Here is a 500,680-nt window from a genome sequence, read left to right on the forward strand (position 1 = left end):
AGAAGGCAAGTCACACTCAGTATCTCTCATGTGAACCCCCTTGACTCCCTAGGCCTCTTGATGGGAGCTCCTGGATAACTACCGGTGTACTGGTGCTGTTGCTCAGAGATCCAGCTTCAAGGCCAGAGATCTGTCTATGCCGGTTGGTTTTTTTTTTTTTTTTTTTTTTTTTTTTTTTTTTTCTGCTTCAGCTGTATTTTCTACACCTGTCTTCTTTTTCCTAAGAGCCATTTTGTTCCTTTGTCATTTCCATAGCCCTGAAAACACAACTCTGGTTATGAGAGTTCAATGGGGCTCTTGAGATGGTGATGCTTTTATTAAATACTTTCAGTCAAAATTTTTATTCTTCTTACATTACTTTCACCAAAGTGCCCCAGGTCTCTCAGACCTGCTCCAAAATTGCCTTGAAATAGCACACCCCACACATGATTGAATCGATTTTCCTTTTTTTGACAACACATGGTTATGAATTTGACATTTGAACATTCCCCTAAGAGTCAAGAAGCTTCCTACCAAACTAATATGTTTTCTATTGTGGAGCCTGTGTCTCCCCTTGCAGGGGAATGCTGGGTTATTGCCTGGTTTGGGACGTTTCTCAGCTTCTAAGACAGTGGTTCTCGACCTTCCTAATGCTATGACTTTCTCATACAGTTCCTCATGTTGTGGTGACCCTAACCATAAAAATTATTTTTGTTGCTATTCCATAACTGTGATTTTGCTACTGTTACGAATCATAATGTAAGCCTTAGCTAGGCAACCCAAGGGGTCTCGACCCTCAGGTTGAGAACCACTACTCTGGGGTCTTCTGTTCCTACAGCAGCGTCTTGACATGTGTTGACCAAAATTCAAGAACATTTCCAAAATTCTTGCCCTTGTTCTTCTGATGCACCTCTCTAGTTTCTGGTGCCCAGCAGCCTGAAGCAAAAGTTCAGTGCCTCCCTTAATGTGGTCTCCATGTGGAAGCCAGCAGAGTTCCCAGACTTCCTCTCCCTTCTGGCAAAAGCAGGTAAAAAAAAAAAAAGAAAAGAAACAAACAAAAACCTACAGTCTGGCTTGTGACTGCACAAGGAGGTGGTTTTGCTTCCCTGGTTTCACGTGTTTATTAGATGGGTTCTTCTGTAATAGCCAGTGCTGAGTAATCTGTACTCTCAAATGCAAGCTGGACATCTTTTCCAGAGGTTTTTGCTTTGCAGCGGTGACTTGGTCTCATGCCTCCTCTGCTGCACACACCGAATGAGGGGCAGTCTGTCCCCTGCTACTGTTCCTTTTGATCTCCTAAGATACAGTATAAAAATCAAAATTCTGCTCTTTGCCATCCTGACTTACTGTTTGCTTAAAATATCTTTATTTCTCATTATTTTTTCTTAAACACTAGGGTTTTTTTTTTTCTTTTAAACAATCACTGTGCAAGATCCCTTCGATCTCAGCACTCAGGAAACAGAGGCTAGTGGATCTCTGTGAGTCTGAGGCCAGCTTGGCCTACAGAGGGAATTCCAGGATACCCAGAGTTGTTACACAGAGAAACCCTGTCTTAAAAAAACAAATAAAACCAAACAAAATTAAAAACCCAAAACTGTATTCGATGAAAAGCATATCCCCAGTGCTTCGTCACTGTTGTTTGAGATGGGGCTATCGTAGCTCAGGATGGCCCAAACTCACTACATAGCTAAGAATGACCTTGAACTTCTGATCATCTTGCCTCCCTCCACCTCTCGAATGCTGGCCTTGAACTTGTGGCAATCCTGACTCAGCCTTCCAAAGGTTGGTTACAGGAATCAATACCATTATCTCCAAGTTCTTAGACATTCTCTTCAGAGATGCTACACCTCCCACAGTCTCTGTTTTCTCAGAACCACAATATGCATAGTCTTAGAATAAAGAAGGGAGATCACACATGCAGTTCTGAAGCCTGCTTTTCCCCTTCGTCCATCCCAAAACTGATGGATAGCTCCTTATCCATGACATGGAGCAGTTTCCTTTCCTTTTACCCGCTGTCCAAGGTGGTTCCTGAAAGCCATCAGAACCTCTTCTGGTTCTGGGGCAATTAACTAGTCTTTTGTTTGCAGGGACAAATGATTAAACAGGCCAAGAGAAGCAAGACATCTGCATACCAAAAACTTCAAAGCCATTACTAAAGCCATCCTGTTTTGTCAGGGCCTCTCAGTGGTCAGATGAGCATCAAGTGGCTCTGGCAGGCTTCCTGTTAGATCCTCATAGTACACTCAAGGGAACTGCAGGGTCTGAAGTGGCACACATGTTTTGAAGAAGGTAGGAAGGTTTCAATCATACATTGGCAGTGACATTAAGTAGCTGAAGTAAAGGTTGGAGTTGGTGAATTAAAGGCAAGGACATGAGAAAGAGCAAAGACAGTGGAGGTGACAGCCTGAACTCTGGGGGCAGATGCAGTAGATGGGACAGAGGTCTCGTGCTCGGGAGCAGGGGTGTTTGAGAGAGGACAGACAAGGTAGAGCTTGACTGCGAAGGGGCAGAACACCCTTATCTACTCCTGGAAGGGCTAAAGTGTCTTGATGGCTTGATATGCTTCCCAACACATCCTTTTGTCAGACGTATCCCAACTATTCTTGAAACTTTGTTCTTCATGCAAAACGTAGAATCATCTTGTCAGCGTCCTTTTGGGATCGTGCTTATAATAGATGAAGAGGAAACGTTGTTTGTTTGGTTGTTTTTTTTGTTTACTTACTCACTGGGGATTTATTTGTGTGCTAGGGATTGAACCCCATACACTGACATTCCTGTAATTTCAATTTTTTTTCTCTTTGACAATGAACAGTTTATCTCTTCACTTAAGCATTCTTTAATGTCCCTCCGTGAAATTTGTCTTCTCTTACAGGTTGAACTCAGAAAATACTGAGTTTGTAGCCTGCAGCAAGCCTTGTGCCTGGAATATGAATGAACAAGAGACACAGGGAGTTTGCTCTCAAGGAGTTTGTTGCCTCATGAAATAACAATTATACTCCATGGTGACAGGTACCATTGGAAGAGGAAGTTCCCAGGGGTTATAGAAGCAAACCTGCATCCATGGATACAAACCAGGGGTCAGAAATGGTTTCCTAGAGGAAGAAACTTGGAACCTCATTGCCCACTACTCCCCAGCTGACTTTCTGTTGCAGTCTGTCGATCTTTCTACAGCTTCTCTTTCCTTCAGGACTCCCATTAAGCTTCTTCCTGGGTCTACCATGTGATGCTCACCTCAGTTCTGAGAATGAAGATGCTGATGTGGTACAGAGGCCGTGCTAACTGACACTCAGGCACGGGTGTGTGCGCCTGAAGATGAGGTCAGCTCAGACAAAAATCACCGAATATTTAACCATTTTTAGCCCACAGAAAGGCAATTCCATATGGCTCAGCCATATGACTTGAAAACTTTGCCTGCAGCTTTCCCTCTATAAATCCACACGCAAGTTTACAGTTTAGCGCAAGAAATAACGGCAGAATGGCCACGAATGCTCTCCCATGTTCCCCCTAGAGTCACAAACATGCAAGTTCTCAATTGCACATTTTACATTCCATTTCACACACATACATAAACCCACAAAGTGACAAACTCATTCACAGATGTCCTTACACACCACCCAGACAGTCTACCACACAAAACCAACAGATGCACAAGACGCCAATGTGTACAGCTCTTTTACACAAGTTCACTATAACCAACAAAGTGGCAGACAGACGCCAAGCTTGTGCTTGCCTACACAGATTCACACCCAGATACATCCAGGACATGTCTCAAACACAGCAAAGTCAGGTGAACATCCACCCTCAGGGGAGAATTTTAATGTGTCTTTTGGTAGACCCAGAAAAATCAAATAACAAGGTGCTATAAATATGTTTAAAATAGCATTAATAAGCTCTGAAGAAATCTCCTGAGAAAAGAGTGTGTGCTTAGCACATGGCCCCTGAACATTCGCTATGGCTTATTCTAAGGCCTTTAGCTTCTTCTTTAGAACTGATGTCCCAACATAGCACATCTAGTGGGGTGTGAAGAATCCGTCCTGTAGAGAAGACCTCTTCAATATCAGACTTCTATCAGGATGTTGTAACAGCAGTAACAGCAGGCTGAAATTGATCTAGGGGTATCAACATTGACAGGCAGAAGGGAGCCATGGGTGATGAGTCTCATTGGCAGGGATCTGGCTGAGGCTGAGTGGGATTGGAATCCAGAGGGGAGGTCTGGTTGAGAGTCTGATTTTTGTTACATATGCTGTACTCCCAGGCTTTGGTCCTTCCTTATTTTCAGGAGCGCGCTCTCTCTCTCTCTGGTTTCCATGGACACCAAGATCTGTTACAAGAACAGCATGAGAAGCTCTAAGCAGAGACAAACATCAGGCCCAGTCTTCTTTCAAAATCTTACGAAATTAGGTAGAGATTGTTTCTGTAAATGGTTTTGAATTGGAGGATGATACACTTAAGTGTCAAGCTACTGTGTCACAAAGTGAATATACATCCATGTAACTACACTCAGACTAGGATATGAACCATGTCTGGCTTGATGGTACATGTATGTAATTGCAGCCCAAGGGACACTGAGGCAGGAGGATCAAAAGAAGTTTAAGACTGGCTTTAACTCACAGTAAAATGCTGTCAAAATAAAAGATAGAAAGGGGGGGAGGGAGGGAGGGAGAGAAGAATGCAGTCAGGCAGGTACACAATAATATGAAAAACAAAAATTAAACATGGCCAACAATCACCAACTCTTGTCACCTGCTGTCCCCGGACAACCTTACTCATATTCCTCACAAGCTGGGTGACTTTAGTCTGTCTTAAACTTTATATGACAAAGCAGATTTATTTGTGTTTACTTTTTTTAAGTTCAACATTATACTTACGAAACTCATAACAGTAGTAGGTAGTAATACGTAGCAACAGTATAGAAATGCAAGCTGGGGTAGTAGTCACATCTGTAGTCTCAGTGCTGAGAAGACGGAGGCAGGAGCATTAATGAGAGCTTGAGGCTAGCCTGGGGTTATAGAATAAGTTTTAGGCTATCCTCTATAGAGTGAGACCTCTAAAACAAACAAACAAACAAACAAATTGAAAACGAAAAGAGCAGTTGCATTATAAATACATAAGTTGAGATTCTCTACTCCAAATATCCCAAATCTAAAATTCTCTGAAATACAAAATCTATTGAGCACTGATGTGAGACCACAAGAGGATAGCTTTACACTGTGAATTTACTCTCTGACGTATGATTATTAGTGTCAGAGCAGTGTATAAAACTATCCTGGAGACCAAGAGATGATTTACTTGGTCACGTGTTAACAGCAAAAGTGCAAAGACCTGAGTTAAATTTTTTTTAGATTTATTTCATGTGGATGGGTGTTTGCCTGCATGTAAATGTGGGCACCATGTGTATGCCTGATGCCTGTGTAGGCCAGAAGAGGGCGATGCATCTCTTAAAACTAGAGTTATAGGCAATTATAGAGCCACCGTGTGGATTCTGGGAACTAAACCTGGGTCCTCTTTCTTTCTTTCTTTCTTTTTTTTTTTTTTTTTTTTTTTTTTTTTTTTGGAGAGAACACGGTTTAATTAAAGGCAAAGCTGATTTCAGCAGCTGCAGACCTTGCACAGATAGACATGGTGGAAAAAAAAACCCAACCCCAAATCAAATCAAATCAAATCAAATCAAAACACGAAAGTTTATTACACAAAACCAGTTGATGAAGATTTTCCTCCCCTTCATTACCCCACAGTGAGGATGGCAAGGTGAGGAACCCTGCCGAGAGTCATAAACATTCCAAACACCAAATTCTCATGCAGACTGGGGCTATAGATGGGAAATGGGTACTACCGGGAGGGAGCTGGTAAACCTGTTGGCAGAATCAGTGACAAGAATCAGTGACATTTCCAACATCGGAATGTTGCAGCTGTCTGAATGCAGAGCTTACATACACAAACTGGGTGAAGGTAGCAGGGAAGGGACAGGAAGAGGACAAGGATGGACACAGGAAGGGACCGGAGCAGCACAGACAGTTTCTTTTGCCACTGAGTGAAGGGTTTCACTTTCAGACCTTTCCAAAACAAAACAAAACCAAAAAAAAAAAAAAAAAAAAAAAAAAAAAAAAAATCCAAATACCATGTCAAACTAAAAGCGCACAGAGTAAGCCTGGGGCTTTGAGCACTCCTTCTGAGGAGCAATGAGCAATACCTCACCCCGTCTCGTTGTGGAGCTGCCCAGACCCCAGTGACACCTGGGGCTCCCGGATGTGCTTTGCTCTACAGCTGAGCTCCACATTAATTCCCACACTTAGCCCTTGCCCTCTGGGAGAGTAGATAGCCGTGTGTGGGGACACACACGCACCCACGCACACACACACACCTCCCAGAAAATCCCTACCCTAGCACAGCAATTGGACATTTAGATTGTTTCCATAATTTCCCATTAAAATATTACTTTTCCAGGAAATGACTAACAGAAATGCTGTCTGTCCTTCTGTTCCTACACAGAACATCTTCAGTCCTCTTTCCTCCTAATAAATATCAAATAAAGAGTTTATTCCTTTCTCTTGCCCTCTCCAAAGTGACATCTGTTGTGTCTTCTTCTGTGCACAGTGTGCATCTGTCGCTGTGGCCTTCAACTTCATCCTTGAGGTGAAGGCCAGGAGCCCGTGCCCGGCAGAGCCCGGCTCCTCTGCAGTGATGCTTGCACTACCACTTCCTTCCTCTTCAGACCTGCTTTTGGGCCCAAAGTGCTGGCACCATGCTGTTGTATCTTGGTGAGACGTTGTACATGGTAGGGAAAGAGAGTAACTACGGAACAGCGTATGGCTAAAGGGGTGGAGACTGGTGCAAGAGGCTGGGAAGCAGGGTGGGGGCACAAAAAACAACTCAATAACAACAAAAAGCCCACACTAAAAGCATCCACCTACTAAAATGGGTTCCAGGCTATGAATGGACCAGCCTGCCTTCTGAGACTGCTTGCTACGATGCTGCAAGTGCAGGAATCAACAACAGTAATCTGAAATCGCGCAGCAGCCATCTGCTGGCCTAGCCCAGCAGCACCACCCACACTGCATCCTCGATTGGGGCTCCAGCACCTACAGAGTGAAGGGCATTTCCTGCTAGAGTTTCCAGGCTGGAGGAAGGCCTCTACCAGAACCTTCTAAGAGGCCTTGTACTCTCCCACTGGCTCGAGAGGTCAGTTCCCTGTCCTGTCACCACCGACCTCTCACAGGAGCAGCAAACGGGGCTGTCTTTGCTCCACACTGACTAGAAATACGCCTGTGTATGGAAGAATTCAGTGTGATATTTTGCTACTGAGAGTAATAATAAAAGATGTTTAAGAACAATTTCAACTACATTCTCAGTCAACAAAGCACTCATAATGGGTTCCTATTTTATTCCCCAAAGAGGAAAAAAAGGACTGAGAAGTTCCTATTGGCTTCTCCCATCTGCCTTCCCTTCTCAGCTTCCACTTCCCGCGTGTTGGGGACATGCGCGGTGGAGGTGAGAGGCGTGCTATCACGGAGTGGGACAAACAGCAGCTCCTCTCTCCCTCCGGAAAGCCCCGGGGGAACGAGAGTTCCTGATGGTTTTTTCTTTTTGTTGCACTGCGAACATTTCGTGCACACTTAGCGGGCTGGTGGAACCTGGGTCCTCTTAACCACTGAGCCAGTTCCCTGGTCCCAGGACTTGCGTTTATGTTCCCAACACTCACGTCAAAACTATGCTCAGACTGAGAGCCTGAGATCCAGCAGCAGAGGGGGGCGGCAGGTAGATTTCTGGAGGAAACTGGCCAGTCAGCCTAGCTGAATCTATGAATTCCAGAATCAGTGAGAGATGCTATCCCAAAAAGTCAGTTGAGGAAGACAGTTAGTGTGGACTTCTGGCCTTCACATGCATGTGTGCATGTACAGATAGATTTGCACACACATGAGCAAATATACATACACTACACACACATATCTTCAGGTTGTGTGACAAAATATATATGAAATATAAATGAATTTCATGCTTAGGCTTGGGCCCCACCCATAAGAAATAGAAATGTCATATATATTATATATAATAGAATCTCTAATAATAAATTATTATTGTATATATTGTTTATATAACGGTATGTATACATACACATACATACACATATATGTATATACCCTCCCCCCCAAAAACGCAAATAAATCAAGACAAAACAAAAATCCTGAGTCTGGAGAGATGGCTCAGTAGTTAAGAACATATAACCGCTCTTGCAGGGGACCCAAGTTTGATGCCCTGCATTCACATCGGGTGGTTCCCAACGACCTGTAACTCTAACTCCAGGGATCTAAAGCTTATGGCTTCTTAGGGTGTGTTATATTGATATACATGCAAACATACACAAACACACACACATGTAAACACATGTACATATACCCATAATTAAAAAATATATTTAATGAAAATTCAAAGTCTGAAACACTTCTGTTCTCAAGCATTTTCAGTGAGAGAGACCCAGTCAGACACAGTTTACCTGTTCTGCCAATGCTGGGAAAATAATGGCCTCCAGTCTTCTTTTGTATGTGTGTATGCATATTCACACATGCACATGTATGTGGAGATTGACATCCAGTGTGTTCCTCACTGTCTCTTATACACCGAGGCAGGGTCTCTCCCTCAGCTCTAGCAACACAGGCTGCTGCCCACGACCTGGTGGTGCCTTGTCCTGGGCTCCAGTTCCTTGATGGGTTAATGGCAATTTTCTGTCAGTGTGACTGTCACTTGTCATGCATGCCTTTCTGGTATATCCTACTACTTGTTGGCATCAGACTTTCACTGCCTGGCACTTTTAAGATGGCTCAATCCCAGGGCTGGCAAGTGAGGTTGCTTGTATGTGAGCTCGGCTGTGGGGGATGGGGGTGGGAGTTTCAGCTCTGCCTCCTTGCTCCTCTCCACGACCTTCGAGGACTTCTTATCTGGTGGCCGAATTCCAAGGGTGGGCATTACAGGAGAGCTTAAGGGATAGTGCATTGCCTTTCATGGCCAAGTTTAAGAGATGGCATAATGTCAAGTAATACAAGACCTTCCAGATCTGCAAGAGAGGAATCAGACAGTCTCTCTGCCTGTCAAAGACGATCAGTCCTGCTGGGAGACTATCAAAGGAGAACTCTCAAATATGACACTGAGGGGAATAGGCTGGCCACAAAAGGATTGCTACTATGACTATGTGATCCCACTTATATTGATCTCTGGATCTATATTAAGAACTTGTCCCCATACTTTGAAAAGATCCTGTTAAAGGAGCACCTAAACTGGTGTCTGATGAACAAACTGGTGGTTTGCACATCCCTTAAAACCATCTGTCTTTCATAATGTACCCATGATATTGTGCTTGTGTTTAGGAGGTCTGCACTGTAAACATACACAGCAAACTGTGTATGCTGTGAATAGTTATCTCAAGACAACCTAGGAGGGAGAGGACGAAAGAAAAACGGCTGCACGTTGGTGCTGCTAAGACTGGAAATGGGATGTCCACTCCATCACTTCTGCAAATGTACACACTTTGTCACGACTTGACTCCAAAATACAGAAAGCGAAACAAAACTTCAAATGGTTTTCATAAACCAAGTGTAACAATATTTAAACCAGGGGGGGAAAAAGAACACGAAGTCACATAATTTAGTGCTATGTTTGTTACTTAAGATAACGAATCATAGGCAGAGCACTGAAGTTATATACAGCTGTGAGCTGCTATGTGGGATTTGAACCCAGGTCCTCTGGCAGAGTAGCCAGTGCTTTTAACTGCTGAGCCATCTCTCCAGGTCATAACCAACTCTGTTTCAAAGAAAACCTTAAGTCACCTTGAAGGAGACAGAAAAAAGAAAAAAAGCTAACTCCACTACCCTGAGAACTAATATGATAATGGTATCTCAGTTTAGGACAAGAAGAGTTGTCAATACATTCTCAGAACTGAATTCTAGCACACACACACACACACACACACACACACACACACACACACACACAATCTCTATTTTGAAATGATAAGTTAGCAATTCTGAAAAAACTTTCTGAGTGTTGCAAATGACCAAACACACCGAGGAAGCCGGGTTTCATTGTAAGAAGAACATGGTTGTGAGAGGGAGAAACCTCCAGAATATGCATTCTGTTATACTGAAATGCGTGCATGGCTTGTTTTAAACTATGGATTCAGGTGTGTGTGTGTGTGTGTGTGTGTGTGTGTGTGTGGTATTTTTTGCCCCAGCCAACTGGAGGAGCCAAAAGCAAAGACATGCTGGTGCCAATAAACACACTTAAACCTTGGGTGTAGATGCCACAGTGTTTGAAACAAACACAAAAATCAGGAAAGGTTTGTTATGACAAAAGGAAGAAAATGCTCAAAAGTGGCGGAAACGGGAGAACAGAGGAGGCTTGGGTGCTGCTCCAGATAGGGCTCTGTCCAGCGCACAGTTTGTGGAGTCCCCAAAATTCTTCGGCCAGCAAGTCTAGCCAGTGAGTGAGCCATTTCAGTGAAGGGTCCTGTCTCAAAAGGTAAGACAGAGGGCTGTATGAATTTCTTAGACATGCATATTGAAGTATTTATGAATTAAAAAACTTCACAAATTAATTTCAAATGACTGAGAAAATGTATGTGCACATATATATGTACAAATAATGAACACAACCTATATAGCAAATTCCACCTCCATCCCCTGTGTGCACACACGGAGACATGAACACACACACACACACACACACACACACACATGCACACACACACACACACACACACACACATGAAATTTGAATGTTAACTGTGTATTAATTCAAACTTTCTGTTTTCTTTGTTTGTGGTTCTTTTAATCTCTCTCATTCAAACACACACACACACAGACACACACACACACACACACACACACACACACTGTGTACTGGCTCAAAGAAATGCCTAGGTGCAAAAAACTCACTGATTAAATACCTATACCCTAACAATTTAGTAACTATTCAAATATGAGTGTGTCTCTCAAGAAAATTATCACATTGAGTGCCCTTTTAAAAATCACAGCCACCTAACACTCAACTCCAATGGCATAGACAAGGGATGTGGTGCCATCTACTGTTAGAATTGCAAACAGCACCAAGTTGTTGTTTTTTTTTTTTTTTTTTTTTTTTGTTGACCTTGAAATTTCAGAACCCTGCAGATATCTGTTTGTGAACTCACTATGGGGCTGTGGGGATCTCAGCGTAGTTTGAGAATCATGGGGCCATGGAGTAGTGCTGGTTAAATGTTGTATTTCCTGATTTTAAAACATCCTTTTACATTTTATTTTGTGTGCACGTGTGTCGTGTGCGCCTATACCACAGAGTCTGTGTGGCGGTCAGAGAATAACTTGTGGGAGTTGGTTCTCTCCTTCTATCCTGTAGGTCCTGGAGATCCAACTGAGGTTGCCAGGTTTAGCAGTGGGTACCTTAGCCCACTGTGGCTTCTTGCTGGTTTTATATTGCCTGATTTGATACATGTAGTATTGTATGTAAGATAAAGCTCCTGTTCTTAGAAATACACATTGAGGTGTTTATGGATTTAAAAAGTTTGGAAACTAATTTCAGATGACTGAGAAAATGTGTGTGCACATATGTACAAATAGTGCACACAGCCTATATAGCAAATGCACAGAGGTTTTAAACCTGATGGCTCTAAAAGACCTGTAAACTTTATTTTCTGAGCTGTTCCCAAAACTTTTCTTTTTTCTTTTTTTTCAATTTTATTGGATACTTTCTGTATTTACATTTCAAAGTTATACCCTTCCCCTTCCTCCCCTCCCTCCTCCCATTCAACTTGCTTCCATGAAGGTGCTCCCTCTCCCAATCACTCTCTCCACCTCAGTGCCTTGGCTAGTTGATGTTGATGATGTTGTCCTTCCCATAAGGTTGCTCTTTCAGACTTTTCAGCTCTTTCAGACTTTTCTCTAGCTCCTTCATTGGGGTCCCTGTGTTCAGTCTGATGTTTAGCTGAAAGCATCCTCATCTGTATCTATATGACTCTGGGAGAGCCTCTGAGGAGACATCTATATCTGGTTCCTGCCAGTAAACTCTTCTTGACATCAGCAATAGTGCTTGGGTTTGGTGGCTGCATATGGGGTGGTTCTCCAGGTGAGGCAGTCTCTGTAGATCTTTTTTTCAATCCCTGCTCCTTTATTTGGTCTTGTATTTCCTCCCGTTTTGTTCTCCCTTCTAAGAAGGACTGAGGCATCCACATTCTGGTCTTCCTTCTTTTTGAGCTTCATAAGCTCTGTGGATGGTTTCTTGGGTATTCTGAGCTTTTTGTGGGGCTAGTATCTGCTTATAAATGAGTACATACCATGAGTCAGGATAATAGCTTCAAGTTCCATCCATTTGCCTAAGGATTTCATAAACTCGTTTTTTAATAGCTCGTTTAATAACTCGTTTTAATTTTTTTAATAATACATCCATTGTGTATGTACCACAATTTCTGTTTCTATTCCTCTGTTGAAGGACATCTGGATTCTTTACAGCTTCTGGCTATTATAAATAAGGCTGTTATAAACATTGTTGAGTATGTATCCTTGCTAGATGTTGGAGCTACTGTTGGGTATATGCCCAGGAGTGGTATAGCTGGGTCCTCAGGTAGTACTATGTCCAATTTTTTGAGGAACCGCCAGACTGATTTCCAGAGTGGTTGTACCACTTTACAACCTCACCAGCAGTGGAGAAGTGTTCCTCTTTCTCTACATCCTTGCCAGTATCTGCTGTCACCTAAGTTTTTTTTTTTTTTTTTTTTTTTTTTTTTTTTTTTTCTTAGCCATTCTGACTGGTGTGAGGTGGAATCTCAGGGCTGTTTTGATTTGCATTTCTCTGATAACTAGGGATTTTGAACCTTTCTTTGGGTGCTTCTCAGTCATTCGGTATTCCTCAGTTGAGAAGTCTCTGTGTAGCTCTGTACCCCATTTTTAATAGGATTATTTGATTCTCTAGAGTTTAACTTCTTGAGTTCTTGGTATATATTGGATACTAGCCCTCTGTCAGGTATAGGATTGGTAAAGATCTTTTCCCAGTCTGTCAGTTATCATTTTGTCTTTTTGACAGTGTCCTTGGCCTTACAGATTCCTGATCTTAGAGCATAAGCCATTGGTGTTCTGTTCAGGAAAATTTCCCTGTGCCTATGTGTTCTAAGCTCTTCCCCGCTTTCTGTTCTATTAGTTTCAATGTACCTGTTTTTATGTGGAGGTCTTTGATCCACTTGGATTTGAGCTTTGTACAAGGAAAAATTTCTTTATTACACTATTTTAAAATAATTTTAGAGATTAAATCTTTAGCTACATAAAATGTGCACTTAAACATTTTTTTAAAATGTCTGAAGGTTAAAAGCATGATCATAGAGAGCTCCAAGCTTTCATAAAGAAGAAGGTGATATCCGAAAGAGACACAGGCAAGGTCAATGACATTTGCTTCTTTATCTGGGCACACTTATGTAGTCATTTATTTTCCTTCCTTCCTGCCTTTCTTTTTTGAGACAGGGTCTCACCATGCAGCTCTGGCTGTCCCGGAACTCAATATGTAGACCAAGCTGGCCTTGAATTCACAGAGATCCACTTACCCCCCTGCATTCTAAATGCTACAATTAAAGTCTAATTTGAACTTGACAGAGACCAGGCCAGCCTCAAACTTGACATCTGCCTGCCTCACAGTGTGTGCCACCGTGCCTAGCTCATTTTCACTTATACATGTTTGGTCAGGGTTCAAGGTACTGAGGTGCATATTTTATATATCAAAGCAGATCTGGTCTCCAGGTTTTCCCAGTATCCCTCAGTCTCTACCTGGCATATCCTGCCCCCAACCCTAAACTTTCCAGCCCAAGGGCTGAGCTGACCTTCTCTTAGAGGCTCTTCCCTATATAATCCAGACATTTTGTGTTGGTGCTCTCTTCTCCTCTCCCTTCTCCTCCTCTTCTCTTCTCTCCCCAGATGTGTGCCCTTCTTCTCTTTTCCTTACCCCTCTCCCCTCTCTTCCCACAGTGACTTCCCTAGCCTCCTTTCTTGGGGTTAGTGAACTCACCTGCCTGAGAGCAGCTTTCCAATGAACCCGCCTTTAACATATTCTAATCTGGCTTGAATTGGCTCACCGCAGCTGAGAAATCACCTATCAGATGGTGTGACACCTGGAAGCTGGCCATCTCCTACAGGACTTGCCATGGTCAAATATTACACTGTATGTTAAGTATCAGAATAGGTTCTATCTCCCCCCCCCAAAAAAAAGGGCATTTAATATTTTAAACTAAACATGCCTGAAACTAAACATGGATGACTCCAGCCTTTACTGTGTCTTCCCGGACTTGGTTTGAGATGTGTGAAAGCACAGTGGGAGCAGGAACCTTCGCCTTGTGATTACTGAGAAACTGGCAGCCACCTTTCCCAGGGGGCCCTAGATAATCATTTGTCAAGCTCTGTTTACATCTGTAACTGAAATTATTGACTAAAAGAACAGTGTGTCTGTCAGACTGATTTTCATTCAAACGGGTACTTTCTACAATAACAAGTTATCATAAATTTACGAATCTACCTTATCATGTCAGATCAGGGGAAAGAGAACAAGATTCTGGGTTAAGCCTGGATGTCAGCAGCAGTCAGAATCCCTCCCACGCCTCTCCAGAGCTGGACACACTTTGAGAACTGTCCAACCTGAGCTTTCCTCTTGAGACCTATGCTAGAGGGGAACCTAACACCCCACCTCCCCTCTGCTCCCAAAGGCAACTCTGTCTTTCAACAAGGAGTCTTTTTCAAGGTCCTTTTCCAGAACCAGGATCAGACTCCCTCTTCTCATCAGATGCTACCTTCTTAGATGAACAAAAGAAACCTTGCAGGTGGCCCCTGCTTTTGCAGGCTGTCTGTAGATAGAAGCAACTGTCCATTAAGAATAATCAGGAGGGGAGGGGGGCAGAGATGTGCTTGTGCACTAATTATGTAATTTCTTATGGGATTATTCCCTAAAGGGTGACAATATAGAATAAGAACCATTTACATAGTAATGACATTTACACTGTAATAGCATTTACCTTGCCTTGAGTAGTTACGCTGGCTATGCTGGGTTTGGGGTGGAAGCCAAGAAAACTCTCTTCTATAAGAAAGCAGACTGAAAAAGCCACTACGTAGTACTCTTCCATAGCCTCTGCATCAAATCCTGCCTCCAGGTTCCTTTCTATCTGAGGTCCTATCCTAATTTCTTTTGAGGATGAACAGTGATGTGTAAGCCAAGTTTACATTTTCCTCCCCAAGTTGCTTTGGTTATGGTGTTTCTTCACAGCAATAGTAACCCGAAGACAGCGGGACAAATAATGTGGAGGTGACATAAATAGGCTGAGGATGTGTATAAGTTACGTAAAGATTTTTATACATATAAAATTTATACATAAAGGTTTTTATATTTTTATTTGGAACAAGACTGCACAATATAGCCCCACCTGGCCTTTAACTCATAGAGATCTACCTGCCTCTGCCTCCTGAGTTGCCAGATTAAAGCGTTTGTTTAGACATCATCCATCCGCAGTATCCACTGTGATCCTGGGATCAGTCCCCTGCAGAAATCCAGGGGTCACTGTATTGATGGAAAGGAGGATGGCCGCATAGGCACCCGTCGGCGAAGATTCCAGGAAAAAAAAGCCTTTGGCATGACTATGACTGGGCCTTACTCTAAATTTCAAAAACACCCCGTGACAACCATTCTATTTCTGTCACTAAGTGCAGACCAATCCTGGGGCCAGGCGAAGAAACCCCAATTGTCTGCGCCCGGGCCGCACTATCCCAACAGGACCCCAAGACCCAGTCCTCCCGGGCCCCGCAATGACGTCACGGCGCACTGTCATCGCGAGACTCCGCTCGCCCTCCGCGGCTCGCCGCTTCCCAACCGCCCGCGTCGGTCCGCGGACAGGCAGCGGTGGGGATGGCGAGCCGCGGAGCCAGAGCGGTGACGAGCGCAGCGGCTCCGTCATTGGGCAAGGAGGCCTGAAGGACGGGCTGGCTGGGTGCATAAGGACACCAGAACCCACGGCCCCGGCAGAGCGAAGGCTATGGAGTCCAACGTGCCGAAGCGGAAGGAGCCCGCCAAGTCCCTCCGCATCAAAGTCATCTCCATGGGCAACGCTGAAGTGGGCAAAGTGAGTACCGCGTGCTGCGAGGGGCAGGACCTCGCGTGCCAGAACGACATATCCATTGGCTAGCAGAGCCGCCACTCAACACACTGCCTGAAGCTCCGCCTCATTTCTGTCTGCTTGGTATCCTGAGCTCAGGGGGCTTGCGGCCTCCAGAGGGAAACTATCCTGACCTTTTTGACCTTTGGGTTGCTGACTCTGTACTTACGTCACTGTCCCTTAAGAGGGTGTCTGGGGTGGCCTCTGATCTTTGATTGTATTTTGAAGGTAGTAAGGAGGCCTAGGTCCCAATGATCAGTTTACGTGCCAAATCTGTTTTTCTGAGAGAGGGGTCTAGGACCTGCGGGTTTGGGAGAGTCGTTGCCAGCTTTGCTGTTTAAAGGGATGCTGGTGAGGTGTTAAGATTCCGAAAAAATGTAGCCCTGAACAGCCTGGGAGTTTATTTTCCCATCACCAGAGCATAACAACCCAATGTGTTTCAGGGACATGCACTGGCCACCCAGGATCCTGCGTTTTTTAATTTCTCATACTGTCACGTCCATTTTTATCAGAGAACCTTGTTTTAAAATGCCATCTCTCAGAGTGTTCCAACTGCTGCTTATTAAACTTACTCTTAGATGGGAAGGGAAGGGTGACTTAAGGCCTTTGCCAAATGGATTCAGATGCCTATTGCCCGCTTTTTCCCTTAATGTGCAGAAACTGTTGGTTAAGAATTCCCAAGGCCAAGGTAACAGGCAAGGGATCAGAATCAGAGTCTTCCCTAAGCCAAAATGCAGAAGACTTCTAATGAGAGAGTTTAGGTATTCTATAAACCAGCCCTGCACTAGAAGAAGCTCAGTAAATATTTATTGGTGTTTTACTTTTAGCATGCTCCGTTCTACTTATGTACCTTCCTGTATGTGTTAACAAAACGCTCGCTGAAGATTAACATTTATTGACTATTAGTTATTTTCCCAGCTTTCTTTTAAAAATCGAAGAGAGTTGGGAATATAGATGAATGGAGCTGTGTAAACACGGAGCAGTTCTATGCCCAGAGTCCCTGCCAAAAGCTTTTAATCCCAGCGCTAGGCAAGCACAGACTGTTGGATCCCTGGGACCCACTGACCAAGCAACCTAGCCTAATCTGCAGGCCTCATGTCCCAAGAGAGACCGTGTCTCAAAAAGGAAGATGGATAGTCACCGAAGAGTGATACTCATGCTCTTAATTAAAACTCCCTTTACTACCTAAATGTTGGCTTTCCATGTAGATAAATGTTGGACAGTTTTTAAAATGTGCTTACTACATTAAATGAAACTGTAGCCACTATTTTACTCGATACTATTTTAAAAATATGCTATCAAAATTAACATAGTATGTAAAAAGACACAAGGTCTTTTTTACTGATGAGTGAGCATGTTAGGTAATTTCAGATCCTAGGGGACTTTGAAAATTGGTGTGGGACTTTGGGGTGCATTGATTGTCAGTGCAAGAAGCTGAATTGAGTATAGACAAGGGGCACGGCGAAATCTCAAGTTGTCCACAGTGAAAGGAATAAGCATGCATATATCTACAGACATACACAGATACATAGTTAAAACTGAATTTAAAATATTTTAAATAAAAGTCTTCATGCGATATATTTCCCATACAATTCACTTACTTCAAAAATACAGTTTACTGATTTTCATTTCATTCACAGAATTATGAAACTATCTCCATAATCAGTTGTAGAATATTTTCATCATCCCCTCAAGGGGAAAAAAAAAACCCAGCAATTAGCAGGCTCTCCCTGTTTCCCCTAACCATTAACCCACTTCCTGCCTCTGTGGAGTTGCCTGTTTTGGCTCTTCATGTGAATGGAGCCGTATACCCGATGATCTTTTACTACAGGCTCTTTTTACTTAGTATAATTTCTATAAGGTGCATCTTTGCTGTGGTGTATATTAATATGTTCTTCATATTGTGTAAATGTATTCCATTATGTAGATGTAATATATTTTATTTATGTGGGTTTTTGCTTTTGGATATTGGCATTAAAGGTAATTATAATGTAGACTTGAGGACTTAGGCCCTGAGTCAAATATGACTTTATTTTGATCCTTTTTCCCTGGGGATCATGGCTCGATCAACAGAGCTAGATGTAGACAAGACCGGCTACTGCCATGTGTTCTGCTAGCTCATCTGGGGACATGTTGACTTAGATGATGGCAGGATGTTTGAATAGAAACCGTGTAGTAGATGCCTAGACATGTGGATCTGGGAGAGAGTCAGGTCAAGATTCGGGTACTTTAATGGTGGTGACTGTGTAAGGCTGGGAAGGTCTGCAGAAGACAAGATTTCTATGATGGGCCGCACAACTGAAAACACATCATAGTTAGTATGAAGGTAAGAATTATATTTTTCTCTAAAATCACTGTGGCCTGGTTGGTGGCATGTGCCTTTAATCCTAGTACTGTTGAGGCAGAGACATGTTTGAGGCCAGCCTGATCCACATAGCAAATTCCAGGCCAGCCAGAAACAGTCTTAAAACACAGCAAGTTCCAAGCCAGCCAAGACCCTCTGAAAACAAAGAAATAAAAGCCTCACTTTTTATGCTTGTTTCAGGTACATTACAGTTTTTGTTTTCTTCTAGTCTTTTGGGGTTTGTTTGAGTTTTAAGTCAGGGTCTCATGTGGTTGAGACTGGCCTTGGTCTCTTGATGCTTCTCTTTCCCCGGTCATCCACGGCCATGTCAACCAGTTGTTGCATTTGAACCTCTTCCATTTTCACCGGGGTGACTGAGGAAGCCCGAGTGAAGAACTGAGCTTTTTGCCAACAGCTCTCCAGTGTGTCTCACTAAACTCATGCACTTTGACCTTCTAGAGCTGCATTATAAAGCGCTACTGTGAGAAGAGATTTGTGTCTAAATACCTGGCCACCATCGGGATTGATTATGGAGTCACAAAGTAAGTATATTGTTCTCTGGCCTGTGCATTACACAGATGCTCAGACTGGGTCCTAAGATAGCCACATCCCTCAGGAACCATCAACTGCCAGCAGCTCTTCCAGTAAGAGTAGGGCCCCAAGGGTCCTTTATCCATGCTGGAAGTTTGATTGGCTTGACCTGGTTGTCCAGCTAACCTCAGGTGTTGTGAGTTGATGTATGCAGCAGCCCTGTCATAACCAGTCAGCAATTCACAACTCTCTTCCCCCTTGCCATCTCTTCCGTTCTTTCTGTCACCTCTGACACCTTTGGTGTTCCCTGTACTGTCTTGGGAAGCCTGATAGAGATGATTATCCATTCATTATTATTTATACGTCACACTTTGACCAGTTTAGTGTTCCTGGTTAATTACTCATTGCAGAAGCTTCTCTGACCAAAGCTGAGAGCAACACAAGTCTGGGTCTAAACATAAGTGTTGAGAAGGCAGTTTGGCAGAATGACTGTTGAGCAGAACTGTTGAGTTGTTTGTATCTTCCCAGGCCTCATATATAATCTGAATGTGGTTGGTTACCTTCATGTCTTAGTTAGAGTTTTATTGCTGGGAAGAGACATCATAACCAAGGCAACTCTTACAAAGCCAAACATTTAATTGGGACTGGCTTACAGTTTCAGAGGTTTAGTCCATTATTGTCATGGCAGGAAGTATGGCAGTCCCAGGCAGACTGGTGCTGGAAGAGCTGAGAGTTCTACACCTTGATCTGAGGGCAGCCAGGAGACTGGATGTGTTTCACACTGGGTGCTGCTTGAGCATTTACAACCTCAGCCCACCTCTAACAAGGTCCTCCTCCAGTAAGGCCACAGCTCCTAATAGTGCTACTCCCTAGGGCCAAGCATTCAAACACATGAATCTGTGGGGGCCATTTCTGTTCAAACCACCACACCTCTTAACTGCCATGCCACTGTTACTCCAGTGTCTTGCCAGGCAGGTAGGTATTTAGCATGTAGGTTCCATCACTAAGGGAGATCATGATCTCTTTTCTTCCCCAGCATCCTGCACACCATCTTCTGGCATTGTGTAAGCTAGCCATTAGGGAGGAAATTTCCTGGTCAGTCAAGGTTTGTTTCTTTATGTCCTACATCTGAAGTGAGCCCTGTAAAAAGGGAGTTTTGTATGTTTACTCCAAGGGCCAGGTACAGTACTACTCCCTAGTGGCTGCTCAATAAATATTGATATACTTAGAGGTGAAAAATTTCAGTTCAGAATATGAAGGCAATATTCCAGAAGGTAGGTAAATTGGTGAGGTATATCTGTAGCAGAATGTCAGTTGTATGAAGAGTAGGGTTGAGTTTACATATGTCCTATACTGCATTAAAGTAGTTCAAATCTGTGGCAAAGTAGAACCCAGGAGTTCTATATAAATTCTTTCACCGTTTTCAGTTGAAAGCAGCAGGGGATGTTTTTGCACAGTTTTCCCTAAAGTGTGAAGTTTGTAGCTCTTGACTGAAAGTTACAAAGCTCTTCCTTTGAAATCCACATTTCTTTCTAACGTTTTCTTTCCTGTTTTCTACTTCAGAGCATAGGCGTCCATCAGTGATGTGGTGGGGTTTTGTCAAGACAGAAAGAATTGAATCTACTCAATAGGCTATTCTGTTTATTACTAATTTTTAAAAAAAAAAAAAAATGCTTATCCCATGATGAGTATTCTGTAATTCCTTCCCAAGGAAGACATAAATAATGTTTACTCCTCCCCTCAACGTCTCCATGACTAACCAAGGCAAGATTCCACCTAGGGAACCAACTAGTTTATTTTACTTACATAAGTAAGGGGTCACCTATGGTGTGGATTCCCCTCTCACAAAAGTTGGTACCAGAAAGTCTTTACTTAGCTGGGATGTGGGCTCCCCCAAAGCTGCACAGATGGCATCCCAACCCTAAGTGGGAAACTCTAGCTCTTCCCTAAGGCCATGTGTAATTAAGGCAGAGTTACGTACAACAGGTGTTGGGGAGCAGCTAGAAACTCAGATGAGGGTCTTGTGACCCCATGACAACCTCAGCTGGGGATGATCCTTTTGAAAGTGGGAGAACTTGTTGTTTCAAGGCTGTAGCCAAGGTGGAGGATGGGCTTACTGAGGGTTTATGTGTTCCAAAGAAGGAGGTGGGTTTGTTGACCAACTTGCTGGCTCCTGTTGTAAAGATTATCTGGAGTTAAGAACAGGATGAAGAAACCTCTGGAAATGTCACTCCTGTTTCCTTTTGAAATCCATAAATGTCAGTGCAGAAACACAACCTTTGAGATTGTTTCTATCTGAATATTTTAGGGTCCAAGTCAGAGACAGAGAAATCAAAGTTAATATCTTTGACATGGCTGGACATCCCTTCTTCTTTGAGGTAAGAAAGCCTTTTTGGGAAACTTAAATCCACAAGCAAACAAAAACAAAAGGGCTGGGCAGTGGTGAGCACTTTTATTCCAGTGCTCATGATGCAGAGGCAGAGGCAAATGGAGCTCTGTGAGTTTGAGAACAGCCTGTTCTACAGAGTGAGTGTCGGCCAGCCAGGGATACAGAGGAACCCTGTCTCACAAAACAAAACAAAACAAAACAGAAACCTTAAATCTGTTAACAAACAAAACAAAAAAAAACCTGGGCAATGGGGATACACACCTTTAAGGTAGATCTCTGTGAGCCAGCCTGATCTACAAGGTAAGTTCCAGGACAGCCTGGGCCATACAGAAACACTGTCTCACAAAACAAAACAAATACAGCCACAATAACAACAAAAATAAGCATAAGGAAAAAAGAAAACTTAAGCCCAGTATTGCCATGGAGACAGTGGGAAGTTAATTCAAATGACCAGTATTCAGATCACCTGTGAAGTTTAGCTCCTATTAGTGGCTTCTGAGCCTCTTGGATATTCCTTGATCACTTACACGGTCCTGGATTAGAGATGGAAACTTTCATGGCTACTGTTTCCAACATTTGAATGTGTTGGCCATTTCCACCTTAAGAGGATGCTGGCCCTTTACCTTATACCTCAGCCCAGAGTGTGAAGGGTCAATGATCACAGTCCTGAATGGATGTAGCAGCTCAGCAAGGTCACTTTTCCACAGCAGGGTCTAGTGTGACCCTTTCTGTCACTTGCCAGCTGCACTGGTTCCCAGGAATGAGCTGAAGCAGCCCTGCTAGGTGTGTGCTCACAGTGTGGCAGCCCCCAGCTGAGCACGCACTCTCTGTTGGTGACTGTGGCTGGTTTGGCCATTTCACTTTTGTCCTTTTTGTTATTATTTCCTTCTTCCTATTTGCTTTGGCCTTATTTGGCTCTTTGTTCTGGGTTCTTGAGATAGAGCCTGAGTTACCAATCGCAGACGTACTGTGGCTTCTCTTCTCAGCATTGCCTCGTGTCTGTAAACACTGGCATGATGGCTTCGTTCTCATTCAGTCCAGTGGATGGAGGGGAGGGTGTTTGCTGCTTATGCTTTTGCTGCTTCTTGAATCTGTAAGCTATGGCCCTTAGCACTTTTAGACATTCTAGTCATTCTCTGTTTGGAGGCCGTGCTGCCCAGGCTGGCCTCGTATCCAGATTCCCGGTTCCCCTGTCTCAGACTCTTACCTGGCTGGGCCTGCAGCCACCATGCTTCCTGTTTTTCAATACATTTCTCAGCACCACTGTTCTTCTTACTGATCTTTTAGTCCTAAGTCTCTGTTCATTCATTTATCGTCCTGTGTCCCAGTCCTCCCTCATGCCTCCCCCACCTCAGGTACACACACACACACACACACACACACACACACACACACACACAGACACACCCCACTAAGATTGGGTGATTTTTGCTGTAACACTGATTTTTTAAAATTATGTTATTTATTTATGTGATTATGTATAGGCACGTGTGTGCCACGGTGTGTGTGTGTGTGTGTGTGTGTGTGTGTGTGTGTGTGTATCCTTCTACCATGAGGCTTTTGGGAATGGACAAAGGTCATCAAGCTTGGCAGTAAGTGCTGCCTGACCGGCTGCCAGGGTCTCTGCAGTGGTTCTCTGACCACCACAGGCAGCAAAGCAACAGTCTGCAGGAGGCGAGAAGGCAGTTGAGTTCAGCACGCCAGTGTTCAACCTGGAGTCTGCCCTGAGTAGTTTATTTTAGGCATATTTAAGTACAGCATCATTGGTAAAAAAAACTTTCCTGGTGATGATGAATTCAATCCTGTGTGCACAATAAAGTACATGTGACATCATCCGTAAAGATGAGTTCTGTAGATTGACTGAGGACAAGCTCACAGTACATGTCTGGGGAGGGCCCTGAGGGGTCTTGGATCACCAGGCTGCTAACCAAGCCTACTCCCAGCCTTCTGAGTGGATAACAGGTTATTCGTCCCTGCCTTTAAAGGTGCAACCGTGTGTTTTTAAAATTCCAGATTCCCTAGAGCTTCTCTGTGAGTACAAGGACCTCCACGCCTCCTACAGCTGGTTCCTCATTCACTGATTTTTCTCCTGTCTCCTCCATTCAGCCGTTGACCTCAACCACTAACTAAGCTTCTTATTTCCACGGTTATATTTCACTTTTTAAGTTTCTGTAGTCTTGATTAAGGCAGGAGATACTCCCCACCCCATAGGTGTTTGACTGAGTTGTTATTGCCTGAAGCTTTTTGTTTGTTAGCTGCCTCTTTACCACATCCTTGACTAGTGAGACTAGGTTTTCCACAGGGCTTTTGTCTACCTCATGGACACCTAGAGACACTTCTCCAGGTCTTGGCAAAAGAATCCTCAGAACTCAATAGCACATCATTTCTTTGGTTCCAAGGACCTTAGCTCATCTGCCTTAGTGTCTCTGTCCTTCAGAGAGTTTAGAATTCATACTTTATATATAATGTCCAAGATTTTTACCATTACCTTACCAAAGAGTACAGGAAAGCATGGCTCCTCCCATCTTTCTAGAGGGACCTTTTAATGGTTGCATAATTTTCTACCTTGTGAATACGCTAAGACATGGAGGTAAAACAACTCCCTTTTATGTGTGAAGCTTATACCAGGGTTAATCAGTTTCCCAAGCAGAGTTTATTTATTGTCAGTGAAAAAGGCACAGAGGTCTGGCTGACTTTAAGTCCAACATAGGTGTTCTGAATATCAAAAATACTAATGCAGATTTTGAATTAATCAAAGATCATCTCATCGGAAAGTTAAAAGATGTTGGTGGTCAGTGTGCTCCTAGACACAGTGGTCATCTGCCAGCTATGGCTAGCTGTAAGTTCGTTTCTGTGCTAGACATTGGAAACACACAGTCCCATGTCCTTGTGGACTGAAAGTATGTTAGAGGAATATTTCTTAAGCCAGTGGCAAATGCTGGCTCATTTAATACCATGACTCAACGTCTCCCAGGGTCAGAAAGTCCTACTGAGAAACATGCCATTCAAACTGAGAGGCCGTGGGTATGCTAAGAATTATGTGGGGAGAGAGTTGTAGCATCTGAAGGACAAGGACCCAAGTGACAGACAGGTTTGCTGCTTTGTGCTAACCCTGTCCAGAGCTAAGGCTGTCAGCCTTCAGCAGCTCCTGTGGCTGCCCTCCATTTGTCTTTAGCATGTTCTGGTTCTGCTTTTGAGGAGACAGACTAGATCTTTGCTGGTGTTCATTAAGTTCTAATACATCATTCTAGATATGTCTGACTGCTGAGTCGCTGCTCCCCTGTTCTGTATTTGACTCCTATTAATGCAATCTAAAAATGCCTTAGGTTTTTTTCAGGAGTTTTCGAAAATAGAAGTATTAATTAATAGAAACTCCTTAAAGTTACCTCTTCTGAAGTACCTTGTCACAGAAAGCTCTCTTCATGTGTCTTGTAGTTGCTTGCTGTTTATAGTATAAACCTTTCCTTTTGACAAGACCAAAGCCCCTCTCTTCTTTCTAAACCTCAAACTCACCACAGTGTGTCCTTGCTCAGCACATGCGACGTGAACACCCACAGACATCCCACAATCCCCAGCTTCCTCATCCTCTGATGAAGGTTCTACTATTACCAGTCCCCTTGACTGGTTTTCCCAGGGGCTTACTAGGGGCAGTGGAGCCTGTCTTCCTTTGAAGAACATTCAGTCTCTATTAGCTGCCCTCATAGGAACGTTCTGAGATCTCTGTATTACATTAGAAGCTGTCTCAGCCGTTGCTGGTTGTACATTGCCCTTCCCTTAGCATCCTGATCACACTTGGAATGTGACGAGTCTCTGCCAGTAATCGGAAGCTGTTTTGGAAGACTAGAGTAATGGAGCTGTAGGGGTCAACTGAAACGTCTGTTTTGACTCTTTCATTTTAGGGAAACTAAGGCTTGGGTAATAAAACGACTTACTCAACACTATATAGGTAGCTAGTTGCTGAGCTTAGACCTGAATTTGAGTCTCCTGCAATAGATGTTGAGCTTCCTTTAATCTGTCTCTCTCTCTCTCTCACACACACACACACACACACACACACACACACACACTGGAGACATGACCTGTAGTGAAATTCTCCTCCTTGGCCTCTACTCTTGTCCTCTGTAGACATACATTCAGCCACCCAGTGAGTCAGTGATTGTCCATTGGCCTCATGGGTGGCCAGAAATAGATGCAGATGCCTTGACCTAGTATGGAACACAGCTGGATGTGTTCTAGCTATGAAAGTGGCAGCAAGTGACGGGTGTGCTACAGGTGCAAACAGCAGCCAAGCATGATGGTCCATGTGGTAGTCACAGTACTTGGATGTGAGTCAGCAGGATCAGGAGCATAAGTCATCATCAGCTAAAATGGCATCTTCGAGGCTAGCCTGGGCTACAAGAGACCCTATCTCCAAAACAAACAAAAACAAAAATAGAGGAGTTGGGGGTGGGGTGTGTGAGGTGAGGTGGGAGGAGAAGAGAGGAGAAAAGAAATAGAGACTGGTGTAACAGCTGTGGTGGTTTGGAGGCCAAAATGTTTACCATCTGTTCTGCAAGGTTAGAGGGCAAGAAATGGGACAGCAGAAACCATGTACAAAATACATTATATTCCAAAGATTAAAGATAAGAACTCCAAATCGGGGACTGGGGAGATGGCTCAGCGGTTAGAGCATTTGCTGCCCTTGTAACAGGCCTGGTTTGAGTTTCAGCCCATATTAGGTAGCTCACAACCTCATGTAACTATAGCTACAGAGGATCCAACACCCGATTCTTACCTCCGTGGTCAAGCACACCTTTGTGTGCATAGTCTCTCTTCCCCCGCCCCCCTCTCTCCCTCCCTCCTTCCGTCTCCCTCTGTCCCTTTTTCTCTCTCACACACTCACAAAGAAATATTTAAAATTTTTAAGTCCTTTTTTTAGAAGAAGCTCTGGCAAGGTAGTGGCACAGCACCTTTAATTCCACTGCTCTGAAGGCAGAAGGAGGCAGATCTCTCTTGAGTTTGAGGCCAGACTCAAACATACTCAGGTACATAGTGGATACCAGGACAGCCAAGGTTCTATAGTGAAACACTGTCAGGAGCCTGCACCCTCACGCCCACACACACAAAAGAAAAAACCCAGCCTTATAGCCCTATTGAAGTGAGGCTGAACTTCAGAGGGCTCAGGGCAGGAACAAGGGGATTTTTGAGCCATGGCGTGTTTTCTGCTAAACACTCTCCTGACCTACAGATTTGTTTGTTTCATTTTGATTTTACATAAACTCCTCTCAAAGCCACTCAATACTGAGATACAATAATGAGTACTCAAATATAAAAAGAACAGTTTGTTAATTAATGACTGTGAGGTGCATTCTTATGAAGGTCACAGCGCCAGCACCCTGTGCCTCTGTTCTTCCATCTGCAGGTCCGAAATGAATTTTACAAGGACACACAAGGTGTGATACTGGTTTATGACGTGGGGCAGAAAGACTCATTTGATGCCCTTGACTCATGGCTGGCAGAAATGAAGCAGGAGCTTGGGCCTCACGGGAACATGGACAATATTGTCTTTGTTGTATGTGCCAACAAGGTAACTGCTTTGAGTGGGTTTGCTCACACACTTGTGCTTTTGAGGACAAGAAAGGAAAGAGCTGGGTATGTGGCTTAGCCTGAAATCCCAGGACTCAGGAGTCAGAAACAGTAGGCCTGAGTTTGAGGCCACCCTGAGCTATGCAGAGAGTTCCAGGCCAGCATGGGTAGTTTAGTGAGACCCTGTCTTCAGTCTTCAAACATAGACACACGCACACACAGTGGGGGCGTGGTATTTTTTTAACATAGAAATCAGTAGCCTTAGCCAGGCAGTGGTGACTGATGCCCTTAATTCCAGTAATTAGGAGGCAGGGCAGCATTTCTGAGTTCAAGGCCAACCTGGTCTACAGAGTGAGTTCCAGGGTAGTGTGGGCTATATAGTGAGACACCCCTCCCCTCATCTCAAAAAAAAAAAAAAAAAAAGTAGCCTTTGAAAACATGTCTCTGAGAAAAAATCCCACAACACCTGGTCTAACTGGGTTTTTGTTCATTTTTCGTTTAGGTTCCAGCTTGAGGAGACAGCATAGGGACTAAAGAGGAAAAGCCTAGTATTTGTAGCTTGGCTTGGTGGGAGGGATCATTCATGGCAGACGGCAGAAGGTGGCCTCTTGGGTAGGACAGGTAATGATGCAACTTTCACAAAGTACACAGCAGCTGCTGTCCCATGGGAGGAAGTGGGAAGTGTTGTCTAAATTAGATGGAGAAGCCGTCATTGGGCTTTGTTGTTCGGTTCCGTTTGGCCTGATAGCTTCATACATAGCTTTGAGGCTCAGGACAAAAACCTCACTGGGCTTGAAGTAGCAGGACAAAGTAGATCCTCTCTCTGCCCCATCCTGACTTTATTTCAGATCGACTGCTCCAAACATCGCTGCATCGATGAAAGTGAGGGGCGTCTCTGGGCTGAAAGCAGAGGGTTCCTGTACTTTGAAACATCAGCACAAACTGGAGAGGGGATCAATGAAATGTTCCAGGTAACCAGACGTCCCGTTCTAGGGTTTGTGTCAAAGCCAGCTGAGACAGGTCATAGGTAAGATTCTGAGAAGCAAACCGGTAAAGGAACTTTGTCAAAGAAGGGGTGGGGGGGAGGGAGTGAGAGAGCCTGATTGGTCTGATGTAGCAGACCTGGCTCATCATCTTAGTCGCCTGGTGTCTCAGTTACTTGTCCTCCTCACTGTCGGAAAACACCTGAGCAGAGCAACTTAAGGAAGGCAAGGGGTTTGTTTTAGACACAGTGAAGGGAACAGGCACTGTGGCAGGGAAGTTACAATGGCAGAAGGCTGAAGCGGACATTCAGGAAGCAGAGAAAGGCGAGCACTGGTTGGCGCTCTGCTTGCTTTCTTTTTATTCAGTGAAGGGCTCCATCCCATGGATGGTGCTGTCAGTCAGGATGGATTGACCTGTCCCAGTGTAGAAAAGCCTCAGACGTTCCCCAGGGATTCTAAATTCCATCAAGTAGATACAGTGAACCTTCTCACCTAGGGAACTTCTTCAGTGTGCTTCAGACCTCTCAAAGCCTTATGTTGCCATGGAGCCTAGGAACATTGTACTTTTATTTTGTTGGAGACAGGGTCTCAAACCAAGGTTTTGGCTGTCCTAAAACTCAAAAAAATTAGCCTGCTTCTGTCTCCCAAGTGTTGGACTCAAAAGTGTGTGCCACCACATCTGACTAGACCCTTGAAGTTCGTGTCTTGAAGAAATACTCCAGGTGTTTGTGGTGGTCAGCAGGGTTAGCAAATTACTGTGCTTCACTGAGATGACGATTGCTCTTCTAAACCATCTTTGGGTAATGGTGTTACATTCATATGAAGCCTTACTGTGGCAAAATTGACTTGCCACATACAGGTCAGCTGGCAGAGCAGCTCCCAACTCGCTTAGTTTAGAGACGAGGAGACCAGAATCCAGCTGGTCACACATAAAAATCCAGAGGGCAGTAGAAAGATGTGCCCACGTGGCAGCCTGAGTACATGGTCATTTTCTGTTCTGCGATGTGTGTGTGCATGTGTGTATAGGTGTGCTCTCAGGTGTGGAGAGAGAGATGTCAAGTGTCTCTCTTGTTCTCCACCGTTTGAGCTGGGGGGTCTCTTGGTGAACTGGAGCTCACCAGCTGTCTAGATTGGCAGTGAGAGGGTCATCAGGATCCACCTGTCTGCCACTTGTGCGGCTGCGGACACTGACCCTGCTCCTGGCTTTGTAGCATCAGATGTCACTTTTAAAAACTATTAATTTTGAATAATTTTTAGTAAAGGAGGCTACTTAAAACAGTAAGTAATAAAGTCAGAGCTTGATTATAGATCCATTTAGAAGGTGTCTTTGTTAGGGTTTCTGTCGCTGCAATGAAACACCATAACCAAAAAGCAACTTGGGGAGGAAGGGGTTCATTTGGCTTAACTCAGGACAGGAAGTCAAGCAGGGCAGGAACCTGGAGCAGGAGCTGATGCAGAGACCATGGAGGGTGCTGCTTACTGGCTTGCTCAGCTTGCTTTCTTACCCACCAAGGACCACCAACCCAGGGATGGCCCCACCTACAATGGACTGGGACCTCCCCCATTGGTCACTAATTAAGACCTGGTCACTACAGCTGGATCTCATGGAAGCATTTCCTCAACTGAAGCTCAACTTTCTCTGTAATAACTCCAGCCAGTATGGAAGCGGGGGTGTGAGTAAACTATTTTTTTCATGCTAGTGTATCTAACATTTGGGAGTTTTTAGACTTTTAGATACTGTAGCACAGAGTCAGTCTTAATTGCTGTGTGGGATTGTATTGATTCTCTGGATATCTTTCTCACAAGAGGCCACTTCTGGAAGGACAGGTGCCATCTTTGGCTGGCAGGATTTACTAGGCTTCCTCTTCATTTGAGCACATTGGTCTTCATGTCCATCTTACTTGTGACATACAGCCATCCAAGAAATGTTTGCCAGTTCTGGAAGTTTACATATCTCGTTTTTGTTTCGAGTAGAGGGAGTATGTGTAGCAGCTGTGAGAGAAGACACTGTCTTTCCTTCTGGTTGAGTGCTTTAACTGTACAGCCCGAGCATTTGGTACACATACACAGTGCAGCCCTGTGCAAGTCAGAGTAGCTGGCACCTGCATAGAGTAAATCCCATTCTCCTCTGGCCTCGTTCATGTGCTAATGCTCTCTGTGGTGCATCTTTCCCCACTTCTGCTGCTTTGGGGAGTCTGTCTTTATCTCTGGTTTGCAACAGGCTATGCCGATGTGTGTCTCTTTTTATATATGTGTGTATTCTACCTGGGATTTGTTCATTTTCCGAGATTGCTTGGTGCCCATGGAAGCCAGAAGAGAGTTTTGGATCCTCTGGAGCTGGAGTTACAGTTGGTTGTAAGCTGCCATGTGGGTGTTGGGAATCAAACACAAGTCCTCGGCAAGAGCAACACATGCATTTAACTACTTCAGTCCCCACACCAGTTTGGGTTTTTTTGTTTGTTTGTTTTTTGTTTGTTTGTTTGTTTTGTTTTGTTTTAGAGAATAGATAATTTTCATCAAATATGGGAAGTCTTATTTTTTCTTTGGCTTTTGGTGTGTATGTATGTGTGTATGTGTGCATATGTGGATGCCAGAGGACAATTTTGGACTCATTCCTCAGGTGATACCCCTTGGGTTTTTTTGTTTGTTTTGTTTGTTTTTTGAGACAGGGCCTGTCACTGGCCCAGGGCTCACGAATTCACCTAGGCTGACTGGCCCGCAGGGCCCTGGAGACCGCCCACCTCTGGTTCCTTAGTGCTGGGTTACAAGCACACACTACTGTACTCAGCACTGTAAAAAGGGGATTAAACTGAGGGCCTTGCGCTGTGCAGCAAGTCCTACCAACTGAGCTATCTCCTCAGCCCATTTTTAAAAAGATTTATTTATTTTTTAATTTTATGTGTATGAGCATTCACCTGTCTGCTTGTCTGGTACCCTCAGAGGTCAGAAGAGGGTGTTGGATCTCCTGGAGCTGGAGTTTCAGGCAGTTGTGAGCTGCCACATGGGTGCTGAGAAACTGAGCTTAGGTCCTCTCAAGAGCAGTGAGTGCTTTTAATGCTAAGTCATCTCTCCAGTGCCCGAATAAGGTATTTTTTAAAGATATACATATATTTTTAAAATATTTATTTATTTATTATATATAAGTACAAAGTAGCTGTTTTCAGACACACCAGAAGAAAAGGCATCAGATCCCATTACAGATGGTTGCGAGCCATTATGTGGTTGCTGGGAATTGAACTCAGGACCTCTGGAAGAGCAGCCAGTGAGTGCTCTTAACCGCTTAGCCATCTCTCCAGCCCAGATATATATATATATTTTATTGTATTTTTTATCTTCTTTCAGTATTTCTGAAAAATAGCTAGTTGTTTTGAAACCTATTAAGTCCAGCATTTGAGCCAATTCAGATTCCAGTACAGCTGCCTGCTTTCCCTGACACTGATCGTGTTTTCTTGTTTCTGTGTGTGGTAGTGATATTTTGATTGGGTACCACATCTGTGAAGGCAACCCTGTAGAGACCCTGCATATTTCTTTCTTTCTAAGAAGAATGTTGCTTCTTGTTACAGAAGGCATATTGCAGGGAACTCATGTAAGCTTACATTTTTGCTTTAGTGTCAGAGATCTGAAGAAAGGCCAGAGTGTTCTTTAACCTTCTGATTTGGGAGGATTCAGCTTCCAAAGTCTGTCTTTCCTCAATTGTGTTGGTTCTTGGCTTTTGAATTTAGTTAGGATGTGTGAAACTCCTGAGGTACAGCCTCTCTGTGGTGCCTCAGGGATTCCATGAGGGTAATTAGGTATTCTGGGAAGGCCAAGCTCAAGTTTGGCTAGTTTGGGCTAGTTTTTTCCCCTGGGGGGAAAATGGGTTGTATTCTTAGTTCCCATCTGGTAAGCCTCAGGCAGCCTGGATTTTCATATGAGTAGCCTAGTTTTTTAATAGAAATCTTTGAGGAACCCCCACCTAAATGGGGTCCAGCTCTGCCTGGCACTTTCCTGCCCAGTGCCTTCTTTGCTGCTTTTATTTTACCTCTGCTATAGGCCTCAGACTCTCGCCTCGCCTCTACCTCCCTCTCTCAGTGGGACTCTGTGTCTGTGATCCAGATGTGGCTCCAGAGGAGTTAGTGGCTCACCTCAGTGATGTCATGTTTGCTGTGTCCACTGCCTGGAAGTAGCTGCCTTGTGCATCTGTTGAGTTTAACTTGAGTTCACCCAGGAATACATATTGTAGAGCTGCATGAGATAGTGACACAGGTTATCCTAGAACTTAAGAGGTAGAGACAGGTGGACCATGGTTCAGTGTCACCCTCTGTCATGTCGCTAGTTCAGGGCCAGCCTAGGCTACGTGAGACCCTGTCTCAAAAAAACAACAAAACCCAAAAGAATTTAATATTGTTTGTAATGCCCAAAAGACTAGTCCAGGACTAGAGAATTAAATAAGTTGTGGTATAGCCACATAATAGAATACTGAAGTCTTTAGAAAGCAAAAAAAAAAAAAAAGACCATAAATGTAGGAAGATTCCAAGGAGCTAGGGATTGAACCCAGGTCCTTGCTCATCTAAACAATCACCCTACCACTGAGCTGCATCCTAAGTCTCATTAAGTTACTGAAGCTGGTCTTGAACTCACTGTATAGTTTGGGCAGACCTTGGACTCCTGCTTCTCCTACCTTAGCCTCCCAGTAGCTGGGGTTACAGGCATGCACTACCAGGCCTGGGCAAGATGTATTATGAGGGAAACTGCAAACTGCTAAGCATTGTGTTCATCTGAGAGCCTTTGTGTGAGTGTTTATGTATATGTACATGAGATTTGCTGGTAGCAGATGTTTCTGCAGGGAGACTAAAATATGCTAGTGATGGCTATATTAGGCAGAAAAGGCTTTCTTTGTATTTTACCATTTGAGTTTTTCTGGCAGTGTTAGTCTATTACCAACTTTTAAGTGTATGTCTGTGAGAATAGGAGTATGAGTCATTTTAATTTTTTTAAATTAGTAAATTTTAAGTTAGCTAGTACTTTTCTGTTTTAAAAATACGTAGTCAGGGGGTTGGTATTTAGCTCAGCAGTAGGGCACTTGCCTAGTGGTAGAGCACTTCCGTCCTCAGTGCTATGTGGAAGGATATATAGGAGAAAATGGTCTTCCAGCATCTTCTAACTGAAGTGTATTTCCTTCCCTTATGACTTCCAAGAGTTACTGAGGTATGTGAAAGGAACCCCCGTGTCTGAGACTCGTCTGTGGGGTGTGTTCTCTTCCTGCAGACCTTTTACATGTCCATAGTGGACCTGTGTGAGAATGGCGGGAAGCGTCCTACTGCAAATAGCGGTGCTGCTTTCACCAAAGAACAAGCAGACAGCATCCGCAGAATCCGAAGCAGCAAGGACAGCTGGGAGATGCTGGGAGTCAGACCTGGGGCCTCGAGGTGAGCAGTTTTAGGATGCTCAGTTCTGAAAGAGAGAGAGGCTCTCTTCCAAAAGTTCTGCACAATCTTTCTTCTTCTGGTTAAATACGAACTTGAAGATGTCTGGAAATAAGTTTCATAAGGACTCTGCCCTGCTAACTTAACACAGAAATGAAACAGAAGGCACACTGCCTGCTGAGTGAACTGTGTCCTGTTTCTGCAGAGACACTTGAGGAAATGGCTTGCTCCACCTTTGACTGTGTTGAGCAAGAATCTGACACAACCTAAGAAAACTTTACAAAAATGTAATTTTAAATCATAGAGTTTTAGAAGAAGAAAGATCTTTCAAGTTGCTCTCAGTTTCCTGGGGAACTGGGTTTCAGTGAGATGGGTGATCACTGAGGCCCCAGGAGACAGCAGTGTGTCCTGACCTGGGAGCATTGCCTGCCCAGCTGCCTTCTCATGAGCCTGCTTGCTCTCCACTGGGATTGGGTTATGTGTGGTCACCTGTTGTATTGCAAAGATTTGTTTAGGAAGAGCTGGGCATAGTGGTGCATAACTGTAACCCCAGTACTGGGGAGTCGGAAGGAGAGTACAAACTTGAGGCTTGGGTTAATCAAATTCTTTCTCAAAAGGAAAAATAAAAAAGAGAGGCCTGTGAGTATTTAGTTCAGTGGTGAAGAACTTATACACACAGCTCTGGGATCAGTCTTCAACACAGAAGGAAAAGGAAAAGAAAGTATTCTTCACTGTGCAAAAACAGCTCATCGCTGAGCAGGGTAACATGACTGTTAATGACTCATGACTCCCGGGTGACTGCCTATGAGAGTTTCCTTTGGTTTATCTTTGATGTTGGTTTTTGGTGAGGATTTGCTAGGCTGGAATTCACTGTGTAGACCAGGCTGTCTCTAGCTCACAGAGGTTCCCCCACTTTTGCTTCTCAAGTGCTTAGGGTCTCATTTGATCATACTATCCTCCCGTGCTCTGACCTTTGGCACCTTGACTGCCACAGTGAAACACTTGACCTTGAAATTGTGCGTCAGCAGCAACTCTCTTTTTCTTCTTAGCCTCATGGCTTATCTTCACACCAAGGCAAAGAGGGGGAGAACTGGGAAGGTTGTTGGGGGCCACCTGGACCTCCCCATGTGGCAAAAGTGCTCACACTTGTAAAGGGACTCAGATGGGTTTGTGCTTGCAGCAAAAGTTTACTGGTATCTTAATTTCCCTTTGGATTCTCTATAGTCTATTCTGAATCTTCAGTGTCATTTGCAAGTGATGTTGACTCCACTATTAAGGAACCTCTTCACCTCTTTACTAATAGATTTTAAGTAGTATGCATTGAAGAAAAAGAAAATTTTGGCTCTTTATTGACTTCAGTTAATTAGAATTTACCAGAATCTACCTGTGATTTCTGTTTCTATAACTCATATAAACACAAGTTTATCTTTATACAACTATGTCTCAAATGACATCAAACACATTTGCAGCAAATCCTTAGTTTGTTACGTTCTGAAGAATTCTGGTACTTGTTTGGAGGCAAATGGGATTACAGTTCTTCAACTTTAAAGAAACCTTACTGTCTGTAGGTAGCACTTGATACATTGTTGACACCTTACTGTCTGTAGGTGGCACTGATAGATTGTTGACACACACCTGCACCAGTCTGGCTGCTCTAGAACTTTTCCTTGAGAGACTGTCCTATTCTTATAAATTTTGTAAGGCACTCAGTGAGAAGCCTTTCTTGGAGAAGGAATGGATTCTGCACTTGCCTTAAGGACACAGGGTCTTTGGATAAATACAGAGTAGCCATTCAAATTTCTTCCAAGAAGGGGAATGCCTCTTGATAACCAGTACCCAGACTACACGTGTAAGGGTAGGTGAAAGTGATTCCGTGGATAAAGTGCTGGCTACACAAGCGTGAGGACCTGAGTTTGGACACCCATCACCCACATAAAAACCAGGCACGGCAGCATGTATGTGTCTATAATCCTAGCTGTGGGAGGAGAGCAGAGACAAGTGCTCATTGTCCAGCCAGTCTAGCCAAAGCACTCTCGCACATGCACACACACAGATACACACCTGACAAAAGGTTACATATTGCATGTGTAGAATATAACATGCAAAGCTAGAACAAGAAAATCAAGACTCATCTAGCAGCAGGAAAAGCTGTGGCTTCTTTCTCTAAAACACAGGGAGTTACTGCTGTGACCCCAGACAAGGTCACACTCCAGCTTGACATCAGATTTTCTACCATCTCTAAGCCAGCAAAGACCAAACATTAATTATGAAAGTGCTATGAACAATGGTGACAGGACCACAGGGACCCTGGTGACAAAAGGAATCCTGGGAATTAAAACCATGTAGTGGGGACAGAACTCTACAGGAGCCTGGCAGCTGAGGATGTTGAAGAGTCAGCTAGGTCCTGCTACTCCGGACCATGGAGTTATTCCAGTATCTCCTCCCTTATCTTCTCTGGTTGTTGGCCTCATGCTGTATAAGGTCTCTTCCCCTGGTTGTTCTCACAGATACCTCCAGCAGAACTTTTGCTCTCAGGCCTGGGCTGCTGTGGTCATCACCTGTGTGTCTTAACTTTGAGAAACAGGCCGCTCTCTCCATTTACTTCCCTGGTACTCTGAATCCCCCACCCTGTGCTAAGCACAGGTTTCTCCTCTTCTAGAAGCTTCTCCTGGGGGATTATCTCTGCCTCCCGGGTTCTCATTCCTTCACTTAGCTTAGGCTTGTTTTGAGCCCCCTAAGTGTCCAGAGATGCCTGGCTGCAGCTCATCCTTCCTGATTGTCTCTGGACTCACTCGTACTATATTTTCCTACTTGTGTGCACCCCATTGTTTGCCGCTTTCTATTCTAGTCCTACCTTTGAGAAAAGGAGGTAATTCCATGGGAGATGTGTAGTGTGTCCAGGGAGCTGGGATGGAGGATTTGGGGCCAACCTGGGCTCTGACAGAGCTTGTCTGCTCTTTGCAGGGAGGAAGTCAATAAGGCCTACCGGAAGCTGGCTGTGCTGCTTCACCCGGACAAGTGCGTAGCCCCTGGCAGTGAAGACGCCTTCAAAGCAGTCGTAAATGCCCGGACAGCTCTCCTGAAAAACATCAAGTAGAAGCAGAGAAAACTGCGAACGAGCTCAAGTGCAAACAGACTCCCCTTGAGGTGAAATAACCAACATGGAGTTTTCCTTTACAAATGCTCACTGTTCTGTTCCCTCATGTGTAAGTTAGTAGGATGCCCTTTGCCGTGTTGTGGCCATTTCTCAGTGAGATGCCCTCTTTTGTGTGAGAGATAGTCCCGTATCTCTTACGCACCTCATTTCTTATTGCCAGATAGCTGGGTGTTTGTCATTGTGTCATTGCTGATGCGTTCACCTGGGAAAGTCCCTGACTGTGACTCACCTGAGCTTCCTCCAACCAACCCACCCTCATCCATCTGCCCATCGTCACAGAAGGGAAGAACAACAGGAGATGTCAGGAGCAAGCAGTCGGCACCCAGCCCCTGGGAGCCTTGCACCCCACTGAGCAACTTCTTGGTTAGTATTTTAACCATCAGCCTATAGTTAGTAGCCAGGCATGGTGGCGTGTGCCTGTAATCCCAGCACTGAGGAGGATGAGGCAGGAGGATTGTGAGTTTGAGGTCAGTCTGGATTGAATTACTTGACAAGACTGTCAAAGAGAAACAAGCACCTTGTAGAAGAACGTGATGTGAGCTGACACTGTTCAGTCTACCTGCCCTTCTAGGACACTGACTGTTCTTTCTCCAGCCACCAGGGGGAGACAAGCCAGTATAAGAGAGAGAAGCAGTGCCAGCCACAGGAGCTGGAGACCCTGACACTCATCCTGGATCCCAGGTCTTTGCTCTGCCCTAGAAGTTGTTGCTACTAGCAAGCAGCAAGGAATGCTGTGTCCCTGGGAACGAGAGGCCAGAGATGAGAACAGAAGCACTTAGAGGGTGTGTTGTAGATTACTTGGGAATGTGCCCTCAGTCACACCATACAGATGGAAAGGCCAGCTTGGGCCTTTCCTGAGCTCAGGCATGTTGGGCACTAGGAGGGGCACATAACACCTGCATAACACTTGTCCCTATCCTCAGTCCCCACCACAGGTGGTGAGAGAGGTTGGCAGATCCTTGTCCACATGCCTGTTTCTTCTGCACCTGTGTTAATCTGCGTCTCCGCTCTGTTGTTACATCCCACATCTGCCATTGCCTTTCTTCTTGAATCCCTGGCATTGCCCAGGATTCAGCTGACTTGAAATAAGTAGGATCCATTTGGGGCACAGTGGGACGTCTTGGCCTGTGTGGGCCAGAATCCCTACAGTTTCTGCTTGGACTCCAAATTTCTGGATAGTATTTTTAAACCACAAGTATGAAAACTCACATTGCATAGAGAAGCCTTCCTCATGCTGTTGTCCCTGCTTGGTCCACAGGACTGGGTGGGGCTGATGGGGCACTGAGACCCACGAGAGCCTTAGGGAAGCAGACTCACTGCTCAGCTCCTGTCATCTCTCTTAACTGTGGTACTCTTAGTTTGAGCTGCAGCCACCTGTGCTTGAAGGCTATAAGGCATCGCCAGGCTATGACTTTTAAATGCCCATCGCATAATGGTTGCCAGATAACATCACTCTTACCTAAGAAGACAAGCTTGCAGTCTTCTGGGTTTTTTCTTTCTCCATAGTAGCCTCACTTTGCATGGCTGTGCTCAGCTGTTCGGAGCTTTAAAATGTTATTCTCAGTGAACTCAGATCTGTATAAAAAAGATAAAGAGGTCTAGTATATCACTTTATGGCTTTTTCTGGCCCTTGAATTCGATTCTGAGATGATTGGACTCCACCTCAACGTTCTTGTGGTCCAGGCTTCTCTCATGCCTAACATATCCAATTATCCAACTGCTCTTGGAGCAGAAGGTGAGAGTCCTGAGGATGACGATTCTACATGGTGCTGTCAGCCTGAGTGTGGGGCCCAGTCTTCACGTCAGTCAACAACACGGGCAGCTAAACGGTTACAGCAGGACACTTTAGTGTTCCCCTTCGGATCCCTCAGGTGACTTGCTGAATGTAGTCTGGGCTTGGTTTCTAGATCTTGAGACTCTGTCTATGACATCTTAGTCACTAATATTTAGGGTGGCTACATAGTATTTTATTTATCTATGTAATAGTAATAAAATGAAAAAATTAAGCTTCAGGGTCCCTGAATTTTTCTGATTTTTATAATCCATCAGCAGAGCACTAAGAAATAACAAAGCATGCCTCAGAATAAAAAGTATTTTGAATCCTGGCTGCATGATCCAGTACAGACCTCTGCATTCATTTAAATTCTTGGTGCAGGTGTGTGATATTTTGAAAACTATTTGCACAGTTAAGATCTTAGAACATCAGCAGGAGTTGCAACTCAGTTATTTCAATGGCTGAGAATTTTCTATAAAGAACCTTGTTTCCCAAAAAAAGGGATAAAATATTTGAACAACTGTTATTTAAAAAAAAAAAAAAAAAAAAAAGCTGTGTCTTTCTCCATCTGAGTCACCAACCAGTGTCAACCCTTCACCTTGTTGGAAATTCCAGAGGCATTTCAGAGTTAGTTTTCCAGCCTTTGCAAGCACTTTAGAGCATCACCCCTTTGTGTCTGTGTTCTCTTGTGCCTCCTTGGGAACTGCTGGTCTTCATCTCATTATCTTGCTTAAGCACTGCCACTTTATTTCTCCATTCAAATGTGTCTGTGGCTTTACCAGCCTGTTAACTTACAAGTCCAGATGTTGAGGATAAGATTGCTGTCCTCCTATAAACTGTGCATTATTCTTTAAGGCTTGTATTTACCTCAGGAAACATATTCTAGTATCTTCTCACTGATTAAAATATCAAGTGATAAATACTTCTTTATACCTGCAAAACGGTACCAAATTCTGTCTTAGTTCAGTGAGCCATAGGTCAGGCAGCTAGATGGTCAATGAGCTATAAGTCAGGCAGCTAGATGGCTGAAAGCTCATCGGAGCAGAACAAGGAACTTCTGTCAGTACTGAATCAGGGACAAGTGGCTGTTCCACCCAGAGTGGCAGGAGGACAGAAGGATGGCCATCTGAAGCTAGGAAGTAGGGAGCTGGCATGTTGCCTCTAGCAATGACAGTGCCCCCTCCGGGTCAGCTCAGTAGGTTCTGGAAGGGGACTTCTCTCATACCCAGCTCATGGAACTAAGTCTCCAGCATTTCTGCAAAACTTTCAGAGATTAATTTAGTTGCAAAATCAAACTAAACAGTTTCTACCCAGGCTTTACAAGTAAAGAGCTTGTTCATCCTTCTCATCCTGGTGCTGAGCACAATTTTAGATGTGGTTAGTGCCCCTTGGACATTGATTGCTTCATTAGCTGTCCCTGGGGAGGATGAAGGTGTGCACTTGTGGTGTGGGCAGGCAGTGGGTCTGGGTCTTAGCACGCAGTGCAGTGCTGGGCAGTCTGGGAAAGACCCTCAGTGGAAGGACTTACTGAAGACTTGGACAGTTTGGGTTTGCTCCCCATGCTGATGGCTCCCTGCGCATTCTTCCCCTTGACTGTGAATGCTCTTACAAGGTAATTTACATATTTGCTTTCTGTTGAAATAACTGAAAGTGTTAAATCTACCAGTTGTTTATGTCTTGTATACAGAGTGTCATATGTATTTAAGTTCTGTATTTTTATAGAGTAAAGTCAAATAGCAAACACTGGTCTGCTGGCTGCATTGACTTATTGAAACCCTGATTTTTGGTATAAAACTAGCCTAAACAAGAATCTGGTTCCTAATCAGCTGGGATCTTCATTCCTCAAGACATGTTCCTCACCATTGTCCCAGCACTTGGGAGGGTGAGGCACGACAATCATGAGTTTGAAGCCCACGTAGGTCACAAAGAGAGACCCTGCCGTAAAAATACACAAGCTAGGTGTAGTGGTGAATGTCTGTAGTGTGTTCTACGACTCAGAACAAGAGGATCATGGGGATTCCTGGTCTGATTAGCCAGCTGCAGGCTAACCAGGCTGTAGAGTGAGACCCTGCCTCAAAAAACCAAGCAAAGAAAAGCAAAGAAGGACGACCTCTTAGTTAAGACTTCAATGGGAAAAATGCAGAAAATTGCATTTGTTGGTCCCTTAGGGCAGTCTGCTTGATTAAATGTGGTTTCGTAGCTCACATGAAACCATTGTTAACTCATTCTGATGTAGTGCAGAACAGGCTAAAGGTGTAGTTCAGTGGGAAAGTGTGTGCTTAGTGTAGATGGTGCTCTGGGTTTGATGTCCAGCTACCCCCATACCCCCCCCAAGACTGCAAGTCAGAATTTTGCTTTTCATTCTCATGTATACCCTGGTCTGCCTAGCCCTCCGAGAACACAGAAAATGGCCCACTTCACTCTCCCCTCACTGCACATCTTGCAGATGTGTTCCAAGTGTCTCAGTTCTCACAGGGACCATCTGTCCTCCCTGGAACAGAGGTAAGTCCAGGGAACATGAATGTAACCCCAGCTCAGCCAGTTAGCAGGCTAGATTGCTATCCACATTGTATATATGTGTGCATGTTGTGCATGCAAGAGTGTGTGTGTGAGTGTGTGTGTGTGTGTGTGTATGTGTGTGTGTGTTGTGCACATGAGTATGTTGAAGCTAGAGGTCATTGCCAGGCATCCACCTTGATTACTTTATTCTGTGAGACGGGGCTTCTCACTGAGCCTGAGCTCACAGATGATGCTGTACTGGTTGGCCAGCAAGCTTTAGGGGTTCTCTTGACTCCCCAGCACTAAGATTACAGGCATGAACTACCATTCCTGGCTTTATCTTTTTTGAATGTGGGTGCTGGGGATTGAACTCGGCTTTTCTGGCAAACACATTACCAACTGAGCCATGCCCTCAGCTCTGTTGCCTGGAGTTAACAGATGAGAGAAACGGACTCAAGTTGATTTTCCCAAGGTTATTCAGAAAGCCATTCAAACCAAAGGCTGCTCAGTTTTAGAATTCACACTCTAGCTGGATGGTGGTGAAACAGGTCTTTAATCTCAGCATCTTTGGAAGGCAGAAGCCAGTAGATCTCTGAGTTTGAAGTCAGCCTGGTCTATAGAATGATTTCCAGGACAGAGAAACTCTGTCTTGAAAAACAAAAACAAACAAAACAACAACAAAGAAAAGAATTCACACTTTAAATCTATAACTGTAGACTCCTCAGTTTACAAGGTTATCTTCTGATCTTTATGAATACCTTAAGTTGGCTGGGGACATGGCTCATGGGTAAAATGTCCCGTGTACAAGCATGAAGGCCTGAGTTCAAATTGCCAGAACTCTTTGTGATGGTTTGAGTAAGAATGGCCCCCATAGGCTCATGGATTTGAAGGCCTGCTTATCAGGGAATGTGCTACTTGAGAGAGATTAGGAGTTGTTACCTTGTTGGAGGAAGTGTGTTACAAAGGGGGTGGGGCTTTGAGACTTCAAAAGCTCCAGCCAGGCCCAGTGTCTCTTTTCCTGCTGCCTGCAGATAGGATATAGGTCTTGGCTTCTCCTGCACCATGTTGATCTGTGTGCCATCATGCTCCCCGCCAGTGGTGACAATGGACTAGGCCTCTGAAAGTGTAAGCCCGCCCCAATTAAGTGTTGTCCTTTATATATAGGAGTTGCCATGGTCACTGATGTCTCTTCACAGCAGTAGAACAGTGGGTAAGACTGTGTGAAAGCTGGGGGCAGTAGACAAGCATTGAATCTTAGTTACTCCTGTAGTGAGATGGGAGCTCGTGGGTCAGCTAGGCTGACAGCCACAAGCAGATCCCGCCTCAGGGCTGTAGCTGAGGACTGTCCAGTGAGGTTGTTCTCTGACCTGTGCATGTGCACCATGGGTATGCACAAGCCCTCATTCACACAAACATGCATGTACACGAAGTACCTTGAATAAACACACCTAACTTGTGGACCATCGGGGTAGGTCTCCATCACAGGTTGCCCGTGGGTTGTACTCCCAGCTGCCTCCTGGCCTCTTGAGAGGACTGGCCAGTACGACTGCATCCCAGGAAAAGTTGAAAGTTCAGAGTTTGATGAAATGAGATTTTTTTTCTTGTACCATCAGGGTTGAGGTGAGAAGCCACAGAAAACCCTTCTAGGCTGAGGGTTGCATGTATTCTGACTCGTCCATTCACAACAGTGTTTGCTCCGGTGACTTTACTGTAGAAAAAGCCTGCATTAAAAAGCAAAACCAAAAGCATCCCCTCTTCTCCCCCCAAAACAGCACTGAAAACAAAGCTTTTGTTTTTATTTTTCAGCAATAGCCTGAATGCAGGTTCTTTGTAGATGCAGACAGTGACATAAGGTGGTACTGAGTAAAGCTACTTGGCTTCCACATCACGTGAAGCCAGCTGTGTAAGAATAACCTTTATTCACAAGTCTCCAGGCTTGTGGAAATGGGAGAGCTAGTCTCACCTCACCCCACCCCCAGTGCAATGCTAAGGAGTAGTTATAGACTAAGGTGGGGAAGATGATGAATTAAGCCCTGTTACTATTGTAACCCTCAGGCTTGAGGGTTACCTATAGTTAACCAAGGGTAGGTGACTTAAGAGTAGGTAGCATGAGCTAAGCCTAGAGAAGCAGGTGACAGCAGAGGACGTCTTGGGAGGTAAGTTAGGCACCAGAATGAATCAGAGCCATCGAAAACTTTTCCCCTCAGCTAGAAACTCTGTGTGGTGTATACAAGCCAAGAGGGAGTTCATGTGATGGCCTCAGTGACTGTTAAGATACAGACCTCAAAACATTGGGATGGATGTGTTTCTTCTGTTTGTAAATGAAATTTTGGACAAGCAGGGCTTCCGATGCTTCCCAAATGCCTAGAGGATTCCATTGTGTAGGTTCTGGCCAAGCCAGCAGCTGAGGCACAAGTCCTCTTCAGGATTAATGGGTGACATTAAGAATGGCCTTAAAGACTTTGCTTCTTGGTGACTTTCATGTCCCCAGTGTATTCATTCTTTTGTCACAGTTAAAACCTAAATGAAAGGAATGGTTTCCCTTCCCACCTCTGCCTTCAAAACCAGCCTGGTGCTGTGTTAGAAGCACTAACACTTCACTAGAAAGGAATGAACACAAATGGTCCCTAACCTGAACCTTCAGGAGCATGATTTAGAGGGTAGGTGGGGTTTGTCTTTGTTGTCTGTTTGTCTGTCTGTTCTATTTCAGGTTTTCCCCTGAATGTGGATTCCTTAATCCTCTAAAAAGCCATGAGAAACCAAAAAACTAAACAACACCAGGTTTTGTTTGTTTGTTTGTTTGTTTTGTTTTGTTTTTAGGTTGTCTATAGGATCTGTGTCATGCTGTGGGATCAAACGTAAGCTAACCTGCACATCAGATGTTTATATTAAAATTTATAACAGTTGCAAAATTATAGTTTTGAAGCAGCAACAGAAATAACGGTGGTTGGGGTTCTTACAACATAAGACACTGTATTAAAGGGTCACAGCACTAGGAAGGCTGAGAACCAGTGCTCTATTCAGATGTCATTAAGGTAGGGATCTATCTGGACATGAGATCACCCTGGAGGAAGGTAGGCCTTAAATCCAAGGCTAGACCTTTAGAAAAAGAAAAAAGAAAAAGGCCAGGTACAAGCTTCCCAGAAGAAAGAAGGCCAGGTAAAAACAGTAGCAGGGCTTGGAGCTTTCTAGGCTTTGAACCCCAGGTTTTGTTGTTGTTGTTTTTTCTTGTTTTTTGAGTATTAGTAATGATGCTCAAAGTTTCCCATTTCACCGCCTTTCAGCCTGGTGCTTTTTCTGTATGTTCAGTGTGTAATCTGTCATGTGATTCAGTAAACAAGCACAGCCCTGGAGCTTTGGGAAGGACAGGGACAAGCAAAGCCTGTATCTGCATCCAGGGCCTGGATGTCACCACAGCACCCGAAGGAGCCCTGCATTCTCTGACCTTGATCTTACATTTTCGTTTTCCTCACTTCTGAATGCAGTGAGCTTAGTATTTCTTAGTCATACTTATTTGTGACCTTGATCCTCCATCCAACATAGCCACCTCCCTCTCTTATTTGGCAAGTTAGTGGGTTCTCCCCACCCCTTTCTTTTGGAACAGAGTTTCTCTGTGTAGCCCAGGCTCTCCTGGAACTCAATTTATAGACCAGGCTGCCCCTGAACTCGGAGATCTATCTGCTTCTGCCTCTGGGATGCTGGGACTAAAGGCGTGCACCACCACTATCTGGCACTTTAGTGGATTCTTTTGGTACCTAGCTCCAAGTCTGCCCCCTGTGAAACTTCTTAGACTTAGCTTCATTGCCTGGGCACCTGCAGCAGACTTCCTTCTCAGCAGGGCCAAGGCTTTCCTGGTCCTGATGTCACCTCATGCTTCTCTTTGTGACTGAAGTGTGTCATGAGGGCCCAGTGAGCACTTGGTGATGGACACAAAATCCGCTGCTGAGCTGTGAGATGCTCTGTGGGTCCCTCAGCCATGATGAGAGAACTCACAGAACATGGCTGGCTGTTTGTAAAAAGGAGCCCAGGAGGGATGAAATAAATGTGTGTGGGTTCCCTTAGCACTCAGATACCACACTCATTAGCCAGTCCGTCTGTGTTAGCGTGTGCTCAGTGAGGTTTGCCTGAGTATCTGCTGAGGTTATAAAGTCTCCTAAGGGAGCTGGCTTCATCCTGGAGTCTTGTCCAGCCTTTGAGGAGTGCCAGAGCCACACTGTATCAACATCTTGTTCAGAAGCCCTTCTTCCAGCTCCCTTGCTCATGCATCTCTCTTCTGCACAGCCCAGAAGCTAAGCATAAGCGGTGGACACCATCCACATTGGTACCAGTTCTGTTGTCGGGTTAGTTTGGAAGTGAGCATCTGTCCTTACTCCTGTAGGAAAGGTGTGAATGGATTCTTCCGGGCAGCTCCCAGGAAAGAACTCTGTACTCCTGAAAGGAAGGCACCAGAAGAAAGTATTTCTCCTCTTCTGCCAAATAATGTCTTATCTTTGTGTGATGCTCCTCTTTCGGCAGCCTGATTACAACCTCGAGGAACATCAGCACTAGTCGCTAAAGTCAGTTGTCTGAAGGTGGCAGGGGTGTCTGCACCTGTGGTGTGTGTGTGCAGGTGTATGTCCAGGTGCGTGTATGCACAGGTGTCTGTATGTGCAGGTGTGTGCATGTGCCTTTACCTGATCTTGGGAGCATGCACATGAATTTTAAAGATGCTTGTCAGGGGCCGTGGTGTGGCTCAGCAGTGGAGCATGTGCAAGGACTGATCACTACTACTTATATAAAAAGACAAGCTTCAGGAATAGCCAGCCTCAGCCTCCCCCAGCTTGTTTTACAGGTTACGTTTGCTTCTGTACTGCATAAATCCCTGACACTTAACAGTGTGTTGATGTCGTCCTGAGGAAGGAGAGAGAAGGAGGGACAGAGGGAAGGAGGGAGGGGGAGAGAGAAAGAGGGAGGGGGAGAGAGAAAGTGTGAGTATGCATTTTTAGCTAGCATTGAATTTTTTCCTTCACACCATTCTCTCTGAAGTTATTTAAATGTGATTATTTTCAGTCTTAAGGCATATTTGAATTTAGACCTTGCTTGTTTAAAAAAAAAAAAGTAGCATTTTCCTCTCTAAGTTCCTTAATGGAAACAGTGAACAAGCTGTGTGGCAGGGAGGGAGGCTATTCTACACAGAAAGCCACGCACTTATGGACTTCCGGAAACCCGCATCCGGTCTGTACACCTGTGCAAAGGATAAAGAGGGGACACAGACCTGAGTCTGCTCAGGGATGGGGTAGGGCGGCCCACTCACCTCTGAAGATTGGAGCCAGTGGTTTCTGCTGGAGACACAAGGTTGAAACAGAAGCAGCCAGTGGAAAGACCTAACAGCTGCTAAGATTAGCTGAGGTTCCCTCTGCAGACGGATCTAACACTGGGGAGTAGTGTGGGGTCCAGGGTGGGGGCTGTGAATGAATGGAAGCACGTGTGGGTCAGGGAGCCCTGCGCTGGGTGCTGGGTCTCCAGCCCGGCTGTGAGTCACAGCACCCCACACCCACTGGCAGGAGCTGGTGGCCTGCAGAGCTGACAGCAGCGGAAGGAGCTGGTGAGAGACAAGATTTCTATAGTCTATTCTGGGCTCACCGCACTGGGGTGAAACTGAATGGGATAGGGAAAAAAGAATGCACTTAAAAATAAAACTCTCTCTCTCCTCTCTCTGTCTCTGTCTCCCCCACCCCTCTGGTGTGGCTGCGCATCCTTGCATGACACAGTGGGATGGAGAGAGATAGCACAAGAGGCAGCATGTTCATCTTCCCCTCCACCTCTTGCAGCACACTTTTTCTTTGTCAAAGCAAGTCACTTCTCAATTACAGAAGTTACTGTCTGCAAACACACAGATACTGTCAACAAAACTCTAACATGTTCCCCATGAGGGTAATCCTGCCCATTGCCTGCTGGGTGAAGCCTGAGAACTCTAAGGAAGGAATCCAGGGGCACATTAGTCACCTCTGGACTCCTGTTTTCTGGTGGATGTTACCTTGCTTTCTCTCCAGAGTTTCTTCCACAGCCAAACCATCTTGTGTCCCTAGATGTAGTGAGCAGGACAGGTCATTTGCTCAAAAGAATCTTTGATAGCTCATGGAAATACATGAGACATGGAAGCCCAGTGTTCAGACCTGTGGTCTGGCTCTTTGCTATCACTGTGTCAGAGTGTGTGTGCAGTCTATGTATATGTTCATGTATGCACACATGTATGTGCAGTGTGGATGCTGGAGGACAGCCTTGGATGTTATTCCTCAGGTACCATGAATACCATTTTTGTTTTGAGATAAGGACTCTCACTGGGAATTCACCAATACCCCAGGTATCTGCCTATCTCTGTCTCCCCTGTACAAACTCTCGAAACCACTTTGTCCTTCCTACCATTCTGCTGTCGTGCTGGTGTCTGAGTATAGGATTAAAGCCCAAAGAGTGTTAGTTATCAAAGTCTATGCAGATTTGGGCTCCAGCTGCCAATTCCATTTTCAATCTATGTAAAGCAGTTATGCCCACCTGCCTGGTTCTTGGACACGCTTCCTGAATGGTTCAGAGGTAGCATTAGGAACTGAATTGTGACCAGATCTCAGCAGTAATATGCAGCCACACACACACACACACACATGCACACACACACACACACACATCTGGTAATGTGTAAATCAGGCTGCTTTGAGCTTCCCAGGCCTGGCTTTGGTGGTGTTCTGCTGTGGTTCAACTATCTAGGTCTCTGCCTTCTGACTGGGCCACTTGCCCCAATCCAGGGTGGGAAGGATGCATGGATTTATGTTTACAAGATAGCTAAGGTAAAGGCCCCACCACCTGCCATTCCTGCCACATTTTTCCCATGATCCATGGGTTCAGTACCATCTTGGATCATGTCTAAGCAGATTAGATGTCATAAGTCCCTCATTCCTTCAGCAATGGCTGATGATGCTAAGTACCAGACTCGAGAATAGATACATAGGTTGAACATGGGTGTGTTACCCTTTACTGGCTGCAAGTCTTTGGGTGAGTGCATAATCCAGCTCTATTTTGTTCATCCAGAAAGTGGGCGTGGTCATTGCACTTTCCACCTAGAATTGCTGTGAAGATCATGTGAGGTAAGAAGCCCGAGACCTCACCGAGGGACTGTATAGATACTGAAGCCTTTGGAGTTAATCCGTGGTCAGAATGAAAACGGTACATATCTTGGCGGAAGGGATACAGTGAACTATGCTTCAGGGAAACGACTCACAGCATTTAATAGGAACTTTAGAATGGATGGCATGTATATGTGAACATATATATTACAAGAAGATTTATTAGATTTGGATCACATGATTCAACCTAGACAACCAACAATGGCTGTCTTGTAGTGGAGGGGCTGAGAACATGGTGGCTGCCCAGTCTATGCGGCAAGATGTGTCTGCTGTCCCGCTTTGGCTTTGAAGACCTAGAGAATTCCTAGAGAGCCACTAGTCTTCGGTCAACAGTAGAAGCCTGGAGAAGCTGGGTTCTGATGCGATGCAGGAATGCAACAGCGGCAACAGAACAGATGAAGCTGCCAACAAGAGCGCAGGCAAGGGGGCGGGCACCACGGCAGAGGACCGGGCTCTGCTCTGGTACCCGTGTGGTGTGCAGCCATTCTCAATTCCAGTTCCGGGGCACCCAACACCGCTTCCAACCTCCCTAGCCACCAGGCATGCACACATGTCGTGCACAAACATACATATAAACTAAATCTTAATTAAAAAAATAAAGCAAAGGCAAAGCAGGCACAGAGCAAACTTCTTCCCCTACTCATTTATCTGAGCTGCCACCAGAAGTGCCACCCACATTAGGGTGACTTTTCCCACTTTATGTTATTTGGTGGAGAAAGTTCCTCCCAGGAGCACCCTACAGCTCGCCTATTAGTTGCTTCCAGGCCCAGCCAAGTTGACAACCAAGGTTTACGGTCACAGAGGAGGCTTACAGTCTCAGGTGTCCACTCAGCTACCGGCTCTCTGTGACCTCTTGCCCCCACCCAATGTTTGTAGACTGAAGTAAGCGTCGTCTGGATGGAGGGTAAGGGCACTTGGAAGAGGACATAAGGGAGAGCTATCAGGTGTGTGCTCTGTCCACAGGTTTCTCCTGTCTTGACCATTTTACAGGGTCTTCCCTCTCAAGACACGCCTTACTGTGCTCAGATTTAACATGCCGGCACCCAGTCCTATAGCATAGAGTTGAGACATTTTGGGAAGATTTAAAGTATATTACTGTGTGTGTGTATGCTTGAAGTGTGTGGTCCTATGTGTCGTGGCATGGATGTGGAGTCTTCTCTCTCCTTCCACCTTTATGTGAGTCCTAGGAATTGAACCTAGGTCATCAGGTTTGTATGGTAAACCTTTACCCAGTGAGTCAGTCATCTCCCTAGCCCTGGGGGAGATTTTTTTTTTTAAGATTTATTTAAGTACATTGTAGCTGTCTTCAGACACACCAGAAGAGGGCATCAGATCCCATTACAGATGGTTGTGAGCCACCATGTGGTTGCTGGGAATTGAACTCAGGATCTGTGGAAGAACAGTCAGTGCTCTTAACCACTGAGCCATCTCTCCAGCCCCCTGGGGAAGATTTTAATGGGAAGAATTAAGATGAGTCTTAGCTCTAATAAGTACCAACCAGATGTTGTTTTTGAGCCAACTGTACTAGGCAGAATAGTTTTCAAACCCAGTGTTATTACCCCGCTCTACAGAAACTGTGACAATGCTGTCTTACATGGCAAAGAGGTTAAGGAACCTCAGAACCTTGAAAAATGCCAGGCTCCAGTGCAATTACCTAGAACTTAGGATCTGCCTGTTTTCTTTGAGGCAAGGTCTTGTATAGTTTAGGCTGGCCTTAATCTAGATATATAGTCACGGTTGGCCCTGAACTCCCCATTCACCTGCTTCTACTTCCAACCCTGAAAATGCTGTTGACGGGCATGTGATAACAAGCTCGGGTCTACCTGAAACTGAGGAGAGCCCTTCTCCTGCTGTGTCTGCAGAGACCAGCCAACTGATGGCATGTGAGGACTCCCAGGAGTCAGGGAAGGCAAGGGAGTCCCCGAGCCTTCAGAAAGAAAGGCAGCCCCAACACATTTTAGCACTGGCTCAGGGGGTCCTGTTTGGGCTCTGACTCCCAAAAACGGTCAGAAGAGAGTCCCAGCTCGGGCGCCAAGCTGGTGTGTGTGAAGCAGCTATGGAAAATGAATATACTTCCCAGGTGCTGATGAGGCTGAACTCAGGGGACTTGCCATCATTTTCCACCTTGGAGAACTCACCCGGTGAGGGAGATAGACAAGAGGACTCCTCACAGCAGTGGGGTTCCTAAGGGGCCACAATGACTGGGGAATTATCTCTGTATGGGGATCAGAGAGACACAGAGCAGGTGAACTAGGGTGTGTCCTTAGGTAGTAGTTTGTTTTGTTTCTTTGTTTTAGGAGAAAGGGGAAAGGAAATCTAGGATGTGTTTCCGTCTGCAAAGACAGTTGCAATGGAGCCAGGGACTGGGGAAAAGCAGAGTGTGCATGTCCACCCATCCTCGAATGTCCTGGGAGAAAGGAAGAGGTGGGCATCTCTGGGCTGACTGCAGAGGGGAAGGCCTTCCAGGAGGTATGAGTTCTGCTCAGCAGAAGCTCCCACCTGCTTCTTTTCCTGGAATCTTGTGCCTTAGAAATGGACGGGAAGGGACTGGGGATTGATTCAGGCAATAAAATACTGGCCACAGGAACTAGGACTTGGATTCAGATCCCCAGAAGCCATTTAGAAAGCCAGGTGTGGCAGTGCACCCCTGCGGCTTCTGTGTTCTCTGTCTGCCTGATGTGTACACCTAGTCCAAAGGATGTGCATCTGGTCCAGTGGGAGAACCTGCCTCAGAAAATAAAGATGGAAAGGGATAAAGGGTACCTGATGTTGATGTCTGACCTCTGCGTGCATACACATATGCAGTCTATGGGGTCTGTTTTTGTGATGAAATGCCATAAACCAAGGCTTATAGAAGAAATTGTTTAATTGGGGGCTTCCTTACAGCTTTAGAGGGTGAATCTATGATCATCTTGGTGGGAAGCATAGTGTCAGGCAGGTAGGCGGGTAGACAGACAGGCAGGTAGATGGGCAGACAGACAGGTAGATAGGCAGGCAGGCAGGCAGGCGGGCGGGCGGGCAGGCAGGTAGGCAGACAGACAGACAGGCAGGCAGACAGGCAGGCAGGCAGGCAGGCAGGCAGGCAGACAGACAGACAGGCAGGCAGACAGGCAGACAGGCAGGCAGGCAGGCAGGCAGGCAGGCGGGCGGGTGGGCGGGCAGGTAGGCAGGCAGGCAGGCAGGCAGGCGGGCGGGCGGGCGGGCAGACAGGCAGGCGGGCGGGCAGGCGGGCGGGCAGACAGGCAGGCGGGCGGGCAGGCGGGCGGGCAGACAGGCAGGCGGGCGGGCAGGCAGGCGGGCGGGCGGGTGGGCGGGCGGGCGGGTGGGCGGGCGGGCGGGCGGGCAGACAGGCAGGCAGGCAGGCAGACAGACAGGCAGGCAGGCAGGCAGACAGACAGGCAGGCAGGCAGGCAGGCAGGCAGGCAGGCAGGCAGGCAGACAGACAGGCAGGCAGACAGGCAGACAGGCAGGCAGGCAGGCAGGCAGGCAGGATACTAAAGCAGTAGAAGGGAGCTTATATCGGGGTCAGCAGGCAGCAGGCAGAAAAAGAATTGGAAACTGAGTCTGATGTGAGCTTTTGAAGGCTGTGACACACCCCCTCCAACTAGGCCACACTTCCTAATCATTCCTAAACCGACTACCATCTGGGAACCAAATATATAAATATATGGATCATTATGGATCATGATCTATAGGGGTCATTTTTATTAAACCACTAAAACACACACACACATACACACCATATAAATATACACATACAGAAAAAAAAAGTAAAGGTAGATATGTTTGTGCCTTCTATTCCACAATTAATCTTCGATGGTTTCAGAATAAAATTAGTGATTTGAGGCTGGAGAGATGGCTCAGCCATAAGAGCACTGGCTGCTCTCTCAGAGGACCCATGTTTGGTTCCCAGCAGCCACCAGGCAACTCAACCATCTGTAACTGTTCCAGAGGATCTGGTGTCATTGTCTGGCCGCCCCTGGTGCCAGGCACGCACACGGTGCTCAGAAGTACAGATAAACACCCAGACACACAGAATAAAAGGAATAAATCTTTTTTAAAAAGCGATTCAACTGTTTAGCAGTTAAATGATTCAACTTTCCTCCAAGATAAAAAGAAAAGCAAAATTCCTTCCATTGTAAACATTAATAAGAGGAAAATATCATACAAGCTTTGTGGGGTTTGCCGTCTCCTAGAATACCCTAGTAAACCCTAGGGGTATTTACATTGGAATTGAAGAAAGGAACTGACATAGTTTAACTTTTGTTCCTGTCTCTGTGTGTGTATCCATGTGTGAATACGTGCATGTGTGTGCATGTGTATATGGAGGTCAGAGGTCAATATCTAGTGCCCTCCATTTTATGTTTTGAGACAGGGTCTCTCGTTGAACGTGGAGCTCCTTGATTGGCTAGATAGGCTAACAAGCTCTAGGATCCACTGTCTTCTCTCCCCTCTCAGTGACAGAGTGCTGGGCACCTGCTGTCTGACTGGCTTTTACGGGGTAGTTGGAGATCCAGGTGCAGGTCCTCATTCTTACACACTCAGCTATTGTGTGTGTGTGTGTGTGTGTGTGTGTGCACGCGCAGGCAGGCTTATAGGCTCAGCTGGTTAACTGTCAAGCTCCAGGGATTCACCTGCCTTTTGCCTACCCCCTCACCATCCCTGGGAATGCAAGTTCTCACCACCATGCCTGGCTTTTTATCTGGGTTCTGGATATCTGAACCTAGGTCCCTGGGCTTCTGAGGCAGGTTTTTACTACCCTGGCCCCTGCAAGATTTTTAAAGTTTTATTTAGCAAGGCATTGTTGCATATCAGGGCTGTCAATCCATGTATAAAAGAGAATCAAGATCTTGTTCCTGGGCTCAGAGTCTTGGAGTGTAGTGATAACCATTATAATTCTAACAGACTCCAGCATGTGTTAAAATGCAGGTGTGAAGAACGTGCAATTGGATCCCGCCTGGGTTTCCTGTGGCTGTCATAACAAGTTAGCACAAAAACGGTGCCATTAGACTAGAATTGTTTGCCTCCCATCTCTGGCAGCTACCAGTTTGAAATCTGGGTTCCAGTAGAACTGTTACCTTCTGGGAGTCTTGACCAAGTTTGTTTTCTCTGCTGGTTAAGGAACTAAAAGGCAGGAAACTTGGGGGCAACAGGTAGCAGCAGAGAACTCTCACACCATGTACAGGAATAGACAAACGCAGCAGTTAAGACACACATGCAGCAGATTCCCAGGGAAGCAGAGGGGGTCGGGGTTGGGGGGCTTGGAAGCCAGAAAAGCCAGTCTCTTCGAAAGGGCTGGGTTTTTAAGGCTTCTGAAGAGGTGTTCTCTCCCGATTTGGGGTTGGTCAGTTTGAAGAGAGGTGGGTGGTTGGTTGTGTAATATGTCCTGATCTGAAGGCCTCGAACTTGCTGAGCTGTCCATCACGGAGTCTACTGATGGGAGAAAAGCACCTACACAGCCTGGGTTTTGGTTTTGGTTTTTACATAGATACTTTGGCTTTTTTTTTTTTTTTTTTTTTTTTTTTTTTTTTTAAGGTGCTAGGCTTTAATCTCAGGTCAGGAGGGTAAGGAGGAAGCTGGCCACCCAGGAAGTTCACCACCTTTATTACCTATCCATGGCTTCTCTCCCTATCTGTCTAACTCAGAGCTTCTCAGAGTCTTGTTCCTACTGGAGGCCTAAGGGGAAAAAAAAACTTTTTACCTCCTTCAGAGTCTGGTGGCTCCTTGAGTCCCTGGCTTATAGCCAAAATCCTGCCAATCTTGACCTTTGTCCCACCCACACCCCTCCTCCTTTGTAAGGACATCTGTCACTACTTTGGGGCCTTTGTCAGAGATCCAGGGTGATCTTATTTCCAGATCCTTCACTTAATTACACCTGCAAAGATCCTTTCCCCAAAGTAGTTCAACCATGGGGTCCTGGGGTTTGGATATGGGCATATTTGGTGGTGGTGGTGGGGGGTATCATTCAAACCACTACAGATTTCAAAGAAAGTGACTAATGGTACAGTGGCGATGACATGTGATTATTTTATATTACTCTGTAACAAGTGGGGAGAAACCTCAGTCAAAGAGCTGAGAAGTATAAAGACCTTAATTCAATCCCGAGAACCCATATCACACACACACACACACACACACACACACACACACACATACACACACACACACACACATATACATACACCAGGCATTTACTATTAGCTACAGGGAGTTGGAGACAGGAGGATCCCTGGGACCAGAAGGCTAGTCAGCCTAGCCTTCCTGATGAGCCTCTGGCCAGTGAGAAATCCTGTCTCAGAAAGCAAAGACAGCCTACCACAGTGGCCTGTGACTTTGATCCCAGTCCACAAGAGGCAGACAGGCAGAAGCAGCAGATCTCCAAGAGTTCAAGACCAGCCTGCTCTCTACATAGTGAGTTTCAGCCCAGCCAGGACTATATACAGAGGCCTTGCTTCAAAAAACACCCCCCTCCACAACTAAAACAACAAAACAAAAAGCAAACATGGGGGCGGTATCTCAGGAACAACACATGAACTTGACCCCCAGCCTCCACATACATGAACATCAAAATATAGAAAGATTTTAGAGCACCTAGGAAGGAGGGTGGCACTGTTACCCAGAGAGAAGGTTAGCCTGTCGGTATTTAAATGAGATCTGCCATAAACTTGGAAGGATCCTCTTTGCTGGATACAGAGTATGGGCAGAGGAAAGAGAGATGAAGTTCTGGTTTAAGGATAGTTCTTGGTTCCTGAAAGGAGGCAGAATAGCTCTGTGTGTGTGTGTGTGTGTGTGTGTGTGTGTGTGTGACAACTTGATATTAGATTTCTTTTTAATATTATATGTACGGGTATCTTGCCTGCATGAATGTCTCTGCTCCACTGGTGTGCCTGCTGCCCATAGAGGCCAGAAGAGGTCATAGAATCCCCTGGAACTGGAGTTACAGACAGTTGTGGGCAGCCGTGTAAGTGCTGGGAATCAAACCTGGGTCCTCTGGAAAAGCAGCCCGTTTTTTGTTTTGTTTTGAACCTCTGAGCAATCTCTCCTGTCTGGATATTTAGATTCTTGTCACCCTCAGGAAATGCTTGGGACAGCCCTTCTTTAGAGTCCCTGTCTGACTTGCCTCAGCTCTTAGGCTTGGCCTCGGGAGAGGTGGACTTTTAGGGTGGCCCTTTCTCTGCTCTCAGCCAGATCGGTTCTAGCCCCCTTTGCTGTTCTAGACTCCTCCTCTGCTCACCCTTTCTCCCAGAAGGCCTGTAGAGGCTTGTTAGTCTGCCCTTCTATGGAGGCCCTTCCCACGGGCCCTGGCTGGAGCACTTGGAAACGGTGACATTCCCACAGAGGCAGCGGGATGACTCAGCATTCACAGTGGCTCAAGCTCCTGGGCTTGTTTCTTCCTCTCTGAACTTTACTTCTCTGGTCTCCATTTGGGCTGCAGAACGGTCTTTGGTGTCTCTTTTGGCTCCTATGTCAGGGAGTCGCCAGCCTTCCTAGCTGTCAGTGAGAAGCCAGGTCTTAGACCTCAGACACACAGGGACAGGGAACCTGACCCGAAAAGCTTTGCCAGAGCCCTTCTCCACTCTGGGGTCTGCAGTACATTACCTCACCTCTCTGAGTAGGGTTTCCTTATCTATAAAACAGGGGCCTTAGCAGTACCACCATGTAGAGGGGAGAACATGTGTGCTGTCATATGTGCTCACTCATCCTCAGTGACTTACATGCTCACCCACGGTCTCTCACCCTCACACATGCTTTCTCACACTCACATGCTCACACAAGCCCTCATACACACACATTTACATGCTCTCTAACATGTCCACACACATTAACTCATATGCATGCTCACAGATACTCTTCTACTCACACATGAAAACACACGCTCGCTTTTCTCTCATTCTTCCACATCAGTGTGCCCATGTGTATCCACAGTGGCCCAAGAATCAACACAAAAGCAGAGGTGACAAGACAAAGAGCAGGACAGAGTGACAAGTGAGAACACATAGACCACAGGCTGGTGTGGCCAGGGAGAAATGGCGGTGGAACCAAGAGCTGTAAGTAAATGGACCCAGGGAGAGGACACAAGCTGACGGTGGCCTAGTCCAGTCTTGCACAGACCCCGGGGGCCAGAGTGGCCATCTAGCTGTGAGGTGGATGGGCTTCCACTGACATGTTCTGTGTAGGTTTGCCAGCCACCCCCCCATACCCTGTCATGGTCTAGCTATGTTGCCCAGGCTGGCCTCCATCTCCTGGGTTTAATCTTCCCTTCTGTGCCGGCCTCCATGAAGAGAGACCATGAGCTAACAAGCATGGCTTGCCAGCAGACTCGGTTCACATTTTCCTGTTTGCAGTGATCACATGTGGGGATTAGTCTGGCTGTGTTGGCTGCTTTTATGTCAACTTGACACAAACTAGAGTCATTTTGGAAGAGGGGACCTCAATGGAGAAAATGCTCCCACTCCCAGATTGGCCAGCGATTCATTTCTGTGATTGATTATTGATGTGGGTGCCCAGCTCAGTGTGGGTGGCTCCAACCCTGCACCAGTGGTCACGGGCAGTGTGAAAAGGCGGAAAGCATTGTTCCTCCACATCTGCATCAGCTGCTGCCTCCTGGCCCCTGCCCTGTTTGAGGTCCTGGACTGACTTCCCTCAGCAATAGAGTAAGCTAAAACTCCACCACCAGCTCCATTGCTTTTCCTCATAGTGTTTTATCACAGACTTTGCACCACAGAACACTAATGCACGGGAGGCAGAGAAGTCTTTAGATAGCCTGAAAGCCAGTGTAAAGCTCCTCTCCTCCAGGTAACCCCAGGGCTGCTGGCAGCTAAGTAGGGGTGTGAGCCCTGCAGAGGAGACCCTAGAGTCAGGCCCACTTCCTCCCTAACCGCTGCTCTGTTCTTGTCATCTCAACAAGTGCACTTGGCAGAATCCTGCTTGGGCGCTCTCAGTTCCTGCCCAGGTACCACAACTCATCCCCATGCAAGCCTGGAAGAACTAGGAATGACACCCTTTACCACACCAAGGGGCATGCACACACACACACACAGACCCTGAAACTCCTAGAGTCTGGAAGTGAATGGAAGACGACCCTCTGGTGACATCTGAAGTGTCACCAACAGGATGACATCTTTTACTTTCCCTTGCCCACAAACTCTAAAAGTTACTGTTTTCCTGGCACCCCAACCCCCTTCCCCCTGAAATGGCTTCTCTAATTAAACCACCTGGCAGGCTCTGGCTGCCTGCTTTCAAGGCCCTCCTGGTGCCTGGTCCCAGGGGGATTCATGATCTTCTCCCCTCCCTCCACCTCCTGCCCAAGGGATACCAGAGTTCTGCTCTGGCCTATTGTTTGCTGCATTCAGGAGCCACCAGGTCTCCTGGGGGGACGGGGCAAACTACTCTTGTTTATCCAATAACAATTAATTCTCAGTAATCATGCAGGTCCTGAACCAGACAAACAGAATTCAACAAAGACTACCCCATAGGGCTGAGACTCAGATGGTGTGGGGGTCAGGACTCCCTCCTGGCTCCAGCCCACACCCACAGTTTTGGTTTTCCTGTGGAGATGTGTGGAGACAAGTCACCTAGGCATTTAAAAGTCAGACTTACAGTCTTTGATGATGGAATTTAAACCTGTTTTTCAGATTCTGACCAGAACACAATGAACAGTTGAAAAATACAAGCCCACCTGGTCACTTGGCCTAGTCATTGTGGGAATAGAGCCCCGGGCCTCACATGCCCCATGTTAGATGAGGGCTCTATCTACCTCCCTCCTTGAGGGCAGTTATTGTTTTTTTCAGACAGCACCTCATGATGTCCATGCTGGCCTCAAACTTGATTTGTAGCTGAGGACAACTTTGGGCTTCAGATCCTCTGCCCCTCTAATGCTGGGATTACAGGTGTGTGCCACCCTACCTGGCTTATACCATGCTGGGAATTGAACCTAGAGCCTCATGAATGCCAAGTAAGCTCTCTACCCACTGAACTACATCTCCAGACCCAAGAGTGATTAGTCTTAAGTGTCCTTTGACCAGAATACCAGAGAAGAAAGCCAGGTGACTGTCTTGGGAACAGCCAGTGCCCTTATATATGGTGCCATCTCTTGCAGGGACTCAGCTGTTCACTCTGCTAGAATATCTCACTATGCTTATGCAGGGACCCGGGAGGCATTGTGGCTCACACAGGTGAGTTCTTCATGGGTGGGCTGGGCCAGTTAGCAGCTCCTCTGAGGAGGCCTCAGCTCCTCCTGCTGGGAATTTGGAGCAGGTTTGGGCTGTGCTGCAGGCTTTCCTGTTGTTAGGCATTGGCCATGGGGTTCTAGGTAACGTGCCTCTCAGGCCCGATCCGATCCCCCCTTCCCGACTTGACAGCCTTGTCTGATTGTAAAGTCACTGGCAACTGTGAATGGTGTACATCTGAGGGTCCGTCTTGTTGGTAGATGTGGTGCCTGGCAGAGATGGCAGTACCCAGAGGAGAAGGCCAGTTCTTATGGCTTACCTCACGTCCGCCTGGCTCTTAGAACATGCCAGGTAAACAGATTTCCATAGCAGTTGGTAAGGTGCACTGGAGGATTCTGGGAGAAAAATGAGTGGACAGCAAGGGAGAGGTCAGCAGAGTCTCTATATGGACCCCTCTCCCTTCCCAAAACTGGGTGGAGGGACTGGAGAGATAGTGCAGTGACAGCACTGGCTGCTCTTGCAGAGGACTCGGGTTTGGTTCCTAGCACCCATGTGGTGGCCCACGTCTGTCCCTAATTCCTGCCCAATGCCTTCTTTTGGCTTCTTTGAGCACTGGGCATGCACACAGTGAACATACATACACTGGGGCAGAATTCTCATACACAGAAAATATAAATAAATCTTTCAACAAAACAGGGTGGCAAGTGGGGGCTGGGACATAGGTAGTATTGGAAGGCCTATTGAAGAACTCAGGGCAGGATCCAGGCATGTGGCATGGCCTTGCCACATGAAGGACTAGTGAGGACCCCCAAGGGTTGGGGAGACTCGGAGTATCCTTGTGTCACAATCAATTCTGTGAGGTGTGGTAGTGTAACCTTTAATCACGGAATTTAGGAGGCAGGGGCAGGCAGATCCCTTAAGTTTGAGGCTGGCCTGGTTTATGAAATGAGTTCCAGGACAGCCAGGGCTACACGGAGAAATCGTCTCAAGAAACTAAACCAAATAACTAACTAAACAAACCCTAACATGGTTTAGACGAGCCTTTAAAATATTTTCTTTAAACATTTGTATGTTTTGGTTTTTTTTTGTTTGGTTGGTTTTTTTTTTGTTTTTTTTTTTTTTTTTGCTTGCCTATATGAGTGTGCAGTGTGTGTATGTGTATACACTTCTGGAGTGTTTGATGCTCTCAGCGGCCAGGAGAGGGTGCCAGATCTCCTAGAACTAAAGTTACACGGTGTGAACACTCAGTGTTGGTGCTGGAAACCAAACCTGGATCCTTTGCAAAACAAGCAAGTGCTCTTAACCACTGTAGTCACCAGGAACTGAACCTAGACCTTGAGCAAGGACTGTTCTCTACCACTGAGCAATAGCCCTGGCAGTTGAGGCATAGCTCAGCTAATGGTTTTCTTTTATGATGCAAGTCCAGGCTTCAGACCTGATGTGCAGCTATGGTGACCCTGAACTTTTGACTGCTAGGATCTCAGGGATTTAATACCTCTGCTCTGTAATTCTGGGATTCAACCCTGTGGACTGAATCCCAGGCATCGTGGATGCTGGATTCATAGCCCAGCAGCTATTTTCTCTTCTTTTTTCCTCTTTCTCTTCTTCTTTTCTTAAATCAATGCATTCCTTTGTTAAAAGTAAAAACCATATTCTTTAACATCATGTAACAAGTTAAAATACATTTCTGGACCTAAATCAACTTAAAATGCTGGGGCTGATGCTTTATTCCGATTACCCTCCTTCTATATTTGAAGTTCTTATGGTCTGCCTTTCTAATAAAAGGCGTGGGGAATGTGGGTTGAGGCACGTGGGAGGGGTGTGGGGAGGGTGCAGGGTGAGGGATGATTTTTTTTCAGACAACATGAGGGACACCCCTACACACAGCAATGGCAGACCCGTTCTCTGATGGATTCCCTGAGTGTTGTGAATGTATGCATGAAGTTCTAAACAGACACCTACCCATGAGTGACAAGGCATCCCTAGCCACCCCTGCACCCCCCCATGGCTGCTTTTCTTCCTTCATCTTCAGTTGTCCCCAAAACTGATCCATTAATGCTGAGGGCTGTCCTCAGTCCCCTGAGCACATTTTCTTCCAAAACGACTTTCACTCCTAACAAGGTGTTCTGTCAACATTGATACTACGGTTTAGGAGATTGATAGATTCAAAAGGAGCATTTGGGTCTTTAAGGAAGAATCCAAACACATTTCAATTGGTAGAATGTGCACTGGAGATCCTCGTGAAGCAAGGCCTCTTTCAGGTCCACGTGCCAGGTACCAACCAAGCTACTCCAGTCCTCTTTTGCCACCAGGTTCGGCTGCATATTCCCCTGAGGAAAGATCAAGCCCCACGCTTGACGTCTGGGCTGCCAGGGTGGGCGGAGACACTGAGACGAGGCGCGCCCACTCGGGGAGCGGTCCCCAAACCTCAGCCCAGGCCTCTCCTTTCCCCGGAAGGAAGCCAGGGTAGAAGGGCGGCTGGGGTGCCCCAGCACGCCTCACCTGCAAGGAGGGTGCGTCCGGGGCTTTGATCTTCCGTAACAGGGCCTGTCCCGGGCAAGGCGTGGATTCGCCTCGCTGCCACCTACTCGGCGTTTCCACGCAGTTGTCGCGGGGCGCTGGCAAGTAGGGGGTCACCGGGGACAGCGAGGGGCCCCTCCACCCTGCGCCCAGGAGGCGGCGACAAGGCGGGGAGGGGCCGCCCGCCTCCTGGGGCCTGCGGCGCGCGTGAATCAGTGTGCAGAGCGCGGCGCACGGACTCGGCTGGCTCGCCCTGCGTGCGGGGAGAGGATGCTGGCAGGCTGCCCCGGCCTGGGCCCGCCATCCGCAGCGTGCGCCGCCGCCGTCCTCTGCGCCCACGGATGCTGAACCGCAGCCCCGCTCCTCTCCCGGTCCGACCCGGGGCCTGACCACAAGGGGACCCGCGCACAGGCTCCGGGCGGAGGAGCTGGCGCGGCGGCACTGCGGGAAGCAGCCTTCAGCTCGCTGAAGCCCGCTTGGCCCGGCTCCGCAGCCCCGGTCCGGAGTGCACGGCTCCCGAGTTCCCGCACAGGTCAGCGCCAAACCAGAATCCTGGGCCGGGCTTCCACGAGGCTGCAGAGCCCGAGGTTGGGAAGGGTTTGGATTCTCCCAGGGGTGGGTGGGGGAAAAGGAAGTAAACATAAGGAAGATGAGGGAATCCCCAGGACCGCCCCGGCTCCTTCCAGGCACGTTTTATTTTCAGCTTGAGGGTACTGGGCCTGGAAGGAATTTAGGTTAAGAAGTCCGGGATAGACCCGGGCATGTGAGGGATGGAGAGATGGCTAGGCCCCTTCAGAAACCCGACGCAGGAAACCGGGTGTCTGGACTGGACTGAGTGTGTGTGGGCGTGCTTGGGAGGCTATGGTGTTGGAGGCTTGTATAGCATGGATCTGTATGAGGGGTAGGGTGGGTGGCAAGGAAAGAGGCGCTTCTACTTAGCCATGTCCTTTTAAGTTGCAGATGATCGGTGCCACCTGTGACCTGGGAACCCACTAAGCATTCCAGCTCCAGTCGGACGCCCTTCATTACCAACCAAGAGGAGCCTCCTGCCTTCCCCAGGTCTTAAGGAAGCCCTGGTGAAGTGGCTTGACCTGGACTTCTCCCTCCCTCGTTAGAAGCAAGCCACCAGCCAACATGCCGAGGAACCAGGGCTTCTCGGATCCCGAGTACTCGGCAGAGTACTCAGCCGAGTACTCGGTCAGCCTGCCCTCTGACCCCGACCGCGGGGTTGGCCGGACCCATGAAATTTCTGTGCGGAACTCAGGGTCCTGCCTGTGCCTGCCTCGCTTTATGCGGCTGACCTTCGTGCCTGAGTCCTTGGAGAACCTCTACCAGACCTATTTCAAAAGACAGCGCCATGAGACACTGCTGGTGCTGGTGGTCTTTGCGGCCCTCTTCGACTGCTATGTGGTAGTGATGTGCGCGGTGGTCTTCTCCAGCGACAAGCTGGCGCCCCTCATGGTGGCAGGTGTCGGTCTAGTGTTGGACATTATCCTCTTTGTGCTCTGCAAAAAGGGGCTGCTCCCGGACCGAGTGAGCCGCAAAGTGGTACCCTACCTGCTGTGGCTGCTGATCACAGCCCAGATCTTCTCCTACCTGGGCCTGAACTTTTCACGCGCCCACGCAGCCAGTGACACCGTGGGTTGGCAGGCCTTCTTTGTCTTCTCCTTCTTCATAACGCTGCCACTCAGCCTCAGCCCCATCGTGATCATCTCTGTGGTCTCCTGTGTTGTGCACACCCTTGTCTTGGGGGTCACTGTGGCCCAGCAGCAGCAAGATGAGCTAGAAGGGATGCAGCTGCTGAGGGAGGTGAGTCCCATTCTCTTCCCTATCCATTTCGTGCCTTTTCTTCCAGGTCTCACCCAGGTGGGATTGCTTTTAATGCCAGGAGTCTAACATGTCCTGAGTGGCCTTGGGGTCCCAGTCCAGAAGGACCTCCTATCAGCCCTTGGGAGTGTACACCCCCCACCATGTCATATGGTGCTAATCCTAGAGAAAGGAAACAAAACATTGGGCCTCAGGGCCACTCAGCCACCTGTGCCTAGTTGGAGTAGGTGACAGCACCTTAGAGTCTTGGTGTAGAAATCTTGTCCAGCCATTCCACCAATGACCCAGGTCAAGAGACTGCTTGTGGCAAATTTTGATCACTAGCTGTCTTTGCTTAACTCCAGATGGTATTTGACTTGGGGGAGCTCAGTGCTCTCAGTCAAATGGGGATCCTGTCTGCTCTGAATCCAGAAATGGCTGTTAACAAGATCTGAAGGAACGGGATTGAAAGCTTGTTAGGTGATGTGAAGAGCTGTAAGGAGGGAAGACATGATTATCAGATGCCCTGCTTCTTCCTTAGAGCTCAGAGTTTCACCAGCAGATAGGTGATGTAAGGGAGGGTGGTCTCCCATAGATGGCGGGAAGTGGGGATGCACTGGGACAGTTGTCATAGCCATTGGGGTGTGGAGTGTGGTGCTGCGTCCTAGTGGGCTAGTTCTACTGAAGTGATGGAAAATTGAGATTCAGCTTTACTAATTTGTGTTCCCACCAAGTGCTAGCCAGGCTGTGATTCTGGCCTGAGTTTATCTGGTCATCCCATGAAGGGCTCCCCAGAGTCATGAGTCAATGCATTCTGTGTCTTACCGCAGGCTCCGGTTTTCCATGTATGACCGGAGAGCTGGGAAGTGGCCAGGGACGGCCATCAGGTTTCTTCCGTCCACTTCCAGAATTCTTTTCCCCACATCTCACTGTGGCTTCTGTCTTACCAAAGCCTTTGTCATTGTCTGCTTGGGACTGGGGCATAGCCTACAAGTGAACTTTGCGGGGCCTTTCCATTGTCTCCCAGCTGTTTAGGGGGAAGCGTGGCTTCTGCTGGGTTTTTAACTTTTTCCCTAGGTCTTGGTACAATGTTCTTTCTGTTTTCCCATTCTGAGTCAGGTAGGAACCTATTCCACAGGGTTTTTTTGTTTGTTTGTTTTTTTGTTTTAAACATTGATTTCTTATTTTGAAGCAGGGTTTCATGTGGCCCCAAATGGCCTTGCTGTAGTGGAGGATGACTTTGAACACCTGATCCTTCTTGCTTCTACCTGCCATGTGTTAGGGTTACAGATGTGGGCTACCTTGCTTGGTTAAATTTCACAGAAGTTTTCTGTATGGCTCAGCACCAAGCTAGAGTCGGTGGGGTTATAGGCATGTCACCATTTTTTGTTTTTGTTTCTCTGTGTAGCTCTGGCTGTCCTTGAACTCACATAGCTTCACTGCCGCTGCTCCCGAGAGCTGGGATTAGTGTGCACCAGCACTGCCTAGCTTCTGTTTTTGTTTTTTTGTTTTTCTGGGTGCTGGGTGCTCTCCTGTGAACGTCTGTTGTTGCTGCCCTGGATTCCTGGGTTGGTGGCTTTAGCTTCTGGACAGTTTTCTGGGGAAGGATTTTACAGTCATTGGGGCTTGGTCAGGACAGGTAGGTCTGGCAGCATGTGGGGCTTGAAGACATATTCTGAACCCTTACCTTCCAACAACCAAGTACTCCTTCCTTTTTCTTCTTGCCAGGATCCCTGGCCTTGAGTACATCTCCCCAGTGTGTTGTTTATTGAGGAGCAAATCAGAAACAAGTCAGAGAACAGAGTTACAGAGCCTCCCTCCCCCCTTCTGACCACACCTGGAGCTGTTTGTTGTCAAGAGACTTTTGGGGTACAGAAAGAATCTTCTAGTGAAATTGAGCAGTCCTTCCCTTCGTCTAGGCCTGCCCAGAGTGCTGAGATGGGGCAGAGGGGGGCCTTGTCATGGTAGAGATTATAGGTTTAGTGGGGAGCCAACATGACCGACTGTAATGTATCCCCAGAGGGTCACCAAACTAGTGACCAGATTATAGGGGGAGCTGTCTCCTGGTTGTGGTCCAGGAAGGTTTGCCTGCAGGCTATTTGGTTGATGGAGGGACCTGATTCTTCATTCAGCCCTGTGTGGTGTGGGGTAAGGCTGGTGTGGTACCAGCCTAAAGAGGTGATGGTCTAGGGGCCAGGATCAACAGGGTATACCTAAGTTCATTTAGACGGTAGCCACTGCCAGTCCATGGAAACTGGCCAGCACTGAGCCATGTCTGGTATATTCCACTCTTCTGCCACATTTTCTGTTTATGCCTTCTCAGCAAGGGCCTGGGATAGCATGTAGCCCAGAGCCCCCAGGTCATAGGGAAGGAATCACAGAGAAGCAGCTGTTGGTCACTGGCCGAAGAAATGAGAGTTCAGGTGTGCTGACTCATTGACCAGGGCCCCCGCATGGCGGTGGGAATCTGTCTCCTTAGCCTGAGAACCAGTAAGTGGCTTCTCTTTCTTGTCTACTGGGGACACTCTCTCTGCCTGTTCATGGCCATCACCCACATCTCAGTAGAAGGCATAGCTTGTGAGTCTCTGGGTCTCTTTCATCAAGTAGATGGAAACACTTATCTCACTTGAGGCCCCTTGCTCTGAGGGTTGTGTTGATACTTCAGGCCCCTGTCACTCTGGGCCTCATCTTCTCCACTCAGCAAGAAACTTAAATTGGAGGCTGTTCTAGGTAAAGGATCCAGACATGATATAGCCACAGGGTGGGTCCCTACAGATCAGTTTTGAACTAGAGATTACTGGTCTTAAAAGAGACCAGGACTGCAAAGAAATAAGAGCCCTAATTGGAAATAAGAAAAAAATGTAAAAGTAGTAACTTAAGAATAAAATATAGGCTGGAGAGATGGCTCAGCGGTTAAGAGCACTGACTGCTCTTCCACAGGTCCTGAGTTCAATTCCCAGCAACCACATGGTGGCTCACAACCATCTGTAATGAGATCTGATGCCCTCTTCTGGTGTGTCTGAAGACAGCAACAGTGTACTCATATATGTAAAGTAAATAAATACTTAAAAAAATTAAAAATAATAAAAATATTAAAGGCTGGGAGTAAAATTCAGTAGTAAAGTGCTTGCCGAGCGTGCTCTGGGCTCTCTTAAATTGAATCCCCAGCTCTGCAATAAAAATAATATATAAATACATGTTTATAAAATAAAAGTGTAATAAGAGTTTCACATCCCAGGGGAACATGATCTTGATATGAAATCATGCCTAGAATTTGGCTTTGGGGATAGACGGGAAAGGGGGGCCACCTAAGGTTAAATCAGAGATAGGAAGCTGGAGACCAGGCTTTCACAGTACATGTTCCAGAAGTTTCTGAGTCACTTGTTTGGGACCAAAGTGACTTTTCTTTCTTTTTTATTTTTAGCGATGTTTATTTTTATTTTCTGTGCATTGGTGTTTTGCGTGCAAATGTGTCTGTATGAGAGCGCCGGGTCTCCTGGAGCTAGAGCTTGTGAGCTGACATGTAGGTGCTGGGAATTGAACCCAGGGCCTCTGGAAGAGCTTAACCACGGAGCTGTCTCTCTAATCCCAAAGTGTGACTTTTCCAAAGGTGCCTAGTTTCCCAGGTCTTCCCTCACTTATGGCTTTAGTTCATTTCATCTCTGAGTACTGTAGAAACCAAGGTCTATCGTGCTGTGTTGCTGCGGGGGCAGGTACCAAGCACCCATCTCCCTTGGGTGTGAAGAAAAGTGTCATTCTTTCACCTGGTACTTGCTTCTCCAGTCTGTGGGATGGGCACTTCCTCAAGAATGAGAGGGCAGGGGAGTGAGGGCCAGGTCTCCATCAGACAAACTCCCAGAAATTTCCTCAGACCCCACCTGGGCCCAGCTTTCTTCTCCAATTCCTGCCCGTGTGTTTCTTCCTTGCTTTTTGGCTCTGGCCAGGTCTCTTTCTTGGGTCTTGGAGGTAGGCTCAGCTTCACAGGGGACGCCTGTAGTTCTGGTTGAGTTTTGGGGTTTTGGTCACCTCTGTGAGTAGTATCAAGAAAGCATTTCCGGTGCCAGTTTCCCACAGGCCTCACACACCCATGTCTGTACTAGGCTCTGTAAGGGGAGGACCAAAGGTAGCCCCGAGGTTTGTGGCAACCTGACATCTTGTCCTTGGGCCAGCGAGTGGGGTTCTAGCGAGGAGACCAGGTGGTGTTGGGGCTTTGTAGCTCGGTAATGAGAGGATATTATTACTGAGTCACAAATAGAGCCCCACAGCCTTTGGGGCAGATAGGATCAGCCATGGGATTCTCAGGCTGTGATGAGGGAGCCTAGGCCTAGGGCTGCTTGGGGAGGAGGGATGAGTCGGGAGGCTGCAGGCTTCCTTATCTAGGTTCTGACATCCATGCCTCTCATAGCACAGCCTGTTCCTGACTGTCTTAACTACTCTTGGGATGAGCTGAGGGAGCCGAGTAGGCAGGACCCAGAGCAGTAGCTGGTGGTTGGGATGAAGGGAGCGAGGCAGGGTAGAGGGTGGAAGACAGCCAATATGGCGGTGAGTACTCCTCTGACCCATAACTGCTTCAGAGACCCTTTTACATACTCATAGGCTTCTGCTGTGTGTCATTAAGAAATGAGTCTGTGGTGAATGAGGGCCTAGGAATCCTCGATGAATAGTTGTGATGATGAATAGATGAATGCTGTGAAGTCAGAAAGACTGACTTCACAGCAGGAAGCCTATTTGGGAATGAGTGGCTTGCTGAGGCCTTTATTTGCAAGGTGAGCCATGGATGTGATCCTTCCATACTTAAAAATGAGACAGCAAATTATTCACTTAGGGAGAGTTTGGCTCTGGGGGTCCTGGAGCATTTGAGCAAAGATGTGAGAGAGGATAGGCCTCCGAAGGCCGTCCTGTCCACAGCTGGAGCCAGACTTGTGTCACACATATCTCCTTGTGTTCTAGAAGTGACTAGCTCCATCTCAAGGATGAGGGCCTACAAAGGTCAGGGGAGGCAGGTAGGGCTGTGTGGATTGTTGGAGAGTCACCTGTAAGTGGAATAGTTTTGGAACCAGGCATCTGGGCCTCCTGCCTGCCATTTCGATCACCCAAATGTCTTTGTTGAACTTTGTCAAAGAACAGTGTCTGAGAGATGGGCGGCCCCGTAATAGGAAGCATTCCCCTCTGCTCCTGGGAAGTGGGCACAGAGCTAGAAGCCTGTAACAGGAAGTGAAGAGGGATTGGGGAGCAAGGCAGTGTGGGTCTGGGCCCAGGCCGGATGTGGGAGAGGTGCTTGAGACAGATGGTGGGGTCCACTCAAGCCAGGCTCGGCCACTGTCCCAGAAAGTGTCAGTTATTCCTCTTTGAAGAGCTTGCTGAGAAGATGGAAATGAGGAGCTGTAGGGCTGTGGAATCCAACTGCGTGGCTTGGCTGAAGGATGCTGAATCCTGAGTCCCTTTTCCCTGCTCACATTTCTCTGTGCCCCCCCCCATCTGACCCTTATCTCTGTGTAAACAGAGCTTTCCTGGTGTGTCACAGGCAACGTAGGGCCCACCTTTCACACACATTATTCCATTGACATTTTCTGGTTCTTGTTGGCGTTCCCATGTTTGTGATTTTTTTTTTTAAGATCACCATTTTGAAGACAGCCAGGTTGTTGTTGGTTTTGTTTTCTTTTTTAACAAGAAACTGAAGCTCAGGGCTGGGCCGACTGTGGGGACTAAGGCTGCTTTGTATGAACACATGCGTGCACATATGCACACTTGTACCCATGCTCTCTCTCCATGAGAATTGTTAGGATTCTAAACTTCTTATTCTTCAGTCTCCTATCCAAGTACTAAGCCAGGCCTGACCCTGCTTAGCTTGAGAGAGAGAGAGAGAGAGAGAGAGAGAGAGAGAGAGAGAGATTGGGTGACCACAGGACTTTGCAGTTTGTGTGTGACAACAGATCTCACACAGGTGGTTCAGCCTAGAATAACCACTCAGCCATTTCCCACCTGTCCCCTCACCAGACCATGTATTCCTAGTCACAATAGAGATGTGCATACTTTGACAGCACTCATGGTGAGACCCTGCCTATGTGTGCAAGATGGCTGTGTGACTGAAATAGATGAATAGCCTAAGCTTGTCTCAGTGCAGAGCCATCAGGAGAGCAACAGCCTTCAGCCCTGGCCATTCATGTCCATAAGTGACCCTGCTAGCCAGACTACCTCATTCCCTCCCTGCGATATAAAGACATTGGAAACATTTGATTCCTCAGAAATAAACATGTTTAGACAAATAGTTCACTTTGGGTTTTCTAAGACCTTCACGAATGTGGGATGGCCCTCCTCTACACAGCCTGCCTGAAGACAGGGTGTCGCAGTCACCCATTGTGGTCCAGCATCCAAAAGCTTTGGGGCTTCAGTGAATAAGAGTTTGCTGTTTCTCTCTGTCCTCAGTGTTGGCTCTATTCCCTTGATGGCAGTTTTTCTGATGTATCTGGCTCTGTCCGGGGCCACTTTTTCTGGCTGCTGGGCCTGTTTCATTCAGTAGTCTGTGTTTGGCTGATGACTCTCCTGGCAGGTTCTCAGGATGCTTTGCTCTGTGTCTGGAATCTCCAGATCTTTGTAGTGTTTCCGTGTGGCTCCTGGGGCTCCCCAAATGACAGCACGTGATCTCTGGGGGAAAGTGGATGCTCCCAGGTTTTAATGACTGTAGTCTCAGTAATCTTGGTCAAAGCAATATAAGATTGACTCAGGTGCAAAAGGAAATTGATTTTACTCCTTGATTTGAGCGTGACATAGTAGTACAAGGCTGGGTTGTAGTCAGAGTGGCTGTCATCCAAGGCGGTCCCAAACTAGACATGAAATCTGCTAGGGAGAAGAGACTCCGTTTTATTTTATTTATTTTATATTTAATTATTTTGTTAATTATTATCACTGTGCATATGCATGTGCAGGATGTGTGGTATGTGTGAGTGTGGGCACATGTGTACATTCCATGGTATGCGTGTGAAAGTCAGCCTTTGGAAGGTGGTTCTCTCTGCTGTGTATTTTGGGGATTGAACTCAGGTCTTCTAGTTTGAGTAGCAAACAGTTTCGCTTGCTGAGCCATTTTGCCTGCTCGAGACTCAGTTTTGAAGCTGTGAGTCAGTGGCCATGGGATACTTGAGACATTAGACTGTGGTCCAGAATAGGACCACGTTCTTCATTAAGCTCTTGAGTCTCAGCCAGGAGTGATGGTACGTACCTGTGATCTTGGATCTTGTAGACTGAGCTGGAGGGTTTCAAGTTTGAGGTCAGCCTGGGCATCACAGTGAGACTGTCTCAACACCTTCCCACTAAGAGTCTCTGTGAAATCCTCTGTGTAGTTGCTTAGGTTTTTAAAAAGTTTAAGAAACCGCTTTAAGGCCAGGCAGTGGTGGCACACGCCTTTCATCCCAGCACTTAGGAGGCAGAGGCAGGCAGATCTCTGTGAGTTCAAGGCCAGCCTGGACTACAGATTGAGTTCCAGGACAGCTAGGGCTCTGCAGAAACCTTGTCTCAAAAAACCAAAAGAGAAAAAAGCAAACTACTTAGGAAACTATTTTACACTTTTTAAACTATTTACTGAGACTTTGAGGAAATATTCTTGTGTTGGCTTGAGAGTGATTTTATTTATTTATTTATTTATTTATTTAGAGACAGGGTTTTCTGTGTAGCCCTGGATGTTTTAGAACTTGCTCTCAAGAGCGGGCTGGCCTCAAACTCAGAGATCTGCCTGCCTCTGGCCTCTGAGTGCTGAGATTAAAGGCATGCCCCCACTACCTTCTAGCAAGAGTGATTTTTTAAAGAAGATTTATTTCTTTATTTTATGTATGTAAGTACACTGTAGCTGTCTTCAGACACACCAGAAGAGGGATCAGATCCCATTACAGATAATTATGAGCCACCATGTGGTTGCTGGGAATTGAACTCAGGACCTCTGGAAGAACAGTCAGTGCTCTTAACCACTGAGCCATCTCTCCAGCCTCAAGATTTCTTTATTTTTATTTTATGCATCTGAGTGTTTTATTGCTCACATGCGTGCCTGGTGGTCAGAAGAGGGTGTAAGACATCTTAGAACAGGTGTAATATAGGTGGTTTCCAGCCACACTTGGGTGCTGAAAACCAAACTCTGGTCCTCCGAGAGTAACAAATGCCACCTCTCAGCCTCCAGGATTTCTTTTAACTCTTTTACATATCTGTGCTGCTTGCCCCTAAATACCTTTCCTGGCCCAAGGGAGAAGCAGCAGCATAGGAGGGATTTTAGGAGCCTAGGAATGAGTGAGTCATTGACGTTTCACTGGCCCACTTCTCATCTGGTCCTCAGGCACCAGAGATTTGCATAAGATCTCAGAAGACCCACTGAGCAGAGCAGTAGTCGGCTCCCCCCTCCTTTGCTCTTCCTATCTGGGGAGAAATTTCCATTCCTTTCACTGCTTAACAAATACTTTGCTATGGAGCTGGAGGAATGGCTGAGTGGTACAGCACCCACCTGCACTGCTATTCCTAAGGACCTGGGTTGGATCCCAGCCCCTACACCTCAGCTAACAACTGCCTGTAAGTCCAGTTCCAGGGGACTGGATCCCTTCTTCTGAACTACTCAGGTGAGCGTGTGCTGCACATATATACATGCTGGCAAAACCATCATACACATAAAATAAATGATTTAAAACCGTGTAAGTCATCTGACTCTCTCCACATATGATCCTCAGCTCTAATTCGTCCAGGGTTCTCCATAAAAGAAAACAAGGTCTCACCTTAAGGATTCCCTTTTATTTTGGGCTAGAGAGATGGCTCAGTGGTTAAGAGCACTGGCTGCTTTTCCAGAGGTCCTGAGTTCAAATCTCAGCAACCACATGGTTGCTCACAACCATCTGTCATGGGGTCTGATGCCTCTTCTGGTGTGTCTGAAGACAGCTCATATACATTAAATAGATAAATCTTGCCAGAGCAGCAAACATTGTTCAGGGTGGGATGAGTACAGTGATTAATGGCAGTGGGAGGACTTTAGTCTCTCCATCTTTCTGTCTCTCTTTTCTGTCTTTTTCTGTTTGTTTCACTGAGCTGCAGCCTCAGCCCTGTTTTGTTTGTTTGGTTTGGGTGTTTTTTGTTTGTTTGTTTGTTTTCTAGTACAGGGTCTCACTATGTAGCCTTGGCGACTCTGTAGACCAGGCTAGCTCTTCCTCCAGTGCTGAGTTTTAATGTGCCTATCACCCCTGCTGGGCTAGCTGAGAATAGCTTTGCACTTCTCTTCCTGCTTCCACCTCCCAAGTGTTGTGAGCCCTGGCCTGGGCCACTGTGTCTGGTTTACATGGTTCTGAGGCTTCAGCCATGGGAGGCAAAAGCTTTACCAACCAAGCTACACCCCCAGCTAAGCTACATCACTCATATGATGATGGAATTGTACCAAAGAAATTCAAGCAAGGGACAGACAGGATCAGGTTTGCATGCGTATGGTAGACTCAAGGACATTCAAGGCAGCATAGGAACCTGTTGGAGTAGCCTAAGGAGGGTGCCTCTAAGCCACCTACTAAGATAAAAGCAGGGAGGGATGGAGCAGATGAGCTTTGTGTGATGTGCCGGTGAGCCATCCATCCAGATCAGTCCTGTATATACATCTCGTACACATACCGCATACGAGTCCTTGAGATCTGGAGCTTAGTAGAGACCTTCAGACATGGAGAGCTGCAATCACCCACTATTTAAGGAGACCTTAAAAGGGTGAGGAGCTGCTCAGGGAGAGAGGGTAGACTCGGGAGAAAGAGAGCTTAAGATGAAGTGCTGGGAAGCAGCCATTGTGTAGTATCCTCGGTGACAAACTGTCCATGACCCGTCTCTATGCCTGCTGGGGGCCTGCAGGACACAGGTGGCCTGTGACAACATTTTGGTCTGATAGCATTTTGTACCCTGGTGGAGGCAGGGGCCAATGTATATATATATACCTTATAAACTACAGAGCCTTACATGGATACCTGCTCCCCCCCACTTCTTTCCTTCTCTTCCCTTTTTTCTTGATCTTAGCTCAAGCTGGTTTCCAACTCATCAGCCTCCTGCCTCCAACACTTGAGGGCTGAGATTACAGGCTTCTGTCATCACTCCTGGCTAAAGTATTTCTCTGTTCTGTCTGGTTCTGACAGTCACCTTTCACCTTTGACCTATAAATGAATCAGTCCAAGTTTATTCATTCTTTTTCCAATCACTATTTCTCCTCCAGACAAATTATCAAAAGTGTTTTGAGCTATAATCCTCTGTATAATGCAGCAGAATATGACCAAAGAGCCTGTGTTTATTTATTGATTTCTATTAATCGTCCCTATCTTTTCCTTTATGATTGTCATTTATATATTCTAACTGCAACCTGTTGCTTCTCTCCTGTCCCCTCCTGGCCCTTTTCTGTCTTGATGCCTTTTTTCCACTTGGATCATGGTTTTAGCTTTCTTTTCTTTTCTCTTCGTGGTTCCCGAGGAAGACACTTTAATTAGAAATGGCTTCTTCTCATTCTCAACACTTCCTGTAAACAGAGAAGTTAAGGGACACCTTTGAGGAGGACCCACCCTCTTCCTCTTTACCTCTGTAGATTGGACTTGAACATCGATGTTTCTGTTTGTGGTTTGTTGTTGACACTTCTCTTCAAGATCAGCTCTCAAGATACATAGCCGAACCAGATTGTGCGGTGCCTGTGGCAGCCACCATTAGCTCTGGCATGTCCTTCAGGCCTGACTTTTACCCATGAGGGCCATGCCAAGTTCTTACGTGACTGGCAGACTGGCTTGGTAACTTTTAGTCTTTTTTCCATTCCTATAACAAACACTCAAGATCTGGTAATTTATAAAGAACAGTGGTATTAATAGCTCATGAGTCTAGAGACTGGGAAGTTTAAGAACATGGCATCTAGTCAACTTCTGGTGAGGACCTTATGTGGCTTCAACTACTGCCAGAAAGCTAGGACTGGGGAGGAAAAATAACCCAAGTTTACCATAATCTGCTCTTGAGAGAACCAGCCCAGCCATATAAGACAGACATTGATTTCTTAAGGACCTGGATACCTCTTTAAGGCCATATTATATTATTTAGGTTTCTACTGCTTTGGTAAACACCACAATTAAAAGCTGTCTGGGGAGGAAAGAGTTCATTTCTCCTTGAAGATTACAGTTCATCACTGAGGGACTTCAGGGAAGGAGCCTGAAGGCAAGAAAAGGCCACAAGGGAAGGCTGCTTACTGGCTTGGGCTCCATGTCTTACTCAGCTGGTTTTCTTATACAAACCAGGAGCACCTGCCCAGCACTGGCACCACCCACAGGTATGCTAGTACCTCATCCATCAATCATGAATCCAGAAAGTGCTATAGGCCAGTCTGATGGAGGTATTTTCTCAATTGAAGTTCCCTCTTCCCTAATGACCCTGGCTTATATAAACAAAAACAAACAAATGAAAACAACCCCCCTACTTTTTCCACAAAAATATTTGGAATCATATATCAACATGAGTTCTGAAGGAATAAAACTGTATTTAAAATATAGCACCTACAAACCTGGTCATGGTAGGGGACCTTCTTCGAAGGCAATAGTGTGGAGGCAGGCTTAATACCTTAATAGTGTGTGTCCCTATCTGCTCTGCAAGTCTTTCCAAATCCCCAACTATGGTATTGGATCTTCATTCCCTGTTTAAGAAATATCCACATGTTATTTTTCTGCATACCTTGTCTATTTTGTTTTATTTGAGACCAGGTCTCCTGTAGCCCAGGTTGACACTTAGCGGAGGATGACATTGAATTCATGATCCCCCTTTCCCCATTTCCCAAGCACTGAGATTACAGATTTTTAACCTTGTACATATAACTTTTATTCTCCTGTATAATCTTGGAGGCTCACTGCCTCTGTCTGCTAACCTAGCCTAGTCCTGGAAGCGTCTAGCCTCCGTACAATCTAATCTAGGCCTAGAATGTTTTCACCCTCTGAGACTTACTGCTGAATAAGCTCACCAGTTCCTTTTTAACTGTAGCTGCTGGTTCAAAGCCGTTCTGGCTCAAACTCCTCTCCAAGCTGACTGATTCAATCTGGCTTCTCTCTTTCTTTTGGTTGTTCCTGAATTGCTCTGCTTGGCCTCCTGCTAACTTTGGCAGTCTAATCTTCTGGCTACTTATTCTCCGGCTCATTCTGTCCTCACCTGTGTTTAGCTTGTTCTTTCTTTCTCTGCAGCCTGTCTCTATAACTGTAAAACTGTCTCCTCCTCTTCTCTCTCTGCACTGCCCTCTTAAGTAGTTTCCCCCTTTCTCTCTCTCTCCATGTGAGAGTTGGGCATTTCCTAGTCTGTCAATTCTTTCTCTGATTTGAGACTTTGCCACTCAATTAGACTTCACTTCAAACAAGGTGCATCCTTCTACAAAGTAATTTTACCTTCATTGTTTGGGATTAAAGGTGAGAACTAAGGGTGTGTCTGTATTCCAGCCAGCAGGATTAAAATTGTATGCTAAGGGCTGAGCCACACCCCAACTAGAAAAAGGTTGGTTGTTTTTTTTTCCCTCAGTACATAACACAGTCTCAGGGTTCACAGTGTGATCAAATATCCTGCAGTAATACCTGGCTCCGAATGGCCTTTGAGTTCATGATTCCAGCATCCATATAATAGGCTGTGGGGAGGGGAACTCCAGATGGCTGGGGTCTTGTTGGCTTCCAGCCTAGTTCTAGGTTTCAGTTAGAGACGCCACATCACGGGAATAGGTGGCTTATGACAGAGTAGGCTGGGGTCCTCTGGCCTCTGTGAGCACAGGTGTGTGTGTGTGCATATACACATGTGCATTTACCACACACAAAAGCATAAACAAAAGAATAGCAACAATATCTAACACCCTCAGAATGGGCACCTTTACAGTTATTGAGCACTTCCCAATAGTAATTAAGAAAAATCAAACTCTAGTTGGAGTAATTGTGGTTTTGTTGACTAGGAATGGCTTCCGGTGACTGCCTCTAACAATCAGCGCAGGCGTGAGCATAGGAAGCAAAAGGCAGCACTTTGGAGGCAGCTACCAGTTTGGTTGTTTTCTTTTTTTTCCAGAAAAAGGAGGCTCTTGCAAAGCCATCCAGGAGGACAAAGGACAGTGTGTTTCAGATGCTGACCCCCTGCTATGGCAGTGTCGTGCCCCCCCCCCCCTTTTCCTTTTCCCTTAGAGCAGAGGATTAGAAGGAAGTGAAGTGAAGATCTCTGGTATGTTGTGCAGGAAGGCCAAGAGAACCCTTCTGTTAAGTGAACTCTTGGTTCCTTGGTGTAAAATAAAAGTGGTCTGGCTATAAATGGGGGCACCATTAGACGTGTAATCAGGGGACATTCCCACCGGTTCTCATGGCCTTGCTTTGTTTCCCGGTGCTTCACCATCCATCCTCCTCCCTGGGATTGTGATGTACAGCCCTACAGCTTCCCACTGGGCATAGGGGAAGAGGTATTTTGAGGCTCACTGTTCAACTTGGAAGCAGTCCCTGTGCCCCTTCTGTGATGCCTCTGACTTATCTGTGGTCTTCGTTTCTATGTTTGCTTCCAAGAGGCTACATTACTCTGGAGTCACACTCAGTATGTAGACCAGGCTGGCTCGAACACAGAGATCCACCTGCCTCTGCATCTCAAGTGCTGGGATTAAAGTTGTGAGCTGCCATGACCAGCTAGGTATCACACGTATATAATCCTTGAAAGTATGCTGTCCTCACAGTGATGGTGGGTACTTCCCAGGAAGCATGATGTGTCTGCTCTTGAGGCCAAGTTTTCTAGATTCAAATGCCCAAGAGGATTCTTTCTGGAGGATGCACAGCATTTGAATGCCAAATGTTGAATTATTGTGGCCTGTGCATGTCAGGGCAGATGGCACCCCATTACAGACAAGACAATGATAAGCGCAGGCACTGTGGGTGGTGTGTTAAGAGCTGTGGGGCCTTTGTGGGACTAGTGTTCGGGGAGTCGGCTGCATGGGCCATGGTGGGATTCTAGTGGCCATGGCAGAATTCTGTATCTGTTTTAATTCAGAATATAGACATATGACTTCTCATAGATGTCAACACCTGTCACAGTATATACTTCAAATGGCCGCAGGCTAAGGCATAGTGAATTTGATGAAAAGACAGTAAAAAAGTATTTGTATACACACACACACATACACACATACACATGCATACATATACAGATATACATATATACACACAAAGACATATACATATAGACACATACATACACATACACACATACAGACACATGCACACACACACACATATACACACATACACACAAAGAAGTATGTGTGTAGAAGCCCGAGTTAATATCAAGATGTCTTCTTGAATTACTTTCTGTATTGGATAGGGCCTCTCACTGAACCCAGAACTCACCAATTTAGTGGCTGGTCAGCAAGACCCTGGAACTCTCTTGGTTCCTTGATGTAAAAGAAAAGGGGTCTGGCCACTTTTGTTTCCAATGAACCACATGTCTGCAGTGCTGGATTACAAGCTTGTGCTACCATAGTTAGCTTTTGCTGCTCCCTTCTCCAGCTGTGTGTGTGTACCAGGATAGGTGCTCACAGCTGTGGGATGCTGTGTGACTATATTCCCATTCAGAAACATACAGAGAACCCCACCATCACCATGCAGGTACTACTGTGCCCAGGCATGCTGGGAATCTGAATTAGGTCCTCACCATAACACTTAACTCACTGAGTGAGTTACGGCGTGAAGGTAATTTTATTTTATTTTATTTTGCACAAGATTTTAACTAATTTCTGTCTGGAAAAAATGTTGCATAATGTGCAATTTTCTATTTGGGCTCTCATGTCTGAATTAAAAGGTTTCAGGTTTGAGACCATTTTAGATTTCAGGTTTTTTTGATTAAAGAAATTCAGTCCTGTACTATAGGGCTTTCTGTGTGGCTTCTTTTGTATCTAGCATCCCAGCACACACATGGCAGCTCTCTACTGGCTGTAGCTGCAGATCCAGGAGACCTGGAGCCCTTTCCTGGCCTCTCAACCAGGCATACACTTGATTCACAGATAAACATGCAAGCATGCACACAACGAACAAGCAGGAAGAGAAAGCACTCATATACATATAATGATAAATCTAAAAACATTCTTAAAGAATCAAGTCATTTGGAAATAATCAGGTTACAGAAACCCCCTGGATATTTGTGATCAGTTCTTTTAGTTGCTGTGGTTGACGACCTCTAGTTCATTGGCATTTACTTTCAGCTACTCCTATTTTTGAACATTTCTAAAATCCTTTTCTTAGAAACAGCCATCTTGTGTCTTTCACCTGTTTAGGTTCTATTTTATTACAAAAATATAATGCCCTAAACAACTTGCCTATATAGATTTGCTACTAAATACACTAGAAGGGACCAGTTGAAGAGCTGGAGCAAAAGTCAATGCCTACATTCTAGAGAGGTGCCTCTGAACCTACGTGGATGTCAGGAAGTTGTATGGGGACGATCTATCTTCCTGTCTGCTGTATCTGGCATATTGGTCTTTTAGACTTTGGAAGTGGCCTGGAATCCTGCCCATTTCTTACTGAACCTTCTCCTCCTCCCTCAAAGCTCCCATTCCTGTCCTAGATAAGCCACAGAAGGTGGTATGTATGTGCCTCTTATTTTATACCCCATAGTGAATTCAGCCATCTTGCTCTACCCTAGTTTCCTCATCAACCCAGCCCACCTTGCATCACTGGAGCCCTTGGGTGTTACAGTTTGGAGCTTTACACATTGCATGGCCCCTACTGGACCTGGGAGCACCTACTGTTTGACACACCTTTCCCTTGTTCTAAAAGTCTGTCCTACCTGTCAGGACACAGTCACTTAGAGGCATCAATTCTAGAGTGATAGGTTTAAGATGAAGGTGCTTCCTACTCCTGGATGGCAGGCTTTAAGGGAAGGAATGTTTATCTGTGGAGAAGTTTCCATTAGCAGAAGCTTGCTCTTCTGAGGTGGCTGTCTTCTACCTAGCATGTTGCAACTCAATGCATGAGGTGGAGAAAGTGGGAGAAACCTCTCAGGGACTGAGTCCTCCTCAGGGGTGCCTGCTGATAGGCCAGAACTATGCCCCTCTGTAGCCTCATTCCTGTTGCTTCTCTGTCCCCATCTTCCTGTGGGGACAGCAAAGGTCAGTGTAATTGGTGCCTGACACATCCCCTTTCCAGATCCCCACTTCTGTTAGAGAGATGCTGTGGCTGATGTTAAATTTAGAACATGTAATTTCATTTGTATGTCTTGTGATGGACATTGATTTTTCTATTTGTTTAAGGATCTTTTTCCTCTGCCAAACTCATGTGCTGCTGGACGCAGGGCTTGCACAAGCTTCAGTGTCTCTGTCTACAAAAGAGCCGCTGCCTCCTATTATGAATTCTTTAAAGTTTATTGTGGCTGGGGAGGCAACTCAGTTAAAGGAGTGTTTGCCTAGCATGCTCGAGGTCATAAGTTCAAGTCTCAGTGCCACATAAGTTAGATGGGGTAGTGTATGCTTGTAACTCAAGGGTGGAGGCAGAAGTTCAGGGTTATCCGTAGGTATGTAGTGAGTCGGAGTCTAGCCTGGACTACATGAGACCTTGCTTCTAAAAGAAGAGTTTATTATTGTCTGTATAATGGCTTGGTACAGTGAAATCAGTCCCCAAACAATTGGTTAACTATCAAATAATTAGGTTGACCTACATAAAACTGTCTATATCCAATCACTTTAAATTTTTCAAAAGTACACACTTATTTTATATGGTTCAGTTTGGTATAGAAGAAACATAGAAGTCCTGTAACATTATCCTTTAAGATTAGCTGTTGTTAGTAGTGGACCCCTGTTAGTAATGGAAACCTTCTTTTCTTCTATATTATGCACATACTCATAGTAAGAAACCAGTCTAACCTAGACAAGGGTATGAAGAATAACAACGAAATTCCTCCTGCCCTCCCCAGTCTGGAGAAAGGATCCTAGCCTGCTACGACCTCAGCATCCCCAGGGAAGCGGCACAGTTTTAGTACTGAGTGAACAAGAGCAAAGTTTACTCTGCGACCAAGAGCAGCTCTTCTGGGCTAAAGCCCTGGCCTACAGTGTGGACTCAGAGTGTCCCCTCCAGTAGCAGTAGCCAGACACCTGCCATCACATGTGACCACATCATTCTGACTCCTCCCTGGACAGATTTTGTCTAACCCTCTCCTGTCCTTGCAGTCACACTTGCCCTTCACACCCCTCCACCCACACCCCTCCACCTGCACCCCTCCATCTGCACCCCTCCATCTGCACCCCTTCACCTGCACCCCTCCACCTGCACCCCTCCACCCACACCCCTCTACCTGCACCCCTCCATCTGCACCCCTCCACCTGCACCCCTCTACCTGCACCCCTCCACCTGCACCCCTCCACCTGTACCCCTCCAACCACACCCCTCCACCTGCACCCCTCCATTTGCACCCCTCCACCTGTACCCCTCCACCCACACCCCTCCACCCGCACCTGTCCATGTGCACCCCTCCACCTGCATCCCTCCACCTGTACCCCTTCATGTGCACCCCTCCACCCGCACCCCTCCATCTGCACCCCTTAATGTGCACCCCTCCACCCGCACCCCTCCACCTGCACCCCTCCATCTGTACCCCTCCAACTGCACCCCTCCATCTGCACCCCTCCACCTGTACCCCTCCAACTGCACCCCTCCATTTGCACCCCTAAATCTGCACCCCTCCACCCACACCCGTCCATCTGCACCCCTCCACCTGTACCCCTTCATCTGCACCCCTCCATCTACCCCTCCACCCGCACCCCTCCATGTGCACCCCTCCATCTGCACCCCTCCACCTGCATCCCTCCACCTGCACCCCTTCATGTGCACCCCTCCACCCGCACCCCTCCACTCACATCCCTCCATCCACACCCCTTCATGTGCACCCCTCCATGTGCACCCCTCCATCAGCACCCCTCCATCTGCACCCTCCACCCTCACCCCTCTACCCACACCCCTCCATCCACACCCCTCCATCTGCACCCCTCCACCTGCACCCCTCCACCGGCACCCCTCCAGTCACATCCCTCCATCCACACTCTTCATGTACATCCCTCCATCAGCACCCCTCCATCTGCACCCCTCCACCCGCACCCCTCCACCTGTACCCCTCCAACTGCACCCCTCCATTTGCACCCCTACATCTGCACCCCTCCACCCACACCACTCCACCCACACTCCTCCACCTGCATCCCTCCACCTGCACCCCTCCATCTGCACCCCTCCACCCACACCCCTCCACCCGCACCCCTCCACCCACACCTCTCCACTCACATCCCTCCATCCACACTTCATCTGCATGCCTCCCCGGTCTGCCTACCCCCACACTCCTATCCTCTGCAGCACTATTCCTGTCAACATGCTCAGCATATATCTGGGTTTCCCATCTCCAGGCCGGTGCCCCAGTCCACAGGCTGGCACCTTGCAGTCATCATTAGCTCCCTAGCTGGTAGAAGAGCTGGGTGGATGAGACTGGGAATCGGGGCCCGGACACCGTGACTTCTCTGGTTCTGTTCTCCAGAAAGCTCAGTGGTGTATCATAGACCCCGCTCTCACACTTCTCCAGGCCGGGGCTCCAGGCGGTGGCAGCCGTAGACACACGATCCCCTTTGGCAGCTGGAGTGCCCCTGCCTCTCCCATCTGCAAATACACTCAGACAAAATGCAGTTTAGTTCACTCAGTGGAAATGTATCTGTGGAGTTATAAATAAGCATGCAATGATAATGCTGACCCTGGTACTGACCTGTGAGTGAGGGTTAACCAGAGCTTTGTTCATGGGCATTACATGGTCCTTACCATAACCTCTGAGACCTGACACAGTCAGCACTGTCAAAGTTCGGGCCATTGTCACTCTGTCCAAGATCACAGCACTGGTAATGGCGGATCTGGCTTTGGAGTCAGATGGTCTAGCCTCAGTTTACTCAGGCTGTCCCATGTTCTTCTACCTTTCACCGTGAAGGTGAGGTTACAAGCTCAGCAAGGTCAAATGTGCTATCTAGGACTCTGGCACCCACGGAGGGGCAGAGAGTGCAGTCAGCTCCCATTGCCCGGCAAAACAGCTAAGAAACATTAGGAAAAAAATTGTGGCCAGGCGTGGCAGTGTACACCTTTATTCCCAGCCCTCGGCAGGCAGAGGCAGGCAGAGCTCTGAGTTTGTAGCCAGTCTGATCTACAAGGTGAGTTTCAGGATAGCCAGGGTTACCCAGAGTAACCCGTCATGGAAAACAAAAACAAAAATCAAACCAATAATTCTGAGGCCATTTCTGCCACCCTGTCTTTTCTGCCACAGTGGGCAGTGTCCTCATTCTGTGAGTTAGAATTACTTCTTCCTTCCAACAAAATAACCAATAAACTCTGTCTCCAAAAAAAAAAAAAAAAGGTAGGGGCTGGGAAGATGGCTCAGTGCTCACACGCAAACCCAGCTACAACGGCGTGTGAGTGTAACCCCAATGTTGTGGGGGTAGAGACAAGCAGGTCCTCTGAGTTCACTGGCCAGCCAGTCTAGCTGTAATGACAAGCTTCTGGTTCAATGAGAGCCTCTGTCCCGTTTGCACACACGGCTATGCACACCCATACACATAAAGGGGAAAAAACAAAAAAACAAAACAAAACAAAACAAAAAAAAAACCCAATGACATAGCCTGATCTAGTTTAGCAAAAAGTGACAGAACTAAAAGAATGGGCGAGTCCGTAATCGTGTTTAGAGATTTCCGCACTCCTCAGTTACTGACATAACAAACTGAAATTAGTGTCTGTCTGTTACGCACATGGAACACTTGAGCAAAGTGAACGGTCAGCGGTACCTACAGCACATTCCTGGAGGCCTCTACCTAACTGTAGCACGTAACTTTCCATGCTCTGGGATGTGTGTGTGTACTAAAGCATTGCATCTCAGCACATCTCGAATCATATCTACTTATATGTTTAAAAACAATCGTTGGGGCTAGAGAGACTCAGTGGTTAGGATCACCAGCTACTCTTCCAGAAAAGAAGCTCTGGGTTCAATTCCCAGCACCCACATAGAGGCTCACAACTGTCTGTAACTTCAGTTCCGGGGGATTCAATACTCTTTTCTAGCTTCCAAGAGTACTTACTGCACACATGTGGTACACAGGCATACGCTGCAGGCAAAACACCCATACACACAATAAAAAAGAAAGCTTTTGAAAAACCCATACATTAAGAAATACAATCATATAAATCATGTCTCATGACAAAATGGGGGTGAGGTACCACTGAATGCATACGTGTGGAGGAAACACACAAGTACATCCGTCCTTGCCACTCATTTGCATAGAACATTCAAGGTACTCCTGTGACCGTGAATTCTGGGGAGCCTGTGATGTTTGCAGTTAGGTAGGGGTAGCATGGTTCTTAGAGGCCATTCTTCTGACTGTACTAGGGTTTCTTTAAATGCCGAGAGAAGGTGGGGAGTTCTCCAAAACACACACAGGCAAAGGATCCCCTCTTCCCTCTCTGGCTGCCTCCCTGAACTAGCCGGCCGCTTGGCGCTGATGTTGATGGTACCCAAGGAGAGGGAGGATGGGACAAATCCTGAATCTCTGCTTTCTTTCTTTCCTCACTCTCAGTGAGCAGGCGGTACAGGGCGTTAGTGGAACGTGTATGTATCAGAGTGCGGTGAGGAGCCACGGTAGTGCCACGGAGCATCCCCGTGGTCCTGCTGAGAATGAAGCATGTGTTCAGTTGATCCATGTGGCTTAGAGCACCTTCTCTATGTTTCCAAACATGAGTTAAATGCTCTCGACTGGCATTGTGAATTAAAAGGACAGATGTTAAACCTCTGCTAACTAGAAATTGTATTCTTGCTTATAATATTAAGTAGTGAACCCACCCCGGCACGTCCAAAAATCACGGAAAAGAAAGACAAAAGTTTTAATTTGTTCTAATTTTTTATGTGTATGTGGTTTTTCTGTTTTTCTGTTTTAATTTTTGAGACAGGGTTTCTCTGTGCAGGCCTGGCTGTCCTGGAACTTGCTCAGACAACCAGGTTGGCTTCAAACTTGGAGATCTGCTGCTGCCTAATTGCTGGGATTAAAGGTGTGCACCACCACCACCTAGCCTCACGTGTGTGTGTGTGTGTGTGTGTGTGTTTGTGTGTTTTAAAATAAAGTTTAAAGGTATGTGGCTAGGGGGCTGGAGAGATGGCTCAGTGATTAAGAATTCTGTTCAAAGGTCCTGAGTTCAATTCCCAGCATCCACATGACATCTCACAACTGTCTGTAACTTCATCCAGTTCCAGAGGACCTGACACCCTCACACAGACATACATACAGGCAAAACACCCATGCACATAAAAAATAAATACGAATAAAAGAAAGGCACATGATTAATATAAAAGGTCCAAATTTATTTTATAATGTGCTAACAAAATCTATTGGAGATTTAAAAAAAATCTTTAAAGTAACAACCCAAACTATGAAATACTTAAAAGCTATAGTTGGCAGAATATGTGAGAGAATTCTATAGTAAGTCCCTTGGAAGCTAGATGGGTTGGACCTCCCTAAACTTAGAGTTGTATTTGGTCGTGAACTGCCCAGCATGAATGCTGGGAACCAAACTTGAGTCCTCTGTGGGAGAAGTGTATGCTTTTAGACATTGAGCCATATCTTAATTTTGTTTTTAACATTTGTATGGGTCTGTGCACCATAGTAGATGTCAGAGATCTGCCAAGTGCCTGTTCTTCTTCCCACCATGTGGATTCTAGGGATTAAACTTGGGTGTCAGACCTGTTAGCAAGTACCTTTACCCACTGGGCTGTCGCACCAACAACCTTTTATAAATGATTAATAACAATTTATTTCATATTACTCCTATGAAAATAATTCCTACTAAAAGCCACTCAGATGGGTGAAATTATAAAATTATAAAAATTGACTTATCTTCACATAAGAAATCTTTAGAACTTCTGTAGTTTTTCCCCAATTCTAGAGTTTCTAACTACAACGCCAATTTTGAGTGTGTGATTTTGTTTTTTTTTCACCAATGAATCTTTTATTTTAGCTCTATACATTAGTTACAGAAACAGTGAGATCATATATTAGCCTGTAGTTACATGCCTTCTGATTACTTCCAGTGTAGAGGTCTAAATCTTTACAGTTATTTAGCCAGCATGCAATAATTTCTGGTGTAAACTAACATCTTTTTGAGCTTCAGACATGTTTAAGTACAATCTTACATACGTCATTTAACTCTCTGTAAACTTACAATAGCACTAGCAATACAGCAAAACTAACCCGTGTCTTAGTCAGCAGGCTTTTTAAAAACTGTGTAAATGGAATGGCTAGAACGTGTTTCAAAGGAGCTTTGTTTATTCATTTGTTTGTTCTGAGTATTTTCCTGGGCATGCGCTACTCAAAGTGATGTCAAAAATATCTGTTATAGAAGTCTGGTTCACCTCCTAAGGAGTTCTTCAAAATGAGCATGGATACATGATGCTACTGTATGAAGACTCATGCAGATTCAAAAACAGTAGGAACTCGGTCAACATGGCTTCCATCTCTATTTTAATGAAAATTTGAGGATCAAAGAAATTAGTTTTACTTTTTTTTCTCATTTGCAATCTTTCGCTTTATACTTTGCACAAGAAGAGTAGGAAGCCTCAAGAATTTGCATCCACTTAAAAAAACTAATGAAAACAAGCAAGGCACACACCTTTAATCCCAGTGCTTGGGAGGCAGAGGCAGACAGCTCTCTGAGTTTGAAGCCAGCTTGTTCTACAGAGCAAGTTTCAGGACAGCCAGGGCTGCACAAAGAAACCCTGTCTCAAAAAAACTGAACTTAAATAAAAATAAAATACACCCACACAGTAGAGACAGCTTTTCTATTCCACCTTCTCTCCTTGTTTTGTTTTTGTTTTTTGTTTTTTTTTTTTTTTTTTTTTTCAGTTTAATTTTAGTTGATGTACCCGGTCAATGTCACTTCCAGAACATTCCTGGGCACCATTACTGGGGTAAAAATCATAGTCTTTTTACTTTTATTCTTAATAGTTTCATTTACAAATAAACTGCATTACTTGACCTACCCTCAGACTGATGCAGTCTTCCTATGAGCATCTTCTAAATACTTCTTTCCAGATAGCTGACTAGTCTTAATTTTGTTGAACTTAGCACCACAGAACATTTAGATAGGCTGTATATCACGCCTTAAGGACTTGAAGGGCAAAGCCCTGTGTTTTCCACTCTAAAATTGAAGGTGGGTTTCCCTTCATACTTTCCTGAATAATTTATCTCAATTCTTTCAAATTACATAAAACATAAGCTTGGCATCACAAATGGTATTATAATAAATACCATTTACACAAAAGATCATACGCTACCATTACTTTAGATATGAGTTCTTATGCATTATCCAACTTGATCTTCACAATTTTCCTGTTAAGTATTATTTCTACTTTATAGATGGTAAATGGAAACTAAAAATAATTGCCTTGAGATCAGACAACTAGTATTGAATGATGTGAGGTCTCCCTATGTATACACAATTCTCTTCAAGTCAAGATAGCTCTCGTGGGGGAATGTTCATATTTTAAATTTAGCTCCTTCATTAAACCTTCTACTTTAGTATGTTTCTTAAATTATTCTAATATAGCTACATAACATTTAAAGAGGCACATACACACACACATACACACACACACACACACACACACACACACACATACACATGTATATGAAGCAGTACTTTTTAAAATTCTATCACTGTTGGGGGTGTGTGTGTGATTTTATTTCTGAGTTCAGATCTGCATGGTTTAAGTAACCCAGATCTCTCAGTATATAAATCACCACTGATTGTCGTATCTGTCTGACTGTCTACCAGCTACCAATCAGTCATTATTTGAATTTTGTTAGTTTGCATATCGAAGGGAACATCAGCCTGTTGTGATTCGTGAGAAGTCACTTTCTTCACACACACTTCCTCCCCAGCTTTGGAACTATGGTATTTAGAAATAGTAAAACAGTCCCCAGGATTCCAGTGTTCCCTGTAGTCCTGCACATCACTGGGACCCTCATTTGGAAAACCGAAACTTTGTCATTTTTAATACACTGCACTTAAATTTGAAACAGGTTCTCTTCTCCTAATTTTGACTTTAAGAAGCTTTACTTCTCTCTATCAGCTCTGCTTTCTAGAAAAGAAATAAATCCTACGCTGACATGGGTGGGTGGGTGACAGTAAATGACAGATGATTGGCCTGTCAGTGTGGGTGTGGTCACCTTGATTTTCCTGGTCTCATAAAGCAAGGCAGAGAACAACAGGTGGCTTGTGTGCCCAGGCATTGTCTGAGCATCCTAGCAGGCTCTCCTCTTGCCAGCCCCATGCAGCTTGAGTCAGGAGGTGAGGTGTGGTCCGTGAAATGGTGACAGTTTTGGCATACTCCATAGGCTAAATGTGGAGGCTGTGGAGGGAGACATTTGCTGAGAGCAGTTTAAGGTGCTCAGCTCTGAATTCTGGAGTATTCAGGTTGCAGGAGAGGGTGAAAGATCTTCCCAATGGGAGATTTCCACAGTGGAGTCTCTATCCTGACGGGTCTTTAGACCGCTGTTGGTCAGGGGTCCAGGGGAATGGAACTGTGGGATATTTCAAATAGCACTCACTTTTCTTCATTGTTTCTTCACAAGGGGACTGCAGATTTATTCCAGAAAGGCAGGGAGGGAGAGCAGAGGAAGAGGAAAGAAAGGAGGTTGGTCTTGAAATACCCACTGTTCTGCACAAGATGGCCCCTGTGGTGGTGTTTCTGCTCTTGGCCCATTTCATTTCTATGAGACTATGATGAACATAGTTCTGGGTTCAGACCTACCTTTCTCACAGCCATTTTTATTGTGCATGGATCTCGATGTAATAAAACGTGGAGTCAAGGGAGAGAGTGCTTGCTTAGTGCCGAGGCTGTGGCTATAGATAGGCAGCATTTAGCTACATCACAAAGGAAGGGGAAAACCATGGCCAGCTTGGGGAGCTGCATTTCAGAGGAGCATGTCTCAGACTGGGGTGAGAAGTGTTTCTGTTTGTTGAGTGAAGAATGAGGACAGAGAGAGGAGAGAGGGAAAATGGGGGTGGGGGGAGGGTTAAGAGAGGAGCCACAGACCAAGAGGTCAGTAGAGGAACCAGGAACCAAGAGAGTACATAGATAAAATGGTTGAGGTTATCTAGGAGAAAAGAGAGGCCTGGGGGAAAAGTGAAACTCTGTGCTGGAGAGGTTTTGGGTAGGCAGTGTGTGTGTGTGTGTATGTGTGTGTGTGTGTGTATGTGTGTGTGTGTGTGTTACAGGTGCCTGTAAGAAGGGACTGATGGAGCCTAAGACCTTAATATGCTAATCGGCATCCCAGGCATAGGTTGATGAAGGAGCCACAGGTCCCTTTTGCCACAGTTAAGTAGGAACTTTCTTAAGTGCTTGAGAGAATGGTGGCTTTTGTCTAAATGCCAGACTTCGGGAACAGGAATTTCTTGAGACCTAATAGTTGCCTGCTGTCTTATAACCATGGGGTCAGCATGCCCTTCCCTCTTCTCCTGCCTCTGTGTATTATACTGAGTGGCTGTGGTGTCAGATGTTTGCCCAGTACTGGAAAGTCAGTGAGACCGAGTAGATTTCCTCATCTTAGTGAGGTTATACTGCCAAGGACAGATACCCATTCAACTAGAAGACAAACACTCAACATTTAAAGATAGTAATACAACCGTGGGTTTTATGGAACAGAATGCAGCCTCCAAGTGTATTACGAAGTAAGATGAAAGGTTACCTCCCCAGAGACTGTGGTGGAAAAGTTTGAGAGATCTTGAGTATAGATATGTAGAGACCAAGGGTCCTGGCAGGGAGTAGGGCACATGAGGCAAGAGCTTGGCTCAGGCAGACAATCTACATGGAGGAAGTAAGAAGATGTTTAGGGAAACACATAAAGCCCAAAGTTTGTAGACCTAGCAGGCCAGAGCTAAGACTGAAAACTTTTGAACAGTGGGCAACTTTGGGGTACTTTACCTGGATGTGATGTTCTATTGCTGTGAAGAAAAGCCAGGACGACAGCAAGTATTACAAAAGAAAGCATTTAATTGGGCTGGCTCACAGTTTCAGAAGTTTAATCCATTATCATCATGGCCGGGAGCATGATGGCACACGGGTAGACATGGGATGGCACACGGTGATGCTGGAGAGGTGGCTGAGAGTTCTACGTCTGGATCTGCAGGCAGCTGGAAGAGAGAAGACAGTGGGCCAGGATGGGGGTTTGAAATCTCAATGCCTACCCCCCAGGGACACACTTCCTCCAAGGCCACACCTCCCAATCCTTCTCAAGCAAGGAGACTATTTAACATCTGGATTTAAAACTGGGAACTCAATTATGTGTAGGAGACACCACAGACTGATGGGATATCCCACTAGACAGCTGAAGAAGCAGGGCAGAGAAGAAATGGTGGGAGGAGGAACCTTAACGTGAGGTAGGGACCAATCATGTCATTGTTAACAAATGGCTGCTAATGAATGAATGTGGAACAGCCTGAACATCCATTCCAAGGCTCTTGTTTCCTTGAATTTTTATGGCAGGCTCTCTCCAAATAGCCTGACCTTGAACTTGAAATCCTGCTGACCTTCTCAAGTGCTGGGGTTACAGGTATGTGCCACCATGATTTGTTCTGGAACTCTTATTCTTAACCACGTCCCCGCAGGGTGGTGATATGTTTGCTGTAGAAACTGACCTAGAAAAACAGCAGTTGGTTCAGCCTTGTCTGTATGAGGCTCTGGGGTGGCTCTCCAGGATCCCACAGAAGCCTGTGTGGTGGTGCACACCTGTAATAATACCACCCAGGAGACAGAGACAGGAGGCTTAGGAAGGGTAACCTGCATAGTGAGTTTGAAGCCAGGCGGGGTTACAGAGAGTCAGAGTCAAAAGGTCAAAGGAAAGAAAAGGAAAAAAGAAATAGGAACTTGGGATTGAGTCAGAAACGGGAAGTGGAAAACGTAAGCACAGATGTCCTCAGGAACACTGTGAGAGGCTGTGGGGGAGGGAATGCTGAGCCTCAATGGAGGAACTAGGAATGAATCAAATCCCAAGGAGGAAAGCATGGTCAGGAGGGTAGATACTGCTGCTCTGTGCAGCTGAGTGGGCAGAGTGTGTCATCGCCAAGACCTGTGTCTTCTGAACTCCAAGGGGGGGATGGGGGGCTTCAGATTCCTAAAGTTTTTCCTAAAGTTTCAGATACAAGGGGAGGGGGCTTCTGGGCCTGTGGAGTCACCGACTGACTTTCTCCAAATTTTTACATGCTACATTCATCTGATGATGGTATTTCTGGAGTTTAGACATTTTCTTTTGTCTCTAGACTACATTCCTCTTTCTCCTGGGAGGCCAGCAAGTTCCAGGGTCCACTTGTCTTTTCCCCAGTACTAGGATTAGCAGCTTCCCCATACCCGGCATTTTTACTTGTGTTCTAGGGATTGAACTAAAGTTCTCTGGCTTTATTGGCAAGCCTTTTCTCAGCTATTTTACCCTCCAGCCCCTGTGACATAGATTCCAGGTTCCTTCCCATTCAGTTCTAGAGTGTGAGGGGATCTTGTTAGAAATACAGTCGGCATTGCTTAAAATGGCAGTTCTCAACCTTCCTAATGCTTCATACAGTTCTTTAACCTCCAAGCACAAAATTATTTTGTTACTACTTTGTAATTGTAACTTTTCTGTTATGAAATTTACAATTCATATCTGATATACAGGATATCTGATATGCTACTCCCAAAGGGTCTCTCCCCACAAGTTGAGAACCCCTGGCTTAGAACTATGATTAGATAATGGAGTGAGGAACCCTGTTATCCAGATTACTCTCCACATGGTTTACTTTTTTCCTTTCTTTCATTTGTTATTGGCAATCAGGTAAGAATCAGATGGGATTTCTTACAACCCAGAATCCATATGTGAAGATTTATTGCAGAAGTGACATGTTTTCACCATGTGTGAAGCACACAATTTTGTGTGCCTAGCCACCACTTCTCCTCCCTGGTCCTTTGCTGACTTACTTTCCTCTGGATCAATCTCTCTCCTGTTTACTGTAGCATCTTTATCCTCAGGAGATTTGAGCCCCCTGAGGTCTTTCATCTCTAGGACCCTGCATGTGGCCTGCCACCCACTGGAAAAGCTCAATAGGTTTAAATTGACCACTTTTAAAAGAAAGGCCTGAAGCCAAACATGATTAAAGCATTTTAAAATAGACTCTGCAAGTGAGATTGGGATATTTGGTTTAGAGATAGAGACCAAGGTGACTAAAATAATGAGTTCTATCAATAAAAAGGGACAGAAAAGTGCTGTGGCCAGCTGTTTTCATTTCTTTGCTGAAGCAACAAGACCAAGGGCAAGTTTGTTTGGCTTTGTGCTTTTTAGTCATCTGGGGTAATAGATCTTTTTGAAAATCTAATAAAAGAAATGGACTTGTGCTCTACAAAATGGCAACTTTCTCCCTAGTTTTAGGGACTCACTAATTACCCTAAAACTTAGTCCATATTTAAATGATCAATATGGGGCTAGTGTAAGAAGCTGAACATCAGTGCTTCATATCTGCATCAGGGCAATGAGGTAGACCAGATGGCCTTCTCTGATTTGCTTACCAGGACTGAGCCTTCTTTCTGAGTGCAGTTATCAAGCTTCTAATCTTGATACTCTGCAAGTATCTCTAGTTCATGAGTGCGAATGAACGAGTGGATGAATAATGTTTTGGGAAACAGGGAAGCATATTTTGGGGAACTGGTCTTGGTCTTGATATAATACCAACAAGCTCTATTCTATACAGGGCAAAGATAAAGTGTGCTAGTTCTTGACAAAGCCAAAATCGCAGACTTATCCAGAATAGACCCTTATAGGCAGGAGGACTGGGGCAAATGGGGTTCAAATGAGTGCCCCAGAGTCCCGCAGTTGTTTATCTTATAGGAGAGCCTGAAGGTCATGGCCTCCATGTTTGAAGTCTCTGGAGAGAAGTCATCACGTCAGAGCCTCACAGTGGTGCCCCTGGGAGTTGGATGGTGCTTCACTGGCAGTACAGCAGGCCACAAGGGAGTGTGTACAAATGTCAAGTTGGATGGCTGCCTCATCTAGAAGCCCTTTCAGTTTTTGAAAAGACATTAAGTATCTTTCTCTAGAGGCATGTACAAGATCATAATACAGGAAGCTTCTGGAAGCCCCTTTGGTAGAAACTTAAAACGTGCCCAGAATGGGAAGGTAAGCATGCTTGAGCCCTGTATTGTATTCAGGATAGCTATACTTAAAGGAGACTCCAGGATACTCTTGACACTGCGATCTGAGGGGTTGCTTGAGGCCACACATAGTCACATCTCCATCTATAGACTTTATGCTGCCTCTGGATGCCTATCCTGAGCTTTTGGGGAACACTAGCCCTCACCCAACTGGGGGACCCCCTCATCTTAGTTAGCAGAGGATACTGAAATATAGGCTCAGGGAGGAAGATCGGGTTCACTTTCAACATGGCCAAGACACCATGGTATCAGAAAGCCAGTCTCTTTGGTTTCAGGTCAATTCTTTCACCAAGTGAGCATGGAAGATGTGGTCTTTCAACATGGTGTTGGGCTTGTATAAAAAGGGGGATGAGGCATGTGGAAGCTCTCAAGTATTTCTTCCTCGTTATTAGGTCTATGTAACCATTATCTTCTTTCTGGAAGCAAAGAAGGAAAATGCCATAAGAATCTATTTTATGCTGAGCCCTAGGGTGGTGGTATTGAGTTTACCTCTCTGAAAACTTTTATTTTTATTGCTTAATAAATGAATTTATTTAGAGACAGGGTTTCTCTGTATAGCCTTGGCTGTCCAGGAACTCCCTCTGTAGACCAAACTGGCCTTGAACTCAATGATTCCCCCTGCCTCTGTCCCACAAGTGCTGGGTCTAAAGTCATGTACCATCGTGTCCAGCGTGAAACTTTAGACTGGTCTCTAAGATCACGATGAGGATGAGGAGCCAGATGTCAGACAGGTGAAGTTCATCGCTCCAGCCATCATAGTCTAGCAGTTCAAGGTCAAGGTCCATCTCCTCCTACCACTCACTGTCTATCAGTAGCCCTGGACAACTTTCCAGTTATTCTGGGCACTAGGGGAAAATCAGATTAACCACCAAAGCACCCCCACCCTCAAGAAGCTGTCTAAGAAACAGACAAATGAGTAAAGGAGAAAGGATGAAAGAAGCAGAAACAGTGGTAGAGCCTTTAATCCCAGCCACTGAGAGGCAGAGGCAGGGGATCTCTGCTAGTTTGAGGCCAGCCTGATCTACACGGTGAGTTCCAAGAGTGTCAGAGCCACATAATGAGACTCTGTCTGGAAAAAAAACAAACAAGCATATAAAAATGGAAGAAAGGAATGAGGGAGGAATTGTGCACTTGGTATGGTGGGCAAGGCCTCTGGGAAGAGGGCACATTTGAGTAGGAACCGACTGATAGAAGCCACTATGGGTGTCTCCAGAGGTCTGAAGCAAGGATTCCCCAGAGCTGGGAACTTCACTCTGGTACATGGTGTAGACATAGGCTCTGGGCACGCTGTCTTGGGTTGGAGGAGACTAGCTGCCTTGTGAGTTACCATCTCCTTCATTCCCTTATGTCCTGCAGCTGCTTAGAGACGTTTTTCCAAAACATCCAAGTATATCTTAATGAAGAGAGGCTCAGAGCTGCCTAACCCCAGCAACAGAACATTATCAGTCTCCAGGGTGACCCATACCAACACTAGTACCAGAGTGCTCTGGAATCTTCAGGCTGCAGTGAGCTAAAAAGCAAGACTGGCTATAAGCAAGAGAACCACCAGACCACCTCCTGGGGGCAGCTTCTATTTTAAAGCCCTCTTAGAGCTCTTGTTTCCCCAGGGGCTGTTAGAAAAGTTCAAGACATCTTGATGCATAGGCTTCTAAAAGCAAAGAATCCCCAAGGGACTTACTTCTCTCGTGCCTGCCTGCTGTAAACACTTCCTCAGGTTGCATGGGCTCCAGGAAGCTCTGCTCTGGGTCTACTTGGAAGACTTGTTCATGTATTCATTGTTTTTATTTTGGTTTAATTTTAAAAGATATTTCTTTGTTGAATATATGTATGTGTATATTGTGGAGCAAGTGCCTTTACCTACTAAGTTATCTTGCAGGCCTCTTACCTTTCTTCCATTTCTTAGCTGCTCCTTCTCCTTCTCCTTCTCCTTCTCCTTCTCCTTCTCCTTCTCCTTCTCCTTCTCCTTCTCCTTCTCCTTCTCCTCCTCCTCCTCCTCCTCCTCCTCCTCCTCCTCCTCCTCCTTCTTCTTCTTCTTCTTCTTTTTCTTCTCATCCTCCTCCTCCTCCTATTCTTCCTTCTTCCTCCTCTTTCTTTTTCTCTTTTTCTTCTTTATATTTCTCCTCCTCTTCTTCCTCTTCTTTTTCCTCCTTCCTCTTCTCCCTCTTCTTGAGATAAGATCTCATGTAGCCCAGGCTGGCCTTGAACTCTCTTATGTAGTCAAGGCTGATGTGCAATCATTCCTGGCTATTCATTGCTTTTCAAATGATTTTTGGGCTGGAGAGATGGTTCAGTGGTTAAAAGCTCTTGCTGCTCTTCCAGAGGACCTGGGTTCTGTTTCCACATGCACCCACATAGAAACTCAAAACTGTAACTCCAGTTCCAGGAGTTCCAACACCTTCGCACAGTCATAAATACAGGAAAAAACACCAATGCACATAAAATAAAAAAGAGTAAAGTTTAAAAGATATCTCAACAGACTAGTTTTAAAATTAAGAAAACCGTTTTGGGGAGTTGGGGGTGGGGAGTGGCCTTGTGTTCTTATGCTAACTAGGGATGGAAGCCAGAGTCTGAGGTGGGCCAGGCAAGTACTTCATACTGCTATATCCTAGCCCAAGAAAATTTTGTAGTATATAGAGATGCAAGCTAAGACATGGCAAACTTTTGCCACACAGAACATTAACAGGGAACCCCTACGGTGAGAAATTTCAGTAGCACTTGCATGTGTCACTCTTAGGAGAACATCCTCAGATGGCAGTCTGGCCATGACATATGTGATGAACTCCATGTGCAGTAGCATGAGTGAGGCCTGCTGCCACCATGCCTGGCTCTTGCTTGCTGCCTCTCTGACATGAGGTAACCTGGCATTTACATGGAGAAGTCTTGAGGCTTTATTGTGTGGGAACACAAGGCTCCTCTATGTTCTGTTCTCTCTGTCTCTTGTTTCTCTCTTTCTCCTCTCCCTTTCCCCCCTCTCTTTCCTCTCTCCCTCTCCGTGTCTCTCTCTCCTCCCTGGTGGGAGTTATGCATGCAGAGCTATGTAGACGGTGGTCAGCATCTCTTTGTGTGCGTTCTCTGTGCCTGGTGTTCTGGGTGGTTCACCACCCACCTGCTCTGCTGCCTTGGCTTTCTTCCTCTCTGTTCATTCTCAGAATGAGGGTTGGGGAAGCCTGGGATGTTAATGAGGCTCAAACAGAAGAAGCTGTGTCTGGGATGGCAGGTTGATGAGAATTTCTGTGCTGTCTGCTGTCTGGGTGGTAAATCTCAGAATGGTGTCACCACTTTGGATCTGTCCCATTCAACAACTCAGCTTCCAGATTACCTGGTGGGGGATGGGGCAGATTAGGCCTTGGGTACACAGTAAGGAATAGTACAGTTGGACTGGACATGGGAAGGAGATATAGGGAAGGCAAGGAGCCTTCCAACTCTGCAGACGGTTCTGAGGAGTAGAGGGGAGACCTGCGCAGGGCTGAGCAGGTGGGTGGGGTGTGGCTAAGAAGGTGAAGGATATAGGCAGACTACTCTACAGGGAAGAGAGCAAATTCTGAGAAGGAAACGCCCAGACTCGTGACTCCCAAGGCCTCATTCTGAGAAAGCCATTTGTCACAGTTGCCCAATCCATTTTGGATCCTCACCAGGGTTCAGGTTTTCCCCAAAGGCTGCTTGCCCCTCCCCAAAGGTTGCACCCCTCCAAGGCTGCCTCCCACCCCTGTCACCCCAAGTCTCTCAAAGTACAGTGAGAGGCAGTGCTGACAGAGGTCTTCTAGAGCAGGGCCCACTTCTCACTGTCCTGCCCTGGCATAAGGCCATACCTGCCTGGCTTTCTCCCACCTGACAGTGTTCCCTAGGGGACAGGAACATGACTGTCATTTGTCCTTCTGGCCAGCATTGGGCTGTCTCACTGCCAGAGTGAACATTACTTTCCTGAGCACATTTTGAGGGACAGCTCTGTCTCCCCTAATATGACAGTCTTACCTTGTAAATACGAAAGAGGAAGCCTCCATGTTTCCCATTTCAGGAGACAATGACTCCTGCTGTGTTTGGAGACAGTGGGATATCTGCAGACATATATCTTTGTTTGGGCTGAAAATGTGTGTAGCCCGTGAGAGGAGGAGCAGTAAAGAAATCACCAAGCTAGCAGCTCTGAGTTGGGGAGGGTGGGGTGTTGTGGATAAGAGGAAGAACATCCAGAAGTATCTAGAAGAGTCCAGAGCAGAGAGAAAGGGAAGCAGACTGGGAATGGCAGGGATATCTTTGAGAAGAGAGATACTAACCACAGCAAAGGCGAGGGTGGGGGGAGAGCGCTGCTGTTCTACAGAGAATGCAAGGTGCTGGGTAGGCAGACTCCTGTGACCTACAGCAGCCCAGGAGCTGGCACCATGGAGGAGTGGGGAAGGGAAGAGGGCCAGGAGGCTGTGTGGACTATGAAATACATGACAAGTGTGACTGAAAGGGCCTGGGGGAGCCAGCCTGGGCTTCGTGCAGCTGCAGGTACATGCCAAGGGAAGCAGCCCTTGCTGGCTGGCAGAAACCCGTTTCACATGTCTCTGAGAGGACTGTGGGCTGTTGGCAGTCCTATAATCCAGCTTGAACTGAGCAGGGACCCTCATTTCTGGACATATGTGATGCCTTTTGGAACTTAGGAAATTGGGGTTTCCTTTGGACCCGACACAGCCCACACTCCAATACTTTCAGGCTGATGTCTTTGTGACACTTTCAGATTAAAACATGCCCAGCGTCCTTTATGGGGAGAGATGGGATTGTGCATGTCAGTAAGTTTGAGTGCTTCAGGGTAGTTTGAAACCCAGAGTAAGCCTTGAGCGTGGGGGGGGGGGGATACTGTGTGTGACTTGGGGACATTGCTTTGTCATGTGCTTTTCTGTGTGCAAGGGGTGCAGTAAAGAAACTGTTGACGGGACCGCTCCAGCAGATGGTTATGGTTTTCGTTGTAGATACGAGAGAAAGCAGAGAGAGAAAGAAGCAGACTGGACATGGCCGGGGCCAGAGAAAAGGGAGAGAAGCAGCAAAGAATAGTAGAGAAAGCAAGAGGCAGAGAATAGAACACATGGGCTGGAGATGTCGCTCAGCCATTAAAGGCTAGAGTCACAAACAAAATGTAAGAGACTAGAGTGCACATACGCAAGTGCATGTGAGTGTGCATGTGCACACACAGTGTGTCACAGAAGAGAGTAAGCAACAGGTAGAGTGTGGTGAGAATAAGAGCAGAGAGTCAGTCAGGAGACTGGGGTATTAGAAGAATGGGCAGCTGTGGGGAGGGGGCCGTGGGCTAGAGAGAGTTTAGGGTATGGGATAAGAGTGAGGATGCTGCCATGGACAATGAAATGTGTACTTGTGGTGCTGAGGGAGCCTGGAGGCCGGCTTTGTTATACTGACAGGCTCCACTGGTATACGTTAATGGGGAGCCACATGTCCCTTCAGCTGGCTACTTCTAAGGGAAATGGCTCCTTTTGGCAGATGGGAACCAGTTTCACAATTCCTGGGGAAATGCTGGCTTTTATCTGACCTCCAGAAAGCCCATAGTTTAGCCTGAACTCATTTCTGGATATGGGGGTCGCCTTTTGGAATTTGGGGAACTGGACTTTCATTACCTATAAAATCAGAACAATGTCTTGTCACCTCAGCAGTGACCAGAAAAGAGGAAGCTGAGAAGGTGTGTCCCTGTGTCTAGGGGTATATGTACTGTGGATGTGATGGAGGCACTGAGGCCCGCTGTCCAGTGCACTTCCTGGGCCCTCTGAGGGATCATGCAGTGGTTTGCAGGAGCCCACTTACCCTCAGGGCTCTCTACCTGTGCACAATTGAATTTTCCTTCCCCGGGGCCAGCTTCTGTTCCCCTGGATTATACGAGGTTTTCTTGGCTTGGCAGCATTAGCCTGCTGGATTTATGCCCTGAATTGGCCTCTGTGAAACCTTGGCTGAGCCTCCCAGCACCCATCAATTAGGTCCGAGGCTGCCAAGCTCCTTTCAGGCCCTGCAACCATTATGTCAGCAAGGGATGGCAGGGGGCTGGGATCGAACACCTGGACTGAGGGAAGTGAAAAGGACTGGAGGCTTAAACTCAAAACCTGGCCTCCTGCTAAAATTCTTGAGAGATAGGTGACATCATGAGGGTACGTTGGAGGTGGGGGTGGGGTTCCTTGCATACACAGGCCCTGCACACCTACCTCCTTACAGAGAGCTTTTTGGAGATAGTTGTCATCAAATGCTGGTTGGGAAAAGGATTCGGCAGCTGTGTCTGGGTGCTGGAGAAGACAGTGCGACACCCTGAGAACCACCCACCTCTCCTGCTCTTTGCAGTCAGTCCTTCCCAGACTTCATGGACCAAACCTTCACCGGTCCCAACTTCTGCCTTCAGAAGTAAAGCCAATGAAGACCTGGCAGGATCAAGGCTGGGGATCGGGACAGATCAAGTAGCTTCAGGGGCCACTTGGTTTGTGAGGGTTGGACTTTCTGAGTTCTTGTCTCTCCTGTATATACCTTTATTTTAGAAGTATACAGACTGCAGATGCTCAGTCCTGTTCTTGGGTCATTGGGTAACCGTGTCTTTCCTGTCTGTCCTTATGAGATGGCCAGGCAGGGAGGTAAGGCCTGCCCATGTTGAGAGGACAGGATGATTTCAGAACTTTAGCTGTAGTTCAGGCTAGATGGAGCCAGGGAGAATACAAATACCTTCTCCAGTCAGATCTGTGGCTGTAGGGCATCCTTCCCTGCCCAGAGCCTTCTGTTTGGGGACACTGGGGTTCACAGTGGAGACCTAGCTGTATGGGTCCTAGTTGGATGCTACCTCCATGTGTAGTGTCTTTCTTACAAGCTTCTCAGAGCTTCAGCCCTAGTGGCTGCTTTATGGTACACAGAGGAAGCATAGAATGCCAGCCTGACTGTTCTGTCCAGTCTTGCTGATTTGCGGCTCTGTGAACTTGGGAAGTGGGCAGAGTCCAATGCCATTTGGCCCTGCAGGAAGATGGCCTCTGGGCTGGTGGCGATTCTTGGGCAGCTTGCTAAACTGACTCTATGACCCAGCAGAATCCATCCATATGATTGGCTTCAGTTCACTGGACACACTTCAGAGTTTTCCAGATGCTCAGGCTGATATATCCCACTGAGTCTGGCCACTTAGATACTGGCCACTTGGATGCTTAGATATCAGGGAAGCAGACAGTACAGGGATGTTGCTGAAGAATCTGACTCCAGATAGTGACAGCTGGGGTTGTCTCGGCCCAAGATTAACATAGATCTTAGTTGGTGAACTAGCCACCCAGGAGCTTAGGAATCTATAGTGTCTTCTGAGTGGCCCAGACATACATTCCACCTCCTAAATCATCAATAGCAGCCCGGGGATGGAACTTCCCATAGACTCAACACTGCCCTGTGCCCCACCTCGACCCAGGAACCCTCTGTAGGGTGTGGTGATGAGTCCTCAGGGTGCTGGTGACCTCTGATTAAATGAAGAACAGCTCAGAGAGGGTGTGGCATAACCAGGACAGCCAGAAAACAAAGGAGAATTCATCCCCTTACCTGTCTTCTAAAGCAAGCATTTAAAGTCCTGGTGCTGACTCCGCCATAATTTTCCCTGACCCCAGACTCTGCCTTTACACCACTGGGCTGATCTTCTCTTCCTGTGGGGCTGAAACTAAATCAGAACTAAATCCCTAATTTCCTTTTCATTCTGCTTCCAATTCCAATCTTGGGGTGAGGTGGGGTGGGGTGGGAGGGGAAGGGATAGCCACATCTCTTGGTGGCAACTGTCCCCCCTTCCCTGCAGGTCTTGAGGAACCAGGGCAGGGAAGAAAAGATAGCAAGAAGGTATGGAGGGGGGCTGGAGGAAGAGCTCACTGGGGACGAGCATTGACTACTCTTGAAGACCTGAGTTTAGTCCCCAGTACCCACGTGGTGGCTCACAACTGTCTATAACTCCAGTTCCAAGAGATCTGATGCCTTCTTCTGGCATCCTTGGACACCGGACATGCACATGGTCTACAGACATATATGCAGGCAAAACACTCTTATACATAAAATGGAAAAAAAAAAAAAAAGCTAAAGAGAGACGTGGAGCTGGTTCCAGAGAAAAGGGTAGACCTGCACCAGGAAGCAGCTTTGCCTGAGAAAGCCAACTCAGACTAGACCACTTGCAGACCAACAGGGAATAAATTATTGGCCCAGCCATTTCAGGTACTGACCGAAGCTCAGAGCCAATAAGCAGCTGCTAACATCGGGAGCCATGTGCGATGGGAACATTCAGGTCCTTAACCAGAGCTCTGTCCAGCTGGAAACTATTGGGTCTGCAAATCCAGCAGCCTTTTAGTCAAGCCTGGGTACCCGGTAGCCCAGGGCAGTTGCAGAGCAGCAGTGAACAGCTTCCTGACAATCATGCTCTTGTACTGGTGCTAGGCTTACGGGCAGTGGACTGGTACTGACAGCACCTAGTAAGCTGGGGTTTTATATATGCTGCTTAAACACCCGAGTAGCCAAGAATTGCTCCTCCTCTCAGGGAGGGGACCAGTAGTTGTATGATGCAGGAGAGGAACGGCGTTTCTCACCCGACCTTGTAAGCTTGCATCCAAGCCTTGTGGCCTGTACACCCTTCTGGCACGGAGCCATGTCTTGTTGATTGTGATTTACAGGAAAGGGTCCACTCGGGCCTCTCACGTTGATCACAGTCAGAGGTGGACTGGGATTCTGGAGCCAGATAACTCCTGGTTGACCCTGCCAGCCCCACCTCCACTTCCCTGTTTTCCTGAAGATATATAGTCATCAGCCTGGTTTTTCTCTTCCTTGGCACATAGATCCTGGCTAACGTCTTCCTCTACCTGTGCGCCATCACCGTGGGCATCATGTCTTACTACATGGCAGACCGCAAGCACCGCAAGGCCTTCCTGGAGGCCCGCCAGTCTCTGGAGGTGAAGATGAATCTGGAGGAACAGAGTCAGCAGCAGGTGAGACTCGGGGCTCGGAAGGCCCTGAGAGAAGGGGGTCTCGGGCCTGGGTTTGTGCTGAGGAAAAGCTGCTGATGTTGTGCGCTTGTGCAGGGCAAGAGCCCATGCCTCCTCCCCCTACCTCAGGCTAAGTCAGTCAGAAAGTAGCAGCAGCAGCCCTGAGGCTCTCCTGTTTATCTTTCTCCATCTGGAGAAGGTCCTGCTTGTCCCTGCTCTGTTTACTGGCTGTGCTCCAGCCTAATCCACACAGAATGGTCCTCCCTCCCCACCCCCAGTTCCCATGTGATTCAGCCTTTTAAATGGGTTTTGGTCTCAGACACTTTTTAAAGCTCTCTAGAGATGACACCCACCAATGTCCTGTAGGTTTATCTCCTTCCCCGAAACTGAGGCTAGTCCTCCCTGGGCCATATGACATTTTATGCTGGTATGGGGTGGATGGGTGGATGGGTGCTGTAGTTTTCTAGAAGCTTCTAGGCTGATGGGCCTTTAGTTTGGGGATTATTGAATGAGCTCCCGCCGCTGGCCTCATTTATATTCTCCAGATCAGCAGTTCTCATCCTGTGGGCTGTGACTGCATATCATATACCGTGCATATCAGATATTTATGATTCATAACAGTGACAAAATCAGTTATGAAGTAGCAATGAAATAATTTTATGGTTGGGGCTCACCACAACACGAGGAACTGTATTAAAGAGTCTCAGCATTAGGAAGATTGAGAGCCACTGATCTAGACCGTGGTACAGGTAGTCATGTCTCTCACTGAAAGCACTGGGGCAGTGTTTGCCTTGCAGAGTTTCCAGAGGGTCACTCAAAAAACACGGGCGGGAGTGCTTTGTCACCTGTGAACTTGGGAACAGCCACAGCACCTTTAGATTCCTATCCCCAGGGCCACATGCTACCTCTGGGCGGGGTCAGTGCAGAAAGCCTGGGAACTAGCAGTAAGGGTCTTCCTGGTGCCCTAGAAATCTGGGACACCGTGGAACAGCCTGCGGTACTAGCACTCCCCTCTACTGCCTGCCCACTTGCTCCAGCAAGGTGGCCCTCAGCCTCCAGCAAGCAAGCTGCAGGTGAGGCAGACAGGAGGGGCCAGGGTCCTCGGGGTTCACTGAGCACTCAGTATATATCTGTGAGTGTCCACTAAGAGGGACGTTAGCCAGGCAGTATCCTGAGTGTGACCTTAGCCTCTTTTTATTAATTTTTGTTTTACATCTATGGGTGTCTTCCTGCATGCGGATCCCTGCACTCTGTGCAGGTAGTACCCATAGAGACGATACTAAAGGGCGTTGGGTTCCCTGGAACTGGAATTAGAGATGTTGTGACCCCCCACGTGGATGCTGTGAGTAACTTGGGTCTTCTGCAAGATCTCTTAACCATAAAGACCTCTCTCCAGCTCCATGCCTTAGCTTCCTGAGGCCTCAGTTTCTCTTCCTGCAAAGGTCTCCTTGAGAGATTATTTTAAGGGTAGTGGGCGCTCTAGTGAACCCTGCAGGAGGGATCCGTGCCCTTTCAACAGGAGGGGGTACGACTGAGCCCCATGTTGGGGTTCAGGTGCACTCCTGTTTCCTTAGGAGTTACAGTGGGAAGAGGCCTGCCATCTTTCTACTCATGCTGTTGGCTTGTCAGACTCCGCTCTCCCTGCTGCCTGGAGAGTCTGTGTACACTCTACACAGCGCAGGTGTCCAGACTTCTTCAGGGCAGTGCCAAGTACTTGGGACAATGGGAAGATCTGACTTTTGTCACAGAAAACAGGTGGTTGGGAGTTCATGTTGGTTTTTGATACCTTTTGAAGACACCGCCCACTGAAACTTGTTCATTTTGTCTACATTTTCAAAATGTTGATACACCGCTCACATACTTTCTTTGACGGCGCAGCACTTATGAGATTAGCACTGGTTTTTTGATCACTGGTAATTTGCACCTTCACTTTTTCATTTTTTTTCTTCCTCTGCTTGGCTAAGCAATAGGCCCAGGATTAGTCTCAGCAGTGAGACACCTTATAGTTTTCTGCCCCCTTTGTACATTTCTTGTCTATCATTCACTAATTTATGCATTTTCAAAACTTTATAATTTTCTCCTTTTCCTTTTCTTTGATGTTCGTCATGTCCTTGCCTTCTACGTATGTAACCTACGTGGATAACCTTTGACATGTTTTGATAAAATGTGCTTTTAAATTAAATTAATTTAAAATTAATTAAATTAAATTTAAATTTTTCCTTTGTTTTGTGAGATAGGGATGCTCTACATAGCCCTGGCTGTCTTAGAACTCACTGTGTAGACCAGGCTGGCCTGAACTCTCAGAGATCTGTCTGCCTCTGCCTCCTGAGTGCTGGGATTAAAGGCATCACACTAGGTCCTAAAATATGCATCTAATGTGATGTTTTTCCTGATCACACTGCTTTAGCTTATCCTGGGTTTTTTTAAAAGATATTTTAAATGGGTATGTGAGTGCTTACATGTGTGTCTATGCAGCATGTGAGTGGCTGCTGTCTGAGGAGGCCAGGAGAGGTAGCGGGCCTCCAGAACTGAAGCCACAGGCAGCTGTGAGCTGTGGGTGCTGGGAGCCAAACCTGGGTCCTCCGCAAAGATCAGCAAATTCTCCTAACCACCGAGTCCTTTGTTTAAGCCCCTCCTACAGTATCTGTGTCTGTTCTGTTCTGTCTCATGTAGCCCAGGCTGGCCTCAAGCTCACTATGAAGCCAAGGGTGGTCTTGTTCTTGTTCCTTCTCGCTCCGCCTCCCACGGGATGTGTGTGATGGTGGACATGACGTCACTCCCAGCCTACATCCAGTATGTTGTCTTTCCACTCGTGTTTAATTCAAACTATTTTCTTATTTTCATCAAAATATATCTATCTGATCCATGAGTTCACAATTTCTGAACATCTAAGAACTAGTTTAAAATGATGCTTTAGTTAGTTTTAGCTTAACTCGGAAAACACCCATGGGTTTTATTTCGCTACACCAAAGAATAATGTGTATTCTGCAAAATGAGTCCAGTGTCTTTGGCACAAATATAACTTATGCTCAGATTAAATCAGTGGTTATAAGGAAGACTTCTTAGCAACAGTTTAATTTCAGTTAACGGTTTCCTACACTTTGTGGCTGTTGTTATGATGTGTTTTAATTCAACATGCATTTAAAGACGGACAACATGTTATCGTAATTTCCTTATGTGGTTAATATTTACTAGCCACATTCACTTTATTCTCTCACCCCTCTCTAGTCCTCTGAGCCTGGAACTTGAGTTTTTGTTAGACTGTCTGTGCAGGAAGCCCCTGGGAGTACCTGTCCACACCCCTGCACCTCACTCCTGCACCTCACCCCTGCACCTCACCCCTGCACCTCACCCCTGTGCCTCACCCCTGCACCTCACCCCTGCGCCTCACCCCTGCACCTCACCCCTACACCTCACCCCTGTGCCTCACCCCTGCACCTCACCCCTGCGCCTCACCCTTGCGCCTCACCCCTGCGCCTCACCCCTGCACCTCACCCCTGCACCTCACCCCTGCGCCTCACCCCTGCACCTCACCCTTGCATCTCTCCTCTGATGCTGAGTTACAAGTACAATGCTATGCAGCTCTCACGCTTGTACACAGCAAGGACATTATTCATGAATCCCTATTTTCTGGGTGTGTCGTATGCATGTGTGGGTTAGGCTGGCTAGCCAGTGAACTCCCAGCATCCCCCAGCCTATGTGTCCCCGTAGTGGGTTACTGGCATCCATGGCCGTGTCTGGCTTTTACAAGTGTGCTGGGCATTTAGACTCAGGTCCTTAAGCTTGCACAGCAAGCATCCTGCCCCACTGAGCCGTCTCCACCAACCTCTGGGGTTTCTTTTCTAGCTTTAATACAGAATAAATGGGGCACTCATGTCAAGCACAGGTAAATTTACTCAGCGCCGCTCATTAACCACAGGATCCATGGCTGCATGCACGGAGGGACATGGTGAGCCCAGGACCAGTCCCTGTAATATACTCTTGTGTGAGAACCAACTTCAGTAGGAGCCCAGCCAAAACACAGAAGGACCTCTGCACACAACAGCACCTGTTGTCTTGTTGTGATGAAGAATTATCCATTAATGTATACTGACTGGCCACGGAGCATGACCTCGCTTCCCGGTAATTCGCTCTGACCTCTAGTTAAACCTAAAAGTTTGACTTCATCAACAGAAGCATTTGCTGCTCTTTTAGAGGATCCGAGTTTGGTCCTCAGCACTCATACCAAATGGCTTACCACTTCCTGTAGCTCCAGCTCCGGGATATCAGTGCTCTCTGCTGGCTTCTGCAGGCACACATGTGCGCACACACAAATGGATCCTTCAAAAACCTTGACTTCAGGTCTCTGGTGGAAGAGACCATTCTGTGTCTTAGAGTACTTACACTAAGACCTCTCAGCCATAGTATCTGGAATAGAGAGGGTCTACATTTCTCTTGATTTTTGGCTCTGTCTTCTGGCATTTTTTTTTTAAACTAACTGCTAGATACCGATACCGTGTATGGAAGGTTGACTATGAATGACACTGTATCTCCCACCTTCCTCAGCAGACATCTGTGGCTGGAACAGATCACCCTGGTCCAGCGTGGCGGAGAGGAGGACCTTGAGTTCAACAGCTGGAGAGTTCTGCTTCTGTTGTTAGGAAACAGCTCTGACCAGGCTGGTCCTCTGCTCTTGGCCGATGCTAGGGACAGTCTTCTGTCTGTACCTCGTTTTCTAGCATCTTTGGTTCTTGCCCCGTACATGCTCAGGAGGAGCAGAGTACCGGAAGCCAGGCTTCAGCTTCCAACCCGCTGCTCTGTCTACAGTCTTTGTGCTCTGAGCCTCATCTCCATTGTCCTCTGTTCCTGGCCTCCAGGGAAAGATGGCAGAGTGTGTTAGGCTCACATAAATATGTTTCTTTTTTCTCTAAGGTCTTAGCTCCTCGTGTCGTAACAACTATGGTGTTTCTTATTGCTTCTAGAGAGAGAGAGTTTTTGTGTGTAGTGTTTATGTGACTGTGTGTGTTTGTGGGGGGGTGGGTGTGTGGGGGTGGGTGTAGGGGGGTGGGTGTGGGGGGGTGGGTGTGGGTGTGTGGGGGGTGGGGTGTGTGTGTGTGGGGGGGTGTGGGTGTAAGCCAGAGAACAAGCTCAGGTATTGACACTTCCCCTTAAAAAAATATAGACAGGGTCTCTCATTAGCCCAGAACTTGAAATTTGGGTAGGCTAGGTAGGTCGGGCTAGACTGGGCTAGGCTGTTTGGTCAGGAAGCCTCAGGGTTTTGCCTGTCTCTGCTTCCTCAGTATGGGGCTTACAAGCATGTACCACCATGTGTGGCCTTTTCATGTGGACTTTGGGGATAGAACTCAGACCCTCACACTGGCACAATGAGCCAACTTCTCAGCCCCACCGCAGCCATTTTTAAGAACAGTACAGTTCAGCGGCACCGAGCCCATTTTCAGTGTTACGCAGTGCACCATCCCAAACAGAAAGGAATCCTGCCAGTTCAACACAGACTCCTCATCCCCCAGCCTCTACCCACATTGTGAAGTCACCTGCTGTAGGCATTGTAAGTAGTAACTGTCGTCTTACGTCCGGCTTGTTTTGTTTATTAGCATAAAGTCTTCAGGGTTCGTCTGTGCGTAACTTCCTTTCCTCCCAGGCAGCATTAACCTGTTGTAGACCACAGTTTACCCACTAGGACTTCGAGTGGTGCATCCATTGAGCATCACCTTGTCTACCCTTTGTTGTGAAGGATGTCACTGTGAACACTGATATTCCAGTGTCTAGTCCAGTCTTTACTTCACTCCCTTTGGCTATGTACCCAGCAGTGGAATTGCTGGGTACCATGGTACCACTGTGTTTAACTTTTTGAGGCACCAGCCTTGAACATTTTTAATGTTGATAAACATTGCCAAATTGTCTCATATACTGGTTCAAACAATTTATATTCCTTTTAGTGATGAATGAGAGTACTTAGACTCTTACATTTCCCTTGTTTACCTAGAAAATACTTCTTTATCTTGGAACCCCTGATGCCCTAGAGACTGTTCTTGTTCATGAAGTCAGCAGACCCAGGTCCTTGCACACCCCATCTCTATGTGTCTCTTCCTCTTGTGACTGACACCAGAGTCTGTACCACAGCGGGCCAGCCTCACCCCTAACCCTATGCTAGTGGCCTCAGATCTGAATTAAGTGCTTGCACCAACTTTCTTGGGACAGCAAGGTCTGGTTTTCCCTGTGACCTTAGGCTATGCCTCTTTGTCTTCAGTTTAACTTTCTGAAAAACTGAAATTAAAAAAAAATCATTGTCATGGATTGCTTGGGAAGCACATGAAACAAGAAGGTAGAAATGAGCTTAAAAACCATGAAGTCCTTTGATGCTGTTAACTACAAGGACAAGTTTCAGTCCCTGGGGACACATTGGCTGGAGGGTTGAGGAGGAAGGTGGCAGGTGGTTGGGAGTCAGGACAGGGGTTACTCTCTCTCTGGCCATCAGGGCTGATTGTACACAGCAGCATCAGCCAGGGTGACTTGGGATCCAAGTGTAGGTCTCTGTTTGCTTTCCTCTGGCACCAATAGAAATGAGATGACAGACAGGGACACGTGGGACAAAGGACTGTAGGAGCAGGCAGAAGGAGGTCTGGATGCAGACCCCCTTTTAAGGAGCCACTTGAAGTCCCTGCCACACTAAATATTGTCTGTATGGTCCTTACGTAAATGTCAGAACACCCTCAGTGCCAGCTCTGGAGCCGGATGAGGTCCTTCCAGAATGCAGCACTCGGGCCCAGGTCTCACACTGTGGTCTCAACATGTATCAAGTACTTTCTGAGCTGCTGTTGTGGCAGATGCTGTGTTGTGTGAAGCCCTCAGCCAGTTCTCTCTTTCCCCCATCTTCCTCCTCTGTCACCACAGGGACCCTGCCCAGGTATCTCTGGGTCCAGTCCCTTTGCTACTGTCTCCATGGAGGTGTCTGGCTTCTTGCTTGGGATGAAGGTGGGACAGAGTTGTGGCTCCCAGGAAGGGGTAAGGGAAGGAAGGAGTGAGGGAAGGAAGGAGTGGGGGAAGGAAGGGGCGAGGGAAGGAAGGAGTGAGGGAAGGGGTGAGAGAAGGAAGGGGTGAGGGAATGGTGAGAGAAGGAAGGGGTGAGGGAAGGGGTGAGAGAAGGAAGGGGTGAGGGAAGGGGTGAGAGAAGGAAGGGGTGAGGGAAGGGGTGAGAGAAGGAAGGGGTGAGGGAAGGGGTGAGGGAAGGAAGGGGCGAGGGAAGGGGTGAGGGAAGGAAGGGGTGAGAGAAGGAAGGGGTGAGGGAAGGGGTGAGGGAAGGAAGGAGTGAGGGAAGGAAGGGGTGAGGGAAGGGGTGAGGGAAGGAAGGGGTGAGGGAAGGAAGGAGTGAGGGAAGGGGCAAGGGAATGGTGAGAGAAGGAAGGGGTGAGGGAAGGAAGGAGTGAGGGAAGGGTGAGGGAAGGGTGAGGGAAGGGGTGAGGGAAGGGGTGAGGTAGCCCAGTGCTTTCACACACAGATGTCCCTCCTACATTTTTGCAAGGGAGGCATGTCTCAGGTGACAGATGGGTGGCAACAGAAAGTATGTAAGAAAGGTCAGGGACAAAGTAGTTTGGCCCCATTGCCTCTGTTTCTCTGCAGAGCAGAGCTACCTCTGGCTAACTCCAAAGCCTTATTGATGTGTCTTTCTGAGTGTGACTCTGCCATGAAAGGGATTCGGGCCAGACATCATGGGTGGTCCTGTAGCTGGATGGAACAGAGCTGTCTGAGTGGACTTGGGGTCTCTCTAGTGTCCCCTCAGCTCCTCAGGCATGTTATCGTGGAGCCAGAGGCCCAGAGGGAATAACTTTCATTATTTGTCATGATTCCCATGTGACCTTACTTTGGGAATTAGTTTGGGACCTTGAGAGTTGCTAAGCACCCCAATTGGCACCTAGCAACAGAGGCACCCAGAACATCACACCTGTTGCCAGGCACAAACTTCAGAATCACCTCAGAAGCACTTCCCAGGCAGTGAAAATGAGGAATGAGGAACAAGGGGCATAGAGAGGTGACAGGGGAGGTGGCTAGCCCAGGTTTGCACTTCCTCAGGGCACACCCTACCCTTCAACACTCTGGAAGCTACATTCAGGCTCCCGTGGGAGATGCTGGGTGAACAGGGTTACAAGAGAGCTGTCCACTGTCACTAACTGTGTGCCCTGGCAATCATGGCTTGGGGGACACTACTTCTGTGGTGCCCACCCAGGTGAATAGCTGCTGTAACCTGCTTCTCAGCCTGACTCCTTCAGGTGAGATCTGCTGCTGTTCTGAGCCAGGATTACCTGTGGGGAAAGCTCCCTCCCTGTTTGCTACAGGATTGTGTTTCTCTCCTAGAGCTGAGAACTCTGGAATGCAGTTTCCTAGGCTGTGTCTGAATGTTCCTGACTTTTTCTTAGGCCTGCTTTGCGGCCTACCTCAAGTCCTTCCGCTGTTAGGATAAGGTGCAGAGTCCCCTTAACCTTGAGCCTTGTTCTCTTGGAGGGCTGTGGGGGAGGAGAGAATCAGGTTTCTAGTACCAACCCAAAGTTGTCCTGGCAACAGTGAGGTGGAGGTGATGGGCCTGCTTCCTTGGGGAAAGGCGGTTGGTGTGTTCAGAGAGCAGGGCACCTCCTGGTTCCACAGGAGTGTGATATCTTCCTCTAGGCACTGAACCTTGGTGTCCCTAGTGTTGAAAGTGGGTGGATCTCCTGACAGGGCCACAGATGCCCCTTCTCCAGCATTGGTTTGGAAATATACTTCCATTTGAGCCTTTAAACAGGAACACTCTTGAATACAGTTAATATCCTTAGCTTTCATTTTAGCTTTGAAATCCCTTGATGTGAGAAAAGCCAGCAGGTGCCTTCCGTATGTTGTATGGTAAACATTAGTTTCTCTCTTGCTTCCAGTTTCTACCATTTGGACTTTATAGAATGTTCTTCATGCCAATAATTGAGAACTTAGCAAGGCACGTCCTTGTCTCGTGCAGTTTGGGCAAAGGGGCTCCTGGTGAGGGTGGGAGGGCTCCGCCGTGCTGTGATGTCTCCAGGCAGAAGTGATTCGGTTGGCACTTTTAAGCCCCTCCCCCAACTGAGCCCCACCTCCCAAGCCCTCCCTACCCTAAAGACTTCCTTCTGAGCCTCTGCTGGTTCAGCAACTAACTGGCTGAGGGACTGAGGCTGTGGCTAGTAATCTAGGTAGTCTATTGAATACCTAATTAATAATTAAAAAATGTCTACATCCTCTACAGCAACCTGGGTTTTTTTCTACCTCACCAAGTCTCTGTAAATTTTTTCTTTTTGAGACAAGTCTCACTCTGTGGCCCAGGCTAGCCTTGAACTCATAGCACTCCTGCCTCAGCCTTCCAGTATGGGCATTACAGGTATGAATGAGCCACCATGCTGGGCTTCAGAGTGAGACCTAGAGTCCCATTCTAGCTGAACCATTTGGCACTTGGCCCTGAGAAGTTCTGTCTGTGCTCTTAGCCCTGCAGCTTGTCTGTGACGTGGAAATAGAGAATAGGAGGGTTAAGAAGTCCATGAGAGGCTGGAGAGATGACTCAGTAGTTGAGGTCACATATTGCCTTTGGAGATGACCTGAGTTCATGGTTCCAATCAATACCCATGTGAGGGGGCCCACAACTGCCTATAACTCCAGCTCCAGGGGATCCAATGCCCTCTTCTGGTCTCTGCTGGCTCCTGCATGCACGTACATATATTGGCAGGCAGGCCAGCAGGCATGCACACATGCACACATGCACACACACACACACACACACACACACACAGAATAAGTGCACATTCAGATCACAAGTACCCAATGCCACCTTCCACAGGGACGTGGTCCTGAGCATAATAGATTCTGTAGGGGTGGCTGGCAGAAAATACATCAGTATGTGCTATAAAGAGGAAAAGGAACTTAACAGGAACCGGGGTAGAAGGAGGTTGGTGTTAGTATCTTGAGCCAGGGAAAGCTTTCTTGAGGTAGAGTGGAGCGAAGGCCTGAAGGTGGCAAGCAGCAAGCCAGGCTGGGGGAGACAGCTTGGGAAAGAACCTGGGGTGTGTCCTCGAAACATGAGGAACACAGCACTATGGAACAGAAGGAGATGGGAAGGGGGCGTGTCCATGGGACAGGAGCACAGTACAATGGGGCAGGAGGAGAGGCACAGTGGTCCTGTGAACCACAGCCTGGAGCCTGCTGTCCTGCTGAGAGCCTCGGCTTTGTGCTGAGGCTAAAACTAGCCGTCCCAGGGCCTAGGGATTTAAACGGCTAAGTGTAGCCATTGATGGGGAAGAGATAGCCCGGGAAAGCGGGAGATCAGTGGGACGTGGTGGCCCAGATCAGGAAGACAATGGTAGAATGCTAAATTCAAGGAGGACCTAGGCGCATCCTGAAGGCAGAGCTGACTAGCTCTACAGCTAGGTGGACCAGAGAGTGGGGAATTGAGGACAGAGAGGGTGTTGTTGGGTTATAGGTAGGCTATAGTTAAGTTTGAGGTGCTTCTGGATATCATAAGGTAAGGGTGAACATCCCACATGGGCACTTCTAGTGAACAGAGCTTGTTCTGTGAATTAACCACACAGCTGGTAGGTTTAAGGGCTGAGACCCACATTTGTGGACTTTTACAAAGGCCCCGCTGGGCTAAGAGGGTAAGATAGGGCCTCCTAAGGTGCTGGTGGGCTCAGCGAAAGCTGCTGAGCATTCAGCTCCTGGCAAGCCTTTGATTGCCTCTTATGATTGTCAGGTTTCTCCTGAAAGGCCTCCCTCCAGCCCTCACTCTGGCCCAGAGTCACCAGAGCTTAGCAGAAGCTAGCCGGAAGGGTACAGCCTTTGCCTCACCATTCCAGTCAGGAGTTCTTTCACGTTCTGGCCTGCCTGGTCTAAGACATGATGTGATGCATCCAAATAAATGAAGGATGCCTGAGGTATAAGGAACTCCAATCTGTATGTGGTTGTACATGGGATAAACATGGTCCTGTGACTTGGTTAGACACTCACTAAGAAAGAGAGTTCAGAATGCAAAATAAAGGTGAAGGGTCCAGGAAAAGCAAAGGGATGAGGGACTCAGCAGCTGATGGAAATACTTAGTATTTGGAACTGATCTTAAAACATAATGATTCTTAGGGCTGGAAAGATGGCTCAGCAATTAGGAACATCTGTTGTTCTTGGAAAAGGTCTGGGTTCTGTTCCCAAGCCTATCATCAGTAACTACAGTGTAGGTTTATGCTAAGGCAATACATGATTGGACACTGGAGAGGTAGGCGGGGAAAGTTGCTGGAGGAGGGGAAGAGGAGGCAGTAGGCGGAGACTGACAGAGGGAGAGATTCCGGAGCTAACATGAAGCCATTGTGTTTGTTTCTCTTGGCGCATCTCTAGCTTGGTGAGGTTGTCATGATTGTTTTTAAGGGTCTCTATGGGTCTAATTTATCTTTTCTGGATGGGCAGTTTGTATCTTTGTCCACTGGTTGTAAGCTTATTGTATAGAGGGTTTGTGGATTGAGAATATAACATATAAACCTGTTTGATAAAGTTACTGGGCTGTGGAGTCATGTTTGAAAGAAAAAAGAGATGTACAGTCGTGAGGAAATCTAATCTCCTCACACAGGACACCAATGTTGTTAGAAGATGATGTCCAGGGTTTCAGCACCAATGTTAGGAAAAGGAGGAAGAGAGTGGGGGGCATATGGCCCATGGAGGTGCGGTGAGGCCTGGGGGCAAGGAAGATGACTCTGGGGGCCCATGTTGAGAATCCCTTCCCCCTGAAGGACCAGTATAGAACAGAATAGAGTTTATTCAGGTCATGGGGGAGTTAAGAGGGTGGTAGAGGCAGAGACAGAGAAGAGAGGAATAGAAAAGTAGAGGAGTAGAGGCCAGCCATGAGCATGTGGGGGGGGAAGGGGAAGTGGAGGGGCAAGTGGGGGGAGAGCAAGAGCAAGAGGGAGAGCAAGAGAGAGAGGAGGAATGTTCTTTGTTCTCAGTGTGGAAGAGACTGGTGTCAGACCAGCCAGACACTGACTTGGAGAGAGAGCTGGAGGGGTGGCTGTTACAGTAAAGGAAAGCAGGCGTGTGGGTGAGGTTAACTCTTTCTTGAGGAGTTGGCACAGGAGGGATTGAAACTACAGGTAGCCTTGTCCAGGTGGGAGTGTGTCTGTATCATTTGCTGGGGCCACCATGCCCAGCATGGTGTTGAGCTGTATTTTTCCGGGTCAGTGACACAGCAGGTGATGTGAGCTGCAAGGTCACACTCTGCAAACACTGTTCCCAACCATGCACAGATGTGACCAGCACATCCCCATTAGCACAAGGCTCCACAGTGTCTTAGAGCTATCTGTCCAATACAGAAGCTGCATGCAACTGTTTAGGCTGTGATTGACTTCAACTAGAAGGTAGTTCCTCTAGTTGGACTTTAAAACATGAGGGTCTTATGTAGCCTTGGTTGACCTCAACCTTGCCTGGTTTAGATGAAGCTGAGAATTGAACTCAGAGGTTTATGCATGCTAGGCAACTACTCTCTCAACTAAGCCATGTCCTCAGCCCCAGTTACTAAGTTTTTATTGGTCAATATCTGTGTGCTCAGTAGCTGCACATGGCCTAGTGGCTACCATATTGGACAGCGCAGACTCAGAGCATTTCTGTGACTCAGAGAGTTAGTTTTGTTAAAGCTCTTCTAGAAGATGACAGCTGGTCTCTCAGGCCATGTCTCCTCCTTAATGGCTCATTAACTCACCAAACCTGTGAGGAACACCTATTCTGTGCCAGATTGGCAGGTACCACACAACTTTGGACCCCGTGGGCTGTCTCCTGGGAATGCAGTCATCTTGGCCTGTGCAGTTTCCTTGTCTCTAGACACCACTTGGGAGCCCAAGCCCATGTCAGCAGTACTGCATGGTCAGCAGTGGAGAGGGTAAAGCATTCCTGCCCTGAGGTCCTGGTCCTCCCCGACCTGATGCTTAACTTCCTGCACTTGCGTGGATGATCGTTGACTAGTCACTAAATGTCTGAATTTGGAACTACATCATTCTGCGAGGACAATAGCCTGCAGTTTCTAGGTTTTCTACACTGGTCCTCTCCTTGGGGGAGCTGAGATATTTGGACTTGACCTCATTTGACCTCACTTCCTGCCTCCCATAGCCTCCTATGGCCAGACCAGAATGGGTGCTCGGAGATGACTCAGTGTCCTTTTGGCTTCCAAAATGGCCTAGAAGCTCCAAGAATCTGGGTATTTGGATAAACTGGAAATAGGACCAGGATATATTTGGCTAAGTAGTTGCAGGCTTGCTTACAGTGGTAAGTATGTGGGTGGGTAGGTATACATTACATGGCATGTAGGTAGGATACATGGGTTAAGCATGCTCAGACCCATCTTCCAGAGAAGTAGACTTCACCCATCTCAGGGTCTACACACACACGCACGCACACACACACACACACACACACACACACACGGATTCCTTTGCTATCGTAGTCTCTCCTCTCTAGCAAGGCTCTCGCAGACACTTAGCCTCTCACCAGCCGAGTTCATTTATCCAAATCCCTCCTGGCTTCCTTGCTGTAATTAACTCCTGAACACCTCATCAGAGTGTCAACTCTAACAACCAAGGGCCTCTGGGACAGTGCTGGCCTCCTCCCCTGTCAGCCCTGAGCCAGCACTCTGAGTTACTGCTGACAAGGACCTGACTGGTTCCTTCGGAGCTTGATGGAGGCCATGCTGACAGACCCCGCATAGCCAGGCACTGTTTACACAAGTGACCCTGGCCCATGTTGGGAGGCAAGGATCCTGCCTAGGGTGCTGTGGCCTTTTCTCTGAGGTACAGGCCTCACCACCTCCACCCCTGTCAGCCCTATACTCCGAGGTGTGTTTGCACACTGCCTAAGACAAGCCTGGGGTGCTTCTCCCCTGTACTGTCTGGTTTTGTGTCAACTTGACACAAGCTGGAGTTACCACAGAGAAAGGAGCCTCAGTTGAGGAAATGCCTCCGTGAGATTCAGCTGTAAGGCATTTTCTCAACTAGTGATCAAGGGGGGAGGGCCCAGCCCACTGTGGGTGGTGTCATCCCTGGGCTGGTACACCTGGGTTCTATAAGAAAGCAGGCTGAGCAAGCTAGAAGAAGCAAGCCAGTAAAGTAAGTAACATCCCTCCATGGCCTCTGCATCAGCTCCTGCTTCCTGACCTGCTTGAGTTCCAGTCCTGACTTCCTCTGGTGATGAACAGCGATATGGAAGTGTAAGCTGAATAAACCCTTTCCTCCCCAACTTGCTTCTTGGTCATGATGTCTTGTGCAGGAATAGAAACCCTGACTAAGACATCCCCCAAATCTGAGGACGTCTTGCTTTTACCCCAAAGACCTCTCAGAGTTCAAGTCTTTCTCTGCAGACTTTGGCCTTTTTCCCAGACAGGGTCAGGCCTTTGACTTGTCCCCACCTGTAACCATTAGGGCAGAGCTGACCTGCTGTCTTTTCGGAGCTGAGCAGTGCAGTCTCAGTGCCCAGACCTTGCTCTCTGGCTCTCTGGCTCTCTGGCTCTGGTTAGTCCACCACCCTTGGGCCAGCCTCCTCCTCCAGCTTCACACCCACAATCCCACCCCCAGGCCAACACATTCTTTGTACTGTGACAAAACATGTCCTTCCCCTCTCAGCCTTTGTCTGAGGTGCCCAAAGGAAGTTCTCTCCACACAGTACCTTTGCTCAGACTTGAGGTGGGCTCTGTGATTCCTGCAAATCCCCCCACTCCCCTTCCCAGCTCTATCTTGGCCCCTCGGCCCCGGAGGTTTCCTGCCCAAGCTCCCTCACTTCCTGAGGGAAGCCCAAGTGTGCTTTCATCCTGCGGTAGGAGGTGTGCGGGATAGGACCGGCCCAAGGTCCAGGTGCAAGAAGCATGTTTCAGTGGCCACTCATGCAGTGAAGTCATTCAGAATCTACCACATGGCAGATGCCAGCCTTGCCCTCCCCTGTTTATTGTGCCTCTTCTGTTCTGTTCCTCCGGTTTGGGGACTTAGATAGGTATAACATTCACAGTGTCTGAATGGTACCCTATCCATTTCACCAGATCACCCTGGAGTTAAATCCCTATTAACCACAGTCCTGGTGACATAAGTAGCTTCTCTTCGACTTTTGAATGCTTTCCCTCTGAAAGGTTTTATACTGTGAACAATGGAAAGAGCCTACGAGAGCTCCCATTGTATAACTGAAAGGCTGAACCCACAAGTGCTTGCCCAACATGAGCGGCCTTGGCAGCCAGATCAGTGAACTCTGACCCCTTAAAGCATGACCCTCACCTACTGCACCCCCATCCCTCTGCCTGCCTTCCTGAGATCAAGTCTTATGTAACCCACCCAGACTGACCTCAGACTTGCTATGTAGTTAAGACTGGCCTTGTACTCCTGACCTTCCTGCTTCTGCTTTTCTAGTGCTGGGATTACAGTCTTTTGTGGTGTGTGTGTGTGTGTGTGTGTGTGTGTGTGTGTGCACATGCTTATGTATTCTCTCATACAGAGGCCAGAGGGCAACCCTGGGTGTCATCCTTAGGAATGGGATGCTGTTCACCTCCTTTGATACAGGGTCTCTTCTTGTTAGCTGAGGCTTACCAATCAAGCTATAATGGCCAGTAAGCTCCTGCGATGCTCCTATCTCCGCCTCTGCCGAGCTAGGGTTACAAGTGTGTGCCACCACACTTAGCTTTGTTAGTAACCATTGGGGGTTGAACTCAGTACTTTATTGACTGAGCCATATCCTTAGCCGCCCTAAAAGATTATTTTGATTTGTAGTGTTTTACCTGTTCAGCAAAGGTGCCCCAGTCATTGCTAACTCAGAATCTTCCTCCTCAGTCCCCAGCAGACACACCTTACAGTGGTTCTCACATCAGATAAAAAGTAGCTTCAGGTTAAGCAGGTAGCATTTCCCCTGTCCACTCGTCTGGAAAGATTCTCTACCGTCCAAATGACAGCGAGAGGCTAAGGTAGAAAAGAGTACATGGCACTTCAGGACACCGAAGTGTGTGATAGGGCCAGCCTGGGAAATGGGGCTGCTCAGCACCCACAGGAAAGACAACAGAAGGAACCCAAAGTCTGAAGTTCTTCTCAGGAACTAATGTAATGCTGACTAGCATTAGTCAACTATATGTTCCATTGTTCAACTGATCTGTGTCCATTGCATATGTCTAACAGATGAATTAGTGTATACATATCTGTAAATAATGATGTTCAGTGGTTGTAACTCAACACTGTCAGAGTTTGACATACCAAGCTTAGTGAACCTAGGTGACCATTTGTTGATCTAGTTTTGAAGGTCATGTTATAGAACCATCGTGAAAATGGGAAGAGTCACAGGAAAGGAAGAACTAACAATGAATTTCTGCACAACTCCCCTCCCTCTCGGTGACTTTCTGACAAACACTTCAAGTACAGAGAGATCGTGCGCAGCTTTTTATCAGCTTGATGCAAACCCAGACACACCTGGGCAGAGGGAATCTCTGGGCTGAGGAACTGCTCCCAACATTGCTCTTGGCCATGGCTATGGGGCATTTTTTTTTAAATAGGATCTCTTTACATAGCCTCGTCTGTCTTAGAACTAACTGTAGATTAGGCTGGTCTCAAACGTGAAGAGATCTGCCTGCTCCCCACTGCCACCCCCAAATGCTAGGCAGCACCATGCCCAGCTGTTGGGCACTTTCTTTCTTGAGTGCTGATGGATATGGGAGGTCCCAGCCCACTCTGGGTGGTGCCACCCCTGGGCAGATGGGCCAGGCTGTATAAGGAAGGTAGCTGAGCAAGCCAGGGGAAGCAAGCCTTTTGAAACCGGGAGTTCCACATATCACACAAGTAAATTGGTGGCCTTCATTTACGGTCACAGCATCTATCTTGTTATCTTTAAGATTGGTATTTACTTAGGGCCTTCTGTCTTCACACCTTCTGTATCATTCTTCAACATTGTTGTAGAAATACATAGTACAAAACAGAAAGGAAGGGAAAAAAAAGGAAGGAAGGAAAGAAGGAACATCCCTGACCATCCCATCCCACAAGAAACTAATGGCCTCCAAAGATAGGGGATTTCTGAGGCTTTTGTGGTTTGGTCTCCAGAGACACCCTCATTTTCTGTTCCTGCTGACATAGTTCATGCAGAGACTTGAGGGTCCAGACCCAGCTAGGAGGAGGCAGGGTTTAAAGGGGAGCCAGGATGTGATCAGGAACATCCGACTCCTCCCAGGGCTGGACTGGTATCCTTGAGTCCTAAGGGGGCTCAGAAGGGTTTTTCTGTGTCCCCAGAGCTCTGAGGCAGTCAGGCAGGCAGGGACAGAATGATTGGCTGAGTGGAGTCAGGTACCCGAGTTCTGTGTATATTACACACGGGACACACTGCCTCCACTCCCAGCCCCTGTCACTTAGCACCTGTATGCACATTGATGGTGTGGAGTGTCAGGAGAATTGGGGAGGCTGAGGCAAATAGAAGGAGCCTTATTTATATGCTTTTTATTACCCCACCTGCTCAAGAGACCCTATGTAGCCTGGCTGAGGGACAGGAAGGTGTTCTGCTGACACTCGGCTATCCAAGGGAACTCAGCCTAGAACTCTGTGTCCACCCTGGAAGCCAGAGGAAGACGGGGCCACACCTTGTTGAGGTCCCAGCTCCCTCAGCCATACTTGGCAGTGACCTAGGACGGCTAGGATGTACTGAGTACTTCCTGGGGGTCGGGCATGGTTCTGAGTGCTTCAAGCTAATGAGCCACTTAGTCCCGATTCACCACCTAGGAAACAAGGCCCCGGGGACTTTTGTGACTTGTCTGATACCGCACTGGGAATATAGAGTTCTGTTCTTTGTCCTGCCTTCTCCTACCCCTGTGGATTTTGGTTTACAAGGGCAATTACATATATCATGCTCCAGGTAGGCTGGGGCCTTGAGATGTTCAGCTGAAAGGCCTTACCCACCTCCTCTCTACCTCTCAGAATTCCCAGCTTCTGCTACTCAGGGTTCCAGTAGCTTGCTAGAGGTTAACAGGGCACTGGCTCTGGTTATTTATTTACTTATTATTGATTATTTATTATCAGACTTCTGACTTCACCTCACTGGCAGGGGCTTGGGGATGCCATCAGTCTTGCTAGACTGCAGGGCCCTGGGGACTCTGCTGCTTCCTGGGCTCCGGCACAGGGCAGGGCGCACTGGGGTTATTTACGTGGCTTCTCATTCCTGCATGGCAATGATGCCATCTCGAGGTTCTTAACACTGGAAAAGGACAAACAGTGAGACTGCCGTAGCACTTCGGGCCAGAGCCAGGCACCAGCCATCCTGGAACTAGGTGACTCAGGAGACTCGGGCTGGTGACAGCTCCTGGGATCCTCCAGCTTCTCAGTAGCTGAGCTCTAGGTGTACTCCGGCCTGGTCACCAGGATCTGCTGTCACTGGGGTGCTTGGCCTGAGGTTTTATCACCTCTCCACCCTTTTCTGCAGCACCCCCCCCCAACCTGGCCTACTTCACAGCCGAGTTCCCTCCTTGCTGGTTCTCTAATGGTCTCTCGCCCTTTGATCTTCACAAACCTTCACCAGCCACAGGATCCCTTTCTTCTTTCTTCCCTTGGGGATGATGGAGACATCGTTTTGTTTGCCTCCCATTCCTGCCCTGCACCCTGGGGGTCCTGTGTCCTCCCTCTCCCTAGGCCAATGCCTCATTATGATGCTGTCTGCTGTCTCATTTCCCTTCCACCCAGAATGACCCATGTGTCGGCATGATTTCCAGAGCGTCTGGTACGGCCTCTAGGCCTCTCCTAAGCACTGACTGTAGGGCGTTCCTTCATGGAGGCCTTGCGGGACTCCTCAGCGAGGCACGTGTAAGGCCATGCTCCTGACTTTCCCTCACATCTGGTTCTCCTCTGTGGGTCTATATTTTGAGCACCGGCACCATCCCCTCAGATGTCCAAGGCCACAGATGTTTTTTTTTTTTTTTTCCTTTTTTTTCTGGAAAGAGTTAGAGTGCAAATATTTCTGGCTTTGCCAGCCATATGGTCTTTGTCATAACTATTCAACTCTTGGTGGAGTGTGAAAACAGTCAGAAACAATGTGTAAACAAATGAGCGTGGCTGGGTGCCAATAAACCTTTATGAAAGCAGACAGCAAACACAGTTGGCCCACGGGCCAGCATGCTGACTCCTGGTCCCCACCTAGTCAGTGCTTGAGCAACATTTCTGTTTCTACTGCCACTCAGATCCTCTCAGGTCCTGGAGGCCCGGAGGACTTTTCTTGAGTGTCTGCCTTGGGTACGTGGCTCGACCTCTCAGGCCTCTGCTTACCTACCTTCAGACTTAGCTCTGTCCCATCCCTGGGAAGGCCCCCGGGTACCCCCTCCCCACGTGGCGCTCTCCTCCCTATTTTGGTAGTCTCCACCGTCTCCATTGTCACAATGGTGGGCCACAGTGTCACACCGCACTGCAACCCTGTGTCCACAGGAGTGCCTCCCTGGGCTCAGGTAGAATTCTTACTGGCTTCTGGGGTTTCCTTATGTGTCATGGAACTTCAGTCAGGTTGAGTCTGAGTTGGTGGCTGCTCTCTGAGAGCACCGGGGAGACATGAAGAGTATTCAGCAGTGAGGGACACAGGAATGGTCACACTTCTTATAGAAAGAGGACCATGCCGTGCCGTGCCTATCAGTTGATATGCGGGGCTGCCATGATGCTGAGCCTTGTCGGGGTAAGAAACCACCCAGCCTGGCCATTTGCTGCTGTCATATGGGTGTTGGGGCATCTGTGTAAAGCTGTATAGTTCCTAGATGACACCCTCGACCAGGACCAGGGGCTCATTGGATCGGGTGCTTCTTTCCAGAAGTGTCCGAACTTGGCCTTGTAGGAGGAGCGCAGGCCATTTCCCTCTAACCCTGTGCTTCTCCTCACAGGAAAACCTTATGCTCTCCATCCTGCCAAAGCATGTGGCTGACGAGATGTTGAAGGACATGAAGAAAGATGAGAGTCAGAAGGACCAGCAGCAGTTCAACACCATGTACATGTACCGTCATGAGAATGTCAGGTGTGATGGCAGAGAGGCCCTGGGCCCTGACAGCAGGATGGCACACTGCTTTATGGGATCTACTCAGTATTGTGGGGCCTGGACTTCCCGATACTGTGCACCTGGGTTCCTCTGAACCAAGTGGGAGGAGCCATAGGAGCAGACGGCAGGTTGAAACTGCGCGTCACCTGCCTGGTCTTACCTGCAGTTGGATGAGTATCACCTAGAGAAGGGCTCCTGGCAGCCACCCAGCCCTCCGAGGCTCAGGGCAGGAGGGAGTCAGAAGGGGGTGGGGCAGTGGTCAGCAGGCAGGACCCTTTGCAGAGGATAAGCTTGTCGAGTCTAGGCTGTGCCCGAGTCTCACTGCAGTAGAGCTGAGTAAGGCCTTTCCCTGCTGGCAGGAGTGGGTGGTGGGCCGCTGTCTGGAGTCTCACTGCCTGTGAACTCTCCTTTTGCAGCATCCTGTTTGCAGATATTGTGGGCTTTACCCAGCTGTCCTCTGCTTGCAGCGCCCAGGAGCTTGTGAAGCTACTCAACGAGCTCTTTGCCCGCTTTGACAAGCTGGCGGCCGTAAGTCTCCAGCCCTCTGCCCTGTCTCCTAGGCTTTCCCTACCTGGCCTTCCTCCACCTGCTGTGCCTTTCCTCCATGGCCAGGGGCCAGGAGTACAGACCATGCTCTGCCCTTTCAGAAATACCACCAGCTGAGGATCAAGATCCTGGGTGACTGTTACTACTGCATCTGTGGCCTGCCTGACTACCGGGAGGACCATGCCGTGTGCTCCATCCTGATGGGGCTTGCCATGGTCGAGGCCATCTCGTAAGTGGGTCCCTCTGGGAGGGTGGGGTGGCCAGATATCCAGCGCCATGGAGGAGCTACTTGAGGCATGGTCCTGAAATCCAGACGTGGCTACCTCACAGCTAAGAGAAACTGCAAAACTCCCCGGTCTCTAGGCCACGTGTCTGTTCTGGCTAGGGGAAAGGAAACCCGTGAGCGGAGGTTTAGGATGGGGTGGGGTGAGAGAGCCAGGATGCTGGCATGGAGTCTGTAACAGTTATTCACAATGCTGAGAGAACATGGAAGCCAACATGCACTTTGGAATGCTAATAGGAACCAGTTAGCCATTTGTCCCGAGTTTCTTTTGGATCTGACAGCAAATCTCTGAATTTTGTCACTCCTGGAGTTCCCAGGCAAGGAGCTGGCTGTGTCTGCAGCATGTAGAACACACCAGACACACACCCAGGGAAGTGTTAGCTTTATGAATGAATGAGGGATGGAAGAGAGAAATGGGAGGTCCTCTGGGGGAAGTCACCGGGTCCCGGATGCCTGTCATCACTGAATCTGGGCCATGGCCTCCATTAGCTCCAGTGTAGGCCACTTAACTCAGGCAGAAAGCCGTAGGGGACATGTGAGGTCCTCTCAGTCTGGAGGAGGGTTCCTCCTGCCAGGGCAAAGACTGCAAGGCACCTCACAATGGCATGCCTTACCCAGCACCACCTCTCTGTGCCTGGCAGGTATGTGCGGGAGAAGACCAAGACTGGAGTGGATATGCGTGTGGGGGTGCACACAGGCACTGTGCTAGGTGGTGTCCTGGGCCAGAAGCGCTGGCAGTATGACGTGTGGTCTACCGATGTCACTGTGGCAAACAAGATGGAGGCTGGTGGCATCCCAGGGTGAGTACTCCTTCCAAGGGAGTAGGTAGAAGGACCAAGGGAGGGGGGACCATTTCACTCACTCTCAGGGCTGTGGCCCTAATGAGGGACAAGGGGTCCAAAAATCCCATTCCTCCCAGGAGCAGTTTTCCTACCTTCTGTTCCTGTGTTGTAGCTTTAGTCATGTTCTCTATTCAAAACTCTGCCCCAAAACCACCCGTGGAAGAAAGGATTTATTTGGCTTATACTTCCAGTTTATCATTAAGGAAGTCAGAGAAGGAACTGAGGCAGAAACCATGGAAGTTTACTAGCTTAATCTCTTCCTCCCTGTCAGCTAGTTTTCTTGTACAGTTTAGAGCCAAATGCCTAGGAATGGTGCCACCCACAGTGGACTGGACCCCTTTACATCAATCATCAGTCAAGATAATTTCTTTCAGACATGGTCACAGGTCAATATGATCTGGGCAGTTCCTCAATTGAGATTCCTTATTCCTGGGTGACTCTAGGTGGTATAGAGTTGACCAAAAAACAAACAAACAAAACTCACGCAGCACACCTGCAACACCCAGCTGTGGCTGGGAGACTGCCCTCAGGTGCCTGTCTCTAGGCAGGATGCAGGAGGCCTGGCCTGCCTTTCCTGCCTTTGGGGCCTCATTAGAGGCAGTTCCTATTCTCTCCTTAGTGACTATGTGGCTTTTAGTCCCCTTGGCAGCAGGGGAGACAAGGTAGAGAGAATCTAATTCTTGATGTTATCATTCAGAGCTGGTATTCAAATTTGGTATCTCATTTGATACTTAAAAGATTCATTTTTATTATTTCACATATGTGTAGGTATATGTATCTGTATGTGTGTGTGCATGGATGTTGTGCAGGTACCTGCAGAGAGACCAGAGGCATTGGATCCTCTGGAGTTGGAATTATAGACAGTTGTGAACTGCTGGGTGTTAGCACTGGGAACCAGACTCAGATTCTCTGGAAGAGAAGAACGTGCTCTTAACTGCTGAGCCATCCCTTTAGCCCCTCATCTGATACTCTTAAAAACCAGAAAGGAAAATTATATTCCTGTTCTAAGAATTCAACAGCCTCTGGGTCTGAAGCTCAGAGAACTGAGCACCATGCTGACCGTACCGTTAGCCAACAGCAGGTCTGCTCCCCTGGTCCTTGCCACATAGACCCTGGGGTCACTCATCCCAGCAGCAGTCAGTGGGGACATCCTCAGGGTCTCTCTCTGTGCTGCAGGCGCGTGCACATTTCCCAGAGCACCATGGACTGCCTGAAAGGGGAGTTTGATGTGGAGCCTGGTGATGGGGGCAGCCGCTGTGACTACCTAGATGAGAAGGGCATCGAAACCTACCTCATCATTGCCTCCAAACCAGAGGTGAAGAAAACAGCTCAAAACGGTCTCAACGGCTCGGTGAGTCCAAGTCTAAGGTTTAAGGAGGAAAGAAAGGGATTTCGGAAAAGAGCAGTTAGGTGTGGTGAGGTGCTAAGCACCTGGAATTCTAGCACACAGAAGGGAGAGGCAGGACTTCAGAGCCAGCTTTAGGCCATACAGCAAGTTCAGGATCTGCTTAGGCTGTATGAGCTAGTTCAAGGCCAGCCTGGGCTGTGTAGCAAGATCCTGTGCCAAAAAAATAAACTACATTAACAGAGGGGTCATAGGAAGGTTGGCTGGTGGTTGACCTTGACAGGGGAGAGCGGCATGAGAAATGCTTGAGTTCCATGTCACTCAGTCCGGTGGCGGTGGCTTCTTTCTGGAACCAGTTCCGGGGGACAACAGTGACATAGTGTGGCAAGCTGGAGTTAAGATGACTGTAGTATGTCCCAAGACAGCAGCCAGGAAGGAGAGGCCACCACCAGTGTGGAAGTGGCTAAAGCTGCAGTAGTGATATGTGCACCAAGGGAGGAGATGCGGTGACCCGGGCTGGCCATAGGGAAAGGGGAGCCAGGGCCAAGAAAGGTTTTCCAGCAGAAATGAAGAAGGAACTGAGCAAAAGCAGTCTGGCTGTCCCGGGGACCTGCCCTGGCCCGCTCCCTGCACCGTGTCTGCCACAACCTCTCCCTGCTTACCCTGTCCCAGCATGCTGGCCTCTCTGCTGTCACTCACATCCTCAGGGCACAGTCTACTGCTAGCTGTTCAGTTTTTCCTGTAATTCTCCCATTTTTGATCTTCCTTCACATCTGTTCTGAAATGGTATCTTCACAGAGACACCCTCCCCTGGTGACCCTCTTTATGACTGGATTGCCCAGCAACCCCCACGCCCTCTTTCTTCCTCCCACTTTCTTATGGCTGCCTTTTCTTCTCTTACCTATTTTGCTGTTGTCTGCCCTTCCTAATGAGAATGTGGGTTCGGAGAAGTCAGGGCTCAACAGACACTTATTAATTGGGCGAGCAAACTGTTTCTCTTCACAGTGTCTGACTCGTTCCATCAAGGACAGACACTCATCTGAGGTTTGTAGAGGTTACTTTCACTTGACAAGGTCCCCACCCGGAAGAGACCTCAGCAGCCTGTCATCCAGTTGGTGTCTTAGATAGGATTTGGAGCAATTGAGTCCTCTGTCTGTTTCAAAAACTATTCTTAGTAGCAATGGATACTAGAAAAGGACAGGGTTTAAAAACATGATGAAAATTCTATGTCAGCAAGACTTCCATAAATGTAGGAGGAAGTTTCTGGAACGAGAATTGAACAGTCAGAGGTTGGAGTGGTTAGGAGGCCATGGTTCATGGTCCTGAGGAGTACTCTTTTCTGTGGCAGGCCCTGCCTAATGGAGCACCGGCATCCAAACCCAGCTCCCCTGCCCTCATCGAGACCAAGGAGCCCAATGGGAGTGCTCACGCCAGCGGCTCCACTTCAGAGGAGGCTGACGAACAGGAGGCCCAGGTGGGTGTGGGGTCCGGCAGGAGTGGGGAGTGAGAGATAATAAGCTGCTGTAGTGTGAGCCCATGCTGGAGGAAGTGGTTGGCCAACAGCTCAGGTTCTGTTCCTTTTCAGCAGTATAAGTGCAGTTACATGGGGCGAGGGAGAATTAGGTCCCCAAAGGTCCTGAAGCATCTTCTAGCTGGAGTAGCCCAGGCTTGTAGGTTCATGACCCATGAGGATTCTGCGGGATAGGAACTTATTTGGGAGTGAGACTTTGTGTCTAGACACGCTGTTCTCATACCCCACGAGTTCTGTGCATCAAAGACCTGGAAGGAAGGGCTGCCATGTTGCTCTAACCGATGAGGAGACAACCTAGACTCTCCCTTTACTAAGAAGCTTGTTGAACATGCCCATTGATAAAGGTGATGACTGCCTTAAAGGTCTGGTGGCTGGAAGCTGGCATCTGCCATGTCTCTGTGAAAGGAGACAGGGTGTCGATGCTGGAGAAGGTGGACAGAGATTCATGGAAGCTGGTTTTTCTTTTCGAATTCATCCAGCTGCTTCTCTTTAGAATAATTTTCTTGGGGCTGGAGAGATGGCTTAGTGGTTTAGAGCACTGGCTGCTTTTCCAGAGGACATGGTTCAAGTCACAGCATCCACATGGCAGCTCACACCTGTCTGTAATTCCAGTTCTGATGCTTCTGACACCCTCACACAGATGCGTATGCAGGCAAAACATCAATGCACATTAAATAAAAGCAATTTCTTTTTCTGATAGGAAGTGGGCATATAAACTGTGTAGTTGGTTCAGACACGGCTTTAGAGGCCCATGACTTTTCAGGCCCTAACCATTAGTGGATGTCATCCCTACCTAGCTTATGCTCCATGGAGAGACTCTTGGTGCCAGAGAAGGCCACCCACAGCATTTTACATGGGGCAAAAATGGTCTGGGATCAAGCAACCAGTAGGAATGCTGAGCCTCAAACCAGGAATTTCAGCTCTGGCTTTACGTGTCTTTCATCACAGCCTTGACTGGTCTGGGCAGTCACCCCTTAGGCTGACGGCTGTGTGATACAGTCCTGGCTTCTGTTTTGGGCTTGCTACTTCTCTTTCTGATGGAGCATATAGGGGTGGTGGGTGCCCCTCTGCCAGCCCTTTCTCATTAGACCACCAGTGACTGATAATCTTGAGCCCTGGGGCTGGGATTATGTGATCTCAAGGTCGTCCATATGTAAGGCTTCTTGTAAGAAGATGGGCAACAGGCCCATCGGAGACCTGGGCTGCTGTTCCCCAAGGAACCTGCATCAGTGGACAGCTGCTATAGAGCTTCTGTTAGGGGACCAAGGAGACAGTGACAGGGTGGAACCAGGGAAAAGGTTTGGTCCTCAGGAGTGTGACTTCTGTTCCCCTCCTGTCACCAGTCTTTCCCATACCCTCTCCCACCTGTCCATCTGCCCCACTGACTCTGCCTCCCTGGCTTACAGGCTGACAACCCCTCGTTCCCCAACCCCCGCCGCAGGCTGCGCCTCCAGGACCTGGCCGACCGTGTGGTGGACGCCTCTGAGGATGAGCACGAATTGAACCAGCTTCTTAACGAGGCCCTGCTGGAGCGGGAGTCCGCCCAGGTGTAAGTGGCCACTGCTGAGGCCCAGGCTGCCACCCCACAATGGCCCTTACTCAGTGCAGGGAACAGTATCCGAAACAGGGCCGGCCCCATCCCAGCAGGGGGTACATGTGGGTCACAGGCTTGTTTCCCTGGCAGGGTAAAGAAGAGAAACACATTCCTCCTAACCATGAGGTTCATGGACCCGGAGATGGAAACACGCTACTCGGTGGAGAAGGAGAAGCAGAGCGGAGCTGCCTTCAGCTGTTCCTGTGTGGTCCTTTTCTGCACAGCCATGGTGGAGATACTTATTGACCCCTGGTGAGGAGGTCCAGGGTGGGCTGATAGGCCAGGAGAGGGATCAGGGAACGGGTGGCGGCAGTGTAAGGGGCAGGTGCCTCTGGCCTTGTTTGGGTTCCTTGTTTCTTTCCCTGACCCCTACCTGATTCCACAGCTACATCAAGCCCGGAATGGGATCTCAGCAGGGGCAGAAAGGCTGGTGACAGGCCCACCCAGGAGGATGGGGACATGGCTAGATGGCTGCTAGAGAGGTTCTAGGGAAGAATGGGGATATCACCAAATCTTCAGTCAGAGTCATGCTGACTCTTTCTTGGCTCATCTTTATAAAACTAGATTCTAGGCTCTAGACACAAACTGACGTCAGTGGCAGGTCCTCTGGGGTGAGGCAGAGTATTCCAGAATCAGCTCAGCTGTGGAAGCCCTACCTGAAGGTTAATTATCACCTTCCTGGCCTCCAGGGACAAGTGGGCATGTCCTCTCTGCACAGAGTCCTCCATGAACAGATCATGGAGCCCTGCTTGGGTTCATTGGAGGAGCTGCCAGAACCCTTGGGACTTGGCTATCATCTGAGGTTCTGTAGGCAGGACAGTGGCAGGTCCCTGAAGTTCATCTGCCAAGTGAGGATACCCGCCCAGCATGACTCTCAAGACTGTTATATAAATGCTATGTTGAGTATGGGGTGGCATGGGACAATGACAGAAGTTAGGGTAGAGAGCTGGGCACAGTTCATACCCTTGGATGCAGAGGCTGGCAGAAAGATACTATTTGGGCACAGATCTGAGAAGGAGACCCTCTGAGTGTGTCAGAACAGGTCAGTGTGCAAGAGTGGAAACTCAGGCCAGGCTAAGAGATGATGGTGAATGAGATAAGCCAGTGGTGACTTGGGCCAGGCAGAATTAGAGAAGGTGAGGATGGGGGTTGGACTCTTGGGTTTTATTGATGGCTGGATGAAGACTGAGAGGGCACGAGTCACTGGCAGGTTTGTCATGCAGTATGAAAGAGCAGAGTCAAGAACATCCCAGAGCCGTTTTGTTTGAGCAAAGAGCATTGGCCAAGGTAGAGAATATAGGAAGAGGCGCTTGAGAGCAGTAGAGGTCTAGAGTGAGCCGCCTGTGTGTGCCCATGAGGCATCTGAGGTACCCTGTCTGGGGCTCAGGGAGAGGCTGGCTGGAGGCACAAACCCGAGAGCATATGTGGGAGCTTGGGGCTCTCTGAGATCATGAAGGGTGAGTGAGTGGAAAGAGAAGCCCCTTTAAGGCCTCTGTGTGGTGACAAAACCAGAGACCAAAGATTCCCCCAAACCAAGTGAGAAGATGTAAGAGGTGACCCTGCGCTGGGTACTGGATTGGCAAGAGTATTCTTCGTGGAGGAATGAGATATGAGGAGGGCCTGGAGCAGATGGATTTCCCAGAGTGGAGGGGAAGAAGTGGATGGGAAAAGCTCATTCACTGTGCTGTGCGTGGTCAGAGGTCACTTCACCAGCTCCCGGCACTTCCGGGTTGTTCTCCCCCCAGCTACAGGGCTGACACTCATTCCCAAGAACCCTTTCCCAGGCTATTCCTGGGCTATTTTCAGGGCATCTATGACCCTCCTTGCCTCTGGGAAAGTCTCAGTGGACAGTTAGCAGCTTGGGGGTGGCATTCCCAGGCCCTTTGTTGGCATTCCTCTCCGCTAGGGCCTGTCATCTTGTGCTAAGACAGCTACAGCAGTTCCCTGGTGTCAAAGAGAAGATGTCAGTCATAAGCTTATGCACAGCTGGCCTCCATACCTAGTCACCTTCTCTCCGACATAGGCTGATGACAAACTATGTGACCTTTGTGGTTGGAGAGGTTCTGCTCCTGATCCTGACCATCTGCTCGATGGCTGCCATCTTTCCCAGGGTAAGAGACATTCCCCAGTTGAGCCTGGAACCTTCTAGTCTCTAGAGTAATATGTAAATGACTGGAGTTGGACTTCTGGTCAAGTCCTGGTTATCCATCCATCCATCCCCCTTCCCCATCCACCCCTCCCCCTCCCCCATTCATCCCTTTTGTGTCATGGGATCTTGTGGACCATGACTAAACACATATAAGGCAGTGAAGCACAAATCCAACTGGAAGATGGGTTGGCCTCAACTATGTGAAAGACCTTAAAAGCCAGATTGAGAGTTCTATGGGCACTTGGGTGCCAGGAACTTTTTGATCAGAATGACAAGGGAAAAGCAGTCTTAAGAAAATCAGTCTAACAGGCCACTTGTCAGGTGACCTGGGAGTTGGGGTACTAATCCGGAAAGGGGCAGATGGCTAGCCCTGAATGCTGCTCCCTGCTCTGGCCTCACTTCTGGGGCTGCCTACACTTTCTGGATGTGTCTGCCTAGCCAGGAGCTATATGACCTAAAGGCCTAGGGCTGTATGCTACCTCAAGGACTTAAACACTTATACCCTCCTCCTGACAGTTTTGTGCATCTACAAACAAAGCATGGTCTTATGGGTTTCTGGAGCCAGATCATGGGACAGTCATTCATGAGCAGTCCTGTCTTCAGAACATACAGGCGGAGGCTCAACCCCTTGGAACTACATTTGTTTGTTTGTTTCCCTAGTCATTTCCTAAGAAGCTTGTGGCCTTCTCATCTTGGATTGACCGGACCCGCTGGGCCAGGAACACCTGGGCCATGTTAGCCATCTTCATTCTGGTTATGGCCAATGTTGTGGACATGGTGAGCTTCTGCTTCCTTGTTGAAGGGGGCTAAACCCAGGGGAGAGGGGCTGTACGCTGTCAGCTTGCCAGTCCGTTCCTGTCAGCATACATTTCAGGTGGATGAATCTGACACTGGACATCCCAGTTAGGTGGAGAGGGTCTCCCTGGGGTATTCAGAAAACTTTTAAGGTTGTCTTAGTTCTTCATAGGGCCTTCCCCCCCACCCCATGGTCCAGTGTGCCCAGTCCATGGCTAGGTGTGCCAACATTGGCGGTTTCACACGAAGGAATTAAAGTTCAGAGAGGTTTGTTTACTTTAGGTCACAGAGTATTAACGGTTGAATCAGTTTTAGAGGCTGGGAGATAGCTCAATTGGTAAACGGCTTGGGACCTGAATTTCATCCCCAGAATTCATGGTGGTGTATGCTTATAGTCTTGGTGATGGGAGGCAAAGACACTAGGATCTCTGGAATCCACTAGCTAGCAAACTTTTTTTTAAAAAAAGTATTTATTATTTATGAGTACACTGTAGCTGTCTTCAGACCAACCAGAAGAGGGCATCAGATCCCATTACAGATGGTTGTGAGCCACCATGTGGTTTCTGGGATTTTTAACTCAGGACCTCTGGAAGAGCAGTCAGTGCTTTTAACCGCTGAGCCATCTTTCTAGCCCCCTGGCTAGCAAACTTATTTATTGACCTGTACTGGGCCAGTAAGAGACCTAGTCTCAAAAACAAAAACAAACAAAAAACCCCAAAAAACAGATGTCACCATTGGAATGACAGAGAAGATTGTTCCTATTGGAGTGTATGTACATGCACACGCCTGAGATGTCTTCCTCCATCACAAGGCCTAAGGTGTACAACAGAAGCATTCATGAGTGTTCCTTGAAACATAGCGAGTGTTGGGACCCACTGGGCTGAGGTGGTGGGCCCATTTCATCAGGCAGCTCTCCCACATTCCTGGGTGGCTGAGCAGGGAAAGGGAACAGAAAAGGTCACTGTTCCCACCAGTCAGTATGACTGTTCTAATTTGGGCATACTGGATGTACTCTGCTAAGTCCTCTAAGAATGTTGTATAGTATTTGCTGTAACCTAACAACTTAAGCACAGGAGTAAAATCGGCCTAGAGGCTGACTGTGGAAGCACTGGGAGCGGGAAGCTGTAGGGCTTACCTGGACAGCTACCTGGTGGAGAGCTCGAGTGCAGGGAGTCTGTGCATCCACCATGCAGAATGATGCCCATGATCCCTTGAGACAGGAAGTTGATATCCAGGTCCAAGGATGTGGGACAGGTGCACAGGGATCCTTCTGTTGACTATGGCGCAACCAATGAACAGACTCCACAAGGCAAGGGTGCCTTGCTGGCAAAATAGCTACCACCCAAGAGATTCTGAATGGCCGCACAGTCTCTTTTGCAGTGTGATGGGAAAAGCATGTTGAGCCAGGAGCTCGGGGTCCCAGGTGTCCTTCACCACTTGCTAACTGTTCAAGGGATTTCTGTAGAATAGGAGCAATGCTAACACACAGTGCATTCTGAACATCTGATGAGATCGTGACACGGCTCTTCATAGCAGCCACGAATGTGCAGGCTCACTCTGCTAGACTTCCCAGCTCTCTGAGGGCATTGTGGAGGGAGCCAGCCGAGCACTGCCACAGCCAAGAGATCCCTCTGACCTGCCACTGATGGTCCCTTTCATCCGTCCCCCTCCCCACTGTCCTGGCCTCCAGCTTAGCTGTCTCCAGTACTACATGGGACCCTACAATGTCACAGCCGGGATGGAGCTGGACGGTGGCTGTATGGAGAACCCCAAGTACTACAACTACGTTGCTGTGCTGTCCCTCATCGCCACCATCATGCTGGTGCAGGTCAGCCACATGGTGAAGCTGACACTCATGCTGCTCGTCACAGGCGCCGTGACCGCCATCAACCTGTATGCCTGGTGTCCCGTCTTTGATGAATACGACCACAAACGCTTTCAGGAAAAGGAGTAAGATGAAGCCTGATTGTGGGCGTGCATGATCTCCTTCCTCTCACGTGCCCCACCACATCCCTGTTGCAAGGTCACGTGCCTGAGCTGAGGTGGCTTTCTACCATGAAAATTCAGGGCTTCTCCCAGACATGCACAGCTTGTTGGGAATAGTCCTTTCCATCTGAGTAGATTTGGGACACCTCAGTGTTTGGCTGGGGTATCAGCCTCTTGTGTTCAGATATGGCCTGAATGTGCTGTTATCTGCCCAACAGCTCGCCTATGGTGGCCTTAGAGAAGATGCAGGTACTTTCTACCCCTGGGCTCAATGGCACTGACAGGTAAGAGTCACTATTTCCTCCTTGTCTATATCCCATCCCATAGGCAGCAACGATAGCGCGGTTGCAGGTACATCCATTAAAGGACTTGTGCATTTCTGTGGATTAGCAAGGCCGAGGCTATGCTCAGTGTGGGCCTGGCCTCAGGGTCCCTCTTACATTAGAGACAGAGTTGAGAGCAGAGCTGTGTGTGTGGAACAGGGCACAGAGGCTGAGAGGATGAGTGGACGGCAGCTGCGGCTGACAGGCTGGCAGGATACATACAGACAGGGAAGTGAGGAAAGAGGAATACACTGGAACTAAGGCGGTTAGCCTTCTCTGGAGTCCACTGTAGACCAGCTTTCCTAGGCTGTCTTCTCCAAGAACACTCAAGTTTTCTGAGATGCATCCCAAAGTTTTAGAGCAGACCCTGAGGTGAGATTTTTTTTTAAAGACTGCTAATAAGGAGGAGTAGGAGACTTGAATGTGCCCTTCATAAAATAAGTCTAAATGGCCAGGCAGTGGTGTCACACACCTTTAATCCCAGCACTCCAGAGGCAAAGGCAGGCTAGCCTGGTCTACAGGGTGAGTTTTGGGGGGGGGGGAGGTCTTAAAGGGCATTTGGATAAAAAAACAAAACACAAATTAAAGCCATAATAAACTGTCACTATACCCTACCAATCTGGCAAAAACTTCAAGCTGATATTAAGTTCAGTGTTAATTCCGATACTCCTGGTGGTGGTATGCATTGTTATAACCATTGGATTTGCCTAGGGGTTGGAGATACAGCTCATTTGGTAGAATGCCTGCCTTAGCATGGACAAAGCCTTGGGCTCCCAACACTGCATAACTAGAAATGGTGGTGTACAATGGAAGCAGGAGGTCAGTAGTTAAAGGCCAGCCTGAGACACATGAGATCCTATCTCAAACAAAAAATCTAAATCTAAAACCCATAGCCCAGAAACTCCACTTCTCTAGACATCTTAAGAAAGTTCATACGCACATTCGTACCCCAAGGTAGACATGCAAAAGTATTCCTAGTAATGCCATCCATAATACTAAGCCCTAGTGACCCCAGTATAACAGACACAATCGCCTCTTCATGAAGCAGTTCTTCACAGGATGGAAGTAGGCTCTTAGTCCAAAGTTAGAAAGACACCATCATTGCTAGGGGGGTCTCTTCTCAAAATCCTGTACAGTGTAGCTACATGTTGGATGTGCCAGGTGCTGCACAGCCCAGCCCTGCTGGAGGGTGGCAAAGGCAACTTTATGTTTTTATCTGTCCAGCAGGCTGCCGCTGGTGCCTTCCAAGTACTCAATGACTGTGATGATGTTCGTCATGATGCTGAGCTTTTACTACTTCTCACGACACGTGAGTGCCACACCCTCTTCTGTGTTAATGGACTCCTAGCAGGTGATCCTTGAACTCGGAAGCCCAGACAACTACGAAAAGCAGCTCCTTCCCCTAATGTGACAGAGGGGATGCACCAGCTCTGCTGTGTCCCAGCTTCTTCCTCTGCCGTCCTCCAGGGTGGGCAGTGTTCCCTAGACAGGGCCCAAGGCCTCTGTACTCAGCCTGGCATGGGTGGTCAGTGCTGCACTATCACTGAGTCAGGAGACTGGGAAAGGCCCTACTGAAGTTCCGTTCAGTAAATATGAAGTGTCCGTACAAGGACAGTTAGCTTGGATGCCCCCAAGTGGCTTGCCAGGAAAGTACAGCCTCTCCGAGCAACTTCATAAAGGGATCTGCTAGAGATGGGATGCCTCTTGGTTCTGGCAGAGACCTCTGTGCCCTCCCACCCCAACCCCCCACCCCAGGTCTGCAACTAAGTTGGAAGGCCTCTTGGATCTCCACTGTACCGAGACCCAGGTCCTCAATGCAACCGTGGGATGCCATTTTGATTAAGTGACTCCTCAGCTCTTGTCATTTATCGATCTCCTTCCAGTGCTACCATACGCAGTATTCAATATCCCTGCTCTAGATCTTTCCATTGGAGAGCCTTCGAGCACACATCTCACCAAACCTGTGTCTATAGGTGGAAAAACTAGCCCGAACACTGTTCTTGTGGAAGATTGAGGTCCATGACCAGAAAGAACGTGTCTACGAGATGCGACGATGGAACGAGGCCTTGGTCACCAACATGTTGCCAGAGCACGTTGCACGCCATTTCTTGGGGTCCAAAAAGAGAGATGAGGTAAGAGGATGTGATGTGCAGCTTATTCTTTCTGCCAAGGAGTACCCACCAATCAAAGTTCTTTTGTAACTAGGGTTGAAGTCCAAGTATGGCTGGACCTAACCAGAAACATCATCTAAGAGATATTCCCAGGGTCTCTTATACAGAACACTGCATCTCTGGGACCCCATTACAGAACCAGAGTGCCCCTTCTGCCAATAAGACCTCCTCAAACCAAGGTGGTTGATCATTCCACTGACCTTCCCTGGATAGGTTTCTGTTACTGGGAGGAAACATGACAAACATAAACAACTTGTGGAGGAAAGGGTTTATTTCATCTTACACTTCCAGGCAAACAGTCCATCCAAAGTTGGGTTCAGATAACCGAGTACATACATCCTGGGTGAGGACAACAGATCCCTAGGATACTATCCTACCAGGCAGCCATCCCGAGTGCTTGGGCCCTGCTCCGTGTGTCGTGAATATACATGTATGCATGTGTTCATATGGAGGCTGAGGTGTTTTCACTGAGTGTTTTTCTTTACTGCTTGTCCCCAGTGTGTGGAGGGAGTGTCTCTTGCTGAAACCAGGGCTGCTAGTCTGACTAGTCAGCTGGCCTCTACCTCCAACTCTGGTCCTCACATTAGTGCAGCAATGCTGAGCCTGAGCCTGCCTCTTTCTAGGAGCTGTATAGCCAATCTTATGATGAGATTGGAGTCATGTTTGCCTCCTTGCCCAACTTCGCCGACTTCTACACTGAGGAGAGTATCAATAACGGTGGCATCGAGTGTCTACGCTTTCTCAATGAGATCATCTCTGATTTTGATTCTGTGAGTGTCCTGTTAGAGCTAGCTCCTTTTACATCACATCCCAAGACAAGTTCTACACATTTCCCACATGAATCTTTTACAGTAACTGGGCTTCTGCAGCCATCCAGAACTCATGGGTCCGAGGGCTGAGGCAAGATCCTTGGATGGTCCTGGCAAGTTTGTGGGATTAAGGATTATCTTTTCTTGTACCTCAAGTTCCTATTAAACATTGACTGGATACTTTTCCTTAGGACACCTAAGGCGACTAGCCATTTAACTTTGTGTTAAGGTTATGGTAATTGAGGCTGAGGCTTATGTGACAACGTAGCATGGAATGAACAAGCCACTGTAGGAGAGTGTCTCCTTATAAACAGGCGAATTTGATGGCGAACACACTCCTCTTCCTCAGTTCTACTAACTCTGTCCTCAGCTCCTGGACAATCCCAAATTCCGGGTCATTACCAAGATCAAAACCATTGGTAGCACCTATATGGCAGCTTCAGGAGTCACACCAGATGTCAACACCAATGGCTTCACGAGCTCCAGCAAGGTAATTGGTAACTAACTCTGTAACTAGCAAGGTAACCCAGTAGCTGGAGAGCCAACTCTGCCCAGAAGAGTAAGAGACAAGCAGACACAGCCGGTGGCAACAAGAATCAGATGAAAAGTTGATTCTTGTGCAAAGGGCTCATTCCCACAGTATCACCAGCAGCACCAATGGGTTACGCCCCCACAGGGTTCAGGAACTATCAGTTCTGGAGCAGTGGAAACTCCCGGCTGCTGCTGACTGGCCTTTCCACTGAGCTTGGGTAGAGCTGTGGAGCCTGCTGTGTGATTCGCTGATGGAGAATCACAGCAAGCATGATCTTAAACCGTCATCTAGTTTGCCTTTACACACCACTGAACTGAGGCTAAGTAAAGCAGGCTGAAGGTGCTCACTAAGTGCTTACAACCTTGAGGAGCCAAGCAAGGACCAGACTCAAACAGCAACAAGAGCTCTGCCTTGTATTCAGTCACATGACATACAAGATCAACTGAGACAGGGCTGCCTTCCCACCTTCTGGGCCATCTTTGCCCTGGACAGATGCAAGGATTCTGTCTGCAGTGGTGACATGCTGGCCCTAAAGAGATTGCTAATCCCTTTGCAGCGGGGATGGGGGGGGGGGGTGTTAGCAGCCTGCCACCTTGTATCCATTGTTACAGCTATGCCTGGTTGTGATAGCCGTGTCCTGGATTGTTGACGGTGTCATGCTTCCACACAGGAGGAGAAGTCAGACAAGGAGCGCTGGCAGCACCTGGCTGACCTGGCAGACTTCGCATTAGCCATGAAGGACACGCTCACAAACATCAACAACCAGTCATTCAACAACTTCATGTTGCGCATAGGTAAAGGCACTGCCAGTGCTGGGGAGCTTGGTAGAAGAGGCTTAAGAGGCAAAGACAGGTTGGTAGGGGAGCCAGATGACCTCTAGTTCTGCTCTCTTTGAGGTGACCACATGCAGAAATCTACACTAATGAAATAGTAGAAAGATAGAACCATCCCTACTATTTCCAATGGCGGGTTCAGACTCCCTTCTGCATCTCACTCCCCCAAGGTTTGTGCCACTTCTAGGCAAATTTACAGGAGTTTGAAGTAATTTTTAACAAGGAACACAGGATCCTATCCGCAGCTTTGTGGTGGGGGTCAGATCATCGATGAAAGAGAAATTGGTAGCTTCTGCCAGTGAATGCAAGCTTAGCTCGTGGCTGTCCTCACTCTCTCTACCCTAGGCATGAACAAAGGAGGAGTTCTGGCTGGAGTCATTGGAGCCCGGAAACCACACTATGACATCTGGGGTAACACAGTCAATGTGGCCAGCAGGATGGAGTCCACAGGGGTCATGGGCAATATCCAGGTATGTTCAGCACTAGAACTAAGCATGTGTTTGCATGCAGGGAGTGCAACATCAGGAGAAGCCTGGGTGCTTGGCCATATATTACTGGGCCTGCCTGTGGGCCTCAGGTCAATGTTGGCAGTGCCACAAGGCCAAGGCAACACATATTGAGGCCTCTAGAGCCTTAAACTGGAGGCAGAAAAGGCTTTGGTCCATTTGAAACATTTAAGATTAAGGTTTGGGTTAAAAAAAAAAGCCTCTGCTGGACCTGTACCAGTGCCATGAAATGGTAGTCCGCTGCTTGAGTGTCTGTGGCTCTCACCCACGTGGGGCTGGAAGGGAGTACTGCACACTCTGTCTATATACTACTGAACAACACCACCTGGAGCTGTCAGCCCTAACCACCTAAAAGCCCTTCTATCCCAGCATCTTGGCTGCCTCTTCTCTAACTTTGTCTCTGTTCTTCATGTGCAGGTGGTAGAAGAGACACAGGTCATCCTTCGAGAGTATGGCTTCCGCTTTGTGCGGCGAGGTCCCATCTTTGTGAAAGGCAAAGGGGAGCTTCTGACCTTTTTCTTAAAGGGGCGGGACAGACCGGCTGCCTTCCCCAATGGCTCCTCTGTTACGCTACCCCACCAAGTGGTAGACAACCCCTGAACAGCCTCTGGCTCCACAGCGGTCCACATTGGAAGGGAGATTTTTTTTGGAAGCAAAGAAAAGCTTTGGGAAAGGGCAAATGACCAAGTCCTGGTGTTCCCAATTGTTGAAGTGCACATTCCCATAGACTTTTTAGGTTTCAGATTTCCTCCAGCCTTCCTGTGTGGATGTGAGCTCTGAGGGTGGTTATTCCTACTCCTCAGTGTGCCTGTAGCTTCCCCAAAGCAGGGGTCTTAGGCGTAGTACTGGAGCAGCCTTTCCAGAGCCTTTGTTCCAGCTCAGCCCTTCACCCCTAGAGAGGCCATGGCCACTGTGAGCAGGATGCCAGCAGATGTGGAGTGAACCTGCCTGTGCTGCGGGACAGGGAGCTCAAGGTTGGGCTCAGGGCCGAGAAGGCTCTGCACCTGGCTGCTCCCTCCTGACAGGTTAGGTCAATGGTCCTTACCCCGACGTTCCTGATAATCTTGAAAGGTTCTTCTGGAACCCCCGTGTCACCTTAGTCACGAGAGCAGAAAGTGCAATATTTCCTTTCACCTGGTTGGGAAGGGGGTTATTTCTGAAAGAAAAAAAATATATAAACAGATCTTCTACATTTATATTTTTAACCTGTTCAAAAAACAACTTTCCAATATTGCCTTGTCTTCTGAGCTCTTGCTACAGTCGCCTTTGCTACTGCTTTAACAGAGAATCTGCAGGTGTTGATAAAGAACAGGACTGTTTTATTAAAAGCTTTACTCAACTTGATGGGACTGTTGTGGCAATTCTGTTACTGTAACACAGACTTCCCACCCTGCACCAGGAACTTTTATTCCAAACCTCTGTCAGGAGACCCATGCTAGCTTACCATCCATGCATTCTTCCCAGAAAATCCCACACATGGGGATTCTAGCAAGCAGCTAATTTAGAGTGAAGCTCAAATGCTGGGCCTGTGGAGTAAAAGATCCTTTTTGTTGGGACTAGCAGAGGAAGGGAAGGAATTGTAATGGGAGAAGTTCGCCAGCGGACAAGTTCTAAGCTGGGGAACAATACCTGTTGCCCAGCACAGACCATGGTTAAGAGAAGAGGTATAAGTGTCTAAGAGCACAGCCATGGCTGGTGTGCAGGAGGGAGACATGAAAAGGAGGGACCCTGATCTATGTGCACATTTCCAACACCGCTTCCTTAAAGTGACTTCATGCATTCTGTTCTCTGCCAAACTGTTATAGGAAACAATATTAAATACACAGAACCCCCAAGTATAAAAATATTGCCTCTCACCGAACAGTGGCCTAGAACATGCTGCCCCAAACCAAACACTAAAAAATACTTCCCCTTCTTAACTAAAAGCCCTATCATAGATTTATAGCTCCCACAAAAGCTACAGATGCTTACAAAATATCTTCAGTTGCCCCCACTGTAGCTGATTTTCAGCAAGAAGATATACATACAATGGAATCAACACTCGCACTTCTAGGGGAAGACATTCTGAAGCATTGCACCGAGTGACCAAACAATCATGGAGAACTGTCCAAACTGTCCAGTGCCTAAAGACATGGACTATGTCTACAGACAAGCTCCTTGTCACTCCCATGACGTAGGTATTTGTTCTCGTGGTGGTATCCAAGCAAGCACTCTCCCAACAGCTTTGGCTGACATCTCCTGGACTGCAGGCAGCACAAACGTGTTCACTTCAGATGGGTTCCAAATAGAGAAACAGGTTGTCAGATCAAGCTCAAATCCAGCCTTTCAGTTTCTTTGGAAAACGAAGCAAACACCTGGTGCAGAGGCTTGGTATGGAAGAGCATTTCATGGGATGCTCTGTGCTCTTCCCAATGAGGGGATGATGCTTCCACACCTAAAGGAAGAGATTCTGTCAAGTCTATTAATCTGACCAGGGGAGTTAGAACCCAGACCACCACTCTTCTGGACCCATGTGACTTATTTTTTGTCTGTGGTGCTAGAGAGGATACCTCACCAGGGAGATCCTGAAAATGAGCTTAGGAAAATATAGACAGAGACTGGAATGAGTTAGAACCTGTGGGTGTGGGTGTGCAACTTGTGGCATCGTCAGGAAACTGCCCATGTCAGATTCCTATGGTACCTCTAGGCAAGAGGAAACCAAAGTCTCCTGGCCAGCCCTGACAAATTGCCATCTACAGAATATACCCTAGAGGGCTAAGTGTATGCTAACTTCATCACAGATAATCCCAGGGCTTAGTCTTCTATCTTGCAGGTAGGGGGCACATGCCCGTGAAAATTAATTGTAATTAATGAAAGCATTCTGGCCGATCTGGGAAAGTAAAGGGACAGGAAAAACTAAGATAATAATACTTAACATTTACAAAGAGGAAAAACTGAAGAAACAATGTTTTCTTTGTATCTGGGTAAACTCCTAGTATGTGAACAGAGAACTCTAAGGGGTCTACTTGATGTTATCCCACATACTCCACTTCATTTGCTTGAACTAGAACATGCAATTTCTCCAGTGAGGCATCGTTCCTCATACCTGGCCTTTTCACAGTGACATCTGTGGGAAGAGCTGCCGTGAGGTCCTCATACAGCAACCTGGCACTAAAGGACAGAGTCTGGCGCTCTTGTTCCACTTTATAGGTGAATGACAGCAAGTTGCACAGGGCGTTTCTCTGCAAAGGTCCCACGAGGAAAGCGCAGAAGTCACTCTAGCAGGGGAGGATGGAGAGGGCGGTTACTGCTCCAGAGGCACCAGCCTGATCCCACACAGCACTTTGTCTCCATGAAACAAGAGGCAGGAAGCACTTTCAGGGGATGATCAGGGGACAGGTACAGGGGGAACCACTTCTGCCAAGTTTCACCAAGATCACCTTGTCTAAGACATTTTGTCTGATGCCTGGACAGAGGTGGAGCTACTCAGCTAGAGTCAGGTATTTCCTTTAATTTCCTTCTAGGGTTTCCACCCTAGGAAGGCAGCAAGAGTTCAGGAGACCTACCCAGTCCCCTGTGGTGCTGGGCACCTGTACTTATGCTCAGCACAGCACATAGAACATCAGAGTTCATAATCCATGCTCTGAGAGCTGCAAAAGGGGGTGGGGGGAGGAAGAGAGGAAAACCACTTCTTAGTAAGAAACAAGTACTAGAAAGTGAGTGGACAAGCTGGATATGGTGACACAGGCCCCAAACCACCCATGATGCCAAAGCTCTTGAGTCTGAGAGTACCTGGGACTTTACAGTAAGTTCCAGCCAGCATGAGCTACAGTGTGAACACCTGCTGGTCATGGACAGACTTTTGGCTCAGCATTAGGAAACATAAGAGTTGGGGCTGCAGCTTAATGGTAGAGTACTTTCCCAGCATGCCCTGGGCCACATATACAGGTAGGATTAAAGAACTCTGTCTCAAAAATAAATGAGCTTTCTTCTTTAAGAAAGCATGTTCCTGGGTTGAAGAGATGGCTCAGTGGTTAAGAGCACTGACCGCTCTTCCAGAGGTCCTGAGTTCAAATCCCAGCAACCACATGGTGACTCACAACCATCTGTAATGGGATCTGATTCCCTCTTCAGGTGTGTCAGAAGACAGTGTACCCACATACATGAAATAAATAAAAAATAAAAAGAAAGCATGTTTCTCTGTCTTCCTTTGAAGTCTGTCATGGGCAATAAAATTAGACACAAAAATCCCTACACAGATACCTCAAGTTGGTCTGCCTGGTACTTCCTTCCCGCGTAGGCATTTAGGTACTCCCAGAGACTAAACAGGAAGCGCTGAGCATCAGTTTGTAGATATGCTGCGGCTATCTTTTCCAGAGGGATGAAAACTGGAATGGAATGGTTATGAATCCGGAGTGGTTTCTTTAAGATGAGGTCTACAAAGTAGGAACCTAGTAGGTTTCCCTCAAAGGCGGTGCTGATGTATACACAGACTCCACGACTGGTCAACTTCGCGCTGAGCCCTAGGCAAACAGTGAGCAACATCTCTCAAATGTCAGATAAAGGTCATGGGTCACCGTCTGGACATTCTAGTAACCTTGTACAAGACTTGGTATACAGTGTGCACAAATGGACGGTATCATATGTTCCTCCTGACTGTTTCACACAAGCCTGAGCCGTTACAATTATGGATGGATGGGAAAAGTGAGCAGATACCATAGATAGCAAATTGAGAGGAACATTAGAAAATCTACTTTATGTATTCTTTATTCCCTGAGTAACAGTTTATGTGAGTCCCCAGTTTTCCTCTCAGTTCTCTGTGGTATAGATGAAGAACAAATTACTTTTTATGATGAAACAGATTCGAAGTTAAACTAACCACGACTAACTCAGGCAAGCAGTAAAGAAAGTTCTAGCAGGGGGTCTAGCAAATGATTGTTTAGAGAAATGGTTCCAGCCAGCCACCAACCACCCATCTACTGCCTAAAGGAGCGGGTCTTATAGGCAGAGAGGCCTATAGACAAGCATGTCAGCTTGTCTATGTATGGTGGTGTGTGCAAGTAAGCTCCGAGGAACTGAGACAAGCACAGAAACAAAGTTCTACCTGTAAAGCGGTATGCGTGCAGAATGCCCTTCATGTCTCTCCACTGCCTTTCCAGGACTTCCTGCTCATTAATCACTGTTTCGCTTGGGTCTTCTTTGGCAGACGATTCTTTAACCTACAAGATATGTAGCAAATATGTGGTTACAACAGGGGTACCACAGTCTCTGCCACCATCTGATGGAGTAACAGTGGAGGCAGTTTATTTTGTACGGCATCAGAAGTTGGTGTTTCCATGACTGAAACCTCACAGGGTGCTGAGATGTACACAGAGAGAGGATGTTGGCCACGCTGAATAAACCAGGAGTCGATGGCCCCGGGAAGGGCTGCAGAGGGACAGGAAAAGGTTGGGAGGAGGACCACGGGGTGGACTAGATAGATAGCTATGCAAAGGTAAAGCCAGAGAAGCTGTTCTCAGCTAGACCGTAGGGTTTTGTGAGCCAGGACTCCCAAGACTTGAACTTGCAGGTACAGCCCAGCAGATACTCCCAGGCTACCTTTTCTTCAGAGAACAAGTCTGAGCTGGACAAATCCAGATGAAATAAGCAGAAAGCGATCTGAAGGTATTAGAAAAACTCCAAACAGAACTGAGAAGAAAAAGAAATAAAAGCTTTTGAAGCTTAGTTTCCTGAAGTTTTTCCCTTTCCTCAGAGCACTCGCTGATCTGCACTCCGGGCCTACTTTCAAGGGGAGAACAACTGAAGCCCATGACCACCACAGTAGCTAAGGTCCCACAAGAGAGGGAGCCCACATCTGCATAGTGTGGCACCTGCCAAGTCCAGAACTGCACGTGTGTGCTGGGCCTAAGCAATGGCATGAAAGAAGCTGCTGATAGTTATAAAAGCAGAGGGTAGACCTGTTCTGCACACATTCAAGCTTGTGACCAAGAAGGACTGCACCCTAGACCACCCAGGCAGCCATGTGCGCGCTCTCTCTCTCTCTCTCTCTTTCTCTCTCTCTCTCTCTCTCTCTCTCTCCCTCCCTCCCTCCCTCCTTCCTTACTTTCTTTGAGTGGATAAAAGCCCATGGTGGCTTTTAAAAAATTTTTATTGGATATTCTCTGTATTTACATTTCAAATGTTATACCCCGCCCCCCACTCCCCCTCAGCCTGCTTTCTTACAGAACCCAGGTCTACCAGCCCAGGAATGGCACCACCCACAGTGGGCTGGGCTCTCCACCCTTGATCACTAGTTGAGAAAATGCCTTACAGCTGGATCTCATGGAGGCATTTCCTCAACTGAGGCTCCTTTCTCTGTGGTAACTCCAGCTTGTGTCAAGTTGACACATAAAACCAGCCAGTACACTCCACAAGTCCATTTTGGCCATGGTGTGTCATAACAGAAACGAATACACATACCAAAAAGGGAAACAAGCCATCCAATGGTGGGGCACACATTTTAATCCCAGCACTCAGGAGACAGAAGCAGGCGGATTTCTGAGTTTGAGGCCAGCCTGGTCTACATAGTTCATTCCAGGATCCAGGGCTATGTCATAGGACTCTGTATCAGAAAAGAAAAGCTGTCCTATAACAGAGGGAAAAGCTTGTAAAAACCAACCAAACAAACAAACAAAAAACCCCAACCAATTATTAAGAAAAAGTGCTTAGCCAGGTGGGTAGTGGATTAACTTGCCTTTAATCCCAGCACTCTTGAAGCAGAGGCGGGTAGATCTCTGAGTTTGAGGCCAACCTGGTCTTCTGAGTGAGTTCCAGAACAGCCAAGGTTACAGAGAGAAACCTTATCTTGAAACAAACAAAAAGAAAAGGCGAGGTAGACATCTAGGTTCAAGTGTAGGCCACACCAGTCAGAACAGATAAGAGGTCTAACTCAGAACCATTCCATATCTTCCATTTAGATCCCAAAGACCCAAGTCAACCCTTCCCACCTTTCCACTGCCATGTCCCATTCCTACATGGGCAGATAACTGCTGTTCAGTAGCCCTATCAGTGAACAGTCATAGGATATGCCAGAATCTCTGCTGGACCAAAGACCAAGCTAAGTGCCAGAAAATCTAGCCTCCAACTCTGATGGAGACTCCCTGCTAGATCAGAGGTCATGTCAGCCAGCAGAAATATTCTACAAATTGGAATATCTAAAAGCAATGGACAATTTTCTTGATAGATACATTTACCAAATCAAATTAAGTCAAGATCAGTAAACAATTTAAATAGACCTATAACTCCTAGAGAAATAGAAGCAGTCATCAAGTCTCCCAAAAAACAAAAAAACCCAAGGTCAGATGGTTTTTAGCACAGAATTCTACCAGACTTTCAAAGAAGACCTAATACCAATACTTCTCAAATTATTCCACAAAACAGTAACAGAAGGAATGTTGCCATATTCATTTAATGAGGCCAGTTACCCTGATACTAAAACCACACAAAGACTCAAAGAGAATTACAGACCAATTTCCCTCATTCACACTGATGCAAAAAATACACAATAAAACACAAAACAAATCCAAGAATACATCAAAAAGATTATCTACCATTATCAAGCAGGCTTCATCTCAAAGATGCAGGGATGGTTCAACATACAAAAACCTGTCAATGTAATCCACCATGTAAACAAATGGAAAACAACAACAACAACAGCACACACACATAATCATCTTATTAGATGCTGAAAAAGCTTTTGATATTCAACCCCCCTTCATGATAAGTCTCGGAGAGACCAGGGATACCTAAACATAATAAAGGCAATATACTGCAAACCCATAGCCAACATCAAATTAAGTAGAGAGAAACTTGAAGCAGTTCCACTAAAATCAGAACAAGACAAGGCTGTCCACTCTCTACATCAATAGCACTTGAAATTATAGGGAGAACAGAAAGACAACTAAAGGAGATCAAAGGGGTCCTACCTAACAGCGGGAGTGGGAGCTGTCTTTGACTCTACTGCCTGCTCTTGGGACCCTTTTCCTCCTCCTGAGTTGTCGAATCTAGATTTAATGTGAGGGTTTGTATCTGCCTAGTGCTATTGCAACTTGGTATGCTGTGTTTGGTTGACATCTCTTAGAGGTCTGATCTTTTCTGAAGGGAAATGGAGGAGTGGATCTAGGGAAGAGGTTGGGAGAGGGGAACTGGGAGGAGAGGACAGAGGGGAAACTGCAGTGGGGATGTAATATATGAGAGACGAATAACTTCAAAAAAAATGAAAGGTAGTTAAATGAAACAGGCACGTTTTTATATTCATTAAAACAAGCATCAATGCAAAAATAAGATTGAGAAAATCAGTTCAGATATGTTTCAGGAAAACACAAACATACAAACTAAAACACCCAGTATTCATTGAAACCCAGAGATGTAATAAAGAATGCTACTGGCACATTACTTGAAATGATAATGGTCACATTTTTAATAAAAGAAAAACTTCAAGTACTAATTTAATCATCACCAAGCCAAATAAAGATCACCACACCTGACCACATTATAGCATAAATCTATCAAACACCAAAAGCAGAGAACATTAAACAGAGAAATTAAACAAGCAAGCAAGAAAGCAAATTCAAACAGAAATATCACCTGATGGGGCTGCAGCTTAGTGGCAGAATACTTTCCCAGCATTCACAGGGCCTTCAGTCTCCAACCTTGCCAAAAATAAATATATTAAAAATAAAACTAGCTATGTTGGCAAACACTTGTAATACCACTATTTGGGAGGTAGAAACGGGTATACTGGCTCAAGTTCAAGACCATCCTGGGCCACATAGACAGGTAGAATTAAAGAACTCTGTCTCAAAAATAAATGAGCTTTCTTCTTTAAGAAAGCATGTTCTTCACTGATGCACGTGTTGACAGTGACGCCAGAAGGGACTATTTTATGAATGCCACACTCTAATTTTAATGTCCTCTCCCAGCTCCTGCCCCTCCTAAAGCCGAAGCCAAAGCAAAGGCCTTGAAAGCTAAGAAGGCGGTGCTGAAAGGCGTCCACAGTCACAAAAAGAAGATCCGAACATCACCCACATTTCGGCGGCCCAAGACTCTGCGGCTCCGGAGGCAGCCAAAATATCCTCAAAAGAGTGCACCCAGGAGAAACAAGCTTGACCACTATGCTATCATCAAATTTCCACTGACCACTGAGTCAGCCATGAAAAAAATAGAGGAAAACACGCTTGTGTTCATTGTGGATGTTAAGGCCAACAAGCACCAGATCAAACAGGCCGTGAAGAAACTCTATGACATTGATGTGGCCAAAGTCAATACCCTGATAAGGCCTGATGGAGAGAAGAAGGCGTATGTTCGCTTGGCTCCTGATTATGATGCTCTAGATGTTGCCAACAAGATTGGGATCATCTAAACTGAGTCCAGATGGCTAATTCTAAATATACACCTTTTTTTCACCACAAAAAAAAAAAAAAAAAAAAAAAAAAAGAAAGCATGTTCTTGGGCTGGAGAGACGGCTCAGCAGTTAAGAGTGCTGGTGTGTCTGAAGACAGCTACACTGTACTCAATGCATAAAATAAATAAACCTTTAAAAAAAGAATATCACTGAATAAGACTAATGCTTAATCATGAAAATATGGGCCTAGAGATAACATAAAAATCCTTAAAGTATGAACAAAAATGATGTCCAAACTGATTTCTAGGTTCTACATATGAGATGGAAAGATTCTCCCTCCCTCTCTCTTTCTTTTTTTGAGACAGGGTCTCTATTATGTAGCTCTGGCTGTCCTGGAACTCACTATGTAAATCAGGCTGTTCTCAGAGATCCACTTTCCTCTGCCTCAAGAGTGCTGGGCTTAAAGATGTAAGGCATAGTCAGCTTTCAAATGCACATCTGGACAACCAGACACTCAACGAGGAAAAACATCTAAGAAACAGAATAAAACACTTGAGAGGTTATCAGACTATCACTTATATCAAATAGCCCAGGCTGGACCTGAACTCTGGATCTTTCCTCCTTCACCTCCAGTGTTGGCACTTTAAGACCTGTGGACCATGGTCAACAGGATCTTTTTTTTTTAAATAAGGTTTAAGCAGCTCTCATTGTGCCCATTTTACACATCCTTCAGACAAAGAACTTTGTTTAGGCCACACACATCACAGCCTAAAGTACCTGGCCCTTAAAAAATAAGGCCACTGTTTAACAGACCAACAATCCAGAAACAACCTGCTACCATACAATGAGGCAACACACACACACACACAGAAATCTATTCTAGAAAGACTATCTCTGAAAGACTACAAAGTGTCAAATTATACAGAATGCCTGTTATGGTGTTAGATGAAGATCTATGAAACAAGAACACAGAGCTAAGTTTCAAAACTGATTTCCATTTACAGAAATGGAAGGGAAACCATAGTCTAAAGGAAAGAACTCAAACCCAAAAAATGTAAAGAAAAATTCTTATCTGTCTGCCTGCCTATCTCTCTCTCTCTCTCTCTCTCTCTCTCTCTCTCTCTCTCTCTCTCTCAAGGCCTTGAAAAAAATACTAGAAATTCTCAACATTCTAACACATAGCACTGAAGGGAGGCTGATTCTAGGATCCACCCTGGATACCCAAATCTATGGCTGCTCAAGTCCCTTGCCTAAACGGGACTTGCACATAACCTCCACTTCTTGTACACTTTAAATTTTCTCTAGATTACCAGTAACACTTAATGCAAGATTATAAAGACGGCTTATACTTCATTGTTTAAGAGGATGGCAAGGAAAAAGTCAAATACAAATGAAGCCCATAATAAGAACTACCATAACGACACACTGTTAAAACAGTGCCAAGTGCTGGTACAGTTGCAAGACAAAGGGAACTGTAGCTCAATAGCTCCTGCTGGGAACATAAAATGGGCACGCATTTTACTGATGTTAACATGCAGGCTTCAATGAAGGCTTGTACCTAATAGAAAAGTGTTGTCTTTACACATCATGACAGCAAGAAGAATGTCACAGCAGCAATCCTCAGAGTGTACCCAGAGTGAAATAACCCATGTGGCGCTGTCAACAGCGGAACAGATCATAAAACAGTACTGCTGACCAGTGATGGTGGCCTGAATGAGTCTGTACAGACTGTACCTCTCAGCACAATGAGCCAGACAGAAGGGTTGACACTGTACACCTGTATGAAGTTCAGGGTGTGGTGACACTCAGAGGCCGAGGCAGTAGGAAGACTGACTGGTCAATGCCAGCTTGGGTTAGAGTGAACTCGAGCCTGGCTAAGTAGCAAGATTTAAAACAATGCTCGAAACGGATAAAAACCATTCCTGGTAACAGAAACTGGATCAGTAGCTACACAGGGCATGATTGCCAGGAGGTAATTTTCATTTCTGGTAGAAACTTGGTTGTATTCCTTTAAGATATTCATTAGCTTCCTCAAATTACATATTTTACTTCAATAAAAAGCAAATTAAAAAAAAGAGGAAGAGTGGGAAGGAAGGGAAGGAAAAGGCAGGAAAGCTGGCTCTGTGGGTAACACTGGCATCACATGAGTGGTTACTGACTGCCTTTGGGAAGGGAAAGAATGTGACATGTTGTAACATGTTCTTGGCCCTGGAGGGCTTAGTGGAAAAATGAAAATATTAAGATTCCCAAACTCCCAAACTACTGAAATTATCCTCAGATCCAAACCACCAAGTAAGTACTTAGCACTTACGTTGATAATGCAGAGGAGACACTAGTACAAAGACAACAGAAAGGAACATTTGACAGATCTGCTGACTGGACCTCAGCTACCATGGAAACCAGAACAAAAGACTGGCCAGTGAGCACTATAAAATTTTGAAACTAGATAACAGACATTGGCACCAATGGTAAAATTATAAACAGTTCAGATCTGCTGAGGTTGAAGTGCCAGGGTCAGGTGTCTATGAGAGAAGGCCAAGGGGACTGTTACAAAGAACTTGCCTGCCTCCTCATCACCACCTGACAATTAGTAGTTGATAAGGTATTTTTGTTTTGTTTTTTGAGACAGTTTCTCTGGCTCACCTGTACTTGCTCTATAGATCAGGCTGGTCTTGAACTCACAGAGATCTGTCTGCCTCAGCCTCTCAAGTGCTGGAATCAGAGGTATAAACTACCACTGTATGGTTAGTAGTTGATATTCTTAGTTAAATCTTTATAGGTCTGATTATTTGATGAATCTAAGACTTGAAATCAATTGATCAAATGATCTCAAGGTAAGCACATGATCCAGGTTTACCAACCCTAAGACTCACAGATCTTCGAAGCCCAGGAGAGCCAACCTCGCCTTTCTACTTACTCTGGCTCTCCGCTGCTTCACTTCCGCCCTCAGCTTGTCTCGCTGTTGCCGCAGATCTCGAATCTTGATCCTAAGAGAACTTTCCTTTTGATGAACTGTTGCTTCTTCAGACTTTCTATTTGATCTGTTCATTTCAGCCTCTAGTCTTTCCAGCTGAGCTAAAACACCTAAAGAAAGTGAAAAGAAGCAAACACCCCTTCAAAATCAGACAAAGGTTTAACTTTGGCAAAAAAAAAAAAAAAAAAAACCATACTCCAAGAAGGAACAGTTTGCTCTGCTAAACACTGACCAAAAGCAGCAACTCAGGGAGGAAAGGGCCTATTTCACCTTACAGGTTAGTCTGCCATGAAGAGGCAGGGCAGAAGCATAAAGCGGGAACTAAAGCAGGTGGAGGAGCACCGCTTGCTGGCTTGCTCAGTTTGCTTTTTTATACAATCCAGGACTACCTGCCCAAGGGTGGCAAGAACTCAGGACAGGAACTGAAGCAGAGACCATGCAGGAACATGTTTATTGGCTTCCTGTTACTGCTCAGTTAGCTTTCATATACAACCCAGGACCACCTACCTGGGTTAGGCGTTCCTCCATTAATTGGCAATCAAGAAAATGCCCTAAAGAAATTGCCCATAGACCAATCTGATGAATTAACAATTGAGGTTCCCTCTTTATAGGCCCATCAAACTGACAACCAGAAACAGCCATTGAAACAGATATCTCATATCTCTAGGCCAAATTAATTAATTAATTATTATATTTATTTATTAAGATGGTCTTTCCTACATGAATGGCCCAGAATCCACTGTGTGAATAGATCAGGCTGTCCTTGAACTCACAGAGATCCATCTGCTTCCGCCCAGAGTGCTGGGATCAAAGGCAAGCACCACCACAACCGGTTCTGCCATAAATTTATAAAACCATAGGCCTGAACAACCAAACCAGACACCATCAGCCTCTCTCTGCTGAACACTGGTGCAAAACACTCAATAATTAGCACACTCCCTTGAGAACCAGAGACTCTTGATCTGTCTATTGCTTGTTTGCAGCAGCAGTTTGTCTAAGCCTGCTTATCACAGGAGCACAAATCTAGAGTGGAAAAGGACGATTCTCCATGCTCTTCCACAACCCAGATGAAATCTCCCTAGAGAAGCCCAGTGCTTCATCTCATGTAACTGGGTTCCTTAAGCAGATCCAATATTTACTTGTAGGGTTCACAAGAATATACATACACAAAAATCTGATCACTTGTCTTGGGACAGCCCAGACCTGGCTCATTCATCTACCCAGTCAAGGCCAGACATCAAACTACTAGGATTCATCTCCTTTTAAAAAAACAAAACAAAACAACACCCAAAACAAAATACAGGCCTGGAGAGATGGCTCATTGGTTAAGAGCACTGACTGCTCTTCCACAGGTCCTGAGTTCAATTCCAAGCAACTACATGATGGCTCACAACCATCTGTAATGGGATCTGAACTGAAGACAGCTACAGTGTACTCATATAAATATAATAAATCTTTTTTAAAAACTTGTATAAGATCCAGAGAGTCTGACAATATGCAGCACCACCAATATTTCACTTGCTTGCCTTACAGTTACTGATTCCTAACGTCTTTTGTTTCCTCAGGAGCTTTAGCACAGCAGTTATCTGGCCTCTGCTGTACCCAGTTTCTCGCCCTGTTCACACAATAAACAGCGCTAATCACCAAGCAGAGAGAGAAAACCCACATGATCATAACTAAATGTTTCAATCTTTTGGATTGAAAAGATGACAAGGGAATTGGAGAATAATTGACCTGTGGAGGTCTGATGATTATACAAAAACTTTCACTTGTCACTTGTTTTAGCCTGGTGTGGTGGTACACAGAAGGGTGAGGCAGAGGATCGTGGTGAACTTGGGATTACATAGTAATTTAGTTCTAGAGTATGGATTACACCTGATTGCACCACATTTTTAACAATTAAGCTATCAAGCTTTTAGGTTTTTTTGTAACAATTCCAACCCACATGTTGCTTATGACTTCACATTAAGTTTTTTTTTTTTTTTAAAGGAAAAAGAAAGTGAGGCAGAACTGTAATGTGTCAAAGCCACGTTTATAAAGGCAGAGCCCTGAATCAAATCCATATCTAAGCACCAATGCCCTACATTGGCCGCTCCTTTGTAACAAAGTCTGGAAAGAGAGATCTTACTGTGGTACAGGGAAGGCCAACCCTTTGAATACCTCCTTTGCGCTCTCTGCTTGGACACAAAGTATTTGCAGACTCCATCTCCTCTTCTGGTTCTCAAGTGTTTTTCGTACGAAGCTGGACGGACAGGGTAGGTTTAACATGGACCCGAACGTCCTTAACTGTAACCAGGAAAAGACACACAATCATCAATCTATTGCCATATTGCCTGACAGTCCCGGAAAAAGCAAGGTAACCCCACTGGCCTCCCTTGCCTTGTACTGGTCTGCCTTGTCCACGCCGTGGTCACTATAGTCCAGCCGGGCTTCCTCAAACAGCAAAGACGCTGTACCGTAATGCTGTCTACCACTGGGTCTTGCTTTCTCATCAAAGATTCCCCAACTCAGGATTCAGTTTAAGAATTCCCGCCGACCGCAATTTCAAAAACTCAACCTACTGATCCCAGCGTGCTTTGCGCTTCCGCCGTACAAAAATATGGCGGCGCCCATAGCTTCTCCCTAATCCCGGCATGCACCGCAGAGTACTTCCGTCCATTCTGATGATCAGGAAGATGGCAGGCTCTGGGGTGGAGCCACAGATCCTTGTACAGTACTTAATATTACGAAAGGATCTATCTCAGGCGCCTTTTTCCTGGCCCACGGGCGCATTGGTAGCGCAGGCTTGTCACGCCGCCACAGCAGCCTTACATCTTCACCGAGACCATCCGCACACAGCAGCTTATCTCCGGGAGCTGGGGCGCATGCGCAAGGTGGTTCTCGAGGTGAGGCGTCGGGAAGTATCCGGAGAAACGCTAAAGGGATGGGCTGCCGGAAGTGGATCTGCTCTTGGGCCCACTCTTTAACTTCCGGAAATACGTGTGGCGCAGTTGTAGGAGGAATCTTTCAGAATTTGGGGAATGGTCTGAGGCTTGAGCTGCTACGTAGTGAACCTTCCCCTGCGCAGAGCATGACAAGAGGGGACATAGACCCCGCTATCACAGAGTTCACCAGACACTAGTTGTTCCACTGGGAGGGCTAAGCTGGGGAAAGCGTGGCCCTTTATGCCTGTGCACCAATCTGCCTTTCAAAGCTGTGCCTAAAATTACCACTACCTTAATAAGTATGGTTAGTAAGAAATAGAGGCCGTTTATTTAGAAGGAGAAACACTCAGTGAGCCGGGGAAAGGCATATATTTTTCAGAATCTCTTGAGTCTCTGTCATCTACACAGTACCGGCTTCTCTCGAGAGAGATCTTAATGCCGAAAAACACTGTCAAGGGCATGGAATGGAAGAACAGTGGCCGAAGGGCCCATCCTGACAGCATACATGTTTACATCTGCTTTCAGCTTTCTGACGGGTGCTTTCCCATCTAGTGATTCACATACCCATTGGATTAACTTTAGCTTAAGAAAAAAAACTACTTAAATTACGTGTAGGTATGTGTGTGAGCATATGTATACGAGTGCCGTGCCCTTGGAGGAAGGAAGAGGATGTAGGATCTTCTGTAGCTGTAGTTATAGGCAGTGTGAATAACCCTATGTGGGTCCTGGGAATCAAACTCCGGTCTTCTGGAAGAGCAGTATTCCCCAGACACTGAACCATCCCTGCAGCTCCTGTACTAACTCTTAAGGGTTAGGATCATAGGACATTCTTTATCAGAAAGCTTTCTCCTAGATCTGGAATTTCAATAAGTTGTGTTTTTATCCAGGCTAAAATCCTATTGGCCTTATATCCTATTCTCCTAACCAAAAGCCACACAATAGGGTAGATTAAAAAGGGTTGGTGAGATGACTCATTGGATAAAGGCATATGCCACCAAGCCCTACAACCTGAGTTCTATCTCTGGACTCACTTGATAGGAAAACAAAAACAAACCCCAAATCTTACAAGTTATCCTCAGGGTGCATGCAAAACACAACATTCTAGTTTGCTTCCCCCCCCCCCCCCCCGGAATAAGTACCATGGCCAAAAGTTCAAATTAGGAAGGAAAGGGTTTATTACACCTTACTGGTTAAATCTATCATCTAGAGAAGCCAAAATAGAAACTCAAGGTAGGATCTTGATATAGAAACCACAGAGGAACACTGTTTACTGGGACTTTCTCAGCTACCTTTCTTATACAGTTAAGGCCCACTTACCTAGGGATGGGACTGCCCATAGTGGACTGAGCCCTCTTATATCAAGTAGTTGAGAGATGTGTTCTGCATCAACTTAGGCTTGAGCCTGGTGTAATGAGAAAGGGAGGAGGAAAGTATGTGTAATTTTAGAAATCCAGTGGTCAGCTGAGGCCCAGATGGCTGAAGGATAAGGGTGAGCTGCAGCCATAAGAAAACTAGAAACTATACAGCAGAATTCAATACAAAAAAGGAAATTGCATTTCATTAACAGGCTACTAAGCTCTCTTCTCCGCCCCTTTCTAGCCACATCTGTAAGATTGTAAAGAAAGGAAATAGCAAACCAATGAACACAACTGTGGCTCCCCATTCTTTGGGGGAGCCACAGCTCCAGTTTCAGAGCCCTTCCGCCCTCTTGTGACCCTCTGACACTTCCTAAATAGTCATTCAGTCTGTGTTGTGTGTTCCGCAACTTGTAGGCTGCTGATGAGAGCATCTTAAAGGAGCTGGCTGAGACCCTGCAGCAGAAGAACATTGACCACATGCTGTGGCTGGAACAGCCAGAGAACATTGCCACTTGCATTGCCCTCAGGCCGTACCCCAAGGAAGAAGTCAGCCAGTATCTGAAGAAGTTCCGATTGTTCAAGTGACTGATGTTCTGGTAGAGGAGAGTGTCAGCTGGGTCTGGGGAGCCAAGTGGCCTGCATCTGGATGCATTGTGGATTCAATGTTGATGTGCTCTTCCCTTCTCGTTATGGTGGTTTCTTAAGACTGGCACAGATTCAAATTAAAGCTCTCATGAATAAGTACCTACTACCATCATTATCATCTTTGCTGAGTTCAAGTGAGGAGAGTTGATAAGCATCAGTATTATCTGTGGGTCATTGCTGAAGCACGATGTGTTTGTTGTTAGGAATAATGACTTCTAGTCACTCCTGACCTCCCCTACCCCTTACCTGCTCCCCATTTCCCTCTCCTTTTCTGCTGCCCCACCACTGGCCTCCGGTCTCTAGTGCAGTTCTAGAATGTTCCTATTCTTCCCCTCTTTACTGACACTTCACGAAACATGTCACCTTCACAACCCTTACCAGCCAACAAGTATTCCCTTCTCTAAACATCTGTACATAACAGGACACTGTCCAAAAATGTTTCTGTAAACATTTGCATGTGACAACAGAGATCGATTGAACATTTGTGAAGCAAAGTTTATTGTAAAACACAGGCTCTTCTATGCCTCCCTTATTCCTGAATAATGACACAGAGACCTGGCATATTTATTAAAAAAGTTTCTTGCATTGTAGCTGGGCAGGGTTCACATCTGTTCTATGCTGATCTGACCAACTACCCTGACACCTTAGTCTCATCCCAGCTATTCCATCTGACCTCCCATGGTGACCCTCTCTGGTGAATCCACCTCTTTCTGGTCCCCATCAGAGACACTGTCATTGGGATCAAAAACCCCACCTCCTCCTCCCTGCCCTCCTACCCCAATAGGCTGATCAGCTCTTTATTAACCAATCAGAGGTGATGGGAAATAATTTTTACACAGCACTGCGACAGGAGATACTTGACAATGCCAATGTCAGGACTGCAACCAGATCTCTGGTACAGAAATCAGCATGTGAATACACAGTGCACAAAACAATTCATATGGAGTAATTTTTTTTTCAGTAGAAAGAATTATATGAAACATGAAAGCTAGGAGTAGTGGCTTATGAACTTGGGAAGTGGCCCTGCACTTAGGAAGCTGAGGCAGGGGGAATGTCTTGAGTTTAAAGCTGGTCTGTGCTGTTGAGCAAGATCCTGTCTCCAAAAAAAAAAAAAAAAAAAAAAAAAGATGAGTGTATCTATTAACTCCTTATCTGTATAGTGAAACACGTGTCGTGTGATACTTAACTTAGAAAGAGAAAATATTTGCTTTGGCTCACTATTTTGAAGGTTCCAGAGACAAAGTAGACTTCTAAATGGCAAAGGTGAGCAATGCGATGAAGCCTGCCTCTCACCTCATAGACAGAAAACAGAAAGAGAACGTGGAAGAGGCTGATGTCCCAGAACTCTTTCATGGGCATGTTCTCAGCCACCTAAAGACTTCCCTCTAGGCCCTGTCTTTAAGGATGTGCTGTCTTCTATTGGGGCCACTCTAGGAGCAAGCACTTAGTGTGCAGGCCTCTGAGTCACGTTTACCTGAGTGGGTGGAGAGCTTCAGAAGCACTGGTGTGGTACTGACAGGAGCACCAGGCTCAGGGTACGAGAGCAACAATAACAGCGCAGGATTTCAGCAGAGAACTGAAAAGGCTCTAGCGTTTGGGAGTGCACTGCAGACTCAGTGAAGGCAGTTCAAGAGCTTAAGGGTGAGAATCAGATTATAGTTTATAGAGACAAGAATGGGAGGGGAGTTCTGGAGACCATTCCAGGAAATTCAGAAGGAAGAAGAGATTGAAGGGGAGGCTGAAAAGGTAAATACCAGGTCGTGTTAATGGCTTTTTAATGAGTGTGTGCTGTAGTTCTCTTAACCCAGCTAGATCCCAAATAACTGAAGCTTAACTATTATGTTTATTTAACCAACTTTAAGGGCACAACAACTGAGCAGCATTACTGTATTTTAATCTTCTAAAATAATATGGCTATCTCTCAGCCAAAGTCCCTGAAATACTTGCATTTTATGGCTTTCTCTGCTTCAGCAGTTTTTCACAGGGGACTGGACTCTCTCCCCATGGCTAATCCCCACTTCCTGTCTCTCTTGCCCCTCCCCTGCCTAGGAGGGAAGTCCTGCCCTATTCTCTCTCCCTGCTCAGTCATTGGCTGATCAGCTTTTATTGACAAATCAGAAAATAAATGGGGAGCAGTGCTTACACAACGTTGAGTCAGGAGATACTTAGGATAAGGATTGCAACCAGATATGAGGGCACAGAAATCATCTGAATTACACAGGACACAATAACATTAGGCCTACAAGGACCCATTGTAGGGTCTTTCTTCTAACATCACCTTCTGGCCTCCACGGGCACAGCAAACACATGATACACAAACGTATGTAGGCAAATACTTACATATGATGAATTAAAACGCTTTTAATTATGTATTTTGTATGTATGGGTATTATCTGCATGTATGTCTGTGCATCATGTCTGTGCCTTGTACCCACAGAGGCCAGAAGGGGGCTTTTGATCCCTTGGAATTACAGGAGGTTGTGAGCTACCTACCACGTGGATACTGGGAATCAAACCCAGGTTCTCTAGAAGAGAATCCAGTACTCTTAACCACTGAGCCATCTCTCCAACCCCCTTCTTTTTCTTATCTCATTGCATTGGCTAGGACCTCTCCTCCTATAGCAGTGGTGCTAACAGGAACCCACTGTTTGCTATTGGCTTAACGGGGACACTTTTAGATTGTTTTCCTGAATCAAACTATAGGGGTTCTTTTTGTGTCACCTTTTCTAAAATTAAATTAACATAAGAAGATTTTTTAAAAATTAAATACCTTTTTGTACCTATGGAGGCACCTATATGGCTTTTCTCTACCGTCACCATGGTGAATTACACTGCCAGACTCCAAAAATCAAAGTCTTTATGCTTGGAGTAAAGTCCCCAGAAGGGGATGGCATAGTTGCAAACCTGGCTTGGAGTCATTTTACAGTCTCTTTAAAGACTGTTGCTGATGACTTCCTGTCTGTATCTTCAACCCCAGCTTCTCTCCTAAGTTTCAGAATCATACTTACTGTTGACCTGAGTTCACTTGGATGCCTGATGCAGATCTTAAGCATATGACAGGAAGTGAAGTAAGTACCAGGTGTTTCTTCCCCGCCTCCTTCCAGTTGCTAAGGCCCAGTAACAGGGAGTCACTTTTGTTCTTTCTCTTTTCTTTCTCATACCCTGCATCTGAGATGCCAGCAGGTAACTGTACCTGTGGCTGAGGACCACATGCAGACTCTGATCAAGGTTGGTTCAGTTTATCATCTCTGGCTGCTGCAGCACCTCCCAGCAGGTCTCCATTGCTTTCTTCGAAGCTGTTTTCAACATAAAAGTCCCTTAGTACTGGCTTAGTTAGGGTTTCTATAGCAACTTGAGAATTAAAGGGGTTATTTCAGCTTAAAGTTCCACATCATAGCCCATTATGGAAGGCAGTCAGGGCAGGAACCTGGAGGCAGGAGTTGATGCAGAGGTCACAGACAGGTGCTGCTTACTGACTTACTTCTATAGCTTGCTCAGCCTGCTTTCTTATGCCACCCAGTTCTACCTGCCCAATCATCAAGCAAAGCAATACCCCACAGACTTGCCTACGGGCTAATTAGGCTTTTTTTTTTTTTTTTTCAATTAAAATTCCTTCTTCCTAGATACAGCTAGGTTTCTGTCAAGCTGATAAAAACCAACCAGCATAATACCCAGGCTGAGAGCTTGTTGTTCCCTGTTATAAGTCCCAGAGCTGCAGAGCCTCCTGCTTTCTTGCTCCTCCAGCACCCCAGAGCTCTCTACTTCTGGCTTGTCTCCATGATGCTTTCCTCACTGTCTCTCCTCTAGCTTGCCACTCAAACATCACCTCTCCTGAAGGCCTGTTCTGATTCCCCATTTTAAACGGTGGCCCCTCCCTTTTGGAGTTCCTATCTACCCCCTTACTTTCCCTCCAGGGATTGCCATCTGACACTTGTGTTTGTCTAATTTGTCTTACTGGCTCTTTGAGGGCAGGGTATTTATTGTATCCCAATGCCCAAAGTTGTACAGGCAAGTGGTGGGTATCTGGTTATATTTCCGGTCACGGTTACACAGTCATTTATTGTGAAGTGTGTGCATAGTGCTTGTATAGTGTGTATGCTATGTACTATGGTACAGGACAGCTTTGTGGAGTCAGTTTCCTCCATGTACTCTGTGGGCATAATGTGTCTGTGCAGTGTGGAAAGGTAACTTTGTGTCATTCAAATGCTGGTTTCTCTGCCCCCGCGTCTTCTTACAGTCAGGACCTGGCATGGTAATGCTTAGTCAAGAATTCCTGTCTCAAGTTTGTACAAACAATTCTTACCATTTATTCTCCACCTTGTCAATAAATGCTGGCCATCCAGTGGCTGGGCCCAAGAGAGAATAAGGGCGGGACTTCCACCAGCCAAGGTTGCAGTGGGGAGAGGAAGTGAGTTGCAGAGCTGTCAGGAGGAAAGAGAAAAGAGTTTTTGGGAGTTTAGCAAAAAATGGAAGGCCTCAGTGCAAGTATTACTGGTATGTTGGCTGGGAGGTGCCCGGATTAGCTTGGGGGTTAAGACAGATCATTTGACGGCTCAGAAAAGAAGGTGAAGCTTGTAAACAAATCTTGGTCTCTCTGTGACATTATTGGGAACTAGCTAGAATAATTAATTCATTTTACATACTTTGACACAGGTTTTGGGGATTAAACTCAGGTTATCAGGTTTGGTATGACAAATGTTTTTACCCTTTAAGCTCTCACACAAACTATTAAAATTTTAAAAATTCATTGCCTAAAATAGGTATTGCAGTTTTTATAAGACAAGGCCTTATAGAATCTCAGTTTCTTTGAGGTAGACCTTGGGGGGAAAAACTATTTACTTTCATTTAGGTGGCAGTGGTTCTCAGTCTTCCTAATGCTGTGACCCTATAATGCAGTTCCTTATGTTTTGGTGACCCCTCAACTATAAAATTATTACATTGCTACTTAACTGTTGAGGGTTGGTCTGCATTACAATGCCAAATACTGGCCCTGGTTACCACAGGGATGAGAAGATTTCCATGTATACCAAGTGATGCTATGTAACCTTGCCCCCAAAGTTATCCCTGATAGGTCAATAAAGATGCTGACAGCTTATAGCTAGGCAGAAGAGATATAGGCAGGGTTTCCATTCCCGGGCTTGGGGTCTAAGGCAGGAGACCATGTGAAAGGGGAGAAGAAGGTGGAGAGAGGAGACGACACCATGGGTAGGTGACTCGTGAAAACATGGCCATGAGAGCTGAATAATCAGAGTAACAGGGGCCCAGGCAGAACATGGTAAGTTATTGATAGGGAAATAGATACTAATAGCTTAGAGAGTAGAGATCTGCCTACTCTAGTAGCTTAAGGCTTATCATAAATATAAAGGGGTTGTGTTTTTTATCTGGGAACTGAATGATCAAAGGAGGAGTAAAAACCCCAGATTAAATATTTTCAACAGCACTTCATAACCGTATTTTTTGCTAGTTATAATTGTAGTGTTATAATTTGATAAGCAGGATATCTGATATGTGGCCCTCCCCTCCCCAAAGGGCTCCACAGGTTGAGAACCACTGACTTGGGATCATAAGGGCACATTAGATAGATCAGTTAGGATTGGATCATAAAATCACTCAAGATAGATCACCTAGGGCCGTAAGGTCACAAATGAGAACTATATCTTTCTTAAACATAATAATGTTATATGTTCTAGTTCCATATATGCTTGGGGATTTCCTTAATGAAAATCTTTCAAGGGAAGATAGAACAGTTTGAAGCCTAAAGAGAGGTACACGAGTCTTTATAAATAGAGAATGTTCCATAGGAACCATTCTCCACAGGGTGATTTCAACTCTAAATTCTAGATTACTGAGTAATTATCACTTAAGATGCAATTCCTAACATCAGAAGAATGTTTAGGTGAGAACCAATTTAAATGTGCTTGTGTTTATACAAGTTTATAGGTTAAAATGAACAGGCAGTATGGAGCCTACAGTATGACGATCATCCTAGAACCAACAAAGCAGAGCCAAGCAGGGCTGGGCCCAGGTGAGACCTCTGAGATCTGAGATCTCCCTGTTCACTGACTCAATCCATCTGCCCCACATTTTGAGTGGGCAGCTTTCAGAGGCACTGGCTTTAAAGCTGAGTCTAAGAAATTTCAGAGCCATCCCATTATTGCTTAATCTTAACTAAATGTAGCTTTTCAGAGCTTCATAACTGCAGATCAGAAAGAGATAGGATCCACTTTTTGCAGGGAAGGAAGCCTGCAAGTGTTTAAATGATCTTCAGCCTGGTTCAGTTCCCGCATTTGGAGACCTTCAAAGCTCCAATCAGCATTCAAGAGGCAGTTGTGGAGAAGATCCTGAGAAGGGAAAAAGATGCATCCATCTTCTGAAGAAGACTTAACAATTTAGCAGAGAAAAAGTGACCAGTGTGCATACAGCCAAGTGCAAAGCAAGTGCTGTAAGCAGGAGAAGGTTCTGGAACAGGGCCCCGAAGGGTGAGAACTACAAAGAAATCATTATAGGTAAGGCAGAAATGAATGAGGGAACAGTTAAGTATGAGGATCAGTAGGAGCCTGAGTGTAGTGGTTCAGGCATATACTGCCAGCACTCTGGAGGCTGAGGTGGGAGAATTTCAAGTTTAAAGCCTGCCTGGTCCTCACCTCAACAGCAAACAAAGAATAAAGACCAGATGGGTGCTTGGAGCATTTGTTTTCTAGAGAGGTTCACACACTGAGGCTGATTTGAGATTTGCTCTAGGCATGAAACAGTCACCACCAAGAGCTTCCAAAGACTGTTTTATATTTTCAAAATAAAAACCTTCAGAAGCCTCTATGGAACTTCTAAAGAAAAATTTGAATTCATTAGGATTCTCAGTGTTGGAGCTAGAAAAACAGGTAAGCATTGAATGGTTGAGAGTGTTTGCTACTCTGAGAGGTCCAGAGTTCAGTATATAGTGCATGTGCATGTACACACACACACACACACAAACTAAAATAAATCTTAAAAAATTATCAGCTTTAGGTAGGTATGGTGGTGGTACATACCTTTAAACCAACCAGCAGAGAAATGGAGCTAGGCAGATCTCTGTGAGTGTGCGGCCAGCCTTGTCTATGTAATGAATGAAGTGAAACCCCATCAGAAACAACCATGACAGCAACAGAGCTGGGGTGGTTCCCAGTCTGTATGTTGGTATCTGATAGTTTCATCTTTAGTGGTGATTCCGTGTGGTACAAAGGAGTTTCATCTCAAAGCTCAACATCGAACTCATAGGCCAGAGTGTCTGTATCCTTTCAACATCTGTGAATGGGCCTGCTCTACACTGTGGGGTGCTGAAAGACCAAACGCGGTGGGAAGAGCTGACAGGGACTTCCCAGGCAAGAAGAAAGGGATAGCCACATAATGGCAGCAGTTCTCAACCTGTGGGTCACAACCCTTTCTCAAGGGTGTAATAGCAGATATCCTGCATATAAGATAACTACAATTCACAGCAGTAGTAAAATTACAGTTATGAGGTAACAACAAAATAATTTTATGGTTGGGGGTCATGAGGAACTTTAGGGTCTCAGCATTAGGAAAGTTAATGGCTTAAAAGTTACGGAGTCTCCACCGTGGGAAACAGGCAGTTCAGGCAGTTATCTCTGGTGCTGTCCATGTTTGTCACACATCAGCTCTTCAAACACAGAAGCTATTTTTATGGCCTAGAATTTTTTTTTTTCACTTTGATCTAAATCTTGGGACCTCTGGCCAGCGGTGGGAGGAATATCTATGAGAAAGTAGTTGGTCCTTTCAATGTTTTATTCTTGGATTTTGCTTGTTATGGATCCTTGTTTGTCCTGGTTGTAGAATTTGGAACCACGGACCAATAATTACAGCAGGGCCAAATCCATAGCATGTGGGGAGGCTTCACCGTCTAAAGTGAGCACAGACAAGAATGCTTCCAACTGTGATCCGTGAAACCTACTGTCTTAGGATTACAGACTACAACGGCCCGGTTTCACGGAGAGGATCCTGATAGACACACACTGCTGGGGTCTACCCAGGGTCCCAGGCATGCTAGGGGAGTGCTCTATAGCTGAGCTGTATTTAGTATCCGTCACAGAAGAAAGATGGGCTTAAGTTCTACGTGAGATTAAAGTCTATAGACTCTTAACAATCTTGAATCATCTAGTCCACAACAGTAAACCAGAGTCTGCAATTAAAAGCTGTGGCTGGAGGAATGTCTTAGTGGTTAGAGCACTGTTGCCTTTGCAGAGGTGCCAGGTTTGGTTCCCAGTACTCCCACGGTGGCTCACAATCATCTTTAAGTTCAGTACCAGGTGATCCAATGCCTTCTGCTAACCTCTGCAGGCATCAGGATCTAATACACACATACACACACATCGGTGAAACACTCACTCACATATGATGAAAGTTTAAAGCTAGATTTCATATCCCTACACCGATAAGTGTTTTGTGTCATAATTTAGTAGAACTTGTTTATTGTTTACAGCTCCTTCAAAGGTCTGCAGAGGCTGAGGCAATGATCCTAACCACTTTCGATATTGTTAGAGCACACACTTACTTTCTTTGAATGTCTTTAATGTTGACCAGCTACAGATGGGTGGGTAGAAGAAACAGAAGGCTCTGCTTCTGGTTGGGTAGGACTAGTTATGGATGAGAACCTTAGCTGCTCAGCTGCTATGATTTCCAAGCCCAGTACACGTTCCTACTGGAGTGGGTCCTTTCAGCTACTTTCCAGCCCCACCAGCTGACAGAATGCTGTGGGCTTGTTTATGCATGCCCCATATACTGGCCAATAGTCCCAGAAGCCAGCTTTCTATGGCTCCTTTCCATGTTCCTCAGATCTGTCCTGGATCCACCCTTCATGGCATTGTCTGCTGTATTCCTAGTACCTTACCTCCAATACCATCTCTGTGCAAGAAGTCAGCACTGACCTCCAGGCATGGCCTCTCTTAGAGACCTCTCCTTTGTGCTACTCCCCATAAGTCAGCACAGGGCTGAGGCCAATTCTGTTTTTACCCTTCCTTATTCCTGGAGCACTTGGGTGAGGAATAAAATATGTTGAGTAAGTAAATGATGACAGAGCCTTTTGTTTTTCAGTATTCTTAAGATTATGGTAGCAATGAAAATTAAATGTGCAGAGAAAACTAACACTGCTGGCAGAACAGGCTCAACCTCTGGCAAAAAGAATACACAGGCTCAATTAAATCAATGAACTGTAGAGGCAGGGGAATGCTCACAGAGCATTCAGTATATTCAAGTGCAGGGGCTCTTCTGACAAGAGCAGTTACAGTTAGCATAGGATTAGTACTGTGTAAGCAGACAACTGTCCTTTTGCTTTCCCCATGAGGCAGCTTCTAGAACTTCTCCATGAATGGAGTCTTCCTTAGGCAAGACCACAAGGAAGACAGTCTCCTCAATCCAGCACCACAGTCTTCCTGTTTGTTTGCTGTTCTCTCTTCATTGCCACTCAGGATAACTCTATACCAGTGGGAAGCCTCATCTAAAAGAAGTATCACATTTCTCTCATCCTGACAATGGAAAAAAATGTATTGTTTTACCTTGAAATATGATTCTAAACAGCAGATTCCAAGTCTGTAGTTATGTGTAGAAATATATGTGAGAAACAGGCCCTCTGGAATTGAATCTACTTAGGGTCTAAGTTTAAACAAAAAGTGTGTGTGTGTGTGTGTGTGTGTGTGTATACAGTATAGCACTCCTGTGGAGGCCAGAGGAGTCCTCTCTTTCCAACCTGGGTTCTAGGAGCAGAACTGAAGTTGTTAGGCTTACAGATGCTGAGACATCTCACCGGCCAGGGGCTAGCTTTTATAAATGTACTATCAGCCTGAAACAGCATCCTTGGGAGGAATTCCACACCTGCATCAGTAATCGAGAGAGGCATGATATTTCATAGTTCTCTGGTGTTGCCTGGATAGTATCCTAACCCCAGACACAACAGGGGTTATCATCAGCCCAATGGCCCAGCCAGTTAAGTCGCATTTCCTCAGGCTTCCAATCACAGCTTGGCGCAATGTTCAGGACTGGCTCATATCTTTAAGGACTTTTGGCTATAGGATCATTTCTTTTTATTAACCTTTAGAATTTGAAGTCATTGTGGATTTGGTAATCTTTCTATATGACCACTCCCCTCCACAGCGCATAAATGAAGAGGCAGTTCAGGAGGTTGTTAAACAAATTCTATTCAGTAGCTGGAAAAGTCAATTTCCTGTGGAATGACAGGAATTACATAGAAGCAAGCAATTTTATTTTCCTCAAATGTAGCAATAATTTTAATCTGTACATACATAAAACAAACAGTGCAATTATAAAACCTTGAAGGTGACATGCATACTTTAAGGTGCAGTGGGGATGGGGAGGACATTAGCATCTCCAACTTTCGTTACTGCTGTTCTTTTCTAGGTCCTTAACCAAAAGCGCCGAGTCAGGAAACTTCATCTGGAATGCTGAAATTAAAGGTGAACTTCCTGAAGTCTGCACGTTTATTATCACAAATAAAATGGAAACGATCTCCTAGAGCAGTTTGGTAGAAACTAGAGTAACATGGCTGGGCTTTCAAGCTGGAAATGAATGAGATCAGGGATGCATTTTCTGAAAAACTAAAAAGGATAATGTCTGTAACTGAGGGTCCTATTTCTGTTTCATAGCTGCTACCACATGAGCCCTTCCACCATTTTCAAAATCCTGTAGTTTCTGAGTAGATGCTGTTCAGTGGAGTTGTTTGTACCAGGGGTGGTGAGATGCAGAAGGAAGGACCTGGGGAAATGGCTTCTTCCTTGAAGTCTTGAGTCCATGCTCCTCATCTGCATTGGTTCTTATGGCCTTTTCTCTGCCGTGTGAGCAGAGGTAGCTGGTGCAGGTCAGTGCTGTCGTCCACAGGCCCAGGGATGCCGGGCAAGGTCAGCTCGGGAGGGCTCCCTTGGCCTCTCTGGCCATGCCTTGCTCAGGCTCTCCCGGCCTGGAGCAGAACTGCTAGCACAGAGTCAGTTTGCTGGCTCCTTCCTGGGGCCAGGATGAGACGGGACGTGGCAGAGTAACGAGACAAGGGGGTGACATGGTACCAGTTAAGCCTCAGAGCACAACAGAGAAACACATTTGTACTGATGGAGATTCAAATTCCCAAAGTTATTCTGAGACAAAAAAAGAGGTGTTCTTTGAGCACTGATTTCCCTTCATACAAACGGCCTGTGTACTTTGATCAGCTGAGCCTGGACACTCTGGGGTGGTCTCCTCTAGCTCAGCTAGAATAGCTCTTTCCAGCGGTGCCACTTTGATGAGACCCAAAGTAAATCCATACATGGCTTCACAGTTACTGGGATAATGAAATTACCAGCCACATGTAATTGCAATTCAATCAACATTATATTTCACACACAAATTTAGAAAAACCAAGAAGATGAAAAAAAAAGCATAAAATTAAACAGAACAAAATCAATTTCTACAAGAAATCAAAATATATTTACAGTGAGATTTAAGGAAAAAAAGCTACTCGGATCATAAACTTAATTTTATTTTAAATAACTTTAGCTACCTTGCTGTTAACAGTAAAAGCAGAAAGAACAGGCTGCCTTCCCCGCAGACTTAATCAGAAAACTGTATCTACAATAATTGATAGAACTCAGTTCTTGTCCTTCACCCATCTCATCAAAAATTATTGCATTTTCCCCCAAACTGCATTTTTTTTTTTTTTTTTTTTTTTTGGATTCCTTGGTGAATACACCCATTTCATCCTCTTTCCTGGAGGCATCTTGGTTTAAATCCATCTTTATAAAAAGGAGAAGGGGTACATATGTAGACACAAAATATTCTCTTGATGCCAACAGATACAGAGTTGCTTGAAGAAGCTGATTGTACACACAAGCTGCCTGGGGTCAGGGGAGGAGGCTGTGCTGGGAGGAGCATGACAGCCTTTGGTGGACAGACAGGTGAAGCCCCACAGGCTCTTCTTCCAGGGCAGGGACAGGGCTGAGCCAGTGAGGCGGGGCTTCGTCCTCCCCTCCGAACTTGTTATTTTGGTTTCCCTCCAAAAGCCTTCATCCAGATAAGAAGCCAATGACTGATTATAAAAATAAGAATAATTAACTTTTGGCTCAAGAAATAAGATTGTCCAACTGTTCTGCCTTGTTAATCTTTTCAATATCCAAGGCCTTTACAAAGAAGGAAACAAAAACACCACCTCTCAATCTCCCAACAAAAGTGAACAATTTTCTTTTTTTCTTTTTTTTTTTTTTGCTCCAAATGCTACGACCTGAAGAATGGCTGCAGATTGAGATATCAAAAATCTCAGAAAAATATATAATATATTTGTATAACTCTGCATGTCTATTATTTAAATTTCACATTCCTTTAAAAGTGGTTATTCAGTCAGTAGCTGCTGAAGGAGGCTCTTCTGCTGGGCCTGGGGGGTCTGTGGTCCTGGCGTGGGTTTTTGAGTTCCCAGTGGACCAGGCTGGTTCAGGTAAGGGTCCCCGCCTACCAGATTCACTGTACACTGGACGTCAGCAAACACCTGAACCTGCTGCACCTGCTGGAACACAAATAAAAGATGTGTTTAGACAGAAGGGCCTGCCCCCCCGGCTTATGAGTGGGTACTACGTGAAGTGGAAACTCACTAGAGCTCCTCTAGTCTGTAGTCACCACAGAGAAGAACTCTTCTGTCTTCTTGTCCTACAAAAAGAAAATCGCTGCACTCATTTTGCTCAGGGTTCTGGAAAGTTCACACTTAAAATAAAACCAAAACTGGACTGGTCACGCCTCCTACAGGGTTGCTATCTGGACTCAAAGTCTCTTCCCTATGTTGTCACGGCTGGGGAAAGCCCAGCTTCAGAGTTTGGGGATACAGTGCTGGGTTTTAAAATCACATGCTAATTGGAAAACTAGCTCAAAATCATTCTATGTATGACTTTAATAGGGGAAAGCATTTTTATGTCATTGAGGAATAAGGATTTTAACTGAGTATTAGCAAAATAAAGTCACCACACTCTACACTAGTGCTGGCACCACTGAGGTTCACATCTGGACGGTTAGTGTCGTAAACTGTAACAGTTCCTTCACATACTGATCTAAGATTTACCACACATAGCAGCAGAGAAATTTTGTGTTTGATTTTTTTCCCTCATAGACAATTTACTTAAACACACAAGCTCAAAAAACAATAAACATTATTTGAGAACAGTGTGAATTTTCCTTTATTGCCAGTAGTATATATTATAATAAATGAATGTATTCCTTAAACATGTCTAAATTTACATTAGTTTGGGTATCTCCTTTTGGAAAACAAAACCAGTATTAGTCTTTCCCTACTAGCCTTATTAAAACATTGTCTGATTAAGAGGCCACACTTCTGAATGTTCCAGGTGACAAATAGAAATGCTTTCTAAGAGAGCTCAGAACTAAGACTTTTGGCAAATGTGCTTCATATTTAATAGGTTGTAAAGGATTTTTATATTAGCAATACCTTATTTTGGTCACTTATCACTAATGCATCCAGTTACATTCAAGTTTTCTAAAAATGTTCTATCCTAAATGGAATATAAGCTGTTTCCATTACCCCACTGTTCCTGGTCAGTGTCCTGTCAGGCTAGCCTGTGGCCTCTTAGTCTTACTCCCTTTGTCTGCCCCCTCACCTCCTTCTCTAGGACACAGAAAGCCACAGAGCCCTTCAGTCTGCTGAGTTAGGCTAGCACCCCTGAGCTTTCTCTCACGAGACTATCCCACACCATTTTTGGTTCATTTTCAGCTGCTGTGTCCCACTCACAGTGGGTTCTTGTAGCTACTGTCTCCATTCTTTTTCTTCTAGAAACTCACAGGGCCGCCTTTTCTCAGAGCAGTCTCCTAGCCCACTTCCCGCTTCTTCACTCCATGTTCCTTTCTTCTTTTCTGTCTGGCCTCACACAGCTGAACTTTGCTCCTCCCTTTGTCTTCTTTTCTGTACACCAGTCTGTATGCCACTATCCCTGTGATTTTTATATCTATCGAACTCACTTTCCTGTTTCTGTTTGGCAGACACAGAATGAGGGAGTAAGAAGACACCATGCTGGGCTATAATGAATGAAGACTACCCCACTGGACCTTCATGTGAGCACAGACAGTGATGTCTTCCTGCCTAAATCAACACAGAAAAGTCTATGTTTATTTGTTTCTAAGTATGAAATATTGGAGCAGAACATCATAGGTGATTTTCTTCCCTAAATATTTTAAAACAATCTTGATATAGAAAGGAACCACAAAACAAACTAGAAAGAAAATTCTGCTTCTTTAAAAAGAGTATATAAATATGATAAAGATTAAGTCAGAGTCCATAGTTTTTATGAGGATGTCTGAGAGCACCTAAAGAGACTTAGACTACTTCATGTGCACAGTTAGGTACAGGTGACAGAAGAAGCCTGAGATATGCTGGAGGAGAGAGAGCTCGGCACAGACTCCATGAGTCCTCTGCACACTTTTTAGTTTAATTCAAGCACTGTCTGATGATTCTATAATCTTACAACTTGTTTGTGAGTAATTTGTCATGCTGCCTGGGACATGTCTCTATGAGATTAACTTTTGACATCTAGTAGATAAAATCTGTCTTCTACTTTCCATCACAAAATGCCCATTCTTTATCTCACAGGACTTAGATGAAGTACATTACAGCTCAGTCTCTGGACACAGCCTCCTAACTCACCTTTCCCATTCTGAATCCCCAACATACCTTCCTTCACCTCTTCTAGCCAAGGAGAAAGACAAGCCAGTATGTTAACAGTCATCTCCTTCAGGGATGACTTGTCACCAGGATAGAGCCAAATTCCTTCACTCAGCATTCAAGTCATCTAGAAATGTGACACCATCTACTCTGCCTCTTGTTCCTGTGACTTCCTTCTTCCCTCCCTCCTCCCCTTCTCTCTTCCCCCTCTTCTTCCCTTCCTCTGTCTCTGTCTGTCTTAAGACAGGGTTTTTCTATGTAGTCCTGGCTGTCTTGGAACTCACTCTGTAGACCAGGCTGGCTGTAAACTCACAGATCCACCTGCCTCTACCTTCTGAGTGCTGGGATTAAAGGTGTGTGCTGCCACTGCCTACTGATTTCCATAGTTTCTTATCACAAACTTTTTATTCTCAATGGCTGTGGCTTCCTGTATGACTATAACTATTTCCTGCCTCTGGATCCCAACAACTGTCATCCTTTTCTCCTTCACACGGCCTGAGGGTTGTTGTTAAAGCCTAGCTTAGTTTACCTCCCTTGTAAATGTTCTCTGACCATCTTAGCTTTATTCATTGATTTTTTTTTTTTTTTAAGTACTGGAATGGAACCCAGAGCTTTCTGTGAGGCAGACAAGTGTCCTGCTACTGAGCTGTATGTTATCCCTGTCTCTCCTTTCCGTAAATGCTTGGGTTTTGTTGTACATACATACATACATACATACACACACATATACATGTGTGTATGTATGTGTGTGTGTGTGTGCATTAGTCTACCTTCTGTGGTTACACAACAATTTAGGTGTATTATTCTGTGTGCTGCATCTTTAACAGGTCCCAAGAAGGTGGTGGGAAGATCTCTCTAGCTTTGTGAATAATGCACATAGTTAATGGTCCTCAGGTTCCGTTTCTTCGTCTGTGAAGGAAAGGAGTACTGCAGCCTCCACAGTTACAACAGAAGGTTAAATGAGATAAAGCCCACGGTGGAGAGCATGAGGATGTATGCATGTTTATGTCTGTGTACCCTGATGCCTATGTGAATTAAGAGACTAAAGACTAAATCAGTTGCCAAAGTGAATTAACCCCACCCCCAAATTTAGAAAAGAGACCACCTTGCTATTTGTGCTGTTCAGAAGCACCCTGCTAGGGAGGTACAGTGCGGAGTATGTACTGCTTTATCTCGATGTACTGGAATATTCTGAGAGCTTGGATTACAGCATTTTAGAACACTGGTTTGCAGAGTTTGTGTCACTGATTAGTGGCCACATTTGTGATTGCACTATCTAACCCAGGAACTAAGGTAAATCCTTTGCAAGCTTATCTCATTTAACCTTCTCAACATTCAGCAAGCAAGCATACTGGCAGTTCTGTAGTCATACAAAGCTCAAGAGGGGTCTTTAAAATCCCACAGTGCCAAGGCTGGGAAGGAAAGAGCCAGGGACCACACCCACATCTGACTTCCAGGATTCAGCTCTTAACCATGTCATGTGATGTCCTCCACGTTATCCAGAGTGATTGCATCTGCCAGCTCTGCACTAGGATTTTCTTTCTTACTGACCTGGTTTCCATCTGCTTCTGTTTTGAGAAGGTCAGTGGATGAGAGCTGGCTGCAGTAGAGGCCTGTGTGTCTCAGTGCTGGATCATTCATCTATTAAGGATAAACAAAAGACCAAATTTTCAGCTAGTTGTTTAAGCTGAAAACCAAATTCTTCAATAAGACGGACAGAAAAGTTCTAGGAGGACTGCCAACTTAATAGCCATTCATCACATGGCCATGAGTCAGACAGAAGCTCCTCTGTGGGTGGAGACTATGAGGAACTTCTGGATGCTGGCTGTGTTCTTTTGCTGACCTAGGTGGTTTGTGAGAATCAATGAGTTGTATACTTTTCTGAATATTCTAATAATTGACATGAATAGAGAGCAAATTCTTTTTTCTGTCTCTCTTTCCTTGACTTGTTTTCTCTCTCTCCTCTCACACATGGATACACACTCAAGCTGATTCACCACCTCAGCTGAGAATCAGTAACAAAGAGCTGGAGAGATGGTGAGCTATTCTTGAAGAGGACATGAGTTTGGTTTTTAGCATCCATATCAGGTGGCTCAGCACATCTATAACTCTAGCTCCAGGGAGTCCAATGCCTCTGGCTTCTGCAGGCAACTGCACTTATATGTGGGTGCACATACCTACATGAATGCATGCACCTGAACACATACACATACCCACATGCATACATGTATGAGTACACACATGCACACACATTTAATAAAATAAATCTTAAAAAATAAAAATCAGTAGCAAAGATCATAATTATACCACTGTCTGAATTTACTAAAAACAAAAAACAAAACAAAACAAAACAAAACAAAAAAAACAAAATCAAACCAAAACCCCAACCCTCCCAACCCCCAAACTGTATAGAGTATGAAGCAAAGGCATTTTAAGATACCAGATAAAGGCAATGTAGAGCATTGTATCTCTGAAATCTGGAAAACTATTGGGAATTCACTATTGTAGCAATTTTCTATCTACAGTTGAGTAGGCTCCTTGAGTTTAGAAGCTGTTGAAATTCACAGGGCAGAATATCAAAGAAGAAAAGTTCAAAGAGACAGGTCTGAAAATGTGCAGTGTCCTCTGGTCTGTGGCTCACAATGCAGAGGAAAGAGGTGCCTGAATAAATAACATGGGATAACCCCAAAAACCCACACAGGACTGGGACCAATCTCAACAGCCAGCGTCGAAAAATGCCAGATTCATGAGGTAGCAGGAAATACAGTAGAGCCTTACTACTAAGGCAAAAGTACATATAGAATAAATACTGCTTTATGCCAAATAAAAAGTAAGACCTGAAAGAATCAAACTGCTTCTAGGGAACCGAATTGCTTTCCATAACAAAGATCAGAAATATTTGTAAGAAGATGGATGGTAAATTTCATAGTCTTATGTTTAGCAAAAAACAAACAAACAAACAAACAAACAAACAAACAAAAAAAAAAAACAAAAACCAGTCACATAAAGAACAGATAATTATGAGCTATAATGAAAGAAAACGAATAAACTGAAATCAGTTCCAAGACAGTTCAGGTGACAGGACTTGCCAGGTGAGGATTTAGGACAGTTCAAGAGCTCCTGCTTTGCCATTACCAACTCCTATGAAGGGAGAGGCTTAGCACTCTCAAGAGTCAGTTTCTCAGAGAACTCACTGCCATACCCAAGGAAGTCATTGCTGACAGAGTGTAATGGATGCTGATGCTGACTGTAGGAGAGACTGAAAACTGCCTTGAAGACATCTATGATGGTCTAGCACTTGAACTGTGAAGTTGCTAAAGCCTCACAAGCATCAAGCCCATCTTTGTGCACTGTGTCCAACTGTGAGGAGCACTTCTAGTTGGTGGAGTCCTCCCTTTGTGATGAATACCAAACCATCCTAATTAATGTTAATGGCAATAAGAAACTACCCCTAGTGAGTAAGCTTCTGCAAAATTGATTGAGGGAAACCCTGTAAAATGGTTGCTGTATCTGGATAGTGGTTAAGGCTGTGGCAATGAATCTTAAGCCAAGGTTGTAACTAAAGAATACTTCAAATTCAAGAAATGAAATAATGAAAACCTGACACATTCAAAAGAGAGAGAGAGAGAGAGCTGGCAAAATGACTCAGTTTCTCATGTAACTCATATAACAGGATGACTCAGCAGGTAAAGCACCTTCTGCACAAGCTCAATGACGGTTCCATCTTCAGATCTACATACAAGCAGAAGAAGGGAGCTGACTCAACAATATAAGAAAACAGAGGAAAGATGAAAGGTATGTTAGCATTTTGAAATAGAAAAGATTCATATATAACATCTAGATATTGAAATGTCTGAGATGAAAAACACTGGACAAAATTAACAGATTAGATAATTAAAAAAAAACTAGTGAACCTTAAGCTATGGAAATAGAAAGTGTTTAAAACAAACACACAGGGGCCTCAGATACAGCTCAGGTGATTAAATGCTTCCTAGGGTACATGAAGCCTTGGATTCAATACTCAGCACCATATCACAATACTTGAAAAATCAGGAAGATCAGAAATTCAAGGTCATTCTTGGCTAAGGTCAGCCTGGGCTATAGGGTGTGTGTGTGTGTGTGTGTGTGTGTGAGTGACTGAACTTTGTGCTAAAATCAACTCCCTCCTTCAGTCCCAGGGTATCAGTGAATGATGGGATGTCTTCAAATGGTCTATACTATACCATATGTGTTAACAGGAGGGAAGGGAGAGTTACAGAAGAAAAAGTTTGAAGAATGACTAAAATTTTTCTATAATTTGATGAAAATTATATATTCATGGACTAAGAATCTAAATAAGTCCCAAGAATAGGAAACAAAGAAAAGCATGTCATAATCAATTCCTGAAAGTCCATTACAAAGAGGATAAAATGACAGTGGAAATAAATCCCTCATCAGGATGAGCTGGGAGGCAGCAGCTTTAATGTTCTGAAAGTTAACACTGCTGCACTGGGACTCGGGGAAAATTCTTCCAAAGATAAAGCAGGGACAAAGACTTCTAAAGCCAAAAGACTTGGCAGCAGATTTGCACCAGGATAGACACTGTAGGAAGAAGGGAATTATACCAGATGGGCAAATACAGAAAAACTACTTAAAACTTAAAAACAGTTGACTGTCTGAAGAAGAACAAGCATGTCGCGAGGCAGCTATAACATACTCTGATACAGTAGGAGTGATAACACAGGAGGGTTAAGTGGAAACACACTGCTGTGAGGTTCCTCACTACATACGAGGTGACATAATGCCACTGCAGGATGGCTGTGGAAAGTGAGAGAATATCAGTGATAAAGCAGTTAGATGATGGTGAATAAGCCAACAAAGGAGAGACAATAAAGAAACTTAATTTATATGTACAAAAGCCAAAGAGAGGACAAAGCAAGAACAAATAAGATGGACTATTTAAACCCAACCATACCATGGGGCATGGTGGTATATGTCTTTAAGTTCATCACCTAGGAGGCAGAGGCAAGGCAGATCTCTATGAGTTAAATACTAGGCTGGCCTACATACATAGTGATTTCCAGGCCCAGCAAGACTATATAGTGAGACTCTGTCTCAAAAAAAAAAAGCAAAAAAATCCAATCATACCAATAACCACATTAAATATACATGGACTAACCAATCTAATCATAAGGCAAAGTCTATTGAATTAAACAAAAAGGTAAGATACAGCTACACAAGGAACACCTGTTAGATATATTTTTACCCAATTATAATTTGTTTTAATCTAATAAAGATAGTGAATAACATATCTAATAATAAGGATAAAAATAATTTGATCTTGTGCCTTTATTTTGCTACAAGATACTGATCACAGGATGGACTCTGAAACACCCAGTGAAGTGGGAGGTAGGGGAAGGAGAGCAGGAATTCAAGATCATCCTCCTTCACAAGGCCAGTTGTAGGTTAGCCTGGGCTACATGAAACCTTGTCTCAAAATAAGTAAACAAGACAATACAGATTATTAAGTTACTAGGTTCTGTTTCTTTAGGCTTACTATGTGATTTCTGGGAAATAGGAATTAAAAAAAAAAGGAAATCTATAGAAAAGATAGCCAGTGTTTGTGTGTGTCCCCTATAATATTATTATAATACTATTCTATAATATTCTATAATATTCTGGGGGCATGTCAGAAGAAAATTTGCAAGAAGAGTCAGTTCTCTCCTTTTAACATGTGGGCCCTATAGCTCCCAGGGACTGAATTCAGGTGGTCAGGCCTGGCTAGCAAGCACCTTTACCCATTGAGCCACTTGTCCAGTCCATTCTTATTTTTATTTTTTTATATTTAAGGTGTATGGGTAGTTCACTTATGTGTATGCCTGTGCACCATATACATGCAGAGGCCAGAGAGGGTATTGGGACCCTTGGAATAACTGTAAGCCCCCATGTTGGTGCTGGGAATTAAGCCTGAGTTCTCTGGAAGAGCAGCCAATGCTCTTAACCACTGATCTCCCATTCTAACTTTCAAGACCAGTAATAATCAGATGGTGGGAAGGAATAAAGACTCATGGTTCTTGCTGGTAACTTGGTAGTTGACAGTGTTGTGTTGTGTGTAGCAAGTCTGCCTTACCTGCTCAGAGCACACAGTATTCATCCCTGGCATCTGTAGAGAGCTCATTTGCATCTGGCCCATCATTGGGTTCATGTTCTGCACGTTTGCGTTTCCACCTGCCATGGACACGGTGATGCTCATGTTGTTGTACACTCCTGGCTGTGCGGGTGCAGGCTGGCTCTGGACGGCCTGACTGAACACGCTGTTAACTCAAAAACAATCCAGGTTACATGCACTGTTCATGAACACGGAGTTAATGAGACTAGATTTTGTGTTTATCAGACAGAATTCCAAATAAAATATTTTACATTTTAAATACATGTAAGGCTGTATCTTATATATTAGAGCTGATCATAATTCAGGTACGCTCTGGAGTCTGCCTGATGGGCTTAATAATGAAATGGTTCACGTCAAGTCCCACCCTCAGTGGTGACCACAGAAAAATTTCACGTCTTTTCTTGGAAGCAACTTATAAAGGTACTGACTTCTATACTTATTCGTGGGCAGGCTTTGGATTGTTACTATTCCAAAGATCTCAAATGTAAAATAAGTTTATTTTAGTAGTTCAAATAATTTGGAATAAATTCCAAGTAAATTCAAATCGGAACTTTGTATTCAAACCCTGAAAATCCTCAATGACAAAAATGTATACTTCTAAAAGAAAATATAGTTTGTCTTTTGTAAAATCTAAAAATACCAAATATTTTGATTGTTACTCAGTCGTTATTTCTGATTCCAAAAACAACTTTGCCAGTTGTTACTTATTTATTTCTTGTTAGCTCTCAAGTGCTAAGTAGGACTTCCTGACATCTATAGCTTCAGTCCATTAAGGTAATCATACTGAAATAAGCATGCCAAGAAAAAGTCTATTCATCATGGCTGAAGAAAAGTAGCAATTTCCTCCCCAAGTTAATTATAAAACACTGAAAATTATATGCCTCAGAAACAGTCAATAGTGCATCTATGAACCTTTTAAGTCTGCACAGGGTGTACGCTTGTTCGGCAGTGTTCCCACAACTAAAGGCACTAAATATGTCTATTAACCTACGTTCACTTTCCAATAAGAACATTTCACCTTAGATAGCATTCATTTGTCAATTGGTACCCAAGTCATCCCTGTGGGGAGCAAAGCTCCGTAAGTTAACACATATGGAAATTCTAAGAGCTGCAGTGATGTCAGACTGAAGAAAGCTTAGTTAGAGCTAAATTTTCTTTCAGGTTTACATTTGGAACAATATATTAGCTTGTGTTCCTTCAGACTGTTCTTAATTATACTTCACTTTCTTCCATCAGAAGAAGATAGACCCCTCTGTGGCCCTAATCACTGCTGTAGGTCAGCTAGGCTCTCTGGCACCTTAGGTCCAGTTCTCATGTACCCTGCATTGCTGCCCACCTCATGGGAATGTCACTGTTATTTTAAGTAGTGCTACTTATTTTTTAACCCATACAACATAGAGAAAAAAAGAGAAAGATGAAGACACTTGTCCAGAGTGGTTCCCATTGGTGCTACCGATTAGTAACAACCAAAGAGGTCCTTGTTTAAGTAGGTCTGAGAAACAAAAGGGTGTGGCTTTTACAGTGGTTCTCCTTAGACTCTCTCTAAGAGCTCCACACAGATGAGTGTGACCTAGACACAGCCCAGTTCTAGGACACGTAGATTCGTTGTAACTATTAGACTTCTGACATCTGCCTGGAGAGTGCGGCCATTACTCTGGCTACGGCTGAGACAGGAAGCTACTGTGATGGATGCTACAGGACAGACGTGTTGATATTTTGCTTTGTCCTGTGTTAGATGCAGTGGGTGAGTGGGGGGCAATGGCGTGATTTGTTGGTTTGTTTGATACAAGACATTAAAAACAGAACAACTAGAAGAAAGTAGTTGTCATGTACTAAGATGGAGAAAGGTAGAAGAAGATCAGGTTTTATAGGAAGAGCATCAGGTTTGTGATGGCTTTAGACTTCTGAGTCTGAAATGTCAGGTAAGCAGTTGGATATACAGTATAATATTCAGGGAGATGTGCAGCCTAGAGACTAAACTTTACAAGAAAGAATACGCATACAAACACTTGCTACAGTAAGTCTAGGAGAGAGATGGGGTGAGTGAGGACATGAATGTGTTGATAGGTGTATGTGAAGCCTGGGTCAGCTGGGTGTACTCTTCAGACTATCATCTACTCTCTTTGGAGTGAGCAGGATCTCTTAGTGGCCCGAAGCTCACCATTTTGACCAGTGTGGCTTGTGGAGAGCTCAGGAACTCAGTTTTGAGTTATCAGCTGGTGCCAACAGTACTGGCATTTAATGTGGTTTCTGGAGTTCAGACGTAGGCAGGCACTGCAGTGGCCATCCTTCTAGCCTCAACAGTGTGTTTTTTTATCAGAGCATCATGCAGCTCATGTTGGTCTTGTACTCACTAGGTAATGGAAGGCAATCCTTAACTCCTGACTCTCTTGTCTCTACTTCTCAAGTGCTGAGATCAGAGGTTTGCCACAATGCTTGCCTTAAGATTAGATGTTATAGCCAAGAGTCTTACCTCCCAGCAAATGATGATCTCCAGCAAAAGAGACAAAATAGGAGGAAAGCCAACAACAGCCAGAGAGCAGGAAAGAAAGGTGTTCCAAAATCCAAAAGAAGAAAGAACTTAAAAAACAAAGGTAAATATGTCAAAGGCTGCTGACAAGAATTGCACCTGGCATCACAGAAGACACTAACCACCATGATGGGAACATGTTTTTGGTGGCGAAGATGAGCCTGACTGGCTCGACAGGGTGTGGGCGGAGGTGAACAGATCAGTCTGTTGGGGAATTAAAGTGCAGGTGGAACAGAGACAAGTTAGTGAAACCTGTCAGCATGGCTCCCCACTTGTTCCCCTTCCTTTCTTCCCTCTCTTTCCTTTTTTCTTTACTTCCTCCCCATTCCCTGTCCTTTTCTCTGTTTCTAACTCTACCTCATGGCTTGTATATGCTAAGTAAGAACTCCACTGCTGACTTATACTGCTAGTCACTCATATTTACATTAAATATGTAGGTGCCTCCAGTATGGAACATCCATCCCATGTTTCACTGGGGAGTTGCCATGTCTAAGAAGCAGAAAGAGCTGGAAAAGGAGGCTTCGTGCCTACAGGGTGTAATTAGAATGATGGACCATGCAGTCTCAAGTGAGTCTAAGAGGTTGGGATTAGAACTCACTAGGAGGCTAAATGCTTCTTACATGTTTCAGAGATGGATCCACTCCCAGCCTACTTACACACAGTCTTTACTGAGAGCTACACAGTTCTCTCACAAAAGATTTCCTCTCTCACCTTTCAGTGAACTTTAAGAGAATATGGTTTTATGTTTTCAACTTTAACTGCCTTACTTATTATATTGTCAGACTAAAAGGCTTCCCTGTCATCAGAACCAAGACACAACCAAATTAAAATCTTTATAAAATCAAGTGATGTGTGAAAAGTTCAGCATTCAGAATTAAAAAAAAAAAAAAAAACCTCAGCGAGGTAATTTTATAAGCTAAATGGGTAAGATGAGGCCACTAAGACTCCAGACATTCGAGATCAGGTGAAGGAGATGACTCAAGAAACCTCAGGATTGTTGGGCATCGTCTGAGAGCTTTCACACATTTTGAGTGGAGTGAGGCTATGTGCCTCTCTGCTCAAATGAACTCGAGCATTTTACTAGTGTGGCTTTAAGAAAGAATCTACTCTATTTTCAATAAAAAGATTTTCTTATATTTATCATAGTTTATGGAGAATTTATTTTAATCAATGGATATCAAATCTGGTCTTTTTCTGTACCTACTGAGATAATAACACATTTTCTATATCTGTCTTAGAAAAGTTGAGGGACTCATTCCCTCAGGTGTGTAAGGACTGGAGTAATAAGGGCAGAGCCATTAGACCCTTACACTGTAAATACACAAATTTGCCTAACTGATGAATTGATACTTCATGCATTAACAATCCTATTTTCCTTTGGTGAAAACAAAATTCAGTTCCTTCTATCACACAAGTGGCAGTAACCAATCCATCTGGATTGTGAACACACAGTGTCCTTAAGGAAGCATGGCTGCTCTTATGAGCTGCAGAGTGCCGGGGATTCTCAAACAGAAAAACTATCCCCTTACTTGTTGTTTCCCATTGTTCCTTGCTGCCAGGCCTTCATGTCTGGTGACTGGTACCCAGAAGTGGGTGGTGTTTGTTGGAGCAGAGAGCTTTGAGGAGGAGGGATTGGCATCGGCACCATGGAACTCCCAGGGCTTAGAGATGGAGCAAAGTTGGCCTCACCTTGGGGAACCAGTCCTGAAAATTGACACATATTAATTGATGTAAATATATCATAAATGTATCAACATCATAAAAAAATAATAGAAGCACCTGTTATAATTCATTCAGAAATGCCTTCTTTAACAGAGCAAAAATTGAGGAAAAGTGATCTCTTACAACACTGCAGGAAATCTTAGTACAAGTAGATAAACAAGCAGAAAAGTTTGGAAGGGCTTTTAGTTGCTGAGATATTCACTTGTACAGTAGGACTATATTTGATATTTTTCTGATCTATTTTGCTAATAAGAATTTTCAAGTGCAAAAAGCAATGAACGTACATAGTAGATTTCTTATCTGATAAACAATAACTGGAGAAAGGAAAATAACTAGGTAAGAAAAACCCTATGTGAAATGCAAATTCATCAGAACATTGTTAGCCATTCCTTCCCAGGTTTCTCTGTGTGCTGTCTTCCTTTTCCCTCTTTAAAGAAAACTTAATTTACAGACATGAAAGCCACCCAGTGCCCATAGTGAATGCACAGAGCTGCGCAACCATTACCACATGCAGCTTAGGTATTTGAATCCCAGCTGATTCTTCCATGTCTGTTCCTAATGGACAATCCCTGTCTGTTTTCATGCACACTCAGATCTGCATGTGTCACCATATAAACTGTTCTCTGTTTATGAGACAGGGTCTGAAGGCTTCCAGGCTGGCCTTGAACTTGTTACAGAGTCAAGGATTACCTTGAATTTCTGACCTTGTTTCTACCTCCTGAATTTCTGAGATTATAAGTGTTGTGGATACCACCATGTGAAGCTGGGGTTAAACCCAGGGCCTATGCATGCTAGGGAAACATTCTTCCATTTCTTCCAAGGCCGCAGCTTCATGTACCATCGCAATATCATATTTGGTCTTTTGTGTCTGGCTTCTTTCACTTAGCAGGGCACCTTTGAGATTTAACCATTTTGAAGCATTTGTCAGTTCAGAGTTCATTCCTTTTTAAGTTTAGAAACATGCTTATTAATAGACATCAATATAACTATGTTAAGAAGTAATTGGTATAAAAACAGGATTTTATTTATAGACATTTTATTCTTTTCTAGTAATATCTACATCTCACTGTATGTACATATAATCTTTGAAATTAGGTAGTTGTCTAATTTTATCTTTCCTATACAAAACTGTTTTGGTTACTTTGGATTCTTTAAGTTTACATATACATTAGAATATATAAATTAGGGTAAGTTGTCAAGTTTGCTAGAAAAATGTTAAAATTTTGGATTGAATGGATTATATAATCGACTTCAAATGGATTATCAGGATTTTTTCACCCTGCTTATAAAAACTAAGCATTTTATATATTATTTTTATGTTAGTGGATGTCTGTGTACCACATGCATGAAGTATCTATGGAGCCCAGAAAAGGGTGCTAAATCTCCAGAGGCTAGAGATACAGATAGTCATGGATGCTGGGAACCAAACCAAATGCTCTTAATTGCTGAGCCATCTCTCCAGCCCTCATCACAATTAGATTATGGAGGCAAGTCCTATCTATGTAGTCTTGGCTGTCCTGGAACTCACCTTGTAACCAAGGCAGCCTCAAACTCACAGAGATCAGCTGCCTCTGCTAACCAAGCACTGGAATTAGAGGCAGCACCATGGCTGCCACTTCTCTGCTCTCCTGGTTATTCTAGTTCCCACTGTTATTCTCGTCTTACGAAACTTTAACCAGCACTTCCCACCGCCCACTGTATCTTTTAACCTATGCTCTTCATCGTACGCTTGATTTCTATTTTACTGATCTTATGTATACTTCTATTTAACACTCTCAAATTTCCTTCTAACTTCCTGAACACAGAGAACACATTCACAGTTTCTAATTCTAACATCTGTACAGTCTTTATTAGTGTGTGTGTGAATTATAGAAATAATAGGCCTTACTGTGACATCTTATGTATGTATGCAATATACTTGGATTTATTCCTCTCTTGTCCACTCTCTCCTGGTCCCCTTCATCTTCTCAAATAATCTGGGTTGAGGTTTGATTGTTACAGGCTACATTTTCCTGCCTCTTTGCCTGCCTGGTGGTTTTAAAAGTCAAACTTCGGATTTTCTGAATTTTACCTTTTTAAGAGCTGAAAAAAAAATACAAATACTTCTTAAGTGTTTCTGAGCTTACTATCTGGATTGTGATTAGGTTATATGGAAACCTTAGCTCTTTAGGGGTCTTGTACCTAGAGAAATCAAGAACAAGATTTGAGTTGAGACTTATTTTACCCCCCAACTCCAAGGTAAAACAATATTTTACTTGACACCCAGGAGTTATGAGGTATTCCAGGCTGGTTAGAAGGGAAAATGACCCCATGTGAACTCTGAACACTGTTTCTTCTAATTTTCAGGCTTGCTGCTCAGGCCCTGCTTGGGTGCACATGGGCACGCATGCGTGGAGGCCGATAACGGCAGCGGGACCCTCTGCATGGAGTCCTGGCTTTCTCTGGGCAGCTGTCTCCGTACCGTGCCCTCCGCACCAGCTGTCCTGACTCTCCCACACTCTTGCTGGACACTGAGCTGCAGTAAACTCTGCCAGTCCCTAGGTCTCTGTTTCCTGATTTGACACAGTTTCTCTCCAACAAGAAGAATAAATATGGCTGCTGTCACTCTTTTAGGCTAAAGCCCTTAAAAATGTGTTTCTTTTCTTTTTTGTTATGCTAGTGCTTCCTTTACACTTGCTTCCCTAAGAAATTATATCTTAATGCTGAAGGCTTTTCAAGACAGGTGAAGTTATAAAAGTCTAGAAGCAGCTGATAGTTTAGTATAATTCTTTCAAGCATTCTTCAGAAAGTTGTGCATATTCTTTAAAAAGATTTATTTTTATTGTATGTATATGTGAGTATCTACAAGTATGTATCTGCACCATGTGCATACCTTGTACCTGCAGAGGGTAGAAGGAAAATGTCAGATCTCCTGGAACTGGAGTAACAGACAGTTGTGGTTTATCTTGTGCACCTGGCCCTGTAAAGGATTCCTAGTTCCTGGCCAACTGGTCCTTTAAGGATTCTTAGCTGTTAGAACTGCTTGACCCTAAGACCTTCAGAGTTAGTTGCCTCTTAGATTTTTGGGGACAGGATAGGTTGTAAAAATGCCAGCCGAAGCAGAGAAAGTGGATTGGGCTAGCAGAGTGAGAAGAGAGGCAGCGGGTGCAGAAGGCATTGTTAGGGACAACAGGGAGAAGCTGAGCTGAGCAGAGGCTAGAACAGTTGTTTAGAGCTGCTAGTACTGGGAAAACTGGGAGAGAAGACTGTTATGCAGACTGTTGGGAAATTGAGGGAGGAACTGTTGGGAGAAACATTTGGAGGGGTTGGGCTGGAAACTGGGAGGAAGGCTGGCCAGGAGTTAAAAGACCTGGTTACTGTTCTAAAATAGCTAGCTACTTTAGAGCTGTGAGCTGTCATGTGGGTGCTGGGAGCTGAACCTAGTGCCTCTCACAGTAGTGAACACTCAACTCCCTCATATGTAGTGCTGACCTCTGCTTTCCCTTGCTGTAATTCTGGGAGTCCACTGATGTGTCCTTGTCTTTACACACAGGTGCAGATGCCCTACAGATACCCTGCTGTGCTGACTCACTCTTACTGACCTCCTTACCTTCCTATGTGGTTAATCTGCTCAGAGATGTACCTTACTTGCTCTTTTTATTTTCTCCACAGGCTACAATTAAAAAAAAAAAAACCTTAAATTTTCTGTGAAAGCTATAATTTGTATATTTTCTAAACTTTCACTTAAAGCTTAACTATTTTTTAAAAATATGGTATAAATAAAGCAATGTTGTGTGAATCTTCTATATGTAGCCCAATCTCTGGTAAATAACTTAGGTTGTATGGATAAATCTTTCCTTCATTTATGATTTTCAAGGGCATACTTTTGTTTTTACATCATGTTCATGTTTATGTGGATGATTTTTCATAATTCTACATTTAAATTTTTCTTTGCTCACAGTCTCAAAATAATTCTTTGTGTTTGATGTACTGTTAACTTTATATGTGATAAAGTAATTTCTTCGAGAAAAAAGGTGGATCCCAAAGGATAAAAGGTTACAAAATACTCTGGATAATATTTTATAGAGTTAAAATGAGCAAATAAGAGAATCTGAGCATATTGTAATAGTTTTTTGCTTCTTAATTTTGTTTTTTGAGATAGGGTCTCAAGTGTCTCAGACTGACTTTTTAAGAGCTATATGGTTTAGAATGACACTGCTTCCACCTCCCAAGTGCTAGGACTATGGATATGCCTGGTTTACATAACACCAGGTTCTCTATTACCAACTGCTGACTTCTCAGCCCCTATTACCATGCTTTCTGAAGGTTCTACCTGCTCTATACAATGTGTATTTCTGAATGGTTGCCTTTGTTTTTGTTATTTTAATGTTGACCTTTTATTTTATCACCTACAATATTTTAAACAATTTAAGTTTATGAGAATTTGCCTGCATGTATGTATATATACTATGTGTGTTCCTGGTGCCAGTGGGGTCCCGAAGAGGACCCTGGATCCCCTGGAACTGGAGTTACAACATGTGGTGCTGGGAACCAAACCTGGGTCCTCCAGAAGAGCAGCCAGTGCTCTTGACCACTGAGCCATCTGTCTAGGTCCCTATCCCCAGTTTTAAAATAATTTCAAAGAGAATTTTTAAATTAGTTTTCAAGTTCCAAGGGAAACTGAATGGAAGGTTCAGAACCCCGTCATTCTCTGCAATTTCCTATGCACAGCTTTCTAGTCCTCAGCTTCTCCCCTACTAGCATGGGACATTGCTTACACTAACCTACCCTGACATAGCTATTATACAGAGTCCAATAGAAAGAAGAAGCTGGCCATAGAGAATCTGAAGGAGAGCTGTAACTCTGGTCTCAGTGTGTCAAATTTACTGGCAACAGAAACAGAAGCATAAAACTGACACAGTTGAAAAGCCATTGCACCTGTGATTCCTTAAGTTCCAATAAACTAACTTCCCTCTTCTTCCCTCCCAACACTTCCTCCTCCCTCACTCTCTTGCCCTCCTGCTATCCTCACACTGCTCTGTCATCCCTCACTCCCATCTTTTCCTGAACTTGGATTTCCACCAACCTCAAACCTGGTTTCAAAGCCCTGGACTGCTGTCATGCTGGGGTCCTTTTACAATCTAGAGAATAGAAATGAACAGCTTGCATCTTGAAACATTGTTATTCGATGAAAAGTAACACTTTTACAAGGTTCTTTTGAAGCAGCTCCCAGGAGAATTGAGAACTACTATTTCATTTCAATTTGCAAACTGATAAAGCTGCTCCCCTCCCAGCATCCACCTCCTGGGGTTTGCTTGCATTATGAATGGTGACTTTACAAAAAACCCTACTTTTTATAAAAGTATTATATTATTATTATTTTGGTTAAACACAAAAACTGGTTTGGAAGAAAGGAAATGTAGATCCTGATAGAGATTGGATGCTGGGCACATGCTGCTTGCATGTGTCCACCAGCTGCCTTCTCATGAGATTTGTTTTTAAGCAGCTTTAAAATTCATGTTTAGCTCATTTACATAATCAAGGGGTTTCTTTTTTAAAGAATTGGTCATTAAATTTGCATAGATTTTTTAAAAAATGATAGATTAATCTATTATCACCACTGCTTTTAGACTCTCAAAGTGATAAAAAATAAAAGGGATTGTGGTCTAGGATAGAGTGAAAAATAGCAAAAAACAAAAGATTAAAAACCAAGTTTCTATAAATCAAAATATTCACTGTGCAGGAAGTCATACCTTATTTAGCTATCAGTGGTATCATCAATAAAAAGTCTGAAATACTTTGTAAATATTGATTATCCTTATATAAACTATCAAACCACCATCATCCAATGACTTTGAGTCAATGTACTAAAACCTGCTACCAGAGAAGGACTTTTGAGTAGATTTCACAGGAAGAGAAAAATAAGTGAATTTGCTGTGTACATAAAATGTTAAGTTGTCAGGTCAGAAATCTTTACAAATCCCCTAATTTAATAATCTCAGCCACCAAGCTGAGAAAAGTCTTAAAGCTCACAAACATTCAGTGGTGATTGAGGCTGGAGCCTGGCCTTGACTTTACCACTTACAGCCTTCTTCTTCAGCAATGCCTCAAAGCCAGGCAACAGAAGCACATGAAGAGCAGGTGGCACCTAGAGGTTCATCAGAAAAGCAGCAAGCACACCACTTACCCGATCCTGGATACTGGAAGACATTCTGCTGCATCTGAGGACTGATGCCAGTGCCAAACTGTCCTCCCATGTTCCCTGCCATGCCTCTGTTTACCATGCTGCTGCGGGTAGCCAAGGATGCCTCAGGATTTGCTGCCAGTTGAGAAAAAGGGCTGGTAGAAGCAGGTGGGGTTCCTGGATTTGTACCATAGTTTGGTGGGTAGGGGAACTGCTGTGGAGCACCCTGAGGAAGACGGGGGTTCCCCATTTGAACTGGGAGTCCAGATGAAGGAGGGATGTTGTTCCCAAAACTTTGGTGCCTCATGAGCATGGCTCTTTGCTGCTGTATAATTTGCCTCTGTCGATGTTGCTGACTGTATAACTCCCGCTGGCGCTGTGCCAACATCTGGGCATTCAGGGGTGGCTACAATGAAGGAAAAATATCTTACTTATTAAAATTATTATAACCATTTACCTATTCTGAAATACTTATAGGATAAAGCCTAGTAGTTTGGAACAAAATAAAATGTAGCAAACCATTATATTACAAACAAAACTAAAACTGAAGATACCATAAGTAAAATCATAGGTGGAAAAATATGTTTTAATAGATTTCATATGTCTAGCACATACATGCAGGAGCCTGCTGTGGTCAGAAGAGGCACCAAGTCTCCTGGTACTGAGGTTACAGTTGGTTGTGTGTGTTGGGAAACAAACCTGGATCCTCTGCAAGAGCAGCCAGTGCTTTAAACTGAACTGCTGAACCATCTCTACAGCCCCATTTTATAAGCCACAAAGTATCTAAGAATGCTTAGATAATACCTATTAGCTGTTTCAACTCCAATGTAAAAAAAAAATCAATGCCAAGAACTACATAAAAAACTTAAAAGTTAAATAGTTTTGTGATACTGGATGAGAAAAATCACTGAGAAACATTAAAACTTCAGGGAAGCTGGAGAAGCTGTGCTTGCTGGGTCCCTAACGTAGTTACACCTCCATCTCTAATTCATGTCCCTGTTTCTCTGCTGTCTCCACTGCTGCACTCTGTAAATGAATAGAGTATGATGGAAAGGGATTTCACTATTATTTTATGTATTTCTCAAAATTATCTATAGTAAACAGGTATTATCTTTATGCTTAGGAAAACTTATAAAGGCCACTAAAAGGGGGAAAAGTACAAATTGGGAGATTCAGTGTCTAAAAAGTTATCATTTAAAAAGAAAACAATCAACTAGAAATAAGATCATCAACAGAAGTAAGTGGTAACAGCTATTTTATATTATTACACAGCATAATAATACTCTAGGCATTATGGTGAGATTAGGCTGAAGCCGCTTCTCAGTTGTCACTTGAAAAGCAACATGGCATATTAATATGGCCTTCTTCAGAAGGCGTCACTCCAGAATGAGCATCTGCCTGAAGCATATACACAGTTCCCTTAAAACAAAGTCTGCCAATCACATGTTGTCCACTGTGGAAAAAAGCTGAAATATGGTTCTCTGACAGAAATCATGTGACTTGCTGGAGTCTGATTTCTTTATAACCTAGTTACTCATATATGGAATTCAACACTGAAGTTTATAACTTACAAGATCAAGAAACTCAAATATGAACTCATGAAGATACTCATATCTGGTTTTGTTTTTTTTTTTTTTTGAGACAGGTTTTTTGTTTTCTTATGGATATTTTCTGTATTAACATTTCAAATGTTATCCTCTTCCCCCTCTCCTTGCTTCCATAAAGATGCTCCCACTCCCAACCACCCATTCCCACCTCAGTGCCTTGTCATTCCCCAACACTGGGAAAATGAACTTTCACTGGACCAAAGACCTCTCCTTCCACTGATACCAGGCAATGCCATCCTCTGCTACATGTGCAATTGGAGCCATGGGTTTCTCCACAAAAATTCATTTGTTGGTGTTTTAGTTTCTGGGAGTTCTGGGGAGGTTGGTTGGTTGATATTGTTGCTCTTCCCATGGGGTTGCAAACCTTTTCAGCTCCTTCAGTCCTTTCTTTAGCTCTACAATTGGGTCCCAGTGTTCAGTCCGATGGTTAGCTGCAAGGATCCTCATCTGTATCAATATGGCTCTGGCAGAGACTCTGAGGAGGCATCCATATCAGGTTCCTACCAGTAAGCACCTCTTGGCATCATCAATAGTGACTGGGTTTGGTTGGCTGCATATGGGATGGATCCCCAGATAAGGCAGTCTCTGGATGATCTTTTCTTCAGTCCCCCCTCCTCTATTTGTCCCTGTATCTCCCCTCCCCACCCGCCAACCCCCATCCATGAGCATTTTGTTCTCCCTTCTAAGACTGAAACATCCACATTTTGGTCTTCCTTCTTTTTGAGCTTTATAAGGTCTGTGAATTGTTTGTTATTCCAAGTTTTTTGAGCTAGCATCCGCTTATCGGTGAGTACATACCATGTGTGTTCTTTTGTGACTGGGTTACCTCACTCAGGATGGTATTTTCTAGTTCCATCCATTTGCCTAAGAATTTCATGAAGACACTGCTTTTAATAGCTGAGTAGTACTCCATTGTGTAAATGTACCACTTTTTTTTTTTTTTTTTTTTTTTTTTTTTGATCCATTCCTCTGTTGAAGAACATCTGGGTTCTTTCCAGTTTCTGGCTATTATAAATAAAGCTCCTATGAATATGGTGGAACATGTGTCCTTGTTGGATGTTGGAGCATCTTTTGGGTATATGCCCAAGAGTGGTATAGCTGGGTCCTCAGGTAGTACTATGTCCAATTTTCTGAGGAACCACCAGACTGATTTCCAGAGTGGTTGTACCAGCTTGCAACCCCACCAGCAGTGGAGGAGTGTTCTTCTTTCTCTGAATCCTCGACAGCATCGGCTGCCACCTGAGTTTTTTATCCTAGCCATTCTGACTGGTGTGAGGTGGAATCTCAGGGTTGTTTTGATTTGCATTTCCCTGATGACTAGGGATGTTGAGCATTTCTTTAGGTGCTTCTCAGCCATTCAGTATTCTCAAGACAAGGTTTTTCTCTATAGTCCTGGGTATCCTGAAACTCACTCTGTAGACCGGGCTTGGCCTCAAACTCACAGGGATCTGTCTTCCTCTGCTTCCTGAGTCTGGGATTAAAGGTGTGCACTACCACTACTCAGATCTGTATTTTAGAAGTGGCCTCATAAAACATTATCCCTTTGATTGGTGGTAGCTTCCTGTATTTGCCCCAAGTTTATTAAGGTCCAATTCATGAAGAGATCTTCAAGATTTATTTTGACTGTTTTATTACACACACACACACACACACACACACACACACACACACACACACACACACACACACATTTATTTCTATATCTATATACACATACATACATAGGTATTCTGCCTTCATGTATGTCTGTGTACTATGTGCAAGTAGTGCCCATGAAGGCCAGAAAAAGGTGTCAGATTCCCCTGATACTATAGTTATAGCCAGTCGTGAGCTACCATGTGGGTGTTAGGAATTGAACCTGGGTCCCTAGAAGAGCAGCCAGTGCTCTTAACCACAAAGCCATCTCAACAGCCCCTATTGTTTTGTTCTTTTAAAAAGACCTATTTATTTACATATTTGATGTATATGCGTATGCTTTGGCTACATGTACACCTGCACACCATGAGAAAACATAGGATCCTGTTACAGATAAGACAGTCATGAGGCATCATGGAAATACTGGGTATTAAACTCAGGACCTCTGGAAGAGCATCCAGAACTCTCAACCACTGAACCATCTCTCCAGCTCCTCATTTTTACAATTCTTATCTCTTAAATATTTATATCAACTTGACTTAAGTTGTTGAAGCAAAAATATTAAAATATATATGGAAGTGAACGCTAGAATCCATTCAGAAGGCATCCAGGTTTATTTGTTTTTTTGTTTTGGAAAGAGAGAGAGAGAGAGAGAGAGAGAGAGAGAGAGAGAGAGAGAGAGAGAGAGAGAGAGAGAGAAAGAGAGAAAGTGAGTGCATGTGTGTTGAAACTTGGGGTCTTTCTGCTTCCTAAATGCTGGGATTGCCACACCTGAATCCATCCAATAATATTTACTGTATTATTGCACATGTGTGTGCATGCATTCATGCCATACTGCATATGTAGCTGTCAGAATACAACTTTATGGAGTTAGTTCTTTTCTTCAGAGAACTCAGGCTGCCAGGCTATGAGGCAACACCACCCCAGTGCCCTCTCCCTGGCCTTCATCCAGTTATTTTTAAGTATAAGATTCCATGACTCTGGTTTATAAACAATGATCTGATAATAAATAAACCTAGAACGTGCTGCTGTTTCGGCTGATCGGGGTCACAGCTTGACCATCTAGAATCATGAAACAAAAACAGTAAAAAGAAACACAGAACCTTAGGTTTTAGACAAACTGTGAGAAATAGCATCACAAACAGGCGAATTTATTCTCCGAGTGTCATTTCAGGCTGAGTTCTCAGGCATTCCAGCAACACTCAAGTCCACACCGAGAAACACCGCTGGAGCTGGAAGAGCTCTACCCACGTCTGGCCTCTGCTTACCTGAGGTGTGATCTGCTGCTGCATGCCTGACCTCATGTTCATGCCCACGGGACCATTTGCTGCAAACTGGTTCAGGATAGCTTGCCGGTTTTGGTGCATCAGCTAAGGGAGATGGAGACAAGGAAAGATCACATGTCTACAGCTAAACATGGCATGGCATTATGAAGTAGCACAAACTTCACTGATCACTGAAAAGTTTTAGTAGTGAAGTTTACTAATATCTCCCATTCAATTTGCCAAAGGGCTAATAACTCCCACTCTCTTGTCAGATAATCGTTGCCTTCAGATCATTTAAAGGCAGGATATACATATAGATATACACATACAATATTAGTACTTCTGAGAGCATATGAATAGTTACTTCAGGAAAGTATTATATTAGAGGAAAAGAAACAGCTTTAGGTCTTAAAATATCAGGACGGAGCAGGTATAAAGCGAGGACAAGCCTGTAAGGGAGGCTGTGGGGGGACACACAGAAGCCAAGGCCCTGGCGGCACTCACACTGCATCTGAAACTATACTTGGGGAAAATCCAACATGATATCATTAGCCAGAGAGAATTACGTAAGAAGCAAATGCTCTGAGAAAATGGATTATTTATTTAACTAGAAGAAGTAATCACTTTAGACCCACATTTCCCAAATTGCTGTTCCAAAGCACATTGTTCTGTGAGACATTAATAGATGTGCCAGGAAAATAGCATACTGTGCTGTAGGAAGTACTGGAAATGAGGGTTATATAAGGTGAAATAGTTATTTACTGCAGTAATGTTATGTGCTTTTAATCGGCCAAGCACGCTGTGCATCTCCGAGAAGGGACAGCCTGCAGTTTGTTGATCACAAATCCTTTTCTTCGCCTTATTTACAGCTGTTAATCTTGATCTCCAAGAATAACCTGTGGGACGCTGATTTGGAGGGTCAGTTTGGATCAGGCTAGTGTCACAGAACTATGAGTCCCTTTTTAGGCAACAATAAAGTCACTTGGAAGATTTCATTGTAAATTATCTGTAGATTACGTTTTTAAAACTTCCTCAAATAACTTAATAGCAACAACCAAAACACTAATACTATATTATTCTGCTCTTTTATTTTTGTTGTTGCAGTGATGGAGACTGACCCTCACAGATGCTATGCAAGCACTCCCCTCCTGAGCTAGACTGAGGTCTCACTAAGGTACCCAGATCCATTTTAAACTGTTGGGCAGTGATGATCCTCCTGCACTGGTTTCCTGAGTAATGTAGGCATATGCTATGAAATTCAGCTTTGTGCTACTTGATGAAGTTATAAATTGTACAAATGGATAATTATGGATATGTTTTATTGAACTACAAGTAAGGAGATAGCCTATTAGAACCACACACACACACACACACACACATACACACACATACACACACATACACACACACACACACACACACACACACACACACACACACACACACGTAAACCCAAAGCCCTGTGAAGAGTGATTAAGTTTCTTATTGCCTAACAGCTTACCGCTTAATTCTGGATTCATTTATTTTCTGACTCACAGTAGATCAAAAAACAGAACAAAACAGACTTTGTGGAAAAATTAATATAATATAAATGTTAAAGTAAAAACCCAAGCTTTGTGAAATAAGATAAAACAGTCACAATCATTTAAAAATAAAGACGCTTTTACAATGACATCAAAGGACTCAGTCCCCAAGCCTATGCACAGCACTCAGAAGGCCATGACAGGAGTATATATGCAGCAACACTGTTCCTGAGTTGGTAAATACTCCCACTGTGAGCAATCATTTAAGAGATGTAAAGGAAGCAGAGCAACGGCATTGCCTCTGCAGCCCCTCACACATGTGTAATCTCTCAGGTATGATTCCCTCTGCAGCCCCTCACACATGTGTAATCTCTCAGGTATGATTCCCTCTGCAGCCCCTCACACATGTGTAATCTCTCAGGTATGATTCCCTCTGCAGCCCCTCACACACGTGTAATCTCTCAGGTATGCTCGGCAGCCCTGTGCCACTCTTGGAACAACTAGAAGGAAACTCAGCTTTTTTCCTGAACTGAATATGAAATAATTTCGTGAGTTCAAGGACCTGACCTCATTCCTTGCTGGGCATTGCTTACTAAACCTTTAACCTGAGACCACATTTCCTTAACTGTAGCTTGTAAGTTGAGTACATAAGCTTATCTCTACCTTTTGACTTAGCATTCAGCACACACTGCTTGCAGTGTGATACATTGTTTCCAGCAGACAGTGAGTTCCTTGTATGATTTACCTTTTATATTTCTTTAGGGTACTTAAGAGTGCACCCCAGGGATGTCTAATTAATATATTCAACATTTCTATGATTATTTCCTTTCTGAAAGTGAATAGCAGATCTGGGTGTGATAACATGCCCAACTGGAGTCTCAGCTTCCTTCTCTAGGCTGTGTGGGTTGGAGAAGGCTGTGAAGATGTTGGAAGTGCCCTCTACCATTGTCCCAGCTTTCTAATGTGTCTTTTTATTTATTCTTCATCCTGAATTAGTGCTGCTCTAACCAATTTCTTCAAATTCTTTTCTAGAAACTCAAAGAAGGGCTGGAGAGAAGGCTCAGTGGTTAAGAGCACTGACTGCTCTTCCAGAGGTCCTGAGTTTCAATTCCCGGCAACCATAAGATGGCTCACAACCATCTGTAATGGAATCCAATGCCCTCTTCTGGTGTGTCTGAAGACAATACAGTGTACAGTGTACTTACATAAAACAACTAAATAAATCTTAAAAATAGAGAGAGAGAGAAAAACATGTAAAAAAAAGGAAACTCAAGGAAATATGTAAGTATAGTTGAAAACCCGAAAACAAGCAACAGTGCCCTTCACCCAATCAGAGGCTCAGAGCTGGCGTGTTCCACCATCTGCTGTGGCCCCATCTGGTACTAATGCAATCTTAAATGGTTTTAGCACCACACCCATTCATTCCTTGTCATATGAGAGGTTTAATTCAGGCTCAAATCCCAGCCCTCCAGTATGTATTCTTTCTCTCATTCATATTATCCCTAGATTTCAATTTGACCAACTTCAAGTAACATGAATTTTATTTTTTCCTCAACAAACCAATTAGATTTATTTTTTCTCAATAAATCCAATTTATAAACTAAATTACAGTTCTCTTTATTTAGTAATTACATGATATCTAATCTAAAACTTGTTTGTATCTCAAAACACAAACTCTATATTCCTTTAAGCTGTAGGTTTCGAAGTGCTCTGCCGCAGCTAGTATTCCTTAGTAAAAGGGTCCCTTACTCCCATCCTAGCAGACCCAGGATGGCTTTTAGATCTTTCACTGGGATCTGGGAATGGAGCAGACACTTTCACTGTAGTGACTGTGCTGTCATGGAGTGCTCTGGCACAAACCTTGGAGAAGAATGAGCCGCAGAAGACAGCACTCACCTGCTGCTGTCCCTGTAGCCGCTGCTGCAGCTGCAGCCGAAGCTGGTTGGGTGCAGCTGGAGGTCTATTTAGAGTCTGCCGGGGCTGCATGCCCATGTTGGGTGAAAAGGTTCCTCGAGGAGGTGTTACTTGAACCGGCATAGTGCCCAGGGAAGGCTTCTGCCGGACCATGCCTTGGAAAGGGCCAGAGAGACCGGCAGTGGGAGAAGGAGCCGAGTATGGCTGGGGATAGAGGGTGGGCCTGTCTTCCATCATCAAAGGTGGCGTTGCTTGCTGTGGTGGGAATCTCTCAGATAATACATCTAGTCCACCTCCCTGTTAGGAAAAAAGCCAAAATAATTTATAAACAAAGTTCTGACAACACATGAGATGTGTGTCTATATAAATTTGTATGTGGGAGAAGTTATCTCTAGCAAGTCTTAGAACACATTCATTCTGAATTCATGCTCTTCAGAAGCTCATCACCCAAAGGAACCACTGCTTAAAAGTCACTCTGGTGGCTCAGGCAATGACTGAACAAGCACCTGTACGAGTTTGTCAATTCCCAGCGCTCTGTCTAGCTCGGCAAGCTCCGTTTCATCTTTGCCACTAAGGAAAGACACCAGTTGTTCCAGAAGGGCCTTCTCATCGTTTCTTCCTTCTACTGTTGTTGGTGGGCAGAGGAGCTCATCCAACTGTGAGCTAATACATTGGCTATGGGAGCAGAAGGTGAGAAAGGCAGGAGAAAATGATTCAATTTTAAAAATGCAAACACATATACATACATATATGCATAAATCTGGTTTTAGAAGGTTTTGTTACTATGTTGGCAATGAGTTCTAGTACAATAAAATGCCCTATAATTAGTGTGCAGAGATCCAAAGAACACATTTTGGATGTACTTGATGTGTGTCTATGTGGGTATGGGTATATATTCCCATATGTGCACATGAGAAGCCAGTGGCTGGTGTTAGCTGCCTTCCTCTGTAGCTTTTCACTTTAGTTTCTGAGAAACAGTCTCTCACTCACCTGGAGCTCACCGATTGGCTAGACTGGCTGGCTTCTGAGAGCCTCTTGTCTATGCCTCTCAGAGTTGGAATTATAGATTTGTGCCAGCACATTCATATCTCCTGATTTTTGGGAATCTAAACTCAGGTCCTCAAACCTATACAACCTGCTGAGCCACCTTCCTAGGCACAAAATAGCAATTAATGCATACTTTGACCAATTTCCATTCTTTTGTCATGTACTGAGAAATTTCCATATTCTTCCCATTGACTTAAAGAAATACCCTGGAAAATGAACTAAATATAATTAAGAAGGGATAAATACTTTTTAAAATGTTTATTTATTAATTTTATGTGTCTATATTTGTGCATAAGTATTTGTATGTGTAGACTGTCCTGAAGCTCTTTGTATTTTAATGTTAATTCCACTTTCCCAAGAAGGGCTGCCTAGTCACATGGCTCCAACTGAACCTTCCCATTTTAATTAGTGAAATAAAGGAAAGCCAGCGACTGGGCAGTGTGAGGGAAGTAGAGAGGCCTGAGAGGTCTGAGGAGGTCAGAGGACAGGGTTAGAGATCATGGCAACATGGAGCTTCCCAAGGACCAGCTGGATCCAGGTGGAATTGATTGGTGTTAAATAGCTATGAATATTAAGGATTTTACAGGTCTAATATCTCATATAGAAGGGCCGTTTGTATCTTTGTCTATTCGTTGCAATCTTGTTGTGTATTGGGTTTGTGGATTGAGAGTTGAATATATAAACCTGTATGAAAAGCTATCGGGCTGTAGAGTTGTATTTGTGGGATATTGGGGGTACAGAAACACCCCGAGGGCAGAGGCAGAAAACAGGCAGTAGAAAACCTGCCAAGGGAAAGGGAGTTGCACGGACAAGTTGGGTCGTGGTGAAGGCTCAGTCCGGGTTCCAGAGGAGCGAGTGACTCCAAACTAAAATTGGGCCTCGGGGCTGGTAAAGAGATAAAACAATTTTCTTTTTAAACATTTACTGCAACATGTGCATCATGATTGTACAGATTTCTGGAGAAGTCAGAAAAGAGTGGTAGATCTCTAGGAATTGAGTCACAAGTGGTTGGGAGTCAACTGTTCAGGGTACTGAGTACCAAACCTGGGTTCTCTGAAAGAGCGGAAAGCGCTCTTAACCACTGGACCATCCCCCTAGCCTCATAAAGAGTCCTTAATAAAAGTTAAAAAAAAATCAGTTAATTTATTTTTCAGATTTATTCTTTTGTTTGTGTGTGGACATGTGCATGTGTGTATGTATTTGTGTATTCCTCCCTCCCTCTTTTCCCTTTCTTTCTCTTCCTTCCCTCCCTCCCTCCCTCCCTTCCTCTCCCTCCTTTGGAATTTGATGTTGGATTTTCATGCTTGTGTGACAGTACTTTACCCAATGACCATGTTGCCAGACCTTAAGGTTGATTCTTATCATATTGACTGTATGAATACTACTAATTACTATGACTGAATCATAATCAAAATGGCAAATTTATTTTATGCTTTCAAAATTGATGAAATTATCTCGATAATATAAAGTAACTATTATATACAAAAAAAATTAAGTTGAAAAACATTAACATACTAGTAGTTCAGCCAAAAACACCACCAAATTGCTCACTGATTCATGAAGACAGCATGCAATCTAATTCAAGATGACATTAATTGATGTATAAAATTATATATATGTATATATATATATATATAATAATAAAAATATTATTACATGAGCAATATGACAAAGAATTATTCTTCTGGAAAAGAAAGAAAAAGCAGTTCAGAAAATGTCCTAAATATATTTATTTTTCCCTTGATTGACATGTATGAGATGTAGTCTGTGTTGTGAAACCCAGATGCCTGTGTAAATTAAGAAATTACACTCCACTGAGAATGGAATACTGAACAGATATGTTTTCTTTCTTTACATAGTCTTGCTCTAAAGAATTTAAGGCAACACAATTGGTACAGGAAGGCCAGTTTGTCCACAGGAATACAGGGACATCAAAGCAATACAAAGCGATGAAATGCAGAATGAGATGGGCATATCATATCGGCCTGGTGGCGATTACAAAGGAGACCTGCCTGTGGTCATACGGTAAATGCTCTGCTTGATCTAAGCTACATCCTCTCGTGCCCCCTTTTAATTAAACACTCACAGTATTGTACAGTGCACACTGAAGTCCAGTGTGGGGAGGGTAGCTCCTGCTTTAGAAGCTGATAATATAAAAAATACAAAGCATTTTACTTACTCTTCTGGTTTATTCTGATTTATCGCCGTCACAGTATTATTTGCCCATGGAATCTGGTCCCCTGCTCCTGGTTGTCCAAACTGGTTATCGATTGCTTCTAATTCTAGTTCAGGCAATCCTAATCGAAAAGAAAAGATTCACTGTCACAAAGGAGGACAAGGTAGCATTTCACAAGTAACACACTAAGACGGGAGAGTAGGATTCCCTATAAAGTATCACCTATGCTACTCAGATTAAAAAAAAAAAAAAAAAACAGGCAGGATTATGTTTTTGGAACTGAACAATACATGCACTTTAGAAAAATTATCTACAGCAGCTTTAAAAAATTATTTTATTTTATGTTTTGCCTGCATGTATGTCTGTGTACCTGAAGAGGCCATAAGAGAGTGTCAGGGCCTCTGAAACTGAAGTTACAGATGGTTGTGAGCCACCAGTGGGTGCTGGGAACTAAACTCAGGTCCTCTGAAAGGGCAGCCCATGCTCTTGACCAATAAGCCATCCTTCAGCCCCATGTAGCAACTCTCTGAAAGTGTTATGGCTATCTGTAAACTAACCACCTTAGGGAAAACTAGAAATAACCTAAACTCCAGAAATCCTCGGACTTATGGATTAAGGTATAGATGCTGACAATGTGCTGTTGAATAAAGAAGAGAGAATGTTCTAAGACACTATATTTGCCTAGATCCTGTCCCTATAAATGCATAAAAACTGACAGAAAAATTCTAGGAGACTCTCCTTGTGTGTCTTTTTGGTTCATGTTAGGCAGCAAGCGAGATTATTCTTTTGTTTATAATGCATATTGTAATTTCTAAAGTGAATACAATCTAATCCATTATTGTTTTGGGCTTAATTGTACTCTTCTCCCCCAAATTCATTATGTGGAAAGTCTAACATCTAGGACTTCAAAACATGACTAATCAGAGACAGAACTTTTGATGAGGTAACTTATTGCAAATAGGCCATTACTGTGACTCCTAATTCACTATAGCTAATGTCTGTATAACCAGAGAAGGTAAGGACATCAATGTCACAGAGGGAAGGCAGCCAGTCCCAAGATAAAGGAAAGAAACTTCAGAAGAACCTTTCCTTTGACACCTGGGATCTCTAGCCTCCCAGACTGTGAGATAATAATGTGTGGCTTTGTTACAGCAGCCATAACTAAGACAGTTTTTTAAAAAGTAAGAGGGCCTTGGAGTTTGCTGCTTTTGTGGTACTAGGGACTGAAGCCAGTGCCAATGAATGCTAGGCACCAAGCTGCATACACATTCTAGGCTTTGGAAGCGTAAAGAGGAAATTTATTTAAGTAGATTTCACTTTCTAGTAGTGTCAGACACCTGTAATTCTAGCACTCAGGAAGCTGAGGCAGATGGATTGCCACAAGTTTGAGGCGAGGTGGTCTGTATACTAAGTTCATGGCTAGCCTGAGATACATAGATCTGTCTCAACCAAAACCAAAACCCCAAGTTCCACATTTTAATTATGAATGAGCAGATTTGAGGATGTCTAAAAAATACACAAAACACATACATTGTTTTCGGTGTATATGTGATCATGTGTGCATGTGTGTACATACATACTCAATTATGTAAGATGGGAGCTCAGAGTTTGACTTTGGGTGTCTCCACTGTCCCCTCCTACCTTTTTTTTTTTTTTAATAAAAACATGTTTGAATGTTTTGACTATGCATATGTCTCAGTACTGAGTGTGCTCCCAGTTCAGAGGCCAGAAGGGGTCAGATCCCCTGGGAAGGGAGTCCCAGACACCTGTGAGCTGTCATGTAGTTGCTACAAATCAAACCTCTGGGAACAGCCCAAGCTCATAGCAACCATTAAAACATTTCACCTAGAGTGTGTCACTTTGCTAAACTGGCTGGCCTACAGCCTTCTGTAGTTCTCTTCTCCCTGGCATCAGATCTGGGCTCAAGCTCTTTATCTACTGAGTCACCACCCCTACCCCAAGCCTTATGATGAATTTTTAAAAAGACCTATTTACTTTATGTATATGAGTACTTGGAGAGTGTTTTATGGATATGGTGATGGTTTGGGGAACAGGCACGTATGTCTAAATGTTTGGTCCCTAGTTAGTAGAACTCTTTTGGAAGAATTAAGAGATGTGGGCTTGTTTCCAGTAGCTGAGTAGTACTCCATCTGCTACTAGAAACAATGACTTTACAAAATTCCTAGGCAAATGAATGGGTGTATCTAGAGAATATCATCCTGAGTGAGGTAACCCAGTCACAAAAGAACAGAGATAATATGCAGTCACTGATAATTGGATACTAGCTCCAGAAAGTTCTGAATACCCAAGAAACAACTCACAGACCATATGAAGCTTAAAGAAAGAAAGAAAGAAAGAAAGAAAGAAAGAAAGAAAGAAAGAAAGAAAGAAAGGCCAAAAAGTGGAAGCCTCCTTAGTCCTTCTTAGGAAAAAAAAAGTGTATAGCACCCTCTCAGAGTGGGGTACACCTAGACCTTTAAATCATTAATAATTCAAGAGCTAAGAATGTAGCCTTGTGGCAATTCTTGGTATTTAAAAATCATTATGTTTAATCTTTACACACCAAGAAAACTTTGACTATTTCCATGTTACATTTGTTTTACATGTACTTTATGCTTATTGTAACTAGTAAGATTTCAATGCATACTATCAAACCTTTAAAAAAATCAAGTACTGACAAAATATATCCATATAGTTTTATGCAAAAATGCTTTTAAAATCTGTACATTTATCTTTGTTTAAAATAAAATTGTTTAATTAAAAAAAAAAGAAATGTGGCCTTGTTAAAGAAGGTGTGTCAATGGGGGTGAGCTTTGAGGTTTCAAAAGGCTGAGTCTCCACCCCCTCCTCTCTCTGCCTGCTGTGTGCACATCAGAATGTAAAGCTCTCAGGTAATGTTCCAGTGCCCTGTCTGTTTGCTTTCTGCCATCACAGTCATCGACTTACCCTCCAAAATTTTAAGTAGCCCCCAATTAATTGGTTTCTTTTATAAAATTTGCTTTGGTCATGGTGTCTCTCCATAGCAACAGAATAGTAACTAAGACACCCTCTTGGACTATGGACCTGGTGCTCTTGGAGGCCAGAAAAGGGCACCATATCATACAGAACTGGAGTTACTTATGGTTTTAAGCTGACATTAAGTGCCAGGAATTGAGCCTCGGTCTTTTGCTAGAGCAACAAGTGCTCTTAATTGCTGAGCCAACTATCCAGCCTGAAACTTCCTTTATTTAAATGAATGAAACTAAAACTTTTAATTAAACTTAAGTCCAATGAGGACGGAGGGTATAAAAGTCTGGGGTAGGATTCTGAAAGATACAACAACTACCACAACAAACACCTGATAAAATAAAACAGTGATGGGAAATACACTCTTGGTTTCTCTCGGTAGCCAGGTCTGGTCAGCGGCTTCCTGAGGTCCCACAGGTTTCCTAAGGTTGCCCTGCTGCTCTGCGCTAGCAGCAGAGCTGTAGAACTAACCATTTAAGAAACATAGCCTAGAAAAAGTCAATCATATTTTGTTTTGAGAAAATGTACAAGGCCGTGTACTATCATTGTCAAGCCCTGCAGTTAAGACAGTTTACTTAACTCAGTGGTAGAACACAACATTTTATTTTACTAGTCTTGAGGAAAAATGCTAAGAGAATAAGTTAGATAAAATATTGTCAAAATAGCTAGACATGGTGGCATATGCCTATAATCTTAGCATTGAGAAGCTAAGGCAGGCAGTTCTAGAGTTGAAGGCCAGCCTGCCTTGTTTCAAATTAAAAAACAAAACTAAACCCCCAAAAGAATGGAGAAAGATTCATGTGTTATATCTGATGTCCAGGGAAGCATAAATAAAAACAAAAACAATAAAGCCTACAACCAAAACCACTTTGATTCACTTAAAAGTTTTGCTTATATAGGTTGGATGTTTAAAGGAAGTTTGTCCAGGACCACTTCAAACTTTAGACTTTTTTCAGAAACTGCCTTTTATAGAAATTCATTAGAAGCTAGGAAATACATGAGTTTTCTGTTTGGTTGGGGTAGGGGAGCCCTATTTTTAGCCATGCTTGTTTTCTCACCACAGACAAAAATGAGAATATGTATGTATGTGAGTACATATATTACATATGTGTGTGCATTCGTGCATGTGTGTGTGCGTGCGTGTGTGTACATACTCTTAAGTATGTACACACACAGAGAAGACGAAGAGAAGTCTGTATATCATATAGATAATATTACATAGTTTTATTGGTATTGTTTTGCTATCTTATGTGACTATCTTAATTACTAAAATAAATTGTAAAATCCCATACTACATGTAACATCTAAAACAAGAAAGTGCAATGATTCTTAAGTACTAAAAACTTATTCCATTTGGAACTTCTTTATACTTATATATTTTAATGTTCTACAAGTTGACAGGATTTAAAACATAATCATTAAGGAGATATATGTTAAGGGAACGTAGAAACAACTGCAGGAGGAGCTCACCTGTTTACTCAGACACTTCTGGGATTCCTTTGTAACTATTTAACCAGGCTGCAAGTCTTTTAAAGAGTCTCTTCATAGGTAAAGTTGATTTAAATTTTGAATAAGACAAGCGTTACTGGGATGGCAAGATGATGCCTAAGGTAAAGGCCCTTGCTATCATGATCAAGGCTGACCTCTGCCTTTACTTTGTACATCTGATCTTCCTGTCTCTGCCTCCCTGGGATTACAAGCATATACCTACATGATCAGTTTTATGTGTTGCTAGAGATAGAACCCAGGACATTATACACGTGAGACAAGCACCCTGGCAACTGCGCTATATCCCTACTTACTATTATGTAGTAGTACCTTATTTCCTTATTTACTTTTTAATATTGCAAAAAACTTATAAATTTAAGATCTGTGGCAATCCCTGATCCCACCCAAAGCATTAACAACCATGGAGAGTGTGGCATGCTGTTCTTGTAAAAGATCCCATTGAAGACAGGAAAAAGTGGTAATCCTAGGCTTAGCTGCACTCCTGAGGGAGTGAAACCCTCTCACAGCTAGCTAGATTTGAAAAGTTACCGAACCATCCAGTTTTTAAAGCTTCACTCCTACAATTAACAGGAAGGAAGACCGCTTTTATGGTCCAGTCAGGGTAAACTATCTCTCAGTAACATGCCTAGCTGATCTCTCATGTATTAAAATTTAGATGACAGCAAACATTTTTGTTCCACTGTGCTTTTAGGGTCATGTTTATTGCCTCTTCTTCTTTCCTTTTCATCACAGAGTGGAAAACTTCTTTGAATATGGAAGTGAACCCTAACTTCACTTATGTGTGGTTAACATGTGGTTAACCTTTCAATGAGAGTAGCCAATGGGTAGTCATTAACCCTGGGGCCACAGAAGTTAGAAAAGCCCCGCTCAGTGAAGGATTTGGGGCAGGAGGATCATCAGAAGAGTTCTTTTGTCAGGGAGCCCAGGTTACCCACTATGTGTACTCCTTTGCACTCTGACCAGGAGTAAGGGTATGCTACAGGTTATAGCAGATGCATCAACAAGGCCAGGATCTGACAGAGAAACATGAAGAGCTTTCCTCCTAACTTTCCAGAGAGCTATCCAAAGGCTCACAAGGGTCTCATGCTGAATTTGGAGCTTGCAGATTTAAGCTGGCTCTGTGTTGGGATTACAGGCATGTGCTGTCATGCCTAGCTTTTTGTTTTTATATGGCTATTGGGAATTGAATCTGGGCCCCTCTGCAAGCACAATGCCAATTAAACATCTCTCCAGCCTAGGTATTATTTCTTTGATCAACAAGCTTCGTTAAAAACAACATTACCAATTATCAAACATTCAATTGGCTCCCAAAGACAGGGATATAGAGACAGCTCAAAAGGATACCGCAGGGGAGAAAACTGAGAGCGTGAGGCCAACCTGGGCTACTTTGCAAGAGTCTGTCCCAAAACAAGAGTCCCCAACAAAACCCCAAAAGAACAAAACAAAAATCAGTTGAGAGAGAGAGAGAGAGAGAGAGAGAGAGAGAGAGAGAGAGAGAGAGAGAGAGAGAGAGAGAGAATCCCCAGCTGAAAGGAAGGCAGAAGCGAGGAGCAGAAGAGCAGACTCATGAAGTCTGAGGATAAAGCACAGATGGACACAGGCTGGCACCACAACTCAACTAAATTAAGACACAAGAGATTTTCCTAAATGGGTTTTCTCAGAAGAGGATCAGAGCAACTCAGGAGCAGGCCATGCACTGTTGCTGGGACAATTAAAGGACAGTGAACAGCTGCTACCGACCTCTGCTCTGATGCAGCTGACTCTGGAATGTGCCCATGGATTAAGATGGCGAGTCTGTGACTCATGGTAGAAGTTCAGCCCAGGGAGTGGGTGCCAGGGCTGCTACAAGGAGTCCTGTTGTGGACCTTTATTTCCTCTCAGCAGCTGAGAAATGAGGCCTCTATGGTCAGAATCCATGTTCACTGCCAGGAAAAGAGCTTCTTTAGCTAAAGAAACATGCTAGCTACCAGAATTTTAAAATTCTAAGTCTTCTAGTACACATTGAGCGATAGTAAAAATTTACCACTCAAGCAATGTCAACAGCAGCAAAGAGAAGAAAAACAAACTTAGTAATGAAAAAAACTTAGAAAAAAAGAGTACTAGTACAGAAATGGATAGATTATGGAGTAGCTACAATAATTGATCCTCACACAGTGTTGGGATTCTCAGAGCTTCCTCTATCTAAGGGTGCTACTGTTGAGTGAGGTTTGACGGAGCTGAGACTGGTAGGCAGGGTGCACAGGCCCCTCCAATGTGAACTCAGTACTTTGTTTTCTTATTCTGACACACTTGGGAGAGACACCCCCACCTTCATCCCAGTCTGGGTGTTGGCCCTCTTGGGGAGACAAATTCCAGGAGGAGATTCTGGAGTTAGTGGGAATCTAACCAAATAAAGCCCTTTGGGGCCAGTAGTGGGTCCTAGTATTCAAAGAAGAAAAGCTACTAAAGAGGATGTAGTCATGAAGGTGACAGGTATGAGTGGCTCTCAGTGCACATCAGTAACACTCTGTACAGCAGCAGACAGGATGCGCAACAGAGTCCAGCATGCTGCTCCCCCGTTTGACCAGTCCTGGCATTAGAGGGCCTTCTAATGGGAGAAAGAAGCGTCTCCGACTTTTTTCAAGATATTTTACTTTTATGTATATGAATGTTTGCCTGCATACATGTATATGTTCCATATGCATGGCCGGTAAGTGTAGAGGCCAGAGGAACACAGGCATCTGACCCCTGACACTGTAGTTACTGAGTGTGGGGCTGTGACCTTGGAGCCTCTGGAGGAGCACACGTGCTCTTAATGTTCACTTAATCTCACCAGCTCTGACTCCTCCAGTTCTTCGTTGGCTTTTGTAACTTCTCAGTATTTTTAGTACTGTTTTACTTCATTTAAAAAATCTTTTTCCCCTGAAATTTACTTAATTTTGTTTACATATTTTTTCTTTGTTTTATACTTGAATGTTCCCCAGCAGAGCCAGGGGTTGAAGTGATATGTCCGTTGGTCCATGCGAGACTCCTTCCTGCTCACACTCCTTCCCCTTCTGCCCTTTTCCCTTTCCTGGCTTCCTTGACTGTGATATTTTATTCACCTACCATGAATTCTTAGCCTCATAATTTATTTTATATTACTTTTGCACTTTCTTCTAGTAGCTATGGCTTTTTTTCTATCATATTTGGTTTTCTTCAATACTTTATGTGAATGAGTTTCTACCTTCATTCTCTTTTCTTTTGAAAAGTAGTGTAATCAGTTGGTGACAATTCCTGGCTGACCCTGGAGACAGGGTGCTGGTTGTTTTATTTGTTCTTCCATCACTTTTACATCTTTTTCATCTTTGTTTATTTTAAGTGACACTGGGTACAGAAATTAGCAGTTTTGGGTTTTTCATTTGATATACTGTGTCATTTTTCTTTGTTTTAAGGACTTTTATTTTATCACTGGTTTTAATTGCTTTCAGGTAATTTGATTATGATGTCCCCCCTCCTTTCCACTGTTCACAGCAAATGCTATTTCCCCCTCATTTCAGGTTCCTCCCACCTGCACCTGCTTTGGTAAAGGTCTCCAAGAAAATGCTGGTCTGTCTGGACTTGGTGGGAGGCAGAGACAGGTGTTTGAGGCCAGTCTGGTTGATATCAGCATGGTCCCAGATCAACAAGATCAAATCAATCCTTTCTACCTTATAAACAGAGCTAGGTTGGTTGTCGAGGTGGCCTTTCTTTCTCAGAGACCATGGTGCCACACTAGTCTGAAAAGAACTGTTCCTCATGTCTACTCACTCCCCAGGGTTTCCAGGGAAGAGCTGGTTTAGTGTCCACTCCTGCTACAGTGGCTGGAAACCTTAACAATTATAATATAGGCTCATTTAGCTTCTTCTAACATTACTTCTGGAAACCAGTTTCTTATCCCTTCCTCTCTTTTTCCCCTTTCTATTTTCTTCTTTCTTCCTTTTTAATTTGCTTGTTTGCTTGCTTGAAGCAGGGTCTTTCTATATAGTCCTGGTTGGCCTGGAACTCAATGGCTATACTATACTATATGGACCAGTCTGGCTTTAAACTCAGAGATCCAGCTGCCTCTGCCTCCTGAATGTTGGGATGAAAGTCATACGACACTGCCTGGCTGTTCAGCTTTCTTTTAAAAGCAGGCCTTTATTAAAGTTGTGACAGTCTCTGGCTCTATCTTCTCAGTCAGGGCAAGCTCAGTGCAAGTTTTCTCAGTTCCAGCAGCCGTCACTGTTGTTGGTCAGATGGCTTTTGCACACAATGAAAAGTGTCTTCTTTTATTTATCTATGTCTTACATTAATCAACACATAAATTTTTATTTATTTATTTAGTCCTATATCTTACTGTATTTTTACCTGGGCTAGCCTCTGAAGGCTTTCAATTTTAGTTACAAAAAACTTTTATTTTAAAAATTTATTATTCTTATTCGCTTTTTAGGGTCTCATATAGCTCAGGATGGGTTCCATATCACCGTACAGTGAAGATGACCCAGAGCTATACCTCCCAATTGCTAGAATTACAGGCATAAGTGCCTGGTTCAGTTGTTCCATCTAAATTGTACTTTGTACCCAAAGAGGGTAAGACTCGGAAAATTCATTTCTTTGTTAAATGGAATGTGAAGCTTGTATTTAGGCTTCTGACTCCTCCTCTAATGGTCTAGCCAACTGAAACACTGCTTCCAGTGTGTGAGCCAGACAACCTGGTCTTCTTTGCAGCTGCTTGAAGTCTTGGGGAATTTCCAGGAAAATTCCAGTGAGAAGGAAGTAAATGAAGACCCATGTTGGAGCCCATCAGACAATGGAGAGGACGGAAGGATTCCAGAACATTCCAGAAGTTTCCTTCACTTTCAAGGTCACACAGTGGTATTATCATCAATGATTTTTTTTCCAATTTTGAAATTTGATATGTGAAAAAAAGTCTGGCAGTCCAAATTTCATGAATTTCAAGTATTATAATACTAGTCTATTTTATTTAGAAGAATCTAACCAGGGTTAGAACAGTTGTGACCTATTTTAACACTGTGGTCTCCTAAATAATATTTATTGGAAAAGTCATTCTGTGGGGTAATGTATATTACTTGAAGAAAGCAATTCTATAGTATAGAAAGTTTGGGAAATGCTTGTTAAAGAAATATGAATTGGTTTCTTTAAATTAAAATCATCTGAAAACTTTAATATCCAATATCAGTAAATAATGGACATGCAGTAGTTGAAACAAAATCATTTCTTTTTATAATTATAAGACTAATATTCAAGAGAGATATTAGAAAAATATGCTCTGACCCAAGACTGCATTTCTGAGTGTTGTTATGTTCTTAGTGTTGTTCTGGAGAAGAACACAAACCACTCTCCTTACCACCAATCACTCACTGCAACAACTAAAAAAGGAGGGGTTATACTAAGCAGAACTGTCCAAGATTGGGCCATGTCTGTAATCCTAGTACTTGGGAGGATCAGTAGTTCACAGTCATCCTCAGCTATGAAGCGAGTTTGAGACTGCTCTAGGATACATCAGGACCCAATCTAAAAGAAAATGCATGATGCGTTCTTACGTCTAAAGATAACTGTTTCATGTTTAGAGAGGCCCAGTGAAAAGATGCTTCATTCTTAACAGACAAAAGTGTGCTGCAGTCGTGGAGCAAGACAAAGAGCTAACCCGAAGCTCCACTAAACACTCAAAATGGTTTGTAGCCCCAGCACATACTGTTCAGCCTGGGAGCAGATCTGGCAGTGGTAGGCTGAAGTGAAGCTGGCAGGATCTCTGACTTGATGTTTACACCGGTGACTGCAGCATCCATCCTGTCTGTCTCACACAAGCTTGGCAACTGTGCTGCCTTCTCCAGTGTGGGCAACAACTGATCAAACTGGTCAAGGTCAGCTGTAAACTAAGAAGAGAAACAAAAGTTAGAAGAAATGTGTTTTATGTTTTCATCTGAGAGAATGTAGAAGAAAGAAAGGTATTTTCTTCCATTCTAGAAACCAAATATGGTAGAGACTGAATTAAGAAGAGATAGGAGTGGAATTTTATTGAAATTATATCATCTGGTGCACGCCTTTAATCCTAGCACTCAGGAGGCAGAGTCAGGTGCATCTCTGAGTTCATGCCCACTTTTGTCTACGGAGCAAGTTACAGGATAGCCAGGGCTATACAGAGAAACCCTGACATGAAAAACAAACCAAAACACAATAACAAAAGGAAATTACAAGATCTACCTATTCTAGTAGGGAAAATGTAGACTATAAAATAATAATAATAATATATGATAGACTATAGCAACATTGTAAATCTAGTATAGCTTGGTGGAAAATGTGGATATAAGAGAAGGATTGGGCTGGAAAGAGATAGAGATGACTATGCCATGATACATTGTGGTGCTTTGTTTTTCTGACTTAGTTTTCAAAATTCTGTAATACTTTAAATTTATATCATTACAACTTTTTAAATATTAAAAAAAAGTTTGTGGAAAATATTTTTTTTAAGTGTGAGAATTTCCAGGATCTCAGAAAACCCAAGAATTTAACAGAGTAGAGAGTCTGCCTGAGGCTATATATAAAAGGAATTTTAGAGTAGTAGTATACTACAATACTGTGAGATAGTTAATTAGCACAAATATTTACCCATTTATGTTTCATCATTTTACTGAACTAATTTTTCCTTTTAGATTGTGTCTGTAGAATTTCATGTATGTACTTTAAATGCCTGAGTTTTCCAAAGCTGTACCTCACACACTGTCTCCTACAGCAACAGTCCCGTCACTCTCACTGCTGAATAATATCGCTTTATACGAACACGTCACAGCAGAGTCACCCATTCTCTGTAATGGAGTTTTGGGATATTTCTAGTTTTTGGCTACTATAAGTAATGCTTTGTGAACAGTTTAAGCATATCTTTTATCATGCACGCATAAGGAGCATGAACCATATGGGAAAAAATGGACAAATTCAACCGTATTAAAATAAAATTTGCTTCAGAGGACACCTGCAATGTATAGTCAGTGGTAGACCATTCCTCAGACACATGAGACTTATACAGAGGCCAACAGAAAGAAAACAACACACTAAAAAAAAAAAAAAAAAAAAAAAAAAAACCACATACATGCTAACAATGAATTTATGCACAATTTAGGATTATGCAATTCCACTTCTAAATATAAACTTAGCAGATATGTGTGCACATGGCCATTGAGACATATGTATAAGCATATTTGATACACGGCGACATTATTTTGTGAAGATATTTAAAATTTTAATCTTCAAGCTTGATAATTTTTAATATACTTAATGTTTAAGGCTATGTTTCTGCTGAAAATGTTAGATTTACTGTATTAAAAATATGAGACATAGCCTTATATTCAGAGAACATACCATAAAGAGCACTGAAAACATGAAGAGGGACATGGCTTAGCCCAGGGAAGTGAAGAACTTTCCCAGGTGTAGAATGTGTTAAGGAAGAGAGATACTTTAAGAGACAAAAAAATTAAGCTGCTTCAGGAAATTCAAGGGCCTGAGCATACTAAGTATGACCCTTGTCTCCCAATGGAGAGTCCTAATAAGCTGTACTATGAATGTGTCATTTAGTTGTGGAGGGCTCTCTACCTTCACGACGTGAATGCTCTCAGAAGGAAAGCGGCTTCTTTTATGACATTCTTTCACAGTTCATAAGCATTTACTCAATAAACAACTCCGCCTTAACTTTAATACCAGCCCTACACCACCTTAAACATAATGTTTCTAACACTTATGAACAGCTTATTTTTACTCCTGTCTCAGGACATGTTGAGTAAAGGCCCTGCTACCCAGAATAGCTAAAATCTGGCCTTCTGCTGAGGGTACTAAGAAGCAGAAGAGAGGAAAGAGGCTTAGGAGCCATCTTCGGTCTACCTGTGTGCTCACACTCCTCTCTTCTTTCATGGACATAAGAGCTTCCTCAAATTAGCTGTTACCCAGAGTCCTCTGAAGAACTTTCAAAATGCACATATTTCTGGATTCTGTCCCAGAATGGTGTTACTATATGACATTGTGAGAAGGGAATGAGGACAGGCATATTTTAAAATGTCCTAAGATGTTGGGTGTGGCCACATCAGCCTTTAATCATAACAGAGGTAAGAGGTGAGTTCAAGGCCAGCCTGGTCTACATAGTCAGATCCTATAGCTACTACACATAGACTACTTATATATCCTGGAATGGCTTATTTGGAAAGACTGACAATACTCCAAACGCTCTTAAGATGTAAACTCCAACTCTATAGAAAAACAGTAAAAAGGAAGAGAGGGTCATCATTTAAAACAACACAGGGTTGTTGCAGCCTCTAGAGTTTTATAAGGAATGTCTGAGGGCACTCCATGGCTTCAACCTCTACTTCAGTAGTTTTCAACCTTCCTAATGCTGTGACCTTTTAATACAGTTCCTCACACTATGCTGATCCTCAACCATAACATTATTTTCATTGCTACTTCATAACTATAATTTTGCTATTGTTATGAATGTGATACAAATATCTGATATGCAGAATATCTGGTGTATATGACCCACAGGTTGAGAACCACTGCTCTGAACTAATTCCTTAGTGCTGAAAAGGGAAGAAAGAATAAGAGCCCATCCAGATCTGGTCTAGAGTGAGAGTAGACAAGGTAAAACAGAGAAGAAATAAAAGCCCATTCTGTGAAGCAAAGATTCACCCACCTGGCTCTGAGACTCCAGCTTAACTTCCTCGGGAGCAGGTTTGGTCATTGGGGTTGGGTTTGTGTTACAAGGATCCATCTGTTCTTTCTTTTCCACTTTGACCTTTACGTCATCTAGGCTCAGGTTTGGAGTTGACCTTAAATCTTTTTCATCTTTGTCTAAAAGGTAGCGTAGGAGCTGATGGTCTTTCGACTCTTTTTTCTTCGAAGCATCCAGTTCTAGTTTGATGCTGGCACTCCCCTGGGCTTGTCCAGACACTGACACAGCAGTAGAAGCTGATGTACTGTCCTTCTTCTCAGGTTCCACAGACAAGGTGGTGATGTCTGAGGGGCTGCCCTCCTGTAAAAGCCGGTGCAGAATTTTATGCCGCTCAGTCAGAGAGCTGTGGGAAGAGGGACAAGTACCTCCGGAGGGGTTAGAGGAGGCAGAGCTGGAAGTTCCAGTGCAAGACAGAACATCTTTGCAGCTTGTGTCTATGTCAGCATGCCGTAGCTGCTGCTCTGCCGTCGTCGTCAATAGCTGTACTAGTTTGTGACTAGTCTGAGAGTACTTACTGTCTCCATCTGAGAGTCTGTCATTGTTATGCAGAAGACCTGAGTCCAGAGGCTTGCCATCGTTAGCACTGTTGTCTGACTGAATCATTTCATTTAAAATGGATGCAATCTCTTTGCTATCTTTGGACTCAGCTTTTGCTGGTTGCATACTTAATCTGCTAGGTGAATTCTGTGAGCTCATCTGTCGAAGGACTGGAGAACCGGCAGAGAAGCCAACAGAGTTATTGGGTCCTTCATTCATACCTTGTAAAGATGTTACTGGGATATTTGAGTAGGATCGGTTATTATTATTACAGGCACCACTAGTAATGCCAACTGGGGAGCTTAATGTTGGAATATTTGGAGGAAATGAATTGTTTGACATCCTGGCCCTTGTTGCCAAGCCAGAATTAGCTTGTCTCCGAGGAGACATGAACTGTGCGAGGGAAATTCCTGTACCTTCCATAGGAGAATTATTGAGGTTTAAAGACGAATTACTGCTCTGGGAACCTGCCTGTCCCTGGTTTAAGGCAACATTGGCTACAATCTGATTTCCAGGTGAACATCCAAAGTTCCCTTGGTTGTTGCTAGAGTTACTATGACTGCTGCTGCTGTTAAGGTCTGAGCTCTGTTGGCGGTTTACTCTGGCAGAGACCATGTTGTTGTTGGATGGTGGCAACGAGGATGAACGGGTCACACCATGGGCTGGAGAGATACCAGGATTGACTGAGGGGTTTATTCGGGGAATTGACATTCCAGAATTAGTGTCGTCTTGAGGAGAAAGCCCACTGTGCTCCCTAGGGGAAAAAGACATTATTATTCAATCATTTAAATCTGTTTTCATTATATTTTCATGATGAAATTATAAGAAAGGCCATTAGCCTCATTAATGTTCCAAACTATCAAATAGAGAGTTTCTGTATCACCTTAAATTAAGGGACTCAGGGACCTGCCATTACCACTGAGAAAGGGCAGCATCACTTCCTAGGAAACTGCACCTATGGATTCTTACATCACTGACAGTTTCAGTGGTATGAGAAACAAATTGGTGTTGGGAAAATATGCAATAGATACACTAATAAACTTATCTAAATTAATAAAAGCAATTATTATTGCAGTAATAATTTACTTTGAAGGAGAAACTTCCCACACCTTTATTTAGAAAGCATTTTATTTACGATTCCACTGTCACAGTTTTTAAGTATTTCAACTCCAAAGAGGAAGACTGGGTAAGGAAAATACTTTGTTGCTGATGCAAAAATTAAAGAGGGTGATATGTAGACATAGCAGATGTTTTGGAAGAGAAATCACAATATGAAAAAAAAAGAACTGTGCTAATTCCACTCACAAGAAAAATTTCAACTAAAACTAGAAAAAAATCAGAATACTGAACTCAGGTTTAACTGAGCTCTTTACCCAGATGTGTAACTATGACAACAGATTTGTGACTGGCATTACCATGTTCCAATACGCAAAACATCAGATGGAAAAAAGATGAAGTGAGGGGGAAATGTCTTTGTTTTTAATGCTGAATTATATGCACTTATAACTTAGGGCCTTTAAACAAAACAACAGCATAAAAGAATAATTTAATGATTTTCTATATGTATTAGTATAAATCTTACTTAGAGATAGGGAACAAATTAGAAGCAATATTGAAAGACTTCAAGTTGAGAGTTTAATGAGTAAGGCTTCTATAATAAACTGTCAACTTGAACTCATGGGACATAGATGTCCTAATAAAGCACATTTAAAAATAAAATAACAATTTTGTTATCAACTTTGAGGTTTTTTCTAAGGTTGTAAGTGCTCAGGTAGAATGTTGTAAATTTATAGGCACCATTTTGTTTTCACCCCCTAAAAATGATTTCTCAGTCCCACCTTTCCTGTCTCCCTTTATGAACAACAAAGCTATTTGGTAACAAAACTCTAAAATCCAATGTGGATATACTAATAGATAATTAATATTAATTATGGAAATACTCATCAAACTATTCTTATGCTAACTTAGAATTTCTCTCCAAATAAATAGTACCTGTCGATGATATGAATTCCCATGATGAAAGGCTGCATGTCAGGACTTTGAGGGTAGCAAAGTTTACACTTGGTGTGGGCGCTAAGCATTGTCCCATCATTCAATATGAATCTATAGGATGGGCTGGAGGCAGTGCCACGAGTCATCACTGTGTCAAACAAAAGAAAAACCTAGTTAAAATTCTGACACTTGAACGCTGGGCAAAGGAGAGTTACCAAGTTTTATTTCTACCAAGAACCTCATTGAAAATGCCCGCCCAATTGATGCCTTCTCTGACTCAAAGAACAGTTCAGAGATTTGGGGAAGGGGGATTCCAGTTAAGATATACCATTTGACAGATTTTAATCCTTTAATTTGAATGGCTGCTTCCTGACATAAATTAGGACTGTGACAAACACCAACCTAATAAAATCTTAACTCTTTCTCTATAATGGGCAAGTTATTCAAATTTATTTTCTCCATTCAAAATACTGGGAAGCACTTTTCTGCCTTTTGCCTTTAGTGTTATCTTTGACAAATTTTCTTTTGTTATCTTTGGATGGCTGGTGATTTAAATTATAGCTCTATTGAGATATAGTTGATATACCATGAATTTACCCTCTCTTTAAAGTGGTTTGCAAAGTTCATTATTTACTAAAGAAATCAAATCCCTCAGGTCCCCTCTGACAAATTATTGCACATATCTATATTGCTTTAATGTTATAATTTTTAAAGTTTAATGAGCAAATTAAGATAAAACTAATGTCTACTGGTAAGGGAAAAAATAGGCTTTCAGTTAAAATACTTTACAAACAATATCACTTCACTTCTGTCTTAAAGGGCAAGAATGTAATCACTGAAGAAAGTGCTTGTGAACTGTGTAGACTGTCCAAGAAGGAAGGGCTGAAATGTCACTGCTGGTTTAGTAACACCATCAAATTCTATCTTGATGCCTTCTAGACTCAGCAATAGAAAACCCACCAAAACACAAGAACTGCTACCACAAATGTCTGTTAAAGTCTGGCATGTAAGAAAGGTGTTGAAGACACTTTACTTTTTGAGATAAAGTCTGTATATAGCCCAGGCTTGCCCTATAACCCAAGTTGGCCCCAAACATCCACTCTTCTTGCCTCTGCCTGCTAAGCACTAAGATTAAAAGTCTGTGCTGGAATACCTGCTCAGTTACATTTGAAATATCACACATAAGAGATTTAAAGTGGTCAATGAATATTTATTTCATGCTACATAGTTCCCAAGAGAAGAGAAGATATGCTCTCTTTTATCTTGGGTATCCAACACCAACTAACGAGGGAGAGTCTGTTGCCCATCAGCAGTATGATAATCTGTAAACTGCACTTTCAGCTAAGTCATGGCCATGCTTGCCAAACATAGTGCATGGAGAAATTAGTACTTAATAAGATAATAAAGGATCAAAAGAACCTTTAATGAATACCGATAATTTCTGTGGAAGGGTATAAGCAGATTTTTGCTACAATGAGTCCTAAAATTATGTTAATAATCCAAACTGTTTATATCTTTAAATAATATATATTTAGAAAAATACAACTTCAACAGAAAAGTGGCATCATATAATACACTATTAACATGAGATTTTAAAGGGCCAGAGAAAGCAAATAACAAATTTGACAGGACTTTACTTACTCCATTACCCACCTGTCTTGTTCATTTTCTAAATTTCCTTATTACATAGGGGCCAGTAGTCACCTTACAGACCTGCACTGCTCAACCCAGCAGCATGAGCATACATGTGGCCATTTGAAATTAGATGTGATGTGAAATCACTTCCTCAGTTGCATGACCTGCACTTCTAACCCTTGTTACCATGCGGCACTCTTCTATAATACTGACACTATTCCTTCATCATAAGTGTCTGTCTAGGTCCCTTTACAAACCATGCTTCGCTAGCGAGTATAAGGGCCGATGTCCTAGCAGGCCTTGTTTTCTACTCCACACTGACCTTTATGCTATGCTCCACAACAGTCATCTGGTAAGGAAGTGCTGCCTGATTGATTTTCAGTCTGGAGCTTATGTAATGGAACTGGGCTAATATTGGCATGTGATCGAATGTTCTTTCTAAAGAACAGATTTACAATCTTAGGTATGTTTTCAAACACTTATATATTAATTTATATTTTTATTCTTAGAGGAAGCCAGACTTACTCTTATAAAGAAAATTAATTAAGAGAAAATTCCTTATTGATCATCTATTTTAAATGAGAAACAACCAGAAATTTGGGATAACATGGGAACCTTAGGGTATTTGATATAGATTATAGGAACAATCTTTGGTTAATTAGGCTGCATAAACCTGTGCAAGATTGTAGCTAAAGCTATAAACATTTTTAAATTTAGATAATAAATTAAATATCATACTTAAAATTTTGATGTTAAATTATTATAGATAATAAGGTATAGATTATAGTTTATGAAAATTATTCTTTGAAATAAAAAAGGTAATTATTTAATAGAACAAAGCTTCCTATCTTTCTCCCTGGTAATGGGGATCCAGCTCAGATCTCAAACATGTTAGGCAAATACTATACCTTTAAGCAATAAAATCCTTAATTCTTAAACCTTCAACTTTTTAAAACATGACTCTCTAGCTAACTAGAATTCTGATGCCTGTTTGGTCATAAGCAAATTGGAGGCCACCATGAACAAAGAAAGGAGTAGGGCTAGGAGTCAGATTCACACTTGGCCTTCTGACTCTGCTCTGTCTAAGTCTGGGATTAAATGAGAATCAACATTAGCCCATGTCAGTTATTCACCACTAAAATGGAACTAATGATGTATATCTAGCCAGGATGCTAGTCTGTACTAGGGTTTGAGTGACTACTTCCTGTATAACCAATGAAGAAAAATAAGCAGCTTCCAGAGCACAAATGACCCAAATAACATACATTTAATCAATTCTTAACCTTCATATTAATACACACCGGGAGGTATATTCTGCTGATATTTTGGATTATCTCACTATGTTAGCTCACTATAGACACAATCGTATAAACATTTATTCGGGGCACTGTAGAGTCCTTCTAACTGGGGTTCAGGGCTAGGCTTGGAACTACATTTTCATCCAAGGTCTCCTGGTCTTGCTTCTGATCAAAGTTTTTGCTAACTATTCAGCAAATATTTTGGTCTGACTTCCTTTTTCTTTTTTAAATTTATCCTAAGACAGGATCTTCCTACTTAGCTCAACCTGGTCCGAAACTCACTATTCTCCTCCCTCAGCCTCTCAAGTGTGAGCAAGCCCAGCCCAATTCCTGACTGTGTCTCCCTTTACAGCACTAGATGGAAGGATGTAACTAAAGGGATGCTGCTGACACCTGGGAGTCTTCTGCTGAGTCTGCACCTTGACAACTGCCTTTGCTTGTTTCATTTCTTCTCAGAAAAGGCCTCAAGTAAGCAAAAACAAACAATCAGTCAAACCTACTCTGGTCAGACTAATTTCCTGAGTATAGCTATTCAAGAATGTGATCTTTTCTAAAGCACTAGGTGCTTTCTAGAAGCCAACCAACTGAGCAGTAGCAAATGTGTGGCAGCACATGACCTATTGAGTGTTTCCCTACAGAGAAGAATAAACAAACAGAACAAAGCAGAAGGCTGCTGTTAGGTAAAGAAAAAAAATTACTCCTGGATGAATGTTCATTTTTCTTTCCTTCTTCTGGATAGTCTAAGAATAAATTCTGTTCAGTTCATCAAAATTTCTACAGGAGGCTAGTAAGTTAACATTTTAAATAAAGTTTGAAATAAGAACATTTTTGGTCATCTGAACTTTGATATTAACTATATAAACTCAAATAACGTTTTGGGTAATCATTAATGTGGGCACTTAATGTTTTATGGAAATATTTCTAAACTTCTTGATACTATTAATCTTACTAACTCCCCTGATGACAAATGTATGTTGATATGTTATTTTACACACACACACACACACACACACACAAAATTGTGGGCTTTGTTTTTATATTTTTGAGACAGGATCTCACTCTGTAGCCCAGGCAAGCCTGGAATTCACTATGTAGTCCAGTCTAGCCTCAAACTTGTGACAATCCCCTTTTCTTAGTCTCTTATGTGCTAGAATTACAGGCATGAGTTGCCATTCCTAGTGCTTTACTTTATAAGTATAAAATTAAGTAACAAAAATGATCAATGAATAAATAAAGATATTTTAATTCTATTACTGAGGTAAAATTAACATTTTATTAATATAGAACTGCAAAGACATGTAGGAATAAAATTATATTTTATATATACTCTGCTTGCTTAGCCTACTTTTTCATGTAACAATACATCTGGGACATTTAAAAGATAAGAAACTATGACCTATTATTAAACTATAATTAGATAAAAAAAACATTTATAAAGCTATTCTGTAGGTCATACGTACATGCACACACACACACACACACACACACACACACACACACACACACACACACATACACCTCAGCACTTCCCACTCTGAGTTAAATGGTACCTTTATTGTAGAACTTATGGGAACTTATGTTATGAATCTCCTAAAACAGAATAGAGCATCTATCACACTCAATTAAGCACAAAATAACACTTCCTGGTTACAGATGTTAAACTTTTGTGAAGCCTAGCTTCATATTTTCCAGATTTCTCTGTAAGAAAGCATTTCCCCTCAGTCTCATTTAGCAGTATGGCATATTGCCAGGAAGTCCGTGAAGTGCCTGTTCTGATCTTTCTTTAAAGTACTAGTCTGAAGTAAACAGAACCTGTGAATCTTCTCCAAACCACCTCCACTCATGTCAGCTTTCTTCAAATTTAAAGTGCCTCAAGTGGTTTTAATATCCACTTTCTCCAGTCTTAGCTCAGAACCATGGCTTCCATCTGGTTCAAGCAAGTGTTCCTATGTGTCCTTGGCTGGATGTGGTTACAAAAAAATATGACCATGGTAGATGGAAGCAGTAAGCATCATTTGAAAATACTTCATGAGCTAGGTGTGGTAGTCTGCTGTTGTGATCTCAGCACTTTAGAGGTAGGGGCAATAAGGTCAGAAATTCAAGGTCTTTCTCAGCCACATCATGGGCTTGAGACCAACCTGTGCTACAGCAGAGCCTGTATCAAAACAAACAAACAAACAACCCAAGGCTACACAAAGCACTAACACACTTTGTATGCAGCTTCACGTTCAATCCCCAGCACTCAGTGCCCCCACAGACAAACTAAAATGTACGTTGTCTTAGCCCAAAGCAGCCAAAACCAACCAGCCAACCAACCAACCAACCAGCCAGCCAGCCAACCAGCCAACCAGCCAACCAACCAACCAACCAACCAGCCAGCCAACCAACCAACCAGCCGACCAACCAACCAGCCAGCCAGCCAACCAACCAACCAACCACCAACCAGCCAACCAACCAGCCAGCCAGCCAACCAGCCAGCCAGCCAGCCAGCCAGCCAGCCAGCCAGCCAGCCAGCCAGCCAGCCAGCCAGCCAGCCAGCCAGCCAGCCAGCCAGCCAGCCAACCAACCAACCAACCAGCCAACCAACCAACCAACCAGCCAGCCAGCCAGCCAACCAGCCAACCAACCAACCAGCCAGCCAACTGAACAAAACCACCAAACAAGTAAAACACCCCCCACCACCTAAGCTAAGAACAAAGATTCTAAATGAACAGTAAGATTTTATATCAACTGGCACCTTCAAATAATAAGTTACTGGAAAGGGGAAAGATGACAGATGAAAGATAATTTTCTCTTCTAAATATCAATCACTGTGAAAAATCTATAAAAAAATCAAGGGTATGAAGGTAAAATTTGTCTTTTTCCTAAATTTAAACTTATTTAGGTGAACACATAAAATACTATTCATTTTTTTCTATGTATTATGATCTCTTTAAGCACTTATTCATTGTGGATGGCTAAATCTAGCTCATTAAAATATGCTATACTACAGTTATCATTTTCATGGTGAGAAGACTTAATATCTATTGTCCTTCCTGCATTCCCCAAGAGTGCACTGTTATTAGCTATAATCATCATGCACACGACAGCCCTGTTAGACTTATCCCTTGGACCTAATGTAGTAGTTTGAGCAACATCATCTCAACAGCTCCTCCCATCCCTAGACCACTACAGCCTTTCATGGCTACCATTCTACTGTTTGTAGACTATGTGTATAAGATTATGCATGTACTGCTTGTATTTCTGTGCCTGGATTATCTCATGTGCTATAATGATCTTTAGGCTTACCATAGGAGTATCATCTTTTTATGGCTTAATAGTATTTCATTATATGTATATATGTCAATATATATTTTTCATATATATACATATACATATATATGAACATTTTCATCATTTACACTTACTCATTGAAAAGCACACATCTTCCATATCTTGGCTAATGGTATACAGGTGTCTCTCTACAATACTGATTTTGTTCCCTTTGGTTATTCACCCAGAAGTAGGATTCCTAGGTCCTGTAATAGCTCTGTTTTTAGTGTTTTTCCACTCTTTTCTTTATATTAGCTATACTAATTTACAATCTCACGTTCATACATGCTCATCTTTTGTCTGTTTGGTAACAGACATTCTAACACAAACATGTCTCACTGGCTTTACAGTTAAGTGATTGAGACAGCAAATAAACAAAACAAAACAAAATAACCTGAAAATGTAAATCACTACTCTCTCCAGCCTCGATAGGTTCTTAAACTTAAACATCATCTTTAAGGCCTGTTAAAATATCGGCCCTTTGCCGCTATTTTGATTCAGTAGGCATTTTAACACATGGTTTATACATGTTTTCAAAGAGTGCATTTCTCTTACCAGGCTAAATCTATTGAGTATTAGATACTAGAAGATGCAGTCTATCTATGACATGCTATTTAACAAACTGTCTATAATTTCAAAAATCCTAGAACCAATGTCATATGAATGCTGGCTAACTTGGCCACATGTGAACTTTCCATCTTTGAGGGAAAAAAGTAAAAGTCATTTTTATCACGGAATTCTTTTTCTAAAAAGTTGGAGGACAAGGTATTAAGAAATGCTTTATGAGGAAAAGGAGATGGATTAAAGTTATTTTTCTCTCTACACTGTTTCCTAAATCACTGTATTTTGTATGCCGACAGGTTAGCTATTTATTAGATTTTAATTAGACTAATTCATAGTGACTACTATTAGTTTATAAACTATGGCTCTTTTGTATCTGTGTGGAGCTTAATCATCTAGACAATAAATACCATTTCACCTTAGTGGAAATGTATATAAATTATAGGCAAATAAAATTAAAGTTTCTCAGGTCTACTATAGAAAGACCACCTTGGAAACTATGGCAAAACCCATAGACTCATATACACTTCACAACTTAGGTAATGAGTGGAAGCCATGCTCCAAATCCCCAATCTATTCAAAAGTCAAGCATTGTTGCATAAAGGAAGTCGAAGCTCATAATTAGTAGAGGAAATCATTATTATAATAGCTTCCAAGCAAGGATATAGGACTGCCTGGGGAAGTTAAAAATAATAATAGACTTATTTGGTTCTTCATAACAAAACAATCTTGAGGAGTTGCATGGAATTCAATAAGGAGCCCTCTGAAGAACTACAGCTTTAAGATTTATACAGATATATTCAACTTATAAAGAAATTCTTTCTATTAGAAAGAAGCTAACCTATAATGTAACAAATGACATATCAGGAAAACTAAGGACACAATGTTATGAAGGAAATGTTACTGTGGGGAAAATGTTAAAATTAACAAGGGTTCAAGAATAATTTAGTTATATTTTAGAACTAGCAATTGATAGAGACTATCAGCTTAAAGCTTATAAAAAAGGAGTACTAGGCTGCCATACATGACAGCATTGTCTAGAGCATAAACAATGCCTTAATCCTAAATCTCTACAAACTTTCTGACCTTTATTCACAAATAATTTCCCCACCTTTCCTATAATATTGCCAGATTTCTGATTGGCACGAGATACACTTGTTTTGTGCTTCTGCAGACCTCCTAGACATGGTATTTGACAGTTAGTGTCACAGGGTATAGTTTTAAATTCAGAACTTCAATCTACATCAGAAGATACATATTTCAACAACCATCAAAATGAAAATGAACAGTACTGAGGCTCTCTGACACACTGGTTTTTCTGGGGGAAAATCTTTAAGAGATAGACAAAAAAAAAAAATATCTCTTGCTCTCTCCAATTATCATCAAACTTGAAAATGCCTTTTAATGGTTATACTTCTATTATCACCAGGGTCACACTGAGTTTAGAGATGTCCTATATTTTCCTAATATATTCTGAGAAAACCCTGCTTCCTACCCATCACTATATCCCTGGCACCTTATATACATAGTGTTCTATGCATGTAAGGAACTCGACACATCGGCTGAATGAATGGATGGATGAATGAGTGGGTGAGTGACTGCCACATGACATCCTAGTCTTTAGGATGTGCATCCTGGGTTTCAGGATCCACTCATGAGTTACTTTGCTTACCCATTTCTTCCTTTCCTAAAACTTATTTTATTACAGAGCTGAAATTTGGAGAAAATACTTATCAAGCTATTAACTCCAAGAAGAGTTTCTCAATACCAACACACAGGTTAAGGAAAGAAAATGAGACAAGAATGTTACCTTCTTGAAACAGCTGCCGGGCATAAGATGGCTCTCTGCCCTGAGGTTGGAAAAAAGCATAGATGCATTTCCTTACTAAATCTTCCCAGCCAGTCCTGCCAGCAGCTCTCAGGGAGCTGGTGTCAATAGAGATGATTTTGCCTGCAGAGAGAAAGAATGTTTACATTTACAGTAGAGTCTTGATTATAAATCATCCACACTTTAAAATCACCAGCTATATCTAATGACTATTCTCTTTCCAAATATTTGACAGGCAAAACCAGTAAAAAGGGCCATTTCTACTTGATATATATATTATAGTATATTTGAGAGCATATTAGAGACATGATACAGACTGTGTGGTCTTGGATTGCTGTTCATTACTGTGTCAGATTCAGTTCCAGTCAGGTATTGAAATCGTAGTAAGCTCAGTTGGTTTAGTGCTTGTCTGCAATGCATGAGGCTCTGGGTTCAGCTCCTGGTACTGCTGAACAGAGCATGATGGCACATGCCTGCAATGTCAGTACTTGGGAGGTGGAGGCACACGAGGACCAGAAGCTCAAGGTCATCTCCAGATACACAATTAGCTGATGTCAGCCTGGGTTTCCTGAGGTCTCATTACAATCATAAATAAATAATCCCTCCAAATCATCTGAAGTGGATGATACACTCAGTTCAAAACCCCCAGGCCTGTTCCGATTCCACTTTCCATACACTGTCCCTCTTTGCTGCTTTCTGCATCCTGATGAGTATCTGCACTGCTCAAAAGGGAACAGAAGTAATCATTATGTATAGTACTCCAGTTTAAGCTATTTCCCAGTGACCAAGAGAGGAGTATGAGAAAAAAGCAAGCTTTCCTCACCTTTTTAAAACCTATGGTTAATCTCTATAGGCAATTCTACAACAAAGGCAAGAAGCAGTAACAGTGGACTCAGAAAAGGCACTAAATCAAAACCTAAAGATTTATGAGGCACTATACTATTGAAGTAGTGTTTTATAAGTTCCAGTGGTAATTTATTAAAGTTATCATAGTTGGTCAAATTCCCTATTGTGTCTGAGGGACTTCTGTGTAAGTTATCTCTCAGTGATTTTTTTTTCAGGCCCATTTTTATTATATACACCCATAAGAGCCTGAGCTCAATTCCCTGTACTTCCCTACCCCAAAGGCACCACTAATCTTTTCTATCACCTATTATTGTGAGGCTTCTGTATTCTTTGGAAACAGTAAATGAAAAGCTGGTATCTCATTGCTATCTCAATTTGAATTTCCCTAATTACTAACAAAGCTGAGCACTTTCCATGTTTATTCACTATTCATGTTTCTTCTATGAATTCCTGATTTTTATTTACTCCTTTTGATACAATCAAGTCAAGCCTATCCTAAGGTGTATGCTTCTTCATTTAACTAAAATCACATGTTCTCTCCTTCTCCCTCAGTTTGGCTTTCTAAGTAATAAAATATCCCCTAGCTTTAACTTGTTTCCTTCAACTTGTTACAGTCTGCAATCTAATGTATCCAATCCTACTTGAGGATCCTACCAATCAGTTCTTAGAATAAATAATGATAGAAAAAATACAAGTTGAAATCAAATAAGAGAACTTTGTTACTTGAAACAGTTTGTAGCATCCACTATGCAGCCTGACAAATATTCTTCCCAGCAGCTTCTCATTCTATGTCTCATAAAATTTCTTTTCATACCAATCCATTTCTGATAAAAAGGCAAGTTTTCTTTGTCAATGAAATCTATTTTATTCCATATAAAATACCCCTGGCTTTCAATGAGGGTTTGTTGAAATTTTCCAGTGTTGCCCATGAAAGAAAATGGAAGTGATTGTGCCACATGACAATGGAGAGAGAGCGGCCTCTCCACGCTTCCAGGCCTCTCCTTAGCTGGTTTGTTTGTTTTCATATTTGGGCTAATTTACCTCCCTCCTTCTTTTTAGGAAGAACATTTTGGACTTTATCTTAAAAACACATGAATAAATCATTTAACACAAGAGTATCAGCTTTCTGAGAGTTAAAAAGTTGTTAAAAACAGGATAGAATCTTTAAAGTATGGTAAAAGAATGTACATTAAAATGGACAAGGAATGAATTAAGTTGAAGTCATTTTAAAATTTCTGCTCAAAAATATATCTCTACCATCTATCTCTGGTTTAAACTTAGGATGGTGTCCAGGAGATGTAACTCAGAGTATGTGAAACGCAAATGTCAGTTTGAAGATAAATTAACTAAGAAAAAGCTATGACAAACTGAACAACAGCTGCAGCTTGTTTTAGATAGGAATCAAATCTTAACAGGCTTTTAAGAAGAAAGTATTATCGTCAGGCATTCTACTGAAACAATGCATCCCTACTTCCTATCTCTCAGTCCTACCTGTTTCTTGGGTCAGGAGTGATCTCTGTAAATGGAGGCCCTTTCACACTGACCACTTCTAACTCTTACTTAGGGTGTGTGGCACTTCTTCATGGTCCATGGTCTCAATATTAGTTCAAACCTCAGTAATACCTTTTAGAATGACCATCTAATTTCAAAAAAGATCTCCAAAAACACAACACTCACTTTCTATCTGTTTGAGGTGAGGCCTTGCTATGCTGCCCAGGGTTGTTCTGATGTGTGGGCTCAGGCGATAAACTGCTTCAGCCCACCTAAGAGCTGGGACTGTAGGAGTGTACCTACAGGTGCGGTCACCAATGGTCCTTACTCACCACATACATCCTGAGTGATCAAATTCATAGCAGCTACTTCTACTGACTCAGGTGGTATGTGCTGAATAAACTTTAAAATGAGCAAAAGAAAAGAAATAGCCAAATACATTAATATTTTTTACATGTATCTATTTATATGTATACATGTGTTCATGTGTATGCTTTGCATGTGAGAGGAGTTGGTTCTTTCCTTCCTAAATGTAGGTTCAAGGATCAAATTCAGGCTGTAAGCTTGGAACAAATGCCTTTACCCACAGATCCCTCTGGATAGCCCCACCAAATATATTTAAACACAGAATTAAACCCACCATACTTATATCCAATTGTAAATGTATAGATCCATATATTAGCAAATTCAACGTTCTTTAAAAATGGCTTCCTTGATTATCAAGGTGATTCATGATCACACAGATATATTCATGGGAACATTGTTAAGAACTGGCCTCTACAGCATGATGCCCATGACAATAATTATAGCATTGGACTGTCAATATCAAGATGACTATTTGAAATTCTTTCCATATAAGACTAGGAAGCAGACAATTGGATACAATCAGGGCAGTGCTAAGTTTACATTTGTAAATACCTGTAGTATCTTGCTTGGTCATAAAGGACTCTACACCTGTAATAGTTGGAGGCCGAGGTAATCGTCGAGCAATACAAATCAAACATGACTGGAAATCTGCCCAAAACAAGAAGGGAAAATTGAATAAAATATAGAGAAAATGTTTATACCAATTGCTAAAAGTTTTTATTTTAAAATTTCATGTTTCAGGATTTATCACTGTATTAGAATCATTCTAACATAATAGCATAGGAGCAAAAAATTACTGGCAACACAAAATTGGTAGCCCTAAATAGAAAGTAAGCCAGAGTAAAGTTTCCCTCTACTGATTGACATCTTGCACATAAACTTTAGGAGACAGATGATATCAGCCAGAGTAACAGTTCTGGTTTGATGTAAGCAGCACAATTTTGTTGTTCTTACTCACTGCAATGAACTAAATTCAAGGGACTTAGACCTGCTAAGCACATGTTCTGTCACCAGTCCCCAATACTATTTTTAAATTAAATTATGTGTATGAGTTCTCTGCCTGCATGTATGTGTGTGTACTATGTGCACACAGTATCTACAGAGGCCAAAAAAGAATAGCAGATCTCCTGGAACTAGAGTTGTAAGCTGTCATGTGGATGCTGCAAATCAAACTTAGGTCCTTTAGAAAAGTGCTCTTAACTTTGGACCTATCTCTTTAGCCTTCTGTGTTGACTAGCTTTATGTCAACTTGACACAGCCCGAGTAATCAGAGAGGAGGGAAACATCAACTGAGAAAATGCTTCCATAAGATAGGGCTACAGTCAGGCCTATAGGACATTTTCCTAATTAGTGATCTGTAGGGGAAGACCTAGCCCATTGTGGGTGGGGCCATCCCTGGGCTGGTGGACCTGGGCTTAATAAAAAAGCAAGCCATGGGGAACAAGACAGTAAGCAGCACCCTTCCATAACTTCTGCATCAGCTCCTGCCTCCTGGTTCCAGGCCTGCTTGAGCTCCTGTCCTGACTTCCTTTAATGATAGACTACAACAAGAAAGTGGAATAACCCTTTTCTTCCCAAGTTTCTTTGCTTATGGTGTTTTATCACAGCAATAGAAACCCTAACTAGAACACCCTTAACAATGTTTTAAAAATAGTTTTATTGTCAGTATCTTACCTGCTTCATGCTACATACTATTCTCATAACAACTATAAAGAAAATAATCATATAACAGAACCAAGTTTTACAGCTGAAGTGGTAATACTTTGGTCTTGACTTCTTAGAGGAGGAGAGGGGTCAGGGTCTATGTATCCAAGGCTGAGGTAACTTTCTTTAGAGACCTAAGTAATATAAGATTTGTTTCGTAGATTCAGTAAAGAGTGTGATCTATTAAAAAACTGTAGATCTATTGGTTCCAACATGGATTCACTTGGTGGGACACACACCAGAAAGGGTCTTACAATGTATCTCAGGCTGGCCATAGAATTACTATGTAGGCCAGGCTGACCTCAAAACTTGCAATCCTCTTGCATTCACATTCCCAGTTGTAGCAATTATAGGTTTAGGTCACCATGACTGGCAACAGAGGACTTTATATTTTTAGAGTTTACTTTTTTCTGAAGTCCCTTTCTGCATTTTACTCAAGTATAGATACACTACTGCACACTAATGACAAATGGTAATGTGGCAAAGCTCCCAGCTGATCATCCATCTCCTCCATCTCTTGGTAGCATCTGCTACTGAACTGCCCTGGTCCTCACCCTGGGTCCCAATCTGTGGTATTCCTTAACTTATCTGAGCCTCTGTTTACACGGACAACAGACCCACTCATCAGTTCATACTGAACTCCACCTTCACATACAAAAATCCATGCTAATATCATGTTCATTAGAACATCAGCCACAGCTTCCATTTTTTAAAATAAACTTTCTCTTGTATTTCTGTACAGTCTGAAAATGCCAACACTATCCTCGGATGTTTCCTGCATTTTAAAGATGGAACTTCCTAAACACCAGGGGTTTTTAACAGCCTGTTGCATCTGGTACATTTCCAACTGAGGCAGGTAGTTATCTGTTTTATTTCAAGGAAGCAAAGTAGGTCTAAATGATTTGACATCTTAGAAGGAATGATGGCATAAAGCTAAAACTTAGGGGCATTATTAAGAGTTTGGCTCTACAGACTTGTAATGCTGTTTAAAAGTATTAAGAGAAACATTGAGTCTGGCATAGTAGTATGCTCCTGCAATCCAAGTACTTATGAAGGTGAGGCAGAAGACTGCTTCTAAGTTCTAATTTAGCCCAAGCTACATAGTGAGTTGAAGGCCAGGCTGTGATACACAGTGAAACTCTATCTCAAAATGCTGAATGGGCTGGGCCTGGTACACACCACTAATATGAGCACTTGTGAGAAAGAAGCAGGTTGCTCCCTGAGTTTGAGGCTACTCTGGCTTACATAGCAAGTTCCAGGTCAGTCAGAACTACACAGTTGAGACCCTGTCTCAAAAAAAAAAAAGGCATAAAATTGAACTATGTTATGACAAATAACAGAGTAACCAAAAACATTATCAAAGGAAGATAGTATGTAATGATTTTCCCCTGATTTTTCAAGTCAGAGATAAAACAATCACTTTAAAAAGACCCTTTACCTTCACCATCTTCTTGGATGGATTTTGGCTGTGACACTGTGAAGCACTGCATTACTTCATAGCGCTGGCAAGCTTCTTGGTTCTCAGTACCTGGCTCGTCTGGTGGGTGAATTAGCATCCTGCAGTTAAATGTATGGCTATTTCGGCGTGTTGCCTCTTGAGGCCAAGGAACTCCATTTACTATGGAGGCAAAATCAATTTATATGCTTGTGAATAAAAAGAAAGTATCAACTATGAAGATACAAAAACACACTTCATGGCATCTGGCTGATTAGAAATCTATTATTAAAAGACTGGCTTATATCCTCAGATCTAACTGCATACAGTCAATAAGGTACATCTACCAGTTAGAAACTGGACCACTTCCAAGAAAACATATAAGAGCTCAGACAGCAAATATAACACTTCACTAACAGTGCTTAAAAACAAAGACAGAATCAAAAACTGCTGGTGTGGAAGCTAACTCTTCATTTGTATCTCAAGCGAGAAAATTTAAGGCCAGTTATCATCCTAAGCAGACTCATCAAGGGTGGATCTGAAGGGCAGGCTCTTTGTGCATAGGGGAGAAGACTGGAAGTTTGTCCAGGGAGTCTGTGACTTAGAAAAGAACAATTGGTTTCTTATAGCCATTAATTACTTCATTAACTTAACAAGCATAAAACATGTTATAATACTTGGAATATAGTATATAATCAGTAAGATTAAAAGATTGCAAACAAACATTGTCTCCTTTAATATAAGGAAGTTTAGTTTTAGAAAAGATGCCGTCTATTTTAAGTAAGAATCAGTGTGTTGTGAGTCAGTTTCCTATGCACACTGTCCTGTCCAAATCATGGATCCCAGTGGGCAGAGGGTTTAAAGTCCCCCAACCCCATCAGCCCACTCTCCGTCTCCCCATCCCATCACTAGGCATAAGAGGAAGGTATGCAAACTAACTCCTCTTGAGCTAAGTTCTGCTTTTCATAAGTTGCTAGGTTTGGGTCACTTAATATTTGATTTCTAGTTCCTTCATCTATAAAGTTAAGTGATCCACTGAGCACTAAAAAGAGTTGTACTCTACAGTCTATAGCAAAACACCCAGAAGTCCCTGATGCCCCAATTCCAATATAAACTATAGATTTTATTCAGGCAACCATTTCAGGTCCCCAGTTACCACAGCTAACATTTTATTTTATTCTTACTCATAATTATAATCTTAAAAAATTTTAAATAAAATATTATTATAGCTCACAAAATTTGTTACATAATAATATATAATAAATACACATTTTTTCCTCTTTTTTCTTCTTTTTTCTAAGAAGGACTGAGGCTTCCGCTTTTTGGCCTTCCTTCTTTTTGAGCTTCATATGGCCTGAGAGTTGTTTCTTGGGTATTCAGAGCTTTCTAGGGCTAGTATCCATTTATCAGTGACTACATATTATGTCTGTTCTATTGTGACTGGGTTACCTCACTCAGGATGATATTCTCTAGTTCCATCCATTTGCCTAGGAATTTTGTAAAGTCATTGTTTCTAGTAGCTGAAAAGTACTCCATTGTGTAAATGTACCATACTTTCTGTATCCATTCCTCTACAGAAGGAGATCTGGGTTCTTTCCAGCTTCTGGCTATTATAAATAACGCTGCTTTGAACATTGTGGAGCATGTGTCCTTATTATATGTTGGAGCATCTCTGGGGTATATGCCCAGAAGTCTAATAACTGGATCTTCAGGCAGTACTATGTCCAGTTTTCTGGTGAACCACCTGACTGATTTCTAGAGTGGTTATACCAGCTTACAACCCCACCAACAGTGAAGGAGTTTTCCTCTTTTTCCACATCCTCGTCAGCATGTGCTGTCATCTGAGTTTTTTATCTTAGCCATCTGACTGGTGTGAGGTGGAATCTCAGAGTTGGAGTTGTTTTGATTTGCATTTCCCTGATGACTAGGGATGTTGAACATTTCCTTAGGTGCTTCTCAACCATTCTTTTTTTTTTTTTTTTTTGCTCTGTACCCATTTTTTTTTTCCATGATGGCGTTTTTATTAGCTTTGCTCTTTATCCAGTGTGCCAGCATGTGTTTAATATGATCATTCTGTTCCATGTCTTTCATCCATTCCCTTCCTCCCCTTCTCTTCTCTTTGCTTCCTTCTCTTTTTTTTCCTATCTAGTCTTGCTCCTTCTCAACCATTCTTTTCTGTTATCCTCTTTATTTCCTTCTGTCCATCCCTTGTTTCTTCACTGCTTTCTCTCCCTTTTCCCTTTATCTCACTCTCTTTTTTTTAAACGACTTTATTTTGCAAAACAAAGATAAATGTAAAGATTTTAAACATTTTTTGCTTAAAATTATACATTTTTGTCAGTACTGTTTTTTCAGACATTAAAATAAATTTTACATAAAACCATGTGAATATGTTTTTTAGTCAGTACTTGATTTTTTTCAAGGGCTTGACAGTATGCATTGAAAACGTACTAGTTGCAATAAGCGTAAAGTACATGCAAAACAAAACGCAACATGGAAATAGTCAAAGTCTTCTTGTTTTGTGAATATATGTATATTTTTTGTTTTCTTTATTTCTTGGACTTCATACAGTCTGTGAGTTGTTTCTGGGGGAGTGCAAGCCTCTGGGGTTAGCATCCCACTATCAGTGACTGCATATTATGTCTGTTCTTTTGTGACTGGGTTATCTCACTCAGGATGATCTTCTCTAGATGCAGCCATTTTCTTAAGAATTTGGTTAAGTCATTGTTTCTGGTGGCTGAGTAGTATTCCATTGTGTATATGTACCACAATTTTTGTATCCATTCGTCTTCTGAAGGACATCTGGGCTCCTTCCAGCTTCTGGCTATTATAAATAGAGCCGCTATGATCATTGTGGTGCATATATCTTTGTTGTGTATTAAAGTGTCTCTGGGGTATATGCCCAGAAGTGGAATAGCTGGGTCTTCAGGTAGTACTATATCCAATTTTCTGAGGTATCGCCAGACAGATTTCCAGAGTGGTTGTATTAGCTTGCAACCCCACCAACAGTGGAGAAGTGTTCCTATTTCTCCACAGCCTCGCCAGCATCTGCTGTCATCTGAGTTTTGGATCTTGGCCAATCTGACTGGTGTGAGGTGGAATCTTAGGGTTGTTTTGATTTGCATTTCCCTGATGGCTAAGGATGTTCGAGCACTTCCTCAGATGTTTTTCGGCCATTCGGTGTTCCTCAACTGAAAATGATTTGTTTAGCTCTGTACCCTATTTTTTAATAGGGTTATTTGATTCTCTGGTGTCTAGCTTTTTGAGTTCCTTGTACACCTTGGATATTAGGCCTCTATCTGATGTGGTGTTGGTAAAGATCTTTTCCCATTCTGTTGGTTGCCGTTTTGTTTTCTTGACGATGTCCTTAGCCTTACAGAAACTTTGCAATCTCACTAAGTCCCATTTGTTAATCTTTGACCTTAGAGCTTGAGCCATTGGTGTTTTGTTCAGGAAATTTTCTCCTGTGCCTATGTGTTCTAAGGTTTTCCCTACTTTCTCATCTAATAGTTCCAGTGTATCTGGTTTAATGTGGAGATCTTTAATCCACTTACACTTGAGCTTTGTCTGTACCCATTTTTTAATAGGATTGTTTGATTCTCTGGAGTCTAACTTCTTGAGTTCTTTGTATATATTGGATATTAGAGCTCTATCAGATGTGGGATTGGTAAAGATCCTTTCCTAGTCTGTTACCTGCCATTTTGTTTTCTTGACAGTGTCCTTAGCCTTACAGAAACTTTGCAATCTCCTTAAGTCCCATTTACCGATTCTTGATCTTAGAGCATAGGCCACTGGTGTTCATGTTTAGAAAAATTTCCCCTGTACCTATGTGTTCTAAGGTTTTCTTCACTTTCTCTTCTAATAGTTTCAGTGTACCTGGTTTTATCTGGAGGTCTTTGATCCACTTTCACTTGAGCTTTGTACAAGGAGATAGGAAAGGATTGATTTGCATTCTTCTGCATGCTGACTGCCACAGCTAACACTTTATACATGTCTAATTTATTTATATAGGATTTATGACTAGGACCTTTTTCTTTCTACTTTTGAAACACATATAGGCTAAACAGTAGAATGAAACAGACAGTACAATTAATGTGAAGATTAACCTACTTATCCAATTTTAGAACTTTCTTCTCCAACTAAAGTAAGAGCTATGATAAAAATAATGTTTAAAATTTTGTTTGCCACCTGGTTTGAATGGTATTTACCCAGATTTATTCAACTATCAGGGATGATCTAAGCTTGTTGAAAACACTGCAAAGAAAAGCAGGTTACCAGCAGGTAACCTAGGGTACAGACCTAGTGAAGTTGTGTAGTGAGTACCCAGAACACAGAGAGGGCTTGGAGGCAGTGCCTGGGACTGTGTCAGAGAGAATCATGATCTGCCTGGGGAAGGCAGTTCTGGAATATCAGCTCTATGGGCTCTTTTACACCCGGACCAGAGGTGAACCTGACAAAAAGGCCCAGGGAGGGCACAACCTGAGTTCTCAGTGAGCAGAGAGAGTGCTGTACTAGCTGGTAAGGCTCCTTTTTTGTCCTGGAGAAAGAGCCAAATCCCCACCACTAGTATCAGGACCAGTGGGCAAAGGAGCTGAGTTCCCAGAGATGCCTCACAAGAGCTCCCCGACCTGAGCCCACAAAGACAACTGCGTACCTGGCCACCAGAACTCACTGTTCGCCCACAAAAAGCCAAACATTCAGAAGCAATTTTTTTCCTGAGCCCATGGGCCCTCAGATCCATAGGAGAGTCAGGTGCCAGTCACTGACAAGACCACATATAACCACAGATTACAAGAAGGCAAGAGGAAAGCAAAAGAACTTAAGCAACGGAAACCACGATAACCTGGCAACACCAGAACCCAGCTCTCCCACCACAGCAAGTAGTGGATTGCCAAATACACCAGAAAAACAAGACTCAGACTTGAAGTCATACTTCACGATGATGATGGAGATATTGGAGATGAGCATGAATAACTCCCTTAAACAATTACAGGAGAACAAACAGAAACAAATAGAAGCTTTTAAAGAGGAAACACAAAAATCACTCAAAGAACTACAGGAAAACACAACCAAAGAGATGAAGGAATTAAAAATGGAAATAGAAATAATAACAATAAAAAAACACAAAAAGAGACAACCCTGAAGATGGAAAACCTAAAAAAGAAATCAGGAGTCACAGATGCAAGTATCTCCAACAGACTACAAGAGATGGAAGAGAGAATTTTAGGGACTGAAGACAACATTGAAAACATAGACAAAACATTCAGAGAAGATGCAAAAGCCAAAAAGATCCTAACCCAAAATTTCCAGGAGATCAAGGACCCAATGAGAAGACCAAACCTAAGGATAGTAAGAATAGAAGAGGGTGAAGAATATCAACTAAAAGGCACAGTAAATATCTTCAACAAAATCGTAGAAGAAAACTTCCCTACCCTTAAGAATGAGATGAGCAGGAGCATAAAAGAAGCCTACAGAATTCCAAATAGGTTGGACCAGAAAAGAAATTCCTCCCGATACATAATAGTCAAAAACGCCAAGTATTCAAAACAAAGAAAGAATACTAAAAGCAGTAAGGGAAAAAGGTCATGTAACATATAAAGGTAGACCAATCAGAATTACACCCGACTTCTCAACAGAGACTATGAAAGCTAGAAGATCCTGGACAGACATCATACAGACCCTAAGAGAACAAAAATGTCAGCCCAGGTACTATACCCAGCAAAACTCTCAATCACTATAGATGGAGAGACCAAGATGTTCCAGGACAAAACTAAATTTACACAATATCTGACCACAAATCCAGCCCTACAAAGAATAAAGATGGAAAACCCAACACAAGGAGAGAAACTAAACCCTAGAAAAAGCAAGAAAATAACTAAGCAAGAAAAGCAAAAGAAGAAAGACACACAGACATAATTTTACTTCTAACAGCAAAAACAGCAGGAAACAACAATCTGCTAACATAAATGGACTCAATTCCCAAATAAAGAGACATAGACTGTCAGACTGGATACATAAATAGAATCCAGCATTTTGCTGCATACAGGAAACTTATCTCAGAGACAGATACTACCTCAGAGTTAAAGGCTGGGAAAAAACCTTCCAAGCAAATGGCCCCAATAAACAAGCTGGAGTAGCCATTCTAATATCGAATAAAGTATATTTTCAACAGAAAATTATTAAAAGATAAGGATGGATACTTTTTACTCATTACAGGGAAAATCTATCAGGATGAATTCTCAATCCTAAACATATATGCTCCAAATTCAAGAGCACCCATATTCATAAAAGAAATCCCATGAAAGCTCAAAACATACATTGCACTACACACAATAATAGTGGGAGACTTCAACACCCCACTCCTATCAATGGACAGAGCATGGAAGCAGAAACTGAACAGAGACACAGTGAAACTATCAGAGGTTATGAACCAACTGGAATTCATAGACATCTATAGAACATTTCATCCTAAAACAAAAGAATATACCTTCTTTTCCTCACCTCATGGCACCTTCTCCAAAACTGACTATATAGTCAGTCACCAAAAAAAGCCTCAATAGGTATAAGAAGATTGTAATACTCCCATGCATTCTATCAGATCACCATGGATTAAGGCTGGTCTTTAATAACAATAAAGACAACAAAAAGACCACTTACACATGGAAACTGAACAATGCTTTACTCAATGATAGCATGGTCAACGAAAAAATAAAGAAATTAAGGATTTCTAGAATTTAATAAAAATGAAAGCACAACATACCCAAACCTATGGGATGCAATGAAAGCAGTACTAAGATGAAAACTCATAGCTCTGAGTGCCTCCAAAAAGAAACTGAAGAGAGCATACATTAACATCTTGACAGCACAGCTGAAAGCTCTAGAGCAAAAAGAAACAGATACACCCAAGAGAAGTAGACAGCAGGAAATAATCAAACTCAGAGCTGAAATCAACCAAGAAGAAACAAAAAGAACTATACAAAGAACCAACAAAACCAGAAGCTGGTTCTTTGAGAAAATTAAGATTGATAAACCCTTAGCCAGACGAACTAGTGGACAAAGAGAGTATCCAAATTAATAAAATCAGAAATAAAAGGGGAGACATAACAGCAGAAACAAAAGAAATTGAAGAAATCATCAGATCCCACTACAAAAGTCTATACTCAACAAAACTGGAAAATCTGGAGGAAATGGATAAATTTCTAGACAGATACCAGAGACCAAAGTTAAATCAGGACCAGATAAACCATCTAAACAATCCCATAACACCTAAAGAAATAGAAGCAGCCATCAAAAGCCTCCAAAACAAAAAAAAGCCCAGGACCAGATGAATTCAGTGCAGAATTCTATCAGACATTTATTGGCGACCTTATACCAATACAAACTATTCCACAAACAGAGTCAGATGGAACACTACCCAACTCATTCTTAGAAGCCACAATAACTCTCATTCTTAAACCACACAAAGACCCTACAAAAAAAGAGAACTTCAGACCAATCTCCCTTATGAAGCCACTAAAGTTATTCTGGCAACAAATTACATTTGAACCATCATAACTTCTTAAACAAATAAATAATAGTAAGATTACCTCCAAACATATTGACCCCTCCAATACATACAGGTAGCTGTTTCAGATGACACTTTTAGCTCCCTCTATAGCATAATGTTCATTAGATATCTTTTGGCTGATCTCAAGTATCTTACTAAGCAGAGCTCAACCCCCCCCCCCCAACCCAAATCTTTTAAATGCCAAGTCTTTACTTACAATGACTGCACTTGCAGGTTCTGTGTTCTTTGCTGGGCAGGGACAGGATAGGTCTAGACTATCTGTGTAAAGTGCTGAGGAAGCTCAGTGTTCTGTTTCAGTGTGTTGGGTGGGGGTGAACTAATCTTTACCTCTTGTTCTTTCCTTTTAACACATTTCTCCTTTAAGGAATAAATGCAACTGATAGTATTTTAAAAACCTGCTATCCAAAAATCCAATCAAAATATTGCAAAAACAACAAAAAGGGCTCTTTTTGCTATTTCAGTATTGGAAATTAAACTCAGGACCTAACTGCTTGTTAGGTACATTCAAGGCAAGAGTTCTACCAATGAGCTGCATGCTCAGCTCAAAGCCCATTTAAAGGAAGCACAGCTACTCAGTTTAATTTTAAAAAGAACTAAAGAGAACTGAACTTTCTTATTGACATGTAAGGTTTGTAAAATTATTCACCTTAGCTTTGTGGGAACCAGAAAAAGAAGCATATTATGAAAGGACATTGTTATTCCATGATATCAATTTCTAAGCTAAAAATATCTACAATATCAAGTAGTTGTGAAAGATATAAAATTATAGATCTCACATGAAATTAAAAATTCCAAAACATAAAGTCAACAATATTAATATTAACTAAATTTAGCATCTAGGTGATAGGCTAAGTATCATTTGAATGACCTCCAAACTTCTCGTGAATGGTAAGGCCTAATCTGTTCCAAGGTCACACTGCTAGACAGAGGTAGAGGAATGATGAATTCCTTATATCTGTTTGATATTAAAATGTCACTGCTCTTAACTTCACAGTGTTTGCATCACTAGAGAAATAAATGCCAAGTTGTGAGAACTTACTTATATCCATTTTCCCAAGTTCAAGCTGTAGCTTACTAGAATTTCACAAGTAAATCTTAAACTCTCACAACATCAGCCTTAGTGTATGTGTTTGGGGTATATGCACATGGCACATGACTGTGTAGGTACATGTATGTGTGTGCATGTGGAAACCAGAGGTTCATAATGGGTGCTTTCCTCAATAGTGTTCCACTTTTTCTTTTTCTCTTACTAAACCTGGACCTCCCCCACTTGGCTAGACTGACCAACCAGCAAGTCCAGGAATCCTCCTTCCTCTGTGTTCCCTTACACAGATCATAGAATACTAAACTCAAGTCTTGTGTGGCAAGCACTATACCTACTGAGCTAGCTCTACAATCATGTTCTTGGACAAAACTCCACTGTATTAGCTTTTCAGTGTTCAAATGTTATTTTACCTCTTATAAGTAAAATATTTTCTTTAAAGATATTTTAGAGAATGAAATATCTATCCCCAAAAAACTGAAAAGCAATTTTGAAGCAAGTTTTTTAAAGCCATTCGAAATTTCTTGATATGAGTTAATAATATAATCTTTTGAATCATGTCAGTGGTTTATGCATATATAAGGTGAATATATAAATTTGCAAATTTTTAAATAATGATCTTAATTTTTAAAAATTCTACATAGGCTTAAACTTACTTTTTCTGGAGGCTGATATACAATCATAATGATTTTACCTGGCTTCTCTTTCTGATTTTTTTTTATTGGATATTCTCTTTATTTATGTTTCAGGTGTTATTCCCTTCCCACCAATCCCATACCTCCAATTGTTTGTCAGCTGTAGGGATTCTCCAGTGGAATTTTTGGGGTCACTTAAGTATATATTTTCATATATCAACAGCAAATAGTGATTTTTGACTTCTTCCTTTCCAATTTATATCACTTTGACCTCTTTTTGCTGTCTGATTGCTCTGGCTAGTACTTGCAGTACTATATTGAATAGGTAAGGAGACAGTGGATAGCCTTGTCTAGTCCCTGATTTTAGTGGGATTGCTTCAGGTTTCTCACCATCTAGTTTAATGTTGGCTACTGGTTTGCTGTATTTCGCTTCTACTATGTTTAAGTATGAGCCTTGAATTCCTGATCTCTCCAAGACTCTTAACATGAAGGGGTGTTGAATTTGTCAAATGTTTTCTCAGCATCTAAAGAAATGATCATGTGTTTTTTTCTTTGACTTTGTCTGTGTAGTAGATTATATTGATAGATTTTCATATATTAAAGGGTTTTGTGTTGTTTAAAAATGAGCATAATTGTGGCTTCGAAGAATGAGTTAGGTAGTGTTCCCTGTTTCTATTTTGTGGAATAGTTTGGAGAGTATTGATATTAGGTCTTCTATGAAAGTCTAATAGAATTCAGCACTAAACCTATCTGGTCCGGGGCTTTTTTTTTTTTTTTTTTTTTTTTTTTTTTTTTTTTTTTTTTTTTTTTTGGTTAGGAGGCTTCTATTTCTTTATGGGCTATGGGGATATTTAGATGGTTTATCTAATTCTGATTTAACTTTGGTACCTGGTATCTGTCTAGAAATTTGTCCATTTCCTCTAGATTTTCAAGTATTGTTGACTATAGGTTTTTGTAGTAGGATCTGATGATTTCTTCCATTTCTACTGTTATGTCTCCCTTTTCATTTCTGATTTTGTTAATGTGGATACTCTCTCTGTGCCCTCTCATTAGTCTGGCTAAGGGTTTATCAATCTTGTTGATTTTCTCAAAGAACCAGCTCCTGGTTTTGTTGGTTCTTTGTATAGTTCTTCTTATATCTATTTGGTTAATTTCTGCTCTGAGTTTGATTATTTCCTGCCATCTACTCCTCTTGGGTGTATCTGCTTCTTTTTGTTCTAGAGCTTTCAACTGTGCTGTCAAGCTGTTAGTATATGTTCTCTCCAGTTTCTTTTTGGAGGTGCTCAGAGCTGAGTTTTCATTTTAGCACTACTTTCATTGTGTCCCATAAGTTTGGGTATGTTGTACCTTCATTTTCATTAAATTTTAAAAAGTCTTTGATTTCTTTCTTTCTTTCTTCCTTGACCAAGCTATTATTGAGTACAGTGTCATTCAGTTTCCATGTATATGTGAGCTTTTTGTTGTTTTTGAAGACCAGCCTTAGTCCATGGTGATGTGATAGGACGCATGGGGTTATTTCAATGTTCTTGTATCTGTTGAGGCCTGTTTTCTGACTGACTATATGGTCAGTTTAGAGAAGGTGCCATGAGGTGCTGAGAAGAAGGTATATTTTTTTTTGTTTTAAGATGAATATTCTATAGATGTCTATTAAATCCATTTGGTACATAACTTCTGTTAGCTTCATTGTGTCTCTGTTCAGTTTCTGCTTCCATGATCTGTCCATTGATGAGAGGGGGGTGTTGAAGTCTTCCACTATTATTGTGTGTGGTGCAATATATGCTTTGAGCTTTAGTAGAGTTTCTTTTATGAATGTGGATGCCCTTGTATTTGGAGCATAGATGTTCAGGATTTCGAGTTCATTTTGATGTATTTTTCTTTTGATGAGTAAAAAGAGTCCCCCCTTATCTTTTTTGATGACATTTAGTTAAAAATCTATTTTATTTGATATTAGGATGCCTACTCCAGCTTGTTTCTTGGGATTATTTGCTTGGAAAGTTTGTTCCTAACCTTTTACTCTGAAGTATTGTCTGTCTTTGTTGTTGAGATGAATTTCCTGTATGCAGCAAAATGCTGGATTCTCTTTATGTATCCAGTCTATGTCTCTTTATTGGGGAATTGAGTGCATTGATGTTAAGAGATATTAAGGAATAATGATTGTTGTTTCCTGTTATTTTTGTTGTTAGAGGTAGAATTATGTTTGTGTGCCTTTCTTCTTTTGGCTTTGTTGCAAGAGGATTATTTTCTTGCTTTTCCTAGGATGTGGTTTCCCTCCTTGTGTTGGAGTTTTCTGTCTATTATCCTTTGTAGGGCTGGATTTGTGAACAGATAATGTGTAAATTTGACCTCGTCCTGAAATATCTTCGTTTCTCCATCTATATAGTAAGTGAGAGTTTTGCTGAATATAGTAACCTGGGCTGGCATTTGTGTTCTCTTTGGGTTTATATGATGTCTGTCCATGATCTTCTAGTTTTCATAGTTTCTATTAAGAATTCTGGTGTAATTCTGATTGGTCTGCCTTTATATGTTACTTGTCCTTCTTCCCTTACTGCTTTTAGTATATTTACTGCTTCTTTGTTTTGAACATTTGGTGTTTTGACTATTATGTGTCACGAGAAATTTCTTTTCTGGACCAATCTATTTGGAGTTCTATAGGCTTCTTGAATGTCCATGGTTATCTCTTTCTTTAGGTTAGAGAAGTTTCCTTCTATAATTTTGTTGAAGATATTTACTGAGCTTTTTAGTTGGGAGTCTTCGCTCTCTTAAACACCTACTATCCTTAGGTTTGATCTTCTCATTGTGTCCTGGATTTCCTGGATGTTTTAAGTTAGGAGCTTTTTAGTTTTTACATCTTCTCTGACTGTTGTATTAATGATTTCTATGTTGTCTTCTGCCACTGAGATTCTCTCTTCCATCTCTTGTATTTTGTTGGAGATGCTTGTATCTATGACTCCTGACCTCTTTCCTAGGTTTTCTATCTCCAGGGTTGTCTCTCTTTGTGTTTTCTTTATTGTTTCCATTTCCAGTTTGAGATCCTGGACAGTTTAGTTCAATTCCTTCATCTGTTTGCTTGTGTTTTCTTGTGTTTCTCTAAGAGCTTTTACTTGTTTTCCTGTATTCTTCTGTATTTCTTTAAGGGAGTTATTCATGTGCTTTTCGAGGCTCTGTATCATCAGCATGAGCCATAATTTTAAGTCTAAATCTTGTTTTTCGGGTGTATTGGGATATATACTGCTTGCTGTGGTTGGGAGAGCTGGGTTCTGGTGTTGCCAGTTTGTCTTGGTTTATATTGTTTAAATTCTTGAGCTTGCCTCTTGCTATCTTATTATCTTTGATGTTAGTTGTTCCTATCTCTGAATGGAGCTTGTATTTCCTACGTGTCTGTGGGCTCCAGAGGGAATTTGATCCTGGTTGTTTAGTTCTCTATGGGCAGGCTGTGAGTCCAACGGTGATGAGCTGGCTCTAGGTGCAGGTGGAGGCCTGAAGGGCACAGACCCAAGCAGTAGTGTGATACCTGAGCCCTAAGAGTGCCGGGAGGTCTTTCCCCAGATAATCAGTGGAGAGAGAGTATGGGCTCACCCGTTGGCTCAGTAGGGAGAGCGCTCCTGCATCTCTTCTGGGTGCTTAGTTCCCTGCGGATAGGCAGCCCTGATGGCAGTGTTTCTGATCTCCCTTCCTGATTTTCTACTGATTTGATAGTTCTTACAGTGGAAATTTAAGTATAGGTGCTGTAGAACATTTTCTCTTCAATGTTTCTTAGAAAAGTATCATTTCTAAGTTATTACAATTGGGCTTTATTCTTCTCAATGGTTTCTAACAGGTGGCCAAACACTCTGAAAAACTAGATGATATGCTGTCTGACCATTGAGCGTGCCCTATGATGTTGGTCTGCTTTGCTGTACTTGGTAGTAGAGACAGTTAGGCCCTATTATTTCTTTGCTTCTGTTCTTTCCTTCTTTGGGCAATGAGGAAAGGATACTTTGAATTATTACACCTTCCCCAGTTGTGGTGGAGGCTCAACATGACATCACATATTAGATGACACTCAGGCTTGATTTACTTCCTGGCAGTGATGTGGGAAAATGGAATAGAAACTTATCTACAATAACTATGTTCTGAGGAGCAATGTGTGGCTTTTGTACAACAAGCCCCTTCTTCAGGGGTTGAAGAAAGCTCAGCTTTATTTTTTGTGACCTCAGCTCTCTTTCCAACCAGGAAAGTTGTTAAACTCAACAGATACTTTGTTAATAAAAATGGGAATATTAAGTTTTTAGGGTAACAATAAAATGAAATAGCTCAATTAAATCCACATGCCATATCTGCAGAATGGCAGAAGTAGCAGTCCTAAAGCATAGCGACAGAGGAAGAAGTGCAGGTGTCACACTCGGGGAGCCTTACTTTTACCCCCTGTACTCCTTCCTGCCTCAGTTCCCACATTAGTGGTGCTGAGTGAGGATCCTCCCAAGTGCTACTCAGAGATGTTCCCATGCAGGGTCTCTGAGAAAAACTCTGGCTTGAGCAGTTCATCTGTGTGATAAGCTGGTCTTACTTAAGAACTAGTTGAACAAAGAAATTATGGGAAAAATAGGAACAAAAATATGAAATGGGTGGAATCTGAAATTAAATATAAAAGGCTTTTCTTTTTCCTCTAAATACATGTACACTGACTACTTGAAACCTATCTACTTCAGAGACTAGGAATTCAAGCAGTAGGTGTAATTGGGCCTTAAGTCCTGAAAACCTTTTTAGCAGGAGTCTCAAAATTCAAGGAGCAAACAAAGGGCAGCTGTTAGTCCATTCAGGTCCCTAGAGAATCAGCAGAGGTATGCTGAGTCTAAGGTCCCAGCCTTGCCCGAAGCACACATTTTTTTTCTTTTTTCATTTATTTATTTATTTATTTATTTACTTATTTTTTTTCTTACAACTTTATTTTAAAAAGAGAGATACATGTACAGATTTTAAAAAGCATTTTGGCATAAAACTATATGAACATATTTTTGTCAGTACTTGATTTTTTTTAAGTATGCATTGAAATCTTACTAGTTATCAAAAGCATAAAGTGCATGTAAAACAAAATATAACATGGAAATAGTCAACGTTTTCTTGGTGTGTATAGATTAGACATAATGCTTTTCAAATACCAAAAATTGCCACAAGGCTATCTTCTTAGCTCTTGAGTTACTAATGATTTAAGGTTTAGGTGTACCCCACTCTGAGTGGGTGAAGCACACAACTTAATGGAGGGAGCAGCAGCTGAAGATCAAGGTCATTAATCTGATTGCTTCTCCCCAATGAGCAAGCCATGCAATCATAGATGGACTACGGAGTTGAAAGAACTTGCACTCCAAACAGTTACTTTTTAGGGGTATAAAATGCAGCAGCATACCCGACCTGTTTATTCTTCCCTTCTGTTCTTTTTTCTATGGTCAGGGCAGTGAGAAGGGTGTTCCTTCCCTGCATATAATTCAACTGAAAACAAAGGAAACCATAAGCAGAGGCTTCTTATAGTCAGGTAACTTAACCGTGTGTCACTTGTACTGTCTTAGGACAACTAAAATTCTTATGAACTACTGATATAGCTGAAGCTGTAACCATATTAAAACTACTTCAAGTGTATTATTTTACACTATTAACTTATATATGTAATAATACTAAGTATTAGAAATAAAAAGTTAATTATCTTTACCTAGTGATTTTGGTAGCAGATTCTTGACAAATTCTGCATGATCTCCCACGTGCAGTATGCTGTAGACGCTGGTATTCATTAATTCTTCCTGATTGTAACCCAAGTAACTGGTCACATTTTCTGACACAAATACAATTCTTCCTTCACAGTTCACAACAAAGAAAAATCCATCCAAAGCCTGCAAAGCCAAAAATAAAAAAATAAAAACAAAAAAAGGAAAAGGATTAAGGTGTGAAGGCACTAATTAAAATACTGGGAGTTTAAAAGATAAAAGAAGAAACGGTTTTCTCATTAAAAAGATATTAGAAATAGATACATGTCAAGTTAAATGTGATGGGATCATGATTTTCAAATGGGCTAAACACTAAAGTTTGCAGCAGGTATGAATGAAAAAGAACCAAACATCTTTCTTAGAAATAATTATTTCTATTTTTTTGTTTGTGTGAGTGTGTGTGTGCACACATGAGTGCAGATGCCCTTTGAGGACAGAGATGTTGGATGTTCTGTAACTGTTACAGTGGTTGTGAGTGCTTGATGTAGGTGCTAAGAATCAAACCTCGGTTTTCTACAAAAGCAGTATGTGCTCTCAACCACCAGATAGTCTCCACATTCCAGAGAGAATTTTTATTCTAGTAAATGCAAAGTAAGTGACTCATTCATTCTTGAAAATCTCTACATTATGTAGGTTAATACCTGGCCTATGCCTTTGAGAAACCTGTTCACCAGTGGACATGAATAATAAAGCACTAGTGATCAGTCAAGTGTCACACATGCGTGGAACACCATGAGCACAGACCACGTGCAGTGGTGGTGGTGAGAAGCACCTTACGAAGCCCGACCCGATGTATGGAGAAGGGAAGAGGGGAAGAGCTCAGGGAAGTTACTGCAGAAAGAGGGAAGCACACGGCACACAGCCAGGCAGAAGCAGTGTAGCACTGAGGAGGACAAAGTACAGTGAGGCCTGTGGGTAGCACACACGTTAGTGGCATGGATAGGAGACGGGTTCCAGGGGCCTCCTTTGTGCAGAGATGGAGCCAGCTTCTCCAGGTAGAGACACATGCACTCACAGGGGGTACAAAACCTTTCCAGCGGTACAAAAACTGTTAGAACCTTTAGACTACAATCTAAAACATACGGAAGAAATCAAGCCCAATAAACATATAACATGGTGGTACTTCAGGAAGTCTAGACAGTTCCAAATTTTAGGGAAGATCTGAAATACTGAAGCTGTCAATGTCACCTTACTTATTTGGAATCTTCCTAGCTATTTGAAAAAAAACTTAGTTTGATACAACTGAAACAACTCAATTTAAAAATGGGCTATTGATACAAACTGAGATCTCAAAAGAAACAAAATTGGTTAAGAAATTATTTCAAAAATGTTCATCATCCATAGCAGTAGAAAAATGCAAAGTAAATCAACTTTGAGGTTTACCCCAGTGAGAATGGCTGAGGAAGCAGGAAAACAAACCCTCATTCACTCCTGTTGGGACTGCAAAGTGGGGCAGCCACTATGGAAATCAGGGTGAGAAATTCTCAAAAAACTAAAATAAATCTACCATATAACCCAGCTCCACCCTCCTTGGCATCTGCTCAAAGGACTCTGCATTCTATCCCATAGATACTTGTTCAGCCTGCTCACTGCTACTGTATTCACAATAGTTAAGAAACAGAGCGAAGAGGGGAAAAGTGGAACAGGATCAGGTGGGGGGGGGCAGAAGAGAAGCTCAGAGAGCCAGGAGAATGGAAATATGCAGTCTCAAGGGGGGTGGGAGGTGTAAGGATCCTCTAGAAAGTACCAGAGACATGGGAGGTAAGAGGCTCTCAGAACTCAAGAGGGGTGGGGGGAGGGGGTGACCTCAGTAATGGGTAGAGGGAACAGACCACCTCTAGAAGACAGACAGAACCAAAATGGAGACACAAGGTTACAAACCCATAGTCAAAAATTTCTGACCCAGAATTGTTCTTGTCTAAAAGAACTGCAGAAACAAAAATGGAGAAGAAACTGATGAGAAGGTGTTCCTGTAACTGCCCCAACTTGGGATCTATCTGGGTGGGGGTGGGGGGACCAAGGTCTGACACTGTTACTGATGCTATGCTTACAGACAGGAGCCTACCCAGCATGTCTGTCCTCTGAGAGGCCCTATCAGCAGCTGACTCAGACAGATACAGATACTTACACCCAACCATTGGACTGAAGTTGGGGGCCCCTATGGTTGAATTAGGGGAAGGACTGAAGATGAAGGGGAGGACAACCGCATAGAAATCCCAAGTCTCAACTAACCTGCACCCTAAGGATCTCCCAGAGACTGAGCCACCAACCAGGCAGCATACGTGGGCTGGTCCGAGGCCCCTCCAGCACATAGCACATATATAGCAGAGGAGTGTCTGGTCTGGCCTCAGTGGGAGAAGATGTGCCTAACCCTCCAGAGACCTGAGGCCCCAGGGAAGGGTAAGGCCTGGTGGGAGGGCACCATTTTGGTGGGGAAAGGAATGGAATGAGGAAATAGGGGACATCGGTTTGAATGTAAATAAATAAAACAATTTTAAAAAATGGAAACAACTTAAATGTCCTTCAGCTGATGAGTGAATAATGAAAATGTGATACACACACACACACACACACACACACACACACACACACACACACACACATACAAACACAGTTGTAAAAAAATGAAATCATGGACAATTTCATATAAAAGGACAGAAGCAGATAATATATTCAGTGAGATAGATCAGACCTAGACAAAGGCTACACATTCTCTCTCCTTTGTGAAAACATATTCAAACCCCAGATGTGAATATATAACCTGGTGTAACCACAGAGACCAAGAAAGGGTTCATGGGAGCAATGAAGTAGGTCTACAGGGTATAGTAGGATATGGGGGAGAGGGTTGGAAGAGGGGAGGAGTCTTTAATTGGGGAGGGGGAAGGAGGACCATACCAAAGAAGAGGAAGGAGAGAAATAAGTAACAGTAAGGATGTTTGAAATAGCCATAATCATTATTTCATATTTTCTTAAAATTGCTTATGATAGTGCGCACAGTTTAAATGACATTATAGCACTTGGAATCATAATGCCTCCTCCAAAGAATCAGATAACAAAACACCTGGTATGAGGCATGAGAAAACTCCTTTTGAGTTCTGGGTTGGGAGAGTCTAAGAGATTCTCAAAACATATAGGCCACTGTTGTTGCCTCCTAGAAGTCCCTATCGCTGATACAAGATTCCCCATTTTAGATACAGGATTCAGATTGGCTGATCTGTCTGAAAGCCTCTTCCCAAAGGTGCTAGGTAAGCTGCTAAGTGAGAGAAACAGTCAGTAGTCCTATGCCGCTGTCACATCTGTGAACTACCACAGCCAGCATGGTCCAGATACCTCGAGAGGTACAACAGTGTCACTTATATCTTGGTGGTAACCAAAGCTGTCTATTTGGACTTAAGTGGTCATCTCCCTAGAAGGAAAATGATATCTGGTACTGTACATCTAGCCAACCACCAATAGCTAGTGGGGTTGTGGCTCGTGGAGGAGAATTATGGTTTTGGAGAACCTAAACCAGCATATTCCTAACTGCAACCTAAGTATTTAGATACGAATAGTCACAAATAAGTGTAGTGCCTGCCCCATGTCAAAAAAGGTTCTTTTTACAGGAGATAGGAACTACTATAGAAAGCCACAAGTGTCCAAATGGGATATCAACCAGCCTCAAACTTGCTACATAGCCCTGAACTGCTAATCTTCCTTTCTCAACCTCCAAGTACTGAGACTACAGACAGGGTTCATCAATGCTGAGCTCTCTGACTGAAAAATTGAACCTTTGGACAACATCTTTCGTCCTGGACCCCTCTCCTTCCCAGCCCCTAGAAGCTGCTGCCCTTTGTCTGCCTCTAAGTGTTCAGTTTATACTGCACATGATAGGTGATCCCAGGAAGCAGTTTATACTGCACATGATAGTGATTCCAGGAAGCACTTGTCTTTCTGTTAATTGGCTCATGCCATTTTTTATAGTGCCTTCCAGGCTCATCTATGTTGTTATAAGTAACCTTCCTTATGTTTTTAAAAGATAGAGTAGTATTCTATTGTAAATATATATTGCATTTTCTTTATTGATTTATCCATGAGTGGACACTTAGGTTGAAATGTAAATTAAAATGACATACCTGTCAGAACAGCTAGTATTGTAAAGACGAAAATAATAATAATAAAACTACAGATGAGGATTCAGAGAAAAGGGAATCTTTGTGCTTGCTGGTAAGAATATAAACTTGTAGCGTCAACATGGAACACAGCATAGAAGACCCTCAAATATAAAAGAAAAAAATCAGAAATACCAGATAACCCAGACATCTAGGTGACTATACTCCTGAGTATGAATAGTCACAGAAATTGAAATCAGTTCCGTGAAGAGGTATCATTGCAGCACTACTCAAAATAGTCAAGACATACAATCAGCCTGAGTGTCCATCAGTAGATGAAGGAATGAAATTATTGCTTAAAATACTACATTTAACTTAAAACTACATTTTTAGATAACGATCATAAAACATACAGCCAAGATATTTTTTAAACAGCACAACCCATTTTTAGTAATTATTGTAACATTTTCAAGTCCAATGCCGTAACCATTCAGCTACTGTAACTAAGATTTTCTTTAGTAAGAAAAAAGAGAAAGATAATTGTATCACACTGATTGCTATGACTGCTTTACACTTAACCTAAACATGCAAAAGAGATGGAGGCTCGATGACATGCAAACTTCGAACTGAAAGACCTGAACAAAAACTCTGTAAAGTCTTTGAGGATGATGGACTCACACAGGGACTTTCATATTCAACAAAGTTATAGATATCATAGTGGTGGCCAGTATATGCTTATTTACCTTGCAATTGATATTAAAATAAAAATTAACAATTTATACTTAAAGAAAAAGTAGCTCTAAAATCTTTTGTGATATCCTAATAATTGAATCTATGGAGCATACCATTCAATGTTCCTAACTTTTGTTTTTTTTTTTAACGACTTTATTTTGCAAAACAAAGATAAATGTACAGATTTTAAACATTTTTTGCTTAAAATTATACATTTTTGTCAGTACTGTTTTTTCAGACATTAAAATAAATTTTACATAAAACCATGTGAATATATTTTTTAGTCAGTACTTGATTTTTTTCAAGGGCTTGACAGTATGCATTGAAAACCTACTAGTTACAATAAGCGTAAAGTACATGTAAAACAAAACGCAACATGGAAATAGTCAAAGTCTTCTTGTTTTGTGAATATATGTATATTTTTTGTTTTCTTTATTTCTTGGACTTCATACAGTCTGTGAGTTGTTTCTGGGGCAGTGCAAGCCTCTGGGGTTAGCATCCCACTATCAGTGACTGCATATTATGTCTGTTCTTTTGTGACTGGGTTATCTCACTCAGGATGATCTTCTCTAGATGCAGCCATTTTCTTAAGAATTTGGTTAAGTCATTGTTTCTGGTGGCTGAGTAGTATTCCATTGTGTATATGTACCACAATTTTTGTATCCATTCGTCTTCTGAAGGACATCTGGGCTCCTTCCAGCTTCTGGCTATTATAAATAGAGCCGCTATGAACATTGTGGTGCATATATCTTTGTTGTGTATTAAAGTGTCTCTGGGGTCTAACTTTTGTTTTTTATTATAAATGAGACACATGCTTACATACATTTTGTAACATAAAAAATAAAGTCAATAAAAATAGATGCTGTGTTACAATCCCAATATCTAAAAATGATACAACCTAGATGTTCCTCAACTGAAGAATGGATACAGAAAATGTGGTTCACTTATATAATGGAATACTACTCAGCTATTTACAACAAGGGCATCATGGATTTTAAAGGCAAATGGATGGAACTAGAAGATATCATTGACTCAGAAGGACATGCATGGTATGCACTCACTTATAAGTAGATATTAGCTATAAAGTACAGATACCCATGCTAAAATACACAGACCCAAAGAAGTCAAATGACAAGGAGTACCCAAGGGAGGATGCTCGAATATTTCTCAGAAGGAGACATAAAATATATATCAGAGGTGGATGGAGGGAAGGAACTGGGTGGGAGAACTAAGGGGAGCAGGGGAGGGGGGAATCACATGTAGGGAGAGCAGGGGAGGAAGAACAGAAATTGATAGCAGCAGGCAGGGAGGCAGCTCTAGGAAGTGCCAGAGACCTGGTAGGGGGAGACCCCAGGGTGTCTATGGGGGTAACTCTGGCAGATATAGATCCTGATTTGGTTACCTCCTATAGCCAGGCAGGATTCCCAGTAGAAGGATAAGGACAACAACCCACCTACAAAACCTACTACCCAAAATGTGTCCTCCCTACAAAGTATGCAGGGACAAAGATAGAACAGAGAGGAAGAGAATGGCCAACCAGTGACTGGTCTAACTTGAGACCCATTCTATTGACAAGCACCAATCCCTGACACTATTAATAATACTCTGTTGTGTTTGCAGACAGGAGTCAGTGGGAAGAGATGCAGAGACCCACAGCCAAGCATCAGATGGAGCTCCAGGAGTCTTATGAAAGAGTTGGGATTAGGATTGAGAGACTCAAAGAGGATGGACTCTAGAGGAAGACCAATAGAGTCAACTAACCTGGACCCTTGGGGCTCTCAGAGACTGAATCAACCAAAAAGTGAGCATGGGCTGGACGTAGTCACCCCCGCCACATGTGTAGCAGATGTGCAGTTTGGTCTTCATGTGGATCCCCCAACAACTGGAACAGGGGCTGTCCCTGAATCTGTGGCCTGCCTGTGGATCCCATTCCCCTGACTGGTTCACCTTGTCTGGCCTGAGTGAGAGGATATGTCTAGTCCTGCAGTGACTTGATGTGCTAGGGTGGAGGGTGAGGGTGAAGGTGGGAGAGTGGGGATGGTGGTGCTGTAAAAGGGGGAAGGAGCTATGAGAGGGGGTTCTAGGAGGAGAGGGGGCTGATATTGGGATGTAAAGTGAATAAATAAATTAGTGAAAACATAAAAATGATAATTCAGGGAGTGTTTTGGAACCTAGTATTATGAATATGAATATAAAAACATTACTATTTCCTAAACTGTCTGATGAAGACAATTTGCCATCATTCTTTTTCTACAAGTCTCACTCACATGTGTTCCTGGGGAGGAATCTTCCCAACAGCTGGCCTTACGATGTTCTACATACAGAAATGATAACAAGTGCTTGTCCATTAAGAACAGCTCAATCTGGGACCTTTGTCATCTGCCCAGGATGGCACCCTTTAAGGAGAACCACCTTGGTCTCACAGTAGGGCTCATACTGGGCAAGACTTCTTGTAGAGCCCTGGATCTAAATGAGATTGCCACTTAAGGTTACTGAACAAATATTTTGGAATAAAACACATAATTCCCAATTTCTTTACAGTATCCAAGCAGGCAAAGACAACAAAGAAATTTAGAAAAGGTTAAAACCAGAGTAAGGATCCTGCAGTGGGGGGGTAAAGATTCCTTGAGTAAAGTCTCTTTAAGAAAGCAACACTACTCCTGACCAGGCAGAGGAGACTATCTGCAAGCTATGAAAACAGAACAAACTTTATTTAAGACTTAGAAAATAGAGATGTGTACAAGTTTGTTAGTAAGACCCCACCCCCAACCCCGGCTGCAGAAAGACAGGCTGCAGAAAGGACAGGGAAAGAATTTAGTTTGCATATATTTGGGTAAATAAATATGCAATTTATTTTTTGAGACAAGAGAAGCATATGCATGCACACACAGATACATGCTTTAAACATCCATGTATGAGAGAAGGTGTTTAAGCTGATCAGTTGGTTTGGAAACAGTATTTACACTCACAATCCAGGCAATAGAAATAAGAGAGAACAGAAGGAGGTGAAATACTACAGTAGTTGCAAAGTAATTCAAGTTTAAAAGTTCCTTACTTTATAAAGCTTGATAGTAACTTAATTCTCATTTACATGTGCATGTGTGTACATGTGTATGTATGTGTGTATAAAATCACTGTAAACTTTTATTCCAAAAGTGTTCTAGAACAATATTTAGTCCAATGCAGTAGAGGAGCTTTCATTTAAGGGTGAAATTCTATAGTATACACACATCGTACTAGCTAGCCAAAGTAGTTATCTATCAGGTGATGACCTAATTCAGTTTTCTTTTCCCATATAATTCTAATCACTCTATTATGGTAGGCTTTGGTTTGCATCAGACTCCTTGGAATACCCATATGAGACGAATTTTATGTCTATTACTCACATTAATTCTGAAATAACAACTATGAAGCAGTCTTTATAATCAAATCCTATTTTTAAGTTTAAAGAACTATTGTATTTCATAATTTATTAATTGGAAATATGATATTAAATTGGTAAGGACAAAGTATTTGTGTTGGGGTCAGTGAGGACACTTACCTCCAAAAGAAGCGGGCCCAGCGACTCCTTCTCTATCACTCCTTGACTGCTCGATGAGATGTCAGACTTCTGCACATCATCATCAGTTGTGGATTTCTCTGCAATAAGGAAACTTTAAGAACTATGCATCCAAAGAGCTCAATTTCATCAGTTTATGAAGACATTTAAATTATTGATAGAAAATTTATTTTTTAAGCAAATTATAAAAAATTTTAAAACTCAGTAAGTTCATACTGACTAAGTTACTGCATGTGAGCACAAAGCATTTAAAATTCTAGGGAAAACTGAAGACAGGCATAGTTGTGCGTCAGAGGATGGCCTACAGAATGGGAACAGTTGTCTGTCTGCCTCTGCCCTAATATGGACAGTTGGGATGCAGACATGCCAGCCATCTTTATTATACTTTGTGATTGATGGAAACAGCCTGGGAATGGCAGCAAAGTCCACAGGGGGCATCTAAATCCATGACACCTACATAGACAATAACTCATCTGTTCAAGCCATTGTGTTTTATCCAAGTCATAGCATCTATGCCTCTCAGATATGTAATTACATTTTTATCAGTATTTAACATCTCTCTAACAATGGTCACAAATATATCTTATAAGTAAATCCAGGTGTATATTTTGTATATCATCTATTTTATTTATATATGTTTATATATTATATTTTGTATTTAGTTTTAGGTTTTTAAATTGTTTGTGCTGTTTAACTCATCCTAAACACTCCTCCTGATTTTAAAAATTTCTCTGGCCAGCCATGATGGCACACACATTTTGGCTCTAGCACTGGGAAAACGGTGGCAGGTTTGAAGCCAGCCTGTTCTAAATAGTTACAGGCCAGCAGAGCTACATATGAGATGCTGTCTCAAAACAGAACAAAACAAACACACAAACACCCACATCAAAGCAATAGCCACATTACTAACCCCAAACCCAACAATGAAAACCTTTCTCTGTTAGGCCATCTCTCAGACAGTCCTATGTGCTCTCAAGCCAGCAGCATTTCTTCTTGGGTCCCCTTTCTGCTTGTTGCAATTGCAACTTTTATGGTTTAAAGGTTATGTTTGTTTTGTTGTTTTGTTTTCTTTCGAGATGGGGATTCTCTTTGTAACCCTGTCCTGGAACTCACTCTGGAGGCTGGCCTCAAACTCACAGAGATCCTTTTACCTCTGCTTCCCAAGTGCTGGGTCTAAAGGTATGTGCCAACACCTCCTACCTCATATTTTGTTTTTAGGTGTCAAAGCCTGTGTTACCTTTTCCCATTTTTCTATGTTGTTTCTAATTTCCCAGGTTAAGATCCTATGTCTTTGTCTTTTAGTTTAGTACGAATGCTTTGATAGCAGTTTCTGAAAGGGGTATAACAAAAGACTTTGTCTTAAAATTCCTGTTTTCCATTCATAATTTCATCGGGAACACACAGTTGTAGGTCTAGAGGTTTTGTTTGCAATAGTACTTTGAACTCATTCTGAAAGCAATCTGCTATGCTTGAGACCTATCTCTCCTTTGTTTTTGCCTTGGTGTTTTAACATATCACTAGATTGTGCGTGGGTGTGAGTATTCCGTACTCACTGTGCCCGGCTTGTCTGAGTATGTTCCACACCCCCACCCCTGTTCACTGAGATAGGGTCCCCCTGTGCAGTACAGGCTGACCTGGGCATGTGCTTCTCTGGCCTTAGCATCCCAACGGTTGGGATTACAGGTATGCTCCATCCAGCGAGTCCTGTTGTAGATCCAGAACCAGAGCCTTCTATTTTCAAGAAAGTTTTGTTGTTGTTCAGGTTTTTTTTTTTTTTAAACCCCTCTTGGCATTTGTTATCCTCTACCCAGTCTTGACTGAATCCTATACATTTCTTAGCCTTTTCTTTTATTTTCTATTACTTCGCTATTTTACTTTCTAGGAGACTATTTAAAATTAACTTATATGGCAGATATGTAAAAGAAATCAAGAAAGGCATAGAAGAATATGTATATTTTCTACTTAATCTTTTTTTTTTTTTTTTTTTTAAAGAAGAGCAGCTGGAGACACTTTCAATGAGAAGCCATTTGAGAAAGGACATGAAGGGGTGAGGGAGTGGGCACGGGCAGTGGGTACCTAAGGAGAGAACATCAGGTAGATGGAAGAGCTTGTCTGACAGTGTGCCTGTCGTAGTTGAGGCAGACAGCATGAAGAGACAAAAAGAGAAACGCAGTAATGCGGTGGAGATTTTTCCAAGCACCCTGTTTTGACTTCCAAAAGTTACCATCTTTCAAGGGTGCAATGTCTCTTCTGTCCAAGGGACTGACATGTTAGTTTTGTTGCTGCCCCTCATGTCTGCCTCTGCTTCCCCTGCAGTCCCTCTCTTCTGGCTTTTCTTTTTGTAACAACTGGCTTTCCTGAGATGCTTGTGGCCTTATTTATGTGAGACACATAAAAATGCCACCTGGTGACTAGAATGTAGTAAGAGTTAAGTTTTCATGAGGAATCACCCCAAATGCTTCCTCCCTGGGCCTGCTGGGTTTCCTCAGAAAATCCTGCTATCTCTGGTTTTGGATAGTAAGAGCAAGCAAGAATGCCAGTGTCTGTAGGCTTCTAGTTTTTCCCCTTGGCTAAAGCAACTGTTACTAAACCACTCTGCAGTTTCTAAGATCTTTAAATCATGGCATTTGAGTCTTTTTATACTGCTGTTATTACTGGGAAGGTTCCAGGCTTGTGTTCCTACTCAGCACAGATCCTCATACATAATGTGTGTGTCAGCACACTCACCTGAAAACTCTACAGCACTCTATGAACAACCGTGCTCCCTAAAGTGCTTTACTTTTGTTTCTGTCTGTAACCCAAGGGATTAGTGGTGTCGGGTCCCAGCAAGTATGGGTGCTATAAATATGAACCTCAAAAAAATACAATGGAACCCCTGCAGCCAGAGCAGCATTTTCCCACTGTGAGCCAGGCAGAGGCAAGCTTCCTCAGACAAGCCAGAGATTTTCATCAAGAATTACTGTACTTTAGATGGATGCCAGGGCCTCAGATCTCACCCACAACTTGTGTTTCTGCTTAAGGCCCTATGACATGGGCTCTAAAACATCCCAAGATTGCTGAATTACTTTACTAGTTTTCAAGTTAATTTAGTAAGCCACTTGGCAATACAAAGAAAAGATTTTTGATTCGATAAAAAAAAATTGTGTAAACAAAAACATTTCTTTACTAAAAGCACAAAGCAACATAAGCTCTTAATAATGGAAAGATAGAATAATATGTCACAAATGTCACAACAACTCAGAACATGGCATTATTTTATTTTTACCTTGCTCCATTCTCTTCATTAGCTGTATCTGATCTACTGTCTTCTTCAAGATCTTGCATTTATCTGGTTTTACACTCAAGCTGTCAATGTCACTGATGTTGGCAGACAGTAATTCAGCTAGTTCTTCTAAATACTTATTTTCTTGTTCCCTGCGCCTCTTCTCAGTGCTGTTAGATACAGACACACACAAAAAAAATCCAGTTAGCATATATTTATACCAGATCAAACATATTAATGTTGGCACACTTAAAGGAAGTCTTGTTTTTATCTAAAATATAAAACCAGATTTAAAAATCAAATTAAAATCACATCTAAAACTCAGACACTAGAAAATCCTCAAGTACACAAAATAATTGTAGCTAACCAAGTGAAGAGGACTGCTGAGAGAGATGGTTTGCTAACGATGTATACACCTCAATTGTTTCAGATAACAAACAGCCACCAGATATTAAAGCAACTAGACAAAAAGCAAATGCACTGCTCATGTTTCGAGATTCTGTGCGTTTGAAATAGAATAGAGTTTTTAAGTAATTTTGATACAGTTTAAGTGGCACTATGATTACAGTTCAGATGAATTGTAATGAGGAATCTGATCAGCCCTTCATTCTTATTCTGATAGGAACATCAGTTGCTCCTCAGGAAAAAGAAACTATTCAAAAATACACTCTAAGAATCAGCTACAGAAAGAGCAGCAAGTAGTGGGTTACAGCTTCCTTCTAACTATAACACAATAAAACCTACATGTAAGCTCTTGTCCACATTAAAACCAAATCAAACATGATTACCTTAAAGCAAAACACAAAGAACAGAGGATCAGGTCACAGACAGAACTTTAAAAGAAGTCTCCTGAATATATGGAATGATTCCTGTTGGTTTTTGATTTTCAAAAATGTATTTTGCCAAGTCACCAGCAATTTGCTTTAGTTAATGCATTCAATGATGGTAAAATATTACTCTGAAACTTCTCATTACCCAAATAAAACAGGAAAAACTATTCATGACATGCTTTGTTAAAATCATGTAACTAATCACAAAAGTGGTAGAAAAAAAGTGAGAAGTGAGAAAAATCAGTTTCTAAAAACCTTACAATCAACAATATTGTAAACATTAAAAAGTCCTTTACTTTTCTTAAAACTTTTAAAGACTTTCAAAGCAAAGGCACTTGTACAGCACTGTGAGCTGAAGTTGATGGGAGTCAGCTACTCTACTGTACTTGCTGTAGAACAAGGACGAACAAATGGTACATATCCCCAAACACAATCAGACAACTACAACAACCACACATTATGTCTTTATCTGTTAAATCTTTCATTACTGAGGAATGATTTCCACTCTGCATAGTAAAACTCTATCTAATAACTTAAACAGAACACAGAAAGACATTCTGACAAACTTCACTGAGGCATTGAAGCAAAGCACAAATAAAATGAGGAACATATTTTCATATGCAGAAGGGTTTATCTGTAAAATGATAGTACTTGAGGACGTGTGATTTTACCTTAGGGAACCTCATAGACAGCAGACACATTTAGTAGATTCAGTATAGAGTGGGAGCTGTTTAAACTTAAAGGTCTAAATTTCATTAGGGGCAATCACTTTAGATTTATTTGGTGGGTCTCCCAGACAATTTTTGTTTGTTGGTTTTATTTTGAGAATGTCTCATTATATAGTCCCGGCTATGCTTGAACATCTACCTTGAGAATGCTGGGATAACAGGTATGTGCTTCCAGACTCAGCCACCAAACATGTTTTGCCACTAAGTTTTAGGTTATATTGAAATGCCTGAAACCATTATGGAGTAAAAGAAAAGTATTCCAATATAGAGAGGAGATGGAACAAGAAACTATACATAGTAATGTATAGCAGATGTAAATAAAATGACTTAAGTTTCAGAGTAGGGAAATGAAAATCATCTTTGAGTGATGCAGCCAGTAACTACCTAGAGGGAAAAAAAGACAGCAGACATGCCCAAAGTCAAAATTGAAGGGATGTAGAATGTAAAAACTATTTTAAATGGAAAAGGCCCCCTTTCTTACTTTAGGTTAACTTTCTTCATTTGCTAAACCCCTTTATTACCTTTTACGTGGCAGACATGCTAGTAAACACTATCCTGAGCTAAATTCTCATGAGTACAGTTAGCCTCACAATCTTATATGGTACCAGTTTCAGGATCTCCATGGACATTAAAGTCTGAGCACTTGTAAACCTTTACAAAACATGCTATAGTTGCACAGACTCTGAAAATTCTTCCCCAAGCTTAAAGTCATCTTTATATTACTTACAATACCTATGCAGTGCAAACGCTATATAAGTAGCTGTCATACTGTACTTAAGCAATAGCATTACATAAAGTTGATACATTTTTGGTATAGATAACATTTTTTTTCAGAATACTTTTGATCCTATAGATATGGAGTGACTGCTGCATCTTTGCTTAATTAATGTATTATCAATTATATGACAGATAATCATGTGATGTTTCCTAAGCACTCTGAAGTAAATTAGCTCCCACTGAAAAGGAAATAAAAGGAAACAGACCACTGTAATACTTTATGACAAAAATCAAACTCTACAGAAATAATCAGAAATGGCTCTAAACCATAAGAATGGCACTAAGTTAGAGGTAGAAAGATCTTGTTTTCTAGAAGGTAACTTGGCTTTATCAACCATATAAAGTGAAAGTGGAAATATGAAGTTCAAACCTGATACATAACAGGAGAGTGTGGCTGAACTGCAGTAGTACATGGGCCAGAGGGAGCGGGGGCAGGATCACAGTGATCTCAGCCTGTCCTGGTGCTGTGTGACTACTGCTCAGGAGCACACGCTGAAATCTCCAGGCACCAACTAGCTCTCAAACCCCAGACAAATGAACTGCAGTTTAACCTCTCTGCCTCAATCTCTTCATCTGTACCACTGTGAGAATGACATTAATTACCAACCAGGGTTTGTAAGGATTACCAATGATAAGATGTGTAAAATGCATTGCTAGGTTCTTGGCATGCCCCATTAGCTCCATTAATGTCATCTAGTATGACTTTAATTACAATGCTTCATTTTTAAGAACATGGGAAAAATGATTTAAGAAGAATTAATGGCATGGCCAGATCTGTAAGCTCCTCAAAGATAGAAAACCTGTCTCTTACTTCATTTATATCCTTATAACAACACGCAGATGGTGGTGGCTGAACAGTTAGCATTTGATAAGCACTTGTTGAGTTAAGCTGGAAATGCTCAAGAAGGATAAAGCATAGTTAACCACCATTTAAAACTACTGCCTTAACCTTCATTTTCTTAAAACAAATGAGAGATTGAAGAGATAAAAGCTACCTCACTGCAAGAAACTGTTTAACTGAGAAGTCACTCTGTCTTGAGCTCTGTAGACAGTACTACTTGGCTCTGCCACGAGGCTGGCAGTACCTTGTGAGACCTAACAGATGCTTTTCATGATTAATGAGCTCACAGTCTGGGGACAGCATATAATAATAAGACCAGAGGAAGCATTGCAAGGTGGCATTAATACACAAGCAGTTTCAAAGTAATAAATTTTTGATTTTCCATATCAAAGGTATTGCTTTATTAAAACTGAAGCCCATACATATAAACCTGAAGAAGTCAGTGCTTTCAAATATCTTTCAAGCAAACATCAAGATAATTATCTCAAAACATCAAAAGAGGAGAAAAGAATACATAAAGATGTCGGTATTTGTGATGATGCTATTGTGTACAGATGCACACACACACAGAGAACAAATCAAAGGCAATTTACAGATTAAACCATTACAAGAAAGAAGATTGTTATTGATGCCCACAGAAGTTACCATTCATATTCATTAGTAACTATCAGTTAGAAAATACAACATGGGCATGACAGTATACGCCCAGAATCCCAGCTCTCCTTAAGTTGATGTAGGAGGACTGGCCCAAGTTCAAGGCTAGTGTGGGCTACAGAATGAAACCCTGCCTAAAACAAAACAAAGAAATCACAAAAAATGGAAAAATGAAATTATAATAGAATATTAATATGGCAACATATCAATTTGATATGGTTATTATATGTAGCTTTTTAGTATTTGTTATATATTCAAATTTTCCCCGAATGAGAAATTAAACATAAATGATAATAATTTTATTTATCCTATGTTTTCCTTTAAGAAAGACTGAATTTATATATAGAGATGAACACTGTACTTTGATAACATGCATCTGATTCTCATCTAATTCTTTATCCTAGCATCTGGACACACGTGCTTGGGCACTTAGGTGACTGCCCTGTGAGGAACAGCCACTTTTCTCTTCCCAGTCTCTAGCACTAGCATTCTCTTAACCGGTCTCCTTCCCCTCTAAGAGAAAAGCAGACATCACTAGCTGCAATGATGCTGTGCTGTGTTGCTGCAGCTCCTCTGAGACCAGTGTCATCATCAGCTGGGGGACTCTGCTTTCCTTACCCCTGGGGGAACATCTGCGAGTGTTTACAGGACATCTTGTAATTATGAATGGGATACTACTGGCAGTTCAGGGTACAAACAGTAACACTGCAGAGCATCCTACAACACACAGGATGGCCTTCACAGCAAAGAATTTTCTGGTTCAAAATGTCAATAGTGCAGAAACTGAAAAACAAACAAAACAATACAAAACAAAAAACCTCTGTGTAGTTCCTCGAAGCCAAATGGAATAAAATGTGGACTTTCTCTTGTGAGCTGAGAAAATGCTTTTGCTCTGAGTGAGGTTCTCCTTCATCTGCCACTTGTTAGGGTTCCCTTAGCACTAAATTTCTTTTCTACAGCTTAATATAGAGATTTTTAAAGACACAGTAAGTAGTTAATGCCACAAATAATTATCTTAACATAAATATTATAGCAATGTACTTCTTAGTTATTAAGATAGCATTTAAAGATATTCAATAGACTAATTTATTCACTTGACAGCACTTATTGTCCTTACTAGTTAAAAGACACACATTGCACTGTGAACTAGGGGTACAGTGATGGTAAGCATTAGCAGACAGACCCATTACCTTAGAGCAGACTTGCTAAATGAGCAGGAGGAGGCAGGTGGCCTCTCAATGTGGAGTAGATGAAACCAAGTCCAAAGTGTTGGAGAAATGACAAAAATGGTCTGCCAGAGACAAGCACACGCCTACCTTGATGCCAGTGTGTCACATGGCGATCCTTTTCTCTTATGTGAGTCTGGGTTTGCAGGGTCAGATGAACTGTCCCCAAGGCCACTCATGTTGATGAACTTCACACCTAAATGGGGAGGGTAAGAAAAATAAATCTCTCATGACCTTTCCCACCAAATAAGGGTGGAGGAAGCCCCCTTATTATTTCTAAACATCAAAAACCAAACCAAACCAACCACAACAAAAACTCGTAAGCAGTGACTAAGTAGTCCAAGCCATCACAGAGCACCACCCTTCAACAAAACCCCAGGGACACCAGCTACTTGTTGCTATGCTTACTTTTCTAAGTCAGTGAAACAAAAATAACAACCCCCTATGAAACGGTTGTAATCAATCAGAATGAAGATTTTCTTAGAGTAATTAAATAGAAATATTTTTACCAAGAGAAAAATCACTTGCATGTATAAATTTTAAAAAAAAGCTGGACTGAAAAATTTTAGAATTATTATTCGGATACAAAATTGTTATTTAGACCTTGTTTTGCAAAAAGGCTTAAAACAGCTTTATTCATGAAGCTAGAGATTTTATACTGATAAAGAATGAATAATATACTTACAATTAAAGTTAAAGTGATGACCTTGAATTTTGAATTGTACTTTTCCACTCTGAATTCCATACTCTTAGCCTTGTGTTTATATCATCCAGAGACCAAGATCAAATGTTTAGTCTATGTTAGGATCTTAGTATGGATGCCAGCAAACACAGTCATTCCCCCGTGCATGTCAGCCAGGTCTTCACATGTGCCAGTCACTGACCTGTCCACATCAATCACTGCTCTGCAGAATCCCGAAGGAAGCTCAGAGCCCTATCCTTGAACTGAGAGTCATCAGTTCCTCTTGGATTTTAATAGTGTTAAATGCTACCCTTATCATTATTCCATTAACCCTCCAAAAGGAGAGGAAACTCATGAAATAAGACTTGGAGCTCTTCCTTACTAAATAATATAGCATTGTACATCAACACTCAACCTTCAATACTCAAACTGGGAACAGTTAAAGAACTGTTGTAGTCCTTGTTAGATGTTGGAGCATCTTTTGGGTATATGTCCAGAAATGGTATAGCTGGGTCCTCAGGTAGTACTATGTCCAGTTTTCTGAGGAACTGCCAGACTGATTTCCAGAGTGGTTGTACCAGCTTACAACTCCACCAAAGATGGAGGAGTGTTCCTCTTTCTCTACATCCTTGCCAGCATCTGCTGTTACCTGAGTTTTTTAGCCATTCTGACTGGTGTTAGGTGGAATGTCAGGGTTGTTTTGATTTGCATTTCCCTGATGACTAGGAATATCGAGCATTTCTTTAGGCACTTCTCAGCCATTCTGTATTCCTCAGTTAAGAATTCTTTGTTTAGCTCTGTACCCCATTTTTTAATAGGAATATCTGATTCTCTGGAGTGTAACTTCTTGAGTTCTTTGTATATATTGGATATTAGCCCTCTACCGGATGTAGGATTGGTGAAGATCTCCACTATGTTCATAGCAGCCTTATTTATAATAGTGAGAAGCTGGAAAGAACCCAAATATCCTTTAACAGAGGAGTGTGGATACAGAAAATGTGGTACATTTACACAATGGAGTACTACTCAGCTATTAAAAATAATGACTATGTAAAATTCTTAGGCAAATGAATGGAACTAGAAACTAAAATCCTGAGTGAGGTATCTCAGTCACAAAAGAACACACATGGTATGCCCAAAAGCTTGGAATACCCAAGAAACAATTCACAGACCATATTAAACTTAAAAAGAAGGAAGACCAAAATGTGGATGCTTCAGTCCTTCTTAGAAGGGAGAACAAAATACTCACAGGAGGAAACATAGGGACAAATAGTGGAGGAGGGACTGAAAAAAAGGTTATCGAGAGACTGCCTCACCTGGCCACATACAACCACCAAACCCAGTCACTATTGCTGATGCCAAGAAATACTTGCTGACAGGAGCCTGATATGGATGCCTCCTTAGAGGCTCTGCCAGAGCCTTACTGGTAGAGCAGAGCATGCTTGCAGCTAACCATTCGACTGAGCACAGGGACTCCAATGAAGGAGCTAGAGAAAGGATTGAAGGAGCTGAAAGGGTCTGCAACCCCACAGGAAGAACAACAATATTAACCAACCAAACCCAGAGCTCCCAGGGACTAAAACACCAACCAATGAGTATATACAGCTCCAGCATATGTAGCAGAGGATGGCATTGTCTCACATTAATAAGAGGAAAAGCCCTTGGTCCTGTGAAGGCTCAAGGTTTTCCCAGTGCTGGGGAATGCCAGGGTGATGAGGTAGGAGTGGATGGTTGGTATCCTCATGGAAGCAATGGGAGGGGGCGAGGGGAATGGGAGAAGGGAGAAAGGGGATTACATTTGAAATATAAATACATAAAATATCCAATTAAAAGTATTGTCCAAAATAAAATACAATAAAACTCATTATGAAAAAATAAAAAGAACTCTTGAAGTCTAAAGAAGTCTCTCACAGCCTTAATCCTATCTTAATTCTAAAAGGCATTCTTTCTATTTTTCTAAAGTCCAAAGACTGTTACCATCTTCTCATTATCTAAAAAATAAAAAAATAATAAAACCCTACAATTTTAATCATGAGATTACTTCAAGTGGACAAGAGGAAATGTTTCTAATTTCTCCATATTAGAAGTATAGTTTTGAAACTATCCAACATTCCAAGTATTTTCTATTCTTTAGACAGGGTTGTTATACATCTTAGGCTGGCCTGGGATTAACAATGCAGCCCAGGATGGCCTCAAAGTCCCAGTCTTCCTAGTTTCTGTCCCCACCCCCAGGGTTGCAATCTTGCAACTACTTTCTAATTCTTTTTTCTTGTTTATTCATCATTTGTCATTTCTATCCATTTTCTGCCAATTCATTCTTAAGAGATTTTTATGTCTGGTGTGTTCTTTTATGTAGATTATAAGGCATTTTGCCTTTAAGAGATTTTATACTATCTCCTTTTTCAGTCTCAGATATAATTATGATCTTAGCTTGAAACCAAATTTCTCAAGGATTCTAGATTAATGTAAGATTTTTATTTTGCTTCTCAGTTCCCTTCACCTTCCTTCTCATTTCTGATCTGCCACGTAAACAGCAGAGAGGCGCTCATGTTCTGACGCCATTCCCAAGATACCATTGTTTGGTTCTGTACTTTTTTCATAAAAGTCAAGTGGGTCCCCGTTTGAAGGATGATCAAAAAGCACAACAGGCCGGAAAAAAAATCAGTTAATTTGCAGTTTAACTGTTACCTGCCTATCCTTGGTCTAAGTACTTAATATCTCTTATACATTTGTGTGTGTGTGTGCTTTGAGCCATTTTAGCCTCTTGTCTTACATGTAAGACATCCTACATGTAAGAACACACCAGGATCTGTTTCCTAAATCCACCCCTCCCCACCCCTCCCCACCCCACCTATTTCCTTTGCCATTGAGGAGAGCTCAGGTCATCATCCACTAGACTACAGAGACACTTTTCCAGATGGTCTGCAGTTTCCAACCTTGTCTTTCTGAAATGACCCACTGAAGAGGCACCATATTACCTCCCAAAGGCAAGTCTGAGCATGCCTCAAATGCCTCACTAAATCCTCATTATTCATAGATCTCCTTCCCTCCACATAGTAGACAGTTTCACAGTTCACCTAGTATCAGTGCAACAAAACTTGGTGAATGAATGCCTCTCCAGTTAAGTGTTTTATACACACACACACACACACACACACACACACACACAATTTGTGTTTTATTGTTGTCATTGATGTTGTTTTCGATAGCATTTTACTATGTACTCTAGACTGGCCTTCCACTCACAGAAATAGACCTGTCTCTGCCTCTGTGTAAGTGCTGGAATGTTTTACTTACTATACACATATAACCGATATAGAAACACTTATGCAAAATATGTACATGCTACAGATGTTAACTTTAGTTTTATCCTCAATAAAAATCAAAATAAAATTCTTGGCTACAAGTTATGCTCCTAGGAAAGGTAACCTTAGGCACAACTAGGGAACCATGTTTAAACTGACCTCAGTGTGGGGAGCAGTCCAGCTGACGTGAGCTCTAACTTTCACTGAACTCTATGAATGCAATAATCTCCCCTGTAGGCCCTGGACATACAACTGTGAATACAATTTATAGAAGCATTTTTCTCATAATTTCTTCTTATTTTGAGGGATGTAAATGTTATCATCTTATAAGTAATGTATATGGCACAGACTCTGGAGAAAAGTGAGACAAAATCGTGTTTAACTGCGACTATTTGCTGGGGAAGCTGTTATGCCAGGCGGGAAGAGAGTTGGAGGAAGTGAGGGAAGTGGAGCACTGACCAGGAGAAGACAAGGCAGACAGAAGCGTTTCTTGTTTTCTTTTGAGAAGCAGTAATGAGTTGGCTGGGACTGGGGATGGAATACTAAGATAAGAAGTCAGAGGGAGAACAGGAGGCAAAACCAGGTAAGGCCTCACACAAGCTGAGAAAGGCCCTGATAATGCTCTTGTTAACATGAGTTCTGTAACTGAATCAATCTCAAAAGAAGAGTATCTGTTATGTGGACAGCCAGACCCCCTACACATCCCCATCTCCTGCTATTGGAAGGTAATCAGGGTTGGGTCTGGCTAGACAGGTGTTAGTAATAAAATAATGCCTTTTAACATTGAGATTCAAAGAAGCAGAATTAAAGTTAACTCAGTATCACAGAAGATGCTGCTTCATTTTCTTCTTTTTTTTCCCTAAAGATTTATTTATTTATTACATATACAGCATTCTGCTTGCATGTATGTCTGCAGGCCAGAAGAGGGCATCAGATCTCATTATAGATGGTTGTGAGCCACCATGTGGGTGCTTGGAATTGAACTCAGAATCTCTGGAAGAGCAGCCAGTGCTCTTAGCCCCTGAGCCATTTCTCCAGCCCAGCTGCTTCATTTTCATTCACAAACAAGACAAGATTCCCAAGTTAAACATCTGTTGAGTTTTTCTGAAATTCTGGAGTGAAGGCAGCAGATAAAGCAGCTGCCACGAAACAGGTACTTTATAAAAATAAGAGGCAATATTCAAGGAATTTTTGGAAAGCCCCCACTAATCTGTTGATGGCTCAGTTCCTATATTAAGTGTCTTATCCTTACAAAACACAACATACACAGTCATACAAAGTCTCCAGTGGGGGCTATGGGAGCTGTCAGGAGTATGTAAAATGTCTTTATATTTGGTTGTTAGGGGATGCAAGTTGGGGCAATTAACAAAACCAATTCACATATTACTTTTTAACAAGATTGAATGTGTTTAAGTAAAAGTAATCTGTTGACTTAAAGAGTTGCTAAATTATACCCAATTTCATGCAATTTCTAAAGAGTAATTTCAGTGACCCAAAACTGCATCTATCTCTGGTAAAATGTGCCAGACTAAACTCAATAGGTGAAGGCACATGAAACAGAATGGTATCCTTAAATTCACTCCATTTTTCTACATACAGAATTTGTTATTTGTCTCTCAGATTGAGCACAGAACTGTATAATTTAAAAAATCAGCATCAACTAGCTAACAAACAACCCTAAGAGTGTCCTTTGCCCAGCAGACAAGTGGCACTGAATAAAATACACAAGATGGAGGAGCCATTCCAAGAGCCAAAGATCTCCAAACTTATCCTCCACACAAAAAGCAATCACTACAAAGTGCTCCTACTCTTTATAGAAGGCTAGCTTCTCAAGGAAATGCTTCCCAAGCCAGAATCCTCAGACATGAATGCTCTCTACAACCACGAAAACCAATAGTCACTGTCCTTTCAAGGTTAAAAAAAATCCCATTGTTTGGAGACACTCTATTTTGTTTATCCATTCATCAATAGGTGAACATTTAAGTTATTTCCACTTCTGGGGATTATCAATAACATCTTTATGAATGCTTATGCAAAAGCATTTGTGGATATAAGTTTAACTCTCTTGAGTGTAAAACTGGGAATAGAACTGCCATGTCACATAGTAATTAACTCCTAACTTTCTGGGAAAATGCTAAATTTAAGGTGACAAAAACATGAGGATTACAATTCTATATGCTTGTCAAAAGCAGATCTTCTCAGTAAAATCCACTGCAGTGGGTATAAAATGGTATTTCATTATGGCTTTGATTCATGTTTCCTTAATTGCTAATGACTCTGAGCATCTTCTGTATTTCTTGGTCTCCTTAAACCTTCAAATGGAAACCTGTCTCATTCATGGCTTTTACTTATTTTTACAATAAGTTATACTGTATTTAAATATTTACTGTGCACATTTAACTCATGATGTAATCAGACACAAATATGTAGTAAACTGGCTATTTCTGTGAAGCAAATTAACATCCACAATGTCACATAGACATTCTTCACTTCAGCAAGAACAGTTATCAACTACTCAACTGTTGCTACAATTAACTATGCTTGTTCTGTAAGAGTTTTTAGATCTTTTGTCCAATTGATAGTCTTACCTTTATCTCTTAAACTTGTTTATTTTAGACACACAGCTTATCTGCCAACACTTTCACTGAGGAATACTAGCCCTTATTTTACAATAACCTTGAAGCTTCCCATACCACACTCATACTACCATTAAAAAAAATAACGTTCCTTAGGTAATGATGTTCCCTCCACACGTTTACAGTGACAAAGTTTTTAAAATCTTCTCTACCTGGAAGACTTCTTTGTTCATACTGAGTCCTCAAAGCAGATATGGTCAAACAGAGTGCTCCTGAGGGCGGCTTCCGGGAAGGAGAGGAACGGAATGGTGTCCACAGATGCTGCTAGTCAGTTTGCTCTCACCTCATTTAAGGTCAATTACACGAACAACTAAAATACGTGAGAAGAAAAAAACAAAAACAAAAACAAATGGGAGGTTAGATTGCCATTTTTTCCCCCAGGAAATAATATAGCTCAAAAATACTAGGAAATGAGAGAAATGCAAATTTTCAAATCAAATGAAAAATATTTTCAAAGCACAATGGATGAAGATCTGAATTTACAGGCAAAGACCTTCCTGGTGATGTTATTTGAGACAGCTGGCCACTAGGGCAATGAATGCATAATTATATTCTGCTCAATTTCTGAGAGACCCACCGAGAAGCCTTTAAAAGATCTGCCATCACATGCTTATCCGTCTTGTTACCTATAAAACATATTTTTCGTGTTCCCAATTATTTTCATTATTTCAGTTTATGTAATATTCTTCTTATGTATTGAAATTATGATACCATTTTATTTTCAAATTTTTTGTTAGAAAAGCTTACATGCTTTTATATTTAAAGTTAGTCGAACTCTTGTTCCAAGAATAATAGATTCTCTTGTACTGTATTAATCTGCTCACAGATAAGAGTTATAAACTGTGGGCAAAATATAAAAATAACTGTTTGAAGACACTGGAAAGTGATCAAAGCAGACTCAAATTGTAGATCTGACTGTTGTTCAAAGAAAGGAGCTTCACTGGACAAAACGCATGCTTAGATTTTCTCTGCAGGAACTTTTTCAAGGCTTTTCTTATTAAGTGCTGGGAAGCTGGACTAAATAAATCATAGCTGATAGGCTTCAGTTGTTAGTGAGTGCAGAGTAGAGCTATTGGAAAACTCCACACTGGTTGACACAATTATCTACACTCCAGATTTATAAGCTGTAGCAAGCAACTCCATATTCATACGACTGAATGTGGGAACCACAGAAGTTCTGACAGCAGTAAAACGGCTCTGTACACTCAAGGACCAAAAACTAATTAGAAATCAAATGCATAACGTGTCTGAAATTTCTGGCACTGTCCTGTCACATTGCACCTCATGAAGTCATTGTTGCTTTGGTTCAGAACACGCTCTGTGCACATCTGCACCACATGTGCCTGCACATGGCAGCACGCTGACAATGATGTTTGGAACACCTCAGCTCACATGTCAGACATCACATGCTATGAGTCATGGTGTGTGTGTGTGTGTGTGTGTGTGTGTGTGTGTGTGTGTGTGTGTGTGTACACTGAGCCTAGAAGATAGTGTCAGATCATGAGGAACTGGAATTATGGGCATTTGTGAACCGCTTGCTATGGGTATTGAGAAGCAAACGAGGCTTCTGGAAGAGCAGCAAATGCTCTTGACTGGTGACTCCTCTTTTCAGCTCCTTCAACTTAATTAAAAAAAAAATTAAATGAATTTTGGCTTGGGATTGGGTTACAATTTCCAGTAACTTCTGAAATGGTCTTAAATATGTGTTTGCCATTTTGTACTGCATATTTATGTGAAGCAGCTTTCTCGGCACTGACAACTAAAAAATATCAAAATATTGATCAATTCTGAAAAATGCCAAAGATACTTTGCATCAAACATTCAACTAGGATTTCATTCTTTATTTAATATTTTAAAAATATTTACTTTCTCTCATGTATGTGAATGTCTTGCCTGCATGTACATATCTGCACCACACATTGCCTTGTGCTGTGGAGGTTAGAAGAGGGTGTTGGATCTCCTGGTGTGGGATGAAAAGACAAAGAAAAACCACTCTGAACCTGACCTACCCCAAGACCAAAACCAGGGCGTAAAAACAGAATCCCACCAATTTCTGAGCTTGCCATAGAATCCAGTTATGTCCTGAGCACAAAATTCCACTAGTTCCTGAGCTTCAGGATCAGACCACAGAATCCCACCAATTCCAGGCCACCTGGAAATCTCTGCCCCCAAAGAATTCCTATACAAACCCTACCTTCTGCTCAGTTCTCTGCTTCTTCTCACCTGAACAGATCTGGGTTTTTCCCTCCCAATAGATCTCTTGTGTGAGATTTGCTGTCCGGCGTGCCTTTGTGATTCTCCTTGGCTCCTGACTGCCAGGATACTTTTCCTCTTAGAGTTGTAAACTTGATACTCTGACTCAGATATGCCCTCCTGGTGTCTGTGCTCCACCTTTGGGTCTAAGCTTTACTGGTACCCTACCCCTCATCTCTGGTCACCCACAACAGATTCACCTTCCTGTTGGCCAATAAACAGCTCAGGACCCCATCCACCAGCTGTAATTAGGTAAAGTTTCCCCCTGTGTTGGTGTAAATGCTTCCCAGAGTCCAAGGAAGTAGCCATTGAGTATCTGGTGCCCCCCAGCCACAGTCCTTAAGGCTACAGTGGCCTTCATCACCTGACCCATGTCCCTACCCTTGGAGCTGCAATCCTGCAGTTGCCTCAGGTCGTCCTTTCTTGCCCATTTTGTCTACTTTCACTTTGGGGCTGCCTGTAAATCCCATTGCTCCTCTGAGCCCTCCAGCCTTTTGTGACTCTGTTCTCCAATCTTTTCCACCCCTCCCACCCTGCCCTAGACCTCAGTTTCCTTCTTGATTTCCGGCCTCTATGAAAGCCCTGCAAACAGGCCAGTCAAAGCCCCTGATCCCTGTTGCGTGAGGTGATGATTCACTGAATGGCTTGTATCTTCCTCTGGCCCTCCCTGGGCCCTCAAACACCCACAGCTACAGGCTGAAGTGACATTTTTCTTCCTCTCTCTCATCTATGGGAACAGTGTCTTCCATACCAGCACATTCCCCCTTGTGATGCCTTTAAAAAGTCTCCAGCCTCTGTATCTGACACCAAACCTGCAGGGCCCTAAATTCATTCACTTTTGCAGTCAGGGTTTCTATTCCTGCACAAACATCATCACTAAGAAGCAAGTTGGGGAGGAAAAAAGGATCTATTCAGCTTACACTTCTACATTGCTTTTCATCACCAAAGGAAGTCAGGACTGGAACTCAAGCAGGTCAGCAAGTAGGAGCTGATGTAGAAGCCAAGGAGGGATATTGTTTGCTGGATTGCTTCCCCTGGCTTGCTCAGCTTGCTTTCTTATAGAACCCAGGTCTACCAACCCAGAGATGGTATCATACACAACGGACCCTCCCACCCTTGATCACTAATTGAGAAAAAGCCTTACAGTTGAATCTCATGAAGGCATTTCCCCAAGGGAGGCTCCTTTCTCCGTGATAACTCCAGCTTGTGTCAAACTGACACAAAACCAGCCAGTACAGCACCCTAGATCCTTATACTATTCAGGACCTTTACAAATTCTGTGAGCAATCTCTGAGTCTAAGAAATGGAAAGATATCCCCCATTCCCCATTTCTCTTTTCTCTCCTTCAAGCCTGTTTTTTTTTGTCTAGTCTCTCCACCCAACACTCACAAGATGTAAATATCTTCTTTTAAGTTGTCATTGATGGAGCCAGAAGTGTTGAAAAGGGAGTCAGAAGTCAGACTTATCCAGAGATGGGGGAAGCAAAGGACTAGTCCAGCTGCAGTGGGCACACACTCTTCTCTGCCTGGTCAATCTCTCAGCTCCCTCCTGCAGTGCCCTCTGTCTATATCCAAGTGCTCAAAGTTTCCTACCTCCATGCCGCCTTTGTTCACAGCTTTCTGGATTCAGGTGTCTTTTGGGTCTGAAGTGGCACTGGACTGTTGTTTCATGCTGTCCCACTTCAACTAATAGCTGTCTCTGTAGTTCTGCTCTAGATCCAAATATGCTCATTTAATGGTTTTCTCTGAAATTCTGTCCCACGTCAGTCAAGCCACTTGACTATGTGACACAGAAAGGAGAGCAAAACAAAATAAAGGGACAAACTGGTCCCAAATATGGGCGACTGCTACTCATACTCCCTTGGTTCTGGTTTAACTCTCTAAAACTTTTGCTAAGGTATACATCTTTGTAAGCATATTGGGTATGATTAAAGCACTGTAAATCTGTAACAAAAAAGTTAAAGTCTGTAACACTGAGGTTGATGGTTAAAACTCTACACACAGGTAACTTTAAGAAAGCATTGGGATGGAAGCAGCTGCATGGCTGACCATTGTCAGGGTTAGAAAGGGTAGATTTTGCCACATGACTTCACTCTCATCTTGATTAAAAGTGACCACATGGCATAAGCCAAAGGAAACCAACTCCTCCAAGCTAGGAAGCCCAGACCAGATGATTTCTCCACTACTTTTTCATCGTAGAGATGACCCCGCCCCTAGGGCCTCCCCCTTATTGGCCTCAGCCCATGACGGTCCCTTCTCTCCTCTCTGGCCTCTGGAGTCTCCTTTTCTCCCTTCGTGATATGCCACACAAATTCACACTCTCAGGCACCCATCTGCAGCCCATGGGCAGTCCTTAGTTCCCCTGTTCTGCCAATGGGACGCTATCTGGCCTAAACCAGCCATAGTTCTCCCTTTGTGGGAGGTTTGGACTGGATAGCTTGGTCAGTACATGCACCCCCTTCTCACTAAGTGAATTCTCTCAAATAGAAAAGAGATTGGGGTCTTACACTCTTAATTCTTCCACCTTCATTAAAGAAATCCAGTATGTTATCCAATCTTACAACCTCACCTTCCATGATGTTTATATGATTCTCACCAACAACCTTCTCCCTAAGAAGTGCAGGAGAGTCTGAGACCAGCCTAGGGCACATGCAGATGAAACACATCAAACTAATGCCACCCACCCGGCCAGGGCTGAGTCAGTCCCTGACCAGGATCCTGAATGGAATTACAATAGGGATAAATTTATAACTTGGCCCCTGGCCAGTCTCTCCAAGGTTGCCCTTAAAGCAGTAAATTATAATAAAATCCAAGAGGTCATTCAGGACAAACATGGAAATACATCTTAATTCCCAGACTGCCTTATAATGGCCCTCTTGCATTCTAGATCCCGAGACTCCAGATGGAAAACAACTCCTTATGACCTACATCTTCTCCCAGAATTTCCCTTATATTTAGACCAAATCTAAAAATCTAGACTCCATAGGCAGAAGCTTTAGCTGTGGCCCTCAAATATACTAAAGGAGAGGTGAAAAATTCGAAGATGAAACATAATTGACTCTGGTTAAGACCTTTCAGCCAGCCTTAGCAGCTCCTTAGTTAGGCTCCCAAAGCTCAAGTGCCTGAGTCCCTGTTTCAAATGTGGCCAGGAGCATCACTAGGCCCCAATATGCCCAGACCCTTTCAAACCATTCTGACCATGCCGTGTGTCTTAGTTAGGTTTCTCATTGCTATAGACACCTTGAATAAGGCAACTCTTATAAGGACACCATTTAATTGGGTCTAGCTTACATGTTCAGAGATCCAGTCCATTATCATCAATGTGGGAACATGACATCATCCAGGCAGACAAGGTACAGGAGAAGCTGAGAGTTCTACATCTTTATCTGAAGGCTACTAGCAGATTACTGGCTTCCAGGGAGATAAGGGTCTGAAAGCCCACACCCACAGTGACACACCTACTCCTACGGGGCCACACCTTCTAATAGTACCACTCCCTGGGCTGAGCATATACAAAACATCACACCATGGTACCATCAACAGGGCCACTGGGCCACTTACTGTCCTTGTGTCCTTTGTGACTTGAGGATATCAAGCCCAAATTACCCTCCAGCCAAACTCCTAGGTCTGTCCATGAATGACTGAGACTGGTCTGGGCTCCCTTGGCCCAGCCACCCCCATCTCCAACAGGGAACTTTGGGTAGTCATCACAATCAGGGCTATCCATCACCTGCCTCCTGAACACCAAGACCACTTTTTGGTCCTCTCCTTATTCCTCTGTTGTCAGAGTTTGGGGACATCCTTACCGCCCCCACCACCCCCACCAATTAGCTGTATTTTTAGGGGTATTTCCCTTATCTACTCCTTCCTAGTGGTACCAACCCATCTCATCCTCTTGCTGGGAAGGGAATTCCTAGCTGAAGTAGTAGCCTCTGTTTCTTTTGTTCCCCTCACCCACTTGACCCTAGGCTCAACAGACAATCCCTTTCTTCTCCCCTAAACCATACAATCTGACACACCTTTCCCCTTATCAGCTTTCCAGGTAGATCCCCGGGTATAGGACACCCCAAATCCCCAACAGCCAAACATCACTCCCTTCTCATTCAATTACAATAACCTTTCCCTCCCATCCAGGACAAAGAGAAGCAGTTCACCCACCTGGTTCTGGTTGTTTGGAAAGTTTTGTCTAGTTAGAAATTTATCTCTAGACATTCTGGTCACTGGATTCAGTTTACAAAAGATAGGATTTAAAAATCAATGCCTGTTAAATAATGTATTAAAGCTACCCCTCCATACACTCATGTATCTGTGACCATAGGTCAACTCTTTAAATGTGCCGAGGAGAAGTAAGTCTTCAAATTGTGTATTCCTGTTTCTCTTCTCACCACCTGTCCCTCCTTCTAACACAGCAGGGTCTCCAAGCACCACTTCCTTCCTGAGTCTCTTCAGGCAGCATTACCTCAAGTAAGCATACTTACCTTTCAGCCACGCCCACATCTCAACATTTCAAACTAACTCAAGTTGCTGATTTGACTCTTTAAGATGTGTACAGATAAATTGATTTTGCTGGCTTTTGTCACCCACCATATTTGGTTCCAGATTCTACAGTACATCGCTTCAGTTTCCCCTTCCCTCCTCCTGCCCCAACCATCTGTCTCTCCTAGTTTACTCAATAAATGTCCTCTTTCAGGTCCTGGAGCCTGCTATCCACTCTGGACCCCACGACTTAGGCAAGTCTCTAGTTCCTAAGACCCTTGTTCCTCCTTTCTTTCTATTGAACCAAATTCCCCGTTTTCTCATCTCCTCACCATGGCAGCTGCCTGCTACGCCTTAAAACTTCTCTGGTGGACTGGAGAGATGGCTCTTCCAGGGGTCCTGAGTTCAAATCCCAGCAACCACATGGTGGCTCACAACTATCTATAATGAGATCTGGTGCCCTCTTCTGGTGTCTTCTGAAGACAGCTACAGTGTACTTATTTATAATGAATAAACAAATCTTTAAAAAAAAAAATAAAAACTCTTCCCTAGCTTCTGCACCCTTGTCCCTCCTATCTCTTAGCTCTGTCTTCCTAGAAGGCTCACAGCATACTCTGCCCTCCTGGGTCTCTCAGCTCCCACTTGGAACTTATAGAAACTGTCCAGTAGAGTATGACCCTTCTTCTCAGTTCATGGACTCAGATTTATTAAAGCCTCACTCTGCTACTACAAACAGCCTGACCTCAGTATATTTCAAAGGACAAAATTGACATGATCAACTTTTAGTGGTGACAACTTCTGCCACTGCACAATCAAATGTTCTGAAAATTATTTATATCTAAACGTCCACTCTCCTCTTGTATTTCTTCCTATCTACATCTGTCCAGGGTAGCACTTACAAATTGTCCAAGAGACTTCTCTTCTTCTAACCATTAGCCCATCCTAACAGTGTCAGAAAATTGTTCTATTATCAGGCTGCCAAAGGTTGACTCAGTCCCCTACAATATCCTTATCCATCTCTCCTCTGAGGATTACCCCATCCCTGTTTTATCCATGACAGGAGAAAGATTACTGTAAAAAAAAAAAAAAAAAAAAAAAGGCCAGAAAGAGGTTGCTAATATTGGTCCTGCAAAAAACCATGGAACAAATGATCCTAATTTTATATCAGCTAGTAAATAATACTCTGCCTGGCAGCTTTGAAGAGTGCTGATTGTATGTTCCTCCCAGGTCAAATTCATGACCACCAATTGTAGCCTTCCCCATTGGGCTACTAGGATCTCTCGTTTTGCCTCTAACTATCCTGAGCCACCTCTTCTCTCTCGTCTCTCTTTGGTATCTCAGACTGTCCTAACTCCTTAGAAACATACTTTATCCCTCAGACACTACTTTGGCTCTGAGCACTGCCATCAAGCTCTTATGTCTGAACATTCACAGTGCCTTGATTAGCTATGACACTCAAGTTTACCACTGCCTACCTGATCGGTGGTCTGAGACTTATAAGTGTCCTGCTGTTCCTTTTTCCAAAATGAGGAGTGGTACCTAGTGAAGAACAGTTGCTGATTCCCATCACAGGGTTTATAGTGGCATAACATGACAAATGAATGGTTCAGGCCCTACTCTTTCTTGTAGTCTTAGGTATAATGAATTGCTAGTGTCACCACAGGAACAGCAGGACTGACTGCCTAGTATTTACCACCAAGATCTCTAGCAAGTTTGTCTAGCATCTCTAGCAGGTAGCTCAAAACATCCTTAACTTCCAGGGCTAAATAGACTTTCTAGCCACTGTAGTGCTATAATCAGCAAAGGTTAGATTGACTGAGAGTAGGGAAGAAGGAATGTTCCTTCTATGTCAACAAGTCAGGTACAGTAAAAGAAAAGATCCAACAATTCCAGACCTACAAAAATGTACAAAACAGCTCCATGTCTCTGGGCCAGTGGCTTATCAACCACCTACTATAGAACCAGATATTTCCCTTCTTAAATCCCCTTTCTCCTTCCTTTCTTAATCGTTAGTCACAGACTGCCTCATAAACTTCTTGCCTAGATTTCTTCAACAACAAATCCAAAGATTTTTTTAAAGCAGACTTTTAATCGGTTTCTATTACAGGATTACTAGCCTTAGATACTGAGCCAGAAGGCCTGGGACTCCTGATTATACTCTGATAGTGAAGGTCAAGTTTACCTAAAGGACTTTGATACCCCCATTCAGCAGGAAGTAGTCTAGTGATAACATTACCCCCTTCCCTGACCCCTGATTATTTATCAATGATAAGCAAAGAGGAGGGTAGATGAATATACGCCCTTTGAGGCATGTTAGTGGCTAGGCCCTGCCCCTGAGGACCTCCAACCACCAAGTTCCACCCACAGAACACTTTAACTGCCCTAACAGCCAGCCCCTGAAACCACCCTTCAGAGTAAAAGGATCAGGACTCTGAAATATCAATCCCTACACTGAAAACCTCTACCCTGAAAAGTTCCACCCCCAAGAAATGTTCAGTTTTCTGAACTGCTTCTTGCCTGAACAGAGGCTGCCACCCTCCTGGGTTTTTCCCTCCCAATAAATCTCTTGTATGAGGTTTGTTGTGCAGTATAACTTTTTGGTATTCTTTGACTCCCAACTGTGGGGTCAGGGAGCTGTGGGACCAGGAGGAGCCAGCCTGTTCAAACCCCAGAAATCTCATCCTAAGATTAGCAGGAGTAGGACCACTCCCTCTTCCTCCCCTGTCCTGGGCCTGCAGGTCCTGGAGTACATAGCACTGTGCCCCCACCTTCGAAGCCAGGAGGTCACAAAGCCCTGTGTAGCCAGGTTAAATTTCCTCTTTCCTTATAAGGTCATATCTGGTAGTACCTGGAATCACTTCCTTATTCAAATGAGGCATCCTTGGTGCCTGGACCCCAGCCAATGATGTATACACATTCTGAAAGCCCCTGCCCACCCCCAAAGGTTTAAGTAGCCTTTGTTCCTCTCATTAAAGAAGCTGTCTAACTGAAGCTGTTTCCTGAGAGTCTATTCTTGTCATCCTCACTGCTGCCTGAAGCAGAGCATGGACTCCACCCAAACGCCAGGATACCTTTCCCCTCAGAGTGACACAGAAATAGTATAGAAAATCAGGACATAGGGAATGAAGTCTTAGAAGAGAGAATGCTTTTAGCACAATGGCAAAGAACGAAGGAGTCTTGGCCATCAGCTTTGGCCTTTAAGTAACTTTGGTCACCATTCTCCTTTCTTTTGCTTTCACTTTCAAAGTAACATAACTCTTTAGGTTTCATTCATTCACTCATTCACTCATTCATATTTGTGTGCATATGTATTTGCCTGCATGAATGTGCATCGCTTGCATGCCGTCTCCACAGAGGCCAGAAGAAAGTATCAGATCCCCATGGACTATACTACAGATGGTTGTTAGCTGCCATGTGGCAGGACGCTGGGATTTGAACTTGGATCCTCTGGAAGATTAGCCAGTCCTCCACTTAGCCATCTCTCCAGCCTCCAGAGTAACAAAGTTCTTATACTGAGCCCTCTGAAGAATCACTAGTACAGAGTTAACTGGTTCTTCTCTTTCCACTTAAAACTGGTCTTTCTTAAGTTTCATGTGATTATTACTACTCAGGCTGTTTCCTATCTTAAAACATTTGTGATGGTTGCTCACATTTTCCTCTTTTACTAATTTTGACTTTTAAAACTCCTCATTGATTTTATTTTTGCTGATGTTATCTTAACTATGATTTAGAAAGGGACCAATACTCAATACCTGTTCAAACTACCATGTCTATGTGGATTAAGTACTGAATGCTACTTCTACTTTTAAATCTTTCTGTTATTTTATTTTAGAACATTTAAAATCTTGTTTCATGTGTCCTTAAACATCTTAGCTTTGACAAACTTAAAATCCACTATTTTGACATTTTAAACAGCTGGTAGGCTGGGCAGCTGTGGTGCACACCTTTAAACCCAGGACTTGGGAGGCGGAGGCAGGCAGATCTCTTAAGTTTGAGACCTACCTGGTCTACAGAGTGAGTCCAGGACAGCCAGGGCTACACAGAGAAACCCTGTCTTGCAAAAACCAAAACAATGAACAAACAAAACAGCTAGTAAGCAAAATAATTGGGTAAATGAAAATGTAAGCAGCTGTGATATGCAGTAAGCTCTATGCAATAATTTGCTGGAAGAGATGCAGATCAAAGCAATGTGTCTGTGTGCACACAGCTAGCACTATGAATTGTGACTTTTAGAGAAGGCAGTAAAAATGGTTCCTTCCATTAGCAACAGCTGACTTATGGGATGGCTATCAAAAGAAGCTGCAGACCAGTTCTTTAGTAACAAGTCAAAAGAAACTTAAAGAATAGATTATTCTCTTATCCAGTTATATTAACCGTTGAGCACTGTAAAAGTCATTTGGTATTAATAAAACTCACAATATAAGCATTTCACACTATTCTAATAAATTAGTACTGATTCAAGGTTATTTTCATTATTAGCCATTTTTTACTTTCCTTAGACATACTTTCTGATGAGGGTATGTGCTGGCTTGAGTAAGAGATGCCCTCCACAGGCATGTGTGTCACACTTGGTCCCCACTCTTTGGGAAAGGTTATGGAACCTTAGGCAGGTCGGGCCTTGTTACAGGTAGTATGTCACTGGGGCAGGCTTTGAGGGTGGATAACTTCATCCTACTTCCTGTTCTATTTCTCTGCTTCCTGTGTGTAGAATACACTGTGCCTATCCAGCTTTCTGCTCTACTCACACTTTCTCTACTGGCTATCCAGCCTTTCCAGCTACAATGGACTCTGGACTCTATTATTCTGGACCATAAACTAAAACATACCCTTTCTCTTCTAAAGTTGTCTTTGGTTAGAGTATTTTATCACAGCAGCAGAAAGCAAACTCCCAGTGTGTTCAAACTAATAGCTTAGATGAAATATGCTATCATTCAGTAGGGAGCAGTCACAAACATATCATTAATACTTTGTGGCAATTGTAACATTTTTCAGTATCATAAAATTATGATTTCATACTATTCTTATTAATTTTTTATCAAATACATTTTAGAAAAGATATATGAAAAATAATGTAAAGACAGATTTTTCTTAAAGGAGATTAAAATTCTTTATAATAAATGATGCTATTTTTTCTATTAATAATGACAAAAGTGTTTTCTCTAAATTTAAGTTGAAATGATATAAATAAAATAGAAATAAAGCCATTTATGTTAATATTAAAATTTATAATTCAGAAGTAAGTAAAGTTTGATTTTTCTATAGTATGAGACTTGGTAATAACAAAAATTTTTAAAGTAAAGTTCTTTACTTTTTATGAAAGAATGACATTTTTTAGTTTCCTTTCTGTATTTCTTTAAAAAACTCATAACTTATGATTAGAAAATTTATTTATAAAAATTTTGCCATCTCTTTCAAAACACCTTATTTCTTCATATAAGTTTTCAGATTAAAAAAAAATATATCTGAGTAAATCTAGGGAAGTTTTAGAAAAATACAATTGTATTATGTTTGAACTGATACAACCCACTGGCCTGTGTGCAAAGAAAAAGCTCTAAGAGGAATCCTGCTAAAACCTTGATCTAAGCATGCTCAGTAAGTGGTGCGACCCTACAGTGAGCTAGCAGTGATTCTCTGGCACATGAGAAATAAGAAAAGTGAAGAATGTTCATCCTAGTAATTTTTATAATGGTAAAAATGGGAGCACCCCAAACTGTCCTCTAACAGCAGAACGAATTAGTAAATTCTAGAATACTGTTAAAATACAACCTCACAATAGTGCCGTAAATAAACAGAATCTGAATTAGGAACATCTGCCTGTGGGCACCCAGACTCCTTTCTTCAGACTGAGGGAGTGTAAGAATAGGATTGAAAGTGTCAATTCTAGAATCCAACTGTACTAAGTCACTTTCTGGCCTTGTACTTTTAATATTGGATAAAATACCTTAACCAACTAGTTTTGACCCTTCTACTTGGCAGCTACCTTCCAATAACTGATATAAACCATCATATTTTCCATAAAGGCGCGCGCATGTGTGTGTGTGTGTGTGTGTGTGTGTGTGTGTGTGTGTGTGTGTGTGTGTGTGTACTGTATGTTGTCTGTCTAGTGAATGAAAATGAATGGAGGGATGTGTGCACACAGGGAAGGCCAGAGAGGATGTCATGTGCCTTCTACTTTATCGCTTTGAGAAAGATCTTTTCCTGAACTGGAAGCTCACCATGTTTCTTAGACTAGGGACTGAGTGACTCAGTCTTAGTGAATTCTTAGGATGAACCTATCTCTGGTCCGCCAATGTTGGTGATCTCAGATACTGGCAACCAGGCCTGGCTGGCTTTCTTTTCTTCTCCCATCTTGAGTGCTAGGATTCAAACTCAGATGCTTACTTGCACCTCTTCCCCACTCCCAACTCCCTCCCACAGTTTTCACTTGACTTATCAGTTAATTGACCATAATATTTTCTGTTTCAGAAGACTTAACCTTCATATCTTGTTTTTTGCTTTGCTTCAAGGCAGATACTGATGCTTATATTCTAGGTTTTAAATGTACACACACACACACACACAAAAATCAATCCAGAGTACTTTTTTAAATCTTAAATTCAATTTCTCATCTACTCTTTAAGAAGACAGATTATAAATTTACAGCCAAAATTGTGCATTCAGTAGTCTTCATATCAACTACTAAGGCTAAAAGGATGAATGAGTATTTTGTCCACTATAATATTTATGTGGGAAAACTACAGAAAGCCTCAGACTAATAAATTCTAGCTTTACCAATTCTAAATATAAGCACATTCAGCCTAGAGATTAGTCTCAAGACTATTCCTACTATTTTTATGCTCTACTAAGTTCTCCATCTGTGTTCCTCTGCCTTAATTGTTTTACCTTTATTTATTTTGTGTGTGTATGTATGGTATGCATGCCACACCTCACATATATTCTCTCCTACTATGTGGATCCCAGGAATTAAACTCATATTGCCAGACTGAGAATCATGTACTTTTATCCCCAATCCCTTCGGGCTTTTTAAAAAATTAATCTTAAGTTTAAACCTTTTTTTAAAACTGACTTTCCATCTAATTCTTCCATTCTCCTTTCACACGTACCTTATCCCTTTCTCCCATCTCAAAAAAGATCATTATAACCCATAATTGCTCCAACCCAAGATGTACGCAGTATTATGTCTTCACAGTGTTACATCAAATCATCTTCCACTCTCACACCACATACATACAAACAAACCATTTAGTTTGTCTAAAAGGAAATCTCAAATGCACACACACATGCGATCTGACACTCCGTTAACTAACTGTTCATTCTCTTCCATAGGGTTTTCCTCACTATAAAGGCCCAGACTCACTCCAAGGCCACTTTCTCAGCGCACCTTCTTCTTTAGTCATCTGTCCTCCCCAGTCTTTCTCCCTCACTGTAAGGCCTCCATATCGATCTATCTTCTGCTGGGAATGTGCTCCCTCAGACTTCTTTTCTTAGTCATATCTTAAATGTACATATTTTCTGGGTAACAGTAATTACTGCTATCTTACCCCACTAAACTATAAGCTCCCACATAGATAGTTTAAATCCACAGAACACAGAGAAGACAAAAATCAAGTTAGTACAACTGCTGGGTGAGTCTCTACAACCTAGAGAAAGCCCATTTCTGAGCTTCACATTACAGTGTAACCTCCGTACCCTCCCTTCTCTACTTTACTCCTTTCCTTTTACCACAAGGAAAGAGAAAACACGTAGGGGTTGAGTCTATCTTCAAATAACTGGGAAAAAACCCTAAAATGCAAGGATTTAGCTCTCTGCTCACAAACAGCTCTACAAAGGTAGAAAGCAGATGGCAAGGCCCACCAAAATCAGGCTAGAATACTATCACAGGGAAAACCCTGGTGGTGCACATCTTTAATCTCAGCACTCAGGAGGTAGAGACAAGAGGATCTCTATGGGTTTGAGGCCACCTAGGTATACACATTATGTTCCAGGCTACACTAGGCTACATAATGAGACCGCATCTCAAACAAAAATAAAAACAAAACATTGTTCAGGTATCTTAATTCTCAATACAGGCTAGAAGCAATTTTATTAAATGCTAGAACAAAACAAATATTAAATAACTTTATCAAATAGTTAAATTTAGTAGATATTTATCAGATGTGTTTATAGTGTTGATTTTGTTCTTTAAGCAGCTGATATCTATTTACCATATTGTTAATAGACAAAGCCAGTTTTACACACAAAGCTCCTATTTGTATCTAAAGGTAGCAAATACACACTAAAGAATAAAATTATTTCTATCCAGGTGTTTATATTTCATTTTTCATATATCAAAATTATCTTTGACATAGAGTGTGATCACCATATATACTAAGAGGCTTCAGGAATTAACTCTATCTTTATGAAATGAAAGATTCCAGTCATGTAACAAATTATATATTTAATTTACTAAGCATACATGCTTTCTTTTTGTACCAGTATTTTAATTATCAGATATCTAAGGACTCAGTATGTGGTAGGCACTGTGTCAATGCTGGGAATGCAGCCGTGAACTGGAGAGGCAAAGCCTCTACTGCCCTTTAACTTTAGAATGGGTGATCAAACAAAGTTTATAAATAAAAGTGATATCTCAGCTGAGATTACATATAAAAACTGGTTTTTACTCTTTTATATTGGTTTCAGACTCGTGTCCTCATATGCACTGGGCAAGTGGTCTACTGATCCTATAAAAAAAAATCAAACTCCAAAATTATTTCAGTAATTCTAATCCTCTTCTATCAATTGTGAATTTATTATTTATACAGTGCCTACATTTGAATATCCAGGCAATATCTGGGGGACTGAGAATGCACCTCAGTTAGTCGACGGTTTGCCTAACGTGCAAGAAGCCCCAGGTTCCATCCTCAGACCAGTACAACTGAGTGTGGTGGCACAAACTTATAATTCTGCATTAGAGAGATAGAGGTAGCTTCCTTGGAAGTTCAAGGCCAGCCCCAGTTACCTGATGAATCTGAGGCTAGCCAAGATTACAACTAACCATGTCTCAGCAATTTAGAATAAATAAATAAATATTTAATGAGACTACAAGAAAATTCTCACCTTTATTACTCCAAATCACTACTATACCCTTCCTGTCTCCTTGTATCTCTGGCCTTGAACTTAGAGCTGCCTTCCTGCCTCACCCTCTTGAATGTTGAGGCTGTAAGCTGGTAGACTCCAGAACACCTATCTCCTACGATTTCTGTCTGGTGTACATCAGACCAGTATTATGTTCATTACCTTCCATATTGTTAGCAATCCAATTATTAAGCACTTACCAGTGCTCAAGCATGCCTTCAGCAGTTTCTCATGAAGAATTCACATCCTGAATTCACATGCCTACCACTCAAGGCTTCCCTTCAACATAGCCTGCAATGGCAGAGCTTAAACATGTAACAAAAGTAAGCTAAATAAATGAAGAAAAAAAAAGTACCATGATAACAGAATATTTTCTTTTTTTAAGAGTGCCCTATCCCAGCCACTCCCCCACTTGTGTGTGTGTGTGTGTGTGTGTGTGTGTGTGTGTGTGTGTGTGTGTGTGTGTGTGTGTAAGTGCAGGTGCTTGTTTGCCAAAGTGCACATGTGGAGGTCAGAGAATAACTGTTAGGAGCTGTTCTCTTTTGCACCTGTATGAGACAGAGGACTGAACTTGAGTATGCAAGCCTTTGCACACAGGAACCTTAGCCTGCTGAGCCATCCTGCTGGCCTGTAATTAGAGAATTTCAAGCCCTTCTCTCAGTAATTGACAGAAGGACAGATGCCTCAGGAACAAAAACAGAAACAACTTAGGCAGTCTGGCTGATATCTGTCCCTTACACCTGACTGTATGCTTTTTGAACAACACACTCACAATTGCAGACAACTACTCTCAGGTACATATAGACATTTCATCAGTAAGGACAACATACTGAGAAGTTAAAATAAGTTTAAAGGGATTAAAGTCATTGGAATATGCTAAGTATAACTGAAATACATTAAAAGGCAGAACATAACATTTAGAAAAAAATCCAAAGCTTCAAATGTTTAAAATGAACACATTTTAAATAATAAACAAAAAAGAATTTGAAAAAAATAAAATGATAATAAAAATAGAAATTATTACACATGTTAAAAATTAACAAGGGGATATTATTGCCTTAAATCCTTATTTTAAGCAAAAGCAGGTTTTAAATTTTTGCTCATAAAAATCTAAAAACAAGCAAAAAACATGAAAGGAACCAAAGAAGAAAACAACTAAAATTGGAAATCAATCAAAAGAATCAAATGATAGAGATGATACCAAAGTAACAGTTAAAGGATCACCAAGACTTACAATCCGCAGTTAGATGGCACCATTTCCTGTGGCATGTCTGAAATCCACATGGCACACTTAAGCACCAGTGCTGTCCATCCTCCATTGTCAGGGTCCTAATCTCTACGGGATCACAAACAACTGGACTATTGTTCCTGGGCTAGACAGGGATCATCAACGCCTCTTACACTTTTGTAAATGTCTGGAGAGATAAAGATCAGTGTTTTATGCTGCGTGCGTTCGAAGAAACACACACACACACACACACACACACACACACACACACACACACCCCACAACCAAGGCTCAGTTTTAACACTGGAAGCTAAGTGTGCTACAATGCAGTCATGATCATCTGCTACTGGCTCTGGCTAATTCTGTCCTCCACCAGCTGGGCTGAGTAGCTGCTGCATGGTCAGCATTGTCTGTGTCTTCACCATCTGGTCATTTACAGAAAAGGTTCACTGACCTCTGCTCTTCTCAACCCTCTCTACTCATCCTTTATCCAATCATGTATTCAACCCAAGAGTATGTTTAAAATCTCAGAGGTATCATCTTCCTTCCTAGGAAATATCTTGAATAAAATCTTCTGTATTGATCTGTAGAGTGTTGAATATGTTCTGTATGTGTGTTTCCACAAGTTTAGCAAGAACTTCTCTAAAAAAGGAAGCTATCATTCATCAACAAGATACCCAGAAGAGTTCAGCTGAATAAATGAATGAGAGCTACGGAACCTATTTCCTCTCCTGTAAAGAACAATTTCCTAAATGTTTCAACAATGGGTTTTGAAATGCAGTATTCCAGCTGGACAGCAAACTCCCCTAAACTCACAGTAATGATTCTTCCCAACTCATTATTTAGTTTGTGTAGGTAGAAACTGTAGTTCTACAAAGGGGGAAAAAAAACTACTTTAGTTAGCCAGAAGAAAGATAATATTGTGTGTTAAAACTAGCATTTCTTCTCAAGAATCATGCAATGATATCCTCCTACAAACCAGAGCTATATTTTTCTAATAAGCTGTATCATCTACAGATACATCTTAATAGAATGGCTTTAAAAAGTCATACACAATGATATCTCAACTTTTATTATCAAATATTCTCTTTTCTCCTTCCCCCCCCCCCACCTCTGTTATCTTTTGGTGTAAAGGGCTTTGCTTCATTAGGATCCTAGTTAAATAATTGATTCAAAATGATGCTCATTTTAGCTTACCTTTTGTATAAAAGCCAAGATTGTATATATGCAAGGTAAGTAAATGAACAAAACTCTCTAAAACATATAGAAGAGGCTAGAGAGCCGATTTAGCAGTTAGGAGCTGTTGCCACTTTTGCAGAGGACTGAGGTTCAAGTCTCAGCACTCACATGGTGGCTCAAAGCCATCCATAGTTCCAGGTCAAGGGCATGCAAACACCTTCTTTTGGCTTCTACATGCACATGGTGCACATAATTTGAGGCAAACATTCATACACAGAAAATTACAAGTGTTTTAAAACTTTTAAAAAGTAAAAACACATGATTAAAATAAGAACTAAAATTTTCCATTGTGTTTTTTAAAATATTCCCTAATACATTTTTTTGTTAAAACCTTGAACATGACATTTGTTGTATAAGCTAAATGAACTGAATTATATAAAATCTGTTACATACACACACACACACACACACACACACACACATACACACACATACAAACAGTGGTTATGTCAAATCATCATATTAGGGAAAGTGTGGCCTAGAGAGACAGCTCACAGTTAAGAGCATGTATTACTTTTCCAGAGGACTCAAGTGGGGTTCCCAGCACCGCAGACCAGGTAGCTGACAACCACATACAAATTAAAAATAATAACAATAATTTTTTTAAAAACCCTAAAAGGAGAAATAATGGTTTAGGAAGCCACGAATTCTGGATCTGGGCCTCTGTGATCCATTAACTTTGTTCTGTGCTGAGTTCACGAGTTAGATCTTTGGTAAGCTAACTGTCACATGAGAGCAGGTGGAAGACCAGATGGGCAGTAAACACAGTATGAATGGATCAAGGAAAAGTCATCACTACTATTACTGTGAAATTTGGAAGCACACTTTCCACTGTATTTGAACCTAAAGCCATATTAGTACTTAGAAAAGGTTTAAAAAAAAACTCAACAGTTTGGAAAAAATCATTCTTTTTCTATTTACATGAGTGTTTTTCAAGGTTTACCATCTAAGTGTAAAAAACATTAAAAAAATATTTGGCAAAAATAAATTTAGGACACCATTCCTAAAGAACTGCTCCTTGGGATTAATTGTCTTATCTGAATGGTACTTAAATTGACACAATGGACAGGGTGAAGAATTTTTTATGAAAGACTTGTTAAACACTGGCTACAGAAGAGCGTAAAACACGTATTAAAATTCTTCTCAGGTTAAAGTTTACTAAAACAACAAAGGTGGATGACATAAGTGTAAGTAACATCAAATTCTTAGTCATAAATGAGAAGAAAGTACAAAACATCTATATTTTGCTATTTGACCATCTGGAATACACTACATCTCCCTGAAAGCGTGAGAAATTTGCAAGTATAATTACACTCTGGAACTACTAGCATGACAGGCTTCAATAAATACACTCTTGACGAGCTCTCCTGACAAAAGAACTGACATGAGAATGGATAGACTTCCATTATTTGGATACTTGTTCCTACCAAATTCTAAAGAAAGGCAAGAAACTGTCCATGGAATAGAGAAGGAATAAGAAAGCAAGCAAGGAAGCTAACACCCATAAACACCCAGTACAGGCACAATGCTGGCACACTGTAGAGGCAGCATGGAAGGGCAACCTCTTCCCTCTCCCTTCCCTTGCTCACTGTCCTCTTCCCTGCTCCTAGTCTCTGTGGTAAAAACTGACCTAAGGCCTGGGGATGCAGCTCAACTCCACCACACTTGCCAGCCATGTACAAGGCTTGAGTTAAAACTCCAATCCAAGTACTGTAGGAGAGAAAAAACAGTTTGTTAAGATTAGAATGTATGAATTCTTTGCTCAAGTCCAAGTAGCTAAAAGTCTGGACAGCAAGGACAGACATTTGTATTTCCTAGTGATGGCTCTGGTGATTGAATATGGAGCAAGTGAACTAGAAAGGTTAAGCAAAGGAAGAACCACACCGGCCGTGAGTTTTAAACATGACTCTGGCATCTGAGCAGTGGAGAGCTGTGATCACAGAACTACCCAGATACAATGAACATCAACAGTTGGGTGAGTAAGACACTGGACAACAAGAACTGGGAGTGGCAAAAAGGAGTTGTGTGTCGGCACATGCAGATTACCAAAGTTACTTATGCTTACTGCATAACTCTAGAACATATAGGTAAATAAAGAGAATCCACAACTCCACTACCTAGAATTAATCAAGTGTCTGCACATGCACACTGTTCTACAAATACAGACAAATACATACTTTGTTTTTAATGATCATAAAACTATGAAGCACATATTAATGAAATTATGTATAGAACTTAGATTTGCTCCTTTTTTTCTATTAAAAACAACATCATGGGGCTGGAGAGTTGGCTCACTTTGTTTAGCAGTTCAGAACACTTGTTACTCTGGCAGAGGATCTATTTGGTGGCTCACAACCATCCCTAACTCTAGTGCCAAGACATGTGACACCCTCTTCTGACCTCTGCAGGCACCAGGCACACAAGTAGGGCATATACCTGCAGACAAAACACTCATTCACATAAAATAAAATAAATCTTAAAAAAACAAAACCCAACCAGCAACATTTTGAGGAGGCATCTTCTGGCTGAAACTCTGTTTACACTCCTAGAAATACCAATGATGCTGGCATGGGAGGCTCATTAATGTCAGTTAGCCAAGCCTGGGCATATGGTCGATAACAGATGTCTGAAGGAAGGCTAATGAATTCAATTATGTACACATTAATTATGAGGCAGCAACAGGACATCTAAGGAGATATGTGTAGCTGACTTATAAGGAGGGGGATTTGTAGCTCTTGGAATTGCTAACATTGAAGCTGTTGTGTTGTACATAGGATGACCAAGGAAGACTACAAAGAAAGGAGAGTGCATTTCCTGAACCTCAGAGGCACTGTGACTCAGTGGGGAAAGACAACGGAAGCTGGAAGGACAGTAAAAAGACAGGATATGAATGAGTGGTAAAAGGCAAACCTGCAGAAATAAAAAATAGACTAATCATAGCATCTAGGTTCAAACACATGTTGGGGCCTATCCAAACAATCCGACATTTACAACCACAGTTAGGCCTGCATGCTCATCATAGTCAGTGCAGTCCAGAACCATCACAGTGTGCACCATGTTCAGTGTTTCTACATCTTCCCCAACCATGCCGTAAAGCATCAAGCAATCAAGTATGTCATGGAAGGTTTGTGGGCTAGCACTATAAATCTCATGTTTTCTTAAGGCTGTGGCTGGTCCTCACATAAAGACTTATTAGCATGCTAAACGTATCTGTGGCTGCTCTTCCAACTTCTTCTTTTCAGACTTTCCTCAGTACCCTTTCCAGATTTTTCTTTTATTTACACACTTGATTTCATCTCCGGCTCCTCTATCTTAAGAAATTTAGTCTCCTAACAACAGCTTCTTAATCTTTCCAAATATCCACAGCAACTATTTTACTTTCTCCAGGGCCAGTCAGGAAAACTTATACAGGACAACACTATTTCCTCCTGGTCGGTGTGATATAGATGTCAGAGCTGACTGCAGGAGATCAAAGCATACCTTTATGTCAAGTGACACCAGAACAGACCCAGCTCCTGCTTGCTTTGGGTACTTACTCCTAAAGACAGTTTATTATTCCTATGTCCCCTTATTACAACCACCTGTTTTTAACATCCTCTTCCTTCCCCTAGGTCCATATACCTCCCCTTCTAAGAAGTTTTTTATTCTTTCTCTTTCCTCTTTCCTGTTTACACAAAAGTAGAGATTTATAAGGGTTAGAACATGCTATTTTACTGGGAAAGAATATTAAAGATGGAAAAGGAATCTTAACTCTTTAACATATGAATGTATAAGACAGCAATAAACTATAGCTAAGTAAAGCCATGAGCTGAGAGCATGGGACACTTAGATGGTCTTCCTCATGTGAAGACTGAAGAGCAAGGGGAATGGGAAGCAATAGTTATCTGCCCAGTGAATGGCTGGACACGTCTATCCTCTGACAATAACTCACTCTGCTTCTCTCCCTCTGTTCCCCAGACACATAATACAGTATCTCAACAGGTGAGTGAAGATTACAGAAGATGGTGTGGGACAGAAAATGCAGTGTTTGTGGAAATAGTCATTTCAGTTGAAAACTGTCTTAATAAACAGTGCACTTTTCCAATGCCCCTGATATTTTTGTGGTAGATAACTGGAACACCTTTCAATAATGACAAGTTTCTCCAAGTTTGGGTTTGCCCCCATTCTAGACTCACTCTCTAATGTCATATTCTCATTTTTCATCTGGAAAATGATTCCTCATCTGTCATAGCTGGGTGAGTAACTCTTCAATGTATTCTCATAGTATCCTATGCTTACCTCATTAAAGCATTTACCAAAGTAATTTCCTATGTGTCTGCTGAACATGGAGACAATGGAGCCATAAGCTCCTTGAGAGCAGAAAAACCAAGCTATACTCATTGTTTCATGGCTGAAGCTTCGACAGTGCTTGGCATTAAGGTTGTAAGCATAGAAGCCTATTCATGGAACAGAGACATACAACTGAGAATCCCACACTAATGGAATCCAATTTCTTCTAGTTCTTTCTGAAACACTGTTCATCTTTCACTTACCCTTGGAAACAAACTGCATACACTGAATGTATAAAGTAAAATACAAATAAAAACACAGTGTGTAGATATACTATAAATATAATATTGTGAATATTTCTTGTGAGTTATTTCTTTGCATGAGCTGAACTGACTGAAGAATTGTAAAGTAAGACAGGATATTGAAGAATCTTGTTCCATCTAGAAAACCTAACAGATTAACTGAGATTGGAAAATACACACAATTGCTCAGTTCTCTGCAGAATCTTGAAGGCTAAAAAGACACACTAATATAATCAACCAAAATGTCATAGACTACTGTTATCAGTAGGGTCCCTAATAAATAATATTTTAACAATTATTAAGTCTCAATGTCTTTAACTTACAAGAGTCTCCATCTTCTCAAATGTGAAAATGGAGGTTGATCATTCTAAATTCTATGATTATGTGGTTTTAGAAAAGAAAACAAATCTACTTTGTATATGCTTTTGGAAGGGATACGATGCTTCAGAGGCCTATAAAAATGGCTTGTAACTTTGGTGATGGCTAGCTGTAAAACTCAACAAAGGCTAGAGACATTTTACCTCAAAAAAAAAATTCCCACAGGAACAAAATTTTTGTGAAAATTACCAGGAGAGTTTAGTGATTGTCTAAAGTGGTTCATGAAACACCTTATGGATTTACGGTCTGTAAATGTAGAAGTGTGTTAATAAGTTTTGAAACAAAGAAGAACTAGGAACTGAACCCATTACAAGAAAAACACTCCAACACTAAGCTACATCTTAACCTTTCAAAAATGGTTATTATGGTACAAGGACACCCTAAATTTCCTTTGAATTTGAGTCCAGGCTGGACTCAAACTGGACAGTGATCCTCCTGCTGCTACTTCAGAAGTTGGAATTTCAGGATTATGCCACCATACCTTATTAGAAATTTGATTTTTATAAGGATGGAAGAGAACCAGGACTTAGAAGAACTAAAATGTGTTACAAGTTGGGTATCTCTAACGTGTAAATCTGAAATCTAATGCTTTAAATTTCAAATTCTTTGAGCAACCACATAATGCCACAAATAAGAAATTTCACACCTGGCACAATGGTGAGTCTTAGTCTAAATGCAGTTGCTCTAAAGAAACTGTACAATACTATCTTCAAGCTATAGTGTAAGATACTATTTTAAATATAAGTGCATGCTGATTCAGTTCATAGTGCATACACTCATATCTTACTGTGTAAATATTACAGCGTCTGGGGAAAAAACCCAAATTTCTAACACTTTCAGTCTGAAGAATTTCAGAATAGAGGTAATCAACTTTCAAGTTAGTCAACTAAACTATTCTAGTAATCAGAGGTTCAGACGTGTGATAACCAGACCATCATAATTCTATAATGTTACTACCTATTATAATGAATCAGTGATGGTGAAAAAACATTTTTAGAATTCCATATTTAAATAAGTATTAGATCAATTCTATTCTTTTCATGTGAACAATCTATTTGGAGACAGAACTTGGATAAAAAATACAAAACTAACAAGAATAATTAAGACAATGGTTTACATTTCTGAAAGATTAATTAATCATGCACATTAAAATTAGAACTCTGTCTTATTACAGCCTAATTTATAATTAAGATAAGTGTGTTAAGCTAGAATTTGAATTTTCATGTATTTTTATGAAAAAGTTAAGACACTTTTCAAATGAAGAAGGAAAGAAAAAAATTTTAAATCTGAGTTATTACAGTGGGAAATGAGAATTAACTACATAATTCTTTAGAGGCTAATTCAAAAAAATTCTAGGGTTAAGGTTTTTCTAAATTATCTGCAGAATAGGCCTGAAAGGTGCCAGTATCTGTTAGCATAGTCTAGTTTTGGTGCACATCTTTTACGCAAGCTTCTCTCAGGATTTCTCTTGTCTAAAATGGGTCCCCAGGGAAGCAGTGAGAAGAAATTCTGTAATTATTTTCTGATGCAATAAAGGGAGAGGCCTTTCTAATACTGAATCTTGGGGAAAATAATGGTTCTGCCCAATTGTGATAGCAAAGACCTTGCCAGGATTATAAGAGGAAATTGGTTATCATTTCTGGAATATATTTCTTTTATCCTTTTTAGTGAAAATACACCTAATTTTCTTAGTGTTTTTAAATTAAGTTATAAAATCAGAAATCAGGTACTTTTGTTATAAAATACAAATTACAATTTGTTCTAGTCACAAAAGGAAACCATGTAAACACAGTTACAGAACCTTCTAATAACAACATGAACTCTGGGCTTCTCAGCATTGCACTTACAGATTCCTCAGGAATTATGAGTACAGTGCTTTGTTTCTTTGCAATTCCTTCACATGAATTCCTCTGTGTAAAAGTCTTGGAGAAGAAAAACATATCTGGAGATCTTAGTTTGCAGTAACCCATTATAATTCAAGTATATATTCTTGTTCATACTCCTGTTTCCCAAAGAATGGTGTACTTCCTAACACTTGCAAAAGTATTAGTAGCAGAGTTAATTTAAAATTAGATTTAACACTTCTCTTCAGCTGTTTCTTTACTTTTCTAAGTAGTACTTAGAACTAAAGACAGACTGGGCATGACTTCATCTGTAAATGCCTGTGTGCACCACAGTAAAAAAAGTAAAGGAAGAAAACAAACAACCAAATAAAGCAGCACTTCACTCCCATGAACTGCCACTAGCAAGTCTGCTTCTGTGACACCAGGTATAAGACAATTTCTGTTTCTTTTTTTATATGAGAGTTTCTAAGAGACTCAGTGTTTGCCATCTCTAAAATGAGGCTGTTGGAGCACTATGAACTCCAAGGTCTCACTTAGCAGACAACAGATTTAGAGTAAATCCACTCGAGACTATGAGCACATGTAGAAACAGGAAATGAAAAGTGTGCTTTTAAAATGTAAATTTACACTTTAAAAGTTTTTTTTATTATTCCCAGAATTTAAACAGAATAAAGACCTAGAAAGTCTATTTGCCTCTTCAGTATGTAATACCTAATCTTGACTGTCAACACGATTGGATAGAGAAAGGCCCAGGAGACAAAGCACAGTTCGGGGTGTGTCTGCAAGGGCCTTTCCAGAGAGCACTAAATTGTGAAGGCTCTGACACAATGAGTGGTTTAAGTTACTGAAGAATTCAAAATTGGAACAGACTATTAGGAGGTGGTAGAAACTGTAGAAGGTAGGGCTTATTGGAAGAAGAGGGACACTGGGGAGCTGTTTCTGAAGCGAATATCATGCCCTTGGCCCTCCTGCTTGCTCTGATTGCCATGAGGTTCTGCTCAAGCAACCCTGTATTGAAACTTGTGCGACAGTGAAGCAAATAAATGCTTCTTCCATCGCAGTTCTTCCCCTGGCATTTGCCTCACAATTCAGAAGGAGCTATCATACTAAGCATTCATGTTCTCCAAATTTCACCATCCCAGACATAATCCATCTAGAGTATCAGTTCTCAAACTGTGGTTCACAACCCTTTGCGGAAAGAACAACTTTTCCATGGGGGGTCACCTAAGACCATCAGGAAATGCAGATATTTATATTACAATTTGTAACAGTAGTAAAATTACAGTTATAAAGTAGCAGCAAAAATAATTTTATGGTTGGGGTCAGCACAACGTGAGGAACTGTATTATGGGTCATAGCTTTAGGAAGGTTGAGAACCACTTCTCTAGAGCAGATGTGAATCTTTTCTGTAAAGAGCCAATTAGCTAATACTTTAGGTTTTATAGGTTACAGAGTATACAGCTCAGCTCTACTATCTGAACATGACAGCAGCCACAGTCTGTATACCAACTAATGGGCACTATGGCAAAACAAAACTTTACTCATACGGCAGAGGCTGCAAAAGCCAGTCTAGTTCCATAAACTAGTTTGCCAACTATTGGTCTAGATCATTTAAGGAAAAACAAGATGCGTAAAACTTAGCTGTGTAGTAAGAAGACATAGCTTCAAAATAGAGAACTCTTTAAAATGATCACTTTCCTCAAATTTCTGAGACTGGTGAAAAATAAAAGCCCACTATGAGCGGGAATGTGTTATAGCCAAGAGTTTATATAGGACTTCCAGTTGAACTGTATGCTCAGTGACATCTAGGAGTCCTCTCCCTTGTCAACAGTGCCATCCACTAAGGCAAGGCTAACTGCCAAACTTTCTAGAAATCACTTATTCTGGCCTTCTGATAAGAGCTGAATCCTTGACTCTTGATCTTGGAAAATAGATTTTTTTTAATTTTGTTTTTTAAGATTTACTTATTTTATGTATATGAGTACACTGTTGCTGTCTTCAGATGCACCAGAAGAGGGCATCAGATCCCATGACAGATGGTTTTGAGCCACCATGTGGTTGCTGGGAATTGAACTCAGGACCTTTGGAAGAACAGTCAGTGCTCTTAACCACTGAGCATCTCTCCAGCCCCAGTCAAATAGATTCTTGGTACCCTTCATCAAACTTTTAATTCTATTTCATTTCTTTGTTTACCACTAATTCAAAGCCGTTACCTCCTATCCTGAGCCCCAAATGCCAACGATTTCTATCATTTACTCAGAAAAAGATGGCAAGGAATAGAGACAAAGAGAAGAAGAAGCTACAGAAAGAGCAGGCCTAGGTGAAGGGCAAGCACCAGGAACCCTCTTTCCAGTCTCTAAAGGAGTCGGGAGAAGACCTAAATGGAAACTTGAGCTACAACAAAGAACATCTGACTTGATGGAAGCGCTCACTAACAAAAGAACGAAATCACTGGGTAGCTGTGTTCTTATACTTTTATCTAGCTGGCACTGTTCCCAGGTGTGAGGCTGACTGAGGTCACTAAAGTTCCTGAGGAGCCTCTATTCATTAGTAACCACGGTCACTATTTCAAAACAATATAAAATTAAGAAGTAGGACGGAATAAAAATTTGAGAAGTGACTTCTTGGAATTTCAGAAAATGAAGATAACAGTAACAAGACAGAGGATGATGTCTGGGACAGGCTTCAGTATTGTGCTTCTCAGCGGAGCCATCGGGTTCCTGACCTCTCAGCCCCACAGTTTTAGTACCTTTGCCCCAGCCAGAAGCAATCCTGCAATGGTGAGGCAATCACTTACAGTCCGGTCTTATTTTGATATTTGACTGCTGAATTTGATTAGCAACAGAAAAACAAACCGAGAGCATGCCATTGCTTTCTAAGTGCAGTGCTATATGACTTATGGCCTGAGATGGTACCTAGAAGAGAGAGGTGCCTGCACCCACAAAACCTGTGCAGATGGGGTCCCAGTGCTGAGAGTGGAGGTAGACTTTGCGGCTGATGCCATTAACGGAGGGAAACTCCGCTTCCTCCAGCAAGCGTCCCTGGGAAGACCTCTCACACTTCAAGGCAGGCATGCCTACAAGTAGCTAGCAAACAAATAAAACTCAACTTCATCTTTGTGAACTTCTTGTTTCATTTTGCTTTGCTTTGGATTTTTTAAAAATCATAATGGTCTTTTGCCTGTTTGTTTTGATTTTCATTTTGTGGGGCTTTTGTTTGTTTCCCTTTTTTAAATCCAGCAGAACATAAAGTTGGACAGATAGGAGAGGATTAGGAAGGAGTGAGGAAACAGAAAGAACATGATCAAAATCTATTATTATTTTTTAAAGTAGCCTATGCCATTACTGTTTCTTTCTCTGTCTTTCTGTTTCTCTGTCTTTGTCTCTGTCTCTCTCTTTGTCTCTCGCTCTCTCTGTTTTTGCCTCACTGAGGTCCCTGTCTCTCCTGAGCAGTAGGCATGCACCACCACATCTAACTTATGTCATTCTTGTTCATTGTTTTGCAAAAGATATCTATCAAATCTTCCTCTATCCAAACATCGGGGATATCTTGGGTAATTAAATAATTCAGTTATTTGATTTCTGAGTGCCTGTGGTGTCAGGATGTTAAGTGTGACAGGGTGGTGAAACTGGCATGGTCACTTGCTGACGGGGACAGAAAGCTGCAACTTTCACTTTAGGGAACAGTTTCACATTAAGTGGTGAAACCTCAAGAAATGTTGATGTCTTTGAGGGAATTTTTACAATTGGGGAAAATATTTAATTCTAGTCTCACATTTCATAATTAAAGAGGTAGCATATTATTTTAAATACAGTTATGTTTTATTTATGGTTGCCTGTGTTTGCATTCATGCATGCATGTGTGTATGTTGAGAAGGTCCAAATCTAATTGGATACATGTGAATGCTTGTAAAAAAAGATTACAGCTCTAAGAATACCCTCAAAGAGGTCCCTGATCTGACTGAAAACTGAGAGCCACTGAAGGCAGCCAGAAAGGTAACAGCAGAAGTTTCTTCATCTTTCTCATCCTGGTATCTACCTTGTTGCATGGTCCAGTACCATTTGAAATGACACTAAACTTATCCCGCCTATTTATAAATCTGCTACAGGAGTATAAGGGGATTGATAGATTAATTTACTCTCTGATACAACCATAAAAACAACCTGAAATTAGGAAAATAATGATAGTCAGTTGGGTCTACTTGAACCAGTCATGTAAAGCTGATGCAATCTAATATAGGAAATGAAGAAAATAGTAAGGAGGCATAAAATAAACTGCCATTCTTTATTTAAGACATTTGTAACTGGTTGGATCCCCACCAGCACCACACACAAAAGTGTAATTAACATATAAGTTACATTACTCTTGAAGCAAGCAAACCAAGAGAACTTCTGTATATATTTTAATAAGATAGAATATAGAAATTATCACTTTTAATACCACTCTTAATAAAAGTAAAAAAAATAATTTGGAAAGTTTAATTTCTATATAATAAACTATACTTTCATTTAAAATAATCTAAAGTCCTAAAAATTAGCCACAGCAACAATCAAGCATATATACACAGAGGGGAATTTTAGTTTTAGTTAAAATTGGAAATTAAAAATAATTGAGTTGGTAATAGAGTTATGTGGTGGGCAGTGTTTGCCTAGCCTGTATGATGTCCTGGGTTTGCTCTCCAACACCTCTCTCTCTCTCTCTCTCTCTCTCTCTCTCTCTCTCTCTCTCTCTCTCTTTCCTTCCCTCTCCCGCCCCCCTCTCAACATAGACACGAATAGAGGGAAAAAAAAACCTTAAAAGTACACCTCTGGGAAGGAGGAACCTTTTCCTATTTCTCCTTCGAAGTACACCAAGTCCTCGAATGCATCTGTGTATTTCTAGCTCTTTCCTCTTGTTTCCTGTTTCTTGATAAGCTTGGAATCTGGTGGTGGAATCTAAGACACCATGATATTAAACAACAATAAAAAGAGAGTGATTTGAAATGTGCTGACTTGGATCAAGCAGTTTCAGTGGAGAATTTCCGTTTGTGGCCAAGAGACTGTTTTTGTAGTATTTTGGTGAAGAACATGGCTGCTTTTTGCCCTTGTTCAGAGTCTGCCTGAGTTTAAAATGAAGAGATTTAGATTAATTGCTTTGAAAAAGGAAGTCTCAAAACAGCCTGGTGTAAATTCTGTTGTGTGGTTACTAAAGCTCACCCTTATGAAGAGCATTTTAATGAAAATGAGCAAGTTGAGAAAAGAAAGATACAAAATATATGGTTCTAGTATTAAACGGACACCAGGAAGTGAAATGGAGCTAAATCCTGCATTCAAGAATTTTAAATTGAATTAAGGAAGTAAGGACCTTGGGACAAGACCCTACTCAGCTAAATTAGCTCCAGGCAATTTAGTATAAACCTTTAATCCCAGGAGTCAAAGACAAGCAGATCTCTAAATTCAAGACCAGTTTAGAATACAGCAAGTTCTAGGTGAAGAAAAGCATAAACCCAGGTGTGGTGGTACACACCTTTAATCCTAGGAGACAGGCATATACATCTTTAAATTCAAGGTCAATCTACAGAGAAAGATCCAGGACAGCCAAGCTTAGGTAGTGAAGGAGTTAGAAAAGAAGAATCTAGTGATAATGTAATAGAACAAGGGGGACATGTTCCAGTTCCTGCAAGCAGCAGAACATGGCAGCTTTGGCCATGTGGCTCTGGCCTTATATTTAAGAGGAGAAAAAGACACTGGGACAATTGATGCTGGTCAACTGGAGCTATGAAGTTAGTGGTGATTAGGAAGAGACCAACATCACTGAGGTGAAATCTATTGGGAAGTGTTTTCTGAAAGGACAAAAAACTGTGTTCCAGAGATAGCCAAGGCTGTACCTCCTGCTGCAGCTGTACTTGGTAATGTGTAAGAATCACCCAGGTGATACTGGTTTTTGAAGGCATGAAGGCGTCATGAAGAACAGCTAAGGCTTGGGCCTTACAACACAAACAAGGCAGGTGTGGTAACACATGTGTAATCCTGGCACTAGGAAGCAGATGAAGGAGTAGTGCAATTTCAAGGGTCTGGCCATAATGTCTTAAACCACAGCAGAGTGTGTTTAATCTGGGGATGGCGAGATAGCCTGGCAGTTAAGTGCACTCACAACTGTTCTTACAGAAAAGGGTGTGTGTTTGGGGGGGGGGGTGTCAGTTCCTCCACCCACATAGCAGCTTTCAACCACATGTAACTCCAGTTCCAGAGGAACTAGCACTCTCTACTGGCCTCCTTGGGTGCCAAGCATGCATATAGTGCACAGACATAATATCACAAACATAAAGTTTTTTAAAAAGTAAATGTTAAAGAATAGGTTGCGTTTTTTTAAGTTAAAAACACAGAAATAGGGCTGCTAAGATAATGGATAAAGGTACTTGTTGCCACCACCCTGAGTTAAATCTTGGGTCCCTTCTGAGGGAGGAAAGAACCAACTTCACAAAGTTGTCCCCTAACTTTTGCACTGTGGCATGCACCCCTCATCATGTGTGTATACACTTATACATGAACCCACACACTCACTAATAAATGAGTAAAGATCTTATTTTTTTTTAAAAAGACTTAATCTAAGAAGGTCATTCACCTGTTTCAAACCATTCAATAACTCTTCAAAACTCTTAAAATACAAAAATCTTACAAGATAGAGTTTAGTTTATCATTTTTCTATTCTGTTTCAGGTATGCCAAATTTTCTCACTTTAGTTCTACTGCTAAACAGTGTTAGTAAGTGATCATGCAATAAACAACTTTTTTTAGTATAGTTCTAAGAATATAAATGTGTACATAGAATTTTAAAACTACCATTATGTACAAATTAAAAACTCTACACTTACCTACTCCACCAAACTCAGGCACTTCCTCATGCTTTATACGCCAGACTCTCCTAAACGCCTAGCCTGTAACTGTTCTCCATCAGAAGCGTCTCTTGCATCTACTGAATGTCAGGCAGGTGGAACCACAGAGTATGCAATGGCCTGAGGACACCCTCTCTCACCCAGCACACTGCTGCCACAGACCCAAGCTTATGCATGTGTCAATAAAGTGCTTCTGTGCTTAGTCATCAGTTTATGAGTATGTAGCTCTCACCATCTCACCCTTCCAAACCACGTGACCTGTTCTTGGCATGTGTGACTCTGAATGGAGCTGCTATAATGACCGAGGTAGTGCTTAATTAAAGATATGTACCAAGGTTGACTGTTCCAGTTTGTAAGCTGTTACCACCATGAGAAAGTGAAATCTATGAAAATCTTGTCCTATATTTGCAACTTCTCTAAGAATAAAATTTGTTCCAGTACCACTTAATAACATAATAATACACATGTAACATTTTCATCATTCCCAGTCATATAAGCGTTCTAGTTTTTCTGTATCTTGGATGACCTGGTACTGTCATGACTTACATATTAGTCATGTAAGTAGGTGTTTAGTAGCATCTCCTGTGGATTTAATCTGAATTTCCCTAAGGCAGTGGAAAGACTGCAAGGCTGATGGTTTCAAATGTCTTCTCAATTGAGCTTACTCACCAACCTTTGATGAAATATTTCTTGTATTAATTCTGTGAGTATGTGTTAGTACATGTCATGTCTGTACAGATTATATTTGTGGAGGCTAACATGGAAATTCTTTTTCAGTTACCCTCTGGAATATGAGGGCAATCTGGCTAAAATATCTGTCACCCCATTGACCTCAAGGGTTGATTTGGCCGATCTGAAGAGTTAGGCAAGTGTGTCCCTCCAAAGCTGAACAGTCAGTCAGTCCTCGGTTGGTCAAAGAGGACAACGTTCCCCAATAGAGGAGGACTAGTCTTTGGTCAAGAGTATCTAAGTAGCTGCACTCCCCCAATAAAACCTCCAAACAAGCTCTCAATTACCCTGATTTTTTTGGAGACAGAGTCTCTCACTGAACCTAGAACCACATGATTTGCCCAGATCGACTGCTCAGCAGGTTCCAGGGGTCCCCCTGTCTCTCCACCTGTCAGCACTGGGAATATAACCACCAGTCCTTCAAATGGGTGCTATGAATCTAACTTCAAGTCCTCATGTTTGCATAGAAAGCATTTATTGACATAGCCATCTCCCAAATCCCTATTTTATTCATTTTTAAATTGGCTGTTTTTTATTGCAGTGTTTTGGTAGTTCCTTGTGTGAGCTTGATACAAGTCCTTTACTGGGTATGTCATTTGCAAATGCTTTTCAGTCTGACGATTGTATTTTCATTCTCTAAATGGTGTCTTTTGCAGCAAAAGTTTTTTAATTTGTATGAAGCTCAATCTACCACTCTTCTTTAAGAGGCCACACTGCTGGTTTCTTGTCTAAGAAGTCTTTCCAACCCTTAAGCTACAAAGGTATGTTTTCTGTTTTCTTTCTAAAGCTTCATGGTTTCCCACTTACATTTTTAGATGTATAATGTTCTTGGAGTTAATGTTTTTGTAAGGTGTGAGTACAATCAGTCTATTTTCCTCACGTATAAATGCAAAGCCTTTTTAACAACAGGTTTATTCCCCCTGGAAAAGCTGAGCCAATGTCAAGAAACAGGTTGATCTCTATATTAAAGATGACTTAGAAAACAGGGGGTGGGGGAACAGTTAAGATTTTCTTTAAAGAGTGATTTTCCGTTGAAATGCTATGTTGTTGAGGTAATAATTTCAAAATGCTATGATCAGAAAAAGAAAAGCAAATTAAATATTTTCTGAACATTTGTCATATTCTTTAGATAGGGCTGGGTGTTTAACCCATATGTTCACATTAAGTTTTACTAGTCTGCATTACTTCTGCTTTACAGAGAAAGCCACTGAGCTCACACAGATCAATTGGTTTTATTTTCTTCTTCAGTCATATTTTCCTAATTTGTCTTTATAAAATTCTCATTATGAAAAAATAAAACCATTTCTGGAAAATCTCCCCATAAGTGAGAAAATTAACAAATACCAATACCAAGAAAATTCAGATACATGAATTATCTGGCAAGGATTTGAGAGCAGCATCAGTAAAGTGTTCCAGAAAACAATTATGAAAACAGCTGAAACAGATGGAAAACACAAAGCCTTAGCAAAGAAGCAGAATATATTAACAAATGGATATTTTAGAAGTAAAAATACAATATCCAAAATTAAACTTACAGAATTAACGTATTAGCAGATGAAGACTCATGAATAATGAATAGTGAACTTCAAGACAGATCAATAGAAACAATCAAATCTGAATAGAAAAATAATCATTGGAGCCATAGAAAAGTGAAGAACAGTTAGAGAAAATACAACATATTTTGTCTTCAAAGTTCCAAAAGGAGAAGAAATGGACTGTTTGCTGCCTGCCTCCCTTTACAAACGCAGCCGAACACGCCCACTGTGCTGAATCATTCTCTTCATTTCCAGCATTTACATTCTTCTAATCCGTAAGTGCACTCCATAGCTCTTCAAACAGCCGTGAGTTCAGTGTCCATCAGATTCAAGGAGCAAAGCCAAGAGCCAGAGCCATGCTGGCTCACTGAGCTTCCCTTGGTTTCCTTAACTAAGATGATCACTTTCCCTCCACAAAGGGCTGGGTCTACTTCAATTCCATTTCATTTTCTTCCTAAGACTCAATTACCTGGAGTTAAGTGTTTTTCTTCTTTATCCATCTCTTCCACTAACACGTCAGTTCCATTAAAGCCTGGACTTTATAGATTCTGGCCTCAGATACATAATTTATGCTGAATTTCATATTTGGTGATGGATAACTGAAAACTACATCTTTGGGACTTCAGTTCTTAAAATGGAATTTGGAAGAAGTGTGATTTCACACACCATTTTAATGTTATCAAGATAAAGTTATTATACAATAAATGTGCCCAATTTAAATGTATAGAACAAAGAGTTGTAACCATAAAAAAAAACCACCCATGCAATCACTACCTATTATCTTACCAAAAATTTGTCTTCATAATTCTTTATACTCTAGACAAGTTCAGCTTCAATATATAAAAAGTCCAGAAGAGTTTAATGAGAAGTAATTTGGTTAATGACAGATGCTTTATTCTCTATGTACCAATTAAAAAATTCAAAATATATATGTACCTACATTTAGTGAGACTTTAAAAAAAAAGTCATCTTCCTGTATTTCTTCCCTGTTCTCCAGGGAAAGAGGAAGGAAGTGAGGCAGAGAGGGAGGAAGTGAGGTTTTGTGTGTGTGTGTGTGTGTGTGTGTGTGTGTGTGTGTGTGTTGGGGTGGTGCATATGCACTATGTTCAACTGTGTTCATCTGAATTCAGTCCAGAAGTCAATATTGGTCTCTTCAGTTATCTCTTTGCTTTACCTTTTAAGACAGGGTTTCTTCCTGGAGACGTCTCAGCTGGTGCTCAGACAATGAGGTAGCTCCAAGTATCTTCCTGTCTCTTTCACTGCTCCCTAATGCTGAGAGGTTAAAGGTGTTTGTCACTGTGTCAGGCTTTTATGTGAGGGCATCTGAATTCAGGATCCATGCCTGTGCGGCAGGTACTTTACTAACCAATTCCCTACTCATTACTCAAGTTCTGGTTCGTGTATCTTCTCTGCAGAGCTCTAACTGTTCTCTCCTCTTGTCCATCTCAAAATAACCAATTGTGAGACAAATGTAGTAGTTCCTGTGATAAACTACAACTACTTTCATCTCAAATTGTGTTACCCAGTTTATAAATAATCATGAGTCCATTAAGGATAACAGATAACCCATACCATGCCTTACACATTTGTGCAAACCCAACATCTGGTGTGCACAGCAAACTGTCATGCTAGATGAGTTAATTTATCAATCTCATGATTCAGGTAAGACATATCCTACTCTGCCAACCTCAACTCAGCACCTAGCTCTGAAATAAAATAGTTTTGAAGGCATTTGGGCATATTCTTCTAAATTAGTATTCAAACAATTTAACTGAATAGTCGGTTCAATTAAAAACTCGCCATTTGGTAGTACAAAGCTTTCATGTAATTTTTAAAATTCTGAAATTTAACAATGATGCTCAGAAACACTGTGCAACTGCTTATTAGAATGTCATGTTTAAATGTCTGTACATGTTTGTCTAAGGTAATTTATGATGGTTTTCCATTTCATAAACAATAAGGAACTAATTTTACATAGTTATTGGAAACAACTTGGCTTTTCTCTAAAATTTCTTAGTTAATTTCAAATAAATTTCAGGATCTGAATTCAGCATAACAGCCTGCTTCATAAATGTCAATTTTCACCACCCAACTGTAATATGTTAAAAGCTGGGGAAACAAGCCTATTTCTCCAAAAGCCCTAAGGAAAAAACTTGATCTTCAATTTATAATTTTAAAAAATTTTAATTTTATTCCTCACTAGAGGATTACAATTTTACAGACATATTTTAGCAATATATTTGACAAAGCAATGGCAGTTGACTGTGTTCTTCTTAGTGAAGAGAAAGATTTTAAGAAACAAAGATTCACAATTTGTTGAATAAAGTCAACAGATAATTCTTATCAGTTTTATTTTATCAATAAACATTTTATAAATTATCTTAAAGTTATTAGTAAAATCCTTTACTGCTTTTTATTTGCTGTAGTAACACTATCTTTTCCCACAACAAAATTTACCTTCCAGAATTTACAAGGATAATATTTGTTCAAAAACATAGATGGCCAGAATTCTATTCATGGTTTAAAATGAGGACCCAGCTTCACTGAAACCACTCACACCAAGTGCTAGTCTATTTTGAACTCAAGCCCTTAGCTCCCTGAATCTGATGTCCACATCAAAGCCAGATTAACCTCCGAATTACACAGCTCTTTTGATATGAAATCTCTCAGAATGCTGTTGGTGACTTCCTATACTGAAGGTGCCCTAATACATAGAGAGAACTGCAAGCCCACGCAGAGCCCTGCCCTCACCTGTGTCTACAACTCCTTTCTCCTCCTCTAGTCAGTTCATGCTGGCAGGCTGATCCTGGTCTACCTGGGGAGGCCTTTTAATCCAGACCTTCCTAAACTTTCAAACCCTATTTCAAATTCTGCCCCCTGCCCCCAAAGAAAAAATTCCATCAGACAACATGTTAACACATGTTGTTCCCCATCTCTCTTAGCCAAGTGTGGTGGCACATGTCTACAATCATGACACTTGAAAGATGAAGAAAGGAAAATCACAAGTTTAGGCTTATATGTCTGGCTATATATTGAGTTTGATACCAACCTAAGCTACATGATATCTTCTTTGAAAAAGAAAAATAACAACAAAAACAAAGCAAAAGAGTTTTCATTATATAAGTTTTAATTAAAGCTCCATTATTCCAGGTTAAGGACACTTGTCAGAAGGACAAAATGGCAGCTAACAGGTTAGGAAAGGATCTTTACCAATCCTACATCTGATAGAGGACTAATATCCAATATATACAATGAACTCAAGAAGTTAGACTCTAGAGAATCAAATAACCCTATTAAAAATTGGGGACAAAGCTAAACAAAGAATTTTCAACTGAGGAATACCAAATGGCTGAGAAGCACCTAAAGAAATGCTCAACATCCCTAGTCACCAGGGAAATGCAAATCAAAACAACCCTGAGATTCCACCTCACACCAGTCAGATGGCTAAGATAAAAAACTCAGATGACAGCACATGCTGGCGAGAATGTGGAGAAACAGAAACACTCCTCCACTGCTGGTGGGGTTGTAAGCTGGTATACCACTCTGGAAATCAGTCTAGCAGTTCCTCAGAAAATTGAACATAGTACTACCTGAGGACCCAGCTATACAACTCCTGGGCATATATACCCAAAAGATGCTACAACATCCAACAAGGACACAGGCTCTACCATGTTCATAGCAGCCTTATTTATAATAGAAGCTGTAGAGAACCCAGATGTCCTTCAACAGAGGAATGGATACAGAAATTGTGGTACATACACAATGGAGTACTACTCAGCTATTTAAAAAAAAAAAAAAAAAAAAGAGTTCATGAAATTCCTAGGCAAATGGATGGAACTTGAAGCTATCATCCTGAGTGAGGTAACCCAGTCACAAAAGAACACTCATGGTATGAACTCACTGATAAGCAAATACTAGCCCAAAAGGCTTGGAATTACCAAGAAACAATTTACAGAAATTATGAAGCTCAAAAAGAAGGAAGGCCAGAATGTGGATGCCTCAGTCCTTCTTAGAAGGGAGAACAAAACACTCATGAGAGGAAATACAGGAACAAATAGAGAAGCAGGGATTGAAGAAAAGATCATTCAGAGACTGCCTCAGCTGGGGATCCATCCTATATGCAGCCACCAAACTCAAGCACTATTGCTGATGCCTAGAAGCACTTACTAGCAGGAGCCAAATATGGATGGCTCCTTAGAGGCTCTGCCAGAGTTATACAGATACAGTTGAGAATGCTTACAGCTAACCATTGAACTGAACACGGGGACCTCAATGAAAGAGCTAGAGAAAGGACTGAAGGAGCTGAAAAGGTTTGCAACCCCATGGGAAGAACAACATTATTAACCAACCAAACCCTCCAGAACTCCCAGGGACTAAATTACCAACCAATAATCACACATGGAGAGACACATTGCTTCAGTTGCATATGTAGCACAGGATAGCATTGTCAGGCATCAATGAGAGAAAAGGCCTTTCTTTGGTCCAGTGAAGATGCATTTTCCCTGTGTAGGGGAATGACAAGGTGCTGAGGTGGAGAAGGTGGTTGGGAGAGGGAGGGAGCACCTTCATGGAAGCAAGTGGAGGGAGAGGAGGAGGGGAGGGGAGATAAAATTTGAAATGTAAATACAGAGAATATCTAATAAAAATTTAACTAAAAATATCCGTTATTCCATGCGTTTGTTCAGTTTAAAATCAATACTAAGTAATTGTTGAGTAACCACTGTACTCCAAGATATTTTTGGCATTGGCTTAACAGCAGAGAACAAAATGATATCATCTCTGTTGCAACAGTCCTTACACTTCTACGTAAGTGATATGAACTAATAAGCACCAAATTTCCTACTGCTAACTAATTAGGTCATCTTTAGTTTTTACTATTATAGTAATGCTATTCTGAATATAGTTATAACACAGCTTTGTGATCTCTTGAATTGCTTACTTTAGGTCAATTCCCAAAAGTAGTATCATTAAATCAATACCTTGGATATATGTATGGCTTTTAAAACATACACTACCATATTGCTTCCAAATGAGCTATTCTAATTCACATAGCAATGTGTGTCTATTTGGTTCCTTATAGACCTCTTATTGTTGCTCAATAACAAAAAAATATTGTTTTAATTTCCAGTAAGGTTCAACTCTTTTTATGTCTGCTTATTTTTTTTCCAATGGGAATGTCCTATACTTGCTAGAATCCTTTTATAAACCAGTTATCATTTAAGGTCACATTTAGAAATCCTTTTCTAAAGTTTTAATTATAATAAATTCTTTATTAAAATGTGCTTCATTTTATAAATTACCATTTTATACTTTTCTCACTTTAGATTCCTGTTTTTCTGCATAGTTCTAGCTTTTCAATGTTCAAGTTAACCATAACATGGTTATGAATAGTATGTGCACAGGCTCAACACTACATTTTCTAAATGCTATTTGATTATCCTAAAACTTAAGTAATTATACCATTGACAGACTTTATACTTCTTGTAGTTAAATCACTAAACCATGTTTCCTCAATTCTAAAGAGAATTATTTTTCTTAAATAATAAACATAGGAACTGAATCTCAGAAAGTATAATTAAAATGTAAAAAACATTAGAAAGAGTACTTTGTAATACATGGTGCTGCTTCCTGTGTGCAAGCCTGTGGGAAATGCTTCCCTTCATTGTGCCTATCTGGGGCCACAGCTAGTTAAGAGCTTGGGTAAACACACATGCAGTTGAATTTTAACTTATTTTGAAAGCCTGATTTACTTGAAACAGTTTTCAGAACGACTGAATCACGAAAAGACACTAAAATAAAAAGCTATTGTGATGCAAAAGTTGTCTGTTGCAAGCCAAGCAAGGGCATTTAAAGGTACTAGAAATTGTCCAGTCTCTCAAAATAGACTGCAAAATTATTGAAGCTGGAAGATACTGGTGTTACCAATCTACAATTTATCAAGTCCTATCCCCAAGTGCTGGATATCAATCTGTTAGAAATTTCCAGCGGACTTAAAAGGGAAGCTATTTAATTCATGTTTCTCTATAGAAAATTGAAACTGTGATTTTAGTCAAAAGAAAGAAAGAAAGAAAGAAAGAAAGAGAGAGAGAGAGAGAGAGAGAGAAAAAGGAAGGAAGGAAGGAAGGAAGGAAGGAAGGAAGGAAGGAAGGAAGAAAATAAGCAGTTAGATTCCAAGAATATCCACATTACTGAAATTTACCCAGAAAATTATAATGCTGAAAGAGACTAGTAAAGCAGATACGGTGAGGGAACATAGTTTGTCAAAATGTGGAAAACAACTAAACCCAATCTTACGGTTTCAAAGAAGAGGTTTATTTAGATAAGTATATACTGCTGTCAATAAATCTTTTGAATATTGTTTTTAAGCCTTACCCCCCGCCCCCGCTAAAACATCACCTTAGCTCTTTTCCTGTTGATGTAATTAAACAGTCTGTAGAGGTGTAAAGAGAGAAGGTGCTTAATTTAGCAGATAGTTCAAGGTACAGTTCATCGTGGCAGGGAAGTTAAGGCAGCAGATGCTTGAAGCAGCTCGTAAGCATTCTTGCTTCAAAAAAGATCAGAGAATAACAAAGACTGATCAGATTAAAGCAAGTCTAAAACACATCAGGCAAACACCATAGCCTACAGCTCCGTGTGAAACATCTAGAGACTGTGATAAAATTGGCAGGGCTTGATGGTTTGTGTAGTCCCACCCTCCAGGTCTACAACCTGTAGTAGCACACAGACTGTTTCTTGTGTACTCTGTCTTCAGCTCTTCTTGGTGGATACCCATGGTTCTGAATCTCAACTATCCTGGGGTCTCTACTGCAACTTGGGCATCATGTTCACAGCTTCACAGCACTGCTTTTTATCATATCACAGGGCCTGGACTGCTTTCTGAATCCATGGCACAAGGAACCCTCAATCTTTCACCTCTCAGACCTCAAAAAGCAGTACCACACCTACAAATGCTCAGTTCTGCAGTCAGCTAAAGATGTGCACCACAGACAATCAGCTTCTGTGCACCACTCTGCCAAAACACTAGAACTGGCTATTGCTTTTGAGAAGTGGAAATCCCTTCAGTTTAGGTTTGCTTCCTTCAAATGAATCCAGATATAAACAAGATGGAACCTCAGAACTTGTTACTGTTCCACTGCAGCAGACAGGGCTTCTCCTCCAGTGACACCACCTCTTTAACTATTACAGCTGCTTTCTCATGGGGTTATACCAGCCCAAATGTTTGCCTGTCCTGATATTTCCTATCAAATTTAATTCACTATCTTTACATTTAGTTTTGCTCACAGTCTCAGGACATGGGCATAATGGAACCAAATTCTTGGCCAAATTATCATACAAATGACCCTGGTTAATGATAGAGTTCTTGTGTCAAAAACCTCAAGCTTCAGGCTCTGTGTCTGTGTTTCTCAAAGCACTGTTGTCTTCCGAGTGTTCCTGTTCCTGAGAAGGAATGAGCAAACTGAATGTAATACTCGATGGCTTTCCTAACCCACGGTTCCAATCTCAGCCCTACTCTTCTCTCACAAACCAGTCCAAAGACCTAAGAAGCACAGGCCTGGCTTATCGCATAACCCCAATTTTAGTACTAGTTACTTCTGTTGCTGTGAGAAAATACTCACAACACAAGCAGCATAAGGAAGGAAGGGGTGATGTTAGCTCATAGTTCATCTGGCAGTCCATCCAGACAGAGAAAGTAAGGCAGCAAGAGCTTCAAGCAGCTGGTCACACTATACCCACATTCTGAGGACGGAGGAAGAAATGCAAACACGCACACAGCTAGTTCTCTCCATCTTATACATTCTGGATCCCTACCAAGGAATGTGCCACCCACAATTTAGATGAGTTTTCCCACATCACTTAACAATCAAGACACACACCCACAAGCACACCTAGAGGTTGTCTCCCAGGTGGTAATAAGATTCTGACCACTTAACAATTAGTACTAATAACCACAGTATTAAATCTATGTCACCTATGATTAATAGTAAAATTGAAAAATGATGTGTATTTATGAATATATTTATCTACATTTATTCATTTCTTCTTTGAGAATAACACAAGCACCTTACAAAATTAATTGCACAATGGATAAAGATCAAATTATTGTGATTCAGGAAAAAAAAGATACATGGGGAATGAAGACAATTCAATCCAACAGAAAAATGACTGACTACCAATAAGGTAACCAAGCAGCCAAAAAAAAAAAAAAAAAAAGTCAAAAAAGGAGCTGAAAAGATCTGATGGGAAAAGGACAGGTACACTGAATCTATCAGAGGAGAAAGTGGGGAAAACCTTAGAACACATAGGCACAGGGGAAATTTTCCTGAACAGGACACCAATGGCTTATGCTCTAAGATCAAGAATAGATAAATGGGACTTAATGAGATTGCAAAGTTTCTGTAAGGCTAAGGACACTGTCAAGAAAACAAACTGCAGCCAACAGATTGGGAAAAGACCTTTACCAACCCCACATCTGATAGAGGTCTAATATCCAAAGAACTCAAGAAGGTAGACTCCAGAGAATCAAACAATCCTATTAAAAAATGAGGTACAGAGCTAAACAAAGAATTCTCAACAGAGGAATATCGAATGGCTGAGAAGCACCTAAAGAAATGCTCAACATCCCTAGTTATCAGGGAAATACAAATCAAAAAAGCCCTGAGATTCTATTTACACAATGGAGTACTACTCAGTTATCAGAAACAATGACTTTATGAAAGTCCTAGAAAAATGAATGCATCTAGAGAATATCCTGAGTGAGGTAACCCAGTCACAAAAGAACAGACATAATATGCAGTCACTGATAGTTGGATACTAGTCCCAGAAAGCTATGAATACCCAAGAAACAACTCACAGACTATATGAAGCTCAAAAAAAGAAAGGCCAAAAAGAGGAAGCCTCAGTTCTTCTTAGGAAAAAAAAAAAAACAATAAGTGTATAGCATCCTCTCAGAGTGGGGTACACCTAGACTTTAAATCATTAATAACTCAAGAGCTAAGAAGATAACCTTGTGGCAATTTTGGTATTTAAAAATCATTAAGTTTAATCTATACACACCAAGAAAACTTTGACTATTTCAATGTTACATTTTGTTTTATATGTACTTTATGCCTATTGTAACTAGTAAGATTTCAATGCATACTATCGAACCTTTAAAAAAATCAAGTACTGGCAAAAATATATTCATATCGTTTTATGCCAAAATGTTTTTAAAAACATGTACATGTATCTCTGTTTTTTTAAATAAAGTTGTAAGAAAAAAAGTCAAGAAAACCTCATAAAATTGCAGATGAATAACAACTTGAGAAAATAGCTGAGGAAAAGCTAATAAGTATGGATCTTAAGTCACCAAAAAGTAAAAGTAATAAGAACTTTCAAAGACCATGTGGTACTAAACCAAGAGCAAAATATTACATCTGTGCATTTGTCTATGTGTGCATTCTGAGGACTGATCTGGAGTCTTGCACAAGTTAATCAAGAGCTCTACCATTAAGCTACATCTCACTCCCAGCCCTGGGTCAGGTAATTATTATCCAAGGGCTTACGACACAGGAAACCAGGGATTTCTATTTCTTTCTATTCAGTTACAGGTAAGTCAATACCTGAAATATTCAGAATTTGCCAACTACTCTTCTGACTTCCCTTTCTTATATCCATGTATCTTTATATTTAATGTTTTTCACAATTTTACATATGTGTGCTTTGCATAACGACCACTCACCTCTTATCTCTTTGTTCCACCCTCTCCACTCTTCACAAATCTCTCTAGAGAGCTCATGCCTATTCATTTGATTTTATGACCTACCAAGATTAATCAGGACCAATGACTAAGCGTTTGGAACTATGAACCCTAGAGGACTTCACAGAGGGTAGACAACTAAAGACAGTAATTCTTCCTCTCCTGGAATCTATTGACTAGCCAATAGTTCAGAATTAATGGTAGGGCCTATGAGCCCATCTCCCTTCCTTGACTGACTATTGATATGGCTGGTCTTATGTGGGCCTATCAGTAACTATAGCTGATGTGAGTTAATGAACACAGTAGTTAGGCTGAATTTCTAGAATGGGTTAGAATTTCTAACCCTATATTCTGGTTCTTAATACTTCTTGTCCCCTCTTCTACTATGTTTCCTGGTGGTATAATAGATTTATTCAGGATGGGCCCACATTGGTCACTTATTTTCTGCTTCTTGATTAGGTCCACACCTTCGTCTATAGAAAAAGAAAATTGAAAAGATGATTATGGATCTCCACAAACTGGCATGAAGAAGTAACATGGATCTGACATTTTCTCTCAGATTAGACGACCAGATAACTGAGTAAGATAAATGAACAACATTTGGATTTTAGTTTTTGTTGCTGCTGAGTTTTGAGACAGGTTCTCTCTACGTACCACAGGTAAGTCATCTCACTTACTAACACTCATCGGGGAGATTAGGATGTAACCTGCCCAGTAAAGTGATTGTCAAGTAAACAGGAGGAACTGAATTCAGATCCCCAGAACCCACACAAATACCCAATGATGGAAAGGCAGGGAAAGGAGGTTCTCTGGGTCTTGTTGGTCATCCAATCTAGCAAAACTGGTAAATTCTAGGCTCACTGAGAGACATTGTCTCAAAAAAGAGAGATACTGGGGAGAATGTCTAATAACACCTTCTAGCCTCTACACACACATGTGCATATGTTACACATACATACGCAAAGTACCTCTTCTATAGTAGTCAACATCTTACATACCGTTAGGGTCTCTGCAATAAAGAACAGTCCCAGTTCTTTTCCTCTTCCTTTCTCAATGTATTCTCCCTCCTTTCTATTTGCCTTCATATTTTGTCTCAAAAACCACATCATCAGAGAGTCCTCTAGTTATCAACTGTGCCACACCGCACTGCCTTCAGAGTGCTTTCCCAACCACTGATTTTGTTTTCCTTCAGGTTTGACCCAGCTTCTGCGTCAGGCAATTCACAACTGCCTATAACTCCCTTTCCAGAGGCTCTGATGCCATCTTCTGGCCTCCAAGGGCATCCACATGCATATGGTAGACTTGAACACATGTAGATATACATACACATAAATAAAACAAAAAATTTAATTATTCAGTATGAAGAGTAAGAAAAACAATTCTCAAAATTGTATAACAAACTTAATTTTATGTCCCCTTTATTAGATTTTTAAAAGGCAAAAAAAAGTATTTCTTAATATAAGAAAGTTTTAATTTTAAAAGAATGTCAAGAGCCCAGTGATGGTGACACATGCTTTTAAAGCCAACACTCAGAAAGCAGAGGCAGGGAGATCTCTATGAGTTCGAGACCAGCCTGGTCTACAGAACAAGTTCCAAGACAGCCAGGACTACACAGAGAGTTTCTGTCTGGAAAAATAAAACAAAAACAAAAGTCAAGGATGACTCGTTGAAGTGTCTGCCACACAACCATGGAGACCTGAATTGGATCCCTAGCACCTATATAAAAGTGGCAGCACTGAGAATCTGTAAGTCCAGTACTGGAAAGGAGGTTTCAGGGAAACCTGTGGTCACTCAAGCTTGCTGGCTAGCCAAAATAAGCAAAGCAAAGATTTCCTGGATCAGTGAGAGACCCTGTCTCAAAAATCAATTAATTAATTAGTTAATAAAGTGGATGATGACTAAAGCAGACACTCAACATCAACTTTTGGCCTGCATACTCCTATATTCTAACACACACACACAAATCATAGCTCAGCATGGTGTAATTTTTAGTATCTAGGAGGCTGAGGCTACAAGATACTTAGTTTGAAGCCAGCCTGGGCTATTTACCAAGTTCAAAGTTATATAGGTTACACAGGAAAGAACCTCATAGGATTTATTAAAATTTTTGTTACATTTAATTAAATTAGGATGGTGTCCACACCCACAGCACATGTGTCACAAAACAATGAGCATTAGTCATCTCTCTTTCTACCATGTGGGTCCTGGAGAATCAACTCAGATTTTTGGGTTTTCCAACAAGTACTTTTACATTCTGCACCATCTTAGCAGCCAATAAAAGACTTTCAAAAAATAGTCTTTTAAAACTTAAAAATTTAGTATTAAATCATGTGTTCCCATGTTAGGCCTCCCTGTCTTACTTTGTGGTACAAGGGTTGAGTGAAAGGGTCCTGCACACAGCAGGCAGTACTTTATCGCTGAGATACCAAGTCTCATGTGCACTGCTATTTGAGGAAATTAAAGTGATAAGATATTTAAAATGCCATGCCATATCAAATTCCATGAACTTACCTACACACGAGAGGCACTGGGTTTGATCTGCAGCAGCAGACACACAAATACACAAATAACACTGCAAACAAGACACACTACTGTCAAAATCAGTAAAGCATCTTCCCTTTAACTAGAGGATGACTGAAGTACATTATATGAATGCATGAAATATCACAATAAAACCCATTATTCTGTGCAATTAATATACACCTATAATGCTTTTTAAAAGCTAAAAAAATGTAGTTTGTCAAGTAAGCAGCATGTTAAAATTATGACCTTTCTTGTATAAGATACCACACAACAAATATGTTTGTAACCATAATAATTTTCTAGAAATTCCATCATATCATAACCTTAAACTGGATTAGAGAACCAACTCTTTTGTTTCCCCAAATCTAAATTCTTTGCAATTTGTTTGCACTACAAAAAAAAAAAAAAAAAAAAAAAAAAAAAACACCACTATTTAATAATCTGATTAAAAAACCAAGTCTTCATTTCAAACCAGGTTTCATCCCAAGGCAAAGAAATGGATAAATTCTAGTCTACTGTGAGATGTTTAACTTCTAAGTAAGCCTTTCTGCAGCTGTTTCCTCTCACACAGAACACAGACAGCATCTAAACTTCTCATGGAGACCAGGGTTCTTAAATTACAGTGTCTATCAAATGCAGCAGCATGGAGCTTGCCTGTGTCTACTCAGAAGGCTATGAGGAGAGCATCACTTGAGCCCAGGAGCCCCTAGTCACTACAAGAAACTCCATCTCAAAAACAAAGATCTGGTCACGATGCCTGACATACAGCAATAACTAAATACAAGTGTTCGGTCTGTGTCGCTCATAGTGGCTCTTTTCCCTCTTGCGTTCACTCCAGCCCACACTATCACACAACCACACTTCTTCAGTTAGCATCATCTTTAAAGCAACACGGTTTCAATATTTTCACCAACTACAGCTGCCAGAAGGTAACTGAACATGCTTATTCCTGTGTATTAGATTCTGGCTTCATGAAGTCCAGACTTTGTCTTTTCTCTCAAAAATTTCTGTTAACAGAAACAAAGATTACGCTCCTGTCATAAACATTAGCTTTGTCCTTCAAAAAACAAGGTTTTTTTTTTTTTTTTATCTTACCAATAACCTATGCCCCAAGAGCAAACCCTCCTTTTTAAATATAAACTCAATAGCTACAAACTATTGATTTCAATAGCTATAACCACTCACTCAAGAGTTATAATGGCATACTCTGGAATACAAAAGAAAGTCTTCTTTAAAATCTTCCATTTTCAGGTGCTTAATGACATGTTTTTTATAAACAAAACAACAACAACAAAAAAAACCCACTAAAGATCCGTTACAGGTCTCTTTGATTTATTCTACACTGACAGGTGCAGGTGAGTTGCAGGGAGCAGGGTGATACGAGAAAAGTCACATTTAATTAGCTATGCCAGTTCATCAAATAGCCACATTCAAGACACTTCCGGAAAAGGCTATCTGTAACTGTGACCCATCTCTTTCTCTTGAGGGTGAAATTAAACTTCTTTCTCAGAGTCTATGTGCCTCACTCTTAAGACTCCACTAACTCATCAGCATCGCACACTGTCCTTTTTGTAACTGGGCTGAGAAAAGTCAGATTTTCTCCTGAAATGCCTACCCCCATAGCAAATATTCTTCTGGCATCCCAGTGTATTAGAATTATTAGTTAACCTTTCCCAAACTCAAAGACGACTGACTTTTAAGTTCTTCATACAGAACATAGCAATTAAGCATTAGAAACATTATCACACAGCTTCACAGTTTTCTCACATGCCCAGGCCTAGGACTTCCTAATGCACCAAGGCATATTCCTTTTACAGTTTTATATACTAAAGAATAAAAAACAATTTTTGAACAGTAGTTGTTTCTCAAACAAAGAGGTATATTTACTAAATACATATCATTTGTGCTAAATACTGTAGTAAGTAGATTGACTTATTTTATCTCAAGTACTCTAAAAATTCAAGTAGTACGCAGTTATGCAATAGGTGTAGGAGTTATGGGGAGGAGGTGCAATGTTACAGAGAGGTGCAGGAAGTTCACAGAGCAGACTGATGAAACCGACAAGAAACTGAAGAAAACGAGACACAAATAAGTGCTTCCAGACCAAGGTATTTCTGGATCTACAGATACTGTGATAGACTTGATTCTCTGATTGTTCTGCTACATACTAAACTAATTCTTTGTCTGTTAATCAATTCTTGTATTAATAAAGGAGTAAAAGCAACCGACCTCTGTATTCTCTTAAGCATTAGGTCAAGTTCCAAAATCAAAATTACAAATGAAAACTGGTCTTTTAAAATTGGACTTACCAACCAGCATACTCAAAGTAACAAATGTAAAAATAATTAAATAAAATAATTGAAACTAAGTCATTAGAACTAAAGTTCTACAGAGAGGCAGCAGACTGCAAGGCTGGAGCCCTGAAGTCAGTCCAGCCTCCCGTACAGCAGATAATTAACTTTTGGCACTTAGCCTCTCTTCATTGGAGTTCTTGAGAGTCTAGTGAGTCAATCTGCATAAAGTGCTTAGAATAGAGCCTTAAATAATAAATACTACACAGCCAATCTGTCCTTGTGAGAAATATCTTCTTTACTGAAAACTCAAGAAATTATTTGAGTTAAGAATTAACCTCATTGTTAAATAAATATAACTGAACAAAGAACAAATTTTGGACCTTTTACTTAAGGGATAAATTTTCAAGAACCCTTTTAGAAAATCATAAACTATCTCTTGCCCCTCCCACCAGTACATTGTCTCAGTCATAAACACCTAACATGAGCAATGATGAATCATCTGACAGCAAAACTCATCTCCATGACAGATTTGCTTGTATGCTGAAAAATAATCAGATCCAAGGCATACCTTACACCCACAGATATGTCAGTGTGTCCCGCAAAATATCAGGACTATGAAAACATAACTTCATGCTATTATCATCATATCTAGAACTAAGGATAATATTTGAATATCAAATATTCAATCAGTATTCAAATTTCCATGACCGTGCCACAGACACCTCTGGAAAAATCTGAACCATCTGAAAGTTCCAACATTGCCAGTAGGTAAACTAACATTTTTGCTTGGTTTTTTTTTTTTTTTTCCTGTTCCTCTTTTTACTCCTACTTTATTTGTGTGTTGGGGGGTAGGGGGGAGAAAAGCCTATGCATTGAGAACATGTATTTTGCTGACAATATTCAGTGTTTCATTTCATATATTTCCCTATTCACATAAACTAGCGGTTAGAAGACTTGATCAGATTTGGATTCAAATTTAATTTGGAGGCAAGATTACTTCACAGGAAGGCTGTATTGTAAATGCCCACTATGTCTTCCTGTAATGCTTGCAGCCACTAGTGACCTTGCTTAGGATCAGGAATTTGGTCTAAATAGTGACATTCTGCTCCATCCCCCTTTCTCCTTCTATTAACTAAAACGTTCCTGAGAAAAGAAACTTCCCCTCAGACAGGAACTACTTGGCTACCTTGAAGTATAGCTAGTTTCTAAGTATATTTCAAGCAAAACTAAGCATGGTAGTTTTTGTGTTTCTAAGGATTTTAAGAACTGACATGTAAACATAAGCGGTCCATTCTGTTGCTATTCTTCCCAGTATTCTAACGGTCTCATCTTTGACCATCCACAGCCCCCCCCACCCCACCCCTGTCTTTTTTTAATAGCCTCATTGCAAAAATGTTTATGATGGCAGATTGGAATGAGTTTGAGATGCAATCAATCTTATTCAGCCTACTTCTCTTTTATTCTTTATTTTTACTAAAGTAAAGTTTTCTAGCTAGAAATCACTTGTCAGTAGATTGGCTGTTATGATGGAACATGAAATGAGACATTAAGAAAGATTTTTGACTAGCCTTGGAAAAAATCAAGTACCGACTAAAAAATATATTCATATAGTTTTATGTAAAAATTATTTTAAAATCTGAAAAAAGTACTGACAAAAATGTATAATTTTAAGCAAAAAATGTTTAAAATCTGTACATTTATCTTTGTTTTGTAAAATAAAGTTGTTTTTAAAAAAACAAAAAAAGAAAGATTTTTGACTTATGTCTATTTCCAGTAGTTTGTTGAATTAAAAAAATTAAAGCATCATTGTATCAAAACCGATAATTAGATATTTTAATCTGAGTGAATAGAAGACAAAGACTCCTACTCTTTTCTGTTTGCCCTTGATTACAGAAGTATTTTTCATGCTAAAATATATTTTATTGTTTTTCTTCTATTGTGTGTTTACTCAGTATATAGAATGTGGGTTTTTGTCATGACATTTTCATACATGTTCTCATGCTCTTTGCTCATTACCCTCTATGCTCCCTCACTGGTCCTTTCCCTCTTCTCAATGGCCTCCCGTCTACTTTCCTGTCATACATTCATACACTTGAATCTACATTCTGCATATGAGAAAAAAAAAACATATGGCTTATTTCACTTAATATGATGGTCTTTGCTGCTGTCTGTTTTCCTGCTAACGACACCATGCCATTTACCTGTCGATGAGTCCCACGGCTGACTCCATCGTTGGCTGTTGTGAACAGTATCACAGAAAGCATGGCATGCAGGCCTTTTCGATGTCTGCTTCCCTGTTCATATAAACCCAGGAGCACACTTCTAATTTAAGCCTTTTTTTTTCCAACATGAATTATTTAATTTCTTTTTGGAATGAAAACTGATGTCATGAGAGGAAAATACATTGCAGAATAACCTTAATACTGTTTTTTTTTTTTTTTTTTTTTTTTATTTCTTGTTTCTTTCTTTCCTTTTTTCCCCCCAGAGTTTGCTAGTATTCTTGAATTAGGATGCCATTCAATAAATAAGGGTACATAGTGTTTTTCATCATCCTGAATCCATTTCAATAGAAATGTTTCTGTCCTTGGGAGAGACTATTTGGATTATTGACACAGAAAGAGGTTGGGATAACATTAATGTGTTTATAAAGTAAAAATGTTTGTGCAGGCTTTGTACTATGAATGCAACACAGAAGGGGTGCGGACTAAGGGCAAGCACCAGTTAGGGAAAGTGTCTTTTAAGTTTAATGAAGCAGAAGAGAGCAAAAGACATTTTTCTCTTATGTGAAGTGGGAAATTAATTGCATAAATACCAAGATGAAAACTTACAAATACATAAACCTAAAATAGGTACAAATAAGAAAACAGCCTTTTGAGCAACTTCCTTATGGATTTGCATGGTGGTTGCACTAATAATTTATACCCCCAACCATAGTTCCCTTCTACCAGCCTCGCTCCCCACATTCTCATCAGTGTTTGTTTTCTTGATGACACTCATTCTGACTGGGAGAAGACTGAATCACAATATAATTTTGATTTGCATTCTTTTGGTGGTTCAATGTGGTGAACAATTCTTCAGGTATTTATTTGGCCATTTATACTTCTTTTGAGAACTTTCTGTTCAGTTTATTCAAATTTAGATTATTTCCTTCAATCTTTGAGTTCTTTATGCTTTCTAGATACTAACAACCTCTTGTCAGATGTACAGCTGGAAATCGTTCCCTTGTTCTGTTCTCCGGGTTGTTTTCACAGGTTCTCTCCCCTGCTGGGCAGCAGAACATTCTTGTTTTGTTCTGATGCAATCCATTTGTTCATTTTTGCTATCATTTTGTGAACTCTTTGAGAGTCCTACTCAGAAAGTCTGCCTGTGCTTAAGACTTCAACTATGTTCCCTTACCAAATGCAGCTTCAAGATTCAAATTAAAGCCTCATATATCCATGATGAGCTGATTATTATATAGAGCCAAAGACAGGACCATGGTTTCATTCTTTTACATATAGATACATCAGATCTTCTAGCACAATTTGCTAAAGAGGCTCTTTCTTCAAAGTATGGTCTGAGCACCTTTGTCAAAAATTAGCTGTGCAGGTTTATTCCCGGCATTCTTATTTTATAGCATATCTAGCTTTGTACCATTGCCATGCTGTTTTTACTATGGTGGCTCTGTAGTATAATTTGAGATTAGGTATTGTGATACCTCCCGAACTGCTCCTTTGGTAAAGAATTGCTTCAGCTTTTAATGTTCTTCTGTACTGGCATATAAATCTTAGAATATATGTTTTTTCTCTACTAGAAAGAATATCATTGGAATTTTGATGTACTGATCTTAAATAATTTTTAACGATATTTCTATTGTCACATTATTAATTCTGCTAATCCAAGAATCTGAGATGTTTTTGGATCTTCTTCAACTCCTCCCTTTGCCTTCTGCTCCCTAACCCAGTCTTCTGTGAGTAGGACTGTTCTGCCTTCTTTCTTGGCATGCTTGTTATTGGTATACAGAACAGCTATTGATTTTCTTTTGCCAATAGTGACATGTTATCCTGATAACTGAGAGTGTTTATCAAATCTAAGAATACCCCTTTCCTCTGTGTAGTCCTGGCTGTCCTGGAACTTTCTTTGTGGACCAAACTCAGAGGTCCTCCTTCTTCTACCTCCTAAAGGCATGCACTACCACCCTTGGTAAGACCTAAGAGTTCTATGGTAGTGTTTCTCAGTCTTTTGTGTATACGATTATACTGTTTACAAATGGGGATAATTTGACTTCTTCCTTTTCTATTTGTATCTTTTATTTCTTCAACTAACTTTTGCTCTAGCTAAGACTGTGAGTACATTATGTTAAAGATGTAGACAGTTGGGCACCCGTTTCTCATTCCCAACTTTAAATGTTCTTGGTTTTCTCCACATCTAGTATAATGCTGGGTATAAGGTTTGCCATATATATCCTTTATTAAGTTGAGATATGGACATCCTATTCCTAGTTTCTTTAGGACTTTCATCATGCAGAGATGTTAAGTTTTGTTAAATACACGTTTTCCATCTATCGTAAACATCTTGTGACTTCTGTCCTTAAATTTATTTATGTTTTGTTTATTTTTATTTTTGTTGTTGTTGCTGTTATACCTGCCTATTTGTATATGCTGAACTATTTTAGTTCTTGCATTCCCTTCAGTAATCTTGGTTTCAGTGTATTATTTTCTTTTGTAAGCACCTTTTTATTAATAATTACTTCATTTACTTACATTCCAAAACTCCCCTTCCTGGCCCCCCTCTCCCCTTTGTCTTCGAGAGGGTGCTCCCCCATCCACCCACTCACTCTCACCTTACTGCTCTAGCATCCCCCTTCTCTGGGGCATCAATCCTCCACAGGACTAAGCACATCCTCTCCCACTGAGGCCAGACAAGGCAGACCTCTGCTACATATGTAGCAGGGGCCACAGACCAGCCCATGTATGTTCTTTGGTTGGCAGTTTAGTCTCTGGGTCTCATCTTAGAGCTCTGAGGGAGTCTGGGTTGGTTGATACTATTGTTCTTCCTATGGGGTTACAATCCTTCAGCTCCTTCAGTCCTTTCCCTAACTCTTTCATAAGGGTTCCCAACCTCAGTCCAATGGTTGGCTATGAGTATCTGCATCTGTCTCAGTCTGGTGTTCGCAGAGCCTCTCAAAGGACAGTAATGCCAGACTTCTGTCTGCAAGCTCATCTTAGCATCAGCAATACTGTCAGGGTTTGGGGGCTGTTTATGGGATGAATCCCACTTTTTTTTTTTTTTTTTTTTTTTTGTCCCTGCATTTCTTTAGATAGGAACAATTCTGGGATAAAAATTTTGAGATGGGTAGGTGGTCCTATCCTTCAGCTGGAAGCGATGGATCCTGGGAGCCTCCCTCATTCCTGCTGCCTGAGACTTTCTAGTGGTTTCCCCCAGTCCCCACCCCACACTGCTGCATATTTCTATTCATTCTCCTGGACCTCCGGGCTTCTCTTCTGTCCCCTCCCATACCTGATCATGCCGACTGTTTTCCCCTCTCCCTTCTGTTTATTTTGTTCCCCCTCCTAAGTGGGATTGAAGCATCCACACTTGTCCCTTCCTTCTTGTTAAGCTTCATATGGTCTGTGAGTCATATCATGGGTACTCTGAAATTTTTGGCTAATAAATACATACCATGTATATCCTTTTAGATCTGGGTTACTTCACTAGGGATGGTATTTTCTAGTTCCATCCTTTGCCTGAAATTTCTTGATGTCCTCATTTTTAATAGCCGAGTAGTATTATATTGTGTGAATGAACTGCATTTTCTGTATCCATTCTTTGGTTGACAGACATCTAGGTTCTTTCCAGCTTCTGGCTATTATAAATAAGGCTGCTATGAGCATAGTGGAGCATGTGCCCTTGTGATATGATGGAGAATTTTTTGGGTATATGTCCAGGAGCAGTATAGCTGGGTCTTTAGGTAAAACTATTTCTAATTTTCTGAGAAACTGCCAAACTGATTTCCAGAGTGGCTGTACCAGTTTGCAATTCTACCAGCAATGGAGGAGTGTTGCTTTCTCCACATCCTTGCCAGCATCTGGTGTCACCTGAGTTTTTGAACTTAGCCATTCTGACTGGTATGAGGTGGAATTTCAGGGTCATTTTATTTAGATTGCCATGGTGACTAAGGATGTTGAACATTTCTTTAGGTGCTTCTTGGCCATTCAAGATCCCTCTGTTGAGAATTCTGTTTAACTCTGTTCCCCATTTTTTAAAAAATGGGCTATTTGGTTATCTAGAGTCTAACTTCTCGAATTCTTTATATATTTTGAATATTAGCACTCTATCAGATGTAGGTTTGGTAAAGATATTTTCCCAAGCTGTAGGCTGCTGTTTGGTCCTATTGATAGTGTATTTTGCCTTACAAAAGCTTTCAGCTTCATGAGGTCCTATTTGTTAATTGTTGACCTTAGAGTGTATGACCTTCTTAATGTGTTCTTGAATTCAGTTTATAAGTTAAGTATTTTATTGAGAAATTTTGTGCTTACACTTACTAGTAAAATTGTTCTACAGTTTTCTCTTTTTGTTGTTAGTTTTCCTGTCCTGATTTCATATCAGAACGATTCTGGCTTCACATAAGTTTGCTACTGTTTCTCCTCTAGATAGTTTATGAAAACATCTGAGGACACTAGTTTTAGCTCTTCTTTAAAGACTTGGTAGACTTCTGCAGCAAATACCCTTGGTCCTACACTTCTCTGGGTTGAGAGATTTATTAATGCTTCATTTTCTGCTTGTCATAGTGCTGTGTACAAGCTTGATTTAATTTTAGAAAGTCATATATATCTAGATTTTCAAGGGTTTTTGTTTGTTTATTGTTGCTGGGTTTTTTTTTTTTTTCTTTGTTTTGGAATACAGGTTTTCAAAAAAGTTTCTAATTGACCTTTGGATTTCAGTAGAATATGACCTAACATATCCCTTTTCATCTCTAATTTTATTAATCTGGGTCTTCTCTGGTTTTAATTTGACTACAGGTTTATTAATCATGGTTCCCCCCAACCCCAAATTCTTTGTTTAATTGATTTATTTGTTTCTGTGTAATCTGAATTTTGCTAGTTCTTTGTCTAAGGTCATATGGCACAATCATCAAGTAATTTGAGTTCTCTCTGACTTCTTTATATGGGCTTATTTATATTTGTGTGGATATATGCATGTGTGTATGTGTTTGTGCGTGCATGTGTGCATGTAGAGATGTCAGAATTTAATTTAATTCTTTTAAAATCATCATCCTCAATAACTTCTCCAGATATTTTGTGAGGCAGGCTCTCTCTTGTATGTGTGTTGGGTACACACATGAGTGTGTAGGTGTATGTGCCCATATACATAAATGTGAAGGCCAAAGCAAGGCACCAAGTGTCTTCATTTATCATTCTCTGACATATTGCATTGCAGAGCTTCACACTGAACTTTAGCCTGAGTTTTTGAGTTTCGGCTAAGCTGGCTAGACAGCAAGCTCTGGAGATACAAGATGGAGTCTTTCAATGAACCAGACACTAACGGGTTTGGGTAGACTAACTGGTGGGCAAGACCAAGAACCCTCCTGTTGCCACCTCTTCAGCTATGAACTCCCCTCCTGGAAATGCCTTAGCTATATCCCAAAAGTTCAGAGAAGTGGATTTTGCTATTACTTGACTTTAGGAATTTTTTAATTCCCTTATTTTTTATAACTTAGTAAAATAATCAGATATAGAGAAACAGCTAAACTCTTAGAGATTGAGTTATTCTATGTATAAATCAGACTTTACAAAGTCTGTGCATCTCATCTTTAACATCAAAACTTATGATATTAACGAAGTTGACCTATGTGAAATACTAAATCAGGCCCTCTGAAATAAGAAAAACATATCGCTTGTCAGTAAATATTTATTCAATTTACAAAATATGAATTTAAAAATATGTAAACATTTCCCCTGTGTAAACAGCATATGATATTGTGGCAAAACATAATTCTATAGTTGCTGACCATTTATTTCTTTACAATTTCTGAAAAGATATGGGTTTAGTGGCCAAACGCTGCTGATAGCCATAATTTTCACCCCTTTCAATAGTGAATCATGATTGAAAATATACTACTGAATACTAATTCTATCCCTGAAAAAGAGCAGAATATGAACTGATATGCTGTAATCTCCTATACCCAATAGTCCAAGGTACCCTTTCCTATAGCTTTTTGTAGTTTTTCTATAAATGCTTGTGTTTTGAGCTGAAGGAAGAAATGCAACTTCTCTGGGCTATAAGTAGTTTTAAAATAAATCAACCAATCAACCAACCAAAACAAGATACAAACAAGAAAGCTCTTGTTTAGATCTTCAATGCTAACCAGCAACACCTAAATGAAGTGTTTGTATGTTCTCTGACTATCAGAGCTTTCCTTCTACTGAAAAAAAAAAAAAAAACCAAAACAAAACAAAAAAATACCCACTAGCATACATATGACACTAATTGCTTTTCCAGATGGTATGCCTTTGATAAGACATTTTTGCCAAAAGCTCACTTTACTTTCTCTCCAAGCACAATATTTATCATTAACTTTGAAACTGGTTTTACAAGCCTCTCATTTGTAGTGTGTATTGAGATTTTTTTTTTTCCTATGAAAAGGACATTTCTAGTTACCTTAGTTGCAGGGCATTCTGGTTTTAGTGATAAAACTTATTAATATTACTCTGAAACTCATTTATAATGTTCTATGCACACATTTCATTTCTCACTACACCTCTAAATGCTAATTCTTATCCAGAAGCTAAGAACCATGAATTCAGTTTCCCAGGGTGTTATGGAAGAAGCCTGTGCCCTTCCCACAGACCGCAGCACCGCAGGGCATAGCACAGCTCATCCTTTCCTCACCTACTTTACCCAAATCTGTGTTCAACTCTTTCCTCCAACCAGATAAAAACATGTTTAAAGGTAACACTGTAGCTGTGTAACATGTAATAAAGAACACATATTCTGGAAATTTTTCTAGGGCTTTAAATCATTCTCTCAAGTTTTACTGATTTCACTTGACTGGAATCTAACCCGGCAACATACTTCCAAAATCTTAGAATCTAAACTTCTCTAAAACATTGTCAAAGACTTCAGCTCAAAGGTATTATGAAACTTCCAATTCACTTTATTTTCAAAAGGGAAAATTGCCTCATGAGACCTTGCAATGTTGGGGAGGTATGTGAAATTGATTAATTCAGAATTTTGAACAAGAATTTAAGCAACCTATTTTAAATTACAGAGATTGTTTAGAAGTAGAATCACAGCATCCACAAACAGCAAACAAATTCACATGATCATAATTTCCTACACCCAAATCCTGTTTATTGGCAAGTTCTCAATATAGAACTTAACTGTACTGCTTAGAAAGGAAATCAAAATTATGATTTTATGGTTATACATAATTTTGTTGATTTTAGTCTTACTGGCCTCAGAGTACATATGTTGAGTAACCTATATCTTCAACGTCATTCATAAGAAAGTTCTAGAGTAATTTACATCTTTCCACAAATCTAAAACCCATTTTTTGTTTTATTGTAAAGCTTGGAATCTCAAATGGTACTGAGCAGAGTTAAGAAGAAACGTCATATCTGAAAACAATAAGTATGATGGTTGTAAGAAACCATGTATTTATGCATTATTTACCTTTGCTTCAAAATGACACGCACACACACAAAACATGGAAAAGGACATGTATCTATTACTAGATGCTAGTGACATTTTTTAGCTTATTACTAAGGTAACATCACACTTCTACCTGATATGAGCTGACTGTTCTTTAAGAAAGTGAGTGCACCATCCTCTTCTAGGAGTTAAGTCTTTTACAGCTAAGGCCAGGTTAAGATTACCACAGCTCTATTCTTACTCTTTTTAATATATTGCTTCCCATATTTTCCTAACAAAAGATATAGAATTAATCCTACTAATAGGTGACACATTATTCTAATTTTCTCTATATATTCTAAAATACTATTTCCTAAATTTCTGTAAAAAAAAATACCTAGAAATGAATTAACTCTGCCTACTCTAACATACATTCTTTACATCTAAATAAAAAAAATAGCTAAAACCCAAATATTTTATTTTTTTAAATGAAACAAATAACTCTCCCGTTTACAATTTGTATGCATTCTAAAAAACTAGATAACTGCCGTTGTGTTTGTTTCCTCTGATATTACTTTCTCTTTTGGTTTTAGTTGTCTTATATATTCTTTAAAGTGGAGATCGACCCTGTGGTTTAAAGGAGTCATGTGACTGTCTAGTAAGTATCTTGCCTTCCTCTTCCAAGTGAAAGTAGTCCACCAGATCCAAAGGTTCTATAGGAATAACAGTGACACTTCTGGTGTATAGAAAACCCTTAACAGTGAGGTTAAAAAAAAGGGAAACAAGTTTCTGACCAACCCACAGGATGTCCTCTGCAAAGGTCTCACTAGTGGATCTGTTAGGATGTTGGATTTTGTAGTTACTATCAAGGATTATGAAATAGACAAATAGCCACTAAATTGACTTTCTCTTTAGCTTTGTTCTGAGGAAGCAGGGTCTCACTATGGCTAGGCTGGCCTCAACTTCATGGTGACCCCCTATCTCAGTCTCCTAAGTCCTGGAAATGCAGGTGTGTACAGGACACTCAGGTACTTCAGTACTAATTTACAGAGTATTAGTCTTCTTATCACTGACATACTTTGTTAGAAGAAACACATCTTCCAAATCTAAACTTTTTCCCCTGCTGATTTTTTGGGGAAAGTGGGGTGAGGCAGGACATGAGAGCAGTGAACTGTTCTTTAAAAGCTACACACTTGGATATCAGATGTACACTTACAAAGCCTACATACAGAAATCAACATTATAAAATCACTATTCTATAGCAAGTCAAGTAAAACTGTGCCTCAAATACCTTTGAATAAGTAGAAATTCTGGATGTTGGTGTCTTCATTTGGAAGCAAGGTTTCCTCCTGTGATCTGTCTGAAGGGCCTTGGTTTTTTTCATCAGATCAGTTCCAGTTACATCTCCATTAGTATGGATGGATCTAAAGTAGAAGGAAGAGGGAACACTTAGGCCATGTAAATCATGATGGCTTCACTATTTCCCTGTAAGCACACAAGGATTCTGGGATGCTCTAATTGGTTGAAAAATGACAATTCTCATTCATGTCACTGCTGCGGGTGGGAAAGAAATCCAATCAAAGATTAAAGGTGTAACAGGGAAATAAATAAAGTTGCTGAGAATTGACTAGATTATTTTTAAAGGTCAGATCTGCAGCAAACTGACTGCACAGGTGTCACACAGCCTCAAGGGGCCTCAGACTGTGCTCACACAGAGCTGCTGCAGTCATTGCAGTGGCCTCTACTTCCTTGACACCTGGCACAGGTAACACCAAACAATGGGAAGAACAGTCGCTGAGAATAAGATAACTCTGCAATAGCAAAGCGCCCAGTGTTGGGCCACTGGTAATGCTGAGTGCTCCTATTCCACCTCAAAGTTGCCACCCAAAAGTGGGCACTGTACAGCCAGGGCCTTCTAAAGAGGGTGAGACCTAATGGCTCGTCTCACCATTTGGGGTGAAGTTTGCATGCTAGGAATCTAACCCTACCAACTAACTGAGCTGTATCCCCAGCCTAAGCACTAACATCAACATTTCTCTAAATCACAAAAACAGATAGTCAAGCTTCAGAGATAATCATTCTATTAGATCAATTTAGGAACCTGGGCTGCTTAATTCTACCTGAGGTTCCCAAGACTGGCATCCAATCAGCTTATTCAGAACGCTAACCATCTGGACAACTCCCTACTCCCCTCTTCTCACACCCACAGTGTTCTCTGCTTTTTCAGCCCATTTATTCCACAACTGCCATCTTTTGTTCCACACAATGGCCAAGTATGTGGGAAAAAGTGTCAGCATCACTAATAGACATAGAGATGCAAATCAAAACCACAATGAGATAGCATCTCACTTCAATAAGAGACAAAAAGCAGCAAGTGCTGATGAGGATGTGGAAGAAAGGGAACCCTTGTACACTGTGGTTGAAAATGCAAATTACTACCTCCATTACAGAAAGCAGTATGGAGATTCCTCGAAAATTAAAAATAGAACTACCATATGATCCAGAAATCCATTTCTGTGTATACATCCAAAGGAAATGGAATCAGTGCATCAAAGAGACATCTGCACTCCAATGTTCATTGCAGCACTACTCATAATAGCAAGAAATGAAAACAGCTGAAGTGCCCATCAACTGATGAATGGATAAAGATAATGTGGTATACACACCCAATGAATACAGTCAGCCATAAAACAGATTGAAATCCTGTCATTTCTGAAAACATGGATAGAACTGAAGAAAATTACATTAATTGAAATAAGCCAGTAGCTGAAAGATGAGAACTGCATAATCTCACTACCATGTGCCATATAAAGGTTTACCCTGAGGATGTTAAGAGTAAAATGGTCATTGCTAGAGGCAGAGAAGATTAGGGGCAGCGAGGGAGACTGAGCAATAGGTACTAACTCAGACAGAAAGAAGAAATTCTAGTTGTCTGTTGTATAGTGGTATTAACACTGTAGTATGTACTTCAAAAAGATTGAGGGAATTTTTTTTTAACCACAAAGAAATGATAAATGTTTGAGGAGATAAATGTTTAGCTTGATTAAAAGCATTGCATAATGAACATATATCAACACCATTTCATGCTTGAGAGAAGACAAGTAGATCCCTGAAGCTTCCTGGCTAGACAGCCTAGGTTACGTGGCAAGTTTTAGTCCCATGAGATTTTATCTCAAAAAACAAGATGGATGGTAACTGAGGAGCAATAGCTGAGATTGTACTTTGAGCTTCCCATTCATGTGCCTACAAGTACAAGTGTATACACAAACACACACATAAATGGAAAATCACATGATACTGCACAAATAACCATGACTTTTGTTTTCATCCATCAGTTAAAAAAGATCCATTTAAAATTCAATCCCATTAATATTATTGTATGCTTTATTGATAAATTAAAATATACAGAATAATCTTAAATTGGGATTAGGAAAATGGTTCAGTAGGCCAAGGGCTTGCTACACAAACGTGGGACCTAAGTTCAGATTCCCAGCACTGGGTGTTTTGGTGAGCATCTGCCACCCAGGTAACCAGGAGTGAGGACGGAGCTGCAGAGTCCAGCTGGGCTGATGAGCTCGGGTTCGGTGAAGAGACCATGTCTCAGAAAAGTAATAATGAAAAAAAGTACCCAACACTAACTTCTTGCTTCCTCACATGTGTGCAGACAAATATATAAACACATACACAGAACACATGTAAATTTTTAAATCTTAAAGATATTTACTCTATTAACAAATGAGTTCTCTTTATCTTTTGTCATTTTATCTTTTCTCTCAAGCTGACTCTATGACCCTACCTGAAGCCAATTAACTGTGTACCCACTGAGAAACAGAAGGACACTCCTCAAAGTGACTGGCCTCAAAATCTGAAAGCAGCCACCCCTCACTGAGGGTTATTGTCAACTGGCTTGAGAAAAATGAAACAATGTACAAAGAGATAAAGGTCAATAGGCTTCTGTTCTACTTGGAGGATCAGTAATGCTTCACTAAAGAGGTCTCCCCCTCATGAATCTTTATAAATGAGGCAAATAAAGAAAAATGGAAAACATAGAAGATCAGTGAGAACAACATACACCTTATCAAGAATTCTGGTGGTTTAAATAAGCAATGTCCCCAATAGGCTCATGTATGTGAACACTTAGCTCCCAGGGGGTAACACTGACTGGGAAAGTTATGAACCCTTTAGCCTTGAGGGAGGAAGTACATCACTGGGGCTGGGCTCTAACCTTTACCATACTTCTTGTTTTCTCTCTGCTTCGGTGTGTAACTAACTTCCTGCTTCTGCCTCCATGCCAGGCCTTTCCTACCATGATGGACTCAATCCCCCTTAAGCCAAAATGAGCCCCTTCTCTTCTAAGTTGCTTGTGTAAGTGTTTTATCACAGCAACAGCAAAGTAATCAATAAGAAAACTAGTGCCAGGACACTGGGTTGTTGCTCTGAAGTGAAGAACATGGAAGGGTTTGGAATGTTGGACTATAAATGCTGTAAGCAGAGCCTACTGTGGGCCATTCTAATAGAAGCCTTGCAGACTGCACTGCTGAAAGGTGATGGAGACGGTGGAGGTGAACAAGACCCTATTAACAACTGGGCCAGGCAAAGAATCTGGCTGTATTCTGCCTGGGTCCTGAGAACTTTTATATCAGTTAAATTAAAATGCAGCAAGTTCATTTCTCTGGCAGGGCATTTTATCACAGGAACAGGAGAGTGGCTAATGCAGACTCTAAGCAGCTCCATGTTTACACATAAGGCAGAAAGCCACAAAGGCATGCCATCCCTGGGGTGGAGTTGGAGGATCTCTCTCTCCCCCCATTTCTCCCTCTCTCTCCCTCCCTCTCTCCCTCCCTCCCTCCCTCCCTCCCTCTCTCTCTCTCACACACATACACACACACACACACACACACACACACACACAGACAGTTCAATAAGAACTGATTTGACGTTTATTTTAATAAGTTCTTCAAAATCTAGTACAGACGAGTATTTCACTTTGGAATAGCTGAGGGTCTCCAGAAACAAAGACTTAACTCGAAGATAATCCACATATCTTCAAGTTTAGTGAAAACCCATCTCAAAAAATAAAGTTGAAGAATGGCCCTAAAGATACCTCCTGACTTCCATGTGCATGTGTGCATATGTGTATGTAAACAATCACATACACATGACCCCCCCAACACATATACACACAGAGGACTGTTATATTATTAGAACAGTGTGCAGGAGGAGGAGTCTAGGAACAGGCCTAAAAGCTTGTCTGTTCTCGAATTGGGAAAACAAACAAAAACAACAAAAACCCAAAACAGTAAAATCCCTTTCACTTCCGTATCCAGGCAAAGTTCACTGCTTAAAGGAGAATGAGATCACAACGCTTAGGCGTCCAGGGAGGAGATGTGGTTTGGAAAAACACTCAGTATGAGAAACAAAGAATATTGTTGCTAGGGTTGAAGAACAGGAAAAGGTAACAGGCAAGGGACTATACCAATCACAAAGACATATCTCCTACTGATAGGGGAAGAGAAGGTATTTCTGCCCAGGACTAATGACAAATAAATGATAGAATATAACTTCCATAAGGGATCGAGAACAAGAATGTGGACAAAGCCCAAGCCTCAGTGCCTGATTGCAATTCAGTCTGGATCAGGATAAGAGAGAAGCCCACCCTACCCCATGGCACAGAGAAGAGAAGCAATAATCCATCATTAGAAGAGGGACAACCACATGAAGTAGAACTCCTCTGCAGAACAGATGTGCAAAGGCTGAAAGGGGAGGGTGGCAGAGAACAGAGGAAAGGAAGCATGCAATGCCAGGTGCAGTGCTCTAGACACAAAGGAACAAAGACTGGGTGCATGGGAACTCATAAAAACAAAAATGATAAAGTTGTTGAAACCACAACAGACTTTAATGTAACCAGGATATTAAAGAAACTAGTTGAAAAAACAGTGGACCAGCAAGTGTGAAAAATGTTGAATTCTCCAGGCAAGAACAAAGGGCCAGGTGACTATCTGTATCTACCAAATAAGGATGCTGGAAAGGAAAAGAAATACTTATTTTTCCTCTTATTTTTTCATTTTTGTGTATGATGTGCAAGTATGTGTGCATGTTTACATGTATGTGGATGTGTGTGTACATGCACATTGTCATACATGCATGTGAAGGCCTGAGGTTGATTTTAAAAAACATTCTCTATCAACCTTCCTTTTTATCCAATGAGGTAGGCCTCTCAATCAAACTCAGAGCTTACCAATATGGCTAGACTTGCTAGCCAGCTTGCTCTAAGAATCCCCTAGAATCTTTGCTTTCCAAAGCTAAAATTACAAGCAGCTTCATGAACAGCAAACATTACATGGGTTCTGAGGGTCAGACCTTTGGTTCTCACACTTGTGGTGCAAGAAATCAACCACTAAGCCATTTCCCTAGCTTTCCTCTTATATATGTTCACTTCAAAGTATTTATTAATAAGGCAACAAATAATAATATAATTATTTTAGGGTAAAAACACATATAGAAATAAGTGTACTACAGAAAAAAAGGAACATTAAAAAGTGAGAACAATTTAAGTCTATCACGTGACATATGGAGTACATCTTATTTCAAGCAAGATGTGACATGCTGAAAACATGTATCTTTTAAATTTTGTTTCGTTTTGTTTTTCATACAAGGTCTTCTTATATAGTTTTGATTGTCCTAGAACTCACTATGCAGATCAGGCAAGACTCGAACTTAGAAAGATCCACCAGCCTGTGCCTCCTCAGTGCTGGGATTAAAAGTGGTTAAGATATGTATCTTTTAAAATCTTGGAGTAACAGTTCTCACAAGGATCAAATATTCTCTCAACATGACCCTCTACATACAAAGAATCTTCAACAAAGCCTAGAGACGTACACGCATACCACATGCACATACGCATTCAAAAAGGCAAAGAAATACTTAGGATAAGTTCAACAAAATAAATGAAAAATTCTTGTGCTCAAAATAAATCAAGCACTTCAACATAGGTTTCTACCATGCAAAAGGTACTGTCCTGAAAACAGAATGTTAGACCATAACAATCTGCAAAATAATATCTGACAAAGAACCTATTTCTAGAATATAATTGTTTAATATAGCAAAAAAATGATAAAATAATAAGAAAATACCTGAACAATGCAAAGATGACAATTCTACCACACAGCTTAGGGATCCAATCTGTGAATTTGATCTTTCCTGCTAATCCTTCACCTCCTCCCTAGCCCATGCCTGTCTGAGTGGAGAATTCAGTTTTCATCTCAAAGACATACCCTGAAGTGAAGCACAGCACCCTCCCCTTAGCTGTGGCTCTGTTTTTCACCTTGAGTTACCTGTGGTCAGTGGTAGTAAATAATATTAAATAGAAAATTCCAAACGTAATCTATAAGTTTTAAATTGTATATCATTTAGAGCTGTCCTGTACCGTCCACTCTGAAATGAAGATGACAAATACTTTTCTTGAGGTGTTTTCAAAATGTTAACAATAGCCTGAGGATGTGTCACAGGTCATTTATCCTACATCAGATGATCGCATGGGCACTGTAATATCTCACATACTAGAAGGATAACTACATTATCCTTACAGTACAATAAGACATAGTTCAGTCCCCCTCTCCACCTTCATGCTGGCGATGCAACCAGAGCCCTGGGATATGAGCCACACCTTTACCATTAAGCCTCATTCCCAGACTCTTCCTGCATATTACAGTTCATCTCATTTCATTTTTATGGAATCTCATCATCCTTTAAACTATTTCACAATACATTACATGATATATGTAATTAAATTAGTCTCTCACTGGTACTGCTTCCAATATTTTGACACAGCCATCAGTGCTATGTTACTCAGGAAGCAGAATTACTAGTCTAAAGAATATCTGGGACCAGAGAGAGCTGGTCTTCCAGAAGTGCTCTCATTCCTAAGCCCACCGGTGAGACCCCACTTTCACTCAAATAACTGTCCAATGAGGAACCTGCCAGGAGAGCACAGGGCACAAGAACTGCAAAGCAGCTGGGGACAGGATCCTTCTGGTCTCCTATACCTGGAGCTAAGGCTGTCCCATAACCCTCTGCACCCAAATCCTTCCCAGAGAGAACTGGTCTCCCAGGAGTGCTCTCACTCCTAAGATCACAAGTTCACAGGCCCACAGGAAGGACAAGCTCCAGTCAGAGACAAAAGCAAGAACCTAAGCAACAGAAACCAAGGTTACTTGGCATCATCAGAACCTAGTTCTCCCACCACAGGAAGTTCTCTATATCCCAACATACCAGAAAAGCAAGATTTGGATTTAAAATCATATCTCATGATGATGCTAAAAGACTTTAAGAAGGACATAAATAACTCCCTTAAAGACATACAGGAAAACACAGATAATCAGGTAAAAAATTTGAACAAAACTAACCAGGATCTAAAAAATGGAAGTAGAAACAATAAAGAAATAACAAAGGGAGACAACCAGGAGATAGAAAACCTAGAAAAGAGATCAGGAGTCATAGATGCAAGCATCACCAATGGAATACAAGAGATGGAAGAGAGAATCTCAGGGGCAGGACACCATAGAAAACATTGACACAACAGTCAAAGAAAATGCAAAATGCAAAAAGTTCCTGACCCAAAACATCCAGGAAATCCAAGACACAATGAGAAGACAAACCTAAGAATAATAGGTATAGAAGAGAGCAAAGATTCCCAACATGAGGGGGCAGTAAATATCTTCAACAAGTGAATAGAATAAAACTTCCCTAATTTAAAGAAAGAGATGCCCATAAACACACAAGAAGCCTACAGAATTTTGAGTAGATTGGACCAGAGAAGAAATTCCTCATGTCACATAATAGTCAAAACACCAAATGCATAAAACAAAGAAAAAAAATAAAAGCAGTAAGGGATAAAGGTAAGTAACACATAAAGGCAGACCTATCATAATTACACCAGACTTCTCAACAGAGACTATGAAAAACTAGAAGATCATGGGCAGATGTCATATGGGCCCTTAGAGAACACAACTGCTAGCCCAGGTTACTATATCCAACAAAACTCTGAATTAACATAGATGGAGAAACCAAGAAATTCCATGACAAAACCAAATTTACACAATCTCTTTCCACAAACCCAGTCCAATAAAGGATAATAGATAAAAACAAACAAACACTAACACTAGGAGAGAAACTACACCCTAGAAAAAGCAAGAAAAAAAAAAAACTTCTTTCAACAAACCTAAAAGAACATACCCACACAAACATAATTCCAACTCTAACAACAAAAATAAATAGGAAGCAATAATCACTATTTGTTAATATCTCTTAACATCAATGGACTCAATTCCCAATAAAAAAGACTTAGACTAACAGACTGGATACATAAACAGGACCCAGTATTTTGCTGCATATAGAAAACAAATATCAGTGACAAGGACAGACATTACCTCAGAGTAAAGGCTGGGGAAAAAAAAAAAAAAAAAAAAAAAAAACTTTCCTAGCAAATGGTCCCAAGATACAAGCTGAAGTAGCCACTCTAATATCGAATAAAATAGATTTTCAACCAAAAATTATCAAAAAAGATAAGGAAGGTTACTTTTTACTCATTGAAGGAAAATCTATCAAGATGAATTCTCAATTCTGAACATCTATGCTTCAAATGCAAAAATACACACATTCATAAAAGAAACTTTACTAAAGCTGAAAGCACACATTACACCACACACAATAATAGTGGGAGACTTCAACACCCCACTCTCATCAATGGACAAATCATGGAAAAAGAAACTAAACAGAAACACAGTGAAACTAACAGAAGTTATGAATCAAATGGATTTAACAGACATCTATAGAACATTTCATCCTAAAACAAAAGAATATACTTTCTTTTCAACACTTCAGAGTACCTTCTCCAAAATTGACCATATAATGGATCACAAAACAGGCTTTAACAGATACAAGAAGATTGAAATAATTGCATGCATCCTATCAGATCACCATGAACTAAGGCTGGTCTTCAATTACAACTAAAACGACAGAAAGCCCGCATACACATGGAAGCTGAACAACACTCTACTCAATGATAATTGGATCAAAAAAGAAATAAAGAAATTAAAGATTTTTTAGAATTTAATGAAAATGAAGTCACAACACATTCAAACTTATAGGACACAATGAAAGCAGTGCTAAGAGGAAAACTCATAGCCCAGAGTGTCTTCAAAAAGTAACTCAAAAGAACATATACTAACAGCTTGACAGTACACATGAACGTTCTAGAACAAAAAGAAGCAAATATACTCAAGAGGAGTAGATGGCAGGAAATAATCAAACTCAGGGCTGAAATCAACCAAGTAGAAACAAAGAGAACAATACAAAGAATCAACAAAACCAGGAGCTGGTTCTTTGAGAAAATTAACAAGATAGGTAAACCCTTAGCCAGACTAACGAGAGGGCACAGAGACAGTATCCAAATTAACAAAATCAGAAATTAAAAGATAGTCATAACAACATAAATTGAGGAACTTCAAAAAATCATCAGATCCTACAACAAAAGCCTATACTCAACAAAACTGAAAAATCTGGATGAAATAAACAATTTACTAGACAGACACCAGGCACCAAAGTTTAATCAGCAACAGTTAAACCATATAAACAGTTCCATAACCCCTAAAGAAATAGAAGCAATCATTAAAAGTCTCCCAACCAGGATCAGATGGGTTTAGTACAGAATCCTATCAGACCCTCAAAGAAGGCCTAATTCCAATACTCTTCAAACTATTTCACAAAATAGAAACAGAAGGAATACTACCCAATTTGTTGTTTGAAGCCACTATTATGCTTATACCTAAACCACACAAAGGTACTACAAAGAAAACTTCAGACCAATTTCCCTTATAAATATTGATGCAAAAATATTCAATAAAATCCTTGCAAACCGATTCCAAGAACATATCAAAACAATCATTCTCCATGATCAAGTAGGCTTCATTCCAGGGATGCAGGGATGGTTCAATATATGAAAACACATCATTGTAAACCACTATAAAAACAAACACCAAAAACAAAACAAACAAACAAAAAAACACATGATCATCTCATTAGATGCCAAGAAAGCATTTGACAAAATTCAACACCCCTTCATGATAATGTCTTATAGAGATCAGGAATTCAAGGCCCATACCTAAACATAGTAAAAGCAATAAACAGCAAACCATTAGCCCACATCAAACTAAATGAAGAAAAACTTGAAGCAATTCCACTAAAATCAGAGACTAGACAAGGCTGCCCACCCTCTTCCTACCTATTCAATATAGTACTTGAAGTCCTAGCCAGAGCAAATAGATAGCAATAGGAGGTCAAAGGGATACAAATTGGAAAGGAAAAAGTCAAAATTTCACTATTTGCAGATATGATAATATATTTAAGTGACCCCAAAAATTTTACAGAGAACCCTAGAGCTGATAAACAAATTCAGCAAAGTGGCTGGATATAAAATTAACTCAAACAAATCAGTAGCCTTCCTCTACTCAAAGGATAAACATGCTGGGAAATAAATTAGAGAAAAACACTCACAATAGTCACAAATAATATGAAATACCTTGGTGTGACTCTAACTAAGCAAGTGAAGGACCTGTATGACAAGATCCTCAAATCTCTGAAGAAGGAAATTGAAGAAGATCTCAGAAGGTGGAAAGATATCCCATGCTCATAGATTAGAAGGATCAACATTGTAAAAATGGGCATCTTGCCAAAAGCAATCTACAGATTCAATGCAATCCCCATCAAAATTCCAACTCAATTCTTTAGAGAGTTAGGAAGAACAATTTGCAAATTCATTTGGAATAACAACAACAAAAAAAGTATAGGGAAAACTGTTTTCAACAATAAAAGAACTCCCTAAATTCAAGCTATATTACAGAGCAATAGTGATAAAAACTGCATGGTATTGGTACAAAGACAGGCAGGTATATCCATGAAATAAAATTGAAAACCCAGAAATGAACCCACACACCTATGGTCACTTGATCTTTAACAAAGTAGTTAAAACCGTACGGTAGAAAAAAAGACAGCATTTTCAACAAATGGTGCTGGTTCAACTGGAGGTCAGCATGTAGAAGAATGCAAATCCATCCATTTTTACCTCCTTGTACAAAGCTCAAGTCCAAGTGGATCAAGGACCTCCGCATAAAACCAGATATACTAAAACTAATAGAAGAGAAAGTGGGGAAGAGCTTCCAACACATGGGCATAGGAAAAAAAATTCCTGAACAGAACACCAATGGCTTATGCCCTCAGATCAGCAATAGAAAAATGGGACTTCATAAAATTGCAAAGCTTCTGTAAGGCAAAGGACACTGTCATTAGGACAAAATGGCAACCAAGAGATTGGGAAATCTTTACCAATCCTACATCCAATAGAGGGCTAATATCCACAAATATATACAAAGAACTCCAGAAGTTAGTCTCCAGAAAATCAAATAACCATATTAAAAATGAGGGACAGAGCTAAACAAAGAATTCTCAATTGAGGAATACTGAATGGCCGAGAAACACCTAAAGAAATGTTCAACATGCTTAGTCATCAGGGAAATGCAAATCAAAACAACCCTGAGATCCCCCCTCACACTAGTCAGAATGGCTAAGATCAAAAATTCAGGTGACAGCAGATGCTGGCAAAGATGTGGAGAAAGAGGAACACTCCTCCATTGCTGGTGGAATTGCAAGCTGGTACAACCACTCTAGAAATCAGTCTTGTGGTTCCTCAGAAAATTAGGCATAGTATTACCTGAAGACACAGCTATACCACTCCAGGGCATATACCCAAAGGTTGTTCCAACATATAACAAGGATACATGTTCCACTGTGTTCATAGCAGCCTTATTTATAATAGCCAGAAGCTGGAAAGACCCCAGATGTTCCTTCAACAGAGGAATGGACACAGAAAATGTAGTACATTTACACAATGGACTACTCAGCTATTAGAAACAATGATTTCATGATATTCTTAGGCAAATGGATTGTCTTAGTGAGGGTTTCTATTTCTGCACAAAACATCATGACCAAGAAGCAAGTTAGGGAGAAAAGGATTTATTCAGCTCACACTTCCACATTGCTGTTTATCACCAAAGGAAGTTGGGACTGGAAATCAAGCAGGTCAGGAAGCAGGAGCTGATGCAGAGGCCATGGAAGGATGTCACTTACTGGCTTGCTTCCCATGACTTGCTCAGCTTGCTTTCTTATAGAACCCAGGTCTACCAGCCCAAGGATAGCACCACCCACAATGGGCTGGGCCCTCCCCACTTGATCACTAGTTGAAAAAATGCCTTACAGCTGGATCTCATGGAGGTATTTCTCAACTGAGGCACCTTTCTCTATGATAACTCCAGCTTGTGTCAAGTTGACACATAAAACCAGCTAGTACAATTAATCCCTTGTCAATTAGACAAACAAACATATCACTATTAAGCTTCAACCATTACTTTCTTATTTATCCCCAAGATCTAAATAACGTTAAGACTCCCACATTCTTTCCAAAATCTTACATATTAAAATTTCAATCCCTTAAAATATTCAATCTCTTTTAAAATTCAAAGTCTTTTTCCAATTCAAAGTCTTAACTGAGGGCTCTACTTCCTTCAAGAGGGAAAAATATCAGGGTACAGTCACAATCAAAAGCAAATTCAAACTCTAACTGTCCAATATTTGGGATCCACTCACAATCTTCTGGGCTTCTCCAAAGGCTTGGGTCACTCACTTCTCCAGCTCTGCTCTTTGTAGCACACATGGTGTCTTTCAGGCTCCAGCTGCCTGTTCTCCACTGCAGCTGCTGTTCTTGGCGGTCACCCCATGGCAATGGCATCTCCAAAGCACTGCTGTTCTCCACTGCAAATAGGCTTCACAAATAGCTCTCACAGGCTCTCCTCATGGTGCCAAGCCTCAGCTCCTCTGCATGTCCCCTTTGGTCCTGGGGCATTAATTGCAACTGAGGCTGTACCTTCACCAGTGGCCTTCCATGGCCCCTCACAATGCTGAGCCTCAGCTGCTCTTCATGACCCCTTCATGCCTTCAAAACCAGTACCTGGGTTACCTGGGTAACTCTTACATATTAAGAAGTCCAGCCACAGCATGAGGAACAACCTTGGCTATCTCTGGAACACAGCCTCCTTGTGCTCTCAGAAAACACTTCCCAGAAGATTTCACCTCAGTGATACTGGTCTCTTCTTAATCATCACTAATTTTTTAGCTCCAGCTGACCAGTATAAATAGTCCCAGTAATGCAAAGGTTTTGCTTTAGTAGTTCTGGTATCTTGTTAATCACAGCTGATTCTTCAACCCCAGATAACCAAAACCACAGAATCTTCATAATCAAAACAGCAATAGCCCTGATAAGAGTCTTTAATCTTCCCTCTGAAATTTCCCAAGCCAGGCCTCCATCTTCTGCACTGTTCTCCACATTATCTTCCAAGCTCCTACAGAACATCCTGCAGAGCTCTGAATAGCTCAATGACTCTTCTAGATCAAAGTTCCAAAGTCCTTCCACAGTCCTCCCCAAAACATGGTCAGGTTGACACAGGAATACCCCACTCCTGGTACCAATTTGTCTTAGAGTTTCTATTCCTGCACAAACATCATGACCAAGAATCAAGTTGGGGAGGAAAGGGTTTATTCAGCTTACACTTCCACATTGTTGTTCATCACCAAAGGAAGTACATGGATGGAACTAGAAAATGTCATCCTGAGTGAGGTAACCCAGTCACAAAAGAACACATGTCGTATGTACACACTAATAAGTCGATATTAGGAAAAAAGCTTGGAATACCCATGATACAACTTACAGGCCATATGAAGCTCAAGAAGAAGGAAGACCAAAGTGTGGATGCTTCAGCTCTACTTAGAAGAGGAAACGAAATAAAACAAAAGGTGGAGGGGACTTAGGGAGGAAGAAAGGAGGGGGAGGGAGAAAGGGGGGCAGGATCAGGTATGAGAGGAGACAGGGATGATATACAGAGGATCAGGAATTTGTAGCAATGGGGAATGAGGAGCTGGGGGTAGCCACCAGCAAGTCCCAGATGTCAGGAAAGCAAGAGGCTCCCAGGACCCAAAAGGTATGAGATTAACTAAAAGGCCCAACAAAGAGCAGGGAGAACCTGTAGAGGTCACATCCACAGTTTAAACAAGGGCTCCAGTTAGGGGATGGGGCCACCCACCCTTCTCAAAATTTTAACCCAGAATTGCTCCTGTCTAAAGGAAATACAGGGGCAAAGAGTGGAGCAGAGACTGAAGGAGGAAAGGACATTCAGAGACTGCCCCACCTGGGGATTCATCCCAAATGCAGCCACCAAACCCAGTTACTATTGCTGATGCCAAGAAGTGCTTGCTGACAGGAGCCTGATATAGATATCTTCTGAAAGGCTCTACCAGATCCTTACTGATACAGATGAGGATGCTTGCAGCTAATCATCAGACTAAACACAGGGACCCCAACTGAGGAGTTAGAGAAAGAACTGGAGGAGCTGAAGTAGTTTGCACGCCCATAGGAAGAACAACAGTAACAACCAACCAGACTCCCCAGAGTTCCCAAAGGCTAAAACCACCTATCAAAGAGTACACATGGCGGAACCCATGGCTCCAGCCACATATGTAGCAGAGGATGGCATTGTCTGATATCAGTAGGAAGAGACGCCCTTGGTCCTGTGAAAACTCATTTCCCCAGTGTAGGGGAATGCCAGGTAAGGCAGGTGGGAGTGGGTGGGTGGGTGGGAGGGAGAGCATCCTTATAGAAGCAGGGGGAGGGAAATGGGAAAGAGGGGAACCAGAAAAGTGGATAACATTTGAAATGTAAATACATAAAATATCCAATAAAAATATCTGCATTTAAATTATAATAACTTTTTAGTTTAGTTTTGTTTTGTTTGAGACAAAGTCTTTCTATAACAGACCTGGCTACTCTGGAATTCATTATATAGACCAGACTGGCCTTGAACTCACAGAGATTCTCCTTCTTCAGCCTCCCAAGTAATGAGACTAAAGGTATGCACCATCACAACTGGCTTCATTATATTAATTTTGATAAGCTGTGTTCCACAAAGTCTACTGGGTCTTTAGAAAAATGTGTTATTAACTTTTCATATCAGGTTAAATTCCTATAGCACAGCTCCAATTACCAAGTAAATGTGTTTTGGAAGCTCCAATCCAAGATACATTTGTACAGTATAAAAGCAATAAGAGTTTTTTAAAATATATTTATTTCATTTATCAGGTTGGCACTGAACTTTCAATCTTAAAGTCTATGTTTGGTAAACACTGGGAGTACAGGTGTAAGCTACCACACCAGGCTAAAAGAACTTGTAGCAGTGCCTTCTGCAATCTTAAAATGTTTTAAATTAAGGTAATTTTTACTTAACATTTATAAAATCCAACTTCTAACAGGATTAAAATATATAGGATCAATCAAAACCTTGTAGATACAATTAAAAGATTAGATCACGTGATAGATACAGCCATGTGCTCTCCTCTAAAGATGATTGGCACAGATTCCTTCCTTCCAATGATGAATGAGACTTCACTTTCCAGACCCTCCACCCTGCCTGGCCATGTGTCTTACTCTGACCAGGGGTCATGATGGAAATGATGTCCTTTAACTCCAGAGATGGACAGGACCAGCAACTTCCCCTTTTGCCTCTTAGAAGCCCGAAGACAATGTAAGAAATCTGAACATCTAACATCATAATGTTGTGGAGACGCCATGGGCAGACACATGAGAGTGTCAGTCATAAGAGTGAAGTTACAGACAGACCATCCCAGAGGAGCAAGCAGCTAAATAAGTGTGATCTGCTGAAGCACATGGGCACAGAAGTCCTAGTTAATATTGCCCATGTTCTGGTCCCATAGAACTGTTCAAAAGAAAAAGGTTTTTAAGCCATCAAGTTTAGGGGTAATGTTTGTTGTGTGTCATTGAAGCAAATGAAACAGATACTATCAAGCTTATGGTAACAGCAAATTATAAATACTGAATGTCAACATTCAAGCTACCTATTTCAGGCTGTAAATCCTCACTTGTTGACAAGAAGAAAATGTAAAAATTTTAACCTAACTGTATGAAGATATTCCAGGACTAAAGAGACTAGTGGACTTAGTTTCAGAGGTAATTTTAGAAAACACACATTATTTAAATGATGTTCCTTGCAGAGAGGTTCTGAAAAAAAAGATGACACATTAAATTAGAGCTGAACACACGAGCATTTTTATGTCAACAGGAGACCAAGGTGACATGATCTTGGTATTTTTGTTCTTTGAAGCATTAATGCAAGGAACTAGATGAATGCATAATTAAGGGATTCACTAGACTGTCTTCCTCAGAGCTGATGTTTTTAGTGGAATTTTGATAGACATGAAATGACTGTCAGTTTCTGATTAGATTTATTTATAATAAACATCTTACAATACTGGTCAAAGTTAAAGGCATGTATATTTAGGGCTCTAAATGTCTCTATTCAAAGAGACATTTCTTCTCAGCCACGAAGTGCACTACTTAAATTCCAGCCCCTTGAGAGAAAATGACCCACAAGTCATTTAAGATTCTTCATTGTAAGATAGGCAAATGAAATCATTAATTAATCATTAATTTTTATGAATGTAAATTCAAGAATATTTAAGTTTTGCTTGCATTATAATCTAATATTATGGGCTTGGTTTGTTTTTGTTGTTGCCCAGCTATGGGCCCTGGGTGCTTTTTTCAGATTGGTTTCTCTATCCTTCTGCCAAGCCACTGCTCTTTTAGATTTTGAGTAGTCCCTGTCCCAGCCCTAAAATCAACCATTCTTAAAAGGCTTAGTGTGCTCCCTCCCTCCCTCTCTCCCTCCCTCCCTCCTTCTCTCCCTCCCTCCCTCCCTCCCTTTCTTCCTTCCTTCTTAATTAGAGAATAGTATTAACCCCCACAGTCTGAGTGCTACTTTTTATGACTGTCTCCAGGCCCTCCTGACATAGCTAAAGAGTGAGGTACACAAGTCAGTGGTCATGTTTACATCCAGTCATTTCTGAAGCTGTTAACTACAGTAAACTCAACAAGCACTCATGCTAATGTCTTCAATACACAGTTCATTCTAGTCTTCCTCTCACCTAAAAGTTCACTCCTCAAAGTGAGAAACCTGTCTCCACCTGCTGTTATTTCCTTATGCTTCTAATACTTATACTTTTCTGAATTTTCCTACCTTTTTAAATCCTAAAACTTTACCAACAAAATCCTCATTTTAGATGTATTGTCTAAGAATATGACCTAGATTGTCTGTTTACTCTCCCAGATTGATTGTTTTAACATTGATAACTTTAGACACTGTGGTGATTTGATTTAGATAGGCTCATATATTTGAATACAGTACCCAGTTGGTAGAACTATTTGGGAAGGAGTGGGAAGGATGGCCTTGTTGGAGAACGTGTGCTGCTGAGGAGTGGGCTTTGAGGTTGCAGAAGACTCATGTAATTCCCAGTTAGCTATCTTTCTTTCCCTCGTTGATATAGATCAAGATGTGAGCTGTTCCTTCACTCTGACATCGTAAACTCTAACTTCTGAGACAGAATCCACAAATGCTCTTTTACACATGGCTTTGGTCATGCTGTTTTATTGTCATAATAAAAAAGTAACTATGACACTTTGCAAATTGTGTCTACCTTAAATCTCTCTTCTAAACTTTAAATCTGATTAGCTATCAGTTAGATCTCAACTTAGACATTCTATAAGCAACTCTCCTTCATCATTATCATCATCATCATCAATTTACCTACAAAAGTTTCTGCATCAATCTGACATCCAACCACCAAAACCTAAACCAACTTATGATCTCCAACCTTATGGCCCTACTATAGCCAGTCTATTGTGACCTCTGACCTAAAAATATTTATTACTAGAACAAAAGAATTAGTAAATTAGTTAATCTTACTGCCTCTGATCTCACCTCCCTCTAATACATTTACACTCTAGCTTAAGTGATCTTTTATAAGATAAACTAGATCACATCTATATCACTTCTACATTATTAAAAGTCCTTCTGTATCTTTTAATTTTAATTTTTTCCCTTTCCCCTAAAATGAATTCCAACTAATCTGATATTGCTTTCCAGGTTCCACATAAGCCTGCCCAGCTCACCCTACATGATCACCTATTTCTTTTTCTTCAGACTCTCTGCAAGTAATGTAAAATCCCAATTTCCTCTTACCCTCACCTCTTGATTACTGTGATTCTAACCATGCAAGCCGAATTTTCAACTAGAATCTTTCTAGTGCTTTAACCCAAAGGTGCATCATTTTTCATTAAATAAGAAACTGGATTCCAACCAATCTGACTATTTTTGAAAATAATTCCTAGCCCCTACTCCCACCAACAACTGAAGAATTTTCTCTTATCCTTAAATAATAGCAGCACAACTGGCATATTTCTAATCATCTTCACTTTGTGAGATTTTTTTTAAAGGTGAGACTCTAGTTTAGCAACATTTTTTGAGCATTTGCTTATTACTAATACATATTTCTGTCAAGAAACATCAACCTTTACACAGTAGAGCCCTAGGTCTGTCCACTGTGTATGCTGTCTTGTTTTGTCAAAATATCAGACTCTTCCCAAAATTCTGCAAAATCATTTGAAATAATATCCTAATCCACTAATATGTTTTTGGAGTGTCCAAGTGTCTTTTCTCTATAATTTTAGTTTAGAATAAATGGTGTCATTTTACAAAATCTCTCACCTGTATCAGAACACTCCTAATCATAACACATCTCTGGAAGCCTGAGAACTCTGTGATTTGGTTTTTTTTTTTTTTAAAGAAGTTACAGTGATTTAACAGGTAGCCATCTGCTGTGAAAACTCAAATTGTTCCTTTTTTTTTTTTTTTTTTTTTAGTTAATGAGTAATTTTCCCTCCTATTAGTTTATTGTCTGCTCATATCTACAAAGGGAATGGCTTACATTCTTTTAGAAATGGAAGCTGTGACTGGCTCGTACAAGGATTATTTGGACTTATGTTTAAACTATGTTTTTAATGGTTCATATGCATCAAATTTTAAGACCAAATCAGCTGGTTACATAACCTTCTCTCTGGCTGCACAGAAAAGGCTGCAAGACTGGCCTCTCATGGCACCTGGGAAGAGGCTGGCCTCCCATGGCACCTGGGAAGAGGCTGGTCTCCCATAGCACCTGGGAAGAGGCTGGCCTCCCATGGCACCTGGGAAGAGGCTGGTCTCCCATAGCACCTGGGAAGAGGCTGGCCTCCCATGGCACCTGGGAAGAGGCTGGTCTCCCATAGCACCTGGGAAGAGGCTGGCCTCCCATGGCACCTGGGAAGCAGCGGCCAAGGCTAGCCTTGGTAAGCAGGCTTATAGCAGTAACTGCAGACTCCCTTAGTCAAGTAGGACTAGTTTCAGTTGCACAAGAAGAAATACCTGTGGTTGGAATGGAGAAGTTTATTTTTCTACTGTAAGAGGCCTGGAAAAATGTCATTTGGGATAGACTGGCAGCTCAAAGCTACACAGAGCCCCTGGTTATTTCACTTTTTCTTCCTCTTTGCCTTGCTCCATGGTATCCAGTGTTCCATATCATCTGTGGCCAACAAAACAACAACAAAAACCTAACTAAATCCAGAGCAATTCCATCCATGTCCTCACAGAAGACAAGAGGAAAGGATAAGAGCTCCTCTGAGGTTTTCCAGATGAGTCCATTCCCTTTAAAGAACTTTCCTAGAAGCCCTGCCCAAAGACTTCTGTTTATAGCCACTAGGAAGTGTCATTTTACAGCTGTGCTCAGTGACATGCCCACAATATAGCAGTTACGTTACTAAGAATGAAATGGAGAATAAACATTAGACAGGTAACTAACAGGCTCTACCTCATCATGTTTTTAAGTGTTCTTAATTATGATACCAAATTAAAACCAGGAGGATGGAATACATATATGTTCTCCCTCGAGCAGTTAGGTAGGTAGGACAGAACCTCTTACGTTTTAAGGCTGCCAAATCAAGTCACTATCAAGCCACTAACTCTTTAAAACAGTTTTGTTTTTTCAAATACTGTGACAAAACAATCTCTTCGTACTATGTTTATGTAATTGGTTTTCAAAGACTTTTTTTTTTTTTTTTTTTTAAGCAAGGTCTCCCTATGCAGCCCTAGATGTCCTGGAATTGGCTATGTAGAACAGGCTGACCTTGAACTCACAGAAATCCACCTGCTGGGATTAAAGGTGTGTGCCACTATGTTGGCATGAATTTTTGTTTTTTAAGGAAGGTTTTGTTTGCAGTCTAGACTCAAACTTGCAATCTTCCTGCCTTAAACCTTTTGAGAGCTTTAGTGCTAGTTCAAGTGTGCACCACTATGCCCAGCCTCAAAGGACTTGTAATTGAGTCTGTGTCCCCATTATGGTTAAATGGAAGACAGAAAGAGGCACTCTCTTGGATCATGATAGACTTGCAGTTCAAGTGCTAAGGAGAATAAGCACATACATAACAGGCGAAGGAAATACTTCTGTTCAGCCATATATTTGATTGAAACAGGAGCAAGTAAAATATCAAGTAAAAAGACAATAGTTATAATATCTGTAGGTGAACAGTAAGAAACTATCAGAGAAAGGCTGCTGACAAAGAGCTGATGGGTATCCGTTCACTCTCCCTTCATCTTTGCATCCCACTGCTGCTCAGACCTCAGCACAAACTCAGTCACCTCTATCTTAACATCCACTGACTCAATGCCCTATAATTTGTTTTTAGAGGTACACACACATATACCCACACCCACTCACCTACATACACACATACACACCCACACCACACACACACCCACACCACACACCCACACCCACACCCACCCACACACACACACACACACACCCACTCACCTACATACACCCACACACACCCACACCACACACACACACACACACACACACACTATGAAGCTATTCCTGTTTGGTCACCTCTTAATTGCCACATACACTAGTGAGTGCTTATTTACCCTTTGGTAATCTGGCACTGCTGACCACTCCTTTCCTTCTCTGATTTTCATACTAGTCTCGGTTTACCTCTCATTATCAGCTTTTCTTTCCTCTCTTGCCTGTGCTTGCAGCTGTTTTTGTACAAAGCTCCCAAATGGTAGCACTTTGTCTATATTTCCTGAGCTTTATCACCTTTGAAAAACAGATCAAACTACCACTCTCATTATATGACTTCTCAATCTTAATGAAGTCCAAATATTTGCTTCTAAATCCAAACCCTCTCCAGTCACCAGACCACGCTTTTCTGTAAGGCTGTCTACAAGCAGCTTAATCAATATAAACGCAAGTGCCACAACAGTGTCTTCCACTCTCCCTCAGACACTGTGCCCAGTCTTCAGTTTACTCGAATGCCATGCTCTCAAGTCACATCATGTCTGGCCACACAACCAAAATCAAGAACCTAAGGGTGATTTCAAGATTCTCCATTCTCTTCTCTAATTCTGCGTTCAATCTTCATAATTTAATTAACAACTCTATTATGAGCTTCCTCTATCTCTATCCCTACTACTAATACCTTAGTTCAGAAAGTCATTACATTACTGAACCCTAGAAAGATCCCTGCCACCGATAAAGTGTACCATTTCAATAACTATGTTTCTCAATCCCCAGATCTCTAACTGCTTCTTTTTTAAATAATTTATGAACATTTTATAATTTTATGAGTATTGATCGGTGTTTCGTCTGCATGTATGTCCATATGAGGGTAGGACTAGAGCTATGGACAGTTGTAAGCTGCCACATAGGTGCTGAGAATTGAATCTAGGTCCTCTGGAAGAGCAGTGGACTTCTTAACCACTGAGCCACACCAGCTCTAACTGCCTCTTCTTGACAGAACCTTGCACTAGTTTGTCTCTTTAAAGGGTATAAGAAACTCATTAAAACTCAGTTGTAACTTATCACTTAACCCTAACTAAGGTCTACTGTTTATGGTACTGACTTAGTGAAACATTTGGAGATGTTTGTTTCTGCATTCAAGATCCTGTTACACTCTGCTGAATTTGATACTCCTTACTATGGAAGTAACACTCATCCCACACTGGCTGCAGTAGCAATGGAGGAGAGCACAGCATGCCATGAGGCAGGATTATTACAGGTATACGCTTAGCTAGTTATCCTGGGTGCTTCCCAGCAGGATAGAGCCAGGTGTTCCCTGCCTCTTACCCATGGAGCAGACCATCTGTTTGGATCTAATGTTGTTAGAATGCACAGCACTCAGAGCTGCCTGGTTGCTAAGTTGCAGCAATACTAAACAATCACTCTATTAATTATTCTGGGAACTTTTCTGCTCCTACTCATATCCCACCTCTCTGGGCATGAGTATCACCCACAGAAATCCTATTTTTAGAAATTCACCAGTTTCTGAATTACCAAAAGTTCCCCTTCTTGAACCAGCATAGCTAAATATGGGTGGGTTTTTTTTTTAAGTATTATTTCTACAGGTTTGGTAAAGAAGAGCAAAGGGGTATGTGAGTGTTCCATCTGTCTTTTAAAATCAGCAAGAATGAATCTGTACTTTTCCCAGTCACCACCCTTCAATGGCTACTGATTTTTACCAAAATCCAAATAACATACAAAGATATGGCCTGCTAATTTTGTGGAATTCTACAATTTCATTGGGTTTCTTAAACAGCCAGGTATACATATACACCTTTGATTTCAGTACTTGGGAGGTAGAGACAAATGGAACTCTGTGAACTTAGGACCAGTCTGGTCTACATAATGACTAGCTATGTAGTTAAGACTGTGTAGTGGGGCTCTGTCTAAAATAATAATAATAATAATAATAATAATAATAATAATAATAATAATAATAATAATAATAAACAAGCATAAAAAGGCATCTTCTAACTTTAAAAGCTATATAAAGTTCCTAAACTTGCATACTGTTAGCTTGCACAAAAGGAAAATACATTTTGGCCTACTTGTTTTTAGTAATAGATTATCACCTTTCCCCTCTTAGAAACAAACTAGAAAAGATTTAGAATTTCTATTAAAATAAAATTTGTACCATGCTAGCTTCCAACTAAGATGTATACCCCAGCTATTTTAACTAGTTTTGTGCTATTATCAGATGCTCTGAGATAATTTTTTATTGTGAGCTTAGAAATATCACTCTTAAAACCCAGCAAAGAAACAACGTTGTCTACCTCATCCCCTTGCAGCCTAGAGGAGGTTATGAGACTTGAGCAATTTCAGTAGCTGAAGCCTGAAAAGACAGCCAGGCAGCCTTTGAACACTGGTATGTATCACATCTTATTAAGTCCACCAATGCAGCACAGTTCCACTGTATTGACATTAGCAATTTCCCAAAGCTACTCTGGGGACCTCCACACCAAACAAAATCTGTCAGACTGGCTTGGCCCCTATGAACCCTTCAGAAACTGAAAAGGCACTCCCACAAACACTATAAAAGATGAGTGACAACTGACACAGCCATATACCCCTGCAGACTAGGCCACTGACCCATACTCCCACACCCAAAGGTATCACCGATGTGATTACAGTTGAACTACGTGGAGATTACATCACTGCATTCACATGTAATTACAATACCACCACCACCCAAAAGACTAATTGCCAGGAGCCAGGTTAGCATTGCAAAAGCCAATTATAAAACTGGGTAAGGTGACAATAAATCCACCTAATGTGCAAATGTAGAGACACAAGAAAAATACAAAAGGAAGAATACAAATGATGGCTCCAAAAGAATACCCCAACCCCAGTAGCAGACTCTAAAGAAAAAGACAAAGTACCTGAAAAAGAATTTAAAGTAATAGTTTTAACAATTTAACAAGACACAAAGGAATACAGATAATTCAATGAAAACAGAACACCTCACTGAGACAGAGATCATGAAAAAGACCCAACAGGTCTTGAAAAAGAACAAACAAATCTTGGAGATGGTAATGGCAGACAAAAATACCATATATTTTCTCTTATAAATGAAATTGAGATTTTTACATATTGAAGTGCATCATGGGATGAGCAAGTAGAGTAAGAGGGACAGAAAGGGTAGTGGGAGAAGTGAATATGAGCAAAGTATAATTGTGTGTGTGTGTGTGTGTGTGTGTGTGTGTATGTGTGTGTGTGTATGCTGCCTATGTGTTCACATGCATGCATAAACATGTATGCTCACAGATCTCGACAACAGTCTAGAGAAAGGTGACTTATGAGCTTAAGTATAGATTTTTTTTTTAAATAGCCAGAAAGATTAAGGTTTCTATTAAAGAGTTACTTTATTCTTAGGAGGCAGAGGCATTAGAGCCCCTGGAGTTAGACTTACAGGTGGTTGTAAGCCATGGGTACTGGAAATTTAACCGAGGTACTCTGGAAGATTTTGGGGACTAGCCCAAAGTTCCTTTCTTTTTCATGGAAGAAATAAAGTACTAGAGACTATGAAACTTATAAACTATAATTATGTAGACAAACATTGGAACTACAAATACTTCAAAAGGGAGAGACAGAAAAAAGGCACAGAAAAACTGCTTAATGAAATGACAGCACAAATGACCCAATGTTAACAGAGATATCCAGACTGAAGAAGCTCAGAGGTCTTCAAATGTATGTGACCAAGAAAGATCCTTCTATGCTTACTATAGTCAAATTTACAAAGTGCAGTATGAAGAAGTCTAAAACAAGTAGCACTTCAAATATAAGAAAACATCCAATAGACAGACATCTCAATAGAAACCTTTTGGGCCAGGAAAAAACTGATAAAATAATCTGGGGAAAAAAATAACTCAGTTTTTTTCTTTCTTTCTTTGTAAAAAAATTTATTGGTTATTTTATTTATCTACATTTCAAATGTTATTCCCCTTCCTGGTTTCTCCTCAACAACCCCCCCCTATCTCATACCCCTGCCCCCTGGCTTCTATAAGGTGCTCCCCTACCCACACACCCACTCTTGCCTCACTGCCCAAGCGTTTCCTTATGCTGGGGCATTGAGCCTCCACAGGACCAGAGGCCTCCTCTCCCACTGAAGCTAGCTAAGGCTACAATAAGCAGCTGGAGCCATGGGTCCCTCCATGTATATTCTTTGGTTGGTGGTTTAGGCCCTGGGAGCACTGGGAGTGGGGGAGGGAGGTCTGGTTGGTTGATATGGTTGATATTGTTGTTCTTCCTATGGGGTTGCAAATCCCTTCAGCTCCATCCTTCCTCTAACTCCTCCACTGGAGTTCCCATGCTCAGTCAGATGGTTAGCTGCAAGCATCCACATCTGTATCAGCAAGACTCTGGCAGTGCCTCTCAGGAGACAGCTGTCAGCAAGCACTTCTTGGCATCAGCAATAGAGACTGGGTTTGGTGGTTGCATATGGGATGAATGAAGAGGGTAGAGAGGTGGCTCAGCAGTTAAGACTGCTCTTCCAGAGGTCCTGAGTTCAATTCCCAGCAACCACATGGTGGCTCATAGCCATCTGTCATGGGATCTGATGCCCTCTTCTGGTGTGTCTGAAGAGAGTGACAGTGTGCTCATATACATTAAATAAATTAAATAACTAAATAAATAAATACTTGTTAATGAAGGAAGCCATACCAGAAAATCACCCTCTGGCAATCACTACTTTCCAGCACAGGATGGAGACCATCACAACCTCACCAATTTACAATGAACAACTAAGGCAATCCTAAATTCAAAAGCCAAAGAATTATAACTATTATCATGAAAATTCAGTATGAAACCCACCAATAGAGCATCTATAGAAAAGATAACAGGCAGCCAAACATTATCAACACAGACAGCTCCCAAAGCACGGGTGGATAGGAAGAGAAGGAACAATGACACAGAGGGTACATATGAAGGAGTCTAAACTACAGCAGTAATCTTTTAATGTGTCAACAACTCTGAATCTAGACAGATTAAACTTACTAAAATACTTATTTTATAAATATATTTATATAAAATACACAAAAGTGCCTAGACCCAGTGATTTCATTGTCACCTTAAGAGACTTTACCAGTTGAGAGACCTAAGAAATTTAAAGTAAATGGTTGGGGGAATATTCCAAGAAAATAAATCAAATATAAAAATTTAGCTATACTTTTATCAGATAAACCAGATTTTAAAAAGACATTCTCATCCAATAAGAGGTCAATTCAACAACAAAAAGTAATGGTTATAATTACATCCCATCCTTGAACTCACCCATAATAATGTAAAGCAAACACATGAGACATAAAGGGATTATGATTATGATACAGTAATAGTATTCCATCTTCATCAAAAGACAGAGATCATTCAAGACCTCCCCCAACAAAAGAAAAAAGTCAACAATGAAATACTGAAGTTAAAGTGTACTAAAGAACAAATAATGTAACAGACCCTAATAGAACATCTCACCCAATGGCTGCAGAATATACATTCATCTCATCAGCACATGGAACATTCCCTGGGAGAGAACATGTACTGAACCACAAAATAAATCACAACAAACAAACAAACAAATAAATACATAAAACTAATCTCAACAATAAAACTCAGAAACCATAACACAGTCTCAGACCGAAATGGACAAGAACTAAAAGATCAACAAAAAAAAAAAAAAAAAACGTTAAAAACGTATAAAGCCTGGGGAGTTAAGCAACACACTCTACTAACCGTGGAGTTGATAAAAAACAAAAGAGAAACGAAAATGTTCTTGAAACAAATGAAAATGGAAACCAAAACTAACAAGATACTGCAAAAGCACCACTAGATTGAAAGCTAAGGTTGAGCTATGGCTCCGCAGTTAAGAGCATGCACTGCTTATGCATGTGACCAAAGCTCAATTCTCAGGACCCAGGTAGGGCAGCTTCCAACCACCTGTAACACCAGCTCCAGAGGATCAGATGCCCCTGGCCTCCAAAGGCACCTGTACTCATGTGCACATACCCACACAAAGAAGCACATATGCATGCATGTAATTGAAGTTTTACAGTGTTTTAATAAAAGTTTATATCAATAAATGCCTACATAAAAAAAAACTCACATAAACTACCTGACAGTACAACTGAAAGAATAGAAAGTAAGTTCAAACCAAATCTAGAATTAGTAGAAGAGGAATAACAAAGATCAGAACAAAAACAAAGACAGTTTAAAATAATACAGAATAGAAAACAAAATAAAGAGGTGAAGTTTTAAGAGCTCAATGTTTTAAAAGATTAAATTGATTAATCTTCAGCTACACTCACAAAGAAAAAGGGAGGCACATAAACAAATCAGAAACAAAAGGAGACATTCGGAGCTCTGCCACTGAGGTGCAAAAGACCATGAGAAAGTGCTATAAGCAAGTGTATGCCAACAGAAAATCTGACACGTTCCTAGACACATAACTTATGAGAACAATTATATGGACATAAAAAACTTGAAAAAAGGGGTAATGGTGCTAAATCAGTAATATTTTTAAGTATCTGCAAAAAAAAGCACAGCTTCAGTTATGTTTTTAACAGATTTTTAAAGAACAGCAATTCTCGAACTATGCCACAAAAGCGGAAAGAAGCTCTTCAGAGCTCACCCAGTAAAGCCAGCTGTTATCCTGATACCTAAACCTAGAGACAAGAGCACAACAAACGGGAAGCTGTACCTTAATAAACTTGATTACCATAACTAAAGCAACAGCACAGTAAAAACATTATGCATCAAGATCACCTGGGATGGGTTAACTCCTACAAATCAGTAACGACATTTACATAAGATCAACAGAGACAAAACCACAGGGCAACTTAATGTATGTAGAAAGAGAACAAGAAAAGTCATTATTTTAGCATGGGGGGGGGGGAGGGAGGGAGAGGAAGGGAGAGAGAGAGAAGGGAAACGGAAGAAAGGGAGAGAGAGTGAGAAAGAAGAGAGGAGGTAGAAAGGAGAGAGAGATGATACTGTAACACAATGAAGACTGCATATGACAAACCACAGCCAAACAGCAAGCTCCACATTCGATGAGAAATGCTCACCTCAGGAAATAAGGTGGCAAGTGATGGAGAAAAACATTCAGCATTGACCTTTGACCTCCACAAACACAGGCACAGGCAAACATCCCTGTAGACAAACGTGTACCACATACACAAAACAATAAATAAAAAATTAAAAATAAAAGAAAGCAATACTATTCACAATAGCCATAGAAAGATAAAGTGCAATAAAATACCTACCCCTCCCCAAATCCCAAAAAAACTTAACCAAAGAAGTAAATGATCTCTCCAAAGAAAAGAATGATGAAAGAAACTAGAAAGCACACTCAGGATAGACACCTCATGTTCACAGATTGAAAGAATGAATGATCCTGCACTCTCTTCAGAGTCCACAGCATATTGTCTGTAACATCAGGATCTCTTCTAAAAACCCTTTCCCCAAAAAGCAAGCCCCCTTAAACCTTACAACTTTCAACTCTATTTTAAGTAACCATAAACATTTTTTCTCTTCACATTGAAAACACATATATCACTCAAGTTCTTTCCCTTCCTAACAGTTCTGGAGAGTTTTGTTTTTAAGGATGCTACACACCTAAGTCCAAATAAACATGGACCCTGGACTTTGCCATCTCTAAGGAAGTATATGGGAAAAAATAAAAAGAAACTGAAGCTGTGCACCTGTGACAGGACAGAGATGTCACTACACAGAGCATCATGTTGAGTCTGCATGTAGATGATATGGTAGACAGGAAGCAGTGTGAAAATGCAACACATGGGCTATGAGTGTAGCTGAATGGAGGACTCGGCTAGCAAACTAAAAGCCCTGAATGCGGTTCCTACTATCATATGAATGAAAAAATAAACAAACCAAATAAATATGTAAAATAATGGCACTTTGGGGAGGGTGTGGCACAAGAGGAACATTCCTCCATTGCTGGTGAGAGTACAAACTTGTACAACCACTTTAGGAATCAATTTGGTAGTTCCTCAGAAAATTGGAAATAGTTCTACCTCAAGATCCAGCTATACCATTCCTGGGTATATACCCCAAAGATGCCCCACCACATCACAAGGACACTTGCTCAACTATGTTCAAAGCTGCTTTATTTGTAATAGCCAGAAACCGGAAGCAACCTAGATGTTCCTGAACTGGAGAATGAATAAAGAAAATATATTTACATAATGAAATATTACTCAGCTATTAAAAATAATGGCATCATGAAACTTGCAGGCAAATGGATGGAACTAGAAAAGACTATGCTGAGTAAGGTAACCCAGACCCAGAAAGTACATACAAACATGGTATGTACTCAGTTGTAAGTGACAGCTATAAAGTACAGAGTACATGCCACAATCCACAGACCTAACAAGAAGGGCCGGGGAGGGGGGTTTGGGTGATGCTTGAATCTCACTGAGAAGGGAGGATAGAATAGACATGGGAGGCAGTGGGTAGAGGGAAGGAATTGTTTGGGGAGGGATTGGGGAAGAGAGCAGGAGGGAATCAAGTGGCGGGGGGTGGGGGGGAGAACATGGGACAGAGAACTGACAGAGAAAACTGGAATTGGTGTGGGGATGAGCTGGAAACCTAGGACAATGGAAATTTCCAGGACTCTATGAGGGTGACCCTACTAAGACTCCTAGCAATAGGGGATACGAAGCCTAAAATGGCCATCTCCTGTAACCAGAAAAGACGTCCAATGAGGAATGAAGACACTAACCCAGCCATAAAACCTTAGACCCACAACTGCTCTTGCCAACAAGATGTGCACAAGAGGGAACCAAAACCAAAGGAATGGCTAACCAAGGACTGGCCAAGCTTGAGACCCATACCATGAGAGAGCCCACTCCTAACACTATTAGTGATACTCTACTATGCTTGCAGACAGGAGCCTAGCATAACTGTGTTCTGAGAGGCTTCTTCCAACAACTGATGGAAACAAATGAAGAGACCCATACCCAAACATTAGGTGGAACTTGGGGAGTTCTATGGAAGAGAGGAATGAAGAATTGAAGGAGCCAGAGAGGTCAAGGACACCAGAAGAAAACATACAGAATCAACTAACCTGGACACGTGGGGGCTAATAGAAATTAAACTACCAACCAAAAAAGCATGCAGTGGGAGCAGGGACTGTCTCTGACTCTGTTGCCTGCCTTTGAATCCCTTTCCCCTTACTGGACAGCCTTCCTTAGCCACAATAGGAGATGTGCCTAGTCCTACTCCAACTTGATATGCCAAGGGGGGTTGATTTCCGTGGGAGGTCTCTCCTTTTCTGAGGAGAAGGAAAGGACCAGAGGAGGCAGGGTAGTAAGGAGAGAGGGACAGACTGGGAAGAGAGGAGGGAGGGGAAGCTAAGATCAGGATGCAAAGTAAATTAATTAATTAAAAACAAACTCTACTACCACAGTAAAAAAGATGTTATGCTCCCACATACTACCTCCATATGGACATGCTTTAAACATCTTAAAAAGAAATGTTAACAATCTCAGTTTGTAAAAAAATATATAAGTAACAATGTTTTTGTTAGTTTGATAAGAATCAATTTTCTAAATAAAAAAAATCAACAAATTGAAATCGTTTCTAAAAGTGTATCTTAGATTGTATTCTAGAACCACTTTCAAAATCAATTCTTATTTTTTTCAACAACTTAATACATGGAATTCAAAATCCCCACTTGAATGTATCGGACTTTTATTAATGAAGATTACTATAGAAAAGTAGGTATGCCCTTAGTCTCAAACACACATTTTAAAATAACTATTAAAAATTAAGCAATAAATAAAGGCACTCAGAAGGAGAAAGTAACCTATAAACAACCTACGAGGTAAGATGAACAAAAGCTACAAATCTGAATCACATACCCAAGTACTATGAAAAGACAAAAGAAACAGGTTTTTCTCCATGGTAATACATCTATAGACAAATAAATAAAATGTAAATTCTTTATCAGTGATCCACCTCTAAATCTTAATGGTAAGCAAACTGACAGAACCCCCCCCCCCCACACACACACACACACATCTTGGTTTTTCAAGACAGTGTTTTCCTGTGTAGCCCTGGCTGTCCTGGAACTCGATCTGTAGACCAGGCTGGCCTCAAACTCACAGAGATCCAACCATCTCTGCCTCCTAGGTGTTGGGATTAAAGGAGTCTGCCACCACTGCCTGGCTAGATTTTTTTAAAAACTTAAATTAATTGCCCAACTGTCATTCAGATAGATAGTCTGATTGTTTACAGCTAAAAGACTTACAAATAAGCTGGGAGAGGTGAGCAATTGTTAACTCTACACTGGAAACACTGAGCTGTACCTCTGATATATTTTATAATCTTGGATCTCACTTAATAAAATCATTTTTTAACAAAAAAATAATTCATAGTGTGTTGCACAGAGAACTAAAAATGATGTCTACAAGAAAGTTAAAACCATTCTAAAAATCTTAAGTAGACTACAACTAAAACATGCCTATACATGGCCGCTAGAAAAAATATGAGTTCAGGTTCAATATGCTAAATATGGCTGGTCTTTTCATAAGATTAATATCTGTAAATTTTCAGAGAATAATCAAGAAAATACCAAAGAGTATACACAAGTGACATCCACCTTTCAAGAGTCCTCATAGAGAGGGGGAACAAGGATGGATCCCGAAGATTAGAATATTCGTGCCCTGCAAAGTCCTGGAGGCCACTCTGAGCCAACCAGTGAACAGGACCGCATGCCCAACCTCTCTGCTTCAGCCCAGGCTACACTGTTAAATGGTTTTCAAGACTTGCTGCAATAATTTAAAAACTTGTTCACTGTACCTGTTAACAACACAAAGCTAAGTAAGTCAGATAATATAAGAAAGAAAATTTAAATGGTAAATAATCAATAGGTCACTGGGTTAAAAACAAGCTATATCAAAATTAAGAACAGTACATAAGCAATAGCACAGTCTTTATGTGTGAACATTTTTGTTCATGCCACTGTATCTAGTTACTGTTTATTAGTATCAACTTTTCCAGCTGAGCAAGATGGTACAGGCCTATACTCCCAGTACTCCTAAGCACAGACAGAAGTGAGAGTGGAGGCCAACACAGGGTACATAATAAGGGCCCCCCAATAAATAATAATAAACTTAGAATTTTTACCTGTAAAATAAAGAAATTAAATTCAAATGTTATATTATACACAGAACTCAAAAGCCTAAAGAAACAAAAAACCTGAAATCATCAAACTCTTAGATTAAAAAAATGGAGAGAGGCTGGGTGGTAGTGACACATGCCTTTAGTCCTAGCACTTGGGAGGCAGAGGCAGGCAGATCTCTGTGAGTTCCAGGATAGCCTGGTCTACACAGTGAGTTCCAGGACAGCCAGAGCTACATAGAAAGACCTGTCTCAGAAAACAACAATGACAACCATGGAGAGAGAGACAGAGAGTGCCTCTGGTGTGGAAATTATTTTGATTATCACACCAAAACTCAGGCTACAAAAGCAAAGAAGCAGCCAAAAAATTAGAAGACCACCTATGTAGTGGAAAATATTTGCAGACCATGTATCTAATAAGGAATTAATGTTAAAAAATAGTAACATGTATAGGTCTTCCACTATGCATGCTACAGATACATTCCTCATGCCCCAGTAGACGGCCACATGTGCATATGGGCAGCACTGACTGGGGTTTGGGAGGGGGAGTGGATAAGGAGCAAGAAGGGGAACTGAAAGAAAGCCAGAGTACATAAATATATAATCAATATATACTGCATAAATGTATGAAACTTTTAAAGCATAAAAATAGGATTTTGCAAAACACACATAGTTTAAAGGCAAGAAAATGTAATTCAATTTATAAAATGGTCAAAGGACCTGAAAAGATGCTGAACATTACTACTCATAAGAACTAACCCAAACCTCTGAGGTCTCTCAGACACCAAGATTCCAACCAGGCAGCATACACTAGCTAGTCCTAGGCCCTGAAACGTATACAGCAGAGGACTGCCCGGTCTGTCTCCTCAGTGAGAGAAGATGCACCTAACCCTCAAGAGAAGTGAGATCCCAGGGAATGGGAAAGCCCGGTGGGGTTGGAGTGAGGTGGGTGGGGTGGGGTGGGTGAGAGGTGGGGTCATGCTCCTGGAGATGGGTGGGGTAAGGAATCAGATGAGGAACTGCAGGACAGTGGACTGGGAGGAAGTAATGACTGGACTGTAAAAAATAAAATAAAAAAGGAAAAATACAGACGAAACCAAGATACCGTCACTGTGCACTCCTCACAACAGCATCCATAGCAAGAGGTAAGACTTCTTGAAACCAAGGAGATATGCACCATTGAGGGTGTGAGGAACTGGTGCAGCCATTAAGGAAAATAGTGCGGAGATGCCTAAGAAGGAAATCTAGGACTGAATGGTGGCCACTCCCCTGTTTATTTCACCGACCATAGGTTCAGTTATATATAAAAACTACAATCCAGAAATACAGGCCTTCGTCTTCACTCTTTCACACTACTTTTGTACTTCTAATACAATTCTCAGTTTTATTATTAGTTCCAATTCTTAGTCTCTTACTGCATGTGTATAGTCACAGACTACTTTATTATTAGATCTCCATGTACAGGAGAAAAAATTAAACATCTATGAAGGTGTTCAAAATCCACGGGTGAGGGTGTCACAGACAATATCCACTGAAAACAAGTGGGCAATACCATACCACACGATTCAGTAATCCTGCTTCCTCTGTGTATATGTCCAGAGGAAACAAAACTGCCTTAGAAAGATATCTGTTCCATGCAACATTTACCATAGTAGGCAAGATATGGAAACAATCTAAGTATCCATCAATAGACAATGGGATAATCTATACATCTATATGATGAAACATGACTCAATCTCCAAAAAGGTGGAAATTTTTTGCCATGCATGGAAGAACCCGGGGAGCACTATGCTAAGTGAAATAAGCCAAACACAGAAAAAAAATATTGTATAAACTTCATTTATAATTTCAGGAAGCCAAATATACAGAAAAAATAAAATGTGGTTATGAACAAGACTATATGGGTCTAAAGGTCAATAAAATATTACTATGAGTAAAGCATAGTGTGAAATCTTTTCTAATGATTATTTCATTATTTTGTTATTTCCCAATATCAGTAGTGATGGATGATGACTTTTGAATAGTTACTAGTCCAAGGATACCTTAATAATAAGTGGTAGTGCCCCAGTCTTTTGCCCCCAAACTGTAAGGCTCATTGAGGATAACCACTGTCCTCTATTAGTTTAAAACGAAGACAGTAAGAACTACCTACCTTACTTAGGAGGCAATTATGAGGGCAGGTAGGTAGGTTAGTGGTTGATTGATATATCTATAGGTACTTATAGGATGCAAACAGACTTGGAGTACAACCATGGGGAAGCATGAATTACAAATTTAGACAATCTTAATCACACTGATTAAATAATCATCCTAATCTGAACTATCAGATTTGATCTAAACCATTATGTGAGGCTTTAAATAACATAATTTAAACAAGGCACAAATTAGAGAATAGCCAAAAGGGTTTCCAGGCCTGAAACCAATGACACAGAAAAAGCCATTAGTCAGTGAAATACAGTTGCATACAGGAAGTATAAAGGAAGACAGAAAAGCTCCCTTCAAATACTGAAGACCTCAAAGTCATCATCAAATGGTCAAGTCTTGACCTACATAAACGGACCCAGACTTTCCCTACACAGACTCAGAGAGTAGCTCCAAGATCTATATGTGGATGAGAAAGTGAGGCTGGTGGTTACCAGAACATCCTAATACCAGGAAGACTAGCACTTGAGGCAGCTGTTTTCATACAACTAGAGACAATCCACAGAAGTGAGATAACCTGAACAACAAATGTCTTCCACATCTGGGACGGTTCCCTTGGCTCCTAAGCTTATTCTGAAATCCCTATCCTCTATGACAAATAAATTAGACCCTATTTTAACTGCAGGTTAGTCATTTATTAGCATTTTATGAGCATCTACTCATAAAACAAATGTCGTAAGTTATAGTTCAATTGGCAGGCAAGTCCACAAAGCTTACTTTACAAAGCTTTACTACAATTTTAATTATAGCTGAGTCTGTTTGTATTTGCTTTTATCTTTTTCAGATTCAACATAATCTTAGTTTTTATGTGTAAGTCTCCCAAAGTTAAAAAGAGATAAAGAAAAGATTCCACTTAAGAAACCAAAGGTCTGAGCAAATGAGCAGGAATCATTACACAAGGGCTTGATGAACGAACATCTTTACTTCCCCTAAGTTGTTGCTCCCCAAAGTATCATCCTAGTCTTTTTTGTTGTACACCTAGGTTGATTTTATAGCTTACCTATTGTGAAGAATACAACATCAATATGCAAATATCCCTGTGATATGTTGATTGGTGTCCTTGGGGTAGGTATCTACAAATGGTGTGGCTGGGTATATGATAGATCTGTTGCAGCTTTCTGAGAAGATTCCATAGTGGCTTACACAGTGGCTAGCCACAGTACACACATACATACATGCTGGCCAGCAGTGCAGGAGGGCTCTCTTCCACCACATTTTCACTAGCACTTTTTACTAGTTTTCTTGTCAACTCGTGTAAACATGTTACACAAAGATTTTTTCCCTCCCATTCTACCCTCTCTTTACTCAATGGTTTGCCTCTGCTACACAGAAGTTTTCTGAATTTCACCAGATCCCATATGTCAGCTGCTAGAATTATTTCCTGAGTGGCTAGAGTCCTATTCAGAAAGTCCTTATACCTCAAAATAGTTTCCCTCCTTTCCTCTCTAACAGCTTGAGTCTCTGGTCTTACATTAAGGTGTTTTAAAATACATTTGTAGTTGATTTATACAGGGTGAGAGGCTGATCTAGCTTCCTTCTTCTGTGTCTGGATATCTCCACAGCGCCTTCCAAGGATCAGCTCCTTAACGGAAAAGGTCCAGGTCAATTTCTTCCTTTTGTGGTTTTCCTTATAAGAAATCTTTATCTAATCACAAAGTAACATACAAAAACTTTATGGTATGCTTTTTTTTCTATAAATGTTATAATTTTCAGCAATATATTTAGTTCCGTGATTAGAGCTCTGTTTTTGTTGTTGTTGTTGTTTGGTTTTTGTTGTTTTTTAACATGATAAAAAGTACAGTTTAAAATCCAATATTTCCATGTAGCTCTCCTACACCAGCTGTTGAAAAGCTTGGTGAGAACGGGCAGCACACCTATATCCTATAGCTTTTTCTTCCTTCTCAAATTAGTTTTGACTAATCTAGGTCCTTTGCATTTTATGTGAATTGTACAGTTAGCTTATCAGTTATGAAAAAAAGTTTGAATTTAATTGGGATAGCCCTACATGAATATGGAAGTTTGCAGAGTAGTGATATCCTACTCATAGTTAGTATTCTGATGCATACACACAAAATTCTTGCCCTATTTATCTGGGTCAACTTTGATTTCTCAGTGTGGAAGAACCTTCACAGACATGAGAAGGACCTGAGCTCCCAATGAAGGAGTCCAAGAGGAAGCCACATATGTATGGAGGTGCAGAGAACATTGGTATACACTGAGTCTAGAAGATGGTGGAACTGTGCAGACAGGAGTGATGAGCAGAAGGAATTTCATGGTGTATCAGAGAAGCCCTGGATAGGTAAAGGTTCACAAACTGAAACCCCTAAAGTCAAAGTGAAAAATCTTTATCTTTACTACATAAATGACATAAGTTTAAGCCACCAAGAAAACACAGGAAATAAACACTGAGAAAACCCAGGAAAACAGTGTAATAGTATACACACTAGCCTTTCATCATTCACATTAATCAAATATGAAAGCACTGTGTACTCCAACAAAATGGTGCATGCATGTATGCGTGCATGCGTGTGTGTGTGTGTGTGTGTGTGTGTACATGTGTGTGTGTGCATGTGTGTGGAGGGTGTGGAGGGTGTGCACACAAACATATGGATGAGAGACATGTGTACAGAAAAAAAGGAAGCTGGGTAGGAAGAGGAAAGTACAGTGAGATACAGTTAGAAAAGCAATTTCCCAGCAATAAGTAAATCAGAGGCAGGAAGAAGAAAAAGTAGAAAAATGAAACTAACAAGTAAAAAGAAAAAAAAAAGTCCCACTATTTGAATGAGAATTGAAGTGAATCAAGACAATTTTTAAATGTATATATCTAATAATATAAGTATTTATTGATAAGAATGAGTATTTGTTTCCAATAGTTAACAGCAGCTAATGATCCTTTGTTGTTTGTTCCTCTTCTCAATTAGAAAAAACAAAACAAAACCCACTAGTAATAAGGATTATTCTCATGTTCTAGACCAGGGCGCTCAGCTGATCATCTCTCTCCAGTGCTCAGGCCATGCTCAGCCTGCTGCTATACCTACCCAGCAGCATGAGCACCACACTCAAAACAACCTGGAGGGTAGGGCTGTCTGAGCAGCTATGGCTCACTTTGGACAAGAGCAGGAGGGAACGATCAGTTTCTAGAAACTTCTTTCTTGTAAAAGCTTCACTGAGTGCTTCTGGGTTTTTAGTAACTGATCCAATGTATTGTTTAAGAAAAAACAGGGCAGGGGATGGAGCCCTGATAGTAGACTGTCTCCCTAGCACACACAGGCCATGAGTGCCAGCCACGGTGGTATATGCTCAATATTCCTCACTGGGAAAGTAGAGACTGATTAGTCGGAAATTCAAGGTCAACCCCCACTACACAACTCAAGGCCAGCCTGGGATATATGAAACCTTGTTTCTCTAGGGATAGTACTATAAATGGACAGTATAACTCCACTTAGTGTGGTGGTTTGAATGAGCATGTACCACATAGGCTCAGATATCTGAATGCTTGGTCCCCAATTGGTGGTTTTATTTGGGAATGCTTAGGAGGTGTGTCCTTGTTGGAGAAAGTACATCAGTGAGAGTAGCTTTGAGTTTTAAGACATACACCATTTCTAATTTGCTCTAATTCTTTCTTCTGCAGGCAGTTGGAAGGTCAAAATGTGCTAAGCACTAATCTTACTTCTAGTGAGCATCATTACCTTTAAATTAGAGATTGTAACTATCACTGTATTAATTCTGCAGATTTACTAGACACTGAGCACACTCCATTTAACCATAAATACCTTAGGTATATTTCCATATTAAAATCTTAAGCCATATGAACTTAACATTGTGTGTGTGTGTGTACCAACTGTCATACTTAGTGATATGAGTAATTCTTATTTGAAGACATAACTGTTAGAAGCTAGAATCTTTTCCCTTACTTGCTCTACATAAGGCTTAATCAAATAAAATGCAAGTAATGTAAACTATTAGCAATATATATAAGACTGAACTGTTGTAAAAAAATAAAAATGTATTCTTTTCAGCTAAAGCAGTCAAATGAATCCTGTTGGCCTTATACCAGATTGCATCAGTCACAGACCTGTACCACACAGCTCCAGAAGCCTGTGCATTTGTTACTACAAATGTTCCCTTAAAATTCCAGAACTAGTCAAAGAAACTGCTAAAACTAAAAAATTACCACCATCTAGAACCTTATGACTCTTGTCTTTTTAAGCTGCAAATATGTGGTGGACCTGTGCAGGGAGAATGAAAGGCTAGAGAAAGGACTCTGTGATTAACAGCACGTACTGCTCTTGCAGAGGACCTAAGTTTAATTCCTAAGATCCACACTGGGTGGCTCAAAACTGCTTATTACTCCAGCTCCAGGGGATCTGACACCTTCTAGACTCTGTGCATAAACATATCCTCAGACACACTCACATACATATGATTGAAAATAAGAATAAGGGGCTGGATAGATGACTCAGCAGTTAAGAGCACTGGGGTTCAATTCCCAGCACCCACATGGTGGCTCATAACTGTAACTCCAGTTCCAGAGGATCTGACACCCTCACACAGATATACATGCAGTCAACACACCAATGCATATGAAATAAAAATAAATAAATCTTAAAAAAAAAAAAAAGGGTTGGAGAGGTGGCTCAGTGGTTAGGAGCACTGACTGTTCTTCCAGAGGTCCTGAGTTCAATTCCCAGCAACCACATGGTGGCTCACAATCATCTGATGCCCTCTTTTGGTGTGTATGAAGATAGGGTACTCATATATATAAAGTATATGTGTGTATATGTGTGTGTACATATATGTGTGAAGTCATTTACATTAAATCAGTAAGTCTTTAAAAAATAAGAATAAAAACCTAAAATCTGAAAATAATGTCAAATGACTTCCTACAGCCAGTGATCTCTGATCATTACAAAGATACACACTTCCTCACTCTCTCACTTACCCTCCCTTACATACTCTCTATAAAAGAAATGTCTGATATGTGAGCCCTGTGAAAAGGTCCTTCAACCCCCAAGTAGGTTGCAGCCCACAGGTTGAGAAACACCATACTCTAGTATATATTTAAAGCTTAAAACATGCAAAACAATTTTACTACTCATGAAGACAAAAACATTCATGATACTATTTTTTCCTGGAAATGGGACTGATACCACCCCCTCACTTCCCCAAATTAGAACAAAAGGTTAAGGATTCAAATCAACTGGATGAAAGGTACATGGTACATGGAAAACTGATTCACTCTCCTTGATTTTAGTACAGCTCTATTTAGTAAAGAGTCTATGGAAAACAGCTGTTTATCATTTTAACTCCTTTTGTGCTAAAGCTACGTGCAAACATGGGCACAAATATCCTCATCTAATCACCCAACAGTACTGAAAATAGAGGTATCTGAACTCAGCATAAAAAGGGGGAGTGGTTACAACTGGCCATAGCCAATTAGCATCAGAGAAGGTCTAGAAAACACATTCACAAAGCAACTTTCTAACAACTCTGGTATTTCAGAGAAGTAGAGCACATAGATTCTTGGTTTAGAAAAGGATTTCACAGGCTGGAGAGATGGCTCAGCTGCTAAAGGCTAGGCTCACAACCAAAACTGTAAGGCTTTCACTTTTTTTTTTTTAATAACTCCAAATGAGCCGCCAAACAATGGGTCCTCGAAATAGCTTGATTCTGATTTATATAAAAAGGAAAATAAAACAAAAAAGTTACTGGCTAACACTACTTTGTATTACTCTGGCCTGAGTAAAGTGTTCAGTATAATTTGAAGCGTAGGAATTTAAGGGGATGCTGATGAAATGAGTACTCGCTACCAAGAGCAGATCCAGCTGAGTGAGCTTTATAACCATTTATATGCCTAAAACTGAAACCCATTTCTCCTACTGTATTGATGGAGATAAGGCTCTTGTTTAAGTTTGAAACACTGTGAGTTATGATGTGCTCATCAACTCTTCTTCATCCAAAATGTTGCAGGACAAAAATAACTGATTGCAACTATAGACGCAGCAGCTCCTGACCCTGTGCTCTTTCTGAAGCACTGTTTATGAGTAATATTGGAATAGATGAGCCTCTTGTCCCCAGGACTGTATGTAGAAGCATACACACTCATGAGCAAGTACCCTAGGAGTTTAAAGGCCATCTAGACATGGAGAGCTGTACCCTGATTACAGGCTGGACCGCATCACCAATACATTCACTCATAGTTTCCACATTCTATGACAAGAACAAAGGTTGGTATGCGCTTGGTAAAGAAATTCCTCTTAAGAATAAGAAAATACTCATTAGCAGAGAGTTGGAAGAGAAACTAATGAGGCAGCAGAGTCATAAAGCAATTACAATACTGCTAAGAAAAGTGAAACACAAAGTGCTGTTGAAATAAGTATTTGGAAGATACTGGGTTTTATCTTTTTCCTCTAGTTTTTCAAGACAGTTTCCCTGTATGCTCCTGACTATCCAGGCTGACCTCAAACTCAAGAGATCCTACTGCCTTTGCCTCCCAAATGCTGAGAGTAAAGGCCTGAGCCACCCCCACCCACCATAGGTTTATCTTACTGCAAGAATAACAGATCTGTGTCATATTGCATAGCAAAATTAACTTGATCTAGTACAAAGACATGAATGTAAACACTGAATCTAGATTAGGCAATGGTTTCTTAGATAGGACATGAAATGCATGGGAAGAAAAGAATCAATCAAATTTTATCAAAACTTAAATATTTTGAACTTTAAGGAATACCACTAAGAAAGTTTTAAAAACATACACAGAAGAGGCTATAGTGGGAAATTGTGTATCTGATATGGGACTTGCAACCCGAATACATGAAGAAATTGTATAATTCAATAATAAAAAGATAACCCAGCTTTTAAAAATGGGAGAAAAATATGAACTGATATTTCCCCTATGGAAGATGTGTGAGTGGTCAGGATGGATCTGAGAAGCCTCTTGGCCTCAATACAGAAGTCAAAATCAGATTTATACTGATGTGTCTGTCTATCACCAAAAAGGATGGCTAGTGGTTGGTATAAAATGCTTTAGCCACTTTGTAGAAGTCTTTCAGAGTTCTCAAAAATGTTAAACATAGTGTTACCAATGATCTGTAATTGCAGTTCTCATATACTCAAAACAAAGAAATCACATGCCCATGTAAATGAATATCACAGCAGCAATATTCATAATCAGATGATCATGTAGTGTTTTACTGAGCACATTACACCGGCCCCAACGTAGGCCCAGTAGGAAACCAAAAATCAAGACAAAGCCTAGCATCAACCTCCATTTTGTGTGTCACTTTCCTTATTTTGGCTGAAAACTCAAAGATCAGTCATTGTCTTAACCTTTCCTCTTGGGCCATCCTAAGATTCCAGAACTGAGAGTATATCCCTTCACACACTCATATTCTCTCTGTCTGTCTCTGTCTCTGTCTCTGTCTGTCTCTCTCTCTCTCTCTTCTCTCTCTCTCTCTCTCTCTCTCTCTCTCTCTCTCTCTCTCTCTCTCTCTCTCTCTCTCTCTCTCTCTCACTGGTGGGGAGTGAATACTGATAGGTTATCCACAAAGGCAACAAAGGCAATGCTACTCCATGGGTTAAAAATTATCTTGTAAGAACCAGACTAATCCTTACAAGCAAAGACAGCAATAGAATGTCTATGGATCTCATTAAGGAACCGGAACTGAGACCATCATCAGCCAGATTACACTCTGGCTAGAACTACTTTGTTACAATCTGCTCTTGGAGTTATTATGCTCCTTTATCTGTTCCTCTTCCCAATGTGGCCACACAAAATAAGTTTTTCTGTGTTTTTCACAATTACTTAGTTTTTTAAAATTAGCATAGTGGGGCCAGGTGGACAAGCCTAGCCTGCTTTGGCTATGAAAGTTTTACCCTAAAAGGTCAGTTACAGTAATAGTCAAAAGGAAAGAGCTGGAGAGGTGGCTCAGTAGTTAAGAGCACTGACTGTTCTTCTAGAGGACCCAGGTCTGATTCCCAACACTCACATGGTGCCTTACAACATCTGTAACACTAATTCCTGGGGATTCCACACCCTCTTCTGGCCTCGGTGGGCACCAGCCATATACATGGCACACAGACATACAAGCAGATAAAACACGTTTACACATAACATAAATAAAATTTTAAAATATTTTAAATGAAATGTAATAGGATATTTGATCACAATGAAATTCTAACTATTTCATCACAGTAAATAACATAAGGCTATATGACTTACAGAGTAATGAAAGAACCACAAGAAACAATGAGCTAAAAACAAAGATCACAGTTATGCCTTGGAACAATGCAGTAAACCTATTAGCAAAGGTCAGCAAAACAAACAAACAAAGCACATAGCCCATCGCTCTGCACACCTCTGCCACTGAGCCTGGCCACAGTCTCAGATCTGCTCACAGCAGTGTTCCAGGTACTCACCACCAATCCAGTGCAAGGGATAACACAGAGTTCTTTCCTTTTGTCTTAATCTTTTATATATGCAGATATTAATGGTCTATATTTTTAAGAGCTTTATTAATTACAAAGTAGTTCAAACATATAAAATGTATTTAAAATAATGTTAACATCTAATATACCTACTTATTCAGCTAAGGAGGTAAAATATTATAAATTCATTTATGAATCTATTTCTAAAAACTACTTGTCCTTTTAGAAAAGGAGATAAAGTGTTACGCTACTCGTACTCTCTTAAGCATATCTTTCCTGGGCCTATGCAACCAGCTCCTGGAGTAACTGGCATCAAAGTTCACAAGGGAGTTTTAGGCAACCTAGTGATGTTTAACACCTATAAAATCTCTGCCATTCTCTGTTTTGGGGGGGGGGGCAAGCTCTCCCACATTTCAACAGTAACAGTTAAAGTTAAGGGTAAAGAGGTTAGAAAGTAACTAGAGGTTTCCTTCCATCCAAAAGTTTCACTCTTAGAAACAAGGGCTTCTATCATCTTTCTTGACTTGTGTGCTGTCATTTCAGTTACATCTCATTTCAACATTGACTCCATTTTTCAAGGCATTTTTACAAATAACATATCATTAATTCTGCAAGGCCAATATACATGTACCCATTTATAGACATGAAAGAACAAGGTGCTTACCCATCACATGATTGGTGTGGAGCAGAGCTGGAGGCCTTTGAATCCAACTTCTTAGTGGCATGGCCTCAGACGTTTCACTTAACCTTTCTGAAGTGCAAAATAAAGATGATGATGTCTGGCTTGTAGAGTAGTTATAAAAATAAGATTACAAGATAGACATAAATTACTTTGCACAGAACCTGGTATAAAATAAGCAGTAATGAGTATTGGCTGCTGCTGCCTTGTTCTTGTTAATTATGCAAAGACAAAGAGCTCTGAGCAGGAAGCCAAGGCCAAAACTAGATAGTCTTCGATTCCTGACAGTATTTCTTTCCCCAAAGAGTCTGCAGCATTTCTGTCCTACAACATATAATGACACCACACATTGCCTCCCCCTTTTCAGATAAACACCACCCTGATCATTCTGATGTTCTAGGGATCAGGAGCCCATAGCAACTGCAATACTGCCAACACCAAAAAGGAATAGCTAGACATTACTTATGTCTTGTATTCCCCCTCCCCAGACACACACAGTTAAACCTTAGCCATGCTTTACATCAAAACATCAACTTACCAGCTACTCAGGGGGCACGGCAGCATGGTAAACTAAATCCAAATCTAGACTGCAGAAAATTCTATAGGGCAAACCACCCAGGTTCTTCAAAAGATAAAATTACAAAGGGAGCGTGGAAGAAGGGGGAAGGGAGGGGGAGGGGAAAAGGGACAAGGACTTAATTTTTTTTTAAGTTTCTCACAAAAAGAGGCCGTAGTGCAATCTCACGTACATCATCCTGAGGGAGCAGATGCACTAGTAGCATAATCTGAAGCTTTACCTTTGGGGCGTTTCTTTGTAAATCAATAAACTGACATGCTTTTGAAAAAGAATGGGAGTAGCAACATGTAGTCTCCACACTGCCTATGCTGCGATGGAATAAAACTCTTATTGTACAGAGTATTTCCAAAAACTTCAGATTCATGAGTTTTTAAAATGAGCTCCACTCTCAAATCTGTAAGAGATGGCAGAAGCAAAGATCAAAGGATAAAAAGTAAAATACAAGAGAAGACACAAAAAGAACACATATGTAACTGTGGCTTGAGAGAGACTCCACGCCTTCAACGAAATTAGCTCTAACAGGGACTGATCTAGAAGTAGCCTGCCTACTGTGGTGGGAAATGGAAATTTTAGCATGTACTTATCAAGGAGCAGTCATTAATGAAAATTAATGTGACATTTCAATATGAGCATGCATCAGAATACAAATCACTCATTTTCGTCGTCCAACCCCCAATATTTGAGACAGCTCAAGGTGGGGAGAGGGTGCATTACAGTTTCTGATGGTTTCAAAATGAAATATCTGCCACAGCCTCCTGCGTGAATGATTGCTCTTCAGTGGGTGCTACTGCTTCAGGGGGCTGTGGAAACTTTGGGGGTGGACGTGGATGGGGGATTAGGCCACTGTGGTGTGACTTTGAAACTTACACTGGGTCCCTAGTCCTTTTTATCTCTCTGCAGCCTGTCTGCCAAGAGATACGTAACTCTCCTCTGTCACACACACCCACTGCCACAAGAGCCAAACACCCATGGACAGAACCTGGGAAATCACAAGCCAAAATAATCTCTGTCCATTTAAATGGCTTCTGCCAAGCATTTGGTTACATCTACACAAAAGTAACTAATGAACAAAAAGAAAAATTAAATTGGGCAAAGAGGAAGAAATGAAGACTATTAAGATTAAGTCAACAGTAAATTTACCACTTAAGTCATATGTCAAGTTCCCACACCACTGTAGGGGAAAGGCCATCCATGAGGCTCTGAGCTCCCTTCTAAAGAGAGAGATCCCATCAGTCTCAGGAGTGGTGATGAGTATGGAGTATAAACAAGCTGGTCAGAGAAAAAAACAGCTTGTCCTGGCAGCGTGGTCAGGGACATTTCCTACAAGTGTTCTAATGTCAACAATGCTGAGAAACAAAATAAGAAAATAATCATAGCGCATCTTCACTGACCCTCCCCAACCTCCAGGCAGGATTGCTAAGCCTTTCCCTGTAAAAACTTGGGAAATGCTCTCAGCATGTGTGGAAGTAGCTACAATTACCATTATTACCATTTTATAAATGAAAAGCTAAAGCCCCAACAAGTGAAGCTATGTGGTCCAGGAGTCAGCAGAGCAGTTAAGCTCAGGACTCCAGCTACAGTGCCCAATGTCTAATCTTTTCACAACGCATCCTCACCAGTAAGGTGAGGGCATAGCATCTGCCTTCAGCTGAAAGTACTTGTCTATCAAATATCAGCTCACTGTGCTGAGTATCAGCCCTCCAGATCAGCTGTTAGTAGTTCCTGGAGAAGCAGTAGTAACAAAAGTAGCAAGGGCACCATGATAATGGAGCCTCCCTGAGAACACCACAGTAAGAAGTGTAGTAAATTTCCCAATGTTGTCTGTGTTAATGGCTCTCAATAAAGGTTGATTGCATTATACTGAAGAAAGGATCTGTAGGACCAATTTTAGCTCACTCTAAAAACAATGTAGTCAACAAAGCTTGTTCTCAGATATTCTGATTTGATCCAGGTAGAAACTGATTGGCTTTAAAGCAATTAAAATGTATTGAGTACGTTTTCTGTAATTCTCCAGAAATAATAACTCTGATTACAAGGTATATTTTAAATAATTAAGCAATAGTGCCAAAAGCAGATATGTACTTGCTTGAGTAAAGCTAAATGAGAACATATGCATATAAACAGATATTTCCTAGTCAATCAAGCACAGAATACTTTCTCATAAAAATTAAAGGATCAGTAACATATCAAAGTAGGAAGCCAACCTACCTTTTCATGGCAGTTAGCCAAATAAGTAAAGGGCCACAACTGAAAATAGTTCTGAGGAGTTACCAATTAACTAGCATACAGTTCATTCCTAGCATTCAACAACACAATGTAGTCATAACTGTGTGTGTGTGTGTGTGTGTGCGCGCGCGCAAGTGCTGCCAGGAATTGAACACAGGACCTTGTACATGCTAGACAAGTACTCTACCATTAAGCTATATCCTTAAGCCTCAGTTTTGATTTGATACAGATTCTCAGTAGTTATGTAAACTGGCCTTGAACTCACTGTATAGCTTAGATAGTCTCCTACTGGGAATCCCCCTGCTTCTGTCTCCTAAATCCTGGAACTACAATATGTATCACCATGCTTGGATAGAATGATCATAAAAATTTGACACAGAAAATTTCCAAAGGCTTTCTAAAACCTCAGTTCAGTTGTAAAATTAACTAAGTTAAGCAGCTATAGACTACTTAACCGGCTTCCACAGATAGTTATTAAATATGTCAACCAAATATCTAGAAATATATGTAAAAATACATAGGAGTTTTGAAGTCGATTTTATATATTTCTGAAAGAAATACTCAGCAAGCTTCCAAAGCCTTCCTTAGTTGGTGTGAACACAACTACAGCATTAATATATTAAGCCCATAAAAGAAGCAATTAATTTAAGAGGGGACAGCAGCCCAAAGGAGAGTGAACAAACCTGAATAGTAAAACTTTAGTATGGGAAATCCTAAGTACAATATATATTTAATAAGATAATCAACTTTACCAATAGTCAAGACGCTACAAACAACAAAATTATCATTTTTCAGCCAACAGATATGTGTAACTAGAAAAGACGGATAATACCCAGAGTTGATGAAGACTGGGAAAGCAATGCAACTGTCGTTATGCATTGCTAGAGGAAATGGAAATTAATGTGGCCTTTGAAGTGACAATTTGAATGAACATCAGGTTTCATATGTGCATATTCAATAATCTCATGGGCATGTTCTCATACGTGTGAAACAGATACAAGATACTTACTGAAACATATTTTGCAACAAAAAAAAAATCGTTTGACTTGAGCTAACAACATGGCTCAGCTGGTAAAGGTGATTGCTGCCAAGCCTGGGGACTTAAGATCCCACATGGAGATTGACAAGAGAACCAACTCCTACAAGTTGTCTCTAACTTCCATAAGTATGCCAGCACACATGTGTGCCCATACACATATACACAAATGCACATAAATTAAATACATAGTTCTTAATTGCAGGTATCTAAAAAAACTTTATCAAAAAGGCATTGGTTAAATAAACAACATAATATAAATTCAATTGTAAGGCTAGTTACCCATTGAAAAGATAAAAGGACTCCTATAGGTTCTAGCATACACAAATATCCATGAGTGTAAGGGGAAAAAAGCCAATAACAATATGTAAGGTATTTTCCTTGTGTCTCATTGAATGTGTATGTGAGCAACAGATGTACTGACAGGGATCCAGAGCAGTCAAGAATCTTTCAAATTCCAAAAGCCAGAAACCCAATTCACACTAGCATTAGAAAATAAAGCAACTGATTAGGTCATTTAACTGAGACATAATGGATAGGTCTTATTTAAGGTTCAACAATGTCCAAAGACTCCAAATATTCTCTGTGCTCATGCACACGAGAGTATATAAAAGAGTGGCTATGTGTGAGTCTCTGGTTCAGGCAGTCTGTATGCTGGCCTCTTTTAGTGTATGGATCTGGAATGTTCCCCCAAAGACTCATTCGTTAAAGGCTTGGCACCTCCAGATACTGGTGCTACTGAGAGACGGTAGAAACTCTAGGCAGAGCCTAGTTGAAAGATGTGGGGTACTAGGAGGGCTGCCTTTGTCCTAGGACCAGTCCTCTTGTTCTGCTGTCTGGGTGCCATTTTGCTCTACCATATGATCCCTGCCATGACCTTCTCCCTCACAGTATCCCAGAAAGAACAGACAAGAGACTGGGGCTTAACACCTTGAGCCGAACTAAAATTTCCTGCTTTGAGATGATATTCTCCCATGCTTTGTTAAAGGGATGGAAAACGAATGGCCTCCTTCTTTCCCACAGTAGATCACTGACCTCATGGTACTACTCTCTTCATCCAGTCCAGCAGTTCCAATGGGATGAGGCTGGCCCCTCACCCTACTTGGTTTTGAATCTCAGGTAAATACACTAAAACTGCTTTGCTTTGGTCACATGACTATCCATTTTGTCCAATCACTATATCCAAGGGAATGGGGCATTATTTAAAGACCATGCTACCACCTAAAATAAAAAATAGCACGTACTACTAGATAGTCTAAATTAACATATGCCATGTAATTTTCTGAAATTTCACCTTTTAACTCTATTTACTTTCATTTATTTGAATTTATTATTAGAATGTAGCCAAGTATCATATATATTGTTTATTTTGTAAGAGAAAGAAAATATTGCAATGTGGTATAAAAATAAATAAAGTTCGAGTTCTAGAAAGTACAGGATTGATAGCTTTAGATACAAACTGTTTAAAAAATATAAAGTTTCAACACCCATGAAGATCTACACATCTGTAGTGGTTTGAATGAGGACGCCATATACTCATGTTCGATTGTTTGAATGCTTGTTCTCAGTTGGTAGAACTGTTTGATAAGGATTAGGAGGTGTAGTCTTTTTTGAGGAAGGCTTTGAGGTTTCAAAAGCCCATGCTATTATAGTTAGCTTTCTCTCTACCTCCAATTTTGGAATTAAATTTTTAATTTAATGTAAGTTTTTAGCTACTACCCACCCTGAGTCCCTGACTCTATACACTATCCCCACTTCCCACTCCTACAACCACACCCTCCCATTTCCTCTGCCATGATGTCATGGACTAACCCTCTAGAACTGTGAGCCCACCACCCCAAAATGTTCTCTTTTATAAGTTGTCTTGGTCATAGTGTGTCTTCAAACAGTAAATAAGGCAGTGACCTAGCTATGCACAACTGATCAGAATTTTAACAATGCCTCAATGGCCCTTATTAAGCATGCATTAGAAAGGAAAACAAAAAAAGGACCACAGTTTTGGTAAGAGATAAGTGAAGACCTCCAGAGATATTACAGATACATTTCCAGACATCAAAAAATCCCAAAGCCCTGCACTCCTTCTTTCTCAGCCTATAATCTTATTAACCAAATACTAGAAGGAAGAAATTCTAAAGAGCATATACCAAAGCAAATACCCACTCTCTATGAGTTTCAAATATCTACTCCACAATAGCAGACTAAGGCTTATGGTTTTAGTAGAGACAAGAGTAAAATTTTTCCTTTCATTGGCCTAGAAGTTAAAATTCAGCACTTACAAGCGCTCTCTCTCTCTCTCTCTCTCTCTCTCTCTCTCTCTCTCTCTCTCTCTCTCTCTCACTCTCTCTCTCTCTCTCTTTTACAAATAAATTTAACAATAAAAAAAATGTGTACAGGAGCTGGAGAAAGAACTCAGAGGATAACAGTACTGGCTGCTCCTTCAGAGCATCCAGATTCCATTCCAAGCACCACATTATGGTTCACAGTCATCTATAACTCCAGTTTTGGAGATCCAATGCCTCTGCAGGTACCAGCCAAACACACAGTGCCCCCTACACACACATTCTTTAAGTTCATTTACAAACAGCACTGTGAGTTAAACAGTATCATTTGCTAATTTTTACTGAGCCTAAGACATCACAGAGGACAAAATACAAAACATAAACCCTTTTGCTCATTTTATGCCACACTGTGGGTAACAAGACATGCAAAACAAATCACACAGAAAAAAATATATAAGTATACATATACACATATATATTATTAATTGAATAAGAAAAGCAAAGTGAGTTCACAGAAGGAACATGCTACCTTTAGTTTTAAATTGACAAGGACTGAGAAATCTGAGTGAAATTTTAAAGAATAGGTATAGTTCTAGAATAAGGGAAAATATTCCACAGAAGGAAATAAGATATTTAGGGGACAATAAGCCAACAATCTCATTTCAGATACTCTACTGCAGAACACTAATAAATAAAAATAAAGCCAGAGAACAGATTGATGCCCGACACTGGAAAGGCTTAAGTGACAGGCTATGGAACAACTTCATTTCAATAGTAATGAGGACCTTGCAAGGCTTGTAATAATACAGCACAGTAAGGTTAGCATGGTGGGGCTAGGGAGTGGCTCTGTAGGTAAAAGCACAAGCATGTGTAGCAGAATCCTCAGCCCGGGTAAACACCAGGTGTATGGAGGCCTGTGGAAGAAAGCTAGGCTGGCCAAGAGCTCTGACAGTCCTCAATTTTATAAGGTGTTGGAGGTTGATCAAGGAAAACACCAGACACCAACTCCTAGCTCTGGCCTCTAAATGCACACCCTGTACTCACACATACACATGTGCAGATGTGTGTGAACATACACATACACACTCACACACAGGAACATCAAAATATCAGGATGATCATTTTACAGTCAAAGTTAGCAAAAACTAAAAGAGGTGCTGGCAAGATGTCTCAGCAAGAGTATTTGTTGCCAAGTCTAATCACCTGGGTTCCGTTCCTGGGACCCACATGATGGAAAGAGAAAACCAACTCCTGGAAGTAGTCCTCTGGCCACCACATGGATACACAGGCACACACGTGCATATGACACACATAAAGAAATAGTTTTCTTTAATTGTTATTTTTATTTTATGTGTGTGTTTTGCCTGCATGCAAGTGTACTACTGTGCGTGTGCTTGATGCTTGGTGGAAGCCAGGAGGGGGCACTGGATCTCCAGAAACAGGAGCTATAAACAGTTGTGAGTTGCCACGGAGGTGCTGGGAACCAAACTTGAGCCCTCTGAAAGAGCAGCCAGTGCTCTAAAATGCTGAGCCATCTCTCCAGCCCTAAATAAATAGTTTGAAAATAAAATAAAAAAAAAACCAAAAGCAATTCAATGGATTATAGGAACACTTTTTAATACTCCATTTGTAAGTAGACCTAAATTAAAATTATAGTGGGAAAGAAGGGACAAAGTAATGGGCCCATACACTCAGTAAGCTTGTAGTATGTCAAATCAGAGTCTAAAAACTCTAGTATGGCTGAGATGCAGGGGGTTAATGGGTATTTAAACATGCAACTCTGAATCCCAACCTATTCAGCAGAACTTCCTACACACACACACACACACACACACAGACACACACACACACACACACACACACACACCTATATCCTCATTCATTCTTTTGTGAAATTGGGAAGAAGGGCTTGAAGGAGAAATTATACATAAAAGAAACCAAATAATGTAGAGCCAGGCAGTTGTGCAACAAACAGAGCTCGAACACCTGTAAAGGCCAAAGGCATTTGCAATCGCATCTATTGCAAAATGGAAAAACTGCAAAACCAGTCATACTGCAGGCTTGAATAATGACATCAGATACATCCATTAAACTTGGCAAGAGGGTGAAACTGGATGAATAGTGTTATTGAGGTCCCTGTCCTCAGCAACATGGGGGATGATGAATCCTTTCTGGAATTTCGTGAGATCTGTAAAACCTCTCCCAGAGAAATGATAACCTCACAAAATTTTACATATGAAGTGTTTACAGACTAAAGCCAATCTAAAGGCTATTAGCCCATAAACTCCAAGTTAAGAACCTCTACTATGGAATAGTGGTTAACAATTTTTAACATATATCCCATGGCTTTAAAGTTTTTTTAACAGCAAATCACACATATGTATATTTATTATTTATACACACTGCACACCAAGCTGATAAACTATGTGCTTTATAAAATATGTACAAAATATAAATTTAAGAATCATCAATTACAACAAACTAAACTATTTTAAACAATTATCTTACTTATTGATTCATAAAAGCTATGTGCCCTTTCTATTAACTGCTATTATCAATCCCACTACTTTTTGACAGTACTACAACTTAAACATGGGGGAGGGGTGTTTTTAATCTTGCATTCATACTTTTTTAAATACTACAGCTTGAGGCTCTAGTCCTAAATTCAGTTCGTGTTTATAATAATAACTATTTTGCTTGGTTTTAATGGTTAGCACAGCTGAAAAACATACTTTGCAAAGATGAATAAAACCCTAAAAGAACTCCATTACTGGCTGCACTGAATAAAACATGATATTCAATTGCAATTCCACTCACCATTTATGCAAAGGCTTTTTGCTAAAATTCAGCTACTGCATTTCCATATTTCCTGATGGCAATCAGTTGTTCTTACAAGCTAATCAGATAAAATTACCTTTTTATATTTTCAGCAGATGGGCTCAAAACCACTAAAATGTCTCTTTTACAAGGTTTTTATACAGGTTAGAAAACTTCGTTCATGAAAGCAAGTGTTCGTGTAAAAAAAAGAAAGTTTTTCAAATTAACACTCATCATTACCAGCAATTAAATCCAATAGGATGGAAATGCTTCCAACCACCATTTCCAATATCCTCTCTCGAGCACTGAACTCTATTTTCTTCCAAAAGGTAATTACTTTTTGAGTTACTATTAAGAAAGTGTTGCTATCACAAAGGGGCAGATTCGATGTGCTTATCTACAGGACTGCATACCCCACATAACCATGTATTACAGAAAATGTCAGTAAATCGTAGTTGTCTTTTTGTAGAGGAAGCTGTCATCAAGTTAGACAATGCTCATTTAAGTCTTTTGCATAAAGGTAACTAATTAATCTCTATGAAATACAAGGCTGTATGGTGATCACTGCAGTACTAAGTGGTGTCAGGAGTCGATATCTACCTTGGAAAGTTATACATCTAAGACTCTCTTTATCCAGGCCTCCCTAAAGTGCACAGCATCACAAAGACAAAGTAAAAGAACTTGAATCTTCCAAAAGCTGATGGAGATCTGACTGTAGAAACACTGTTCCACATCAGCACCTCGATCCAAGACCCTTTATTAGTCTTTACAACCAATTTCCCTTGTACAACTACCTTCCAACTGTACTGTGTAACCATACCCAAAATGCTACTGATTTAGCAAACGGCAACACTATTCTTTCAGCTTACACCTGGCAAGGGCATTGATTGGATATACACGGCTGTAACAAGGTCCAGGGCTCTTTTATTTCAAAAGCACATGTATTTGTGTGTATGTCCATGTCACAGCATTGGGTGGAGGTCAGGTGATACTCTGAAGAAGTTGGTTCTCTTCTTCTACCATGGGATTGAGATCAGGTTGTCACATTTGGCAACAAGAACCTTGACTTACTGAGCCATCTCAACTGCCCTAAGTCCTAAGTCTTAATGGCATAGCCTACTTTAAATCCTTTCTAGAACACAGTAGGGTATAAATAAATCATGAAGAATATTGAGAGTTGGGGGTTTCCAACTGGTATGATCAATCTCTCTTATACAGTCAGGCGCTTGTAGACAAGGATAAGACATTTTTGCAATAAAAAACAACTCTACTGCATCAGTTTGGAAATGTCAAATAAAACCAGGCATGGTAGTGCATGCATGCCTTTGATCCTAGCACTGAGGAGAGACAGCTCGAGTGAGTTCAAGCCAGCTTGGTCTACAAAGTAAGTTCCAGAGCAGCCAGTGCTACACAGTGAAACCCTGTCTCAAAACACCAAAAATACATAGACAGACAGACAGATATTCAGTCAACTAAGAGCTAGAGAGATGATGTCATGGTTAAGAGTACTGAGGGCTCTTCCAGAGGGACTCTGGTTCAATTCCCAGCAAGCAAATGGCAAGTAGTAACTATCTGTAACTCCTGTTGCACACCATCTTCTGGACTCTAAGTGTATCAAGCATATATGTGGTACATAGGTACACATTGATGTATGTGCAGGCAAAATACCTATACACACAAAAAATAGAATAATAATTTTAAAAATTTTGATATAAAAATATCAAATGATAGTGTGCTGTCTAAAAGAATAGTTACTTTTTTAAAAAAAGTATAAAGCAGTTAAAAGCTTCATTCCAAAAACCACATGATCTGTTTTTAAATATACATAAAAATGAGTGAAAAACCCTTACATATAGAATAATTTCAAAAATTATGAAAATATAAAATTTGGATATAAAAACCTGCCAAGAAAAGATCCATATGAATTTGGAAAACTGACATTTCTCATTCTCATCCAGATCTACATACTTACTGCATACTGTTCCCACTATCTCTGCCATTAAAAGTCCTTCAGCATCACATGACTTCAATTTGAAGTCTGCTTTCTGCTCTCACTTAGTCTGATGCTCTCCTGTCTCCACACCGTCCCCCTCATCACATGCTAAGAAACCCAAGCTTCCCTGCCCTTGCTTCTTGTCCATTTTCTCTTTCTGAGAGCACTGCTCTCTTCATCTCACCCTTACAGAAAGCATTCCAGGTTTTAGTGCATGTTCACCACCAAGCCCACCATGTAGCCTGCCTTGATCTTTCATTAGATGAGATGACTACTCTCTTCCCTGGATCCTCAAGAACACTGCTGTCCCAGTATGCCTCTCACAGCACTCATCACAGCTAATTAATATTATGGGTATTTGTGTTGTCTTATCACTTCTCCTAAGTCATAATCACCTTAAGAATAGAATTTGTATCTTATCGCTTCACTCCCTTATCTTTTAACTGCACAGCACCTTGAACAAGGTGCTCCTGCAGCTATAGCTTCAGTGGATGTCCATAGCTACTTAGAATCAATTACAGACTTCCTGTACCATTTAAAGTAGGCGTATTCCTGAAATATAACTAGGAATTTGTAGAACAAATAACTTTTCCCTGATTTCCTCTGGTCAAACTTGTCAAATAAAGCTAGTATTATACATTTCAAAAACCAAGGGCATTTTATCCTTCAACTATCTGATCAAATACAATGTGATATATTTAAATATATACATATACAAACAATGAAATCTATGACTGATAATACAAGCATGCAAATATTTCAACCATATAGGCAAATCAAAAATTTAAGATACAATATATTAAAACAGAGTAAGATGACCATCTAAAACACACTGCAAACACAGAGAATGATCAAACAATTTGTTCCAAACAAAAGGAAATACCTTAAGCTTTATTTAAACACTATCAAAACTTAAGAGGCAGAATTTTATTGCTAAGAATCCAAAAACCAGCCATTAAAAGATAAGCTTTCCTGGACAGAAGCACAAAAGAATCAACATTACTAAAGTACAAAGGTGAGGCCAGAGAGCACAAGAATCTTAAAGGGACACTTTCACTAAGTAACTGGTGTGTATACATGGTACCTAGGTTACCAGAAATAAAGTTGCAGGAGTCTTACAGCATCTGTATGGAACCCAAAGAAAGTCCAGGAAAGAGGGTTCTAATGTGGCCAAGTGTGGCAAACACTCTTGGATAGATGACAGTTTAAAGGTATGAATGAGACTTCCAATCACCCATCCTAGGCTCCAATGTCATCCTAATACTACCTACAAGCCGTGTGATCTTACACTGGCCACTTAACTTCCCTGAACCTTATTTCCTCGTTTATAAAATGTGGTTTGTAGAGTTAGCATAATACCTGGCTCAGAGACAACACTCAATAAATATTTGCTGATTCTGAATAAGCGCAATACAAGAAAAGCAGGTATTCCTCTCCAAATACTTTTTGAAATTTTTGAGGGGAAATAGTCTTAATTACTTCCTTGTTAAAATAAAGAAGTCTCTCAGTATTTGAGAGACTGATTCCAGAAACCCATGGAAATATAAAAATATATGGGTGTTCAAGTGCCTTACATAAAATGACATAGTCTCTATTCTTAACCTTGTACACTTTAAAGTACTACTAGATTACTTACAAACCCTAATACAATACCAAGGCTTTTAAATTTTATCATACTGTATTATTTAGGGAATGATGACCCAAAAAACTGCACATATTCAGTACAGAAACAATTTTTAAAATTGTTTTTAAACGTTTTTAAATTGTTTGAAATGTTTTAAAATTGTTTTCAAATGTTTCCTTTATTCATCCGGGCCAATAGTGGGGAGTGAACGTAAGGTCTCCAGTAAGCTAGGTGAGCACTTGCCACTAAGCTGCATCACTATCCTTTTGGGTATTCTCTATAAATGGCTGGCTGATCAACGGATAACCTTGGGCTGACTCTATTCCTTCCTTCCTCAGCTCTGAGATTACTTCAAAGTTCACTGGAATTACTAAAATTTTAAATGTTGGTAGCCAAACCCTTTGGTCAGGACCTAGTTATCTTCTCTATAATGTTAAGGAAATTATTCTAACTAACCCTTAAAACCCTTCTACTCTGAATGCTGTGGTTCTGCAATCTCAAGGGTTTTCCAGTCCAATTGGTGAGGGAGTGAAGGAGGCAGGGAAAGAAAGGAGAGGGACGATACAGAAAAGTGAGGGATACTTAGGGAGTGGAGATCAGCTGTGACAGACCAGCTCTGACACCGTTTTTGAAGATTGAGAACATTAAAAAAAAGAAGAAGAAAGAAAGAAAAGAAAGGAAACACAATTTAAGTAAAGAAAATGAAATCTGTAAGATGAGAAGCAACATTCCTATAGGTGACTATTTTTTAAGACAGGATCTTACTCTGTCCCTCAGACTGGACTCTGGGAGATTATAATGCTTTCTTTACTTATGGAGAACTCTGCAAGTTATAAAGCATTTCTGATGGTATGTACAGAAAATTTTCTGGAATGGAAGTTAAAGACTCCACTTAAATATTTTAGGGTTTGATAAATTTGTAGTGTCTTCATCAAAAACATCGAATGACATTTAGAAAGGTTTTTTTTTTCAGTAGCTATGTGTAGAATAAATTAGAAAGACAAATGCATGAAAGCAAATAGCTCTAAACATACAAATTATAATTTTAGCACAAAAAGTGAAATCTGACCAGTAGCTCACTTGATGGCAAAGAAAAACTCAGACCCTCACAGTGACTCCCATTGCTCCACAATGACCAGGAACCAGATTATTCAATCAGAAAAGAAAAAAGAATATACAAAGCTTATGAAGAGAGGAGTAAGAGCACCGGTGATGAGCTGGGAGTGGAATGTCCACTTGTGAATGAGTATTGAGTTTACCAAATGCCAGATCACAGTTAAACACTTAGCTTCATTTTTAAAAGTGCAATGATATGAAAGTGAGTACACTGTCCCAATTTTAAACATGAAAACCTAAGGTTTAAATACCTAAGGTTACATGAACTAGGAATCTGGACACTACACCCTCTCTGACTAAAGACAAAGTTCCATTTCTAAAACAATCTTTAAAGTTACCTCAAAATTACAAACTAATGGGTAAAAAGCTACAAACAAAAAGGATTAAAACACAGGACCTAGGTCAGTGGCATGATCTGGAAGGCAAAGATGCTTGCTGAAAAGCCATATGGCCCAAATCCAATCTCTGAAACTCACTCACATGGCAGGAGGAGAGAACTGACTCCCAAAAGTTGTCCTCTGATTTAGACAAGTGTGCCATGACATTAGTGTGACCACACACACACACACACACATACACACACAGTTTTCTTTTTAAGGCATCACCGTGGGAAGATTGAATAATCTGCTGTTATTAGGATTCTGACTCTGCTGGTGGGATTACACCTCTATTCTGGTTTCTATTCTTATCAGTTTGATCTTCGTTCCTAGTGATAAAATACCGGGTAGCTTAATACTATCCTGTGCCCCCCCTCATTTAAATATGTATGATGTGGGGGGTTAAAAGAACAAAAGGTGAGCATGACTAGACTGATTACTTTCACCTCAAAGAAGAGCAGTGTCTATTCTGGCATAAGGTACTTACCGTTAAACGAGATCACTAAGAAAGCCAGTCACTTTGGAGACTCTCTGAAGTACTGTTCTGTGAGCTGAGCACAGTAATATCACCTCTGTAATCCTGGGTACTGGGAGGCTGAGGCAAGAGGATTGAAACTTTGAGATCAGCCTGGGCAACTCAGCACAACTGCCTCAAAAATAAAAGTGAGAAAGAAGTGGGAGCTCAGCTAAACAGTAGATGGCTTGCCTAGCATTCAAAGGGCCCTGGGTTTAACTCTCCTTATCACAAAGTAAATAAAAACACTTGGCTATGGATAGGTTCATGGAGGGAGCCAGGATGCAACCTCTTCAACTTGTACTAATGGAAGACTTACACATTGGTGTCAGTGTTTAATATGACCTCCTACATCAAGGATGTGTCCAGAAAAATATAAAATAATGATTTCTATGCTCTGCATTAACTCAAATACCACACAGTCACAAGCCATTTCCAAAATTACACTAGGTTATAGAAAAAAGTTATATATCCTTAAATTAAGTAACTAAGGATAGTACCCAGCTTCCACCAGGCCATTTTATGACCCAGCACTATATAAAAAAAATAGGCACACAGTCTAACTAAAGTTTAAAATTTTAAATACCCACACAGCGCTTCCTATGGTAAGAAAGAAAGAAAAGAAAAATCAGAGCCCACAAGGCCTATCCTCATTGGCCAGTGACAAAAGAGAAAATGATTAGTTAACATGACAGAGCGATGTCCATAGGGTCTAGTCTATTCCATCCATAGGGTCAGGTCTATACAAATGAGGCATAAAAGTGGAGAAGATTCTGTACAGTTCTGTAACCCAGACCAGATCTAGGGCTCTGTCATCCAACTCCTGAAGCCTGAGTGTTCCTTCCAACCCCACACCCATGTTAGCATTTAGAATTTGCAGGTAATGCAGTAAATCACCCACCACAATGATTTTGGACCTCTGCCAGGAAAGTAAAAGCTAGCCCTCTGAGAATTACTGTGATTATCAATGCCAAGACCATAATGAGCATCCTAGGGACCTCCTCTATTCATAATCTAGAAATTCTACTGAGTCTTGTATACTCAGATTGAACTCCATACTTGCCTAAAATGAAACCTAGGGTGGACCATAGCTTAAGGTCAACCAGCTCTGTAAAACACAATATCCAAACAACTTGGACTCCTTGACACAAAGTACAGCAAACTGAAACAAGAAACAGAGGCACTGTTGCCCTAAGAGAAGACGTATGAAGCCGGTGACAACTGAGCAAGGAGAGCTCAATGTCCTTGAAAAACAATTGGTAGCACCACCTGGTCCAGAGCCTGATTGGAAACAGCTTTTCCTAGGGATGTCCGACATCCTCACGAGCTCTGCCTTTCAGCACCTCTCCGCTACCCTCACTTACTCAACATTAAATCCTGGTGAAGATCGCTCGCTGGATTAACAGGATCAGGAGGACACGCAGAGAACATTCCATCCGGGGGACAACACATTTAAGTTATTTAGACCTGTTTACCACCCTTCACTATAGACTTAGAAGCATGACATTGTGCCAACAGATTTACAGTATACATCAGTCAGCACCATAGCAACCTAATCCTCTGCCCACCAAAACATCAACACATACACGAAATCAGGAATTCAGCAAAAAAATATACTGTGGCCCTAACTCCTGCAGGAGTCAAAGAGATGTCTTTAGTAGTAGGCCATATCTTCCCACCACACACACTGCCTGTCACCCTTACAGCTTCCTGGCATAAGCAAGATCTTGGGATTATACATATTGCTACTTCTGTTTACAGCCCAAACCTCTAGAAATAAAATGCTGGAATTGAGGGAGAAATGAAAACAAATGTTGGCAGAAAGCAGGAGGAAGGAATGCATTGTCTATATAATCCCAGTTAAAGTGAACAATCGTCACTACTTCCACAGACTTTTTATTTTCTTTCAATAAAACCGCTCAGCCAAAATTGTAGATCTAAAAACATCCCCTCAGCTTAAACCACACACACAAAAGCAATTTTATAGACACAACCCTATAAATTTTCTCAGAAATAAGGAAGAGATTAACTGTAAATTATGTAAAATTTAAGCTTTGCATCTATAAACCAAAGTTCAGTATGGATTAAATACATGTAATAGATTAACATAAAATGTCTGCAAAAATCAAACTGACTCTTACAAGCAACGGGCCTCGGATTTTCTCCCCAAGCTCCTGAAGTCTGAATAAGAAATGAAGAAAAAACATGTCAGACTTTAGGTCACAGAACCCACTTGGACCTTTCCACAAAGTACAAGAGATTAAGTAGAAACATTTCCATTTTACCTACTTCATGACAAATTACTCGAGGAATGCCTATTTATGAAACTGAATCAAATCCCATGGCTACCTTTAACCCAAAACTATTTCTAGCTCGAGAGCCAAAGACTCAAGTAAATACGCAAATGCTTTCTTTTCACCTTATTCCCAACATGAAGAAATCCAACCCCCCTCTGCTACATCACAGCTTCTGTGAAGCTAGATGAGGCCCCTTTGGCCGATTTTTTTTTTTTCAAGACTAACCTCCAACCAATTCCAGCTGAGGAAGCAAACCTCAAACAAATTTAACCCTTGAAATCCACCCCTCGGACGCTACCACATAGTCTAGGCTTCACTGCAGGACTGTCTTGCCCAGACACTTAAAAGATTTCTTCGTTAAGTAAAAGCATTATGCCTCACAAATCATCACCATCATTTCTCTTGTCAATCACTGGGTGATGGGACAGCGATTCACCTATGAACTCCTTACTCACCAACATCATACTTTACATTTTAAAACTTACTGTTTAAAAAGAGAAAAGGAGAAGTCACCTTCTCCACAAGGACACCTGCCTCGCCTCTTCAGTGTCTCTATAAGGGCAGCGGAGCCAGAAAGGCTAACAGATACTCCCCCCGCTTAAAGTTTCTCTCCCTACCGAAACTCTTCAGCCACAGTACCTCAGCTTGTCCTTGTCACACACAGGATGTATTGTCAATCCCTCCACCTCCCTCTAACATCGTCACACTACAGGGTGTCTGGCCCATGGGAGTGACTGGGTTTTTTTTATTTTTTTTGTTTTTTAATGCATATACAAATAAAATCAAACGAGCCACCTCAGATGTGTGGTAAGGACCGAGGACGCCGGTGTCCAGTTTCTCTTCCAAGCGCCTATGGAGAGCTCAAGTTCCATCACTGACCAGCCCTACCTACAATCGTCGGGCCAACGTGTGTTGCTTGTCTTTCTAGGTCCTTTCAGCAGAACCTCGCAAGGGGACCAAATCCCAGTCGCAATAGGAAAATCTCCTTTATCCGCCCATTCCTACCTTCGAAGCCCTAGTCCCAACGGGAGAAAGGCAAGTGCAGCCAGGCTAGGCAAACGGGCCGTCGAAAGCTGCACCCACAGAAAGGCATGACTAGGTTGCCCCCATTTCGCTGTCCCGGCGAACAAGATTCAGAGAGGCTGCCGGCTGGCCAAGGTCACCGTGCTTGCTCGTCGGGGCCGAGGGGCGCCCGCGCCTACTTCCGGCTCCCCCTTTCAGCGGCGGCCCCGGGCGCCCGCTCCCCACCCGGCCCGCGGCCGCGCGCCCTCCGCGGATGCTCGCACTCCACTAACTAGGGCAACTGGAGTGCGTCGCAGGGACGGCGCTCTGCAGCGCGCCGCTCGCCCCGAGCAGCCCCCAGCTGGTGCGTGACAGCTGCGACCTCCGCCCCCTGCAGCCGCGCCAGGCCAGCAGGGGAACTCGAGAAAAGTGGCAGCGGGAGATGGGTCCCAGAGCAAGCAGAGCCGGGACGGAGGGCGCCAGCTGCTCCCCGCCCCCTAGGGCCGCCGCGGCCGCGCGGCTCGTGACAGCTGCACCCACCGCGAGGCTCCCGCCGCCACCACCGCCGCCGCCGCCACTCACCTGCCTCCGCCGCCGCCGCCTCTGGGCCGCGCTCCTCTGCGCTGCGCTCGCTCGCGACTGTGGCGCCGCCGCCGCGGACTCAGCGGCTCCTCCGGCCAGGCGCCTGTCCCCGGGGCCCAGGCGACCCGCCGCCGCCGCCGCCGCCTCGGCTCTCCGGCCCCCTCCTCCGGAGCAGGAGTCCCCCCCACTTCAGGGGGATGCAGAACCACCCCGGCGCAAGCTGTGCTTGAGGGAACAGCAGCAAACTGCAGCCGAGGCGCTTGAGGCCGCGCTCCGACCGACGGACGACAGGACAAGGTGAATCGCGTCAGTCTCCCGCTCGCCCGGCCTGAAGAACAGGCATTTCAGCCGCTCTCCGCGGCCGCCATGTTCTCCTCCTCCACGGCCGCCGCCGCCGCCGCCGCCGCCGCCGCCGCCCCCCGCTCGCGGCCCCGCCCCCGTGCCCCGCCCGCAGCGCCCCGCCCTCGAGCCCCGCCCCAGCAACTCGCGGCCCCGCCCTCACCCCGCCCCCTCCCCGGGCGGGCCCAGAGCTCCGCTGCCCTCCGGCTTCGACGGCGCGCCCTGGGCAGCGCGACCCCTCCGGCCCCGTGCGGCGGGAAGCCGCCCCGCGCCCTCTGCCGGCCGCAGGCACGCCGGGGCCCGTGTCCTAAGAAGTGTGAGAAAGGAGGCCGGAACTCTTCCCGCAGGGACCCTCCCCTCAGGGCGGACCTCTGTCCGCTGCCAGGAAGCCTCGAACCCCAGAGTGCCCCTGGGCTGTGGGACCTGCGGTCTGCAGCTGTTCTTTCTCGTTTAGGGAAGGTTGGGGAACGACCTGGAGGCCCTGGGGACCCTAGAGAAATCTGACCTGGGCCTGTCCCCACTCGTGAGTTGTATTACTTTGAGTGGGAGACATCCCTCGGGCCTCGTTTTTTGTTGTTGTTGTTCTGTAAAATTTGAGAGGTGGTTTGCCTAGATGATTTCACAGACTATTAGACAAGGGAAAAGAAAGATCATCTGCCCCCTTTCTTTTTGCGGATGAAAAGATCTGACTGACAGTGTCTGGCTCTGCAATTGTATGAATTGACTAAAATGTCTGTCATTCACAGATCTCTTCCCTCGAGGGGGATCCACATCTTTTTTTCTTTTTAACCTCCTTTTCTTGTTCTATAATGGAAGTGCTACTTTCAAAAGTACTGTTCCTTGCCACAGAACAGCTCCTTGAGCCTTGATCACTTTATCTGGAAAGCAGCCTTTATCCCAAGACCGGCAGAGTAACTGACGGCTCCGTCCCGCCGAATACCTTTGCTCTCCTGGGGGCCTCTTCCCGTTTGGCTGTCCTGTGCTGCTGTCTTTTGTTTCCCATCCTGCATTTGATGCCCCAGAGCAGCCTGTGTAAATCCTTAACTCCTCCGTGTCCCTTCCCTGACTTAAACCTGACAGCTCCCTGGCACCTGAGACAAAGCAGGTATATCTCCTCCACCCTCCTCCTGTGGAGCGCCTTATGCTGCCTTCATCTTCCTGTCTTGGTCATGGAGCAGCCAGTAGACCATGCCTCCATTTATACAGTCATCCATCCCTGTGCTGTTCTGTTGATTCTCATCAAAGGCAGTGCCCTAGTGTCCTCACCAGTACCATCTGCACAATCCACAGCCTTACTAATAGCTGAAATGCCTGAAGGTCTTTGTTGAGTTCTTAGTAGATATAGATGTCGAATTCTTAGTCATATCTACTTGGTCCTGTGGGGCTTACTTCCTGGTCTAGTACCATCCATACTGTGCCAAGGGCCTTGTCCTGCCCTCTGGTGCTTACAAATGAGCCAAGTGTAGGCACATCATCAGCCTTATCTTGGTTTTTCTTCTGGATGTTTCTAGCCACTCCTTTCTTACTCTCCCTTTCTCCTGTTTTGTACCTCATTCGTTTTTTTCTACCTGTTCTCTGAACTTCGATTCACTAACACTTTTTATGTCGTCTACTTTGTTTTGGGGGGAGGGTATGTCTTGTTTATAGGGGTATATAAGAATGTATGTCAACTTCTATAGTGCTTCCCCTTCATTTTTTAATTTTAAATTACATTTATAAAGTATGCATGTGAGTGTGTGTGTGTGTGTATACATTCATGCATGTACATGTGAAGGTCAGAGGATAATTTACTGGAGTCGGTTCTCTTCTTTCCACCATGACAGCTCCATAATTCAAACTTAGACCCATTAGACTTGCTTGGCAGCAAGCTCCCTTTCTCATTGAGCCATCTTGTGGACCACCTTCTTTTTTGAGAATGTTTTTGTTAAACCTGGACCTTACCACCTGGCTAGGCTGGCTGCCCAATCAGTGCCAAGAATTCACCTCTTTATGACTCCATGCTGAAACCAGCTTTTACACCGGTCCTGGAGATGAGAGCTTAGCCCCCCACCCCCACACATGCACAGGTTATGCTTAGGCTCCAGGCATTTCATCCATCTCCCCAACCCCTAGCTGGTCCATTTGTTTTACAATGGCATAAAGAATTGTAAATACCTCTGTCTTCCAATGTTTCATTGCCTTTTCCTCCCCTTCTCTCATATAAGTTGATTTGGTTTCCGTCCACAGTTTCAATAATTAGTTCACTGCCTTACCTTTAAAACTTTCTCGGGCTGCAGAGATAGCTCAGTAGTTAAGAAGTCTTCTGAAGGACTCAGATTCAATTCCCAGCACCCACTTGGTGGCTGACAGCTGTTTATAACTCCATTCCCAGGGTATCTGACATCCTCTTCCAGCCTCTCTGGGGACCTGGCACAGATGTGACACACTGGCACAGGTGCAGGCAAAGCACTCATACACATAAAATAAATTTAAATTTTTAAATGTATATTTTAAAATATGCTCAAGCTACTCAGTACTGAGATTGTTTTAATTTTATACTCATTTGTTTGTTTGTTTGGACAGTACCTTGCTACATAACAGACTGGTCTCAAAGTTTGGGTCCTCCTGCCTCTACCTCCCAAGTTCTGTAAAGATAGGTGTGTTGGCCACCCTGCTAAGATTTTACTGAATTATGAATGTAACTTAAGTAGTATTTATATTGCTATAGCTGTTCATGGGTGCTAAAGAAAAGTCTTTCTCTGGAGTGAAATATCTTGCTGAGTAAACCCTATGACCTTCCCCCTTTATAGTCCCTTGCTAGCACAGTTACGTCACTCTCTTGTCCTACCTGACAAACATGAGTGACATGTTTGCCTTTTCTCTGGTCCAAGTCAGCTTCTCTGGTCCTGTCTGCTTCTACTAAGGGAGCCTACTTCCTTAGGTCCCACTAACCCTGCCCTCCCCCACAATACCCACTCGCCAGAGCCAAGGACTCATTAGTTAGATTTACTTCTCGAACCTCACAGTCACCTCTCTGGAATCTAGCTACTTTAGTTATCTAAGAGAAAACATCTTTCTTTATAAACTGCAGTAGAACTAACCCCATGAAAGGAAGGTAAATTAAGGAGAGGTTTAAAAATGAAAATCTAATGCAGTATTTAAAGTTTATGGCCCAGATAGATGTGATGTTAGTCTAGACCCCACACATCAGGAATGATCCTTTGGACATATAAATAAAACTAGTTCTGTGAATAGTATCTGTAACATGACTTATTGAATTTCTCCAGAACCTAATCATTTCTAGTTCCAAAAAACATAGCTAGTATACATGCACTTTAGTTGTTAAGGCGAGAGCTGACTTGTCTTTTCCAAATAGTTTTGTTTTACAATTATGTAAACACATACACACACACACACACATATAATGGAAAGTTTTTAAAAAAAATAAAGAGGATGGGGGGAAGTTAAGTAGGTAAGAACATTTGCTTTTCTAGTATGAGTTTGCAAATTCAATCCTGAGTTTGAATTTCCAGCACCCATCCAAAATGAAAACACTCAAAAAAATGTAAACATGCATTTCCTATAGTTTCAGCATTGGGGGACAGAGACCAGCAGATCCCAGGAGCTTGCTGGCTAACCAGTCTAATGGTAAGGGTCTGGTTCAGTGAGAGACCCTGTCTGGAGGTGAGACAGTGACATAGGAGGACACCTGACTGTTGTGCAGACATCCACACACGTGGTCACAGTCATGCCCTAAGACTTAGGTCTGTGCACATACCACACACATAAATGAAATAAAGAAAAAAACCACTGGAGAGCCAGATAAAAGTATAGTGAATACCTTTCCACACATTGCATACGTGTGTATATTTGTACAAACAAATACTGCATATATACTCAGTTTTGTTGTGGTACTTTTGCACCCTCCCCTGTATGCTGGGAATGAAGCCAGAGCCTCATGCTTGTAAGGCAAGCAATCTACTAACTGAGCTAGGTTCCTAACTCCTATTATTCAATTTTATGTACAAAAGTAAAATTACACTGTAAATGTTTATTGGTACTCTGGTATCTTTTACTGAACAATATGATTTCATCATTAATTGCTAGATGCCTTTACACAATATTATACAAGTTTGTTTACAATGTTTTAGGGGTTTTGTTTATTGTTTTTTTAGTAATTCTATAATTATGTGACTCAATACAGTTTGGAGATTATTTTCTTAAATTCTTAGATTAATTACTAAGTCAAGATGTGCATTATTTGCCAAACTTACCTCCAGAAAACTTATCCCAAACTATGATCCTATAGTACATGAGCCTTCTGCTTCCCTGTACATAAACTGCCGTGGATGTTATCTATTTTATATTAAATACAACTGAAGTATAGATGTGAAGAAGAGTAGGCTAGAGGTAGGCATGGCCGCTAACACCTATAACCCATTACTTGAGAAGCTGGGGCAAGAGGACTAAACCCAGTGTGAGGCCGGCTGGAACACATTAGCAAGTCCTAGGCTAGCCTAAACCACAAGGTAAGACCCTGCCTGGAAGGAAAAACAAAACAAAAAGAGGGAAAGAGATGTTTTAAAGAAGAGGAAGGGGAGAAAAGGAGGACCAAGGACGGACTAGGACAAGCCGGCCCCAGATTTGAGATGGCTCCAGCCGTTTCCTCTGTGACCTTGTGTTAAACCGCCTCAACACCTCCAAGCCTCACCGTCCTCATCTGTAAAACAGGAGGCTAGCTCTTGCTTCAAAGGATTGCTGCACCGACTGAGTAAAATGTCTGCCAAAGACTTCATACAGCGTTTGGCATTTAGGATTGCCATGGGAAAGTAAAATTTAGCTCAAACCGAGAAGGTAAAAATCTGCCCAGCTCCTCATCAGGCTGGGATAATAGGCGCCGATAAAGCCAGCTGCGGAGTTAACAGGATGCAGTGTCTTCTGAGGACATACTGCAGCTGTATAAGTCATAACCACTCCCTCCTCTGAGTGGCTGCTGCTTCCCTATTCACTCAGAAACATTGTTCTCCAAAATCAAAGATATCAAAAACCTTGCTGTTTGTAATTACGGCAGTATCTGAGCCCCCCCCCCCCCCATCTCCCTATTCCTCTCCCTCCCTCCCTCTCTCTCTTTGACAAAGATAAAGGCTCAGTGTACAACCCAGGCCTAGTGTTTTAGAAATGGGATTTTTAGATGCATCTATTTAAACTTTGTTATTTCCAAACAACAGGACCCCGGAATCCACTTCAAAATCCAAAAGACCCTTTTGCAAACCGCTGTGTGACTTTAAGCCTATCAATATCCAGTTCTCCTTAGACTGCTTCTAATCTATGACAAGGGTTATATTCTAATGTTAAGTAGAATTAGCTGTTACATATGTGTAGAGTTTCTTTTAGAGTCTTATGAAATTTTAACTATTTGAATGGATGACTTGTTAACCGTAAGTCAGCAAATTGAATGAGTTCTGCCTCACATGAAACTGATTTCTTTTTTATTAAATTTCCTAGAGTTTCCCTCAGTTCTAGAATGCCTTTAGTCATTATTTGGTCAGTGAAGTTATTCACCCACAAGGTTGGTGGTTTTTTTTTTTTTTTTTTTACAGATAAACAGATAAGCCTGGTTCCGTGCTTCTTATCAAAAATTAGGATTTCCATTCTTCCCACCAGTCTTGGTGATTAGTTACTACAACTTCCTATACGTTATCTGTAGTTGTTTTTTGTCATTTAATGTTCTTGGGTTCTTCGGTAGCCCGCTCACTTCCCAGGGTATGTGATTAGCATCATTATCTTGCTTTGTGTGGTGAATTCTCCCCAGTGCGGGCAACTCTCCAATGTCCTGAACATGGTGACAACATAAACAGAGACATATGCTGATGGTGGGCTTCCCTTGCTGGCTGAATGGCTTCTTCACATCTCTAGCCTCAAGGGCTATCTTGTCCAAGGATAGACATGCATACAAATCTTAGAGAAGATAGTGATTCCATAAAATTCATTTGGGGTTGTCGTTGTTGCTGTTCATGCTTTTGTAGTGCTTGGGATTGAACCCAGAACCCTGTGCATGACAGACAAATTCCCTACCACTGAGCCATGATCCTCAGCCCTTGATCTTTATTGTTGCTGTTTGTTTTGGTTTTGTTCCTTTTTTTTGGTTTAGTTTTGGTTGTGTGTGTTTGTTTGTTTGAGACAGGGTTTTACAATATAACCCAGGCTACAAACTCAAAGCAATCCTCCTGCCTCTACTAAGTGCTAAGATTTCAAGTATGTATCACCATGCCTGGCTGTGTTATGAGACAGTCTTTCTCTGTGTAGTCCAGGCTGGCTTTGACCTGGCAATGTCAAACATTAATTTTGTCACCTGAACATTACAGGCAAACCATGCCACAGCAGCCTCTTTGGGGTTTTACATATGATTTGCAGAGACTATCTTTCATGTGGTGGACATTTTGCTTATTTTTAACTTTTTTACTATTCAAAGTGCACGCTAGTGAGCAGTTTCCTTGCAGTCTTCTGAGATTACAAAATATTCTGTTTCTGGGTATTAACGATGTGAAACACAAACGTGTCTCCTTAACATATGTAGCCTTCAATCAGACTTGCTGTAGTGGCTGCAGCTCAAATTTGAAGTCTGGATGCCAAAGTCAGTTGTACCAGTGGGAGGATAGGATTGGCAGCGGCCTGTGTTGTGGGCTTTGGGAAATGCCAGGCATATCCCCACCCCCTCCCCCAAGCTTTCCACTGTGCCTGGAATCTCAACAACAAGATCCACTCTCTTAGGTCTGGAACCTGCTGTCTTAGAATAACCTTTGGACAAACCATGCCTCCCTGGGCACTGCAGAAAACTGAGAACAACTGAACTCATTAAGGTGACGAGTGAAAACAAGAGTTTACCAGTGCATCTCTACCACCGCTGTCGCTAATGTTTTGTTTCCCCTCCTTCCGTTTTCCTGAACCTGAAATTTAAAAGCTAATCTTTTTACGAAAGCTACTTGTTATGCATTTTAACAGATTTATGGTAAAAGCAACTTGATGAGTATAAATTCCAGGCATTTTTCTAAATTTACTTCCAGCTCCCTCCCTCGTTCAGTAAACATTACTAAGTACCTATTACATTCAAGTAGTGTTCTTGAGATAAACCCTGATTAGAACTACAGAACTCTCTCTATCAGTACATAACTATGCATACATTTTCGCATGTCTGATCAAATGTGTAGTTTGAGCATTAACTATTGTATGATCTACCTTCCTTTTCCAGTTATTATTACACACACATACTATGTACATACACCTCAGACTTCTTGGTTTCTAAGGGCTATCACGTTCTATTTTGTTAATTGTAGATCCTTTATTCTCCATTCTTGCTCCTGACTTCTCTTCTTGGGACTTATTCCTCAACAAAATTAGGAAGCCAAAGACCATAATGGCCTCTCATTTGAGCAAGAAGGTGAATCGGATAATCTGCCTTAAGCTCCTTGTGGATATAATCAAGCAGATGGTTTCTTTCCCAATTTCTGAAGGCAGGGTTACCAAAAGGGATGTGCCACCAAACAAAAGCAGAGGCCATCAGGGAAATGTTCAGCCAGCCTTACTGAGAACAACAGGAGTGGTTGCTGGGAGTGACACCCTTTTACCCTCCTGAAGTGATGGAGCCCAGCACCTGCAGGTCTTAGAGGGCGGGGCTTGCTACATCCTGCACATAGCCAAACTGCTTGCTTTCCGTTAGACTGGACTTTCTGTAGAAGAGCCCACACCCCAGCGCTTTCTGAACTGCTGCTACTAAGTAGCTCTGATATGCCCATTTGTTCTTTAGTATTTCTACATATTGGTGATGACTACGAACTGTCAGTCAAGACAGCCATCATCCTACCAGGTGCTGATGCTGGAACAAGATCTGCTAAGATAGCTGACACATGTGAGATCTCTCAGCCATGCTGTTGGTGCTCCCTACTCATTTTCCTATTAGAGCCCTTAGATATGACACTGATCACACTTCTGTGACTCTCTCAATCTGCATACAGCATGAGACCCAAGAAGGCAACTGTGGGACTCTCTGGCTATGTGACAAAAGTCTACTCTCCCAGAGCAGTGAGAGAAGGGAAGGCATGCTTTTCTTTCACCTGCTAGAGCTACCCAAACTGTGCTGTTTAGGCAAAGGAAAGGCATGAGAAACTAGAGAAGCTCAGCTGTGCCAGCTTTAACTCCTCAGTCCCTAAGATGCTGGCAGGCAACGAGCTCTGAAATATAAGAACCATAAGTAGGTATTTCACCCAGAGATTCAGTCGTGTGATTAATAATCAACATTATTAAACCCTAATCTCAAAGATTCTGAATACATCTAAGTGTTGGATGCAGTGGACAAGATTTCTGTCCTTAATAATTTATACCCTAAGAGAAACAGATAAGTGAAGAAAACTAAGCAAATAAATAAGGAAAGATTTCATATAAATATGATGTATAAAGTATCAATATTAGTGCTAAAGCAATTCAATGTGTTAATTACTCTGAGAACTTCCCACCAGCCCTAAACTGAATAAAATCTAAGAATATTATTGAGTTCAATTTAATAGACTAAGTGCCTGAGTCTATAATTAAAAACTGAAAAGAGAGGGCCGGAGAGATGGCATAGGGGTCGTCAGCATTGGCTGTTCCTCCAGAGAGCCTGGGATTTATTCCTAGCACCCACAGGGAGGCTCACAACCCTCTGTAATCCAATCCCAGAGGATATGATGCCTTCTTCTGACCTCTGTAGGCACTGCACATACATGACACAGGCAAAACACTCAGACACAAAAGTTGGGAGAAACAAAAAAAAAAAAAAAAAAAAAAAGAGGCTACCTGCTCTCGATGGTGTTCTTTAAGTGGGGAAAGTTAGATCTGTTCAGGTTGGTGGTTGTTCTGTGTGGAAGGTGTCATATCTTTATATTCTGTGCAGGGACATACACTGTCCATTGCCTCAGTTTCCCGAATTAGAACCGCTGTTGTCCATAGTCCCGGGTTCTGGGGGGAAGTGGGGTGATGGAACTTCAAGTCCTCATACTGCAGCCTCAGGCTAATATGTATCTGAAAATCTTAGTCACAACTTAATGAAATACTGCGTGAGAAGCAGGTTAGGATGATCAGCTATTTGAGGAGAAAACCTCACTGGTTACTTTACCCATACCTAACTTGTTCCTCCAGCCTTACCTTGTCTCTAATGTTTGGGAATTCTCAGCCCTAAACACTTAGGGAATGAGGCCGTTGTTTCCTTCTTCCCTCCCTCCCTCCCTCAGCTTATTTTCACCAATGCACAGTTTCTGAAGTTGTATATTAATTAAATGTAAGTGAGTCATAGTTTTGATGCCCAGTGGTGTTGCTATGTAGACAGATGCTCAAGGCATTTTGTGATGTCAATAATCATTAAACTGATTTTAAGGTGAGGAGAGCAGTGTCGGTATGTTCATTCTGAGCTGGCATCTGTCAACGATCTGCCTCGAGCTCAGTGGATCCTGGGTCACAAACACAGAGCCTGCATCTGACTTCTCAACCAATGAGGATGTGTAGCAATGGTTCCAGGAAGCGCTAGCGTCCACCCTTCCAACTCCTTCACACTGCCTATTCTCGCTCTTCCTGTCTCTTCTCCCCTGACTGTCCTTTCTCCGAGAGCTAAGATTTTGGCATCTCCTTGCTTTTTCTATTTCCAGAATCTCAAGACACTGGGATGCATGTTCCCCTGGTTCGTCCCTCGTCATAGGATTGTAGTTCCTATGCTCACAAAATCCCCTATGGCTGGAAGAACCTCCTGGTATAACTCCCTCATATTAAGGCTGAGAGACCTTAAGCAAGCTACGGAGTTAGCTGCTTCCTGTAGGAGCCTTCCTCTACCCCAAGGTGAGACTAGGGAAACTCATACTTAGAACGCCATGCTTACCTTCTGCTCCCTATCAGAAGGAAAAGTCAGAACCTTCACTTAACTAAATAAAGGAAGTCTGAACACAATAAAACCATTAGGGGCTGGTGAGGTCACTCACTGGATAAAGCACTTGCTTCATACCCATAAGGACTTGAGTTTGGATCCCTAGAACCCATGTTAAGAGCCAGGGGCTGTGGCACATGCCTATAACCCCAAGGATGTTGAGCTGGAAATGGGCAGACCCCTGAAGTTTGCTAACCAGCCATCCCAGGCAAATCAGTGAGTTTCAGAGTCGGTGAGAGACCCTGTCTCAAAAACAAAGATGGAGAGTGACTAAGGACTATAGCTGATGTCAACATAGACATGGGCACACACAGAATACCCCAAGCCAACCAGAGACAGAAGCATGGAAGCAAGATTTCAAGTGATTCAAAATTGAGTAGGCTGTGAGGGATCCATGCTGACTCCGAAGCCTACTGCTGGGGAAGATGGTCTGGGAAATGAGATGGGGATGCAGAGGCGGATGAATGCTGAAGACAAACTCCAGTTCCTGGGAGTCAGAGTCCTCCTCTGATCCCTGCAGGCCCCAGGGCACATGTGGCACACATGCATAAATACATGCATGTATACGTACATGCATGCATACATGCATACATACATGCATGTAGGTGAAACATTCCTCATAGACAATAAACCTTTTAAAAAGTTAAATGGAGATAAGAGGATCACCATGTAGTGTGTATGAAACATGAGTAGGTTGGAGGGCAGACGGCAAGACTCTACTAGAAAAGACTCAAGTCGTGAGAATGAGAATTTACCATGTGAAGTTTTGAAGAAATGGAAGGCATTAAGATAAAAGCCGTCAGCGGGAACATGACCTCTTCACTCGTTCTATCATGAGCAATGCCTTTGACTCGAAACTTCATAAAAATAGGGGCCATTTAAGGGTCTACTTAACACTGAATTCGGTTCCTGGCACATAGTAGGAACTCTGTAATATCTATTGGATGAGTAGATGACTGAACACATAATACAGGAATTTTCCAGTGGTGTATGCAGGCACTCGGTAGCAAAAATCTAAACCCAAATTAAAGAAAGGGCAGAGGGAGAGGCAAGAAGAAAAGGAAGCTGAACTGTAGTGCAGATGCCCACTTTGGCCTTCTTGGCCAGAGCACTGGACAACATCCAGGAAACCAAGACAAATTGTCGGTGGTGGCTGCCACAGAGAGAAACTGACATTTCTGGTGACTTCAGTGATGATGTTAATTGGAACTGTACATTACAGCATCAAGTTATTTATCATCCTGAGCTCTAAATGTGAAGTGAAATTTATCACACAAATCTTTATGTGAATAACAGAGTAGTTGGTGCTCTTGACAGAAATGCTACCCACTCCCAATCTGAGTTGTGTGTGTAAGGGGGCACACGCTTAACATGGATGATGTTCAAATTCTTTAATGACTAGTGTGACCCAGAAGCCTGGCAGCACATCAGCCCTAAAGTGACCAGTGAGGGTAGATACATATGCTCAAAGTGGCCCAAAGGGGCTGCTACTTATACTTAGGTTGAGGCTCAGAGACTTACAATGTAAAGGTGTGTGTGTGTGTGTGTGTGTGTGTGTGTGTGTGTGTGTGTATGTGTGTGTGTGTGTTTACTCATGCACACATGCTTGTAGAAGTCAGAGAGCAATCTTGGGTGCTCCTCAGGAACTGTCCAGCATTCTTATCTTAGGACAGGGTTTCTCCCTGGTTGGCTGGTCTACAAACCCAGGAGTCTTCATCTCCATCTGCTTTATCATCTTCACCTCCCCAGGATTAGGACAAAGAGCATGTGGCACCACACACAGTCTTTCTTATGTGTCAAACTCCCCACTCAGGTCACTGCACCACCTCAGCAACCCCAGTACAGTTGTTTACAGAGTGAAAGAGAGAATGTAGAAAGCAATCTTACATGCCTTCAGAGGAACTTCTTCCCCACTAAGTCAGCCTAATGCTTCCCTTTCCATTACAGAAGAGACTCTCTGTTCCTTCAACTTTGTCCTCCAGGCACTGGCAGCCCTCCAAACTGGCCACTTGCCCAATCTCTGTCTTCCTTGACTCATCTGGCTCTTAGGCCAGCAGTACCCATGTGAGACCTGACTTTCACTAATGCCAAGCACTGGCCTGCAAGGATCCCAACAATTAGTCACCTATCCCCAAAGAAGTACCTGACAGACCAGGTTCTTAGCAAGACCTAACCACAGAAAAGGCGGAGAGATGCATATGACATGGATGGAAAACTAAGCTTTAAGAAATAACTGACTGAAGAGATGTCTCAGAGGTTAAAAGCACTTGCTTTTGCAGAGAGCCCAGGTTCATTACCCAACTCTTATATGGTAGTTCACAACTATCACTAATTTCAGTTTCTGGGGAGTCTGACACTCTCTTCTGACCTCTAAGGGTACCAGGCACACACACGATGCATATACACCATACAAGCAAAACATTCATACACATAAATCTAAACAATCTTTATTAAAACATAAAGAAATGGCAGACTCATTGTAACTTAGGAGCTAAGAATGTAATCACTTGAGTTTTCTGTGGGTCATATAGAGACCCCCATTTCTATGTTTGAAAGACCAAAACCAAATACAAAGATAATATGCTTCTTTTTTTTTTAACATTTATTTATTTTGTGTATAGGAGTACACTGTAGCTGTCTTCAGACACACCAGAAGAGGGCATCAGATTTCATTATAGATGGTTGTGAGCCACCATGTAGTTGCTAGGAATTGAACTCAGGACCTCTGGAAGAACAGTCAGTGCTCTTAACCACTGAGCCATGATCTCTCCAGCCTGATAATATACTTCTGATCATGGCTTGGGGGATTAAGAACTCTTCTGGGTCCTACATTATATTTTGTATTATAAAACTTAAAGTAGACCGGATGTGGTGGTGCACACCATTAATACCAACACTCGGGAGGCAGAGGCAGGCAGGTCTCTGAGTTCCGGGCCATTCTAGTGTACAAAGCAAGTTCCAGGACAGCCAGAGCTAGCCAGAGAACCCTGTTTTGGGGGGAAATGGCTTAAAGAATCTCTGATGAAAATCCAGAAATAGGTTTGTCAGAAACGCACTGATAATTCCATAACCATATGACTCCCAGGAAATGTGGGCTTATCCTGTAGGATGGCAATTGACCAACATTTCACACCATTAGAAGATGACATCAGTCCCTCCCCGGAGTGGTATACCAAAGCCCTGGACCTGAGCTTGTTACTACATTTGATGAATGGGCCTCTAAAAGGATAATTACCCGAAGGATAAACCTCATTTCAATCTGTAAGGAGTCTCTGTGATGAGAAGAAATTTGGGGATAAAAAGACTCCAAGGATACATGTTCCATAGAGGACAAGCTTAGTCCTTTCTGCAATTAGGGAAGCTCTGCTAGTTTGTCTGGCTGGATCCAGCAGCTGCAACAGGGTAAGATGTAAGGAAAGACTGTCAAGTGGGTTGGCAAAGTAGAGGATAACCGAGACAGCAAACTAGGGCACGGCCAGCATCAGGGCAAAGGAGACAGCGACAGAACTAGAGATGCGGCAACCAGACAAACCCAAGGAGCTGGAGTAGAGTGGGGAAGTGGGGGGACCCCAAAATGTAGCTCAAAGTTTTGGCTAGGAACAGGGAGGAGAGAGAGAGAGAAGAGAGAAAGCATTTTGGGTAATGCATTCATAGTGAAGGGTCGTTGTGAAGGTTGTTGACCACAGGCCAACAAAACGGTCTTTTGGAAAAGTGAATTAAGTGGTACTGCCAGACTAGCATATTAAGATGTGATCTGAAAATTAGAAAGGTGCTTTTGAAAATACCTTCTTTGATTTATCTTTGTTCACAATAATGTCTCACAGGCAGTGTTTATTCAATAGATGATAACTATGAAGCAAATGTCCTCTGAAAAACAAGTGCTTCTGTCCTTTAACTCTCCTAGAATAAATGAATGAATATCAGGATCCCTATATCAAATTCCTCTGGGTTTGGCCACGTGTGTCAATTTTATGTGGCTCAGTGATGCCCAATGAACTAATAGAACAGAGTTTCTAGATCTTGAAGGCTTAAGGTCTGGTTTGGAATTCTTTGGCGGAAACCAATGGAAATAGATTTGTTACTAAAATTAAAAATTAATTTATTGTCTAGGGATAGTATCACACACCAAAAAGCCTACCATTAGGACTGAGGCAGGATCATTACTGAGATTTAGAAGGAAACCTTAAGTTTGGGATGTAGCTTAGTCTGTAGAATGCACGTACAGAGTCCTGAGATATGAGAGGCCTACATAAAACCAGACATGGTGGCAGCAGGAGGACTGGGCATTCAAAGTCATCCTTAGCTACATCGTAAGTTAGTTAGTTAGATAGATAGATAGATAGATAGATAGATAGATAGATAGATAGATAGATAGATAGATAGATAGATGGATGGATGGATGGATGGATGGATGGATGGATGGATGGATGGATGGATGGATGGATGATGGATGGATGATGGATGGATGATGGATGGATGGATGGATGGAGAGAGAGAGGGAGAGAGGGAGAGAGAGAGAGAGGGAGAGAGAGAGAGAGAGAGAGAGAGAGAGAGAGAGAGAGAGAGAGAGAGAGGCAGGCTGGGAAGATGGCTCAGTTGGTAAATGATTTGCCTGGAAAGTGTGAAGGTCTGAGTAGTTCAGACCCCAGAACCCACAACCTGAGACACAATGGCATGTACCTGAAATCCCAGCCATGACAACCTAGAAGGCAGAGATGAGCGGTCTCTGGAAGCTTAATGGTCAGATAGTCTAGCCTACTTGGAGAAGTTCCAGGTCAGCAAGAGACCTCATATCAAACAAAAGGTATAGCACCCTGTGATCTCCACCCAGATCCACACATGTGTACCCACATTGCTGCACACACATGTATACCCACTGATACAAATTTTCGTACACGCTTGTTTTACTGCAGATGAGAGAAAAGATCTGATGGACCACTTACCTTCTGTGGGCCAGCCCCAAAGCAACTTCAAGGATCTTAGTCATGGCAACATGTTAACCCTTTCTTTGGCCCTGCCTTCACCTTCTGTACCTCTTCTTTACAATTCACTATTCGTATCCCTGGGGTAAAAGTTATTGGCCACCAAATACCCAATACTTGGGCAAATGTCAGCCATTATGTTGGAGGTAGACAATAGAGCTTTGCTACTGACAAGCCTGTTGAAAGCACATATGAGATGCCCACCATAATATAATCACTGGTCACAGGTTTATCTAAGAATCACAGTCACTCTTGAGGTCTCTGACAACTATCTTCTCAAGCTAAGTCTGAAAAAAAAGAAAGAAAGAAATACAAAAAAAAAAAACAAAAAAACAAAAAAAAAACTGATAGAGAAAGTTTAAGATATTACCTTATAATGATTGACAGAGCCTATGTCAGGGGTCAAGTCTTTGCAAAATGGGATGGTTAGTGTGGAATCAGTGTTGAAGCTGGAGCCTGGTTCTTCCTCCCAGCCCCATGCTCACAGAAATAAGACTTACACTCGAATATATTTACAAATGCCTTGGCCATATAGTTAGGCTCTACTCTGACCACATGGCTGGTCACCTGTGCCCAGGTACCATTCATCTGCCTCTTCACATCTTCCCAGGTTGAGCTCCAGTGCCCGGCCCTATCCTAGAAGCCTTTTCCTCCCAGATGTTTCACCTCTTCTTCCTGCCTAAGGCAGAGGCCAAAGGCCTTTTAATTGGCAGGTGGTGCATCCATCCAATACAGCAGAAGTTCTCTCTACAGATCACGTTAGGGTTGAATGACCCTTTTCTGGACAGTGTGTGGCAAGTGACATTGTCGCTTTTGGTCATTCAGTCAGCCAGAGTACATGGAGGCCAGTGGAGGACGACTTTTCACCCAAAGCCTCTCGGTTTTTAAAGTTGTTACTGGAAAAGCAGTTTCATTTAAGCAGAAGCAAACTTTACCTTTAATTCTTTCAGCAGGAACAAAAGTGTCCCTGGTGGGCATTCCCATGGTAGAATTTTCAAAGCTGTACTTAAACTGTTCCAAACATGAACGCCTAAATGTGAAAACTCTCAAACACAATTCAGTTTTGATTCTCGATCATGGAACAGCCAAACCCATGTGCTTCTCATCAGAGGAAGCAATTTGGCTGTTTCCACTTGCAGAATCCAAGGTTGTATTGGTAATGACATCACACAGAAACGTGACAGAGGAAGGAGGAGGTTCCTATGGGCCAGGCCCAGTGACAGTCACCCTTTCCACAGACTGGGGATTAAACTGCAAGGGAAACTGAGAAATGTAGTATATGAGTGTTTGCTTTGGCGAACAGTCACAGGGCTCCGCCATGGGGGTAGGCTCGTTTGGATAAGATTGTTTTCTAGTCGCATTGCTTCTTGCACTAAACATGGAGTGGATTCCATAATTGCCAGGCCAGGGGAGATGGCTCAGTAGGAAAGTTTGCTGCACAAGCATGAGGGCCTGCGTTTGGATGTCTGCCTCCCACATAGTGTCAGGCAGAGCAGCCTGGCTCTGCAATCCTATACTGAGGAGACAGAAGTAGGCATGGAGCTGGCTGACCATCTGGTCTAGCTGAACCAGTGAGCTCTGTGTGGATTTAGAGACCCCTCAAAAAAAGAAGGTGGAGAGACTGAGAGAGGAAAACATTAATATTGGCCTCTGACTTTCATATCTATGCACACACATGAGCACATATACACACATACAACACTCACACACACACACACACACACACACACACACTTGAAAAAACTACCATTAACTAAATCTTAATTACAGCTCTGCCATTTCTTAATTGTATATAGTTAGGCAAGTTACTTAACATTTCCTGCGCCTGTTCTCAGCATATAATGAAGATGAAAATGGTTCTGATTTGCTTCCCTGACCATGCCAAGTGCATGACTGGGTAACATCTGAGAATGTACCAGCTAAAATGACAATAGTCACCATTTCTCTGCTCCTGTCTTTTCTGCCGGGTTTATGAAAAGCCTCTCTTTAGTTTCTTCCCAAACATTTCTGAGAAGGGGTTCTAGCAACCTAGAAACAGTGTTTTGTGTTTTCCGTTTCTGTCATCTCTCTGTTTCTTTGTCTGTCTGTCTCTCTCTCTCTGCACGCTCGTGTGTGTGTGTGTGTGTGTGTGTGTGTGTGTGTGTGTGTGTGGTGTGGTATGTGATGTGTGGATGTGTGTGTGTGTGTGTATGTGTGTGGTGTGATGTATGTGTGTGGTGTGGTGTGTGATGTATGGATGTGTGTGTGTGTGTGTGTGTGTGTGTGTGTGGTATGTGATGTATGTGTGTGATATATGGATGTGTGTGTGTGTGTGTGTGTGGTATGTGATGTATGTGTGTGGTGTGGTGTGGTGTGTGATGTATGGATGTGTGTGTGTGTGTGTGTGTGTGGTGTGATATGTGTGGTGTATGATGTATGGATGTGTATGTGTGTGGTATGTGATATATGTGTGTGGTGTGGTGTGTGATGTATGTGTGTGTGTGATGTGTGATGTATTGTGTGGTGTGGTGTGTGATGTATGTGTGTGTGTGTGATGTGTGATGTATTGTGTGGTGTGGTGTGTGATGTATGGATGTGTGTGGTGTGGTGTATGATGTATGGATGTGTGTGTGTGTGTGTATGTGTGATGTGATGTGTGTGTGGTGTGATATGTGTGGTGTGTGATGTATAGATGCATGTGTGTGTGTGTGTGTATTGTGATGTGTGTATGTGTGGTGTTTCTAGATTATGATGTTGGAAGTGAGTGCTGCAGATAGATGACAGCATTTTCTTTCCTGTGTGAGGCCCTACATTTGGCCTTAGCACCTCAAAAAAACGTTATAAATTCCCACATAACTTGTCATCCAACTAGCTGCTTGAAGCCACTATTTCCCTGTTTCCTGGCCTTGGCACTGGTAGTGAAGTCTGCTGCCCCAGGCGGAGGCTACCTTTGTGTTCCTAGATCAGTGTGCTTTCTGCATCCCCGGTGTCCCAGGGCTCCCCAGGCTGCACTCTCCCACAGCAGTTGCCCCACAGGGGTGTCTCCGTTGTCCCACCATATTACTTTCTTTGATAGCTTTTTAAAAGCTTTGTTTATATCTGCTCTTTAGTGCACTCTCCCTAAACTAAGGTAGGAATCTCTCAACACTGCAGTGATGTGCAGCTGCTAATATTCCTGACAGTCCTGTCCCTGTTACACAGATCCACCCCACTGTTCTTTTTTGGGGCATCTTTGATTCTTCAAGCAAGTAGATTCTCTCCATCTTCTATAAATGTCTAGATCTCTCAGAACTTTGAGATAAATCAAGATGAAGCAGCCAAGCTGATATTTCATGGACCACCCCCACCTCTACCCTTTTGTGCTTTGCTGGGCACTGATGTTGGCATTCAATTAAAAAAAAAAAAAAGGCCAGAATTGTTGGTGGCATCAAGAAGGTACAAGAGTGTTTGAGTCACTTCTGCCGTTACCCACATTGTTGGATACATCACCTATGCTTCTAAAAAGAGCTCTCTGGCTACATACACGCTTGAATTCTGCATCCTTAGACAGCAGACATGTAGGATGACCTTGATAACTAGGCCAACATCAACATCGTCAGTTGACAGAACCTGGAGAGCTTGAATTTTTCACAAAAGGAAAATGATATAGGCCACCAAGGAGTGATATCACAAAGGAAACACGTTTACACATTATTTTTCCAGATCTTTTGATATTTACTACTCACTGGGAAGCTGGTAGCACCAGCTGTCCCTAGACCTGCTATGTGAGCCCCATGGGTGTCCTGATAGGAAGGTAATGCCATACCTTGAAATCTAAGTGGAGTCAAGGGAAGGACATATAAAAGAGAGAAAATACACAAAACATTGCAATGCATGCCTTCTGGATAAATTGTAGCAGGAAAGAATAGAACCAAGGGAAACGAGGAACCCAGGCAACAAAGCATGAAAAGACAAGGAGTTGTGGCTGGAAGGTCAGCCTTCAACTGCTTTGATCTTGGCAACTGTGAGATGTGGTAAAAGAAACGAAAACCTGGGAGAGCCTTCGAATGGGTTGGATATGAGAGGCTATGGAGAAAGGGAGACAGAAACGACCATGATGTTCTACACTTCAGATACATCACAATTTAGGAGGTAGAAGGCTATCCCCATCACTTTGAGCAAGTCCCTTGTCTGCTTTGACTCAGTTTCCTCTTCTGTAAAGTGCCTTTATTTAACCCCTTTGTATGCTATGAAATAAATAAAATAAAGGCTATGAAATAAATAAAAGGCTATGAAAGAATGTCTGTGTATCCTGTCAGGGGCCATCATTGTCAGTCGTGAATCTGGGAAGGGAATACCATTTGCATAAGAATCCAGAAAAATCAAAGGTAATGAAGCCAAAAATGCTGGCCTAACTTCCGCTTGGGGGTAACAGAGATGAGAGAAAAGGAACCAAGGACTAGAAGAGTCAGACCCATGATATCTAAAAAGAAAACATTTTTAAGGAGGCAGGTGTTCCGTTTCTCCTTATGATTTGGGGTGTGGTTCAATAGGAACCGAAGCTTACACTCGCATGCATGGTAGAGTGAGTATTTGAAGAAGCCTGAGAAACAGCGTCGGTGACATTTCTATGCAACGGAAACCTAGGCGAAGCTAGAGAGTCACTGATCAGGACCTTTGCACGCCTGGCAGTTCGACACAGCCGTAAAGCAGCCTGAGGACCTAAGACTGAAATGTTGGAGATGAGGCGCGGGCTACAACAGAAGGAAGAAAAAGCAAGAATAAAATGGGAAATTAAAAGCAACGCTGTTATACAAGTCCTGTGCAAGCTGGAGCCACCCCAGATGCCAGCGTGGACAGGGGGGTATGGGGGGTATGGGCATGAGGTCTCACCCCTAGGTGAGGCTTCTGATCATGATTGGCAACTGATAGCTGCTGGGGGGAGGGGCGCGGGTGGGGTGGGGCGTCAGTTTTTTCCAAGGCCGTAGATAAGTTGACCACATTCCAGGGTAAGGCCACACATACATCTAATAATATTTGGGCAGTACTAATTGGACTTGATCATTTTTTATTTTTTTATAAATTGGGTGGGTAGGGAAGGGGCAGCTCTGGGAAGAGTCGAGGAAGGGGACTGAAAATGAGTAAAACACGTCGTACAAACTGCAGAACTAATGGAAAGATATTTGTCTAAGATGAAGGGGGCAATGCTGAGAAAAAGTTATTTTTCCATCCGATTCAACTACAGATAAGCCAGCAATAAGAGTTTTGTGTTTGCCTGAGAATGGACATCAGTGAGCTGAAGTGAGTTTCAAATTAAAATGACGCAGTAGCCAAGCTTAGTGACATACATTTGTAATCTGAGCTCTGGAAGCTGGAGCAGGAGCACGAGCTGGCAAGCAACAGGAACTACGTGGCAAGTTCAAGGCCAGACTGAGTAACTCAGACTGTCTTAATTCCAGAGCTCGGTGGTTGAACACTTGCCTACAGGGCTGAAGGGGTGGTAAGAAAACAAACTTCCCTTGTTTTTCTTGGAAAGAAAACTCTGTAAACTAAATTATTTTATATGTGCAAAAGAGAGAATTTGTGATTTAGAGGAGTTCTGCGAAGTGTCTTTCAGGTAAAGCAGAGCTTTTGACATAAAGTTAATTAATCACCCAGTTTATTAAACACACAGATCATTTGCCCAGTTTGTCACTTCCTTAAGGACTCTAGTAGGACCCTTTGTATCAAAGTAAGGGTGTGTGTCAAACCCAGCTTTTAACTCCAGATACCGTTTTTTACCATCTCTCCCAAGAATGTTTTCTTTAATACCCTATTTCAAAAGTAAGCAAAACTAGAAGGGCTTCAGAAGGAACACGCCCAGAGCTGGACCATGTGCAAGAAGGTGAGCTAATCCAGTCAAAAACCATCCCTTGAATTTTTGAACTACGAAACAACAGTCATGGCTGAACCGGAAGGAATGAGACGTTTCCAACTAAAGAGACATGGGGAAATAAGAAAGCAGAAAAAAAGTTATCAGTAGAAAAAGAAAAATGGAGTGCAGAGAGAAGCCAAGAAGCTATAAGCCAAAAAATAAATGCTCGGTGCCAAGGAGACAGCCTCCCAATTCCAGCTTCAGTGTGTGGACATACTTTATCACCATGTGTATCTTCACCAGAGGTGTAGCATCCAACAATGGCTACCACTTACTGACTACTTCCTGGGATCCAAGCCTTCTATTCTCCCTGCATCATCTCTTTTTTATTTGCACAGCGTCTGTGAAGCCACCATTATGATCACCTCTATCAGCCGATGAGAAACTTAAGACCTAATGAGATAGCAGGTGGCTCATGGTCACGAGCCACTATCGAGTGTTAGATTAAACACTTCAACCCATGCTCTGAACACTGTGGTTCTGCCTTTCCCTCCCCAATAACTTGAATGCATAGACTAAGCAACTGTGCCTGTTCAGAGGCCAGAAGACAGAACTTTCTTCTCCCCAACAGTTTGAAATTTTAAAATGAATCTTATTGGTTTATACCAGAAAAAAATCACCTTTCAGATTAGATGAAAATTTTACTTGCATAGTTGTTTCATGGACATAGAGGACTTGCCTGCCCTGGGCTCCTTCCTTCCCAGGAATAAAGGGATAGGAGGAATAAAGGAACTGTGGGATACAGACTCAAGAGAGAACAGAAAGGTACTTGTGAAGGGAGTTTTCTTTAAAAGTAGGTTAAGAGGAAGGCCAGCAAGAGAGGACAGTTGCAAGAGATGCTGTGGGTGGAGGGTCCAGAGTGTCTCCTCAGAATTTCAAGAGACCAGTGGAATGTGACCCATCCTGTATTTGGAGGGTGAGGTCCCAAGTACATTGGGGAAATCAGACTGAGCTGCTCTTTGCGTCAGGTGAGCAACAGGGCGTAAGGCTGACAGAACTGAGACACGTGAACAGTTGAGTTGATTCACTGGCCCTTGAGAGGTTGTCAGAGGCCAGCTGATGAGGCGAAGGCAAGATAAATACATAGGAGAAGGTGAGCACTGAAGGCATGTGCCTCCCATCTGTGTGGGTACCACACAGTCTAATATTCCCACACACTGCAGCAAGTGGCACTGCCCATGGGAAAGGGGGTCTGGATCTCAAGAACGCCTTTAACTTTGTTTGTTTGTTTGTTTGTTTGTTTGTTTAAAGAAAAGGTTCCCTTTGATAAACTCAACACCCTAACACTATCAGCCATCACCTTGGGGAAAGGTTTTCAGTAAAATCAGTTTAGACAGTCATAAAACATTTTTTTTTTAAATAAGATTACTTACTAGGGAAGATTGTTATTCTAATTATAGGCATGCATACATTATGGTGAAGAAAAACTGTATTTCTTACTGAGGTTCACAACAAAAGAAGTAGAGAACACCCCCTCTTCTTGGGAATGCCTCTCTGCTGGAGATGATTTTCTGCTCAAGTCCTGCTTTATTCTCCTTACTTTACATCATGAAGACAAAAGGCCTCATTATTTTTCAAATGTATATTCTAGTAAATGTATAAAGTGCCTCCTCCCCTGAGCCTGGGTTTTTGTTTTCCCCAAGGCCCTGGGTTTTCCTGGCTGAAGAAACACTGCACAGAGTTACAGAGAACTTCAGCCCCTGAATGGCAGAAACTGTGTACATCTCCAACCAGGAAGACCTGTAAGGGTACTGTTTGGGGTCTCCCTCCCCCTCCACTGATCTGAATCTCATCTCTCTGTCTGCTAGGTGGATTGTAGAGATCAGCAGGCCACCAAGAGTCTTATAGACCGAGTTTAGACTCTGAATTGTCAGGCAGGGTATTAGAGTTAAAAAACTGTCATTCTCCATGTAGATCTGCTATAAAATTGTTAAGGTTTTAGCCAGCGTGAGGGGCTCTTTAAAATATTAATGATCTGGTCAGCATGACTACTGGATAATAGGGTTGACCACCAGTAGTCAATGGTAACTGGATGTCGTCGTGAACACCTGTAATCCTAGCAACTGGGAGACCAAGGCAGGAGGGTCCTAGTTTGAGGACATCCTAGGCTCATGGGGAGTTTCAAATCAGCCAGAGTTTGGTGAGTCTAAAACCAAAATAAAACACAAGCACAAGCAAGCAAACAAAACCCAAGAGTTAGATTGCTCCCGAAGGTCACCTGTGCTCCCCAAGGTCACCTGCTCTCGGCAAAAGAGGATCAGTAGGATTCCTGCCTGAAATATTGATGGAACGTGAGAAGACATGTCAGGCCTAGAATTGATGAATCTTTAGATGACGCCTCAGTGTCAAAAGATAATGGGAAAATTTAAACTATTCTTTTAGCATTGAAACTAGGAATGACTTAGACATGATGTGGGGGGGGGGGGAGAAATAGAAATGAAATGCAAATGTCTGTGAGTTAAAGGTTAGCTGCAAACGAAGTAAGGAGGGTTTTTAACAATATTTATTACTTTTATAAATGTGGGTGTTTTGCCTGTGTGTCTTCACATTTCCTGGAACTTGTGGTATAGTTATAAACCACAAGGTGGGTGCTAGAAGTAAAACCCAGGTCCTCTGAAAGAACAGTCAGCACTCTTTTCTTTCTTTCGGTGGTTGTGAGCCACCATGTGGGTGCTGGGATTTGAACTCAGGACCTCTGGAAGAGCAGTCAGTGCTCTTAACTGCTGAGCCATCTCTCCAGAATTAATATCTACAAGAAAAGGCAGAAGAGAAAGCCAAAAGGAAGGCTTAGAAGCTACAAGGCAATGGAATGAAAATCATGTAGTATTTGGATTGGCCCAAGTCTGGAAGAGGGAGGGGAGCATAAAGAGGATGCTTGGCACAAAGAGATACTACATACATGCTTGCTTGCACGCACGCATACATACATGCATGAGCATACATACATGGACAGAAACAGGAATATAGCTTGAACTCTCCTCTTAGACAAGCAAGTATCCAGGGACTCATACTTGCTTTAGAGATCTGGGAGCCAAAACTAATCTCAGAGATGAGGCAAGATTGGCTTGTGGGTGTAATTGATGGAGCCAAGGGAAAGATAGCATCCATGAGCAAAGCTGGGAGTGTGACAAACAGAGTCCCACGGAAGAATGGGGCCAAAGGATCTGGGCAAAGAGCAGAAATGGGCAGGTGCTGGGCAAAGGAACAGGAACTAGGGCTTCTAGGACAGAGCAGGCCATTTCTAATGACAGGTGGGAGGCAGAGCCTCGGGCTCTCCTGAGGCATGCACAGGAGTATCATCACATGGGATTTTTATGAGGCTGTTCAGGATGCTAAGCTGGTTTTACATAAATGAATGGAGCAATCACTTCTTGGATCAAGTATAAGTGAATGGAAGCAAGCCTTTAACCTCAGCAAGACGCAACAGCAACAACAGGGACAAAAAATAATAACGACAGCAGCTACACATACAGGCACAGCAATGTGACCTCAGCACTCAGCTGGACTGAAGCAAAAGAATCAGGAGTTTGAGACCAGGCTGGGCTACACAGCACGATCCTGTCTCTGACTCCCTCCATTTTATCTTCTTTTAAAATGAAGACCATAGTAAGTGTGTCTACAATTTCTTCTTGGGTGATTATATCCATCCCCATAGTATTAAGAATAGGTGTGTGAAGCTGCAAAGATGTCTCAAAGGACCCAAGTTCAGTTGCTATCACCCATGCTGGGCGGCTCACAACCACTTGGAGCTCCTGTTCCAGAAGTGTCTGATACCTGTGCCCCCCAGAAGCACCTGCAGTCGTGTGTGTGCACACACACATACACACACATACATATACACACACACATACATACAGACCCACACACACACACACACATACAGACCCACACACATACACACACACACACACACACACACACACACACACATACATACAGACCCACACACACACACACACATACAGACCCACACACATACATACACACACACACACACACACACACACACACACACACACACACACACACACACACACACACACAGGGGTTTTTGGACAGCTCCCAAATTCATCCCTCTACCCAAACCTCTCCTCTGAGTTCCAGACCTCTGCAGTCAGATATAACTCAGACCTAACAAAGGCAAAATGAAATTCTCTAAGTCCCCTGGCTCTTGTCTGACTGGCACATCTACTGTATATGTTGGCATTCTGGCTCCCTCCTCTTCCTTAGCCCCTGCATCAGATCCAAATACTTCTTCCTATTGCAATGCCAAGTCTCTCTTAAGTTCCTTTGTTCTTACCTTAGAACAAATTCAGGATCTCCATGAAATTCCATAAAACCATCTCTGACTTCCTTCTTCCTGACCACCACCTTCTTCCCTGCCCCCAATTCCTTCTGGTGTTGTGCAGGTTTTCAAAGTCCTGTTTGATTGCGGTTCTGTCTTTGTTTTACCAGCTTTATAAATAAATACCTAGCCTATCACCTATTTGGGATGGGTCTCCTCGATTCTGTTTCAGCCTTCATCCTCCCAAGCCCCTCACCCAAGGACCCTGGGTAACAGATTTATGACTTAATAGAATTTAGTTTTGCCCAGAACTGTGGAAGGCAGATTAGTGAGCCAATTAAACCAGTATTTTAATAGTGAAAAAGTGTGTCATGTGTGTGTGTGTGTGTGTGTGTGTGTGTGTGTGTGTGTGTGTGTGTGTGTGTTAAGGCATATAAATTTAAAGGTTCAGTTTATTTTGGGGAGGGGTGGCAAGAAATTTCCTTTTGTGCTGAGGCAGGTTGGAAGAATTCAAGATCACCCCTAAAATAAGGGAACAAACGTGGGAGCTGGGCTCTCCCTGCAATTGCTCACTCTGCTTCTTTCTTGCTTTGCAGCTGCCTCTCTTGCCCTGTCGCTTTCTCTTCCCACTCGAAGTAGCACCACCATCTGCAGCCAGACAGTTGGGTTATCAGCCAACAGCGCATTTCCGTGAAGTAGAGCAGCCCATAAAAGGCAGGATGATAAAAGATTTAAATTCAGGCAGTTTTCCCCCTGTGAGCTATCTACTTTGGGGTTTACATCTGAACCTCAGAAATCTTCAGGAAGCTGAGAGGCAGGTTATAGACAGGATGGTCTGAAGAGAGGAGACTGGACAGTGGGGGACACAGGCCTCAGATATGTCAGAGCAGGTTAAGAGCAATGTACTTACTGTCTTAGCTTCTTTGAAACAGAAATAAGATATAAAATTAGGAAGCAAGCCTGGGAGGGTGTCAGCTAAAACCTCACTTCAAAGGTCACTTCCAGATAGAATTCCTTGCTTGACTATACATTTTCTATGCCCTCTGGAATAGCTAGGCCCTGTTTTGTTTAGAACAGCCCCCCCCCCATTGGTACAGTACATAGCACTTAAAGACACTCGATAAGTCTTTGTTACATAAACGTAATCACTCTGGTATCTCAGCACTGTAACTTCTCCCCTACATTTTATACTTTGTGATCTTTTAAACCAACTAGCTTTGTCTTCAACATACTGTGTGGTCACTCAAAATACCACAGACAGCCTGGCAAGACTAAGGCACAGAGGCCTTGAACAAGAAGCATGGAATGTTAGCCCTGCCTAGGGCTAATCTTTACTTATACTCACTTCCCACTCATACCCACATGGTGGAAGAAAGACAAGTTGAGAAAACCCTGCCTTTTCCCCAACATATAGGAGAAACTGGCCGAGGGAGGCAGAATAATTCATCCAGGTCCTCTCTGTTCTGCAGGGGTAGGGCTAGAAGTCGTTAGGAAGTTTTAGAAAGATGCTGAGTAAGACGGAGTTCAATCAGGGCTCTGCCACACACATCACTTGGGCAACATAAGAGATCTCTGTGGACCTCATCTTTCTCTGTAACACTGAATAACAATGCCTTCTTTACACAGTAATCCTATCCTCGGATGGAACAAGAGGTTGACATAGAAAAGAATATACAGAGTAGAAAAACGTAATGGCTTCCTTCTCTATCCCCCAGAGTGGACTCAACAGCGACAATTATAAGACAATGATCAATATTTCTATTGCTTACTTTTCCCTTCCTCGTTTGAGAGGCATTTTAAGTGCTATTTTTGTGAGTATGGGTGTTTTGCCTGCATGTGTCTCTGCATCATACGCATGCAGTGCCCTTGGGAGCCAGAAGAGGGTGTCAGGTTTCCTGGGACTGAAGTTACAAATGGTTGTCAGGCACTATAGGAGTGCTGGGAGTGGAACTGGGGGTTCCCTGCTTTTAACTACTGAGCCATCTCTCCAGCCCTTGGTTATTTTTCTTAAAGTCAATTTGAAAGTAAAGATAATATGCATAACAAATTAATACAGTAATTTTAATTTAAAAAGCATTTCAACAACATTAATTCTTAAGTCTGACATGTATATATTATCTGATAATACATGTAAACACACACACACATAGATGGATACACACCACATATTTTTTGTTCCTTGTCACCCAGCCTGCATGTTAGTCAGCCTGTAGAGAGGAGCACTCAGGGACCCAGGAAGCCAGGACAAGGGAGCCCCAAATCAGATGGATTCTGAGACATTTTTCCCCTTCCCTCAGGCTGAGATATTCTGCCATCTGTTTTGATTAAACCTTTCAAAATTCAACTTGTGTTTTTCCTTCCATTCCTTTGAAAGCTCCTTTTATTCGAGAGTCTTTAGGCTTTCTTCTTACCCTTAACCACCATCTGGTGCTTCTATTAAAAAAAGAAGAAGAAGAAAGAGAAAACACACACAACAAACACTCTGAGTTCCTTGGAAGAAAGGTATAATGATGGGGCTAATTTATTCCCATAGTGAGGCCCATTACTATTTCCATGGCAACAGACTGTGATGTTCTGAACATGGGACTTTGTGATCTTCACAAGAACAGAATGGCAAAAGGCCCTGTTCAGACTCTTTGTCCTTATGGATTCTTGGGGTAGTCACCCTTGGTGGCTCCCAAGTGCCTACAGAATCGAGTCCAAAGGACTTAGCATAGCATTCAAGGTCCTTCTCAGTTTGGTCCAGTGACCCCAGACTTGTCTGTCAGCCTCAGGGATTATGGGTGTCTGGTCCTTTTCTCCTTCTATTGTTCTGGTCATTTCTATCATACACTCGCATGTCTCCGTGCTCTTGCCTCTACTGTCTTCTCACAATGTCCTCCTCCCTGGTCTCCTCCCCCGCACCCCCTTGATCTAACAAATTCCTCCATGTTGTAAAGATTTAGCTGGAATGTTACATCCTCTACAGACTTTTCCATGGATGGCCCAGGTGATAACAAAACTCTTTTCTGTCCTGCAAGAATTTTCCTGAAACAGATATAATGACACCTAAGGTCTTGGACCCTTGCTGGCTTACAGCACCTTCATTCGGATTGGATTCATCATTCCCACGAAGGGAGCAGAACTCCCACTCCTGTTCCACTTTTGCCAAGCACCTCAGTTATCTCATGTGATTTCTCAAGGACTCCGAGACAAAGTGGCATCTGCATCCCATTTTACTGTTAGCAACCCTAACGTCTGTCAATGATCTGGACAAGAGTCAGACTTGTACCTGTGGGATGGAAAGAAGATAGACTTTGGGGTCAGGGCTATTTAGGTCCCAATTATAGGGCCTCTCTAGCTTTCCCTTGCTTCCCCTGTGGAATGATAAGAGAGAAAATGAGATTCTGTATGCTAACATGTTGGGCATTTACTAGATACCCAAGTCTTCTTTCGCCTTCTCTGAATTTGATCCAGTAACATCTGGGAACTGGTCTTTCCTTCTGTTTCTATTGTCCTAATTTTTACACAGTGCTGGAGTGCTGATGGCTGAGCACTCATCCTCGTTATTAACATTATTATTTCCATTATTCTTGTGTGACAGAGCAATAGGCCCTGGGAGAATTGCAAAAATTACCAAGGCAGCCTCACAATTTTCTTACCACGGCCTGCCTGGTAGCCACCATCACCTGAACAGTCATTTCCTTCTACATGGCTGTAGGCTTCTGTGCTTTTTCTGTAGGCTCCCCTGTTGGGTCAGCCTGAGCAAAACATTGCAGAAGATGGGTCAGCAGAAAGGCTTGTTTTTTCCTCTCCATGAAAAGGGAACTCATACTAAAATAGAACTCATGGGCCTTAGGCTCTTTCATCACCAAGACATTAATCTTTGGTGGTAGAGCGTTGACTGGGAAGAACCAGGTTCATGAAGGTTGTGTGTGTTGAAATGAGCTTGTTTTGGGCTCTAAGGATTGAACCTGGGCTTTGTCTATGCTGCAGAAGCCCTCCCCTGAGCTGTGCCCTACTCTCAAACAGTTCTTTGAATACTTGGATATTTTTGCTGCTGCTGTTTCCCCCTCCTCCTCTTTTCTCTTCCTCCTCTTCCTCCTTTGATTTTATTTTCCTTTCTGAGACATGAATTTACTATGTAATAAAGGCTGACCTGGAACAAACTTTGTAGACCACACTAATCTCAAACTCACAGAGATCCTCCTGTTTCTACTTTCTGAGTGCTGGGATTAAAGGTTTGTGCCATTAGGCCTGGTCTCCTTTGGTATTTTGCTTTATTTTTTACTTTATTTTATTGAGGCAGGTTTTATGTAGCTCAGGCTAGCGTCAAACTCACTATATAGCTGAGCTTCACACACACACACACACACACACACACACACACACACATATATATATATAATAAGCAGATTTTTCTGCTTATCTTCCCAACGGCTGGAATTACCAGTGTGAGCTATCATAATCTTTCCTCAGTGGATATAAACAATTCCCAGATTAAGAAACAGATTCAAGTCTTGATCTCTGGAAGATGGAGGGTAAAGTCTAAAGGAAGTGTGCCTGGAAAACATCAACCAGGCACCAAACAGAGCCCCTGCTGGATGGTCTCATGGGAGTGTCATTCATATTTATCCAGCTATTTTTTTTTATTAATCACCAGTCTGTTATCTAGTCCACTGTTGAACTAAACAATACAAAGGTACCCCATTTTCAGTAGCAAACAAGTCCCAAGACCTGAAACCCCCAATAGTTCATACACACACAAACACACACACTCACACACATACACACATACTCACATACACACACACATACTCACACACATACTCACACACACACTTTCTCCTCTCCCTCTCTCTCCCTCCCTCCCTCCGCCCCCGCTCCACACATACAATAAAGTTGAAAATATTCACCTTTTACATAAAGCACTCTACAGCTTTCCCTGGCCTATTTAAAATGTTAGCATCTCCAGCTTTGCTCTTTGTTCATTATTACGTGAAATCCTGGTCTCTTGAATACAAGTGCTTTGATACGGCCACTGTCAATCTGATTACAGAAACAGCTAAATTATTGACCAATCAACAGGCAGCTAACATATACAGCGTGGATACAACTTGACAAAGGGCTAATTCATATTCGTGTGTCATAGAATAGCACAGTGCTAATTTCACCATGCTACTCAGAATAGCGTGCAATTTAAAACTTACAAATTTATTTCTGGAATTTTCTATTTAATATTTTTGGACTAAGGTTGACCTTAGGTACCTGAAACCATAGAGAGTGAAGTTTCAGATAAAGGGGGACTATTGTACCATGAAATCCGGTTTAGCAACCTGCACCAACCACTACCACCACCCACCACCCCACTGCCTAAAACAATCACTGACTATGAAGGACTTTCTTCCCTCCAGATTAAAAAACAAAAAGGATGATTTAGCATTAAAATAGTTTATCCTGATAGCACTCACTTAAATTGGCAGAGGAAGGATTTTAATTTAAATTCAAGTTGCTGGGACATTAGACCCCATGCTCTTTCTGTTTGGACCAGGCATCCCAGAGCTGCCAAGACCACTCGAAGACATCCCAAAGTGCTCCAAAGGGTCAAGGTGTGGACTTTGTTTTCTTGATTTTCAACATGCTAAAGTTAGAATTGAGCTTTTCTCTGAATTCTCCTCTGGCCCTCACTTGGATTGTGGCCTCTGGTCTGTGTCTCTTTAGGAACAGGCTTGGCCCACAGCACTCAGAGTGCAAGAGGCCCGAGGGAGGGGTTTGTATTGGTTCTTTGACACCTTCCCTTTTAGACCACCCCCACTCCTTCCCTTTCTCCCCTGCTGCTCTGGTGGGGGTGGGGACATTTGTTCTGACTTACTCCACACTTTGAGCTCTTCTGACTCATCTCTGTGCTGGTGTTCTTCCAACCCCAGTCAGTACAATGTGGGTGCCCTTCCCCAGCTGCCCAGACCCGTTCAGATGCGCTTGGTTCAGCCCTAAATGACACCAAGATTCATTAGTAAATTGGGCACACACACAAGAATCAAAGACTCCCCAGCAACCAACAGGGCTTAGGCAAGTTGTGGACTGTGGTGAAGCCAAGATTAATGTGCAAACACCATTAGAATTAATGAACTGCTTTGCATCCAACCATTTCATTCCCTTTTACATGGGTTGTACTGATTGTTGAAGTTTGTTTTTTTGTTTTTGTTTTTGTTTTTTTAAGTTAAGAAGCTTATTGGAAGTTAAATGGTGAGTGTAAGTTTTAAAGTTGACCATGAGGTAAAAGAAATAAATTTTCTTTCGACAACATTTTATATAACTGTATCAAATATCCATCCCTGCTTGAGGACTTTTAAATTTTCCTGTTTATCAAAAATGAAGAAACATGCATGAATTTAGCTACTTAAGGAAACAATCCTTCTGACTGTTCTCATGTTGTAAACTCTAGGTGTTTCTTCAAGGACATGAAAGTGGCCCAAGTTCACTTGACTGCTCCTGATTACCACTTTAAGCACTGTACTATGTAGTGATCCCATTTCCAGGAAGAGTTTTCCATCTGGTAGAATTTTGCTTCTCGCAGTCAGCTCATGAGCTGGTCCTCTAGAGAGCAGAGCCTTCCTCTTACATTGAAGCCTGTCTTATCCCATTCTCTGGTCACTTGGATCACTCTCAGATAACTTACAGTTTTCTATGAGGTGATTTTGGGGTTTGTGTGTGTGTGTTTCATTTGTGTGGGGTTCATTTGTTTTGTGTTTGTTTTAAGAAGGGTCTCACTTATGTAACCTAACCAATCTCAAACTCTAGTCTCACACTCACAGCCATCCTCCTGACTCACTCCCTCAAGTGCTGGGATTGTGGACACGAGACATTCACACCTGGCCTGAGGTTTTATGAAAAATGGCCTAACCCTAGAGTGAATATTCTGCATGGTAGCCACAAACAACACAGGGACATAGGTTTGTCTCTATTTTTGTTTGCTTATTGTACACACGTGGTGTTTGTATGTGTGTATGTGTGTGTTTACAGGTAGTAAGTGGGTATCCACTGCCTTCCTCTGCAACTGCTTATGTTTTGTTTTGTTTGGAGACTGGGTCTCAGTGAGACTGTTTGGCTGGCAAGTGCCCATCCCCACTTGGACCCCCTCTCCTTACCTCCCCAGCACTGGGACTACACGTGTAATTGGCCAGGCTTTTGCTGTGGTGCTAGAGATGAGAACTCAGGTCCCCATGCTTGATCAGTAAATATTTTATCCACTGAGCCATTCATCAGTTCCTGTGTCCAACCTCTGGGCCTTTTTTTTTTTTTTTTTTTTTAAGACATGTTTTTCTCTGTGTAACCCAGGTCGTCCTGGAACTCTCACTCTGTAGACCAGGTTGGCCTTGAACTCAGAGATTCTCCTGTCTCTGCCTCTGCACACTTAGCACTCCCAGAGCCATCTCCATTTTTAAGAACAGACTGCTTCAATGCATCAGGATCTGGACTCCCATCTCGATGTGTACATGACAGTGCTTCCTACAGCTACAAGACGCTTCTTTACATCGATGCAGCTATGTGTGCAAAGGGGGTTCGCATTACCTCCCTCGGCCACAACTTTAAATGTTTCCCAGTAATTTGTGTTCTGTAAGGGATGAAACAGAGCCACAGTTCTTCAGAAACTTGATAGTCCCCTCCCTGGGGAGCTTCTTGTTGCTCAGCTTCCCGCAGACTGGCCACCCCAGTCTTCCCTTGTGTGGTGTGGGGCCCTCGCATGTGAGTTTCCTAAGTATTTAGAAGCAGAGGGTTTGGCAGGACAAGGGCAGTTTTAAGGATTTAAGAGAAAAGGAGCCTCCTACACTGAATCCAGTTCCTGTGCCGAAATTACTGCGGCCCCTGCCACTGCCGCCCATGTGCTCTGGCTTTTACAGGATTGTTCTCTGCAGCCTTGCTCTGAGAGGTAAAGCCCCATTGCCCACTGCGAGTCTTAATGAAAAGCAGCTCATAAGCAAGTGACGTAACCTAATTGTAATCCAGGGATCAGCTCGGTTATATTATTTAAAGAAATAGCATCCATTTTCCGTGACCTGATTTAGAAAAGAAACCCAGGGAAGGAAGGGGAAAAAACCAGTTCAGCATTTGGCTTCCTGTGCTTGCTCTAATGAGAACACTGGTAAATAATTCAGAAACAATGACTTTCAAGAACGTTAAACTCAACTTAGCTCAGGATTCTAACTCAAAGCAACTAAAGACGCTTAGAGCAAATTGGAAGTGTTCGTGAAAGAGCTTATTTTCTCAGAAAATGTAGTCATTTAGAAAGTTTACTTTCCTCAGCAGTTCAACACATTTGGGGCACTGAGTAGGTGCAAGGGAAGGGCTCAATGCTGTTCTCTGTGGAATCTTAAAATCCATTACGGTCAGTAAAGCATCTGGTATTGGTCCATCCTTAGATTCAAAGCCAATGGGTAACATAAGGTGTTAAGAATGGGTAGAAGGAGACAGAGGCAGACGGAGCTCTCTGAGTTTGAGGCCAGCCTGGTCTACATACTTAGTTCCAGGACAGTCAGATCTACATAGTGAAAGCCTGTCTCAATAATAATAACAATGATAAGAATGATAATGATAATAATAATAATAGAGTAGTTAGAGAAGGGAAGGGGCTATTGTAACTCTCCAGACTAGTTTTGTAATTATTCTATAAATCTAAACCTATTCTAAAATTAAAAAGTGTATTTTAAAACCTGGTTAGGGAAAACATTTAGACACACAAATAGAAGCACATCTATCCTTGCTGCTTGGTTTATAGAAAGAAAGCTAGGCTCCCATATCAGACTGCTTCATACGTAGCACCGGTTGGTCAATGAACTTCAGAAGGATAAAACTGGTCTCATCTGAGTCCTGAATCTTGTTAATAATGTGCTTTGAATCAAGGGGGTGGACTGGCCATTTGGTCCTCCCAAAAACTCACCTAACTGAGTCATGCTTTGTTTTGTATTTTGACAAAATGATAAACCATTCATAGACCAACTCCGCAAAAGCTAAAAGTTCTCCATAAACTGGGTTGGCCTATTGGCTCATCTCTATGACACTAACCAATCACCATCTGTGATAACCACACCTAAATTTTAATTCTTCTTATACCCTTGGTCTTTATTTGGTTCTATCACACGTATGTCAAGGGCCAAAGGATATGGTAGCTTTGCTTTGGAACTTACCATACTACTTGACCTATTCCTTCAGCTCAACAGTACGCTGTTATTTATCAATAATACGATTCTTTTCTCCATTGTGAACTCACTTTTCTCCACTATTTAATACTCTGTAGCAGAAACATGTTATTTTTTTAATTCACTTATTTTAAATGTGTATTAATTGATTGTGTAAGAGTGTCTTGACTGCATGTATGCTTGTGGCCCACATGCATGCCAATGCCCAAAAAGGCCAGAAGGAACCGTAAGCCTCGAAGCTGGAGTTACAGGTGGTTGTGAGTCTATTCCATGCTTCCATGCCACGGTCACTCATTTTGGGCTCCAGAAAACTCTGCTATTCTCTATGAGTGAGAGCTGGGTTTCCTTGTACAGTGTCAGCATAATGCATCAGGTAAACAGAACAATACCGAAACATCTGTGTAGGGGACCCTGTACCAAGCACTTCCTTTGACCTTCATCTGACAGATGAAGGAAAGAAAGCTTACACATGAGACAATTTCACAGAGCTAGTGAGTGGTGGGATCGAGAATCCTCACTGGGTGCATCTGACTCTAAAGGCCCCTGATCTGGGCTACTGAGCTAAAAGTTATAGCTCAAGTGGTGGATGCTGTAGCAGAAGGTTGTGGTGCTACACATATATACACACATACATACACATATATATACACACATACATATACACACATACATATATACACATACATATACCCATACATACATATATACACATATATATACATACATACATACATACAAAAATATATACATACACACATACATACACATACATATATACACACATACATACACCTATACATACACACACACACATATATATACATATACACACATACATACACCCACACATACATATACATATATATACACATATATACACATATCTATACACACATGCATAACACATATACACATACATATACATGCATACATACATATATACATACAAACACACATATTTGTTCTAAATTCTAGGGAATACAGGGGACTACTGGTAGATACTAGTTGCTGTAGCAAAGCATCACACTGTGTGGCATTAAAACAACAAAATCTTAGTTCTCGAAGTTCTGGAGGCCAGGAAGTCCAAGATGCTGAGAGAATCTATGCCCTCTCTCTCACAGAAAGCTGTCTCCTCACTCTGATCCCACAGGGGAAGGGACAAGGGACCTCTTGGTGCCCCCCCCCCTTTTTTAATGAGAGTACTATTCTTGCCTTCAAGGACTCTGGCCTAATCTACCAATCTCCCAAAGTCCAACTCCAAATACATCAAAAATCAGGCTACAATATATGAACTTGAGGGATTTACAAGCATTCCACCACACTAAGTAGTACAGGGGAATGTGGCTCAGCGGCAGAGGGCTCGCCTTGCCTTGCACATGTGAGACCCTGGGTTGAATCCCTACTACAAAAACATTAAGAAAAAGAAAGTGGGGGAGGAGCAGAGGAAGGGACTGATGTGCATTGACAAGGAAGTAAGATTTCTGCTCAGAGGATGGTTTTGTGAATGTTGTTCATTTAAGTCTTCTCTGTGTAGTTCAACGCCAGTGGTTAGGTAGGAAACAATGCTGTCATCTCCATCCCACAACTATGAGGATTAGCACTATGCACACGTATGTATTTATACATTTAAATTGTAACCCAGAAGAGTGTCTAAGAACAAAGGGTATGCGAAGACTTTACATGGAAAGGAAGATAAAGAACTACGCTGGAAGCTTAGCCATGGACGAGACTAAGTTTGGTGCTCCTGGGCCTCCTGAGCTTAAATGTCATCCTAATGTAACAAGAATCCTTCGGATGGTTTCAATTAGGAGCACTTTCGTCTACAAAATAAAAATGAAAAAAAATACACATTAATGTGGGTCCACTGAATGGTTCAACAGGCAAAAGGCGCCTCCTACCAAACCCGATGGACCAGGTTCTAGCCCTAGAATCCATATGGCTGAAGAAGAGAGCCAACCCCTGCAAGATGCCTCATGGCCCCTTATGCTCACAAGTGTTTGCACTTGTGCCTGTGTATATACACAGAGTGAATGAATGAATGAATGAATGAATGAATGAATAAACAGACTAGAGATTTTTTCAATGGCTAAGATCATGTACTGCCCTTGCAGAAGACCCAAGTTTGGCTCTCAGCACCCAGGGACCCAACAACACTCTCTTCTGAATACTGTGGGCACCCAGACTCATGTGTATACGAACACACACACACACACACACACACACACATTTTTTAAGGAAAAGGGATACATGTGAGATACTGGGTGTTGCCATGCAAGGCCTCTCATGTAGTTCCACCCCAGTTGCAACTCTTCACTCCCGTCCCCTCCAGTGTGGGACCTGTTTCCCTTTCTACTTATTAAAATGCAACCCATAAAGAGACTGGCAAGTGCTGTGGCTTGAGGAGTAAGTGTAGTTTGGGCACTAAAGTTATGAAGTTAGCGATGCCATTGTTAAGATAAACCTGGTTCACTGGCCGGGGCAGGCCTGGGATAAGGAAGGGGATCAGAAGTCCTGTGGGCTTAAAAGGGAAGATCTAAGATACCGGCTCAGGACTGAAGGTATGATGTGCATTCAGGAAAAGTGGCCGAGACAAAGCTGGAACTCCTGTGGTCAGCTCACTCCAGGGACTCCGAGTTTTGTATAAATGGGAGCAGAGGGTTAAGGACTCCATCAGAAAGATCTGAGAAGATTTGGTGCTTTCCATCCAAGCCTATACTTTAACGGGCAGAGAAACATTAGGGGCTTCCCTGCCAGACCTTGATGATGTTTAACAACATTGTTTACCTCCTGGTTCCCAACCTCCCTAATGCTGCAGCCCTTTTATACAGTTCCTCCTGTGGTGCTGACCCCCACCATAACATTATTTCTGCTGCTACTTCAATAACTGTAATTTTGCTACTGTTATGAATGTAGTATCTAGGTTTTGTAATAACCTCAGGTGACCCCTGTGAAAGAGTCATTCGACCCCCAAAGGAGTTGTGACCCACCAGTTGATAAGGTTCATCTCATCTTCTCTTCGAGTATTTTCAAAAAAATTATTCTTATGTTTTGTTCTCTGAATTTCTGATTATGCATTATCTCATGTAATATTAAAATACTTATATAGAGTGCTTTGATTCTGACAGCATGAAATACTGTGCTGATGTGAACTAAATCCTATGTAAAATGCAATGGCACAGTCAAGATTAGAGAAGAAAAGGAAGAGGGAGAGAAGGGGAGTCCCAAATGCCAAGAGAAAAGAGCTCAGATAAAAGCAGTAAATCCCAGTTATGCAGAGTGACTAGAAAAAGTGGGGTCCTGGTTTCTGTGCATAAGATCCTAGGGCCCAAGGTTATAGATGAGTGTTCACACAGGAAAATAATACATGCCCACAGACTTGGGAATTACAACTAGAATTCCTAAACAAGTCCTGCTTAATACTTGTTAAGTCCATGACAGGGAAGCATTTAAAAAAAATGCTATTCCAGTGGCTCAGACACCACCAAGGTGCTCTCTGCCTGACGAACAACAGATGAAGTCTCCAGTGGGAGTAGGGGGAGGAATGTCAGCCAAATAATGAAGTAGGGTACCCTAAATACATTAATCTCCAAATTCATCTAGGACCCAGAGAATGTCTTAACCCCGGGCAAGAAAAATATAAAGCATGAAGGTAGAGCTAGTCTCACAGTTTAGGGCACAAGATGAGGAAGAAACACCCTCATGTTCCCACCTACAAGAAATCTCAGTGTACAAAACAGATTTAGAAACAAGCCAACATGAGGGAGATCTCACATGCACAGCAACAGGGGAACTTTACATCCTAAGAACTAGCTACAAGCACATATGGAGTAACCATGAAAACCAGGTCACAGGCCCAGAATTCCAGCTGTATGGGAGACTGAAGCATGATGACTGCAGGGAGCATGCACACACACACACACACACACACACGAAAACACACACACATACATACACGAAAACACACACACACACACACACACACACACACAGGTATCTGCTAAGTCCCAAAGTGGGTGTCTGATCCCCTGGAACTCGAGTTACAACTGATTGTGAGTCACCCTATGTCCTTCAAAGGAACAGTGGTCCTCTATAGGAACAGTAAATATTCTTAACAACGGAGCCAACTCTCCAGCCCAGGCTGCAGGCCATCTTAGGCAACACTGAGATTCTGTCTCAAAATTAAAAGTAAAAAGAAGGGTGGAGCTTTAATGAGAGAAAGAGAGAGAAAGAGAGAGAGAAAGAGAGAGAGGGAGAGAGAGAGAGGGAGAGAGAGAGAGAGAGAGAGAGAGAGAGAGAGAGAGAGAGAGAGAGAAAGAAAGACAGACTATTAAATAGGTTGGTTAAGTATTAAGGAGTTGATATTAGGTCTTTTATTCTAAAGAAAAATTAACATATTTGATCTTATCAAAATTTAAAACTTCTGGCTGGTAAAATATACAGTTAACATACATGTGGCCTGGGTTCAGTACCTATAGCCCCATCTCAAAAATTAAACTCCTGCTCTCCAGCATCCATAAATGTTAAAAGATAAGCTACAAGCTAGAAAAATGTAGCCCAAAGGGATTGAAGAAATGTGTGTGAATAAATTAAGAGTTGTGAAACAAAAGGAAACTCCAGATATGGCTCAGGGGTTGCCTTAGGGTTTGCTGGGATGCAACACCATGACCAAAAGCAACTTGGGGTGGAAAGGGTTCATTCCAGCTTAGTTTGTATTCCATCATCCTGGGAGGTCAGGGCAGAACCCTGGTGGCAGGAACTGATGCAGAAGCCACAGAGAGATGCTGCTTACTGGCTGTTCTTCATGGCTTGCTTGGCCTGCTTTCTATAGCACCAGTATCACCAGCCCAGGGGTGGCGCTGCCCACAATGAGCCGTGCCTTCCCACATCAATCATCAATCAAGAAAATTCACCAAAGGCTATTGTGTAGGCAAACCTTATGGAGGAATTTGCTCAGTTGAAAGTCCCCTATCCAAATGATTCCAACTTGTGTCGAGTGAGGATGAAATCGACCACCACAGTAGTAGAACAACAGCTAGCGTGCATGAGATCCGGAGTTCAAGCTTTAGTACTAAGCAGGGGTGTGGGGGAGCAGAGAGCGAGAGAGGGTTCTAAATACCTTTAAATAAAGTCACAGAAGCCAAAAACAGCAAGAGATACCGTGCAGTGTTAAAAAGAAAACAGGTAAAACTATTCAGTACTTTAGAGAAATATGTAAAAGTGTAAGTCTTCCCTCATACTGAAGAAACAGAAACAAGCATGCACACTCACATATACATGCACTGATCCATGCACACACCCACACACCCATGTGGGTGTGCACACACAAACATCTAGAATACTAGATACAAAGTAGCCAGAGACGAAAAGCATGTAACTATTAAATAGTAACATTTGCCTCACACATAGGAGGACCTGAGTTCATATCCCATGAATCCATGTAACGCTGTCATTCCACATGCCTGTATTTCCCGTTCTTCTGTGATGAGGTGACCAGGAGAATGCTTGTTGAACAGCTAGCCTGGAATACTCAGCAGTGAGCAAGAGACACAATTTATAAGAAGGCAGAAGGGCAAAGACTAACACCTAAGATTGTCCTGTGACCACCACATGCATGTGGTGGCATACTGCCTGCATACACACACACACAAACACACACTCTCACATGTGCACATACATGTGCTTGGAAAAAAAAAACTATTCTCACCAGAACAATAGCATCTCCAAAAATAGATTAATGCCTTCAAAGAAAAATAAAATTTAAAATTTTGCATGTAATTAAAATGTCTTTTCAAATAACAGACATAAAGAAGGCACTCTCAGACAGGACACGTGGGTTCGGAAGTGTGACAGAAGGGTCATGAAGCCTGTCGAAGATGTTTCTGCCTGGAGTAACAATAGAAAGTCATTGAAACACAGGTGAAGACATCAGATAGAAAAAAGGGGGGGAGAGGGAACAAAGACCAACAGATAAACTTTCAAACAAATAGATGGGATGTGTACAAATGTCACTTCTATAAATAATAATGATGATTTAAGAACAGTAAATAGTCATTTTTAAAATAGTTGGAGATTAAAGACAAACTGCAAATAAAATACCAGCTACTAAATACATCTACTAAACAGCTCCTACACAGAAGGGAGCCTTGTGGAAGAGGTGGGCAGACAGACTGAGAGGCCTGAGCATCAGGGAGTTTGCTGTGAGATTGCGTCTCTAAGCCACCTAATGAATAAAAGCTACATTCAGCATCTACAGACTGTATCGCTGCTCAGGACTGTTTGTGAGAAGGCAGAAAACCAAGGACAGGGGACACACCAACTGTGCTCCACCTTAAAGGAAGTATTGGAATAAACAAGGTTTCCAAGCATAATTCCGCAAAGGTTTTAAAATTAAAAAATAAGCAACATTCTTTCTTGTTTGTTTGTTTGTTTGAGACAAGGTCTCATTGTTGTAGCCTTGACAGGCCTAAAACTGGATAAGTAGACCAGGCTGGCCTTGAACTCAGAGCTCTGCCTCCTGAGTGCTGGGATTAAAGGCATGTGCTACCGCAGCCAGCAACATTTACTTTTTAATGCTTGAAATTTTTAAAACATGTTTTTTGATCACTCAGCTTTAACAAGTTCAGATATAGGGAGCCCAGAAGGACACCTACTGATCATGTGCATGTATTTATTGTTCTTAACGAAAATGAAAATCAATGTACTAATTGTAGGCATTGGAAAATAAGTGGCATTGTAAAGAGTAGAAGGAACAATAAAGAGAACTACAGGGCTGGAGAGATGGCTCAGTGGTTAGGAGCACTGACTGGTCTCCCAGAGGTCCCGAGTTCAATTCCCGGCAACCACATGGTGGCTCGAAACCATCTGTAATGAGATCTGATGACCTCTTCTGGTGTGTCTGAAGACAGCTACAGTGTGCTCACATTTATTAAATAAATCTGAAATAATAATAATGAAAATTACAGGAACTCATTCTGTGATAGACAGACAGTAACAACTCAGACCTTTGGCAAAACTAAGAACAGACCTTATTTTACATGTTTTTAGATACTCTTATATACTTTAAATATCAAAAAACCCTTATCATTGGTGTTATCTAAAGTTCAACAAATATGATAAACCAGTCTATGATAAAGTTGATCCATAATTAAAAACAAAAACAGAACACAGCAGGCTCAGGCTCAAATAAACAATATTATAAAGAAAAAAAAAACTAGCTAAATCACAAAAATTCTTTCATCAATATAGCGCACACATACATCCACATACAGTTTTTATTTTTTAAGTTAAGAAGTAGAAAATATGCTAGGCCTACCTATGACCACAAGTAAACATGGAAAAATAGTTAAATCTATCACAAAGAAAACATGAGGTTCATGTGATTTTACAGTCAAGTTCATTTCCAGAAAATTGAACTAAAAACTGGAAAATTCATTTTATGAGACTAGTATATTCACATTACTGAAGCCAGGCAATGACTATACAAGAGAGGAAAATATAAATCAGTCATAGTCAAATCATAAATGTACAAGAAAAAGTCCTAAACAATTCAAATCCAGATACATGAGGCTTTTTAATCATGTCAATTTGGATTTATTGTGCACTGATTAATTACCAGAAGGAAAAAAAATTGTAATTTCATCACAGTATGTTAATAAAAGAAGCCAGCCATGTGACCTTCTCTGAGGATACAGGAAAAGCATTCAATAAAATTTAACAACCATTCATGATTTTAGAAAACACACAACTCTTAGCTAAGTGGGAAGAAACAGACTTTCCTAAACCTGGGGTTAGGGCTATGTACTCAATAGTCTAATGTTAGAAGCATTTTTCAATTCAGAGAGAAATGATGGCCGTTACCACTGCATCCAGTTAACAGTGTCCTGAAAATATAAAATATGTAACGGTTGTCATCATAGAGAGAAAACTATCATAGCTTGCTAATCAGTTGTTTAAAATTAATATTCCCAGGATGATTATATACCAGTACTTCTGCCACATCAGAGCTTGATTTTGATGATTTTCTGGCCCGTGATTTTTGTGCTTTTGCTATGCAACTATGCCTTGAAGTCTTTGGTTGAAAGCCAGACATGATATATACTGGGTTCAAAAAACTGACGTAAACAGCTCATTCATGTGAGGTTTTATATTATCTGGTTGGAGGTTAAGCCCAGTTTGCTGTTGGCTGTGGTTGTAGGTATTTGAAACTGAAACGTCCTCTTGTGCCCTTGCTTCTGCCTCTTGCTGGCTTTAGGTTTCTCTAATATAATATAATAAATAATGCCTGAGTGCAACACAGAATTGCCTCAGCTACATTCTCTAATCTAGTAAGGGATCCAAGTGGTACAGTGATAAGGTGTAGGGAGAGGAGGTCTGTTAGATGTAAGAATGGGAGACAGGCGAAATGGCCCAGCATGTAAGGAGATGGCCACTAAGATGAGGACCTGAGCTCCAGCCCTAGCCCCCACATGGTAGAAGGAGAGAATTAATTTCAACAAGTTGTCCTCTGACCTTCACACACAATCTATGGGATGAGAACCCCACCCATTTGCACTCAAGTGCACAATGGAACACACACACACACAAACTAAATGAACAAACAAAACCTTTTAAATTTTAAAAAGAAAAACATACAATTAGACTTTATTGAGCCTGTACCCCTGGGTTGTGACCTTCACAGGGATTGTTTTCTCTGTGGCCACTTCCATACCCCCCCCACACACACACACCTGCCTCTAGCCCTTGTGAGAACCTGAGGCTAGAGGCAGCAGGGTTCCCCTTGCACAAGTCCCAGAACCCAGCTTAGCCTTAAGTAAGGTCCTAAACCAGTTAGCATCTGGTAAAACCGTTTGTCTTGAAAGGAAGAACAAATGCTGAGAGCATTTTTCAACAACAGTTACTTTCCATCTCTCCCAGTCAGAAAGAAGTGCAGGGGGATTGTCTGTAGTAGACCCCATGAGGATGTAAATGTTGAAAATTTCAAAAGTTAACTCATAAAAGCATAGAGGAATCACTAAAACTGTACCCTCTGACCCTCGAACGGCTCAAGTTCAACCTAGATTTTCCAATCCCAGTTCCTAGGGAGGTTTCTGTTTCTAGACTTCTGTTATGTCAGGCTGTGATGTTCTTGCTCCACTTTCTAGTCCTCAATTTAGGGGGTATTGATTTGCTCTGTGACATCAGTTTTATGCTGGATTAATATACATTGTTATATTTATTGATCTTTATGTTGATTAACTGATATTTAATTTTAACATGTTAATTCTGTTAACATAATAATTAATAATAATCATAATTAAATGTCTTATCTATTTGATTTTCAGCTTGACTGACCATTTCTCTTATGGTCTAGGGTGATATCTTCCTATTTTCTTTTCTTTTCTTTATTCTATTGTAGACGGAGTCTTATGTAGCCCAGGCTTGCTATGTAGCCAGGGGTGACCTTGATTCAGCTCCTTCTGACTGCAATATCTGAATGCTGGGGTTATAGGCAAGTACTACCACATCTAGTTTATGTGGTGCTGGGCATCAGGTCTTACGCTGAAGACCAGAAACCAGGAGGCTCCAATTAAACTGGCTTTATTTATAATTTATATAATTATCTATATAAAAAATCTAAGATAATCCACATTAGAACTGAGATTTCAGTATGGTTTTTACATATAAATGTATAAATTCAAAAGCATCGTTATATATTAAGAACACGCAAATGAGCTGGGTCGTGGTGACACACGCTTTTAATCCCAGCACTTGGGAGGCAGAGGCAGTTGAATCTCTGAGTTCAAAGCCAGCTACAGAGTGAGTTCCAGGACAGCCAGGGCTAAACAGAGAAACCTTGTCTCACAAAAACATACAAACATATGAACAAAAAATATCAAGCAAATGAAAATGCAATTAATAAAATATAAGAAAGTACCATTTTAACAAAAGACAAAAAGTATATATGAAAAATACAAAGACTTTTTAAAAAATATTTCTATTTACTCCTTGAGGATTTCATATCCATCCCAACTTCAAAAAAATCAGCCACCAAGTCCTATTAGCCAAGTGTGTTAGGACATGCATGTAATCACAGTAGCTGGGAGCCTAAGGCAGGACAGCTGCAAAATTGTGGCCAGTGTAGGCTAACTCAAGGCCAGCCTGAGCTACACAGCCAGGTGCCATCTCTAAACAAACAAACAAATTCCGAGCCAGAGGGTATAATGTCATGGTAAATAATCGCCTACAGCATGCAGGGCTCCAGGCTTCATCTCCAACGCTACCAAAAACCTCTGTAATTGTAAATCCATCTCCTAGGTCCTAACTATTCTGCTCTATAATATTTGCCTTTTTCAATGTGCCTTTTAGTTGTTCTTCCAATGCAAAATAAACAGTGGCTAACACTGTCAATGTTCCTCGAACAGGAAGCAAGACAGTTACGCTAACTGTCCTCTTCATTATTGTATTCTTTGCTGTCTTGCACTCATAGCAAATTAATAATAATAATAGTAAATTCCGTTTTAAAAATGAACCAATAAAGTTATTAATAAATGTTATTAAATTTCCGAAGTTGTCCTGAGTGCACATTTTTTAAAACATGTTTAATGAAACGAGACAGATGTATAAAACTTCTGCCTGCCACGGCTTGACAGTCATCTTTCAAAGAAAAACGTTTGGGAGTTGTTCTGAACTATGAGCTGAAGTTGCCACTTTTTTTTTTTTTTCAGGGCATACCATTTTCACTTGAAAGAAAGACTCACAAGCCATGGTTATTCAGACTTGGGGATTTGGCAGGCATTTTCTTTAAAAAAAAAAAAAAAAAAAAGGAAGAAGAACAAAGTGAGCCTGTTACTGGAGGGATGGAGATAGCTACATCTGCTGCCAATGATGACTGCTGGACTCTCAGGCAAAAGCCAGCATTGTGAAGCCACCATCACCACAAACTCCACAGCTAAAAAACACAAACTTTGATTATCAGATCAGAAGTGTCATAAGTAAGTGTGCACTTTGATATTTCATAATGAAATCTGTCAGCATCACAGATCGCCAAGGAAACTAACGTTTTCAGAGGAGCAGGATGTGTGTTGAGTTTGGATTTAGATTCTTTGATGAAGAATATCCAAATATTATCTACACATCTGCGTGATGCCCGCAGCATGTCTTTGTGTACTCCACTGAGAGAACATAATGCAACAGGTTGGATGCAGAGGCAGATATGAGAAGCCTCAGATGACATCTGTTAGGACAGACGTCATTGGGGGGACTTGGAAAAACGCAGAACAAACCCCTTTTTCTCACTTTAGTTTTCAATATGGAAAACCGTTCTTTTCCATTTAAAAGCACACGATTTCTTATTGTTATTTTGTAGTGAGTTTTAAAACAGTTTCTCAGTGTCACGTTCGGATCAACAGACCCAATTCACATAAACACACCTATTTCAAGTCTTCAATAATTTTGTCGGTGTGGACAGTTGTAAAAGGATCTCAAGAGATAAACCTTGAGACTCTTTACCCTAGAGATTCTTATCTATAAGAATGGCCCATGTCCCACCAAGAGAAAGGAAAAAACAAATCAAACCAACCAACCTACTCATGGCCGCAATGTTGGTGATTCTCTTCAAAAGCGTATGAGTGAATTTCCTCCATAAGAATGGTTAAATGTCTTAAGTCATATAACAGATATACTAGCTTTTGAAGTTAAAAGGAACGTGCTAGGTGTGTGTGGACTGACGTGGTCCATTCTGAGAAATAAAAACTCATCACAAAGGGTACATTTCCACACCCGTCTGACGTCATTGCGTATGGAGATGCCCATACACAGTAAGAATGCATACCTTTTCTTGGAAACACCTGAGATGCCCAAACCAACCCAGCCTCAGGAGATGGGCTGATGGGTAGACCTCTCACCTCACCCTTGTGAGGACTGAGTCAGATCCCCAGAACCCATGTAAACCGAGTCAGTATGGCTCCCACATATAATCCCAGTGCACAGGATGTAGAGGCGTCCTAGCTAGTTAGATTCGTCAACTGTGAGCTCCTGGTTCAGCAAGAAACATTGCTTCAAGTTAAAAGGTACAGAGCTATTGAGGAAGACACTTGGGGTCAACTTCCAGTCTCCACAAGCAATTTGCACACCTGACCCACACACTTGTAAATATGCACACACACAAACACAAGAACACATGCATACAAAAAAAAAAAAAAAAAAAAAAAAAAAATCCAAACCAACAATGCCAGGATGGGAGTGGGCAGTGGGGCCAGGGGAAGGAAGGGCCATTTCAAAAATATTCATGCAAACTCCTAAGGAAAATATATGATATAAATGTTGCACAAAATTAACATTAACTGATCTGGGGCCATAGGTATCGTTCTGAACATTGTTGTTTTCTAAACGTTGCTGTTTATGAAATACTCTAGCTTTAAAGCAGCAACTTATTTTTAAGTGCCGTACAGTTGCTCTCAATTAGGAAAGAGAAGCCAGCTAGCTAGATCCCAGTGAAATGCTTTTTTTTTTCCATCCAGGGCCAAAGGGCCAGCTGTCCGGCTTTTGCCTGTTGTTTGTTGAGCCTAATAAGCGATGGGCTAGGAGGGGGTGTGGGATGGGTAATGTCTTTTCTGTCTGAAAAGCTCTTGATCCTGGGTTCTCAGTCATGGATGCAGAGGAAATTCTCCCCCAGATTTCTTACAGAACCCCTGCAGCTGTCAGGCAGGGCACGAAGCCAGAATACCCAGTGAACAGCTCAAACAGGCACAGCGTAGTTCCCGCTCAGTGCAGAACTCCCAACACAAAGTATCCTGTTCGTGCTCCTTTTGAAGCCAGAGAGAAGCCTTTGATTTGTGTGGTGATGATATCATGTAGCCTGCTGGGTGTAGCTGGGCTCTGGGCACAGAGCTGAGAGGCAACTAATTCCCCCAGCACTCCCCAAGTCTCCTGGGCCCGTTGGGTAATTTCAGAATAGAGCAGAGATTATTGTTATTATTTTGCTTTTAAATCCATGCATCCTGTCCAGAAGCCCCTCTGCTTCCTGTTTTCTGAGGGTTTTTTTTTTTTTTAATTGCAAATACCCTGGGCAATAATTTTCAGACTTCATAGCCTCTGATAAGGAGGAAAGAGCCTGATATTCTGGTTTTGTTTCTGTTTGAGGAGCGTATGCCCAGAGGAATTGTATGTGTCCCAGATTCAACACAGCTGTTAATTAGAGCTGAGAACACTTGGTTGACCCCTATGTGGCTAATTGCTAGAATTGAGAAGCGTCTCTAAGGGCCTCGTATGATAACAACTGAAAATTGTACCGAGCCTCACCTAACGCTTCTGGAGCCAGTTCAGGACGGGAAGCAATAGGCTCCCTGCAGGTCCTGGCAGCGGAGAGGCAGCTCTGTGCTGAAGGAGCACTATTAAGGATTCTCTTCGGTGATTAAAACACCCACATTTCACTTTGGATGTGTGGCTTGAGGCGGAGGGGTAGAAAAGGCTGGTGGGAGGGCTCAGAACTGTGCAGCGAAGCATGTGTGGCCTACTTCGGGGGCGCTTTGGCTGCTCCCTAATATTGCAGCCAGCACCAGCACCACCAGCCCTTTCCAGGAGATTTCTGTGCTATGCGGTGTGGGTTATTCCTGCCGGGGACCCCCACACTGCTTCCATATGAGCAGCTTGATGTAGGGATTGTTTCCCTCACCTATTTTGCCACCGGGATCATAAGAGTGACAGTAACTTCCTGTCCATGTCTGCTCTTTGAGAAGAGAAGGGGAGAGAGAAGAGAGAGAGAGAGAGAGAGAGAGAGAGAGAGAGAGAGAGAGAGAGAGAGAGAGAGAGAGAGAGAGAGAGAGAGAGAGAGAGAGAGAGAGAGAGAGAGAGAGAGAGAGAGAGAGGGAGAGAGAAGCAGAATCAGAAAGGTAGGGTGAGAGCTGGAGCGAGGTGGGCAAGAAGAGGAGAAGAATAACAAGGAGGAAAAGTGAGGCTGATCCTCAGAAGGCTGCCAGGGACATTGGCCAGAGAGAGAATGGGGACAGGGAGATGGGGAGAGGGGGAGGAGTCTGGAGTGGAAGAGGGCAGATGAGACCTGCCAAACAGCTCAGCAAGGAAGGAGGAGCTTACTCTTTTTCCCTAGCTGGGGGGGGGGGGGGGGCTGGAGGAGGGCGGGAGGGGGGCGGGCAACGGTGGGGGGGGGCTCCTCAGCCAAGAGGCCCAGAGTATAACCCAGATAGTACCCTGGCCGACTCCACAACCTCAGCCTGGCCGAAGGAAGGTGTGCTGGAGCATGTAAGGAGAGATTCATGATCCTTTTTCCAGGAGAGGTTCAAACTGCGAGTCCAATTCCAGGAAGTGATAGCAACAGAAACGCAACCCAGTCAGCCTCGCCCAGGGCCAGGTTGGGGAGAGACCCAAGGGAGTTGGAGGAAAAGGAATTTATTTCATCGTCTATTAGAGCCAAGATAGGTTGTCAAGGGCACCCTATTCCAGGGACAACTAGGGACTCTACGGGTCTCTTGTGAGTGTGAGGATCAAATTCGGGGCCTCCTGCATGCGAGGTAGACACTCTGTTACTGAGCTCTGGTCTCAGCTTATTCTGCAAGATCTCGAGCCTTTAACTGAACCTTTCACCCTCCTTCCAACAAGGAAGCCCCCTTGAACGCTTGACTGTGTTCAACGAGAGTAGGGAAATGGAGACAGCCAAGTACAGCTGCAGGCTGCAGGCAAATGCCCTGAAGAAGAAAATCAAATATGCAAAGAATCGCAGTGTGCAGCCAGAAGAGGAGGAAATTACTAGGTAAATGGTGTGACAGAGGCTCAGTCTGCAGAAATGAAAAGGGATGATGGGTGAGGGCTAGTCTGAGGAGCGAGACTGAGCAAACGCACAGATGGGCTTCTCGGATAAACCGAGAAGCTGTCTCACACACCCAGGGATTCACACTGGAGACCAAGCCACACACCGTTATCATTGTGAGTTTACACGGAGCATCACACCTTGAAACTGCTCATAAGAGTTCTAGTTGCTCCACAAGCATCCTGACAACCCACACAACACCAGGGCCTTGTGTATGAGAAGCATGCGTTCTGCCACTGAGCTGTGCCTCAGCCTATTCACAAGGCTTGGCAGAAAGGATTTTTATTCTCAGACTAGGAAGTCACTTAATTGTACATATTGTAGGCTTCAGGCTTTATTATTTTCTAGTAGATTTGTACTTTCCATTGATAAGGATTTTTTTTTCAATGCTGGGAACTGAGCACATGCGTAGAGTCATGGTTCCCTATAGGTTACTACACTTCAAAATATTCACATTTTGGGTTTTTTTGTTTTGCTTTGCTTTTGGAGGTGGAGGTGAGTTGGCAGAGCCTTTTGTAGCCATGGCTGGCAAGGACGATCTTGAATTCCTGCTCTTATTGTCTCCAACCCACAAGTGCCCAGATTATAGCCATGTATATCTGGTGTTGAGAAGTATAATTTCATTTATTTTTATTTTTCATGTGTGGGTGATGTATGTGCATGTCCACACGTGTGTGCATGTATGTGTGTATACACATATTTATGCATGTAAATGTGTTGGTTGTAGGTTGTCGGGATTTATTCTTGATCATTCTTCTACTGTATTCACTGAAACAAGATCTTCTAATCAAACCCAGAACTCAACTTACCCTGATGGGGAACTTACCCTGGGGGTCCCCTGACTCCGCCTTCCAAGGCTGCAATCACTCATGGGCTACTGTGCCCACCTGACATAGCACATAGGTTTTGGGAATTTGAACTCTGGCTCTTCCTTATTGCTTCCTTGGCAAATGCTTTAACTATTGGAGCCATGAACCCAGACCAAAAGAATAATTTTAAATATTTTGGTATTCTTATAATAAATGTTTGACCATAGAAGTATGTGAAATATAGATAAACCTTCAAATAAAAATCATTCACAATCACCTCATCCAATTCAGAGATGTTTTGATAATCAGTAAATATCTCTAGTAGTTTTACTTCAGGAGCAAATATATCTGCTCTCCTTTAAAGAAAAGCATGTAGGCAGGACAATGTAGGAAAAGCATGAGATTTGAAGGTCAAAGACCTCAGATCAAGCCCTGTCCAGTCACGATAAGGTATGTGATCTTCTCCAAGTTAATTAACTTCCCCAGGCTTTTATTTCTCAATTTGTGAAATGATCAAGGTCCACTTCAGATGTCTGTTCTGAGTCTGAACTTCAAAAAAAAAAAAAAAAAAAAAAAAAAAAAAAAAAAAATCAAACACTGTAAACTTGGAACAGTTAATTAAAACAAAAACAGTATCTGATGTTTTTAAAGGAATGTAGCAGCGTGTTAAAATAGGCCTCTTCCTTTCTTGGGAGTTTTGGCCCAAGCTCCAAAGCTGAAAACAATAGGTTGAAGTGAGCGTCCTCCCCCACCCTCCCCCCCACCTCAGCATCCTAAATGGGGTACAAAACTGCCTAGGCAGGGCCTCCAGAGCACTGGAAAGTCAGCACTGCCATGATCAAACCTGCCCAGAGCTGCAGGCACTGTAAGAGCAAAGTTAAACAAGGGACCTAGCCAAGGTCTTTGGACTTGACCAGAAAAAAAAAATGTCTGCATTAAAAGGGTAGCTGGAGACGTCTCCGGCAGGAGAAGAAAGCCTGGGAGTCTCCACAGAACACATTGCACTCACACAAACCACAGGACAGCTTATGGCAGGTAGCCATGTAGAAGGAGATGGACCTCAGTCACATTACGAACCCTAAGAGGCCCTTCTAGATGATTCCAGCACAGGAGAACACTCTGTGAGGTAGGTCCACCAGCATCCAGATAATAAGGAGGAAATTTAGTTTAACTAAGGTGACCACTGTTCGCACAGGGACTGCCATGAAGGGAGGCCCGAAGGAGGAAAGGCAGCTGTAGGTCTGCTATTCACCAAGGACTCTGGAATTACAGTGGCAAGAACCCCTTCTTGCTCCCTGGTTCTTTCTGTCCTGGGCCCAAGGACAGCAGAGAAGGTGAAAGAGAGAGAAGAGAATGCCCATGCCCTCCTTCAGCATGTCTGTGAGTCTCGATAATGTCTACACTAATGGACGAAGAGCACTTCATTTGGATAAGAAAGTTCTAGCATTAGACCAGATTGGACGTTTTAATACCAGAAGGTAATCAAGAAAGCCGAGAGTAGGAAGGGAGATTTGAAAGAGCAATTTAAGGGAGCCCGAGCAATGAGTTCAGTTGGTAAAGTGCCTGTTGGTTGCACAAACAAGAGGACCCGGATTCAGATTCCAGCATCCAGGTGAAAAGCCAGGCGTGGCACTGGGGAAACATAAACAGATCCCTGGGGCTTGTTGCCCCTCCCCCAATCTAGCCAAACACTTGAACTCTGGGTTCAATGAGAGAATCTATCTCAAAAAATATGGCAGAGAGCGATAGAAGTCAATTGGTATTGATCCTGGCCTCCGCCCTTATGTGCACGTACCTGTGTGAACACACACACACTGTCGGAAGATAGAACAAACTGCTTTCGGCTTGAGCCCTCTCAGTCCATCTTGTTAGATACATTAGCCACAGAAGAATATTCTGATGAGTCGGGGAGGAGCGGCAGCCAGGGGGAAGGATGGGTCGCTGTGCTTTAAAAATTAGACAAAAAGACGCTGGGGACTGAGGATATTGCTGATGTAAATCTGGCAGGAGTCTAATGACTTTAGATGAGGCAGGGAATAGAGTGGATGACTCATGTGAGCTTGAGTCTCCAGGAGACGGTGACTTGATGAATAGCAGTGCTACCTGTACAGCTAAATGCGGCCACGCGCTCTGGTCAACAATGCGGCCCGAGTTCTTCAGTCGAGCATCTTCTGAGCCAATCTATGAGTCATATAAAAGAATTGATTTCATTGCTTTTCATTTCTCTAATTTCTTCCCCGTCCCCCACCCCCCACCCAGAGGGGGTGGGGTCATGTAGCAAGCTCTGGTTGAATATCCTGTGTACATTGTATGTTCTGCCAGGCACTGTAGGGAAAGGTCAGCAAGACGTAGGGTGTCAGTCTATCTGTTCTACCTGCTTCAGTGAAATAATTGGGGTGCCCAAGTTTCTGTGGCCTGAGCCCTCTTATGTCTGTCAAGCCATTGTTCTTCATATAAAAAGGACAGAGCCTCGTGTACATTGGGTAACACACCATAAGTACATGATGTTGTCACATTGTGTCCAAATTGTCCAAATTCTGTAGTGCAGAATTTAAGTTGCTATGACAACGTTATCTAGAAATTTGATCTTTGTCAAAACTGTACTTTCTAAATGTAAGCTGGCCTTTAAACTCAGTCTAAAACTCACAGGAAAAGAACAAAAAGGAAGGATGAATGAAAGAAGCAAAGAAAGAAAAACCCACCCAAACAGAATATCAAAGCTTTGTATTAAAATTAAGAAATTATAAAAATTATGCAATTAAAATTGTGAATCATTCAAACCACAGTTGTTTCTATTTCAGAGCACACAGCTGGGTATAAAACCAGATGAAGCTTGAAAAATGAACTGACACACAGAGCAAGCAAATTACAAGGGAAGATGTCATGAGGAATTTCACATGTCTAGTCTTGTTCCCGTCTGAAACTTCTGAGCATGATCGTCACCATCCACGTGCCTGTTGGCCAGTCTTCCAGACGCCAATCATAATGGCCCATTAACCTCTGTTTGCAGCACCTCTCTAGATCACGTCTGCAAGCTTCCCCACATTCCTCCTGCAAACCACTTCCAAAGACCTAGGGCCCATATGGCCAGGTTTAATCAGAAAAACCAGAACACTTGTTGCCAACATGCTCTATTGGTTTCTTTTGCCAACCTGTGACCAAAATCCCTGATACAAATAATATATGAAAGACCTGCTTTGGCTCCAGCTCAGAGGGTTCCAGAGAGGCACAGAAGAGAAGGCGTGAAGAAGCAGACGCATCCATGGTGGCAGATGTGTGAAGAAGCAACTATTCATATCGTGGTAGACTAGGAAGCAGCCTTATCGAAGGGTGGCCTCTAATGACTCACCTTTGTCATCTAAACATTATTTCCAAAAGGCTCTGGAGCTCCTCTCCCATAATTCTATAGCTAGGAAACCAAAACTCAAAATGTGAGCCTGTGGGAACACTTAAGATTGAAACCATAACATATAGTGAGTCTTCAAATTTCTCTCAAGTAGAGTGGTTAGAAACAGATTCTCTAAGGATGTGACATTTATGTGCAAAGGCCCCAAAGCATGATGTATCACATGGACTGAAGAACCCAAAAGAAGGCACAAGTGCCTGAAACACTAGGAAATGTAGAAAGAAGAGTTAAAGGGGGATAGAGGCTGGAGACATGGGCTACAAGGTAGCCTAAGAATAGATTTGAAAATAATGTGAAGTTTGGATGATCCTTAGGGTCATCCTTATCTCTCTGTCTCTATCTCTCTGTCTCTCATGTGTGTGTGTGTGTGTGTGTGTGTGCATGTGTGTGTATGTGTGTGTGTGCATGTATGTGTGTGTGTGTGTGTGTGTGTGAGAGAGAGAGAGAGAGAGAGAGAGAGAGAGAGAGAGAGAGCACAATATTGACCGAACAGTTAGACTCCTTCGCAATAAATAACATTCATTTTCATGAAGATTTAAATTTCACCATATTCACATTTAACACAAAATTCACATAATTCACATTTAAAACTAGGAAGAACTAAAGAACAAAGAGATATTTGCAAACTATACAAGAACTCTAAGCATCATCACTAGCATTGCAGGACATAGCACAGGGAATTCCATGAACCCCCACAGCACAGCTTGCTAGGAAGCCCATGATAGAAGCTTGATTAGAAGCCCCTGGTGCAAAAAACACTTCCAGCTCTAGTGAAGAGGGGTGTTGGGTTTGGCTGCTGCTGGGGCTGGAGGTGCTTTTGCTACTTTCTCATTGTTGGATCTGGGTGATGCCAGGCTATTTCATGTCACTGCTGCTACTGAACTTCACCTGCACAGGTCTCTTTTCTAACATGTTCAGCAGCTGTCCCTAAACAGATGTTGTGTTTGAGAAATACATGGGTTATTTCTATGATTTTAATTGTCTAATGTGGCATTGTTCTGTGTCCCCCTTACTTAATCAAGGCTATGGGTCTGTTTGTGAGACTATGTAGCCAACCTGACTTATAATTCATGATCTGCATGTCTCAGCCTTCTGAGTGCTGGGGATAACCAGCATGCACCACCATACCTAAGACTGTTTTAAGTCATCGCCCATATTGTCCTTATGTCTCTAATTCATCATACCTAGCTGCTGAAGAGTATTTTGTGATGAAGATAAGTCTCATTGGACTGGGGAGATAGTTCAGTCAGAGAAATGCTTGTTACGCAGCGCTGTGTGGACCCTCCGCATCCATGTGAAAAGTCAGGCATGCTTAAGCCTACACAAAGAACCGAGGAGAGCTGGGAGCAGAAGAGGGACCAGAAGAGCACATCAATATGTTGTCCAGTGCCAGACAGTTAGCCATGAACACGTACATACAAGTAACATTATATGGACTCAGCAGGTTATATTTGGGAATATGTGCATACAATAACAATTAGTGGGGGAGGGAGGCATGTACTTAAATGAAAGTGGGAAAGAGTATTTGAGAGGGTTTGGACTGAGGGGAGGGAAGGGAGAGATGTAATTAAATTATAATCTCAAAAATTAAAAATAAAAAAAGAAGACTTCAAGTTTAATGGCTTCAAAAAAACAAGTCCAGACCCGTGGGATCCCAGAGCTAGCTAGACTAGCTGAATTGACAAGCTCCAGGATCAATGAGAGACCCTGACTCAAAAAATATGGTGGAGAGGTAGAGCAAGACACCCCGCATGCACACACATAACTAAAGTAAAATTTTAAAATATCCTTCCTATTCCAGCGATCAGTTCTCACAAGGATGTAAAGCATGTTCTCACAGAGTTGGTCTCAGGGTCTGTGATGAGCTCCTATCTGAGGCAGTGTAGGGCCATCTCTCTCAGAAAGGCTAGTTTGTTCTTCTACATGACTGCACTAGCTCACAGGCCCATCATGTTTCCATAGATGACTTACTCAAAATACACAGAGCCTAAGAGACATATGGTGACATATTCAAAGTCAAACAGAATTCTGAAAATCAGAACCCAGGTCTTCCGATTCTGTTCTAGGTTTTTCTCTGCTGGGAAAAATCCTTTTCCGAGGGAGATGACGTTTAAGCAAATGGGTATGTGTAAAGCACAAATGGGAGTATGTAAAGCATAGAAGCAAAGCGAAGCTTCGTCACTCTTTCAGGGCATCTGATAATTATTTATTGAATGAAAACCACAGGGGACACTAGGATTTTTTCCGTCCATGATGTCATTTTAATCCCTTTTTAAAATTAATGTTATAGCACCTATACCAGACAAGTAGGCACTGTGGATCCGCTACTTCCACTCCTGAGGAGATTTAATCTAGTTTTTTCTATAAACACATTTACACACTTACATAGGTGGCAGATTTCCTAAAACTTTCCCACAGTTGTTTTCTTGCAGCTGTATGTCATGCCTCCCAAATCCCTCAAAATTAACATTTATCAAGTTCCTCTTCTCTGTTTCCAAAGACTAAAAACTCCCTCACACTGCAAGTTATATACATCAGAGGCATCCTGGAAGACACATGTAAGGTTGGTGGCCAGTGTGCAGCAAGGTCTGTGGAGAGTACAATGCTTTATTAGCCAGACACAAAACCATAATCTGGATCCATTTCAGCTGTAGGTCATTCCTCTGGGTTTGCAATAATCACTTCCCCAGGCATGTGGCTCACAGATGAAACACATGCAATGATTTGATTTTTCAACTACAAAAAAAAAAAAAAAAAAAAAAAAAAAAAAACTAAGCAGAAATTCATCACCGACATGTTAAGAATTTGATGACTAAAAATAATCTCTTCTCAAAGCACATTAATGTGCTCTGCACATTTGGGAAAAGAGCAAACACACCAGGGGATCTGAATAAGAGTTTGACATCAGAAGTCAACCAGGGCCTACCTTTTGATTTGACTAACATCAAACAGCTGTCCCACATGTGCAAAAATATATTTGACACACTATTAGATTATAAATGATTTAAGATACTGTGAGTACTAGCCTTTGATCCTCCTCTCAACTGGGTAACTCATCAGTGTGCCATAGAAATCCAATAGAGTTCATGTATGAAAATTTTACATTCTCTGATAGCACATTAAAAGGTAAAAATGTAACAGGTGAAATTAATTTCAATGATATTTTATCTAACTCAAGATATTAAAATACTGTAATTTCAATATGTGCCACTAGCTACATTTCAAGAACCCATAAGACCATAGCTTACCATATTGCGCAATGCAACCTGGTATTTCAGAACCGCCTTCCCCGCCTTCGCCCTCAGCCTCTCAGCACCTTCTATGGCTTCTGACATGATCATAGACTCTTCTATCATAATTGTCTGGCTCACATAGCCAGACAACAATCTGAGTTGCTTTCTCATTTGCTATTTTTTAGATCTGTTTTTATTTATTAGTGTGTGTGTGTGTGTGTGTGTGTGCGTGTGTGTGTGTAAGTGTGAGTGAAGTTGTCCAGACGCCAGAGACAGCAGTGCATTACCTAGAACTGAAATTACAGGAAGTTGTGAGCCACCAGACATGGTTGTTAGAAACCAAACCTAGGGCCTCCACAAAATAATACTTATTCTTAACCACTGAGCACCTCTTCAGCGTCTTACTTGCTTTTTCTTCTTTTCTTTTCTTAAATCTTGTTTACTCTGCAGATCAATATTGGACTTCACCAATCTGCTCACTAGACACACTTGTCATCCTTCCCCGCTTTTTCTTTGTATTCCTTCCCCTTAGCACGCCATCTCGGACTCTGACCATCTTCACCGGCAGCGGAGTGACCCAAGAGAAGCTGTGCAGGTAAGACCGTGCGTGAGTGCTCTACCAGTTGCCTCTGTGAGTCTTCAGCTTCTGGACAAGCTCTTACCATTTGTGGTTTTGCCCGTTTCAAGTTGGCTTTGTATGTCCAACGGACAAAGTGGTTGACTGACCACGGGGCAGAGAACCTCCCCGGTGGGACCTAGCAATGTCTGAGAAGCCCAACTGATCAGGCAGATGGATGCACCCAACTGGAGGTGCTGGCTCAGGACCAAGGCAAGGAGACCAGCTAGGAGCTGGATGGAAGGGGAGAAGTGGCGGCAGTGTGGGAGCAGAGCAACTTGGGTGGACATTTCTGCACTGGGAGGTAGCAGCTCTTAGCTTAGAGGAAACTTCTCACCAGGCCAGTTTCACAGTGTGGGCCTGAGAGTTGTTAGAAGAGGCTCAGCCTGTGAGCCTGTTCCTCCAGCTTCTGTGCTTTTATATGAGCTACTTAATAAACTCCCTCAGCCTCTGATATCACATTATGGGCTTAGTTAGTATAGGCTTCACTGTTGAAACCAAGAACCTAACACCATTTTGGAGGTTACACCAGCCATAGGTTTCTCTAGTACTACCAAGTGTATTATACCCCTGCTATCTGATTTATTTCCTTTAAATAAAATTTGTTGAACCTCTAGCCATATTATCTTCTTCAGTTTTGATTATGCAACTTCTTTCTGGTACCAAAGTCCCCCAAATTCTGAGTGGCTGACGTTCCTAGACAATTTCTGTAAAGAGTTATAATCATAAAAGCCACATGGAGACTTCGTGGTACAGGTAGTTTGATTGTCCTCCCACGGATTGTTTTATGGCCCTGCTGTAAAAAGGAAGAGAATGGGGAGAAGAGAGGACTCACCCACTAAGCCCACACCCACCCTGTACACAGCCGACTGCCTGCGTCCTGGTATGTACCTGTGTGGGATGAGAAAGTGAGACTTCTCCTCCTTCTCTTCCTACCTGACCCAAGCTTTTCCAGTACAAGCTGATCTTTATGCTGTGCTCAAGATGTTGAGGAATTCAATCTCTTCCCAATTTTGCCATGAACAATGACCTAAAGACCCCTTGGCAATATACAGATCTTTTTCTCAGAAAAACAGAGAAACCACAACAGAACAGTAACCACTCTGAACAAAGTCAAAAGGTTAATGACAAAATATTTGCAATTCATATCACAAATGACTGATGTCCTGATATAAAAAAATCCTGCAAATCAATAAGGTAACGACTAAAATTACCCCATAGAGAAGTAGGCCAACAGGAGAGACAGTTTATGGAAAGGAAACAGAAGGGAAATACTAAGACATGCAACTCTTTACCACATGCAAAGGGAAAAATGTGGTTTTCGAATACTATGCTGACATTCCATTTTTTAACATCTTAGAATGCTACAGACCAAAATGTAGGCCAAACCATGGTGCTGGCAAGAGTTGGGGAGATGGGTATACTTACTGGTGAAAGTATAAATTGGAACTTCTAAAAGACAAGTTACAATTACACACTCTTAACTGCCATCCCAGCTCTGGGAATTCAGTCTACTTACACATACACTAATTGAACTGTGGACAACTTTGGTATGTATGTGAGAGCAAAAGAAGTACTCACGTGTCATCTGAACACAAGGAGAAAAGGAAACCATATCTTAACCAAATGGCTATGCTGCCTTCATCCTGAGCCTCCCTGTGTATGAAAGAAGGCTATCTTCTGAAGGGATGAGCCTTATTAGGATAAGAAAGAGGTTCAGACAGTGTGCTGGAGATTACATAAAGCATGCAGAGCTAAGAGTCAACACACACACACACACACACGAACATGCAATATGCACTCTTGTAATGCCATGATACAAAAATGAAATACCTGGCTTAAAACAAGGCTTTATGGACCAGATAGCTCCACAAGGGCTCAGGTTGCCAAACCTGATGACCTATGTTCCATCCCCAGAACCCACAGGGTGGAAAAGAGGAATAATTCCCTCCATATATCCATGCAGCACCCCCCCCACAATAAACAAATATAATTTTAAAAAATTAAAAGCTGGGCTGGAGAGATGGCTCAGTGGTTAAGATCTGTTCTTCCAAAGGCCCTGAGTTCAAATCGCAGCAACCACATGGTGGCTCACAACTATCTGTAATGAGATCTGATGCCCTCTTCTGGTGTGTCTGAAGACAGCTACAGTATACATATATATATAATAAATCTTAAAAAAAAAGGCTTTGCAGTTCTGCCATCTGAGCTCCCTTGGGCTCAGAGTAACAGAGAAAGGGAAGAATCTTCTGGATCCATCACTGTCTTCCTACTGGACCATGGGTAGAGGAAGAGCTGCCATTGATGAGCAAACCCACAGTGTAGATCTTTTTCTTTGCTGAGAAGGAAAGAATGAACCAGCATACACAAGCACATGTAAGAAACCCTGTAGGGATCAGAGGGTGTCAGGAAGAGGTGGGGTTCACTACTCTGGTGCCTCCCCCACAAGTATTCCAGCCAACCATTGTCTAGGCAGAGGGTCCCCAGGAAACACTTATTCATGAAGATATTCCGGTGAGTGGTGCCCCTTGAAGAGAGTATAGTTTAGATGTTGTCCACTGGGAATGAGAGCGTGTCAGCCCTGCAGGAAAAGGTGTCCTCATTCAAAGCTGAGAGAGAGCTGAAAAGGAAACCACCGGGTCTTTTACAAAAAAGATTCGAATCAATGGGACCAGGGCAGGAGCAAGTAGCAGACTACACACAGAAAGATCTTACCACAAACTGGTGAAAATCATGATTAACCTCTGTGAGTTCTGGGAACTAAAGAAAATTCATCCCGATCTAAGCACGCTCAAAGTAGAGATGAAAAGTTTCAAGGGGAAAGAAAAATGTCAAGGCAACAGAAGACACAAAGTGAGCCCCCCCCCCCACTTTGGGGAAGAATTGTGTACAAGAAAGCCTTAGATTTATACTGTGGTGGCTTCTTAAAGTAACCACACCCATGTAACCAGCCCTCAGACACAGATATGGGACAGTATCCACACCCAAGAAAGTTCCTCCATGCTCCCGCATAGCCAAGTTATCTTTTGGTACATGTAAGAACTCATTTCTGCAGGAAATGTCTGAAGGAGTAGTTTTATTTTATTGTTTTAGGTTAGCATGCAAAGTAATGGTTCTCATCCCAGCACCTTCCTACACACATCTTTACAATGTGTTCTTGGTTGGTCCTCTCCCCCACGCCTTCTCCTCTAGCTGGTTCTCTTTCTTCCCAACTTCTGCTTTTTAAAGAATTTATTTCATTACTGTTTCCCTCCTCCATGAAGATGTCTTCCTCCCTTCTCAAGATTCCCTTTCTAATATAGTGATCTGTGTACACATATGTAAACACATACACACACATGATTTTACATCTAAATTCTGCATATGAGAAAAATATGTTATATCATGTTTGGGTCTGGTTTATTTCACTTAACATAGAGATTTCAAGTTGCATCCTGTAATGCCTGGTTTTGTGGGTCAACTTGACACAAGCTGGAGTTATCACAGAGAAAGGAGTCTCAGTTGAGGAAATGCCTCCATGAGATCCAGCTGTAAGGTATTTTCTCAACTAGTGATCAAGGGTTGAAGGGCCCAGCCCACTGTGGGTGGTGCCATCCCTGGGCTGATAGACCTGGGTTTTATAAGAAAGCAGGCTGAGCAAGCCAAGGGAAGCAAGCCAGTAAGCAGCATTCCTCTGTGGCTTCTGCATCTACTCCTGCCTCTAAGTTCCTACCCTGTGTGAGTTCCTGTCCTGACTTCCTTTGGAGATGAACAGTAATGTGGAAGTGTAAGCTGAATAAACCCTTTCTTTCCTTCCCAACTAGCTTCTTGGTCATGATGTTTTATGCAGGAATAGAAACCCTGACTAAGACACATTCATTTTGTTATGAGTATCATGATGTCATTATTTATGGCTTGGTAAAATGTCTTTGTTCATGTGTGCCGTTGTTTCTCTATCTGTCCATCTGTTGATGAACAGCTCAGCTGCTCCGATTCCTGGCTGTTGTGATAGTACAACTGGACACAAGGATGGGTAATATCTCTGTGGCGTGCTCAGTTAGAGCCCTTTAGGTGTACACCCAAGTGCTGGTAGCTAGTCATACAGTAGTTCTAGTTTCTGTTTTTAAAGGAATTTCTATAAGGGCTTTCATAGTGGCTACACAAGTTAGTATTTCCACCTGTGGTAATTAGGGAGTCATCTTCCTCCACATCCTCACTGGCATTTTGTTGGCATTTTGTTTTATTGGAGACAGCCATTCTGTCTGGGATCAAATAGAATCTCAAAGTAGTTTTCATTTACATTCCCTGCTGGTTAAGATTGTTGATCACTTTTTAAAGTATGTATCTCTCTCTCCCTCTCTCTCTCTCTCTCTCTCTCTCACACACACACACACACACACACACACACACACACACACACACACCCCTTCTTTTATTATCTATTTAGCTCATAAACCTATGAACTGGTTGAGTTGATCTATATACCCCCAAACCTTAGTAACCTGTTCGATGTGTAGCTGGCAACGATTTTGTTTCATGAGCTATTTCTTTTCTTTGGGATCTGTTTACTTTGCTATGCAGAAGTTTCTTTCTTTCTTTTTCTTTTTTTTTTCTTTTTTTTTTTAGTTTAAAAAAATTTTTTTGCAGTATGTGAGCTCTTGCGCTTTACATTTTAAAGTGTATTGTGTGATGTATATGTATATAAATGTACAGGGGGACAAGGCTATTCCTATACTTATGAAGAACGGGGCAATGCCTACTGTTTATTTACTTCTGTATTCATTCATATTTGGTTTGTCCACACAGGGTTCCTCTGTGTAGCTCTGGCTGTCCTGGAACTCACTCTGTAGAGAAGGCTGCAGAGATCTGCCTGCCTCTGCCTCTCAAGTGCTAGGAGTAAAAGCATGTGTCACCACCAGCACCCAGCAAGAGTTCCACTCTTAAGACTGGTCTACTCTTAAGTGTCTCTCACTAGGGTGGCAACCCCCCAGTCCCCCGAAAAGCCTTTTGACTCCACCTTCCCCCAATAGCACTGGCAATACAGCCACACATACACACACAGGTTTAACAGGTGCTGGGGATTCAAACCCAGGTCCTCAAGCCTGGACAGAGAGCACTTTTTAAAAATATATTTATTTTATATGTGTGGATGCTTAGCCTGCAGATATGTCTGTTCACTACATGTTTGAATCCATGTTGGATCTTCAGGAAATAGTTACAGATGATTATGAATCACCAAATGGGTGACAGGAATCAACCCAGATTCTGTGCAAGAGCAGCTGTTGATATTAACCACTCCAACTGATATTAGCCATCTCTCCAATTAAAAAGCAGGAACTTTTTAGTTTTATGTAATCCCATTTGTCAACTCTTGGAATTATCTTCTGTGTTGTTAGTGTACCGTTCAGAAAACTCTTGCATGTTCTTAGATCTTGACATGTCTTTCCAACAGCATTTTCAGACTGTTGGTTATGTGAGGGGTGTGGATCTAGTTTCATAGCTCATTCTCCAACGTGTGGAAATCCAGTTTTCCTAGCACCATTTGTCAAGGAGACTGTTTCTTCTCCGGTGCGTGTGTCTGACAGCTTTATTGATAATAGGCATGGCTTGATTCTGAGTGTTCTGCGCCACTCCATCATTCTACATGGCTGCTTGAGGACAGCGCCATGCTGTTTTGTTACTGTGGCTCTGCAGTGTGGTTTGAGTGCGGGTGTTCCTCCAGCAACACTCTTCCTGATGGCTTGACTTCGTGCAGTCCTGCTGCTTCCACATGAATTTTAGGACTGTCTTTTGCTACTTCTGTGAGGAACGCCATTGATATTTCAGGATCAGCTTTTGAGGTCATATAGTATGTGTCTTTAGCTTTGGCACCATTAAGACGTTTTCAAGCACAAGGGATGGAATTTTACGTACCTGTAATCTAAGCTCTGGGGAGTCTGGGGTCAGATAGGCATGGGTTTTGAGGCTATCCTGGGCTCTGTGTTGAAGTCTTAGAGGAGGGGGTAGGATTGCAGACTCTAGGCCAGAAATTATTCCTCACAGTCTGTGCCTGCTTGCTATTCTTAATCCTTTTATTTCTCACTGTTCCGAGGAGCTCAGCTCACTGTGACCTTGCTGTAATTTATACTTGCATTTCCCTGATGTTTAAGAATCATCGGGACTGCCATCACTCAGCCTTTTGGCTAAGATCAAGTGTGAATCATGTTACTGTTTATTTTTTGTAATGTGCGAAGCTCACAGTATTTTAATTGGATTGTCTATCTTTTCCTTTCTGAAATGAAGGTTCTTTATATTTTCTGTAGAGAAACCCGTTTCCATATATATCCGATTACTTCTGTAGCCTGTTTAAGAAACTACTGTTACCTCCCATTGTAAAAATGCTTTATCCATTTAACCTTCACATTTAGTTCTGATATCAAATTAGCATCACTGTGTAGAATCATGCAGGAAATCATGAATTTTTCTCTAGATTTATAGCCTGTTAGCTCAGCAGCACCATTGCTAACTAGACTGCCTTGGCACCTTTGTAAATAAGGATGTTTACATGTGCAGGTATGTATCCTGAGCCTGGAGTAGGAAGCCATCTGAGACCAGCTGAGTATGTGCCTCTTGTGTGTCTCCCTCTCCTGTCCTTCCTGCTGTGCAGACTTCTGTCCTGGCTCCTGACAGAACTCCTTATGCAGAGAAACTGCCTGAGAGGAGCTGTCCTCATTCACTATATGCTGTGTTACGAAACACCGGCCCAAAAGCAACTTGTGAGAGGACTAGCTTTATTTTAACTTATACTTCCTGGTGAGAGTCCATCACTGGAGAAGTCAGGTCAGGAGTTCAAGTCAGAAATCTGAAACAGAAACCATCAAGGAAGGAAGGTCGATCTCTGGTTCTCTCACTAACTCGTGCTCAACTGGCTTTTTCAAACACCCAAGACAGCTGCCTAAAGATGGTACTGTGTACAGTCAGTGTAACAATCAGGCAGATGGTCCACAGGCATGCCTGAAGGCCAGTCTGATGGAGGAAATTCTTCAGTTGATGTTCCCTCTTTTCAGGTGACTCCAGGTTGTGTTGAGAATAAAAATTAAACTGCATAGAGGGTGAGGGTTAAGGAAAGTGGGGCAAAGAGAGAAAAAGAGGGAGGGAGGGAGGGAAAGAAAGAGAGGGAGGGGATTGATAGCGCTTATTCGTCCTACCTTCCCTAGACCATAGATCCTTGCCTGTAGCAGGCTCCAGCTGAAGGCAAATGGCTGCCTTCAATCAGTGTTAGGCTGTACTGGAGATGTCCAACCAAGATAAGGATTTTTGAATTCTCATCCACTATTGACAAGCTTTAAAGGGATAGCTGGAGATAAAAACTAAGTTGCCTCCATGATCGCAAACCACAAGTCTTGCTTGTTCAAGGAGCCAGTTACACAAAAGAATCCTTCAAGAGTAAGTGAAAAGATACAAGTCTTAGCATATGAATGTCCCATGCTAACCACTGTTAAAGATCAGGAACCACTGGCCATACACATTAAGGACAGAGGCTGATGATATGGCAGAGCTCCTGAGAGAGACTAAAAAGGACAGAAGCATGTGTGGCTTCTATCAATGACCCATGCTGGAAGAAAGCTACGTATGATCAGAGAGTGCACAGTTTAATGTCAAGAATAAACAAATGAAAATCAAAGCCAATGGTCGCTGCTCACCTGCCTCACGCTCAGAACAGGCAACTTAATTATTGTCTGGCAAGAAGGAGGGTTGCTGCTTTCTCCACCCCCATCAATACGATGTCTCTTAAATAGTCCGTAACTGTTGAGCTAAGCCAAGTGCAGGTTTCTGGGCCTCATCCTCAGTTCCCAAGCTCCTCCCCTTCTTTCATGAGCTGGGGGACCGGAAAACACAGCTTATGTCTTCCAATCACGTGCACATGAACATTTCACTTTCCTAACTCTTGACCCTTCTCCTTCATAACCCTGAGATATAAATGTCTTTGTTAAACATCAGATTTTCAGGCTGTGACCGTCTGCTTTGCTTTTGAGTGACACTGTTCCCTTGGGAAGATTCAGCAGGAAGTGAAGAGGGGTGACTGTTCATCTTTTTAGGTGCCTGGGCCAAATGCAGACATTCTAATTAGAAACGTATTTGTTACATTGTGTATAAAACATTAACTTTAAGCTAGGTATAGGAACACATACCTTTGATCCCAGCACTTGGGATGCAGAGGCAGATGTATCTCTGTGAGTTCGAGGCCAGCCTGGTCTGCGGAGGGAGTTCCAGGACAGCCAGGGCTACATAATGAGACTATGTCTTGAAAAACAAACACAAGCACAAGCAGTATGTTCTATCTTCTACAGCAATTACTCATTACAAAAGAGCTACAAGAGAAGATTTTTCCAACAGTCCTTCCAAGTACCCTTGCCGACCTAGTACTCTGTAAGTAGACTAAGCTGATCCCAAACTCACAGAGAGCTGCCTGCCTCTGCCTCCTGATTGCTGGCATTAACGGTGTGCACCACCATGCCTAACTAAGGGGTACAGTTCTTACATGATATTTCTCTGCACATCAAACTTCCCAAAAGTTTGTAATTCTTACCATAAACAAGGGCAGATTTTCTAAACTATTAAACGTCCCTCCCAATAGATAAGAAACTTGGAGTCTTGAGATGGCTCTGCAGGTAAAGGCACCTGCTGTGCAGCCTGACAGATTAAATTAGACCCCGGACCCCTCTAGAGGGTAGAAGTAGAAAATCAGTTCCACCCACACACCATACACATCAGACATAATCATCATCAATGCATTTGTTCAAAAGAGGAAACTGATAGAAATGAACCCGCCCCCAAGTACGGCTAGTTCCCAGAAGAGATATAAATGGGTCACTTCCAAATTCGAACATGTTCAGCTTCATCCCGAGTAAAATGAGCTGGGAGTGATGGTGTACGCTTGTAACTCCAGCTCGGGAAGTCCGACAGCAGGAGCAAGGGCCAGGCCAGTCTGGGCTACAGTAGCCAGACCCTGCCTCACACAAAACATGGAGAACCGGCGTTTTAAATGAGAATGCATCATTAGTTTACCTATAGATGGAAGCAATCTGGAAGCTTGCTGACGTTGCACTTGGCAAGGCTGCAGGGAGAAATCTCATGCACTGCTGGTGCAAGTGTGGGCTGGCACAACTCCTCGAGGGGATAATTAGAAAAACACTCATTAAAATGACTATCAGGGCTGGAGGTGCCGCTCAGTGGTGATGCTTGCCTAGCATGGGCGAAGCCCTGAGTTCAAGTTCCAGAAAACTATAATAGGCTGTACTGGTCTGTTTAAATGCATACCAAAGAATTATATTTTATGTAAATTATACCTTAATTTTTTTCTTTTTTTTTTATTGGATATTCTCTGTATTTACATCTCAAATGTTATCCTCTTCCCCTCCCACTCCGGTCCTCCCTCCCCCTCCATGAAGGTGTTCCCTCTCCCAACAACCCTCTCTACCTCAGTACCTTGGCATTCCCCTACATGCCTTGATTTTTAAAATGAAAAAGTTAATGCTGGTGTCCTTGAAATAAATGTCATATCCACCTTAAAGAGAATAAGTTTAATCTACTAGTATTGTGCTATGTGGTGAATATTGATGTAGTAAATTGAAAACTGGGGTGAAGATCTGGATACAGTGGCTCATAGCTGGAATCCCAGCACTTGAAAAGCTAAGGCAAAAGGATCATAAGTTCAAAGACAGCCTAAGCCAACCAGCAAGTTCCAGGCCAGCTTGGTTTTAGAGTGAGATCCTCTCACAAATCTATTAATTAAATAGGCAAATAAACGAGAACTTGAGGCACAAAATAGTATATGAGCAAGCCCCAAAGCTGTCATATCTAGTCATATGTACATGCCTGTGTATATACATGTATTATGTGTAGAATTATACACATACTGATGATCTTTGGAGAAGAAGCCTAGGCCATGGGGTCAGGGGACTTCCTGGCACATGTTTATATTTTGTACATATTTAATTATAGTATGTTATTTTTTTCAAATATAATAACACTTAAGTCTTGGGGAGAGGCCAGAAATGGTAGCTCATACCTTTAATCCCAACAATCAGGAAGAAAAGGTGAGATCTCTGAGAGCTGGAGACCAGCCTGGTCTATATATCAAGACCCCATCTCAACAAAGCAAGCAAGCAAAAATCTTAGAAAGAAATTTGAAGCACATATGACCCTTTGCACACAAAGAAAAAACAAACTCCCCTTCTACAAACTGATTTCGAATATACAACCAAGGTCTAGGATGTATCTAAGTGATAGGGCACGTGCCTTGTATGCAGGAAGTCTGGGGTTCTGTCCTGAAAGAAAAATAAATATAACACAGCCAAGGTTAGGTTGACATATGTACAAGTTTGTTTATGATGGTGTTGTTTATAATTGCCACAGTTTGGAGTCAGTCAAAATACCCACAGTAAGACGCTGTTGAAACCATGCGTTACGAAACAGTGACATCCTGAGAGGCGGCCAAAAGGAAGGAGGAAGCTCTGTAGGCAAGAAAATGGAAGTGAGGCCAAGTCTCCTTCAGGGGACCTGAGGAAATGACTCAGTAGGGAAACCACTTGCTGTGCAAGTGTGAGGACCAGAGTTTGGATCCCCAGAACCCACAGAAGGTCCGGGCGGGTGTGGCAGCCATCGAGAATCCTAGGATTCAAGAGGCAGACACAGGGGATCCTTTGGGGAAACTGGCAAGAAACTGCCTCAAACAATAAGTGTCAAGCGAGTGAAAAAAAACGGCCTACATTAACTTCTGGCCTCCACACGTACATGTACGCACAGCCACATACACAAGCACACGCATACATACACACTTACATACATATACCATACACACGTACAAAAAACGGGGGTTGGGGATCTTCAGTAGAGAGTAAGGTACCCCATTGCTGAGGCAAGGAATGGGGGCAATGTTTACTCATGGTTGATTAAATATGAAAGCTTGTCAAAAGACAAAAATGAGGTGGATGTGGGCGAGCACACCTCTATTTCTAGCAGTAGGGAAGCAGAGGCAGGCAGATCTTAGAGAGTTCAAGGCCAGCCTGATCTACAAAGAGAGACCCCGTGTTTTAGTTACTTCTCTATTACACTGACAAAACACCATAACCAAGGCGTTCAGTTTGGGGCTCATGAGGATTACAGTCCATGACCATCATGTTAGGGAATATGGCAGCAGACAGGTGGCCAAGGCATCGAAGCAGCGCCTGAGAGCTCACATCTTAATCCACCAAGCATGAGACAGGGAGAGAGGTAGAAGGGTTAACTGGGAATAACATGGGACTTTGAGACCTAAAAGCTCACCCCGCACACACACTACCCCAGTGACACACCTGCTCCAACAATGCTACACCAATCCTTCCCAAGCATTTCCACCAACTGGGGAAGCAAGTGTACAAATGGGAGCTTATGGGAGCCACTCCCGTTCCAACCACCACACCAGGCTCAGATCAAAAACAGGACCCTGTGCTGGCTGTTGCTGTGTTAAGTTGACACAAGCTAGAGTCATCCGAAAAGAACCACGTGGTCTGACTGTAGGAGACTTTCTTAATTTGTGATTGATGGGGGAGGACCCAGCCCACTGTGGGTGGGGCCACCCCCCTCCAGATGGTCAAGCCACGATAAGCAAGCCAGCAAGCAGCACCCCTCCATGGCCTCTGCATCAGCTCCTGCCTCCAGGTTCCTGCCCTGACTTGCTTTCGGTAATGGACCACAAATGAAAATGTCAGCCTAATAGACCCTTCCCTCCCCAATTTGCTTTTGGCTGTGATGTTTCATCACTGCAACAGAACTAAGACAAATCTCCTCTGGGGAGAAGAACTATAATTATAGAGGATAGGAATGAGAAGGAAAGTTTGTACCTTTGACTTTAGAGGCCCATGGACAATTATCTATTAAAAATAAAACTCTGGCTGGTACACGCCTTTAATCCCAGCACTTGGGAGGCAGAAGCGAGAAGATCTCTGTGAGTCCTAGGACGACAGTCAGGGCTGTTACACAGAGAAAGCCTGTCTTGGAAACAAAAACAAAAACGTGACACATAAATAAATCTCTGCATCCTGACGCAGCTCTACCACTACAACTGTATGACATTCAACAGAGGAGCTGCTTATTAAGATAACTTTAATCAGTAATATAATCGATGTGTCTTTTAATGCCACAAAGAGACAGAAATTATTGTCTGTTTTCCATTGTGCATAAAAAAAAAAAAAAAAAAAAAACTGGAAATGGGGCTGGAGCTGGGGCTCAACATCTGAGAGTCCTGCTGTTCTAGAAGACCCAGGTTCAGTTCCCAACTCCCTCATTGTGGCTCACAACTGCCTATAACTCTAGTTCCGGGGCTTCTGATACCTCGTCTGACCTCTGTGGACACTGCATGCTTGTGGGACACAGACTACACAAACACACAGGCAAAACACACATATATATGACAAATAAAAACAAACTGGGCCTGTTTCTGGGTATCAGTCCAAGTGGATAAACTGGTTATAACCAGTAGCTGTATCCTGTATCATTAAAGCCCATTACAAAAGTTTTCTTACAATTTGAAAGGATGAGAACTCCTAAGGTAGAGAGTGGTAAAAGTCACCAAAGGGAGGGGTTGGAGATTTTGCTCAGAGGCAGAGTGCTTTCTTAGCAAACAGATGGGTGCTGGGATCTGTCCTCAGATCCAGGGGTGGGGGATGGGTGAGGGCTGGCTGGGGTGGGAGAGGAGTCACCAAAGGGAAAGCTGGCATTTATTGGGACTTCTCCTCAGAGAAAGATTTCTCCACAGTGCTCTGCATCTCCAGATGCAGACTCAAGTGGCCCCCAGCCAGACACAGCCAGTGTGGTCACAGCAGCTGTGTCAGCCTGCTGTGCCGGGTTCCCACACAGGGGCTGTTGGATTGAAATGCCCACAGAAACTTGAGACTCACATTCATTCTATGATAACTTCAGAACGAGAGGCTTATGTTTTTTTCTTTTTTAAAATATTTTTTAAAATTTTATTTATTATATGTAAGTACACTGTAGCTGTCTTCAGACACACCAGAAGATCCCATTACAGATGGTTGTGAGCCACCATGTGGTTGCTGGGAATTGAACTCAGGACTTCTGGAAGAACAGTCAGTGCTCTTAACCACTGAGCCATCTCTCTAGTCCATGAGAGGCTGAGGTGTACCAATAACTTGTGAGAATTTCTAGATATGGACAAAAAGATCTTATTCTGTAGTGATGAGAGATTGTTTTGATTTAAAAAGGAAACAAATATGTGTGGCCTGTCTTGAAGAAACTGCTCCTGGGGCACATTGTTGTTGCAAAGATTAGATTGCGTTGAACACATCCTACAGAGACTGCTAACTTAAACTCTTCAATGACAAGCAGGAATTATTATTTACTGAGGCGGACTAAAACTTTTGGACATTAGTTATAAATGTGTATTGTGCTGGGAGGTGGTTGACCATGCCTTTAATCCCAGCACTCAAGAAGCAGAGGCAGGTAGATCTCTGAGTTTGGTCTACAGAGGGAGTTCCAGGACAGCCAGGGAGAAAGAGAAAGAGGGGGAAGAGGGGGGAGGGAGAGGGAGAGGGAGAGGGAGAGGGAGAGGGAGAGGGAGAGGGAGAGAGAAAGAGAGAGAGAGAGAGAGGAGAGAATTTGTTTCCTACGTGTTTTCTATATTAACTTATGAAATATTCAGTATCTGAGGATTTTCTTGTATAAATTAGAACTCTTTTTGGTCACATGTAAGAAAATACATGATCCAGAAAGAGGCTTAAACAAAACAAGCTTTCTGGATTATGTAACAAACACAATTCCAGGGCTTCCTCTCCAGCTTCCTCCTCTCAAGCTTTGTTCACAGACTGCTTCCCACTCAGACTATCAGTATCCCAACAGCAACTCCCGGGCTCACATCCTACCCTTCGGAAAAACTCTAGCAGGTCCTACACGGTGTGGTGCAAGATCCCAGCATCCACCACCACTTCTGGTGGGCTCCAGATGAAACTCTTTATCAGGGCAGAAGCATTGCTCCTAGCAGAGGTTCTATGCCTGAGCCAGGGGCAAAGCCCAGTAGCTATACTGGGGAAGCAAGGGTTACCTCAGAAGAAGCGGGGCTTCGTGGAGGGCAGTGAGAACGGCTGTCTGTGGGCAGCTGGAGCTGGGGTAATTGGTGTGTAGTGGAAATCTAGTAGGAGCGAGGGTCTGCCAAAACAAGCAAGGGGTACCAAAGGAGAGTGGAAAAGATACAAAAGAGAATTACCCCAACCACTCCATGTTAATATTTTTCAAAAATTGATGTTTCTGGATTTGACATGTGATTTCAAGAGGAAAGAATAATTGCTTTATTCTTCAGAACTTAAAAAAAAAAAGCTCCACAAAATGAGCTTTGAGAAGAAAATTTTATCCTGGGAGTCACTGGGAATATGATCGCTCTTCTAAAAGCATGTCAGACATAAAAGACGTGCTGGGAACCAACTACTGTCAGTTCTGGATGGAATGTCTAGTTTGAAAATGATTTATTCTCCATGTAAGGCTCTTTTTCTTCTGTAATATGTAAATTGGAGGTGGTTCGTACAACCCAGTGAGAGCTAGAGTAGTTTGGCTTAGAAGCAGTGACTTTTAAAAATAGTTTTATTGTTAATCTCAGTATTCATCAAGTCTCTGAAGGCAGGAAATTTAGTTCAATCATTTTTCTAAGTCACTGCAGAGAATAAGTAATTATCAAAGGAAGAAAACCCATTTCTGAATCGGCTGTGGCTTGCACGTTGACATGAGACCCGGTATCCAATGTGTGAGATTTTTTCAGAGCCCCTCTGGCAGGCATTACCCAATGCATAGCCTAATCCAAAAGCTCTTTCCCACTATCTTGATTAAAACGACGAACAAAACATTGCGTATGTAAATAAAAGCCCTAATTGCTCCAAAGTGCAAACTAGCTCAGCTGCACGGTCTTGGTAAACCGCGGCGCTCCTTTTTCTCTGTGTCCCTAAAAAAAAAAAAAAAAAACCAAAAAACAAAAAACAAAAAAAAAACAAAACAAAACAAAAAAAAAAAACGTGTGATGAAGTTTTCTGCGAATTCTGATGGGAGCCTCCATTTTTCTTTCTACTTAAGAGAGACTTAGAAAGAAGAGAAAGCCCCCTTTGCTCGCCTTTCTTCCTTCCTCTTGCCTCCCTGAAGCGCTAGTTTGAGCATTGGCGCCATCTTGTGGCAACAACAGGAAAGGTATGAGAAAGAGCCAACCACCCTACTGATTCTAGACGTCTGAAATGGCACATTATGGGTGGGGCCAAGCCATCTTTAACAGCACATTTTGTTACTTTCAACCCAAATAGTCCCGAGATGACATCTTCTCTATTTTTTTTTAAATTTGAGGTCTAGACATAATAAAAACAGCATACAGTTAAAATTTGAAGTTATATGCTTGCCTTGTAAAAGCCAAAACAAAGGATCAACTCATTCTTGAGCGGCATTTCTGTTAAGAGTTAATTATTTCAGATGTTATCTAAATGTTAATCACAGTGAGTATTGCTTCGATGTATTAGCATGAATGCTCCAGGTTTTGCATACCTGAGAGAGTCCTGCCTTACAGAGCAGAAAAGAAAGTAGGGATAGAATGCGTACCTACAACTCTGTATGTCAACAATCTATCCATTATTCATCAACAAACTGTTAGCAACTTATTTTTAAGAATTTCCAAGCAAAACGTCCTACAGGATTGCCTGTTCTTTGCAATTCTTCAAGGTATAACAAGAAAACAAATACAATTTCTGCATTCGTTTCTTAGGGGGAGCTGGTGGCCAGCAGTGAGAAGAAAGTTTATCTATTTTAGTAACCATTAAAAGATATACAAATAAACTGCTGTGACTTCCCACAAAAAAGAGTTCATTGTTTCTCATAATCCCATAAACGCATATAATGTATTTTGACCTCATTGTCTTCTCTTGCCCGTTCCCCCCCCCCCCTTTTCTTGGTCCTCTTGGAGTTTGATGTGACCCACCGCATTTAACTAGGGTTGCTCGAATGAGCATCAGAGAGGGGCTCTTTTCCAGAGTACCAGCAACTTACCAGTGGCTACTCCAGAGAAGAAAACTGTACACATCTTTTCAAGGGGTGGTGTGTTGAGTAAGTCCCTCACTTCTCCATGTTGGAACATTGGTGGTCTTTTTCGGGCACCGATCTTGGGACTTTCGAGTTCGGAAGGCTGGTTCACATCCTTATCACTCCTTCACTGGTGTTATCCTAGCTGCGGAGGGGCTGCTGTCTCATTTGGGGCTGAACACTCAGCAGTCTTTGACCAGTTCTGAGACTCTGAAAGTAACCATCACCCACTACAAAAATAAGCTTCTATGACCAAGGCTGATGGTAGCACTACTCCTTAGACAAAAACATAAATACTTAAAAGATAGTTTGACGAACACAATTGGCCCATTTAGTGAACTAACAGCCATAATTTCCTCGATTAGGGCCTATGGTCTCCCCAGCTGTGGTCTTATTGGTCAGTTTTATAGTAGCATGCACAAAATCCCTCCAGAATGCAAACAGAAAGTAGTTGGTTACCCTCAAGATAGTCATACCATTATTACACCATTGGGCATATCTTGCCTGGTGAGTTGTATCTTGCAGGCCTTATAGCTGGGGAAGATTGCTTACAATTTTTCTTTCCTAGTCACTCAAATTTTGCATCTACAAGCACTTGAAAAGCTAGCTAGCAGGGAGGGAACTTCCCACTTAGTTCCAGCTTGATTTCTCTTCATCCTGCAGGCAAACTATGTGTGCTCTTAGCAATAGGGTATTACTATCTAGTTCTCATGGGCAACCCAGAGTAATGTCAATAGCTGGATGTTTTGGGGAGCCAGGGGTCTCCTTGACCAACAGCCCATCCCTGGCCCTACCATTTTCATTTAAAGCCCATGGCTTTCTGGAAGCAACGTTACCCACCCATGCAGGACACCTCCATTCAATCTGAACTGTGGCTAACTGACCATCGCCCCAGTTCCCATTCCCCACCCCAAGTTTCCTGCAGCTCTCCAGCAGCTGTTCCCTCCACCCCCCCCCCACTATCCTATTCACTCGAATTTGATCTTAGAGCCTTTTTATCATTTCCTTTGGAATGCTACTAAATAAGTTTATTAGTAAACTTACAAACAGCTGACACCTGTCCTTGTTTCTCAACTGTGACAATCAGTAAAATCTGAGGGGCTTGTGGTAAAGAAGAATTTTCACTAAAATGTAATCTAATTTTTAAAATTGATTTTTGACTCATCTATGAAATAATTAAAGTGGTACACATGCACTATGATACACTTAGTGCGCTAAGTAATGTTTCAGTCAGATTTAATGTACTTATCTCATTAAATACTTAGCTTTTCTTCATGGTAAATTCTCTTATAAATGTGTCTAGCTTTTTGGAATGTGGAACACATTGTTAGCTATTATACGGGAAATAAAATTTAACTATCAGATGGAATTCAGACAGTCTGTGTGCACTCCTTCAACTCTAATTTTTTTATTGGATATTTTCTTTACTTACATTTCAAATGTTATTCCCTTTCCCTGTTTCCCTTCTGGAATCCCCCATCCCACTCCTCCTCCTGCCTCTATGAGAGTGTTCCCCCACCCAACTTTAAAATGTAAAGGTTGAAAATTTGTATGATCACAAATCTTAAAAAACTGAAAAACAGTTTTTTTTTGATTAAGCAAAATTTTATTTTTGTTTTTCAAGACAGGTTTTTTCTGTGTAGCCCGGCTGTCCTGGAACTTGCTCTGTAGAGCAGGCTGGTCCACGAACACACAGAGATCCACATGCCTCCTGAGCGCTGGGACTAAAGGCATGCACCACCACTGCCTGACAAGCAAAGTTACCTGGGTAAGAGATGCTCCCACAGGGAAGGCTCCACATTCCCCTTCCCCTATTCTTCATGTTATACTCCCAAATCCTGTCTCTGCCCTATCCTCACCTCTGCGGGAGAGCATTCTTAGTTTACTAGTTTAGATTCAAGCTAAAGCCAACACAGTTTTCTAACTCTGTATATTCCTTGGACTCTGTTCTAGAATGTGTTTCCAAACAGAAACATCTCCTTCTACAGCATTCTAAGCACTTGTGTGTGTGTGTGTGTGTGTGTGTGTTTCTCCTTTGCTTTGCAATCTAAGTATAATGAATACTTGTGGGAGTGGGAGACTTTTAAAAATTCTGCACATCTAAATTCCATTACCATAGATCAAGTGTGGAATATCTTTGGCCAAACGATGTAGGATTTTAGAATTACGGTTTTCTTAATACCTTCTCTTGTCAATTTTGTTTTATGATTACAGAAGAAGGGGGAAATGGATATCTAGACCAGCAACATCTGTTCAATAGTATACAGTTACACCTAAATTTTATTTTTACTTACTGTAGTGATGGGGGAGAGGGAACCATATGTACCCCTGAGTATATGTGGAGATCCAGAGTTGGTTCTCTCCATCTGCCATATGGGTACTGGGGAACTCAGGTTGTCAGGCTTCCCTGTGTCCACTGAACTACCTCAATGGATCCTAATTTGGATTTTAAAATAATGAGAAATGTCTGCACATTAAAAGGTAAAAGGGTTGGCATGTTTATTAAAATGTTACCAAGGAAGGAAGAGCCTCTCAAGGGGAGGGGAATTTAAGGAAAAGAATGATAAATCTTATTCCAGCTGTGTTAAAATTAGTAACATACTTATCAAGACCCCATCTAGGAAGGAATGTGATTTAAAAACATATTACCAGCCAGGCATGGTGGCACACACCTTTAATTCCAGGACTCAAGAGGCAGAAGCAGGTGAATTTCTGAATGGAAGGCCAGCCTGGTCTACAGAGTGAGTTCAGGCCCAGCCAACAGCTACATAGAAACCCTGTCTCAAAAACAAACAAACAAACCCCCAAAACACAGAAACAAACCCTATACCCTCTTACCAATAAATACAAAGTATGAATATTCATGAATTACAGAAACTTCCTTTCAGAGGGCTATTTTCAAAAACTCGTTACCTTTAAAGAACATGTCTGCCAACTGAGGACTTTCTTAAGTCCTCCTTGAGTTGCTTCTTTTCCCTTCTATCCTGTCTCGATGAAGTTACTAACAAAGAACACCAAGTGTAACTGTCTTCACCTGCTCACCTAAGCCTAGCCCTAGAAGCTTCTAGCCTCCGTACAATCTTATCTAGACCTAGACTGTTTTCAGCGTCAGAGACTTACCGCTGAATAAACTCACACTTTCTATTTCTTTCTGATTTCTGGCTGGCTGGTTCAACTCAGAACTTGAGTTATGGCTAAAAACCTCTCCAGACTGACTGATTCAATCTGGCTTCTCTTTCTTGGCCTCTCCTGAATTGTTCTGCCTGACCTCAAACTAACCCCAGGAATCTGTTTTAATATTCTGTCTCCTTCATGTCTGCCTCCACCTGTGTCTAGCTTGTTCTCTCTTTAGTCTGTCTCTCTGAAGCTCTCTCAGTAAAACTGCTTCTCTTCCTTTTTTCTCTCTCTGTGCTGCTCTCTTGAGTAGCTAGCTTCCTTTTCCTCTCTCATGTTGAGAAAGTTGGAAATATCCTATTCTGTCAAATCTTTCTCTGATTTGTCACCTTGTCTGCCACTCAGTTAGACATCACTTTCAAACATGGCTTCTTCCTTCTACAAACTACCTTCATTGTTTGGGATTAAAGGTGTGAACTAAAGGTGTGTTTGTATTCCATCCCAAGCGATTGAAGATAACTAGAAAATGGTTTGTTTTTGTTGTTGTTGTTTTAGTAAATGACACAATGTAGGGTTCATGATGTGATCAAATATCCTGCAACATTTCCCCCTTTTTGTCTAAGCTAAAAATTGTATACAATTTAACTTTAACAATAGAAATGATTTTCAACCCCACAGACTTAACAGTCCCAATGTCCTTATGAGGATCTGTTGATCCCTGCAGCCCTGATCACCTGACGTCAGTGACAGGTCTGTCCTTTGGTTGATTTGCTGAGCTTCTCAATGCAGAGGAGATCTGCTTTCTGGGTCATCTGCGGTGATACCTTCCTCCGGCTCTTCCTTCCTTGAGTTGAGCCTTCCCTGTGGGAGTGTCTCTTACCCAGGTCGGATCTTTATCCATTTAGACAGAACACATAGTCTTTCACAGGCAAAACTTCTTCCCAATATAACGCATTCCCTGAGTTCCATTCTGATGTTAAAACATCTTTAAAGTATGCAGTTTGACTTAATTCACAAGTTTTTCTATGATTCACTCTCTTTAGGCCAATCTTATTTCCCCTTTCTGTTGAGAGAATAAAATACACTTTTACAATAAAGCTCAGAACTCAGTGGGGAAGCAAAAAAAAAAAAAAAAAAAAAAAAAAAAAAAAAGAAAGAAAGAAAGAAAGAAAGAAAGAAAGAAAAGAAAAGAAAAGAAAAGAAAAGTTCTGTACAAAGTCCAAGAGAGGGCATAAATGCCTGTCACCCCACCCAGCACATGGAGGTGAAGACAGAAGAATCATACTCAGTAAAAGATAGTTAAACATCAAAAACCCTCAAAACAAATTTAGGATCATGGCTGTTTTTTGTACTCTTCCTGAAACAGCCTTGCAGATGGTGAATAAAGGCTCCATATAATCTGCAAAAAAGAAAAAAAAAGAATCATATTCAGGCTCATTTTTTAAAAAAGATAAGCAATACATAAATTTGTCCCTGTGGCACATCCCACAGGGGAAAACATTTAATTACTGAAATGAGGCTGGTTCCAGTGTTTGAGTGGATTTCCACTGGATATAGAATTCTAAGCTGGTCGACATTCACATTAACACATAAAAGGTATTTTAGTATTTTGGCTCCCACAGTTGCTGCTCAGAACGTGGCAATCAAGCTATTGCTTTTGTCTCTGGTTTGCTTCCCAGCAGTGTTCCTGAGGGGGGCTCCTTTCTTGATCCCATGATCCACTTCTTTCCCTGCATAGCTGATGCCTACAACTGAAGAGCTTTCAAGGGCATCTCATTAAACACCGCTTCTGCCTCCTCCTCTCGGTCTTTTGAGAAGACCACTCAGCCTGTTCGGTGCTCCCCTCACCCCATCAGCTGTCTTTGTCCACTTGTTTTTCTCCCCATACTTTGTTCTAATGGTTCCTTGATTTATGATTTGTTCAAAAATCCTACATTTAAGAGTGCCTAGATCTGGGCTGGAGAGATGGCTCAGCAGTAAAGAGCACTGGCTGCTCTTCCAGAGGTCCTGAGTTCAATTCCCAGCAGCCACATGGTGGCTCACAACCATCTGTAATGGGATCTGATGTCCTCTTCCTTGTCTGAAGATGGCAAGACATAAAATTTAAAAAAAAAATTTTTTTTTAATCTTTTTAAAAAAATGTTTCTGGCCTGGAGAAATGATGTATCTGAAGGGAGTGACAGTATACTTACATACATAAAATAGTTTTTTTTAAGTTTCTTCCTGTTTATGAGTGTGTGAAAACAGTGTCCTGTTCTATCAGTCTCTACCGTATTCCTTTGAGATAGGATCTCTCACAGAACCTGATGCTCTGCTCGCCAGCCTGCAAGCCCCAGAGATCCTCTTGCCTCATCCTTCACAGCACTGGCGTTTGCATGGGTGTTGGGGTCTGAACTCCTTCTCTCCAGCCTCTTATCAGCTGCTTGCTCTCCTTAAATTTCACGTATGTGTGTACCCCAGTATATGTGTATGCACCCCAGGCATGCAGAAGCCAATGGAACCCAGAAGAGACCTTGATCCTCTGGAACTAGAGTTACAGTTGTTTGTGAGTCACCGTGTTGGTTCCTCAGATTCAAACCTGGGTCCTTGGGAAGATCAACTAGTGCTTTTAATCACTGAGCAATTTCTCCAGACCCATCAGTTGTTTATTTGTTTGTTTAATTAGGATTTTCAATAGATTCTTTTAAACTCTGATTTACAATCACTTATTTATCTTATAGGGGTGGGTGTTGGGGATCAAATCCAGGTCTCGTGTATGAAAGGTAAGAATTCGGGCCCAGAGAGAGCAGGGTCACCACCATCAGGGCTCAGGACCTGCCCACAGACAGCTGAGAATTCACAGCAGCCTCGCAAACACTCTCCCAGACAGAACCGAGTCACCACCATTAGAACTCACTGCCTGCCTGCAAAGAGCCGAACACCCAGGAGAAATCTTCCACTTAAGCCCACGGGCCCTCAGACCTACAGGAGAGACAAGCTCCAGTCAGAGACGAAAGATCACCTGGAATCACAGATAACGAGATAACACAGATAATCACAGATAACAAGAGGAAAGCACAAGAACCTAAGTAATGGAAACCAAGACAACCTGGCAACATCAGAACCCAGTTCTCCCACCACAGCAAGTAGTGGATTTCCCAACATGCCAGAAAAACAAGATTTAGACTTAAAATCCTACTTCATGATTGTTGGGATTCTGTAAACCCCACCCCTCAATTACCCAGCAGTAGCCAGGTATGCTCCACCTCAGTGACCTGACACTATACAAGGAGCTGCTTGACCCCTCCTCTCTCTCTTGCTCTTGTGCTCTTGCAGCCTTGCTCTCCGCCCTATCCCTCTTCTTCCCTTCCCTTCCCCACTCTCCCTCCACATGCTCATGGCCAGCCTCTACTCCTCTACTCTCTCTCTCTCTCTCCCCCCCCCCCGCCACCTCTACCACCCTCTTAACTCTCCCATGACCTGAATAAACTCTATTCTCTACTATACCATTGTGTGGCTGGTCCCTCAGGGGAAGGGATTCCCAACATGGGCCCCACAGAGGCATCTCCCTTGCCTCCCACTCTCTTCATCCTTCCCCTAACATTGGTGCTGAAACCCAGGATGTCATCTTTTCCTTTCAATGATGATGATAGAGATCTTTGAGAAGCACATGAATAACTCCTTTAAAGAATTACAGGAGAATGAGAAGAACACAAGTAAACAAGTAGAAGCCCTTAAAGAAGAAACACAAAAATCATCCAAAGAGCTAGGGAAAAAAATCAAACATGAAGAAATTGAAAATGAAAATAGAAACAATAAAGAAATCACAAAAAGAGACAACGCTGGAGATAGAAAACCTAGAAAAAAAAATCAGGATTCATAGATGCAAGCATCACCAGCAGACTACAAGAGATGGAAGAAAGGATCTCAGGGGCAAAAGACAATGTAGAAAACATCGACACAAAAGTCAGAGAAAATGCAAAAATCAAAGAGCTCCTAACATCCAGGATACCCAGGACATAATGAGAAGACCAAACCTAAGGATAAGACTCCCAACTAAAAGGCCCAGCAAATATCTTCCTCAAAATCATAGAAGAAAACTTCCCTAACCTTAAGAACAAGATGACCATGAACATACAAAAAGCCTATAAAACTCCAAATAGATTGGACCAGAAAAGAAACTCCTCCTGACACATAATAGATAAAAAACACCAAATGTTCAAAACAAAGAAAGAATACTAAAAGCAGTAAAGGGAAAAAGACAAGTAACATACAAAGATAGACCAATCAGAATTATACCAGACTTCTCAACAGAAACTATGAAAGCTAGAAGATCCTGGAGAGACATCATACAGACCCTAAAGGAACACAAATGCCAGTCTAGGTTAGTATATCCAGCAAAACTCTCAATTACTATAGATGAAGAGACCAAGATATTCCAGGACAAAACCAAATTTGCACAATATCTGTCCACAAATCCAGCACTACAAAAAAATAATAGATGGAAAAATCCAACAACACAAGGAGGGAAACTATACCCTAGGAAAGGCAAGAAAATAATCTTGTAACAAAACCAAAAGAAAAAAGCACACAAACATAATTCTATTTCTAACAACAAAAACAACAGAAAACAACAATCACTATTCCTTAATATCTCTTAATATCAAATGACTCAATGCCACAATAAAAACACATAGACTAACAGACTGGATACATAAACAGGATCCAGCATTTTGCTGCATACAGGAAACTTATCTCAGAGACAAAGACAGACACTACATCAGAGTAAAAGGCTGGGGGAAAACCTTCCAAGCAAATGATCCCAAGAAACAAATTGGAGTGTCCATTCTAATATTGAATAAAATAGATTCTCAACCAAAAGTTATCAAAAAAGATAAGGACACCTTTTACTCATCACAGGAAAATTGTATCAAAAACTCTCAATCCTGAACATCTATGCTCCAAAAACAAAAGCACCCACATTCATATAAGAAACCCTACTACAGCACAAAGCATATATTGTACCACACACAATAATAGTGGGAGACTTCAACACCCCGCTCTCATCAATGGACAGATCATGGAAGCAGAAACTGAACAGAGACACAGCAAAACTAGCAGAGGTTATGAACCAATTGGAATTAACAGACATCTGCAGAACATTTCATAAAACAAAAGAATATACCTTCTTCTCAGCACCTCACGGCACCTTCTCCAAAACTGACTATATAAACAGTCACAAAACAGGTCTCAACAGATATAAGAAAATCAAAATACTCCAATGCATTGTATCAGATCACCATAGACTAATGCTGGTCTTTAATAACAACAAAAACAACAAAAAAGCCCACATGCACATGGAAGCTGAACAGTGTGCTGCTCAACAATGACATGGTCAAGGAGGAAATAAAGAAATTAAGGATTTTTTAGAAATTAATGAAAATGAAGGCACAACATACCCAAACTTATGGGATGCAATGAAAGCAGTACTGAGAGGAAAACTCACAGCTCTGAGTGCCTCCAAAAAGAATCTGGAGCTTACTAGCAGCTTGACAGCACACCTGAAAGCTCTAGAGCAAAATGAAAGAGATACACCCAAGAAAAGTAGATGGCAGGAAATAATCAAACTCAGGGCTGAAATCAACCAAGTAGAAGCAAAGAGAACTATACAAAGAAACAACAAAACCGAGAGCTGGTTCTTTGAGAAAATCAACAAGACTGATAAACCCTTAGCCAGACTAACTATAGGGCACAAAGAGAGTATCCAAATAACAAAATCAGAAATAAAAGGGGAGACATAGTAACAGAAACTGAGGAAATTCACGAAATCATCAGATCCTACTACAAAAACCTATACTCAACAAAACTTGAAAATCTAGAGGAAATGGTCACATCTCTAGACAGATACCAGGTACCAAAATTAAATCAGGATCAGATAAGCCATAATAAACAGTCCCATAACACCTAAAGAAATAGAAGCAGTCATCAAAAGCCCCCTCCCCCCGCGCCAAAACAAAGCCCAGGACCAGATGGACCAATTCAGTGCAGAATTCTATTAGACTTTCATAGAAGACCTAATACCAATACTCCTCAAACTATTTCACAAAATATAAACAGAGGGAATACTACCCAACTTGTTCTTTGAAGCCACAATCACTCCCATTCCTAAACCACACAAAGACCCTACAAAAAAAGAGAACTTCAGACTAATTTCTCTCATGAACATTGATGCAAAAATACTCAATAAAATTCTTATAAACCGAATCCAAGAGCACATCAAAACAATTATTCACCATGATCATGTAGGCTTCATCCCAGGGATACAGGGATGGTTCAATATAGAAAAATCCATCAACCTAAATCCACCATATAAACAAACTCAAAGGAAAAAAAAACATATTATCATCTCACTAGATGCTGAGAAAGCATTTGACAAAATTCAACACTCCTTAATGTGAAAAGTCTTGGAAAGAGCAGGAATTCAAGGCCCATACCTAAACATAGTGAGAGCTACAGCAAGCCGGTAGCCAACATCAAACTAAATGGTGAGAAATTTGAAGCAATTCCACTAAAATCAGGTACTATACAAGGCTGCTCACTCTCCCCCTGACTACTCAATATAGTACTAGAAGTCCTGGCCAGAGCAATTAGACAACAAAAAGAAGTCAAAGGGATATGAGTTGGAAAGGAAGAAGTCAAAATATCACTATTTGCTGATGATATGATAGTATACTTAAGTGACCCCAAAAATTCCACCAAAGAACTCCTACAGCTGATAAACAACTTTAGCAAAGTGGCTGGATATAAAATTAACTCAAGCAAATCAGTAGCCTGTCTCTACTCAAAGGATAAACATGCTGAGAAAGAAATTATGGGAAAGACACCCTTCACAATGGTCAAAAACAATATGAAATACCTTGGTGTGACCTTAACTAAGCAAATGAAAAATCTGTATGACAAGAATCTCAAATCTCTGAAGAAGGAAATTGAAGAACATCTCAGAAGATGAAAAGATCTCTCGTGCTCATGAATTGGAAGGATCAACATTGTAAAAATGGCCATCTTGCCAAAAGCAATCTTCAGATTCAATGCAATCCCCATCAAAATTTCAACTCAATTTTTCATAGAGTTGAAAAGAGCAATTTGCAAATTCATCTGGAATAACAAAAAACCTATGATAGCGAAATCTATTCTCAACAATAAAAGTACTTCTGGGGAAATCATTATCCCTGACCTCAAGCAATATTACAAATCAATTGTGATTTAAAAAAAAAATGCATGGTATTGGTACAGAGATAGACAGGTAGATCAGTATAGCAAAATTTAAGACCCAGAAATGAACCTATACACCTATGGTTACTTGATTTTTGACAAAAGAGCTAAAAACATTTGATGGAAAAATTATAGCCTCTTCAACAAGTGGTGCTAGTTCAACTGACAGTCAGCATACAGAAGAATGCAAAGTGATCCTTTCTTATCTCTTTGTACAAAGGTCAAGTCCAAGTGGAGAAAAGACCTCCACATAAGACCAGGTACACTGAAACTATTAGAAGAGAAAGTGGGGAAGAGCTTAGAACACATAAGACCAGGGGAAATTTTCCTGAACAGAACACCAGTGGCTTATGCTCTAAGATCAAGAATCGACAAATGGGACCTCATGAAATTGCAAAGCTTCTGTAAGGCTAAGGACACTATCAAGAGGACAAAATTGGCAGCCAACATATTGGGAAAGGATTTTTAGCAATTCTATACTTGAAAAGGGCTAATATCCAATATATACAAAGAACTCAAGAAATTAGATTCCAGAGAATTAAACAAGCCTTTTTAAAAATGGGGTACAGAGGTAAACAAAGAATTCTCAACAGAGGAATACTGAATGGCCAAGAAGTACTAAAAAAAAATTCTCAACATCCCTACTCATCAAGAAATTCAAAACAACTCTGATATTCCACCTCACACCAGTCAGAATGGCTTAGATCAAAAACTCAGGTAACAGCAGAGAAAGAGAAACACTCTTCCACTGCTGGTGGAATTGCAAGCTGGTACAACCACTCTGGAAATCAGTCTGGCCATTCCTCAGAAAATTGGAGTTAGTTATATACTGAGGACCTAGCTATTTTACTCCTGGACATATACCCCAAAGACACTCCAAAGTATAACATGGACACATGCTCCTCCATGTTCATAGCAGCCTTATTTCTAACAGCCAGAAGCTGGAAAGAACACAGATGTTCTTCAACAGAGGAATGGATACAGAAGTTGTGTTATATTTACACAATGGAGTACTACTCAGCTATTATAAACAATGACTTTATGAAATTCCTAGGCAAACTAGAGACTATCATCCTGAGTGAGGTAACCCAGTCACAAAAGAACACACATGCACTCACTGATAAGAGAATACTAGCCCCAGAAAGCTCTAAATACCCAAGAAACAATTCACAGACATTATGAAGCTCAAAAAGAAGGAGACCAAAATGTGGATGCCTCAGTCCTTTTTAGAAGGGAGAATCAAACACTCACAGGAGGAAATACAAGGCCACATAGAGGAGCAGGATTGAAGAAAAGCTTATTCAAAGGCTGCCTCACCTTGGGATCCACCCTATATGTCGCCACCAAACCCAAGCACTATTGCTGGTGCCAAGAAGTACTTATTGGCAGAAACCAGATAGGGATGCCTCCTCAGGGGCTCTATCAGAGTCATACAGATACAGCTGAGCATGCCTGCAGCTAAGTATCGGACTGAACTCAGGGATCCCATTGAAGGTGCTAAAGAAAGGACTGAAGGAGCTGAAAGGGGTTGCAACCTCGTGGGAAGAACAATATTATTAATCAACCAAACCCTTCACAACTCCCATGGACTAAAACACTAACCATTGAGCACACATTGAGAGACCTATGGCTCCAGTTGTATATTTAGTAGAAGACAGCAGTGTTTGGCATCAATGAGAGAAGAGGCCGTTGGTCCAGTGAGGGCACATTTTCCCAATGTAGGGGAATGTCAAAGCAATGGGATAGAGAGGGTAATCAGGAGTGAGTGCACTTTTGTGGAGACAAGTGGAGGGGGAGGGGAGATGAGAGCTGGATGGGGGAGGGGATAATATTTCAAATGTAAATACAGGGAGTATCTAATAAAAGAAAGGAAGGAAGAAAGGAAAGAAAGAAAGAGAGAGAGAAAGAACAAAAGAAAGAAAAAAGAAAGAAAGGAAAGAAGGAAGGTAAGAACTCTAGCACTGAACTATATATTCTTTGTCCCTGTGGGACAGGTGTGGGATTCTGTCGGGTTAGTACTTTAGCCTTAGTCCACTACTAAAATAGCCAAGCTTAGCTGTGTGTAGTGGTGCTGGCCTTTGATCCCAGCACGGGAAGCAGAGACAGCCTGGAGGCAGAAGGCAGAGACAAGTGAATCTTTGAGTTCCTGGGTAGCATGATCTATAGAGTGAGTCCCGGGACTACCAGGGCTGTGCAGAGAAATCCTGTCTTAAACAATAAAACAAAGGAAAACAGCCAAACTTCACTTTAACCTACTTGAATTTGACACAAATAGTTGCTTTAGAGCCTATTTCTGAAATTGTTGAGGGATCATTTCTATAGTCTGTTTTATTTTTCATTTTTTCTTTGTGTAAGGTGTTTTAATTGTTTTGTATGCTTGGTTAGTTTTTCCTATGTTCTGACAATTGTATTTTTAATTATTTGTAAAAATGACTTGGGAAGTCTACAATGATAGTCTCTGTAATGAGAATTTTGGTTTCTTTAAAATCCAAGTTATGTGAATATGTTTTTGTTTTAATCCCAGGTGTGGGATAAGCAGCTGCTTCACAGCAGGTGAAGTGCACTAACAGGGCTGTGATCATTTCTAGCTGCAGAGAGTTTAATTCTGGGGACTCTGGAGAAGATATAAATGGGAGATCCCCAAGGGGGCCTGTTGTTGCTGGACTGCTGGATATTCTGATGGCGAAGATTAGACATGCCCCAAGCAAGCCACCCTAATCAGCAGGATGTAACCTATAGAGATCTATGTCCCCTTTTCCCTCAACTTTTTTTCTCCCCTATCTAGTGTTGGGGGCTTGAAAGGGATTAAGTGGAATAAGGGTTGGAGGGGAGGTAGAGGTGTAAGAACCCAATAAGATAGTAAAAACAAAAGAAAGCCAACCAAACAAAAACCAACAACAACAACAACACACCAAGTCCCTTTCTTGAAAGACAGTTTTCCTTCTGCCAGGTACTTGGGGACACTAACTACAACCTGCTGCATGGCCGGTCTCTTCAGTTTGCCCTTATTTCTTATGCATGCCCCTTTAATCCCAACTCAAGGTGCATGGTAACTTACCCTGGCTGGCATGGGCTCTGGACACTAACTTTTGTTCCCTGCACCCCAAAGCACTGATCACTCTCAAGGCTAACATGGTGCCAGTCCCTGCTGATGGCTACAGACATGTACCTCCTTCAGGACCTCGGATGGAGAGTCCTCACCGCTGGGCACTCTATTTCCTAAAAGACAGTTTCATGTATCCTCTTCCAGCTCTGTCTTCAATGGGGACATTTATCTTACTTACCTCACCCTTGGAAAATGGAGTCAATGTTCTCATCTCTTCCTCTGAGTCATCCTCTAACCCTTCCACACACTAAAGACACAAATGCAAAAAGTGTAAGTTGGGTTTTGGTGTGGATTTCTACAGATTCTTTTGTTGTATATTTTAGAGCAAATTACCTAACTTTTTGTTTTCAATTCTGTGGAACAAATTAAAATCAAAAATTCCTTGCCTTTAAGAAGATTAAGAGAGAATTAACCAAAGGAAATTAATAGAAAACATAACATAAATCACTTGGTCCTGGAAAAAAGAAACACTGTGGTATCTTCTATACTGTTTTAGCCTGTGTAATAAAGAAAATGGATTTATACCTTTAAAACTAGAAAAAAAATAATTTTGGTCTCCCAGTCATCCAGACTATGTTCCATGTTAAACATAATTGACATATTTTTCTTTGGATTCTTTTCTCACTAATGATAGGGAAAAAGAGAATTCCTTTGTTGTAAAAAAAATCAACAAGAAATATTTTACTCATAGAAATGCTAAAAGTTGAATCTGTGTGAGTGTCAAAGGTTACAGGCATGGTGGTTGTAATGGATGCTGGAATAGACTGTTGTAAATAACCCCAGACTTACTGGTTCTCTCACCAGAGCATATTTTCACTCAAAGTTAGCTGCAGGGGTCCTGCATCTTCTTCCAAACACATCTCTTCCGAGCCAGCAACCTTCGTCTCTGCCTCTGCGAGGCAGCATCTCAACATCTGGTTGCCATGGCAAGGGAAAAGAGAGAGGCTTCAAGGAACTAACAAGTCTTTGTCCCAGAAGTGACAAATGTCACCTTCACTGTTGGCTCATGTGTCATAACTGCTCACACAGACCCACCTAACAGCAAGGGAGCTGGAGATGTGGAGGAGTGCATGGATATTCAACGACTAATAAATTATAATAAATTATTTTGCTTCAGATGTAATTGAACTTACAATGAACCCCCTTGAAGTTTTTCCAACTAAAAGTTATTTCCAAAACAACATAACAACCTTGGTGTGCACTCCAATATTTAGAGAAGCAGACCCTATGTTGTCTGCCTCCCACAGTGGCTAATTTTTAAAGAGGCTCTTATAGCTTCAAAACATAAAACTCAGCGTGGAGGTTCTTTTCTTCTTGGATAGTTGCCTTACATTCAGAGTGAAGGAACTGGGCTGAATGGTATTAATGCCACTTAAGAACTCTTGAAATTAACTACCCAAACCAGTTATTTTTTCTTTTAGCTCAAATTTGTACACACACACACACACACACACACACACACACATACACACACACACACACACACACTCACACACACACACACACACACACATTTGGAGTTTTAACCAAAACTGAAATTATGTGCTAGAAATTCCAGCCTTGCTGAGGGCTGGGAAGCTGGCTCCGTGGGTAGAATGCTTGCTGGGAATGTGTGAACTTCTGAGTTCAGATCCTCAGTGTGCACATAAAAGTCTGAAGAGTCTGCCTCCAGTAGAGAGACGGGGCCTCGATTAGAAGGCCTGGGTTACTAACCCACAGAAAAAAATTCTGACCCAGAATTGTCCTTGTCTAAAAGAACTACAGGGACAAAAATAGAGAAGAGAGTGAGGCAAAGTCAGTCCAATGACCGGCCCAACTTGAGATCCATCTAATGGGGGAGTCACCACAGCCTGACATTTGAGGCTATAATATTTTTACAGACGGAATCCTGGCATTGCTGTCCTCTGAGAGGCCCTGCCCAGCAGCTGACTGAGACAGAAGCAGATATACCCAACCATTGGACTAAAGTCAGAAACCCCTGTGGTTGAATTAGGGGAAGGACTGGAGAAGCTGGAGAGGAGGGTGACCCCATCGGAAGACCAGCAGTCTCAACTAACCCAGACCCAGGGAGCTCCCAGAGGTCTGTCCTGTTTGGCCTCAGTGGGAGAAGATGCTCTTAATCCTGAAGAGACTTGAGGCCCCAAGGAAAGAGGAGTCCTAGAAGGAGGAGCACCCTCTCTGAGGCAAGGGGGAGGAATGGGATGAGGAACTGTGGGAGAGGGGAACTAAGGATGGGGTGTGCAATAACTGGAATGTAAATCTAAAAAGTCCAGGTACAGCAGTGATCTTAGCACTAAGGAGGCATAGAATCCCAGGGCTTGTTGACCCCAGCAAGCATAGCCAAATCTCCAAGCTCCTGGTTCAGTGAAAGATCCTGTTTCAAAATATAAAGTGGAGAAGAAATTAAGAAATACATGTAGTGTCAACATCTTGCCTCTGGAGGTATGTCTGTGCATGTCCACACACACAAAACTTTATACATGACATAAAAAATAAAATTTTAATTTATTTTTAGTAAATGTTTAATAAAGATATAGTAATGGGTAACTAATAAAGGTAAATAAATGGGAGAACTGTATCTATAGTTCTAAAGGTATATATTTTGGTGGCTTAATTTCACTTAGAAGAGATCTTATTATTGAACAGAAAAATATTGTATGATTCAGAGCATACTTGTATATGTACATGTAATTTCCTCAGTTAAAAAATAAGACTACTAACATCGCACAAAGGACTTTCTCTGATCCCACTCACTAACTCACAAGCTTCCTTCCTTCTTTCCTTTCTTTTCTTCCCTTCTCTCTTTCCACCTCTCTCTCTCCCTCTCTCTCCTCCTCCCTCTCTCTTTCACTCTTTTTTTTCTCGTTTAAAGAAATAACCACCACTAGCGTGGGTTGCAGAGATGGCTCAGCAATTAAGAGCGCCAAATCTGGCAGGGGCTTGGTAGGGACAGAATGACTTGGTCACTGCCCCTGGGACAGGGTCAGCAGGCATGGGCCTCTAAGAGTGTTGATGGGTGCTGTTGGCGTAAGGTGTGTTATATAATAATGAACATATCTTACATTCCTCCTTTAAGGTACATCCTCCTGGTTAATGTTAATGAGTCCAAGATAATCGGAGGCAGCATGAGCCCAGGAGACAAAGGTAGGTAATGTCTTGCAGAATGGTAAACGCTGGGACCTTCAAGAATAGCCCTTAAGGCTGTGAAAAAGAATTCTAAAAACATAAGTTCAAAATGCATCATTTCTCAACTATGCAAAAAGTAAGGATGTAATATGAATTGTATGAAGGGCTTTGTGAATGTAAAGTAGCAGAGGCAGCTATACTATGCGCTAGCTTGTCAGAGAGAGTCTAAGGAAAGAGATAAAGAGATTTAGGGAGTGATGGTTGCAGGAGATCCAACTCAGCTAAGTTTTTTTGTTTATGCAGACAAACTCCTGAGTTTGGGATCAGCCTGCAACAGAGCAAGGTTAGGCCCAGGTGTGGTAGAAATGGTAATTTCAGGACAGGGTCCCACCCAGCTTACCATCTGTGCTTGATAGAGGCAGGCAGATCTCTGAATTATTTTGCAATAATAAATAATAATAAAAAGAAAATGTGTGCTTCCTGTTTTCTGATAATTATGGGGCTGGGGTCACAGGATGCTGATTCATAGGATAACTAAAGGAAACCTGGAGTAAATGACTGGACTAATGTGTAAGATAAAAGACTGGACTTACAATCTGCAGGAGATGAGCTATCCAGACAAGTTTTTAGAATAGGAAGAGAGAACTGCTTGGAGAACTGTCTCAAGCAGAACACAGAAAGAACTGTCTGGAGCTCTCCAGAGAAACCAGATCAGAGAGGAAGCAGGCTGGAAAGCCTCCAGCAGAGTATCAGCCACCATCTTGGATCCACAGTTTGACTGCTAGTCATTTGTTTTCACTGCTCCCAGACACCCCTTCCTCAGAACTGCTCCCCCAGCCAAGGCTAGTCCATGTCATAAGAGCACTTACTGATCTTGCAGAGGCATGGGGTTTTTCTTGACATCCACATTAATGGTTCATGACCATCTATAACCTCAGTTTCAGGGAATCCAAAGCCTTCTTCTAACCTTCCGGAGCACCAACATGCAGCTGTGAGGTTCGAATTGGACCTCTACCGGGACCTCCTAAAATGATACACAGGTGGTCAATGCAAAAGCAAGAGGAATTTTATTGTTCCAACATGTTGGAGCCATCCCACTTCAAGGGGGAGATGACCCTGAGCAGATTCTAACAGGGGATTATACACCTAGCAAACGTCTAGGTCAGAATTTGCACAATGGTAACTAGGCAGGGTACTATACACATTTGGTGGAGCGAAACAACTTTCAAATCGACTCTGTACTATTCAGGACTTTACAAGAGGGTTGGGGAGTCGGTTGGGAGTCAAGGTAGTTTTGTTTAGTAGATAGTTTGGCTTGTAGCTGTTCCAGGAACTAAACTAGCTTTTTATCTTCCTGGAAGGAAGAGGTCCTTGTGCTTAGATATTTGTGGTGGAATTTTCCCACTGGCCTTAGATTGACCCCAACTCTGGCTCTTTCACAGTCAGATAGATACATGCAGGCAACATACACATAAGGTAAGTAAATCTAAATAGGAACTTAAAGAGAAATAGGAACTACTTTAAATTTTATGTTATCTTTGAATTCTTAGGACTTAAGCAACCTTTTAGTTTTACATCCTTTACATTTCATGTGGACGAAATAATATACTATGTATTCTGTGAGCTCCTTCTCACTCAACATTACATTCCTGAGATTTGCTGGTGCTGTTGTAGCTTCACTGTTGAATTATGCTGTACCCCATCATTCAACTGCTACTGGACACTGATGCTGCTTCTAATATTATGCTATTATAATTAGTGCCACTGTCACCAGGGACATAGCTTAGTGATAAAGTACTTGCTTAGTATTCACAAAGGCCTTGGGGTCAATCCCCAGCACCACAAAAATAAAGATAAAACAGTTCCACTGTGCATTAGTTTGTTCCTCTGATGCACACTTCTGAGAGTTTCTTTAGGATGCTAGTTTAGAAATGGGAATGTGGTGCTCTGCTTGAGTAACCGATGCCGTCTTTCACATTATTGTCTCACCTTATACTCCCACTGGCCGAGTATTAAGACTTTTTATTTATCCACATAATTGACAAAATTTAGCATTACTGATAGCTTGGTTAATGTAAAAATCATACCTCTTTTTTTTTTTTTTTTTACTTTTTTAAAGATAGGGTCTCACTGTGGCATTCAAGCTAGCTGGGAACTCACTAGCCTCAAGCCTCAGTCTTACAAGTAGCTAGAATTACAGACACCTGTCCCCAGTTCCAATTACGTCTTAATATATCATTTCTCTGTGGTTAAATGGAGCTGAGCATTTCTCTCTGTTGCATTCCTTTCTTCTGTGTTTCGGTCAGCATTCAGGAATGTGATAAACTTGGAAAGAGGAAAGGGTTATTTTGTTTCAGTTTTGGAGGTTTCAGTTCTTTGCTGATTGGCCCTGTTGTTCTGGGCCTGTGCTAACATGCAATGGTATGAACCACAGAAGAAGCACCTTCACTTCACGCCAAAAAAGCAAAGCTGGAAGGAGACCTGCAGCCCACAAAAGCCTGAATCACTGGGATGTGTCCACACCACAGTTCTGAGTTTCCTTTCTAGGCTTCACTCCTTTTCTACTGTTCTGATTTCATAATTCTTATTTTAGTTTTACATTAATTTATTGAGAGACAGAGAGAGGGAGGGAGGGAGAAAGAGAGAGAAGGAGGGAAAAAGGGAGAAAGGGAGAGAGGGCGAGGGAAAGGGAGAGGTACCACTGTGCACACATGGTAGTCAGAAGACAACATGCAGGAACCATTTCTCTCCTTCCCCTGTGTGGGTTCTGGCAATCAAACTTTGTCAGGCTCAGTGGCAAACACTTTTACTGAACTATCTCGCTCGCCCTAGAATAATACTATTCTAAATATATTGAACTTGTAAGTTTAAATCAGGATATAAAAAATGTATGGAAACTTGTATTGTCAGAGCTTTTTGCTTCTGAATTATCCATTCACCCTCGAGCTCCACTGTTCTGGAAGATACCACAATGTGATCATGGCACGGTTTTGTGTTCACAGTGGGACCGAAGAAGCCCGGAGGGAAAACGCCTCTGACAAAGCAGAAGGTCGTGGATGGAAACAGGTGAGACTGAGTAGGAAGCAGGCCGCCCAGAGGAGTGTTCATGTGCCTGCTTTCCTGACAGCTGAGGATAAAGGCCAAGGATAGACAAATGAACAAAGCAAACCAACCCGGAAGGTATCAAAATGCACGTTACACTGACTCAATCCTGGGACAAATAGAATGCTATGAATATGGACAGCTGGTTCTAAGGTGTGTGGAAAGGGTAAAGCACCAAAATAAGTAAAGTAGGGGGCCGCTTATCAGTTAAAAGTGCTGGCTGCTCTTGCAAAGGACCAGGGTTTGGTTCCCAGCAGCCTCATGGTGGCTGACAACCATCTGTAGCTCCAGTTTTAGGAGACCTAATGCCTTCTTCTGGCCTCTATGAACACTACATGTATGTGACACACAGACATGGCAGCAAAGCATTCATACACATAAATTTAAAAATTAAAAAGTAATTAAACCTAAACTAAAGTTAAACTAAATTTTAAGCTAAATGACACATGCCTGTATTTTTAGCACCCAGGAGATAGAGAAGGGAAGATCAGGGGCTCTGGCCTATCCTTGACTACATGACAAGTGTGAGGTCAGCCGGACGACATGAGACCTGGTTTCAAACAAAACAAAACAAAACAAAAGCATCACCACCCCACAGGAGGAAGAAAAAAGAATGAACTACATTATCTAGTTTTGTTTGGTGTGTGTGGGGGGTCTCATCATGTAGCCCAGGCTACACACAGAACTCTCAGTGTAGACTCTGGTGTCTCTGCCCACTGAATATGGCATTAATGTGCCACCACACTTGGCTCCAAACTACTTAATGTTCAGACCCATTATAAAGTTACAGTAATCAATATAGCTACCATAAACTCAGTCTGTGTCCTAAAAGGTAAAGCTTAGATGGCTCTGCGGTTAAGAGCACTCATTGTTCTTTCAGAGGTCCTGAGTTCAATTCCCAACAACCACATGATGGCTTACAACCATCTGCAATGGGATCTGATGCCCTCTTCTGGTGTGTCTGAAGACAGCTAAAGTGTATTCATATATATAAAATAAATTAAATTAAAAAAAATAAAAGTTTTGACATTCATTTATTCAATTATGTGTATATTGCCCCACCTTATGTCTTAATACAAAAGAAGTTGCCTTACCAAAAGAAGTACAGCATTGAAGGGATTAAAAATTAGGAGTGAGGGCTGGGGAGATGGCTCAGTAGTTAGGAGCACTGACTGCTCTTCCAGAAGTCCTGAGTTCAAATCTCAGCAACCACGTGGTGGCTCACAACCATCTGTAATGGGATCTGATGCCCTCTTCTGGTGTGTCTGAAGGCAGCTACAGTGTACTCATATACATAGAATAAATAACTAAATAAATCTTTTTAAAAAACTTAAAAAAATTAGAAGTGAAACAAATTAAGTTTTAAACTAATATATAAGCATAGGAACCATGAGACCCTCACCCCTCTGAAACACAAATTTAGCTAATTGTGTCATGGCAGCTTTGACCTAAGTCCCAATTGTCTGTAAACCTCTGACAACAGTCACACTTGTGATTGTTTTGTGTTGCGGCCTGACTAACTTCAGTGGGCTCTAACTCCAACCTGGCATCCCTAGAAGCTATCCTTATTGACTTCCCCCACTGCTCTGGATTTAGGATTTGCTGATATTGAACAGGTTTTCAGTCTCATGTATTTAAAGATCAGTTCCTTTGCTTTTTATTTGCACACAGGCTAGCTGAGCCTGGTTGGTCTTTTCCTTGGGCTCATCTCCCCACGACTGGCTTTATAGTCCATTTTGAAGACTAGTCTCTTTTCTCCCCTAATTTTGTGGTTGTGGGTGGACAGCATTCACTAAAGCACTAACTACTGCATCAGGACTAGGAACTTCACCCTTTTCTGCAAGACAGGTCTTTATAGGCATCTGCTGGTACCAAGCTTCTTTTCTTCCAGGAGGTTCTTGAAGGGCCTTCTGGTTTCTTGATTGGAGCAATAATTACAGAACGTGCTATATAACTTTCTATGCCCTGTAGCAACTGTCCCCCTGCATTTCTTTCAACTGCCTTACCATACATTTCGAAGAACTGTCTCAACCCCTATACTCGGGAACATGGCTCCAGGAGACAGTCCACTCAATGAATGATTCAGTAGCTGTGAAAGAAGTCACTGCAGCCTATATTGCATCATTCAGAGTCAGACTATAAAGTTCAACCAGCTGGAGTCAATGTATCTATCATCTTGCCCACAGGCTGGGAGTGTATCTAGAAATACTGTATCAAGTCCCTAGGGAGTCGAGCCCTGAGCTGCAGATCTGAACACCTCATCCATCACTGGATCATGATTAGTAAGTAGAGGTTGAATTCCTGGTCTTACAGTGGGTTGTGGTGTTGAACTGGCAAGAGATCTGCTCCAATACATTTTCTTGTGGTCTTCGAATTGTGTAATACACAATCCTACAGTCATCTTAATTACAAGACTCCAGGGTCTAGATGTGGCCTCAAATTTTCCTGGGCTCCAGGGTGCGAGGGTTCTCAGTCTCTGTTTGGAGACACAATGCAGCCTAGGATTACTTACTGCCTTGCTCTGTCACAGCACTGATGAAACCTTCGAAGTTATAAAGCAAGATGTTGTCCCTTCCCATGTCGGCTCAGCAGTAGTGGCTGGATGTCTGACATAATGAGGGTGGACACTTCCTTTGAGCGTTTGATCTCATGGCTATTATGATAAGTGGTACTGCCTCATCATCCATATTTTGACCACTCAAGAATTTAGGAATGAAGTTCTCAGGAACTCTTTCAGAACTTCGGACAAACTAAGGATGGAATTGATGAGCACTGCAGCCATCACACCACAGCCAGAAGGCAGGGCTTGGGAGGAAGAGGTCACTCTTCCGGGGCACCCTCAGAGAAGAATTTCTCATTTCTCATTGGACAGTGAAGATTTTTCTCGCTTCTTATTGGACAGTGAAGATTTTCTCGCTTCTTATTGGACAGTGAAGATTTTCTCGCTTCTTATTGGACAGTGAAGATTTTTCTCGCTTCTTATTGGACAGTGAAGACTTTCTCGCTTCTTATTGGACAGTGAAGATTTTCCCCGCTTCTTATTGGACAGGCATGTGACGTTTCTGGACCTCAGGCTTGGATTCATCGTGCCTAGCAATTTTCTTGGAATGGAAATATTCCTTACTAGGAGGAAGAGAGAGACTCGAGAAGCAGAGAAACCTCCCAAGTCCCAGAAAGCTGGAATGTACAAGATGCACAAGGTCCTTCCCAAAGCCGTGAGGGCAGTACAACTCCCACTTTCCCATAAACCAAGCTGTCTGTAGGAGCCTTCCCAACCTGCAAGTAAGTCCAGCAGGAGCTCCAGGGATCCTGCTTTCAGGAACCACCCACACTGGGGCAGGCTTTTGGTGACAGAGCTGTCTGTGAGTCACCGGTGTCTCCTACAAGGACCCCTTTCCTTCACACTTGCAACTAACACTAATACTTTGGCAACCCAAGTTGGATTTTGATGGAATTGTTACTTTGGTGTGTGGTATGTCATGTTTTCTCCAGAAAAAGTCACACAACAGGCATGACCAAATCTAAATTGGTGTCCTGTACGGATGTGCCAAGGGCTATGAGGAAAAGTTCCTTCACTCTTAATGCCTTAGGAGGGACTGGCAAGATGCTCAGAGAGTAAAGACCCAAAGCCTGATAATGTGAGTTCAACCTCAAGGGCCCACAAGACTGAAGATGAGAACTGATTCCTACAAATAATCCTTTGATCTGTGCTTACATCCACACCACACACACCCCACACACACGTATGCATGTACCTCATACATATGTGCATGCACACACACAAATGAGTAAATGCAGGAAAAGAGAGCAGTAAGCACCTCAGGAAGTGCTGGCTTCCCCTGTGGATGCTCTGTAGAATGATGAGGCCTAGCTGCAGTCTGAGACTGATTGAACACACAGAGGACGACAACTGTAATAGACTTAGTAAAGAAAAAAATGGAGCCAGAGTCCCTGAATTAAGTTAATCTCAAATCCTAACTTTTTATCTCTTTTTCCTGGTTCTCTACACTAATACTATGTTGCTTAAGTCTGGTCTTGGTTAGTTTATTTGACGGGAAAATGTCTAAAATAATAGATTGCCTCCTTCAAATCCATTATGCCAGTTACCAGAGTCCTTGGTAAAGACATGGTGGTAGGGGTCCCAACAGTTTGGTCTGGCCACTCAGTCCCTGCGGTGTTGAAAGCAGGATAGGGTTTGTTTTCAGATGTGCCAGGGAGAATAGAGTCTAGTGACCTACAATCTGTCTTTGAGGTGTAAGCAATAGCTCTGTGGCTCTATATAGGGAAGTGCCAAAGTCAAGGAGATCTGCATAGCTAGTGATCCTGCTGAGACTGGGGTCTGGCTGGTTATTAGCTCAGGACTGGCTGTTGCCACAGAAATTACTGTTGCTTGGGAGGCAGTTTCCATTTCTGTCATATCTGTGATCCTAGAATTTAAGACAAACCAGGGGAAGAGAGTAACTCGGAGAACAGGTCAGAGAGGGAGACACAGAATCAAGCCAGTGGCTGGGTCCTCTTCACCTGTACCCTTAGCAGAACCTCCTCTGGGTTTGTTACACATGAAGAATGTCCTCGTTAGTGTGGTTTTAGTATTTTACTTAAACGTATAATTTAACTGTGGGAGGTTATTGGCTCAGATGCTATAATCTTGCTTTTGTTGGGCTTCACACATGCCAGACAAACCCTCTTACAATGAGTTACATCCTGGTGGGTTTGTCATGCATACATTTTAAATGTTTATATGTTCAATTCCTTTGTGATTTTTCCTTTTATCATTTGCTATATAGTTGTTGCTTGGGGCTTAGAAGGGGCAAGGTCCCAGGTATTCCAGGATGGCCTTGAACTCTCTGACCCTCCAGCTTCCATCTCTAAAGTGTTGGTATTGTCTTAGATTGAGTTTCATTGCTGTGAAGAAACACCAAAAGCACAGCAACTTTAATAAAGAAGACATTTAATTGGGGCCACCTTACAGGTTTAGTCCATTATCATCATGGAGGGAAGCATGTCAGCATGCAGGAAGACATGGTGCTGGAGGAACCAAGAGTTCTCTCATCCTGATCTGAGACAGGCAGCGGCAGACTATGTGCTACACTGGGTGTAACTTGAGCATATAAGACCCCAAAGCCTGCCCCCACAATGACACACTTCCTCCAACAATGCCACACCTAATCCAATAAGACTGTGCCTCCTAAAGTGTCACTCCCTATGGCCAAGCATTCAAACACTTGAGACTGTGGGGGCCAAACCTATTTCAAACCACCACAGTATTATATGTCTGTGCTCCTTATAATAAGTTTTTATGTCTTTTTCTCATAATCTATAAGCAGTTGCACCTACAGGTGGCTCACTGATAATTCTATCTTAAATTATTCATGAGTGTACAAATTTTAAATATATATATAATGTAGATATATATATACACATACACAAATATACATGTTCTGGCACATATGTACATGTGGAAGCCCGAGGTCAACATCAGTTGTCTTCCTCAGTTACTCCTTGTCTTGTTTTATTTTTTAATGATTTATTTGTCCTATGGGCATTGGCGTTTTGCCTGCATGTATGTCTATATAAGGCTGTTGGGTTCCCTGGAACTGAAGCTACAGAAGTGAGCTGCCACATGGGTGCCAGAGAGCAGGCAGTACTCATAACTGCTCAGCCATCTCTCCAATCCTCCACCCTTTTCTGAGACAAGGTCTCTCACTGAACCTAGAGCTTCACAGTTCAGCTAGACAAAGTAGCCAGTACATCCCAAGGATCTTTCTGCTTCTTTCTGTCTGGAATTACAGGCATTAAACTGTACTTGGCTTTTTCATGTGGGATCTAGGCCATCACACTTAGGTCTTCATGACAAGCACCTTACCAAATCAACCATCTCCCCAGCCCGTGACTGTAGAAAATGTAATTAAAATACTAATACATAAATAATTCTCACATAAAAGTTAAATTATTTCTCTGCAATACTTAGCCAGTTGTTACAGCAATGTCCCTGGTGTTCTGCAGTTGTAGTGGTGAGCTTTCAGTAATCAGTTCCGATTGTTTACCATACTAGTGAAGCTGAAGTATCAATCTTATTTTTTTATACTCAAGAACATCTAGTGTGTTCCTTCTCACCTCTCAGTTCCAATGATCAAACAACCAAGAGTGGCTATTTTAAATTGCCTTGGGACATATCTGAAGGTCCAGTTTGCACTGATATGTAAGGAGCAATTGTCCCCTGTAAACAATATCAAGAGAGCGTGAGAGCTTGTTTGGAGGTTCTATCAGGGAAGCACAGATATTCTCATTCCCTTGACAGATGACCAGTCCTCCTTTGTTGAGGAAGGTTGTCCTCTTCTACCAAGCCAGCAGCTCTGGGAAGAATGCACATGGAGTGGCAAGGGAGGAAGGGGACACCTGCTTAGCCAGCCAGATCAGCTGAATCAGTCATGGTGAGCAATGGGGTGACAAATTTTGCTGTCAGATTGCCCTCATGTTTATGGATTGTACAATTAACAGTAAAAATGACTATCTTACCAGAAACAATATACAAATTCAATGAAATCCCCCATCAAAATTCCAACATAATTCTTTACAGTCAGACCTTGAAAGGACAATATTTTACTTCACATGAAAACAAAAACAAAAACAAAAACAAAAACACCCAAGATAGTTAAAACAAACCTACAATAAAAGAACTTCTAGAGGAATCACCATCCCAGATTCAAACTGTACTATAGAACTATAGTAATAAAATCCACATGCTTTTGGTGCAAAAACAGATGGTTGATCATGGAATTGAATTAAAGGCTGAAAGGTAAATCTACACACCTATGAACACATGCTTTTTTTTATATAGAAGACAGAAATATACAATAAAAAAAGAAAGCATCTTCAACAAATGGTGCTGGTTTTACTAGAAGTCAGCATATAGAAGGATGCAAATGCACCCATATTTATCACACTGCACAAATCCAAGTGGATCAAATACCTCAACCTAAAACTAGATACATCAAACCTGATAGAAGAGAAATAGCCTTGAACACATTGGCACAGGAGACAACTTCCTGAACAGAACACCAATCCTGCAGGCACTAAGATCGACAATTAGTAAATGGGACCTCATGAAACTGAAAACTTTCTGTAAGGGTAAAGACACCACCAATAGGGAAAGAAAAAAAAAAAAAAAAAAAAAAACAGTAGCCTACAGAATGAGAAAAGATATCAGCTCCATATCTGACAGAAGGCTGATGTCCAAAATATATAAAGAACTCAAGAAACTAGACATCAACAAACCAAATAATCCGATTAAAAATGGGGTACAGAGCTAAACAGAGAATTCTCAACAGAGGAATCTCAAATGATGAAGAACCTAAAGAAATGTTCAACATCCTTAACCATCAGGGAAATGTGAATCAAAACAACTTTGAGATTCTATTTCATACCTGACAAAATGACTAAGATCAAAACCACAAGTGACAGCTCCTGCTAGTGAGGATGTGTAGCAAGAGAGCATTCCTCCATTGCTGGTGGGAGTTCAAACTTGTACTGCCACTTTGGAAATCAATATGGCAGCTTCACAGAGAATTGGGAATCGATCTACCTCAAGATCCTGCTATACCACTCCGAACATGTAAGGATGCTCCATCCTACCACAGGAACAGTTGCTCAACTATGTTCATAACAGCTTTATTTATAGCCAGAAACTGGAAACAACCTATATGTCCCTCAACTGAAGAATGGATAAGGAAAATGTGGTACATTCACATAATGGAGTATTACTTAGCTGTTAAAAAAATGACATCATGAAAGTTGCAGACAAATAGATGGAACTAGAGAAAAATCATCCTGGGTGAGGCAAACCAGACCCAGAAAGACAAACATGGTATGTACTCACTTATAAGTGAATATTAACTATAAAAGATAATCATGCTACAGACATAGAGAGGGTAAGTAACAAGGGGGGCTCAATAGAGGATACAAGGATCTCCATGGGAAGGGTAAATAGATTTTTGGGTACACTTGGGAACAGGAGGGATCAGGTGTTTGAGGGAATTGAGGGAGGGAGTGCTGGGAAAATAAGTGGAATTGGGGGTTGAGGTAGAAACCTAGTGCAATGGAGACTCCCTGGAATCTAAGAGGGTGAACTAGCAAAGAATCTAGTAATGATACAGAGCCTGAACCGGCCATTTCCTATAATCAGGCAAGGTTTCCAATGAAGGGATTGGATACTAACTGTCTTATTTAGGGTTTTAGTGATGTGAACAGACACCATTACAAAAGCAAGTTTTATAAAGGACCACATTTAACTGAGGCTGCTTACAGGTTCAGAGGTTCAGTCCAGTATCATCAAGGTGAGAGAAGAGCTGAGAGTTTGACATCTTCATCTGAAGTCTGATAGTAGAAATCTGACTTCCAGGCAGCTAGGATGAGGGTCTTAAGCTTAAGCTCAAAGTGGCACACCTACTCTAACAAGGCCACACCTCCTAATAGTGCCAGTCCCTGGGACAAACACATACTTCACACCAACTCAGCCACAGAACCTTGGACCTATAATTTGTCCTGCCTGCAAGATGGTAGGTAAAGGTGTCACAGAACTTGTGGGAGTGGCCAACTAATGACCAGTCCAACTTGAGACCTACAACATGACAGAGAGCCAATGCCAGGCACTGCCTGGAGGACTAATAACCAGAGTCTGGAAAGACCAAAGACCTAGAATAGAACCAAACATGACTGGCAGAATAAAATAAAATAAATGTTAATGAAATGATTCTTAATCGCATTCCACTACACTGGTAGACCAGAGCCTAGCATAATTGTCATCAGAGAGGTTTCATCCAGAAACTGATAGGAGTAGATGCAAAGGCCCACAGCCAAACATTTGGAGGAGCTTAGTAATCCCTCAAGAGAGAGGGAGGAAGAATTGTAGGAGCCAGAGGGACCAAGGAGAACACCAGAACACAGCCCACACAATCAATTAACCAGGGCTCATAGGGGCTCACAGAGATTGAACTGGCAATCAGGCCATTTGAACAGAACTTACCCTAGGTCCTCTGCATATATGCTATGGTTTTGTAGTCTAGTGTTCCTCTGGGACTCTTGACAGTGAGAGTGGGACTGTCTCTGACTCCTTTGCCTGTTCAGGACCCCTTTCCTCCTATTGAATTGGCTTGTCCAGCTTTTATATGAGGGCATGTGCACATATACCCTTGTTGTAACTTATAATGCCATGTTTGACTGATATTCCTGGGAGGTCTGTTCTTTTCTAAAGAGAAAAGGAGTGGATCTGTGATAAAAGGAGGTGGGAGGGGCTGGAAGGCCTGGGAGGAGAGGAGGGAGGGAATACTGTGGTCAGGATGTAATATAGAAAGAAAAAAAAACTTAAAAAACTACAGCAAGAGAAAAAGTGTGAAATTATGACCACTTGCTACTTGCTACAGTCTAACTCTTGTCTTTCTTCAGATTGAGGTCAAAGACTTACAATTTGTAAATTCTGTATGAACTTGAATGTACAGCATTCTATAAACATTATGCTGGTTGGAAAAGTCTGGCATATAAGACAGTATTTATTAAGATGCCACTGAAGAGATTTGGAATGGAACTTACTTGGTAGAGCACTTGTCTGACATGTATCAAGTCCTGGGTTCCATCCTCAGCCCATAAACCTTGGCGTGGTGACACAGCCTTGTAATTGCAAGAGAAAGGGAAGTGAGAGGACCAGAATTCAAGACCATCCTTGAGCTCGAAGCCAACCTGGGCTTCATGGGATCCTACCTCAAACAATACAAACACCAGCAAAAACCTCCTGGCTGTCTCCATCAGAATCATCAAATTGGAATGTTTGGTAAAATATTACCTTTCTGATGCCAATCAAAATCTACCAAACCAGGTTTGAGGATGAGCTCTTTGAATGGGCAGTTTAAACATAATTCCAAAGAGAAATTCACTTAAGATATTTATGTGGTAGTGTTTGTGTACAGCTGGTTCAATTTTACATACTTTGAAAGAAGGGACTATTAGGGCGGGAGATATGGCTCAACAGTTAAGGTCTTTCAGATGATCTGTTTCTATTCCTAGCACCCACATGGCAGCCAACACCACCTGCAACTCCAGTTCCAGGGGACTTGACACTTTCTCTGACCTCTGTAGGCACTGCATACATGTGGCATGCATAGACATACATGCAAGCAAACACCCATACATATCAAATAAAAAACAAATATTTAAGATTTTTATTTGTTTGTTTTTGTTTGAGATGGGGTTTCTCCATGTAGTACTGGCCATCCTGGATCTTGCTCTGTAAACCAGGCTGGCCTTGAACTCTGAGATCTGCCTTCTGAGAACTGGGATCAAAGGTGTGCACCACCATGCTTGGCATAAGCATCTTTTTCCCTTAAAGGAACTATTCTCATTGGCTTCCTGGAATCAGTAAGAGACTGACATTAGCTCAATCGGCCAATTTGAGAGTAATATCTGACATAATAGAGTTAGGCAGATGAGGGAGGCTGGAATTTAAAACCATCCTCGGGGATCTAGAACAGAGAAGGGTATTAGGTTTATTTATAGTAAGGGTTAAAGATCTGTGCTTAGGGAGAAAGACTAGCAGGTGTATGGGGTTTATTGTGGATAAAATCCTGTCTGTTGGGTTTGATTCCAACATTGTCCTGCATACTTTTAAATAGGATATGGTTTGGAATAATGTCTTTAAGTGGTTTTCATACCTTAATATGTATAAGAACTGTATCACTCCCAAGGTTCTTGGGCAGAAATCTTGAATTTGGAAACAGCAAGGTATTTTCTGCAGGTGGTACACCAAACACACTTGGAGAACCACTTGTTTTGTTTTGTTTTTTGGATTTTTTTGTTTTTTGTTTTTCTTCTTACTTGACAGAATATTCTGTTGGAGTTCTCTGGCTCCCTGGATATAATATAAAAAGATAGTTCAAAACAGTTTTGACTGCCCATGTAAGCAAGAACTGAGAAAGCAGCTGCTCAAAGATGGAACATTTCTGATCCTCTGCTAAGTTTCCTGGAGACAGAAAAACAGAAACACCTTTTTAAAAAAAACAAAACAAAAAAAAAAAAAAAACCAAAACTGCAAAATAGCAACCAAAAGCCACCCACAGTTGGTTCCTCTAGGGGGAGTACAAGGATTGGCTTACACAATCTCTACTTCTGTGCAGTGTAGGCGGGACCACTAGATAGGGAGGAGCCTTGTACAGGTCAAGGACAAACAGAAGGTTTTGTTGCTAAGGGTGGAGCTAAGAATGGAAGGTGCTAAGCAGTAAAAAGCTTTTGCTTAGCTATGTAATGTCCTTTCCAGCTGGCCCCTACTTACGACGTTTTGTTTTTTGTTTTCTTTTGTTTTGTTTTGTTTTTTGTGTGGTAAGCTGGGTTATATTTGTTAAAGATTCTTAAAGAAGAAAAAAAAAACTTCCAGCACTTCTTTTAAAAAATAGGTAAATTTTATTCTGAAGGACTACTACAAAGTTGTCTTGCAGTGGGTGAAATAATCCATCCTAACTTTGAAGACAGTAAGGACAGGTAGGCATTGGCTGCCTCTGAGAAGGAAGAGATAGAAAATTTGAAGAGTTACTAAAAGAAGACAGGGAGTTATTTTGTGGGGTGGGGTAGGTGGGTTAGAGGTTAATTGTCTATCTACAATTATCCTTGGCTGACCAGTAACTCACTATGTGGGGCAGGGTGGTCTCTACCTCTGTCATCATGCTCAGATTCTGGCTGCTTTTTTACTAAATGGATTTGACAGGACTCTTACTGAAGGACTGTAAGGACTTAAAACAGAAGGCTGGAGGATAAAGAACTGGATCAGACTCCTGCTAACTTAGGGTGCTCAGGGCTAGCCAGGACAGCAAACGTCAACACCTACTGTAGAAGGGCCAAAGGGGTCTAAACTCAAATGTGGTGAGGGAGACAGTCCAGCTGAAGAAGAACATGTTCTTGTCTTTGGCTCTATTGACTGTTTTCCCCTGAGGGCTAAAGAACTTGAGGACCATCTCTATACAGACCTTAGTCTTGAAATCCTGCTTAAGCTTGAAATAAACATTCAGGGGTCCAGGATCCAAACTGTGTTCCATAGACCTAGATGATACGAACATTCCTGGGTTTACAATGGGGCTGTGTCATGCCAGAAATGTATTTAATGTGATTAAGCTTCCAAACAACACTGCACGCTCTAGAACAATGGCTGCTTGTCCTCGGGATTGTGCAGCTGGCTCCCTACTGCTGCCTGGTATTGTGAGGTGATACCACACTGCACTTATCTAGTCTGAGAAAACTTAAAGTATGGTTTTGTTGAATGTTTATGGCTATTACACCATTTTAAAGCAGAAAAATCCCACATCATTGTAAATTTGGAGCTAGCTGTAAAGTGAAAAATAAACATGGACAGCCATACATATTCTGATTTAGAAAGTATGTGGTTACATACTTCATCTTTGGTTTATTATTATAGACCTAGGAAATAGATTCAATTACATGCCCAAATTTAGTAAGACTCCCTAGAATGGGTCACAAACAAATTAACCCTGAAATACCTACAAGCCTGCCCTGTGGGTACACCACCTCTGTGTATGAGTAGGACAGGCCTAAGTCACCCACGGACTGAAGGGCTCCTTTAGGAATGAGAGAGACTCAGAAAGGTGAAATAACTTGTCTAGGACACAACTGCTGGAAAGTCAGAATCAGAAATTTAAATGAGGTCTAAAGTGAACCTTCAAAGTCACTCTTATCATGTTACAGAGATACACTTTAAACTTAGAATGAAACTGTAACAGTGGTTTATAGCCCATTTTCCCCAATGATATGTGCTGAACTTAACAAAAGAACTTCCAAAGTCACTTTTTAAAATAAAGATTTTATACTTCTATTTCAAGCCTGGGAACATCCTGACTAATTAGCCAGTACCAAAGGTCTGTGAGTCATGCCTCCATAAAAACCACACTGCCTGTGCTGCCCATTGTAATAAGTACGATCATCTCACCTTTGGTGATTCAGTGCTGCCTCCTGGCCCCTGCTACCCACCACACTTAATTCATTCAGCTGAGCTGCAGCATCTCCATCCCTAAGGTCTGGCACAAGCAGAAGGGCAAAGACAACTAAACTCTTCAAATGGGCTGTGCCCCTCTCACCATTTTGCATCTTACAGGACTAGGGGAGGGCGTGCCTTCTGGGCTTTGCCATTGTGGAGGATTAGGTTTTACACTCGGTACCACTGCACCATTGGCAATTTCCTTGATCCTTAAACTCCCTTCATCAACCAAAGGCAGAGGGATATCAGGTATTTCCAACTCTTTTAGTAGGCCATCTTTGACAAATGCTTCAGCCAACTATTCAAACAAACTTAAAACAATTATTGGGTTTTTAAAATTTACATTTAAAACCCCTTTCCAGGTTTCCCCTCCATCCCCCCAATCCCATTCTCCCTCCCCCTGCTTCTATGAGGGTGTTCCCCTACCCTCCCACACCCCTGCCTTCCTGCCCTGACATTCCCCTACACTGGGGCATCAAGCTTTGGCAGTACCAAGGGCCTCTCTTCCCACTGATGCCCAAAAAGGCCATCCTCTGCTACATGTGCAGCTGGAGCCATGGGTCCATAAAGTGTACTCTTTGGATGGTGGTTTAGTCCCTGGGAGCTCTGGTTGGTTGTTGTTGTCAAACAAACTTTTAACAACGTAAAAGAATGTTGGAGCTTTTATACTGAACCTAGAATCTCCACTTAGTGGGGATATATCAATAAACTCGGATCTAGCTTTATGTTCCTTCCACCATTGTTCCATACCTCTAACCCATTTCTATACAGACTTCCCAGACCTCTGCTTGACTAGATTAGACAATTCGTTAGGTGGTACAGGGTACCTCCTCATGGACTACACTTTCTATCCCCTTCTAGAAGCCTACTTTACCTCGTCCGGTTATACATTTAGAGGCAAGCATTGGTGGGCCCTAGGGAACATCAGTATTGTCTTGCCAGCATCTTCTTCAGAGAACACCACTGTTGGTTTAGCAGACAAGGAATATTGAGTTCCTCAGGCAAAGGCTCTCCCTCTCTCTCCCTCTCCCTCCTCTGTGTATGTGTGTGTGCTACATAGTGAGACTGTGTCAAAAGTGAGGGTGGGGACCAGAGGCTGGCTTTAAACTCACAGAAATCTGCCTGCTTGTGCTACTCAAGGGATTAAAGGCATACTACTCCTAGCTTAGAGATTCCAAAAGATTTTAGAAACTAAATATGTCAGGATGAACCATTTCATTGATATCATGCTTTTAGAAAAAGTACCTAAAGTAACAAACTCCTATTTACTTCAGATTGTACTCTAAATATTCACATCAGTTTATTCTGATTTGAAGCTGTTGCATATCTCTTTAATTTTTTTGCCAATTTTATTCTGCAATTTTGTATTTGGATAGTTTAACTATTATCTTATTTCCTTACTCTTCTATTTTCAAAAAGCTGAGTGTAATGATTTGCATCTTTAATTTTAGCATTTGAGAGGTAAAGGCAGGAGGAGCTCTGTGAGTTCAAGGCTAACCTGGTCTATATAATTAGGTCTGGGGCATCCAGAACTACACAGTGAGACCCTGACTCAAACAAAGAGTCCAAGCACAGCCGTTACTATACAGTGAGCTCATAGTGCCTACATGAGGCTGTGCCTAAGAGAACGCCAAACATATCTTCCACTCTCAGACGGTGTCATACTCATGCATTCTCATGTTTAGACAAGCGATGCAGTTTGCAAAAGTTAGTAAAAGGTATATTAACCTAGTGTGGGTAAATAATTAAATCAAGGGCAGATATGAACAAGTTAGGAATGCCACACAAGACCTCCTGCAACTCCTCATTTACTTAGTCAGCATCACACCTGGGCAAACTGTTCATGCTCAATTTCACCACTGAGCCTCAGCCTACAAGGCAGAAGACACTGTGCGCTCTCTGAAGGTGCCTGCACTGCGTCTACTGCTGCTACCTTTCCTACCCAAAGTATTCCCACTTGGAGCCAAAGTCCACACTTTCCTTAACATTCTGAAGTTCTGAAGAATGTGGTACCAATTATGCAAGAGACAAACTAAAGATGTTCTTAAGACTGCAGCAAAGCAAGGTGTGCCTTCAGTGTACTCGTATTTGTATGTATATATATACATGCCTGCACATGTATACAAAACTTATTCAACACTTGAACATGAAAAAAACTGCTGTTGAAACAGTTATGATGTAAATTTATAAAACAAACAATTTACAGAACTAACTAGATTTACTGACATTACTTTTAAGAGCTGATGTATTTCAAGATTTTGTTCTTTTAAAACCACCAACATGAGTGCATTAAGTATTTAGAAGCTCTAAACTTTTCATCTGACTTTTGTGAGGTTAATTCTAGAATTTTGAGTTCATGTTCATTAGGCAATCCTACTTATGCATTATATATCTTAACATGTCTCAAGCACAGGGTAAATTTCTGACTCCTTCTATGAAGCCATAAAGTATTTCCCATCTCACTTTCAACAGATACCAAAATAACTCTTAAAGTTAATTATACTTAGAGTCAGGGTTTTGTGCCAAGCACCCAATGCCTAACCATTAATTATTATTTTCCAAGAACTGAAAGTACAGTAGAAGCTGTTAAGTACATGTTAAAACCTGGTCTCCACCCCAAGGCTTACCCTATAAAACTGAATCAATTTAGATTACCCAGTACATCAAATTAAAAACAAGGCTAAACTTGAAAGGCACAAAGTTCACGGACCTTTCTGTAAATCTCTAAGGAGTTACACGTCCCACCAGAACTTGTTGGTATGAAAGTAGAATGCTGTGTTTCTGTTTACATCTTCTAACAATACCACTGGTCCTGTTCTAGATAGAACACTGACTTCAAGAGAACGCCACAGGAAACAGCTGTCCCAGTCCAAGTACAGGGACACAGGAAATGAAGTCAGTGCACAAAACCTGTGTATCCAAGCATATTGCAATACTGGTCTATTCACAACACCTAAGATGCGGGCTCAACCTCCATGCCTGCCAGCAGATGAGCAGACAAAAAAATGAGTAGTGTATGTACATAATAGAGTAGGATTCATCCGTAAAGAAGAAAGTTAGTCATTTGCAGTAAAATGGATAGATGGATCTGGAGGACATAATGTTAAACAAAATAAAACTAGTCACAGAGTGACGAGTATCACACATTATCATTTGTGGAAACTTTAAAAAAATAAAAGTTGGGCCTGCAAGATGCCCCACTGAGTAAAAGCACTCGCTGTTCAAGCCTGATGACCCAGAAACCCACAATGCAAAAAGGAACCAACTCCCTAAACTTGTTCCCTAAACACACACACACACACACACACACACACACCCTACAAGCACATTAATAATAATAATAATACTTAAAATACTTTTAAAAGTATTTAAGGTAACCTGGAAAGCATAACATTTTCAGGGACTACAAAGGGTACTAGGGAGAGGAGGGGAAGGGCAGAAGGGTGCTGGATATGGTCATGAGTGCTACTGTCATTTAGGGGAAAGTTATAGTTCATCCTATTAAATTTTACAATTGATATGTTTTAATAAATGCAGAGTAGAGTATTGTAATATGTACCTTTAATCCCAGGCTCAGAGTAATCTTATTAGTATTTATAGAAACAGAACTTGTTAAAAACAAACACCTAACAACAAGACCTGTTATTTGGATCAGAGAAGACAATCATAGAAACTTCCTTAGGGCCTCTAGTCAATTATTAACCTTGCTGAATTGCAGATAAAATTATTTTCTGTTACTATGCTTGTTTTTCCAGTGTTCGGTAATATTTACTGAACACCTAATGGAGTCATGATTATTGCCGTAGACTCTTCATTGAACATATTGCCAGAACATAAAAACCTATTACCAACTGAATTATTTTAGATAAGCAAATGGATTTCAAAAGAAAATCAATCTTGTTTCTCATAAGTAGGTAATAATAATCTGTAAATTGAGGGACAATACACAAGCACCACATGCTTTTTAAAACATCCCTCTGAAGGCTGAAGAGCTTGTTCAGTGATTAAGAGCCAAGACTGCTCTTCTAAAGGTCTGGAGTTCAGTTCCCAGCACCTATGTCAAGTGGTTCACAATTGCATGCAAATCCAGCTCTTAGGTTTTTGAAAGTTCTCTTCTGGCCTCTGTGGACTACCCCTTCCCCATACACACACTAAATAAATAAATAAATAAATAAATAAATAAATAAATAAATAAATAAATAAATAAATAAATAAATAAATAATAAAGTACAAAACAACCTTTCTTTGAGTGAATTATACAAAGAGCTCATGTGAATTTATAAAATAAAAATATTAAAATTGGGGATGGAAATGACTTAGTGATTAAGAGAACAGACCTGAGTTTGAATTCCAGCAACCCACTTGGCATTCATATATCTGTAACACCAGCTCCAGAAGCATCCAATACCTCTGGCTTCCATGAGTGCCTTCAATCACATGCAAATGCACATATACTCATAATTAACAATAATAGTAAATTAAAAAAAAAGAAGTGCTATAATATATATGTGCACAGTGCTTTAATCTGTTTTGAGCTGCCATAATAAAGTACCACAAACTGGATAGCATAAAAAGCAGACTATTATCAGTTCTGGGTTGGGAAGTCCAATATCAAGGTGCTTGCAGATTAAGTATGTGGTAATTTTGCTTAACAGTTTCCTCTGACATCAAAACATCCCGGAGGCAAGATCCTTAAGTGGAAAGGTAAACAACTCAAAGGAGCTTCAGAAAGTTCCTGAAACCAATCAGATTCACGAGGTCTCTCCCTGCCAGGAAAATAATAGAAGTTGAGAGTCCCTCTCTGACTGAACAGAACTGAGCTGTAAAGAAGACTCTAAGATAGTACCAGCTTGCCTGGAAAAAGCAGAAACCAGCTGAGCTGCCTGGAAGAGGTTTAGAGCAAGTGAGATAACTGGGAAGGACAATCTCCAACCTGTTTTGCTACTTAGTGTGTGCTTCAAGTTCCCAACTTTGGGAGTTGTCACCCATGCTATCTTTGAGTCATTTCTGCTCCTGCAAGTAACCCATTACCCATATTCCTGTAACTCCAATGTAGCAGTTTTTGCTACTTTGTAAGTTCTTTTTTTTCCCCACCCTATATCCCTCTCCAACACTAGCTAGAAGAGAATAGGTAGGATAGAGGAGAGAGAAAAATCAGGAAAATCTCTCAATCTAATTTCTTTCCTTTTGTTTCTTCTTTGACCACTGCTACTAGCAAACCCCAACCAACCTCCCTAAACCACCACCAACCACTGACCCCTCCTCTTAGGACCCTCACAGTTATGTACCATCTGAAAAGTTCCCAGAATTCCAAATGCCACACAATTGCAGAAACTATCTGGAACTGGCAAAACCATATTAGTGTATGAGTCAAATAGTAGTCAGCTGCTGTAGATAGTTTGAAACAGCCCCACATCCCTACAGCTGAGATTAAAATGAAAGCACATTCTTATAACAAATTCCTCTCCCTCTTCCTCTCCCCCGCCCACCTTGTGTGTGTTGATGAAACCAAAGTTCCAGAATTCTTAAAACTGTCACTGAGGCTCAAAAAGAAGGAAGGCCAAAATGTGGAAGCCTCAGGAAAAAAAAAGAGAGAAAAAGAAAAAGAAAAAGAAAAAGAAAAAAAAACAGAAAAAAAGCATGTATTCATTATATATTATTATGTAACAAATTATGCGAGCTATAATAATATTTTATAAAATAAATAAATTAAAAAAAAACCCTGTCAGTACCCCCCAATGAAACTCATGCTTCACCAAGTGTGACTTTGGTGGTGTCCATACTTTGGTCTGTTGTATGTTCTCTGTCTGGGATGAGTAGATATGTATGATGCTTCTCCCCAGAAAATGTTTTGCCATACAACGAATGAAGATTCACTTTCTGGTACACAGGTTCTATGGTCCAGCTGAGTCATTACATATTGCATGGGTGAAGGCACAAGGGTTTACCCTGAGGTCTCCTTATAAAGTCACTGATCTCATTTGTGGTTAGATTTCTTCAATCATTCCAGGAACTTCACCTCCTAAGATTGTCATTTAGAGGCTTAGGGTTTCAGCACACAAATTTTGAAGGAATACAATATCCAGATTACAGAAGAGAAAGTATATGAATAGTTATTGAATTAAATTATTTCCAAATGCAATTCTGTTACTTAACAAAATTTGATAAAAACACTAATCTCTGGATAGAAGAAAAAGTGAAAGTTTAAAATAATTTTTATTAGTAGAAGTTTAAATGCATATAAAATATAACTTAGGAGGGTACAGTGGAAGTAGTATGTCCCAATACTGCTATGGTAGATTAATATATATTATAGAAACTATGAATAATTATTTTCAATCAATGATTAAGGCTTTGAAAATTAATCCTAAGAATAGGCACCTTTCCACCTCTGTGACAGTAGAAATATTAAGCTTATAAAGAGGCAAGTTCTTTTTATTTATTATTCACTTTTTAGATAAGATACAAAGTAATAGATTTTATTATGGCAGCTTCATACATATGGAAAGGTTTGCTTCAGCCCATAATTGTATAGGATTCAGCTTATGGTCACTGGCCTAATGGCACCAGAAGGCCACATGACAAAGGAGATCTGCAAAGGGAACACAGGATAAGACCCAACACCCTCTCTGAGGGTGGGCCCCCAGTGACCTAACTTCCACCATTTCCCACTTTTCTTCAAGTTGTTTCTATTTAGTTATTGTTGCTCTTTTTTGAGAAAAGATCTCATATAGTTCTGACTAGCCTCAACCTCACTATGTGGTCATGAAAAGCCTTCAACTCTTGATTCTCTTGCCTCCATTGTAATTCCTCTCAGAGGCCTGGGATTACATGGGTGGGCCAACCATTCCCAGCTTCCGTTTCTTACAAGTTCCTGCACCTTAGAGTAGCCCCACAAACTAGGGTCCAGGCCTTTAAAAAATAAGTGCTTTTCAGGGACATTTTATAATTAAATGTTCATAATCTAGATGTGTCCATTTAGAAGTGAAATGCTTATTTATAATAAAAAGTTAGAATCAGCTACTAACAAGAGACTCATTAAGTGAATTAGGGAGCTCCATTCAAAAGATAGTAAGATAATATACAGTTTTGTAAGAATTTTAAAAATACACTATGGCTAAAATCAGTCCAGTTATGTGTTTTAAGAAATAAATTGAGGAAAGCAGAAGAAAGTGCTTTAGTTTCACTCAGTGAGACTAAGTATGAAATATAAATAAATGCTCCCCCAAAATTAACAAAAGCTAAAAGCAAAATCATAACAGACTATGGCCTTAGTGCTGATGGAAGAATAGGTTGTTCAAATGGTGGCATTTCTCTGACATTCAAGTTTCCATTTATGAGAATAACAAAAAGTTCACCCATTGAGAAATGGTTTTGAGGTTGAATTAACGCTCTGTGATATACCACGCTTAGTATGCATAAGATCCTGCGTTCCATTTGCAGCACCACAAAAATGAAAAACTAAAAAGGTAAAAAGATAAAAGCCCTGCCCAATGCAGAAGGATTTATTATTAGGTAGGTTATTACAAGAAGTCAACTGGTATCTACTTTGTCCACAAGCAGTAACAATGACATAAGCAGACAGCTGGGGATCTAGGCAGACTGGAAGTATGTCTGAGTCTTGAATACACACCTTCTCTGAGCTAAACCTGCCAGACTGGAAGCCCCTGGTGCTTCAGTTATGAATGAGCACATCCTGTTCAGGGCTTTTAGACCCTTGGAAGCAGGCCTGTGGTTCCACCCTGCAGTGCTGGCACAGAACTAAGTCTGGGCTGACTTCCCTCGCCAGCTTGCCTGGCACGGCCTTTCCAGTACCATCTGGCCTTAAGCCAGAGTCTCAAGTTATATACATACAACACCAGTGGCCTGAAAGTGGTAATACTCGGCCAATGCTACAGTTGGAGACTCCCTCTCCCACTGCTTTCTCCAAGTCAAAGGTCAAAGAAGCACAATTTTAAACAGGTCCATTTCCCAGTACTCGTCTCCTCATACGTCCTGGGCATAGGGAGGGTAGAACAGGGCTTTTGGTGCTGCGCAGTGGAGCACTATTACACTGTTGGGACATATCTAATGAGGACACCAAACAGTTAAAGATATACATTGGAAGGGGGAGAGTGGTAGCTTAGAATTTTGTTTTATTTTGCATGTACTTATTATTTATCATACATGGGTATGCACATGC

General features: G+C 42.2%; 6 protein-coding genes across 14 annotated transcripts; 4 read left to right on the plus strand and 2 right to left on the minus strand.

Annotated features, from left to right (window-relative positions):
* The first annotated feature begins 15,856 nt into the window (after window positions 1–15,856).
* On the plus strand, window positions 15,857–40,019 carry DNAJC27 (DnaJ heat shock protein family (Hsp40) member C27). 4 transcript variants are annotated; one of them, XR_013975157.1, is made up of 8 exons: window positions 15,857–16,105; window positions 18,942–19,024; window positions 21,322–21,391; window positions 26,804–26,968; window positions 27,816–27,938; window positions 33,198–33,358; window positions 36,320–36,502; window positions 36,673–40,019. XR_013975157.1 is itself a non-coding variant. In XM_080922809.1 (7 exons), exons 1-7 carry the CDS (start codon window positions 16,019–16,021, stop codon window positions 36,450–36,452), a joined length of 822 nt encoding a protein of 273 aa, XP_080778935.1. In that variant the 5' UTR covers window positions 15,857–16,018; the 3' UTR covers window positions 36,453–40,019. The 4 variants fall into 4 exon arrangements, 2 of the variants coding, with proteins under 2 accessions (XP_080778935.1, XP_080778936.1); XR_013975158.1 differs by having other exon boundaries at window positions 36,677–40,019; XM_080922809.1 differs by having other exon boundaries at window positions 36,320–40,019.
* Window positions 40,020–60,580: 20,561 nt separating this feature from the next.
* On the plus strand, window positions 60,581–138,215 carry ADCY3 (adenylate cyclase 3). Of its 2 annotated transcripts, none has more exons than XM_080919021.1 (22): window positions 60,581–61,163; window positions 61,586–62,440; window positions 100,474–100,623; window positions 120,488–120,618; window positions 121,056–121,167; window positions 121,287–121,414; window positions 122,110–122,268; window positions 123,487–123,661; window positions 125,004–125,129; window positions 126,593–126,735; window positions 126,871–127,032; window positions 128,804–128,891; window positions 129,590–129,706; window positions 131,415–131,674; window positions 131,929–131,994; window positions 133,258–133,342; window positions 134,007–134,165; window positions 134,828–134,974; window positions 135,384–135,503; window positions 136,216–136,339; window positions 136,724–136,848; window positions 137,302–138,215. In XM_080919021.1, exons 2-22 carry the CDS (start codon window positions 61,766–61,768, stop codon window positions 137,482–137,484), a joined length of 3,435 nt encoding a protein of 1,144 aa, XP_080775147.1. In that variant the 5' UTR covers window positions 60,581–61,163; window positions 61,586–61,765; the 3' UTR covers window positions 137,485–138,215. The 2 variants fall into 2 exon arrangements, with proteins under 2 accessions (XP_080775147.1, XP_080775148.1); XM_080919022.1 differs by having other exon boundaries at window positions 133,261–133,342.
* A 969-nt stretch (window positions 138,216–139,184) lies between these two features.
* CENPO (centromere protein O) lies at window positions 139,185–151,425 on the minus strand (the record flags this gene model as incomplete). Its single annotated transcript, XM_080911601.1, has 6 exons — window positions 139,185–139,318; window positions 139,970–140,141; window positions 141,127–141,386; window positions 141,968–142,082; window positions 149,163–149,329; window positions 151,380–151,425. The coding sequence occupies 6 exons, from the start codon at window positions 151,423–151,425 to the stop codon at window positions 139,185–139,187; spliced, it is 894 nt and encodes a 297-aa protein (XP_080767727.1).
* LOC308436672 (large ribosomal subunit protein uL23-like) lies at window positions 142,244–146,312 on the plus strand (the record flags this gene model as incomplete). Its single annotated transcript, XM_080937673.1, has 2 exons — window positions 142,244–142,310; window positions 145,824–146,312. 2 exons carry the CDS (start codon window positions 142,244–142,246, stop codon window positions 146,261–146,263), a joined length of 507 nt encoding a protein of 168 aa, XP_080793799.1. The 3' UTR covers window positions 146,264–146,312.
* Window positions 151,426–151,852: 427 nt separating the features above from the next.
* Window positions 151,853–154,223, plus strand: PTRHD1 (peptidyl-tRNA hydrolase domain containing 1; the record flags this gene model as incomplete). Its single annotated transcript, XM_080925439.1, has 2 exons — window positions 151,853–152,104; window positions 153,916–154,223. 2 exons carry the CDS (start codon window positions 151,853–151,855, stop codon window positions 154,084–154,086), a joined length of 423 nt encoding a protein of 140 aa, XP_080781565.1. The 3' UTR covers window positions 154,087–154,223.
* Window positions 154,224–164,334: 10,111 nt separating this feature from the next.
* Window positions 164,335–386,555, minus strand: NCOA1 (nuclear receptor coactivator 1). Of its 5 annotated transcripts, none has more exons than XM_080914203.1 (23): window positions 386,265–386,555; window positions 324,790–324,922; window positions 265,247–265,404; window positions 258,562–258,667; window positions 253,419–253,585; window positions 250,136–250,233; window positions 241,723–241,900; window positions 226,799–226,978; window positions 224,209–224,304; window positions 220,936–221,076; window positions 212,320–212,467; window positions 209,752–211,081; window positions 206,773–206,953; window positions 196,566–196,683; window positions 193,846–194,014; window positions 193,322–193,636; window positions 189,906–190,007; window positions 185,399–185,801; window positions 179,040–179,214; window positions 174,942–175,125; window positions 170,384–170,473; window positions 166,761–166,815; window positions 166,539–166,675 (listed from the first exon to the last, which is right to left on the minus strand). In XM_080914203.1, exons 4-22 carry the CDS (start codon window positions 258,648–258,650, stop codon window positions 166,771–166,773), a joined length of 4,209 nt encoding a protein of 1,402 aa, XP_080770329.1. In that variant the 5' UTR covers window positions 258,651–258,667; window positions 265,247–265,404; window positions 324,790–324,922; window positions 386,265–386,555; the 3' UTR covers window positions 166,539–166,675; window positions 166,761–166,770. The 5 variants fall into 5 exon arrangements, with proteins under 5 accessions (XP_080770328.1, XP_080770326.1, XP_080770327.1 ...); XM_080914204.1 differs by having other exon boundaries at window positions 166,553–166,672; XM_080914202.1 differs by lacking the exon at window positions 166,761–166,815 and having other exon boundaries at window positions 164,335–166,672.
* Window positions 386,556–500,680: the final 114,125 nt, after the last annotated feature.

This window comes from Micromys minutus, assembly GCF_963924665.1.
Source record: "Micromys minutus genome assembly, chromosome: 1".
NCBI classification, from domain to species: domain Eukaryota; kingdom Metazoa; phylum Chordata; class Mammalia; order Rodentia; family Muridae; genus Micromys; species Micromys minutus.

Excerpts from the sequence above, each read along its gene's own strand:
- NCOA1 (XM_080914200.1), bottom strand. The coding sequence starts at position 258,650 with ATGAGTGGCCTTGGGGACAGTTCATCTGACCCTGCAAACCCAGACTCA. Across the intron at positions 221,077-224,208 it reads GACCAAGCAAGATACTACAG|GCAAAATCATCTCTATTGAC; the intron begins GTATTTACAAAT and ends TTCTCTCTGCAG. Across the intron at positions 212,468-220,935 it reads CCGGCAGCTGTTTCAAGAAG|TGATGACTCGTGGCACTGCC; the intron begins GTAACATTCTTG and ends TGTTTGACACAG.
- DNAJC27 (XM_080922809.1), top strand. The coding sequence starts at position 16,019 with ATGGAGTCCAACGTGCCGAAGCGGAAGGAGCCCGCCAAGTCCCTCCGC. Across the intron at positions 19,025-21,321 it reads ATTGATTATGGAGTCACAAA|GGTCCAAGTCAGAGACAGAG; the intron begins GTAAGTATATTG and ends TGAATATTTTAG. Across the intron at positions 33,359-36,319 it reads GTCAGACCTGGGGCCTCGAG|GGAGGAAGTCAATAAGGCCT; the intron begins GTGAGCAGTTTT and ends TGCTCTTTGCAG.
- ADCY3 (XM_080919021.1), top strand. The coding sequence starts at position 61,766 with ATGCCGAGGAACCAGGGCTTCTCGGATCCCGAGTACTCGGCAGAGTAC. Across the intron at positions 121,415-122,109 it reads GCCATGGTCGAGGCCATCTC|GTATGTGCGGGAGAAGACCA; the intron begins GTAAGTGGGTCC and ends TGTGCCTGGCAG. Across the intron at positions 131,675-131,928 it reads AAACGCTTTCAGGAAAAGGA|CTCGCCTATGGTGGCCTTAG; the intron begins GTAAGATGAAGC and ends TCTGCCCAACAG.